The sequence below is a fragment of the Schistocerca americana genome, chromosome 3 (assembly GCF_021461395.2).
Source record: "Schistocerca americana isolate TAMUIC-IGC-003095 chromosome 3, iqSchAmer2.1, whole genome shotgun sequence".
Lineage (NCBI taxonomy): Eukaryota > Metazoa > Arthropoda > Insecta > Orthoptera > Acrididae > Schistocerca > Schistocerca americana.
The window spans coordinates 902,596,188-903,172,903 of record NC_060121.1 but is presented as its reverse complement, the minus strand read 5'-3'; the positions used below and the strand labels follow the sequence as shown (position 1 = coordinate 903,172,903).

Here is a 576,716-nt window from a genome sequence, read left to right as displayed (position 1 = left end):
CAGTTGTGCTGTGGCTTATGTATTATTAGTGTTACATTTTGTAGAGTTGTGCATCACTTTTATCACAAAAATTATTCGTTATTATCTCACTTAACACGTTAGATATCTTAATTAAAATTATTTAAAAAACAAATCTTTTGTTATATTTTAGCTGAAAAACACTGCACCTCCTTCTTCTAAAGGATCGATTCTCACTCTTGCTAAACACGTTTTAACCCCAAAATAAACATGAACAGTTGATTATCATTTACTACTTTATACAAAAATGAAATAAACCTATATGTTAACTCACTACACCTTTTTTCACATTCCACTGTTTTACAAAATCTCTATAAATACGATAACATTTTCATGTGTCTAGCATTTTTCATATTACACTTTTCCACATTTTTCTGTGAAGTGTCAATCTCAGACATTTATTAATATTTTTAACTTGAGTAACAAATCCTGTAAATGATAAATATTAGCTATCGGTATACACATTTTCTCGAACATAATAAATATTATGATAGATTAACGAAATATTAATCGTTATAACGTTTAACACTGACATGATACGCTACAAGTAAACCTTTTATAATCGTTACTGGTTGACCATGTTGTCCATTTTTTATTCAAACATGTTTAGGTCGCATGTGTTTCTAACACCTCACTTAGGAAACTCTAAAGAATATGCATTTGTATTTCATACAAGTACAGTTCTGAATCATACATTGGATGTGAAAAGTTGAATTTACTAATCTTATGGTTTATTTTACTTAGTTTTTCGCGAATTTTGATATCAACAAGACACTGTCCCTAAGTTCACTACTACTCAAATTTTTAACATGTTTTCAAATTCTCGCTTTTGTTTACTGTTTTATTATGCGTTTAAGCTTTTCTCGCTTTTCTTCTACAGAAAGTGCCTGCTGTGTTGAAAAATCTGTCTTATGTTCATCTAAACTATTAGTCTTTCTGTTAAATAAAATTTCTTCTGGAAAACAAATCTGCACTCTCACTAACCTGAGACTTCATTATTGGTTCAAGAGCAGTTAGATACTTCCCACATGACCTATGTTCATTGTGACGTATGTGTGACCCAATCTCTCTATCTCTTGCATGTAAGTTTCTCATAGCAATACCTTTTCTACTGCAATACCGCTCCAAGATATTTGACCAAAGTTTAAAACATCAATTTATCCATAGGTCTTCTCTTTTTCATACTATCTACTTCTTTTATTCCCTATTGACTGCGCTGAATTAGCACACATCCATCTACTTCTGATTCGGTAATTTGTTTGTTCTCAGTTTCTCGTCGCTTGTGAATTCTTGACTTCGATTACTCAAATTGTGAGCTTTACTGTATCATAGGAATTGGGTTTATGACCTTCACTACCCTCATGTGTTTGCATGTTGCCTAAACTTGTCATCATTTCTGACCGTGCTTACTATCTTTGAAAGTAACATTATTTCGTCGAGCTACTGTTTGTTACTGGAAAGGAAATTATTTCTTCATCAGCCTCCGCCTCTGTAACAGACTGTATTACTCTTTCACAGTGTAACTGGATTAGGTAGAAACATTATCAGTTGTCTACCTCCTTTTCACATATTTTGCCATTTCCGAACTCATCCATCTGACGCGCTTTGTTGCCACTCTTAACCACGACATAACTTTCCTTTGGCAGCATTGAGCTGCTTCTGTACATTCGTTTAACTTCTCTTCCCTCAACGACAATCAGCCTCCTGTTCCGACTGATTACCTGCATCTGCGTTGCTTTATTGTATGATGATGACATGCTTACTACTAATTTTTTCGCTTCTTTTTCAGCCTTGTATCCACTCGCTTTTAGCAATCAATACTACAAGAATTGCTACTCTCTTTTTAAACACGTTCCCCACATATTACACATACAAACTTTTTATTTCGATCAGACCATTTATTCCTTTTCGCATTCGACTGGTGCTTGACCTGTGCGGTAATTAGTTCTCTGAATCATTCCCCTCACTACAGTTACCGTAATTAGCGTGTCAGCAAGCGGAATAATTACCTCTACGAAGTCCTCTCATTCCATATACCTGTGGTCCATTTCTCTCACCTCTTCCTGGTAAATTCAATTTCAGAAAAAAATCTCTGCCCACGCCCCTCTCGCCAGTTATACTCATCCAGATTTAGTCTGAACATGGTATAATGGTCTTTAGGTTTCTGCCAACGTAGGTCTTGGAATCGTCAAGCAACGTTTTCCCTAACTCTCTCATGACTTCAGATTCTGATGTCCCCTGTAAACGTTCCAACCTACTCGACCAGTTTTTACAATAATTCATCAGGGCAGGTTTCTCTGTGACATTCTTGCGACTACAAACTTACGATGGAAACTGCCTTTGTTCTGTTCCCACCAAAGTTCTTGTAATACCTGTTCTTAAATTCGATAAACGTCAAATTCGGTGTAGCTAAATTTAATCACCGCCTTTTACATCACCAGCCAGGGCATCAATTACAGCTATGATTATCCATGGTCACTCATTTCTGCTGGAGACAAAACCTTTTTCACAATTCTTTATGACTTCCGCAGTAATACGCATCCCTGGCTTGGAGAAGATGACCCGACTGGAATCCAAATTCAGTTGCACAGAGAGTACTCTATGGCATTGGCCCCTTACTTAGTTCAGATTTATAGCTAATCTCTCGCTCATCATAATGTCCCAAGCGTCTGGAAAAAAAAGGCGCATGTGGTTTCTATTGTTGAGTGGTACTTAAGTAAATAAATTAGTGAAATCAAAGTGAACTAGAAATTAGAATATAAATGGAAAACTTGGTTTTGTTTGGAGAGTTACATACTCGCATTCAGTGCGCAGAACAGCAGAACAGAAGAGACAATGACCATGAAGTCAGCGAGTTCCACATAAGCGGGCGCTGTCGATTCAGCCGTCAGGGCATCGCCCGACCGGCTCACGTGTTTCTCAGTTGTCGCATGTGAGCAAAGGCCCTCGCCTACATTCCAAGAGCCAATGACCGACGTTAAGAAGATTCTTCGAGAAGCTTTTCAACGTGACGGAAGAGGCAATGACCGGCTCACGTGTTTCTCAGTCGTCACATGCGATCAGAGGCCCTCGCCTACATTCCAAGAGCCAATGACCGAGGTCAAGAAGATTCTTCGAGAAGCTTTTCAACGTGACAGAAGAGGCAATGGCCGTGAAGTCGTTCACCTCCAGTGAACTGAAGTGAATAAATACGCGAGACGCGGTGGGCCCGACAGAGGAAGACAGATGAAGACAGACGGAGACGAAGACGAGAGACGAAGGAAGAAAAGAAGAGTAGCAGTAGTTTTCAGTCAGTTTCGGTGCTGAAGACCGTCATGCAAGAAGAGACTGCATCATGCACAGACGCACCAAGTCCGCCGCTGTAATGGAATAGCAAGCAGCAGCCGCGGCGCCAGAAGACAGAAGTTAAAAGGTATTGGAAGTCTGGTTTTTACATACCCGGGTGACTCGTGAGGACGGGAAGGAGACGGCCTCACATCGGTAGTTACCTGTGAGCTGGGATGAAGACCTGACAGCCGAAGACTGGCAAGCGGGAGTCCGTGGTTCGAGTTCGGGACACTGGCCTTCCCCCGCCGCGCCGCTCCGCTGGTCGACGCACAACACACGCGGCCGCTTAGAGAAGAGAAACACTGGGACGTCACATTCAAGGTATCACCATCCGATGCACGACTTCGCTCGCAATAATTAAACGGGCCACCTCGCGCTGCGCGTCTCCGGTCAGCTGGGCGAGACGGCGACACGAGATACACACCGCTACGCGTAATCAGACGCCGCCGCCGCCGCCGCCGCCGCCGCTGTCGCAGCACAAGGCTACGCAAACGACACGGCTGCCGCTCTCCGAACCAGAACATCCAGTAAGATACAGTTGTACGAAACTTTCAATAAAAGTTATCTTATGTAAAAATGATGTTTCATTCGACCTCATACCCGAGCCAAGGGAGAACCCACCCTGCCCACATGCTGTAAGAGAGAAAAGTTAATTTATTTAATATTTTCACCCTGACAGAATGCTTTAGAATGCTCATCCTGACAATTGACAGCATCCAAAGAGAAAATCCAGTTACATTGAGTGACAGAAGTGTCACATTTAGTAACACAACTGTTACATTTGATGTCAGAAGCCGTCATAGTTGTTACACTATATATAAGACTGGTAGAAGAAAGGACCCGTAAAACTACAGACCAATGCCCTTAACTTCGGTTTGCTACAGGATTCTTGAGTATATGGTCAGTTCGAATGATACGAATTTCCTTTGGAAGAAACTGCTTCTGTCCGTAGATCAGCATGGATTTGAAAAACATCACTCGTGTGAAAGTCAGCGTGCCCTTTTCACGCACGATATGCTGCAAACCATTGAACGGAAACAGGCAGAATCGATTTCTAGATTTCCGGGAAGTGTTTAAAACGGTGCCCTACTGCAGACTGTTAACAAAGGTCTCACCATCTGAATTAGGTTCCTAGATATGTGGTTGTCTCTAAAACTTCTTATATGATAAAACCAAGCACGTTGTTCTTGATGGCGATTGTTCATCGGAGAGAAGGGTATTGTCAGAAGTGTGACAGGACCGCCCTTATTCTCTGTACACACTGAATTGACAAAAGTCTAGGGATACTTCCTAATATCGGGTCGGTTCTCCTTTTGACTCAACAAGACATTGCAACTCCCCTGCAGATATATTGAGCCATGCATCCTCTACACCTGTCCGTAATTGCGAAAACGTTGCCCGTGCAGGATTTTGTGAACTAGGTGGCCTGTCAATTACATCCCATAAATGTCCGATGGGAATCGTGTCGGCCAATCTGGTTGGTCAGACAATTCATGTGAACTGTCCAGAATGTGTCCAAACCAATAGGAGGGAAACTGTGGTCCGGTGACACTGTCATCCATGAAGATTCCACCTTTGTTTGGGAACATGACGTCTGTGAATGGCTGCAAATGGTCTCCAAGTAGCCCAACATCCAGAAGACCCAGTCCATTCCATGTAAAAACAGCTGACACCGTTATGGAGTCACCACCAGCTTGCACAGTACCATGTTTACAACTTCGGTTCATGGCTCCATGGGGTCTGCACCACATTCGAACCCTACCATCAGCTCTTATCAACTGAAACCGGCGTTCGTTTGACCCGGCCATCCTTTTCCTTCTTACTCTGTTCACACTGGCACACAAAGAAAATAATTGATTGTATCTAGCCGGCCGCGGTGGTCTCGCGGTTCTAGGCGCGCAGTCCGGAACCGTGCGACTGCTACGGTCGCAGGTTCGAATCCTGCCTCGGGCATGGATGTGTGTGACGTCCTTAGGTTAGTTAGGTTTAAGTAGTTCTAAGTTCTAGGGGACTGATGACCACAGCAGTTGAGTCCCATAGTGCTCAGAGCCATTTTTTTTTATTGTGTCTAGTTGTCTGAAGGCTAGGAAATCACCAAGCAACACCCATAAATGTTTTTGTCTCGTCAAACATTTTTGAATGGTGTACCAGCAAAACTGCTGCCTTACGTACATCAGGTAAAAAATACTGCTTTATCGTAAATTGTGTGAAACACATTCGGCTTTTTGAAACTACAGTTGGTTTTACAGTAAACTTTGTGGGGTCTGCGCAACACAGTGGGACCATCAGTTCTTACCAACTGAAATCTCTGCTTATCTGACTAGGCCATAGTTCTGCAGTCGTCCTGCGTCAAACCAATACGGTCACCAGCCCTTGACAGGCGCTGCAGGCGATGTCTTGCTGTTGGCAAAGGCAATCGCGTCGATCGTCTGTTGTCTCAGACCATTAACGCCGTAGTTCGCCGCATTGTCCTAGCAGATACTTTCGTCGCAGGTACCAAGTTGATTTCTGTGGTTATTTCACGCAGTGTTGCTTGTCTGTTAGCACTGACAGCTTTACGCGAATGTTGCTGCTCTCGGTCGTTAACTGAAGGCCGTCGGCAGCTGCGTTGTCCGTTTTGAGAGGTAACGCGTGCAATGTCGATTTTTAGCACTCTCTTGACATTCTGGATAGCGGAATATTGAATTCCATAACGATTTCCGAAATGAAGTGTCCTATACGTCTAGCTCCAACTACCATTCCTGTCGTGCTGCCATAATCGCTCGGAAACGTTTTCACGCGAAAAACCGGGGTACAAATGACAGCTCCACCAATGCATTGCCCTTTTATACGCGATAGTATCGCCATCTGTAATAATGTGTAAATAAATGATGTGACGTACAGGACGAACAGTAATCTGCGACTGTGTGCTGATGACGCATAGTGTCCGGCAAAGTGTCGTCGCTGAGTGACACACCATGCCTTAGAAAAATTCTGTAAGGGGTGTGTTGAATGGCAACTTGCTCTAAATGTAGAAAAATCTAAGTTAATGAAGATGGGTGGAAAAAACAATCCCATAACGTCAGAATGCAGCACTAGAAATGTGCTGGTTGACACAGTCATGTCGGGTAAGTATCTAGGCGTAACTTTGAAAAGTGGTATAAAATGGAACGAGAACGCAAGGACGGAAGTGGAGAAGATGGGCGGTCGAACTCTACGTGACAGACCCATTCTTGAGAACTGTGTTTGGGATTGCCAGCAGGTCTGATTAAAGGAAGCCAAAGAAGCAGTTCACAGGCGTGCTGCTAGCTTTCTTACCGGTAGGTTTGATCTACACTCGAGTACTACCGAGAAGTTTCAAATGGGAATCTCTGTAGGGAAGACGACGTTCTTTCCGCGAAACACTATCGATAACATTTAGAGAACCGGCGTTTGAAGTTGACTACAGGACGATTCTAGGGTCGCCAACCTACATTTCACGTAAGGACCTCGATAATAAGAGAAATTAGAGATGATACAGAGGCATATAGACAGACATTTCTCCCTCTTTCTGTTTTTATGTGGAACAGGAAGGAAACGAGTTGTTGTGGCACAACTACCCTTGAGGAGTATGTATGTATATGTAACACTTTTTAGAATTAGCTGTCAGCGTAGTAATCCAAAAGCACTTCTCATCACAGTCACCGGTAACACAAGTCTGGCATTCCTTTACAAGAATGATAAGGAAAGAATCAGTTCTAGGCACTTCAGTCCGGAACCGCGCGACTCCTACGGTCGCAGGTTCGAATACTGTCTCAGGCATGCATGTGTGTGATGTTCTTAGGTTAGTTAGGTCTAACTAGTTCTAAGTTATTGGGGACTGATGACGTCAGATGTTAAGTCTCACAGTACTCAGAGCCATTTGAACCATCTGAAACTGTCAGTTCAAATGGTTCAAATGGCTCTGAGCACTATGGGACTCAACTGCTGAGGTCATTAGTCCCCTAGAACTTAGAACTAGTTAAACCTAACTAACCTAAGGACATCACAAACATCCATGCCCGAGGCAGGATTCGAACCTGCGACCGTAGTGGTCTTGCGGTTCCCGACTGCAGCGCCTTTAACCGCACGGCCACTTCGGCCGGCGAAACTGTCAGTAGTTTTCCTTGTGAGGAGCAGTGAAGTTAAGAATATCGCGAAAACATGCTTCTGCATATTCTTCATATCTCATACTGATTATATACACCAAACATGACATAATGTCTACATTTTGGAACCATTCTTGAAGTAAGATGGTGTAATTGTTCCAATACCATAATTTAGCGTGGAAATTTCTTCAATCCACGGACACTATTGACTTTATACGACTTATTACTGCAGAAGTAATAATTATAGTCCTCCTCAGTAAGTTGCACCAGTGTTTACACAAAATATTAAAATGGGATCTCAGTGAAATTTACTAGCAGGCCATCTCTTTCCTTCAGTCTGCCTACTGTACGCCTTGCTCCATAAGAAAGCGTTCCAGAAACGAAAACGAGATGGCCGACATGCAGACCATATGTCGACACCTCCCAGCCTACTGCGCATTTTGTCTCGTAGAAAACGTTTTCTGGGAGTGGAATGTAAAGGTACGAGGATTGACAGTCCTCAAGCCTAACGGCTTCCCAGTATCATTGGCTGAATACTGCTCTTTTCATATTAATGAATTATAGCAGCCTCAGGAAAAGCCGAGACATTACACATGTGATTGATTTAAATCATTGTGCATATAACAAGTGCTAATCACAATATACTCCAACAAATATTTTATAAAATCTCTCCCCCCATATGCCTCAATAAATAATCATTAATAGTTCATATCGTAAATTAACGCCACGTTACTTAAATTTAAAATGTAACGCTGTTCCTTTAAAAAAAAGTATCTAAGAAAATGCGAAGTTGGTCTGTTTTCGCGTGCTCCCATTGTGTGAATCTATGAAAAGTTGAACGACGGCGAAATACGAGTAGACGAGAAGGTGAAGGACGTCTACGCCTCATCGCAGAGTGAGAAGGTCAGCAGATGTATGCTCTCTGCAAAGCGGAATAGGCGGCAATCAATGACTCAAGGACAGCAGAGTGCTACGCTGTCGCAGGTATCCCGTTTCGCAGCATCCTCTTCAACGCACGTTGCTGAATATGGGGCTTCGCTTCAGATGACCACCACGTGTTTCCATGGGTGAACCTTGGATTAAAAGGATCACGTTTACTACTACACAAGGTCATTGTTCCTCCAGGCTTCTCGTATATGTACCACGCTACGGAAGCAAACCGTTTGACGAAAGTATTGTGCTGTGGGGTACATTCACTACGTTTCATAACGCCAGAATCTTGCTGCAGTGGCTTGAACAGCTGTTTGATGGACTAACGTTCAAGTGTAGGCCGTCAAATTTTCTTGATCTGAACCCTTTGCAACACGCCTGGGATGCTGTCGAGCGTCATTTGTTTTATGAAATATTTTATGTACCAGATCGCACTGTTATTGTAAACTTATAGTGTTCGATAATTATGCACTTCTTTTTTCTCTGATATTAGACATGGTTACTAAGGATGATTATTAGCGCCGAATCACGCGCAATTTTCACTTCTCAACTGATTTAGTGTAAGCTTCTCGGCATGCTTTCCAACGGTCTTGCCGCGGCGGTAACACCGGTTCCCGTCAGTTCACCGAAGTTAAGTGCTGTCGGGCAGGGCTAGCACATGGATGGGTGACCGTCCGGTCTGCCGAGCGCTGTTGGCAAACGGGATGCACTCAGCCCATGTGAGGCGAACTGAGGAGCTGCTTGATTGAGGAGTAGCGACTTCGGTCTCGGAAACTGACATACGGCTGGGAGAGCGGTGTGGTGACCACATGCCACTCCAAGTCCGCATCCAGTGACGCCTATGGGTTGAGGATGACACAGCGGCCGGTCGGTACCATTGGGCCTTCACGGCCTGTTCGAGAGGAGTTTAGGTTTTAGTTTTAGTTCTCAGCATGCTTATTTGGACATTTCTTGAGTTTTGCACGTGTGGTGCCCCCTGCGGGGAAGTTACCCTAATTTAAGAGCCTAGTATGTCCTGTTGATACATTTTATCTGTGAAGTTCACAGTGATGTTATCTGATGTCTATGACTAATTTTGTTGTTTCTGATATAAATTTTTACTTCACAAGAGAGAAACGGCTTTATTATAACGTACGTTTTCAGCACAATATGTAACAAGTAAGTGTGTACTCTAGGCTTCTAGTATTTTTTCCGCATGCACTATTTACATTTTACTTTCACCTTACATTTTGTGACCAATGTGTAATTTCTCGATGGTACAATCGCATTCTGAAGAAAATAATTTTAAAATTGTCTAACAAACCTGTGTTACATAAGTGTGTGGCTGACGTCTTCACCATTTCCAAGACCAAAATATTACTGAAAAATGGTACTATAGTGCTATTTTAGTGGGTTTTTAATGTATTTTGATATTAAGGCAGCAAATACAAGGCGACGAAATTGGCGTGCTACACTGTACTTGATATCGGAAGATGGCCCATAACGGCGGAAATCGCTAACTTCCCATATTAAACCGCAACTGTGATTGAAATAAGTAATTAGCCGCTATGGTTTTTAACCACCTGCACAACAAAAAGTATGTCTTATATCTTCGGTTAAAGCCATGAATACAGAACATATAAACAAGAATAATAAGTTTTTACCACGTACTAAACAGCAGAGGCGTCCTATCCATTCGGATAAAACAGTCAAAAAAGAAGATACAAACACAATATCATTTTTCATCTTCATGACAATCTCAGTTAGCCAAGATAGACTTTCGGCCAACATTGTACTACTACTGAAAATACAGAAGTGTCTTTTAAAAATTGATATACCCATTGAAGTCACACATCTTCGCATATTACTCGTAACGTGATATATATGGTTGTGCGTGGCTATCTTGATAGCTGCCAGCCATGCTCCGAATCGAACAGCCAGCTCCCGGTGACATCTCGTGCGAGAACAGTTTTTAGTATCTTGGACACAGTGAAAAATACTGGTGTGAACATCTCTGTTGCCTTCCGCTCAACAGTCAATTTATGTGCCGTAAATCGGGCGCAGGCCTTCAACTTACCCAAATCTTTGTCATTGATGACCATAACGTTGTTGACCGTCGAACACTGTAATATCAGTTTCAGTTTCTGGTTTGATACCAACATCTGTCCCCCATACTCGGTTATGCCTGCCGTGAAGGTTTCTGATGCTTTATCTGATCATGGCGCATCTCTTTTTAAAGCATTTCAACTCGCTGTAAACATTTTTTACGCTCAACAATTCCGTATTGTACGCGTCAAAGAATATGGGCTGCGTTACCGCCGACTATTCATGCAGTAGGTAGTAAAACTGTATATGTGTGCATCAGTCCATTGCGCTGTGGTAATAATCTTTAGACGTAATCGACTACGGGTAACAGATACGACTGCTTCAGCTTGGGATTTTCGTACCCACGTCGCACTTTTCGACGTTATCGGCTCTTGTAAAAGTATGCCCACGCATTAAACATTTCGACGCACATATTTATTCACAAGTGCTCAGTAGTAGCAGCCATACTGCTGTGAGGACGTTCTTAAATGGCCGTATCGTTTTCGTTTCTGGAACGCTTTCTTATGGAGCAAGGCGTACAGCAGACAGACTGTAGGAAAGAGATAGCCTGCTAGTAAAGTTCACTGAGATCACATTTTAATATTTTGTGTTAACATTGTTGCAACTTACTGAGCAAGACTATAATTATTACTTGATGTTTACCGAGGTATTTTCGTTTCCGTAGATCCACAGATTCTCCATTTGAAATGTAAGAGTTTCTAATTGCTCCTTTACATATATTTTGATATGTAGATATTGCCATACCCGATGAAATGTCGGGTAAATTTCAGCATATTTTGGTTCCTGAGTCATTTGAGGAATGATGCACAGTGTTTTATGAGAGTCGCATAAAAATTCTTAAGTGGCAGAAGTGCACGCATCGGTGATCTAAGATCTGAAAAGACCCAGAAAGTTACTAATCAGCTTAATGAAGTAATTTTAAGTCTGCTTTTCAAATGGCTCTTAAGTAGTAACGTCTTGGGCAGTTAAGTTTATTTTACAGCCACATGTAACAGCAAAATTGCTGGATGTTTGGGATAGTTCATTAATATGTTGTCCCTTTCATTAAAAAAATGGGGCATATACTCATGGGGATTTTTGGTGGCAATCCACAGTATGAAACGTTCCTAGATTAAGTAACGGTCAGCAGTATGATGTCAGACGTTAATTAAACAACTGTCGTATGCATCTGGGAGAAAATATTTTGGGTACGTCAGTTTAAGAAATATACAGTAACTTTGAATCTGCAAGAACTCTACAGAGTGTAAATATCATTTTAAAACAGTAAGTTAATACCAAGACTAATAAATAAGGTCCTCAGAACTCCGTAAGACTACGTCAAACCCTTCGACGTCGACTATCTAATTATTAATCTGAAGTCGTAGAACAGGTTGCCGGGGTAAGGGAGAAAGGAGGTTTATGCTTCACGAAACTCGTAATGAACTAAACGCTTATTGCACCAGTGAATTATTTTACGGAGCCTTGACGTGCTTTATTAGGACAATATCCCCCGCTGGCTCTAGATGGGAATTTAACGATGTTACAAAAAGACAAATTTTGCCTACCTGCCGCTTCGCAATTAAATTCCATATTTCTTCGTAGTTCTATTTGTATTTCAATGCATTTAATTAATAATAAATGTTTTTTTTCTGGCGAAAAGATCTTTATATTTCACAAAGCGCTGAGCGATTCCAAGAATACTAACAAAGTGACATAAGCTTAGTAAAGCTTACTCACTGCAGTATTAATCGCAACACAAAAAGAACTACAGCATCCAATATAAGTTACAAAATTAGCAGGGTTCCCGAAATGAATCTTTTAAAGCTAAAATTCTCAAATTTATTGAAACAACTAACAAGTTACATATTAGGTAGTTGTCTAATTCCAGTTGAATTGGAAGAAACACATCGATGATCTGCTCAAACGGTTGGGTTCAGCTATTAGGGTTATTGCAAATTTTAGTGATAAACATATCAGTAAATTAGCCGACTATGCCTGTTTTCATTCAGTGCTTTCATATGGCATCATATTTTGAGAGTAATTCGTCATTAAGAGAGAAAGTACTCATTGCACAAAAGCGTGTAATCAGAATAACAGCTGAAGCCCACCCAAAATCACCTTGCTGACATTTATTTAAGGACATCGGGATATTTACAGTACCTTCGCAATACATATATTCATTTATGAAATTTGTCATTAATAACCCATTCCGATTCAAAAATAACAGCGAAGTGCATAGCTACAACACTAGAAGAAAGGATGATATTCACTATTCTGGATTAAATCTCACTTTGGAAAAGAAAGGGGTGAATTATGCTGCCACAAAAATCTTCGGTCATTTTCCAAACAGTATTAAAAGTCTGACAGATAGCCAACCAACATTTAAAAGCAAATGAAAAGAATTTCTGAATGGTAACTTCTTCTACTCAATAGATGAATTCTTAGATATGAAGTAATAACTAAATTGAAATTAATTAATTAATTATTTTGGGTAAACAAAACTTATGTTAAAGTGACACGTTCCACATCATTACGAAATGTCGTATTCATGATCTATGGAACAAGGATTAATGTATATATGTATGTATCTGAACTGGTTAAGTTGGTTAATGTAACGATATTCCGCATGCATTCTGTTAAATTAATGACGTGCGATTCCGATCTTTATTAACTGGTAAGTTTTCATATCACCACGGTATTCTGAAGAATGAAATCTGACACCTTCTTCATCTCAGCAACGCCAGAAACATTGTGTAAGTTGTCAACTGACTGCCTTACGGCAGGAGAACACACGTTTTGTGGCGTGGCATTTTATTGTATTCACAGTACAGAATGAGGAAATAATAGTATGCACCAGAGTACTTTCTCTATAGTTTAAATAATAAATTGCCTATTCTCATGTTTAGATGTAGTAAGATTCTGAGTGTTGTGTGAGGCATTCGGAAATTATTTATTATCTGTGAGGCTCACAACTACGTCGTTAAGGTAGCAACGTCATAGAGAAAATGCAGGGTAGCACAGAGCGACCTAGTTGAAATATGCATTTAGTGAAATGAATGGTTGATTGCCTTACATTTGGGTAAATGCTTGATAGTTTGTAGCGGTAACAACGGTCGCCTTAAACGACAGTCGATGCCCTTGTTATACCTCTGCGGGGAATTTTTGAAAGTTGAGACTGTGAGATAACCTGATGGAAACATAACAGTCAATCTGGGATTCATTTCCGAAACACTCCTGCAGAGTATAACTAACAGGATAAAAGTGGGTCCGGAACAGTCGTTCTCCCAGCACAAAAGCAAGTTGTAACATTACATATTAATATCAATCGCCATCATGATTAGGCATTCGTGTGTCACGCAATATTATAAAGCAGAAGGCTTGCCTAACCTCCCTTGACACACACACTAAACTCTTTCTTTATATCTGTAAACATTACTACACAGTAACCTAACCTTGCAGATAAATGTATTACTAACTTGAAAATCAGACAAACAAATGGCGAATGAGGTAGCAAACAGTAACATATCCGTCTCAACAACACGTACCTTAAATGAACTAAATGAAGCATTTTATGGAATCAATCACCAAAACACGTGAAACTAGTAGCTATACTCTACAGGGAAGAGCATTAAATGATTCTGATTTAAATGAGGGGGTCGGTTAATGATCATACTCTACGAGCATAATTTCATTGCTTAGTACAGGGTCTCTATGCAAGTGCATTATAACAGCTAACACAGTAAATATTTCTTTCTTAAATTCGGTTTGAAACATTTAAAACACAATGCAAATCTAACTACACTTAAGGAGACTTTGCTTCATTATTAATTATGTAAAGCAAAATAAACTCTAACTGTTTAAATAACAAATGTGGTTTGATAAGCAGTCTTATAACCTACTCAAAATGTGGGTGCCTGTGCAAATGCCAACACAACATTAAATTCAAGTTCAAAGACTTTCTCGTGAAATGAACACTGATAAAAAGTGCATAAATGCAACAATTAATAATCTTTTTCATTACAGATTACTACTTTCAGGCAGCTTCCCAAGTAAGGCAAATTATGTAAGGAAATGACTGCAGATTGACTTAAATTGCACTGGAACTGGAGTATTTCTCAAACTATATAACTGAACTTCAAACAATGTAACTCCACACGTTATAAAACAATCTACATCTACATCTGGATAACTATTTTTACAGCTGCCGAATATGTTAGTCCATAATAAATCAGGACACTCGGGATTAAATTCGCTACGATAGGATTCCTATCCAGATTTGTGATTTGGGATAATCACGGGTGTAAGATTGAGTTTATAGCAACACCACGATCATTATTACAACATCAACCAAATTTCACAAATACCTGGTCCATGTACAGAGTACCAAATGTAAACAACTTAGTGGAAGGCTGGCGGAACTGGTGGCGTCATTTGCAGGGGCTATTAATCTGTCGGCGATGCCGTCATGGCAGTACTTTTGGCCTCGCCTTGTTACTGATCTACATTGGGTCCGAATTATATTTTTATAGGATCAGAACCCATCCCATGATAATACTATCACCAAATAGACCATCGGAGGCCAAAAATATTGCTCTTAAGCTCTTCTGACCTCAAAACTTCAATCATATGAGCCACAATGATCCGCTACTGCTAACAAGATGCTAACCACAGCACTGCCCAGTCCAGACTCCTTACTCGTCGCAAAGGGCGAGTTGCCACTTGCCCGCCCACCACACCTTTTCCACTCCTCCAGGCTACTTCCGTAGCTGCGGGGCTTCCCCATATCTTTTACATTCAACCCTATGTTCCCTAACTGTGGACCAAGTCATTTACAGTGCATTATATAACAATCATACCAGTAGTTATTTAAATCTACAAGCATAATTTAAGCAATATCGTCCAAAGCTCACACATCTGAAACATGTATACATAGTCAAATAATCTCCATGACAGATACAACATTCTATATAAGGAACACTACAAAATGACGTAGAAATATCGATAAAGATACAAAATAGGTGTAAAACATGTTTTACAAGTTCACATGAGTGGAAGGAAAGATCCTGTAGCTTTTGAGTACAGTATTTTTGCCATACCACTGGAGATTGAAAGTATTAGCTTTCGCGGTGCGGCAGGGCTAGAAATGCATTTCCGTAAACCAAAATTTTCTATTTCGCAGAAGTTAACATACAAGAAGAATAATTCTTGATTTTTGGGATCCTCACTTGCTCAGATTACAGTGTGGACATCGAACGAACACAAAGGTTAGTTGCATGACGAATCAATTTAGTCACTATGCGATTCTTTAAAGAAAGATGTTAATTTTCCAATAATTTATTAGACATGGTTGAAGAAGCTACATACAGACGGCTTGTAAGAGCACAACGTCTTAAACCTGGTAACCTTAGCAAGCTCTAGGCGGTGATCCTCACTTTGCATTACTTTGTTGTTAAGCTTATTTTCTGGCTGCCGGTGCATTGTCGTGTTGTGACGACAATGCTAGCAGTAGCGCGCATGGGGTTTCAGCTGTAGAGGATGAGGTCGGCCATGTTATCACCTTGTCACAACGTCGCGAGAAATGGACATATGAAGCTTCAGGTGGGAAGTGTTTGATTATTTATATCTAGGTGTATATTATTCGATATAAAACATTTATTAGAAGACTTAATTTAGATTACCTTACTCACTACACTGAAGTAATTTCACGGAATCAAAAGTCTACATAAGCGATTCATTTGACTGCCAATTTGTAGTGTAGGTATTGTCACGCGGTATAGGTTGTAGGGAAACTGACGATACAAGTAAATTGATTCGCACTGAACCTACATGAACAACTGTGTCTTCTCTAGAATAATAGAACTATGATTTTAGATTTATACCATTGTGAATGTTCTGTCATTTGTGGATTAATCAACTAAATCATTGGACAGCGTCTTTTATTGCAGAGAATCTGCGTCATTACTAGTTATTAATGTTTCTGTGGCACATAATTAGAAGTACGTGGGGGACACTAGACACATGGTTTCATGAACCAATCGTGATCTGTTTAGAAGTTGTCTCCTTTAGAAAGATACCGCTGTCTTCAAATGAAATGTATTGTTGTGTTCGGTATAGGAGAGGTAGCTTACAGGTCCTGCAACGTTCATCGTACATCTTCATTATGGACTACACGTAAACTCTGTGGTATCACCCCGAATTTGCATCAGAGCGGCAAGATTATTCGACGTCAAACTAAGACACTATCATCGGGTAATTTGGTATACTGGCGAGTTCTTCCGCTGTCTGCTCCGTTTACACCCGACACCAGTAATTCTAGACCACGGTATACCACCCGGTGTGTCAAATTTTACGAACTGCAGCAACGGGTACAACATGAATTAGGTATTAGGCCTTGCACTGGTGTGATGTTCATTTCACGGCAGCGAACTTGTGATAACTGACATCCGTCACGTTCAAGGATTAGGCGTTGCATCGCGATCTAGTACTCGTGGTAGCAGATTTATCCGGACCGCACTGTTTCAGTACATCACACTACCTGATTGCGGTGTCAGAGTTTGCAGTAAAAATGTACTGCCATTTTTACACTCACATCCGGCTTTTGTCTGTGGAATTTTTTGTTTGGATAATCTACTGAGGAAGTCTAGAGTCTCCGAGAAAAGAGCGATTATCTCATTTTTTTCTCTTTCCACTCGGAATTGTAGCGGTATGCTGAGGTACAAGTAACAGTACCATGTATCGTATGCCATGAATTACGCAGTAATTTATCGAGTATTTGTGTACAGTGAATGTGATTAGTCTGGGGCCACCGGCGAGCCTTAACATGTCATACTACTTGGTAGGCTGCTTCGCTATGAAATGTCAAATTAGACCTAAGTGAAAAGTAGGGAGGGTGTCACTTTGAGAGACATGCAGAACTAGGGTACAAAGATTATCCAGCTACAATTCGAACCCGGTGACACGGCCGAAAACCTGCATAGATTTGCCCCATGTCTGGCAATCTGGCCTCACCACTATAATTTTACGTGGCGCAAATTAGAACCCGTGGTCGCATGTAATGCGTGTACTAGTTATTAGAGTGCATCTTATAAAGGTCTGAAATTTGACGTAAGGGGCTGTCACAGTCAGGAAAATGCAGCGCTAGTTATATGGAGAAGGGGTTAGGTCGTGAGATACGCCTTTTTCTTCTATTTCATTATTAACTTAGTCATATGTGAGATGACTGGATATTTTTGTGATCACAAACTAGTACGTAAGTAAACTGTGCCACACTGAGAGCAAATACTCGGAAGTGAGATTGGTGTGCTGAGGAAACTTATATTCAATATTTGAGCGAATTTCAAGAGAGACGTTCCAGATTTTCAGAGTTAAAATATGAATATATGTCTGGGTAGCATCAGTTACTCAGATAAAATTGCAAAAACAGTCAATTAGTATCTTCCACTTCAACTGTAGTTGAAGATTTTTGATTCTGAAAAATCATCTTAACACTTTATGAACAAATAGCTAATTGATTTGTAAACAGATCATTAATGTAATAAAATAATTGTAAGTTATTGAAACTTAATAAATTTTTCTAGACAGAACATAACTCCTTTTCATTGCGACGCATATAGATATATTTAACGCTGACAAGAGAGGAGGATGAAAATTGTATGAAATTGGGAAATTTCAGTCTCCTGAAAAGGACCCCACGTTATACAGCCGTCATAGTAATAAAAAGCGAGAAGAAAGTAGTCGTCTACCTGTGGTTATTGTATATTATCAAATATTTTGAAACCTCACGACTTTAAATCCGAGTCTTTCATGGGCATCATAAATATATTTCACTGCTATATCTAAAAGACCCTCTTCACTAGGTTTTTGTTTCAGCTTCTATTCTGAGAACGTTGAAGCTCACTCGATAACAAGTGATATTTCAAAAAAAAAAAAAAAAAAAAAAAAAAAAAAAAAAAAAAAAGGCGTCGTAAAAATGTTCGTATTGCACACTCAACAGCGTCAACTTTGACGTCATTCATGACTGCTTCTGTCAAAGGAATGCAGTTCTCTGTACTCAGTTTTCTTTTCGTTCTGTAGTACAAACATCAATCGTCCTGCTTCTGGTTTTATGTACAAATTAAATGAAAACTATTTGAAATAAATGATGCGAATTCTGTACATGACAGCATCCCTCTTCAGGTCATTTGTTTCAACTGTCTTATTTCTTGTTTCTCTAACCACATATTTATTACGTTCAGCATCACAAAATGTAAATTTGGGATACATGTGACTTAAGAAACGGTGTATATTACAATATGAAACGTCAGAAAGAAATTAGCAAATAAGAAAAATGCGCCCCAAACCAGGATCGAACCCTCGACATCCTACATGCTAACCAAAAACTCTATCTAATTTTTATCTGACTTTGTTCGTTATTATTCGTTGTGTTACTTCAGGGCGGACGTCCCATGATGCTTGTTATAGTTCATGATTGATCCATTAACTCAGTTTTTAATTTTTTAACTCTCTCACTGAACACGGTGAGCTACTGTGCCGGCCTATACAGTGCACCAACTGTACTGTAAAAATAATATATACTGATGCAGGGAGTTAACATACATGTGGTTACAGTGTTGCCGGACTGCAATTCTTTAACATCCTTTTTCTACTGGATGTCCTCCCTGGACGAAATTTTCTGAGAGATATTTTTTCATAGCTGGCATGTGAGGAGTCATGCTACGAAGCACAAGTGTGCAAATTTCGCTTCATCCTGTATATTGAGAAACAAATATTTAAACATGAACACAAAATATGCAGATATTAATAAAATTAGTTTCATCTGACAAGCTTTAAGAGTCCTCATATAAAAAATTTGGAGGAATTACTTTTTGACACGCCCTCATACATATTAGCACAAATATCATCCTCTGAGGAAATATAGGTCTCAGAATTGAGATATTTGGACCTCATGCTTTGGAAGAAACAGCTCAATAAACAGTTTCTAAAAATTAATTTTAATCAAGTGATGGAAAGCTTTCATATCCAGATCGTTTGGATATATTAGTGCAGCTGTACCCCACAAACCCTAGAAATTCACTGCCAGTTGTAGTTGTGATAATAAATATTAATAACAGTGAAGAAGGTTTATAAAAAGAAATCCTAGGCAAAAGTTCGACTTACAGAATTTTTCAAGGGACTGTCAGATGTCGAGTGATTGCGGTGTTCGAAACTTGAGAGCAGAGGTTTCGCAACCAAATGCCATACATTTTTGCTTGTGCTTCGGAAATTTCATAATAGTATACCTTAGTGTTTAAACAGGCTTGAAGACTTCAATTGTAGTGAAATGTGAAGTTTGTCACAAACGTCCTCTTTGGTTCTTTGAAGGAAACGGAATTAAAATGTTAGAATGACATTAAAAATATAATTAAATATATTCATTTTGATTCTGAAAAGAGGCGCACTATTATCATGAATCCTAATGAACAAGGATTGAGATCATAACACAAAGAATCCTAAAACACATATTGTAAATTAGGATACATAATCAGTAAGAAGTAGGATTAAATCGCTATTCATAACCAAATATTATATTATACATGCCACTGATGCGTGGGAGTAATTGAAGGTGAAGTCATCCTACTGAGGGTTGTTTATTTCAATTGATGTGAAAAATTTATTCGCTAATGTACCAGAACAAGGAACTCTTACATGAATTTTGTATTGAATAATATATTTAAAACAATAATATTAAAATTTATTGACTTTGGGAATATTATGACTATCTTACAATCCAAAAATCATCTTTTAATGGATATTATCACAAACAAGAAAACTGACAGCTATGAGTTGCTGTCTGGCTGAAAGATTTGTAAATATTTCTGTGAATTACACAGACAATAAAGTTTTGACTAAGCTACAGCAACTGTAAAAGGATGATGTATTACCAAACATATCCCACATATTGCTATGAAAACCTTAAACAATAGTTTAAGTAACTTCTTACATGAGCAATATATTATAAATTATTTTCACCAGATAGGATGCCATTCAAACAGTGATTTAAGTAGCGACACCTTAATGGCTATGAACTTTAATCAGTTGTGAGATAGTATTACTGATGTGTATGATACTCCACTGACACCACATACGTGTTTCTTTCAGTCAACACACATACACATTACAAAAATAATGTCATTAGATGTATATTTACGCTAGTTGTGCAAAATTTGGGAACTATAAGACAAAGTGATATGTTCATTATTAAATGATAGTGTTATATACAGGAAGATGTCAGTTCCATTGTCATTTTACATACCGTAAATTACCTGTTTCTCCATTTGTGATTAAAGTTTCTGTAACTAGTCTGTATACACCTTATTGTAATAAATATATTACGTCCTTTATGCCTGATCGGCTAGTGCTGAGGTAATGCAGTATTCGGTGGGCGGAGCATCGTGTATTTAAATAACTCGGTTCGCAGAGCCACAACACCTACTCCCTTTGCCAGCGCCGGCTACCAACCTAGGTGTTATTTCTTCTTCTAATTGTGTCTACATATCATGTAATTTATGTGACACTATGATTATCATACTTTCCTCAAAATCCATTCTGTATTTGCACTTCAGTATAAATGGTCTGAAGATGATCAAATTCTGACCGAAACTGGCTACCATTAAAAATAAATATTTTATAGCGGTCATGACTGTTTTGAATCCATTTTAAACTATTCCTTGTGTTGGAATAAATCGCAAACATTCGTCTTGACCTAAACTATACAGCAATTACTAGTCGTCTCTGTCAGTGTTATTGGTTACAGGAATTGGCAATGTTAGCAGACACACAGTTAGATCACAAAGAAGGCAGCTGAAGCCACATTTAGAGAAGTATAAGTCATAGAGGGTGATTAAATTTATCTTCTTCTTAAAAATAAAATCACAGTGCTTCTTAGTTGATTTTTAAGAATAGATTCGACGAATATTAAGCTAGGTAACAAGTATTTTAAAATAAATGCAGTTCTTTAGTGAATCCAATAAAATAAAAAGTAGTATATTGGTGTGTACCTCTGTGTTTCAGTATCTGAGCAATGACCCACAGTTTGGCCATTTAAGGGTAATCTCGTCCATCCTTATAAGGATACATGCTGGTAGCATGTATCCTTACTGAGACGCTGTGAAGTAAAACCTGTTTCCAACCTCACATCTTGAGGAAGAATCTTAACTTATAGCTACAGGTAAACAAGAAGGTTCGTTTCAAGCGGCGAGCTCATGAAAGGTGGGCATGGTGTTGCACACTCTTTACTACGCCAAGGAAATTTATTTGATTGTGTAGGTGATAAGAGATTATCAAAATTCCTATATATCTCTTGATGTTTACAACTATAAATATATATTTGGGGATGTAAGCAATACATGCCTCGTGAAATTTATGTACCTTTATCTGTATTTGTCTATATATGAATCGTAACTTTTATCTACTTTCTAACTCCATTTACATTTAGGGGTCATGGTGAATACATCAAGCTTGCACATGAATTTTGGAACTACCTATTTATTAAGATTAAGAGTCAGCAAAAACTTTGCGAACTTTATATCTAGTTGAGTGGTTATTTAAGTTACCACTGTTCCAAATTAAAATCTTTGAATATAGCTTTCCAAGCAGTTACTCTTTTTGTCGTATTATTTTACGTACTTTGTTCGTCATATTTAGTCTTATTAATTAACTACATTCTTCAGCTGCATGAACAGACATTTATAAATTAATGAAGTTATCAACAACACAACGGTTGGAAGTGTCACAGAGAAAATAACTTGGTCATTAGCTCTCCAAATGGATAAACAAGGGAAGATACCGGGACGCGTAGCTCAATAAAGCAGGTATGCTGTTGATCTTTGTTGTTAGCGCTGGTCTGACGTTACAGATAGCAATAATTATCACGGTAATGAATGATGCGGTAGTCTGTAATGAAGTTGTGCGGTGAGAACGTTATTCTCACATTTACTCTATTGTACACAGTTTGTGGCTTGACACAATGATTCCTAACAGCTCGTAACTGTATGAAATGCGAAATGGGGTACAATAACGAAATTAGCGAGCCGTCCATTACGACATTATCTGTCAGGAATAGAAAGCTCTGCGACGTTCATATCTGTACGAACAATAATGTGAACTGATGTCCATAGCACGCATTTTTGTCTGTCAAAGCAAACGCACTTACTATTTGATAATTGACTGGAAATGCAGAACTAATAGCATTTGGAAGACTTTGACGAGTTATGGCTTTAACCATTCGATTTTCTTTTTATATTTACTGATATGTACATAACATAATCAAATGTGTTACATCACAGCAACAATACGTTATAAGGCTAGAGACGTAACGCTATTTGTCCATGAGACTAAGGAAGCACTTTTTAGTACGAGGTTTGAAACGTCGGTGCAAAGTCCGACAGATGGCGCCACCGGCGAGTATCGAGGTCATGTTTAGTTAGTAGCCTCTTTGGAAAGAACGCACATCAGTTTTCAGCCATATTGGTCTACTTCTTGTGTTTGGCATTTGTGTGAATCAAGGAAGTCGAGTTATTGTCGAAAAATGGACGAAAACGAATTTCGTGTGGTGATTAAACATTACTTTATGAAAGGCAAAAACGCCTCAGGAGACTAAAGAGAAGCTAGATAAACACCTTCGATTACAACAGTTTTAGGTGGTTTCAAAATTTTCGGAGTGGCCATATGGGCACAACTGATGCTCCGCCACACACCGTCAGGTGGCTTGCGGAGTGTGGATGTAGATGTTGATGTAGATGCTGAACGTTCTGGTCGCCCTGTGTAGGTCACGACTCCAGAAATGATTGATAAAATCCATGATATGGTGATGGATGACAGAAGAGTTAAGGTGCGTGAGATTGCTAATGCTGTGGGCATCTCGAGTGAACGGGTACATAATATTTTGCATACACACCTGGACATGAGAAAGCTATCTGCAAGACAGGTTCTGCGATTGCTGACGCTTCACCAAAAATGGAATCGTGTGAAGTGTTGCAAGGATGGTTTGCAGCTGTTCAGGAAGAATCCGCAGGACTTTAAGCGTCGTTTCGTCACTGTGGATGAAACAATGGGTTACCAAGGGAGAATCTGCACCAGTAAAGGCGAAGACCATTCATTCGGCCGGAAAGGTTATGGCGACTGTCTTTTGGGGTTCGGAAGGGATAATCCTCATCGACTATCGGGCAAAGGGTAAAACTATTACACGTGCATATTATTCATCGTTATTGGACCGTCTGAAAAACGAGCTGCAAGAAAAACGTCGGAAATTGGGCCGCAAAACAGTCATTTTCCATCACGACAATACAACGCACACACCTCAGTAGTTGTGGTCGCAAAATTAATGGAGATAGGATTCCAACTCGTTTCACATCCACCCTATTCTCGAGCCTTGGTTCCCTCGGACTACTATTGCTTCCCAAATTTGAAGGAATGGCTGGCGGGACAAAGATTTCATGCAAACGAGGTGGTGATTGCTGCAAGTAACAGCTATTTTGCAGACTTGGACAATTCCTATTATTCGGAAGGGATCAACAAATGAGAGCAGTGTCGGACGAAGTGTATAAGTCTAAAAGGAGACTGTCGAAAAATAAAAAAGGCTTACCCCAAACACGTAAGCAGTTTTCATTTTTGCACAGACTTTTCAAACGCCCCCGTTAATTGCTATCAGGAGCTTTTTTTCTTTTCTTGCCTGCATTATACGACACTATCCTGGTACTGTGAATTTAAGAGATCGATATTATTCATACATGTATTCTTATGCAAATCATTATTCTACCTTGTCTATGACAAAGGACTCAGAAAAAGGAAACACTAATAACATTTTGTTTCTCTTAGATCGGTGCGAACATAGCATGAAGTTAAAAATGTTCTGCGGAAAAGTTTTGTCGTATAGGACGTTCATCTACTTTTGAGTGTGTTACGTTCTTGTTGGCAAACACAGAAATGTGAAAAATCTTTTACACTTCACATCTCTCTCTTTAAAACTCTACAGACCAGCCAATGATGGTGATACACAACGCACCACAACAACAATAAGACAAACCATGTTCCAGCGTGGAAAATACTGAATGAGAAATTACAATCTACAAACACATGAGGACCAAGGAGGAGTGAGGTTTGGGCAATTCCTTTGACAGATTTGTTATTTATTCTCATAGATTCCAAAGTTGAAATAAGACTCTTGATCAACTTAAAAACAGTTGGGTATGGTAATGGTATGCTTGCGGTGCGTTGTATATCAGCATCATTGGCTGATCTCGAGAGTTTTAAAGAGAGAGATGTGATAATGTACACCATATCGCCAAACTTTACAATTTTGTACCCTTTATTGACAAATTTTATCCGAAAGTGGGGAAGGCTTATAAGAAAACGGATGCTTGATTCGGAATGGCGCTACTGACGGAAATGAGAAGTGTCACACCAACCTGATACTACAGTACTGCCACGTCTGTCGGATATGTTGACTGAAATTTTATCGTTATTTGAGCTCATTTTCAGTATTTTCAATTCTGAAGTAGAACTTTACCTCTGATAAATAATGGTGCGGAGACGTGCTATATACTGGTTATGTATAACGTAACTGGAACGTCTCACGTGGAGACTCCAACACAGCGTGACGAGAGGCCGTACAAGCGCGGCTGGACGACATCTTTCGGACTCTGAGAAAGTTCGGATCCTTGAGATGAGGGAAATGGGAGGTTCACACCAGAAGATCACACTGTTTTTTTGAAGCGGAATAAAGGCTCTAATACTTGCTTGTTCTATCTGAAAATATGGAGTAATGGGGCACTTCAGTTGTAAGGTGGAAAGGAATATATTAATTGTAAGCTACAAAATAATATACACGTTGAAGTACAGTATGAAATTGCATGTTCGAAAATGCGCTGAAAGAAAATGAGAGTTAAGCCTGTCATTAAACTGCCGCGGCAGGCAGATACACGAAAGCATCACATGTTTTAATTCCCTTCATTATATAGGTATAAGGTACATACATAGGTACATAAGAGAAGGTTGTATACATAGAAGAAGCCTGGAGATACTAGAAGGTATTAGATAGGTTATATAATGGTGAGACAGAGATTTAGGAACCAGGTTTTAAATTGTAAGATATTTCCAGGGGCAGATGTGGACTCTGACCACAATCTATCAGTTATGAACTGTAGATCAGAACTGAAGAAACTGCAGAAAGGTGGAAATTTAAGGAGATGGGACCTGGATAAACTGACTATACCAGAGGTTGTACAGAGTTTCAGGGAGAGTATAATGGAACAATTGACAGGAGTGGGGAAAAGAAATACGGTAGAAGGAGAATGGGTAGCTTTGAGGGATGAAGTAGTGAAGGCAGCAGAGCATCAAGTTGGTAAAAAGACGAGGGCTAGTAGAAATCCTTGGGTAACAGGAGAAATATTGAATTTAATTGATGAAAGGAGAAAATACAAAAATGCGGTAAATGAAGCAGGCAAATAGGAATACAAACGTCTCAAAAATGAGATCGACAGGAGGTGCAAAATGGATAAACAGGGATGGCTAGAGGACAAACGAAAGGATGTAGAGGCTTATCTCAGTAGGGGTAAGATAGATACTGCGTACAGGAAAATTAAAGAAACTTTTGGAGAAAAGATAAACACTTGCATGAATATCGAGAGCTCCGATGGAAACACAGACCCAAGCAAAGAAGGGAAAGCAGAAAGGTGGAAGGAGTATGTAGAGGGTCTATACAATGGCGATATACTTGAGGACAACATTATGGAAATGGAAGAGGATGTAGATGAAGATGAAATGGGAGATATGATACTGCGTGAAGAGTTTGACAGAGCACTGAAAGACCTTAGTCGAAAAAAGGCCCCAGCAGTAGACAACATTCCATTAGAGCTGCTGACAGCCTTGGGAGAGCCAGTCCAGACAAACCTCTACCATATGGTGAGCAAGATGTATGAGACAGGCGAAATACCCTCAGACTTAAAGAAGAATATAATAATTCCAATCCCAAAGAAATCAGGTGATGAGAGATGTCAAAATTATCGAACTATCCGTTTAATAAGTCACAGCTGCAAAATACGAACACGAATTCTTTACAGACGAATGGAAATACTGGTAGAAACCGACCCCGGGGAAGATCAGTTTGAATTCCATAGAAATATTGGAACACGTGAGGCAATAATGACCCTACGACTTATCTTTGAAGAAAGATAAAGAAAAGACAAACCTACGTTTCTAGCATTTGTAGACTTAGAGAAAGCTTTTAACAATGTTGAGAATACTCTCTTTCAAATTCTGAAGGTGACTGGGGTAAAATACAGGGAGTGAAAGGGTATTTACAATTTGTACAGAAAGCAGATGGCAGTTATAAGAGTCGAGGGACATGAAAGGGAAGCAGTGGTTGGGAAGGGAGTGAGACAGGGTTGTAGCCTCTCCCCGATGTTATTCAATCTGTATATTGAGCAAGCAGTAAAGGAAACAAAAGAAAAATTCGGAGTAGGTATTAAAATCCACGTTGAAGAAATAAAAACTTTGAGGTTCGCCGGTGGCGTAATTCTGTCAGAGACAGCAGTTGAACGGAATGGACAGTATCTTGAAAGGAGGATATAAGATGAACATCAACAAAAGCAAAACGAGGATAATGGAATGTAGTCGAATTAAGTCGGGTGATGCTGAGGGAGTTAGATTAGGAAACGAGACACTTAAAGTACTAAAGGAGTTTTGCTATTTGTGGAGCAAAATAACTGATGATGGTCGAAATAGAGGTGATATAAAATGTAGACTGGCCATGGCAAGGAAAGCGTTTCTGAAGAAGAGAAATTTGTTAACATCGAATATACATTTAAGTGTCAGGAAGTCGTTTCTGAAAGTGCTTGTATGGAGTGTAGCCATGCACGGAAGTGAAACATGGACGATAAATAGTTTGGACAAGAAGAGAATAGAAGCTTTCAAAATGTGGTGCTACAGAAGAATGCTGAAGATTAGATGGGTAGATCACATAACTAATGATGAAGTATTGAATGGAATTGGCGAGAAGAGGAGTTTGTGGCACAATTTGACAAAAAGAAGGGATCGGTTGGTAGGACATGTTCTGAGACATCAAGGGATCACATATTTAGCATTGGAGGGCAGCGTGGAGGATAAAAATCGTAGAGAGAGACCAAGAGATGAGTACACTAAGCAGATTCAGAAGGATGTAGTTTGCAGCAAGTACTGGGAGATGAAGAAACTTGCACAGGATAGAGTAGTATGGAGATCTGCATCAAACCAGTCTCAGGACTGAAGACCACAACAAACAACAACACAGGTATTATTCTTCAGAAATATTTTATAGCAAATTGCTTAGGTTCGTTTCTATATGAAACCAATATATGTGAGAAGCAGATTATAATAATCGTAGTTTACTTATCGGAAGACCATAAATGTAACTCGAATGGCGTTCCAAATTTGCAAGCCAAGATGAAAATATTAAGAAATAGCACAACACAGCTTTGGGTGATAGTAGATTAATAAAGTAGTTTGAAATATCTGAGCCCATAGAATGTGAACACAATGCACACGGTACATTTCGCACGCAAAATTAGCTAAGACAGAGTTTTCTACATTACGGATACCGCTTTTGTGGAAGGATGCGAAGAAATAACTGAAATGAGGTTAAGACTGTGCTATAAAGAATACATCTGATTTGTTGCTGCCTATAAGCCGTGTGTCAAACAATTAAACAGTATCAGAGCATTGTGTCAAAATCCAGCAACCTTGCTCCATAGAATGCGAGGTCTATTTCCTGCTGAAAACGTTCTGGGCGGGGTTTTCTAGGATAGAAAAGAGATTTTTCTTACTGATTAATCTGAAAATAACAAACCAACAACCAGGAGAAACTATGTAGCTGTTCAGGACCATTTGGTATACATATGTCTTCAAACATCTGTTACACTCTCACATTCATTTCACCATCCGAAGAAATTTGTATTTGGAAAATGTGCTGTAGCAGGCGTTGATGGCTGTTTTGAACACTTCCCAAAATAACATTAGGGAAAAGGAAAAACTCTTAACAAAGTGTATTATCCTACGACTAAATTCAAATTAAAATATAACCTATCCCTCATCTATGAATTACGGTCGTTTATCAACCTTTGGACTCTTTACCATTATCTCTTTCTAAACATGGCTTCCTTTATAGCTATTCATAACCATACCACCAGTCATCAATAACATAGTTAAACAATAACGAGTATTTTCATCTGAAATTCCAAATTTTACCATTCAAAGTCGCCACTTCGCAAAGTATACGTACGAGGCATGTCTATACAAATAAAACTACTGAGCATCTAACGCTCAGCCGGCCGCGGTGGCCGTGCGGTTCTGGCGCTGCAGTCCGGAAACGCGGGACTGCTACGGTCGCAGGTTCGAATCCTGCCTCGGGCATGGGTGTGTGTGATGTCCTTAGGTTAGTTAGGTTTAAGTAGTTCTAAGTTCTAGGGGACTTATGACCTAAGATGTTGAGTCCCATAGTGCTCAGAGCCATTTGAACCATTTGAACCATCTAACGCTCAACAGGAGTGTTATCGATCAAACTGGCAGCAAGGACAAAGTGTTGGTAGTAGAACACAAGCTCGTTTGTCCCAGTTGGCTGGTAGTGCCGTACTAAAATGAATTCCTTCAGTTGCGAGGTGAGGTGAGGAGCGCAATCAGGTTTCCTCCTGCAAAGGGAAAAGCGCCGTTCCAGATTTTGAACGTAATCAGAATTGTTTATTGAAAAGGTGTGATGTGTGTAAGCGGAGTGCTGAGTTTAAGGCAGGTCGACGAATGTTGATAAAGAATAATGGACTGGGCGCCCATTAATCGTGACTGATGAGATGAACGAGATCGAACATATGGTCCGGGGGCCACTGTCGATTGGCTTCATGTGAGATAAAGGCAGCGTTTCCAGAAATCGGCAGATCTCGTCTGCATGAAATCGTTACCGGAACACTTTGTTCTCGACAATTATGTGCGAGATAGATATCAAAACATAACACCGATCAACACAAAGTCAACAGAATAGCATCTTCACAGCGTTTTCTCGATCGCCTCGAACCGGAAGGTGAGCAGTTCCTTGACTGTATTTGGGACAGGCAGGGACAAGTGGGTGGCATTGTACACCCCTGAAACGAAATGACAACCAATGCAGTGATGACATCACTTTTTATCGTAAACAAAAAAATTTAAAACCGTGGTTTCGCCCTGAAAAATCATGGCCTCTGCCTTTTGGGACGGTAAAGTAATTCTCTACAATGAAATGATACCCCAGAGGGGTAAAGTTCCGAGAAACAATAAAACAGCAGCGGAGGGCGATACAGAAGAAAATATGAGGTACAGTATGTGAACGAAGAGAGTTTGCTTGTTGCACGAAGCAACTCTTAGATTCATTCCCATGAGACATCAGCAAGTACGTGCTCACAGCCCTGATATGGCACCTTTTACACTACTGGCCATTAAAATTGCTACACCATGAAGATGACGTGCTACAGACGCGAAATTTAACCGACAGGAAGAAGATGCTGTGATATGCAAATGAATAGCTTTTCAGAGTATTAACACAAGGTTGGCGCCGGTAGCGACACCTACAACGAGCTGACATGAGGAAAGTTTCCAACCGATTTCTCATACACAAACAGCAGTTGACCGGCCTTTGCTTGGTGAAACGTTGTTGTGATGCCTCGTGTAAGGAGGAGAAATGCGTACCATCACGTTTCCGACATTGATAAAGGTCGGATTGTAGCCTATCGCGATTCCGGTTTATCGTACGCGACATTGCTGCTCGCGTTGGTCGAGATCCAATGACTGTTAGCAGAATATGGAATCGGTGGGTTCAGGAGGGTAATACGGAACGCCGTGCTGGATCCCAACGGCCTCGTATCACCAACTGTCGAGATGACAGGCATCTTATCCGCATGGCTGTAACGGATCGTGCAGCCACGTCTTGATCCTTGAGTCAACAGATGGGGACGTTTGCAACACAACAACCATCTGCACGAACAGTTCGACGACGTTTGCAGCAGCATGGACTATCAGCTCGGAGACCGTGGCTGCGGTTATCCTTAACGCTGCATCACAGACAGGAGCGCCTGCGATGGTGTACTCAACGACGAACCTGGGTGCACGAATAGCAAAACGTCTTTTTTCGGATGAATGTAGGTTCTGTTTACAGCATCATGATGGTCGCATCCGTGTTTGGTGACATCGCGGTGAACGCACCTTGGAAGCTTGTATTCGTCATCGCCATAATGGCGTATCACTCGGGGTGAGGGTATGGTGTGCCATTGGTTACACGTCTCGGTCACCTCTTGTTCGCATTGACGGCATTTGAACAGTGGACGTTACATTTCAGATGTGTTTCGACCCGTGGCTCTACCCTTCATTCGATCTCTACGAAATCCTACATTTCAGCAGGATAATGCACGACCGCATGTTGCAGATCCTGTACGGGCCTTTCTGGATACAGAAAATGTTTGACTGCTGGCTTGGCCAGCATATTCTCCAGATCTCTCACCAATTGAAAACGTCTGGTGAATGGTGGCCGAGCAACTGGCTCGTTACAATACGCCAGTCACTACTCTTGACGAACTGTGGTATCGTGTTGAAGCTGCATGGGCAGCTGTACCTGTACACGGCATCCGAGCTCTGTTTGACTCAATGCCCAGGCGTATCAAGGCCGTTATTACGGCCAGAGGTGGTTGTTCTGGATACTGATTTCTCAGGATCTATGCACCCAAATTGCGTGAAAATGTAATCACATGTCAGTTCTAGTAGAATATATTTGTCCAATGAATACCCGTCTATCATCTGCATTTATTCTTGGTGTAGCAATTTTAATGGCCAGTAGTGTAATATTCACGTTTCCAGTCTCTGAAAATTTTAAGTGCCAGCAATGGTGGGGCAAAGAAGTAACTGAAAACTCTTTGACGAAGGTATGAGGAAGTTTATTCCTCAGCTCCTTAAGTGCATAGAAAACGAAGGTGACTACGTTGAAAAATGATGTTTGATGCTCATGCATAAATTTGTAAATTTTCGTAAATATATTGCCTTTACGATTTGCAAACAACTGCGTACCTACTCTTAGTTTTTGGAAATTTTTTCCTACTTGAGACAGCGACCTTTTTCATTGTCTGTAATGGCGTCTGACATATTTGATACTGTATTGGCGGATTGGTATGGTTTTCCTTTGGTGATGACTACGAAGAGCAATCACAATGTATTTCTACTATACATTGTTCATCTTACTAGCAATTTAATCCTTCTGAATTTTATGCGAACCCTCCTTCGCCTTTATAAATACATTCACTCCTTCCAGGTAACTACCAAAGTAACAAAGTGTTTTACTCATCATAATCTTCACTGCAAGTCTTCCCTCAAGCCAGCAAGCATTGTACCCTAATCGCAGCGTTCTCTGTGTGAAATGTTCTGTTGTGTCACCCACTCAAATGAATTACCGTTCGTTATCAGCTCAATAAGCTCCCCACAAACTATAATTTCATATTATGAAAAGTGATAACCGAGTGCGGTTATTATGCAGTAGATGAAAGGTTAGCAATTCTTCAGCTGTAATTCAGTTAGTACCATATTTTGAATATGCCAGACGTATGTTACAAACAGTGACAGCAGTAATACACAAAAAAGGGTGACCAAAAGTTCAAAAAAGTAATAAATCGTATGCAACCGGTTAATAAGAGTAAATTCTCAATAAATTCAATAACACAATGCTCTTATCACCTTATCTTCCTGCATAGTACTGAGAACAGAATATAAAAAGCTAGGAAGAAATGTAGATTACTCAAATGCACTCTAGCTAGAGATAAATGCGTGTGACAGGATAGCCTGCATAAGGAATGACTGAGAAGAGATGCGAGTCACAGATTGCTGTTCTGCTGTTGTTCCTATTTTGAAAGTCTCTGATCGAAACGCATTAGAAAACTCCTTCGAATGAATTAATGTTATATAAAACTTAGCTACGAACAACGTACTAGACGAACGCCAATCAGGTTTCTGTAAACATCGAAACACAAAATCTGCTGCCGTGGGCAGCCATGGGGCGACTGCCATACGCTTTTCACACTGTCGACTGCGTCATTTTAGTTGCCAAACGCAGCAGCCTAAATTTCTCTTTCAGTACAGCACAATGGTCCCTGCACGTAACCGATATCTCGCTAACAACGCATTATCTCCAGCACCATGAATCACAATTGTAGAGGTATATCGGATGAGGATGGAAACTGTCACGATGAGCCTTATTAAAATTCGTCTGAGTTTCCCAAGTGATTTATTATTTCCAACTACAGTGCCCCCATTCCTCTCGGTCTGCATTACCGTGCGCTGCAATGCTGAGGACACCACTTTGCTGTCTGCAAAACGGCTTGGCGCGGAATGGCTGCCTCAGTGAACCATGCAGCACACAGCTGTGTGTCGGCCTTGTATGGCTGCAGAGTTGTAATGACATGAGGATGCACCAGCAATCGACTCAGTAGTCTCCATCCCTGCCACCTCAGCGCCGCCCATTGGGAGCTGCAGGGTAGCCCGTGGCGTGCTTCATCGCCAGCATGGCTAAGATCGCAGCGACAACAAGTGCCTGTGATCCGGTGTCCGAATCTGCGGCCCTCGCCTTGGGATGCCTCCGGCATGTGTTGGGAGCCAACTAGACTGTCCGCAGTAGCGAGCCTGTGTTGGCTGGCTGCAGACCCCGTGTGGGCCTAAGAGGGTCGAACCAGCGACCTGCCATCGACTGGAACGCTGCACCCCATCTGCTGCTGCGTGTAGCCGGTGGTTGACACACCTTGCCGTCCAGGAGAGCTGTCACAGTTGAATGCGTTGTTACTGAACCGCCACCTATTTATACATTTTGTGCGCCTCTGATTTGCTAACGGGACGCTCCGATGTACTACTTCGCAACCGCTGGTAGCGTAACTTACTGTCAACAGGTCCGCACCTGGCTTTAACTTGTGTGCTCAAAAAAATGGTTCAAATGGCTCTGAGCACTATGGGACTTAACTTCTAAGGTCATCAGTCACCTAGAACTTAGAACTACTTAAACCTAACCAACCTAAGGACATCACACACACCGATGCCCGAGGCAGGATTCGAACCTGCGACCGTAGCGGTCGCGCGGTTCCAGAGCGTAGCGCCTAGAACCGCTCGGCCACTCCGACCGGCCTTGTGTGCTCAGAAATATTCCACCAAAGCTAACCTTTTCCCATATTAAGAGGTGGTGCCGCTACACAGTGGCGTCCGGTAAGATGAGGTGACCCCCTTGGTTGATTACTAGATTCTATGGTCCTTTTGCTGAACGTCAGTGGTGTGTCATCAGTTCCATTCTTCTGTAAATATCAGACATATGCTAGTGGCTCAGTGTTGTGACTAAGTGCGAAACCAATAAATTTGGTTACAGCTATCGAGAATTTCAATGCTGATCTGTGTGCAATTAAACGTGCACAGAATATTGGGTTAAATCTCAATCCATCTAAAATATAAGCTTTCCTGGTTGGTCACTCTACGGACATTAATCCAGAATTAGCCCCACTAGTCCTAGTATTTATCAAGTCCCGCCTGACTTCGGAAGATGCAGCGCATCCACTCCAAAAGTAGCTAGTGCTGCTCTCAGCATGTATCTATACACTTACCTGGCGAGTCTGCTTAAGCTTCTTCTCTTCAGAAGTTGCTAAATCAGATAAATAACTATTGTACACCTATCAAAAGATCTCGCATCTCCTACTGTCGATATTATTGTAACTATAATTATAATTGTTGCTTTTGTTATCACCGTTAGTGTCAGCAGTAGCACTGGCAGTAATACCAGTAACAGTAGTAGTAATACAGCTTTCCAGAATGAGATTTTCACTCTGCAGCGGAGTGTGCGCTGATATGAAACTTCCTGGCAGATTAAAACTGTGTATCCGACCGAGACTCGAACTCGGGACCTTTGCCTTTCGCGGTCAAGTGCTCTACCATCTGAGCTACCGAAGCACGACTCACGCCCGGTACTCACAGCTTTACTTCTGCCAGTATCTCGTCTCCTACCTTCCAAACTTTACAGAAGCTCTCCTGCGAATCTTGCAGAACTAGCACTCCTGAAAGAAAGGATACCGCGGAGACATGGCTTAGCCACAGCCTGGGGGAGGTTTCCAGAATGAGATTATCACTCTGCAGCGGAGTGTGCGCTGATATGAAACTTTCTGGCACATTAAAACTGTGTGCCCGACCGAGACTCGAACTCGGGACCTTTGCCTTTCGCGGGCAAATGCTCTACCATCTGAGCTACCGAAGCACGACTCACGCCCGGTACTCACAGCTTTACTTCTGTCAGTATCTCGTCTCCTACCTCCTTTCTTTCAGGAGTGTTAGTCCTGCAAGGTTCGCAGGAGAGCTTCTGTAAAGTTTGGAATGTAGGAGACGAGATACTGCCAGAAGTAAAGCTGTGAGGCCCGGGCGTGAGTCGTGCTTCAGTAGCTCAGATGGTAGAGCACTTGTCCGCGAAAGGCAAAGGTCCCAAGTTCGAGTCTCGGTCGGGCACACAGATTTTTTATCTGCCAGGAAGTTTCAGTAATACAGCTGGTAAAAACGTCATTAGTTCTGTGCCATTACTACTTACTCGCATTGTCCTTAACACATTCACATCATTTTTGTTTCTGTTAATACTATTATTAGCATTCGCCACATTAAAATTATAAAGTAACTAAAGTCTCTATGAAGTAAGAAAATTCTGCTTGTTAGAAAGTCTGTTCCACTGTAAGACCGGACCTGAAGGACATAGCCCTATTAGACTCAATAAGTAAACAAACAAATAAATAAAACGCTGTGGATCAGTAGAATCGCACAATATGTATGTGAATAAAACTAAGACTACCTAGTGTGAAACACAACAATCTTCTATCTAATCTCTATAGCAAAATCAAACTGGCTGACACTTGTGTTCATTTAAATTCATAGTAGTTACTTCTATTAGAATTGCCAAACTAAAAGCAAAAAAGAATACACTGTAAGCTGATTTCCCGGAAACTCAGAAGTCCACAGGAAACGAATTTGCATCCCATTAGTACATCAAAATTAGCCCATGGTTCAAGATTTCTGTACTGTAGAACTTCAGAAAGCGAAATTTCCGTTCTAATATTCCAAGAAAATAGCAAATAAAAAGAAATAAGTTCTTCAGGAACCTTTTTGTTACCCAGCTACGTGCATAACCCGTGAATTAATTTGCAACGTATGTAATTAATTACAAGAATAATTTAAGTAATGTTGACTTCTAGGATAAAATGCAACAATGCTGTGCACAGCTCGTGGTTTGCGTTTGTGTGTATGAGGTCCGTTAAAAAAATTTCCGAACTTTGTTCACAATATTTTTCTACGCTTACGTTTTACTTATTTCGCATGGTCTGCTTCGAAATACTCTCTTCCGTAGTTGATACACCTCTACCAACGCCTTATCGACATTGGTAAGCAGTCCTGTTACGTCTCTTGCTGGATCGCGCGGAACACCGTCTGCAAATTTTCTTTTATCTCTTCTATTGTTGCAAGTCTTCGTCCTTCCAACAGAGTCTCAACTTTGGAAATAAAAATAAATTGCGCAGGGGCCAGGTGTAGAGAGTACGGTGATGAGGCACTCGCCTCATTTCAGGCCGTTTCCTTCCCACGTTTTCTCGCAGGAGTCACAACGCTTCCCGATACTACCATCAATTAACACTTTGTCCCTGTGGCACGAATTCATGACGAACCAATCTTTCAAAGTCAAAGAATACCGTCAGTATGGCTTTGATATCGAATCCGAAGAGCTTTTTTTGGTTCTGGAGAACCTCCCTCGACCCATTTTGAAGATAAAAACTTAGTCTCAACATCATAACATTAGACTGACACGTTATCATCAGTAAAGTCTCTAAAGAAACATCTCGTTCTCATTTGCGCGATCCAAAAACTCTTCGCACGTTGCGAAGCGAAGGTCTTTCTGGCCTTGACTCATGAGCTGCGGCACGAACTTGGCGACAACACGATGCATTCCAAGATGCTGTGTGATGATTTCATGGCATGACCCAGCTGAAATGTTAAGTTCTTCTGCAATCTCTCGGACTGTCAGTCTTCGATTGTCACGCACGATGTCATAGACGTTATTGACATGTGCGTCGTCGGTAGACGTTGATGGGCGTCCTGAACGAAGGTCATCCATAACTTCCGTCCGGCCATTTTTAAACCGTGTGACCCATTCGTAACATCGCGTACGGCTTAAGCACTCGTCACCGTAGGCTTTCTGCATTATTTGATGTGTCTCTGGACAGGTTTTCTTGAATTTCACGCAAAATGTAACGTACACGCCTTTGCTCCTCTAACTCTGGCTTTTCGATATTCGCAAACTATGCAACACAACGTTCTACTCAGTACAACGCTAAAAAATAACTAACAAACATACAACAATGAAACTTTCGGCAGTTACACAAGAAACACGGACATGTGCAGAGGTGCCAACCGCTTTTCGCGGCAGCAACCATTTGCGCCAAATTACGAATGTTCCTGAATACTTTCAACAGACCTCGTGTGTGTGTGTGTGTGTGTGTGTGAGAGAGAGAGAGAGAGAGAGAGAGAGAGAGAGAGAGAGAGAGAGAGTGAGTATGTGTGTGTACGTGTACGTGCACTGGTGTGTATACGCCTTCATTGACTCATTTAACCATACACTGGAGGTATGAATTAAAACCCGCCTTCAGTCACACCTTTTTGTGTTTTATTAAGTACACGATGCGTTTCGGACCCTGTGGGTCCATCATCAGGTGTAGTTTGTATTAATACATACTTTATTTCTTCTCTTGAAGACGTGAAATGCATATTCCTGTCACGAAAAGGTTATGAATTTCGGTAGTCGAACGCGGAAAATATATGCGAAATAGTGGAAAAGATGAACTGCGTAAACTTACCACATAATGCAAGAAAAGTGTTTTTAACGTTTTAGCACCAACATACATTCCTTTCTCCATCGTTTGTGCACATGTCACTTCATTAAAGAGACACATTTGCATACACATGACTGTAAACACTTCAAAATAGTTTTTGTACTTGGTATGGTCGAAGATGAATTTCTTCGTAGTGCTAAAGATACAATTATTAACCAATTGACGTATGTAGAAAATAATTTTAGAATAGGTCTTTAAAATTACCGAAATAACTGTGGTTTGCGAAATCTGTTTGTTCCTTTAACATAGATTATGGTTTTTTGATATTGTGGGTGTATATAACCAGCTGTTGTAACAGATTTAGATTCTTACCATTGGCTTCAATATGTAGTACTACCAAATTTTTTTCAAGGCTGTTGATGACACGTTTCGTTTCCAACATATGTCGCGCAATTACTGATTTTTCGAAGTGGTTGAGTCTGACAGCATTTAAGTGTGCCTGAAAACGGGCTTTGATACTTCGGCCTGTTTTCCCTACATAGTAGGCAGAGCAATTTGGGCATGATACTTTTTACATTCCGCTGTTGTTGTATGTTTGCGTATTTGATTTTATGCTATGGACGAATAATTCTAACTTATAATTAGTTGAGAACGCCACTGTTACATTTTTTTCAAGAGGTTGGCGATTTTTTGTGATTTGGGGTATGGGATACTGGCGAATATTTTCTCTTATTTCACCGTGTGGCCATTCGTTGTCTTACTTTTGTGTATTTGTCTGCTAAATTGTGAAATTGTTTTGGCTGTTTAGCCATTAAATAGTCTTTTTTTTGGCTGTTTAGCCATTGCTTATGGCAATGTTCTTTATTGTATCTATCTCATTTTTGAGGGTGTCTTCTTCTAAATCAAGAGAGTGTACTCTGTGTAGCATGGACATACACGCAGCATGTTTCTGTGTGGTGGAATGGCATGATGAATTGTCCAGTGTTATGTCACTGTAGGTGCGTTTTTGTGTATGCTGAAATTATGTTTTCATACTTCCAGTGTATTGAGTACAATTACGTTTGAAGCTGCGAAATATGGATAAAATTAAATTCTTTGCCCACATTTTATGCACACCCAACACCTATACAATCTCCACATCTTGACACACACACACACACACACACACACACACTGCCTACTTCGCTCACTCATTTTTCCTCTGCACCCACGCCGTCTGTTATCTCCATTCCGTGGCGTTACTGCACCTTAGACCATTCTGCCTCGTACGGTAGTGGAAAGGCAATAAAACCACGGTAATGTGCACTTAGTAGAACTTAAGGCTGCAGCTTCTCTCGTAGAAACCGAAAGGAAAGGTATATGCTAGAATTACCCTTGTTCTGAAAACCTGATCAGTTTCATACTATGCACGTACCGGACTTCAGATGACCTATTGTGCGAAACAGAAAATAACCAGTCAGCTGTTGTGATAAGATGCCTGAGATGTTACACAGGGAAACAGAAGTTCTTGATCATTTGAACTTTGGAGATGAGACATGGCTTTCCTACAAACATACAGAATCTTGACATAGAATTACTAATTGCTTCTAAGTTCTTTTTTAACAAGAGGCTTTTCTGTAAACAATCACGAAAACTGGACTGCGATTATAACGAATGATAAAAGGGAAGGGGATTTAATGCTGAAAGGAACAAATATAAAATTAAATGAAAAAAATTCTTAGTATTAGAATTTTTAGTGCTAAATGGATGGGACTTTTAGTATACGCTGTACTGGTGATTGTAATTTTAGAGTTGTAAAACTATTATAGGCTTCTGCAGACTACTGTAAGAAAGCTCAGGCTATGCTAGTTTTCCTCTTAGCTTTGGTCAGTTAAGTTCATACCCTTGTTACCTATACGTTAGGTGTATTGCTTACCTATCAGATGTTACCTCATGACGATCGCTTTCTTTACGTATGCTATTAGTGTATTGTTAGTGTCCCCTAAAAACCGGAAGTGGTGAACCATCTAAAACTGAGGGAGGGTATATAAAGGGCCGGGTAGTCTGCAGAATATTTTTGCTCTACGTAGTTATCCTCCTGCCTGTTACTTAAGAATACACTATATTTACAGCAAAACTAAAATTTTCAATGTTTAATTCAGGTCTGTTTCAAAAATTATTGATTTGTACCGTGAAACAGACGGATGCTGTAGTAAAAATAAAGGAAGTAATACAGATTCACCATGCAGAGCTATAAAACGCAAGTTCATCAGCTAAAAGGTAAAATAAAAGTATACCACAAAACGGGAATACATCAAACATCGCTTCAACACTTCGTCGAAACTATATAAAACATGTTTCTGTAATTCATAAAGAGCTTTCACAGTTGTCGATGATAAGATCTCTTGGCTTGGATATTGATGAAAGCGCTCTGTTGAGAACAAAATGACAACTATACATAGCGTTTGTGCATGAAAACTGTACTTGCATCAAAAGTAATGAATTTGGTCACGTGAAAGCGCAAAAGTGCAAAAGCCACATGATCAACTAATTTTCACTGCTTATTAATTTCAGCCGGCCGCTGTGGCCTATCGGTTATAGGCACTTCAGTCTGGAAGCGCGCTACTACTACGATCGCAGGTTCGAATCCTACCTCGGGCATGGATATGTTTTCCTCGGTCCTTAGGTTACTTAGGTTTAAGTAGTTCTAAGCTCTAGGGAAGTGATGACCTCAGATGTTAAGTCACATAGTGCTCAGAGCCATTTGAACCATATTCAATTCAATTTATACTCTGTAAGGAATAACACAGAATTATTTATAATTATTAATTATGTGCAAATCAAACAAACCAAAAATGTATGGAAAGTCCTGGGCTCCCATTTTCTCTTTCTTACACATTCATTTATGCTTCTTTCCCCTACCAGGTCTGTCAGTACTACGGGTAATCCTAACGTTTACTACATAATTTATGTAATGTACCAAAACTACCGAACCATAGTTTTAATCGAGCGCCTCTCTAGTGATTTTAAAATACCACCAGCTTAACGGCTTTCAAAATGTTACACGGCTGCATGTTTCCTATTATCATACACAGTGTCCCACTACAAGGTGGGTCTTTGATAACGCGAATACGAATATGAAATGAGTGAGATGTTTTGGTAATGAGAGCGGAGAGCAAGACGTGCGGCAGAGCTGGTGGAATGACACGGCTGTCGACCCCCGCAGGCGGCCCAGGTCTGCGGATACAGAAAGCAGCGGACCGACTTGGAACAAAGGGCTGCACCACCAAGGAAAGTAATTACGCCGAGAATAGGATTAGTTGCCTGGCCTGAGTACGTAACGCAAATAAAAAGTTTGTTGGCGCTGGCAGATTTAAATTAAGTGCTTGTAAATGAGGTTCGCTCAGAGCGCCAGGGGCGGCCTCTCAACTTTACGGCGAAATCTCCTACACACTTTTGATGAAGAAAATAAGATGTATGCTGATTTATTTTCACGACAGGCGTCTATGCTCTCATTTTCAGATTACTTAACACGCTAATTATTTTGGTGTACGTATGTCAGTTTCTGGTTTTACTTGCTATTGTAAGACGTGTATATTTCTATTGTTTATTGTCAAATCACAGTTTATGAAGGATGTTTATATTTTATTGATAGGATTAAGTAGGAATAATTAATATTTGTTATGTTGGAAATAATTGTGGTAGCAGGGAATGTCTGCACCAAAGTATTGTTGACAAGAGAGACCACAAATTGATATAATTTTAAAAAGGGCGGGAGAGACCGCTTATGGATACATTTTAAGAAAAGAGCGGGAAAGACCGCGCATTGATACATTTTGTAATGGTGGCACGGATTGTCTGCACCAGCAAGCATTGTTGGCAGGAGAGACCGCACTTTAGCGTTCGTAGGAAGTCAGTAGTAAGCGAGATGTGAAGCGACTCGGTAGCAGGTCTGAAGCGAGATGCTGAGAGGAGCCGTGTGCCTGCCAGCCACTAGCTATGATTTACGAGAGACTATAAACGGATGTACAGAGACTTTAGCTAACCATTATGATAAGAGGAACTAATGTTATTGAATTAAATTTTTGAGAAACTCAAGACTACTGAAGGTATGTTGGCGCATTGCTAGTTGTAAGATTATTGCAAAAAGTAAGTCCCATTTGAACGTTTGAAAAATCATTTCATTCAGATTATAATTAATTTTTCCGAGCAATATTGCATTTCCAATTATAATCCATCCCAAAAACCATCAACGTAAAACTTTGCAAAATTTTATTGTTGTCAAGAAAAAGTTTAACCTTGAATTGCGTAATTTCAGTCAAATTAATTATAGAATAACGTCAGCTTTGCTATTGAAGAATAACGTCAGCTTTGGTAATAAATACAGCCACTTATTATGAAAGCCCACTAGCAGCTGATAGAGTATAGTAAAACAGAGTAAGTACACTCCTGGAAATTGAAATAAGAACACCGTGAATTCATTGTCCCAGGAAGGGGAAACTTTATTGACACATTCCTGGGGTCAGATACATCACATGATCACACTGACAGAACCACAGGCACATAGACACAGGCAACAGAGCATGCACAATGTCGGCACTAGTACAGTGTATATCCACCTTTCGCAGCAATGCAGGCTGCTATTCTCCCATGGAGACGATCGTAGAGATGCTGGATGTAGTCCTGTGGAACGGCTTGCCATGCCATTTCCACCTGGCGCCTCAGTTGGACCAGCGTTCGTGCTGGACGTGCAGACCGCGTGAGACGACGGTTCATCCAGTCCCAAACATGCTCAATGGGGGACAGATCCGGAGATCTTGCTGGCCAGGGTAGTTGACTTACACCTTCTAGAGCACGTTGGGTGGCACGGGATACATGCGGACGTGCATTGTCCTGTTGGAACAGCAAGTTCCCTTGCCGGTCTAGGAATGGTAGAACGATGGGTTCGATGACGGTTGGATGTACCGTGCACTATTCAGTGTCCCCTCGACGATCACCAGTGGTGTACGGCCAGTGTAGGAGATCGCTCCCCACAACATGATGCCGGGTGTTGGCCCTGTGTGCCTCGGTCGTATGCAGTCCTGATTGTGGCGCTCACCTGCACGGCGCCAAACACGCATACGACCATCATTGGCACCAAGGCAGAAGCGACTCTCATCGCTGAAGACGACACGTCTCCATTCGTCCCTCCATTCACGCCTGTCGCGACACCACTGGAGGCGGGCTGCACGATGTTGGGGCGTGAGCGGAAGACGGCCTAACGGTGTGCGGGACCGTAGCCCAGCTTCATGGAGACGGTTGCGAATGGTCCTCGCCGATACCCCAGGAGCAACAGTGTCCCAAATTTGCTGGGAAGTGGCGGTGCGGTCCCCTACGGCACTGTGTAGGATCCTACGGTCTTGGCGTGCATTCGTACGTCGCTGCGGTCCGGTCCCAGGTCGACGGGCACGTGCACCTTCCGCCGACCACTGGCGACAACATCGATGTACTGTGGAGACCTCACGCCCCACGTGTTGAGCAATTCGGCGGTACGTCCACCCGGCCTCCCGCATGCCCACTATACGCCCTCGCTCAAATTCCGTCAACTGCACATACGGTTCACGTCCACGCTGTCGCGGCATGCTACCAGTGTTAAAGACTGCGATGGAGCTCCGTATGCCACGGCAAACTGGCGGACACTGACGGCGGCGGTGCACAAATACTGCGCAGCTAGCGCCATTCGACGGCCAACACCGCGGTTCCTGGTGTGTCCGCTGTGCCGTGCGTGTGATCATTGCTTGTACAGCCCTCTCGCAGTGTCCGGAGCAAGTATGGTGGGTCTGACACACCGGTGTCAATGTGTTCTTTTTTCCATTTCCAGGAGTGTATATTCATGTCGCAGTTCGATGTAGCATTCAGATGACTATCCAGTAACAGTAAAAAAAGGTAAGGAACAGTTTTGGATTATTGCAGATAGCGACTGAGGGCTACGACGACGACACATTCTATGTTTCGTCGAAATAATCAGAAAATCACTTTTAATAAGCAGCAATTAAATTTGTATGCGAAGATAGAGAAAGAGAATGAATTTCAGAGGGATGATTTCATTTGTTATTATTAAGCAAGAGATAGAAATCCTAAGAAAAGGTTACATAGTTTGTTGTAAAAGGGAAGATTATCAATGACAAAAGAGGTATAGAGGAGACGGGAAGGTTTCACTATAGTATGATCGTGAAAACACTTTGAGCCGTGCGTGGCTCGTGTTCGTGCCATTTCTTATTTTACATCTTTTTTTTTTTTACCGTACTCCTACCTCGTTAGCTTAATTTTCAATTACTGGTGTCACTGAGATGCTACCTTGCCCGCCAGTGAGCGGCAGCAGCAGCGCTTACCGATATCGGCCCTGCTTTATTATCTTTGCTGGACTGCCATTACTTCCCAGTCGTCGTGTTTTGTGAGGTGGTTCGAGGCCTGGCAGTGTTTGAGTTGGCACGAGGCACAAGTTCAGTCGGAGCGCGGCAGCAGTGAGTTCCGGACCGCCATGACTCGCCCGACGGTTGCCGACACACATGACTGGAGTGGGCAGGACTTTGGTTGGTCGCCGGTCTGTCGTCTTGCCAGACGACGTGTATTTGGCCGGCGATCGCTTATGGGGCGGCTGTGTGTGCCGACGCGTGATTCGTCCCTGTTATTGTACAGCCACTGCCATTAGCATTGTCGGGTTCTTCGGACTAATGTTCGTGAAACTGTGTGTAGTTTGCCTGATTTTGACTGACAAGTTATTTTAAATGTTGTCGGCGTACTGGCTCTGAAGAGTCTGTCGGTTGGAGTGGAGCAGTGAGGAATTCTCGGCGGGGCGTAGTTTGGCCGGGGCCCGCTGGCGGTCTCTACGTGGTTTCAGAGAGTGTGGCGCTGTTCCCATTGCTACGAGGTCCGTGGCTCACCGACCCTGGACACGAAAGTATTGGTTTAAACTACTCTAAACATTCTGCGTGGTGTCTGTTTGTTCTATATCGTGTCTCCCTACCACTTTCGCGCAACGAAGCTCTGAGCGTGTTTTTTAAGGAATTGACTAATTTGAACCTGGGACCTGTTGCTGGTAAGGAGACGCCAGACCACACATGACATGTAGAATTCAGAAGAGGTCAGTGAGACTAGCGATGACATAACCAAATACTTAATGATTTCAACGCCAGCTCCACTGCACTCCCTGTAAAAGAATCTTAATACTAACTATATTCAGTGGAAGGGGTTCAAGACTTTCCGATTTTTAGTTAGCTGGTAAAATAACGTCGAAAAAGCAGTTAAGTTTACCATTGGAAATTTTATTCTACTCACAAAACATTATTTATAAATTGCACTATTGGTAAAAGGAAATGTTTTAATACAGGATGGTAAAAACCGACTGCGTTCAACAAAAATGTGAACGAATATTCACTGAATGGGTTTCCAAGTTCTACAATGGATCGAAGGATGACCTATGCCATATCACATCTATAATCTAGGTTTAAATTAAGTTTCACAAAAGAGAAAACTATCAAAATGGTCTACAGTGACCCTCAATTATCTTTAATTACTTATCTAACTTGTCGTAAATTACAGTGGCTGATGTGGCTTCTCAATAACTATATAACAGAAAAATCATCTCGTTTCAGATTTTTACTTCAAGTGGCAAATGTGAACACCATGAGCTTTAATTGACGATCAACACTAGTATTACGCAAAACGGGGATGTAACAGATGAGACTTCTGCAGTTCTGAGAGAAGCTTTATACGCTGTTATGCAGCATCGTGTGCATCCATTACCTTAACGGTTTTCGTCAGGGGGCGGCGGACAGTACAGCTCCGCTCACCTCGCCGTCTCGGAAGTAACTCTGTCCTAACTTCTCCTTACTACAAATTACCGAAGTTGGTTTAAAAAAAACTATCTGGCTGTGTTTTCATCTGACCAATCTCAATGTTAACCTTAAGCTCCGCCTACAAAAATTCTGTCTATCCAATGAGAAACGTTATACTTTTCATGGTGGAGCAATGTTTTTAAAGTTTGCAACGTAACAGAGAAGCGAAAAAGTCTCACGCTAAAACTTGCAGCTGGTGTGGTCCTTTTAGCGCTATCGTAAGATCTATACTGTTCTTCTGGAGGTCTCTATCTTTAAACATTGGCTGGGGGGTGGTCCTAACGTAACAGATACGCGAAAAAGTCTCACGCTAAAACTTGCGGGTGGTGTAGCCCTTTTTGTGTTATCGTAAGATCTATACTGTTCTTCTGGATGGCTCTAGCTTTTAACATGGGCTGGGGGGTGGTCCTAGCGGTTAGCTGGCGACGTGGGTGTCCGTCCGTCCCTAATCGTAGGGCCTTCCAGCTTAACACGGTTCTGCTCTCGGCTTCCGTTCTCGTTTCTCCCCTCGGAACTGCGTCTGTCTCGCGGTGGGAAGGTATGATATCCATTTAGGCATTCTTGTGTTAGTCTGTGGTATTCCATTTGCTCACTCGTTACCCATATTACTTTGGTTAATTTAATGTCACGATCTATTCGGAGCTATGTGACATGGTACTGGATTTGCTTATCATGTCAGGGTTTTCATGGAAGGTGTTGGATTTGCCTGACACCTTACACTACCAGCAAGTCAAGACTGTTCGCATTGTGTCGTTTGAAGTTCGTTGTCGGCTGTTGGGATATTCCCGCGAGCAACAACGTGGATTTCGAGTTGGACAACTCTAGGCACCCTCCGGTGGAGTTTCATTGTATTTGGTTATTTGAATTGACGTGCCCCACCGGAATATTCTGCCTTGTGGCCGTTAACGTTCCGGTTACCTGCCCTGGGCGGTGACGTAAATTTCCGGCAGTGTAGTTTCCTCATTGTGTTGTTGCTGTCCAGCACGGTGTGTAGTTTGACAGCTCCATGTATGATTGGTTGTGGGCGCCAATATCTTCTACGTTGTTCCGTTGAACTCCCTGCAGTGCCCTGGTCGGGTGAAGCGGAAGCTATCTTGTCGGTGAGTCCGCTGACTGTCGGTCAGTTGGGTTGTCGTCGGATCGTGAATGGTTGGGCCGACTGCCTGTCTCACCTAAGCGAGCATTAGTGTTTGAATTACAGGCCTACCCTCGAATATCTGGGCGCCCTTGTGTGTACTGCCTTATTTTTTAAAAAATTGTTCTTGTTGTTGGTACCTGTACGACTTCTAGCCGGCTTTGTGTTTTAAATTAGAGTTGTTTTACTGTTAAGGCCTTCAGCCTAGTTTAAAGGACTCTTTCACGTAATCCCTTCGGCATTTAAAAAAAATTTTTATACTTGTAATGCTTCGGCCTTCAGCTGGTTTGAGTTTCAGTTGTTTGTTCTTGAGGCCTTCAACCTAAATTAAAGAACTGTTTCACGTAAGGACTGTGGTATTTAAAAAAAAAGAATATATGTTTTATGTGTTCAGCGTTCAGCCGGTTTTAATTTAACTTGTTCGCCTTAGCCTAACTAAAGAAATGTTTTAAGATAAGGCTTGTCTTTTAAATTTCTTATTATGCTTGTGTTTTAAGTTATTGGGCTTCAGCTGTTTTTAAATTAAAGTGGCTTTCAGCCAGTAATGAAGTCCCGAATATCAATGCAGTGTGTTTAAAAAAAATTTTTTTGGCTCTTGTAATGTTTGATCAAATAATAAAGTTGTATTTTCGAGAGTAACTGACAGCCCCTTAATTTGGCCCCTTTCCACAATTTATTCCATCTGTCCTGTCCAGCGGGCTTAGCAGGGAGTTTCACACTTATGGGAGGAGAGATTAAATCACGATGTACATGGCAAAAACTGCACTACACCGACGGAACAAAAATCGCAACTCCAAAGAAGTAATTAATGTAGACCGATGAAACATTTAAGTGTTTAAGACTGCAAGGTCACAGATTGTTGTAAGTGTGAGATACGCCATTCTAAATGTGAAATTCTGCTACGTTAACAACCGGTGTATACCGCAAGGGTGTGGAATGCAGGCCCGTGAACATGCATGCATTGTGTTGTACAGGTTGTAAGAGGTCCACGACTGAGGAATTGATTGCTCGCGCCGCACTCGACAAGATGTAACTTCGATGAATTCCTCAAACGCTGCCTGCGATATGTAAGCTACAATAGAATCGCAGACCAGAGAGCAGTGCCGGCAGCAATAGTAGTAGCAGTAGCTCGCAATAGGGCGGTTGGGAGAGGTCGCTCGTAGAGCGCAGTTGTCGAGTTGTATGCACTTGTGTCCTGGGGTTCAGACAATGCAGTCCAGCAGTGGTGTTTTGTAGCTCGTGTAGAGCAGTAGAGTTATGGAATTACCAAGGCCGGTCTTGGAGAACGATGGCCGTGGCTGAGCGATCTAGTATAAGGTAAAAGCAAAATATTATTGTTCTTTATGACTGTGTGGACGAAGTGGCCTATTCTACACCTTATTTTAGATGCATGTGACGATGCTGTGCTGAGTTTATCTATATGTTTTGACGATGCCATTACGGCCTTATCACTTTAGAACATGGTGTAGAAAAGTTACGTTTTACCGTATTTTACCTGTACATTTCCATTATTGTATAATAGTACACTACTGGCCATTAAAATTGCTACACCACGAAGCTGACGTGCTACAGACGCGAAATTTAACCGACGGGAATAAGATGCTGTGATATGCAAATGATCAGCTTTTCAGAGCATTCACACAATGTTGGCGCCGGTGGCGACACCTACAACGAGCTGACACGAGGAAAGTTTCCAACCGATTTCTCATACACAAACAGTAGTTGACCGGCGTTGCCTGGTGAAACGTTGTGATGCCTCGTGTAAGGAGGAGAAATGCGTACCATCACGTTTCCGACTTTGATAAAGGTCGGATTGTAGCCTATCGCGATTGCGGTTTATGGTATCGCGACATTGCAGCTCGCGTTGGTCGAGATCCAATGACTGTTAGCAGAATATGGAATCGGTGGGTTCAGGAGGGTAATACGGAACACCGTGCTGTATCCCAACGGCCTCGTATCACTAGCAGTCGAGATGACAGGCATCTTACCCGCATAGCTGTAACGGATCGTGCAGCCACGTCTCGATCCCCGAGTCAACAGATAGGGACGTTTGCAAGACAACGACCATCTGCACGAACAGTTCGACGACGTTCGCAGCAGCATGGACTATCAGCTCGGAGACCATGGCTGCGGGTACACTTGACGCTGCATCACAAACAGGAGCGCCTGCGATGGTGTACTCAACGACGAACCTGGGTGCACGAATGGCAAAACATCACTTTTTCGGATGAATCCAGGTTCTGTTTACAGTATCATGATGGTCGCATCCGAGTTTAGCGACATCGCCGTGAACGCACATTGGAAGTGTGTATTCGTCATCGCTATACTGGGGTATCACCAGGCGTGATGGTATGGGGTGCCATTGGTTACACGTTTCGGTCACCTCTTGTTCGCATTGACGGCACTTTGAACAGTGGACGTTGTATTTCAGATGTGTTAAGACCCGTGGCTCTACCCTTCATTCTATCCCTGCGGAACCCTGCATTTCTGCAGGATAATGCACAACCGCATGTTGCAGGTCCTGAACGGGCCATTCTGGATACAGAAAATGTTCGACTGCTGCCCTGGCCAGCACATTCTCCAGATCTCTTACCATTTGAAAACATCTGGTCAATGGTGGGCGAGCAACTGGCTCGTCACAATACGCCAGTCACTACTCTTGAGAACTGTGGTATCGTGTTGAAGCTGCATGGCAGCTGTACCTGTACACGCCATCCAAGCTCTGTTTGACTTAATTCCCAGGCGTATCAAGGCCGTAATTGCGGCCAGAGGTGCTTGTTCTGGGTACTGATTTCTCAGGATCTATGCACCCAAATTGCGTGAAAAAATAATCATATGTCAGTTCTAGTATAATATATTTGTCCAATGAATACCAGTTTATCATCTGCATTTCTTCTTGGTGTAGCAGATTTAGCTAATGGCTAGTAGTGTATATTGTGATACGTAATGCTGTATTGTGTTGAAGGACACACAGCTCACTAGGTGTATATATTTTTGTGTTGTAGATCTGAGGATGGTCATTACCGACTGAAACCGGTCATCGTCAAAAGAATTAATATTGTGATCATGGACTGGAATAAAAAACCTTTGACTATACCCATCTCACTGACGCAAAAGCAGCGAGACGGGTCGGGTTAAATTCACATCACTAGACACTCAATTCAATGGATTCATTGCGACACTGGCTGAAAACACGGGAACAAAAATGAACTATCGAAATCAGCTATATTGGAGATACTTAGACATAGCATACCCCTATCAACTAAGTGACAGATACCACTTGCGCCAGATATACGTAATAGAAATCACAAGAACCATAACGTCACTTCTCCGATGGTATTTCAGATTAAGTACTAAAATTTTGTGCTAGCTTCGTAGCTCCACTTCCCATTTAGTTACCTCTGTAACCAGCCGTTGAGAACGTATATGAAAACAGAGATAGGTAAGTGGCCTCTAATCGTAAACCCATCTCCCACTTAGTCGAGTTCTCAAAATTTTTTGAGAAGGTAGCTTACAACAGAAAATTGAGCCAACTGTCAGAGAATCACCTTTTATCAACGGCGTATATTGTCTACGGATGGTGTCCTTACAGCGTGTATTTGAACAAAAGGTAATGTCTCAGAACTATCAAGAGTTGTTGATAAAGAAATACTATTTATTACTGATTCATATCTTCGGATCATCTTCAGCTATTACAAAATTATTTATAGCAATGTCACTGCCGATTTTCTGGCTGTGGTGACAAATAAAATTCTTCGTCACTATTTTCAACATTGACTGTCGTAATCAGGCGGCATCTTTCTGATATGGTGAACTTCGCACTCTGATCCAGTTAACACCTACATTTTCCCGTACGTAGCTCGAGGAAAACAACATATACTAGGTGTTCGTTTAGCGGAGAAGATTTGGAGCTTGTACTCGTGTGGGAGTGCAAGGGTAAAGCAGAAAATACGAAAAATAAAGTAGTTTCAAGTACTATGACTTATTTTCTGAAGTTTTACGACGTGGAAGTAACTGTCACATGCTACAGTGTTATTGAAAAGAAGTAGTGATCAGATTAAATCAGATTATCTGACTCTTCCAGAAAACTAACGACAAAAGTGTGTAACTGCTTTGTCGTCGACTGGGGGTCAATGAGCCCATTTAGATGTATTGTATATAGATCAATACGCTTTCTGACGTCTACTATTCAATATTTCCCTCCATAACATTGAAATAGCTGTAGCGAGTGATACATCGGGCATTTGCATGCTCCAGTGCTGTTTATCGCTGTTACACAAACCTAAAACTTAACCACCGATTGCGCAGCCGTTAAGAAATTCTGACTATTCGTTATCTGAAATAACGGTATCGGTGCCGAACACGATTTTCCTCTTTATCGCAAAATTGCTTTTCTGCAAAGATAGACAGCGATACTGTTAACTCCCGAATGACATTCTGTAAAATTACATGCCATATACAGCTCCAATTCTACTAGATAATCTGAAACTGGGGAACTGGGCAATGGGGTCGGCAGTAATAACGCATCACTGTGGGGATTTATAATGTGACGTGCTTGCCGAGAATTAGGTTGCCATCGTATTCCGCTGTTCTCTCGAAAATACGATAGCTTGTAATGCAGACTGATGACCGTCCTACATGTTACTAATATCTGAACAGTTTCGTATTTAACACTAACACTAACAATCTCTGTTCCTTATTTCTTCAAGTGTCGCATGATTACATGGAAAGTCATTTGTTTGTCAGGAAATTAATTAAGAGACAAAAAATTGAAGTATTATTACCTAATAATTCAGAGAGTCAGCAGTTCAGCTATTATGCTGGGCTTTTCCTCTCTTTAATGTGCTACAACCTATTAGCACAGAGAACATTTCTTTCTATTTTCTTCTTCTTCTTGTATTATTGATCTTCTTTTCATCTTAGGGGGGGAACGTCAAATTTTCGGTCTATCCGTTTTAGTCGACCTGCTCGTATACCTTAACGTGACAAATTTCTGAGATGTTTTTTCGGACTCTTTCTACTTCTAAATCCACAACCAGATAAATAAATAAATATAGATAAAACAAATATGACATCTGATAACAATCCTTATTCCATTATACAACAATTTTGTAGACGTGGTACTAGCTAGATAACAGTTTAATTTATTTTTTATTAATGTGCTTGAATAAAAAAAGTAAAATCTGTTTTTGGCTGATGAAGAGTGTCGCTGTTTAAACGAGCAGCTAATGTTTTAACGCGCACTTTGTTTTGTTACGTAAAGACAGTGAATATCAGTCACGCCAGTCGAGACTCAAATGCGGTACGCGCACAGATGACGTATTCAGCTCTCTGTCGATGTTATGCGTCGTTATCTCGACACTGTAAAGGATGCAAATGGCAAAGCTTCATCAATCGCATGGCATAATTGCAGACTCGTTATTGAATGAAAAGTAATTACTGATGCATTAAAGTGACACTGCTGTGTTTACAGCCATTGTAAAGTTATTATTATGCAATGTGGGTTAATCATTTATTTAAGTAATCAGGTTCGATACCCCCAGCTGACGTACGTATTGTAACGCATGGTGCCGAGCAGCTGCAGCGAATCGTGTTGGTGCAGAACACTTTCGTCGGCAGTTTTAGCAGGTTACGAGCAAAGGGGTGTTTCATTCACTGCATTATATTTGTTTATTTAGTGTGATAATGTTATGTCTTTCAGGCCCTCTCTTACATCGGCCAAAGGTTTTTCAAGTACAATTCTTTATTTACATCATAGGGACATAAGAAGTAACGACTGTTTTGATTTGATAATTGCAATAAAATAACATCAGTAGAATTAAAAATGATTTGTATGTGTTTAGAGCGAATGTCAATAAATAGGGCTCATTAATAAATAATGAAATAATAATAATAATAATAATAATTATATGATCGGCGTTTGAAAAGTCCGTGCAAAAATAGAAACTACGTACGCGTTTGGGATAAACCTTTTTTATTTTTTGACATAGTCTCCTTTTAGACTTATACACTTCGTCCGGCGCTGTTCTCATTTGTTGATCCCTTCCGAATAAAAGGAATTGTCTAAGTCTGCAAAATAGCTATTAGTTGTTGCAATCACCTCCTCGTTTGAATAAAATCTTTGTGCCGCCAGCCATTTCTTCAAATAGGGGAACAAATACTAGTCCGAGGGAGCCATGTCTGGAGAAGAGGTGGGGGGGGGGGGGGATGTGAAAAGAGTTGGAATCCTATTTCCATTAATTTTGTGACAAAAACTGCTGAAGTGTGTGCTGGTGGATTGTCGTGATGGAAAGGGACTTTTTTGCGGCCCTATCGCCGGCGTTTTTCTTGCAGCTCGGTTTTCAAACGGCCCAATAACGATGAATAACATACGCGTGTAATAGTTTTACCCTTTTCCAGATAGTCGATGAGGGTTATCCCTTGCGAATCCCAAGAGACAGTCGCCATAACCTTTCCGGCCAGAGGAATGGTTCAAAAATAGTTCAAATGGCTCTGAGCACTATGGGACTCAACATCTGAGGTCATAAGTCCCCTATAACTTAGAACTACTTAAACCTAACTAGCCTAAGGACATCACACACATACATTCCCGAGGCAGGATTCGAACCTGCGACCGTAGCAGTCACGCGGTTCCGGACTGAAGCGCCTAGAACCGCACGGCTACTGCGGCCGGCCCCAAATGAATGGTCTTCGCCTTTTTTGGTGCAGATTCTCCCTTGGTAACCCATTGTTTAGATTGTTCTTTTATCTCAGGACTACAGTAATGCACCCATCTTTCATCCACAGTGACGAAACAACGCTTAAAGTCCTGCAGATTCTTCGTGAACAGCTGCTAACCATCCTTGCAACACTTCAAACGATTCCGTTTTTGGTCAAGCGTGAGCAATCGCGGAACCCATCTCGCGGATAGCTTTCTCATGTCCCAATTTTTATGCAAAATATTACGTATGCGTTCATTCGAGATGCCCACAAAAATCGTTCAAATGGCTCTGAGCACTATAGGATTTAACATCGGAAATCATCAGTCCCCTAGACTTAGAACTACTTAAACCTAACTAACATCACACACATCGATGCCCGAGGTAGTATTCGAACCTGCGACCGTAGCAACAGCGCAGTTCCGGACTGAAGTGCCTAGAACCGCTCGGCCACAACCGTCAACGAGATGCCCACAGCACTAGCTATCTCACGCTACTTAACTCTTCTGTCATCCATCACCATACCATGAATTTTATCAATGATTTCTGCACTCGTAACCTCCACAGGGCGTCCAGAACGTTCACCATCACTTGTGCTCATGTGGCCACTCCGGAAATTTTGAAATCACTTCTAAACTGTTCAATCGAAGGTGCAAAGTCACCGTAATGTTCATCAAGATTCTCTTTAGTCTCCTGATGCATTTTTCCTTTCATAAAGTAATGTTTAATCAGCACACGATCTTCTTTTTCGTCCATTTTTTGACAATCACTCGACTTCCTTGATTCACACGAATTCCAAACAGAAAGAAATAGACAAATATGGCTGAAACTTGGTGTGCGTTCTTTACAAAGATGCCACTACGTAAACATGACATCGATACACGCCGGTGGTGCCATCTCTTGGACTTTGCGCGGACTTTTCAAACGCCCCTCGTAATAATGATGTGACGGAAACAGATACAAAATGTATTTATAGGTATGTGAAACTAATGTCTCTGACATTCAAATAGACTGCACTAGCTAAGTGTATTAGAATTCTTTATTACGACTTTATTACGACTTGAACAAGACCAAATACTTAACTTTGTAACAAGTCCTGTCCACAAGATTGTCATGTGTACTCTTGTTATGTTGTTAATTGTTATTGTCGTTGATCACTAACTTATCACTTGATAGAGTACAAGGTAATAATCTCTTCTCTCAGAGTATGAGTGACTATAAACTTTTCTATATATTTCTGTCTAATGCAGCTCTCGCGTTTCTGTTTCTGTAGTAGGACGATGCTGTTGTCTTGGGTGATTATTGCAGAGGGTACTGAGGGGCATTCCGCTCCGTCGTAAGCCAGTCTTCAACAGGGGCGGTGTATGGTACCTCCTGAGGATGGGTCTACGCCGGCATCTCTCATTCGTCACTGCCCTTTCGTCTGCCTTACTTGTGTTTTTGTCGTGACGTACCAACGTCCTCATGGTAACTTGTTCTTCGGTTGACGCCACATTCCTCTCCCCCCCCCCTTCCGCCCCCCCCCCCCCACTCACAAAGCCACCGCACCGGCGTCATGTGTATCACGCAACGACGGCAGGAGGAAGATCTGAGTGCGGACGTCATGAGAAGAGAGGTATCCATCTTGCGAGTGACCGGGAACACCGGCAGAAAGACCGACCGCAGGGTGCACACCCACATCCAGTGACGCACACACTGTGGTAGAGTGGACAGCAAGTGGGACGCACGGGACGGCGTTATGACTGTCTGGGAAGTGGCACCTCCACGGACGTTGCCTCCGGCGGCGTCAATGACGCCAGCGGCAGCGGTGGTGGCTACGGCGGCGCAACATCGATCTCCATTGGCACTACGATGGATGGTGCCGGCTGCGATAGGCGGTGAGACGACTGCTTTTATGGCGTATGGGGTCTATGGGCAAAAATCCTGCTGCACAATCAATGACATAAATAAATGTCGTGTGACTAGGCCCTCCCGTCGGGTAGACCGTTCGCCAGGTGCAAGTCTTTCGATTTGACGCCACTTCGGCGACTTGCGAGTCGTTGGGGATGAAATTATGATGATTAGGACACTACAACGCCCAGTATCTGACCGGACAAAATCTCCGACCCAGCCGTAAATCGAACCCGGACCCTTAGGACATACATTCTGTCGCGCTGACCACTCAACTACCGGGGGCGGAAATCAATTACATAAGAACGCCGCAGCTCGTCTGGCGACGTCGCTGCAGCCCAGTGCAACCACGAAGGATATAAAATGAACGTCCGAATACGTCTCTGACGACACCATACTCCCAACGCAGTTTGTTACCAGAAACTTTGACGAAGGCTTCATCCTGCAGCTCAAACTATGTCTGACCCGGTGGAATGAACTGTTCCCCCAGTGGCCGCAAAAGATAAAACAGGATGTGCTGGGGAAGACTGTGTAACAATTCTGTTGGCGACTTCCCGTCACGGTAGGAGGTAAGGACCTCAGGAAGACCTTCAAAACAAAAAAGAAGACAAAGCCAATGCCGTACTAGCAATAGCGGTGAATGTCGTGGTAACAACAGAAAAATATTTTACTGCAAGCATCTACCACTAGCAACCGTCGCGTGTTCAAGAACGGATCCGCGAAATCAATATGGATGCGTTGCCACCGGCCGGAGAGACGTGGGCACTCACAAACGCATTGCGACGAAGGTGACAGATGCCCCGGACAAACATTACAACGAGAGGTCATTTACTCAGTCTGGGCGCCCATGCCCTGCGAAGTACGATGACATTGCGCGAATTACTTTCTGCAAACTATGCCCCAGTGACATTGGTGCAGCAAAGACGAAACTTTCCGCTGGAGGGACTGAGGAATCACAATCTGAGCATCATCATTCTCTGATTGCACCAGCAGAATCGCTGAGTGCGTAGGCAGCACATGAGTCTGCGAAAAACAGCGACGTGCCACTCGGTGGTAAATTCCTTTCAAACTATATGGATATCCATGGCGCACGTATTGTAAAACTACCAGAGCAACTGGGTCAGAAGCAGTTGCTGCAGCACTACGCCGAAAATCGAGAGGAAAGTACTAAAGAATTTCAAAACCTTGAGTATCGATTTAATAACACATTCCTCGGACAAATCAATCTCTGTGTCGGTACAGACCAGTAAAGGGGATAAAACAAGCTCGCTTTAATTTTTGTGTATTGGGTCTCAACAATATTAATAATTGAACAACGCAAGAGCCCAAAACTGCAATTTTTGTGCTGTCAGTGGTAGAACAGGCTTGGAAGAAGTCGTTAAAGGCTGATGATCTGTAACCAAATAGAACTTCTTAGCCACCCGCTGTGACAGAGCGGTTCTAGGCGCTTCAGTCCGGCACCGCGTTGCTGCTACGGTCGCAGTTTCGAATCCTGCCTCGGGCATGGATGTGTGTGATGTCCTTAGGTTAGTTAGGTTTAAGTAGTTGTAAGTTCAGGGGACTGATGATCTCAGATGTTAAGTTCCATAGTGGTTAGAGCCATTTTTGAACTTCATACCTTACAAGTATTGGTGTAACTTGATGACACTGTACGTAATGGCGAGCGCCTCTTCTTTCAAGTTGACTGTAATTACACTGCACCTTGTAGACAGTTCTCGAAGCAAAAGCGATGGGCTTCTCAGATGAACCAGTCCTATGGGAGAACACACCTCCTATCTCTTAACAAGATATAACCGCAGCTAGCACAAAAGGCCTGGTTAGGTCAAAATCAATCAGAAAACGACAACTTCATAATGCATCATTTAATTACTAGAATGTGTCCTGACTTTCGTGGGATCTCACAGAGAGTAGATCTTGGACGGAGAAAACGAGGTTGTGCATTGCCTTTAACATCAGCTGTTGAATGAAGAAGCAATTTGGACAGTGTTGGCAATGCACTTAAAGTACAGTGAGGTGACAAAAGTCATGGGACTCCTCCTAACAGCGTGTCGCCCGGCGTAGAACAGTAAATCGACGTGGCAAGCAGCCATCAATTCGTTGGAAGTCCTGTGCAGAAATGTTGAGCCACCTTGCCTCTATAGCCGCCCATAATAGCGTAAGTGTTGCCGTTGCAGGATTTTGTACGTGAACTGACCACCACCAGTTTGCACAGAACCTTGTCAACAACGTGGGCCCCTGGCTTCTTGGGGTCCGCGCCACACTCTAACCCTACCATTAGCTCTTACAAACTGAAATCGGGAATCATCTGACCAGGTTATGGTTTTCTGGTGTCCAGGGTCCAGAGATATGATCACGACCCCAGGAGAGGCTCTGCATGTCAGTCCAGCTGTTGGCAAAGGCGCTCACGTCGGTCGTCTGCTGCCATAACGCAAAATTTCGCCAGCTCAGACCTAACGAGTATATTCATCGTACGTCCCACGTTGATTTCAGCGGTTATTTAATGAAGTGTTTCTTATCTGTTAGCAGTGACAACTCTAAGCAAATGCTGCTGCTTTTGGTTAATAAGTGAGGCAGTCGTCCAGTGCGCTGTTCGTGGTGATAGGTAAAGCTTGAAAGTTGGTATTTTCACACTGTGGATCTCAGAATATTGAATTCCCCAACGATTTTTAAATTGGAATGACCCATGCGTCTAGCCCCAACTGCTATTCCGTGTTTCAAAGACTGTTGCTTTGTAATGCTACTTGCATTCCCTTCACGTGTTTAAGCCAAGTTTTACGCCCATTTATGTGATCTGGAATACTCAGTAGCAGCAAGGCTACATGTACATTTGACTATTAAGCGTCAGCTAGGAGCATTAGTGATGAAATCATAGGAGGCAATATTGCGCAACCTTAGTTGGGACAAGATTCGCTTATTCGCGATTAGGATTTTACAATCTGAGACAGTGATTCGAGACAAACTTAAGTCACAATGTCCGCAAACATTACGTTAGATCTGCCTAGCAACAGCGATCTCAACGCCCATTCGCTGAAAATTTGGATATATACACCACTGATCTTTGAAATTGCTACACCAAGATCAAATGCATATGATAAACGGGTATATTATACTAGAACTGACATGTGATTACATTTTCACACAATTTGGGTGCATAGACCTTGAGAAACCAGTACCCAGAACAACTACCTCTAGCCGGAATAACGGCCTTGATACGCCTAGGCATTGAGTCAAACAAAGCTTGGATGGCGTGTACAGGTTGTAATGGTCACCTAGTCGTAGATATTGCCAATTGCTGTAATCGCACTATTTCACTCCCATTTACGGAGCTTGTTAACACTTGATGTTAGGTTGTCACCATTAAAATGCATTGTGCCCTGTGGTAATCGATGCTGCTTGCTGGATCGCTGCTGTGTCTCGATGCTGATGCTGGTTCTAAATCTGGTTGTCTAGGGTTAAAAAGATGAGGTCCTGTGTTTTTTATGTGCTTTTGATGATAAAGAACGAGCGAAACCAACAAATATGTAAACTTCAAATATTTATTACTCTGGTGGCCATCTTAATTCCACTGTCCACCAAAGACCATGACACAACACAAAGTAGTACTTCTTTTACATGTTCTTTGCATTGTTTATCCACCTCAAACAATAACATACAAACACACTTTACCAAAGTGACATTCCGACTGTGCTCCTGACCCTTCTTGCTGCTTGTATTTATAACCTTGTCAAAGAACTACTAAAACGAGGTATAGTTTATAAGTCACATGTACATCTGTTATCGTAATTTGTGCAGAAAAGTGATTAATTTATATCGAGTGACATAATTTAACATGTTATTAAAATGTCAGACAGATTTGTTGACTTGACAGATTAATTATTTGGTACAAAATGGCCGTTTTTTAGAAGTTTGTTAATTGACTTCTCTAATTTGCATAAGTAAGTAAATAACATGAATTATTAAGAATTACATTGGTTTTCGTCTAAAATAGGAGTGATTACGTGAATACTGAGTGAAAAAAGTCCTAGTGAACAAATAGGTTTCACTGGGTGATTTTTATTTAAGGAATCTCAAATACCTAAGTTGGCCATTATTTTTCGTACTTCATATTAATTATTTATGATGAACTTAGTGTTTTTACATGATGACATTTGCTGTATCAGTGATCAAGTGATATTAACTTTTGTGTGGGTCAGTTATTCAGTATAATTTAATGGGTTGACTGTTTATGGAGAAATGTTATGCAATCATTGTTAACATAAACAATAACTTTTCTATAATCATAAATACTGTTTAAACTGGTTGAATTTGGAGGGTATCACATACTTCGGTAAAGTAAAGCCTTTAATAGGTTCCATTACAATACCCCCCTTGGGTAATATTATTTACAGAATGTTAATGATATTAGCCGACTAGGACAAATGTGTCAAATGGCTAAAATTTGGAAAAGTCCTACTTTACTAAATTTTTAGTTTTACTAGGCATAATGTGTATGTGTACAATAACCGTTACACCATTTCAAAATGACTTCTTCCTGCCAATGTTTTAGTTGTGTTGTTTCAATTGTACTTTGTGTTATGACTCTCAGTATGACAGCATAATAAAAATATTTAGTAAAATATGAAAGTAAAAAAAATTGTATTATCTTTGCTCCCAGTGAGCCACATGGGAAATGATCAAACACAGACACAAATATATCACATGCAATGTTAAGATATATAAAAAAATAGTAAATTATTTCAAAGTCGCAAAATAATCAAGATAATAGAAGGAACATAAATATATTACATATATGGACAGGTCATATGTCCGTAAGAAAGTATTGGAACTGTCTGCTCTTTTTGAGCCACATAATGGAAATGAAAACAAAGTACATAATTATAAGCATGGACATGACATATAAACACAAACACTAGAGAAGTCATATGTATGAATATAATATGCATTTGAAAATAAGAAAAGTTTTTTGAAATATTGTCTCCCATTGAGACACATAGTCAAGATAGTACAAGAACATATTAATACCAAAATTGCACACTTAAATTGGTTACAACATAACACAAACATCAAACTTGGTGAACATCTGATTAGCTGTAGAAAATTGTACACAAATCTTATGCCTAAGAAAAGAATAGTAACAAAATGATGGGTCTTGCACAACAATTTTTACATTGTCTTTTGTATTTAGTGCGAGTATGTCCCATATTCAGCAATACAAAAAGAAAGTAATAAATGTTTGTCACCTTCTTGGGTGCATGGTTAAACTTGCCCATTGCAAGTAAAGAAGATATCTCAAAATTTAATATTCAATAGTAACAATAAAAATATGAAAACATTCTCTCAGAGATCTGGAACTTTTCCAGGGTCTATAGGATGAGTGATAGTTGCTATTTGACACACGCAGTAAAAATCTTTGCTGGTAAAATGCTTTATGGAAAACGGGTAAGTAACTGTATTCAAAAAGGGAAATGTGCTTAATCATGTTTATATGGTTTCAATTCAGTGATGTTTCTTAATCCAAATAACCTTCTTGATCTGGGAAAGATAAGTCTATACGCATTAGGACGTGGGCTTTCTTTTATTTCAAAGGGACCAATGTAAACATCAAAAAACTTCTGAAGTTCAGCTGCCAATAATTTTGATTTCTCTTGTGTCTTTACGAGTACAAGGTCCCCTGGTTTGAACTGTGTAGCTTTTGCTTTAAATTTTAATCCAACAACTGGCATCTCAGGAAAATGTTGAGAATTTCTGAGCTTATCTCTAAGTCTAGAAGTCATGGCAGAAACAGGACTTCCTGTGTCTACTAACACTCTTCCTTCCCACTTGTCAATGATTACTTTAACATATGGACAACCTAGCTCAACATCTTTGTCTATTTCAGTATTTTCAAACGATAGATCATTTTCAATTTCTTTAGTTCCTAAGTCTAATGTCTCTTTCCTACACTTAAACACATCCCTCTCTGTTTGCAAAGCATTAACATTTAAACATAAACCTTTGTTTTCATCTGTTCCTCTCAACACTGTGATGCCACTTAACGAACTACTGTTGTCACCCCATTTTTTTATAAAGTCCACTACGGATTCTTATCCACCATGTAGGATACAAGGTTGCACGTACCTTTGCTAATTCTTTCCAAAAGGCATCTTTGTTTATACAGTGCCCATAGTTGTTCCACAAAACTTCTAAAAACTTTTCCCCTTTTTCTTGAAAACACACATTTACATTCCATCCCTTTATATTTTCTTTAATATTATTATTATTACCATTCTCATAGATTAGTGTTTCATAGTTCCCAATAGGCAATAGCTTGTCATCAGATACACATTCCCTAACGTGCATTTCACTTAAATTAACCCCATTATTACCCATATTTGTCACATCACATACCTTTACCTCATCATCACTCTTCAATTCTACAAATACTTTTATTTCTTCCTCCAAACTCTCATCAATAACATCGCTTAACTTAGGATCATTATTTAAATGTCCCTCTATTACTTCTTCCTCCTTCTCCACAACAACCCCATCTTCAGTTTCCCCCCTATGTATCTGAATCTCAGCAATTGAGTCTTTGGCTCCATTAAACACTTCATCATCCCCCTTCTTATGAAATAAACCCCCCAAAATAGATTCTATTTGTGGTGTGTCTGATTTGTTATTAACACCAGTATTTTATTCAGCCCAACTATGGAACTCTGCAATACCTGCAACTTCTGCACTTTCACTAACTACCTGTGGTTGAACACTGTTTTTATTAACTGTATCACTTTTACTCATAGTATCCCAAAACCTTTTATTAAATTCTAATTTATTCATTCTAACAAGATCAGTATTTTCATGGTAAATACTCTTTACATTGTATCCTCCCCTTTTCCAGTTTCGGTTATGTGCTGTCCTGTCATAATATTGTCTAGCCCCCAAACTACGGACATCTAGTAGGGCTGTCCACCGTTTCCCGGCTGGTTCCCCCGGTCTGTCTGTTTGTAGTTGTCGTTTTGTTCACTACTTTCAACAAACCCCCTTCTATCATGTTCTCTTCCCCAATACCTATTTCTATCATTCCTGTTATATCTCCTCCATCCACCCTCATGTGAATAATTTCTGAAATCATTTTCATATCTCCTATCTCCCCTATTTGGAGCATTATTTCCAGAATTTTCAAAGTCTGTCCTCCCATAATAATGTCTATTTACATTCCTGTTCCACCCCCCATACTGGTTGTTGCCAGAACCAAAACTTTGGTTATTTTCTCTTTCCAAGGCCCTATCTAATCTATCTACAAATTTCAGGAACTCTTCCATTGAATCATCTGGTCAACGGACCAATTCCCACTGCAGTCTCTCTGGCAACCTTCTTTTTAAAACATCAATTTGTGTCATAATATCAAAGGAGTTATTCAAGTGAGCAAATTTTTTCAATTGATCTCTGCAAAATTTTTGCATTCCCCCTACTTTCCCTCTATACACTGGTCCATTTAGAAATTCTGACTTTAATCTGGCTTGTATGGATTGTGACCAAAATTTACAAATAAATTTAGTTTCAAACTGTTCAAAAGTATTCCAAGAATCATTATTCTCGTTTGCCCAGGATAGGGCTTCCCCTTCTAGAAACCTTTTTACTAACTTAATTTTATGTTATCTGACATTCCTACTACAAACATATCCTTACATTGGTGAATAAAGTCAGTAGGGTGCAGATTTTCACCAGGAAAGCATTTCACTTGGATGTGCCCACACATTGTATTTTGATTGTAAAATATTTGTTTTGACATCAATGTGTCTTCCAATTGTGTATATTTAGTGTGTGTATTTTCTACTTTTGTATCTACACTAGTGGTATACAGGTTGTATTCTTGTTTAAGGTTTTCTGATGTTTTGTCTATTGTCTGATCTAATCTTTCTACTTCAGTATCTACTCTGTTGTAGATGACAGCAATGCTGTCTGTGTTAGCTTGTATGTTTTCATTTAAACTTTCAACTTTAACTTGAAATTATTTTCTGAAGTGTATCAACTGTTCTCTAGTTTCCTTACTGAGGGAAGTTTTAATTTCCTCACACTTCTCATTGAGATGAGTACTTAATAGATCAAAATTCAAACTTAACTTATCCAGTCTATCTGTGTTTTCTTTAAGTTTCAAATTTACTTGTTCACTAGATTGTTTAAGTTGTGAGCTTATTTGACTTGCAAACTCTGCTAACCACTCTGTTAAGTTTAATTGTTCACCATCCTCTGGTTCAATTTTTACATTTCCTACGATCTCATCACTCTCAGGTAGAGACATGTTAACTATTAATTTTTTTAAGTGACAACAATAACAAAATACCTTGGGATTTTTTCTATAGCTATGCTATGATGTCATGGGCGGTGTTCTTGTTGGCTTTCTTAACTTTTTTTCGGTTTTATCGAAGCTGAAGTCTTGATTGATGAATTCCATTGGCATAATCCAGATGTTAATCTTCTAAGTCGTGTGATGATAGTTTTCGTAGTCGCACATACATACGTTTTTCCGTTTTGACATATTTTCACTGCTGCCACACTGCACAAATAAACTTTTTGTAGTGCTAAGCACTTACGAAATTTATCGCTGCACTATTATCATCGATGCACTTAAAGATCCCCGACGAGCCCCCACTTTTCTAATGGTCGCCTAGCCATAGATATTGCCAATTGCTGTAATCGCACTATTTCACTCCCATTTAAGGAGCTTGTTAGCACTTGATGTTAGGTTGGCGCCATTAAAATGCATTGTGGTAATCACTGCTGCTTGCTGGATCGCTGCTGTGTCTCGATGCTGATGCTGGCTCTAAATCTGGTTGTATAGGGTTAAAAAGATGAGGTCCCGTGTATTTTATGTGCTTTTGATGATGAAGAACGAGCGAAACCAACAAATATGTAAACTTCAAATATTTATTACTCTGGTGGCCATCTTAATTCCACTGTCCACCAAAGACCATGACACAACACAAAGTAGTACTACTTTTACATGTTCTTTGCATTGTTTATCCACCTCAAACAATAACACACAAACACACTTTACCAAAGTGACATTCCGACTGCGCTCCTGACCCTTCTTGCTGCTTGTATTTATAACCTTGTCAAAGAACTACTAAAAAGAGGTATAGTTTATAAGTCACATGTACATCTGTTATCGTAATTTGTGCAGAAAAGTGATTAATTTACATCGAGTGACATAATTTAACATGTTATTAAAATGACAGACAGATTTGTTGACTTGACAGAATAATTATTTGGTACAAAATGGCCGTTTTTTAGAAGTTTGTCAATTGACTTCTCTAATTTGCATAAGTAAGTAAATAACATGAATTATTAAGTATTACATTGGTTTTCGTCTAAAATAGGAGTGATTACGTGAATACTGAGTGAAAAAAGTCCTAGTGAACAAATAGGTTTCACTGGGTGATTTTTATTTAAGGAGATCCGAAATACCTAAGTTGGCCACTATTTTTCGTACTTCATATTAATTATTTAAGATGAACTTAGTGTTTATACATGATGACATTAGCTATATCAGTGATCAAGTGATATTAACTTTTGTGTGGGTCAGTTATTCAGTATAATTTAACGGGTTGACTGTTTATGGAGACATGTTATGCTATCATTGTTAACATAAACAATAACTTTTCTATAATCATAAATACTGTTTAAACTGGCTGAATTTGGAGGGTATCGCATACTTCGGTAAGGTAAAGCCTTTAATAGGTTCCATTACAAGGTACAGCTACACATGCAGCTTCAACACGATACCAAAGTTCATCAAGGGTAGTGACTGGCGTATTGTGACGAGCCAGTTGCTCGGCCACCACTGACCAGACGTTTTCAATTGGTGGGAGATATGCAGAATGTACTGGCCAGGGCAGCAGTCGAACATTTTCTGTATCCAGAAAGCCCCGTACAGGACCTGAAACATGCGGTCGTGCATTATCCTGCTGAAATGTAAGGTTTCGCATGGATCGAACGAAGGGTAGAGCCACGGGTCGTAACACATCTGAAATGTAACGTCGACTCTTCAAAGTGCCGTCAATACGAAGAGGAGGTGACCGAGACTTGTAACCAATGGCACCCCATACCATCACGCCAGGTGATACGCTAGTATGGCGATGACGTATACACGATTCCAATGTGCGTTTACCGCGACGTCGCCAAACACGGATGCGACCATCATGATGCTGTAAACAGAACCTGGATTCATCCGAAAAAATGACGTTTTGCCGTTCGTGCACCCAGGTTCGTCGTTGAGTACACTATCGCAGGCGCTCCTGTCTGTGATGCAGCGTCAAAGGTAACCGGAGCCATGGTCTCCGAGCAGATAGTCCATGCTGCTGCAAACGTCGTCGAACTGTTTGTGCAGATGGTTCTTGGCTCTGAGCACTGTGCGACTTAGCTTCTGAGGTCATCAGTCGCCTAGAACTTAGAACTAATTAAACCTAACTAACCTAATGACATCACACACATCCATGCCCGAGGCAGGATTCGAACAGATGGTTCTTGTCTTGCAGATGTTCTCATCTGTCGACTCAGGGATCGAGACGTGGCTGCACGATCCGTTACAGCCATGCGGATAAGAGGCCTGTCATCTCGACTGCTAATGACACGCGGACGTTGGGATCCAGCACAGCGTTCCGTATTACCCTCCTGAACCCACCGATTCCATATTCTGCTAACAGTCATTGGATCTCGACCAAATCGAGCAGCAACGTCGCGACACGACAAACCGCAACCGCGATAGGATGCAATCCGACCTTTATCAAAGTCGGAAACGTGATGTACGCATTTCTCCTCCTTACACGAGTCATCATAACAACGTGAACTGCTGTTTGTGTATGTGAAATCGGTTGGAAAGTTTCCCCATGTCAGCACGTTGTAGGTGCCGCCACTGGCGCCAACCTTGTGTGAATGCTCTGAAAAGCTCATCATTTGCGTATCACAGCATCTTCTTCCTGTCGGCTAAATTTCGCGTCTGTAGCACATTATCTTCGTGGTGTAGCAATTTTAATGGCCAGTAGTATATATATGAAACAAGAGAAGTGTTCTTATTGGCTGAGGGAGAAAGGAGGGCGTGTCTCTTGTCCTTTGGGAAGACAGGGCGAGTTAGTAACGAGGCGCCTATCAAAACACACGGTCGAGTAACCGGGACGGCGCTAAAAGAACGGTCGCGAATAAATAGTTCAGCCGTTAAACAAGATATAAAGTGAAGGTATTATTTATCAGTGAACGCCATGTGTCATGGGCAGTGTGTATCACGATTATGGAAATTCAGAAAGGTGTTAATGTGTTGTAAAGGGTTGAATAACGGTGTAGCCAAGAGCCGCCATATTGGAAATTCTGTGAAGTGTGTTTCAAAGTATTTATTTTATTAAAACGAGTATAGTACAAAACGGTGTTGACATTTAACAACTGGCATCCCGAAACACTCCACTTCATCAGGATCGCAACCTACATGGAACCTAGCGCCTGAGCGCTACTACTGTGCGACGAGGGACTATCGAAGCAGCAAGACACCAGGTTAGTGATACAGAAACCAGAGAAGTAAGGCAAGGTTGCTTCCTTCTCGCTTCAATGACACTGAGGGCATTGTAGATTCCTGTCGTGCGGCTACAATCATATCGGAAAACTTTTCACATGAATGGTCTGAGAGCAAATAACAGCTCCGCCAATTCACTGCCCTTTTATACCTAGTGCACGCGGCACTACGGCCATCTGTATATGTGCACATCGCTATCTCACGACTTTTGTCACCCCATGACAACTTTGGAGTCGTTAACCTTATGGGGCCCCAGCAGTTCTTTATTCACAGAAATTAGCCTTATCAATACCCTCTGCATTTATAACATGTCCTAAGCATTCAGATTCTTCGTGGAAGAAAGAGCACTTTCCTTTGTTGCGCTCTAAGGCAAACATAGAAATAACTTGAAACAAGCAGTCTAAATGTGCCATATGTTCAGCAGGTGTGCGACCTGTAAAAACGCGTCCCGTAAAAACACATGCGTGGATTTTCGCTGCTGACTTTTCCAGGAACGGTTGAAAAATAGGACGAGCTGAAGTAAATCCGAACTGTAGTCCTTGAAACTGGAACAATCCGAGGTGAGTGTTGACCACGAAATACTTGGACTGCTCGTCCAGTGATAACTGTATAGCTCACGTAAATCAGTCTTGGAACATAACCTGTGCTGTCTCAGTCTATCCATTCATTCCTCTGGTCATGAGAGAGGAAAGAAATCCACGATGGTTTGCGGGTTTACTTTAGCTTTAAAACCAGCACACAAACTTAATACTCGTGACAGCTTCTTGAGAATTACGAAGGGGATGTCAACTGAGTTGCAAAAACGGGTTGTATCGCCCCATTGCCTTTCCACCGTTGCAAATCCTGAGGTTCTTGCTCAAGTGTTGCATGGGAGCAGATCTTGGACGAAAAAAATATGATTGTGCATTGCCTTTAACAGTAATGTGCACTTCAAAATATTGAACCCGTTCTAAGATTGTTTTAAACCCTTACTGTACTTATTACATAAATCGGAAACGTTTGTATGATGCACTGAGGCACTGATTTGTATGACAATTTCTTGTAGCCACAGTTAAACAAATGAGAAAACTCTAAACAAAATTAATGTTTTGGCACTGTTCCTAGAACTGAGTACATGACATGAAACACGTTTTGTAATATCACAAAAAGTTACTGTAAAACTGCAGGCACCTAATACTGGTAGGCATCTATAGCCGTGAGCTACCGATCACTTCAAATGCATATTCAATAACAATTTTCTGGGTTTGTAACATCGTTGTTAATGTACGCAAAACGTCCGACATTTCGGTCCCTGTTGCAAGGTACCTTCTTCACATAGCTCACGTGAAGTAATACATAAAGGTGCGCGGGAGGCCGCAGCGGCCGCAAGTACATTGAGTACTGGCTCGCCTCGACCGTCTCTAGAATGTAGAGAAAACAACGCCACGTCACAGCTGCCGCCTGGTTCTCCATTCGCCGATTTCCACCAATCACAAGAAGTAATGCAAACAGCAATCAAAATGTCGGGTTCCCACAAATGAAAAGAAATAATAAAAACACCAATAAAGACTTGTAATATCCCTTCCCTTCATTCTAAACAGCCTATCAGAGTTAGAAAACAGCCGTATCTGCACTTGTATAACAAACAAAATTTTCTCATTCAGCAGTAAACAATAAACACCCTGGAGAAGGTACCTTGCAACAGGGACTGGAACATCGCTAGTTTTATATATATTGACAATGCGGTCACAAACCCAGAAAAAATTTTATTGAATGTTACAATGGCTGCGGAAGCCTACGTTTATACTTCAAATGTATCTTTACTGATAAGAAAATAGATACACTTGCGTCTAAGTGAAATTTCATTGCCCTACGAGCCGCTCTTAACTGGTGAAGAAGTTTTTTATTCTGTGTACTACATCAGAAGCTTTTCCACGAGGTGGAAAAGCGAGCCTCTACTTCAGCCGGCTCTAAGAACATTGCCGACATGACATGTGTTTCCTGAAAGCTTCGCTGAAGCCATGTGCCAGTCCTACGCTAGGCGTGGCTGCCCTGTAGGATCTGCCCTTGCCTTCCACACTATAAGCAGTTTTTATCACGACAGGGTCAAGCTTTTTTTCTCATCATTGAAAATGCACTGAGGACAAAACTTCTTCAAATGGTTCAAATGGCTCTGAGCACTATGGGACTTAACATCCGTGGCCATCAGTCCCCTAGAACTTAGAACTACTTAAACCTAACTAACCTAAGGGCATCACACACACCCATGCCCGAGGCAGGATTCGAACCTGCGACCGTAGTAGTCGCGCTGTTCCGGACTGAGCGCCTGAACCGCTAGACCACCGCGGCCGGCCAAAACTTCTTCAATCTATTCTGTTGTACACCTTATGTACCACGAGAGCGAAAGTTTTTACCTGTGCGTTTACTGTTAATCTGAGCCCTTCTTTTATTCATTTTAACTTTAGCATGAACATTAGACTGAATATCATGTGCATTATTAACAAGAGAGTAGATGGAGCCGCAAAATCTGTTCTCTCTACAGCACTTCGATACTCGACGACTGAAAATTATTGAAATGTGATCTATCTTTCCGCTGACAAACTACTACTGTTTGTAACAGCAGTAGCAGTAGCAATAGTAGTTTTATTCACGCGTATATTACTTTTAAAGGTATGTTGGACATGTGTTGATAGTGCCGGCCGCTGTGGCCGAGCGGTTATAGGCGCTTCAGTCCGGAACCGCGCTGCTGCTACGGTCGCAGGTTCGAATCCTGCATCGGGCATGGATATGTGTGATGTCCTTGGGTTAGTTAGGTTTATGTAGTTCTAATTCTAGAGGACTGATGACCCCACATGTTAAGTCCCATAGTGCTTAGAGCCATTAGAACCCATTTTTGCCTTGATAGTACTGTTTAGGAACAACAAAAATAACATAATTCATAAATACATGCATTTATATACTTACAGGTCTAGTTTGACAAGGATGGGTAAGGCAGCCGGCTGTGGCCGGTATCTGCCCGAATACAAGTCCAGTCTGTTGACAACAGTACCTATTGGATGACTTCAGAACCATAGCGACGATGTTTTGTTTCGTTTAGTATACCGTAATTTGCCATTTGATAAAGGGAGATTTGACTCACAATCCCCTGATAAACAGTGACATGTTGAGCTTACAAATAGCATAAATTGTTGGTATTACGCACTGCATAGCTTCAGAGGTAAGGTTTTCAACAGAAAAGGAAAAAGACAAAAAGAAGGAAAAAGTAGAGTTGAAAAGTGTTGTATGAAATTCGTGATTGATTTTATTATTTAAACGTGTCATATTTTAATACCAAGGCCATATTCAGTTTTACAAAGAATGTATTTCTTAATAGACATTTTGTAATGTAAGTTCATTTGAGTCATCTCTTGAGTCCCCTTGGGTGTTTATTGTACAGTTTTATTCATAGGTACCAAATACTGCTTTGAATTTAACGTTTTTTTCTTTCCTGGTAAATGTACGTTCTAGCGAGATGTTGTTCCATGGACAGAGCTGTTCTCGCGGTAATTATCAACGCCGTTTTGAAAGCGCAAACTGATATGTAAATTTACTTACATATTATGTTTATAGTGCTCCAACCCTTTGAACAGATCTCGACAACTGTTTTTAGTTATCATTGTTATGGCGCTTTTCTGTAACTTCAAAACTATGTTCATACAGGGTCTGTCTCAAATGTTCCCGGAATGATTTTTGGTAGTTGGCAATGCTGACTGGCACTGCGGAGCTTCGGGCGGAGATATTGGTGGGGGATCTAAAATTAGAAACGAGATCGGTGTCAGTCGCCTGCGGGCAGTTGTTGAGGCAGCTTCACGCTCCACTCAGCGGTACCTTCTACACCCGCATCGCACAATAAATAGACCAGTTTCTGGAGCAGCGTTATGCTATAAACTTCTGCGTGAAACTGGGGAAAAACGGCAAGGAGTTGCTCGAAATACTTCCGAAAGCATACGGCGAATGGATGACGTATCAGAGCCAACGTTCATGTGGCACAGGATGCCGGGAGTCCGTCAACGATGATGGCCACTCGTGACGCCCGTCGACATCACAAACGGACAACTCGTAACACCGAAAATGCACGATGCATGGCACCTGCTACCGATGTATAATTTTTTTTTTTTTGAATTGCCTGTGCACTACTGGTCATTAAAATTACTACACCAAGAAGGAATGCAGATGATAAACGGGTAGTCATTGGACAAATATACTAGAACTAACATGTGTTTACATTTTCACGCAGTTTGGGTGCATAGATCCTGAGAAATCAGTACCCAGAACAACCACAACACGCCTGGGCATTGAGTCAAACACAGCTTGGATGGCGTGCACAGGTACAGTTGCCCATGCAGTTTCAGCACGATACCACAGTTCATCAAGAGTAGTGACTGGCGTATTGTGACGAGCCAGTTGCTCGGCCACAGTCGAATATTTTCTGAATCCAGAAAGGCCGTACAGGACCTGTAACATGCGGTCGTGCATTATCCTACTGAAATATATGTTTTCGCAGGGATCGAATGAAGGGTAGAGCCACGAGTCGTAACACATCTGAAATGTAACGTCCACTGTTCAAAGTGCCATCAGTGCAAACAAAAGGTGATCGCGACGTGTAACCAGTGGCACTCCATACCATCACGCCGGGTGATACGCCAGTATGGCGATGACGAACAATCGCTTCCAATGTGCGTTCACCGCGATGTCGCGAAACAGGGATGCGACTATCATGATGCTGTAAACAGAACCTGGATTCATCCGAAAAAATGACGGTTTGCCATTCGCGCACCGAGGTTCGTCGTTGAGTACACCATCGCAGGCGCTCCTGTCTGTGATGCAGCGTCAAGGGTAACCACAGCCATGGTCTCCGTGCTGATAGTCAATGCTGCTGCAAACGTCGTCGAACTGTTCGTGCAGATGGTTGTTGCCTTGCAAACGTCCCCATCTGTTGACTCAGGGATCGAGACGTGGCTGCACGATCCGTTACAGCCATGCGGATAAGATGCCTTTCATCTCGACTGCTAGTGATACGAGGCCTTTGGGATCCAGCAGGGCGTTCCGTATTACCCTCCTGAACCCACCAGTTCCATATTCTGCTAACAGTCATTGGATCTCGACCAACGCGAGCAGCAATGTCGCGATACGATAAACCGCAATCGCGATAGGCTACAATCCGACCTTAATGAAAGTCTGAAACGTGATGGTACCCATTTATCCTCCTTATACGAGGCATCACAACAACGTTTCACCAGGCTACGCCGGTCAACTGCTATTTGTGTATGAGAAATCGGTTGGAAACTGTCCTCATGTCAGCACGTTGTAGGTGTCACCACCGGCGCCAACCTTGTGTGAATGCTCTGAAGAGCTAATCATTGGCATATCACAGCATATTCTTCCTGTCGGTTAAATTTTGCGTCTGTAGCACGTCATCTTCGTGGTGTAGCAATTTTAATGGCCAGTAGTGTAAATATTTGTAACTTAAATACTTTCTTTGAATAAGTAAGGACATTGCTTCACTCTATGTGTACATTTAGGTAGGAGTCTGTTGGCGTTTCATTGTATTTATCTGTGTTTTACTGTGAAACTTATAAGCTCTGGGAAAAAGCCAAAGGAACTGTTATTTGTATCGACTAGCAACGATAATAGCAGTACTTGTGCGTTGTAAAATCTTTGGGGGTAGGGAGTTGTCGCGCAGAGCGCGCGGAGAGATCGAGAGACGGGTTTCAGCGCTTGTAGTGTGCGGAAGTGTGGTGTTGACGCTCTCTCAGTAGAGAGTACCATTTTCGGCGGCATCATGTACGCGCGTCGGCCAGATCACTAGTAGCAGGAGGTAGAACAGTGGACGGGCGGAAGAGGCTGTATTAATTACGATTGGCGGTTCCTATGATTAGCCGTGGCTCCACAATGTGCTACCGTCTGCAACAACAGCAGCAGTTCCAGCAACACGGTTTCGTAGTCGGCTCCGAGTTCTTCGTATGCACAGCACCGAAGTAAGACTGTTCATTGGTAGAAAGTATTAAACACTAACCCAGCAGCACAACTCAATGTGATTTGATTGATAAGATTTATTTAAATATTACTGAGTTAATCTCAGGGCGGTTGTGTCCTCATTGCCCCCAGACATTGTTACGAAGCAGGATTCTTGATGTTTTTTTCTTCCTAATATGCTAACTGAGTGTCATAAGAAACAAATTGAATAGTTACAGCCAGTTTATTCATGAATAATAATTTTAGCCTCAGTCTACTTTCAGTTAACTGTTGTACCACAGAGGCTTCAGTATTTGACTAAAGTAAACCAATTTCATTTTTCAAATTTGAGAATCAATCACTGGAACAAAAATATCCAAATCTAAAGAAATATACATATTAGGAGTGTGGAAGTTTTATTTATTTTTACATATAGCTTGGAGCACATGGCTGTTTGGCTTGGTACGTATTGTAGTATTAATTCTGTTCAAGTCAGTAAAAAAGGCTCAGTTGTTCAGACAATAATATGAAATCCAATGTGCAAAATAAGTAACAGCAAAGTTTTAACTAAATTTCCTTGACGACGTTATGCTGAGGTCAGTGAAAGTAATTGTTCACGTAACGAAGTTCAGTACTGACATCCAGTTTAATTGTATATTTTCAGATTATTACTCGATTGCCTACTTCAAAATTTAGTGCCAAACATAACGTAAGAGTGACTTCTCAGTTTTCTTTATCATTACATACTCATTTAAAATTAGTGTAAAATATGCTAATAAAAAATTGATAAAATGATGTTTCGAGTGTTTTCTTTCCAGTTGTTACCTAATGAATGTACTGCGTCTGTCAGATTAAACTCCTCAAAGAGAAGTGGATAAGTTGAACATCTGAATTGACACTGTCGTATAACGGGAACGTTTCGTTTCCAGACGTGGGGTTCCATCCAAAATATTATGTTCTCACTAGCTTCTACAAGTACTAGAGGTTTGTAACCAGAATCGATTCCAGAAGTCGAAGTCGGTCGGGGTATGGGGAAATGGAATATGGCTTAACAAAAGGAGAGTTGGGGTCCTCTACCGATAAACTGATAAAATTTGGTGTTCTTTAAAGTTGGTTTTGGTAACTGTTTTGGAGGTCAGGATAAAAAAATGTGTATTAATAAATAAGAAGACGCCTATTTTAAGTTAAATGATATATATTGGTTCAGGTAGTAATCTATTTGCCGCTCTTATTCTTTTGTTAAAATGTGTTCTGATTCATTGCAACCTATAGTGCTACATAACTATAAAAAAATGATTGAATCTGTTGGATTAATATATTCGCTGATTTCTGAAGTTATTTTATCCAGGGTAATATGATACTCCATACTCCATTGGGGTGGGGGGTGGGGGGGTGGGGGGGTTATAGCACGTTCCCCTTGCCACTGCCCCTCTCTGTAGCAGAAATTTGCAAAAAACCTGTATATGATAAATTGCATTAACCCTTTCAGACGTGAAATTTTTTCTGGAAGAAGGAAAATTTTTCTTTATGTGATAATACTCTTATGCGATTTTTAATGATTTTAGGTACAAGATTTACATAAAAATATGTACCCATTTTCAAACCACACTTTGTACCCTTGACTTCATTTTATGGACTAAAATAACAAAGTATGAAACTTTCTCTATTGCAATAAGTAGCAAAAGGATCATTAAACTATTACTGTGCAAAATAACAATAACAATAACAAAATTAAATATACTGAATTATACAATGGTATATATCCAACCAACCATATCCAAACATTCTGGTGGTTTAGAGCTGTTGCGCAATGCTACATTTACTTGCTGATATTTTCATAGTGATTCCGAACAGTTGGTAGCAGTTGCACAAGATGGAAAGGTCGAATATTCATAAATGTGTACCTCTGGTTTCCAGTGGGAAAAATACTTTGTCTGTAGCTAATCTGCAGTAAAAGTTAATGTACAGATTTGTAGCCAGAAGGTGTGAAAGGGTTAAATTAAAACTAGAAGGGTGAAAATAGTTTTCTCTCTGTAAATGCTTATGTCAGTGTACAAAGAAGATAAAACTAATCAACTTTTCAGTACGTTAATTCGGGTGCTAATTGGTTAATGTATTTTGGGTCTTATTAGAGTTTCACTAAATGTTTGGCTTTATTTGTAACTACTGTTCGTCACAGAGTTTCTAAGTAATCTGCAGCTCTTCAGATACCAATTTTCTGAAGGCCCTTCATTCGTCAGTTTTGAAATCAGTCTGTCGATGTTGACTCTCATCCAGTGGTGCCATTCATCACGGCCGCCAAGGGCAGCGGGTCAGCCCGGCCGGAAGTGCGCTCGGCCTCCGGCTGCGACTGCAGCGCCGGCTGGCGGCGGCCCCCGCGATACACAAGTATTTATGCGCGGCGCGGCCAATGAGCAGGCGCGCTCCTCGCACAATGGCCGCATTCACGCTTCGACGTCGTTCGGATTAATGCTGCAGCGACGCACTTATTATATATTTTCATTGTGGGCAGGCGATCCGCAGCGCAGAGCCGCGCGCCGCCCCGCGCCGCGCGTTCATTACGGCGGCTGCGCGGCCCGCCTTTGCGCCGCCTACCGCCTACTTGTTATTGCCAGGGAATCCCCGAGGCGTGATTAGTGCGCATTGTCTCCTTTGTTGCGTCTCGCCCGCGGCCGCAGCCGCGCCGGTCGGCTCAATTTCTCCTCAGCGGAAATCTCTTCCGCGGCTGCTTTCCTAGCCTACCCCGTGCTCACTCGGCTCATCCTTCGGTCACACTCTCTCTTCTCTCCCTCCCCCCCCCCCCCCCCCCCGCCTCTACCACCCTCCCCCCATCACCTATTTTCTTTAACTCGTAACACCATATAGCCGGTGATTAAGCCCCTTTCGAAAGTTCTACCCGTATCGATCATCACTCGGTCTCGGTTTGGGGAGCAGGCGAAAGATAGGGGCGGGTGGGAGGATAGGCGGCGAGGGGATGTGCCAGAAAGGCGCTCGAAGAGAGGCACAGTGCCGGATGAAATCGCGGATGAATTTCTCATTAGTTCCGGATTAGAGTGCTGACGGTTCTTTCTGTCAACACCGGATATATTTTAATTAATACTTATCCACCTCCCTGCGGGACGCGCGAGTGCCCGTCTGGGTGCATAATTAAAGTCAAGTATTCCTGAATTATTCATAAAAGCTGCCGCTAAACAGTTTCCAGCCTGACGTTTCGCATGGTCATCTGCGTATTATTTAAACCCGTCTCGAAACTTGAGAGGAATTTAATAGGCTACTGCTCGTCAGTGAACTCAGCCGTCCTTTACCCACCCAGTTGATTGGTCGGCTAAAACAGAAAACAAAAATGGCAGTATCCTCTTAGATACTGGCATCTATGTTCATGATTTTTGTTTTATAGCACCTTAGCCAATTCTCTAAAGCACATTTATGCCCATAACGCTTTGTTATCTTATGGTAGAGACATCTTCAGAAGCTATAAGGACTCAAATGGCAATTACGGACGTAAACAAACTCAGAAAACCACACCATTAATAGATATCCATGCAACAGTGATGCATCGGCTGCTGTGTAAGATAGTGGCTTGGCGCCTACGTTTGTTAAAAAATGGTTCAAATGGCTCTGAGCACTATGGGACTTAACATCTATGGTCATCAGTCCCCTAGAACTTAGAACTACTTAAACCTAACTAACCTAAGGACGGCACACAACTACGTTTGTTATAGTGCTTCAAGTGGGGAGAGTAGGTACTATTGATTTCCATACAATGAAGGCTTTCAGGACCGGGTGTTTCAGCTACCTTGGAATTCTTCAATCCCTGAAGTTTCGACTAAAGCTACGTTGGACATCTTCGGAGGTGCTCCTGGTTGTACTGAGTCTTGCCGACTGACGAGTCGGAAGTCGAAGAACGGCCTAAATACCGTGGAAAGTGGGTGTGGTCTTGATTTCACGTGATAGCAGAGATAAACCTTGTCAGGGATAAAATACAGCTATCCATCATAGTACGTCAAAGATAAGAACTTCTCATCGGTTCTGCAGCGCCACTATCCATACATCGCTTCATAGCTTCTTCTTCTTTTCTGTTAAAATCATCCACATGTTTATATATTTCGAGGTGTAATTATAAGTGTAGTGGACAGAGCTGAAAGGATTTGTACGCCGGAATACCTGGACGCCGAGTTAAAACATCTAAAGCAGGCTTTTGGGAAGAATGGGTACCGTAGTAAGGAAATAAATAGAATTTTGCGACTGAATAACAGGAAGTCTAAGGACAACGATAGGACACAACGATGGAATAAGACGGTTCCTCTACCCGTCATCAAAAAAGTAACGGATCAAATCGGGAAGATTTTAAGGAAACATAACGTTCGACCGATTTTCATACCAAAATAAAATACGCCAAACACATCGTTCCGTTAAGGATAAACGTCCCCCTCTGTCTGGAAGTGGTTTATACAAGATTCCGTGTACACGTGGTAGGGTCTACATTGGAACTACAAAGAGAAGTGTGAATATACGGTTGAAAGAACAAAAAGTCTTTGCCGACTAGGGAAAACAGACAAATCAGCCGTGGCGGAGCACGCTCTTCAGTCGGGTGATCACGCAGTGAAATTTTCGGAAACTGTAGTTTTATGTACTATGACGAGCTATTATCCACAACTATGTAGTGAAGCCATCGAAATATATAAACATGGAGATAATTTTAACAGAGAAGAAGAAGGTATGAAACTCAGCGATATATGGACAGTGCCGCTACAGAATCGATGAGAAATTCTTATCTTTGACGTACTATGATCGATAGTTATATTTTATCCTTGATAAGGTTTCTCTCTGCTATCACGTGAAATTCAGGCCACTCCCACTTACCACGGTATTTAGGCCGTTCTTTGACGTCTGACTCGTCAGTTGGCAAGACTCAGCAAACCAGGAGCACCTCCGAAGATGTCCAACGTAACTTCGGACGAAACGTCAGTGTTAAAAGAGTTCCATGGACCACGGCCATAAAACCCGGAAGAAATCTCGGTAACTGTTGATTTTATTTAGCGCTAAGGCCCACAATTTGTCTAATCTCATTACATCTTCATTTTGGTAAGTGTTGTTTTGTGCATTTGAATTTCAGTGACCTCTCTGTATGTCCTAACACAGTTATTACAGGATCTCGATAAAACCTTAGTATAGGGAGAAATTAATTTGGTACTAGATTACACTGTATAAATACAACAACGAGCCACAAGTTTTTTGGTAATGATTTTATTGCACCATTACTAGTTTTAGGCCTCAGCCCATCGTCAGACGGTAACGTTGATTTTGTGGCAAGTTTTACGTTTGTGTCCTAAAATACAACAAAGCTTTTCTGACTAAATAGTTTGTAACAGTTACCACATTTGTGTCCTAAAATATAACGAAATTCTTTGAATTGAAAAGTTTTCCGAAAGTTCTACATCGTATATAATCCCTATAGACTGTACTAACTGTGTGAGAAGTTCTCCTTTACATGTTGTAAGAGAGGGATCCGACTTTCTTTTTCGATTCATGGTGATCCAAGAGCTAAACTAAATACAAGATGGCTGATACATTTGTTCACATCGGCTGCTCATTTGGTGTGCCAAAAAAACATGATACGTGTGTTGATATGACGTACTTCTGACATAACTGCTTCATAGTATAGATGATTTTATAAGGTCATACATTTAATTATTGAGGGTTGAAAGTTGGTGGTAATGGCCTATGAAGAACATTATTTCTGCTAATGAATTCTTACTTCTGTCATTTCAAATTATAGGAGTTGTGTGAAATTTAGGAGGTACGTTTCGTTTCAAAGTACTATAGTATACTATACTAGAACCTAAATATATCAACTTTCGCTTCTCACTTGGTCCAACATTGAATCACAGAGATATATAGTGGAGGAGTCTTAGATATGTTACATTTTGCTGAAAAAGCAGTACAGATGAATTTGTTAGAAAAACTAGAAATACATAACCACATTCACAGTAAACCTAACTGCAACCTGAATGATTAACTAACATTTAAAAAAACGAATGTACTCCAAAATTTCACATAACCATATCGTCAATCATACATTGCTACAGAGACTGCGGTCTAATCCGCGCTGTATCATGCAACCACAGTTACAGTATGTGTTGAAAATGGTTTCCATGCGCCTCGATGCATGTGTGTACGCGCCGTAGCATGTTCAGTCTCACAAGTTCACGTTGTCCAGGCCGCATCCGAACAGTGTCAAAGGCAGCATGATTAGGATGCTCCAGTATCTTCGTACCTGAATGGGCTCTGCATACACGATACTTTTGAGATGGCCCATAACCAGGATGTTGCGGCTTGAGGTCCGGTCAACGTTCAGGCCATGCAACTGGACCCCCTCGTCAGATCCATCGACCAGGGAGTTACGATTGAGATGCTTCCGGATGTTAACGGCGAAGTGCACAAGAACACCATCATGTAGCAGCCACATAACCCTAATAGTCATCAGGGGCCCTTCTTCCAACAGGGGACGCGAAGTCACCGGCAAGAAACGCTGATGGTTCCGGCCCGTTAGGCGATGTGGATGGAAGACTGGTCCAAAAATAGAGTCGCCAATTATCCCGGCCCACACATTGCGGCTGCACCGGTGCTGTCATGAAAGTTGAGAACACCACTCCGCGTAAGGGTGGCCGCATCTGTGAATCGGGCATAACATTAACATTACGAATTACTATGGCAGGAGATGGTGTTAGGGCATGACGTATGAGGAACAGTACCACGCTCTAGGAGGACCACCATCCATACTGTTACTGTGGCTGCATGATACAGCGTGTATTAGACAGCGGTCTTATAACAAAGTATGATTGAAGAAATGGCCTCTTACTTGGAAACCTTGCATTTTCGTATATAAGTTCATTAGGCCTTTCCTTATCCACATCTTCTCATCGATCAGTCCCTAGAGTTTTTACATGGTGAAAAAAAATCACCCCGTACACAAATCCTTTTGTAAAACTATGTAACCACAAAAACTTTGTTATATCTTAGGCCATGAATGTAAAATCTTTTTTAAATGTTTAATCCCAAAAACTACAGTTTTTATATTTCAACATAATCGTAAAACTTACCGAGAAATCCGGGCTAATGTCTTATGATGGCCTCAAGCCGAAAGATAGTGACGGCACAATAAAATCATTTCAAAGAATTGTGGCTGGTTACAGTATTTCTAACAGTGTAACTTATGAAAACAGCAGCGGTGTTCTCCAACTAAAATGGATAAAAAAATTTGGTGGCTCCCTAGTCGCAGTGCATGATCTGCTACTGCTGATTTTCCGTGTTTCCAAGACACAGTTACTGTTGTGTTCGTTAACCCTGAACGTAATGGCTCTTTTTGTAGTTTCTACGTGCACTTAACGACGTGTACACGGTATTTTACATACTTTTCCTGCGGTAATGGTTAGCATAGATCCTCTACGGTGTTCAAATATTCATTCATCTTTCTTGTTGGCTTAAACTCTGTCTTATTACCACGTGTTCTTAGCACCCCGCTGATGCGATCTGTGACTGTTTTTACGAACTGGACGACTTTTACTTCAGTTGGTGGGTTGCCACTAGAACTTCCAGATATTTTGGGATGTAGTCCGCGTGAGTCCCCGATCTTAGGTAACGATCTGATGGCGTCACGAACTAACTATTACAAACAGTTAGGCTTGTAGATCTAGTTTGCGTTTAAGACTGCTATCTGAATATTTACAGCCTTTACTGAAACACAAATACCTGCCATGAACGTCTTTCTTTAGCTAATGTATGTCTGAGACGAAGTCATCTGTAGTATTTTAAATTTACAGGGTTTCCACAACTAAAAGTAACAAGCACTCTCGCTGGAAAACTCCACAAGTCAGGAAACAGTATCCGGTTCACATAATAAAACAGTGGGAGATGGGACCGCTAATTTATGGCTGTGGCTGATTGGTTATGGCGCTTCAGTCCGGAACCGCGCTGTTGCTACGGTCGCAGGTTCGAATCCTGCCTCGTGCATGGATGTGTGTTATGTCTTTAGGTTAGTTACGTTTAAGTAATTCTAAGTCTAGGGGACTCATGACCTCAGATTTTACGTCCCATTGTGCTTGGAGCCATTTGAACCATGGGACCCCTAATTAATGGTACTTGTCTACCTCAGTATAATAACACAGTTAACGATAACTGGAACAGGATTACCTTCTTAAAATATTCTGTACCTGGTTTTCGCTGCCGATACCAAAAGATGCACTGCAAGAGTATATAGAACTCGCCTTTTATTAGGGCGGACAGTGACCTACTGGGCCATTGGGCGTTCGAGACCCTGTCTTCGGTTTCACGAAACTGAGATCCCGAAACGCGATTCAAGCCTGATCCCTTACCCAAAAAACTTGTTGTCAACACTGGAGATATCGAATTAGATAACCGAGATGAATTTAGCAGATTCTCCTTATTAAATATTGAGCTTTATGTTTGTGATACTAATATAAGTTCGCCCGCATCTCGTGGTCGTGCGGTAGCGTTCTCGCTTCCCACGCCCGGGTTCCCGGGTTCGATTCCCGGCGGGGTCAGGGATTTTCTCTGCCTCGTGATGGCTGGGTGTTGTGTGATGTCCTTAGGTTAGTTAGGTTTAAGTAGTTCTAAGTTCTAGGGGACTGATGACCATAGATGTTAAGTCCCATAGTGCTCAGAGCCATTTGAACTAATATAAGTTCAAATGGTTCAAATGGCTCTAAGCACTATGGGACTTAACATCTGCGGTCATCAGCCCCTAGGCTTAGAACTACTTAAACCTAACTAACCTAAGGACATCACACACATCCATGCCCGAGGCATGATTCTAACCTGCTACCGTAGCAGCAGCGTACTTCGGGACTGAAGCGCCTTCAACCGCTCTGCCAAAGACTGATATAAGCAAAGTGACAGCAGCGATATATAATTACATTCAAGTGGCAAAGCCGGCCGAAGTGGCCGTGCGGTTAAAGGCGCTGCAGTCTGGAACCGCAAGACCGCTCCGGTCGCAGGTTCGAATCCTGCCTCGGGCATGGATGTTTGTGATGTCCTTAGGTTAGGTTTAACTAGTTCTAATTTCTAGGGGACTAATGACCTTAGCAGTTGAGTCCCATAGTGCTCAGAGCCATTTGAACCATCAAGTGGCAAACTTCTACCCTCAGAACAGTTATAAAAACAACTTTAGAGCAGATAGTGCTTAGAAAAATTATGGCCGATCTAAATGCAGTTAACGGACATTAGTCGTCAACTAGTTCCATGAAGTGGAATACCTGCCAGCAAATACCATGAAACGCAAATCGAGCTTTTTCTTTGTTATTATTATTATTTTTATTCACGACAGTGTGGATTGTCTGGAAGCAGCGAATAGTTCCTCTTTAGAAAGTAATCTTCCAAAATTGCAGTATATAAAATGTTAACAAGGTGATTTTATAGTTGAATGTAGAGAGCGTGTTTCTGATTTAAAATAAGCCATTTGACGATTTTTATAAAACTTCAAGTGCTGTTTGTTCAACAATGAAAACTTATAAAACTAAACAATGAAACTAATTGAAGAAAGAATTAGCGTAAGGAGAGACACGTGGGAAGCGTTAAACGAATTAAAAAGTAGAATTCTTTCTACTGACTTTATAGCAAATCCTAAGAAGTTAATGGATCGAAGCCACATGTCCTGACACTCTCTGACATAATTGTGTTGAAGCGGACGGCACAGAAAAGACCGAAAAACTAAATATATTTTTCCAAAACTGTTCCACAGGTGAGCATTGCACTGTAGTACTCACTGCAAATCGTCGCACGAAAGACAAAATGCCTGACATTGAAAGAAGTGACCAAGCGGTAGAAAAACAGATAAAAGCGATAAACAGAGCGAAGTCGTGTGGACCTGACGGGATATTAATACGATTCTGGATACAGTATACAGCAGTGTACCGCGAAGTCTTTGGAGAAGCTAAGTGTTCCAGACGGTTGGGAAAAAGCGCAGGCCGTTTCTGTTTTCAAGGTTGGTCGGCGAACAGATGCATAAAAATGCAGGTCTACATCTTTGACGTCGTCAGTTGTAGAACTTTGAAATATGTTTTCTGCTCGCCTGTTATGGCGTTTCTGGAGGCCGAAAATCTCTGTAGGAACCAACATGAGTTCCGGAAACAATGATCGTGTGAAACCCAGCTAGGCCGGCCAGTGTGGCCGAGCGGTTCTAGGCGCTTCAGTCTGGAACCGCGAGACCGCTACGGTCGCAGGTTCGAATCCTGTCTCGGGCATGGATGTGTGTGACGTCCTTAGGTTAGTTAGGTTTAAGTAGTTCTAAGTTCTAGGGGACTGATGACCTCAGATGTGAAGTCCCATAGTGATGTTAGGTCCCATAGTGCTCAGAGCCATTTGAGCCAAACCCAGCTAGCGTGATAGCTGGCGTGTTCCTTGACTTCCGGAAGACATCAGATACAGTTCCGCACTGTTGCCTAGTGAACGAAATACAAGCGTACGGAATATCAGATCAACTATATGGCTGGACTGAAGAGTTCCTAGCAAACAGAACACAGTGTTTCACTTTGAACGGGGAGAAAATTTCAGACACAAAGGTAGCTTCGGATATTTTCCAGGGGAGTGTTGTAGGACCATTACTTTTCACAATATATGCACTACTGGCCATTAAATTTGCTACACCACAAAGATGACGTGCTACAGACGCGAAATTTAACCGACAGGAAGAAGATGCTGTGATATGCAAATGATTAGCTTTTCAGAGCATTCACACAAGGTTGGCGCCGGTGGCGACACCTACAACGTGCTGGCATGAGGAAAGTTTCTAAGCGATTTCTCATACACAAACACCAGTTGACCGGAGATGCCTGGTGAAACGTTGTTGTGATGCCTCGTGTAAGTAGGAAAAATGCGTACCATCACGTTTCCGACTTTGATAAAGGTCGGATTGTAGCCGACCGCGATTGTGGTTTATAGTATCGCGACATTGCTGCTCGCATTGGTCGAGATCCAATGAATATTAGCAGAATATGGAATCGGTGGGTTCGCGAGGGTAATACGGAACGCCGTGCTGGATCCCAACAGCCTCGTATCACTAGCAGTCGAAATAACAGGCACCTTATCCGCATGGCTGTAACGGATCGTGCAGCCACGTCTCTATCTCTGAGTCAACAGATGGGGACGTTTGCAAGACAACAACCATCTGCACGAACAGTTCGACGACGTTTGCAGCAGCATGGAATATCAGCTCGGACACCATGGCTGCGGTTACCCTTGACGCTGCATCACAGAGAGAAACGCCATCGGTGGTTTACTGAACGACGAAACAGGGTGCACGGATGGCAAAACGTCTTTTTTTCGGATGAATCCAGGTTCTATTTGCAGCATCATGATGATCGCATCCGTGTTTGGCGACATCGCGGTGAACGCACATTGTAAGCGTGTATTCGTCATCGCCATACTGGCGTATCACCCGGCGTGATGGTAGGGGGTGCCATTGGTTACGCATCTCGGTCACCTGTTCTTCGCATTGACGGCACTTTGAACAGTGGACGTTACATTTCAGATGTGTTACGACTAGTGGTTCTACCCTTCGTTCGATCCCTGCTAAACCCTACATTTCAGCGGGATAATGCACGGCCGCATGTTGCAGGTCCTATACGGGCCTTTCTGGATACAGAAAATGTTCGACTGCTGCCCTGGCCAGCACATTCTCCAGATATGTCACCTATTGAAAACGTCTGGTCAATGGTATCCAAGCAACTGATTCGTCACAATACGCCAGTCACTACTCTTGACGAACTGTGGTATCTTGTTGAAACTGCATGGGCAGCTGTACCTGTACGCGTCATCCAAGCTCTGTTTGACTCAATGCCCAGGCGTATCAAGGCCGTTATTACGGCCAGAGGTGATTGTTCTGGGTGCTGATTTCTCAGGATCGATGCACCCAAATTGCGTGAACATGTAATCACATGTCAGTTCTAGTATAATACATTTGTCCAGTTAATACCTTTTATCACCCGCATTTCTTCTAGGTGCAGCAATTTTAATGGCCAGTAGTGTATAAATGGCCTAGTAGACACTGTCGGAAGTTCCATCAAGCTTTACGTAGGTGATGCTGTCGTCTATCGAGAAGTCGCGGCGATAGAAAACTTTATGGAAATGCAGGAAGACTTTAATAGGATTGACGCTTGGTGCAGGGAATGGCAGCTGAGCGTCATCGTAAACAAATGTAACCTACTGCGAATATGTATACAGAAAGACCGGTTATTGTACGATTACTTCATCACAGACAAGCTCTGGAAGCGGCTACTGCCATAAAATAGCTAGGAGTACTGCCATAAAATAGCTAGGAGTACGGAGACGGAGCGATTTTAAGTGGAATGATCACATAAAATCAGAAGCGGGTAAAGCGGATGCCCGACTGAAAGTCATTGGAAGAATCCTCAGGAAACGCAGTCCATCAGTAAAGGAAGTAGCTTACAAAACACGCTTTCGAACAACACTTGAATATTGCTCTTCAGTACGGGATCCGTACCAGATAGGGCATGTAGAGCAAGCAGAGAAGCTCCAAAGAAGAGCAACTCGTCTCGTTACAGGTTCATTTAGTAAGGAAAAATGTGTCACAGAGTGAAAGACGCTACAGGAGAGGCGTTCTGCATCACGTTATGGTATACTGTTAAGGTTCCCAGAGCTTACGTCCCTAGAAGAGTCAGCAAATAACAAACTCTAATACAAAAAAAGAAAGAAAGAAGCACGCGCCACGAAGGAATTGTCCGAATGGGATGGAAATCGGTAGATGTGATGTATGTGTACAGAAAACAATTACAAATTTAGAAAAACTGGATAATTTTTTCAAGGGAAAGAACTTCACAAACTCAGCAAGTCCGCCTCTGGCACATATGTAAGCAGTTATTCGACTTGGCAATGAATGATGGAGTTATTGGATGTCCACCTGCGTGATAGAGTGCCAAATTCTGTCCAATTGTCACGCTAGATCGTCAAAATCCCTAGCTGCCTGAAAAGTTCTGCCCATAATGGCTCCAAATGTACTCAGTTGATGAGAAATCTGGCGACGTTGCTGGCCAAGATAGTTTGAAAAGCAAGAAAACAAGCAGTAGAAACTCTAGCCGTGTGCGGGAGGGCATTTCTTACTGAAATGTAAGCTCAGGATGGCTTGCCATGAAAGGCAAAGAAGCGAGGCGTAGAATATCGTCAACGTACCGCTATGCTGTAAGGATGCCACAGTTGAAAACCAAAAGGATCCTGCTATGAAATTCTACAGCACCACAGACCATCACTTTTGGCAGCATGGCGGGCGACATGTAGGTTGATATCCGGCCGCTGTCCAGGACGGCTCGAGACACGTTTTCTCTGGCCATTGGTGCACTTTCGAAGCGGGACTGATCACTGAAGATAATTCTAATCCAATTAATGAGCTTCCAGGACGATTCTGAGCCACACCACTGCAAACGGAGTTGTTGCGGTACAGATGTAAATGGTAGCCTGTGAGCCGCATATTAATGGTCTCTACGGTCACCGAAGCAGCAGTTCGACATCGGATCGATGATAATGATAATTCCGAGGCTCTGAGTGTGTCTCTGATGATTGCTTGGTCCTGACTCTTTGTCGTCTCTCTAGGTCGACCGCTTCGTTCTTGACACTGCGCCCAGATATGGTTCACACATTCCTGCCAACACCGCCAATAGTGGAACTGTCCCTGTTCAAATATCGAGCGATTCGCCGATCATCCCAACCAGCTTCTCTGAGCCCACTTATATGTCCTCCTTCGAATGCTGACACCTGCGTATATTGTTCTCTCGCCTAACCACGAGGCTTAGTTACTGTCCAATTGAATACACGAAATGAAATGATATCAGTTTATGACCAATCTGTATATCTCTTTCGTAGTGCGTCTTTCTTTCTCTTTTTTTCCCACATGTAGGGTTACCGCAATCGTTCATCCCCCGAACTATTCATGTCTGACGCAGGAATGGAGGAAAATGACGATATTACACAATGTACCATCCGTCGTATATCACAAGGTAGCTTGAGGAGTGTAGAAGCAGGTGTATATGAATTTGATGCTTTACCATTAAGATGACTGTGTGGGTGCGCGAAGCAGCGATAACAAGCATTTGATGGTAATTCGTTGGAAATAATGGCGGAGCAGGACAAGTTGAAATACAGTATATATATACTGAAGCGCCAAAGAAATAGGTACAGTCATGCGTATTCAAATACAGAGACATGTAAGCAGGCAGAATCCAGCGCTGCGGTCGTGAAAGCCTGTATAAGACAGCAAGTGCCCGGCGCAGTGGTTAGAATAGTTACTGCTTCTACAATGGCAGGTTATCAAGATTTAAGTGAGTTTGAACGTGGTGATATAGTCGGTGCACGAGCGATGGGACACAGCATCTCCGCGCGTGACGAGTTAGGAAAGAAGCCTATCTGTCTTATCAGATCGAAACATTCGTGGACGCCGGCCGGAGTGGCCGAGCGGTTCTAGGCACTAAAGTCTGGAACCGCGCGACCGCTACGGTCGCAGGTTCGAATCCTGCCTCGGGGATGGATGTGTGCGGTGTCCTTAGGTTAGTTAGGCTTAAGTAGATCTAAGTTCTAGGGGACTGATGACCTCAGAAGTTAAGTCCCATAGTACTCAGAGCCATTTGAAAGATTCCTGGACGATTTCCTTTACGCTGCTGACAAATGTCGAACATGTAGTACCACATTTGGTCGTGACCAGGTGCAGTATCAGGACAGTGCCGATTCCCGCTCCCACAAGGAGAAAGTTTCATTGTAAGACTCAGAATTGTGGGATCTCAAGTCCCACTTGCCCCTCTCCTTCTTAGTCTCACAGTAGTAGCGAAACACTGGATCCGGATCCTCGCTGGCACTGGCCATAGTTGCTGCATAATGCTCTGCCATTGTTTGAGAAATGCCCCCAGGTGTTGTTTGGAGATACCCCCGTTTCGGCATTGCTGCTATTGGTAAACGACTGTGTTTACTGGAAATCCACAGGATGCGTTCCAATACTTAAGTAGAACAAGCGGAACGGTTGACTGAGTCCAGAAACGCTTCCCAAGACATGTTCTTGCTTTCCTAAATTACGTATCACACCTCTGAAGGGCCGGCCGAAGTGGCCGTGCGGTTAAAGGCGCTGCAGTCTGGAACCACGAGACCGCCACGGTCGCAGGTTCGAATCCTGCCTCGGGGATGGATGTGTGCGGTGTCCTTAGGTTAGTTAGGCTTAAGTAGATCTAAGTTCTAGGGGACTGATGACCTCAGAAGTTAAGTCCCATAGTACTCAGAGCCATTTGAAAGATTCCTGGACGATTTCCTTTACGCTGCTGACAAATGTCGAACATGTAGTACCACATTTGGTCGTGACCAGGTGCAGTATCAGGACAGTGCCGATTCCCGCTCCCACAAGGAGAAAGTTTCATTGTAAGACTCAGAATTGTGGGATCTCAAGTCCCACTTGCCCCTCTCCTTCTTAGTCTCACAGTAGTAGCGAAACACTGGATCCGGATCCTCGCTGGCACTGGCCATAGTTGCTGCATAATGCTCTGCCATTGTTTGAGAAATGCCCCCAGGTGTTGTTTGGAGATACCCCCGTTTCGGCATTGCTGCTATTGGTAAACGACTGTGTTTACTGGAAATCCACAGGATGCGTTCCAATACTTAAGTAGAACAAGCGGAACGGTTGACTGAGTCCAGAAACGCTTCCCAAGACATGTTCTTGCTTTCCTAAATTACGTATCACACCTCTGAAGGGCCGGCCGAAGTGGCCGTGCGGTTAAAGGCGCTGCAGTCTGGAACCACGAGACCGCCACGGTCGCAGGTTCGAATCCTGCCTCGGGCATGGATGTTTCTGATGTCCTTAGGTTAGATAGGTTTAACTAGTTCTAAGTTCTAGGGGACTAATGACCTCAGCAGTTGAGTCCCATAGTGCTCAGAGCCATTTTTGAAACACCTCTGAAGGCTGTGAGGTCGTTTGCTGTTAGGAGGCATCTAAACTCTCAAAGAGCCACATGCCTATCCCGGATTGATGTATGGTACTCGTCAGTCCACCAAGGTAGAGACTGACTCCTAAGGTGACCTGAAGACTTTGGGATTGGTCAGTCAACAGGAATCACTCATGTGATGTGGTCCACCCATTTCTGGACGCTGTCGCAAACCCAGACAACTGACTGAACAGCATCCTTCTAGCCCTGATGACCATCCATTTTGATGGATTCTATTCAAACAATCTTCCATCCAGTAGGTGGGTCCGCATTAGGAAGTGCTCAGTTCATAAGTTGCTTCCCACTGTGTTCATTCTTTAAGGGTTGGGGAGCTGAAAGAGAAGTCGATGGCTTGAGGACGATGCAGTAATAGCCGAGCAATGAGTGGTGAGGATGGACGGTTCATGAGACATCCTGAGCGTCTGCAAGACGCAACCTCTGGGACAAGTAAAGTTCGAGCCCTGTAATATACTGTAGTATTTTAAATCACCTAATAGAAGGAATGGGTGTAGGAGCTGTGCAATAATCTCTGCGAGAGCCTAAGAGTCTACCACATGCTGTAGGGGTAAATACAGGAGTAGATAGTGATGTTCTTACCCATATAGATCAAGGAGAGCAGAGGAGTGCTGTGTGTTATTGACAAACACAACCACCCCTCCCTTGGATCTTTCCTTGGTCGGGTCATCCTTTCGGTGGAAGGTATGGCCCTACAGCAAAGGGGTGTCAGTGGCTTTGAAAAGTGATTTCTGTAAACATGAGCACAGAGGGTGTGCTGTGAGAGGAAATTCAGTTCCTCCAATGAATCCATTTGATTTCCACTTAGTGTGGAAGCCATTTATCATGGGATTTGCACTTTCATTCTGCCTTTCCACTAGTGTGGAAGGTCAGAACAGGTGTAGGTACTACTTTGGGGCAAGATGGTTGAGCCAGGCAGACTTTGCACTCTTTTAGCTCTGAAGCAGACGCAATAGAACCGTCAAGTGGAATGACATCGACTTGATCTGAAGGTTTGCCCGCTGTTTTTGCCTGCAATGAAAGCTCCCCATTTGCTTTTTTTTCGTCTGTGGGGCATTTTAGGAACTATCTCGGCAGTGATGGAGGCAGTGCTGGATATTTTACTAGTGTCTGCCTTCAGATTCACTAGGATCTCCGCACTGTTGGCAGTTTTAGCTTTATCAGATGTTCTCGGGAGGACTATGGGCTCTGAAACAAGTGCAGCTTGACAAGTGAACTGACAAACGTAGGTACTAATAATGACACTAGCAACCTCCGTTTGTTTAGAAATGATGGCTTTCGAAGCAGGCTTTTTAAGGGCTTAAGCGAAAGGTATAGTGAATGTGGGAGGCTACATGGCCGCACAGTTCATCTTCGCCTCACAGTAAGGGATTTATTTTGATGTTTCATTCTTCTGTATGTTCCTTTCTTCAAGGACTCCAGGCTTTGATCCCCAGAGCAATTTAGACGCTTCGGAAGAGAGGACGAGCCAACCCTGATTTGGGCAGCCACAACTAGTTTCACCCTTGCTACAGAATAATGCTGAAGATAAGATGGGTAGATCACATAACTAATGAGCAGGTATTGAATAGAATTGGGAAGAAGAGGAGTTTTTGGCACAACGTGACTAGAAGAAGGGATAGGTTGGTAGGACGTGTTCTGAGGAATCAGGGGATCACCAATTTAGTACTGGAGGGCAGCGTGGACGGTAAAAATCGTAGAGTGAGACCAAGAGATGAATACACTAAGCAGATTCAGAACGGCGTAGGCTGCAGTAGGTACTGGGAGATGAAGAAGCTTGCACAGGATAGAGTACCATGGAGAGCTGCATCAAACCAGTCTCTGGACCGAAGACCACAACAACAACAACAGTTTCACCCTTATATCCCAAGTGGCATGCTCAAGGAGTGCCTTGGGCTGGGACATAGGGCTGTACACTTAGGCGAACAGAAACTGCATTGATATGTTCTGGGAGATTAGCGCTATTGAAGGTAATGACACAGGAGTCAGATTTTGCGGGATCCCAACCACCATTTCCAATATATTTGGCACATCAAAGATCCCACTTATCTTTCAATTTCTCCTTCGGAATGTCAACCAGATCTCTACACGACACAACATCTTTGCTGTAGTTCAATAAGTTGTGGAGCTCCTTTTCCATGGCATATTCCCCAAAGCATTTAGCTTTCTATGGGTTGGTTCCTTGTTGGGACCCAGCAGTTTCGATCAACAATGTTCCATTATGCAATCGCTTGACTGATTTCAGTATGCTCTCTTTTCGCATTTAAAAAAGTGAAGTTTTCTCAGTTTACAATCACAGACACACTCTGACCAGCAGCATGTCATCTTTTATTACATGCTGAAGAAATGTGCATAGTGCCTATGTTAGCAATACTGGTTACCAAAGCCCTTTTGTGTGATGGGTGCTGGCACCAACCAGCGGTCCATCCATTCTGCTCGGCGGAAGAGAAGGAAAGTTCAAGCTTTCCATCTTGGTCCTACGAACAGCTAGGGAAATAGAAGTCCACCTAGACACAGCCCCGTGTTCCTAGGTAAGCTTTATACAAATAAGGAGTGGCAGGCTCCCCAGAGATTGCCTGTTCCACCTCACCAGCCATGCTTCTCAACAGTATGCAGCACACCTTGAGAATGTTCGCCCCCGGTAGTTGAGAGGTCAGCATGACAGAATGTCAGTCCTAAGGGCCCGGGTTCGATTCTCGGCTGGGTCGGAGATTTTCTCCGCTCAGGGACTAGGTTTTGTGTTGACCTAATCATCATCATTTCATCCGAATCGTCGCACAAGTTGCCGAAGTGGCGTCAAATCGAAAGATTTACACCTGGCGAACGGTCTACCCGACGGGAGGCCCTAGTCACACGACATTTATTACCTTGAGAATGATGGTTTTTTTTTATGAAGGTCAAGCCAAGATCCTCGTTTCTTGTAACACATAACATTCCAACGCCACGCTGCACAGTGGTCGCTGAAACTTGCCCAGAGCTTACTGTGACAGAGGACTGGCAGAACTTGCCAATCCCAAGCCAGGTATCCTGGGATCGCCAAGCCAGTACCCAGCAAATGAATGCTGAGCCCCTGGGTGCTGGATTGTTTTCTTGCCAGGGAGGATATAGAATGTTATTTTGGCTGAAGAATCGACGATAAATGTAGAAGCAACTACAAGTGTGCCATGATGATGTATGTTTGTTCATAATGGATATCAACGACCTGTCAAATAACAACTTGAAACTTATTTCACATGCTGAAGTTATTAGTAACGACGTACTATCTGGAAAAAGCTGCAGAAATATCCCGGAGTATTTTGATAAAACTACAAGGTGACACAAAGATTAGGGGCTTCTTTCAGGTGTTTGAGAGTGGAAAAATTTTACGCAATTCAGTTGAAGCTTACGTTTTTTTTAGAGATACGTCTCAATCGGTAAAAACAGAAGGCTTATAGGATCACTTTATGATGATTCTTTATGTTTTTTCTGGGCCCAAATTTTCTTCATGTGTTCTCTGTGTTGTTTCTTTCACTCTGCTGTCCATTTGCATCCTGGTCCCTTCTGTGTTGTGCTGACAAATTTATGTTTTTTGATGATGTTCCTGAATTCAGTTCTAACTTCTGCATCGTTTACTGTTACGTGTGCTTGTCTGAGGTCCTCTTCATCTTCTTTTATCCATTTTGTTTTTCCCCTGCGTGAGTTGACGACTTCAAGAATTCGCTTTGAAATTCTGTTTTCATTCATCCTGTGGATATGTCCGTAGAACTGCATTCTTCTTTTCCTTATTGTATTCGCAATCTTGTCTGTGTATTTATATAATTCTGATGTTAGTCTCTTCTTCCAGATTCCTTGCTCCTGTATCGGGCAATAAAGTTTCCTGGGAATTTTCCTTTCTTGTTTCTCTATTTCTTTGATTTTAGTTTTCCCACCTATTTGTGTTGTTTCAGATGCATACAGTGCCTCCGGAAGTACGACGGTGTTGTAGTGCCTCAATTTTGCGTTAATGGATAGGGACTTTTTGTTATAATAGTTCCACGTGAGTTTATATGCTTTCTGTAGTTTTTTTATTCTTTCCTCATTGGCCTTTAGGTTGATCCCTGATGGCTGGATGATATCTTCCAGGTACTTAAGATGTGGTACTTGTACGATTTTCCCATTGGTTGTCACAATAGGCAATTTGTCTTTTGGCACTCTTTCTATATACTGGGTTTTCCCATATGAGATTTGCAGGCCAGTTCTTTGTGCAACTTCTCTATGGCGTTAGTGGCTTCTTTTCTATTATTTGTGAGGATTGCAAGGTCATCTGCAGAAGTTAAACACTTCACATTGAATCTATTATCTTTTCGAATGCCAATTTGGATGCTTTTGACTTCTTTTTCCCATGTCCTCATAATTTTTTCAAGATTGATATTAAAGAGTAATGGTGAAAGTCCGTCACCCTGTCGCACTCTAGTTTGGATTTCAAATGGTTCAGAGATATTCTCCATAAATTTAACCTTGGAGACTGTGTCACAAAGTTATTATTATTATTATCATCTGTGGGTATAATTAATTTTCATACGAAAACTTGAGTGTGAATCCAACTTGCACTTATCTGGGTTTTCTAAACAATAACACTGATCATTTGGGTTTAACAATGTGGATGCTTACTGACTGCCTCTTTCATCACTATTTTTGAATCTTCCCCACATGTCACGTCATCAAAAAAGGGAAGTTGCTTATGATATCACGATTATGAAGTCACTGCTATATAGGCATGTTTTCTCAAGTCATATGATGGGGGTATTGCTTGTGACTACATGGGTAGGGCACTGACCTGCTTAAGTTCATAACAACCGTAAAAAAAAGTGTCTGGATGGTTAGGAGCTACACTACTTATAATAACGTTATATGTCCATTTCTATACTTCCATGGTTATTTCTGTTTTATGTGCATCACACATCATCACAGATGCAGTAACGACTCAGAGAGCACTTCAGAACTTAAAGAATCTCCATTAAGACCTATGGTTAGTGCTATGACTATCCGACCTATGGGACTGCGAAACACTTGGCCAGTCTCCTCCAGCCACTCACAGGAAAAATTGAAATAACAAAGATCCTGGCTATTTTATCGAAAAATTAAGATCGTGGATCCTAAGTGAAAGAAAGGTATATCAACAGTTCTACTTGTTAAGATTGGTTCATTGATTCGGGAGAGGGGACCAAACAGTGACGTCACCGGTCTCATCGGATTAGGAAAGGATGGGGCCTGTTTATATTTGGAACTATTATCTGATTCTTTGCAGCCTGTGAAGATATCTCCAGCTTTGTGAGGTGTGAGGTTACACAGAGAAATATGCCTTGGTTCGCTGAGTAATGCCCGTAAATCGAAAATCACTAAGGATGAAAATACCAGCCGTGAATGCCTGACTTCTTCGTATAGCGCTTCTGACACTTAAATATTTATTAATAACGACAAGTCTTTTGGAATCGGCAGAACCACTAAGCAATTGGCGTTAGCTGACTGAAATGAACTGATAATTAGAAGTGATGTGCTCACTGACGCTCTCATCTAATAATATTGAAACTGTGATGAAATTTCCATTAGATCCTACACGTAACCTTTTTGTTATCGAAGCATTTTTTTGCAAAAACCTGTCCTTAAGTTCCGAAATTAGTGCCAAATTTAACACTGTTCGGCATCTAATTCTTTGGCTTTGCAAGGCAAATAAAAGTGACTGCGCTGGTGTAATAAAACATTGGTGCGATGAATAAACCATTGGTTGAGAGCGTTACGGGAACTTCAGCACCCGTGCGGTCAGCGGCGGGCGAAATGCGCTGCGCTGGACCGCGATCGCAGCTACAGCGGCGCCCGTTTTCTAAAAGCGCTGTGGCTGAGTGCGGCGCAAGTATTTTGCGGCGTAGCGGTTGCGAGTGAGGCCACTGTGTGTGTGTGTGTGTGTGTGTGTGTGTGTGTGTGTGTGTGCGGTGGCGGCAGCAGTTGGACGTCCAGTACGTCACGCAGAATGTAATAACGGGCGCGCTGCGCGACTTCGGCCGGCCCAGCCTCGCTGCCGCTGCGGTATTAAAGGCGGCCACCCGCTACACGCCGCGCCCCAGCCACCGGCGCGGCCAAGGGCTCCTGCCCTCTCCTCACGATGGAAGTCTTCTTACCGGCGGAAACGTCGTCGACACCCTCTTTTCTTTACCGTTGCCTCCAACCGGTACAACACCTACACGTCCACACACGTATTCTCCTTCAATAGGGAGGTTTCCGGAGCCAGTCTCAGCAAGCCACTGTGTGGTAAATGGCGGAAGGCACTTTATACCATTGTTATAGCCGCTCAATCTATGACTCCATTCCCGAAAGAAACCATGAAAAACTACCGTCAGAGAACGTCTGTAGACACACCCTACTCCTTACTTTATTCTTGTGTTCACCATGTAACACATGTTGTTGTTGTTGTGGTCTTCAGTCCTGAGACTGATTTGATGCAGCTCTCCGTGCTACTCTATCCTGTGCAAGCTTCTTCATCTCCCAGTACCTACTGCAACCTACATCCTTCTGAATCTGCTTAGTGTATTCATCTCTTGGTCTCCCTCTACGATTTTTACCCCCCACGGTGCCCTCCAGTGCTAAATTTGTGATCCCTTGATGCCTCAAAACATGTCCTACCAACCGATCCCTTCTTCTAGTCAAGTTGTGCCACAAACTTCTCTTCTCCCCAATCCTATTCAATACCTCCTCATTAGTTACGTGATCTACCCACCTTATCTTCAGCATTCTTCTGTAGCACCACATTTCGAAAGCTTCTATTCTCTTCTTGTATAAACTAGTTATCGTCCATGTTTCACTTCCTTACATGGCTACACTCCATACAAATACTTTCAGAAACGACTTCCTGACACTTAAATCTATACTCGATGTTAACAAATTTCTCTTCTTCAGAAACGCTTTCCTTGCCATTGCCAGTCTACATTTTATATCCTCTCTACTTCGACCATCATCAGTTATTTTACTCCCTAAATAGCAAAACTCCTTTACTACTTTAAGTGTCTCATTTCCTAATCTAATTCCCTCAGCATCACCCGACTTAATTTGACTGCATTCCATTATCCTCGTTTTTCTTTTGTTGATGTTCATCTTATATCCTCCTTTCAAGGAACTGTCCATTCCGTTCAACTGCTCTTCCAAGTCCTTTAATGTATCTGACAGAATTACAATGCCATCGGCGAACCTCAAAGTTTTTACTTCTTCACCATGAATTTTAATACCTACTCCGAATTTTTCTTTTGTTTCCTTTACTGCTTGCTCAATATACAGATTTAATAACATCGGGGAGAGGCTACAACCCTGTCTCACTCCTTTCCCAACCACTACTTCCCTTTCACGCCCCTCGACTCTTATACCTTCCATCTGGATTCTTTACAAATTGTAAATAGCCTTTCGCTCCCTGTATTTTACCCCTGCCACCTTCAGAATTTGAAAGAGAGTATTCCAGTTAACATTGTCGAAAGCTTTCTCTAAGTCTACAAATGCTAGAAACGTAGGTATGCCTTTTCTTAATCTTTCTTCTAAGATAAGTCGTAAGGTTAGTATTGCCTCACGTGTTCCAACATTTCTACGGAATCCAAACTGACCTTCCCCGAGGTCCTCTTCTACCAGTTTTTCCATTCGTCTGTAAAGAATTCGCGTTAGTATTTTGCAGCTGTGACTTATTAAACTGATAGTTCGGTAATTTTTACATCTGTCAACACCTGCTTTCTTTGGGATTGGAATTATTATATTCTTCTTGAAGTCTGTGGGTATTTCGCCTGTCTCATACATCTTGCTCACCAGATGGTAGAGTTTTGTCGTGACTGGCTCTCCCGAGGCCATCAGTAGTTCTAATGGAATGTTGTCTACTCCCGGGGCCTTGTTTCGACTCAGGTCTTTCAGTGCTCTGTCAAACTCTTCACGCAGTATCTTATCTCCCATTTCGTCTTCATCTACATCCTCTTCCATTTCCATAATATTGTCCTCAAGTACATCGCCCTTGTATAAACCCTCTATATACTCCTTCCACCTTTCTGCCTTCCCTTCTTTGCTTAGAACTGGGTTGCCATCTGAACTCTTGACATTCATAAAAGTGGTTATCTTCTCACCAAAGGTCTCTTTAATTTTCCTGTAGGCAGTATCTATCTTACCCCTAGTGAGACAAGCCTCTATATCCTTACATTTGTCCTCTAGCCATCCATGCTTAGCCATTATGCACTTCCTGTCGATATCATTTTTGAGACGTTTGTATTCCTTTTTGCCTGCTTCATTTACTGCATTTTTATATTTTCTCCTTTCATCAATTAAATTCAATATTTCTTCTGTTACCCAAGATTTTCTATTAGCCCTTGTCTTTTTACCTACTTGATCGTCTGCTGCCTTCACTACTTCATCCCTCAGTGCTACCCATTCTTCTTCTACTGTATTTCTTTCCCCCATTCCTGTCAATTGTTCCCTTATGCTCTCCCTGAAACTCTCTACAACCTCTGGTTTTTTCAGTTTAACCAGGTCCCATCTCCTTAAATTCCCACTTTTTTGCAGTTTCTTCAGTTTCAATCTACAGTTCATAACCAATAGAAATTGGTCAGAATCCACATTTGCCCCAGGAAATGTCTTACAATTTAAAACCTGGTTCCTAAATCTCTGTCTTACCATTATATAATCTATGTGATACCTTTTAGTATCGCCAGGTATACAACCTTCTTTTATGATTCTTGAACCAAGTGTTAGCTATGATTAAGTTATGCTCTGTGCAAAATTCTACAAGGCGGCTTCCTCTTTCATTCCTTCCCCCCAATCCATATTCACCTACTATGTTTCCTTCTCTCCCTTTCCCTACTGACGAATTCCAGTCAGCCATGACTATTAAATTTTCGTCTCCCTTCACTACCTGAATAATTTCTTTTATCTCGTCATACATTTCATCAATTTCTTCATCATCTGCAGAGCTAGTTGGCATATAAACTTGTACTACTGTAGTAGGCGTGGGCTTTGTGTCTATCTTGGCCACAATAATGAGTTCACTATGCTGTTTGTAGTAGTTTACCCGCACTCCTATTTTTTTATTCATTATTAAAATTCCTCCTGTATTACCCTTATTTGGTTTTGTATTTATGACCCTGTAATCACCTGACCAAAAGTCTTGTTCCTCCTGCCACCGAACTTCACTAATTCCGACTATATCTAAATTTAATCTATCCATTTCCCTTTTTAAATTTTCTAACCTACCTGCCCGATTAAGGGATCTGACATTCCACGCTCCAATCCGTAGAACACCAGTTTTCTTTCTCCTGATAACGACGTCCTCCTGAGTAGTCCCCGCCCGGAGATCCGAATGGGGGACTATTTGTATATGTAACACATATGGTAGTCATAAGTATTAAGTATCACCTCTAAAAAATAAAGACAAACAACTATACTTTCAGGCTTTCTCGGCGTATTTCAGCTATGTAATCTTCACGGGTTATCAGCCGAGTGGCGTCGTCGTCTAGTCACAACGGTTCAATGGATTGCGTATCCATCATCTTCAGGCGAAGATGATGGATCCTTCGCCTGAAGATGATGGATACGCAATGCATTGAAACGTTGCGACCAGAAGACGACGCCACTCGGCTGATAACCCGTGAAGATTTCATAGCTATACTTTTGTATACTATCGGAGAAAAAGTCAGATGTCAAAGTAAGTTCGTAGACGTACACACCGTCTGTAAGTAGAACGGCCTCCAGACTGCATTACTGTTGTTCTGTTTTGGTGTTGTTAGCGACTCTGGAAGGTTATATAAGGAGCGAGAAGAATTGAGGCGTAGCGCCGTATAGCGATCCTGTCTTGGAGGCGGTTAAGTAGGAGATGTGTTTCAGAGCTGGATAGTGACAGATGGTGACGCGAGACTGGACGCGCACGTAGTTTATGTATCAGTATTGGATAGGGGTCTGTGATTTAATTTCGATTGTGTCCACTAGAGTGCACTGAAGTAATAGAATGTTTTTTATAAACTGTTCTAGTATTTCCATAAAGTGTTGTTGTGTCTTTTTACTTAGGTAGAATGTTATAAATGTGTTTTAGCAGTATAAATGATACGTGAGTGTGGTTTAAGGTTAATATGAAGATAATTGTTTAACGAGTTATGTAGTGGTATTTAGTGTGGGAACATTTCGAAGAAGTATGGATGTGGACAAAGGGGATTTTTGTAGAATAGATTTGTAAAGTAAGTTTATGGTAAAGGTAAAGTTAATTCGGGTATAAATAACAATAGCAAATAACTTTATGCATGAACAAAACTTCAGCATATTAGATAATTACGTCGGTAAAATGTGCAGTCGTTAGGGTTACTATTTATTGATGAAAAGCGCGGACTGACGCGGGAGAATGTTGTTTTGCTATTGGCTGTTGAGTAAACTGACCAATGGTAAAGCAATATTCTTCGCGCGCCTTTCTCTGCTGGTAAAGAAGACTTAGAGTATTCTAGAGAGGAGTCGGAGCCTAGCCATGAAACAGTTCGGACGTGTGTAGTAGTAGTTCCGATGGAACTGAAAAGTTGCCGGATGTAGTAGTGTTTCATACATCAAAAGTGTTGTAAAGTGACGGCATAATTATTTCGATGGGTTTGTAGAAATTACGGAATTTTTAAGTGAATTTTGGGACGAGAAAAGACATAAATTCCGCGTGGCGTGGCTAGAAACTGTGACTGCTTTAGGTACCGACAGACTTAATATTTGGCGAGCATTCTCAATCAAAAGCAACCCGTATTTTTTGTAGCTATTACGTTTTTAGGAAATGCAACACCTTAAACTTGCTAACGTGAGTGAAAGGGATTGTGAGTGACTGTGTTAAGACTAGCACTGGCTTGGCAGTGATACTTGTTCATCTAAGTTTCAGAATATATTAATTAAGGAAAAAATTTCCAACCTTTCATTTCGTGTGAAAACTTTCTCCCGAAACGTAGATTTAGTGACTTTAATTGCAGCCTGGTTCACGTCGAAGTACAGTAGGTTTCGCTCTGCTTCCCTACTGATGATCTGCAGAGACAATGTTCACAGGTAGGTGCTGGTTCGTCGTAAAGGGACGGAAGGAACCGCGCCGCCGCAGAATATCAGATGAAGAGTGATAAATGTGAAGCACACGCAGATTGCGGACACCCCTGTGAGACAGCGTTATCACCGCCTGACATATATGGAAAGCGGCTTCATTCTAGATCTCCATTTAACCAGATGGTCTAATCATGCAGTATTGTGAGGTATTCGGGTATGACAGTAGCCCATTGTTTGACTCCATGGAAACTTGAAGGCAGGATAGTCGTCGTCAAGTTTCAGGATAAGGACCACTAGATTGGGAGTCTCGTCGACATCGAAGTCATTAGGGACGGATCAAAAATGCTTCAAATGGCTATGAGCACTGTGTGACTTAACTTCTGAGTTCATCATTCCCCTAGAACTTAGAACTACTTAAACCTAACTAACCTAAGGACATCACACACATCCATGCCCGAGGCAGGATTCGAACCTGCGACCATAGCGGTCGCGCGGTTCCAGACTGTAGCGCCTAGAACCGCTCGGCCACTCTGGCCGGCGGACGGATGGTAAGCGGGGACGGTGTCAAGGATGAGAAAGGTAATCGGATATGCCCATTCAAAGGGATCATCGCGGCATTTTTCTAGGGCGATTTAGGAAAATTACGGGAGACCTAACACTGGACGGCCGGACTCGGGCCTGAACCGTTGTCTTCCTGAATGCGAGTCCCGTGTGCTAACCAGTGCGCCACCTCACTCGGTTCAGGGTCCGTGTCGACCACTTCTGACCATCAAAAGAAGATATCGCCATATTGTGCACCACGAACTGAGTAACCCCCTCGTATCTGGGCCTGCCATCCGAGAATAATCAATGGACGGCGTCCAATACTCCGTAGCACTACTAGCCATTGCTCGGAGACTAGCAGCAGCAGAAATCACCCTCTCGCGCGTACGCAGCTGTTGATACCACAACCCAAACAGCTGCTTTTGGAATGGTGGCGTCACTGGGAGGTGTAGATTGCTGATGAGTGGCATCACATTATGTTCGGTGACGGAACGCAGTTCTGCACTACCCTAGTAACCACCATCAGTGAGTATAGAGGCGACTTACGTAGAGGTGCTATACTTCCAATTATTTGTAGAAGCACTGCGGTGTTACTCCTGGCGTTATAGTTTGGGACAGGACTGCTGATATTTTTAAACATACATCAACATTTAAAAAATATCTCTATCGCCCTCGATACATAGAGAAATTGTATCGATATATCGACGGAAAGTAAGATCGACGTACTGGCCTTTAAAAATATCTGCTGCACATTGTATATATAGTGTCGTTTTTAGAGCCGTATTTTTAAATATTGACATATTATTAGATATTCAGTACATCAACGAGCTAGCGGCCTGCCTAACCCCGTTAGAGGAAGAATTGAAAGGAAAACGATGCACGTTCACGCTTGGTGATAACCACTTTGCTAACAATAGCAACTGCATGTAATTCGCACAATAAACGGTTGTTACGCGTCCTCTTATATTATTATGTTTTGCTATTGTTATTGTTAGAAAAATCTTTATTCAGTTGGTCGTCGAAATTTTGAAATAAAAGTTACTCTGGATGTCGAATAATAAATATTATTTCGCGTCAAGCGTTGTTGTGACACAGGCAAAGAACAATTGTGGAAACTAATCCACTGAATATTATAAATAATGTTATTAAAGAATACGACGGACTGACTACATCAAATAAGAGGGCACGTGCATTCGCGAATGAGTGGTAAAAAAAAAAAAAAAACAAAAAAAAAAAAAACGCGTTAATACTGTGTAGGGTAGGAAATGAGTCTTAAATATAGTTACGCTTGTACACACTCAAATGTATGCGAACATACGAATGGAATAGTGGCACGTACATTTTGAGTGGAGTGCAATCATCCCCCGTGGCCTGGCTAAAAAGAATTACAGTTAAATGCATTTATTCATCTTAGAACGTAAATGTGTGGACTTCGAAATTAAATGAAAAGAAAGAGTGCAGGTTCTGAATGTCGCTTCAAATATATTGAAATCGACGGTAGCGGCCACGAAAGGAAAAAGAGGAACACATTCACGTACCTCTATTGTTGAGCAGAGTCGCCGCGAAGATCGTCGCCTCCATCTAAATTTTCTGCATAAAATTAAAATAATAGTAATAATTTTCCAGAATGTCAGGATCTGGGACCAATGGTATCACAAATGACGAATTCGCTCTGATTCAAAATCACTTTCATTATTTAACCCAATTTCATCAGTAAGAAGTGGTACAAGAAGTCTTAACACTAGTAGAGGATAACAGCGAAAGGTAACTTATTCGAAAACTAATAAACGAAGAGCGTAAAGCTTCTTTTGTTCAGCAAATGCTTTCCGCATTAATCTCTGGTAGTTGAACTAGTGTCTATATAATAAAATTATAAACAGCCAACCAGTTGCAATGGATAAAGAAATTCTTTACCTAGGTTTCGACAAATATAAATATGTCTTCTTCAGAAGGTAACAATTTTACGTTAGTAAGGACTAATGTACCACACTGTTTTTACAATTGTCGGCATAGATCCATGTGTCAAAAATAAAATATATCCATAGACTTAGGGTTCGTCACGTTAATGTAAAATAGCTCATGGATCTTGCAGGTACATTACTCCTTACTAATGTAAAATTGTTACCTTCTGAAGAAGAGAAATTTATATTTGTCGAAACCTAGGTAAAGAATTAATTTATCTATTGCAACTGGTCGGCTGTTTATAATTTTATTACGTGAAACCGTTGCTGTTGTGCAGCTATGTTTAAAATCTTAGTGTCTATATGTTCATAAAAAAAAATTCCATGTAATTTCTTTACACGGTGTACGATGGGTACGTCGTTCGGTTTCGTCACATATCTGATTTGTACAGAACACTTCATATCGACTCCACTGTTATCTCATTATTGCCTACGCCAGCGACCTAGCTGTTTTAGAGTCAAAATTGTGTGGTGAAGTTAAACGTTTATAGTTTCTGTTGGTACCACCGAGCGCTGATTAAGTCAATATTTCACCTCACACGTCTCCGCCCAACACAAGTCTTGTCATTTCGATTTTTGTTCGTCATTTTCAGCAAATGGTTTTTTGACACAACGGTTGTGCTATTTCTTCGCAGCGGAAATGGAAATCTTATGGAAATCTTATTCCACCCCCCCCCCCCCCCCTTGAAATGAGATTTCTTCTTTGTGCCACCTATACTTGCTTCATAATATAGTCAAAGAGAAAGACTGGACTTGATAAAACGAAGTAGCTCCTTCACACAGTGAATGTAAAATTATGTTCTACTACAATTTCAAGTATTTACCGAAAATTGAGAAAAAATATAAATACTACATAAAATATCGCCACTCGATACAACCACTTCGATATCGATATACCGATTTATATGGAGACTGCTATCAGCGATATAGAGGGTGTAAATATTAAGTTGACAAACTAGAATAACTCTAAAAATAAGCTTCACACGGAAGAAATGTGTAGAATCCATTGTTGATTATTTTCGAGGGGGACATCTGTTGGTGCTAAAATTAGCCTGCCACCCAAGCCCCTTGGGTGTGGGGTGCGAGGCAACTTTAAAATTTCAAATGAAAACACCCATTTTTTACTGCGGAATCAGATCCTACATAAAACACTACGTACATTTTGTCTTAAACATTTGTTTTGTTTCTTGGTAGTTGGCGTTGTAATTCAAGAAAATCCATGTTATCATTTTTGCTCGGAAAATGGTTAAGGATAAATAAAAAGTACTTACTTACTTCGTAAATTTTGATTAGCTAAAATTAAAATTCTCCCTCTCTCCCCACAGGGTGGGGTTTGCGAGAGAGGACCATGAAACAAACAAAACTTCTCCGAATCTGCGGAAAACATTAATGTGTGGGTCAACATTTGTGAAACTAATTCATCTCTCTCAAATCCCACCCTGTATAATGATAAGTTTGAAAAAATAGGTATATCAATGTTTCAAAAGGTATGACTTCATGTCAGTGTTGGTAGTGATTGAGGGTTCTCTGATAGCACAAGTATTAGCCTGGTACGTTCTACGTCATCATATGTTATTTGTTACGCGACATTAATTTGGTGCCATATTTCAACAGGATAATGCTCGCCACGCATGAAAAATGCCTCTACAACTGTATTCGGTGGTGCTGAGGTACTCTCGTGGCTAGCAAGATCACCAGATTTGTCTCTGACAGAATATGTGTGGGACCGCTCGAATGTCAACTCTGCCCATTGCCACTATTCAGGATATCAAGAATAAGTTACAAATTTGTGGCCAGCATGCCTCTCGAAAGGATAAAAAGGCCTTATCACACCTTCTCAACGCAATTAGCAGCTACATCCAGGCCACAAGAGGTGCAGCGTCTTACTGGTAAGTGGGCTCATACGACTACGTTATCCTTAATTTGACTCAGCTTTTTATCACAGAAGTAACATTACATACCCTCTCAATCCGATAAGTCGTGTTCTAAATTTGAAGCGGAATAATGTTATAACAAATATTTCTCATGGGACAAACGTCCATCGTTATTTTACACAGTTGCTGCATGGTGTAAAAGCTTCCAGTGTGGACACGTAAGTCTCAAATGGAGAACAAAGAGGCAAACCATCTCTGTGAAGGATCAGGAATCGCTGGTAGTTTGGTTGGTTGATTTGGGGGAGGGACTGAACAACGAGATCATCGGTCCCATCGGATTAGGGAAGGAAATCGGCCGTGCTCATTCAAAGGGCCTGAAGTTATTTGGAGAAATCACGGAAAATCTAAATCAGGAAGGCCAGACGCAGGTTTGAACCGTTGAACGGTCGTCCTCCCGAATGCGACTCCAGTGTGCTAACCACTGTGCCACCTGACTTAGGAATCGCAAGAGAAATGAAGGCTCTGCTGCCCGTAAACTGGACTATCGATTTTAAGGCGATAGTGCAAAAAGTGGAAATCACTCGTAGCTGGTTTTCAACATCTTATACGACATTTTTAACATAGCACAGGACGCTGAACGCCAAGATTCTCGACTGTTCACACTGATTCATTTTTACCTGTGGAATCGAGCCAGTAAAGGATAGCATCAGGCGAATCCAGACCACTTCCTTAGCCACCTAATCACCGCGGCCAAGTGCTGGATGTATCATTATGACGCGAGCAGCACGTCATCGATTCCGCTTTGATTGTGAATTTATCTTTGGCAGAACCGCGCTGCCTGCTGAGGACGGGAGAACTGCTGGGAAAGTGCATTTAAGACTTGGTTAGAGGAGTTGACTGTTGTTGTTTCCATGTGAGCGAAGTGTTAACGGCACGAGGACACGTGTACCCTCCCAGTATCGATGGCCAAGGTGCCACTTTGCTGCTGAAGTTTGAATATTGCCGTTGGAAGCAGGAGCTATGTCGTGTGGCTACCTGTACGGGAGTTAGCAGGGAGTATTGGGTTTATAATTTTAGTTACAGACTAACACTTCAGTTTTGGTAATAACTTTTTTTTTGGCCTGTAATTAGTAAATGCTAAGTCTTGGTCATTTCTTAAATTTGCTATCTGTACGCGCTGCAACTGTTCGTTTAAAATTTTTGATATGTTTTTGCATTTTCGGAAATACCATTTTCGACTATGTTTCGATGATCTGAAAATGGATCCCGGCCTGAAACTACATCTACGTCTACATTTATACTCCGTAAGCCACCCAACGGTGTGTGGCGGAGGGCACATTACGTGCCACTGTCATTACCTCTCTTTTCTGTTCCAGCCGCGTATGGTTCGCGGGAAGAACGACTGTCTGAAAGCCTCCGTGCGCGCTCGAATCTCTCTAATTTTACATTCGTGATCTCCTCGGGAGGTATAGGTAGGGGGAAGCAATATATTCTATACTTCATCCAGAAAGGCACCCTCTCGAAACCTGGACAGCAAGCTACACCGCGATGCAGAGCGACTCTCTTGCAGAGTCTGCCACTGGAGTTTGCTAAACATCTCCGTAACGCTGTCACGCTTACCAAACAATCCTGTGACGAAACGCGCTGCTCTTCTTTGGATCTTCTCTATCTTCTCCGTCAACCCGATTTGGTACGGATCCCACACTGATGAGCAATACTCAAGTATAGGTAGAACGAGTGTTTTGTAAGCCACCTCCTTTGTTGATGGACTACATTTCCTAAGGACTCTCCCAATGAATCTCAACCTGGTACCAGCCTTACCAACAATTAATTTTATATTATCATTCCACTTCAAATCGTTCCCCACGCATACTCCCAGATATTTTACAGAAGTAACTGCTACCAGTGTTTGTTCCGCTATCGTATAACCATACAATAAAGGATCCTCCTTCTATGTATTCGCAATACATTACATTTGTCTATGTTAAGGGTCAGTTGTCACTCCCTGCACCAAGTGCCTATCCGCTGCAGATCTTCCTGCATTTCGCTCAACTTCTCTGTATACTACAGCATCATCCGCGAAAAGCCGCATGGAACTTTCGACACTATCTACTAGGTCATTTATATAATTGTGAAAAGCAATGGTCCCATAACACTCCCCTGTGGCACGCCAGAGGTTATTTTAACATCTTTAGACGTCTCTCCATTGAGAACAACACGCTGTCTTCTGTTTGCTAAAAACTCTTCAATCCAGCCACCAGCTGGGCTGATATTCCGTAGGCTCTTACTTTGTATATGAGGCGACAGTGTGGAACTGAATCGAACGCCTTCCGGAAGTCAAGGAAAATAGCAGCTACCTGGGAGCCTGTATCTAATATTTTCTGGGTCTCATGAACAAATAAAGCGAGTTGGGTCTCACACGATCGCTGTTTCCGGAATCCGTGTTGATTCCTACAGAGTAGATTCTAGGTTTCCAGAAACTAGTTATTGAGTGAATAAAGAAAAGTGAAATTTGCAACTTTGGATTGGTTTTTCGTTGTACTGACATACTTATAGGTCTACGGGAAGTACCACACAGGTTTTGATGAGTGAGTTTTGCAAGTACCAAAATATGAGCCATAAATGGCCGTACACTCGATTTAATTGACTTACAACCTTAAACTACATCGCCAAGAGTCTATTAACTTTAGTACTGGCCATAAATGTCAACATCATAAGTCGATCCGTTCCTGAGGAAAAGAGAGCTTAACGGACGGACAGAAAGACAGTCGGATAACAAATGACAGAATATTTTTCTTGTGATATAATTACAGATCAACATTTATTTCCTTTGCTTTTCCTGATTAAACTTACTTCCTGCCAAATTTCATGACTCAAGGTCAACGGGAAGTACTCTAAGTTTTGATGAGTGAGTTCGCGAGTGTCGAAATATGTGACTTAAATGGCTATATTTCTTTAATGCGTTGACGTAGAAGCTTAAATTTTTCACACTGCCAAGCGACCATAGATCGTAGTATGTGACACAAATTTCAACTTTACACCTGTATCCGTTTGTGACATAAAGGGTTGACTGCTGAAGTCGGACGGACGGACGAACAGACAGACAGACGGATAAGAAAGTGAGCCGATAAGGGTTCCGTTTTTACCAACTGAGGTACGGAACTCTAAAATGAGTTCTGTTCTCTTTATTCTTTCAGCACAGTTTCTTCTGTCGGAAATGTGTCGCATACAGGATGTTTCAAATTCCGGCGGCGCATGGCGTCCTTCAGTATCTGCCTGCCTTGAGACGAAGAGATTACCTATTACCTGAACCAGCAGGGTGTATTAACCTGAAGTTCCGCATACTACCTAGCCCGGTATATTGGGGAGGGAATTTCGACAAGAAAACCTTAAGAAAGAGTGTCTTTAAGCGAAGGCAGATTTTTTGGCGAGAACATAAAAGAAGAGCATATTTGCCATTTCCCATGAGAGATGATAGATTCCCATTATGCTAGTAAGTGCATAGATAAAACTACAATGTAAAAGCATTTCACACACTTGTAACAACACAACCTGGTTCCATTTATTACAATACGACATACATTGTGAATATGATGTACAGTAAACACACTAAAGATGTTTACTGCATGTTGTATTCATGGGCAATAACAGAGGAATGCGTTCCCATTTGCTTTCTGTATTCTGCAGGTCGTTAATAATAACAAAGAGATTGCAGTAGCAGTACTGTGCTGCATATGTTAGCCCTGTATTTAGGCATATTTGTAATTTTTCGTTTAGGAATGGTCAGTTTCCTGAGCGATTAAAGTACTCAGTAGTAAAGCCACTTTATAGAAAGGGAGAAAGGAATAATGCAGATAATTTTAGACCTATTTCTATGCTATCAGTGTTTGCAAAAGTTATTGAAAAGGCTGTTTATGCAAGGATAATTGATCATTTTATATCATACGATTTGCTATCAAATGTAGAGCTTGGCTTTAGAAGTCGTTTAACAACTGAAAATGCTATATTCTGTTTTCTCTGTGAGGTACTGGATGGGCTAAACAAAACGTTTCGAACACTTGGCGTATTTTTTGATTTAACTAAGACATTTGATTGTGTTGATCACAAAATATTGCTCCAAAAGTTGGGCCATTACGGAATACGGGCAGTAGCTCACAATTGGTTCACCTCTTACTTTAGCAACAGGCAGCAAAAGGTCATTATTCACAATGTTGATAACGGCTGTGGTGTGGGACCTGAGTGGGGGACTGTCAAGTGGGGGGTGCCCCACGGATCAGTGTTGGGGCCACTCCTGTTCCTTATTTATATAAATGATATGCCCTCTAGTATTACGAGTAACTCTAAAATATTTCTGTTTGCTGATGACACTAGTGTGGTAGTAAAGGATGTTGTGTGCAACATTGGCTCGGTTTCAAATAGTGCAGTGCATGACCTCAGTTCATGGCTTGTGGAAAATAAACTAACGATAAATCGCAATATGACTCAGTTTTTACAGTTTCTAACACACAATTCAACAAAACCTGACGTTTTAATTTCGCAGAACGGGCATATGATTATTGAAACTGAGCAGTTCAAAATTCTAGGCGTTCAGATACATAGTAAGCTGTCGTGGAAAGCCCACGTTCAGGATCTTGTTGAAATAGATCTTGTTCAAAGACTTCATACTGCCATTTTTACGATTCGAACGGTGTCAGAACTGAGTGATACTTCCACACGAAAATTTGTCTACTTTGCTTATTTTCATTCGCTTATGTCGTATGGTATTATATTTTGGGGTAACTCTTCCCATTCTACAAGGATATTTTTGGCTCAGAAACGGGCGGTTCGGGCAATAAGTAGTCTGAGTTCACGAGCCTCTTGTCGACGTCTGTTCACGAGTCTGGATATTTTGACACTGGCCTCTCAATATGTATATTCCTTATTGTGGTTTCTTGTTTATTCCCAAGAATAAGCAACTTTCACTCGGTTAATATTCGGCAGAAATCAAACCTGCATTTGGATCTAATTTCCTTAACTCCACTGGAAAAATGTGTCCAGTATACTGCTGCATCCATTTTCAATAAGCTGCCACCCGAATTAAAAATCTTAGCAATAATCCACGCGCTTTGTAATCGAAACGGAAGAGTTTCCTCATGGGTCACTCCTTCAATTATGGCGAGGAGTTTCTTGAAAAAATTAAGCTAATTATTATTGTATTGCTGATAGCGTTTACTTAAACTTATGGACTGACTTTTTTCTGGTTCATAAACATTTATTTTTATCTGTAATTAATCGGGCAGGTAGGTTAGAAATTTTAAAAAGGGAAATGGATAGGTTAAAGTTAGATATAGTGGGAGTTAGTGAAGTTCGATGGCAGGAGGAACAAGACTCTTGGTCAGGTGAATACAGGGTTATAAATACAGGGTTATAAATACAAAAGCAAATAGGGGGAATGCAGGTGTAGGTTTAATAATGAATAAAAAAAAAGGAGTGCGGGTAAGCTAGTACAAACAGCATAGTGAACGCATTATTGTGGCCAAGATGGACACAAAGCCCACGCCTACTACAGTAGCACAAGTTTATATGCCAACTAGCTCTGCAGATGACGAAGAAATTGATGAAATATATGATGAGATAAAAAAAATTATTCAGGTAGTGAAGGGAGACCAAAATTTAATAGTCATGGGTGACTGGAATTCGTCACTAGGAAAAGGGAGAGAAGGAAACATAGTAGGTGAATATGGATTGGGGGTAAGAAATGAAAGAGGAAGCCGTCTGGCAGAATTTCGCGCAGAGCATAACTTAATCACAGCTAACACTTGGTTCAAGAGTCATGAAAGAAGGTTGTATACATGGAAGAACCCTGGAGATACTAAATGGTATCAGATAGATTATATAATGGTAAGACAGAGATTTAGGAACCAGGTTTTAAATTGTAAGACATTTCTAAGGACAGATGTGGACTCTGACCACAATCTATTGGTTGTGGACTGTAGATTAAAACTGAAGAAACTGCAAAAAGGTGGGAATTTAAGGAGATGGGACCTGGATAAACTAAAAGAACCAGAGGTTGTACAGAGTTTCAGGGAGAGCATAAGGGAACAATTGACAGGAATGGGGGAAAGAAATACAGTAGAAGAAATATGGGTAGCTTTGAGGGATGAAATAGTGAAGGCAGCAGAGGATCAAATAGATAAAAAGACGAGGACTAGTAGAAACCCTTGGGTAACAGAAGAAATATTGAGTTTGACTGATGAAAGGAGAAAATATAAAAATGCAGTAAATGAAGCAGGCAAAAAGGAATACAAACGTCTCAAAAATGAGATCGACAGGAAGTGCAAAATGGCTAAGCAGGGATGACTAGAGGACAAATGTAAGGATGTAGAGGCTTATCTCACTAGGGGTAAAATAGATACTGCTTACAGGAAAATTAAAGAGACCTTTGGAGAAAAGATAACCACTTGCATGAATATCAAGAGCTCATATGGAAACCCAGTTCTAAGCAAAGAAGGGAAAGCAGAAAGGTGGAAGGAGTATATAGAGGGTCTATACAAGGGCGACGTACATGAGGACGATATTATGGAAATGGAAGAGGATGTAGATGAAGATGAAATGGGAGATAAGATACTGCGTAAAGAGTTTGACGGAGCACTGAAAGACCTGAGTCGAAACAATGCCCTTGGCGTAGACAACATTCCATTAGAACTACTGACAGCCTTGGAAGAGCCAGTCCTGACAAAACTCTACCATCTGGTGAGCAAAATGTAGGAGACAGGCGAAAAGAAAGCAGGCGTTGACAGATGTGAAAATTACTGAACTATCAGTTTAATAAGCCACAGCTGCAAAATACTAACGCGAATTCTTTACTGATGAATGGAAAAACTGATAGAAGCGACCGCGGGGAAGATCAGTTTGGATTCCGTAGAAATGTTGGAACACGTGAGGCAATACTGACGCTACGACTTCTCTTAGAAGAAAGATTAAGGAAAGGCAAACCTACGTTTCTAGCTTTTGTAAACTTAGAGAAAGCTTTTGACAATGTTGATTGGAATACTCTCTTTCAAATTCTGAAGGTGGCAGGGGTAAAATACAGGGAGCGAAAGGCTATTTACAATTTGTACAGAAGGCAGATGGCGGTTATAAGAATCGAGGGATATGAAAGGGAAGCAGTGGTTGGGAAGGGAGTGAGACAGGGTTGTAGCCTATCCCCGATGGTATTCAATCTATGTTTTGAGCAAGCAATAAAGGAAACAAAAGAAAAGTTCGGAGTAGGTATTAAAATCCATGGAGAAGAAATAAAAACTTTGAGGTTCGCCGATGACTTTGTAATTCTGTCAGTGACAGCAAAGGACTTGGAAGAGCAGTTGAACGGAATGGACAGTGTCTTGACGGGAGGGTATAAGATGAACATCAACGAAAGCAAAACGAGGATAATGGAATGTAGTCGAATTAAGTCGGGTGATGCTGAGGGAATTAGATTGGGAAATGAGACACTTAAAGTAGTAAAGGAGTTTTGCTATTTGGGGAGCAAAATAACTGATGATGGTCGAAGTAGAGAGGATATAAAATGTAGACTGGCAATGGGAAGGAAAGCGTTTCTGAAGAAGAAAAATTTGTTAACATCGAGTATTGATTTAAGTGTCAGGAAGTCATTTCTGAAGGTATTTGTATGGAGTGTAGCCATGTATGGAAGTGAAACGTGGACGATAAATAGTTTGCACAAGAAGAGAATAGAAGCTTTCGAAATGTGGTGCTACAGAAGAATGCTGAAGATTAGATGGGTAGATCACATAACTAATGAGGAGGTATTGAACAGAATTGGGGAGAAGAGGAACTTGTGGCACAACTTGACTAGAGGAAGGGATCGGTTGGTAGGACATGTTCTGAGACATCGAGGGATCACCAATTTAGTATTGGAGGGCAGCGTGGAGGGTAAAAATCGTAGAGGGAGACCAAGAGATGAATACACTAAGCAGATTCAGAAGGATGTAGGCTGCAGTATGTACTGGGAGATGAAGAAGCTTGCACAGGATAGAGTAGCATGGAGAACTGCATCAAACCAGTCTCAGGACTGAAGACCACAACAACAACATATTATTACTTTTGTGTTGTAATTTCATGTACTGACACGTGCCATGACTTTGTAGATTTGCTCCTCAATTTGGTCGAACAGAACTTGACGTGTAAATAAATAAATAAATAAATAAAAGTGATATGTTTCAGAGCAGTGAAGATGAACAGTTGCTCATAGTTATTAAAGCATGCGTTTTAGAGACCATGTTTCCGAGATATTTTTTGCTTGTCTTGGTCCACACTGACAGCTCTCAAAATATGAAATACTCTTTTGTAGCACCGTGCATGAACTATAAGCAATCACATGCGTACTTAACTGAGAAATGCAATTTGACATCATAGCAACGTTTCCAAATGACGTGAGAATGATAATGCAAGTAAAGCGCCATATTCTCAGCTGCGTTTTTGCGTATGCCATTGGTCATCTTCCTGCAGGATGGCTATGTGCTGTTTCCACTGTGTGGAAAGGATAACGAAAGAATCAGTATCTGTTAATCTGCGCTGGCATTGTTAAAGTAGCCTGAGATTTGCTTTGACGGTAGCTTCTGCTGCAATTACCGTACCAGACTCATAACGGTGACTGCACGCGACCCCCTTGCGTAATGGTGCATATTATTCCCTTTTATACCGCAGTTCCGTTTCACGCCTGGCTTTAGTCAACTGTAGACTCTGCTATGAAAGATTGATGAAAATGGGAAAGCGAAAATTCGGGTAGACGCCTTGATGTTCAAAGTTACTCTGCCGTACGAAACTGAATAGCTTGAGCCCTACAAAGGGACGTCAAACCAGTTTTAGCTAGCCTTGTCTGCAGGATTAAATGTCACATGAGAAGCTCTTGTCAATCGCAGTATCAACGCAAGAGAGAATATCAAAGAGCAAATGTACGCGTGACGGCACATTGACAGACTAGCACAAAATTTAAATTTTCATATAGAATCAATAAATGAAGAAAACATTGGTGGTCACGGAAGTCAGCTTTACCTTCATAAATGATTTAACTGAAATTAAACGTTATTTCTTGAAAACATGCCGTTATTACCAATCGCTACCCACCGATTAAATAATCCACCGACGTTACCCCCAAAACAAATATCGTCTATTATGCAAAGTATTCACCGTACAATTGTTTCATGCGAGGGTCTAACTTGAAATTAAATTTTCTTGAATTTTTTTTAAAGATTGTACATAAAATTTTTAGAATATTTTAACTTTTCCTCGCATTCACTGTTTCATGCTTAACATCTAAATACTTAAAAATAGGTCAAATAATTGTCTGATTTTATACAATGACTATGTTTTAGCAAAATTATTCATAGGGCACCGCGTATGATAAAGAATTGTAAGACACGTGACACAAGGGGTAAGTTAAATGAGAATATTCTGACAGCGGAGGAAAGGGGAACGTGCTATTTCCTCAGTAAGGTTGATTTGTCGATAATTTAGTCCGTCAGGGGTTTCGATCCATTACTTCAGTCACCATGGTCCCTAAATAACTTACTTGCATAAACTCGAATGTAGGAGACAGATTATTGGCGTGTATGATAGTGTTTACATTCCGGAACACACCTCGGTAACGACACATTGTAACACATTGTACGAAGGCAATACCCACAGTCGAGGAAACAAGAGAAGGCTGGATTCCTCCTCTCGGTAACATGACAGGATATGATGTAGACATCTATCAACGTACTCTACAGATGGAGAAAAAGCGGCTAAGTAATTACTCTACAATACTCTCTGTCGAGTTAGTGCGAATTCTATCCATAAATACACTTTTTTGGTCGTCCAGTAATTTGTCACACCTTTTCCGACTATCAAACCGCTACTGACACGCTTCCCCACTGTCGTGGAAGCCAGCAGACATTTACTGTTGAACGGATAATTTAATACAGATCGAACAACGAAAAGCAAACATGGACGAACTTCAATAAGTTTAAAACTATTATTTCTGTGGGAACACGCTGGCCAGTAACGTCTGAATTAAATGCGTTGGTGGGAGGAGTGGTAGGGTAGAGTAAGGATGATAGTAACAGTAGTAGTATTACTATTGATAATACTAACAGCCGTTGTAATGGTGGTAATGGTGCTATTCCGTACTTATTCTAACACTACTAAGCCCTACTACTAAAATTGCTAAGGTACACTGTTTGATAAAAAGTAAGCGGACAGCCCGAACCACATATATTTTTCATATTAGTGGCATTTTGCTGCCATCTACTGCCAGGAACTCCATATCAGCGACCTCAGTAGTCATTAGACATCGTGAAAGAGCAGAATGGGGCCCTCCGCGGAACTCACGAACTTCGAACGTGTTCAGGTGATTGGTTGTCACTTGTGTCATACGTCTGTAGGCGAGATTTCCACACTCCTAAACATCCCTAGGTCCATTGTTTCCAATGTGATAGTGAACTGGAAACGTGAAGGGCAATGTACAGCACAAAAGCGTACTGGCCGACCTCGTCTGTTGACTGACAGACACCACCGACAGTTGAAGAGGGTCGTCATGTGTAATAGGCAGACATTCATCCAGACCGTAGCACAGGAATTCCAAACTGCGTCAGGATCCACTGCAAGTACTATCGCAGTTAGGCGGAAGGTGAGAAAACTTGGATTTCATGGTCGAGTGGCTGCTGATAAGCCACATTTATGCCGGTAAACACCAAACGACGTCTCACTTGGTATACGGAGCGTAAACATTGGACGATTGAACAGTGGAAAAACGTAGTGTGGTGTGACGAATCACGGCACACAGTGTGATGATCCGATGCCAGGTTCTGGATAAGGCGCATGCCCGGTAAACATCATCTGCCAGCGTGTGTAGTGCCAAAAGTAAAATTCGGAGGCGGTGGTATTATGGTGCGGTCGTGTTTTTGACGCATGGGGCTTGCACCCCTTGATATTTTGCGTGGAACTATCACAGCACAGGCCTACATTGATGTTTAAATCGCCTACTAGATTCCCACTGTTGAAGAGCACTTCGGGAATGGCGATTGCATCTTTCAACGCGATCGAGCACCTGTTCATAATTCATGACCTGTGCCGGAGTGGTTAGACGACAATAACATCCCTGTAATGCACTGACCTGCACAGAGTCCTGACCTGAATCCTATAGAACACTTTTGGGATGTTATGGAACGCCGTCTTCGTGCCAGGCCTCACCGACCGATATCGATACTTGTCTACAGTGTAGCACTCCTTGAAGAATGGGCTGCCATTCCCCATTCTGTGAGAGTGGAAGCAATGATCAAGGCTAAGTGTGGGCCAACACCATACTGTATTCAAGCATTACCAATGGAGGGCGCCACTAACGTCTAAGTCATTTTCAGTTAGGTGTTCGCATACTTTTCATCACATGGTATATGACGTGCTCCGGTTTCCTTTTTCAGCTTAAAGTTCTATATGTTTAGCTAGAAACATAACAAATTTGGCTATTACAATCACGGTCATAAATTAAGGATAATTGCAGAATCTGGTGCCACACAACGTAGCACTACACAAAACTGGCGCTAATAGCATAGGCACATAGGGATCACACACGACACACATCTGTAAGTCCGCGATATTGGTGACAAGTTGAGAAAACTGTCCTGAAACACATGTGCTAAAAAAGGTCACTGTTTCCTGCGCATGTAACCCGACATCAGTATGGGGTATGATCACCATGCAAACGTACACAGGTCGCACAACGGGTCGGAATACTCTGGATGAGGTGGTCAAGCAGCTGCTGGGATATAGCCTCCCATTCTTGCATCAGTGCCTGTCGAAGCTCCTGAAATGTCGTAGGGGTTTGAAGACGTGCAGCCATACGTCGACCGAGAGCATCCCAGACGTGCTCGATGGGGTTTAGGTATGGAGAACAGGCAGGCCACTCTATTCGCCTGATATCTTATGTTTCAAGGTACTCCTCCACGATGGCAGCTCGGTGGGGCCGTGCGTTATCATCCATCAGGAGGAAGGTGAGACCCACTGCAATCCTGAAAATGTGGACATACTGGTGCAAAATGACGTCCCGATACACCTGACCTGTTAGTGTTCCTCTGTCAAAGACATGCAGGGGTGTAAGTGCACCAATCATAACCCCACCCCACACCATCAAACCACGACCTCCATACAGGCCCCTTTAAACGACATTAATGGATCGTACCTGGTTCCTGGCTCACGTCAGATGAAAACCCGGCGAGAATCACTGTTCAGACTATACCTGGACTCGAGCATGAAGATAACCTGGAACCACTGTTCCAGTGACCATGTACTGTGTTCTTGACACCAGGCTTTATGGGCTCTCCTGTGACCAGGGGTCAGTGGAATGCACCTTGCTCGTCTCCGGGCGAATAAACCACGTATCTTCAGTTTTTATTTATTTTATTTATTTATTTAATGTTCTGTGGGACCAAATTAAGGAGAAGTCTCCATGGTAATGGAACGAGTCAATACATGAAATTATAACACGATATTAGAAACAGATAAAATGAAATATAAAAAAACATTCCTGTTACAAGTCGTAAGTTTAAATAAAGAAAATCAACAATGTAACACTGGAATTTGCTTAATTTTTTAGCTCTTCCAGGAGCTCCTCGACAGAATAGAAGGAGTGAGACAAGAGGAAACTGTTCAGTTTGGACTTATAAGAGTTTGGGCTACTGCTAAGATTTTTGAGTTCTTGTAGTAGCTTATTGAAAAGGGATGCATCAGAATACTGCACTCCTTTCTGCACAAGAGCCAAGGAAGTGCATTCCACATGCGGATTGGATTCCTGCCTAGTACTAACTGAGTGAAAGCTGCTAACTCTTGGGAATAGGCTAATATTGCTAACAACAAACGACATTAAAGAAAATATATACCGTGAGGGCAATGTCAGAATTCTCAGACTATTTAACAGGGGTCGACAAAGAGGTTCTCGAACTTACACCACATATAGCTCGAACACCCCGTTTTTGAGCCAAAAATACCCTTTTTGAATCAGAAGAATTACCCCTAAAAAATACCATACGACATAAGCGTATGAAAATATGCGAAGTAGACTACTTTTCGTGTTGAAGTGTCACTTATTTCAGATACTGTTCTAATGGTAAATAGAGCAGCATTTAGTTTCTGAACAAGATCCTGGACATGGGCTTTCCACAACAGCTTACTATCTATCCGAACGCCTAGAAACTTGAACTGTTCCGTCTCGCTTAAAATATGCCCATTCTGTCTGATCAAAATATTGGTTCTTGTTGAATTGTGAGTTAGAAACTCTAAAAAGTGAGTCTTACTGTGATTTAGCATCAAATTATTTTCCACAAGCCACGAACTTATTTCAAGAACTTTATTTTTTGATGCTGTTTCAATATTACACACAAGATCCTTCACTACCAAGCTGCTGTCATCGGCAAACAGAAATATTTTTGAATCACTTGTAATACTAGAAGGCAAAAAATGGAAAAAATTCAGAAACATCGTCCAGTACGCCTTAGATAAGTTCGTACCGACTAAGGTCCAAAGCGAGGGGAAAGATCCACTGTGGTATAACAATCATGTACGAAAGGTACTACGGAAACAAAGAAAGCTTCATCATAGGTTTAAGAGTAGTCGAATCATAGCTGATAAGGAAAAGCTGAACGAAGCGAAAAAGAGCGTAAAGAGAGCAATGAGAGAAGCATTCAACGAATTCGAACATAAAACATTGGCAAACAATCTAAACAAGAACCCTAAAAAGTTTTGGTCATATGTAAAATCGGTAAGCGGATCTAAATCCCCTATTCAGTCACTCGTTGACCACGATGGAACCGAAACAGAGGACGACCGAAGAAAGGCAGAAATACTGAATTCAGTTTTCCGAAACTGTTTCACTGCGGAAAATCGTAACACGGTCCCTGACTTCAGCCGTCGCACGGACGCCAAAATGGAAAATATTGAAATAAACGATATCGGAATTGAAAAACAACTGCTATCACTTAGTAGCGGAAAAGCATCCGGACCAGACGAGATACCCTTAAGATTCTACAGTGATTATGCTAAAGAACTTGCCCCCTTTCTATCAGCAATTTATCGTAGATCGCTGGAAGAACGTAAAGTACCTAGCGACTGGAAGAAAGCGCAGGTCGTTCCCATTTTCAAGAAGGGTCATAAATCAGATGCGAATAATTATAGGCCTATTTCGCTTACGTCAATCTGTTGTAGAATAATGGAACATGTTTTGTGTTCTCGTATTATGACGTTCTTAGATAATACAAATCTCCTTCATCATAACCAACATGGATTCCGCAAACAGAGATCATGTGAAACTGAGCTCGCCCTATTTGCCCAAGAAATTCACAGTGCCGTAGACACTGGCGAGCAGATTGATGCCGGATACGGTTCCGCACTTACGTTTAGTGAAAAAAATACGAGCTTACGGAATATCGGACCAGGTTTGTGATTGGATTCAGGATTTCCTAGAAGAAAGAAGACAACATGTCATTCTTAACGGTTCAAAATCTGCAGATGTAGAGGTAATTTCGGGAGTACCGCAGGGAAGCGTGATAGGACCTTTATTGTTTACAATATACATAAATGACTTAGTTGACAACATCGGTAGCTCCGTGAGGCTATTTGCAGATGACACGGTTGTCTACAAGAAAGTAGCAACATCAGAAGACTCGTACGTACTCCAGGAGCACCTGCAGAGGATTAATGCATGGTGCGACAGCTGGCAGCTTTCCCTAAACGTAGATAAATGTAATATAATGCGCATACATAGGGGCAGAAATCCATTCCAGTACGATTATGCCATAGGTGGTAAATCATTGGAAGCGGTAACGACCGTAAAATACTTAGGAGTTACTATCCGGAGCGATCTGAAGTGGAATGATCACATAAAACAAATAGTGGGAAAAGCAGGCGCCAGGTTGAGATTCGACATGTTCCACATCCTGGAGGACCTCCTCACTACGGATCAATTGGAATGAAAGTAAATCTAATCTAATCTAATCATAGGAAGAATTCTAAGAAAATGTGACTCATCGACGAAAGAAGTAGCTTACAAAACGCTTGTTCGTCCGATTCTTGAGTATTGCTCATCAGTATGGGACCCTTACCAGGTTGGATTAATAGAAGAGATAGACATGATCCAGCGAAAAGCAGCGCGATTCGTCATGGGGACATTTAGTCAGCGCGAGAGCGTTACGGAGATGCTGAACAAGCTCCAGTGGCGGACACTTCAAGAAAGGCGTTACGCAATACGGAGAGGTTTATTATCGAAATTACGAGAGAGCACATTCCGGGAAGAGATGGGCAACATATTACTACCGCCCACATATATCTCGCGTAATGATCACAACGAAAAGATCCGAGAAATTAGAGCAAATACGGAGACTTACAAGCAGTCGTTCTTTCCACGCACAATTCGCGAATGGAACAGGGAAGGGGGGATCAGATAGTGGTACAATAAGTACCCTCCGCCACACACCGTAAGGTGGCTCGCGGAGTATAGATGTAGTAGATCACTTATATAAATAAGAATTAGGAGTGGCCCCAGCACCGACACTTGGGGAACACCCCACTTAACAGTGCCCCATTGAGACTGAACATCACTACCACTCTCAATATTGCGGAGAATTACCTTCTGCTTTCTGTTCTTAAAGTAAGAGGCAAACCAATTGTAAGCTACTCCCCTTACTCCATAATGGTCCAACTTCTGCAGTAATATTTTGTGGTCAACACAGTCAAAAGCCTTCGTTAAATCAAAGAAAACACCTAGCGTTCGCAACCTGTTATTTAATCCGTCCAAAACCTCACAGAGAAAAGAGAATATAGCATTTTCAGTTGTTAAACCATTTCTAAAATCAAACTGGACATTTGACAGCAAATTATGTGAATTTAAATGCTCCAGTAACCTTGTATATACAACCTTCTCGTCCGTAGTCTGTGTGTCTGGAGACAACAGTTCCAGTGGCTGCGGTAAGATCCTGAGCCAGGCTACCTGCAGTGCTCCTAGGCCGTCTGCCGGCACTGATGGTGAGATATCGGTCTTCTTGTGGTGTTGTACACTGTAGACATCCAGTACTGTAGCGCGTGGACACGTTTCCTGTCTACTGGAATCGTTGCCATAATCTTGAGATCACGCTTTGTGGCACACGGAGGGCCCGTGGTACGACCTGCTGTGTTAGACCAGCCTCCAGTCGGCCTAGTATTCTACCCCTCATAACGTCATCATTACTCGCTGCACCGTACTTGACATGCACCAACACAGCTCTGCGTATGTGGGCTGCTGCCAGCGCCACCGTGCAGGTTACATGCACTGCATGGTCATACCCCGAGGTGATTTAAACCCGCAAACCGCCCACCAGAGCGTTGTTTCACCATGTATCAGCATTATCTTTAATTTATGAGCATGAGTGTAGTTGTAGTGCCATCTCGAAATTTCCGCAGTGTTTTGACATAAACATACATACAGCTTTGAACCCTGAACGTTACGCTCTGTGTGGAATAGTTCTTGACACAGAAACAACTCATTTCTACACGTCCCTCCAATATTTTTACTCTGTCTCAGGCCGAGATGTTTACTTCTTATCTATTCTGCCCGTGATTTGTCGTCTAGATTTTAAAGTTAACACATATCACTGAATTTTCATGTGCAGTTCATCGGGACTGACCGATTTTCCAGTCATCAAATCTTTCACCAGGTTTTACAACCTGTGATGTTACATTAAACAATAAACATGGGACACAAAATTGACAGTTAACCGATTTTCCATTCATTCATTAAATCCCACCTCAATTTTTGCAAACTGCGATTTTCCATTAAACAATAAACAAATGGACTAACTTTACTTTGAGAGTACGGTATACTAAAAATAGTGTTTGTTGTCTCTCGTTATCCCTCATGGTTCTCAAAAACGAATCTTTACTTAGGTGCCTCAGAAAGTCAGTATATTTCCTACCGGATTTACTGAAATCACAATCCATATTCTATGCCACATGACCTTATTTAGCGAAGTGATTGAAAGTAATGCATTGATTGTCCAGTTCGCAGGACCGTTATAAACAGAATAATTATCATTATTCCCTTTATACGCGTCATTTAGGTTAAAGGAAATAATGCTTCCCGCGTCGTTAATATTGTTTGTAATATCGAGAACGCCTGATTCAGAAAACCACAAGCTAAACTGTTTGCAGTACTGTTCAGCGCATTATTTCTCTTCACGTTATTACATTCTGGTGTTTCTAGGTGGAACTAGCTGGCTATGTTTGATTTGGAAGTGATACAGCAGTTTATACACTCTTTATCGCTATTTCCTCTTTCTTTTTCGCCTTCACTTTTCCGAGCTTCCGGTACCGAGAACCAATTACTTTTTTCCATATGTCACTCATCTTAATTAATACTAAATTTTAAATCGCAAACCAAACACAAAACAATAGCATACTTCACATTTTCAAATTTAGCTGAACTGCCTGTCAAGGTGCCTGCAATTCGAATGAGTGGTGGTATTTTCACTGAATTTGAAATCTAATGAGCACTGTTGAGTTTTGACATCTTTTATTCCTATGACAGTGTTAACAGCGTCTGCCATCGCAAGGCTTAGCATACTTTTCAGACTGTAAAACGCACTTTTTCCTTCGAAAAAGTGTCTCCAAAATTCATGTGCATGTTATACTCAAAATTAATATAAAAACACCTAGTGTTTGCTTTAAAATCCCAGCCAGTCTTAAAAATGGCCCTATATTCGATGCCGTGAAAAACCTATCTCTATCTGGGAACATTGGATTCAATTGACAATAACAGTTCACCGATGCGACGAACGTGAGTTGCAGGGATTCACAAGCTTGCTAACGCTGTCTTCCTTCCGCCCCGCCATCAAAACCCAGTAAACTGTCTACTCTATCATGCATAACTGCAGTCTACAGTGAGAGTAAACTTAAAATTAATGTGATCTGTGCTATCGGTAACAATACAATATTTTTGTTAATAGTTTCGTAATGGAAAAACAAATTATAGGTCTTCGTATGAGCCGGCCGAGGTGCCCAAGCGGTTCTAGGCGCTACAGTCTGGAACCGCGCGACCGCTTCGGTCGCAGGTTCGAATCCTGCCTCGGGCATGGATGTGTGTGATGTCTTAGGTTAATTAGGTGTAATTAGTTCTAAGTTCTAGGCGTCTGATGACCTCAGAAGTTGAGTCGCATAGTGCTCAGAGCCATGTGAACCAGCCATATTCATATGATGAGGGCTATAAATTGAAAGTAATAGCATATGCAGAAGAACATGAAAACAGGGCAATTAAGCGGTACTTCAACCCTCCAAAAGTAGAAGAAACCACTCATGATTGGCGGGCTAGTGAAGAATAACTGAAAAAAATGAGGAAGACTAAATGTGAAGTGTTGGCAGAAGAGCCAACACCGTGTTGCTAGAGGAGGCCGAAATGCACGCTTTTAAGCTCACGTAGATTGGCGTGAGGTCTGGAACAAGGTAAAGTAATTATCCTATAAATAAAAGAACGTAGTTCTTGGAATACTTAACTTTAATCCACAATTGGAGAACATCGCTCTTGTTTAGACATTATTACAATATAAACTGGTAATGGCGCCTTGCTAGGTCGTAGCAAATGAGGTAGCTGAAGGCTATGCTAACTATCGTGTCGGCAAATGAGAGCGTATTTATCAGTGAACCATTCCTAGCAATGTCGGCTGTACAACTGGGGCGAGTGCCAGGAAGTCTCTCTAGACCTGCCGTGTGGTGGCGCTCGGTCTGCAATCACTGACAGTGGCGACACGAGGGTCCTACGTATACTAATGGACCGCGGCCGATTTAAAGGCTACCACCTAGCAAGTGTGGTGTCTGGCGGTGACACCACAAAATGTGCAGAGGACTGAATGCAAAATGGCTAAAACTAGAAGATGACGTATTGAAATGGATTCAAGAGACCGCCAAAGTGACACTGGGATTAATACGAAAATGATTCAAACACACGCTAGTAAGGTAATGCTATAGAGGGACTTAACAGACGTTGAGGGTGGAGTTGGTTGGTGGTGCAGGTTTATGTAGCGTCATGGGCTGAGCAAGAGAACCGAAATCAAAATATCTCTGAGAATGCCACAAGCGTCATAACAGATAATATCGTCTTCTCATCGCTTTATTATTTAACATCGAAAGAAAACCAAAGTGGAACTAAGCCAAATAATGAATATGGACAAAACTCCGGTGACATTTGGTTAGCCGAATAACAGAAATGTTGCCAAGAAAGGTGCTAAAACTGTGACTATAAAAACAAGTGAACATGAAAACTGTGAACTACACTGTTGTCCTTTCATATTGTGCTGAGTGTGGTAAACTTAATCCAGTGATCATTTCTAAGGCAAAACTATGCTAAAACTTTGTGAAATATGCCAGGTGTTGTTCACGTGCATGACAAGGGCTGGATGGTCGAGACTGTATGAAATTATGGATTAACAGAGTATGGGAGCGAAGGAAAGGTACTTCATTGAAGACGAATTCTCTTCTTGTAATAGATTATTTTAGTAGTTATTTGAAGAACTCTGTGAAAGAGAAACTGAGACAGGGAACTACAGAGGTTGCACTCATTCCGTGAGGACTTTCTGCACAGTTGCGAACTCTTGGTGTCTCGGTATATAAACCGTTTAAAGTGTATATGACAGAGAAATGGAACACCTGGTTGATGCATAAACCCAATATAAATTCACCCTGAAGGGAAGTTTGAATTGACCTACCGTCAAACAAGAGTGTCTGTGGATAAAAGCCGGCCGAAGTGGCCGCGCGGTTCTGGCGCTGCAGTCTGGAACCGCGAGACCGCTACGGTCGCAGGTTCGAATCCTGCCTCGGGCATGGATGTGTGTGATGTCCTTAGGTTAGTTAGGTTTAACTAGTTCTAAGTTCTAGGGGATTAATGACCTCAGCAGTTGAGTCCCTTAGTGCTCAGAGCCATTTTTTTTGTGGATAAAACAGTCTTGGTGCGTCTTATAGTCCGTAGCGTCTCGTAGTCCGTATAATACGGTAGTTGCGAGGAACAAACCTTGCCTTCCTAACGTATATCACAAGAGGAGGCATAACACTGAATAAAGTGAGTAAGACGTATTGTGTTGACGTAAATTCATTACTAGAACAAAACTTGTCTTTTTTCCGTTGCCTGGCTACACAGCTACGAAATTTAAGTTATCAGTATTATTCATGAATGAAATTTTCACTCTACAGCGGCGTGTGCACTGATATGAAACTTCCTGGCAGATTAAAACAGTGTGCCGGACCGGGACTCGAACTCGGGACCTTTGCCTTTCTCGGGCAAGTGCTCTACCGACTTTTTTTTAGTTTTGTGTTTTTTTTGTTTTCTTTTTCGTTTTTATTTTTTATTTTTTCCTACTTTTTTCAACTTTTTTGTCTTTTTTTTAAGTTGCAGGTAAGGAGAAAACAAATAGAAACCTCTTGTGTATGTAAATAAAAGACGACATTCTTCATAAAAATAACAATATCCTTTGAAAACGTAAATCATAAAAGGTAGCTATATTTCCACAACGGCCTTCTTTTTATTTATTTATTTATTTAATTATGTGTTTGTTACATGTGTAAGGAAAAAAAAACTTAGAAGAGGAGGAGAAAAGAGAAGTGAAATAAAATAGGAATACTTTCCGCGCCATGTTCCACTTTGGCGCGCCATCAGAACAAAACGCATTCTATCACTGACCATTAAAGGGGGACTTGGGATCGTCCAGTCTTGGCTGGCTCAGTTCGTTGAGATTCCAGCTTTGACGCGGGTTGGTGAAAATACTCTGTAAATAGTTAGCGAAAGTGGCCCGATAGTGTCGATGTCGGCGAAGGGTGTGGTGATGTACTTGGAGGCGTGTCGAAAAGTCCGCCGGATCAACGATGTCGTCCTGGAAGAGGTAGTTGACAGCCATGCCACTGGTCCATATGATGGCGTGCCACTTAGCCGATGGAAAGTAGGTCTAGTCGGGATATATGATCATGGTAGGAGAAACGTGATGTGGTGGTACTCGGAGGTAGAAAGCCACAATCTTCAGTGCGAGGGTCCAGACAGCTGCTGCTGGCACACACTCAAAACGATGTAAATCTGTATCTTCGACATTGCACTTGAGGCACAGGGGTGAGTCCACCAGTGCGATGCGATGCAGTTTCTGTCTCGCAGTATACTTGCCGTTGACGAGAAGGTACCACATAGAGGTGGTGTCAGTGGTGTGATGTGGTTGGTGGATCACTTTCCAAACTGTAGGCCATGAAACCTGGGGCTGGAGACTTTCAGAGAAGGCAATAGATGTCGCGGGTGGTCGTCTTCCTGGTCCTGGGGAGCTCGGTGCATATGTAGCTATACTCCAAAAAGAAACGGCCGATATGTGACATCGGAGGTGGGATGTGTGCCAGAGAGGTCGGTGGGCGTCTCGAAACACGTGCGAGCTCAGTGGTCAACATTCCAGTAAAACTAGCATTTTGGTTTTTTCATAACCGGAGCATAGTATTGGTGTAAAGTGCCGTAGTCATGGCTCTCACATTAACCAGATCGAGGCCACCGTCCCGCTTCGGTAAGGTGAGAGCTTCATAATGGACTTTGAAGATGCGTCCAGAACAAATAAAATAGCCGAAAGCCGCCTGTAATCTGGCCGCCATTCTCGCAGTGATGGGCAGAATTTGTGCTATATGGGGTATCCGGGCTGCCAGATGGGTATTGACGAAGGTGACTCTCTGGCACATATTCAGCGGGCGTAGTATGTGATTTTGTATGTTGGCCCGGTTGCGTTGCAGTAGTGCCCGAAAATTGATCGCCGAGATGCGGCGAATGTCTCGCGTGTACACCAATCCGAGACAACGAAGGGTGTCCACCAGTTGAAATGGGACTACGCTGTCTGTGAGAAGGCCGCGGACGATCTTCATGGCGCATGATTTTGCCACGTTCATAGCGCTCCCTGCCCCTGCACTGTAACGGGTAATCCACTACATCGTAGCTTGTACGTCGGCCGCTGAACGTACGACGAGGGCCAAGTCGTCCACGTAAGCTCGGCAGCGGAACATATGATCCCGGAGTGGAATACCTGTCAAACGTCGCCGTAATCCGCAAATGAGTGGTTCCATCGCAATGGCATAAAGCACCGTCGACAAAGGGCAACCCTGCCGTACTGAGCGTTCAATCCTTATAGGTTCTGTAAGTCTGCCGTTGACGAGAAGTCTGGACGTTGCTCCAAGAAGGAGCCGCATAAACACTTGCGTGAACGTCGGGGGAAGTGCCATTCGGTCCATCACTGCGTTGAGGAATGCATGATTGACGCGGTCAAACGCTTGTTTGAAGTCGATGGAGATTAAAGCGCCTGGCAGTCGCGAGTGTGTTGCCACAGCGATCACATCTCGTTATTCACTGAGGGCTGTCTGTATATTACGATCGCCGCCTAAGGATGTTTGTTCGTGGGAATCAATGTCTCGTAAGACATGTTTGAGTCGCACTGCTGGAAGGTGTGAAAATCTTGAAGTCGGAATTGAGTAACGTGATCGGCCGATAACTGTCGAGTCGTGTTCCTCCTGCGGGTTTCGTGATTGGTATAAGTAAGCCTTCCATGAACATTGGTGGCGGGTTCGCCGCGCCGGACAAAAGTTCCCGGTACATGTCCCTCCATCGTGGCATCATCAAATCTTAGAAGGTTCTGTAAAATTCGAGAGGCAAACCATCCGGGCCGGGAGATCGATTCAGAGACCCTTTGGCCACAGCGCCTTGGACGTCGTCGGTGGTCACTTCAGAAGTCAGGAAGGTTGCAGCTGCTGCGTTGAGACTACCAAGTGTCTCCTGGGCAACCTCAGCAATGGCCTCTGCACCGGCGGGTACTTCTCGATAGAGAAGTCTATAGTACGTTGTGAATGCGTCCGCAATGGTAGCTTGCGAAGTCAACCGTCGTCCATCAGGTAAGTCTAAAGTTGTCATTAAAGCCTGTCGGCTTCGACGAACATTTTGAACAATATGATGCGTAGAAGGTTCTTCACCGTTAATCCTATCTTGGCTGCGTTCTCGTACAATGGCTCCCCATAGACGGCATCTGGTAAAGGTTAAAATCTTTGCCTTGATGCGTTGAGCTTCTTTTAGACGATCCGCGGATGAAGGATGATCCATGAGTTCACGTAGAGCTCTATAGTAGAAATCAGTTGTATGGTGATTCCACCTGGCTTTGGCTCTGCCATAGTGTGTCAATGTGCGTCGGATGGCCGGTTTGGCGCACAGCAACCACCACTGCAGTGTGGTCTCGTAACGCATAATGCGTTGAACACAGGTGTGCCACGTGTCGGTGACCTGTTGTCGACATTCAGGGTCCTGCGTAGCGCGACATTGAGTTTCCAAGGTCCTGCACTGCGCCATATTGTCGACGTAGGTTCATGGTACAGATGTAGATGTCATGATCCGAAAAGGCAGACGGCCAACGTTCCGCATCGAGGAGAACTGATTTCAGAGCGTCAGAGATGTATATTCTATCAAGTTGGCTGGCGGAGTGGCTCGTGATGTGTGTATACCCCGGGCGGTCGCCGTGTACCACTCGCCAAGTATCGAGGAGACGAAGGCGGCGGACGAGGAAGCGAAGTTCCGGACATGTGGTGAAATGGGGGTATTGGTCTCTGCGCTCGAGAACACAGTTGAAATCTCCACCTAAGATGAGGTGCTCGTATCGGCCGAGGAATAAAGGCGTGATATCTTCTGCGTAGAACTGGGAGCGATCCCTCCGTTTATCAGTGCCCGATTGGGCGTAGAGATTTATGATTTTGAGTCCTTCAACTGTTATGGTGGGAGGTATGAGACATCGGAAACTGCGATCCCTTCTCGTAGGAAGATGGCTGCGCCTGTGTGTTCCATAGCTGCAGGGGCGGCGTACGTCTCATATCCATAACACCCAGTCCAAGTTGCTGTCCTCAGTTCTTGTAACCGGGCGATGTCGATGTCCGCTGCTCTTATTGTGTCACGGAGCAGTTGAAGCTTAACTTGGGAGCCGATATTATTAGTATTGATAGTATCTATTCGGTACGCCCGATGGGAGATCCGTGCTTCCGATAGGTTCGTAGCTGGTGAAGATTGTCGTGGTGGATGCGTGAAGTCCATAGAAGTCGCAAGAGTCGCCGTAGAAACTTCCCCCATTTTAGTGTTGGTCTAATGGAGGAACAGATCTCATTTCCGCATCGGATGGAGGTGGGAAATCCGTGTCATCCGACTATGAAAAATGTCCGACAGGTTTGACATCGGCGAGAGGTGGCAGCACTAACCGAGTCGGCTCAATTGCGTCGGTGACAACAGGCGTGCTATGTTCCATGGCTTCTGGGGGCGGGACTTGCGCACGATCTCTGTTGGACGGTTTACCGTCTTGCGGATGACGCGTCTCCGTGGCAGAGGAGAAAGTGTTATCGTGTTCTCCGTCGGACTGATGTGGCATCTCTTCGTCCTGCGGAGGGGGCTCAATGGTCGATTCTGATGTCTTGCGACGTTTTTTTCGTCGTTTGGGCTACTTCTGCTTTCGGCAATGAGTTTCGGTGTCTGAGGAAGGAAGAGATTCACGTCGTTCCGGTACAAAAGCCGCGGGTGTTCTGATGCGGTCGTCATTCTCCAGAACAGTCTCGTTGGTATCCTTGTGATCTTCTAGCGTGGGCGTGTCCGGCTGTTGGACATGTTCACGGGCGGCGTCGCCGGTGTCAAGGTTACTGGGACGCCTCCGGGTGTATCGGACCAGAGAGACGCTCATGAATGGCGTCTTGTGAGGGCTGGACGTGCAGTGTCGCCGCATAGGTGACTGGAAGGGTGGTTGTGGTTCTGTCGGTGTTCGTGTCGTCGTGTCTTAGTTGTGCGATGCGGCGCTGCAGGCATTCATTACGGACGTGGCCTTCTTTGCTACAACCGGAACATGTTCGAGGTTGTCCGTCGTAAATGACCACCGCACGGCAGCCGCCGATAGAAATGTACGATGGAACGTGGCGTTTGAGATCGATTCGGACTTGTCTCACACCATTAAGCACTGGATACGTCGTAAACTGTGCCCATGTCTCGGCTACGTGGCTCTGGACTTTTCCGAACGGGCTTAGCGCCGCGATGACTTCATCTTCATTCACCTCGAAAGGCAGTTCGAATACACGGATCGTCCGAAGGCCAAATCCTGCATGGTCGACATCCACAGGCCCGACGTTTCCGTCGGAGTGCCGAAATTTTAGTCCATGTCGTGTCCTTTGAATAATCTCATTGCAGGCAGCGTCGGAAGTCATCTTAACATAAACGACGCTGCTAATGATCGATAGGTGTATGCCGATGAGTTCGTCACGGGGGATCTTCACGTCTTCGCGTAGGAAGCGTTCGACGGCCAGTGCTTTGGGTCGTGCGTATTCATTTGAGAAGGTGAACTTAAGAGTGTTCTTCCTGTAAGAGTTGGCCATTAGAGCTTTTTCGACTGAGAAGCGCGGTGACGACGAAGTAAACAAAACACTCCGCGCGCGCAGCGGCGTGGACGGCCGAGCGCGGTGCGCACTGCTGCCCTGCCGAACGCAGACTGACCAACTGAGTCACCCAAGCACGACTCATGCCACGTCTTCACAGCTTTACTTCTGCCAGTACCTCGTCTCGTACCTTCCAGACTTTACAGAAGCTCTCCTGCGAACCATGCAGAACTAGCACTCCTGAAAGAAAGGATATTGCGGAGACATGGCTTAGCCACAGCCTAGGGGGATGTTTCTAGAATGAAATTTTCACTCTACAGCGGAGTGTGCGCTGATATGAAACTTCCTGGCAGATTAAAACTGTGTGCCGGACCGAGACTCGAACTCGGGACCTTTGCCTTTCGTGAAGTTTCAGTATTATTCATATCCATGTCATTGTGGCTTAAGTTCGCATTCCTTTGCAAAATGGTAAATAAAACGTTTAATGTAACAGCTAATATGCCACCCGTTAAAAGCTTCTGCCTTTCAAAATCCGCCGCCTTCGGCAGCTGCCTAGTCTACATAGACCTAAATACGCCTCTTGTTTGCCTCACAGAATGCTGCCAGGTAGTCGATGTTGACTGCAACCAAAAACAAATCACCTTCCGACTTCTGCCAAATTTTACCGATTCATGAAAAAGAAGCTGATTGGCCGACTTGAAGTTAACATATTGTAGTTTTTGAGCTGCCTTACGCCTAGCATGAGTTTGAACCTTGCTGATGCGGAATGGCAAGCTGGTGAGGAATTCCAGACTCGTAGTTACGGTGGAGTAGAGAGTTAATCCAGTGATTTCATGGAATATAGTCTATATGAACGACAGTCGTGAAATCGGTCGAGAATATTTCCGTAACGAATAAATCTTTGATGCTGTCATCAGATAAAGAATAGGCGAAGTTACTGGACGCAGAACTGAAATTTACTATCGACGACTCCATGCTTACACTGGCTGCAAGTGATAGCTAAACATACCTAAAACAGTAACCATGCCTTTATAAGGCCATCAGTAACAGCAATAGCAAAAGTAAATCATCTGACGTTAACTATTAGTGGCCTAATGAACTTGAAGCTAAATTAATGGACTACTGGTATCACACAAGCGGCTCGAAGTGAAACTGCGTGCTTATGGAATATCGTCTCAGTTATGTGACTGGATTTGTGATTTCCTGTCAGAGAGGTCACAGCTTGTAGTAACTGACGGAAAGTCATCGCGTAAAACAGAAGTGATTTATGGCGTTCCCCAAGGTAGTGTTGTATGCTCTTTGCTGTTCCTTATTTATATTAATGACTTTGGAGAAAATCTTAGCAGCCGTCTTCGATTGTTTGCCGATGACGCTGTCGTTTATCGACTAATAGAGTCATCAGATGATCAAAACAAACTACAAAACGATTTAGAAGAAATATCGGAATGGTGCGAAAAGTGGCAGTTGACCCTAAATAACGAAAAGTGTGAGGTCATCAACATGAGTGCTAAAAGAAACTTGTTAAAGTTCGGTTTCACGATAGATCAGTCTAATCTAAAAGCCGTAAATTCAACTAAATACCTAGGTATTACAATTACGGACAACTGAAATTGGAAGGAACACGTAGAAAATGTTGTGGGGAAGGCTAACCAAAGACTGAATTTTATTGGCAGGACACTTAGAAAATGTAACAGACCTACTAAGGAGACTACCTACGCTACCCCTGTCCGTCCTCTTTTAGAATACTGCTGCGCGGTGTGGGATCCTTGCCAGATAGGACTGACGGAGTACATCGAAAAAGTTCAAAGAAAGGCAGCACGTTTTGTATTATCGCGAAATATTGGAGAGAGTGTCACAGAAATGATACAGGATTAGGGCTCGATATTATTAAAAAAGGCGTTTTTCGTTGCGACAGAATCTTCGCACGAAATTCCAATCACCAACTTTCTCCTTCGAATGCGAAAATATTTTGTTGACACCGACCTACATAGGGAGGAACGATCACCAAGATAATGTAAGAGAAATCAGGGCTCGTACGGAAAGATATAGGTGTTCGTTCTTTCCGCGCGCTATACGGGATTGGAATAATAGAGAATTGTGAAGGTGGTTCGATGAACCCTCTGGCAAGCCCTCAAATGTGATTTGCAGAATATCCATGTAGATGTAGATGAAGGTACAGTGGTGTAGACTGAATATGTCTTACACTGAACGAACAGGCATGAAGTTTCTATGTGGAAATAAACGATAGTAAAAATCAATTTTTAGCTGTTCTCATATCAAGGTTTCCTTTCATTAATAATAATAATTTAAAACAAGAAATCTGTGATTGTTTTTGTAAAGGCGTCGAATTTATTAGTAACAAATGCGATGTAAAGAAGTAAGTTCACTACCTGTCAATCAATTCGGTAGCTAAGTACTAACAAACTACAATTTGAAATTGAAAATAAAATAAAGAGCTTTAAGCTGACATGCTCTACAGCATGTGCGCAGAACCTTCACGATTGTCATCTACCCAGTGGTACACCTTGTGAGATATCTCAGGATAAAATGAATGTGCAAATGAAAGTAAATACCGGGTGATCAAAAAATCAGTATAAATTTGAAAACTTAATAAGTCACGGAATAATGTAGATAGAGAGATATAAATTGACACGCATGCTTGGAATGACATGGGGTTTTATTAGAACAAAAAAAAAAAGATACGAAAATTCAAAAAATGTCCGACAGATGGCGCTTCATCTGATCAGAATAGCAATAATTAGCACAACAAAGTAAGACAAAGCAAAGATGATGTTCTTTACAGGAAATGCTCAATATGTCCACCATCATTCCTCAACGATAGCTGTAGTCGAGGAATAATGTTGTGAACAGCACTGTAAAGAATGTCCGGAGTTATGGTGAGGCATTGGCGTCGGGTGTTGTCTTTCAGCATCCCTAGAGATGTCGGTCGATCACGATACAGTTGCGACTTCAGGTAACCCCAAAGCCAATAATCGCACAGAATGAGGTCTGGGGACCTGGGAGGCCAAGCATGACGAAAGTGGCGGCTGAGCACACGATCATCACCAAACGACGTGCGCCAGAGATCTTTCACGCGTCTAGCAATATGGGGTAGAGCGCCATCTTGCATAAATATCGTATCTTTCCAGCAGGTGTTTATCAGCCAGGCTGGGGATGATGCGATTCTGTAACATTACTGCTCCTTTTATACACGATTATCATGTGCAGTCACTGACGTTTTGCTGTCCAGCGGCATCTGTCGGACGTTTTGTGAACTTTGTTGTTTTTTTTTTTTGTTCTAATAAAACCCCATGTCATTCTAAGGATGTGTGTCAGTTTTTACCTCTCTACCTATATTATTCCGTGGTTTATTAAGTTTTCAAATTTATACTGACTTTTTGATCACCCGGTATATGTGTAGCATACGAAGAGTATTGTTGACAGAAAAGTGAAATCGAAGCAGCAGCTACCTTGTAGCGACAGCCAGAGGCCGCACAGTGATTTGCAGACTACACATGCAGATGTATGCGGACAACGCCCCACAGGGAGCGCTAGCGGTTGGCATGAATTGAACCCTCCCCCCCCCCTTCCCCCCCCCCCCCAACTCACTGCTTTCCATCCCCCACCACTAACCCTTCTACGATTCCGCAGAGGCTGCGGCGATGGCAGCACCTGTCATTAAACGTTTTTCTTCTCTGAATACGAAATTTAATGCTCAGATCGCGGAATCGATGCCGTTAAAAATCGCTCGTTCCGGTGAGTAATGCCCCTCGGGAGTGCTGCAGCAGGTCGTCGCGACACAATAAATTCGAGCGTTATTTGTGTAGCGCGCGTTGCCGCCGACACAGATAACACCTTCATGAGCCAGCGGGACATTAGCAACATAGCTCTCACAATAACATTCACCGCTTCAGCGAAACTCGAGAGTATTTTCTCAACCTACAAAATACGTGGTTGATAAATACACTACTGGCCATTGAAATTGCTACACCACGAAGATGACGTGCTACAGACGCGACATTTAACCAACGGGAAGAAGACGCTATGATATGCAAATGATTAGCTTTTCAGAGCATTTACACAAGGTTGGCGCCGGTAGCAACACCTACAACGTGCTGACATGAGGAAAGTTTCCAACCGATTTCTCATACACAAACAGCAGTTGACCGGCGTTGACTGGTGAAACGTTGTTGTGATGCCTCCTGTAAGGAGGAGGAATGCGTACCATCACGTTTTCGACTTTGATAAAGGTCGGATTGTAGCCTATCGCGATTGTGGTTTATCGTATCGCGACACTGCTGCTCGCGTTGGTCGAGATCCAATGACTGTTACCAGAATATGGAATTGGTGGGTTCAGGAGGGTAATACGGAACGCCGTGCTGGATCCCAACGGCCTCGTATCACTAGCAGCCGAGATGACAGGCATCTTATTCGCATGGCTATAACGGATCGTGCAGCCACGTTTCGATCCCTGAGCCAACAGATGGGGACGTTTGCAAGACAACAACCATCTGCACGAATAGTTCGACGACGGTTGCAGCAGCATGGACTGTCAGCTCGGAGACCATGGCTACGGTTACCCTTGACGCTGCATCACAGACAGGAGCGCCTGCGATGGTGTATTCAACGACGAACCTGGGTGCACGATTGGCAAAATGTCATTTTTTCGGATGAATCCAGGTTCTGTGTAGAGCATCATGACGTCGCAACCGTATTTGGGGAAATCGCGGTGAACGCACATTGGAAGCGTGTATTCGTCGTCGCCATACTGGCGTATCAGCTGGCGTGATGGTATGGGGCCCATTGGTTACACGTCTCGGTCACCTCTTGTTCGCATTGACGGCACTTTGAACAGTGGACGTTGTTTTTCAGATGTGTTACGACCCGTGGCTCTACCCTTCATTCGATCCCTGCGAAACCCATCATTTCAGCAGGATAATGCACGAACGCTTGTTGCAGGTCCTGTACGGGCCTTTGTGGATACAGAAAATGTTCGGCAGCTGCCCTGGCCAGCACATTCTCCATATCTCTCAACAATTGAAAACGTCTGTCAATGGTGTCCGAGCAATTGGCTCGTCAGAATACGCCATTCAGTACTCTTGATGAACTGTGGTATCGTGTGGAAGCTGCATGGGCAGCTGTACCTGTAAACGACATCCAAGCTCTGATTGACTCAATGCCCAGGCGTATTAAGGCCGTTATTACGGTCAGAGGTGGTTCTTCTGGGTACTGATTTCTCAGGATCTATGCACCCAAATTGCGTGAAAATGTAATCACTTGTCAGTTTTAGTATAATGTATTTGTCCAATGAATACCCGTTTATAATCTGCATTTCTTCTTGGTATAGCAATTTTAATGGCCAGTAGTCTATTATACAAAGATCATCCCAACTGCCCCATGGGTGTATGATTTGATATCATCTATCAGGAAACTAAGTTTCAAACTGCCCTAAGGAGCTTGGAAAGGGTCTGACTGTTGACAACATATATGACATATTTCAACATACATGACGTATTTGTGTTTATTTTCTAAGCATCCGTTTACTTATTTCATCACGTCATTAGTAGTCAATATCGACTTCCAATACAGTAGTAGAAGATGTGTAAACTTCTCTGGCACATTTCAGTAGATTTGTAGCAGCGTTTAATCTGTGAGCAATTGTTGGCAGTACGTAGACAGGAGTGAATACAATATTCGTGGATAACAACGATAAACATTTTTCTGAGGATCATTTTGCTTAAAGACTGGAAGGGTAAGCATTTGGTTTTGTAGTTATATATAGGGTTCTGATGTGAAAGTATGGAGAATAATCGTTGCACGTTACGTGTGATGAGGTTGGTGTAATCTATCTTGGAATGATAAACAACCTTTCTTTTTTCGTTAATTGCGTTTCAACATTATTAGATATTACTTTTTAGGCGTACTGACGAAAAGAAAGCTGTCTGAGTCATGAAAAGTCAACCGTCTCTGATAACTATAAATAACAACCAGCAATACAGAGTCGAGGCACTATTGAAGTAAATTAAACTTCAACACCAGTGAAAGAATATCTCATCTAGCAAGGCGACGAGTGACGAGGGAATATCATTAGACGGATAGTAGCACAGCGTACGGGAGAGGAGCTGCACTTTAAAACCTTACATACACTTTGTATGGAAATGGCTTCTCTTGGTGTTGAACAAAGGCGTCGCTTACTTTTGCATCTAAACTCAATGTATAACCCTTGGAACTGAATAGGAAGTCTGATATTTAGCTGTAATTCCATGCTTTAGAGATGACGAACCCTATAATATCTTACGTTGTTAGTGGAATCTTCTTCCGAGTCTTGGTACGGGTATATCTAGATGAAAAGTACATCCACAGTGTTCGTGTTTATCATTTCTTAATTTCTTTTTACGCGTTACAGAGCGATCTCTGCAAGGTCGACTGGGCAAATTTTAACAACTGTGACGCAATAACCCAGTAGTTACTGCCATTTAACTTATACTTCTCCACTGTATCGTACCATGGAAATTTCGCCTCACTACTGACATACCTTCATTCGCTATGTCTGAGTTCAGATCTCGTACAGTGTGTAGATCGGAGATTTTTGTAATATAGCGCCAGCCGATTACTATGGAACCATAAGATTTTCACGCTGCAGTTACCTGATATTTCATGTATGATGCCACTGCTTGAGGACATAGACCGTATACCCCTCGTACCTACACTCACATATAGTGTTTTCTCTTTGTCAATTATTTCAACAGTCAGATCGCGTCAGTAAAGCAGTGCGACCTTGCTACAACTTGGTTTGTCTTACACAGCCTTTAAAGGCATAGTCACGAACCCAATTAACAACATAATTTGCGCTTTGAACACTATACTCAACAACAATGCACTCTGTAACTAATCTTAACCGCATGTTTATTTAACTGAAAGGCGGTCTGGATATCGAACTTCTTCTTAAGTATTTATTGGACAAACCCCTGGGTCGTTCTAATTGCCAATTAAGTATTCGTCACACTACACTGCTTTGCTCGATTTCGATTCTCTATTAAACATAGTGACTCCATCCACCACTCGAACAGGAACTGCGACTAAACTTGCCCGTGGATATTCCTATTGAAATTTAATACTCCTATCTGCTATATGCGGTCACCACATTCTGAAGGAAAGAATTTTGACTTTTATATCTGTTCATTCAGTTTGGAACAGTAGTTCAAGGTTTCTTTAATATAAAAATGAAACTTGCTTTTGAGAATTAGACTGACATGATATTATTGACCTCCTTTCATTAATTTCGTACTTCATTTCAATAAAGAATACGTAGTCTTCCAACTTTAAGAAAATGACTTTATACAAATTAATTTTACTTGGGTGATGCGACAAAGCAATCCATCTAAACTGCCTGGTATTACGGCCTCTTTAAATCTAGGAAAACACTGGACTTACTGCTGCTGCTGTTACATTCGTCATCATTACATCCGAACATAATATTTACGAAACTCGAGCAGGTGCGCCGTTTTCCATAACACGAGCCGGCCCGTGACTCACTATGTAGACAAGTAATGAATAGTTGTCTCTATGTCACCACGGTAAATATATGGGAGCAAAATCACAGGTTACTCTTTGTTAAAATAAACTTACATTACATGAGCTAAATCACTTTTTAATTGAACAATGATAAAGTAAACTTTTCACTATATCATTCTGTTGCCGCATTCAAGTTTTACCCCACAGTAATGACATATTCGAAGTATTAAATAGCGGAGTTGCGTCAGATCTCTGACAACCGTTTATTTGATTATTAAGCATCCGTAGATAACTGCCTGATTGTGGGATCATGCAGTTAGCTCGGAATCTGGGTCATTTCCATAATCGGATCGTAATTTTTTTCTCACCTAGTTCACTGTTTTATATTGCGGTTGCTCATTTGGACATATGGCAACACAATTTACTACTGTGCTAGCGAAGCAATAATGAAGAAATAGGTGTGGGCTCGCAATTGTAATACGACACTGGTATGGTACAACAAAATTTTATTTATGATTGTAGCACTTTGTACGTACTCGCGCCCACTCGAGGTTAAGGAAAACTGATACGGATTTTGAAATTAAATAGTGACACTCTGTACATTTAATGACAATGTAGTGAACGAGACACACTTGATCACAGAACGAGTCGAATTAAGCCTTACCCTACTTTATATTAATGACAATGAAAACGTTGATAGCTTGCCGCATTAACGGCAGTGCAGTTGATGATATGATGTGAAGAGAGACTTCTCAACTTTTCACGTCTCCATTTAAAACGATACGACAGTAGTGTCGCCACTGCTTCACATGTTCGGCACACTTGAAGTAAAGTTGCGCAACCGCCGTGCAAACCCATAACTCAGCCTGGAAATTCTAGCAACCACGGCTGATAATTACCATAGACGACTTTTTAGTACAGCAGTATTAATAAACGTCTTCCTCCACTATTTTGTGCAGATGTTAGCACAAACAGTAAAAACTTCTGGAGCACATCACTAAACACGCCCCTTCACAGTCACTGCTATGCAGCTACTTCTGTGCTGCTCAGTCTGCTGCAGTAAAGAATTTTCCATTTCAAAGGTGTTCCCAAAATAGAACGTGGCCAGGCCATCTTTTACCCCTACCTCCACACTGTCCGTTTCGCTTACCTACATCGCATTTTCTCTTGTAGAAAAGTCGGTTCCCAAACAGAAACGACAGAGGCAAAATGTAGGACTCCTACACGCCTAGTGGCTTCTTCCTTTCTTATGCTTGTTTTGCTACAGTCTGTAATAATAAATACTATTCAGTTCAACATGAGCTCAGACCATCCATAAATGAATTATTTTATATTCTTACCTATACAACAATAATTTAATTCTGTTTGTATCTTTCTAACTGAAACTTTACAAAATTTATTTAGTAAGCATGTCAGCTCACAACATCACGCTACTTGGACAATAGTGCTGTTCTATTATGAGTGGAACACAGTGCCACAAGATTCGCAGCTCTGATAGAGCTCACTATTAAGGGAACATTTGCAGAAGATATTCCTTGAGGCTCCATCCTAGGCTACTTGCAGGGAAAAAATAACAATGCGTTATTTCTATGTACAGTGAAAAATCCTTTAGGAGGGCTATTACAATTCGTTTTCAGAATAAATAACATATTAGACAATGTGAACTATCTCCACTGTAGGTCATATAAGTGCCCCATCGCTTCACTCATAGGCTTTATTGACGTCACCGTGGAAGTTCAGTGGCGTGCGAGTCTCGCAGGTAGCTGCTGTTTAGATGTAGTACTTACGCGCACCAGACCAAAAACTAGTGCCGGAAAGGTTTCTGCGACATACTTAGCACTCAGTTGTTACTCCTTCTCCCTCGCTGATGTACAACGTATTGTCTAAAATTCGTTTTCACGTAGTCGATATTACTTATTGAAACAAATAAATGTGAACGGTTACGTCGATATCTCGACAGAAAAACTAAGACAATGGCTTTTGTGAGGAAAGAACACATCGGAACTGAAAGAGTGGTCGATCAGAAATTTTAGAGCAAATTACCTAGGATGTGACGTGACATATGGCTACTGCAACGATATGGAAATCAAGCTTAGTAACTTTGGCCGGGTGTGGAACAATTAACAGAAACCTTAAAAGTAATACTAGGAATCGATGGAAGCGAGACTGGGTGATCAAAAAACGCAAGAACGCCGTATTCCCGTACAAGAAGCGAAATTCCTGGGACGAGTCAAACGTTGCACAACAGAAGACTGACTAAGAAATTAAGATATTTGAGAAGAAAAAAAATTTCGAGATTAGAGGAGAAAACGGAACCAACGAACACAAAGAATGGAGTGACAAACTCGTCTTAAAGGTTGGAAAGTATAACTGCTGTGGAAGAAGACATAGCGGAAGACCTCGGCAACGATAAGTACCATGACAGTTAATTTCGCCTAACACCTGAAGAGAAGAAGAAGAAGGTATGAATAGTGCTTTGTGTAATACTGAATGGTACGAAGGGATGTCGTAAACAGTGAAATGTACCGTACTGTACTCCTCAAATAAACAACTCGTACAAAACTATCATGATATCGCCTACACCTATCATTATTCATTATAGCAAAACCGAGCAACTCAGAGGCACACATACAAACAGACAAAGAAACCAACGAATATTGCAGTCTCAAGGCTATTGTAAGCAACAAGCAATGTGTTCCAGACCAAACCCGAGCCGAGACTGATTACCTACCTGATATTATTCAAAGATGTATTAATAAAAGTTAACTATACTTCGACAGCGACTATGGGTGTAGTTATTTAGGGATAATACCCAGAGTTACTGATTTGTTCAAATGGTTCAAATGGCTCTGAGCACTATGGGACTTAACATCCGAGGTCATCAGTCCCCTAGAACTTAGAACTACTTAAACCTAACTAACCTAAGGACATCACACACATCCATGCCCGAGGCAGGATTCGAACCTGCGACCGTAGCGGTCGCGCGGTTCCAGACTGTAGCGCCTAGAACCTCTCGGCCACCCAGGCCGGCACCTGCTTGTTTGAATAGTGCACCTGTGATGGAGATCAATGTACACCTCAACGAACCTCTTCGCCAGCGCTGACAAATACAACTATAAATACGCGCTAGCTTCCAAACTAGGATGCATAATTCGTTCGTCTCAGGCACTTACAAACGCTAAGAAGAATAGGGCAAACCATTCATATCAATCATGAGTTACGAACCCACCAGCATCTGCAGCAAAGTAGGTTGCTTTTCAAAGATCTATAACGTATTAAGTGCAGCTCCCGGAAGAAAGAATGACAGACGAAGAAATTTCATAAATAATTGTTAATCGAGTATGTAGCTAGACAAGTACTGGTCCTGACTTACCCCCAAAACTGTGGCCCACGTGAAGCAAAATTTGAGTTGACTTAGGAGGATTTATTTACCATAGGTGTCTGCGTGGAGACGCAAACGACTGACCATATTTAGAGAAGCGCGGGAAGTGGTTTTAAAAAGCTAACGTAGCAGGCTTGCACAAATTAGCCGACAACACAAGAAAGAGGCTAAATAACGTGAAAGTTCTCAATTCATACAAATCTTCAGTTTTTACTCTTCTTTTTAACTGCGATGCACGTGTTACAAATACTTCTTATATAAATGTACTGTCGGTTTATATCACTGCCGAAAGAAAGATAACCTAAATAGCCAATCCAATGTCGACACAAGGTATGGCGCACCATTCACTTTTATTGCAATGTTTATGAACTTTCTCATGCTGCGTTTCATTGATATAGATTATACATCCAACATACGTGCCAATTTGAGAATACTAACATCAGATGCATCTGGGAAACCAATCACCACTGTACCCGTTCAATAAAATACGTCCATGCATGGATGATTATCAGCATCTTGCTATACCGTATTACTATGTACGCAAAATCACGATATATTATGCTCAAACTTCTCTTTACAACGGATAAGAAATCGTAACTGATCGTATATGGAAGTTGCTAAACCGCTCTTCATCTGGCTACGATCATCAGGTAACGCAATGGAAAGGAATTGTTTGCGTCATCTGACTGACTTACGTAAGCCACGTTCTGCGTTTATCGCATTTTAAATGTCTGTGTGTAGTATTCTGTGAGAAGGTGACTGGGAATCAGCCCAACATTTAAAGAAACTACCAAGGAGCCACACTTGGGCTGGCAGGTGTACCACAGCATCGGCGACTAATTCGTCGCGTGGATTCGTCATGCGGTCCGGATCTCACTCACCTCATTTTATTTTTTAAAGCCCTCCTTCCTCCCTTCACAGCCCCACATTACGCTTACCAGCGCTAGCACACTGATTTCATCTATATTATCATTGTTGCCTGTCAGTAATTCAAACTAATAATGATTCATGTTTCGTAATTATAACGAATAAATGAAAAAATGATTCGAGACACTTCCCGTTATTTGTATACATTAGAGCTTAAGAGAGTATGGAGAAAACTGACACACCTACTCGAAGTAATAATCTAAGCTACAGTGAATAAGTGATTTCACTTCCAATTACAAGTTTTCTCTCTTTTGTTATAGCTCTAAAAGGCTATGAATTAAATTTTTATAATTTTTCCACTAATTAGAATGTTTCTATTTTATGAGTCACGTTTCCTGTAAGGTGGCCGTTTTTTGCACCACAGTAAAGGAAATCTGCATCTTGCGTAATTTATTTTTCTGCTAAAATACACTCCAAGACAAAAAAAAAAAAAAGAGGGACCCACCACGAAGGAATTATCGGAATGGGACGTAGTGTGTACAGGCAAACAAATGATTACAATTTCAGAAAAATTGTTTGATTTATTCAAGACAAAAGGGTTCACGGGTGGAGCAGGTCAATATCGCTTTGGTGCACTTCTGATCCCTATGTAAGCAGTTATTCGGCTTGCCATTGATAGAATTGTTGCATGTCCTCCTGAGTGATATCGTGGCAAATTCTGTACAACTGGCGCGTTACATCGTCAAAATACCGAGCTGGTTGTAGGACGCTGCCCATAAAGCTCCATTTGGAGAGAGAGATCAGCAACCTTGCTGGCCACGGTACGGTTTGACAAGTAAGGAGACAAGCAGTACAAACTCTCACCCGGCGCGACGAGCATTGTCTCGCTTAAATGGAAGATCAGGATGGTTTGCCGTGAAGGGCAGCAAAACGGAGCATACAATATCGTCAACGTACCGCTGTGCTGTAAGACCTCCGCCGATGACAACCAAAGGGCAGGTCGTGGTGGCCGAGCGGTTCTAGGGGCTTCAGACCGGAACCGCGGTCGCAGGTTCGAATCCTGCCTCGGGCATGGATGTGTGTGATGTCCTTAGGTTAGTAACGTTTAAGTAGTTCTACGTTCTAGGGGACTAATGACCTCAGATGTTAAGTCCCATAGTGCCCAGAGCCATTTTTGAACAACCAAAGGGGTCCTGCTATGAAACGAAATAGCGCCGCAGAGCATCGCTCCAGATTGTCGGGCCGTAAGGCGTGTGACAGTCAGGATGTTAATCCAACACTGTCTGGAGCAGTCTCCCGACCAGTGTTCGCTGCTCATCGGGGCGCAGATAGAAGCGGACTCATCACTGACGACAGTTCTCCTCCAACGAATGATTTTCAACCCCGATGACTGTCAAAAATGTGTCTTAACACGCCACAGACAGTGGTGCGACAACAATCTGAGAGTCACACGCCATACGACAGGACAACCTGGAATGATGGTTAGGGGTGCCATTACATTTTGCAGCAAGACAACTCTGGTTGTCATCCAGAGCATCTTCTTAGCAGAGCGGTTTGTCGACGATATTCTACAACTCGTTTTGATGCCCTTGAATGGAAGCCATCCTGGGCTTTCATTTCTGGAAAGGTAATGCCCTTCCACAGTCGCCATGAGTTCTTCCTGTTAGTCTTTGTGCTTACCAAACCATGCTTTGACCAGAAAGGTCGCCAGATATTTTCAAACTTGAGAACGTTTGAAGCATTATGGGCATACGCCTGAAGCCAGCTCGAGCTATTGATGGTCTACCACGTCAATTAGACGTAATTCGGCGCGATATCCTTCAGGAGCGTATCCAAAAAATTGGTCAGCTAATGTCAAGCCGAATAACTGCTTGCATAGGGGCGGAGATGGACCAAAGAGTTACTGATCTGCTCGATTTCTGAAGCTCTCTCTGTTGAATAAATTACCCAGCTTTTTTTTTTAAATAAATTTTTTGTCTTTACAGCTACGTCACTTGTATCGATTTCCGTTCCATTGGGATACTTCTTTCATGGTGCTTCTTTTATCAACTTAGAATGTATTTTGTTATCCTAACAACTTAACAGAATATCTTGAAAACTAATTTAAAGTAAAATGTTAATGATGTCACTTCCAAATGGCAAGGGTACTACAGTTCATGATAATTCACAAAGGGCAGTGGTTAGAAACATTTGGAACCAGCTAGCATAATTAAAGTGATTCTGTAATTCAAACTGTTTTTTTTGCAATGTGCGACATGTACTCTTGTAAGTTCCCTGCTTTGTTTTCTGTCACATGAAACACGAGAAGTCCCATCATCCACGAATAGTGGAGAGTGCCCAAAACCAGAACCTTGTTTCTTTTATTATAAAAATAGAAAATATTAAAAAATTATGTTTTCATACGTGTAGCAATTACGATATAATGTTAGATACCATTTACATTTTACTATCAGATAATACGATCAAAAGGTAATTTAAAAATTATTTTCAAAAGCCTCATACTAGAGGTGTATGTTGCCAAAGCTGGTCTCTTGTAAAAGTAGTCACACTAACATCAGACAACTTCAGAAAAAGTTATTAAATCAGAGAAAATATAGTCTAGTTTCAGAATAGGTGTAGTATAAAATTTTCCTGAAGGTTACTGAATTTCTATGTGTCTTCTTTTCTCAGCACAAGAGTTCACCCATAGGATCCTTCTATAGCCTTCATTTATGACATTTTGATTTTGTTTCATGTCAGAAGTAGACTAATTTACTTTTCGTCAGCAGTTTCGTCTCTTGTGCCCAATGTGGCGATTCTTCAAAAATCACTACGAGTACGTTCAAAGAAAGATGCTTCCTTAACAAGACAACACTAAACCGTATCTTCAAAATCTTTATCCAGAAGTGTACGTCTGGGACTTTTTGTTTTTGCTACTTCCTCAGGTGTACTGTACTTCATGCTGGACAACCTCGTAAGTGTTGTTTTTCGAATATTAAACTGTTTACTCGGCTTCTTCCAATCACTCTTCTTTTTCAGAACTGCATCAATAGCTTCGGTCATTTTAGACGGACACCACTTCCTCTAATCAACGTTCACCATTATCCTCTTGCAGTTTGCAGGAACGATAATTGCAAGAGGATAAGAGTGTATACTAGTACAGGCAAACTTTAAACTAGAAACAGTGAGGGGTCTGCCGGCCGGGGTGGCCAAGCGGTTCTAGGCGCTACAGTCTGGAGCCGCGCGACCACTACGGTCGCAGGTTCGAATCCTGCCCTGGGCATGGATGTGTGTGACGTCCTTAGGTTAGTTAGGTTTAAGTAGTTCTAAGTTCTACGGGACTGATGACCTTAGAACTTAAGTCCCATAGTGCTCAGAGCCATTTGAACCAAGTAAGGGCACTAACTTAACGAACTGACGGCGGTCCAGTTTACGCGGATAGAGCATACGTCTGGTAAACAGAATAAATTTTTACTCAAACTTCTAAATGAAACGCTTTAATCGTAAACATTAACTTTAATCCTTCTTTTTCAAAGGCACATGTCGGTTGACAGTTTTACCTGATAATATTTAGAAGAAATTGCGAAAAATCTAATACAACGTAAAAACGTTTACCACTGTCAAAACATGTAAAGGCGAAATGATAAGTAACAAGTGGAGCAGCCGACCTGCGCACTTAGCTACAGAGTGACAGAAGCCTCAACTACTATTTACACTTGGCCTCACTATGGCTCTTCCCAAACCTCCCCTCCCTGCCCCCTCCCCCCTCCCCCCCCTGCCACAGGGCTAGGTTGAGCCAAGTGACCAAGGTAAGTCCAGACTATATCAGTTGTCCTTGGTACAAGGGCACGTGTCCCAACCTCGTTTAATGCTTCATTTATTAGTACAGTATTTTCTTTTCTGTGGGTCTGTTTATGAGCACTAATTTCTTCTTAGTCCACTTCCAAATTCTGATTTTATTTCCATATACGGGGTGTTAGGTGTGTAAGTGGAGATATGATGGGCTTGGTACCTAAATAAGTACCCGCTTTAGTGAGCTAGATGTTTTGCCTTTGAGCCTAACAGTCTTTCCTCAATCACGTCTCTTAATTTACTGCTTGATTTTTCCTGCACCACAAAGTGGACTACGCCTGGCAGTAAAGACTAACCGTTTTGCGTCCACGCCTCCAAACTTCGGTATTTGACTGCTGCCCAGGGAAAAATTAGCGTTAACAGCCTGTACGTGCTACATGTACTTGGAAGTACTATCCGACCTAAGAAGATACTGCTCCTAATAGCTATAATTAGAAGTCTACAGACGAAGTATATACTGAGGTACTGTTGTTCAGTCCACTGTCCTCTGTCACCAATACAAATAGCTGCACTTACACCCCTAACACCCTATATAATCATGTGCTGAACGGTTTCTACATGTTATCATGGTCTAAAATTAAAGGTGCATATCTTTTCTGATGTGAGTGTAGTTTCGTTAACTGCATCATGCCATATGAAACTGATTCTACTTGACAGAATGTTATTCTCCTTGGTTTTCTCAATATTCGTCCAGTTCTTCACCGTATATTTTATCCCTGTGGAATTTTGCGAATGTTCTTAGCTAAAGTACCCTACATAACTTAATTTTAGAAAGTGTCAAATTGTATAATTTTTTTTCTCAGTAGTCTACACGGAAAGTATAGCGCTGCCAGTCTTGCCGTCCAGAGAGCTACGCAGAAAACGTGGAGACGTTGTTGCTGCTGGATATTTCTTGCGCGTCAGAGCCGGCATGTCGGTGAGAGTTCTCTCGCGGGTGTGAGAGCACTTCTCATAGGACCGCGGCGGCTGTGCATCTCAGCAACAGCGGGCCGGCCGGTGGAGTGCGTAATCAGAGCCACCGAGGGCCAGAACAAAAGACCGCCGGCGCTGGCGGCGGGCTCTAAATCCTCGCTAGACCCACGTCAAAGAATAATTCCACAAATAAAAGAAGAAAAGCTGCCCTTTGTCAGACACACCGCACTGAGCAAATAGCAGATTTCTCCAGCAACAAGAAAAAGACAACACAGTCACGACTCTGTAAGGGAAAGTGTTTAAACGCGATCTGCCAGTCGTGGTGTTGCAAGCGGAATACGTGCGTCGATACATAGGACATCAAGCTGGCATCTCAAATGCTTGAATGCAACTACACCATGTGGTCACAAGTATCTGGACACCTGGCTGAAAATTGCTTACTAGTTCGTGGCGCCCCCCATCCGTAATGCTGGAATCCAGTATGGTGTTGGCCCACTTTTAGCCTTGGTGACAGTTTCCACTTTCTTGGGGCATGGCAGCCCATTCTTCACGGAGTGCTGCACTGAGGAGAGGTATCGATAAAGATCGGTTAGGCCTGGCACGAAGTCGGTATTCCAAAACATCCCAAAGGTGTTCTACAGGTTTCATGTGAGGCCTCTGTGCAGGCCAGTCCAATACAGGGATTTACTGTCGTGTAACAACTCCGCCACAAGCCGAGCACCACGAACGGGTGCTCGATCGTGTTGAAAAATGCAATCGTCATCCTCGAATTGCTCTTCAACAGTGGGAAGCAAGAAAGAGCATAGAACATCAATGTAGTTCTGTGCTGTGACAGTGCCACGAAAAACAACAAGGGCTGCAAGCCCCTCCATGAAGAACATGACAGCACCATAATAGCAACGCCTCCGAATTTTACTGTTTTCGCTGCATACGCTGGCAGATGACGTTCACTGGGTATTCGCCATTCCCTCACCCTGCCACTGGATTGCCACACTGTGTACTGTGATTCTACACAACGTTTCCCTACTGTTCAGTCGTCCAGTGTTTACGCTTCTTACACCGAGCGAGTCGTCGTTTGGCATTTACCGGCGTGATATGTAGCTTTTGAGCAGCAGCTTGACCAAGAAATCCAAGTTTGCTCACCTTCCTCCTAACTGTCATAGTAGTTTCAGAGGATCCTGATGCGGTTTGGAATTCCTGTGTGATGGTCTGGATAGATATCTGCCTATTACACATTACGAGCCTCTTCGACTGTCGGCGGTCTCTGTCAGTTAACAGATGAGATCGGACTGAACGTTTTTGTGCGGTACCCCTTCCTTCACGTTTACACTTCACTATCACATCGGAAAGAGTGGACCTAGGGATGTTTAGGAGTGTGTAAATCTCGCGTATTGACGTATGACACAAGTGACACCCAGTCACCTGACCACGTTCAAAGTCCTTGACTCCGCGGAGCTCGCCATTCTGCTCTCTCACAATGTCTAATGACTACTGAGATCGCTGATATGGAGTACCTAGCAAAAGGTTGCAGCACAACGCACCTAATATGAAAAACGTATGTGTTTGGAGATGTCCGGATACTTTTGATCACATTGTGTATGACCTGTGTATGAGTAAATTGCTATACCCCCCTTTGCAACCACTCGAGGCCCTACCCCTCTCGTCTGTGACCCCCATAAAATAAACTAGCAAATTTGTACACTACGACGGGAGACATAAATGTAATCAATATTGAAACACTGCTCATCGACCACTCGTAATACCAGGCTGTGCTGCAAGGGAGCTGCTGTAGGTCTCCTCCAGAGTTTTTCAAGCGGCGTCACGAGACAACGACGAGTGTGGTTTCTCTGGTAGTTCTTTGTGTGTGTCTGTAGCGCACTTGCGACACGAAGGAACGGCTGACCGCCACGAAAAAAATATGTCTGTGAACTTTTGTTTTCACTCAGAACAATGTGGGAACTTACGTGCTGATACACTAACGAGACAGAAGTCATGAGATACCTCCCAATATCGTGTCGGACATCGTTTACTCCGGCGTAGCGTAGTAACTCGACGTGGCATGGACTGAACAAGTTGTTGGGCGTCCCTTGCAGGAATATTGAGCCATGCTGCCTCTCTAGCCGTCTACAATTGCGGAAGTGTTGGTGGTACAAGATTTTGTGAACGGAGTGACCCCTCGCTTATTTGCCATTTCAGACGATCTGTGTGGCCAAATCATCCGCTCGAATTGTCCAGATGTCGGACATCGTTTTCTCCGGCGTAGCGTAGTAACTCGACGTGGCATGGACTGAACAAGTTGTTGGAAATCTCTTGCAGGAATATTGAGCTGTGATGCCTCTCTAGCCGTCTACAATTGTGAAAGTGTTGCCGGTACAGCGTTTTGTGAACGAAAAGACCTCTCGCTTATTTGCCATGTCAGACGATCTGAGTGGCCAAATCATCAGCTCGAATTGTCCAGAACGTTCTTCAAACCGACCGCCCGATGACATAACATCGTTGCTTGGGAACATGATATCCATGAATGGCTGAAAATGGTGTCCAAGTAGCTGAACATAAACATTTCTGAAACTTCCTGGCAGATTAAAACTGTGTGCCGGACCGAGACTCGAACTCGGGACCTTTGCCTTTCGCGGGCAAGTGCTCTACCAATAGAGCTACCCAAGCACGACTCACGCCTCGTCCTCACAGCTTTACTTCTGCCAGCACCTCGTCTCCTACCTTCCGAATTTTACAGAAGCTCTCCTGCGAAGAGCACTTGCCCGCGAAAGGCAAAGGTCCCGAATTCGAGTCTCGGTCCGGCACACGGTTTTAATCTGCCTCGAAGTTTCATATCAGCGCACACTCCGCTGCAGAGCGGAAATCTCATTCTATAAACATTTCTAGTCAATGATAGGTTCAGTTTGGCCAGAAGAGCCTTTCTCTTCTATGTAAACATAGCCAACAGCATCATGGAGCCACCAATAGCTCGCACATTGCCTTGTTAACAGCTAAGGTCCATGGTTTCGTTGGGTCTGCACTACATCCGAACCCTAGCATCAACTGAGAAAGGGACTCATCTGACCAGGTGTCAGTTTTCCAGTCGTCTATTGTCACGAGTCCAGGAGAGGCGCTGCAGGCGATGAGCTGTTAGCAAAGGCACTTGTGTCGGTCTCCTACTGCCATGGCCCATCAGCGCTACATTTCGTAGCACTGACCTAACGGATACGATCGTCGTACTTTGCATATTGATTTCTGTGGCTATTTCACACAGTGTTGATTGTCTGTTAGCACGGAGAACTTGTAACCTCCCGCTCACTTATCGACCTTAATGACAGTGAAAAATTAAACCGCGGGAACCTGATGGAAATTTGGGAAAAGCAGTCGTCACCGAAGTTAATCTGTCGGTAAAGAGGGAGGAAAGGGCTACATCTAAATGAAAGGAACAATGCAAATGAAATTGGTGGAAATTAATTTCGAAAAAGGGTAAAGTTAATAAATAAAGTAAATGTGCGGCCGTTACGTTAACAATTAACTGGCGTTAATTAGATATTTGAGATTTGGGGAAAATTACGGTCGCCAGTCCTATGGACAACTACTATAATAACTGAAAAAGATAGGTTAAAGCACATATAATTAGTACTGAAAACGTGGCAACTGAAGGTTGACACGTGTTGTGTGAAAACTGAATGTTTGTCAGAAGTAATAAATTGCGCTACACTCTGACTTAATTTAGCAAAAGAATTAATAAAACCGGAAAATTGAAAGTTAATTTAGTGACTGAAATTAACAGTGAACTTTGTTTCTGAAGCACTACGAAATTAAATAAAATAAGGTAAAGGCAAAGGTCCCGAGTTCAAGTCTCGGTCGGGCACACAGTTTTGGTCTGCCAGGAAGTTTTAAATAAAATAAGGTTAGTCTTGGGCTACCTCAACAATCATCTCAAAAGCAACTTGAACCTACGCAATTTAGAAATAAGAGATTTAACTTTGAACTTGAATTAAATGATTCTGAACAATTAACAATAGTAAAATTTAGTACGTACCAAGCTGAGCTGCAGTCACAGGTAAGCTAAAATATGGCAACAAAAATCGCTCTCTCAATTTGTGCTTGTGTAATCTAAATATAGTTCTGTATGGTTATTGTAGCCAGCTACGAATACTTTAACTGAACTTTGAAATTAAAGCATTGAAATGGAATGATATTACTTTAATTCTGGCGTTTGAATCTCAACAACACTCGGGTTCATTTCGGAAAAAGAAGGGTCCCTGCTTGGTAATGCAGTTGTGACAATGAGCAACAAAGGTTCATGCTAAGTTGCTGTATTTTAGTGATGTAAATGGAACAGTTTGAAAAGCTGAGGTCTGCCATGCAGTTCTAAAACTTTACGTGCTTTCAGTCTTCCTTGTTGGTTGATTGAAGGTCTGAAGCTGTCGATCGAGGAGGTGGCGACAATCACTTATTGTCGGCCGTAGCTGTTGCAGAAGCTGGATGAATGGCGCGCCTTCTTCTCGACACGGTCACCACGCAAAACGGGCTCTTGATGTGTGCCAGCTAATGTTTCCAGTCCGCGACATCGTGCTAGGAAGTATCATAGAAAGTCGAGCGCAATTACATGCTGCCAAACACCGAAATCGCAACAACTCGCGGAAACGTCACTCAACACACCTGCTCCATCGTCCTACTCCAGCCAGAGTCCGCTCTGCCTGCGCTCCACGTCGGCAGATTTAACACTACCAAAGATCCTAAACACTTTGGTTCTATACACGACCTATCGATGTAATCGTTCGATAGCATAGTTTTCTCTAGGCAAGTCCCAGCGTAAAAATAAGATAATGTTTACAAAACAAACCAAATATACATCGAAATAAATATATAAACACTAATTGTAAAACAATTACAATATATAAAGACACAGAAATGTCGTATCTTCAGGCAACGGGATGAAAATAGGAGTATGTGCACTTCCGGCGTTGCAAACCCTACGCAAACGCCTCTGCTCTCGGCGTCAAGTGAAGGCCATCGGCCACTGCGTTGTCTGTGGTAAGGGGCAATGCCTGAAATTTGGTGCTCTGCACACCCTTGACACGGTGGATCTCGGAATATTGAATTCTCTAAGATTTCCGAAATCGAATGTCCCATGCATGTAACTCTAACTATCGTTCCGTGTTCAAATGCTGTTAATACCCTTCATACGGCAGTAATCACGTCGGAGACTTTTCACATGAATCACCAGAGAACATTTGACAGCCCCACCAATGCACTGCCATAATAAGACTTATTTACGCGATACTTCCGACATATTTTTTTTCGTCATCAGTCTATTGACTGGTTTGATGCGGCCCGCCACGAATTCCTTTCCTGTGCTAACCTCTTCATCTCGGAGTAGCACTTGCAACCTACGTCCTCAATTATTTGCTTGACGTATTCCAATCTCTGTCTTCCTCTACAGTTTTTGCCCTCTACAGCTCCCTCTAGTACCATGGAAGTCATTCCCTCATGTCTTAGCAGATGTCCTATCATCCTGTCCCTTCTCCTTAGCAGTGTTTTCCACATATTCCTTTCCTCTCCGATTCTGCGTAGAACCTCCTCATTCCTTAGCTTATCAGTCCACCTAATTTTCAACATTCGTCTATAGCACCACATCTCAAATGCTTCGATTCTCTTCTGTTCCGGTTTTTCCACAGTCCATACAATGCTGTACTCCAGACGTACATCCTCAGAAATTTCTTCCTCAAATTAAGGCCGGTATTTGATATTAGTAGACTTCTCTTGGCCAGAAATGCCTTTTTTGCCATAGCGAGTCTGCTTTTGATGTCCTCCTTGCTCTGTCCGTCATTGGTTATTTTACTGCCTAGGTAGCAGAATTCCTTAACTTCATTGACTTCGTGACCATCAATCCTGATGTTAAGTTTCTCGCTGTTCTCATATCTACTACTTCTCATTACCTTCGTCTTTCTCCGATTTATTCTCAAACCATACTGTGTACTCATTAGACTGTTCATTCCGTTCAGCAGATCATTTAATTCTTCTTCACTTTCACTCAGGATAGCAATGTCATCAGCGAATCGTATCATTGAAATCCTTTCACCTTGTATTTTAATTCCACTCCTGAACATTTCTTTTATTTCCATCATTGCTTCCTCGATGTACAGGTTGAAGAGTAGGGGCGAAAGGCTACAGCCGTGTCTTACACCCTTCGTAATACGAGCACTTCGATCTTGATCGTCCACTCTTATTATTCCCTTTTGGTTGTTGTACATATTGTATATGTCCCGTCTCTCCCTATAGCTTACCCCTACTTTTTTCAGAATCTCGAACAGCTTGCACCATTTCATATTGTCGAACGCTTTTTCCAGGTCGACAAATCCTATGAAAGTGTCCTGATTTTTCTTTAGTCTTGCTTCCATTATTAGCCGTAACGTCAGAATTGCCTCTCTCGTCCCTTTACTTTTCCTAAAGCCAAACTGATCGCCACCTAGCGCATTCTCAATTTTCTTTTCCATTCCTCTGTATATTATCCTTGTAAGCAGCTTCGATGCATGTGCTGTTAAGCTGATTGTGCGATAATACTCGCACTTGTCAGCTCATGCCGTCTTGGGAATTGCGTGGACGATGCTTTTCCGAAAGTCAGATGGTATGTCACCAGACTCATATATTCTACACACCAACGTGAATAGTCGTTTTGTTGCCACTTCCCCCAATGATTTTAGAAATTCTGATGGAATGTTATTTATCCCTTCTGCCTTACTTGACCGTAAGTCCTCCAAAGCTCTTTTAAATTCCGATTCTAATACTGGATCCCCTATCTCTTCTAAGTCGACTCCTGTTTCTTCTTCTATCACATCAGACAAATCTTCACCCTCATAGAGGCTTTCAATGTATTCTTTCCACCTATCTGCTCTCTCATCTGCATTTAACAGTGGAATTCCCGTTGCACTCTTAATGTTACCACCGTTGCTTTTAATGCCACCAAAGGTTGTTTTGACTTTCCTGTATGCTGAGCCTGTCTTTCCGACAGTCAAATCTCTTTCTATGTCTTCACATTTTTCCTGCAGCCATTTCGTCTTAGTTTCCCTGCACTTCCTATTTATTTCATTCCTCTGCGACTTGTATTTCTGTATTCCTGATTTTCCCGGAACACGTTTGTACTTCCTCCTTTCTTCAATCAACTGAAGTATTTCTTCTGTTACCCATGGTTTCTTCGCAGCTACCTTCTTTGTACCTATGTTTTCCTTCCCAGCTTCGGTGATGGCACTTTTTAGAGATGTCCATTCCTCTTCAACTGTACTGCCTACTGCGCCCTATATGGATGTGTATATCGTTGTCCCATGACTATAGACACGTTGGCGTACAAACGGCGTACAAAGGGCGTGCCCATGCTAACACTCAAGTATGCAAACGGTTTTCTCTACAAAGGGAAAAGATAGCCATTGAACATCAGCCAGCCACATTCCGATCGTCTTTCACCCGCTCGTACCGAGAAACACATCGGCAAAATCAGTAAAATCATGAAGGAACATCAACCCAGGAAAATTGATCGACCGGAAGTGGGCCTTGGGCACAATTCAGCACATTTTGAACGTCTATTTGGTAATGCGAACAGTGGCAGCAAAGTTTGTTCCCAGACTTCTCACAGCGAATCAAAGTGATCAAGCGCGTTGATATCTTCCGTGAAATGAAGGACGATGGCAATATCATCAACAAAATCATCACAGGCAATGAGTCATGGGTAGAATCCAGACAGTAAATATCAGTCACATCACTGGATGTCACCTCTCTCACCTCGTCTAAGAAAAGTTGGCCAGACAAAATCGAATGTGAAGAAGACGCTGATCCGATTTTTTGACAGCAGTGGGATCATGCTTTCAAAATTCGTCCTCCTAAAGCTAATAGTTAACAAAGAATTCTGTTTGAGGGTTACGAGCAGGCTATGCAGAAGATTCGCATGTAGCGTCCGGCTTTATAGAATTCCGTCGAGTGGTTCGTGCATCTTCATAACGCTCCCACGCACACGATTCGCAGTTTTCGCCAACGAAAACCACTATATACATAAATGCTACCTGTTCACCAGATTTAGCTCCCTCAGCGTTTTTTCTCTTCCCTAGAATGAGAAGAGATAGGAAGGAAAGCTGTTTGCCAACGCCGACGACCTGTAACGCAATGTCATGATGGCTTTAGCAAGTATCAAAGAGGACGAATTTAAGAAATACTTAAAATGCTGGAATGAACGTTTGGGCAAGTGCCTAGCGCTAACGAAGAATACTTTGGAAGAGATTAAAGTTGTGTTTTCTTTTAACGAAAAAGGAATTTACAGAGAAATTACGGTAATTTTTGGTTCATTCTCGTAGAAAGTTATCATACCTAACACACCTAACGTTCATAAGTTCAAGAATCATGATTTTTAGTTACAATTTAGACAATTCGTCTCAGAGCTATTTAACTACGATGGTTTTAAAATTTCTGTTTCATCTGTATTCGCAAATGAACGTGTTGATGCTACCATGAACGATCCTCCACAGTCTACGTCACCAATTTAAGCGAAAAGTTGCTACATAAAGGTATGAAAAATGGATAAAGACACTAAACTAAAGTTACTTGTAACTTCCCCAGATTGATTCACTGTTGTGTACACCATATTTGAATACAACACTTATTGGCTTTCCAGTCAGCTTTTGCCGGCCGCAGTGGCCGTGCGGTTCTAGGCGTTACAGTCTGGAACCGAGCGACCGCTACGGTCGCAGGTTCGAATTCTGCCTCTGGCATGGATGTGTGTGACGTCATTAGGTTAGTTAGGTTTAATTAGTTCTAAGTTCTAGGTGACTGATGACAGCAGAATGTAAGTCACATAGTGCTCAGAGCCATTTGAACCACTCAGCTTTTACGGCACTTCCAGTGTCACGCGGTGACGATGAAGCAACGGTTGGGTGGGCTATAACATATGTCTCGAACATTCGTCGTACGGTTCATATTAAATGTCCGCCTACCTCAGTACAGCTTCCTCTCGACGTCCCTTCACTCTGCAGTCGTAGGTACTTACTTGATTGAGAAAAAACAGCCTTGAAGAAAGCGTCGCCTAATACCTACCCAGCAGAGTCTGCATAACTCTTGTGGGGCGACGGGTGGAAAATTTTTGTATTATATATATTGTTTGCCGTTCTCAACACAGGTTTTCTATCTACAATGTTGGCAACCCGAAAGTGATTAGCAAAAACGTGATGCCCACTCTGATGGAGAAATAAATTATTGATTATTGAAGTTCATTACTCTGAGGATTTAGGATGGTATCTGGGATTCATAGAAAATGCAGTTCACTATTAAGCCATTTTCACTATATTCTGAAAATGATAAAGCGTAAAATTCCAGACAAATGATGGCCCATATCAGCTATTGTACTATTAGAGCTGTTCAGAGTCTATTTTGTGGATCCTATTATGCCTAGATAACAAAACAGTCCTATAATCGTTATCGATGTAAATGCTCAAAGTGAATGCTCGCCAAAATTTGATGTTAATACTCATCAAATGTAGTAATGATAGAAAGTCTGTCCTGCGGTGACACGTGAAAATACGACATACGCAAACTGAGAGTAAATCACTAAAGTCGTTCCACAATTAACACTTTACCCCAAAGCGAACTCATTGTTACGTGCGTACCGAGTTACATAATACGGCATCCAAGGCTGTTCCTTGCAACTGCACAAACGCGACGCGGCTTCCGACACCGAGTGCGTGCTGATACGAATCTAGAAGAGAACTGGGGCCTACTTTAGCTCGCACGCTCTTATTTATATAGCTGCGATGCGGACCGCCGACGGCGCAGCCAACAACATTTGCCTTACTGACCAGCCACATGGACTAGAAAACACCGCTTCAAGATAGTAAATAATTAATTGCTTCATTCACTGAAGGCCAATGAAGTTCTCGATTTAATTATCCAGTCAGCACACAACTATCTATAGTAAAATTCTAATGTTTCTAGGTTAAATACTTTTGGCGAGAGAATTATTTTAGTTGTACTGACTGCACGCAATAGATGTGCACTGAACTTGCCCTTTGGAGAGTCGCTACAGCTATAGCTTTATAGCAACCTTTTGGAAACTTCTCACATATTTGTTATTATAGCGTATCTCCATTACACCTAAATCTGAACATGCTAGCTTTATCTAATCGCTTACCTAATCTACCTTGGTTCCGTACTTTTAGGACACAAAAACAGAAATTTATGAATTTCTATCAAAATATTACCTTGTGAGATCCAGCATGCTGTTTCCATTAAATTACAATGAAAAATGAATCCGAATATAAATTTTGAGGTTTCTAGCTCCTTCCTGTTGTGCCGATGGTTTTTACGTAAAATGTCCAAATTTAGAAAACTGTTAAGGTTACTGAACTGAAACATAATACATTGTTACTTAAGCATCACTCTTGACATGCTATTGTCTTTTCAGATTATTTACTATACTTTTAAGGTATTTCGCAACATTCGTGATGTCATAGCTAGTTACAGCGGACTAGGCTGGCGCACAATGGAAAGCATATGAATTCTATATGGCGTGGGTAGGCTGCTTCCCAGCACTCTGGTGGTGGAAACAGTCCCTGAGAGTTCCTATTTATAAAGATTTCGGGTGGTTATATCGAGTATTTTTGACTGAAATAAGCGCCCTTAAATTTCAAGACCAGTAATGTTTATTGCTTAATAACACACGTTTATGGCTATCAAGTCCACATTTAGTGCGGTACTATCTATCATTCTCAGTTGCCAGTCAAACAACAAATTTCACACGCAAAGTAGCCAGAAATCTACCCAAGTCCGACCAGTTAATGTTTGCGATCTCACAGTCTCTGATTCCCCACTATTTGCGAGTTCTACATTCAGTCTAATTCAGTGGTCTTACATAAAGATGTCCTCGCCAAATACTCCATAAATGAATACAGAATATGCCACACGGAATTTTCACTAAAGCCGAAAGTTCACACGCTAGTAACTTTCCAACAAAAGAATCTAGAAATTTCAAACTTACATCAAAATATTCCTAACTGAGGCAGTTTTAGTCACGATCCTTACTAAACGCCAGAATATTTCTTCATTTTATTCATAATGAGCACCATGACATTACCATGACCTTTTGCGTCCGATAGCTGGCGATCCACTATCTCGATGCTACCCCACTCTCTTCCTATCTACTTTCAGTACACAGGAACCTCTTACTTCTGCCTTTCTGATCAGTCTGATTGACCGGTCAGAATGATCCTTCTAGATCATTCTCAAGGCAAAACTTGCCTAAGCCAGTCACTCGTCAGAAAGTTATTTATGTCATTCCAAAATGCAAATGTTAATACAGTATAATGTTTAACAAAAAAGATCGAAATGAAAAATAATCTTGAAATTAATTTAGAAACCGATAACACTTCCAACTGATATTCTGGCTGCTCTTTTACAAAAGCACGCAAACCTCGACATACGTCATCAGCAAGGTGGATGCAATACATCTTTCCCACAGTCCAATGTCGACAAGTTTTACAGAAAATAATATTGAATTTTAACACATGTCCCACAAAGACACTCTCATTCATTCCCATTTATTCACATAACAACATAAAAATCAAATACAAATTTTTCATGAATATTGTGCTACAATAAGCAAAGTAATTAAATTTTTCAAATGAAAAAAATCCCATTAAATTATTTTATATCGTGAAAATTTTAGTAATGATTTCAAATGATAACAAAAGACCAACTGTTACTATTACTAACTAAATTTTGTAAACTGAGTGTCAGTTTTATGACTTATAAGTAATTTTTTCCATCTCCGAAACTATAACAGATAATAACCCAAAATTTTGGTGAGATCTTTTACTGAATAACAAAATGTAGTATACCAAGTTTGAAACCAACTGGATAATATTTACTATAGTTTATTTAGATTCGTTGGTGGTTGGTTCATACTACATGACATGGTGGCCCGTTCTCACGCTGTCTCGTGGTGACAGCTGTGCTATGAGTCATCGCTAAGACACAATTCCGCAGCCTCCTTTCAGCCACAGGCCCTACGTCTGCTTATCTTACTGCAAGAAATGTTATCCCGTAATAATGTGCTGTGTTACAGAGTCGGTAGAAGAACCTTGAATCTGTCAAACTTTAAGTCCCTCAGCAGAGAATATAAGCTGTATTATTATGATTTAAATGATGCAGGCAGCTGCAGTACGACTGAAATATATGGTAAAATCTCAGCCACCTCAGTTAGCCTAATAGACAGAAATGAGATCATACGCTCCAAATTCCTTTTCCAAACTGTGAGTAGGCGATAAGGAGTGATTCTTCATGCTCTACATTAGTTTCGTTTATAGCTACACGATGTGTTCTTTTGAGTTGTTGTGAACAGATGTTGACTGCATTAATCTGATACAAATCGTACGCACTGTTTGGTATCTTGACGAAAGCCATATCGAAAACGATCAAGGAAAAGATAATGGTATATAACATATCTTCCTCAGATAGAAGTAAAATTACTACCATTTCAGTTTCATTGCATTTAAATATATATTACCACAAAAGAGCCCAGTCACGTTGCAAGGTTTAGCTCATCATTTTAGATTAAAAAAGGAAGTGACAAAAACTCCACTTATTGTGGGCGATATTCTGCTATGTATAACTTTTTCCTGTCCCTTCCAGGTTCAGTACAGGAAGCAGTAAGTTTGATATGAAGATACAAGCAGTCTCAGTTGCAGAGTTTAATTTTCTTTTACTATTTCCCAATGACTGTTTTGAAGTTTATTTAGGAATTCTCGGATTGACTGATACTTGGCAGCAATGGTTACATGCGATACTGCGCATAAAATGTCCCAGAAGGTAAATGCCCTGGTCAGACTTCAGGAATTGCACTACACCTCCACCATGTTCAATGTGTAAAGATTTTTTGTTGGCCTGATCCCAGTTCCTTTGCATTGCACTGCACCATATGCCATAATAAGGAAATTTATATATTTTCATTTGTGAAGGTTTTCTTTTATTTCAGATAAATCTCTGAGAGTACGGTTGACAAAAAAATCTAAATACTTCTTTAAGTTTGTAAAAAAAAAATTCATGTTTCATCATTGGCTTGGTCATACTTGACACTCTTCTCTGTCATTATCATTAACTTTGATGATAAGTGATGAGCTGTTGATTGTAAGACTTGTCAAATTGTTGATGTCCTTAATGATGGGAGAAATGTGGTGGTGGTTAAATATCGTTTTCATGGAAATATTAATGAAAGACTAGAATGAACCTGGTGCAAATGACAGAAATGTAATATAAAATATGGAAAAATGCATACCAGATTATTGCTTAGTTACTTTTCTCGAATGAGGAGGCATAGTCCTTATGATAATGGGTTCACATCTGGAAAGTGTGAAAACCAACTTTACGCCTGAGTGTAATTTTTAAAGACTTTCTGCAGTTTCTCTAAATTGCAGCGTGTGAAAATCTGGATTGCTCCTCTGAAACAGCTCAGGGTTGATTTTTTGCTGCATAATTGTCTAATCTGTAACTGTCATCTGCCTTTAAATAGTTTTATGATCTGGGGCGTGTTCATAAGCCAACAACAAGATAAAATACAAAATGTCGATAAATCATGATTATATAATCTTTATTAATCACTTTATCACACAACCAGTTTCAGACATAATTAGACCACCTTCAGTTCAGCAATATCATATTACAACGTATTACCAATACCAACCATCATATCGAAAAACCAAGTATGAATCAGGATTGTATCAGCACCCACTAATTCTGTGTTGAAGTACATGGTTTGTTTTTCACACACCTGATTATGTTATTGCAGTACATGCAAAGATGGTCTGTTAGTGATGAAACTTGTTTCATAATAATGTGAGTAATGCAGCTGTATGCAAATAGGATTTTACAAAATTTCTTGGATGCTGTAACTCACTGCTTTCTCAAAATAACAGAAGTTGAAGACTGGGACAGCACGATGTTACCATTATCATAAACTGAAGTATATATGAGCATGAGTGATACCTTTTACTGAGGGGAGACACTGAGTAGCTTAGTCTACACAAAGATGAGCAACTAGTACAACATCTGATCAACCAGTGACTTTCCTCAGTCTAACACCATGAACACCATGAATTTAGCTGCAGGAGCTGGTGAAGCAAAATCAATAATAGAGAGAAATAAAAAAGATAATGATTACGAAAACAGATTATTCAGCAATCGAGAAGAAGGAAATGCAGTAAAAGAAATTCAAAAAATAATAAAAAATGAATCTTTAACAAACTTTTATTTAGAAAATGTTGCTAAAGTTTAGAAATTAAATATTCTAGAGGCCTTATTATAATTGATAAAACAACTAAGAAATCAAAAAACTTTGAATCTGGAATAGTTAATTTAGATACTGCATTTATTATTATAAAATAAATAATACTGTAATTGTTTTTGAGTCATTTGGCAGAAATACTCCAAGAGTATAAAGTAATTATTTGGTAAAAACATTTATGTTATAATGCTGAAAGAATACGGAATTTTGATGAATTTATTTTTAGTCATGTATGTCTAGCTGTTTTAAGTTATTATCAGATAGTTATAATTTTCAAGATATTTTAAATTTAATATATGTACATGTTTGGAGACAAAATAAAAGTAATATATGTGAAAATTAAAAAAAATGTTAGTCAAAAGTTAACACAAAGTAAATTGGGACAGTTAGAATCAAAAATTAATACAACAATTAATGAACACAAATTAGAAATAACGAAAAGTGGACTATATCTAAAAATTAATATAAAAGTTAATAAAGATTATTAGGAGCAAAAAAGGTCAAAAATTAATAAAGATGAACTAGAAAAAATAAAAAATTATGTTTTTGAAACATAAGTATCATACAGCCAACCAGCTGAAAATAACTGTTTGGTACATTGACTTAGGTTTCAACATCTCTAAGCATATTTACATCAGAATGAAGGATCGAGAAACCATAGAAATAAATTGTGAGAAGGCAATTGCCAGAGTTTGCAGTAGATATGCTCAAGTCAAAAATAATAAAATAAACCACATTCAACCTTTGGCACATATGGCTACCTATGAACAACATCAGTCTCACAGTTGAATTTCGCTCCCAGCTAAGCATATGTGCCAATACCTCCAAAATCTGACCATTGCCTTCTCGCAATATCATTTTATGAGTTCTCAAGATTTCAGTCACATTTAAAACCGAAAAATTAAATATATCTGTAATACAATATTTAATTAAACAGTTTTGAAGTGAATTAAGAAACATTTTAGATTATACTAAGATTTATGTTACTTAAAAAAAGAATATTAGTAAAAGTGGGTAATAGTACTAGTGGTTATGATACTGTTACCAAACAATATTTTGAAAAAGAATTAAAATACCTCTAAAATATTTAATGAAACAAGTCAGTTTATAATCAGGTTATAGAAGATTATTACCAAACGATAATTACATGAATTCGACACTAGACAACTTTAATCGATTGGAAAATTAAGTATGTGCCCAAGAAATAGTTGAATTTACTTATACAACATGAATCAAATAAAAAATTGAAACATTTGATGTGTAATATTTTATTCTTAAAACAGTTGTTATAGTAGGTAAAAATTTAAATGTACAATTTTCCTTCAATAATTTGACTTTAAAGCAATTTAATGGTTTTGCTAATTGTTTTTGATAATTTATACCAAGTAACTACAGCTAACCAAATCAATTAAATGATGCATAAATAGTAAAAATCTATAGGACTAAAATATAAATCTGTTCCAGAAGATTCAAAAATAATTTTAACTGGCGAAATTTACAAAAATTCATTCATTCCTTAAGAAACTCAGCAATGCTATCAATTTTAATTTGCTAAAAGTAGTGAAGTCCAATAAATATTTTTAATAATATTACCAGCTGTGAATGTTTAACATTTGGTGTGGCAAAAAACTATTTTGGAAATCAATAATGAATTTCAAATTATTTTGCCAAACAGATTAAATAACTCAACAAATACGTATGCTTTTACTTATTTTCAAAACAAAAATTCCTAACTGAAATTTATAGGAATGAAAAACCTAAAATGTAAAAGTAATGGATTAGACGATATTGAAATCATAAAATAAAATTTTTCAATCATTCAGTATTCTCTCTTCTTTTATTTTTCATTTCTTTAATAAATTTCTATTTTTCTGGATTTCAGAAATTTTTATTTTTAAAGACATTTGTTTTCAATATACTTTCATGTCATTTAGTTAGAATTAAATCCTTTATGTAATATTACTAAGTGCAAAAGTAAAAAACTGAATAAGGTAAATGAATTTGTTTGAAGCCAAACAATTTAAAATTATTTTCCTCAGCAGTTATAGTAAAATAATTGATGAATAGGTTTTTCATTTTACAAATACTCAAATACTAAATTAAAATAAAAACGAGTAAGGATAGTATGTTTTACACTGTAGAAATCACTGTCATGTTTGATGTAGTCTCAGGTTATGATTTTCTCAAAAGAAATTTCATTGTGAATGAACTTATTGATTATTGTAAATTAGAAATATTAAAAGGAATAGTAAATTAAATGTACACTATTTAATTATATTTATATTTAAACTGATGTGATTGAAAATAAACAAAAGAAATACCTTAAAACAGCTGCCTTATTCTAAAACTGAAAAATATGATAAAGATTTTAATAGCGAAATAATCTCATAACAAATGAGGCAACTGAATAGGATTTTTTTCTTTTTGTACAATGTTGTTTAGAAACAAATACACAGAAAAACAGTTAGACATTATTTAGTTGAAAAAACATTTCAATAACACTCTAAACCATACGTGTAAGTAGAATAGAAAACTGATATTTAAAATTTTGGATTATTAGAGGAAACATGTCTCTAAAACATTTAAAAAATGGAGAACAGAATTTTGATAAAAAAGCTGATTTTCAAGCCCATTGTTCTCATTGGACATCAAATAAAATAATTGGGATACAGTTAGCAATCAACAGGTATGTTCCTTTATAAAGTTCATATTATATAGAATCCCTGAGAAAATGAGGATCAAAACAAATTCACATCAATGAAAAAAAGTATGATCGAAATATTAAGTGCAGTCTATAACTTACATGTTAGACATAGTAAATATACAGATACAAAAAATTCCTGATATAACAAGTAATCATAAAGGATCTGTGAACAGGCTTGGAGAAAAAGTACTTAATATTTCGTTCCCCCTTGAAATTGATGACATTCGAAGATTTAGGATTAAAATTAATGTGACGATTAATGTTCGCACTTTCGATGAAAGGTATCAGATACATGCACTAAAAATAGCAAATTATAAGAAATTAAAACTTGATTATATTTAAAGAAATGAAATAATACACAACACTGTTGTCTAAAAGAGTTATCTGACCTGGTTTCAAGTCAAATGGAAAAAATTAGAACTGTAATTTTATTTGTGATTTATGTTTACTACATATTAACAATAAAGTATCATTTGTTGACCACCAAAATAATTGTTTAATTAATAATCTAGTGAAAGTATAATTGAAAGAAATCCTTACATACAATTTAAAACCTATTATTTTATCCAAAATGTTTCTTTTATTATTCACACACATTTTGATAATCTATTTTGGCAATTTACAAAGTGTTAAACCAGTCCACAACTTTCTTTCAGTGTTAAACATCTACAGCATGAACCAAGTAGTTTTTGTTATTATATTAAATATGTAAATGAACATTATGAAAGTCCAGTTGTTTGCAGATGTCCAAACGATATAACAACTTATAGAATGTATTGAAAAAAAAGTTGAAGAAATTAGGATAATTTATTTTGAAATAGAAAAAGTGAAACAGTAAGTTTAGGAGAACAGTCAACTAAATGTAAATGTTCAATTTGTTCATTGTGTAGAGTTTAAACAAATATAATATTGAAGTTAAACACCAAAATCGTTTGAAATGAAAAAAACATATTTTATATCTGTTTACATTAATAATTATCGGTGATAACCCAGTAAAATCTAGTAATAAATAATTTTTTTTAAATAACCAAAATGACTGTGACATAAGTGATAAGGATAGAATAGATTCACAATGAATTTGGCAATTATTTAATATAAAATATTTTGGTGAATATCATGATTTATATCTTAAAACTGAAATTTTATTATTAGCTGATGTTTTTGAAAAACTTACAGAAAATCGTATGATTTAGATCCATCTTGGTACTTTACAGTGCCTAGTTTATCTTTTGATGTGATGTTAATAATGACTAATAAATGAATTGAATTATTACACAATTATCATACGATCTTAAAGGTTGAAAAAAGAATAAGAGGAGAGTAGCCAAAAGTTTTAAAATATATGGTAAAGCAAAAATAAATGTATGAAATAAATCAGATAAAAAAATTATGTCAAAGTTTTTATACATGTAGATGCAGGTAATTTATATGAATATGTTATGCACAAGAGTTTATGGTGGACTGAGTGGTATGTATTGAACGATACTGACTCTCAAAAAAGCAGTGGAATTTCAGATTCTTCTTGAATTATATATGTTTTTAAGTAGATTTAGAATAACAAAAGAGTTGCATGATTTACATAAATATTTATTACCTACTGTAAATAATAAATGTGAATACATTCTTCATTATATTAATCTTAAATAGTATTTATTCTTCCAAATAAAAAAAACAATAATACATCAAGTTTTAAAATTTAAATGATCTGAATAATTAAAAATTTTATATAGATTTAAATACAGAAAAAGGGCTGAAGCCAGAACTTATAAGAGATTTCTAGAAACTGATGAATAATTCAGTATTTGGAAAAGCAATGGAAAATATAAGTAACACATAAATGGGAAACATCAATACCTAATCCAGATTTTAAAAATAGAATAATACTTAATGAAAATTTAGCCGCTGTACATTTATATAAAACTAAAACTTTCTTTAACAAATCTGTGTACACTGGATGATTATAGTCGGTTAAAGAGTCAATTTATGATGTTCACTATAATGTTATGAAATCAAAATAAGACGAAAATATCGAATTCAATTATCAAGTTCTGATAGTTATATCTATGATATAGAAACTAGAAAATTGTATGAAGATATGAAGAAAATTATAATTAAACATGGCACTAGTGATTATCCAGTAAATAATGTTTATAATATATCTAAAGTAAATAAAAATATATGACGAAAAAAGGAATTCGAATGTAATCATGAAATAATGGAAGAAATTTGTTGCTTAAGAACTAAAATGTATGCTTACAAAATTATTGATTACTCAGTGGGTAAAATCAAAATCACTTAAGATATGTGTTACTAAAAATAAAATAAGTTTACAAGATTACAAAAATTGTTTACTGAAAATTAAACAAAAACATGAAAGTAAAAATTAATATCAAGTTAGAAACATTAAGTTTATTCACTTGAACTCAATTAAAAGATATTTGTTCATAAGATAATAAGATATATGTTTTATAAAATAAAATATATACATTGTTGTGTGGCAATATTTCGTATTTAGTGTCTAGAATATATAAAAAAAATACTGGCACATGTCATCCAAATACAATAACAACAAAGAATTACAAATGAAAACTTTGAGGTATTTGGTCTATGAATAATACTAAAAATGCCAATCTGGTAACAATATTCGAGAGGATATAATAAATTAAGTATATAAAGCAATTAGAAGAAATTTAAAAGAGTAAATGTTATTTCTGTGGGTACAGATGATTTATGGCAATCGATTTATTAGAGATAGATTCCTGTGTCTTAAAAGGAATGCAAAAAAATAAATAAAGCATTTATTTACTTATTAACTGCTATAGATGTTTCTTCAAGCTGGCTTGGGCTATTCCAGTCAAGGAAAACACTTGTCAAAATATTTAAGAAGCTTTTGAAACATTTTGAAATTAATTTATTCAAGCAATTTACATACATAGAAAACAATTTTGTTATAAAGGTTTTAAAGAACAAGTGAAAAAGTTCAAATTTAATTACTGTTCAACTTATACAGAAATACAAACATCTGTTAGTGAACGATTCAGTAGAACATTAAAAGAAACAAAATGTGGAAACAGTGCCATATACAAGGTAATTATAAATATAAATATATAATGTATAGTTATAAATATGTAGATTTTGCTTCAAAATTATTAGATAAATATAATTATACAATCCATTCAATAATAAAACTGAAACCATGGGAAAGAAATATTTGCAGACTGTTTATGCAAAAACTTTTGAAGATCCTAAACTCAGTTATAAAATAGATGACACAGTTGGAATAATTAAATTGAAAGGAATTTCAGGAAAATGATACACAGGTAACAGACCAACAGAAATTTCGAAAATTGAAAAATTTACTTATTCTAATCGAGAGACATATTAACTAAAGTATTTTAATGGAGACAAAGAATTTTTCACAAGCAAGTAATAATAAAATTCTTATTATCCATATGTACACCTTGTTGAAATTGCTATAAGTAGGAAAACTGGTATATTTTTTTTATTTAATGGCAAAGTTTTGACAATTCTCATAATACTTTGGTACCAAGAATGAATGCTATACTACAAAACAAAAGGATTATCTTATGTAAATAATTACTAGGAATTTTTATTTTTATTTTTTCTATCCAAATTGAAAGGTGTCAATGAGCCATTAAGGCAGCTTCTTGAGTGTGTCCAATCTAAGTTTTGTACAAAAAGTGAGTTTCAAAAAACCAATCAGTGGTTTTATTTCACAAAATACACAAAAGGCTGATGTAGAACAACATGCAGACTATATTTAAGTAAATAACTTAAAAATATATAATAAAAATGTAATTCTTTGTTTATGTGGGAAAATGTTTCTAAATATTTTTATCAAGAACATGTGAAACGAATTCTTAGAGATTAGCATTAAAATATATTATTGTCATTTAAAAATGATGAAATCATATAAAAAGATGATGAAAATGGAAATTCAAAGATATAAATTGTTTTGACAAAAATCCAACAACTATTCAAATAAATGCAAAAAATTTATTCTAGAATATATGTGAAAAATAAGAAATTTAATTCTGTGTAAATGGGTTTTTCTCGAGTATTAGAGGAGTTAGAAAGTTATAACATAAAATTTGTTCCGAAAGAAACTTCACAAGTGTTATTTGATAAATCTACAAAATTGTTAGTTAATACTTGGACATTTAACATTGGGGATTAGGATAAAAAGAATTCCAAAATTTTATTGAAGTTATGAACTTAAATGATTATGATGATCAGAAATATAGGTTTGGACTCAAAGAACATGTTGTTTTTGTGGTCTTCAGTCCTGAGACTGGTTTGATGCAGCTCTCTATGCTACTCAATCCTACGCAAGCTTCTTCATCTCCCAGTACCTACTGCAACCTACATCCTTCTGAATCTGATTAGTGTATTCATCTTTTGGTCTCCCTCTACGATTTTTACCCTCCACACTGCCCTCTAATCCTAAATTTTTGATCCCTTGATGCCTCAGAACATGTCCTACCAACCAGTCCCTTCATCTTGTCAAGTTGTGCCACAAACTCCTCTTCTACAAAATTCTATTCAATACCTCCTCATTAGTTATGTGGTCTCCCAGTCTAATCTTCAGTATTCTTCTGTAGTACCATAGTTCGAAAGCTTCTATTCTCTTCTTGTCTAAATTAATTATCATCCAAGTTTCACTTCCATACATGGCTACATTCCATAAAAATACTTTCAGAAGTGACTTCCTGATACTTTAATCTATACTTGATGTTAACAGATTTCTCTTCTTCAGAAATGCTTTCCTCGAAATTGGCAGTCTACATTTTATAGCCTCTCTACTTCGACCATCATCAGTTATTTTGCTCCTCAAATAGCAAAACTCCTTCACTACTTTAAGTGTCTCATTTCCTAATCTAATTCCCTCAGCATCACCGTACTTAATTCGACTACTTTCCATTATCCTCGGTTTGCTTTTGTTGATGTTCATCTTATATCCTCCTTTCAAGACACTCCATTCCATTCAACCATTCTTCGAAGTCCTTTGCTGTCTCTGACAGAATTACAATGTCATCGGCGAACCTTAAAGTTTTTATTTCTTCTCCATGGTTTTTAATACCTACTCCGAACTTTTCTTTCGTTTCCTGTACTTCTTGCTCAATATACCCTGTCTCACTCGCTTCCCAACCACTGCTCCCCTTTCATGCCCCTCGACTCTTATAACTGCCATCTGGTTTCTGTACAAATTGTAAATAGCCTTTTGCTCCCTGTATTTTAGCCTGCCACCTTCAGAATTTGAAAGAGAGTGTTCCAGTCAACATGGTCACAAGCTTTCTCTAAGTCTACAAATGCTAGAAATGTAGGTTTGCCTTTCCTTAAACTTTCTTCTAAGATAAGTTGTAAGGCCAATATTGCCTCGCGTGTTTCAACATTTCTACGGAATCCAAGCTGGTCTTCCCTGAGGTCGGCTTCTACCAGTTATTCCATTCGCCTGTAAAGAATTCACGTTAGTATTTTGCAGCTGTAACTGATAGTTTGGTAATTTTCAGACCTGTCATAACCTGCTTTCTTTGGGATTGGAATTATTATATTATTCTTGAAGTCTGAGAGTATTTCACCTGTCTCATACTTCTTGCCCAGCAGATGGTAGAGTTTTGTCAGGACTGGCACTCTCAAGGCTGTTAGTAGTTCTAATGGAATGTTGTCTACTCCCGGGGCCTTTTTTCGACTCAGTTCTTTCAGTGCTCTGTCAGACTCTTCCCACAGTATCATATCTCCCATTTCATCTTCACCTACATCCTCTTCCATTTCCATAATATTGTCCTCAAGTACATCACCCTTGTATAGACGCTCTATACACTCCTTCCACCTTTCTGCTTTCCCTTATTTGTTTAGAACTGGGTTTGCATCTGAGCTCTTGATATTCATACAAGTAGCTCTCTTTTCTCCAATGGTCTCTTTGATTTTCCTGTAGGCAGTATCTATCTTACCTCTACTGAGGTAAGCCTCTACATCCTCACATTTGTCCTCTAGCCATCCCTACTGAGCCATTTTACATTTCCTGTCGATCTCATTTTTGAGACATTTGTATTCATTTACTGCATTTTTATATTTTCTCCTTTCATCAATTAAATTCAATATTTCTTATGTTACTCAAGGATTTCTACTAGCCTTTGTCTTTTAACCTACTTGATCCTCTGCGGTCTTTACTACTTCATCCTTTAGAGTTACCCATTCTTCTTCTACTGTGTAAAGAACATACAACTGGTATATTTTTAATGGAAAATTTAAATCGATTACAAGTGAATTTTTTAAAGTAAAAAAATTGTTAAATGAAAAGTAAAATTATTATTAAATATTAAAAATTTGTGATGTTTAAAAATGAAAACTAAAAGAAAGTAATATTTTACATGTGCGAACTTCAAATTTTTCAATCTTTTCATGTCTAGTTAAAACTCCAAAGTCTTATGTTTTTTTGTTTGACGATATTAGGTTACATTGTAATTAACAAATTTAACTGAATGTCCCCATTTGTACCAATAATGTATTGAGCAATAGTAGATGAAAATTGACGTGTTGTTTTGAATCTCAATAACTGAAAAAAGTTTCTGAATTGAGTTGACTGCGGTAATGGCAAAATGTTGGCCTTCTACATCCACCCATGAACCTAGTTTTATCAAAAATCAACAATTGCTGTGTGTATGAACACTCAAAATCACAAGGTTTCAGCAAAAAATGATATATGCATTCTTACAGTTACAGCAAAAGTCGACAAATTGAATGTGATTAGTCTCTGATATCTCAGCTCTGATTCTGCAGCAAGCAGTTAATGGAGTATAGTGGTTGCTTTAAGTGATATTATTCATTGCTGTAACAACATTTACTGTCATGTGAGACTTTATTGTTATTGGAATACCTGCAGCTTACTTTGGACAAGTATTTAGGTGACGCTCAAGGCTACGTCTACAAAGAAGTATTGCAAGTAGAAGCAGCATGGATGATTATTCTTGTGATTCTAAAAAGTTAAAGAATGTTCTAATGAATAAAATCCCGATTGAAGAAGGGCATATGTCGACCTGCAATGCAACTCAAATAGTGTAAAAAGGAACCTATCTTTAAATACAACCATGGACTTTGAGTTTTATCTTCAAAAGCTAAAGGAATGGAAGAATGTAAAGCTGCTGAAGTCTGCTATCAAGATATGTGGCACTTTAATCATCACATGACATCATTAAATAAAATGGGTCACAGTGAGTTTGTGTTAAAATTTCTTAATACTTCTTCATCTCAGGACAGAGTAGTGGTCACTCAAAATGCGAAAAAAAGAAGACTGTGACAGTGAATTATACTATTAGAAAAGGAATGGTGACATAGTGCCGGTTTGTGCTGCCACTTTCCAAGGAGGATCCGGCATGTCAAACAACAGGTTCGGCAAGCACGTTTGACTAAGTTGGAAGGTTATCAAACAAAGGAGACCAGTCAACAAGAAGGGAAAGGATTATAAGGAGGCAACTATTGAATGTGGTAAAAATTCTCTAACTGCAGAGAGAGACACCATGGAAGGGAGAGGTCTATGAGAGCTGATTGGCCTTCAGATCTCACACTCAATAAACTATCCAAGAGATTCTGTGCAGAAAGAAAAAAATCTAGAGCGGAAACTACGCTCTTCCTCAAAATACAGGCGTATATTTTACAAACATCTCAATCCAAGATTCAGGACACCTCATACCGATACATGTTCTACTTTTAAGGTTGTTTTAATGGAAGTAAAGGCAGAAATATTACTGTGGAAGAAGAATGAACTCAAACTACACTGCTGTCCAAAATAAAAGCAACAATCGATAATTTTGCAAGGTTGCGTTTATTTTGCAATAAATCAATATAAACATCTGATGGTACAGTAGAAACAATTTGAAGAATTTAGAATGGTAACTACCACAAATGCATAATGGCAGTCAAAAATATTCTTCCTTTTTTGCAACTTAATGGGTTTGCACACATGTTGGGAAAACTGGTTAACGTGCTCAGTAAGGGGTGTGACCACTTCTGGCAGCAATGTAGCGATGACAACTATGGGGCATGCTGTGAATAATGTCATTAATCTCATGCTGACGTAATAACGCCCATTCTTCCTGCAGAATTGCTCACAATCTGGGAGAGTGTTTGAGGAATGTTGATGTGATGCAAGCCATCTTCCTAGTGCTTCCCAGACAAGCTCTATAGGATTCAAATCGGAAGAGGGAGCAGACCACACCATGTATGCAATGTGATTCACTTCAAGAAAACATCAACCACCTGTGCTTTATGAGGTCGAGCATTATCTACCATCAATACGAAGTCTGGGCCCAAAGCACCACACAACAATCGCAAATGAGGTCCCGAGATCTCGTTATGATACCTGACAGCAATTAAACTTCGCCGATTCAACCCTTACTATATCATGAAGTGGGATTCGAGTGGTAAACATAATCTCCACTCACACCATTAGGGAGTCCCTTTCCACAATGTTAGGGTCCCGAAATCGTGTTCCATGCTCCCACCTGATGCGAACCTATCGAGAATCACACTCCAGACTTAATCCGAACACATCTGTGAAAACAACATAGAGCCACTGTTCGACCATCCCAGTGGCATGTTGGTGACTCCACTCTAGACATTCCCTTCTGTGAAGATGTGTCAGAGGTAGGCATAAAGCAGGTCCCAACAATAAAGGTCACTCTGCCAAAACTTTCATCACAACGTTTGCCTCGATACAACACGTCCTGCGGAAGCTGCGAGCTCACATGATCCAGTCGCCATACAGTACCAAGACGGTACTACTGTGCTCTGACAGCCAAATAATGGTCCTCTCTTCTGAGCTCACATGTAGTCGACCCTGCCTTCGTGTTCGGTATACAGTTTCGGTCTCTATAAACTGTCACACCACATCCGAGAATGAACAGAAATATACACATTAAGGTGTTGGGCCACATCAGTTTTCCACGGCCGTGCTTCCTTCCTTTCCGTGTCCCTCCACTGCTGAGAGTGTGGTAGGCATCTTTTCTGTGTACCATAGCGAGTGTGGATGTGGAGCTATCCAGCAAACACTACCTCGTTTCATAGGTGCCCCGATGTCATCGTTGGCAATGGTTTCCTATGGACTGGAGTGCCATATTCCGTACAGTGCATGATAGCATGGACGTCTACCTGACAGTTTGTATGATTATATCGTGCATTAGACACAAGACGGGAAAATAGCGTTGTGTCGTTTTAATTATGGACGCCAGTGTAGACACAGCTTACGTAAGATTCATGTAAAGCGATTCTATGATATAATAAAGAAAGATAATCCTACAGTCATTGCCGACCGCGATGGCCGAGCGGTTCTAGGCCCTTCAGTCCGGAGCCGCGAGACTGCTACGGTCGCAGGTTTGAATCCTGCCTCGGGCATGGATGTGTATGATGTCCTTAGGTTAGTTAGGTTTAAGTAGTTCTAAGTTCTAGGGGACTGATGACCTCAGATGTTAAGTTCCATAGTGCTCAGAGCCATTTGAACCTACAGTCATTAAGATTTGTTTAGCCGTGCAAGAAATCCAGCCTGTTCCAAAACTGTCAATGAGACTTTTTACGTTAGATAAGTATGGTTATACAATCTGTGCATCATGATCCATAATAAGGAGCTAAAACGGGAAGGCATCGTTCCTACACCTTGTTGGAAACAGAATCTACAGGAGGATGAAATCAAGTTGCTTCAGCTTTGCAATAAATTCTTTTTGACTTAGATAAAAGCAGCCAAATGATGGCCCCAAGAAGCAACCAAATGATGGCCCCAAGAAACAACCAAATGATGGCCCCAAGACTATACATATATTCTCCGATTCCTGCATCAGCCAAAATAAAAACATTTATATAATGGCGATGTTTACAGAATTCTTCGAGAAGAGCACACAATTCCATAGCAATCGTCATTTCTTCCCTGATTGTGGCCATAGCTATATGCCTGCAGACTGTTTGGCAGAATTGAGAAGACTTACAGACAATGAAACAAAGCATCTTATTTCCTAAAGAATATTACGATAATTTAGAAGAGCATGGTACTCTCAAAGTTCTAAGTATAGCGTGGACTGTCAACAATTTGAAAGATAATGGACAGAAAGTGCTAAAATCCAAGCTACCATTGAAAATGAACAGCCATGTCATCTCATACAAGAAACCAAAAAGTTTCTTAACGTGCCAGTAAAGAATATTGTGGAGATCCAGTTCAAGTTGACATCCTGAGACGAAGGAAATCATGCCATCCAACAGTACTAACGTCCACCCATTTACCAATACAGAATGTGGTAAGCAAAGTAAGAAGATAGATGTGTCTGCCTTGCTAAAGTTTTTTCAAATTCCAAATGACGCAAAGGAGTTTTATACATATGTCCTAGACGAATAATGTATGTATGTAAGAGAGAATCCTTGACAATAACAATGTGATTGTAACATGCAATAGTTTTTGTATTATTTATTTTGTACTTCATGCAGTGCTAAACAATTATGTTAAAATAGTTATGACTGCCATTATTATTATGCCAGTGTATTTGTTTTATTATTGTATGTATTCTCAATAAAGTCAGCAACTGCAAATTAAAAAAATGCTATATATATAATATATGCCAAATACGCGCTCCACAAAAATGCAGGCGTATAGTAACACTACAGAACATTAAAAATTAGATGTGTAAAAAAATACATGGAATGAAAGAACGTAATGTCACTAACATTAGCAATAATTGTAAGCACTTATTGACTTTTGAAAAAAACTGGAAAAATCACACCTTAATGTATTGTTACAAAATTAAATTTTAATATATTTCATTATTATTCTTAACCATGAGATATAATAGTTGTGTAAAAATGAAAATTCTCAAAGGTATCCATGTAGGTGAAACCCAGAAAACTTATTTTATGAAAAACTGTATTTGTTGAATTTACCAAGTTTTGAAAAAACGCTCCTCAGTTGCCGACTACCTCAAAATTTGAGGCTGTGGCGGGAATTTCCATCTTCTATCATGGAAAAACACCAAGTGCGCATCTTGTGAGGCTACCACTCATATCACGACACCTCCCAATCAAGGCTAGTCTGGTGTCATGGAGGGGTCGACTGGAGAGTAGAAAGGTGCTCTGTCACCAGTGAGGAGAGTAGGTTGTGTCTGTTTTACGTGAGTGAGGAATGTATACATGTATGGCGTAGACCTGGTGTGCTGCCTGTTCTAGAGTGTATTCGCCACGAAGCACAGGTCCCTTCTCAGGCGAGTGGCGGACCATCAGCTGCAACACGCAGTCAGATCTATCTGTTGTTGCAGCAGGATAAAATAAACAGTGCCTGCTATACTGCACTGGTTATAATCTTCGTGCTGGTGCCATTTCTTCAACAGGAAGGTGATGTGTTTTTTCAACAGAATAATGCACGTCCACCTACGGCTGCTGCAACTCGAGGCGCTCCTCGTGGCGTAAAAAACTGCTACAATCACCAGATTTCTAACCAACTGGACAAGTATTAGACATGTTGGAGTGGGAACCAACCCGCTATCCAGAGCAACAAAAGTTGCAAGATGTTTGCGACAGTCTATCGCATAATGTCGCTAAGCCCATTTATGACTATCTGCACTTGAGAATAAATGCCTGCATTGCTGCCAGAGGGAGGTACACTGTGTATTGATGAGGTTACTTGTACACTTTACTGTGACATTTGTAATTCATTTATTATGAATGTTATCTTACACTCATACAAACTACCTGTCACATCTCTTCTCAGTAAGTTGATCTTGTACTTGAGAGTTTAGCATTTTCTCCCGTCACTATACCTGTATTAAAGATGATATTAACACCAATGTGCTAGATAACGCAACTATGTAAATCACAAAGAGTGTAGGAAACATTTTTCGCTGAGGTGACAAATCTCATGCTGTACCTCCTAATTGTCGGTCCTCCTTTTTCTCGAAATAGAGCAGCAACTCGACAGACATCGCCTCAACAAGTTGTTTGAAGTCCCTTGCAGCAATATCTGAGCCATCCTGCGTCTATAGTAATACATAATTGCGAAAGTGTTGACACTGTAGGATTTTGTGCACCAACTGACCTCTCGATTATGTCCCATAAGCGTTCGATGGGATTTGTGTGGGGCGATGTGGGTTGCCAAATCACTCGCTCGAATTGTTCAGAAAGTTGTTCGAACCAATTACGAACAATTGTGGCCTGGTGACGTGTTTGGGAACATGAAGTAGACGAATGGCTGCAAATGGTCTGCAAGTAACCGATGATATCGATTCTCAGCCAATGATCGGTTCAGTTGGACCAGAGAATCCAGTCCATTCCATGTGAACAAAGACCACACCATTATGGAGCCACTACCAGCTTGCGCAGTGTCTTATTGACACCTGGGTCCATGACTTCGTGGGGCCTGTGCCACACTCGAACCCTGCCATCAACTCTTATCAGCGGAAATTGGGAGTCATCTGACCAGGCCACGGTTTGCCAGTCATCTAGGGTTTACATGAAATAATCACAACCCCAGAAGAGGCGCTGTGGACAATGTCATGCTGTTAGCAAAACCACAAAGGTCGGTCGTCTTCTGCCACAGCTCTTTATCGTCAAATTTCGCTGCGTTGTCCTATCGGATACATTCATTTACGTCACAAATTGAATTCTGCGGTTATTTCACACAGTGTTGCTTGTCTGTTACCACTTACCTCTCCACGCAAACGCCGCTGTTCTCAGCTGTTAAGGAAGGCTGTGGCGGGGCGTTTTTCTTTTTTTTGTGTGTGTGTGCAGGCTGCAAATCAGAATTCACCTACCTCAGAACATCAGAACAGCGTCTGCTCGATGTCCCTCCGCTCGGCACTGTAGGTACTCAGAATAGGATGTAAAAGTACCATCTAATATCTAAAATTACTGAGGTCGTGCAATTCTAGTAATGAAATAAAAATCTGTAGAAAAACTGTCATTAAGAAATTTATCGGGCGCTAAGAAAATGGATTGGCTTCTGGAAAATGTTGTCTGAAATTTCCATACAAAAAGATTTATTTTGTCCATCTAGCCAACGAAACGATACTATTCAGTCCACATTTATACTATTATCTATTTTCTTCATGTTCACAATACGTACACTCATTTCATAAGCACAGCAGCCAGAAATCTGTCCAAACCTGACCCGAATTAAACAACGTTCTCATAGTCATTAATTTCACTACTAACATGAGTTATTACATCCAGTCCTTCTTGTGGATTTCTCAAAAAAGGAACTGCTCGCAAAAAAATGCTCAGTGGTTGAATACTGAAACATTGCCAAGTAGCTCCTATGAAGGCCAATTTTCACGCTCAAATATCTGTCCAACTAAACAGTTCTAGAACTTTCAAACTGTACAAAACTGTCCGTAACTACATCAGCGTTAGTCACGACACGTATCAAACGCGAGGAACTCAATATTACTTCATTTTACACATAATGAGAAACATCACATTTAACATGTCCTTCCACGACCGAAGCTGGCGAGCGACTCCTTTCTTGGAGCCTCCATCCCAGTATAGCTATCAGGTAAGTAGTGGGGACCTTCTCAATTCTGATTGGCTAACCATACGTGCTGACAGTCAGAATTCTCTCTCATGATCATACTCGCGCCAAAACTGGCCTGCACCAATCCTTACATACAGACGCATCTACATCATTCTGATGTACAAATACTAAAGTAATGCTTCATAAACGAAAACGAAAAGGCAGTAAATCTGGAAATATCGTTTAGATACAGATAATACTCCAGCTGACTTTCTGGCTGCTCTGTTACAATAGCAATCACACCTAGGCATACATCATCAGCAAAGTGGATAAATTCCCTATGAACATTTTCCCACAACAGGCTTGCGTAACTCTTGATGGTTACCTAAGACGGTATATAATGCAACATTATAATCCGACGAATGTCCCCACGTACACACTCTCATTCATTCACATATACTCCCTCAACAATCTTAAACACCAATAATAATTTTGTCTCATTTTCATATTACGAAAACGAAAAGCAATTAAAGTTTTAGTATGAAAATCTCAATTACCGAATTATGCACCCTGCGAGTTCTGTTTATGTTTCTAGAAAATACCAAAGGATAAACTATTATATTTCCTAACTGAGTTTAGTTTCCTAAGTGTCTGTTTTTTACTTTTTTAGCAAATTTTTTTCCATCTCTGAAACTATAATAGTTATAAAGCTGTAATTTGGATATGATCTTCTCCTGAAAGTCCAAAGGTAGTGTACCAATTTTGAAAATTATTGAATAATATTTAATATAATTTATTTAGGTTCTTACAGGTGGTGAATGTACGCTAGCTACGAAGTGACACAGAAGCGTTTTTCACGCTGCCGTAGTAGCAGGTGTACATACATGACTCATTGGTTAAGACACAAGTGGCGCTTTCTTTCACAGCCTCCGGCTCCAATACTGCGGGCTGTATAGCAACGAATGTTATCGCGCATTAACTCGCGACGTTAAAAGGCCATCGGTCACTGCGTTGTCCATGGTGAGAGGTACTGCTTAAAATTTCGTATTTGTGCCACACTCTTGACACTGTGGACCTCAGAATATATAATTCCCTAACCAAAACCGAAGTTAAATCTCTCATGTATCTAGCTCAAACTATCATTCCGCTTTCACGGTCTGTTAATTTCCGTCGTGCCTCCATAAACAAGTCCAAAACCTTTGAACATGGATACAAATGACAGCTCCGCCAATGCACTGTCCTTTTATACCTTGTGTACGCGATACTACAGCCATCTGTATTTGTGCATATCGCTTTCTCGTGAGCCTCGGTGTGCTCTTTGAAAATTGACAACACGATCGTACTGTGTAAAGTGAGCTCTCATTCAGTTTTTATTGCACATAAATGTCAGAATCAGGTTGTGTACATTACTTTTTATCAAAATACAGGTTATACACGGAATGTGCCATAGTGGCAGCTTCGACTGCTCCGGTCCGCACGTGATAGCACAGAAGCCAGTCACAGTGCTGGTACGGGCCGCAGTGATGCAGCTGGTGCCGGTGGTTGTCAGGTTTCTGTCGTCTCTCAGCTGCAGCCGCGCTTCGCCCTCAGCGTCAGGATGAGCACTGCCAACAGCCTGAAGCTGACCAACAGGCACACCAGGCCGATCATGTCGCACATGAAGTCGCCCTGCAAACATACCCAAGTAGCATGCTGTGAAGTCTTGCAGTGAGCATAAGGCTGAAACAAGTCTATCAACATACACTCCTGGAAATGGAAAAAAGAACACATTGGCACCGGTGTGTCAGACCCACCATACTTGCTCCGGACACAGCGAGAGGGCTGTACAAGCAATGATCACACGCACGGCACAGCGGACACACCAGGAACCGCGGTGTTGGCCGTCGAATGGCGCTAGCTGCGCAGCATTTGTGCACCGCCGCCGTCAGTGTCAGCCAGTTTGCCGTGGAATACGGAGCTCCATCGCAGTCTTTAACACCGGTAGCATGCCGCGACAGCGTGGACGTGAACCGTATGTGCAGTTGACGGACTTTGAGCGAGGGCGTATAGTGGGCATGCGGGAGGCCGGGTGGACGTACCGCCGAATTGCTCAACACGTGGGGCGTGAGGTCTCCACAGTACATCGATGTTGTCGCCAGTGGTCGGCGGAAGGTGCACGTGCCCGTCGACCTGGGACCGGACCGCAGCGACGCACGGATGCATGCCAAGACCGTAGGATCCTACGCAGTGCCGTAGGGGACCGCACCGCCACTTCCCAGCAAATTAGGGACACTGTTGCTCCTGGGGTATCGGCGAGGACCATTCGCAACCGTCTCCATGAAGCTGGGCTACGGTCCCGCACACCGTTAGGCCGTCTTCCGCTCACGCCCCAACATCGTGCAGCCCGCCTCCAGTGGTGTCGCGACAGGCGTGAATGGAGGGACGAATGGAGACGTGTCGTCTTCAGCGATGAGAGTCGCTTCTGCCTTGGTGCCAATGATGGTCGTATGCGTGTTTGGCGCCGTGCAGGTGAGCGCCACAATCAGGACTGCATACGACCGAGGCACACAGGGCCAACACCCGGCATCATGGTGTGGGGAGCGATCTCCTACACTGGCCGTACACCACTGGTGATCGTCGAGGGGACACTGAATAGTGCACGGTACATCCAAACCGTCATCGAACCCATCGTTCTACCATTCCTAGACCGGCAAGGGAACTTGCTGTTCCAACAGGACAATGCACGTCCGCATGTATCCCGTGCCACCCAACGTGCTCTAGAAGGTGTAAGTCAACTACCCTGGCCAGCAAGATCTCCGGATCTGTCCCCCATTGAGCATGTTTGGGACTGGATGAAGCGTCGTCTCACGCGGTCTGCACGTCCAGCACGAACGCTGGTCCAACTGAGGCGCCAGGTGGAAATGGCATGGCAAGCCGTTCCACGGGACTACATCCAGCATCTCTACCATCGTCTCCATGGGAGAATAGCAGCCTGCATTGCTGCGAAAGGTGGATATACACTGTACTAGTGCCGACATTGTGCATGCTCTGTTGCCTGTGTCTATGTGCCTGTGGTTCTGTCAGTGTGATCATGTGATGTATCTAACCCCAGGAATGTGTCAATAAAGTTTCCCCTTCCTGGGACAATGAATTCACGGTGTTCTTATTTCAATTTCCATTAGTGTAGTTTCGCATTGTAATGTTCTCTCAGCACTGGAGACCCCAGGTATGTGGTAGTAACAGACCTCTGGAAGGCTGAGGAGCTCTTATACACAAATATTGTGCCTTGCACTTGTGATTTAGGTTTGCATTAGCTGATCAGTGTTCGCTGGACTGCCTTGCTTATGTATGTGGAAGACATCTGAGGAGGAAAGTTGTTTATCTGTGGAGAGGGTGAGCTTTGAAAGAAGGAGGATCGTTGGTTGAGAGGGGAGGGGGCTGACGCACGGAGACGGATGGACACTGGACTTATGAGGAAAGAGCTGTGCCTAGAGAGTGAGGCGGTGTGTACTCGATGGAAGCTACGCTGGCAAGAGCTGTTAACTTCGTGCGCAGAGAAAGTAAGAAGTACGATGACTAAAGGCAGAAAGCAGCGCATGTAACGTCTCACAGGTGGCCATATAGATGAAGTGTTAATGCAGTCACTGGGTTACTGGAAAACTTGCATTTCTAACCACTGAATTTGCATGCACGCAAAGTAATGTCATTTCGCTACTGTGTTACACCGTGATGCAAAGTTGATAATCGGATGCTATGTACCGGCATGTAAATGATCGGCAGCGGGATGCAGGCATATTGTAATTCTGTTCATTTCATGTTGGAGACAAGTGAGAACTTTTGGGATATGAGGAGGCCAATAACAACAGCAGTGAACGGTCAGAAGTTGAGAGGAATATCCGGTCACTGGGAATCGCAGACAGAGCCTTGACCCGTAGCTGGCGGCTTTTTCTTTTGATGAAGGGTGTTAGGGCCAGACAGACCGACACTCGCTATTTTTACTACGGCTGGGGGCCGTTTTCTTCCAAAAACCTCAAGTTTTCGGCAGGAACGCGCCATCTTGGTGCCACATCTGTTCTATGGTTTCGGACGTCTAGGAGAAATGATCGTCGAGCTCCACAGAACAGCCGGCGGAACGGCGCCATACGTAGCACCGTATTAATTAAATAATCTGATTCCGTTGGCACCCGCCGCTAGAAAGGTTCCCACGCAAAGTTGTGGCGGAAGCTGTGATGGGCTGCTCGACTGTTATGGATGAACACATTTACAAACACCGTCGGGCATTGGCGGGAAGGAACGGTGTTGTCGCCAACCTGTTGACAGAGTACGGTTGTGGGAGTCTATACTATTTTGTTCTAAGGCCGCAGTGCTCGAAAGCTTTGTTTATCTGCGGCGATTAGTCTAGTTCTTTACAGGCAGAGCTGTCGCTCTCTGGGCGCGGGGTGGAAGAGAGAGTTTGTTTCTGACCGCCACAGGAGTCGGTCGCGTACTTTGCCGCCCTTGCTGCAGAGTAATTTCATCCGTCGTTTCACTTGTCCGGCCAACCGGACAGACACCTAGATGTTTTCGTGCACGTGCTTCGATCGACCTCCAAGGCGGAACTCATCTCTATGCATCCCAACGACCACGAGTAGCAGCCGTCATCAGCTAGCCGCCTTGTGCCGAACTGTCGGTAATACATCTGCACCCTCGTGGCTACTAGGCGAATCACTCTTATGTGCCTGGCAAAGAAGACATCGAACCACATTCACAATAATTCTCTGTTACTCCACTGTCGAACAGTGCCCGGAAAATACGCACACGTATAACTTTCCGAGTGAATCTGATTACCCTTATTATATTCCAATGGTAGTTTTTCCGTTCGTAGGTCACCGCCAACAAAATATTTTCGCTTTCGGAGGAGAAAGTTGGTGACTGAAATTTCCTGAGAAGATCCCGCCGCAAAGAGAAATGCCTTTAATAGTGCCCTTCCCAAACCCTGTATCATATCCGTGGCTCTCTCTCCCCTATTTCTCGATAACACAAAACGTGCTGCTCGTCACTGAATTTTCGCGATGTACTCTGTTAATCTTATCTGCTAAGGATCCCGCACCCGCAGCAGCACTCCTAAAGAGGACGGACAAGAGTAGTTTAGGAAGCCTCTTTAACAGTTATGTTGCATCTTCTAACTGTCCTGCCAATAAAACGCAGTCTTTGGTTCGCCATCCCCACAACATTTTTGTTGTTGTTGTGATCTTTCCAATTTAACTTGTTCGTAACTGCAATTGCTAGGCCGGCCGGTGTGGCCGAGCGGTTCTAGGCGCTTCAGTCTGTAACCGCGTAACCACTACGGTCACTGGCTCGAATCCTGCCTCGGGCATGGATGTGTGTGATGTCCTTAGGTTAGTTAGGTATAAGTAGTTCTAAGTTCTAGGGGACTGATGACCTCAGATGTTAAGTTCCATAGTACTCAGAGCATTTTTTGCAATTGATAGGTATTTTGTTGAATTTACGGCATTTAGATATAACTGATTTACCGTTCAACCGAAGTTTAACGAATTCCTTTTAGCACTGATATAGAGGAATTTTCATTATTTAGGGTCAATTCCCACTTTTCGCACCATACAGATACCTTATCTAAATAGTTTTGTACTTATTTTCTGACGAATTTGCTAGACAATACACGACAGCATCATCTGCAGACAACGTAAGGCAGCTGTTCAGATTGTCTCCTAAATCGTTTCTATAGATAAGGAGCAGCCAGATGTCTATAAGACCACTTTTCGGATCACCAGAAATTACTTCTGTTTCAATAGATGACTTTCCGCCAATTACTACGAACTATGAACTCTCTGACAGGAAATCACGAATCCTGTCGCACTGGTGAGATTGGACTGGGACTTTAAAGTAGGATGTGAGCTGAATTTCAAGAAAAGCAACAAAAGAGTAATGGAATGTGGTCAAATTAAATCAGACGATGCTGAAGGAATTACATTAGGAAACGAGACACTTAAACTAGTAGATAAGTTTTGGTATTTGGCAGAAAAATAACTGATGATGGCCGGGATAGAGAGGATATAAAATGTAGACTGGCAATGGCAAGAAAATCGTTTCTAATGAAGAAGAACTTGTTAACATCAAGTATAGATTTAAGTGTCACGAAGCCTTTTCTGGAAGTTTCTTTATGAACTGTAGCCATATATGAAAGTGAAACATGGACGCGAAAAGGTTCAGACAAGAAGACAATAGAAGCTTTTGAAAAGTAGAGCTGCACAGTAATGCTGAAGATAAGATGGGTAGATCATGTAACTGGTGAGGAAGTACTGAACTTAACTGGGGAACAAACAAATTTATGCTACAACATGGCTAAAAGAAGGGATCGGGTGGGTAGGACCTACTCTGAGATATCAATGGGTCACCAGTTTAGTACTAGAGTGAACTGTGGGGAGTAAAAATCATAGCGAAAGATCAAGGGATGAATACAGTAAGCAGATTCAGAAGTAAGTAGGTTGCAGTAATTACTTGGAGATGAAGAGGCTTGCACAGGATAGGGTAACATGGAGAGCTGCATCAAATCAGTCTTCGGACTATAAACCACAACCTCAATAACTGAGACGATATTCCATAAGCACGCAATCTTATTACAAGCCAGCTGTGAGGTATCATGCAAAAAGCCTGGAAATCATTTGTCGATAGCACTGAACACATAGTGTGAGTAAAGGGCTAGTGGTGTTTCACAAGAATGATGTTTTCTAAATCCGTTTTGACGTTGTGGCAATAGACCGTTCTTTTCGAAATACTTCATACTGTTCGAACACAATATGTGTTCCAGAACCGTTCTGCATAACGCTCATCATCATATGAGCTGTAATATAGTGGATACCACTATTGACTTTCTTTAATATCGGTGTGACTTGTGCAAGTTTCCAGTCTTTGGGTTCGGATATTTCGTCGAGCGATCGGTTGTATATGATTGTTAAGTATGGAGTTATTGCATCAGTATACTCTGAAAGGAACCTAACTGATAAATGATTATTAAGTATAGAGCTATTGCATCAGCATACTCTGAAACGAACATAACACAGTCTGGACCGGAAGACTTGCATCTATTAAGTGATTAAAGTTGCTTCGCTACTCCGAGGATATCTACATCCAAATTACTCATGTTGGCAGCTGTTCTTGATTATGATTCTGAAGTATTCACTTCGTTTTCTTTGGCGAAGGACTTTCTGAAGGCGTGTTTAGTAACCTTGCTTTAGGAGCACTGTTATGAACAGTATTTCCATTACTATCGCGCAGAGAAGGCATTGACTTTGTCTTACCGCTAGCACACTTTTCATACGACAAGAATCTCTTTGGCCATTCTGACAGGTTTCGAGGCAAACTTCGATGCAGAAACTATTAGAAGCATCTCACATTGCAGTCCGCACTGAATTTCGAGCTTCTGTAAAGAATCGCCAATCTTGGGGGTTTTGCGTTCCTTTAAGTTGGTCATGCTTTTTCGTTGTTTCTACAACAGTGTTCTGACATGTTTTATGTTGTTGTTGTGGTCTTCAGTCCTGAGACTGGTTTGATGCAGCTCTCCATGCTACTCTATCCTGTGCAAGCTTCTTCATCTCCCAGTACCTACTGCAACCTACATCCTTCTGAATCTGCTTAGTGTACTCATCTCTTGGTCTCCCTCTACGATTTTTACCCTCCACTCTGCCCTCCAATGCTAAATTTGTGATCCCTTGATGCCTCAAAACATGTCCTACCAACCGGTCCCTTCTTCTAGTCAAGTTGTGCCACAAACTTCTCTTCTCCCCAATCCTATTCAATACCTCCTCATTAGTTATGTGATCTACCCACCTTATCTTCAGCATTCCTCTGTAGCACCACATTTCGAGAGCTTCTATTCTCTTCTTGTCCAAACTAGTTACCGTCCATGTTTCACTTCCATACATGGCTACACTCCATACAAATACTTTCAGAAACGACTTCCTGACACTTAAATCTATACTCGATGTTAACAAATGTCTCTTCTTCAGAAACGATTTCCTTGCCATTGCCAGTCTACATTTTATATCCTCTCTACTTCGACCATCATCAGTTATTTTACTCCCTAAATAGCAAAACTCCTTTACTACTTTAAGTGTCTCATTTCCTAATCTAATTCCCTCAGCATCACCCGATTTAATTTGACTACATTCTATTATCCTCGTTTTGCTTTTGTTGATGTTCATCTTATATCCTCCTTTCAAGGAACTGTCCATTCCGTTCAACTGCTCTTCCAAGTCCTTTGCTGTATCTGACAGAATTACAATGTCATCGGCGAACCTCAAAGTTTTTACTTCTTCTCCATGAATTTTAATACCTACTCCGAATTTTTCATTTGTTTCCTTTACTGCTTGCTCAATATACAGATTGAATAACATCGGGGAGAGGCTACAACCCTGTCTTACTCCTTTCCCAACCACTACTTCCCTTTCATGCCCCTCGACTCTTATACCTGCCATCTGGTTTCTTTACAAATTGTAAATAGCCTTTCGCTCCCTGTATTTTACCCCTGCCACCTTCAGAATTTGAAAGAGAGTATTCCAGTTAACATTGTCAAAAGCTTTCTCTAAGTCTACAAATGCTAGAAACGTAGGTTTGCCTTTTCTTAATCTCTCTTCTAAGATAAGTCGTAAGGTTAGTATTGCCTCACGTGTTCCAACATTTCTACGGAATCCAAACTGATCTTCCCCGAGGTCCGCTTCTACCAGTTTTCCCATTCGTCTGTAAAGAATTCGCGTTAGTATTTTGCAGGTGTGACTTATTAAACTGATAGTTCGGTAATTTTCACATCTGTCAACACCTGCTTTCTTTGGGATTGGAATTATTATATTCTTCTTGATGTCTGAGGTTATTTCGCCTGTCTCATACGTCGTGCTCACCAGATGGTAGAGTTTTGTTATGACTGGCTCTCCCAAGGCCATCAGTAGTTCTAATGGAATGTTGTCTACTCCCGGGGCCTTGTTTTGACTCAGGTCTTTCAGTGCTCTGTCAAACTCTTCACGCAGTATCTTATCTCCCATGTCGTCTTCATCTACATCCTCTTCCATTTCCATAATATTGTCCTCAAGTACATCGCCCTTGTATAAACCCTCTATATACTCCTTCCACCTTTCTGCCTTCCCTTCTTTGCTTAGAACTGGGTTGCCATCTGAGCTCTTGATATTCATACAAGTGGTTCTCTTCTCTCCAAAGACCTCTTTAATTTTCCTGTAGGCAGTATCTATCTGACCCCTAGAGAGACAAGCCTCTACATCCTTACATTTGTCCTCTATCCATCCCTGCTTAGCCATTTTGCACTTCCTGTCGATCTCATTTTTGAGACGTTTGTATTCCTTTTTACCTGCTTCATTTACTGCATTTTTATATTTTCTCCTTTCATCAATTAAATTAAATATTTCTTCTGTTATCCAAGGATTTCTGTTAGCCCTCGTCTTTTTACCTACTTGATCCTCTGCTACCTTCACTACTTCATCCCTCAGAGCTACCCATTCTTCTTCTACTGTATTTCTTTCCCCCATTCCTGTCAATTGTTCCCTTGTGCTCTCCCTGAAACTCTCTACAACCTCTGGTTCTCTCAGTTTATCCAGGTCCCATCTCCTTAAATTCCCATCTTTTTGCAGTTTCTTCAGTTTCAATTTGCAGTTCCCTGGAAATGTCTTACAATTTAAAACCTGGTTCCTAAATCTTTGTCTTACCATTATATAATCTATCAGATACGTTTTAGTATCTCCAGGATTCTTCCGGGTATACAACCTTCTTTTATGATTCTTGAACCAAGTGTTAGCTATGATTAAGTTATGCTCTGTGCAAAATTCTGCAAGGCGGCTTCCTCTTTCATTTCTTTCCCCCAATCCATATTCACCTAATATGTTTCCTTCTCTCCCTTTTCCAATTGACGAATTCCAGTCACCCATGACGATTAGATTTTCGTCTCCATTCACTACCTGAATAATTTCTTTTATCTCTTCATACATTTCATCAATTTCTTCATCATCTGCAGAGCTAGTTGGCATATAAACTTGTACTACTGTAGTAGGCATGGGCTTCGTGTCTATCTTGGCCACAATAATGCTTTCACTATGCTGTTGGTAGTAGCTTACGCGCACTTCTATTTTTTTATTCATTATTAAACCTACTCCTGCATTACCCCTATTTGATTTTGTATTTATAACCCTGTATTCACCTGACCAAAAGTCTTGTTCCTCCTGCCACCGAACTTCACTAATTGCCACTATATCTAACTTTAACCTATCCATTTCCCTTTTTAAATTTTCTAACCTACCTGCCCGATTAAGGGATCTGACATTCCACGCTCCGATCCGTAGAACGTCAGTTTTCTTTCTCCTGATAACGACGTCCTCTTGAGTAGTCCCCGCCCGGAGATCCGAATGGGGGACTATTTTACCTCCGGAATATATTACCCAAGAGGACGCCATCATCATTTAATCATACAGTAATGCCGTGGGGAATCAGTTCCGTCATTTGTTAAATCATTTGGTATAAAGCTCTCAATTTCTGTCGATACAAGTTCTTTGAATTCAAGCCACATCTGGTCTACATTCACATTGTTATTTTGGAAGGAGTGGAAACTGTCTATTAAGAAGGCTTTAAGCGAATTGTTATCTGCTTCTTTAAACAGATATATTTTTCGTTTGTATGTGGGGGTTTTGGAAATAACAGTTGTCGTTATCGCTACGACAAATCTTTGTTCACTAATCCCTGCATCCGTTTTGATGCTTGTTGTCAGTTCGGATTATTTGTTGCTAAGAGGTCAAGTGTGTTTTCACAACCGTTCAGCATGCAGTTCAGCTTATGAACTAATAGCTCAATGTAATTTTCACGGAATGCGATTAGCACAATTTCGGATGATGTATCATGCATGCCTCCGGATTTAAATATGTATTTCTGCCACCATATTGAGGGTAAGTTGAAGTCACTATCAACTATAATTGTATGAGTCGGGTACGTGTTTGAAATTACCTCATGTTTTCTTTGAACCTTTGAGCAATAGTATTACCTAACGTGGGTCGTCGGTAAAGGAATCCAATTATTTTATTGCGGTTCTAAGAATGACCTCTACCCGCACTAGCTCACAGGAACTATCTACATAAACTACTTCTAACAGCAACAAAACACGCCACCACCAGCTGTATGCAGCTTATCCTTTCTAATCACTGTTTGGTCCTTAGCGAAAATTTTGGCAGGACGTATCTGCGGAGTTAGCCAGCTATCAGTGCCTATAACGAATTGATATTCATTGCTTTCTATTAGCACTTGCAGCACTGCTACTTTCCCAGTTGCGACATGTAGAGTTTCAGTTAACTTTTTAACCACCCAGGTTTCCCAGCTGTTGCAGCTGTAGAACGACTTTGCCTGCTTAGGTGATAACGTGGAACTGTAATTGATTACCCATTTGTCGATCGATATTATGCATTTCATCTGTTGTCTTTGCTTTCTTAGTCTCATAGTAGACAAGCACACTAGATTATGCAGTGCCGTTTATACTAGGTTCTTGCGAATACGTCTGTCACATGAGGACTGCTTACATGTTTGGCTTGCGTTCATATACATGATGGTTCCTTGTACGAATTCATGATACATTTTGTGGCCATATAAAGAAAATAAATGTAATTGTGATTTTTGGGATGGTATTTATCTTCTAATCAGTCACACTCACCAGAATCCTTTCCCATCATCATTTCTGGAGGGAAACTTGGATCAATTTAGTTAATGAATGAAATGTATGGGACACTAGTCACCCCATAAGGGATTTAGACCAGGGCCGTTAGAAGACTACGGTACATACCCCGTACAGATTAAATATGAAGCCCTTGGGTGTGATTTGCATAAAGTAGTGATTTAGTCCTGTAACTTATACATTAGTCCTGTAACTTATACATCAGTTAAGGGTCCCATGACAGCTAACATGCGGCTAGTTTCCAGTGTGTTTGGTAACTATGTAGTTTGTTAACCATGAACAACAAATCCTTTCATATAAGTAAATGGGTTTGGTAAATGTTGCATTTTTGTGCCACAAACAATAAATCCTTTCGAACATCTCTAACGAAGGATTTTTGGATCCATGCCCATATGAACTTTTTCTAATGATAACATGACAGTAATATATCCTTAAAGTTTGTGACATATTTTTGTACACCATGAATAACGGTCACCGTGAATGTGGAGGATACAGCTCGGTATCTGGGGTTAATATTATATTCCTGCAAGATATAGTGTCAACAGCAAACACATAAGATGGAGACTGGGTCTGAATGCCTGTGCAGACATTTTTTCAGAAATACATAAGCATATGCTTTGATCTTTTTTTTGTATCATACGTAGCCCAACGATAACCATTTCACTGATTTTCACTCTCTGTATACCTGATTGCCATAGGAGAGGTAACAATATATTTCAAAGTATGAAGGCTTTCACGACCGGATGACATATCTTCTGGTAAACCTTCCCGGATGTAAGGTCATGGTCCATGAAACTCTTCAGCTCCTAACGTTTCGTCCAGAGCTGCGCTGGACATCTTCAGAGGATTGTTTCTCCTCCGGTGAGTCTTGCCGACTGACTCACCGGAGGAGAAACAACCCTCTGAAGATGTCCAGCGCAGCTCTGGACGAAACGTTAGGAGCTGAAGAGTTTCATGGACCACGACCTTACATCCCGGAAGGTTTACCAGAAAATATATTTCAACTTTCGTGGTCAGACGGATGTTGTTGGCTGTTCTTGGACCCTCCACGGACTCGAGACTGTCGCTGATCGAACAGTATGTAGAACAAAACCAATAACAGCCTTAGGTCAATCAGTTACTGCTTATTTTTCTTTATGCTACCCGTTTACGCACTTCACTGGTGCCGTCCTCAGGTCCCTTAAATTAGAACATCAACAAGTATACAGTGTGTGTCTGGTGTAAAACAGAAGATACTAATACAGGTACGACGCAGGACCAGCAAAGGAGATAAACAACGCAAAATGTGCAACAAAGAGCTTTACTGGTATTGTTTTGAATCTGTATAATTATCTTGTGTTATGTATCAGACACACACTACATTACGCTGAGGTGACAAAAGTCACGGGCTAGCGATAGGCACGGATACAAATGATGGTAATATCGTGAAAACAAGAAACAAAAGAGCAGTACATTGGCGGATCTGTCATTTGTACTCACGTATTTCATGTAAAAAGGTTTGTGACATGATTGTAGCCACACGACGAGAATTAACAGACTTTGGACACGGAATAGTAAGTGGAGCTAGACGCTTGGGACATCCCATTTCGGAAATCATTAGGGAATTCAATATTCAGGGATACACAGTGTCACGAATCTGCCAGTAATATCAAATTTCAAGCATTAGCTCTCACCACGGGCAACGCAGTGGCCGGGGCCTTCACATAACGACAGAGAGCAGCGGCGTTTGCCTGGAGTTGTCAAGATTAACAGACAAGTAAGACAGCGAGAAATAGGAGCAGCAATCAATGTGGCACGTATGACGGAGAATTTTGGGCATTAATGTGCTATGGCAGCGCACGACCGACGCGAATGCCATTGTTAACAGAACGACATCGACTGCGTCACCTCTCCTGATTTCGTAACCATATCGATTGGACCCTAGGTTACTGGTGAACCGCGGCCAGCTCACGTGTATCCCACCTTCACCTGCTAAGAGCTGATGGTAGGTTTCGATTGTGACGCAGACCACACGAATCCACGGACGAAAATTGTCAACAAGGCATCGTGCAAGCTGTGGTGGTTCCATAATGGTGTGGGCTGCGTTTAAATGGAGCTGAATCGATCAATGTCTGAAAATATCATGTTCGGCCACTTGGAGACCTTTTCAGTCATTCGTGGACTTCACGTCCCCAAGCAACGATGGAATTTTTGTGGGTGACAATGCGCCATGTCACCGGGCCACAATTGTTCGCGATTGGCTGGAAGAACGATCTGAACAATTCGAGTGAATGATTTGACCATATGGATATCTTGCCATGAAACCCATCGAGTATTTATGGGACGTAACCGAGAGGTCAGCTGGTGCAGAAAATCCAGCATGACACTTGTGCAATTTTTGGCGGCTTTAGACGGAGCATGGTTCAGTATTTCTGCAGGGTACTTACTTGTTGAGCTCATGCCATAGCAATTTGCTACACTGTGCCGGACAAAATGAGGCCCGACATGGTATTAGGAGGTATTCCACTACTTTTGTAACCTTAGTGTATATTCTTTTTGATGTTCTAAAATACAGGGGCATGAGGGTGGCACCAGTGAAGTGCCGAAACTGGTAGCTGAAAGAAAAATAAATAATAAATGGTTGAAATACAGCTGTTGTTTGTTTTTTGTTCTACATAATGTTGTTGTTGCGGGTATTTTAAAATTATTTACGCAAGCAACACATTAATTTTACTCCAGATGTTTCCATGCACTCACAGCGTTCTTGCAGCACTTCTTACTCGCCAATTACAGTGGACAAGAGCCTGTAGGAACGTGCAGATCTCCAGTGGTGCAAACGCAGAATGCACTGACCTCGTTGAAGTCGAACATTTCGAGCACGATGTGGCCGCTGGAGGGGCAGGTGTCGTTGACGGCGCCGGAGCAGTCGATGTGCTGCACTCCCGCCCACTGGTTGATGAACATCGCCTCGTTGCCGAACCGGAACCACGACAGCCACGTGAACCAGTCCAGCGCCCGCGGGACGGACCTGCGGCGCCAATACAACTCCTGCACTAGCATTCATCTACGAGAAATTTCGCTAACCAGATTTCCATGATATTATTGTTCTAGAAATCTCAATCCATTGAAACAATTTTAAAAATTAAAAAGATACTTCTAAATATGACTTATCCGTATTACTACTACTAGTATCTAAAGACATGATACTGTTTAACGTTGATACGAATATATATATATATATATATATATATATATATATATATATATATTTTGTGAGTCCGAAAATTAGCAGTAAATCGGTCAGGAACTTTTCTACAATTTCGTAATAACGTTAAGACAGTGAATGAACTTGAAAATTACCTGATTATTCAATTTATGATGTCTTCTTCTTTTTTTCTTCCCAAAACCTCTTTATTCTTTTACTCTGTTCGTGTTCTCTTTGTTCTGTCCATATTTTCCCCGGTCTCTCCCTTTCTTTAACTTAACGACAGCAGAGAACAATACATCTTATTCCCAACCCTTTTCAGTCGAAGAGTTAAATATGGCCCTGAACGATATAAAACCAGGAAAGGCCCCAGGGTTTGATGGGATTCACCCAGAATTTCTGCTCCACTGTGGTAAATTTGCAAGATTATGGCTTGCGCGATTCTTCTCTAACGTGTTGCAAACTGGAAAAATTCCGCACACTGTCAAAAAGGCTAAAATTGTTGCCATATTAAAACCGGGCAAACTGAGTGACCAACCTCAAAGCTACCGCCCAATCGCCTTACTCACCATGATCTATAAATTACCGGAGAGACTTATGTACAACAGAATGAGCGAATTCATCCTGGAGGCTGTACCGGTAGAACAGGCGGGCTTCCGGCCGAAAAGAAGCTGCACGGATCAGGTCCTCGCTCTAACAACCTACATCGAGGCGGGCTTCCAAAGACAGCAAAAAACATCAGTGGTATTTGTTGACCTGACGGCGGCGTTCGACACTGTCTGGAGACAGGGCCTGATTTATAAGCTCCTCTGCATCGTGCCATGTCTAAAAACGGCTAACCTTATCAACGAAATGCTCTGCAACAGACCATTCCAGGTTGTCATCGGTAACAACAGAAGTAAATTCATGAAACTTAATAATGACCTGCCCCAAGGTTCAGTACTGGCTCCACTGCTTTTCAGCATGTATATAGCCGATATGCCTAGGACGAGATCCAAAATGTTCGGATATGCGGACGACTGGACCTTGGCCACACAACACCGAGTGATGGAGGAAACTGAGATCACACTATCCAGCGATTTGACCACTCTAGGAAAATACTTCCGTGACTGGAGGCTCCAACCCAGCCCATCCAAAACAGAGGCCACTTGTTTCCACCTGAATAACAAATTAGCAATCAAAGAGCTCAAGATCCGCTTTGATGGCGGCATTCTTCCATATAATAGAACACCAAAGTATCTGGGCGTGACACTCGATAGAACATTGAGCTATAAACAACACCTTGTAAACACTGCTGAAAAAGTCAGAACTAGAAACAACATTGTCCAAAAGTTTTGTGGCACTACTTAGGGGTCCACTGCCTCCGTTCTGCGTAGCTCTGCACTAGGACTTGTCTATTCTGCAGCAGAGTACTGTTCCCCAATATGGTTAAATAGTGCTCACATCAAGAAGGTGGATGCAGTCTTGAACCAAACGATGAGGATTATCTCTGGAACGATCAGGTCAACTCCTGTCCAATGGCTGCCTGTATTGAGCCATATCCCGCCGCCACATTTGCGCAGAGAACACGCACTTGTCAGGGAGTGTCGAAAAATCCAAAATAGCCCAGATCTTCCTATCCACACCCTGAGTAATGGAATTGAGCAAAATAGATTGAAATCCAGACACCCCCCTCTCGCAAGTGCCAAAGATCTGGTAAAGAAGGCTTTTATTCTTGAGGACCGCTGGAGAGAAGAATGGGAGGAAAAGACACTGCCTCAGGTTAACACCTTATTGGGAACATCTAACAGACCTCGGGGCTTTGATTTGTCCCGCTAAATCTGGTCTACCCTTAACAGGATCAGGACGAGCCACGGCCGTTGTGCGGACTCCTTGTACAAATGGAGCATAGTGCCATCACCACAGTGCGACTGCGGCGCTGACAGGCAGACAATTCACCATATCGTGGTAGAATGCCCTCTGAGGGCCTACCCTGGGCCAACAAGGGACTTCATGGATGCGACTAACAGTGCAATCGATTATATTTCTAACCTAGATGTTTGTTTGTGATATTTAACTGTTTTGTGTGTTATGTACTTTTAGATTTTTCATACGTGATTTGTACTTGCCATACGCTAAATAAATTTAACTTCAAATTACGTGTTCATAATTTTGTTTCTGAATTGGTCTCTTTCGTCTATCATTTCTTTATTCACTCCTGCTTGTTTTAGGCCTTCTTCTATTGCATGAAACCAGTTTTTTTTTATTGAGGTGTTGACTACATCAAAAATCCTCTTAGTGAGTCTGGTGTTGTTCAGTCTGTGTATGTGCCCAAAGAATGTTAACTGACGTTATCTGATTATGTGTGTGAGTCTGTCTCTATCTTTGTACAGTTCTTTGGTTGGCATCTTCATCCACACACCATCTCTATGTATTGCTCCAATAATTTTTCGAAGGATTTTACGTTCTATCTTTTGTGTCTCTGTGATGCCTCATGTCCCGATTGTGGTCGTTTCTGATGCATAGAGGGCTTGTGGTAGTACAACTGTATTGTAGTGCGTGAGTTTCACCTGTTTTCAGATGTTTCCTTTATTGCAGTACGTCCATGTAAGTTTGTACGCTTTCTGAAGTTTTTCTGCTCGTTCTGCATTGGATGACTTGTTTGTAGTCCTATTTCTATGTATTCTTCAAGATACTTGAATTTTTCCACTCCGTTAACTCATCCGTATTTTGTGTGCATGAGTTGTGTATTGTTGTTCTTTCTTTCCATGTACTGTGTTTTCTCGTATGGTATCTGTAACCCTGTTTCTGGAGATACTTCATATAAATATTGTAGGGCTTCTCCTTGCGCTTTTTCTCTATTGTTACTGAGTATTGCCAAGTCATCTGCTAATGCTAGGCATTTATGATTGTGTTGTTTGCACGTGTTCTTCCTAACTGAATTCCTTTTATTTTTAGTTCCTACTGCTTATTAATTTTTTCCAGGACTATGTTGAATAGAAGTCGTGAGAGGCAATCTCCTTGTCTGGCCCCTGTATGTATCTCAAAAGACTCTGAGATTTCTCCCAAAATTTTATTTTGGATGTGGTGCCTGTCAGCGTCTGTTCTATCACTGCACTAGTTTTTCCGTCTATTCCATGTTCTTCTAGTGAGTCAAAGAGAGTCTGCCTGTCAATGGAGTTATATGCCTTAAGGTCCACTAAATGTAACTACAGTGTTGTTTTCCTGTCTGAGATTCAAGAGTGTTCGCAAGCTCCAAATTTGTTCAATTCTGGATCTTCCCATTCTGAACCCTGCCTGGCATTCACATAACTTTGTATCCACTTGTGGTTCAAGCCTGTTCAGTAACATCTTGGACAGAATTTTGTAAGTGACCGTTAATAATGAGATCCCTCTGTAATTATTAGGGACTGTCCTGCCTCCCTTTTTGTGGAATGGGTGAATCAGTGAGCATTTACATTTCAGTGGAATTTTCTCTGTACTTCATATTTCCAAGAGAATTTTATGAATTTTCTTTGTAATATTTTGGTCTGCGAGTTTCCAGATCTCAGCGATAATGCTATTTTCCCCTGGGGCTCTGTTGTTCTTTAGTTGCTTCAGAACCTCCTCTGCCTCTGTGATTGTAGGCGGCTTCGAGTCTGGGTTTGGTAGTGTTTTCGTGAAGTGCAGCTTGTCTTTGGGTTTCTCACAGTTGAGGAGTGTGTCAAAGTAACCTATAAGAATATTGAAATTTTCTTTAATGTTTGTTCCTAGAGATCCATTTGTCCTTCCTAAGCAGATATCTGGATGCTGTTAACCCATTATATTTTCCCTGAATATTCTGTAGAAATGACTCGTATTATTTTTCTTGAAGTCTTCCTCGATTTCATTTAGCTTATTTTTGTCGTAAGCCCTTTTCAAAGCTCTAATATCTTTCGAGGATTGCTTTTGGACATTGTGGAAATCCTGCCATGTTTCTGTTCTTCTGTTGCCACTAAACTTCTTCCATGTCTTAACTCTTCGTTCAACTTCCTGGTCACAAGTCGCATTCCACCATTTATGTTTGAGTTTCCTGGGAGGCTGACCCCAACGCATTGCTTTCTGAATTGTGTTCGCCAGGTGTGTCCAATTCTCTGTTGTTTTCTGATTAATTCCTTCATTAATTTTGTCTTTATATTTATATATATTTGCAAATATATAAAGACAAAATTAATGAAGCAATTAATCAGAATACTTCAGAGAATGTGCCCATATATATATATATATATATATATATATATATATATATATATATGGGCAAAATTTTTAGCAAAAGTCTCTAGGAGTCCTTCGCCGATTTATTTCAAAGGCTTTAAAACTTTACTCGATGCTGTAACATATATTACATAGATGTTAAACGTTGTTAGGAAAAAACGTGAAAACTTATTGAGTTATTTAATTCAAAATCTTACGCTATACTCTGATAAACAATTGGGCAAATATGGGATATATATCCATATATGTTTTTAACACGTGTGGTATACAAACATATAAGTGTAATGTATAAAGGGAAAACGTTGTTGGAAAAAATGTTGATCACTTGAGGCCAACTGTCTTCGAATATTTACACGATACTCAGCAAAATATTTAGACGGACATAAGTTTTATATTGCATAATACGGAGAGGTATCAGAAATCTCGAAACGTTATTGCCCAACTAGACATTTTTACATAGTACTCTAACAAATATTCAGATGGGCTTAGGCTGTATATTTTCTTAAACAAAAATTTACAGGTTTTCTGTTAAAACGAACAACACATAATCTTTCTGTGTCATGGCGGCTGCAGTGTAACACGTGTTAAGTTCGGCTCGCGAAATTTAGTTGAATTCGAAGGTGTTCTCGCAGGTGGTGTTGTCTAGTACAAGTGGAAATCGTGAAAACAACAGTGTTCTGTGCAGTAGTGCTATTTTTTTTTCTGTGCTCCGCCAATATCTTCGAGAAAATGGTAAACAGAAGAGTGAACAGCAGCGCGTCCAGCAGCGGGGAAGCAGCAGGTGCGGCGGGCCCGCTCTTGGCGGAAGGTGCGGCCGCGGCTCCCGGTATAGCGGAGCTGGTCCGCTCTGAGGTAAACGCTGCGCTCCGCGATAAAAACAATCTCGATCTGATAGCAGGCACTATATCAGATACTGTAACGGCAGCAGTATTGGCCAAAATGCGTGAAACTGTTGAGGCCAATACTGCCGAAATTACAGCACTAAAAAAGTCTGTGTCTGAATACGAGAAAAAGGCACGAGAGTTGGAAGTCAAACTATCTGCCGCAACTGACGAACTAGAACAGTACCAAAGGCGAAATAGTCTACGACTGTTTGGAGTAGTAGAAAATAAGGAAGAAGACACGGACAACCTGCTTATACAGGTTGCGCGTGAAAAATTAGGCGTTGAAGTGACCAAGGCAGACATTGACAGGAGCCATCGGATGGGACGAAAATTACCAGGTGCCACCAAACCTCGTCCAATAATAATTAAATTTGTCTCGTACCGAAAAAGGGCAGAGATCTTTACCCAGAAGAAGAAGTTAGCAAGGACAGGGCTTACAATAAGGGAAGATCTGACACACGAACGGCTAAAGATTTTAAACGGTGCCATATCCCATTTCGGTCTTCAGAATGTGTGGACTCAGGATGGCAGAGTAATCATTAAGACAGCAGCTGGAAAGAAGACAGTCACAAACATGACAGAACTGAATAGTATTAAGTGAAGTTACTCGAGCCAAAAGTGCAAACTTAACACCATTTGCAATTGTAACAGCCCCAATACTCAGATATAGTCTTGTAATTTTATTAATTTTTTAATTATACCCATATTTGTACCTTCAACTAATTGTTTTTGTAACTGTATTAACTTTTCACTATTTTTTTGTGTCTGTAGCTCTAACCATTACTTAATTTTAGTTACTGCTAATTCTTTTTTTCGTTTTCTCAGTTTATTCTCTTCCGTTCTGAAATAGTTCTATTGCAATTATTAGTCTCTCCTTTAGTTCATTAATCACCCATCTCTTCGGTTTAAATTGTTCATAACAAAAATCACTATCAGTATCACTTTAGCAAATTTCAATCAAATTGTAGCTTCCTACGATAATCACTACCAGTATCACTTCAGTAAATTTCAATTTAATTCTAGCTTCCTACGATAATCTATTAATTACTAAGCTTACTTCTCTCTGCTGGCAGCATCGGCCTCTTAAATCACTCCCTTCTCCCTTATTTCCACTCTAAGCTGTTTCAAATACGCTAATTACATTTCTCCTCTTACGACAGAGGATACACAGTGACACACAGCCGTCACTATTTTGGTCATATTCTCCTTGCACAGAATACCACTAATTCATTTTCTATACTCCCGCAACCTCAGAAAATCTTTAGCAGGCGCCTTTCTTTCGGCACTCGCGGTGTCACAAACAGGGCGTGCAAAATCTCGGACACCCCTGTGTTATGTCACTTGGCGGAAGCAGCGGCCAGTGCCCCTTGCGGCAGGTAGTGCCTAACAAAGGGACAAACCAGTCTGCCACCCTACTCCAGGTTGCTCGGCGGAACGCGTCAGAGCTTTTAACAGCTCACTGTAACATCCAGTCTTTACCTGCGCATTACGAAGAACTTAGCCTCCTCTTCAACCAACTAAACTACCACGTAATCCTCTTATCCGAAACGTGGTTGAAACCACACATATCCTCTGCATCTTTTCATCTCCCAGGGTACACATTTCTTAGGGCAGACAGATCAAAAAAGCGAGGTGGCGGGGTCGGCGCGTATATACGAACAGATCTCAAAGCGAAAGTCTTATGTACGTCAAATCCTGCTGAAGAAAAAGAGGCTGAATTCATGTTCATTGAAATACATATACAAAGTCGGAAATTCTTGACTGGCGTCGTTTACAAGCCGCCAAAAATAAGCTCAATGAGTTCCTTCCAGTCGGAATTACATTCACTTCAGTGTCAATACGAACATGTCATCGTAATGGGTGACTTGAACATAGACCTGCTAAGAGACACTCCCTCCGCAATAAACCTAAGAAGACTGTTTAGTTGCAATAGCATGAACATTCTTCCATTACAACCTACACACCATAAGGCGCACAGTCATACTCTTATAGACGTAATCGCAACGAAACAGACTGACAAAGTAAGAGATGTTGGTCAAACATCGGCCTCTGGCCTCTCAGCACATGATGTAATATTCCTGGCCTACTCTGTGCAGCCCCCAAGGATCAAATCGCGTTACATAACTTGTAGGAACATGAAACGTATTGACCTTGACGCTCTAACAGCCGATTGCTCAGAAATCTCATGGCATCAAATAATCAGAAAACCCACAATCGACGGCCAAATTAATGAACTTGGTGATAAACTCACTGCCCTCTATGACAAACATGCACCTGTGCGCACAATCCGTGTAAGAAAATCTCCTGCTCCCTGGCTGACAGCTGAATTACGTCAAATGATGACTAATAGGGATGCTGCCCACAGGCGTTTCAAGGCAGATCCGAAACCCGAGCGTTTCGAAGAATATAGAAAGCTACGGAACAGAGTGAAACAATGCATTCGCAATGCTAAAATCAGGCACGCTCGCTCCCTTGTATGCAGCGATCTGACGCCCACGACTCTATGGAAGAATCTCCGTAGCTTGGGGGTCGGAAAGGCAAAATCGGAAACTACTTTTCATGTGTCAGCTAACGAATTAAATGAATTTTTCTCTGCACCTCTGAATACCAGCACAGCTGATAATTACCGTCCACAAGAATCCCCAAACAGGATAACTAACAACAATACCTTCCATCTAAAACATGTAACAACAAATACGGCAAGAAAAGCAATAATGAGAATCTCTTCTGATGCAATAGGCAACGACAGTATCGGTATAACCATGATTAAGAATGTTGCCGATATCTTAGTACCTGTCTTAACTGACATATTTAATTTTTCCCTCGTGAACGGAATATATCCCACTGCATGGAAAAGAAGCCTAATTCGACCCATCCCTAAGATCGAAAACCCGCAACTGCATAGTGATTACCGACCAATTAGCATACTGCCTGCTGTTTCCAAAGCACTTGAATATATTGTTCATGATCAAATCACTGAACACTTGCATGAATTCAGCCTATATGACAAATTTCAATCCGGTTTCCGTAAACATCACAGCACAAACACTGCTCTAATTAAAGTAACTGATGACCTGAAATATGCCACCGACAATCGAAAGGCAACAATATTGACGCTACTGGACTTCAGCAAAGCTTTTGACACTGTTAACTTTGACATATTGCTCAGAAAAATGCAACAGCTTAATTTCTCTGACAGTGCAATGAGATGGTTTGAAAGCTACTTAAAAGACAGACAGCAATGTGTTGTCTGCGTAAATGAAAAATCTTCCTGGAAACATGTTTCGTCGGGAGTGCCACAAGGATCAGTCTTAGGACCACTTTTGTTTTCTTTATATGTCAACGATATTTCGTCGGTTCTGTCCTCCTGTAAATATCATTTCTATGCCGACGACCTCCAGCTCTACCTAAGCGTCAGACCTGAAGATGTAAACACTGCAATCGCTCAGATGAATGATGATCTGTCTTCAGTAGTGAGATGGGCGAAAAACCTGGGGCTTAAACTAAATGAAAAAAAGACGCAAGTAATCTTAATAGCCCATCAGAAATTAATAAGTTCAGATTTTCGCGAACGGCTACCTCCTATTCTGCTCGACGGTACTCCAATACCATATCAGAAAACAGTGAAGAACTTGGGTGTAACTTTGGATGAGCATCTCAACTGGGCGGAGAATACAGTCGCAGTGTGCCGAAAGACGTCTGCTTGTCTCTATGCTCTCAAAAAGTTTCGGAACATATTTCCACAGGACTTGAAACGCCAGCTCGTGCAAGCACTCGTTCTACCGAACTTCCACTATTGTGATGTGATTCAACAAGGCAAGAGTAGTGAAAACAAAAGACGGCTAGAGCTAACCATGAATGCCTGTGTGCGTTACACCTGCAACATTCGCCGATATGATCATGTTAGTGCTTCATACTCCGAGCTAGGGTGGCTGCGGCCGGACAAATTGCGTGACTACCACACTCTATGTCTACTCCACCGACTCCTCATCGCGCAAGCACCCCAGTACCTTGCTTCAGAGATTAAAAACCTGTCATGTCATCATAATCGAAACACGAGGTCACTCTTATTTGGTATCCTAACTGTGCCCACTCACAAAACAAAAACTTTTGCAAACTCCTTCTCAGTTGCCGCTGTCCGCCTCTGGAACAAACTGCCCCTTACCTTGCGCAAAATTCGATCTCCTGCTGCTTTTAAGAAGAAGTTGAAGTATTTCCTACTATCATCCTCAAAACGTTCTCCACAAAATTAATGTACAAGGACAATCCCCTCATCTGTCAAATAGCAAAGCTAGCGTCTCCTATCTTACTCCTGAGATGCCTTCCTCTTCATCTTTCTCTATTAGCCACGCAATCTTCTTTTCCTTTATATTTCCGTAATTATGTTTCATCATGTCTCTATTCTTCTCCTCCCTTCACCATGAGTCTCCCTCATACTCCCTGCTGCCGGCACTCCTATCTAAAATCTGTCTCTTCAATAATGTCTAATTATAACAGTACTTGTGACCTAAGAATATAAACTCTATATGTATGTATTTTTCCAGGTGTACCTTTCAAATTGTTTATTTCACTTTTTGTACTAGATGTAGTTTAACATGCCTACTAAAACATATGAATGTAAAATAAGTAGAATGCCTGGTTAGATGTAAGAGAGGGCCTGATGGCCCTAATCTTGCCAGGTTAAATAAATCAATAAATAAATAAAATAAATAAATAAAATAAGAACTAGTGGTTCCCTCCGCTCAAGGAGAACTCAGTGCGTCAGTGAGCAGTGCTCTATCCCAAGGCGCGTTAAGAATACTTCCTTCCTCTACAGCGCTGAGAAGGAGGAACACCACGGCAGTGTCGGATTCACCATACGAAGCTTGTTGTTCCTCAGCCCCAACCACACCTTTTTCCTTGACAGCGAAACTGAATGTACAGGAGCAGCACGTTCGGAAATTCTATTTCCCAAGCAGGCATTTTCCGCTCTTTCATCTGCTGCTTCATTACTCTGAACTACCATTTGCCCAGAGACTCAGTACAATGACACCACCCTCCCCTACCACTATAAGTGGACTATTATTTCCTCGATCAATTTAATATACTTTTCTGTTGGATACATGTGAGAGATGGCATCAAGGGTATTTACAGAGTCCATACAGCAGGACACAGTATTTGCCGTCCTCAAGAACGGCAAACGTTGTGAATTTATTAGGTAATCGAGTATTGAGAATACATTCAGGAAATAACACAATGCAGCCAATGGAACTCCCCTGCTTAGGACTTCAATGTAAACAACAAGACAATCGCCGTGCTTGGATAACATTCTGTAAAACAGATTTAAAAACATAGCCTACTGTATAAATCGTTTCGTGCACTGACAAACCTAAAATCAGTTTTACACTCCTTATTAACCATGTTGGTGAAAGACCCCAACCTCGATGAAGCACTGAAATTCGGTCCGCATTATGTGCCACTAAGTCCTTCCGAACGCGAATCCCGAATGGCATCGAGGCTCGTGGTCTATTTCTCAGCAGTCTCTCTATTGGAGGGCGAACAACGGTATGGAATGTCGGAAAGTAGATCGGATGGAGGGAGGAGGCTGACCAGCTTAAATACAGAGGCTGATTAATCTTCAGAACTTTGCTTTCTATATTCTTCAAATGCGGTAGCCATGTCAGCTGTTCATCAAACATGAGTGCAATAGATCTCAATTAACTTTTAAAATTGAGAACGATGTCGTTCATTTCAAGAACGAGCAGATTGAAATGGCGAAAAGATTGATTAAAATTAACACAAATGTACAGGCTGTATCAAAAATAATCATCCGATTTAAAAAAAAATCATAACTGTTATGTTATTTGAGATATGTTCGTGAACAACGTACTGTTGGAAAGAGCTAACTCTCCAGTTTTACATCGTTCCCGTTACGTGCGTCCATTTCAGTTCTAGTAAAAATTGTGTCGGCACAACAGAAAGCGTTTTGTGTTCTACGAGAAAACTGTTAAAGAAAGGACATACCTCGATATGCTTGACAACTATCTTTTCTCACAGTTAGGCTGATTAGAGCGACTTCATTTACCAACAGGATGGTACTCGTAAATGAAGGCGGGGGCACAGCCACACTGGCATCAGGAAGTGCGGGGTTTTTAAATCAAAGAATTACTGAAAGATGGACCGGACACACTGGACCAAATGATTCAGCCTTACATTATTGGCCTCCAAAGTCGCCAGCCCTAACTGTTTGTGATTATTGCTTGTGGGGTATTATAAAAGACTATGTTTATGTGCCTCCGTTACCAACAACAATGAATGAAGTGAGACATCGCATAACAGCAACTGTGGACGACTGTAACTGAAGACATGCTCTTTGCAGTGTGGGAACAATTTGAATACCGCAATGACATATGCTGTGCGTCTCAAGGGGGCATACTGAACATGTATGGAAAGCACTCCGTCTTCAGGCCACAAGTGGCCCATCGGGACCATCCAACCGCCGTATCATCCTTAGCGAGGATGCGGATAGGAGGGGCGTGTGGTCAGCTCACCGCTCTCCCAGTCGTTATGATGGTGTTCTTTGACCGAGCCGCTACTATTCGGTCGAGTAGCTCCTCAATTGGCATCACGAGGCTGAGTGCACTCCGAAAAATGGCAACAGCGCATGGTGGCTGGATGGTCACCCATCCAAGTGCCAGCCACGCCCGACAGTGCTTAACTTCGGTGATCTCATGGGAACCGGTGTATCCGCTGTGGCAAGGCCGTTGCCTTTAACATGTATGGAAAGGTATGAGATAAAAACTTTCTCTCACGTTCATCAAAATACAAAAATTCATTGCGTATGTTTATTAGTTTCAGAAGTATAGACGTGCTAAATCGGACGATTTCTTTTGATACACCCCGTATTTCTCTGCAGAAAAGTTCAAAACTGTGTTATCGTCCTCTCCTCGTAACAGTCATATCGTTAATTACTGCTGACCACTGGTCGTTGCAAGGTTAGAGGAGGAGTGGAATATAGAAAAGTCATCCAATAATAATAAACATCAAACGAGAAACGTAAATGAGGGCGGAAAGCCATTGATGGCTATGCTATCAGACTCAAGCTCAAAATAGTTCCCTGAGGGACAGCATTCTCTTGTTCCCATCGCTCGGAAAGAGCATTATCGACACGATAACTACAAAATCGTCAGGAGAGGTAGGACAGTATGAGTATTGGTAATCGCTATCGGAAGCCAAATTTGTGGAGCCGACCCAGGACGTGATGCTGTCAAAAAGAGTATTAGGCCACCACAAGATCGAAGATGATACCAATGATGTGTTTTCTGCGTAGGAAAGATAATTGTAGACCCTAATACAAATAAAAAACTACGCACCGTAAAAGAATTATCTGAATGGGTCGGAAACCGGTAGAAGTGATGAGCATTTACAGACATGTAAATGTATGTCCCTACAGCCAGAAGTGATGGTCTGCGCTGAAATTTCTTTTAATAGCTTGTACAGACATGTGATGGTTCAAACGGCTCTAAGCACTGAGGTCATCAGCCATATAGACTTAGAACTACTTAAACGTAACTAACCTAAGGACAGCACACATATCCATGCCCGAGGCAGGATTCGAACCTGCGACCGTAGCAGCAGCGCTGTTCCGGACTGAAGGGCCTAGAACCACTCGGGCAACAGACATGTACATGTACGGCCCGACAAAAAGGAGTAACGGTCTGGGATGCAATTCTTTTTAATAACAAGCCCCTTTGGTGGTCATCTGCGGCAACCTTACAGCACAGAGGCACGTCGATGATAGACTGCACTCCGTTTCGTTATCTCCTCGCAGATAATTTCAGAAAAAATGCAAACTTTGTTCAGGAGAAACAGCTTCCGAACTGAGCAAGTGAGTAACGCGTTGGTCCACCTCTAGCCCTTTTGCAAACAATCATTCGGTTTGGTACTGATTGAGATAATTGTTGGATGTTCTCCTGCGGGATATCGTGCCACATTCTGACCAATTGGCGGGTTAGATCGTCAAAATTCCGAGATTACTGGAGGGCTCTGCCCATAGTTCTCCAAACGTTCTCGATTGGAACGAGATCCGCCGACCTTGAAGATCAAGGTAGGGTTTGGCAAGCATAAACAATACAAACTCTCGCCGTGTGCAGGCGGGCGTTATCTTGCTGACATGTAGCATTCCTTGCCATGAAGCCCAAAGAAACTAGGAGTAGAATATCGTTGACGCATCGGTCTGCTGTAAGGGTGCAGCGGGTGACAAAGGGGTTCTCTTACGTAAACAAATGGCAAGGCAGACCACCAATCGTAGTTGTCGGGCCGCATGATGTGCGTGCGATAATCAGCCTAGTATCCCAATACTATCTGCGGCGTCTTCAGACGGGTCTTCGTTGGTCATCGCGGATCTGTTCCAAGCGGGTCAGCTCGCTGAACATAATATTTTTGTTTTAGTCAATGGGATCACAAGTCGAAGTCGTGTCTACAGAAGAGCTAGACAGCGGTGGGGTACCAAACTGACTTTATCCCGCTATATGCCCCGACAAGCAGGAATGATGATATGGAATGAAATAATAATTTTTTTTTTTTTTTTTTTGGTAGCAGAACTCGTTTGCACTTCATCCGGGGCATCCTTGTAGCAGAGCGGTACATCGATGACTGATGACTGTGTACGTCAAGTTTTGTTGCCCTTCACGGTAACCGATCCTGGGCTCACATTTCAACACAATAACACCCTCCTACACACGGCGAAATTTTCTACTTCTTATCTTCGTGTTTGCTAAATCGTACCTTACCCTGAAAGGTCACCGGATCTCTGCGCAGTTGATCATTGTTGGTAGGAACCTTCAGTCATGTCGGAATTTTGTCGATCCAACGCGCCGGTAGGACAAAATTTGGCACGATGTACCTAGAAGGACATCCGGCAACTCTATGAATAGAACAACTTTATATGTAGAACATCCGCATATACTGCAGTACACGGTGAATGATAGCTGGTAAAACTTGGTTTTAACTGAGCAAACTATCGTTTTTACAGATTTTTTAAATATTGACAATATTCTCTGAGTGGCAATACCTTGACTAAGAAAATTCGGTTCATCTATGGTGACTTAATGCAATTATTTTTTTTGCACCTGAAAATGCCGTGAAACCAGTAGCGTGGTCAATTAATACCAAGTTTTACCAACTATTATAAGTGCTATCATTATGATGTCTATCAATCAAACTCAAGCCGAATAATTGCTTGCACAAGGACCAGACGTGGAACAACGTGTTATTGACTTACTCAATTTCAGAAGCTCTTTCTCTTCAATGTATCAACCAATTTTCCTTACATTGCAATAATTTCTTTGTATGTACATGTATTTAACATCTACCGACTTCGTATTCGTATAAAGCTATCGTAATGCAACTTCATTTTCGACTGGGACATTATTTCCGCCTCCAACAAAATGACTGTGTCGAGAGTAGAACGATGTCTCCGAAAGCCACACATACTGATCCAAATGAAGTGCTATAGTTGTGGAAGAACTGGACCAGAGCGTTCTATGACCCTCTGCAGTTGACGAAGTGATGGCAGTAAAGTGGTGAGTATACGCCAATCGCCTGTATGGATTCAGGGCACTGTTGGGCGGACTCGGAGACGTGACACAAAGGCAGAAAGGAGCTATCGTATTTGGAGGTACGTATGATCAGGAAGTTGTCAGATTTTTTGGTGTATCAACGCGGAGTAGCCAACTTGAAAGTATCTAACCAAAATTGTATCCTTTTATTCAGTGAAAGTATCATTGATAAGATTGTTCTAAATTAATTATTCAGCAAACCTGCATCTGACTGCGTCTGTGAAATTGTTTCTTGCACTCCTCCATTTTGCCAGAAATGCAACATTTATTGACTCAGCAATAAAATTTAAGACATTAATGCCGTTTGTGCAATGGCATTTAGATGGTACTGGAAAATTAATTTTTTGCCCTGATGTTTACTTGGTTCTTTCATTGGTGGGTAACTTTACTCTACTACTCATTTTCATATTCAATTTAAGCAAAGGATTTGCATTATGATTCAGGCTGTTAGAAACACAATGTTGATCTAAATATATATATTGTTAAAACTTTAAAACCCACCGTAGCACGTAACATTCTCACAAAAATTTTACCAAACGCTTACTGTGTCACACCTTGGGCATACAAATCCTAACTCTGAATATTATCTAACAAAACCAATTTCAAATCATTATATATCTTCTCTCATCTACGTGCTAAGGTTTGGTCTGGGGCAGCGAGCGCGACCTACCTTAAAGCTGTCACCACACGTCTGCTTCCTCCGGGCACCTAGCGGCGACTCCTGCCTTAAAGCTGTCTCCACACGTGTGCTTCGTCTGGGCACCTACCTCCGATCCCTCGGTTTTTTGCTGCGCGTGCCCAGCTCTCTTAACCATCAAGGAACCTCCTACTCAATGATATTATATTCGTTCCACCCTGCGGTTGGCAACTACCGACTATTTTCTGGAGCTACCCTGATCAGACCTTAGTACATATCTTTGAAACTAATCTACAAGGAATTGTGTCCACTAGCAGCCGTGTTAAGAGGCATAATATCATTGGTCCTAAAAAGTTAGTAACCGACAGGAAAAGGAGACTTGTGGCACGTCTTGTCAATGAGAAGACAATAAGTCTCAACTCGACAGAATTAGCTACCATCAGTGAATGGAGGCCCACCTCAACCTGTTTCAGATTAAACTTAGGATGGGGAACTGCATGTATCCCGTTCTCGTCTCCAAGTCTTTCCTGACTTACCGAAGCTGTTATTCCGTTTCTACTAAATCTGAACAAATTCTCGGTTTCTTTTTATTTGAGACATGGTTTTTGCCAGCCGCTATGGCCTAGCGGTTCTAGGCACTGGGGAACCGTGCTGCTGCTACGGCCGCAGGTTCGAATCGTGCCTCGGGCACGGATGTGTGTGATGTCCTTACGTTAGTTAGGTTTAAGTAGTTCTATGTCTAGGGGACTGATGACCTCAGATGTTATGTCCCATACTGCTTAGAGCCATTTGAACCATTTTAGAAATGGTTTGGGGTAGAAGGTCAAAAAATTAGCAGTTGTCTCAACTCTAATTGTACCCGTAGATAGTTTTATCTCTTAGTCTCTTTTTAGTCATCTGTCTTCTGACTGGTTTGATGCGACCCGACACGATATCCTCTCCTGTGGCAACCTCTTCATCTCAGAGCAGCACTTGCAACCTACGTACTCAGTTATTTGCTGGATGTATTCTGATCTCTGTCTTCCTCTACAGTTTTTACCCTCTCTAACTCCCTGTAATACATCTTAACAGATGTCCTGTCATCCTGTCCCTTCTTCTTGTCGCTGTTTCCAATATATTCCTCTCCTTGCCGATTCTCTGGAGAGCCACGTCAGTCGTTACTTTATTAGTAAACCTAACATTTAAAATTATCTTGTAGCACCACAACTCAAGCTCTTCGATTCTCTTTTTTTGCGGCTTTCCCACAATCCATGTTTCACTATCATACAACGCTATGCTCCCAATTTACATTCTAAGAAATTTCTTTCGCGAATTGATGCCTATGTTTGATACTACTTGGACAAAAATTCCCTTTTTGTCAGTGCCAATCTGTTTTTTGTGACCTCCTTGCTCCGTCCGTCCTGGATTATTATGCTGGCTATGAAGCAAAATACCTTAACTTCACTACTCCGTGATCACCAATCCTGACGTTACATTTCTCACTCTTCTCTCTTGCTGCTTATCATTACTAGCGATTTCCTTCGATTTACTCTCAATCCATATTCTGTACTCATTAGACTGTGTTTTCCATTCAGCAACTCCTGTAATTTATCTTCACATTCACTGACGATAGCAATGTCATCAGCGAATCTTATCATTTATATTCTTTCATCTTCAATTGTAATTCCACTCTTGAAACTTTCTTTTGTTTCCGTTTGCTTTTTCGATTAGAGCTTGAAAGACAGGGGCGGAATATTACACCCCTGTCTTACATCCTTTTAATCTAAGCACTTTTCTCTATGTCTTTCACCCTTATTGTCCCCTCTTGGCTCTAGAACATAACGTATATTACCCGTCTTGCCGTGTAGCTAACCCCTATTGCTCAGAAAATTTCGAGCCTATTACACCATTTGACATAATCAAACTGTTTTTCCTCGTCGACTGAGCTATGAAAGGGTCATGATTTTTCTTTGGTCTTGCTTCCATTATGAACTGCAACGAGAGAAATGCCTCTCTGGCCCATTTAACCTTTCGGAAAACTCAAATTAAGCTCATGTTACACATCGTCAATTTTCTCTTTTATTCTTCTGTGTACTGTTCTTCACACCAACTTGGATGAATAAGTTCTTTAACTCATTGTGTGATAATTCTCGCACTTGTCGGCTTTTGCTATCTTCGAAATTGTGTGGAAGATGTGTTTCCGAAAGGCAGATGGTATATCGTCAGACTGAACGCTTTTTACGCACCAGAGTGTACAGCCGTTTTATTGCCACTTCCCCTAATGATTTTAGAAATTCTGATGGAATGTTATCATTCCCTTCTGTGTTATTCGATCTTAGGTTTCCCAGAGCCCTTTTAAAATCTGATTCTATTACTGGATCATCTCTTCTACAGCGACTCTTTTCTCCTCTTCTACCACGTCATGAGAAAAGTCTTCCCCCTTACAGATGCCTTCAATGTACCCTTCCCACCTCTCCACTCTCTCCTCTGTGTACATCGGAATTCCCTTTCCATTCTTAATATTACCACCTTTGATTTTAATTTCACCGAAGGTTATTCTGAATTATTACGTGGTGAGTCTGTCCTTCCAACAATCACTTCTCTTTCATTTTGTTCATATTTTTCGATCAACCATTTTCCCTTAGCTTCCATGCGCTAACTGTTTTTTTTTCTTTTTTTTTCATTCCTAAGTGACTTGCATTTCGGTATTCCTGAATGATCCTGAGTATTTTTGTACTTCTTTCTTTCATCGATCAACTGAAATATTTGTTCCATTACCTTTTGTTTCTTCTTAGTTTATTTTCTTGTTCATACGCTTTTCTTTCTAACTTCCATGATTGTCCTTTTTAGAGATGTCTATTCCTCTTCAACTGAACTGCGTACTGAGCTATTCCTTATCACAGTAGCTATTACTTCAGAAAACTTCAGGAGTATGCCTTCATTCATCAATACTTTTCTATACCACTTGTTTGTGCGTTGATTCTTCCTGACTAGTCTCTTAAATGTCAACCTGCTGTTCATCACTACTAAGTTGTAATCTGACTCCATATCTGCTTCTGGGTACACCTTACAATCTAGTATCCGGTTTAGGTAGCTCTGCTAGACCATGATGTAATCTAACTGAATTCTTCAATATCTTCCGATCCGTTCCATCTTTAACTCCTCGTCTTGTGATTCTTGAACAGTTCATCCAGTGTTACAGCTGAAATTTGTTGCATTTTAGTCTTTCTCCCCTTTCATTCCTAGTACCAAGCTCATATTCTCGCGTAACCCTTTCATCTATTCCTTCTCCTACAACTGCGTTTCTGCGTTTCAACCCCTCATGACTATTGCATTTTCATCTGCTTTATGTACTGAACTGCCTTTTCAGTGTCTTCATATATTTTCTCTACCTCTTCATCTTCTGCTTGCGACGTCGGCATGTATATCTGAACCATCGTGTTTCTGTGCTGTCGAGACGGATGAGAACAACCCTATCACTGAACTATCTGAACTATTCTCAGTAACTCACTCTCTGCCCTACCTTCTTATTCATAACGAATCGTACTCCTGTTACAAAATTTGATGCTGCTATTGGTATTACCCTATATTCATCTGACCAGAAAACCTTTTCTTTCCATTTCACTCCACTAACCCCCATATACCTAGACAGAGCCTCACCATTCCCTTTTCGGATTTTCTACCTTCAACACTACTTTAGACTTCTGACATTAGACGCCCGACTCGTAGATTGTTACCCTTTGATCTTTGACAGCCCCTCTCGGAAATCGGAATGAGGACTGATCTGGAATCTTTGGCCAATGGAGAGGTGACCATGAGACTTCTTCATTTACAGGCCACATGTTCTTTGGATTAATGCCGTTGTTCCTGTTGCGTTCTGCATCCCACGCCGTCGATCATTGCTAACTCTTCCGCCCTTAGTGGCGCCCAAGGACAAGACTGACCCTGAACCCCTGGCCGCCCCTCCACCCTCTTTCACAAGGCTGAGGGTGCCTTCTTATGCCGAAAGTCTTCGACCACCATTGCTAATGATTTTTTTTCGAAATTTAAGCGGTGGCTTGCTTCGAACACGGGAAATGGTACGTTTTGATTATTGGACAAATACACATAATTATAGGCCTATGACGTTGACGTCAATCTGTTGTAAAATGATGGAACATATTTTATGCTAAGGAATTGTGAAGGTTTTGGGAGGTCCTGCAAACAGAAGTCTTGCGAAACTCAGCTCGCTCTGATCCACCGTGAAATCTATAGCGTTCTGGACAACAGCAATCAAGTTGATGCCCTGTTCCTTGACTTTAGGAAGGCATTTGACACAATCCCGCACTGCAGCTCAACGAAAAAAATACGACCTTACTGAGAATCGGACGAGTTTTGAGACTGGATACAAGACTTCCCTGCAAATAGTACTCAATACGCCTCTCTTAACGATAAATGTGAAGGTTACTGTGTCAGTGTATGTGAATTATGTAGTCTAATGCGTAAGAAGCTCTCTAAGACTATTCGCAGATGACGCGTTTGTCTTCAAGAAAGTGGAAAGATTTGCAGAGTGACCTGTAGCGGATTGATGAATGATGCAAGATCTGGCTGTTGACCCTGAATGTAAATAAAAGTAACATGTTGCGCACCCATAGGGAAATAAATCCACTGGTGTACTACTACACTATTGATGACAATCTGCTGGAAACAGTACCAACATAAAATATCTAGGAGTAACGGTCCAGAGCAACCTTAAGTAGAATGATCACATAAAACAAATACTAAGAAAAACAACTTCCAGACTGAGATTCAGAGGAAGAATCTTAAGTAAATGTAACTCATCCACGAAAGAATTGGCTTACAAGTCGCTTGTTCGATCGATTCTTGACTTTCGTTCATCAGTATCGAGTCCTTACCAAGTATAACTGACAGAAGAGAGAGAGAGAGAGAGAGAGAGAGAGAGAGAGAGAGAGAGAGAGAGTGATGGGGGGGGGGGGGGGGCTGGAGGTCCGACGAAGAGCGGCGCTGTTCGTGGAGGGTTCGTTTAGTCAGCACGAGAGCGCTACAAAGATGCTTAACAAAGTCCAATAGCAGACGTTACAATTTAGGCGTTGCGCTTCACGAAGAGGTTTGCTACTGAAATTTAGAGTGAAAACTTTCCGGGAAAAGCCACGAAAACACATTACTTCCTTCCACATTCATCTAACGAAATGACCACGACGAGAAAATTCGAGAAATTAGACCTAATACAGAGGCTTACCGACAATCTATTGTCCTACGAGCCATCCAGTAGTGGAACGGGGAAGGAGGGATCGGTTAGTGGTATGAGAAGTAGTTTCCACTCACACAGTTAGATGAGGTTTTTGGAGTGTCATGTTGCTGTAGATGACGGACCATTTAAGTTATTAAGACTCCATCGTGGAATGTAATTTCAATTAGGGGAGTCCCAATCTCGTATATAAAAGTTTTGTTGATAGCACAACTAGCTGTAAATTATTAGCTTGGTGCATAAGTTCGTAGCGTTTTTCCATAAGTTTAATAAACAGATACACATGACACAGATTTTAGTCATGAATTCTCCTTCACTATTTGCGAAGTTCCGTGAACGTTCCAGTAAATTTTTGATTCAGCGGCTATACGAATCACGAGGTTTTGATACCAAGAACTCGCTTAACCATGCTCGGAGCACATTTTCATTCGGAAATTAAGTTCCTTGAACATTTTTCGATACAGATTGGAAAAGGTGAAATTATGAAGGTGCAAGATCAGGTGAATAAAGTCGGTGTGTAATGTCTTCCCAACCCAACACCTGTGTCTGTTAAGTTCATACAGAATGGTTGCGGGTCCTCAGCTGTTGAATAAAAAATGTCAGATCCAAAACACCGTCAGACATCTATATTTCGAGTTTTATTTTATTTTTTAACTAGATTAGACGCTACCATCTTCAGGCCACCTGATCTACGTGTACAACGAATCCCTCCTCTTGTACAATCGAAATAGTGACCAGCATACATTCACTGGTATCTGTAAACTTCTTTCTAATAATTCGATCATTTCTATCATCAGTTGCAGCCTACGGATACCAGCGACTGTATGCGGCCAGTTTCTATTGTACAAGAAGTGGAATTCTCTACGTTGATCAAGGGGCCTGAATATGGAGTGTTGTAAAGCCAAAACAGGTAGTAAAATAAAATGAAACTGGGAATATAGGCTGAAGGTGCTTTTCATTTTACATCAAACTCCTGTATAACTTTTTTTTTCCAGTCTAGCAGAATGATGACGAGAGTTTGTAATGCCGGAAATGCATATCCTCCTATTTCCATCTATTGTACTATAAACCTTTTCCTTATTTTCTTACCTGAATATATGACATTTCTGTGTCTTTATATATTGTAAATGTTCTACTATTTGTATACATATATATATATATATATATTATGTACTTATGTCGATGTATAATTGGTTTCTTTTGTAAATATTTGTATTTTTACGCTGGGTCTGGCCTAGGGAAAACTACGCTACCTGACGATTACATCGATAGGTCGTGTGGAGAACCAAAGTGTTTAGGATCTTGGGTAGTGTTAACATACCGCGTGGTGCGCGGGCAGAGCGGAGTCTGGTTGGAGTAGGGCGGTGGAGCAGGTGTGTTGTGTAACGCTCCCGCGTGTTGCCGCGCTTTCGGTGTTTGGCAGCATGTAATTGCGCTCGACTTGCTATGACAGTTTCTGGCACAGTGTCGCGGACGGGAAACAATAGCTGGCACACATCAAGAGCCCGTTTTGCCTGGTAACCGTGTCGAGAAGAAGGCGCGCCAACATCCAGCGACGGCCGACATAAGTGATTGTCGCCACCTCCTCTATCGACGACTTAAAAATCAACCAACAAGGGAGACTGAAAGCACGTGAAGTTTTAGAACTGCATGGCAGACTTCAGCTTTTCAAACTGTTCCATTTGCCTCACAAAATTACAGCAAATTAGCATGAACCTTTATTGCTCATTGTCCCAATTGCATTACCAAGCACGGTCCCTTCCTTTCCGGAATGAACCCTAGTGTCATTGAGATTCAAACGACAGCATTAAAGTAATATCGTTCCATTTCACTGCTTTAATTTCAAAGTTCAGTTAAGGTATTCATAGCTGGCTACAATATTTAGATTACACAAGCACAAATTAAGAGTGCGAGTTTTGTTACCATATTTTAACTTACCTGTGCCTGCAGCTCAGCTTGGTTCGTACTAAATTTTACTATTGTTAATTGTTCAGAATCATTTAATTCAAGTTCAAAGTTAAATCTCTTATTTCTAAATTGCGTAGATTCAAATAGCTTTTGAAATGGTTGTTGAGGTAGCCCAAGACTAATCTTATTTTACTGAATTTCGTAGTGCTTCAGAAACGAAGGTCACTATTAAGTTCAGTCACTAAAGTAACTTTCCATTTTCCAGTTTCATTAATTCTTTTGCTAAATTAAGTCAGAGTGTAGCGAAATTTATTACTTCTCACAAACATTTCAGTTTTCACACAACACGTGTCAACCTTCAGTTGCCACGCCTTTAGTGCTAATTATATGTGCAATAACCTTTCTTTTTCAGTTATTATAGTAGTTGTCCATAGAACTGGCGACTGTAATTTTCTCCAAAACTCAAATATCTTATTAACGCCAGTTAATCGTTAACGTAACGACCGCACATTTACTTTCTTTATTAAATTTACCCCATTTCAAAATTAATTTCCACCAGTTTCATTTAGATTTTTCCTTTCATTTAGATTTAACCCTTTCCTCCCTCTTTACCGACAGATTAACTTCGGTGGCTATTGATTTTCCCAAATTTCCATTAGGTACACGCGGTTTATTTTTTCACTGTCATTAAGGTCGATAAGTGAGGGGGGAGGTTACAAGTTGTCGTTTAGTAGCAACACTTCACGCAGTCTTCCTGGTGGTTGTTTTTGTATTGTGTCTGCAAGACGATTCAGTTGCTGAGCATAAATGTCGGCACTAATATTTACACCTGGAGAAACAATTCGTGGAATACCATACCGTCGCTGCTCCACCAGAGGCATAACACTATATTTTGTGGATGGTCACAGGTCTTTGTACGGGGACTTGCTGCTTTTATTGGACGGAAGCACTCCTTTCTTTTCCTTATGTTAGCACAAAGATACCATTCTTCGTCCCCAGTAATAATACAGGATAGGAATGGTCGGTATTGTTCTCCAGCCAATTGATGATGAACTAGCAGAGATGCACAAATGGCCACCGACTGATGTTTGTAATTTTGGCTAGTGCCTGTTGTTCCATACACCCGATTTTTGAACCTTCCCCATTGCATTCAAATGTCACCCCATGATGGAATGGTCACATATCATCACATTTGCTGTTTCTCGGATACAATGATGTGGGTCATTTTGGATTAATGCGTTTCAAAGATCTTCAGCAACTAATGACAAAACTATCCTACTTATAAAAGAGAAAACTATTTTCTTGCCTTGCTCTGTCCCGTCCACAGCTGTGCTCACTATCTCCGAATGACAATATGTGAACTCAGTTAGCAACAATGACCAACAAATAAAAATTAACAATCCATTAATAACCCCATAGCAAACGAAAACGCAAAGCAATAACGCTCCGTCATATGCATGAAAGAAATACAAAGACCTGTGAGCTAGTGGCTGCGCTGAGAAGTTTAACAGTACAAAACTAGAGGTACGGAAGTAAATCAGTGGTTACTCCCAGAACTTGGCGCCAAGAGTTTCTTCACGTTCATCTATGGCAATAATTAGATAATTAACCCTGCATTTAGATCATTTACCTATTGTGCATGAGATTTTCGTCTCCGTCTTTTTTACTCTAGGAAACCAGTAAAGAAATTCGTTGGTGCATCTAACGCCAATTTTCTCGTATCATGTTCGCACCCTAGTCCCACTCCTGTCCGTTTGATTTACTTATTACAGGTTCCCCAACATGAATCTCTCCAAACCAAGCAGGATAGACACTTTTTTTTATTGATTTTCTCATTAACGTTCCCACTGATAGATGTTAAGACCGATAATATACAGTGATTCCATTAGGATAATCTTTCTGAAAACTCTGATTTGTTTACTACTACTAGCACAATGCCATTTTTAGACTGCTAGTCTGTTTTCAGTCGATACCGTTTACTGTTCTTACAAATCTTACGCTTTCAATTCTGAATTTCCTATTTTCATAATGACATATATTGCAACCTGTGATTTCAGAATAATCATACCGACTGAATCAATGCCTTCTTTCTCAGCTGTTGTTTCTCAGCTGATTTGGCTGCAACCAAGCTCAAAAATCTTCTGAAAGTCCATCCTCAACAACTACTTCACAAGCATCTCGCATAACTTCATTTGCTTTCATTACTGTGAATTTCTGATTGATTTCGTGAATTCCTCTCTCATGTACAGAAATCTTGTAATGCTCATAGTATTCACTCTTTTGTTAGGCACTGTTTCATGTGCTGCCATAACTGATCAGATGTGATATCAGTTCGTCGGGAGTTTAGTTTTGGTTTCCGCACACTACCACTGTATTTTCATTACTTTCGCTCCTAGTCTGTCAAAAATTCATCCGAATAATTTTGTGTAATGTCGAATATTCTATCGTCGTTCTGCCATCATTTGCTTGAAACGATCGCCCCTAAAAACCAAATTTATGGTTTAGCCCCTTCTACTCCATTGATGAATTTGTTAATAGAACCATCTGATTTGCATACGTTATGAACAGTATCAAATAACGAAAGCAGTAGTAAAACCTGACTTGTGTACAAATTCAGTACAGCAATGCGATCATTGTAAACAAGTGTTGTAAAACTACTTTTTCTGTCTGATGTTGCAATAGCCTAAAAATTGTCATATGCTCCTCAGTGTATTGAACATAAACATGTTTTGTAATAAGTTACTTCATCACTTTTAAAGCGAGAATATTTTTAAGATTTGTTGACATATTCCACATCTACGAGGCACAGTCCACTTGCGAATTATGGAAGATACATTAGCATATTTGTTTTTTGTTGTTGTAAAAATTAAGTGTGCATTCATGTTTTCCTGACATGTTCTACATACTGGAGGATCTTATCACTATGGATCTACTGGAACGTATAGTACATGTAATCTAATCTAGTCTTAACGTCCTGTCGATAAAAAGGTTTTTAGTGTGAGGAGAAGCTCGGATTTGGGAAGGTTGAGGAAGAAATTCGACTGTGTCGATTTCAAAATCATCATCAAAGTGATCACCTACAGTTATTTAGAGAAGAAAAACATCGCCTCCATTTTAATTGTTGTCTTAGTGCATTATATATTTTCCTTCATACTTTTCTCTACACCCCTAAATAATAATTTATATAAGTAGCTCTGACTGCCGGTTTCGTGCCAGTGTGTATAACTCTCATTTTGTAAGACGATAAGCTTGTTACATATTTTATTTTGTACTGATTGCGGCCGGCCAGAGTGGCCGAGCGGTTCTAGGCGCTTCAGTTTGGAACCGCGAGACCGCTATGGTCGCCGGTTCGAATCCTGCCTTGGGCATGGATGTGTGTGATGTCCTTAGGTTAGTTAGGTTTAAGTAGTTCTAAGTTCTAGGGGACTGATGACCTCAGAAGTTAAGTCCCATATTGCTCAGAGCCATTGTACTGATTGCTAGTGTGCAAGTGTGTATAACTCTCATTTTGTAAGACGATAAGCTTGTCACTTATTTTATTTTTGTACTGATTGCTAGTTCGATAAATCCTCCCAATAGTATAATGCCCTGCCACATCACTAGTTCATTTCCATGTAATATTGAATTACACTGACGGAAAAAAATCAGACGCCAAGAAAGAGTTGCGCGACATGAGCGAAAACTGGTACGCGCGTTTCTACATCTGAAAGATCACGTTTAATCAAATTTCGCGGTATTCGCATAAGAGTGGCGCCAGTACCACCGTTGTGAGGATGTAAATCAGGTTTGCTTTAAATACATGATGTCACCCAATCGTGAGCGTTAGTTACCTTTGAAGTCGGACGTGCTGAGTTGATATTAGTCAGGAATACCTTTAAGGTGACAAAGACGCTATTATTGACACCTCACTGAATTTTAAAGAGGTCGTGTAACAGGGCTGCGGGAAGTTGGATGTTCCTTCAGAGATACTGCAGAAAGGCTTATCAGGAAGGTAACCACTGTACGTGATTGCTGGCAGCGGTGCTCACAAGAATCTACGGTCACAAGAAGATTGAACTCGAGACGGCTACGTGGCGCTACCGAGAGGGACGACCATCGTGTTCGGTGTATGGATGTGTTTCGCATAACCGCATCTGCAGCAGCTGTTTCAGCAGCAGTTGGCACCACCGTCACAGAACTAATGGTTTAAAGTCGATTACTTCAAGCACAGCTCCGATCCAGACGCCGTGTAGCCTGCATTCCACTGGCCCAAAACCACCACCATTTGAGACTCCAGTGGTATCAAGCGAGAGCTCGTTGGAGGGCAGGGTAGAGGTCTGTTGTGTAATGATGAGGTGGTTCAACCTCGGTGCAAGAGATGGACGTGTGTTGGCTAGGAGGAGGCCAGGTGAACGTCTGCAACCAACTTGTCTGCCTGCGAGACACACTGGACCTACACCTAGAGCTATCGCCTAGGGTGCTATATCATATGACGGCAGCTTCAGTATCATATTTACCCCACGGACCCTGACTGCAAACTCGGATATCAGTCTGGTGATTCGTCCTGTGGTGCTGCCATTCTTGAGTAGTATTACAGGGGGCTTTCTCGAACGGCGTAACGCTCGCCCGTATACCGCTGATGTGTCCCAACATGCTATACAGAGGTTCAAGATTCCGTCCTAGCCTGCTCGAGCAGAGCGCTTCGTTACAGGATCATTTAGTAATCGCGAAAGCGTAACGAAGATGGTAGATAAACTACAGTGGAAGACTCTGCAGGAGAGACGCTCAGTAGCTCGGTACGGGCTTTTGTTGAAGTTTGGAGAACATACCTTCACCGAGGAGTCAAACAGTGTATCGTTCCCTCCTACGTATATCTTGCGAAGAGACCATGAGGATAAAATTAGAGAGATTAGAGCCCACACAGAGGCATACCAACAATCTTTATTTCCACGAATAATACGAGACTGGAATAGAAGGGAGAACCGATAGAGGTACTCAAGGTACCCTCCGCCACACACCGTCAGGTGGCTTGCGGAGTATGGTTGTACATATAGATGTAGATGTAGATCACCAGATTAACCGTCCTTGTATTGACCGACCAAATGCAACGTCACGGAACTCCATTTCACATAGTAACATCCGGTATCTGTACAACATGATGCATGCACGTATGCATTGTTGCATTCAACATTCTGGCGGTTACACCGGATACTAATGTACCATCATTTTACTTTTTCAAAGACCTATCTCGCGCTTACATTAAAATGTGAACTTACAACGTTAATCACTTAAATATGTTACCTAGACAAACAGATCACCGAAATTTTATTACTCTATATTAAGTTTTTTCTTGTTAGTGTACATTTTTTCTCTACACTCCTCAATAACATTTTATGTAATTATCTTTTCTAAAAAATTGCCACTTTTGTGCATGTAAGGTCCCGAGTTCAAGTTGGAAAGTTGCACAGGTCACACCAATATTCAAGAAAGTTAGTAGGAGTAATCCACTATATTACAGGTCCATATCGTTAACGTCGATATGCAGCAGGATTTTGGAACATATATTGTGTTCGAACATCATGAATTACCTCGAAGAAAACGGTCTATTGACACACGGTCAACATGGGTTTAGAAAACATCGTTCTTGTGAAACACAATTAGCTCTTTCTTTATTCACATGAAGTGTTGAGTGCTATTGACAAGGGATTTCGGATCGATTCCGCATTTATGGATTTCCGGTAGGCTTCTGACACTGTACCACACAACCGGCTCGTAGTGAAATTGCGTGCTTATGGAATATCGTCTCAGTTATGTGACTGGATATGTGATTTCCTTTCAGAGAGGTTACAGTTCATAGTAACTGACGGAAAGTCATCGAGTAAAACAGAAGTGATTTCTGGCGTTTCCCAAGGTAGTGTTATAGGCCCTTTGCTGTTCCTTATCTATATAAACGATTTGAGAGACCATCTGAGCAGCCGTCTTCGGTTGTTTGCAGATGACGCTGTCGTTTATCGACAAATAAAGTGATCAGAAGATCGAAACAAATTGCAAAACGATTTAGAAAAGATATCTGAATGGTGCTAAAACTGTCCGTCCTCTTTTAGAATACTGCTGCGCGGTGTGGGATCCTTACCTGGTAGGGTTGACGGAGTACATCGAAAGAGTTCAAAGACGGGTAACACGTTTTCTGTTATCACGAAATAGGGGAGAGAGTGTCACAGGATTTGTGTCACAGGATTTGATCTGGACATCATTAAAAGATAGGCGTTTTTCGTTGCGACGGAATCTTCTCACGAAATTCCGATCACCAACTTTCTCCTCCGAATGCGAAAATATTTTGTTGCCACCGACCTACATAGGGAGAAACGATCACCACGATAAAATAAGGTAAATCAGAGCTCGTACAGAAAGATATATGTGTTAATCTGCCAGGAAGTTTCATATCAGCGCACACTCCGCTGCAGAGTGAAAATCTCATTCTGGATATGTCAACATTATTTAATAAAGGTTAACATTATGCAACTGACATCAACTAAGTGTTTTTTTTTTTTTTTTTTTAAGGACTTGTAGTCCGGGGTGATATGTTACAATACAGCATCACCGGTCTATTGCGGTCTAACTGTGTTGGTGAGGCAGTAAATTTCCACAGGGCAGTGACTGCGTCACTGCAATTCACTTTGGAGGTGTGGCGGTGGAACTTGTAGTCCCGTACCACCCTCTCACGGTGATAGTACTACATGAGTCAGGCAGAAAAATTTTGCCCAACATGGGCTGGTGAAGGTGTGGCGGTGGGACTTGTAGACCCGTACCGGCGGTGATATGTCTGATCAACTAAGTAATCAAGTTTATTATATGAACTATGACTCACTATACCCAACTGCGAGTTTAACCCCTTTATAATCTGTTACTTATTTTATACCTTGTTTAATAAATTCTCACAATGTGAACTACTGACCGACTGTGTCACTAGTTTTTTTCTTTGTAATACTGAATATATTTCGTTTCAGCGTCGGTCTTGGACAACTTGTAATTTTAAAGTAGTGCAGTACTTGTTACCTTAATGTATATGGTCCAGGTTGTAGTTTACTGTCAACTTCCCTACTGTTAGTCGTCTAAACCTTCTTCAAATAACAGACGGGCCACTGAATTTCGTTTTTACTGAGCAATTTAAGAAAATACTTTCTAGTCTGATGCTAATTCGACGTTTGCATAGCGATCGTAACCGTTATCTTCCGCATCACCAGAACATGACATGCAAGAAACTTACCAAATTGTCGCAGTATTTCTGTGAAGCCATTAATACAAAGTAATTATCAGGGGTAGACAAGAGAAGTTTAACCAAAAACCGACATCGCCGGAAACCACTCGCAGACGCCTCGATCGTAAACACTGTCTCGCAGCCGCTGTACTTCGCCATTTGGCCTGAATCCAACAGCAGGCAACGACCGGACGCGGCTGGCGGAGATTGTTATGGGCAGCCTGTGGGAGTGCGACAACTTACCCGACGTTTATGAAGAAGCCGCCGTACAGCAGGAACGGAAAGATGGCCGGCGCGCCCATGGACATCGCGACTGCCGTGCTGGGGCTCAGGCAGGACAGCAGGTAGCCTGTGGAACAATGTAGATGCACTCTGTAGAACGGCACAGTGTAGGCAACGTCTCACAGCACGCTCGCACTGTTCGCTGGCGGTAGCTCTTCCTCACGGTATTTTTGCCAATTGGGCTCCCACACCCCCATTCTCTCTCCTGAATAGGCGCAAAATCATGTCGAATGCAAAATGTTGTACTGAATAATTAAAAATAATGTTAGCAGGAGAAGAAAACTTAGTGGGTGAGGGGGGAAAAAAGAAAAAATCACAAACCGTGTTCCAATAGGTTCAATTTTGGTTCCACTACTGTTCCTTATAACAAATGTTCAAATGTGTGTGAAATCCTAAGGGGCCAAACTGCTGAGGTCATCAGTCCCTAGTCTTACACACTACTTAAACGAACTTAACGCTAAGGACAACACTCACACCCATGCCTGAGGGAGGACTGTAACTTCCGTCTGGAAGGGCTGTTCCTTATACACAGTGTTTCAAAACTCAATGACAAAACTTCAGGAATGGATTCCCCATACAACGAGAAGAAAAAATGCTGTGTCAGCATGGGTCTGGGAATGCATAGCTACCGAGCTTTTCGAGTACGTCACTATTACACAACCTACGCTGACGACTATTGTTTGCCAGAGACAAGTCTACAAGTTACAAGCGTTGTACATGCAAACAAACTGGAAACAAATGTGATATGGCTCTGAATATCCTTCAGCATGCGCAGATGAGGTACAGTGATCCCCAGTTAAATACGCAGATGTCGGTGTATCTGTGTTTAGTGACTGTGGTCTGCAGTCTGCTCTGAGTCACACGTAAGTATTGGAAACGTTAAATGTACCGTAGCCATTAACAAAGGTCTGTAAAGGGTGATTTGTTATTGCCTATGGTCCTGGTTTTCAGACTAGAAATATGCACGAACCAAGAGCTCCCGAACGTATTTTTCATGTACGGTTTGGCGGATGGCAGTGCATTGGAAGTACATCGCGTGTGCCAGAAACGCTACATATTCCGCAGATTACCATACTAAAAGACATTTGTAGAAATTTTTATGTGAACATACGTGCTTCACATGTCCATCAGGTAGTGGCGGTCGGACAAAACGCACAATACCAGATAATTGCGAAACGTCTACTCAAAGCTGTGGACGAAAATCCTGGAATGAGCACAAGTTGGTTACACTTGAAGAGCACTGTGCCGCTCGTGACGATCTGGAGACGTTTTCACGAAAACATGCTGTATCCATACCATCTGCTGCGTGTACATGTCGTGTGTCATGCCGATTAATCTCCACGAGTAACGTTCTGCCAGTGGTTTCTGCAACAGTGTGTTAGAATGCCCTTCTTGGCAGCTGTTGTTTTATTCACAGAAGATACGACAGTCACGAGGGACGGAATGCAGAATTTACTTAACTAGCACTTGTGAGCGGACTCGATGCGCCATTCAACCGTCCAACTGTCCAGAGGTTCTCCATTGACAACTGTGCAGCAGTTGTTGTCGACTCTTCATTCTAACCCTACGTCCTTCCATGGAGACGTAGTGGGCAGAACTACATACACTTCTTTGCTTACTGCATTGCCTGAGTGCTTAGAAGAATGTTATTTGCGTTCCGACGACAACTGTAATTCAAGCACGATGAAGCTCCCGCACATTTCAGTCTGTCTGACCAGTGGCACACCAACGCACATTTTCCCAAGTGGTAGGATGGTTTTGATGGACTGATTACTTGACCACCCCGTTCGCCTCTCTTAAATCTCCCGGACTTTCACTTGTTGGGACACGTAAAGACTCGTGTAGTCGATTGCTGTTGTGGACGGATCTACTCTACACGTAGGCGTTGTGACAACCTTTCAGGCAGTACCACTGCACGAGACGTTCTGATCATGTGTGGAATTCAGTGAGGCGATGGATGGAGGCCTCTCTTCAGGCAGGAGGAGGACACTTTGAACATTTCCTCTGGCACATACCGGTATGCAGGTCGTAAAAGCTGGCGCTACAGACGTACAATGAAGTTAGTAGGAACAAAAGGTCGAATAACACTATAATGATACAATTCGGGACCCATGTTGGCGTAGCCTATTTTTTCTTCTTGTTATATGGGGAATTCATTCCTGAAGTTTTGCTGTCGAGTACAGAAACAGTCTGTATATATGAATGAGCTTCCACGTACCACTCACCAAAAAAGATTTGGTACTTTTTGCAGTCGACACTAGTGTTATAATAAATCCCATTAGAGCGAATGTAGCAAAAATACATGTTAATGATAATTTTCAAAGATTTATTAGAGGATGTTCTAAAAGTAGATTTCCTATTTCTTTTGAGAAAACAGACTTCACTCCGTTCTGTACAACAAATATAGTTATACCTCTAACTGATGTAGCACATGAAAAGGAGACAATAAAAATTTTAGGACGTACATATTGATGAAAACCTGAAAACGGAAGGAAAATATTACTGACCTTCTCTAACAGTTATGTTCAACTAATTTTGCTTTTAATAAGATTGTTAGTTCTGGAAACAAACGAGTCAGTCTCCTTATATATTTTGAATATTTCTACTCAAAAACATATTACGGAATAATTTCCTGGGATAATTCATCAATTAGACAGGGGAAACAGATTTGCAAAAAAGCGAACAACAAGAATGATTTATGATGTTCACCCATGATAATGTTGATAATCAGTACGTTAGAAGAAAGAAATGACCTTTATTATCCAATATTAAAGCTGTCAGTAGCTCAGAAATGAGCTGAATATGATTGAACAAAAATTTTGATGATTTGCCCAATAAGACAAAAGATCTAACAGGTAGCAAAGCAGGTACAAAATCTAACCTAAAAAGTATCTACAGGATACCTCATATTCCACAGAAGAATTTTTATTTAGAAACTCGTAGCCCAAAACGCTCAGTTTTAAATGCAGATACATACTGTAAGAAGGACTGAACAATAATGTGTTAATTAATGTAATAACTAATCACTTAAACAGATTCTGTGAATTGAATCGTTCTACACCATTTCAGTAATAATACAGATCAAATGATGAATCAACACACAAAAAATTAACTATCTAACTAACTGCCGACAATGTATGACTTTATTCTGTTAACATACACTCAATATTTTTCTTAAAAAAAAAAAAAGGAAAACGTCACACCACTAAGGAACTATGCGATTGGGATGTAAATTCGAGGAGGAGATGTACATTTACAGACAAAGAATGACTACAGTTTCAGAACAATTGGATGATTTATCCAAGAGAAAGATCTTCAGTAACGCGTTGGTCCACTTCTGACCCTTATGCTAGCTATTATTCGGCTTTGCATTGAGTAACAGAGTTGTTGAGGGATATCGTGAGAAATTCTGTCCAGTTACAACGTTAGATCTTCAAAATCCCGACCTCGTGGGTGGGCTCTGTCCATAATGCTCCAAAATTTCTAAATTGGTAAAAGTATACATTGAAGAAGCTATAACTGAAATAAAAGAAAGGATAAGGAGTGGAATTAAAATTCACGGTGAAGGGATATCGATAGTAAGATACATTGGTGACATTGCTATACCTACTTAAAGTGAAGAAGAATTACAGGATGTGTTGAATGGAATGAGCACTATATGAGTACAGAATATGAACTAAGTGCAAACTGAAGAAAGACAAAAGTAATACTAAGTAGCAGAAATGAGAACAGTGAGGAACTTAACATCAGGATTAGTGATCACGATGTATATGAAGTTAAGGAATTCTACTACCTAGGCAGCAAAATAACACATGACGGGCAGAGAAAAGAGGACCTAAAAAGCTGGCTAGCACTTGGCCAAGAGAAGTCTACTAGTATGAAACATAGGCCTTAATTTGAGGAAGAGATTTCTGAAAATGTAAGTCGTGAGCACAGTGTTGTATGGTAGTAAAACATCAACTGTGGGTAAACCGGAACAACAGAGAATCGAAGCATTTGAGATGTGGTGCTACAGAAGAATGTTGAAAATTAGGTGGACTGATAAAGTTTCGGAGGTTCTCTGGAGCGGCGAGGAAAGGAAAGAACGGAAAAGTCTGACGACGAGAAGAAAAAGATGGCTCTGAGCACCTGCTGTGGTCATCAGTCCCCTAGAACTTATAACTACTTAAACCTAACTAACCTAAAGACATCACACACATCCATGCCCGGGTCAAGATTCGAGCCTGCGACCGTAGCGGCAGCTCTGTTCCAGACTGTAGCCCCTAGAACCGCTCGGCCACTCCGGCCGGCGACAACAAGAAGAGATAAAATGGAATGACATCTACGAGTATTAAGACACCATGGAATAATGTCCACGGTACTAGAGGAAGCTTTAGAGGGTAAAAACTTAAGAGGAAGACAGAGATTGGAATACATCCAACAATAGCTGAATATTTCTGAAAATGAGTTCCAAAGTCCTGTTGAGTCCAAACCACTTCTAGCTGCTCCACTATGCCCAACACAATGTTGGGAGGTATCCCATGACTTGTGTCACCTCAGTGTAACGTCATAACGTGGAAGGAAGTTAATGAGAACAACATAACTCCGCAAAGCACTGTCTCGACGTCAGCGGAGAACCCAGAAACGTCTACCCTTCTATACGAAATGTAAGCAAACACATAGCTTGGATCCGCTATTGTGCCACGTTTCCACCGTATAGGCCCGAAGACATCCAATGCTGTATTAAACGGGCCGGTTCCGCGATAGATACAGTTTGCATTCAACGCGCAGTATGTAAGTATTGTGTCGCTTTATAGCTTGAATCAGTTCAAATGGTTCAAATGGCTCTGAGTACTATGGGACTCAACTGCTGAGGTCATTAGTCCCCTAGAACTTAGAACCACTTAAACCTAACTAACCTAAGGACATCACAAACATCCATGCCCGAGGCAGGATTCGAACCTGCGACCGTAGCGGTCGCTTGAATCAGTTATCAGCGTAAATATTTTAAACACTTGATATGACAGCCATAATAGTGAGCGAGGGAACCCTACGTGAGTTACGTGGTATCTTGCATTTGGTACAGTGATGACAGATTTTCGCAGGGTTCTTTTCCTGAGCCTAAGGCAGCGTTTTCCGGTGGTCTTATCTTGCTGCTATTTCATCTGGTTACACACTCGTTTTATCACGGAAGTCCTCTTGAAAAGCTAATTTCCGTGCCAAAAGAAAACCGCATATTTCGCTTAAAGAACTTCGCTGTCGTAATGTGTCAGGATATTCTAAGTGAAAATTGCATGATTATCTGCAAATACGTCATCTTTGATGTTTTGGGTGACCTGACTTAACTGACTCACTCTATATAATTATAATAAACGTGAACTTTTTTCGAGTAAATATGCACTGCTCTTAGTTCCTGTTTCCGGCAGCTGGTTGTTAAAAACATATTCGTGTGCAAAGAAATTACAGACCACTTGGTTTGTGGTGAATTATGCATTCTATAAAAAAAAAAAAAAAAAAAAGGAAGTGGCAGAAGCGAGAAAGTTACACTCCATTGCCAAGGAATAGATGGCAAATGTCATAAATTTGGTAAAACATTTTCAGTATAATTACTTAAGTGAGTAGACCTGTGTTAGAGGTAAACTGGTAACGTAAACATGTTCCACAATTTCGTTATTCCCTCCAATACTAACGCAAATATTTTCCTAGCCTTCTTGCTTTTACTGAATGTAGAAATGAGTCTAAGGATTCTGCCTAGTATAACAGGCTCGCTGATTTTCCCACTCCTAAATTTCACAGAATATAAACAATGTTTTTCACATTAAAGCTACAGGAGTGTGTGGAACCTAGCATTAGGTGACCTGTAGCAGCTCCGTGAACCGACTCTTCACCTCATCTGGTGCCTACGGTTTAGTGATGACAGTATAGTCCGATCACTGGAATTAAATGATTTATTGCAGTCTTGGCGGCTCTTTACTGTTAAAAAAGCTAGAAACTTTCATATGAGTATCTCGGTTGGCTGTTTAGTGTTACTGAAGGCTACCAAACCGGACGAATGAGTTGCGAGTGCGCCGTGGTTCATAAGCGGAATATACAGTACAATGTCGGTTGGAATTTACTGTGTTAACCGTATACGTATCTGAAAATTGAGGAACATAATCCTAGAGATTCAATCGATGGAACTAAACGCTACTGATAAGCTTTATCACGGGTATAAATGCAGATATATCTATTGGAGACTGTGTACGGTGTACGAGGTGACAACATTACGTCAGTATACAAAGTGGTTCATTGATAGTAACTGGGCCAAATATCTCACGAAATATGCATCAAACGAAAAAACTACAAAGAACGAAACTCGTCTAGGTTGATGGGGGAAACCAGATGGCGCTATGGTTGGCCCGCTAGATGGCACTGCCATAGGTCAAACGGATATCAACTGTTTTTTTTTTAAATATGAACCCCCATTTTTTGTTACATATTCGTGTAGTACATAAAGAAATATGAATGTTTTAGTTGGATTAGTTTTTTTGCTTTGAGACAGATGGCGCTGTGATAGTCACAAACGTATAAGTACGTGGTACCCACGTAATATTCCGCCAGTGCGGACGGTATTTGCTTCGTGATACATTACCCGTGTTCAAATGGACCGTTTAGCAATTGCGGAAAAGGTCGATATCGTGTTGATGTATGGCTATTGTGATCAAAATGCCGAACGGGCATGTGCTATGTATGCTGCTCGGTAACCTGGACGACATCGTCCAAGTGTCCGGATCGTTCGCCGGATAGTTACGTTATTTAAGGAAACAGGAAGTGTTCAGCCACATGTGAAACGTCAACCACGACCTGCAACAAATGATGAAACCCAAGTAGGTGTCTTAGCTGCTGTACCGGCTAATCCGCACATCAGTAGCAGACAAATTGCGCGAGAATCGTGAAGGTGTTGAGAATGCTACATCAACATCGATTGAACCCGTATCATATTTCTATGCACCAAGAATTGCATGGCGATGAGCATGGCGACGTCTTTGAACGTCGTGTACAGTTCTGCCACTGGGCACAAGAGAAATTACGGGACGATGACAGATTTTTGCACGCGTTCTAATTAGCGAAGAAGCGTCATTCACCAATAGCGTAACGTAAACCTACATAATATGCACTACTGGGCAACGGAAAATCCACGATGGCTGCGACAAGTTAAACATCAGCGACCTTGGCGGGTTAACGTGTGGTGCGGCATTATGGGAGGAAGGATAATTGGCCTCCATCTTATCCACGGCAGTGTAAAAGGTACAATGTATGCTGATTTCCTACGTAATGCAAACGGTGAAAAACTAGAAGAGTTTATTATGGCATCGCAACTTGTGGTTGCCAACAGGCCTGGCAATCCTCCTACCTACGCTGCAGGAGGAGGACGAGGAACAAATATAGACGTTACTCTGGTAACACCAAACACAGCACATATCATTCAGCACTAGAGGGTTATAGGAAACGTCACCACAAGCGACCACAATTTAATAACTTTCACTTTAGGCGAAAGAGAGTGCCGCTGGGCCGTAGGGTGGGAGGTACAAATAAATTACAAAAGAACTGACTGGGAACGCCTAGCAAGGGAGTGCAACATTCCTCCATTACCGGAAGGTGACATGCATCAGGACATAGACGTGGACGAGAGAACGGAGGAACTGGTGAGTGCAGTGACCAGAGCGGTGAGGGCTGCTGTACCAACTAGGAGGAAGGCCATGGCGGTCTCTCCGTCACCATGGTCTGCCGAACTAGGAGAACTGCGTCAATCTGTCAGAAGGCTGAGAAGGCTCTACCAGCGCAGTGTCGTCTGGCAGGAACGACAAAGGTGGTAGTTGCAATATAGAGAGGCAAAGCAGAGGTTCCAAAAAAGAACTGCGAGAGGTGAGGACGCGACGTTGGGTAAACTACGTGCTAAACCAGCTAGTCATGGACCCATGGGAGCTTCCCTATAAGCTGGTAAGAGAGAAAATTCGCTCTCCTATGGAGTTATCGACAGTTGGGCACGGGGACAGGATGACGGAGTCTTGGCAGGAGACGGCGGAGGTCCTCCTCCGGTCCCTGCTGCCTGACGGCAATGTGGATGGGGAGACTGAAGGGCAACAGCAACTGCGAAATGAAGATCAAGAAATATGCAACAATGAGACGGCTGTCTACCCCTTCTCTGAGGAGGAGGTGGCAGCCCATATAAGATCGTTACAAAGAGGGAAAACACCTGGGCCAGACGGCATTGTGGCGAAGGTGGTGCAGTTCCTGGCCCCCCAGCTGACTGCGCCACTTACTCATCTTTACAATGAATTCCTCAGGCAAAGGAAGTTTCCGAGGAAATGGAAAACAGCAAATGTAGTCATAATAAAGAAAGGACCTGCAGAAGTAATGTCATACAGCCGAATTGCTTCTTAGATCTGTTCGGAAAGATACTGGAGAAATTGCTAGCTGACAGATTGGCGGCACACCGAGTGTTGTACGGGATGAGCAGCAGACAGTTCGGCTTCAGGCCAGGGCGATCGGCATCTGATGCAATCGCCCTGGCGGCCGAGGTCTGTGGCTCGACCCTGCGTAAGTACGTGGTTGGCATCATGGTGGATATCAGTGGCGCCTTCGACAACCTGTGGTCGCCTTCGCTCTTCTCCTGCTTGCGGGAAAAAGAGTGTCGAGGGCCGCTATTCGGTTGTCTGAGGAGCTATTGTAAGGATCGGGAGGTCTGGCTATCATCCCCTATCGAGAGACTTGGGAAAGCAATCACTAAAGGATTCTCCCAAGGATCCGTTTCAGGACCCCTCTTCTGGGACATCCACATGGAGCCATTTACTAGACAGCTTACAAAAAAGCGAAGAAGTGCTAGAGGTGATAGCCTGTTGGTCTGCGGCAGTAGCCGGGAAGACATAGGACCGAAAATTGAGAGAGCCGTAGAGAAACTCCAACAATGGTGTCACATGACCAAGATGACAATCTCACCCAGCAAATCCACATACCTGCTGTTAATAGGACATCTAATCAGAAATCCTACTGTCAGAATTAATGGCTGACCAGTTCTCCGGTGACGTGAGACATTCTACCTAGGAGTCATCACCACACCTTATTAAACTTTACCATAATAGCATCCTAACCTCAACAGTGGGTTACAGCTCGGGAGTCTGGGCGCACTGGCTCACGAGGATTGTGCCCGCCATGACAGTGAGAAAGGTCCAGAGAAGTATGATATTGAGATCTGTGGGGACCTACAGAACATCTCCAGGGAGGGGGGGCTATTAGTCATAATGGGGCTCTGCCCTCTGGACATCAAAATAAGGGAACAAGCGGCTTCGTGCTGGGCAAAAAAGTGAAATTAAGAGATTGTAGACATCATGGGTGTTAGGGTGGAGGACAAAAGGTAAATAAGGACAAGAGGGGAGGAACTTTGGCAGGAGACTTGGGAGGTAGAAGAAACTGGACGTAGAACTTTCCAGTTCATACCAGATGTGAGAGAGCGCTTGGACATGAAATATTTTGAGCCTACACGAGGACTGATCCATTTTCCCACTGTCCATGGACCATACCCGACATACTTATGTCGATTTTGGAAGAGGGCTACACCAGCGTGTGACTGTGGCGTGTCGGAGGGTACTCCCGACCATGTAGTTTACGAGTGCCCCCCTCTTCAATGATGTTGCGACTACATTTCGACACAGACTTCCAAACCACGACACATATCAACTGCTTGGACGTGAGCACACTTTCCAAATGCTAAACAGATTGGCCAACGAGGTATCACGGAAAGTTTTAACAGAATAGTTGAGGGACATAAACTAAATAACTTAGACAACCAACACTGATTGCGTCCTATTCCCATACCGCCTGTGCGTGGACTGACCGACTTTCCATCATAGTTGGAATCCGCCAAGTGCAGGATTAAGGGAAGTGAGGTCAATGCTACAGATAAGGACATGCACCGGAAATGACGTAGGATAAGTTAGTTTGTAGGACTTAGTTTAGGAAAATTATGCTAGGGAACTGTAGCGAATCAACATCGTGGCCTGCCCTGTGCCAGGGGCACGCTCTTCGGGTTTAGCTCGATGAGCAGGGCTATCAAAAGTATGTTTATATCTCTCACTGGCACACATGTGACGCTGCAGGCGATAGTAACTAGTTACAAGAAATAGATATAAGCCGTAGATATTAGAAATTAAATGCACATTGTATGTAACACTAACTGTAGCTCACCTGAAAATTGTAACTAGCTGCAATGTAAGTACCATTTGTATAATTATTATGACCCACTAATGAGATAAGGAAGTGGGTTAAGTTTGTATAATTAATATGGTTTTGTAATAAAGATTTTTCTTTTAAAAAAGTAGCTGTTTTAGCTGCTGTCGCGGCTGATTCGCACATCAGTAGCAGACGAGTTGCGCGAGAATCGGGAAGGTGTTGAGAATGCTACTTCAACATCCATTGCACCCGTACCACATTTCTATGCACCAGGAATTGCATGGCGACGACTTTGAACGTCGTGTACAGTTCTTCCAAGGGCACAAGAGAAATTACGGGACTATGATAGATTTTTTGCAAGCGTTCTATTTAGCGACGAAGCGTCATTCAGCAACAGCGGTAACGTAAACAGGCGTAATATACACTATTGGGCAACGGAAAATCCACGATGGCTGCGAAAGTGGACCATCAGCAACTTTGGTGGGTTAATTTATGGTGCGGCATTATGGGAGGAAGGATGACAATCTAAATGGTGCAATGTATGCTGATTTCCTACGTAATGTTCTACCTATGTTACCACAAGATGTTTCAGTGCATGACAGAATGGCGACGTACTTCCAACATGATAGATGTCCGGCACATAGCTCGCGTGCGATTGAAGCGGCATTGAATAGCATATTTCATGACAGGTGGATTGGTCGTCGAAGCACCATACCATGGCCCGCAAGTTTACCGGACCTGACGTCCCCGGATTTCTTTCTGTGGGGCAAGTTGAAGGATATTTGCTATCGTGATCCACCGGAAGTGCCTGACAACATGTGTCAGTGCATTGTCAATGCATGTGTGAACATTACGGAAGGCAAACTACTCGCTGTTACAGGTATTGCCAAATGCATTGAGGTCGACGGACATCATTTTGAGCATTTATCGCATTAATGTGGTATTTACAGGTAATCACGCTATAACAGCGTGCATTCTCAGAAATGATAAGTTCACAAAGGTACATGTATCACATTGGAGCAACCGAAATAAAATGTTCAAACGTACCTATGTTCTTTATTTTAATTTAAAAAACCTACCTGTTACCAACTGTTCGTCTAAAATTGTGAGCCATATGTTTGTGACTATTACAGAGCCATCAATGATCACAAAGCGAAGAAGGTGGTCCAACTAAAACATTCATATTTCTTTACGTACTACATGAATATGTAATAAAAATTGGGGTTCCTATTTAAAAAAACGCAGCTGATATCCGTTTGACCTATGGCAGCGCCATCTAGTGGGCCAACCATAGCGCCATCTGGTTTCCTCCTTCAAGCTAGATAAGTTTCGTTCTTCGTAGTTTTTTCGTTTGACGCTTATTTCGTGAGATATTTGGACTGGTCACGATCAATGGACTGCCCTGTATATGTGATCTGCAGATTGACAGTGACAGCCATTACAAATCCTATATTTTTGGGTTATGTAGTACCTCCAAGTACATGTGGCAAGAGCCAGCCAGCTATTAAAGCTTATTTTCCCCTGCGTAGCAAGTCATGGTTAGAAGTGTGGATGCGGGGGCGCAAAACGGATAGTGTACACTGGCAGGCGAGGTCCTCTTAGTGTTGCAACTACGACTGGGCAGAAAACATTAGGTCGTAAACTTTGTTAAATCTTAATGGAAAGACTGTTCGACTCAGAGAAACAAGGATCAACACACTGTTGCGTGCGCATATAAAAATAACATAGGATTCTGCGACCTGGACAAAGTGTTCGACAGTGTAAAATGGTGCGAGATGTTCGAAATTCTGAGGAAAATAGGAGTAAGCTATAGGGAGAGAGGGGTAATACATGTACAAGAGCCAAAAGGGAATAATAAGGGTAGAAAACCAGGAAAGGGGAGCTCAGATTGGAAGGGCGTAAAACAGGGATGTACTCTTTCTCCCCTGTCGTTCAATCTGTACATTGAAGAAGTAATGGCGGAAATAAAAGAAAAAATCAGGAAAGAAATTAAAATACATTGTGAACGGAAATCAATGATACTATTCGTTGTTAACATTACTTTGGTCAGCAAAACTGAAGGAGAATTACATAATCTGCTGAATGAAATGAACAGTCTAATGAGTACAGAATATGGACTGGAACTAAATTCGAAGAAAGACGACATTAATGACAAGTAGCAGAAATGAGAACAGCCAGAAACTTAACGTCCGAACTAACAGTAACGCAATAGATGAAGTTAATGAATTCTACTACAGCAGAATAACTAATAACGGACGGAGCATGGAGGATATGAAAATCAGATTTGCATTGGCAAAATGGGCATTTCTAGCTAAAAGAAGTCTACTAGTATCAAATATAGGCCTTAATTTGTGGAAGAAATTTCTGAGAATGTACGTTTGTAGCACACCATTGAATAGTAGTGAAACATGGACTATGGGAAAACCTGAATCTAAGCATTTCAGATATAATGCTACAGATGAATGTTGAAAAAGGAAAGAATTTTGTCGAAAACACAGAGAAGAAGAAGGAACAGGATAGGAGGACATTAGTGAATAACTTTCATAGTGCTAGAGGGAGCTGTAGAGAGTAAAACTCCAGAAAATAATTGAGGACGTAAGTTGTTGAAATGCTACACAATTTGTGTCTGGCCGCATCAAACCAGTCAGAAGAGTGACGAGTCGAAAAAATAAATAAAAATATCTGCAATAAAACCAGTAATTACCTGTCAAGTTCAGATATTTTATTTCGATAGGCTGATAGAATTGTCACGGTCTCTAGTTGTTCTCCATGCAAAAAATTGAAGCTGTGTTGGACTAACGTGGCACAATATTTCTAAAAGATGGCGTATGCTATTAAAAGTAAATTAATTAAGAACATAACATAACATATTGGTACTTGCAGTATTAAGTGTGTAGAAGAAGTTAACTAAAACTCAGAAACACTGACTCAGGAAAGCATCGCCTCAGGCAAAAGATCTACACTTCGTTCACCGTAATTCCAATATCTGTTCTAGTAATGTCCACAGCCGTTTCTTCAAAACAACCATACCAAATGAAATCATAATGATTTGTCAAACACGCCTCTGATGTCTCGACCCATGCTATGGAGGCCAAAATTTGATGAAAAATGTACATCGAGAATAAAAGTTTTAGAATTGTTCATTTGTATGAGAGTAGTTGATATTGGTGCTCTAGTTGAGTCGCCATTGCACCAATTATATAACAATAATTGAAAACCTCAGCTGCCGACAGGTTTTGTTGATATACCTCGATGGGGACAATGTGTGCCCCGACTGGGACTCGAACCCGGAATATTCTGCTTACATGGCAGACGCTCTATCGCCCTATCCAACTTTAAAAAAAATCTCGTATTGTTCGCTTTCGTTCGATGCGTCTGCTCGGGGCGGACGTCCTAAGACACCTGTGTAAGTTCGTCGTTGATGGTTAATTGAGATTTTTTTTATATTTTTATTACAGAGGGCAGCTAACTCTCTGACCGAAAACGCTGAGCTACCGTGCCTGCAAGTCCATCTGAGCCACAGAGGGCACAGATGAATAGCGCGACTGCAGGGACTTATCCCTTGCGCGCTTCCCGTGAGACCCACATTCCCAACTGTCCATAATCTACATACATAAAGTACGTAATATATATTTGCCCATCCACTCATAACTCGCGCCCACTAAGGTGACGATTCCCGTAAGAGTTCGGGCAACCTGTGCGCATTCGCACAGACGAAGGTCAATGGCCGCGTAGCCTTTAACTCTCCTGCTTACATGGTACATATCAGTTAGGCACATTACGTATGTAGATTGTGGTCAGTTTGGAATGTGGCTCTCACGGGAGGTGTGCAAGGGATAACTCCTTGCAGTCGCGCTATTCATCTGTGTCCTCGGTAGCTCCGATGGATAGAGCGTCTGCCATGTAAGCAGAAGATCCCGGTTTCGAGTCCCTGTCGAAGCACACATTTTCAACTGTCCCCATCGAGGTATACCAACAACACCTGTCGGTAGCTGAGGGTTTAAATTAATTATCATTTATTCTACAGAAGCTGCACGGTCATCAATGGTATCTGTTCTTTCGAGAACAGTTACCATCTTCATATATAACAATAAATGTTGTTACGCAATCAGTCAATGACCTTAATAAGGAATCGATTATGGACTACATGTTGCCTCTACGCCGCTAGAGGAAAATATCACCTTTATTACCCATTACAGAAGCTGTCAGCACCAACAAATATTGTTCATAAATTACCCAACAACATTAACAGGTGGCAACGCAAATTTTAAGTCCACCCTAAGATGAATCTTTCTGGACGACTCCTTCAGTTTCATGTTGGATTTTTTATTTAAAAACTGGTGGTCGGCAAAAAACAAACCAAAGGAAAAAAAAGCAACGGGTCGTTCCACACAATTTCCATAACATAGTTGTTGAAAAGGTATATGGAATTCTTAAATAATTAACTGGTACATTCTGGACTCACCAAATGACGTGGTGACTCCGGTGACGAGGGCGGCGATGACCATGGCGATGACAAAGCGGCTGGGTTCCGGGTTGAGGCCGACCATGTAGTAGAAGACGGTCGTGAAGAGGCACGGGATGGCGGCGAAGACTGGCAGCTCGGCCAGCGTCTTGCTGAGGAAGTACACGTCCACGCGGTACATGCCGTTCAGGTGCTCTCGCAGGAACACCGCCAGCTCGTCGGAGAACACCTGCAGCAGGCGTTCAGCGTTGTTGGCCACTTCTTATGGGCTAAATGAAGCAATTGTTACCGTTCTTCTCCAGTCTCAGTATGAAGACTGGTCGACAGCAGTGCTATTTCTTCCCTCCTAGTCCCTTCACTTCCACATACGAGACTGCTCCAACATCGTATCTGATCTGCGTGGAGTGGTCCATTCTAGGTCTTTCCGAATCATTCCTCCGATTACATTATCTACGGAAGTACTGCGTCGGTAGTGGTGGGCATTTACTTGCTCTATCATTTTGCGTACTGTTAGTATTTTTCTAAGAATTTCTTTATTTGTGAGTTTTTGTGCCCAAAAGGCCTTTTCCACACTGAGGTAGCAACACATATCAAGTGGTTCTAAACGTCAGTTGTCAAATGCACTAACAGTCCACGTTTCCGAGAAACACAAGGACAAGCTTCAGACATATCTGTTAATAAAATTCTTTCTCATCCCCAAATTTAACTTGGGTGATGTAACCAAAATTTTTCTTGTAATACTTTGCCTTTGCTTATGCAGTTATGCTTACTATACTTCAGATTTGCGGCAACAACTCACATTCTTTTGACCTATAGCAAGTTTTGGGGACCATCTATTCTCGTCACTGGGCACAACTGAGTTCCTTTCTTCCTAACCAGGGAACAAGTTATTTCTTGTGGTTATTTATTAGTTTTGTATATAAAAGATATTCTTCTGATTCGTTCGAAATCAAATGCTTTAATCTTGATTCCCTGATGCCATTTTACTAGTTGTTGGGAAACTCAACAACAAAATGCTTAGTCGTCCCTGGCATTTATTGGAGTGAGGGAGCGAGATACTTGCAGCAGTTACTGACCGGAGTCCATCTGTAATATATTCTGACACGGCTAATGAATCCCTTTCTCCCACACAACTGGAAGAAAGGAATCTGAAAAGAAAGGGGAACAAATTTTTTTCTTCACGTAAACATTTAGTATGAAGACATTACCTATATTTTCGTAGCCCCTCAACCTCCCTATCTTTTTGTTGTAATGTGTGTGGTGTATTGGTATCGATGGTGGTACAAAGTAATCAGTCGTTTCTACAATTGTACTCTACCAAAACTATTTTTCGGTCGAGCTGGTGCAATAAATAACTTCATAGTAAGTGACAGGATTACCGGTAATATTGGTAGTACTAGTAACCAAAGAAATACAACTGAATGTGTGAGAGAGAAACTAAGAGACGACCACTTCTCCTTTTTAGTTTTGCATATATTTAGGAATAGAGATCGTTCAGTGTTAGTCTATTGTGTATCCCAATTCTTTACATTATAGCGTTTAATATATTATCCATCTTCAGCAACTGTAGTTTTATTGTCGAAATAATCAGCAACTAGTTGTATCAGCAATCATCTCTATGATAAATCTGTACTGCTTTTGTAGTTTTACGGCAACATCCCTCTGTTTCTTGTTAGAAAGCTTTCAACTGAAACAAGAACTAATTAGCGACAACTTCAATTTTGCTGTAAATATTACTTACTTGTAAGTACCAGACAAGACGATAATATTATAGAACAAAAATTTCTGTTGGTTACACGACCCTTTATATATCCTCACTCATTTTTCTAAACTTTCAGCACTTCCTGGTTCTAGGGAATCTAGTGAGACACTGATGACATACACAAACAAATCGATCGAAATGTGGTTACACCCGATAGGCAAGCAACACCACCTAATGTACATGTATGGGGTTGCTACCTTACTAACCAAAACAATAGGGAAAGCACCATAGCGTACGGGTACACGCGATAGTCTCCGGTAACCCACCATAATTTTACAACTCTGTTTGTACCCTTTCTTATCGCTGTTTCACTCCGACATTCTGAGCTGTCTGCATAGGAGACACTGTCTTAATTTTTCGTTCAACATCGTCCAGGCACTACCGATAGAGTCGCAAAAAAAGTGTATGAAGAGTTTGAACAAATGGACAATATATGTCCCATAAAATTTCGGGCGTGCAGACGCATCAATTTTACTTTCAATTTTTCGGCCGTATACTGTCCAGCCATCTTCAGAGTGAGCCGAGGCGACTGACGTTCCAGCAATTGTTCTATACTAACCCGCGGATCGCACCACTGCGCATGCGGTCATACATTACTGGCCATTAAAATTGCTACACCACAAAGATGACGTGCTACAGACACGAAATTTAACCGACAGGAAGAAGATGCTGTGATATGCAAATGATTAGGTTTTCAGAGCATTCACACAAGGTTGGCGCCGGTGGCGACACCTACAACGTGCTAACATGAGGAAAGTTTCCAACCAATCTCTCATACACAAACAGCAGTTGACCAGCGTTGCCTGGAGAAACGTTGTTGTCATGCCTCGTGTAAGTAGGAGAAATGCGTACCACCACGTTTCCGACTTTGATAAAGGTTGGATTGTAGCCTATCGCGATTGCGGTTTATCGTATCGCGACATTGCCGCTCGCGTTGATCGAGATCCAATGACTGTTAGCAGAATATGGAATCGATGGGTTCAGGAGGGTAATACGGAACTCCACGCTGGATCAAAACTGCCTCGTATCAGTAGCAGTTGAGATGACAGGCATCTTATCCGCATGGCTGTAACGGATCGTGCAGCCACGTCTCGATCTATGAGTCAACAGATGGGGACGTTTGCAAGACACAACAACCATCTGTACGAACAGCTCGACGACGTTTGTAGCAGCATGGACTATGAGTTCGGAGACCATGACTGCGGTTACCCTTGACGCTGCATCACAGACAGGAGCGCCTGCGATGGTGTACTCAACGACGAACCTGGGTGCACGAATGGCAAAACGTCATTTTTTCGAATGAATCCAGGTTCTGTTTACAGCATCATGATGGTCGCATCCGTGTTTGGCGACATCGCGGTGAACACTGGCGTATCACCCGGCGTGTTCGTATGGGGTGCCATTGGTTACAAGTCTCGGTCACCTCTTGTTCGCACTGACGGTACTTTGAACAGTGGACGTTACATTTCAGATGTGTTACGACCCGTGGCTCTACCCTTAAATCGATCCCTGCGAAACCCTACATTTCAGCAGGATAATGCACGGGCCTTTGTGGATACAGAAATTGTTCGACTGCTGCCCTGGCCAGCACATTCTCCAGATGTCTCACCAATTGAAAACGTCTGTTCAATTGTGGCCGAGGAAGTGGCTCGTCACAATACGCCAGTCACTACTCTTGATGAACTGTGGTATCGTGTTGAAGCTGCATGGACAGCTGTACCTGTTTGACTCAATGCCCAGGCGTATCAAGGCCGTTACTACGGCCAGAGATGGTTGTTCTGGGTACTGATTTCTCAGGATCTATGCACCCAAATTGCTGGAAAATGTAATCACATGTCAGTTATAGTGTAATATATTCGTCCAATAATACCCGTTTATCATCTGCATTTCTTCTTGGTGTAGCAATTTTAATGGCCAGTAGTGTACATACACAAGGCAAAGAGATGCAGCAATGATTAAAATTAGCTCTATGGCTGCATGGTCGAACCACACGGCGCTATCGATATATTACTAAGAGCTGCACCGTTGCGACGTCTATGCGAGTTTATTATAGAAAGTACCGGATTCCATGATTTGTCCAAGCTGAAGCCGCTATCTATATTAATAAAATTTGTCGCCAACCGAATTTCAGCGCCTTCTTTCACTCCCGAGTTTCATAAAACTGAAGTCGAGGCTAAAATTTCGAACGTTTCGTAGAGTGCCCAGTGCCAATACAATGTCCTGCCCACGCCGATTTATGAGGTTGTAAGAGCCAGGTGTACCTGCGGTGCTCTGTGCATCTCTCATGGACTGTACGTATCGTCTGTCCGATGTATGAACGGCCCACTCACAGGGAATCTTATAAACCCCAGCCTTCCGAAGCACCAAATCATCTTCAACGGTTTGAGTCTTTGGTGGAGGACGAAAAATCACTTTCAATTTGTGTTTTCTGAGAATTCGCCCTGTTCTTGACCTTCCCACGTGTGGCAACGTATGGCACATAATACACGAATATTTCTTCTGCATTCCTTGCACCCAATGTTGGTTTCATTTTTAGTGCCTTACGTATCTGCGGTGGAGAGTACCCGTTGGCTTCAAAACTTCTTCTGAACTGTAGAAGCTCGTCCTGCTGACTCCTCTCGTCAGCAATGACGTGTGCACTGTGTACCATAGTTCTGAGAACACTCATCGTCTGCGAAGGATAGTGACAGCTATTTGTGCGTAAATATAAATCCGTAAGGGTCGGTTTCCGTTATACTGCATGCCCCAAAGTGCCATCATCTTTGTGTCGTATCAAAACATCCGAAACTGGCAAGCACCATCTTTTTCGATTTCCATCGTGAATTGAATTTGTCTATGGATGGAATACACATGATTTAAAAATTCTTTTAATTTATCTTCTCCATGGGTCTACACTACAAACGTGTTATCAGCATACCTCCAAAATACTGTAGGCTTCAATCTAACAGATTCCAGAGCCGATTTATGAGGTTGTAAGAGCCAGGTGTACCTGCGGTGCTCTGTGCATCTCTCATGGACTGTACGTATCGTCTGTCCGATGTATGAACGGCCCACTCACAGGGAATCTTATAAACCCCAGCCTTCCGAAGCACCAAATCATCTTCAACGGTTTGAGTCTTTGGTGGAGGACGAAAAATCACTTTCAATTTGTGTTTTCTGAGAATTCGCCCTGTTCTTGACCTTCCCACGTGTGGCAACGTATGGCACATAATACACGAATATTTCTTCTGCATTCCTTGCACCCAATGTTGGTTTCATTTTTAGTGCCTTACGTATCTGCGGTGGAGAGTACCCGTTGGCTTCAAAACTTCTTCTGAACTGTAGAAGCTCGTCCTGCTGACTCCTCTCGTCAGCAATGACGTGTGCACTGTGTACCATAGTTCTGAGAACACTCATCGTCTGCGAAGGATAGTGACAGCTATTTGTGCGTAAATATAAATCCGTAAGGGTCGGTTTCCGTTATACTGCATGCCCCAAAGTGCCATCATCTTTGTGTCGTATCAAAACATCCGAAACTGGCAAGCACCATCTTTTTCGATTTCCATCGTGAACTGAATTTGTCTATGGATGGAATACACATGATTTAAAAATTCTTTTAATTTATCTTCTCCATGGGTCTACACTACAAACGTGTTATCAGCATACCTCCAAAATACTGTAGGCTTCAATCTAACAGATTCCAGAGCCTATTCCTCGAAGTCCTCCATAAAAAATGAGTGTTGAAGTCTGGCATTGACTGGTAGCGCAACAGTGAGTGAATAATCAGTTTATTTGCGGAAGGTGTTACACTCGAAATCAGGGAAAAATCAGAATCGTCATCAGCCAGTACTATCTACTGGTGGGCTTTTTTATTACCTAATCAGTAATTAATAATATAGCGAATTTTTATAGACTGAAGTTCATTTTGAAAAAGTAATACAGCAATGACAAACTTCAGTGTCAAAGTACAACTGAAGTTAACTACTACTATGAGCATGGTTGGAACTGACTATTCTTATGAAGTATAATTTTTCTTACAAAGTCAATAAACGAAGTAAATGGAGTGAGCTGTTACCCTTTCAAAGCAACCTTTCCACTTAAACTGAAGCAAAGACACGTTTCCGTTTTTGGCAACATAATAGGATTCGTGTGAAGCGTGTTCGCTTTGTTAAGCATCCCACATCCAAGTCCGATCACCGCAAATAAAACTGTGTAAGTAGGCTGTTTATGTTTTCTCTATGTAAGTAGGCTGTTTATGTTTTCTCTATGTAAGTAGGCTGTTTAGGTTTTTTATTGGTAACGCCACCTCTGTATGACAATCACTGGCTGTGCTGTGGGCAGTCTGTGTCTGCTTTGCATTGTTGTAATACTCGCCATTGTAGTGTTAGGCAGCTGGCTGTGAACAGCGCGTAGCGTTGCGCAGTTGGAGGTGAGCCGCCAGCAGTGGTGGATGTGGGGAGAGAGATGGCGGAGATTTGTAATTTGTCATGAACTGCTATATTTATATATGATGACATCAAGGTAAATATATTGTTTGTTCTCTATTAATATCTTTCATTTGCTAACTATCCCTATCAGTAGTTAGTGCCTTCAGTAGTTTGAATCTTTTATTTAGCTGGCAGTAGTGGCGCTCGCTGTATTGCAGTAGCTTGAGCAGCGAAGATTTTTGTGAGGTAAGTGATTTGTGAAAGGTATAGTTTAATGTTAGTCAGGGCCATTCTTTTGTAGGGAATTTTGAAAGTCAGATTGCGTTGCGCTAACAAAATATTGTGTGTCAGGTTAAGTACAGTCGTGCATAATTGTTATAAGGGGACGTTTCATATGGCGACCCTGCCAGGATACCTCACTGGAATCTTCTGATTTTTTCTTGTAGTTTGTGTATTTAGTGTAGCTTTTGTTTATTGCTAGCGCGTAATTGTAGAGAGAATCTCCTTTGTAGTTGCAGTCTTTCATTGTTGTACTGTAAAACAGTTGTGGCATGCATGTAGATTTGCACCAAGTATTTCGCAGCTGCGCTGGTAATTAACTAGATATTATTTTCAGTGCTATGTTAATGTATTCCCCTATCTTTGCTCTTCAAATTGTGCTTTTCTGTGTTATCGTGTGAAATATTGTGACAATAATGGCGTGTGAAAAACGTAACACTCGGCTCCAAAGTAAACTGAGAAATGACAGTGAAGACGAAAGCAGTGTGTTGGCCCCACCATGTAATGAATTAACTAATATTCAAAGTAGTAATTTGGTAACTGTGCATAGGGAAATGGAGCGGGCGTCAAACAATGGCATAGGTAGTGAAACAGGTAGTGAACACGGAAGCATTATCGATCGATCGGTCGGCAACAGCTCGCCTCAGGAATCCGAAATGATAGGACACAATTTTGCAAACACTGTAGATTCAGGTTTTGCGTCCTCACCGTTTTCTCAAATGAGTCAAGACACGTTTTCCGCTTGTCAAAATGTGAATGTTGCCGGTGCAAATTCACTGCCGAAAAGCACTGAGGAACATGTTTCAGACACCAGTGCATTGTTATTACAGTTAATGCAACAAATGGGACAAAAGCTACAAAAGTTAGACACAATGCTTGAACAAAATCAGAAACAAATGGGACAAAATCTTCTAAAGTTAGACACAATGGAACAACACCAGAGACAAACACAGCAACAGTTAGACACAGTGGAACAAAATCTCAAAAAGTTAGACACAATGGAACAAAATCAGAGACAAACACAGCAACAGCTTCAAAAGTTAGACTCATTGGAACAAACTCTTGAACAAACGCGTGAAGATTTAACTACTGAGTTACATCACATTGAATCGAAATGTCAAAAAGTCTGTAATGACGTAAAAACACAAATTTGTGAGCATTTCCAACCTATTTTTTCGCGTCATGAAAATGTATTACAGAAGCACGAAGCAGCCATAAAAGAACTGCAAACTATTGTTCATGAAAATCATGAGACCTTGCAAGCTAAAATTGACTCAGTTGCATCTACCGATTCGGTTACGCAACTTGCAAGAACTCAGGAAAACTTAAAGAACACAGTAGATACCCTGAAAATTGGTTCAGAAAGACACATGGAGGAAATAAGTACACTATCGGAGAAAGTAGCCGAACTTTCGGATCAGGTCACTAACTTATCTACAAAGGTAGATGATGATCTGAATGACACAAGACCCGTAGCCTTCACTGACACAGAAGAGTATGAACAAATAAGAAAATACAAACAGAATCAAAATCAAATCAATACACAGTACAAAAGAGAAATCCGGGAAGTACAAGATCAGCTGACACAGGTAATACAAGAATTACGTATTTCAGAGGACACTCGCGCTCCAATACGGGAAGAGGGACATAGAAATACGGAACAACCACAAAATAATAACACAGGACACTTCGGAAATTATGAAAGAAATTGGCAAGGCGCATTGGATTTTGAGATGGAACCGCCGAAACGAAGTAACAATGACCGACATGCGACTCGCCGACATGACGATTTTGACTATAAGCTGTTCATTACTACACGTAAATTCAAAACATTTAAGAATTCTGGCAACGACATTCATCCACAAGCATGGCTCCATCAATTCTCTCATTGTTTTCCTCCCAACTGGTCGTTAGAACACAGATTAGAATTTATGTGTGGCTACTTGGAGAATGAACCAGCTGTAAGAATGCGATCGGTAATTCACGATTGCCACAGTGAAGGAGAGTTTTACCATGCCTTCCTCTCAGCATATTGGTCTCAAGCCACACAAGACCGTGTAAAACATAGCATCATAATGATGAAACGTTTCGAACAATCTGAATTTTCCTGTCTTACGAAATATTTTGAAGACATGTTGCATAAGAATCAGTATCTTTCAAACCCATACAGCCCCTCAGAACTCATCCGCATTTGCTTCATCAAACTGCCTGAACATTTACGACATATTATTTTGGCAGGACGTTGCAAAGACGACATTGAAGCATTTCAGGGTCTGTTACAAGAATTGGAAATTGACACTGACAATCGGGGAACGCGGAAACAGGAGCACAACAATTACAGGTCACATCTGTCACAATTCCACGATGAAAGAAGTAATAACTGGACACGACAAGGCTATTCTTACAACGCAAATCGTGACCAAAACAGACACCACTCATATGACGACCACTGGCAGAGTAATAATAGTTACAGAGAAAGATCGCATTTCCGTAGTAATGAATATGACAGAGATAACCATAGAAACAGACAATATGGTAATCAGAACTATTATTATCAAGGGAGACAGAATAATTTCAGACGCAACAGTTCAGCGCGCAGTTACGATTCAGGAAGAAATTCTCCACCACGTGACCGACACGAAAGAAACTGTGTAAACTACCGACAAAACGACAGACCTGAATTCTATCAGAACTGGCGAGCTTTAAACAGAGCTGGGCCCTCTCGGCAAGGCGAATTTGTGGAAGTTAGGCCTCCTAATCCCAGTAACGACGCGCGGCAACAAAGAGACAGACAATGACTCGCACCACAGGCATACACGTGCGCCGGCTGGCTCCGAGAAAAATAACATTATATCTGGTACTGCTAATGAGATTTTAATGCAACATTTTGGTTTATTTGAAAATACATTCTGAATTTAAAGTGCTTTCTGAGAGATACCAGATGACACAGAGGTTAGTTTATGTGACAGCTACACGATTTTTATCACGACGCTACTAATGAGTGACAATTTACAATGTTGCTTTTGCGGTGTATCTGTTTTATATCTGCACAGTTTTTCTGAATTCTTCTGGAAAGAAAAACATGTTTTAGTAGTAACTTTTGTGGTATAGCAACAATGAGACAGCTTTTTCGTGGCACAACAATACGTTACTGTACAGTACTTTCTTCATCACGCCAATAAGCATAATAACTACGACATCTATACGCAAAGCATTTCACTTTTGTTTATCATGAGGTAAGTACATTGACTTCTGCAGAACTTAGCTTTCGGAGGACGATAATTACGACACTTCCACAGAATTATCTTACAGCAAGACGCACATTTAGCGCTACAGGACACGCATTTGAGTGATTAATTTTGTACTTAAAACATTTATTTTTAAAGATATTTGAAGTACAATGATACAAAGGTTTTCAGTGATACATTTCATTTCATTGCTGTAATCTGTAACACCTGAGGGTATAATTACATTAATCCTCAGGGGGGTACACGCTTACTTTGTGTACCATGTGTGTGGCAACCACAAGGAACCCTAGCTAATATGGTATTTGCTTATACAACTTTACACATCGGTACCATATTTCTCTAACACACAAATTACACAGGTATCTGGTCATTTAACTGAGAGAGACAAACATTTATTTTACTATATCAGTGACAGATGTTTACGCAATTACACAGTTGGATAACTTCACACTTATGAAACTGTATTTTGTCTGTACTTTGTAAACTGTTCATATTTTTTCGGAATCATTGTGATACTATGAGAGCTTTTAATGATATATTTGGTAAGGGAGCATGATTTTAAAGTACGTTTGACGTAGATGACACTATTGAAATGAGCAGAGAATTTTTTTTAGGCTTAGAAATTATTGGAGGAAGTTACGACGATTTTGAGATTTGACTGAAGTGTTATGATGTTATTATTACGACGACGATGTGTATTATGTTGTTGAGGAATGTTTATTATGCTACCTATTTCTCACAATGAAATATTGAAGAAGTGTCGACGAATATGTATATGTATAATGAGGTAAGGAATAATGAGTAGTGTTTAGGGACTCTGATTTATGAAAAGGATGTTGGAAACCAAGAAACGTACTTTAAGAGTTATGAAATGTGTGACTGTATCACAATGCTGACCAATATTTTTTTTGGACACTTATATTTATAGGATTTTGTTTCTACAGATTTGCAACGCTAATTCTTGACCTGTGAAATATTTTTATATGAGACTGCCACGGTAGCAGAAACTGCTGTCGTAAATATTTCCGTACCAAAGTTAAGTGACCACCTGCACGTAATGCATCGCGGGCACCCAGCTGTGACAGACGCCTGGAGAAAACGCCATTATTGCGAGCCCTTTTCAGCGGCACAGGTAGAACAAAAAAAAAGGGGAGGCCATTATCCTTGGAAATATTCTTACATTCGAAAGACCTGCACCAGGCGAACGGTCTACCCGACGGGAGGCCCTAGCCACACGACATTTCCATTTATCTGCAAACCTGATAATGACAAGTGTCTTTCTACGAGAATTGAGAGCTACTGACTTACGAAATGCCACATAGCTATTGAATGATGTTTTTATGCTTTGGTTTGCGTAATTGCTTATTTCATTTGACATCTGTTTTCCAGCTGTGTTGCAGCATTGCTTTTATAAAATGAAATGCCTTTGCTAATGTGAACACTTTCTGTCAACAGATCTATTAAATAATTATTTTATGATCCACATTCTTTAAAAAAAGGAGCACTTGGAAAGGAAAGAACAATAAGAAGGAACTAATAACAGTAACACATAATTTTCTTTTCAAGTACTTGGTAATTTCTTTTGTAGAATAAATTGTGATGCATCACTCTAATGTTAAGATGTGACATAGGTATTAGACATGGCCATTTTAGTGTAATATTTTTTCTGCTTGCGCTATGTCATGTTTAGGTATAAGTTGCTGCTGTTTGCCAGGCATAGTGTTATTGAATTTGACTTTTGCTCATTTATGCTGCTAGCTTTGCCAATTTGCATTTTTTGTATTGCTGTTTGTGTTGATTTGTTATGTGATGCTGCATTGCCTCGTCCCTTAGTTTAGCATCTGAGCTCAGTAGATTTAAGTTAGCTTAAGAGGGGGTAGCCTCTAAGAGAATGAGTTGCGATGAATTGGAAGAAATGCATTGAGAAGTTATACGAAAAAAAAGTACAGAAAACAGGTTTAGGTAGGATTTTCTTGGAAATAAATGTTGAGGTAAGAAATGAGTGAACATATAAATACAGAAAGCATGCTTAGATAGAATTTTTTTGGTGGAAACAAAGGATGAAATAAGAGGAAAGATATATGAAGTTTTGGGTTGGACTGCAGTACCAAATGTTACACTGAAAACGAACCCTGTCCTTTCCTATTGGTGTTATCCCACTATGTGTTTGTGTACCCTTGTGTATTTGTTTTCTTCCTGTCTCTGTGTAGTTTCATAGAATTTTTTCTTCTTTTAATATTAAGCTACATTCACTATGATGAGGAATACTGTTATCCTCGAATATAATTGGCATTAATAATATGTTATTTACTTTGTAAAGATGTTAGACATTATTAATTCCGTTCTGTTTAATGCTCATGTGTGAAGTTGATGTTTCGAAAGTTATTGTGATCTTTTATGTATGTACTCATGTCATAATTCCTGTAACACTGATGTACATGTTATTTCGATTCTTTTGTAAAGCCTGTACTACAGATGTTATCTGTATTATTATGTTTTTAATGATGTATTTTGTACCTTTGTTATTGTATTTTTATGTTACCAAATTGTAATTGTTACCAGTTCTTCAAATTAAGTTACATTTCACTGCACACGTTTCTGTTGGTCATAGTATATGGACAATATGTGAGAAGTAGGGACTGTTCGTGTTTGCACGTGTGTTAATAATTCTGCAAGGGACTGGATAACAGCATTGCTGGTTCTAAGGACAATTCCAAAAACGTTGTGAGTGTACAAGTGGTGTTTTATGGACTTGCTATATTCTCTGCAAGACTCTTTGATGGTGAATGTGCACCTGCACAATCGCAACAGATGGCTGCTGGCCATCTCTACAAGGACTACAGTGGGTCTGCATCTTTGATGGCCCACCATTACCATTATCTCTACAAGGACTACAGTGGGTCTGCTCTGTGATGACCTACCTACCAATATTCTTCCAAACTTCGAATGACTCTGCTGTGGGTTTGCTCTGTTGTGGCCCATTACCTGTCTGCATGTCAAGAGTCAGCACTGTCTTTCCGTTGGAAGGACAACACTACTTCTTCAAGACTGCATGGAAATCCACTACTTCCGTGTGCATTGTCTTTTACTGCTCAGACTTTGAGAAAAGAAACGGCAGTTTCACTGTGATGAACAATGTGGACTGTCTTTATGGACTGTGAGAAATTTTTAGCTTTTGACCAACATTGTATCAATAAGTGTGTGCATTTGATATCTTTGTTACTGTAATTGTGAAAAATTTTTGTCAAATCTGTATTGGCCAGTGCCCAACACCATTTGTAAAAATTTTTGTGGGGAGCATGGGGGCTATGTAAGTAGGCTGTTTATGTTTTCTCTATGTAAGTACTCTGTTTATGTTTTCTCTATGTAAGTAGGCTGTTTAGGTTTTTTATTGGTAACGCCACCTCTGTATGACAATCACTGGCTGTGCTGTGGGCAGTCTGTGTCTGCTTTGCATTGTTGTAATACTCGCCATTGTAGTGTTAGGCAGCTGGCTGTGAACAGCGCGTAGCGTTGCGCAGATGGAGGTGAGCCGCCAGCAGTGGTGGATGTGGGGAGAGAGATGGCGGAGATTTGTAATTTGTCATGAACTGCTATATTTATATATGATGATATCAAGGTAAATATATTGTTTGTTCTCTATTAATATCTTTCATTTGCTAACTATCCCTATCAGTAGTTAGTGCCTTCAGTAGTTTGAATCTTTTATTTAGCTGGCAGTAGTGGCGCTCGCTGTATTGCAGTAGCTTGAGCAGCGAAGATTTTTGTGAGGTAAGTGATTTGTGAAAGGTATAGTTTAATGTTAGTCAGGGCCATTCTTTTGTAGGGAATTTTGAAAGTCAGATTGCGTTGCGCTAACAAAATATTGTGTGTCAGGTTAAGTACAGTCGTGCATAATTGTTATAAGGGGACGTTTCAACTGTTACAGTTAAGAATCAGCAAAACGTAGCGGTAAGTAGATTACAAGCAGTACAGACGCATTAATTTTATTTTCGTTTATTAACATTATTTTATAACAAATTGTGTGAACGTGACCACAAGAAATCCAACCATGTTCCACTAGTTCGACCCTCAGTTAAATTGTCATTACTGGCATGCCACCATTCTTATCTATACCCTTTCAGATATTTGAAAAGGAAACAACCTTTTTGACACAAGTTGCGAAAATTGTCTTATTATGCTTACCGTTATTACAGCGAAGACATTCTGGAACGTCATGTTTGTCATAAATAAGATGATAGCGCCATTCATGTTCATTACTCCCGCCTGATCCGTCTTCTGTCCAAAAAATACTGTTCCAATCATAAGAGACAGCATCTGAAAAAAAAGTATACATTTCTTACATTGCCTAATTAAGAGTAAAGATGCAGATGAGAAAATCATACTGAAACTCAAGTATTATGTCTAACACTTTGTCAGTTAGATCTCCTGCTTATCGTCAGAGGAAGATGATTTCTTTAAGAGTGCATATTTCCTGTAATCAATGCAGGTACTTAGGCTGCAATTTTGTCATTGCTGGTTTACTGGGAGAAGATTGCTATCTGGATGTTTCTGAGTATACAGGAAATACATAAATTAAGTACTGTTCAGAAACATAACAGTAATCTGGAATAAAGGAAGAATACTCCAATGAGTCATGTAGTATTAGAAGCAGTAGTAACTGGGACCTGTAATCAGCAAATAATAGCTTGTCTTGAATGAAAGTGGTACAAGTTCCATAACCCAAAAGTACTGTTCAGAAACATAACAGTAATCTGGAATAAAGGAAGAATACTCCAATGAGTCATGTAGTATTAGAAGCAGTAGTAACTGGGACCTGTAATCAGCAAATAATAGCTTGTCTTGAATCAAAGTGGTACAAGTTCCATAACCCAAAAGTGTATATTAAAATATCATTCTACATCCGAAAGACGATGTGTATTAAAATTCCGCTCCAGTCGCTTTATAACGGCTCTAGTAGCGCCACTATGAGGATGCAGACCAGCTTTGCTTCAAATACACGCTGTAACGGTCGTTACCTTCGAGACTGGATGTGGGAGTTGATGTTAGCCAAGTATGCCTTTAAGACAGCCCGCCCGGTTGGCCGTGCGGTGTAATGAACAGTCGTTTAATGAACGAAGTAAGAGCATATGGACCATCAGACCAATTGTGTGATTGGATTGAAGAGTTCCTAGATAACAGAACGCAGCATGTCATTCTCAATGGAGAGAAGTCTTCCAAAGTAAGAGTGATTTCAGGTGTGCCGCAAGGGAGTGTCGTAGGACCGTTGCTATACACAATATACATAAATGATCTTGTGGATGACATCGGAAGTTCACTGAGGCTTTTTGCGGATAATACTGTGGTACATCGAGAGATTGTAACAATGGAAAATAGTACTGAAATGCAGGAGGATCCGCAGCGAATTGACGCATGGTGCAGGGAATGGCAATTGAATCTCAATGTAGACAAGTGTAATGTGCTGCGAATACGTTGAAAGAAAGATCCCATATCATTTAGCTACAATATAGCAGGTCAGCAACTGGAAGCAGTTAATTCCATAAATTATCAGGGAGTACGCAGTAGGAGTGATTTAAAATGGAATGATCATATAAAGTTGTTCGTCGATAAAACAGGTGCCAGGCTGAGATTCATCGGAAGTATCCTAAGGAAATGCAATCCGAAAGCAAAGGAAGTAGGTTACAGTATGCTTGTTCACCCACTGCTTGAATACTGCTCCGCACTGATCCGCACCAGATAGGGTTGATAGAAGAGATAGAGAAGATCCAACGGAGAGCAGCGCGCTTCGTTACAGGATCATTTAGTAATCGCGAAAGCGTTACGGAGATGACAGATAAACTCCAGTGGAAGACTCTGCAGGAGAGACGCTCAGTAGCTGGTACGGGCTTTTGTTGAAGTTTCGAGGACATACTTTCACCGAAGAGTCAAGCAGTATATTGCTCCCTCCTACGTATATCTCGCGAAGAGACCATGAGGATAAATTCAGAGAGATTAGAGCCCACACAGAGGCATACCGACAATCCTTCTTTCCACGAACAATACGAGACTGGAATAGAAGGGAGAACCGATAGAGGTGCTCAAGGTTCCCTCCACCACACACCGTCAGGTAGCTTGCGGAGTATGGATGTAGATGTAGATGTAGATGTAACGCACGGCTTTCCGGGCGGGAAGGAGTGCCTGGTCCCCGGCACGAATCCGCCCGGCGGATTCGTGTCGAGGTCCGGTGAACCGACCAGTCTGTGGATGGTTTTTCGGCGGTTATCCATCTGCAAAAAGGAATACAAATGTCTCAAAAATGAGATCGACAGGAAGTGCAAAATGGCTAAGCAGGGATGGCTAGAGGACAAATGTAAGGATGTAGAGGCCTATCTCACTAGGGGTAAGATAGATACCGCCTACAGGAAAATTAAAGAGATCTTTGGAGATAAGAGAACGACTTGTATGAATATCAAGAGCTCAGATGGAAATCCAGTTCTAAGCAAAGAAGGGAAAGCAGAAAGGTGGAAGGAGTATATAGAGGGTCTATACAAGGGCGATGTACTTGAGGACAATATTATGGAAATGGAAGAGGATGTAGATGAAGATGGAATGGGAGATATGATACTGCGTGAAGAGTTTGACAGAGCACTGAAAGACCTGAGTCGAAACAAGGCCCCCGGAGTAGACAATATTCCATTGGAACTACTGACGGCCGTGGGAGAGCCAGTCCTGACAAAACTCTACCATCTGGTGAGCAAGATGTATGAAACAGGCGAAATACCCACAGACTTCAAGAAGAATATAATAAATCCAATCCCAAAGAAAGCAGGTGTTGACAGATGTGAAAATTACCGAACTATCAGCTTAATAAGTCACAGCTGCAAAATACTAACACGAATTCTTTACAGACGAATGGAAAAACTAGTAGAAGCCAACCTCGGGGAAGATCAGTTTGGATTCCGTAGAAACACGGGAACACGTGAGGCAATACTGACCTTACGACTTATCTTAGAAGAAAGATTAAGGAAAGGCAAACCTACGTTTCTAGCATTTGTAGACTTAGAGAAAGCTTTTGACAATGTTGAATGGAATACTCTCTTTCAAATTCTAAAGGTGGCAGGGGTAAAATACAGGGAGTGAAAGGCTATTTACAATTTGTACAGAAACCAGATGGCAGTTATAAGAGTCGAGGGACATGAAAGGGAAGCAGTGGTTGGGAAGGGAGTAAGACAGGGTTGTAGCCTCTCCCCGATGTTGTTCAATCTGTATATTGAACAAGCAGTAAAGGAAACAAAAGAAAAATTCGGAGTAGGTATTAAAATTCATGGAGTAGAAATAAAACCTTTGAGGTTCGCCGATGACATTGTAATTCTGTCAGAGACAGCAAAGGACTTGGAAGAGCAGTTGAATGGAATGGACAGTGTCTTGAAAGGAGGATATAAGATGAATATCAACAAAAGCAAAACAAGGATAATGGAATGTAGTCTAATTAAGTCAGGTGATGTTGAGGGAATTAGATTAGGAAATGAGGCACTTAAAGTAGTAAAGGAGTTTTGCTATTTGGGGAGCAAAATAACTGATGATGGTCGAAGTAGAGAGGATATAAAATGTAGGCTGGCAATGGCAAGGAAAGCGTTTCTGAATAAGAGAAATTTGTTAACATCCAGTATTGATTTAAGTGTCAGGAAGTCATTTCTGAAAGTATTCGTATGGAGTGTAGCCATGTATGGAAGTGAAACATGGACGATAAATAGTTTGGACAAGAAGAGAATAGAAGCTTTCGAAATGTGGTGCTACAGAAGAATGCTGAAGCCTAGATGGGTAGATCACATAACTAGTGAGGAAGTATTGAATAGGATTGGGGAGAAGAGAAGTTTGTGGCACAACTTGACCAGAAGAAGGGATCGGTTGGTAGGACATGTTCTGAGGCATCAAGGGATCACCAATTTAGTATTGGAGGGCAGCGTGGAGGGTAAAAATCGTAGAGGGAGACCAAGAGATGAATACACTAAGCAGACTCAGAAGGATGTAGGTTGCAGTAGGTACTGGGAGATGAAAAAGCTTGCACAAGATAGATTAGCATGGAGAGCTGCATCAAACCAGTCTCAGGACTGAAGACCACAACAACATCCATCTGCCTCGGCGAATGCGGCCTGGTACCCCTTATTCCGCCTCAGTTACACTATATCGACGATTGCTACGCAAACAAGTTCTTCACGTACGCGTCACCACCATTACTCCACACTGGTCTGGTGTGAGACGTTCCCTGGGGGGGGGGGGGTGTCCACCGGGGGCCGAAACGCACAATAACCCTGTGTTCGGTGTGGGGCGGTGGAGGGGTGAAGTGGGCTGCGCGGTAGTCGTCGTAGGGTTGTGGACCACTGCGGCTGCGGCGGGGACGGAGCCTCTCCGTCGTTTTTAGGTGCAATACAATGCCTTTAAGACGACAAAGACACCATTATCAATACCTTACTAAGTTTTAACGACGTCGTGTAATACGGCTACGACAAGCTGGATACTCCTTCTGCGCTACTGCAGAAAGGCTTGGCAGGAATGTGGCCACTGTACATGGCTGCTGGCAGTGATGGTCACAGGAACGTGTGGTTGCCAAAGGGCAGGGCCCGAGAAGATCACGACACACTAGCGAGAGGGAAGACCATTGTGTTCGGCGTATGGCTCTGACTCATCATACTGGACATATAACAACAATGTGAGAGACAGTTGGCACCAGAATTACACAATGAATAGGTATAAATTGGATTTTCAAAGGCAGCTCCGAGCCAGACGCCGTGTATCGTGCGTTCCACTAACCCCAAACGCCCTGCATTTTCGACTGTCTACGTGCTAGACACACTCAACTTATACCTGGAATTTTGTCAGGGGCTCGATGTCGTATGACAGAAGGGTCCCTCTTGTGGTTATACCACGCTCCCTGACTGCAAAATTGTACGTCTATCTGGTGATTCAGCCTGTTGTATTGCCATTTCGTATTTGGGGTGGGGTGGAGGGTTCCAACAGAACAACGCTCGACCACATATCGCTTACCGCTGTTGTAGCCCAACATGCTCCATGTTCTACACAGTATCAACATGTGATCTTGGCCTGTTCGATAACCAGATCTGTCTCCAGCTGAGCATGTATGGGACATCATCGGACAACTCCAGCATCATCCACAACCAGCATTAACTGTCCCTGTATTGGCCGACGAACTGCTACAGGCATGTAACTTCTTCCCAAAAACTGTCATCCGGCAAGAGTACAATATAATGCACTCCCGTTTGATGCTTACTATTGCCGGCCGGTGTGGCCGTGCGGTTCTAAGCACTTCAGTTTGGAACCGCATGACCGCTACGATCGCAGGTTCGAATCCTGCCTCGGGCATGGATGTGTGTGATGTCCGTAGGTTAGTTAGGTTTAAGTAGTTCTAAGTTCTAGGGGACTGATGACCTCAGAAGGTAAGTCCCATAATGCTCAGAGCCATTTGAACCATTTTTGATGCTTACATTCAAAACTGTAGCGATTACATCTGTTATTAATGTACCAGCATATCACATTGTGTTCGGCGTACGGCTCTGACTCATCATACTGCATGTACGACAATAATGTGAGCAACAGTTGGCACCAGAATGACACAATGAATTGGTTCAACTTGGTTTTTCAAAGGCTACTCCGAGCACGACGCCATGTAGCCTGCATTGCTTGTCTCGTTGTTACATTAACCGGCGTTGTTGCAGTATTAATCACATATGTTACCTACACAAATGTGTTCCCGAAATTTTGTTACTCTGCACTATTGTTCGGTGTTACAGTTTTTTCTATCAGTGTATATATGCCTGCAACTATCTTTTTCCTGAATAATGTAGTGAAACTGAAGCAATCTAACACAGTACTGATGACATTCACCTCGTTCACAACCGTATATATATAAATTCTAACAGTTTCAAAAAGCGTCGGCAGTACACACGTCTGACGTCATATCTAAAGTTCAATTTTTTGCCTGATATACAGTGTGATTCAAGAGTATATGAAAAATATTTTAATATTTTATTCTACAAGTAAAACTAAAGAAAAAAGTCCGTATAAACATAGGTCCGCAAATGTTGAGTTACGGAGTAACGGCTAATAAAAGATTTTGCCTGAAAACAAATGGTTCAAATGGCTCTAAGCACTGTGGGACTTAACATCTGAGTTCATCAGTCCCCTGGACTTAGAAACTACTTAGACCTAACTAACCTAAAGACATCACACACATTCAAGCCCGATGTAGGATTCGAACCTGCGACCGCAGCAGCAGCGCGGTTCCGGACTGAAGCTTTTGCCTGAAATTCAGCAACTTCGCTAATATGAAGCCATCACAAAACTATACGAGGTTAAAGTAAAGCACGATTTGCATTTATTTTCTTGTTATTGGTCTGGTGAATCTAATAAAACATGTGCCGGACGTGTATCCGTCGTAGTTTTCCAGAACATCCAGAGGAGCAAAGATTATTATAGACGTAAGTTTATTTACTTTCCATTAAGAATGTAGAAACGTTTTATGGCGTTGTTGGCAATCGATAGTGAGTTGTTTCAGTCGTTTCCTAACCTTAAAACGAGTTAGTTTCTTGTATTCTTCAGTGTATTTAAGTGAAAACACATAGTAAATGTTGTAGCTTGTAGATTATTTATGGAATAGCGATATCTTTCAAATTTACGACAGGTAAATACGCCGGTATGGTGTTTATTTATGGCAAATGTGATGGTAATACTACGGCAGCAGTTAAAGAATACCGCGCACGTTATCCAACTCCGAGGATTCCGAATGCGCGAACCATTAGAGGAGTATTTCGAATATTACGGGAGACAGGTTCTCTACCTAGCGTTCGTAATCAGGAAATAATCTGGAAAATTACTGCAGATACACGCCTGGGACATATTTTATTACATTCCCCAGACCAATAACGACAAAATGAAAGGAAATCGTGCTTTATTTTAACCTCGTGTAGTTTTGCGATGGCTTTATATTAGCGAAGTTGCTGAATTTCAGGCAAAATCTTTCATTAGCCGTAACTCCGTAACTAAACATTTGCGGACCTATGTTTATACGCACTTTTTCTTTAGTTTTACTTGTAGAATAACATATTATAATATTTTCATATCTTCGTGAATCACCCTGTATAGTGGTTATCGCTAACGGTTGACATCTTTGTCAGTAGTGCGTGTACCGTGGAAGAGCGGCAATAGTAAAATGACTTACACAGTCACTGTCTTATTGACTCCGACTGGCTAGATGTCACCTCCGTCGCCTCTATTCGCGCACCCCCTGCCTCTTACCCACTAGAATAAACATAAGATCTTTGGAAAACGTGCTGATATCCTGCATCGCCACACAGTTCAATAAAGAAAGCAGAAACATCCAATATACAGTATATTGACTGGTAGCAAGCCAGTTGTCATGAAACCTCAGAACTGTTTCACCGATCGCTGCTATTCTCCTTGCAACTGAAAATTCCAGATAGATATGAGTTTCAAAAGACTTCGCAATTCGCAATTTGTTTTCTTTTCTACTGTTACCAACCAATCTCTAAAGCCACTACAAATGTTAATATCAAAATCATTCGAAATAAATCCTAACACTACATGCCTGACAGCAAAGCTCTCTCAATTAAGTACGTTGCAGGTAGTAGGTAGTTACTATAAAATGGCCCAATTAGCATGAATCACAATCAATAAATACAGTTCTTAATGCGTCCCTTAAACTTTTCAGAAGTTGTACTTCGTTTCCTATACTCCTTCCCTTCTACGAGATTAATAGGAGTTGAAACCCACTCCCACTGCTGTTTTGCTCTGATCTGACTTACGCACTTGTCGGACGACGTCATTTAGCGTTCTGCACAATCGGGTTCAAATTTCAGTTACATACATGTCTAGCGTTTCCACAAAATCACTTCAGGTCAATTTCAGTTTGCGTACTTTTAATAGACAGTTGCCCATAGTGTTCCCTACCACTGTCAAATCTGAACTTCTATTTCCCTAATGATCTCGTCGTAGATGCAGACTGACACCAATGTCGTCTTTCATGTAATGTGTCCATTTTACTCGCTGTTCGTGGTTGTGGATTACGTTTCGTGTTGTTTACAAACAGCAGGAACAGAAGAATACCGATCGTTGCATTTCAAGGATAGTCAACACACTCGGGAGTAAAAAAAAAATCCCTCACGTGCAATGTAGGGGATATAAGGATCTAAAATATATGCAGAAAAGTGAGTGACAGAAAAGTGGGCGTGGCACATAAACACACATGGTAGGAAAATGCTCTTTAAATGCTCGAAAAAACTTTTTGTCAGAAAAATCGTTTTCAGAACACTTAAATAAAACCTTAATCTATCGAAATATGATGAAAACCGAAAATCGATTTTTTTCGACCGGAACCACGGTGTGGTCCCCTTAAGAAATGCAGCAATACTCCAGATGCGGAGGTACAAACTTAGTGTAGGAAGTCTGTTTGGATTTGTTCCACCTTCTGAGAGTTCTGCTATACAGTAGAGTCTTGCATTCACCTTCGACAACGTTATCTCCGTGATGGTCCCAATTTAAGTTGTTCATAATTGTAATCCCTATATATTTTGTTGAATGCAGGATTTTTAAATTTATGTGATTAATCGTGCAACCGAAATGTAACGTATATTTCAATACTCTAGTGGAATACGTCAAACTTTTTAATGTTCACGCTGAATTACTTACACATACATTGTGTACATCCTTTTGCCATTGACCTAGACGGTAAACAACAGTATCATCTGCAATCAATCTAAAAAGGTTGCTCCAATTGTCTGCTAAATATGTGCTACTTAAATGATTATCAAGACTTGGTAGGACACATACGTCTTGGTGCACAGATTATGAGTTTTCTAGTAGAATGAATAATTATATTACGAAGGTAAGTCCATATAATCTGAAAGTGGGTTTCTAAATATGTGTATAAAAGTAATATGTTTTAATTAAAATTACAGCAGAGTAAATTGGATTCTTTGCGAGATAGGGACAGCAGTGGAGGTTTTTAGCATATCCCACAGTTTCTCCGCAACACACTAGTAGTGGAGTGTGGGCAGACCAAGGCACGAGTCACCCAGTTCAGTGGCCGCCCTCCCTCCCCTCCTCCACCCTCCCCCCCCCCCCCCCCCCGCCACCCGATCGTGTACTAAAACACGGGCCAATCCCGCGATAACTCATTAACGCTGTTTACAAAATCCGGCGCGCTGTTGCCGTTTGCTGTCAGGCGGCGGGCCCCTGCGCAACCCCCGCGATAGAGTTAGCTGTGTGTGTGTGTGTGTGTGTGTGTGTGTGCCGGGGTGACCGCGGACAGCTAACTGCATTGCCGCCCTGTGACGGGTTTTGTTTGCGCCGCATAAAACGTACAAACGAATTCGCACGTCACGTAGTCACAACCACTGGCGCCCGGCAGTCAGCAAACTCTGTGACTTATGCAGTCCGCAAGAGAGAGAGAGGGAAAAAGAGAGAGAGGGAGAGGCAGAGAAAGAGAGAGAGAGATAGAGAGAGAGAAGGCGCGCGCGCGCATTTGTGTGTGTGTGTGTGTGTGTGTGTGTGTGTGTGTGTGAGAGAGAGAGAGAGAGAGAGAGAGAGAGAGAAAGAGAGAGAGAGAGAGAGAGAATGAGAGAGAAGGAAAGCACGAAGAGGAGCTTCTAATGCTGAAAATGAAACTGTATTCAACACTGAAGACAGATCCGATTTAGAGAGGTGAAAAGTCGCAGTATTTCATTACCGAATGTTAAAAACACATATTTTTCCCACGGCTTGTCTCTGTAATCTGATCTACCGTGGAACCCCGCAGTAAAAATACCTTCTGGGGAGACTGAAAGGTGCACCAGGTGTGCGAGTAAAAATAATGTGACTGGTAACACTGCGAGCGATCTGGCAACGTCACATTGTTCTACTTGTACACATCTGTATGTTCATTCCTTCCAGATGCTCATTTAGAGTTTCAGCTCCATACAGGGATCACGTGATTTTCGTGAACGCCATCAGTGAAGTTTTCTTTTTGTTGTGTTTTGCGGAAATGGAACAGTGGACTTTATACCAGCATTGTGCAGTCATATTTTGTGTTTAATTTGGGGAATCCGCGTGGGTGACAGTGTAAAAGTTGAAGCAGGCCTGTGGAGAACAGTCGTTATCAAGAGCACAAGGTTTTCGCTGGCAGAAATTATTTCTGGGGAGCGAAGAACACGTTGAAGGCGAACTTCGTTCAGGGAGATACTCAGTTTGAAAAACCGATGAAACGCCGAACGTTTGTGTATTCATGTAAGATCACACCTATGTTTAACAATAATGACAATGGGTGAGCTGTGAAACTTAATCCCTTTCACTGTACATCAAATTTTGACAGAAGGTTTGCACATGCAAAATGTTTGTTCCAAAATGATGCTTAATAACGTCACAACTGAGCTGAAGGACAATCGAAGAAATATGTACTTGAGTTTTCTTGAGACAATTGGCAATGACCACAGATGATGAATCCTGGATTTTTTAGTACCATCCTCAGACAAAGAGGAAAAGTGATACGTGGCACACTTAGACATCCCCTCCATTGATAAAAGCTCGAATAAGAAAATCAAACATCTAAACAATGTTGATTTGCTCTTTTGGCAGTAGGAGAATCATGCATAAAGAATTTGTTCCTCTAGGACAAACCGCCAAGCACGTTTTTAGCAAATATGTCCTTGAAAGGCACAGGAAAATGTTGAACTGAGTCAGACAGGCATCGCAGACAAGTGGATGCTGCATCTTGGCAATGCCCCATCTCACTCAGTCACTTCCATCATGGACTTTTCGACCTCTAAGGGAATTCCTGTTGCTTCACAACCCCCTATTCAGGTGATCTGAGTCCAAAATTGCAAACTGACTTAAAAAGAATTCATTTTGTGACTTTGGAGAACATCCATAAGAACGTGATCGTCCTGTTAAATACCTTACCAGTTTAGACCTTTCACACCTGCTACCAAGACTGAGAACGACTACGACAGTGTATATCTGCTGAAGAGAACTACTTTCAATGAGACAGTATTGTTACTTGAAATAAAGAAGAAGTACTTTTGTGGCAAAAAGCAGTAAGAAATTCGAAAAACTGAGAAAAATACGTGTAAGCTGTAGGGAAAGACGGGTAGTATACGGGATGTACAAGGACTAAGAGGGAAAAATAAGGATAGAAGACCAAGAACGAAGTTCACTGATCAATATGACTGTAAGGCAGGGATGTAGTCTTTCGCCCGTATTGTTGAATCCATACACCAAAGAGCAATGGCAGACATAAAACTGAAGTTCAAGACTGGGATTAAAATTCAAGGAGAAAAGATATCAGTATTAAGATTCGTTGATGAGATTGCTATACTCAGTGAAAGCTAAAAAGAATTACATGAACTGTTGAATGGAATAAAAATTCTAATGAGTAGAGTATACGGAATAAGAGTAAAACGAAGAAGGGCGAAAGTAATGAGAAGTATCAGAAATCACAACAGCCAGAGACGTGACATCATAACTGGTGATCAAAAATTTGATGCAATTAAGGAAAATGCAAAATTACGCGTCACTGACGGAGCAAGGAGGACATAGAAAGCAAACTAGCCCTTGTGGTAAATTGGAAATTTGTTGTAAGTACTATGGGACTAAAGAGATGAGGTCATCGGTTCCTAAGCTTTGACACTACTTAAACTAACTTAAACGAACTTACGCTAAGGACGACACACACACACACACACACACCCACGCTCGAGGGAGGACTCTAACCTCCGAAGGGGGCAGCCGTGCGAACATTGCACGCCACCCAAGACCGTGCGGCTACATCGCGCTGCTATCCCTTGTGAGAATGGCATCCCTGACTAAGAGAAGTTTCCTAATATCAAGCATAGGTCTTAATTTGTGGAAGAAATTTCTAAGAATGTACATTTGGAGCACAGCATTGTATGGCTGTGGGTTTTGTAAACCCTCGTCGCCAGTTTTGCAAAGACCTCGTGAGTAGTGCTGTGGAAACCGAGCTGCCATTCCTTTTACGATAGGCCGAGGTATTGAGTTCGTGAAACAGCTTCTGGCGCAGTACATCGCTAAGACAATCTCTCGCCGCCAGTGTTACATGGCTACGTCCCAGGGTGAGGTAACAGGATAGGAGAACTGGGGTTCTACAGCAGTCCTGCAAATTAGTAACGAAGTCACACACATGAGGTAAAAAGGTTTAATTATCTCTGTGACTTGTAGAATAATGAAGTCTGCAACACTGCGTCTAATGTAACATAAAAAAGGTTTACAGTGGCTAAGTGCAAATAATCGTAGGTAAACTTCACAGTACAGCAAATGAAATTTACAAAAACTGTCTATTCACTTCTAAGAGATCACTAAACGGCGTTCCCTATGTTAGTTAGCCCTGGAGGATGATCTATAGCCAAGTGCAAGAGCTGCTCTTCTATCTTTGGACTGTGACCGAGCAGTTGAGCGCCCCACAAACCAAACATCATCATTATCATTTTCTATCTTCCACATAGGCTTCTCTCCGTTGTCGTCCGGTCATTGGCGGATTTTACTTGACCGGCAGTTGGCCGAGGCGTAGTCGATGTGTTTATCCTCTGCGCCGACCGTGGCGCTGGTGGAACTCGCGCAAGTAGCGAGTCTCTACGGCGTATGTAAGAAAATATATGTAAGTATGTAAGAAATATATGGAAAATACTGATAAGAAGAAGGGGCAGAGTGATAGGACATGTGTTAACACAACAGAGAGGAACGTAGAGGGCGCTAGAGATTAAAAGCTGTAGAGGAAGATACAGACTGGGGTACATCCAGCTGCAAGTGCTCTTTTGAGATGAAGAAGTTGGCACAGCAGAGGAATTAGTAGTGGGCGCATTAAACTAGTCAGAACATTGATGACTGAACAATATCGTCCTTATGGTGAACGATGTTCTTATATAAAAAATTGTAAAAACTCATTTGGACGTATGTGATCTTCAGGCAGTCCATCGAGTCATGACTGGTAAACGACGCAATTGTAGTAGTAAAGCAACAAAGCAAAGATCGAAACTGAGGGATATGTCCTGTCGGTAGCGCTCTTTAGGCCTGCTGAGCTGCTGAAAAGCTTTGGTTACCATTTCAGCTGGTTGAATGCTCCAGTGATACTGATAACATTTAGCAATGTGTAAGATATCAAAGGAAGTACAAATGATAAATCTGCGTCCATGGAAAACTGTGTCACACACAGCTACACATATACTCACTTAGATCACAATATTTAACGACCGAGGAACTAGGACACACATACACTACTGGCCATTAAAATTGCTACACCAAGAAGAAATGCAGATGAAAAACGGGTATTCATTGGACAAATATATTATACTTGAACTGACATGTGATTACATTTTCACGCAATTTGAGTGCATAGATCCTGAGAAATCAGTACCCAGAGCAACCACCTCTGGCCGTAATAACAGCCTTGATACCCCTGGGCATTGAATCAAACAGAGCTTGAATGTCGTGTACAGGTACAGCTGCCATGCAGCTTCAACACGATACCACAGTTCATCAAGAGCAGTGACTGACATATTGTGACGAGCCAGTTGCTCGGCCAACATTGACCAGGCGTTTTCAATTGGCGAGAGACCTGGATAATTTGCTGGCCAGCGCAGCACTCGAACATTTTCTGTATCCAGAAAGGCCTGTAAAGGACCTGCAACATGCGGTCGTGCATTATCCTGCTAAATTGTAGGCTTTCGCTGGGATCGAAAGAAGGGTAGAGCCAAGGGTCGTAACACATCTGAAATGTAACGTCCACTGTTCAAAGTGCCGTCAATGCGAACAAGAGGTGACCGAGACGTGTAACCAATGGCACCTCACAGCATCACGCCTGGTGATACGCCAGTATAGCGATGACTAATACACGCTTCCAATGTGTGTTCACCGCGATGTCGCCAAACACAGATGCGACCATCATAATGCGACCATCATAATGCTGTAAACAGAATATGGATTCATCCGAAAAAATGACTTTCGTCATTCGTGCACCCAGGTTCGTCGTTGAGTACACCATCGCTGGCGCTCCTGTCTGTGATGCAGCGTCAAGGGTAACCGCCGCCACGGTCTCGACCTGATAGTCCATGCTGCTGCAAACGTCGTCGAACTGTTGGTGCAGATGATTGTTGTCTAGCAAACGTCCCCATCTGTTGACTCAGGGATCGAGACGTGGCTACACTAGCTGTTACAGCCATGCGGATAAAATGCCTGTCATCTAGACTGCTAGTGAAACGAGGCCGTTGGGATCCAGCACGGCATTCCGTATTACCCTCCTGAGCCCACCGATTCCATATTCTGCTAACAGTCATTGCATCCCGACCAACGCGAGCAGCAATGTCGCGATACGATAAACCGCAATCGCGATAGGCTACAATCCGACCTTTATCACAGTCGGGAACGAGATGGTACGCATTTCTCCTCCTTACACATCACAACAATGTTTCACCAGGCAAAGCCGGTCAACTACAGTTTGTGTATGGGAAATCGGTTTGAAACTTCCCTCATGTCAACACGTTGTAAGCGTCGCCACCGGCGTCAACCTTGTGTGCATGCTCTGAAAAGCTAATCATTTGCATACCACAGGATCTTCTTCCTGTCGGTTAAACTTCGCGTCTGTAGCACTTCATCTTCGTGGTGTCGCGGTTTTAATGGCCAGTTGTGTATGTGGTGTAGATCATGGGCTTTTTTTTGCCTTTGCTGTAACCGCCAACTACAGACCAGGTGATATAATCGTTGCACCTGAAAGTCGGGGAAGCATACAGATGATGAGGACATAAAGCATCTGGTAAAGACACACGCATATTCTACTAGGAAACACACAAATCTGGGCTGTACTAGTCACGGTTTGAATAATATAATCGGCCCTAACTGCTATTAACAATTAGCCACAGTGGTCTGTCAGCAATACCTAGTGTCCTACTGCTGTGCTGTTCAGTCACACTGTTCATTCACTTGCATTTCCATCATTTGAGAGTCACTGTCCAGAGATTCCGGTCTGATTTTAGTAACTGACATAGTTCCTTATAATTAACACTCTTTCTCAGAACTGACGCTGGCGACCTCTTTCACGATTGTACTCATAACAGTGTTTTGTAACGCAATAGGCTGCTGATGTCGAGACACGATACAGATACATCAACAAACATAGCATCAGTCGGGGTCTCAAACTACAAATAGTTTACAGGTCTCTCTCGAAAGTAATGTTCACCGAATTATTTTCAATTTCACGTTTCTTGATTTCGTAATCACCATGACACGGCTGGGTTGCTACCTCGACGACCGGCGCGCGAAAACGGAAAGTACATTTTATCATAATAATTTACACTTTTACCAATGAAATACTGATGCGAAAACATGCATAAAGTAAAGCAATGGTTGGCGTTCTAGAAAACAGGTGTTGGTCTATACTCGTGTCGCACACAATCAAGTTGACGCGCAGATTTAACAATCACTCTCCGTGCTCTATTAAGAGGCTACTATCGATTCTGCGGCAGATGGCGATACTGCCAGTAGGCTTACAAAAGTGTGCGCTGCAATGTGTATTTGTAACAAATTTGTGTATCCGATGGGAACTCGGCTAATATAATTGTCTTTCGTGAAAACGGACGATTACCCAGGGCAAGCTTACAGGTCCGCCTTGAAGTTTCAGCTTATTACTGATTCCTGCCCATAACTTCGCATCGCGGAGTACACTCCTGGGAAGTGTATACGAATAGCTTAACAGTGACACAAGACGATGGTTATACCTAACTCCCTATTATAGCGTTCCGACCTGACAGGGGCGCCCATACGACAGATTGTGAGGCCTACGGAGTATTTTTAATATTTTGGAAGATGTAATAAAAAAGTTTCAGTTTTTACCTTGTTAACAACCTGCATCCTACCGACTAGTAAATCAATGTCTTGAAAGAGAAACAGGTTACACTACACTCTTTAATTTCCTGTGAGCTACAAAAAATGATTCAAATGGCTCTAACATATATGGGACTTTACATCTGAGGTCATCAGTCCCCTAGACTTAGAACTACTTAAACCTAACTAACCTAAGGACATCACATACATCCATGCCTGAGGCAGGATTCGAACCTGCGATCTTAGCAGCAGCGCGGTTCCGGACTGAAGCGCCTACAATTGCTCGGCCACAGCGGCCGGCCCTGTGAGCTACGGAGGAGGGGTGGAAGACGGGGGTGGGGGTGGGTGACTTCCCCTTTACCCTGGGTATTGGCGCGCTTGCACTCTGAACCGCTGGTGTGGGACATTGCTGGTGAGTCTCTGCCGAACTGGGAAGACACTGAGAGGAGATATTGGAGACCTGACGGTTTACTTAGTACCAAAGGCGTTCTCAGATAGTGCAATCGGCATCACGCTGCTCGTGGAAGGCAGGATCATGGGCCCGATTCCCAGCAGAGTTCTGCAAACATGGCGCTTTGTTGGCTCATACTAGCTCGAGCGCTCTTCGTCTGAGCATGGCTTGCCCGATTGCGAACGCTCGAAGCGGTCGGGTTGCGTTCGAACAAGGAGCCGTGGGGAGGGCAGTGTCGTTACCTTAGCAGCTCTGTGTGCCTGCAGGTAGTTATCGTTCCTGACACACCCCACCAGCTGTTGGAAATACACTCAGATCTATTTGGTTACGCTATAGGCGTATATTCATGGGTGATAGTGTCTAATCGCGACGTCATTATGACCGATAAGAGAAAATAGCTTACTTTATACAATAACGAAAATTTGAAAACAGTTTCGCGTTTCACAGGGACTCTATGTAACTACTAAATTTTTTAATGATGGTAAAATCACATTGCTGTTTTTATAACAGTCATTCAAATGTACGTATGAGAACTTGACTGTCTAAGAACTTATACACCGATGAGCCAAAACATTGTGACTACCTGTTTAATAGGATGTTGGTCCATTGTTCGAACACAGTACAGCAGCGATTCTGCTTGGGGTGGCATGGATTCTACAAGTCCTTGGCAGGTTTCCAGAAGTATGTAGCACCAAATGTCTACTCACAGGACCGGCCGACGCGGCCGAGCGATTCTAGGCACTTCAGTCCGAAGCCGCGCTGCTGCTAAGGTTGCAGGATCGAATCCTGCCTCTGGCATGGATGTGTGCAATGTCCTTAGGATAGTTAGGTTTAATTATTTCTAAGTCCAGGCGACTGATGACCTCAGATGTTAAGTCGCATAGTGCTTAGAGCCATTTGAACCGCCTACTCACAGGTCACTAAATTCACGCAGATTACGGGACGGTGGTTTGTGGGCACGCAGCTGGTGCCCGATATATGTTCCAATGGCAACAGATCGGGGGTATTTGCTGGCTATGATATCAATGTGATTTCACCCAAACCACTGCAGCACTATTCTAGCCTTATTCCACGGAGAGTTGTCCTGCTGGAAGAAGTCATCGGAATCAGAGAAGACTTCAGCCATGAAGGGAAGCAGGTGGTCCGCAATAATGTTCACCTAATTCACGGCTGTCATGATGCGTTCGTTTATCACCACAGATACCATGGAGGGCCAGCTCAATGTACCCCGTGGCACAGTGCTGCCTTCAAATGTCTGCATGTGTGGAGCGGTGCATGTTTCATTGAGCCAATCGCCTGGATCACCACGTATAGGGACCCAACAACCAAGAACCTGCTGTAACAAGTAACATGACTCATTCGACAGGTGATATGTTTCTACTAATACACGGTGAAAACTGAGTGATGCTGTGCCCATTGTGGTCATAACTGACGATATCGTAGGGTCAACATATGAAGACGTAACGGTCACTTGACGTAGAGCTCCAAGTTCAATAATGGCTTCTGAACGGTGTGGTCGGAAACACTTGCGCTTGCACCAGCATTGTACTCTGCCGTCAGACGTGCCACAGATCGCTGCTTGTCCTGGATCATACACTGGGGGATCCTCAGTCCTCTACTTTTTATGATTGGACGTGGACGTCCAGTACCAAACGGCCTGTGCGTTATTACACCATCCTTAAACCACATTCCAGGTGCTCACGACAGTAGTACGTCACTAGGTGACCGGCTTCGCCGCTTCAGAGATTTTCGTTTCCAGCCACAGTGCCAAAACAGTGTGCCCTTTGCAGAACCGCTTATATCAGCGGATTTCCGCATTTGCGACCAATATTTTCGCTACAAGGAGTGCCCATTCGTCTCTCTTCCGCTTACATTATTTCTTTACTGTGGCACGTGCCCACAAAACCAGCAGTAGGTATTGAACCTTCCGGTGGGCAGTGGTCATAATGTACATCTAACAGTCTAACAGGAAAAACTATTATCTCCGAATTATTATCCATTACTTTAATTGCAATGGATTGACTGGTTTAGGATGAAGTCTGCTTCGTGCATCTGAGATAAGCTTTCATGCAGCACTGAAATTTCTTTCGTTCTCCACGTTCGACGCTGGAACACAAAAGACTTTTCCCGCTAAATTAGATAGCGTGGAAAAGAAGGTATGGTTACATTATCACCTCTCAAGCCTGTCACCGTCATCGCTACTATTCATCTGGGTTAAGTAAGAGTCAGCATCATCCGTAGATGGATTATGACATCTCCCACAGTCTAATCATTCCGGTTTAGGCTGTTGAGTGAGGCTGTCATTCGCTCAAGGCCCTAAATAAATATTTACAGGTATCACAAAAAAGAGCAGGACATTACAGCCACGTTATAATGTTTTTCTAGCTCGTCAGAAACTGAAATTTCATCATATATGTGACCGACAGTATGTAACGTCTCATTCCTATAAGACACTAAATTTTCAGTAATCGAAAGGGCGACTGCAGAAATATTACTGTTCTGTGGAAGGTCCGAACTTCGACTTTCTCCTCTATGGGACAGGCACAGTGCTCTTTCAGCGCTCATAGTATCTACAGTTAATAGACGATAATACGACAGCTACACTGTACCATAAAAATACCGATGACACTGAAACTATAGCTTTGCAATCGACTGCAGTTTTCATCTGAGGGACACGCAGCGTGCATCAAAAATGGTTCAAATGGCTCAGAGCACTATGGGACTTAACATCTTAGGTCATCAGTCACCTAGAACTTAGAACTACTTAAACCTAACTAACCTAAGGACATCACACACATCCATGCCCGAGGTAGGATTCGAACCTGCGACCGTAGCAGTCCCGCGGTTCCGGACTAAAGCGCCTAGAACCGCTCGGCCACCGCGGCCGGCCAGCGTGCAGCCATTAAGAAAACTGGGTCTACAGTGGTCTAAACGTACGTCTGTATCTTCGGGCCCTGTATTAAAAATGACGTTTCACTTTGTGCACACATAACAAACCAAATTGAATTGTTGGCTACTTCTCGGTTTCCAGCACTCCTATTGCATCTTTGAACAGCTCTAGAAATATCACGAGTTCTTTTGAATTATTTTTGTCGTATCCAGTAAGTCTTTCAAATACGTCTCACATCAGAAGCATTTCTACGATTTTGTCGCACTGCCTACCTATACACTTTAGCACCTCCCTCTGGGAGCATATGTCGTGGAATAAACCATTGCAGTCTCATTTATCAAATAATCGTCATCGAAAATGTGGTTCAGGACTATGTTCAGAAGACGTGAGTGCATGCATAGTGCCGAAAGGCTGCAATGCCTTGCATATAACACTGCCTCGGACAGTTAGAAATGATATCTTATTAAAATGCTGGGGTTTACTCCTAACAATTTCATAACTTTTCCTCAACGTAGTTTCAATTAATTCACCAGGTCATTTCTTCTCGGAAAAGCGAGGTCACCTATAGCATATTTCGCATTATCTCATTTACATGAACAAATTGGGCTGTATTAGATACATTACACATTTTCCTATGTGTATCCGTCATATATCCGCGGTACATCCAATATGCACTAACGCGTGTGACGTGGATAATGCTGGCCACCATACTCTCCCATATATCATCGGTTAGTCTTCTACTGCCTCGTGATACTGTCGTAAAATGAGGCAAAATGTTGGAGACGTCTACATGTACCAATTACGAACCGACGTTTACAAGCTCCTGCCAAATGTGCTAAATCCTACACTTAATGTAAATGGACAAAGATCTCTGGTACACATTTCTACGCACCTTAGAAAGCCGTAACACTGAATCAAACTGGCAAGGCTTTGGTGTTTTATGCAGACATGTGCCTTTAGATGTGTGATGGTGGATCCGTAAGACGAACAGAGCACTTGCCACAGTACATGTAGCGGACATCCTTATCAGTTATTAGTGAAAATCTCTGTTACAATTATAAGGAGCATCGTTTTTCGCACTCAGGATATATTCTTTGGAATGAAATAGCGTGTTGTGCTGTCCTTCATCTCAGGTTCACGCGTCATGATCTTCGAGCTGATGACATAGCGGCGCTCGTGTAACTGTAGTAGACGCCGGGCAGTTCGAGTGTGAGACGCTCGGACGAGCTTCAATCAAGTAAAGTGCATCATCAGTACAAGGCGGCTGTATCGGTATCTGCCGGACTTACGCGGAACTACTTACACCGAGTAATTCTAACGAGCATAAACTTCTGATGCAGATTGTTGTGGTTTATGCCCATGAATAATATCTGTTTCTTTCGTCAAGGACACTCTTCTTTCTCAGTTGCAAGTGCCAAAGAGGACACAGGGTGACACTGTCTAACGGAAACCCGTAAAATTGAGCTACTTTATCCTAGACACCCAGTATCATCCAAAAGCACCGACAAGAGAGGGGGCACTTGCCAGCTCCTGAAACCTTTGCGCAGAATGTTTCTCCATTACAGATTTCACGATAATGTCTAGCAATGACTGTCGGAAACACTGCTAAACAGTATATTGAACTCTGCCGAGTGCAATGTAAAATTCGTAGGCGTTATCAGTCACCATACGAGGTGCATTCAAGTTCTCAGGCCTCCGATTATTTTTCTCCGGACTGGAAAGAGATAGAAACATGCGCATTGTTTTAAAATGAGGCCGCGTTCATTGTCAATACGTCCCAGAGATGGCAGCACCGTACGGCAGATGGAATTTTACCACCAGCGGCGAGAATGAGAACTGTTTTAAATACTTAAAATGGCGACGTTTTCCTTACTTGAACAGCGAGCAATCATTCGTTTTCTGAAATTGCGTGGTGTGAAACCAATTGAAATTCATCGACAGTTGAAGGAGACGTGTGGTGATGGAGTTATGGATGTGTCGAAAGTTCGTTCGTCGGTGCGATAGTTTAATGAAGGCAGAACATAGTGTGACAACAAACCGAAACAACCTCGGGCTCGCACAAGCCGGTCTGACGACATGATAGAGAAAGTGGAGAGAATGGTTTTGGGGGATCGCCGAATGACTGTTGAACAGATCGCCTCCAGAGTTGGCATTTCTGTGGGTTCTGTGCACACGATCCTGCATGACGACCTGAAAATGCGAAAAGTGTCATCCAGGTGGGTGCCACGAATGCTGACGGACGACCACATGGTTGCCCACGTGGCATGTTGCCAAGCAATGTTGACGCGCAACGACAGCATGAATGGGACTTTCTTTTCGTCGGTTATGACAATGGATGAGACGTGGATGCCATTTTTCAATCCAGAAACAAAGCGCCAGTCAGCTCAATGGAAGCACACAGATTCACCGCCACCAAAAAAATTTCGGGTAACCGCCAGTGCTGAAAAAATGATGGTGTCCATGTTCTGGGACAGCGAGGGCGTAATCGTTACCCATTGCGTTCCAAAGGGCACTACGGTAACAGGTGCATCCTACGAAAATGTTTTGAAGAACAAATTCCTTCCTGCACTGCAACAAAAACGTCCGGAGAGGGCTGCGCGTGTGATGTTTCACCAAGACAACGCACCCGCACATCGAGCTAACGTTACGCAACAGTTTCTTCGTGATAACAACTTTGAAGTGATTTCTCATGCTCCCTACTCACCTGACCTGGCTCCTAGTGACTTTTGGCTTTTTCCAACAATGAAAGACACTCTCCATGGCCGCACTTTCACCAACCATGCTGCTATTGCCTCAGCGATTTTCCAGTGGTCAAGACAGACTCCTAAGGAAGCCTTCGCCGCTGCCATGAAATCATGGCGTCAGCGTTGTGAAAAATGTGTACATCTGCAGGGCGATTACGTCGAGAAGTAACGCCAGTTTCATCGATTTCGGGTGAGTAGTTAATTAGAAAAAAAATCGAAGGCCTTAGAATTTGAATGCACCTCCTATACCTTTTATTATTTTGGTTTTGAAGCTGTTCACGACAGAATTATACCGATTACTTTACTTGCTTTCGAGGTGATTTTGGCTGTGTCCTACGTTCTAGGTGAATATTAATCTTTAAAGAACAGTGTCCGAAAATCGCCATCAGTATCTTCTATGGCATTTCCTTTAACGGCATTATCTAGCTGAAAAATGGGAGGCATTGTGCAACCTGATTTGCGGGGGACCCAGATTACCGCCGCGACTTAAACATTGCAACCGTATTCATGCCCCTAATCCGTCCGAAATATTCTTACTGGGAAAAAATAGATGCCACGAACACAATGAAATAAATCCTGTAACGTGGTCCAGTGTGAAGTTTTGCAAGCGACCAAAGTGTTGTAGATGGTATTAAAGCTGAACAAATCTTTTTTGAAATTTATTCTTTTTTCACCTCGAGAGATGTCTTCTGTTGGTTATTTTTGTAGATATTTCCTCCTCGTGCTGCCCTGTTTTTTCTATCTAATATTTTTTATGTACAGTTTCAACCTAACGTTATAAGAATATGAAAAGATAATTTTTGTAATTATTCTCCAGCTTTATTTCTTGACTGGTTGCATACCGTGGCTTCAGTCACATGAAGATGTAATTTCAAATTATTGAATCAAAACAGGTTCCATATTCATACTGATAATATGAAAAGAGATGCTTTCTAAATACTGTTTAAATACGATTATTGTTTACGTATTAAAGTAACTTCCTCTTGGGATGTGCACTTCTTTTAAGATTTTAATTCCTGGGACACCACACGTCTGCCAAGTTACCGAATGAGTTATGTCAAAAAGCTGTAAATCTTAGAATCTTGGCTCCTGTTGGCAACATTTATATGGGCGATTGTGATTTCGTCTACAAATACTACGCTTGATGCTTGAAGCACTAACTGACAAAATCTAGTAATGCGAAAAGTTTATTATTTTAAATACTTAGCTTACAGCATCGCAACTTGGTAAGAAAAAGAGAGTATGAACTGAGTGATTATTAGCATATCTGGCGAACCTTCGACCAACATTGAGAAATCAAATTGAGAGAGAAACCCTTTTGAAATTTTGTGAAATAATAACAATACCATCTTTCTTATCTGCGTGTGAGAATTGACGACAGAATATGAAGAAAACATTTCTATCCAGGGAAATAAGATGTTTGTGACATATAGCTAGAAGGAGTTTAACAGCTGGAAAAAAAAATTCTGAATATTTTCGAAACCATAAACGATATCAGAGACGAAATACTGTAAATCAATAAATACTTCACTGGGAAGATGTAACAAGTTGCGAGACGAACTTTGAAGACACATAATGGGCCAAAACGCCTGACGTAGACTACGGTGACTCACTAAAAGAATATGTGGCACCAATATGTGTCGACGCTACACGAAAGTGGTAAATATAATAAAAAAATTAAAAAGGAAGTGTGGTTGTGTCTACGCTTTCCTCAGTAGCGACATTTGGCCAGGGAATGCAAAGGGAAAATCTATAACTCAACTGATTTGTATGAAATGTTTCACGTCTATTCACATATTTACTAAGTCAAATTACAACAGAACTGAAACAGTTTTAGAAAAACCACATGCCTTGGCGTTTTGCCTTGGGTGATAAATTTAACGATGGCCTCAACAAAATTAACGAATGCATGTGAAAGTGATATTTTGGCGCTGGGGATGTCAGTTATCATGTTTTATTATTCAATGAACAAAATAATCGAGGTCACGCTTAAGCAACTGCTATGACCCTTTTGGGCCAAATTGAGCCATCTTCGGATTTAACCGTAAAAACAGGACTGTTGATACCGCAGTGTCTGTCGTTAGTTAGTTTGTTGGTTGCGTGTTCCATTGATCAGTGACACGGTACGATATCCGTTATGATGTGGAACATGTCAAGTGCACTAGCAATGCACATATGAAACGAGATTTTTTAATACAGTACAGATTTAAAGATTAATATTTCTATTATTTACCCCATTCCCTTAAATGGTACAAATGTATATACTATATTTCATTCATTCATTCATTTCATTGTTGCCCTTATGGACAGTGTTTGAACTCGAAAATCACATGATGACACAATTTTCACTTCTTTCCTTTCTTCCTCTTCTCTTCCCAAAATCTCTTCATCCTTTGGCTGTGCTCCTGTTTCCTTTGCTCTGTCCATAATGTTCCTTTCTTCTTTCTCTCCTTTACAATAAATTTTTCACTCCTAACTTTGTTTCTGAAGTATTTCCTGTCTCCTATCATTTGCCTGTTGATCCCTATCTGCCTTAAGTCTTCGTCTATTTCATGATACCAATTTGTTTTCTTGCGTGAGCTGTTTTTACTACATCAAAAATTTTCTTTGTAAGTCGGTTGTTGTCCATTCTCTGTATGTGCCCATAGAAAGTTAATCTGCGTTTTCTGATCGCGTCTGTTAGTCTGTCAGTGTGCTGGTACAGCTCTTTGGTAGGTCGCTTCATCCATATGCCATCTCTGTGAATTGGTCCAAATATTTTTCTGAGAATTTTGCGTTCTATTTTTTCTGTGTCTATGATGCCTGATGCTCCAATTGTGGTTGTTTCTGACGCGTACAATGCTTCTGGTAATACAACTGTTTTGTAGTGCCTAAGTTTGGCCTGCCTCGATATGCTTTCCTTATTATAATGTGACCATGTGAGTTTGTATGCCTTCTGGAGTTTCTTCGTTCGTTCCATGTTAGCCGCCTTGTTTGACCTCCCATTTGTATGTACTCCCCTAAATACTTAAATTTTTCGACTCTTTCTACGGATCCATATACCGTATGCATGGTGTGTACATTGTTGGTCTGTCGTTCCATATATTATGTCTTCTCGTAAGATACCTGCAGACCTGTTTTGGCAGCTATTTCATGCAAGCATTCCAGTGCTTCCTTTGCCTCCTGTGTATTATTGCTGAGTATGGCTATATCATCTGCAAATTCCAGACATTTTATGATTGTTTTGGTTTCACGTGTTCTTCCCAGCTGTATTCCTTTAACTTGTTCCTCCCACTGCTTGATAATTTTGTCTAACACCATGTTGAACAGGATTGGTGAGAGCCCGTCTCCTTGTCGGACACCTGTGTGTATGTGGAAGGGTTCCGAAATTTCTCCCATGAACTTAATCTTGGAGGTAGTGTCTGTAAGCGTCTGTTGTATAAGTGCCCTGGTTTTTCTGTCGATACCATATTCTTCCAGTACGTCAAAGAGTGTCTGTCTGTCTATGGAATCATATGCTTTTTTAAAGTCCACAAAGGTAACTACAGTGTTTCTTGCCTGTCTGACTTTCAAAAGTGTTCTCAAGTTCCAGATCTGTTCGATGCATGATCTCCCTTTTCTGAAGCCTGCCTGGTATTCCCCAATTTGCAGATCTGCTTGTGGTTCTAGTCTGTTTAATAGCACCTTAGAGAAAATTTTGTATGTAACTGGTACTAGCGAAATGCCTCTGTAATTGTTTGGATCTGACTTATCACCCTTTTTATGTAACGGATGGATCAATGCACATTTCCATTCCTCTGGCACTTTCTCTGTGATCCAAATTTCGGAGATAATCTTATGGATTTTTTTGGTGATGTTTTCAGCTTGGAGTTTCCAGATCTCGGCGATAATACCATCTTCTCCGGCAGCTCTGTTATTTTTCATTTGTTTTATGATTTCCTCTATCTCTTCTATTGTGGGTGGATCAGAATCGGCATTAGATGTGGTCTTTTGGAATGTTAATTTTCCTGTAGGTTTTTTTGCTATTAAGAAGTTTATCAAAGTAATGTTTGAGAATTTTACAGTTTTCTTTTGTGTTTGTTTCCAGGGATCCATCTGTTCTTCGGAAGCAGAGGCTAGGGGGTTGATAGCCCTTAATACTTTCTTTGAAAGTTCTGTAAAAATTTCTTGTGTTATTTCTTTTGAAATCTTCCTCAATTTCTTTTAGTCTGTTATTGTCATATGCTCGTTTTTCCCTTCTGATTTCCTTCGATGCTAGTTTCTGAACTTCGTGAAATTCTTTCCATGTTTCTGAATTTCTGTAGCTACTGAACTTGTCCCATGCTTGCTTTCTTCTCTCAATGGCTTCATCACACTTTGCGTTCCACCACCTATGTTTGCGTTTTCTAGGTGGTTGTCCCCAGCACATAGTCTTCTGAACTGCCTTCGCCAGATCTGTCCATGTGTCTATTGAGTGCCTATTAATTTCTTCAACGATTTTATCCCTGTTTATCTTCAAGTATTCCGGATCAGGTTTGACTATTTTGTTTTGCGCTGTCTGTTTCCGTCTTGGGATTGGCCTAATCTTAACTTGTAGCAAATAATGATCAGACTCGAAGACTCCTTTACGTGTTCTGACATTTAGAATTTCCCACGAATTTTTCTTGGATATGGCCACATGATCAATCTGAAATTCTCCCCACACTGTGTTGGGTGCTTTCCATGCTGTAAGTTTTCGTCTTGGTTTTTGAAATTGTGTTGACATGATTTTGAGGTTAAAGTTTTGACAATAGTTTATGAGGTGTTCCCCATTTCTGTTCGTGCGAATATGTGCTGAGTATGGGCCTGTTATTTCTCTGAATTTTCTCTCCTTACCAAGCTGCGCATTGAAATCACCCATTACAATTTTCACATGTCCTTCTGGTACGTTGTTAGTTACTTCCTCCATGTCTTCCCAGAAGTCTTCAATTTCTTGTGGCTTCTTTCTGTTATGGTCATTTGTAGGTGCATGTGCGTTGATAATTGTGTATGCTTTATTACCTGATTTGAAGGACAGTGTCGAGATACGTTCTGATATTGAATTGAAGTCTATGATGTTATCCATGACTGATTTGTGTACTGCAAACCCTGTACCAAACAATAATGGTGTTCCTCTTCTGACAGCAGGTTTACCTTTGTAAATCCTGTAATGTTCTGTGTCGAAATGGTTTTCATCTACGAAGCGCGTCTGTTGGATGGCAAGAATTTTGATGTGAAATTTATCTAGCATGTCTGTCAGTTGTTTTAGTTTTCCAAGTTTGAACAGAGTGTTTGCATTGAGAGTGCCAAGGTAGTGCTTGCGAAGAGGTTTTGAGAAGCTCCGACTCTTCTCCTCATGATGTTCCTGGTCCCCCAGAATCCGATGACCAGGAAAGTCCAGTCCGTTGACTGGGGCCTGGGGTAGCGGATTTCTTTCCATTTGTTCCATCATGATTACTTCAAGTTGAAGTTGGTTGTGGTGACCTTCAACAAGATCACGGTAATTGCAGACTTGATTGTTGATATCAAGCCATATTTTACTGCTGCACCAACTAGGTAAACAGACGCAGACCACTAGTCGCTGGATACCAGAACAGACACTAATGGATTTCTTGATGTTGTGTGTTTGGTCCGCGAGAGCTATTTTATTTCGCTCAAGTCCGCCGGCAAGCCGGTGAGGACCCCCCTATCCGCCACCTGGGACGCGCCACGTCGGAGTATCACCTCTCTATATTTATTTATTCCTATTCAAGAATTCATCTATGGTACAGAAGGAGTTGTCAAGGAATTTATTTTTGAAGCTACTACTGCTGTCTGTCAGACATTTTATTTTATCTGGTAATTTGTCGAAAAATTTTATAGCAGCATTTTTTACTCCTTTCTGTGCCAAAGATGGGTTGAGCAAAGGATAGTGTAAGTCTTTCATTTTTCTGGTATTATAATCATGAATGTCACTTTTGTTTTTAAACTGGTCCATGTTGTTGAGAACAAATTTCATTAGTGAGTAAATGCACTGTGAGGCTGTTGTAAAAATTCTCAGTCTTTTAAAAAGATGCCTACGAGATGTGCGACTATGAACCCCACACATTATTCTAACCACTTTCTTTTGAGCAGTGAATGCTTTTTATCTAAATGTTGAGTTACCCCAAAATATTATTCTGTCTGACATCAGAGAGTGAAAGTATGCAATGTATGTCAGCTTACTAATTTCTATATCCTCAAAATTGGCAATTATTGTGACTGCAAAATTTGCTGAACCAAGTCACTTTAGAAGATCCAGAATATGAATTTTCGAAATAAGATTTTCATTTATATGTACACCCAAGAACTTAGTAAGCTCTACCCTGTCTACTGAATTCTGTTGATGTGTTATATTTATTGAAGGAACTGTACTTTTTGCAGCGGAAAATTGGATCTACTGTGTTTTTTCAAAGTTTAGAACAAGCCCATTTGCAGAAAACCAATTAATGACTTTCCCAAAGATCTTATTTGTATCATTTTCAATTGGAGTTTATTTTACTAGATTACTAATGATGCTTCTATCATCAGCAAACAGTGTCAATTCAGCTTCCTGTTTCATATAGGAAGGGAGGTCGTTCACATATATCAAGAAGAGATGGGGGCCCATGATTGAACCCTGTGGAACACCTAATGTAATTTCACCTCAGTTAGATGATGTGGCAAACTTATTTAAAACACTTGACCCATATAAAGGAACTTTTTGCTTCCTGTTCTTTAGGGATGATTTAAACCACTCAAATCCTATTCCATTTATAGCATAGAATTGTAATTGATGTAACTTAATGTCGGGGTTCACACAATCAAATGCTTTTGACAAGTCACAGAAAATTCCTATTTGTGACATTTTACTGTTTAAAGACTATTATGTGCACAGCGAAAAAAGACCATCTTGTAGCAAGAAATCCGGAAACAGTTATATTTAAACATATTCTGTTGAGGCATTACCAGTTTCTTGGCTTGTAGCCACATCATCAATTGCGTGTAAACATTATTGTGATCGTATCATAGCTTCTGTTACTGCTAATAACTAGACGCCAGTGCCTACGAGCTTTAATTTGTACGCTAAAACACTGAAGATGATCCTTATGTGATCGAAAATCGATTTTGCTGTTAATAAAACATCAAAATTACGGCCAAGGCTGACCTTCCTTCTTACTAAAACATGGTACACAACATGACGATATTCCGTATGTCGAATGGTTTTAACTAAGAAGGGTTGCCTTCAACTTCCTCTGCCATGTTGAGTACCATGTTTCACCGTTATATCTATCTGATAATGTGGCTATAATGTAAAACCGGTAGTGCCTTAATAAAATTGAATAAATACAGGTGTTTGCGGAGGTCCCGCTACAAAATATAGTACCACAGCTGCGGAAGCACAGAACACGCACTCTTTTGTACGAAAAGACAATATATTTAAGCAGTAGGCCGCCACACAACGTAACTAAAAGCGCTTCATCAACTGATAATCATGTCGCCCCTCAAAGAACCGTACACGCTCTGGTGCGTCAGATCAACACCAATTTGAGCATGTTGCTTTAGGAAGCCAATTCTATGGAAACCTGGTAATCATGGAAGACAGGATTCGGTCACGGGGCCGTAATCAGTAACTGTTGGTTCCCTTTTTTTATTTTCCTTTATTTATTTTAAAACGGTAATTCCAGATTCAGCAATAAATAAAGACGTCTCACGTTATTAATGAAGGAATTAAGAACTGTGTAATTAATAGTACTTTCAGTGATTTCAATTTACCAAATGAGCATAAAATACAAACACAGCAAATAATGTTTAAAAACAAGCCAATGTGATCCCAATTAGAATTTTAAGGCAAGTAACCACAGTCACGGCTGAAGGCCTTCAATGCCAAGAACGGAAATTATAAAAAAAATTAACAAACGTACTGTAAAGCAGCAAATACAATAATAAAACATAAGGGCCAGTCACAGACTGTGCGCCAGGAATCGACCTCTGAGTAGCAATAGCAAGGTTAATTTAAAAAGACAGGCAACTGTTTACCAAACGGGTGAGACAAAATGATGGTAAACTTGGTAGTACAAGCATTTGAACCTGCTGTGACGCCAAGAATGGCAATTATACATAGAATTAAAAAAAAACATACAGTAAAACAGCAAATACGACTGCAAAGGTTAGTTTGAAAGGACAAGTAACTGATCACCAAACAGTTGAGATAAAATGATGGTAAACTTGGTAGCACAATCACTTAAACTTGCTGTAACGCCAAGACTGGCAATTATATAAAAAAATAGAAATATACAACTAAACAGCCAATACAACATCAAAAAATAAGGGCCAGTCACAGACTGTGCACCAGGAATCGACCTCTGAGTAGCAATAGCAAGGTTAATTTAAAAAGACAGGCAACTGTTTACCAAACCGGTGAGAGAAAATGATGGTAAACTTGGTAGCAAAATCACTTAAACTTGGTGTAACGCCAAGACTGCCGATTATATAAAAAATAGAAATATACAACTAAACAGCCAATACAATAACAAAACATAAGGGCCAGTCACTGACTGTGTACCAGGAATCGACCTCTGAGTAGCAATAGCAAGGTTAATTTAAAAAGACAGGCAACTGTTTACCAAACAGGTGAGACAAAATGATGGTAAACTTGGTAGTACAAGCATTTAAACCTGCTGTGACGCCAAGAATGGCAATTATACTTAGAACTAAAAGAACATACAGTAAAACAGCAAATACGACAGCAAAGGTTAGTTTAAAAGGACAAGTAACTGATCACCAAACAGTTGAGACAAAATGATGGTAAACTTGGGTAGCACAATCACTTTACCTTGCTGTAACGCCAAGAATTGCAATTATATAAAAAAATAGAAATATACAACTAAACAGCCAATACAATAACAAAACATATGGGCCAGTCACAGACTGTGCACCAGGAATCGATCTTTGAGTAGCAATAGCAAGGTTAATTTAAAAAGACAGGCAACTGTTTACCAAACGGGTGAGACAAAATGATGGTAAACTTGGTGGTACAAGCATTTGAACCTGCTGTGACGCCAAGAATGGCAATTATACATAGAATTAAAAAAACATACAGTAAAACAGCAAATACGACAGCAAAGGTTAGTTTGAAAGGACAAGTAACTGACCACCAAACCGTTGAGACAAAATGATGGTAAACTTGGTAGCACAATCACTTAAACTTGCTGTAACGCCAAGAATGGCAATTATATAAAAAAATAGAAATATACAACTAAACAGCCAATACAATATCAAAAAATAAGGGCCAGTCACAGACTGTGCATGAGGAGTCGACCTCTGAGTAGCAATAGCAAGGTTAATTTAAAAAGACAGGCAACTGTTTACCAAACGGGTGAGACAAAATGATGGTAAATTTGGTATCACAATCACTTAAACTTGCTGTAACGCCAAGACTGGCAATTATATAAAAAGTAGAATAATACAACTAAACAGCCAATACAATAACAAAGCATAAGGGCCAGTCACAGACTGTGCACCAAGAATCGACCTCTGAGTAGCAATAGCAAGGTTAATTTAAAAAGACAGACAACTGTTTACCAAACGGGTGAGACAAAATGAGGGTAAACTTGGTAGTACAAGCATTTGAACCTGCTGTGACGCCAAGAATGGCAATTATACATAGAATTAAAAAAACATACAGTAAAACAGCAAATACGACAGCAAAGGTTAGTTTAAAAGGACAAGTAACTGATCACCAAACAGTTGAGACAAAATGATGGTAAACTTGGGTAGCACAATCACTTAAACTTGCTGTAACGCCAAGAATTGCAATTATATAAAAAAATAGAAATATACAACTAAACAGCCAAAACAATAACAAAACATATGGGCCAGTCACAGACTGTGCACCAGGAATCGATCTTTGAGTAACAATAGCAAGGTTAATTTAAAAAGACAGGCAACTGTTTACCAAACGGGTGAGACAAAATGATGGTAAACTTGGTGGTACAAGCATTTGAACCTGCTGTGACGCCAAGAATGGCAATTATACATAGAATTAAAAAAACATACAGTAAAACAGCAAATACGACAGCAAAGGTTAGTTTGAAAGGACAAGTAACTGACCACCAAACAGTTGAGACAAAATGATGGTAAACTTGGTAGCACAATCACTTAAACTTGCTGTAACGCCAAGAATGGCAATTATATAAAAAAATAGAAATATACAACTAAACAGCCAATACAATATCAAAAAATAAGGGCCAGTCACAGACTGTGCATGAGGAGTCGACCTCTGAGTAGCAATAGCAAGGTTAATTTAAAAAGACAGGCAACTGTTTACCAAACGGGTGAGACAAAATGATGGTAAATTTGGTATCACAATCACTTAAACTTGCTGTAACGCCAAGACTGGCAATTATATAAAAAGTAGAATAATACAACTAAACAGCCAATACAATAACAAAGCATAAGGGCCAGTCACAGACTGTGCACCATGAATCGACCTCTGAGTAGCAATAGCAAGGTTAATTTAAAAAGACAGACAACTGTTTACCAAACGGGTGAGACAAAATGAGGGTAAACTTGGTAGTACAAGCATTTGAACCTGCTGTGACGCCAAGAATGGCAATTATACATAGAATTAAAAAAACATACAGTAAAACAGCAAATACGACAGCAAAGGTTAGTTTGAAAGGACAAGTAACTGATCACCAAACAGTTGAGACAAAATGATGGTAAACTTGGTAGCACAATCACTTAAACTTGCTGTAACGCCAAGAATGGCAATTATGTAAAAAAATAGAAATATACAACTAAACAGCCAATACAATAATAAAACATAAGGGCCAGTCACAGACGGTGCACCAGGAATCGTCCGCGGAGTAGGTCCGGCAGAAAAATAACACTTTCACGAGTGATGAGATAGGCATCCAAGAGTTGCATTCACTTCTCGAGATGGTAACTCAGACTAGTGGCAGTCCAGCGTATTACTAATGATAATCTCGCTGAGGCTACCTGACGTCCAATAAACCAAATGCAAAGATGTAAAAAATACGCCAAAGCCGGAACCAGCGGTCTGGACTCCGCCGTCAGAATACTACGCTTACAGCGCCCAGAACGAGAAAGGTGTCACTACCACCAGAGTTGAAGAATCGCCAACCAACCTACAATCAATAAAGCTGTCAAAACTACACGCTTCACAGGACAACAGCGGCAAGGCGAGGAAATGTACACTGCCGTTACATACACTAACCCTCAGGGCAGGTAACCGGGGCGTTATCAGCCACGGAGGCAGCAAAAATAAAGCAGGTGGGACTTAAAAAATAGTAACAAACCAATGAATGGTAATTAGAAGTCTAGGAAAGCTAACGAGATCCGCTTTCCATAAGCATTCCACTCGCTGCTCTTCACCTCGGCAACACTACAAGCAGCAACAGGAACCAAAGTCACTGGAGAATCGCAAGATCTCACAATAGTGGACGTTTCTACACTACTGGAAATGGAAAAAAGAACACCGTGAATTCATTGTCCCAGGAAGGGGAAACATTCCTGGGGTCAGATACATCACATGATCACACTGACAGAACCACAGGCACATAGACACAGGCAACAGAGCATGCACAATGTCGGCACTAGTACAGTGTATATCCACCTTTCGCAGCAATGCAGGCTGCTATTCTCCCATGAAGACGATCGTAGAGATGCTGGATGTAGTCCTGTGGAACGGCTTGCCATGCCATTTCCACCTGGCGCCTCAGTTGGACCAGCGTTCGTGCTGGGCGTGCAGACCGCGTGAGATGACGCTTCATCCAGTCCCAAACATGCTCAATGGGGGACAGATCCGGAGATCTTGCTGGCCAGGGTAGTTGACTTACACCTTCTAGAGCACGTTGGGTGGCACGGGATACATGCGGACGTGCATTGTCCTGTTGGAACAGCAAGTTCCCTTGCCGGTCTAGGAATGGTAGAACGATGGGTTCGATGACGGTTTGGATGTACCGTGCACTATTCAGTGTCCCCTCGACGATCACCAGTGGTGTACGGCCAGTGTAGGAGATCGCTCCCCACACCATGATGCCGGATGTTGGCCCTGTGTGCCTCGGTCGTATGCAGTCCTGATTGTGGCGCTCACCTGCACGGCACCAAACACGCATACGACCATCATTGGCACCAAGGCAGAAGCGACTCTCATCGCTGAAGACGACACGTCTCCATTCGTCCCTCCATTCACGCCTGTCGCGACACCACTGGAGGCGGGCTGCACGATGTTGGGGCGCGAGCGGAAAACGGCCTAACGGTGTGCGGGACCGTAGCCCAGCTTCATGGAGACGGTTGCGAATGGTCCTCGCCGATACCCCAGGAGCAACAGTGTCCCTAATTTGCTGGGAAGTGGCGGTGCGGTCCCCTACGGCACTGCGTAGGATCCTACGGTCTTGTCGTGCATCCGTGCGTCGCTGCGGTCCGGTCCCAGGTCGACAGGCACGTGCACCTTCCGCCGACCACTGGCGACAACATCGATGTACTGTGGAGACCTCACGCCCCACGTGTTGAGCAATTCGGCGGTACGTCCACCCGGCCTCCCGCATGCCCACTATACGCCCTCGCTCAAAGTCCGTCAGCTGCGCATACGGTTCACGTCCACGCTGTCGCGGCATGCTACCAGTGTTAAAGACTGCGATGGAGCTCCGTATGCCACGGCAAACTGGTTGACACTGACGGCGGCGGTGCACAAATGCTGCGCAGCTAGCGCCATTCGACGGCCAACACCGCGGTTCCTGGTGTGTCCGCTGTGCCGTGCGTGTGATCATTGCTTGTACAGCCCTCTCGCAGTGTCCGGAGCAAGTATGGTGGGTCTGTCACACCGGTGTCAATGTGTTCTGTTTTCCATTTCCAGGAGTGTAGTAGAGTGCTGCAACGCTCAATGTTCGACCGGTCACAGCTCGTCTGTTGACGGGGGGACCGAGTCGCTAGTGTCCGACCCCACACGACTCGGCTCGGTCACGTACTCGCCCCAAGTCTGATGTCCGGATTCCGGACACGCGGATAACCGAGCATGACCGGTCACCGCCAACGTCTCACCTCGCCTCGCCCCGGCTCGCTGCACTGTACTGTACAAATCCAAAGCATCTCTCTCTCTCTCTCTCTCTCTCTATCTCTCTGTCTCACACACACACAGACACACACACACACACAATGTATTTATCTCTGTCTCCCTCTCTCTCTCTTTTAATACAAAAGTAACGTTTCCAAGAGCGGGTGCGTAACACAGCTAAATTCATAGAGCACTTTCTTTTACAATATTCACCCCCGTCTTCCTAACGTCCGGGAATTTTGTTGTAAATAAAACATTGATCACAAGAGACCAATCTGTGTTAATGTAATGTGTTGTAAGCGTCAAATAGTGCACTTGATTATGCGAATCAGTCCACATATCAACTGTCGCAGCACATGTTTTATTAATAACTTCTGCAATAACAGAAGGCATTATGCTGTTTCGTATAACATCAGCTTGTTCTTTGACATGTCTGCTTATAGTAGTTGGATGTGGCATGACATCTGCCACGTTAACTTCTCCATAATGCGCACCTAGATGTATTAATGCTTGGCCAAGTTCTCTGAAACCTTCACCGCAAACAGCATTAAAAGGTCTCATATCTTTCGCAGACACTGCAACACGCTTTGCTGTAATACTGTTTTTTATTACTGCCTGTATCCATGAAAGAGCTGTATCTTTGTGAGGTTTTTTGCAACTGTGTTTCTTTAAATGAGTGGTTCCCGATTGGAAACACAATAATGTGGAGCAGTTTATGCACAATACGTACCCAGTAGACGCACTGTTTTCATCTACGACCAACAAAAATATGGTCTATACTTGGCTTTATAGACCTTCCCGTCTCTTCAATGTATAAACATTGGTTTCAATCTTACGTTTTACTGCACTGGCTTCCTCGCACTGCATGATTACAGAGAGAGAGAGACACACCACAAATGAGAAGCCCGTACTGGCTGCAGTCTCACACGGATAATGACACGTGTAATGTGTTTGAAGTTACGTGCTACGTATGCGGTCACGGCTTCTATGCTCGGTCACTAGAACTAGTGCGGGCAGCCTATCCAGTTAGGGTGTGCTCGCCCCATCCCGTATTTTGTGCTCGCTTAGTCGGTCATGCAGGACTCTAGTTTCTATACTTGAATCAAAATGCACTCGACTTAAGGCTCGCAGGATCCGGTTCACGACGAGGTCCTGCACCCTCGTGACCACAGCCCTTCTGTCCGGCAGTCCATGCGCGCAGCCAGCGGTCCCAGCGTGTTCTTGCACTGCGCGGACTTCGCTCCTCCTGAGTCCCCAACCGAACCCCACACTGACACCGCTCTGGAAGAACAATAACGTCGCCCCAAAGATAGGGCAACAGTTACTACATGTCGATAACCGCTTCTGCTGCCACTAGCAGACAGGCAATGCTTGCAAAACCAAGCGGCACCAGTCATCAAGAGAAGAAGTCAAACAACCGCTACCATGTCAACTAAACGATACGGTCTGGCCTCCAACAGAGGACGGAAACCTACAAACGGCACCGACGCAAGCTGCAGCACGGCTCATGTATTAGGTCTGTATGGAGGCAAATCAATGACATAGGTTTCAGAAGCCCCCAACTGACGTCACATCTTAGTAGCACCCGCTTGGGGAGCTCATTTCTATGCAGTGTGTATCATACTTAATAGCGAACACTGACGCGGGTGAATGAGTACGATAGAAAAGGGGCGAGTGGGTGTGGGAGTGAGGATGGTGTCAAATGATAAGTAACTTGTGTAGAAAAGACTTTTGACCATTCATACACTGACGGGAAAAAGCGCCAAAAAGTAATTTATGAAGAGCAATGAGATTTTGTGAATACATTTGCCCAGTTAACATATTTAAAAGTGATTAACATTGCAAGATCACAGGTTAATGTGGCTGGAGAAAACTCTTTGCAAAAGTGAAACGCTGGTATACTAATAATAGATGTAACCACCGAATGTTGAATGCAAGCATGCAAATGTGCACGAATTATTTTGTACAGGTGCGGGAAGTCAGTTTATGAGATGGAGCTCAATGCTTGTTGCACTTGGTCGGTCAGTACAGGGGTGGTTAATGATGATTGCGGCTGATGCTGGGTTTGTCATCGGATGATGTCCCATGTGTGCTCGACTGGAGACAGACCTGGCGATAGAGAAAGTCAAGGCAACATGTAGAGCATATTGACCTACAACGCGGAATATGGGCGAACGTTATTCAGTTGGAAAATACACCCTGAAATGCTGTTCATGAATGGCAGTTCAACAGGTCGAATATCCATATTAACGTACAAATTTACAGTCCTGCTGTGTAGGATAACCACGAGACTGCTCCTTCTGCCATACGAAATCGCACCTCAGACCATGAATCCAGGTATAGGTCCGCTGTTTCAAACAAGAAGACAGAAGGGTTACAGGCCCTCAGGTGGCCTCCTTGTTACCAGCACATGGCCATCACTAACACCGAGGCAGAACCAGCTTTCATCGGAAAACACAACAGATCTCCACCCTGCCTTCCAATCCCTTCTCACTTGACACCGGTGAAGTGGCAAGCGACGGTGGTTTGGCCTGAGTGAAACGCAGGCTACATGGAGTGTGGCTCGGAACTGTTCTTGAAGTAACCATTCCGTCACAGTTCATTGCGCCATTGTGATGCCAACTGCTGCTCAAAATGCTGCTGCAGATGCAGTACGGTGCGCCGGAGCCAACGTCTAACACGATTGTCTTCCGTCTCCGTAGTGTCATGTGATCGTCCCGGTCCTCTTGCAATCACACGGTGTCGTGGCCACTGCTGCCAGCAGGCGTTTACAGTGGCTACAATCCATCGCAGAAGGGACATACATCTCCTACTACACGACCTTGTTCAAACCCAGTGAGCTCTTAAGATTGGCGTTTCTGTCGCCTTAAAGACATACTTGACGAAAATCAGTTCAGCATATCCACCCTCAAAGGCAACTAGCGCTCAAGACTGTACAGCGTGTATTTCAAGCAAACCTGATTTACATCCTCATAGTGGCACTACTGGCCTACTATTATTCGAATAGCGCGAAATTTTATTAAACTTCATCTTTCATACGTAGGAACACGCCTACCAACTTTCGTTTATGTCGCACGGCTCCTTCTTGGTGTTGTAATCGTTTCACTGTGTATTTGTTGCAATATTTGTAGATATTTAAACACAATAGTTTTAGCACATAAAGTATAGTTTTGGGAAGTTCGTGTAAGAATGAGTGACAGGAGCGCGCCACCAAAATAATTCCTCGCTCAGAGCGCCATATCACCCTCATCAGGCAATAAATCTTTTCAGTTCTATTCTCAGCGATTTCGTGATCATTAGTGAGTTATTTTATAGAGCTGTTCTCAAGGAGGCACCGGGGACTGTGTTCCTGGTTTTCGAAAAGGCCTTCGACCAGCGATTGATCAATGGTCTCATCCGAAAACTCAATAACGACCGTTTACCCGACGGACTCGTGTATCTTATGGACTCATATCTCAGAAACGAAACTTTCAACACTGATGTGCAGGGGTAACAATCGGCACAACGTGGTATACATTGCTGAGCCAAAACATTATGACCACATGCTAACTAGCTTGCTTGTCCGTCTTTGGAACGAGATACTTCACTGATTCTGTGTACCTGGGATCCGACATTTTGTTGGTAGGGTTTTGGAGGCATGTGGTATTTGATGTCTACGCACAGGTCGTGTGATTTGCGTAAATAAAGGGCAGTTGATTTGTATGCAGAGAGACGGCATCCGATAGCGACCCAGACGGGTTGCACAGAATTTACATTCAGCGAATTTGGTGGTGAACGTGACTTTACTATAATGCTCCTCAAGCCACTGTAGCACGATTCTGGCTCCGAGACAAGGGCAGTTCTACCTGCTACCACAGGTCCCATGGAAGCGCAGGAGAACGGTTTCTATACTGCTCCCACCAACCTACGTTCGTGGGTCGCTACACGTTCCGAGCGACCGTTTATCACGCAGACGGGGATTGTGGAGACGATCATCGACCTAGTGTAGCGAAAACTTGATTCACGCGAAGAGCCGACACTTTTCCATTCATCGACGATAGAATCCCGATGGTCCCGTGCCCACTGCAATCTAAACTGACGATGTCGTTGGGTCAGCATGTGAACACGTAGGAGTGGTCTGCTGCCGAGCCCGATGTTCAACAACGTGCGATAAGCGGTGTGCTCCAAAACACTTGCTCGTGCACCAGCATTGTGTTCTTTCGGCAGAGATGCCTCAGATCACCATCTATCCTACTTTAGAGAGCCGACAAGCCTCTAAACCCCACGTTCTGTGGGGAGTCGTTGACGTCTAACCATTCAGCGCCTAAAAGTAGTCACAACTGTCCTTTTATCTCTTTCCGAAGATTCTCAAGGCAGTAGCACGTGAACATTCGACCACCTTCACCGTTTTCGAGGTACTCGTTCACAGAGCGTGATAATATCTTCCTTAGAGTGATACCTCGTCCGTGTCTGCTCCGTTTACATACTTTTGTTACCGCGTCACGCCAGCCGCTGTGGTCGAGCGGTTCTAGGCGCCTTAGTCCGGAACCGCGCTGCTGCTGCGGTCGCAGGTTCGACTCCTGCCTCGGGCGTGGATGTGTTTGATGTCCTTAGGTTAGTTGGGTTTAAACACTTCTAAGTCTATGGGACTGATGACCTCAGTTGTTAAGTCTCATAGTGCTTGGAGCCATTTGAACCGCGTCACGTGTCCACAACGTCACCAGGCGGCTTTCTATTTAGCCGTTGGCAATGGTCATAATGTTTAATCTTATCAATGTATATTGTGTCATTGTAGCATCTCGGGGCCACTATTATCTGACCTCTACGTTAACTACATCCCACTGACACATAACGCGATACAGCCATCTACGCGGATGATACTGCCAACATAATGGAAGTTTGGAAAGCACCAAACATCAACTCACAATTAGAGACAGCGTACAAAACTATCGACCGTTTGCTGAAGAAATGACTGTTAGGCACTTCTATTGCCACGTAAACAGAAACAACCGCAGATGTACAAACACTTCAAACAAATTACACTACACGCACGCCCAATACAATTCCGTGAGAAAGTTATGTACCTCGGAGTCTGGAGAGGAAACCAAAAAGCGTGTGTTAGGCTCTCATAACTGTATCCAATCACTAACAGGCAAAGTACACTAAGTAGCCGGCCGTGGTGGCAGAGCGGTTCTAGGCGCTGCAGTCTGGAACCGCGCGACCGCTACGGTCGCAGGTTCGAATCCCGCCTCGGGCATGGATGTTTGTGATGTCCTTAGGTTAGTTAGGTTTAAATAGTTCTAAGTTCTAGGGGACTGATGACCTTAGAGGTTAAGTCCGATAGTGCTCAGAGCCATTTGAACCATTTGCACACTAAATAGGAGGGTGTTGATTGCTGCATGTATAACACGTATTAGACTAATGATGATGACTTATGTGGCACCTATTTGGGGATATACAGCTCCAACACGTCTCCGCCGTCTGCACGTCATACAAAACAAAGATGTAGGAATCATAAGCGAGGCTCCACGATGCACACGCACTGAGGAGATACACAATGAATTCCACCTCGAGCCGAGCCGAACACACGAAAACGCAAATGAAATCCCCATGCATTCGTAGATTTTCAATAACATTGGCCGCATTTGGGAACTGAAATGAATCAGTCGCAAGAGATGGAAATTTGTGCAGCGGTGTGACTGGAACGCGGATCTCCAGATTTACTCGAGCGGTCGCCTTAATTACCTCGGCCATCCGAGGTCGTTTCGCATCCCATCCAAATTTCCAGCCTGTTCCGCACTATGAGTGTATGATTACGCACCTGTTAACCTCCCGCTCGCAGTTTGGGATTCCCGCAAGAGATGGGACTTGGCGTGCATCCGCACTGAAGGAAAATTTATTTAGTCGTCGACCCTTACTATATATCTATGCGGTCTTTGTTCATTCGGATATGTCCGGAGCATACAGGATGATAATCATTTGAACCGACAAATTCTGGGACGTTGCACTGGACAACGAACAAATGTTTCTCACTAATGCCGTATTTTTCTGTGCGGACTTTTTAACTCAGTAAAGAAAGTTATCTCTGGATGAAAATTAAGCTAATAACCTCTGGTGGTTGAACGGGATAATGAGAATACTTTTCCTAGTGTGTTTTTCGGTGATGACAGATGCTAACACAAAGAAGTCTTACGAAGACACAACAGCGTTAACACAACATACACTCCTGGAAATGGAAAAAAGAACACATCGACACCGGTGTGTCAGACCCACCATACTTGCTCCGGACACTGCGAGAGGGCTGTACAAGCAATGATCACACGCACGGCACAGCGGACACACCAGGAACCACGGTGTTGGCCGTCGAATGGCGCTAGCTGCGCAGCATTTATGCACCGCCGCCGTCAGTGTCAGCCAGTTTGCCGTGGCATACGGAGCTCCATCGCAGTCTTTAACACTGGTAGCATGCCGCGACAGCGTGGACGTGAACCGTATGTGCAATTGACGGACTTTGAGCGAGGGCGTATAGTGGGCATGCGGGAGGCCGGGTGGACGTACCGCCGAATTTCTCAACACGTGGGGCGTGAGGTCTCCACAGTACATCGATGTTGTCGCCAGTGGTCGGCGGAAGGTGCACGTGCCCGTCGACCTGGGACCGGACCGCAGCGACGCACGGATGCACGACAAGACCGTAGGATCCTACACAGTGCCGTAGGGGACCGCACCGCCACTTCCCAGCAAATTAGGGACACTGTTGCTCCTGGGGTATCGGCGAGGACCATTCGCAACCGTCTCCATGAAGCTGGGCTACGGTCCCGCACACCGTTAGGCCGTCTTCCGCTCACGCCCCAACATCGTGCAGCCCGCCTCCAGTGGTGTCGCGACAGGCGTGAATGGAGGGACGAATGGAGACGAGTCGTCTTCAGCGATGAGAGTCGCTTCTGCCTTGGTGCCAATGATGGTCATATGCGTGTTTGGCGCCGTGCAGGTGAGCGCCACAATCAGGACTGCATACGACGGAGGCACACAGGGCCAACACCTGGCATCATGGTGTTGGGAGCGATCTCCTACACTGGCCGTACACCACTGGTGATCGTCGACGGGACGCTGAATAGTGCACGGTACATCCAAACCGTCATCGAACCCATCGTTCTACCATTCCTAGACCGGCAAGGGAACTTGCTGTTCCAACAGGACAATGCACGTCCGCATGTATCCCGTGCCACCCAACGTGCTCTAGAAGGTGTAAGCCAACTACCCTGGCCAGCAAGATCTCCGGATCTGTCCCCCATTGAGCATGTTTGGGACTGGATGAAGCGTCGTCTCACGCGGTCTGCACGTCCAGCACGAACGCTGGTCCAACTGAGGCGCCAGGTGGAAATGGCATGGCAAGCCGTTCCACAGGACTACATCCAGCATCTGTACGATCGTCTTCATGGGAGAATAGCAGCCTGCATTGCTGCGAAAGGTGGATATACACTGTACTAGTGCCGACATTGTGCATGCTCTGTTGCCTGTGTCTATGTGCCTGTGGTTCTGTCAGTGTGATCATGTGATGTATCTGACCCCAGGAATGTGTCAATAAAGTTTCCCCTTCCTGGGACAATGAATTCACGGTGTTCTTATTTCAAATTCCAGGAGTGTATATACTGACGCTGCAGGTGGTGAAGAACGCAGCGCCGGTGCTACGCAACAACGGTAATTTACCCTCTACAAAAATTTCCTTACACACATAGGCATGTATGTAAGGAAATTTTTGTGGCAGCATAAATCAGCAGGTAGTCGTACTACCGTTGAAGTCTGTCGCAACGGTGTTTTTCCAAGGCGCTTGCCGCGACACTTTCTTGCCTCTGCTCTAAAACCACTACCGCTCAAATTTTTTTTTTCTTTTCTGCTGTCGTATAAATGGAACGGTAGTAATGTGTGATCGCTGTCAGACGCACAGACAGCATCACAGTCCTGTACCCTGAAACTCCATAGTAAAAATCTACATCTACATACATACTCCGCAATCCACCATACGGTGCGTGGCGGAGGGTACCTCGTACCACAATTAGCATCTTCTCTCCCTGTTCCTGTCCCAAACAGAACGATGGAAAAATGACTGCCTATATGCCTCTGTACGAGCCCTAATCTCTCTTATCTTATCTTTGTGGTCTTTCCGCGAAATATAAGTTAGCGGCAGTAAAATTGTACTGTAGTGTGCCTGAAATGCTGTTAGCTTATTAGAGGTGACAGTAGAACTTTTTGTGTTGGTCACCATGCAAGTACTGGAGTGGAAAGGCTCTACTTCTTTTTCTTCATAAAGAAAATGTTAGTCTGAAACTGATACTAATAATGCTTATTTCGTAAGGTGCTAGGAACATGTGGCGTCATTTTCATATTTCCGAGATGTTGCAACGTCTTAGCAGCAATGGAAAATGAATTTTGAGAATGAAAGCAGGTATGAAAGACGGCGTCGCACTACGTATAATCTCTGCGTGGGAGTGGGAAACTCACGACGGTCTGCAGCATGCGCATCTTGATGAGGACGGGCTCCTTGATGACGCTGAGCCACGACCGCCACAGGACGACCCGCAGCTGCGTGCACCACGAGGCCTTGTACGGAGACGGCGCCTGCGACGGCTGCACGACGAACGGCTCGCACTGGTCCCCCGCAGCTGGCGTCGACTCCTGAGGACAACGCAGATCGTCTGCTTAAGAACTCCGCAACGCAAAGGGTAACAGCTTTCCACTGTGCATATTCGTTTTCTATGTAAAGGACTTTATTTGGTATACAGGGTAACCATTATACCAATCATTATTTAAACAGCAAGAGTCGTTGGGGGCGAGAAACTGTATCTCGTGTACAAACAATAAAACTGTATGTATCGCCCGTGTCATGCCAACATCTTCGTTATTGCCTGATTACTGCTTGAAACACCTTTCAGTCGTCTAAAACTTTTTTTTTTCTTTTAGCAACAAGTTTCGGCGCTGAATTAGGCCATCTTCAGGTCCCCTGACCGGCTTATAGGATTCCCGCCTGTGGTCCAGTCCCTTGTCAAAAATTTACGGATACCAGTCGCTGGCTCCTATTTTGACTGGACCAGAGGTGGGAATCTTCCTACACGCCGGTCAGACGGCCCGAAGATGGCGTAATGTAACTCGGAAATTGGTTGTTCGAAAAAAAAAAAAGTGTAGAAGTGTAAATTTTAGATGGCTGAAAGGTGTTTCATTCGACATTTCATACTGGACAGCCGAGATGCCGCAAACATCTGTATCAAGATGGACTTACAGAGAAGTGATTATTGTTTATTTTCCACTATAGGCCAATTCCAGCTATGATATCAGTGTCCAGTGATATACTAGGAACTGGCCATAGTTACGAGAGGTTACGCTTTATCTGTATAAGACATTTATAAGGACAGGCTACCGTGTTGTACAGTCACTACCACATTGCGGAGAAAGCTAAGACTTGCGATAGTTAATCATGTTTCTGTTTGTTTGTTATCATATGGAAGGGGGGAGGGCTGACAGCGTCACAATATCCTGTTCTTCAGCCAAAAATTTTAAAAATGTAATGTAGTAATATACTATATATAGTAGTATGCTATAATATATAAAAACTACAGTAATGTACTAAATACAGCATACCATACAGATGACCGCTTCCAGTGTATTACCCCCGTGGCAACCGTCTACAGGTTGCTTATCCTCAGCACTATTCGTCCCAGTGCTCTGCCAGTTATTATTTCTTGACGTGTTCCCCTCTTCATGGGGCTGGACTCGGTGTCTAAGAACGCTCGGGGCGTCTCTGTGTGCTAATCCAAGTGAAATAACGCAGCAAAACCGGTTGTGGATAAATCATCACTTAACAGCTGCTTGCGGTTTTATTCCAGTTCAGTTTATAGTATATAAAGACATTACAAACGAGGTAAGAGAATGCAAATTTAAAAATAGTTTAAAATCTGAGAGGAGATGAATGTTTGGTGCTACTTACATAAATTTACAGTATTGTTTTTCTTATTTTTTCATAAATAAAAATAAAAATTCGAAAGGTAGGCATAAGAAGAAAAAAAAACAGACATTTACAGCAAGTGGAAAAGGCTCTCAACAGTTAGTAAAAAGGAGCACGGCAATTTCACCAAAACTTGAATAACCTGCGCTGAGGAAAAAACGTTTTGGGTAGGAAAATTGTATTCTGTAAGGTGCAGGGATGTGGGTGAAAATATAGTGTTGCATGGGTAGCAACTATGAAGATGAAGATTGGTGTTGGGTTGAAAGTGGGAAGACAGAAGGGGAGCAGGAGTCTGGTGCACGGGCAGGGCTGCGTTGTTCATGTCCTTGTCAGTAGTAGCCAGTAGTCGATGGTGGAAGTGACGTTTCAGAGATTTTATACGACTGTGTTTAAAGCCCGAAGCAAACCCATTACTGAACAAATCTGATTAATTTTAATTTAGTCCGACTCAGTTCTATGAATATGCAAGGGCTGGAACTTAAATAGTGGCAACTATTTATTCACAACTGACACAAAAGAGTTACAAGTTTGTACTTGTTACTGTCCTTCAAAGTCGTCACCAGCGTTGCGTAGAACCCGTTGCCAGCGATGTGGGAGGCGTAGTATACTGTTAGCAGAACCTGTTCTGTTGATGGTGCGAATGGAGCGGTCTACTGCCTGTCGAATCTCTGGAACAGTTCTGAAGCGAATACCACGAAGTGCTTCATTCATCTTCGGAATCAAATCAAGCATGACGATGGGTTCCGCATGACTTGACGGAAATGCAGAAATGGATGCGTTACGACGTTGCTCAGACGCGCTTGGAGCGCTATGAGCGCGAAGGAGAGGCTTTCTCACCACGTATTGTGACACTGGATAAGACATGGGCCATATCGCACAAGCCATAACTGAAACGCCAATCCAACGAATGATGTCACCATGGGTCGCCGCGAAAGTCGAAAGTGCGTCAGATCCCAGTGTGGTGAAAGTTATGGTGATTCCCGTGTACGACGGTGATGGTCTTACCCTAGCGCATTATGTTCCTCCACGGCAGACCGTTAATGCACACTATTATTGTTCGTTTTTGGAGCATCACCTGCGACCAACCTTGCGAAAGAAGCGGCGACACTTTCTGCGCAACCAACCCATCATTTTGCACGACAATGCGAGGGCGCATACAGCGCAAGCTATGGCTGCTCTATTCGGTCGATGGGACTGGAAAGTACTGTACCGTCCACCATACTCTCCGGACTTACGCCCTTGTGATTTTGATTTGATTCCGAAGATGAAGGAACCACTTTGTGGCATTCGTTTCAGAACTGTTCCAGAGATACGACAATATGTAGACAGCTCCATTCGCACCATCAACAGAACAGGCTCTGCTAACGGTATACTACGAGTTCCACATCGCTGGCAACGGGTTCTACACAACGCTGGTGACTACTTTGAAGGACAGTAACAGGTGCAAACATGTAACACTTTTGTATCGGTTGTGAATACATAGTTGCCACTATTTAAGTTCCAACCCTGGTATAATTTGTAGGTGCAGTGGTTACCGGTTTCAGGTTGACCCGCCCGTTCTCAAACCACATAAGGTGGTGCCGAAAGGCGCCAGTTTCCTCATACAAGAAAGTGAGGCTGTGAGCAATAAATATGCTTATATTCCTACTGTTTCATCTGAACGAAACATTCAAAACAGTTTTCGGGCTGGATATTTCCCATGAATAGCGATTGGTATCCTTGTATTTACTACTATACAGTATAAGAATTATATCTTTTACGATTACGTTTAAAAGCTGGAGGATTTTGGTAGTAGGTATTCAGAGTTTCAAATTCGTGTAATGTCGTCAGAATATACTAGTTCGTTAATAAAATCCTCATTTATAAGGATTCTGCTGGCACTCATTCCTTCCACTTTCGGATGGCTTCATCTATGCAAATATTAGAAAGAGTAGCTGATAAATTTGGGAAATCAAGTATAGTAGTTCCGTTATCCAGACTCTTGAAGCAATTTGCCAAGGCTGGTCCGGCGGAGGTTCGAGTCCTCCCTCGGGCGTGGGTGTGTGTGTTTGTCCTTCTAATAATTTAGGTTAAGTAGTGTGTAAGCTTAGGGACTGATGACCATAAGATTTCACAAACACACACACACAGTTGGCCAAGTGGTTTGGGCATCCATTTTTTTCCCCAGATCTATGAAAACAAGTATGTTGGCAATTCTCTTCTTTCCTGTATTATTTGTCGCATAGTAAAAAGTATATTATCGCTGCATTACTTTCCTCTTATAAAGTCGCTTCTGTTCTTCGCTTCCGTAATGATCTTGACTCTCTTATTTGATTCATGTGAATATATTTTGTGGGCTGTGTTTATCATATTGATGGCCTGATACCCACATAAATATAAGCTTTGCTGCAAATTGTTTTACTAGGCGATGACAAAGCTTTTTGCTGTAAGCCTGTCTTGTGGAGTTTTAGTGTTTACCTAAGAGATATTGATCAGATGTAAGATTCTGAACATAAGCAATCATGCACCATATATTAATGGCACAAATACTGGCGTTTGTGTGTTTTCTTTTTAATTAATTACATCTCGAACATGGTGGGGTAATGAGATCTGTGTTAACATGATCTTCACGAAGGAATTATCCGAATGGGACGGAAATCGGTGCGTGTGATGCACATGTGCAGACAAACGAATGATTACAATTTCATAAAAATTTGATGATTCATTCGATAGGAAGAGCTCCACAAATTGGAGAACTCTTACGTCTGACTCGATCCGTAAGCGCCATCTGATGGATATCATGCCAAATTCTATCCAGAAATCATCAAAATCCCGAGATGATGGGAGGGCCCTGCCCACAATGCCCCAAACGTTCTCAAATAGGGAGAGATCAAGCGACCTTGCTAGCCAAAGAAAGGATTTTCAAGCTCGAAGGCAAGCAGTAGAAACTCTCGCCGTGTGCGGGCGGGCATTATCTTGCTGAAATGTAAGCCCAAGACGGCTTCCCATGAAGAGCAACAAAATGCAACAAACTAGGGTGTACAGTATCGTCGACGAATCTCTTTGTTGTAAGTGTGCCCAGGATGACAACGAAATAGATCCTGCTATGAAAATAAATTGCAACCCAAACAGTAACACCTGGTTGTCGGGCCTTAGGGCGAGCGATAGTCATTTTTGGTCTCCGATTGCTGCCCGTTAGGGGGCGGGGGGGGGGCGGGTAGGGGGGAGGAGGGAGGAGAGGGGCCGAGGGAGCAGGGGGAGGAGGTGGGAGAGGGGCAGGGGTAGCGTCTCCAGACGTGTTTTCTCCTATCATCGGGGCTCACAACCCGATGATTCTTACCCAAGAGAAGATATCTAAATTTGGTCTGCAGGTCATATTGTGATGATCAGCAACACCGCAGCGCTCCTAACCGGTCGTTAATTGACACGTCTTGTCTTTTCCCTTTCCTTCACTGCGGGTTGGAGCTACACTCGTGCTTGCCTCACGCCATTTAACGTCTTGCTTCTCTACACGACAGGCAGTTCTCTTTGTACATCCTGTCACACTTTCATTTACTTTCACTGACTAGTTAATACGTTATGTTCAGTTATCTATACCGTCCAGAAGATTTGCAAGGCAAGGTACGTCATGAGCTATCTACTAGAATGTATTTTTATCCTGTTGCTGACTGTGCGCTCATAGGAAACTTCCTGGCAGATTAAAACTGTGTGCCTGACCGAGACTCGAACTCGGGCCCTTTGCCTTTCGCTGGCAAATGCTCTAGCCAATGAGGTAGTCAAGCACGACTCACTACCCATCCTCACACCTTTACTTCCGACGCGGAGTGAAAATTCATTCTGGAAACACCCCCGCAGCGTGTGGCTAAGCCATGCTTCTGCAATATCCTTTCTTTCAGGACCACCAGTACTGCAATTTTCGCAGGACAGCTTCTCGTAAATTTGGAAGGTAGGAGGCGAGGTACTGGGGGAAGTAAAGCTGCCAGGAAAGGTCGCGAGTCGTATTTGATTACTTCAGTCAGTGGAGCATTTGCATGCGAAAAGCAAAGATCCCAAGTTCGAGTCTCGGTCCGACACACAGTTTTAATGTGACAGGAAGCTTCACGTTCCATCTTGTTCTTTAGATTAGATTAGATTTGATTAATACTTGTTCCATAGATAATGAATACGACACTTCGTAATGATGTGAAACGTGTCAGGTTAATAAAAGATGTCTGTACAAGATATTACATTACACAAAATATTGCATGACACTAATGTTTAATTTTTTTTCTCCCCCTTAATTTATATCTAAAAGTTCAGCCAATGAGTAGAAGGAGTTGTCATCTAGAAATTCTTTTAATTTATTTTCAAATGTTAGTTGGCTATCTGTCAGGCTTCTGATGCTGTTTGGTAGGTGACCAAAGACTTTTGTGGCAGCATAATTTACCCCTTTCTGTGCCAAAGTCAGATTTAACCCTGCATAGTGAAGATCATCCTTTCTCCTGGTGTTATAGCTGCGCACACTGCTATTACTTTTGAACTGGGTTGGATTATTAACAACAAATTTTATAAGTGACTATATATACTGTGAGGTTACTGTGAGGATCCCTAGATCCTTAAATTGATGTCTGCAGGATGACCGTGGGTGAGCTCCAGCAATTATTCTGATTATACGTTTTTGAGCAATGAATACTTTTCTACTCAACTATGAATTACCCCAGAATATGATGCCATACGAAAGCAGTGAAAGAAAGGAGGCATAGTAAGCTAATTTACTGAGATTCTTATCACCAAAATTTTTAATAACCCTAATAGCATACGTAGCTGAACTCAGACGTTTCAGCAGACCATCCTGTCCAGTTTAACCTCTCATCAATGGACACACCTAACAATTTTGAAAATTCTACCTTAGCTATAGACTTCTGTTCAAAATCTATATTTATTACTGGAGTTGTGCCATTTACTGTACGGAACTGTATATACTGTGTTTTATCAAAATTTAAAGAGAGTCTGTTTGCTGAGAACCACTTAATAATTTTGTGAAAAACATCATTTAAACTTACATCACTTAGTTCTTGGTTTTTGGATGTTATTACTATACTTGTATCATCAGCAAAAAGAACTAACTTTGCATCTTCATCAATGTGGAGTGGTTCCTAATGGGAACAGTCTTTTGCTCAAGGGGCATACGGTATGTTACGGTTAAATTCTGTATGGAGCATTACAAGGACGTCACCTGGCTCTAAAGCTTTGATTGCAGAGATTTAAACTGTTTCTCAACCCCGCTGACACTACTATCTTCGTCAGTGATCCTTGCCGTTGATGCGGAAATTGAAATGGGATAGAACTCAGGGGTTTTCTGTACAATATGTAAGATGGTTCTCGAATGAAATTTGCGATCCAGGTTGTAGGAGACTGACCTCAGCGCAGGCGACCATGCCGCTGACGTCACCGGTAGCGGTTGCTCCTTCCCCGGCGAGCGCTCTGCCGGCCGGTGAGTTGTGGAAGGCGTCGCACAGCATCTCCACCTGCTGGCGGCTCTGCTCCTCCTCCTCGGGCACCACGGCCACCAGCTGCATGAAGAAGTCCGCCGGGTTGAAGCCGTCCGGGCACGGCGCTCCCAAGCTGCACCGCCACCACACACCTCACTGTATCTTCACTCACAAAAGACTTATTACAGGTGTGTAAGCTCCCTCTACGAATGGTCAGGGAATTATTGTATACTTGCATCTCAGTACATACACTCCCTGGTAAGTCTTAAGATTTACAAGTTTACCAACAGTAACAACGATACGCAGCAAAATTTCTTACGATTTGACATCCTTAATGGCAACTTATTGGTAGATTAAAACTGTGTTCCGGACCGGGACTCTAACTCAGATTCATCCCCTTCGCGAACAATGCTCTCATAGACTCTGTTTTTTTTAGTATGACTTTTTATCGCCTCTCCTCTCTTCCAGTAACACACCCTGTGGTATCGTCCAAAGATCTCCGCGCCACACCAAAGTCGCCAGCGCACATCGATTCTATCGACATCAAGAACATTTCATTAAAGTCAGCAACAGAGAATGTGAGAGGCTGAAGACGACATGCCTTCTCTCTCAGCACAGCAGCACTCTCGCACATATGTCAATACCGATCCGGATATGGAAGCGCTGTGTACAGTTTATAACCTCAGCTGAAGCTCTCAACATCACCGAGTAGACCTGGACAGTTATTCAAGTCTCAGATGGAAAGGTACTTTGATAAATGTTAAAAATTGTACTTCAAGAGAGCAGTCTATTAATTAGGGTCTCAAAAGATACTGTAATAGTCAGTGACGGTTGTAAGTTATCAAGAACTTACGTAGCTAATAATTGCATCAAGTTAAATAAATCTCTTTATGATTCGTGTAATACAGTGAACTAATATTTCATGTGATGTAGTTACACTGAGCCACCTATCAAAGAATCCACAGTTTCGGGCGGACGATGGAGGTTTCATCTGGACTTAAACCAACCTGTCCCTCTTCACAAATGCTTTCTACAGATAAATTCTCACGCTATGTTCCTCACAGTTTTGTTAGAGATTAAAACGTAAACTCCTCCTCAATGGACCATAACAACCACGATCCCTCGAAGAGGAAAAAAAAAACGGTTTTATAAACACGAACAGGATACCACTTCCAAAAAAGGACAGAACTCCTTTTGAAAAACGAAAAAACTCATCTTCTAAAGTAAGAACGACTTCTCATTTATAGTAAACAAATCTCCTCTTTTGAAACAAACAAAACCGCTTTCCTACAAACAAACAGGACTCCCACTTCTGGAATGAACATTTCTACGCTTCTGACACCAACAAAGCTACTCTTCTACAGCAAACTGTGCTTCTCTTCTTCGTCTAAAGCAGGGCGTCACAACATACGTGCTCGCGGAGCAAGCTGTGAGCAGCAAGGCGCGAGCACGGAGCAGCGCGAGCACGCTACCCCCACTACCGGACCAGAGCGGAGAGTGGGGAAAGTCATGTGGGGCACACAACAGCTGCTGCCAGTCAATGTAAATCCGCGGCCATCTGCAGGTATATCACTCACGAATTATTACTGCGACAAATGAAACAAATCAAGGAGAATGTACACATGCCACATAATTTTATTAGTTTAGTGTATGCCTCTACATTCGCATTAATTTGTGAACTGTTACATAATAAAAGGCGTCACTGAAGTGTGGGATTCTCGGTTATCTTGTACTTTTTGCCTTTTACAATTGCGTCTGTGTTCGGAGTAATTGTTCTTGTGTATTTTAGGCGCAGCGTGCAGTTTAAATTTCGATCAGACAATGCGTTTCTCAGGCGCGTCTTGTTACATTTCATTGCAGAGAACTGTTGTTCACAAACATACGTGGAACCGAACATTGATATTATTGTAGCCGCCAGTTTGTGCAAACGAGGAAATCTATCCTGAGGGAAGTGTCTGTAGAATTCCAAAATGTTTTTCTTGTTCTGAAATTTGACTCTGTATTCTCCGTCACACTGCAGGTCAATAATTTCTTGCTGCAGCTCAGGACGAATCTCTTAAATATTCGCTGAATATGGAGAGAACAGATCAAAATCACTGTCTAGTGCTGTCATATCTTGAAAGCGCTGATCAACTAAACTATGTGAATAACGTTCACAGTCTTTGTGAACATCTTGCATGGATCATAATTTAGGAAAATGAGCTAGGTTTCCTGTTTCCAGCTGACTCACCCAAAGTGTCAATTTCATTTTAAAAGCTCGTATTCGATCTATGAAATGAGTAATTAGCAGATCTTTACCTTGTAGTAAAATATTCAAAGCATTCAGATGGCTAGTTAAATCTGCTAAGAACGCGAGATCACATTCAAATGTGCGCGCGCATTTCCCCTCCCTCCCCTCCCTCTCCACTCAGCGACCTTGCACCTGCTCGCGAGCACGTGCCTGAGCAGACGCAAGTACTCGCGCTCAAAACCGGCCAGTTGTTAAGCCCTGGTCTAAAGCAAACGACTCTCCCTTTAAGATCAGAGCTTCTTTACTCAGACAATCAAGACTCCTCTTCTAGCCCAAATAAATCCTCGCTTAATGAAGAACCAAGACTTATCAGTTAAAAGCATTAGGATCCTCTTTTAAAACAAACAATTCTCCTCTTCAAGAACAACAAATTAACAAACTCCTCTTTGCAAGTGAGCCTTTGTGAATCATGTTATGTTGTCGATTATTTTTTGATCATATGTCGGGTGGTTCCAAAGACATTCACTGTGATGTACAGAATACAGTCGGTGTATTAAGCCTCGAATGGTGGAAGAGATTCGTCAGTATTGGTTGGAAGTGGCCTCTGGTCAGCGACGGCGAGTCCTACTGTGCACTGAACGAGAAAACTTTCGAGGCACTGTAACCCTCCGAAAAGAAAGTTCCGGATTTAAGTCTTGCCAAAGGACGTGGTCATGTTGAAACGTGCTGTAAATTTGAGTTACGAACGTGTTTCTGTTAGAAGAGCTACGGGACATTGAGAAAGCCATCGACAAAAAGACTCTTTAAAAAAGGTGTTTCAGGGAACTAGTGAGACCTTTTGCACAACTTTTAATCTGCTGACAATCTGAGGTACATCGATGTGATTGTAACTTGTAGTGTATTAATAGATGTAGAATACAATGAACGTTGTTGGACATGTAAATAGCAGAATGTAAAAAGCTGTGTAAGTTCGCATAAATTTTATCACAGTGTAACAAATGTCAAAGAGGAGCAACTGAGTGACTTTAATGAATGCTATTTTATTTAACTAATTTTCCTCAAATTATCATTTGTAAGTTTACAAATTTTGTTTTACAATAAAAAATTTTTGGAATTTCTGAAGGTTGAACAGTTTGAGTACTTAGGATGGTAACGGACATTAAGAGTATATATTACTGCCTTTAATTAATAGTGGAAGGTTTCACATTTGTTTATACAGAAAATTTTGAAGGTTTTGAGCCTAATTTACATTTTGGTGGTCAAAGAAGGCAAATATTACACATAAAGAATTTGACAGTGTACGTGTTATTGACATAACAAGTAAAATTGGTTCCATGTTTGTGGCAAGTTACTGCCTGTCTGTCCTATGTAAAATCTTAAAGCAGAAAACATAGGAGCTATGTTCCAAATATTACACAAAGTTCCGAAGGGAAACACCATACGAAATATTATTTTAAATGATCATTATCAATTACCGTGGTAGGGCTCGGTGTGGCTGTTCATATGATTTTGTGTGTGTGTGTGTGTGTGTGTGTGTGTGTGTGTGTGTGTGTGTATGTGTGTGTGTGTGTGTGTGTGTGTGTGTGTTGTGTATGTGTGTGTGTGTTTGTGTATTGGGCTATTGAGCGTCAGCGAAATGTGGAAATTTCTTTTGACTTTCAGTATACGACTAGTTCACTCCACTCCCCGACAAATCTGTGTCACAACGCCTTCAAGTTGTTCTAGAACAACCAATATCATCTCTTCTAAAGCACACCTGGCTATCCTTACAACACCAATGATACAACTGTTCTAAATCCGACAGGGAATTTGTTCTAAACCACACAAGGCTTCCCTTCTAAAACACAGTACAGTTCTATTGAATACAGCGAGGTTCCTCTTTTAAAAGAAACAGGGGCCATCTTATAAAGTTTAGCTACGAAGCAGTATTGGAAATAAACGATATGTTCCGGAATGGGATTATAATTTAAGGTCAGATGCTATCAGTGATTAGATTCACTGACGACACTGCTATCGTCAGTGAAAGTGAGAAAGACTTACAGTGCTTGTTGAATGAAATGAACAGCAGTCTAATAAAAGCAAAGTCTACTGAAAGGTTTATTAAATCTATGCTGTACTCCCATATTGGCCTTAGCGCCATTTTACAGTACAACCTGCAGTTAATACCAACAGTATAGATATCATGTACTTGGTGGTATTATAGCTTATGAGTTCCGTCTTTTTGCAAACACACTACTGAAACATGTTTGGATACATAGAAAAACAGTGGATTAGCAAAAAGGTGGAACCCATAACCTATAATATAACTGCAAACGCGAAAAGAAAGAACAAGGGATGCAGATCCAAAAAATGAATACTTGTTGGTAGTTTGAATAAAAGATGTATGGCAGTTACGCTTACGTCTAGGTTTTCTTGCCGTACTTACATCTGCACTTTTGTGTGGTCGTTGTGTGCTGTCTTTATCCATTGTGAACTGTTGTTTATTTAAGATAGTTTTGACAGTAGCATTGAAGTGTGATAGCTGTTTGACGTACTACGAGGACACTGTGTGCTCACATTTGTTTACATTTATCATAGATGATGTTTAGGTTGTCGTCTATAGACGTTATGTGTATAATCGTTGAGGTTTGACTTTGTATGGTTTATCGTTGTGGAAGATCAATAAAATTTTATAGGTGGTGTTTGTGTCATAGGTCTATTTGTTCGTATAAAATACTTTCCGGCTGATTTTCCTCGTCATGTGACTTTCAGTTTCATATAAAACATTGACGGTGTTTCCTTTCGGCATTTTGTGTAATATTTGGAATGTAGCTCCTATATTTTCTGCCTTATGATTTTACAAGGGAAAAATAGTAATTTCATCTTAGCTATAGAGAACACATAAGAAATTCATATAGCAACCACTCTCACTTCTTACTATATTTAAAAACGCAAAATATAAAGCAAAAAACATAGACGCTACGTTCTAAATATTACACAAAATTTCGAAAGGGATCATCGTTAATTTTTTAGATGAAATTGAAATTTACGTACATATGGAAAATCAACTAGAACGAGTTTTAAGCGAACAAACATATACAAACAGAAACTTTGCCTAGAACAATTTATTGTCTTTAAAGCAATACGCCATATAACATCAACATCCAAAGATTACACACATAAAGACTATACATGACAGCCTAAACATAATCTATGACAAATATAGATAAATAAAACCTTACAGTATTTTTGGAGTACGTCAAATAGCTATCAAATTTCAAACCAACTGTCAAAGTTACGTTAAATGGAACACAACGAACCACGATCACACGAAGTAGCATTATGTACATACGTCAAGAAAATATAGAGGTAAGTAAAACTGTCAAACATCTTTTACGTAAACTATCATTAGGTAGATGATACCTACACCATTGGTATTACTTCCAAGCTGTACTAGACAATTGCATCAACACGGAAATAGGCCAATAGTACACAATTAATAAATCTTTCAGCAGTAGATATCCTCGGTATAACAAAGCAGCTTAAATTACTTAATAAAGCCAAGACCTGCGGTCCAGATTGTGTACCAGTCAGGTTCCTCTCAGAGTATGCGGATACAATAGCTCCCGAGGAATCTGCTGAGTAACAGGCCCATATCACTAACGTCGATTTGCAAATAAGATTTTGGAAAATATAATGAATTCGAACATTATGAAGTATGTCGAAGAAAACGTTTTTTTTGACTCATACTCATCACGGATTCAGAAAACATCTTTATTGCGAAACACAACTAGCTCTCATGAAGTAATGAGTGCTATCGAGAGGGGATGTCAAATTGATTCCATATTTTTAGATTTCAAGAAGGCTTTCGACACCATTCCTTAAAAGCGTCTTCTAAGCAAACTGCGTGCCTATGGAATATCGCCTCAGTTGTGCGACGGGATTCGTGATTTCCGTTCAGAAAGGTCATAGTTCGTAATAATAGATGGAAAGTCATCGAGTGAAACAGAAGTAATATCCGGCGTTCTCCAGCGAAGATTAATAGGCCATCTATTGTTCGAGATCTATATTAACGACATAGCAAACAATCTGAGTAGCCGTCTTAGATTGTTTGCTGTCATTTATCGTCTTGTAAAGTCATCAGATGACCAAAACGAATTGCAAAATGATTTACATAAAATATCTGTATGGTCCGAAAAGTGGCAATTGACCTTGAATAGAGAAAAGTGTTAAGTTATTCACATGAGTACTAAAAGAAATCAGCTAAATTTCGATTACGTGATAAGTCACACAAATCTGAAGGCTGTAAATTCAACTAAATGCTTAGGGATTACAACTACAAATAACCTAAGTTGGAAATATCACATAGACAATATTGCGGGTAGAGCAGACCAAAGACTGCGATTCATTGGCAAAACACTTAGAAAGTGCAACAGGTCTACTAAAGAGACTGGTTACACCAAGTTTGTCCGCCCTATTCTGGAGTACTGCTGTGCGGTGTGGGATCCGCATCAGGTGGTACTGACGTATGACATCAAAGTGATACAAAGAAGGGCAGCTCTTTTTGTACTATCGTGAAATAGGGAATAATGATCATCATAATGATCATCACGATAAAATAAGAGAAATCAAGGCTCGCACAAAAAAATTTAAGTGCTCGTTTTTCCCGCGCGCCGTCAGAGAGTGGAACAGTAGAGAGACAGCTTGAAGATGGTTCATTGAACCCTCTGCCAGGTACTTTATTATGAATACCACAGTAATCAAGTAGATGCAGATTTAACTGTAATTATTTTTATACGAAAAGTTTTACTGTGACATATTGTGTTTCTGGCCTTATAATGCATAAATTGCTTAAGAAGTAAAGTCGTATGGCATTGTAGGTAGGGTGATCCCATTGGGGTTTCCTTCCCCTCTCTTGGAGGATATGGGAGAGTTGTGTCTTATCTGTATTTCTGAAGTGAAGGTTAGTGTGATGGATGCGTGTACCGAGAGGTGTTATGTTCGTTTTGTATCATGATGGGAGAAAGGCGAAACCCGGTGCTGGACGATAGCCTACACCTCTCGAATAGCACCAAAAGAGTCATTGAGCTTAATCCGCCGAACGGATCACCATCAAAAGTGTCACATGCCCTCACTGCCCGAGACACTTTTGAAATTTAATTCGGGACATCGACGCATAGACTGGCGATCAGGAACTTTACGCCTGCTAAATAATGGAAACGAAAATTTCATCCACCACTAAGGTTCGAATCAGATTATCTCTGAGTCGAGCGCCATCGTAGAGGCGTGCGTGAGTGACCTTTTTATCTTTATTTATTTATTTTTGTAGGAATGGACCCCAGGGGCCCGAGGTGGTCGGGATGGAGGGAGGGGGGGGGGGGGGGAGGGCGGTTGGTCAGGTGGGAAAGGTCGAAACCCGAGGCCTGGCCATACTTTCACCGTCACCGCTGCCGCCATTGATCCTATGCGGCATAGGTGCAGGAAAGTGGGAGGCATGGGAATCTACGGTAGTCAAACGCTTTTTTTATTTATTTTTAATTATCTTACAAAAATTTAGTATTCAATTATGTGGAATAGATATCACCTACAAAGAAAAAATGAAAAATGAACAGGAGACTGGATAAAAAGATCGGTGCATTTATGGTGCGATCACCCATTTGCGGAGGTCGAGAGTGAGATCTCTCATAGTCGACTGAAACTCAGATATCACCGAGTAGGTACCGTTAGCTACGGGCACTCCACATCTAAGTGGAGGTTTAACAAAGAACCCTCGAAAATGGTTAGCAAATAAAAGTCGTCCATGTCGAGTGTGTTCGAGCGTTGCGTGGCCAGTTTGTAAATACAAACATAGGCTTCCGCGGCCATGGTCACGTTAAATAAAACAAAAACATCCTGAAGAAGGTCACTTGCCACAGGGACCGAAACGTCGGTAGTCTTATTATTGACAGTGCGGTCAGAAACACAGAAAAAATTTTTTCGAATGTTTGTAAGAACGTCCAGAAATCGCGGCGAGACTTCGCTCCCTCACGGAGTAGGTCACTGACCACCCAGCGCTTGACCCACGATATGTCATGATATTTGACGGCAGGAAAATATGGATCTTCAGAGTATGAAAACATTCGCCGTTCGATCTCATGCCGGCAGCTGTGGCCGAGCGGTTCTAGGCGCTCAGTCCGGAAACGCGCTGCTGCTACAGTAGCAGGTTCGAATCCTGCCTCGGGCATGGATGTGTGTGATGTCGTTAGTTAGGTTTGAGTAGTTGTAAGTTGTAGGGGTCTGATGATCTCAGATGTTAAGTTCCATAGCGCTCAGAGCCATTTGAGCCATTTTTTTCCGATCGCATCCGGTGGCACCTGGTTATAGCAGGCAGTCGTTTGCGGAACGAGTCGCGAGACGTCGTGCGAAGAGGCGCAGGCCAGACGGTGGTCATCAGTGTTGACTTGCCGGCAAACGATACATAGAGAGCAATCGAATGGAGTCTTACAGGGTGACCCAATGAGCTCTTTGCTGTACATTCTTGCCACTGAAGAAGTACTCCGAATTGGAGAAAATGAAGAAGATGTGTATGTATATGCATACGCTGACGACATAGCCGTAGGTTCAACAGATATACAGAAGTTGCAGAGAATCATTGAGAAAATAGACAGATGGTGCAGTGAACACAAACTACACATAAACATAACAAATACAGAAATGGTAATTTTCAGAAAAGGAGGCAAAACACTCAAGAATGCGTAAATCAGTATCAGAGGACAAAAAATAAAAAACTCATCAGACTTTAAATACCTAGGAGTGACATTGCAACCAACAGCCAAATGCTTCACAAAACATACAACAGAACACGCAGCCCAAGCAATAATAGCAATACAGGACATCAAAAACATCCGCCTACTCAGTCTAAAAACAGCCATGAAATTATTCAACACAAAAATCTTGCCAATCCTGGCCTATGGGATGGAGATTATATGGGACCACCTGGCAGAAAGAAATCTAGAAACACTAGAAAAGGTAAAATCGACCTATCTAAAAAGAGCACTAGGTCTCTCAAAGACAACAAGATCTAGACTAGTGTACCTGCTAGCGAGAGAGACATTCCTAATTGAAGACATCAGACTTCGATATATGATGCCACACACCAGGGCATCCAGAAAGCAACTGAAGATCATGGAGGACAAACGAGAAAAAATATGGCCTGAGTTTTATGGCACCGAAGCAATGACGAACCGCTCATGGACAGCACCAAACTTCGAACAGCGACATGTCGTAACTAGACTTTCTATTCACGGCTTTCATCATCTAATCTGCAAAAACAAAACTTATCACGACCCAACCGCAACATGTGTATGTGTAACGAAGCCTGTGAACGATATCACATAGAACTGTGCAGTAAAAGAGTGAAATCGATAAATGAATATGCAAAAATGTAAAATGTAAATGTAAAATGTTAAGCAAAGTAACTGTATATGGCTATTTGGCTACAATTTTATTAAATAAAATAGAGAGCAATCTGACAGATCGAATGCAACCCATGGTCTAGGGGTTAGCGTCTTTGATTAGTAATCAAAACGTCCTCCGTTCAGGGTTTGAGCCCAGTCATGGCTTAAAATTTGGATAAAAATCATCATCAATAGTGGCCGAAGACTTCCGGAATAAGTATTCGCCCTCATTAAGCCAACGCCCTTGTCAAATAGAGCGGATGATGATGTTCGGTTTGTGGGGCGCTCAACTGCTCGGTCATCAGCGTCCGTACCAAGTCCCAATTTTTACGCAGCCCAATTTTTCACTCAATCCAATCGAGCCACTGTCACGAATGATGATGATGATGAAATGATGAAGACAACACAAACACCCAGTTCCCGGGAAGAGAAAATCCCCAAAGAGGGCAGAGATACGCGCAGAGCTTCAGGGCACACTCTTACTCGCAAGGGAAAAAGAATCAGCAATGCCCAATGCCATGAGAATGCAGAAGGCAATGGAAATCACTGCATTAACGTCTATCCACAGGACATATGGCCTTTAATTGAAATGTCAAGACCATCTCTCCGTTCGCAAAACATTCCAGAGTAGTCCGTCATCTGGATCTCCGGGAAGGACCGCCCATGGGGAGTAGACCACTAGAAAAAGACTGAATAACCCACGAAAAGACAACGTTCTAAAGGTCGGGGCGTGGAATGTCGCAAGTGAAAGTTGTAGGAAACCTACAAACAAAAAATGGTTCAAATGGATCTGATCACTATGGGACTTAACGTCTGAGGTCATCAGTCCCCTAGAACTAACCTAAGGACATCACACACTTCCATGCCCGTAGCAGGATTAGAATCTGCGACCGTAGCAGTCGCGCGGTTCCGGACTGAAGTGCCTAGAACCACTCGGTCACCGCGGCCGGCGGAACCTAGAAACTCTGAAAGGGCAAATGCATAATCTCGATCTACATATAGGGGTGTCAGTGAAGTGAAATGGGAAGGAGACAACGATTTCTGGTCTTATGAGTGTAGGGTAATATCAACAGCAGCAGAAAATGGTATAAGAGTATTTGTTATGAGTAAGATGGTGGAGTGGGGGAGGGTGGGGGGAGGAGAGTGAGTTACTGCGAAAAAATCAGTCGAAGTTTTCATCAGAATCGACAGCATACCAACACCGACAACGATAGTTCGGGTATACATGCCGACGTCACAAGCCGAAGATGTACAGGTAGAGAAAGTATATGAGGATACTGAACCAAACGGCAGATGTTAATCCAACTGTCATGATTGAATGCATTGCTGTTGCTGGGGAGAAATAGAAGAAAGGATTACAGGAGAATATGGGCTCGGTGCTAGCAGTATGAGAGAAGAAAGACTGAGTTCTGAAATAAATATCTGCTAGTAACAGCGAATATTCTGTTCGAGATTCACAAGAGGAGGAGGTATACTTGGGAAAGGTCGGGAGATACGGGAAGATTATGGTTATATTACATCATGGTCAGGCAGGGACTCCGAAACCAGATACTGGATTGTAAGGCGTACCTAGGAACATATATAGACTCAGATCAGAATTTAATATTGTTGAAGAGTAAGATGAAGTTTAACAGGCTAATCAGGAACAATCATAGCGCAAACAAGTTGTATTCGGAAGTACTAATGAATCAAGAAGTACGTTTGACGTTGTCTAAGGCTATAAATACTGCGATGAGGAATAGCTTAGTACGGAGTTAAGTTGAAGGGGAATGGAAATGTCTAAAAAAGGCAATCACAGAGGTCGGAAAGAAGATCATAGATACAAGGAAGGTAATTGCGAAGAAACTGTGGGTAGCAGAAGAAATAATTCAGTTGAACGATGAAAAAAAGAAGTACAAAAATGTCCAGGGAATTCAAAAATAAAAAATACAGGTGACTCAGAAATGAAATAAATAGAAAAAGCAGGGAAGCTAAGTCTAAATAGCTTCGTAAAAATGTGAGGAAATCGGAAAATACACTCCTGGAAATTGAAATAAGAACACCGTGAATTCATTGTCCCAGGAAGGGGAAACTTTATTGACACATTCCTGGGGTCAGATACATCACATGATCACACTGACAGAACCACAGGCACATAGACACAGGCAACAGAGCATGCACAATGTCGGCACTAGTACAGTGTATATCCACCTTTCGCAGCAATGCAGGCTGCTATTCTCCCATGGAGACGATCGTAGAGATGCTGGATGTAGTCCTGTGGAACGGCTTGCCATGCCATTTCCACCTGGCGCCTCAGTTGGACCAGCGTTCGTGCTGGACGTGCAGACCGCGTGAGACGACGCTTCATCCAGTCCCAAACATGCTCAATGGGGGACAGATCCGGAGATCTTGCTGGCCAGGGTAGTTGACTTACACCTTCTAGAGCACGTTGGGTGGCATGGGATACATGCGGACGTGCATTGTCCTGTTGGGACAGCAAGTTCCCTTGCCGGTCTAGGAATGGTAGAACGATGGGTTCGATGACGGTTTGGATGTACCGTGCACTATTCAGTGTCCCCTCGACGATCACCAGTGGTGTACGGCCAGTGTAGGAGATCGCTCCCCACACCATGATGCCGGGTGTTGGCCCTGTGTGCCTCGGTCGTATGCAGTCCTGATTGTGGCGCTAACCTGCACGGCGCCAAACACGCATACGACCATCATTGGCACCAAGGCAGAAGCGACTCTCATCGCTGAAGACGAAACGTCTCCATTCGTCCCTCCATTCACGCCTGTCGCGACACCACTGGAGGCGGGCTGCACGATGTTGGGGCGTGAGCGGAAGACGGCCTAACGGTGTGCGGGACCGTAGCCCAGCTTCATGGAGACGGTTGCGAATGGTGCTCGCCGATACCCCAGGAGCAACAGTGTCCCTAATTTGCTGGGAAGTGGCAGTGCGGTCCCCTATGGCACTGCGTAGGATCCTACGGTCTTGGCGTGCATCCGTGTGTCGCTGCGGTCCGGTCCCAGGTCGACGGGCACGTGCACCTTCCACCGACCACTGGCGACAACATCGATGTACTGTGGAGACCTCACGCCCCACGTGTTGAGCAATTCGGCGGTACGTCCACCCGGCCTCCTGCATGCCCACTATACGCCCTCGCTCAAAGTCCGTCATCTGCACATACGGTTCACGTCCACGCTGTCGCGGCATGCTACCAGTGTTAAAGACTGCGATGGAGCTCTGTATGCTACGGCAAACTGGCTGACACTGACGGCGGCGGTGCAGAAATGCTGCGCAGCTAGCGCCATTCGACGGCCAACACCGCGGTTCCTGGTGTGTCCGCTGTGCCGTGCGTGTGATCATTGCTTGTACAGCCCTCTCGCAGTGTCCGGAGCAAGTATGGTGGGTCTGACACACCGGTGTCAATGTGTTCTTTTTTCCATTTCCAGGAGTGTAAATATTGTCGGAAGGACTGACTCAGCATACAGGAAAGTCAAAACAAACTTCGTCGAAGTTAAAAGCACAGGTGTTAACATTAAGAGTGCAACGAGTATTCCACTGCTAAATGTAGAGGAGAGAGCAGATAGTGTTCATTGAAGGCCTCTACGAGAGGAAAGTCTGAAGACGTGATGGAAGAAAAAGCAGGAGTAGATAAGGAAGAGATGGGGGATCCAGTATTAGAATCAGAATTTAATAGAGCTTTAGAAGATTTCACATCTAATATGCAGAAGGAGCCGTTGCAGTTTGATGCACCTTGCCACGGTTCGCGCCGCACCGCCTGTCGGAGGTTCAAGAACCCATCGGTCATGGGTGCGTGTGTTGTCCTTAGCGTAAGTTAGTTCAAATTAGATTGAGTAGTGTGTAAGTCTAGAGATCGGTGACCTAAGCAGTTTGGTCCCATAGGAACTCACCTCAAATTCTTTCTAAGACAGAAGGTAGAGATAACACTCCATCAGAATTTCTAAAATCGTTGGAGAAGTACAACAAAACGACTATTCACGTTGGTGTTTAAAATGCACCACATATCTGAAATTCTGGAAAACATCATCCACACAATTCTGAAGAGTGTGAAAATTATCGCACAATCAGCTTAACAGCTCGTCTATCCAAGTCGATGACAAGGATAATATGAAGAAGAATGGACAGGAGATTGAGGTTGTGTTAGATGACAATAATTTTAGCTTTAGGGAATTTAAAAGCACCAGAGAGGCAGTTATGACTTTGAGGTTGACGATGGAAGCAATATTAAAGAAAAATCAAGACACGTTCATAGGATTTGTTGATATGGAAAACGCATTTGATAATATCTAATTGTGCAGGATTTTTGAAATACAGAGGAAAACAGGGGTAAGCTAAATGGAAAGACGGGTAATCTTATAACAAGAGTGGAATACCAAGAACGAAGTGCTCGGTCAAGAGAGGGAAGTAGTTCAATCCATACATCGAAGAAACATTAGTGATCAGATTCGCTTATGACATTGGCATCTTGAGCGACATTGGAAAAGAATTACTGGATTGGCTGATGGAATGCGCAGTCTATTAAGAACAGAATAGAGATTGAGCGTAAATGGAAGAAAGAGGAAAGTAAAGAAAAGAGGACAGTGAGAAACGTTACATCAAGATTGGTGATCACAAACTAGATGAAGGTAAGGAATTCTGCTACCTAGGCATCAAAATAACCAATGACGGATGGAGCAAGGAGGACATAAAAATCAGAGTAGCACTGGCAAAAAGGGCATTCCTCGCAGTCCACTAGTACGAAACTCAAGCATTAAATGGAGGGAGAAGCTTATGAGAATGTGCGTTTGGAGTACAGCATTGTATGGTAGTGAAACATGGGCTGCAGGAAAGCGGGAACAGAAGAGAATCGAGGCATTTCAGATGTGGTGCTACAGAAGAATATTGAAAATTAAGTGGACTGATAAGGTAAGGAATGAGAAGGTCCTGTAGAGAATCGGTGGATGATGGAATACATGGAAGAAACTGACGAGAAGAGGCGACAGGATGGTAGGATCTCGGTCAAGATGTCATGGAATAACTTACATGTTACTAGATCGGGCAGTAGAGGGTAATTGACGATACCAGATAAACGGGAGATAACACATTTTCCTAAGGTCTGTGGAGAGAAACGACTGGAGGATGGTACTCCACACTACAGGCTACCAAATGGAGGGATATTTGATCTACAGCATATTATGAGGATCACGGCACAACAGTAAGCTGTAAAAAAGTTTGGTCCGACTTGTGTCTGGGAGCCTGGTATCTGTGTAACTGTAGTCGATGAGGAAGGCCATAAATTGAGATAGGTCAAGCCTATAGGCGCTGGTGGTGAGGTAGACACAAGCAGGGCGACATCAAGCAAACTGCATGTCAAGGATGTGCCTCATCCAGTCAATTATTTCCTCATAGTACTCATATGCACGGCTACAGCTTCCAGCCCGATGTTGGAGAGTCTGAAGCCACCATCCCGTGGAAGCAAGGTAAGAGTCTCACAACGGATTTTAAAGCTGAAACCAGCCAAAAGCCGCCTGAATGTTCCATCCAGTCTCCTTCAGTATAGGTATCGCGTGCGCCACGTGGACCAATTTTGATGCCGTATAACGATGAAGTGTCTCACAGCGTTAAAGTGTGTCCTGGTGGCGCAGAAGGTTCTGACGGATGTCGTTGCGAATGACGTGTAACAGGCAGTGCGTGTGACGTTGGGGTAAAACTAATCCCCAGGTACCGGAGTGTTCACACTGTTCTGCTCGAATTTCGGAGCCGGATCGGACGAGTTGGGGGATGTCGTCAATACATGCCCAGCAGCGAAAGGTGAGATGGCGAAACGTGAGTCTGGGGATAAGAGTCAACAGGCCTCCAAGGAGAGGCTATAGGGAAACAGCATATAGGAGGGTAGAAAGGGGGGCATCTTTGACGAATGAAGTGGCGGGTGGATAAGGCCCTGCTGAACGTCAGTTGACTTGGACACGTGCACTGGTACCGCTGTAAAGGCGCCAGAGGAGTCGTGAAGGGATGTGGGATGCGCAAGTGGGCAGCCACCGACAACAGGAAACGATGTCGCACTTCATCGAAAGAGCTATCGAAATCTTAAGCGACGACCACTTCATGGAGTCTAGAAGTCGCCACTATCGGTATTAAGTTGCAGGATTCGCCTATTGCAGTCTGTATATTAACCTTTACCCTGGCGTCGTTTGCGCTGAGCAGAGAATGAAACGGCGTATCGGCCAGAGACGTATTGCCAGACCTTGTATTGCCAGATGTTGTAGTATGTGTTGAGTAGGGTGATCTGTCTAATCTTTGTGACCATTGAACCAAAGGCTGGTTTGTGGACCGGCATACACTATGTGATCGAAAGTATCCAGAAACCTCCAAAAACATAGTTTCTCATATTAGATGTATTGTGCTGCCACTTACTGCCAGCTACTCCATATCAGCGACCTCTGTAGTCAATAGACTTCGTGAGAGACCAGAATGGGGCGCTCCACCGAATTCACGGACTACGAGCGTGGTCAGGTGATTAGGTGTCACTAGTGTCATACGTCTGTACGCGAGATTTCCACACTCCTAAACATCCCTAGGTCCACTGTTTCCGATGTGATAGTGAAGTGGAAACGTGAAGGGGCAGGTACAGCACAAAAGCGTACAGGCCGACCTCGTCTGTTGACTGACGGAGACCGCCGACAGTCGAAGAGGGTCGTAATGTGTAACAGGCACATATATATCCAGACCGTCACACAGAAATTCCATACTACATCCACTGCAAGTACTATGACAGTCAGACGGGACGTGAGAAAACTGGTATTATAGTCGAGCGGCTCCTCATAAGCCGGTAAAGGCCAAACGAAGGCTCGCTTCGTGTAAGGAGCGCAAACATTGAACAGTGGAAAAACGTTGTGTGGAGTGCCGAATCACGGTACACAATGTGGCGATCCGACAGCAGGGTGTAGGTATGGAAAATGCCCGGTGAACGTCATCTGCCAGTGTGCGTAGTGCCAAAAGAAGAACTCGGAGGCGGTGATCTTGTGGTGTGGTCGTGTTTTTCATGGATGGGGTTGCACCTCTTCTTGTTTTGCGTGGCACATACCTACATTAATGTTTTAAGCACCTTCTTGTTTCCCACTGTTCAAGAGTAATTCGTGGTTGACGATTGCCTCTTTCAACACGATCGGGCAGCTATTCACAATGCACGGCCTGTGGCGGAGTTGTTACACGACAATAACATCCTGTTAGGGACTGACCTGCACAGAGTCCTGATCTGAATCCTACAGGAGGTCCTACCCCACTACATATAGTTCCTGGCACATCCTGCTATAGGAGGCATGATTTTTCGGTGGTAAATCGCAGTTACAGCCACCTAATAGGCAGTGTTCGTATCGACCAAAAACCAATGTTGTTGTTGTTGTGGTCTTCAGTCCTGAGACTGGTTTGATGCAGCTCTCCATGCTACTCTATCCTGTGCAAGCTGCTTCATCTCCCAGTACCTACTGCAACCTACATCCTTCTGAATCTGCTTAGTGTATTCATCTCTTGGTCTCCCTCTACGATTTTTACCATCCGCGCTGCCCTCCAATGCTAAATTTGTGATCCCTTGATGCCTCAAAACTTGTCCTACCAACCGATCCCTTCTTCTAGTCAAGATGTGCCACAAACTTCTCTTCTCCCCAATCCTATTCAACACCTCCTCATTAGTTATGTGATCTACCCACCTTGTCTTTAGCATTCTTCTGTAGCACCACATTTCGAAATCTTCTATTCTCTTCTTGTCCAAACTAGTTATCGTCCATGTTTCACTTCCCAAAAACCAATGAGGGGGGGGGGGATATGTTTTGATTTCTTTCATGTCGTTGGTATACACTAACGAAGCGTATCACCATTGCATTGAGTTCTATGGCCGAGATGATGGAAGGAAGGTGACATTGTTGAGAGAAATCCCTTCAGGGACCTATATGGCCACTCCATGGCCGATTAGATCTCCTGCGGAGACAAGGGAGGTATAGCTATCGATATTTGGGAGACTGGCCATATGAACTTCCAGCAGGAGGGCAAAATCAGTATCAGGAGCCCAGAAAATCACCCTCTTGAGGATGTTATTGGTGTTGATTGTTGCAATCGTATCACCGTGGTGGCGGACCGCTGGAGGCTGATCCACCGTGGCGTCAGCGGAAGCACGTGGGCGTCACGGTGGAATGTCATTTCGCTCTGACCCAGGGGTTTCAGGGGTGAGTATGGTTACTGGGGCAGTGCCGGCGACGCTGGCTGGCCCCGTAACGGGTCCTGGTCTTCGACCTGCTCTTCTTGCCATTCCGTGGAGGCAGCGACCTCGCCTACGAAGGCGGGTTATCGGTCTAATGACCACACACTGTGGACCGAAAGTAAACCTTAGAAGCAAACTAAAGCATTACGAAGCAAGGATAATCTATAAAGCAGACTAGAACGAGCAAAGAGATAATTCTTCGATGAAGAAAATATTTCTGAGAGCGATTTGTGGGACTCAGCACTTCATGAAACTGATACATGGATTGTTGGAAAACCGGGAAAGATGGGAATCGTATCGTTTGAGATGTGATGCTGTACATGAATGCTGATAATTAGGTGGACCTAGATGATGAGGTTTCTAGAGGATCGGTGAAGTAATGAATATGTGGAGCATTCAGTCCAAAAGAACGGACAGCACGTGGGAGATATGTTACGACATCAAAGAATACTTTTCATCATACATGAGGGAGCCGTAGAGGGCAAAAAATGAACGGAAAGGGAGGGATTGGAAAATATGCAACTCATAATCCAATATGTGGGGTGTGACTGCTACTCTGAGATGAAGATGAAACAACTATAGGGGATTCGTAAAAAAAGTCAAAAGATTGATGACACAAACAAAAAACAAACTTTGCATTAAATAATAAGAGGAAGTTTATACTGATATGACAGTACACCGACTTTCCTATGAGCTTTGTGACTGACAACGTGAACTGCTTACAACTAATAGTAACTTCAACAATGATTCGAACACATTCTTAAATATTGTAAAAGAAATAGTATGCAGCATGCTGAGACGCATATTTTCTATAACTGTTCACAAGAGATGCACTGCCGGGCTTTCACAAGACATACACTGCACTTTTGTCGGTAAGCGTCGTCCAGTCCGTGCGGGAACATTTCAGGGTTAGTGAATTCTATATGGCGATTGTAACTGCTTTGAATAAGAGATAATAAATTACTGATTACGCATAAATACAACAGCTGCTTTAAGTGTCTATCATAGTTGTAGCTCACTTAAATGTAATGCAAATTTGGAATATCTGTATGTTGTTGTTGATGATGTTGTTGTGGTCTTCAGTCTAGACACTGGTTTGATGCAGCTCTCCATGCTACTCTATCCTGCGCAAGCTTCTTCATCTGCGAGCAACTACTGCAACCTACATCCTTCTGAAACTGCTTAGTGTATTCATCTCTTGGTCTCCCTCTACGATTTTTACCATCCGCGCTGCCCTCCAATGCTAAATTTGTGATCCCTTGATGCCTCAAAACATGTCCTACCAACCGATCCCTTCTTCTAGTCAAGATGTGCCACAAACTTCTCTTCTCCCCAATCCTATTCAACACCTCCTCATTAGTTATGTGATCTACCCACCTTATCTTTAGCATTCTTCTGTAGCACCACATTTCGAAATCTTCTATTCTCTTCTTGTCCAAACTAGTTATCGTCCATGTTTCACTTCCCAAAAACCAATGAGGGGGGGGATATGTTTTGATTTCTTTCATGTCGTTGGTATACACTACCGAAGCGTATCACCATTGCATTGAGTTCTATGGCCGAGATGATGGAAGGAAGGTGACATTGTTGAGAGAAATCCCTTCAGTGACCTATATGGCCACTCCATGGCCGATTAGATCTCCTGCGGAGACAAGGGAGGTATAGCTATCGATATTTGGGAGACTGGCCATATGAACTTCCAGCAGGAGGGCAAAATCAGTATCAGGAGCCCAGAAAATCACCCTCTTGAGGATGTTATTGGTGTTGATTGTTGCAATCGTATCACCGTGGTGGCGGACCGCTGGAGGCTGATCCACCGTGGCGTCAGCGGAAGCACGTGGGCGTCACGGTGGAATGTCATTTCGCTCTGACCCAGGGGTTTCAGGGGTGAGTATGGTTACTGGGGCAGTGCCGGCGACGCTGGCTGGCCCCGTAACGGGTCCTGGTCTTCGACCTGCTCTTCTTGCCATTCCGTGGAGGCAGCGACCTCGCCTACGAAGGCGGGTTATCGGTCTAATGACCACACACTGTGGACCGAAAGTAAACCTTAGAAGCAAACTAAAGCATTACGAAGCAAGGATAATCTATAAAGCAGACTAGAACGAGCAAAGAGATAATTCTTCGATGAAGAAAATATTTCTGAGAGCGATTTGTGGGACTCAGCACTTCATGAAACTGATACATGGATTGTTGGAAAACCGGGAAAGATGGGAATCGTATCGTTTGAGATGTGATGCTGTACATGAATGCTGATAATTAGGTGGACCTAGATGATGAGGTTTCTAGAGGATCGGTGAAGTAATGAATATGTGGAGCATTTAGTCCAAAAGAACGGACAGCACGTGGGAGATATGTTACGACATCAAAGAATACTTTTCATCATACATGAGGGAGCCGTAGAGGGCAAAAAATGAACGGAAAGGGAGGGATTGGAAAATATGCAACTCATAATCCAATATGTGGGGTGTGACTGCTACTCTGAGATGAAGATGAAACAACTATAGGGGATTCGTAAAAAAAGTCAAAAGATTGATGACACAAACAAAAAACAAACTTTGCATTAAATAATAAGAGGAAGTTTATACTGATATGACAGTACACCGACTTTCCTATGAGCTTTGTGACTGACAACGTGAACTGCTTACAACTAATAGTAACTTCAACAATGATTCGAACACATTCTTAAATATTGTAAAAGAAATAGTATGCAGCATGCTGAGACGCATATTTTCTATAACTGTTCACAAGAGATGCACTGCCGGGCTTTCACAAGACATACACTGCACTTTTGTCGGTAAGCGTCGTCCAGTCCGTGCGGGAACATTTCAGGGTTAGTGAATTCTATATGGCGATTGTAACTGCTTTGAATAAGAGATAATAAATTACTGATTACGCATAAATACAACAGCTGCTTTAAGTGTCTATCATAGTTGTAGCTCACTTAAATGTAATGCAAATTTGGAATATCTGTATGTTGTTGTTGATGATGTTGTTGTGGTCTTCAGTCTAGACACTGGTTTGATGCAGCTCTCCATGCTACTCTATCCTGCGCAAGCTTCTTCATCTGCGAGCAACTACTGCAACCTACATCCTTCTGAAACTGCTTAGTGTATTCATCTCTCGGTCTCCTCTACGATTTTTACCCTCCACGTTTCCCTCCATCACTAATTAGTGATCCCTTCATGACGTAGAACGAGTCCTACTAACAGATCCCTTCTTCTAGTCAAGTTGTGCAACCAATTCCTCTTCTCCCCGATTCTGTTCAGCACCTTATCATTAGTTACGTGACCTACCCATCTAATCTTCAGCAACCTTCTGTAGCACCACATTTCAAAAGCTTCTATTTTCTTCTTGTCCAAGCTATTTACCGTGCATGTTTCACATCCATACATTGTTACACTCTATACACATGCTCTTAGAAAAGACTTCCTGATACTTAAATCTACACTCGATTTTAACAAACTTCTCTTCTGCAGAAACGCTTTTCTTGGCATTGCCCGTCTGCATTTTATATCCTCTCTACTTCGACAATAGTTTTTCTCCCCAAATAGGAGAACTCATCTCCTAGTTTAAGTATTTCATTTCCTGAAATAATTCCCTTAAGCATCACCTGACCTAATTAGACTATATTCCATTATCCTCGTTTTGTTTTTGTTGATGTTCATCTTATATCCGCCTTTCAAGACACTGTCCATTCCGTTCAACTGCTCTTCCAAGTCCTTTGCTGTCTCTGACAGAATTACAATGTCATCGGCAAACCTCGAAGTTTTTATTTCTTCTCCATTGATTTTAATTCCTACTCCGAATTTTTCTTTTGTTTCCTTTACTGCTTGCGCAATATACACATTGAATAACATCGGGGATAGGCTACAACCCTGTCTCACTATCTACCCAACGGCTGCCTCCCTTTCATGCCCCTCGATTCTTATAACTGCCATCTTGTTCTTGTACAAATTGTAAATACCCTTTCGCTCCCTGTATTTGACGACTGCCACCTTCAGAATTTGAGAGAGGGAATTCCAGTCAGCAAAAGTCGTAGGGTCAGCACTGTCTCAAACATTTCTATGGAATCCGAATTGATCTTCCACAAGGCCGGCTTTTACCAGTTTTTCCATTCGTCTGTGAAGAATTCGTGTAGGTATTTTGCAGACGTGACTTATTAAACTGATTGTTCGGTGATTTTCACACCTGTCGACACCTGCTGTCCTTGGGATTGGAATTATTAAATTCTTCTTGAAGTCTGAGGGTATTTCGTCTGTCGGATACATCTTGCTCGCCAGACGGTAGAGTTTTGTCAGGGCTGGCTCTCCCAAGGCTATTAGTAGTTCTAATGGAATGTTGTCTACTCCCGGGGCCTTGTCTCGACTTAGGTCTGTCAGTGCTCTGTCAAATTCTTCACGCAGTATCACATCTCTCATTTCATCTTCACTTACGTCCTCTTCCATTTCCATAACATTGCCCTCAAGTACATCGCCCTTGTGTAGTCCCTCGATATACTCCTTCCACCATTCTGCTTTCCCTTCTTTGCTTAGAACTGGTTTTATATCTGAGCTCTTGATATTCATACAAGTGGTTCTCTTTTCTCCAAAGGTCCCTTTAATTTTCCTGTAGGCAGCATCTATCTCACCCCTAGTGGTGTATTGCCTCTACATCCTTTCATTTGTCCTCTAGCCATCCCTGCTTGTCTATTTTCCACTTCTTGTCGATCTTATTTTGAATTCCTTCTTGCCTGCTTCATGTACTGCATTTTCATATTTTCTCCTTTCATCAATTAAATTCAATATCTTTTCCGTTACCCAAGGATTTCTACTAGCCCTAGTCTTTTCACCTACTTGATCCTCTGCTACTTGCACTATTTCATCTCTCAAAGCTACCCATTCTTCTTGTACGGCATTGCTTTCGCCTGTTCCTGCCAATCGTTCCCTGATGCTCTCTCTGAAACTCTCTACAACATCTGAGTCTTTCAGTTTATACAGACCCCATCTTCTTAAATTCCCAACTCTTTGCAGCTTCTTCAGTTTTACTCTACAGTTCATAACCAACAGATTGTGGTCAGAGTCCACACCGGCCCCTTGAAATGTCTTACAATTTAAAACTTGTTTACTAAATCTCTGTCTTATCATTATATGATGTATCTGAAATATTCCAGTGTTTCCAGGCCTCTTCCATGTATACAACCTTGTTTCATGATTCTTAAACCAAGCGTTAGTTATGATCAAGTTATGCTCTGAGAAAATGCTACCAGGGGGCTTCTTCTTTCATTCCTTATCCCCATTTTATATTCACCTACTACTTTTTCTTCTCTTCCTTTTCGTACTACCGAGTTCCAGTCCCCCATAACTATCTGTGTATAGAAACCATAATATTGTATTACACGCCTAGACAGGCAGCGACGGTAGAAATAAGTTCTCTCCCAGTGTCGGAATAGCAGAAAGTGTGGCAGTACGTGACGCAGGTCACATGCAGAGATTTAGGTGCGTGCGGGAGGCGTGTACGCATAGCCTAAGTGGTTGAGGCGACTGGTCGCATTAAGCACGATATCAGGGTCGGAGTTCCGATCCGGAACAAATTTTCATGTGTCACTAATAACCCGTACAGCTGATGTCTAAACATATTTTTAATTTGCGAATACATCTCTTCCTCTAAATGTGTCGAAAGAAAAACGGAAAGAAAAATACGCAGTCTGAATGGTAGTTGATCAGATCTGATAATACATGGCACTCGACAAATATTTGTCAATAAATCCTCATACCTATCGATATTTACGCAAAGTAATAGGATTGTCTCGCTGTTTTGCATGTGACAGAGTGCTTGGTAAAAGTACTACCCAACAACGGCTGGCGAAGACTTCATACAGATGTCGTTGCGAAATGAAGTTCTCGTTCTTCTTCCACGTGGGGACCGCAGTGCATTCGAATTTTTGTAATGTTTACGTAACGTGAATTTCAGAACTCAAATATCAGTCACCCAAAGCAACTCTTAAAAATTACCGATAAAATAGGCATTCAAGTACTCCGAGCACCTTTAATTCTGTACAGATAGGACGATTTTTAACTGACCATGTGGGTCTATCAGTTGCGGTTGTGAGTGGTAATCGCAGGATTGTTGATTCGTCTCTGTTTGGTCATTACCTTAGGTTTTGCATACAAATCATAGAAATGGATGTACGTATGTGTATATATATATGTTACCCATTTCCTCCTAAACCACTGAATCGATTTCAACCAAACATGGTACACGTATCATTTACTGTATGGTTAGAATCCGTGTGGGGATAACAATTACCCACCTATCAAAGTGGTGGGCACGTGAATGGAAAAGCAATGCAACCTACGACTCGAGTATACTCACGGTTCAATTGACCAACGTTTGGGAACGAGAGCACGTAGATATTAACAACAAAATTTACACATAATATCAAACCTTTACGAAAATTTTTCTTGCCGTCGACCTCCACAACATGATGAAAGAAAATCAGTTTGTTGCTTACTACTTTTTCGTTGTTGATGCAGTAATACTGTCGCGCGATGCATGACTTTTTAAATTATTAGTTCTTTTCTACTAAATGCTTTCGTGACATATTTAGCAGACCGTATTTTCATATACCACTGAATGTGCCAGAAAAATTACGTCGTCGTAAGACACTTAATTCAGGAGGCACATCATAAACACTGAATGCGCGTAAAATTACCGTATCATGCAAGATGTTTAAATTTATTATTTCTTTGCTAGTAACTTTATTCGCAATACATTCCTCAGCCAGTATACACATATGCCGCTGAATGCACCACAAATATATATGATTTACGACACATGGTTCAGGAGATGTGACATTAAATACTGAGATGCGCGAAAAATTGCCACGTCATGCATGCGTTTTAATTTATTACTTTTTCGTACTAACTCTATGCAAAACACATTTCGGGGACAGGAGGCACATATACCACTGGATGTACCTGCAAAGATCAAACATTTAACGTCTTGTAGTTCAGGAAATACGACGTCATAAATATTAAGCTGCACGAAAATGAAGATGTAGGGCGAAATTCGCTATGTGTACGAATAGGTGTCAGTATATTAAATATGTGTGAAATATACTTGAAGCAGGTATGAAAGCTCATCCTAAACCGCTGGAATGGTTTCAGTCAGAGGGACAGGAGGAGGTGGATAGAGAGAGGGAGAGGAGACAATGGACGTAGTAGGGAGGGGTGGAAGTGATGTACAGGAGTAGGGGAAATGGATAGAGAGAGGAGGGAGGAGAGGTGGATAGAGTGAGGAGGGATGGGTAGAGAGACGGGGTGAGGATAAGGTGGATACAGATGCGGAAGGAGAAGATGGACGGAGAGAGGATGGAGGAGATGGATTGGAATAAATAAACACCCGGGCAAAGCAGCGTTACGTAGCTAGTTTAAATGTAAGATTCATAAAATATACGATACTCAACAGGTCGTATAATTATTTTTTACAAAAATCACAAGGGCGGTCAGGGGAAGTTTCAAGCTAGAGAGCGCCTCTATACGGAGAGAGATAACGGTACTTGTTACCTGCATGTGTTTACAAACTTCGCTGCATGTGCATTAACGTTAATTGACACCGTTGACGACAGTTGTCGAAATAGATATCCTATGCTGCTGGCCCGGCGATAACACAGCAGAATTGCTCAAGGAGAGGGCCACAGCTTCTTAGGCTCGAAAGATTACTGCAAATTTCGTAACTGTTGGGAAAGATACGATGTCTTTTATTGAGGCTGCAGTGTCATCTGAGCTACCGTTGCCGAAGCAGTGGACAGAGTTTCGGGGCGTTGGTGCGCTGTGAGTTAAAATCTATTGTGATGAGAGAAAAGAAGACTGTGATGTTCGACTAGAGCAATGGCAATTCGCCTGGTGCTTCAACGGCAGAAAAAGATGTTATTAATGACTCCTCACGCAGAGACGTATCAAGGGTAAGCATGAGAAACGTCTTTCATATTACGAGTAAATCCTTACTGTAAAAATATCGTCGAAACAACACCATCGACGGTAAATGCTGAAAAAGTAGTGTTACTAGCAAATACTTGTTCCATTTTTTAAAAATCGTCAGTCGTCTGACTGGTTTGATGCTGTCAGCCACGAATTCCTGTGTGCTAACCTCTTTATCTTAGAGTAGCACATGCAACCTACGTACTGGATGCATTCCAATCTCTGTCTTCCTCTACAGTTTATGCCCTCTGCAGCTCCCTCTAGAACTATGGAAGTCATTCCCTCATGTCTCAACAGATGTCCAGTCATCCTCTCCCTTCTCCTGATCAGTGTTTTCCACATATTCCTGTCCTCTCCGATCCTGGGCAGAACTTCCTCGTTCCTTACCTTGTCAGTGCACCCAATTTTCAACGTAAGTCTGTAGCGCGACATCTCAAATGCTTCGATTCTCTTCTGTTCCAGTTTTCCCACAGTCCATGTTTCACTTCCATACAATTTTGTACTCCAGACGTACATTCTCAGAAATTTCTTCCTCAAATTAAGGCCGATATTTGATGTTAGTAGACATCTCTTGGCCTGGAATGCCCTTTTTGCCATTGCTAGTCTGATTTTGATATCCTCCTTCCTCCGTCGGTCATTCGTTATGTTACTCCCTAGGTAGCAGAATTCCTTAACGTCATCTACTTCGTGACCATCAATCCTGATGTTATGTTTCTCGCTGTCCTCATTTCTACTACATCTCATTACCTTCGTTTTTCTTCCATTCTCAATCCATACGCTGTACTCATTAGATTGTTCATTCCGTTCAGCAGATCATGTAATTCTTCTTTACTTTCACTCAGGATGGCAATGTCATCAGCGGATCGTATAATTGATATCCTTTCACCTTGAATTTTAATTCGATTCCTGAACCTATCTTTTATTTCCATCATTGCTTTCTCGATGCACAGATGGAACAGTAGGGGGCAATGACTACATCCTTGTCTTTCACCCATTTTAATACGAGCACTTCCTTCTTGGTCGTCCACTCTTATTATTCCGTCTTGGCTATTGTACATATTGTAAATAGCCCGTCTCTCCCTATAGCTTATACTTTCTTCAGATATTTCGAACATCTTGCACCATTTTACATTGTCGAACGCTTTTTCCAGATCAACAAATCCTATAAACGTGCCTTGATTTTTCTTTAGTCTTGCTTCCATTATTAACCGCAACGTCAGAACTGCATCTCTCGAGTCTTTACTTATCCACCTATGCACTCTATCGTCTACATTTAACAGTAGAATTCTCGTAGCACTCTTAATGTTATCATCCTTGCTTTCAATGTCACCGAAGGTTGCTTTGACTTTCCTGTAACCTGAATCTGTCCTTACGTCAATCATTCCTTTTTCGACGTCTTCACATTTTTCCTGCAGCCATTTCATCTTAGCTTCGCTGCACTTCATATTTATTTTCATCCTTCCATCGATCAATTGTAGTATTTCTTCTGTTACCCATGGTTTCTTCGCAGTTACCTTCTTTGTACCTATTTTTTCCTTCCCAACTTCTGTGATGGCCCTTTTTGGAGATTTCCATTCCTTTTCAACTGTACTGCCTACTGAGATATTCCTTACTGCGTTACCTAAAGCCTTAGAGAACTTCAACCGTATCTTGTCATTTATTAGTACTTCCATATCTAACTTCTTTGCATATTGATTCTTCCTGACTAATGTCTTGAACTTCAGTCTGCTCTTCATCACTACTATATTGTGATCTGAGTCTATATTTGCTCCTGTGTATGTCTTACAATCCGATATCTGATTTCTGAATCTCTGTCTGACCATGACGTAATCTCACTGAAATCTTACCGTATCACCCGGCCTTTTCCAAGTATACCTACTCCTCTTGGCTGTGGCAGAGCGGTTCTAGGCGCTTCAGTCCGGAACCACGCGGCTGCTACTGTCGCAGGTTCGAATCCTGCCTCGGGCATGGATGTGCGTGATGTCCTTAGGTTAGTTAGGTTTACGTAGTTCTAAGTCTATGGGACTGATGACCTCAGATGTTAAGTCCCACAGAGCTTAGAGCCATTAGAAACAATCCTCCTCTTGTGATTCTTGAACAGAATGTTCGCTGTTACTAGTTGAAACTTGTTACAGATCTCAATTAATCTTTCTCATCTATCATTCCCTGTCCCAAGTCTATATTCTCCTGTAACCTTTTCTTTTAATCCTTCCTCCTACAACTTCATTCCAGTCTCCCATGACTACTAGATTTTCATATCCCGTTCCTTACTGCATTACCCTTTCAATATTCTTATACACTTTCTCTATCTCTTCATCTTCTGCTTCCGACGTCGTTGTCGGTGTTGGTTTTCTCGGCAGAAAAACAACCCTGTCACTGAACTTTTCACAGTAACACACTCTCTGCCCTTCCTTCCTAATCATAACGAATCCACTCCCGTTATACCATTTTCTGCTGCTGTTTATATTACCCTATACTCATCCGACCAGAAATCCTTGTTTTCTTTCCATTCCACTTCACTGACCCATACTCGATCTAGATTGAGCCTTAGCGTTTCCCTTTTCTGATTTTCTAGTTCCCCTATGACGTTCAAGCTTCTGACATTCCACTCCCAGACTCATGGAACGTTATCCTTTCGTTGATGAGTCAACCTCCCCCTTGGCATTACCCTCCCAGAGATTCGAATGGGGGACTATTCCAGAATCTTTTGCAAATGGAGAGATCATCATGACAGTTCTTCAGTTAACGGACACATGTCCTGTGCATACATGTTACGTGCCTTTAATGCTGATTCTACCGCCTTTAGGGGCAGTTTCCCACCCCTAGGCCAAGAGAGTTCTCTAAACGTCTATCCGATCCTCCGCCCTCTTTGATACAGCCGTTGGCAGAATGAGGGTGACTTCTTATGCTGTAAGCTTTCGGCCGCCAATGCTGATTATCAAAATTTAAGCAGCGGTGGGATTCAAACCGGGGACCGAAGACGTTTCGATTATGAATCAAAGACGCTACCGCTAGACCACTTGTTCCATTACACACTGCAGCTTCAGTACTAAAAAAATTTGCAACAAATGGAGAGTTAGATTGGTTTTCATAAAAATGATAGATATTTGTTGAATATCACATACTGGATGAATTATATATATATATATATATATATATATATATATATATATATATATATATATATATATATATAACTGATGTAAGTTTTCCAAATGAACGAAGAACAAATTTTAAAAAAATATCAGAAGTGATTCAGCGGTTACTACTCTCGAGCGCTACCGACGGAACTACGCAGCCAATCGGAAATTTTTTACGTGTAGTGAATTAAAGTCGCGCGGAGAACTGCGAAGTTGATTTCCTTGAGAATTTTTGAGAGCTGTATCAATGTGATATCGGCGATTGATATTCTACTTCTGAACTTCAAGTGCCACAGTTATAAATAATTAGAAATATCCGGCAGTCCTTCACTGTTCATACTCATTCTGTAAAATTCTCTGGTAGCATGGTAGCGTGTCTGAACGTAGTGCGTTGAACACTTAACAAATCTCGAATAAACATACAACGTCGTGGAAATACCATGAACGTGATTAGAGAATTGACTAACTCATTACTTCAATCTAATTATCAACAAAAAATATGGTACAAAGTAAAGTTAAAAACATACATGTAACTTGTTTACAGCAACGACAACATTCACACATCTAATACGAATCCTTAATAAAAAAATGGCTCTGAGCACTGTGGGACTCAACTGCTGAGGTCATTAGTCCCCTAGAACTCAGAACTAGTTAAACCTAACTAACCTAAGGACATCACAAACATCCATGCCCGAGGCAGGATTCGAACCTGCGACCGTAGCGGTCTTGCGGCTCCAGACTGCAGCGCCTTTAACCGCACGGCCACTTCGGCCGGCGAATCCTTAATAACTGGGACTATCCGGGATCCCTCAAAATCAAGTGTTAGCGGTTACAAGACCATCATGTGGAGTACAAACGGAACATTATGAGAGCAAGCCAAGAGTTGTTTCTCAAAAAATGCAGCATATCGTGTTATCTCTTAATGACTACATCTGTTACCATTATTTAGTCCGGTTATTTACGTAGATTGAGTGATAATTATGGTAAATTTCCTAAGGATGACAACGAAATTCACTCTACGATAAGTGGCGTGGATGTATCATTCTTCCAACACAAAAAGAGTGCAATTATCTTCAAGTGAGCAGCACTCAACCCGGAGGAACCTTGTTCGAATCGTGGTTGTGCAACTATTTGTCGCCAGACCTTCATGGAAAGAGATGGACCAGAAGGAATCGTCCGCGTTGAACAGACCCGACGTTCATGTCTTGCATTTGTATATTGTTTATGATCATCATAGGGAAGCAGGGCCCCCTCGCTTATCGTGCTGCTTCTCAGGATAGTAAGATATCTGCCAGCGAAAACAGATGGACGTCATAATCAGCCACAATAACGATACACTGCTGAAACCGTGTAAGTCACATCAACAAGTAGCAAATAGCGGCTGCAAACGCACTTAGAACGGATCTACATGTTACTGCTTTTTAGATGATTTTACATGTTTCGTTTCCCAATATGATAAAGGACATCGAAAACGTCACCACCAAAACTATTTTCTACGTGACCAAAACAGTTGTAATATGTTTGGCAAGCGAATTCGATAGCTAAAAATGAATAAGGTACGAGCTGAAGTTAAAAGCTGACTTTCTAGGCACGTATACGTTTCGCCCAGAGCACGTCACGCGATTACAATAATTCAAAAAAGCGGTCGGAGCAACGTTGGCGTCGGTTCGTTATGTCGGTCACAGGAGAGTGCCGTAATGACAGCTCCCATAAATCTTTGCGGCCAGCGAGTGTTAGTAACAGGCTGACCGACCGCGTCACATCCCGTCACCCCCACGCCAGTACATTTGATTGGCTGATGGGAGGGGTGGGATGGAGTAATGGGGGGGGGGGGGGGTGAGAGGAAGGCGATGCCACGTTTAAAATAACACGCGCATCTCCCTAAACAAAACCTCTTGCTACCACGCGAACGTTCTGAACGTACATCAGATGCACTAACGTACACAGTAACCGAGATTCGTCGTTGGCAATAACAGAGCTTGCGTTATTACATCACATTTTCTACACTAGTTCGTTTCCATTTACCCTTTAGTATTAGTTTGCCTTGATAGATGTATGTCGTCCCTTTATACAATGAATGAGCCACTGACTGCGTATTTGTTACTTTACGATACATCAATTGGCTGTCGAGTCGTGGTATAAATTCTCGCAGCGTTACTACCACTAAAGGTCTATGACATTTGAAATTATACATTGGGATGTTAGTAGAATGCTGATCTTCAATGCATTCTTACGTCATTACTCAAATATTTATCAATAACATTTGCAGCTAACAAAACCTTTGATTCCCTTTATCATCTTTCAAAGTATGTTGTCTTTGGTTTACTATATAATACCAAACAACCCTAAAATATATGACCACGCACGTCATTAAGTTAATGCTTGTTTATGGTTACATTCACGTGCTGAACGTTAGTTGTTCTTTAAAGTGTCAAAGTCTCTAACGTAGATCACTTTCTCCGCCGAGCCCACTTATCAATGTGACTCTGCACCACCTCTGGCCTACATGAGTCCACTTGGTTGGTTGGGGAGGGCCTCATACAGCCGTTGTATCAAGTCGAGATAGCACACAACTCTTGTAACTGGTTTTTGATATCCTAGATAGTGACTTTATGATGGAGTTGACGTCTGAGCTGGACCCAAATATTTTCTATCTGGGTGAAATACGGAGACTCTGACGACTACGGGAATACCTCATCATCAAGCAGAAAGGTCATAGGTACATGTTCCACTTGTGGACAAGCATTGTCATGTTGAAAAATGGCATCATATTACTGTCCCAAGGTTGAGAACATCTACACCTACATTTATACTCCGCAAGCCACCCAACGGTCTGTGGCGGAGGGCACTTTACGTGCCACTGTCATTACCTCCCTTTTCTGTTCCAGTCGTGTATGGTTCGCGGGATGAACGACTGCCGGAAAGCCTTCGTGCGCTCTCGAATCTCTCTAATTTTACATTCGTGATCTCCTCGGGAGGTATACGTAGGAGGAAGCAATATATTCCATACCTCATCAGAAACGCACCAACAATTAATTTTATATGATCACTCCACTTCAAATCGTTCCGCACGCATCGTTCCGCCGACATGTGAGGGCACAACATGTCCGTGCCGTCAGAGCTCCCTCAATCACTAACAGCTGTAATTTTTTTGTGGGACATCCACAAGTGTACTGCAAAAGGTTCATGGCAATCAAACCCAGCACAGTTGTACGACGCTTTTATTGAGCGTCGTCTTACACGATCGAAACTGTGGTAGTGCATAGCGACTTCTGTCGTGGAACACTTTGGTCAATAAAAGCATTTCACAACAGTGGCGGATTTCTTTACCATGATGTATCAGCTGTGTCCTGAAGCTATACTCCCGATGTTTCCCCACACAATGACGCCTAGAGTAGTACCAGGGTGCCTATCTAGCACACTGGAAGAATGGTGCTCCCTCCGTTGCTTCCCTCCAGGTGGCCCCCGATGTTGGTCATCTGGGATAACGCAGAACCACGATTTAGTGTTGAACACAACGTATCGCCATTTATCAGCAATATGAGCTTACCGCTGACGGCATCACTCCAAACCCAAATCTGTGATGTTAACACCAGCCTCTGCACGGAAAGCTAATTCCCTTCTCCAGCTGCTGGTATTATTCGACAAACGGTATAGCATGTCACAAAAAAATGGTTCAAATGGCTCTGAGCACCATGGAACTTAACTGCTGAGGTCATCAGTCCCCTAGAACTTGGAACTACTTAAACCTAAATAACCTAAGGACATCACAAATATCCATGCCCGAGGCAGGATTCGAACCTCGGACCGTAGTGGTCGTGCGGTTCCAGACTGTAGCGCCAAGAACCGCTCGGCCACCGCGGCCGGCAGCATGACACAAAATGTGGCAGGGAGTTCAGTACTTATTCTGAGATGTGAAGAGATGACAATGTTCTTCATGCACGAAGTGGCGATTCAACCTTGTGGTGGTCGTATTTGGTAGACTGGATTCTCAGTGATTTGTATGCCTGTCCTCAGTTTCCCATGCAGCCCAACAAGAGGCCATTTCACATACCAATGCACAAGAAGTATGTATACTGTCTGATTCGACGAACTGACGAAATGGAGACCCACAGAAATTCCAGTTTTGAAACTTTGTCACGTTTTGATAAAAAATTCTCATCCTAGTGTGTGGCATCTAGCGTATTTCCGGGATCTCCTGCAAGTTCGCCAACCCCCAACGTAGCACCGCTATGCGGGTCATCGTTCCAGCTCTGCAGGCGCACCGGTCAAGGTCAGCTGGACTTAGCGTGACCTGCAGGAAGCAGGCTTGTTCATAGGGCGCGCTCAGGAGCGTAGAGACCGCCTCATCAACGGACCTTTTTCTGCATCTGCCACGTCATTTTCCTCAACCAATCCAATCCTCAGAAGACATTACACAAACATGGTTCAAGCGACTCTAAGCTTTATGGGACTTAACATCTGAGGTCAACAGTCCCCTAGACTTAGAACTACAACCTAACTAACCTAAGGACATCACACACATCCATGCCCGAGGCAGGATTCGAACCTGCGACCGTAGCAGCTGCGCGGTTCTGAACTGTAGTACCTAGAACCATTCGGCCACAGCGGCTGGCAGACTTCAAACAATACATATGTAACGTCTCGCATTCGTAGCCTTATTTTTGGCTGAGCGAAAAAAAAAATACTGTGCATTGCTTTTTGGTCAACCCTCGTATAGTAGGGCTATTCGGAAAGTAAATTCCGATCAGTTGTGAAATGGAAACCAGTGTGAAAACCAGAATAGTTTAATTTGCAATATTAAGCTACACGTATCATCTACTTGTCTACGTAGTGGCAGCTGCGACTTAGACATTTGTCGTAGCGTTGTACCAACTTCCCTCCTTTTTCCGGCAGTTCTGTACGCTCGTCTATAACTCGTTAAGTGTGCGAAAATGTCTTCATATCCAGAGGTTCTTGTGAGCGGATATAAAACTCAGGACGAGCCAATTACGGGCTGTGTTGCTGGTGATCAAACACTTGCTATCGAAAACGATGCAGGAGCTTCTTCATTGCCCCTGCAGAGTGCGTCTGCGAACTGTCATAAAGAATTAAATGCAGGACAGTTATGTTATGTCGGTTGTACGACACCAGGCTAAATCTGTCACGAGGCCAGGTCCTCATACTTGGCGGAAGATACTATAATTTTCCTTGCATTTTTGTGTGTTTACTGTTCGATGAGAATTGAAAAGAGCGACGTGCCGCAATCGATGTGCGTACTAGAGACACTGTCCAATATATCTGTGCAAAACTTCATCGGATCTTTAACGTGGTTTCCATTTCGCGAGCAAACGAAGCTTACTTTCCGAGTAAGCCTCGTATATCTGATTCACAAAAGTACACTACTGGCCATTAAAATTGCTACACCACGAAGATGACGTGCTACAAACGCGAAATTTAACCGACAGGTAGACGGTGCTGTGATATGCAAATGATTAGCTTTTCAAAGCATTCACACAAGGTTGGCGCCGGTGGCGACACGTACAACGTGCTGACATGAGGAACGTTTCCAACCGATTTCTCATACACAAACAGCAGTTGACCGGTGTTGCCTGGTGAAACGTTGTTGTGATGCCTCGTTTAAGGAGGAGAAATGCGTACCATCACGTTTCCGACTTTGATAAAGGTTAGATTGTAGCCTACCGCGATTGCGGTTTATCGTATCGCGACATTGCTGATCGCGTTGGTCGAGATCCAATGACTGTTAGCAAAATATGGAATCGGTGGGTTCAGGAGGGTAATACGGAATGCCGTGCTGGATCCCAAGAGCCTAGCAGTCGAGATGACAGGTATCTTATCCGCATGGCTGTAACGGATCATACAGCCACGTTTCGATCCCTGAGTCAACAGATGGGGACATTTGCAAGACAACAACCGTCTGCACGAACAGTTCGACGACGTTTGCAGCAGCATGGACTATCAGCTCGGAGGCCATGGCTGCTGTTACCCTTGACGCTGCGTCACAGACAGGAGCACCTGCGACGGTGTACTCAACGACGAACTTGGGTGCACGAATGGCAAAACGTCATTTTTTCGGATGAATCCAGGTTCTGTTTACAGCATCATGATGGCCGCATCCGTGTTTGGCGACATCGCAGTGAACGCACATTGGAAGAGTGTATTCGTCATCGCCATACTGGCGTATCACCTGTGGCTCTACCCTTCATTCGATCCCCGCCAAATCATACATTTCAGCAGGATAATGCACGACCGCATGTTGCAGGCCCTGTACAGCCCTTTCTGGATACAGATAATTTTCGACTGCTGCCCTGGACAGCACGCTTTCCAGATCTCTCACCAACTGAAAACGCCTGGTCAATGGTGGCCGAACAATTGGCTCGTCACAATTTACCAGTCATTACTCTTGATGAACTGTGGTATCGTGTTGAAGCTGCATGGGCAGCTGTACCTGTACACGCCATCCAAGCTCTGAGTCAATGCCCAGGCGTATCAAGGCCGTTTTACGGCCAGAGGCGGTTGTTCTGGGTACTGATTTGTCAGGATATATGCACCCAAATTGCGTGAAAATGTAATCACGTGTCAGTTCTAGTGTAATATATTTGTCCAATGAATACCCGTTTATCGTCTGCATTTCTTCTTGGTGTAGCGATTTTCATGGCCAGCAGTGTATTTTTGTAGACGACAAGCATTGGCTGTAGCCAATCAAGGCATGAGAACAATATTCATCTAAGTAAATGATAGAGGCAGGCTGTTTATATGAAAAGAAAACATATATCTTTCATGGTTACCTGGCGAAGAAAGCGAGTGCCTCGGCAGGAGTGCCCTGGAAAGCGACGCGGCCCTCGGCGAGCAGCAGCAGCCGGTCAAAGAGGGCGTACATCTCGGAGGAGGGCTGGTGCACCGTGGCCACCACGGTCTTGCCTTTGGCCGCCATCTGTTTCAGCGTCGACAGCACCGTCAGCGCCATGAACGAGTCCAGCCCGGACGTCGGCTCGTCGCAGAACATCAGTGGTGGGTCGGTCAGCACCTGTGACAATCGTCAGTACCTGTGGTGATTTGTCTGTACTAGTAGCCTTCTGTATCACGCTCCAGTCTTGCCGCATATTAATGAGCTGTAGCTGGTAAAGCGTCGCTAACAAAAGTGTGGCCAAAAACATCGGGAAAGACAGGCTGTTATACCGGGTGATCAAAAAGTCAGTATAAATTTGAAAACTGAATAAATCACGGAATAATGCAGATAGAGAGGTACAAATTGCCACCCACGCTTGGAATGACATGGGGTTTTATTAGATCAGAAAAAAATACAAAAGTTCAAAAAATATCCGACAGATGGTACTTCATCTGATCAGAATAGCAATAATTAGCATAACAAAGTAAGACAAAGCACAGATGATGTTCTTTACAGGAAATGCTCAATATGTCCACCATCATTCCTCAACAATGTCTTTAGTCGAGGAATAATGTTGTGAACAGCACTGTAAAGCGTGTTCGGAGTTATGATGAGGCATTGGCGTCGGATGTTGTCTTTTAGCATACCTAGAGATGTCGGTCGATCACGATACACTTGCGACTTCAGGTAGCCCCAAAGCCAATAATCGCACGGACTGAGGTCTGGGGACCTGGGAGGCCAAGCATGACGAAAGTGGCGACTGAGCACACGATCACCACCAAACGACGCGCGCAAGAGGTCTTTCACGCGCCTAGCAATACTTTTTTTTTGGTTCTAATGAGACTTCATGTCATTCAAAGCATGTGTGTCAATTTTTACCTCTCTGCCTACATTATTCAGTGGTTTATAAAGTTTTCAAATTTATACTGATTTTTTGATCAGCCGGTATTTCAAAATTTGTCGTCTATGGCTCCCGAATGATGCGGCTTATTGCGGCGTGTGCCGCCAGTGTAGACTTGATACTTGAGCAGTCTGATACAGACAGGTGTTTGTAGTGAATATGACAGCACGTCACAAGTTAACCGACTTCGAACATGTCATAATACTCGATGCAAAACTGACGAGTCGTAGCATGTCGGAAGTAACATAAGAATTCGGGTTTGTGAGGATAACACTGTCTAAGATGGATCGGTCTGGGAGAGAATATGTTTGAACACGCGATAGTCGCCATCTAGAATGAGCCAACGGTGTTCAAATGGCTCTAAGCACTGTGGGACTTAAGATCTGCAGTCATCAGTCCCCTAGAGTTAGAACTACCTAAACCTAACTAAGCTAACGACATCACACTCATCCATGCCGGAGGCAGGATTCGAACCTGCGACCGTAGCAGCAGCGCGGGTCCGGACTGAAGCGCGTAGAACCGCTCGGCCACAGCGGCCGGCCCAACGAGGTGATCAGTCGTCTTTGTAAATCAGAGTTCCACCGATCTGAATGAGGCACCTCAGGCACCCATTCCTACGAAAACTGGGCGATAAAATATACGTGCAGAGCAGCCTACACCGTATACCACATCCAGTGCCTTCTCATGACTTTTGGCCCCCCATTGCATTATCTGTGGAGAAAAGAAACACTGGAAATGACGAATAAACACAGAGTAACATGCTGACAATATAATGTGTCTGTATGAAACGGGAGATTACTATATATTCTATGGAGATATACTGCTATACGTGTTACAAAATTTTTTCCGCTACGTGGACTGTCAAATACTTTGGGACTTCATACTTTTGTCTGTGACATACTGCCTCAGAAAAAATTTGAAAGTATCTACAATCCCCCAGTTCAGATCATGGCTTTTTGGAGGCTAGGCTTTGTTTAAAGTTTTTATTCTGGGACCGGAAATCATTTTCGGATACTGACATTTGATAACCCCCCAGATTCACTCGCAGTTAGATGCCATCTACCTCAGACAACCTACCTCGTCCATTAGGGCGTGGCCGGCCGCGGTGGCCGAGCGGTTCTAGGTGCTCAGTCTGGAACCGCGCGACTGCTACGGTCGCAGGTTCGAATCCTGCCTCGGGCATGGGTGTGTGTGATGTCCTTAGGGTCGTTAGGTTTAAGTAGTTCTAAGTTCTAGGGGACTGATTACCACAGATGTTAAGTCCCATATTGCTCAGAGCCATTTGGAAATAAATTTTCAAAAACCGATGGACTCCAGTTAGCTATTTAACACTGCTCCCTTAACCGCGGAGTTTGATTTATCATGCTTTCTGACTCACAGATATTTAACCATGTAATAGGTTGACTTGATAGGCAGCTTGAAATGTGTGATGTAAAACAGTGATGCGCAAAAAAACCAAGAAGAATAATTCGCTGTAACACGGTAGTTGCCTGTGATATGTCGATCCTGCATGCTCTACATTGAAATTATCGAGACGAATGACAAATATGGAGAGACGAGAGTGTAGAGAATGTTTTGATTGGATGTAAACGACCAATGGACTCTGGCAGCAATATGTGATAAATAGATCTGTATGTAGAACTTCAGCAAACATTGCATTGATTTCAAGCTACATGAAACACTCACAAAAAAATAACTCTTATGTGGTCGTTTCTGCCGGACAGTAATGAGTTTCCTATGTTGCGCACCTTGAATGGAGCAGCTGACAGAAACTGGACTGGAGTGGAACAGTTTCGGAGGAATGTAGGAACACGCGAACTTCTGGAGTAACGTAAGGTCACGCGAGGGAATGTCACGCGAAAGAATATTGATATTACGACGTATACTGATAGATTGCAGCCGAGCGTTTGGAGAACGCTTTTAACAAGGTTAAAACGAACTCAGGCTTTGGAATTCGGAACTTATCTGGAATAAAACACTGAGAGCGGAACGTTATTTTCAGCTTGTACAGAAACCACACTGCAGTTATGAGAGTGGAAGGACGTGAAATGGGGACAGCAAATGAGAAGGGAATGAGGCAGAGTTATAGTCTATACGCGATGTTACTCAATCTGCATACTGATCGAGCAGTGCAGGAAGCCGATGAGAAACCTGGAAGAGGAATTTGAGTTCAGGTGTTATTAAAAGTCTGGCAGAGACGCCAAAGGACCTAGAAGACCAGTTGAACTAGCGAGACACTGCCTTGAAAAGAGATTTTGAGATGAACATGAACAACAGTGAAACAACAGCGATCGAGTGTAGTTGAATTAAATCAGGTGATTCTAAAGGGATTAGATTGTGAAATAAGAAAATAAAATTCGTCGATAAGTTTTGCCATTTGGCCAGCAAAACGACTTATGATGGACGAAGTGTGATTGGTTGGTTGGTTGTTTCTGGGAAGGAGACGAGACAGCTAGGTCATCGGTCTCATCGGATTAGGGAAGGACGGGGATGGAAGTCGGCCGTGCCCTTTGAAAGGAACCAACCCGGCATTTGCCTGGAGCGATTTAGGGAAATCACGGAAAACCTAAATCAGGATGGCCGGACGCGGGATTGAACCGTCGTCCTCCCGAATGCGAGTCCAGTGTCTAACCACTGCGCCACCTCGCTCGGTCGACGAAGTGTGGAGGATGTAAAATACAATTAGGCAATACCAAGAAATGCATTAATGAAAAAGAGATATTTCAAAACGGGATATAAAATTAAGTGTTAGGAGGTATTTTCGGTAGGTTTTTGCCTGGAATGTGGGTTGGTACAACCAGATCAGTCAAGAAGAGAACAGAAAATTTTGAAATGTGATGCTACAGAAGAAATGTTGATATTTAAAAGACGAGATCTAATGAGGAATTGCTAGATCGCACTGGGAAAAACGAAATTAGTGCTACAACTTGACTAAATGAAGTGATCCATTGACAGCATATATCCTGAACATCATTCAGTGGCCACTTTGGTAAAAGAATGAAGTTTGAGGGGAAGGTAAAAAGTCCAGAAGCAGATCATGGCTTGTATATATTAAGCAGAGTCAAATGGGTGTAGGTTTCAGTTGTTATGCAGGAACGAAGAGCCATAATAAGTACAGACTATCATCTGAAGAGCTGTATCAAACCAGTCTTCGGACTACAGAAACAACATAGCCTCACACGGAAGTAGACAGAGAGCCCCCTGTGGTAAGTCTGAATCGTCCTCCGCGCATGAATACACCAGTTAGGTGTCAGAGAACGGTTCTGGCCGTTAGAAGAAGTCGGTGTGGGGCAACATAACACAACTAAGGAACCTCTCCTAAGCAGTGCGTAGGAGCACAGTCAGGTGTACAACGTAAAGCATTGTCCTCTGTGCAGTCGGCCGTTTTCTTTGAAACCTGAAGTTTTAAATAACCTCCACAGCAAGAGCCCTACGTCACAGGAACACCAGTTCAGCTGCTGTGAAGACGCATTGTAAGCGTATTGTCATATCGCTGGCTTAGTTGTGGAGTATGTTTGCGGGCAGCCGCGTGCAGAGAGTCGAGCGCGGGACACGGAACTGTTGTGTTTTGTGTAGCTCTGCATGTGGGAGGCATTGTTAGCATTGAAGTTGAAGTGTCGCTGCAAGTGTTATTACATTAAAGTGATAAAATATGTAAAATATGCAAATGATTCAGAGGAAAGTGAGTCAAGAAGTAATTTTAAAAATGAGCAGTGCTGCTGATAACGTATTCGTGTGTCTTCTCGTTGCGTGTCGTACCGTACTGTATCAATCATCCGCGCTGTGTTCGGTCTCTCAGAATGAACTAATGTGAATCAGCAAACATTATTTACCGCAAAAGAGTACAAAAAAGTGCCAGTGTCTTATAGCGAGCGTGAGAACGTGCGTTCGATCGTCGCGTTTCCGCATTATCAACATTCAGCCGCGCCGCAACGGTTACGCGCACGCTCGTACAACTGAGAACTGTGAACTGTAAATTTAACTTGTGAACAGTGTTAAAGTATCATTACTAGTGTCAAGGAAGACTGGCACCAAATATCTGTGTATGCATGATGAGCGTAAGAACTTTCGTGCGATCATTCGGCTTCCGCATCATCAACAATCACCCGCGTCGTGTCGGTTATGCGTACGCTCGTCCGAATCATATTTAGGACTGTCAATCATCAAGATTGTTAATTGGGATAAACATTTACGATTTAGAGTGTAAACAGTGCAACCTGTGGATTCCTTATCGTCTCAGAATACAGATGTTGAAACCAGTCGTAGGACAGTGTTGTGCTTGACATTGAGTGGCTCCTCTAAACCCGCTTGCATATTTTAGTAGATAATTTCAGTCAAGCCAGCAGCAGTCTGTAGCAGAACAGTACGACCGTCGCGGGATATCAGGTATGTGGTCAGTTTAAAGCATCCCACCCTTTCGTACTGCCGGGAGTCTTACAGCATTTTCGCGGCTGCTACACTCTCCAGATCACGTGGTCCTACCGATCAAGCGCCATCTTGAGATACTTTAACTCATTGCAATAGGCACCAGAAAGAGCAATATGATATTGCAGATTGGTCAGAGAACCTGTTGTGGCGTAACAAGACAGCTACGCCACACTGAAGTAAGCCGAAAGGCACGCGTAATCTCACGTAGGCTAGATAGAGGTCTGAAACAGGATACGTAATGAATGGTAGCAAGAAAAGTACGTAGCTGCTATAATACTTAACTTTTAATCCATTATTTGTGTACAGCATTCCTTGATGATACAAGTGAGACTCTATCTTAAAACGGTTAATGGCGCCTTGCTAGGTCGTAGCCATTGACTTAGCTGAAGACTATTCTAACTCTCTCTCGGCAAATGAGAGAAAGGCTTCTTCAGTGTAGTCGCTAGCAAAGTAGTCGTACAACTGGGGCGAGTGCTAGTCCGTATCTCGAGACCTGCCTTGTGGTGGCGCTCGGTCTGCGATCACACAGTGGCGACACGCGGGTCCGACATGTACTAAATGGACCGCGGCCGACTTAAAGTTACCACCTAGCAAGTGTGGTGTCTGGCGGTGACACCACAGAACCAACTACTAGTTGCTTGCAAATTGCGATAGTCAAATCTTCCGGTATTACGATGGCGAATAGTAGTTACGATTGCGTCTCGTCCACCAACGCCTCCATGCTGCCGCCGAGGTAATCTGCCACATTCTACTGCCGTATGTCATCACTGATACCGCTCTTGCTTATCCTCAATTGTTTGTTTTTTCGCTCTTTTGTGTCCTGTAATTACTGATGTGTGTGGATTACTTGATTGATCAAGACTGCCTACTGGTTCTGTAATAGAGTTCTGATACCAAGGCGCTGCTCCCATAAATGTCAGTGTCTTTTTTAGCCTCTTCCATATGTTAATACACCCCAAGAGAGAAACGAAGCATCACGCAAGAGTTATACAAATCGGATACAAACTGATATTCATACGGGTGTCGACGGAAAACGCAAAACTCTAAACTTTGGCGGCCAATGGATGAATGTGTGACGATGTAGTGCGATTTCACGGCGCAACGGGCGAGGACAGTTAACATGGAACATGTCGATGCGAGAGCATAAATTCTTTACTAATTTCATTTCATATGTAAGGAGATCAACGGTACCTGTGCCTCACAGACAGGCGCATGAACAATATACGCAGATATCAGCGTTTGAGAGAGGACGTGTAGTTGGGCTCAAAGAAACTGGATGAATCAATGGCGAATCGCTCGACATTTGAATCAGAGCGATACCGCTATTCGACGATGTTGGCATGAACGGTTGTACCATACCCGAACACAGGGTCAAGAAGAGACGACAACACGTGAGGGTAGAGCTAATAGAGGCACTCAGAGTACAAGATTAATTTTCATCGATAGGACGTGCAACTGTTACTTCGGTGACTACAAGGATCATTAATAGGCGGCTTATACGAAAGAGGCTTGGCTCACGGTGTTCTTCCGCCGGCTAACATTGACTTCTGTACACGTGCAAGGGCGTCTGACGTAGTGTCGGGCACATTAGGCCTGGAATCTCATTGACTGTAGTAGAATTGTGTTCAGTGATGAGTTCCACTTCTGAGCACAGAGGACGTATCAGCAGACGCTCTAGATAGAAATGTCTACTAACGTGACTGTCACCTACCATACGGCCCGACGGTACCCTTTACTCTCATAGCGGGTCCCCCTTGGTTGTCATCAACCTTTACGGCACAGCTGTACGTCGAAGTTATCTATGCGCCCATTTGTTACCCTCCATGCCAAACGATCCTGTGCTTACATTTGAGCAAGATAATAGCCACTTGTAAACAGCAAGAATTTCTACTGCTCGTCCGCGTGCTTGGCAAACCCTACCCTGGCTAGCATGGTCACCTGATCTCACCCCAAACTGAGAACGTTCGGGGCGTTATGGGTGGGGCCGTCCAAACATATCGGGATTTTGAAAATACTACGCTTCAATTGACAGAAATTATCACGATATCCCCTAGGAAGACGTCCAGAAAATATGTCAATCAGTGCCAAGCCGAATAACAGCTTGCATAAGGGCCAGTGTTGGACAACACATTATTGTCTCACTCGATTTGTGAAGATCGTTCTCTTGCATAAATCATCCAGTTTTACTGAAATAATAATAATTTATTTGTTTGTACTAGAGCATCACATCTACTGTTTCCCGTTCCAATCGGATAATTTCTTCGTGGTTCGTCGCCTTTTGTTCTTTTCTTTTCTCTCTGAGTACGTGTTCGTGGGTCTTACGGAAATATACATATTTAATTCAGTCTGCGGCCGAAATTTTTTTGAATAGAGTTATGTTATTCCCTTCCGACCTTAATATATCCATTGTCACAGTTAAAACAAGGTCAACTGAGCCCTGTAGTAGGAAATGTATTTGATGTTTTAGGAACGGTGACGGCTGGAAATAGGGTAATGGGTGCTCGTTTTCAAGCCACTGAGCTGGAAACGCGTTTTCACGTTTTTCGCAACTGTTTCTCAGATAACAGAGAGACCATTCCTCAAGACTGTATGTCTCCCGATTCAGTTCGGATCTGTTGTATAATGAACAAAGAACGGGAGTACGATCAGGTCAGTGACTGGATTGAAGAATTTCTAGCAAAATGTCGTTTCTTACAAAAGCAGAACACAGCACGCCGTACCTAATGGGGCGTCAGACGTAAAAGTATCCTCGGATGTACCCCAAGGGAGTGTAACACGACTATCACTGTTATAAATACACAGAAATGAAAGGAAATCGTCGGAAACTGCACGCAAGTGCTGTTGCACATATTGATGTCGCAGCTCTAGAAAATTTTAGCAAATTAGAGGAAGACCAGCAGAGGGTAAGGCTTGCTTCTGGAATCGTTAGCTGACCATCAGGAGAAACATATCTAACATATCACACATAAATGTGCAGAAAGACACGTCACTATATGATTTGTTTGATCACTCGATGGAAAAACAATCACGGGAAGCAGTTACATCCATTAAAAATTTGAGAATATGGGTACGGATCTATTTAAAGTGGAACGACCTCATTGAACTAATCGTAGCAAATGCAGATACCGTTGGAAGAACCATCAGGAAGTATACTCCACTCACGAAGGAGATAGTTTACAAAGCTATCGGTCTAGCACCCTTACAAGAGACGATTGGTAGAGAATATCACAGTAATAGTAGTTTCGTACACTCCTGGAAATTGAAATAAGAACACCGTGAATTCATTGTCCCAGGAAGGGGAAACTTTATTTACACATTCCTGGGGTCAGACACATCACATGATCACACTGACAGAACCACAGGCACATAGACACAGGCAACAGAGCACGCACAATGTCGGCACTAGCACAGTGTATATCCACCTTTCGCAGCAATGCAGGCTGCTATTCTCCCATGGAGACGATCGTAGAGATGCTGGATGTAGTCCTGTGGAACGGCTTGCCATGCCATTTCCACCTGGCGCCTCAGTTGGACCAGCGTTCGTGCTGGACGTGCAGACCGCGTGAGACGACGCTTCATCCAGTCCCAAACATGCTCAATGGGGGACAGATCCGGAGATCTTGCTGGCCAGGGTAGTTGACTTACACCTTCTAGAGCACGTTGGGTGGCACGGGATACATGCGGACGTGCATTGTCCTGTTGGAACAGCAAGTTCCCTTGCCGGTCTAGGAATGGTAGAAGGATGGGTTCGATGACGGTTTGGATGTACCGTGCACTATTCAGTGTCCCCTCGACGATCACCAGTGGTGTACGGCCAGTGTAGGAGATCGCTCCCCACACCATGATGCCGGGTGTTGGCCCTGTGTGCCTCGGTCGTATGCAGTCCTGATTGTGGCGCTCACCTGCACGGCGCCAAACACGCATACGACCATCATTGGCACCAAGGCAGAAGCGACTCTCATCGCTGAAGACGACACGTCTCCATTCGTCCCTCCATTCACGCCTGTCGCGACACCACTGGAGGCGGGCTGCACGATGTTGGGGCGTGAGCGGAAGACGGCCTAACGGTGTGCGGGACCGTAGCCCAGCTTCATGGAGACGGTTGCGAATGGTCCTCGCCGATACCCCAGGAGCAACAGTGTCCCTAATTTGCTGGGAAGTGGCGGTGCGGTCCCCTACGGCACTGCGTAGGATCCTACGGTCTTGGCGTGCATCCGTGCGTCGCTGCGGTCCGGTCCCAGGTCGACGGGCACGTGCACCTTCCGCCGACCACTGGCGGCAACATCGATGTACTGTGGAGACCTCACGCCCCACGTGTTGAGCAATTCGGCGGTACGTCCACCCGACCTCCCGCATGCCCACTATACGCCCTCGCTCAAAGTCCGTCAACTGCACATACGGTTCACGTCCACGCTGTCGCGGCATGCTACCAGTGTTAAAGACTGCGATGGAGCTCCGTATGCCACGGCAAACTGGCTGACACTGACGGCGGCGGTGCACAAATGCTGCGCAGCTAGCGCCATTCGACGGCCAACACCGCGGTTCCTGGTGTGTCCGCTGTGCTGTGCGTGTGATCATTGCTTGTACAGTCCTCTCTCAGTGTCCGGAGCAAGTATGGTGGGTCTGACACACCGGTGTCAATGTGTTCTTTTTTCCATTTCCAGGAGTGTATATTAAGCTAGGATATGCTCATCCGACTCTAGTGGCATATACACTCCTGGAAATTGAAATAAGAACACCGTGAATTCATTGTCCCAGGAAGGGGAAACTTTATTGACACATTCCTGGGGTCAGATACATCACATGATCACACTGACAGAACCACAGGCAAATAGACACAGGCAACAGAGCATGCACAATGTCGGCTCTAGTACAGTGTATATCCACCTTTCGCAGCAATGCAGGCTGCTATTCTCCCATGGAGACGATCGTAGAGATGCTGGATGTAGTCCTCTGGAACGGCTTGCCATGTCATTTCCACCTGGCGCCTCAGTTGGACCAGCGTTCGTGCTGGACGTGCAGACCGCGTGAGACGACGCTTCATCCAGTCCCAAACATGCTCAATGGGGGACAGATCCGGAGATCTTGCTGGCCAGGGTAGTTGACTTACACCTTCTAGAGCACGTTGGGTGGCACGGGATACATGCGGACGTGCATTGTCCTGTTGGAACAGCAAGTTCCCTTGCCGGTCTAGGAATGGTAGAACGATGGGTTCGATGACGGTTTGGATGTACCGTGCACTATTCAGTGTCCCCTCGACGATCACCAGTGGTGTACGGCCAGTGTAGGAGATCGCTCCCCACACCATGATGCCGGGTGTTGGCCCTGTGTGCCTCGGTCGTATGCAGTCCTGATTGTGGCGCTCACCTGCCAAAAACGCATACGACCATCATTGGCACCAAGGCAGAAGCGACTCTCATCGCTGAAGACGACACGTCTCCATTCGTCCCTCCATTCACGCCTGTCGTGACACCACTGGAGGCGGGCTGCACGATGTTGGGGCGTGAGCGGAAGACGGCCTAACGGTGTGCGGGACCGTAGCCCAGCTTCATGGAGACGGTTGCGAATGGTCCTCGCCGATACCCCAGGAGAAACAGTGTCCCTAATTTGCTGGGAAGTGGCGGTGCGGTCCCCTACGGCACTGCGTACGATCCTACGGTCTTGGCGTGCATCCGTGCGTCGCTGCGGTCCGGTCCCAGGTCGACGGGCACGTGCACCTTCCGCCGACCACTGGCGACAACATCGATGTACTGTGGAGACCTCACGCCCCACGTGTTGAGCAATTCGGCGGTCCGTCCACCCGGCCTCCCGCATGCCCACTATACGCCCTCGCTCAAAGTCCGTCAACTGCACATACGGTTCACGTCCACGCTGTCGTGGCATGCTACCGGTGTTAAAGACTGCGATGGAGCTCCGTATGCCACGGCAAACTGGCTGACACTGACGGCGGCGGTGCACAAATGCTGCGCAGCTAGCACCATTCGACGGCCAACACCGCGGTTCCTGGTGTGTCCGCTGTGCCGTGCGTGTGATCATTGCTTGTACAGCCCTCTCGCAGTGTCCGGAACAAGTGTGGTGGGTCTGACACACCGGTGTCAACGTGTTCTTTTTTCCATTTCCAGGAGTGTATTACAGGAGAGGTGTTGTGTGTCACGGTGTGGTTTACTGTTAAAATTTACGAGAGAGTAGTTTCACAATATATTGCTCCCTCCTAAGTATAATTCGCGAAAACATCAAGAAGGTGAAGTTAGGGAGATTAAATGCCTTGTGGAGGTTTACCAACGATCGTTCCCGCGCACAGTTCTCAGATGGAAGACGGAAAGGGGGCTATTAACACTCGCCCACATATACCCCACAGTGCTTACTGCGTAATGTGTGCGGGTCGGATCGCAGCCAGGAAGAGGATGACAACTCCTTTGCTTTAATCTCATTAGTAATTACACATTCACGACATTATCAGTATGGGGACGATCGGCACTGTTTGGTAACTCAAGAAAAGTTCAAATGCCAAGATCGGTAAAAAAAAAGCATTTTAATGGATGACCAGTTTCGACAGAGCTATGCTGTCGTCAGTAATTATTTTGAAGCATAACATCGGATGACGACAGCATAGCTCTGTCCGAATCGGTCAGCCGGCCGAAGTGGCCGTGCGGTTAAAGGCGCTGCAGTCTGGAACCGCAAGACCGCTACGTTCGCAGGTTCGAATCCTGCCTCGGGCATGGATGTTTGTGATGTCCTTAGGTTAGTTAGGTTTAACTAGTTCTAAGTTCTAGGGGACTAATGACCTCAGCAGTTGAGTCCCATAGTGCTCAGAGCCATTTTGAACCGAACCGGTCACTCAATAAAATGGTTTTTAGCGATCTTGGCATTTGAAGTTTTCTTCAATGACCATCATTGATAATTGCTGGATGCCATTAATTTGGGTACACTGCCGGCCAAGAACCTAATACAATCACAACAGACAACATAGAAGAAATTACAGGCAAGAGCACCAGACTAACAGGGAGCAATAATGAAGAAATCATAGTAGGAACATTGAACGTACAAAGGTTGAGAACTGGAGAGAGAGAAGAAGAGATCGAAAATACACTAAAAGATTTAAAATTCGATGTACTCGGACTGTGCGAAGTGAGGAAAACAGGTGAAGCCACCATAGAGAAATCAATCGGCGATCTACTGCATTACAAGGAATCAATCCCAGGACAAAAAAGGATAGGTTTCAACATCATAAACTACTTAAAATCGTTCACACAAGAAATAGTGAGAGTGTCGGAAAGAATAGCAGCTTAGAAACTTACCACACAAAGTCATCAAATAACAATCACACAAATATACGCCCCAACAGAAACGAGTACCGACGAAGAATTAGAAGATTTCTATAAGAAACTAGATGACCACCTTAGCGAGATATCAATCACCAATAAACCTAATAATTGGAGATTTCAACAGTAAAGTTGGCGCCCAAAGTAACGATGACGAAGACCCAGTCTGACACACGGCTTTGGAACAAGGAACAGGAAATAGTGGTACAATTTGCTTAAGAACACAAACTGAAAATAACCAACATCTTCAGGAAAAATCAAAACCTAAGATGGACTTGGCGCTCACCAAATGGCAAGACGGAAAACGAAATAGAATACATTCTAAAGGACAAACAAAACATAATAAAGAACATCCTAGTAATCTCACAGTTAAAGTTTAGCACACACCATAGAATGGTGAGGGCAAAACTAAAAATTCCAAAGAAACGAAGTAAAGTAGGAAAAGAAACCAAACCAGAAACAGAAAAACTGAACAGAGATAAATTTAATCAATAACTACAAAAGCAACTACAACAAGCAAATATCAATTCAAAGCAAAGCACTCAAGAAGCGTACTACGCACTAGAAAAATGCGTATACCAAGCTCACAAAGACACAAGCAAAGACGAGCAAATAAAGAAAAGTCGAAGGAAATTAAGTCAGAGTACCATACAGCTAATCGACCACAGATCGATAACGTTAAAAACTAGAGATATTTCAGACAGGAATAAAGGACAATACACAAAACTAGACAAAATAACGTAAATGGAAATACGGAAAGATATCCGCGAGCACTGAACAGCAACAACGATACAGATGCTAGGAACAAATAAATCAATTAGAAAAGAGAGGATAAGTGCCTTGGGCGGGAAACAATGGATACTAGGAACGAAGAATCAGTCGGGAGAACGTCTAAACACAAGAGAGGATATAATCAAATCAGCAACGGAATTCCACAAAGCGATATACACAAGTTCTCTACCAAACAAAGCCACAGATGTCAACCCTGTCGATCCAGACCCAAACACCACTGCAACCATACCCCCAATAATACACAGGGGAGTTAGAACAGCCATCATGGAACTGAGAAAAGGAAAGTCACCTGGGGAAGGCAACATACACAGTGAGTCCAAGGTCTTCTATCACCAGTCATTACAGAAGTGTTCAACAAAATCATGCAAACCGAAAACAAAAGAAGAACGATTGTTCTTTTGAACAAAAAAAGGTACGAAAGATGACATGAATATTTATAGACCCATAAGTCTGATGTCTAACCTATATAAACTGTCCACGAAAATACTATCAAGGCGATTAACGAAAACACTAGACAAGAACCAACCTTCAGAACATGCAGGATTCCGCGAAGGATTTCGCACAGTGGACCAAATTCAAATATTAATCAGATAATAAAATCGAAAGATGGCCACCTCAAAATACACCTTGCTTTTGTTGATTGCAGCAAAACATTCGATACCATAAAACACCCAAACGTACGTCAAGCACTAAGAAACCAAGGGGTAGTAGCACAATACATCCAGTTGCTAAGAAACATTCAAAATCACAGCTTTGCTAGAGTTAAAACTGGAAAGACAGGTCAACCTTTCCGCGTGGAAAGAAGAGATAGACAAAGGTATTCCATCTCCCGAAAACGATTTACCTGCATAATGGAGAACATATTCAGTAACCTAAAATTGAATAAGAAGGACGGAATATGCCTCATCGGCAAGAGACTAACAAATTTGAGGGTCCCTGACGACATAGTTCTCTTCGCGAAAACTGCATGAGAACTGCAATCAATGCTCCAGTTGCTCTAGACACAAAACAAGATGGCAGGACTCACAATGAACAAATCTGAAACGCAAGTAATGACAAATGGATTTGAAACCCCAATATATCTTGAAGGAACGGAACTATTGTATGCATCACAATACACATACCTAAGCCAAATAATTTTAACAACTAATTGGAAACAGAAATAAAAGGAAGAGTTTCATTGGGTTGGAAATCTTTCTGGGCCAGAACCCTGAATAGGAGGGTAAAAATGGAGGCACTCGAATGCTGCGTTTTTCCATAGTTATTATTTGGATATCAGGCATTGGCTCTCAAAGCCAAAGAGAAGAACACTCTACAGGTATGCCAAGGAAAATGCAGAGGAAGATCCTTGGCATCTCTCTGAAAGACAAAACATCGAGCACCTCGACACAAAAGGTCAGCAACCATAGCCATAGCACAACAGGCTACGACGGCCAAATGGAGAGGCTGCAAGACGACGGATGGACGGCACGAGCTACCACATGGGACCCCTACATCGGCGAGAGACTCCCAGAAAGTCCAAGACGCAAATGGTCGGATTTATTCAGAAAACAAGCATGAAGACAGTGGACCAGCACAGCCAGAAACGGAAAGGAGTGGAAAGAAGTAGAACTACAATTAAGTGATCAAGTGTAATTCAGTGTGTAGTGTGCGGTACCCTCTTACGCGGACTAGATCACCGCAGGAGTGTTTAAAAGCAGCTGCCCCTACTTGTAGGTGGCCTTTGCCCTCAGTGGGACAACACAGGCTATTTTCATTCAGGTTTCATTCATTCATTCACGCTAGATTGCAAGGAGTGTATTTACGCTCTGTGTTATGATCCACTGCACTACAGTTATCTTACGAATGCTGAAGAACCCTTTATCTTTATTGCATCAGTGACAATGTATCCGGAACGTCTATCTTTTCCACGTATCTGCTAGCAGACAACTAACAGAGGTTATGAACTGGGCTTCAACCACAGGAACAAAAGAGATTTGGGAGTAGCTCTGGTCGCTACCATGGGCGAATGACATGCTGCACGTTTGACGACGGCGCTTGACGTTCAGTGGAACAAGTGATGTAAAGGGGGATTAGGAGCTGATATTTTTGTTACATTCATCTTGTGTAGCATTACAAGAAAAAGTAAACTCCTTGTGATAAAAGGAATCTATACTTTATAGCTGTATGGTGAAGTTTAAATGATAGCTGCCCAATTCCTTTGAACTTAATCGCTATGAAGGCTGTTGTATCGCCGTTATCAGCCAAGCTGATATCCATATGGCACACACAAGGTGCCACTATTGTATAATATGAGTTACTGAAGCATGCCAAAATACCGATTGCAAACTTCAAACGTGCACACATCGCACCCGCTACAATAATATTTCCAGAGTCGGTAATAAAAGAGATTCGTGGATGGGCGTTGAAGCTTTCTTGAAAAGACTCACTCTTACTGCAGTAACAGTATAAACGAAGCATTTGTTTTGCATATTCTTTTCATTAAGAGCCACACTTCTGTTCAGTCAGTTATCAAAAACACTTATAGTGTGGCATAGGGGGGGGGGGGGGGGGGGGTTGCGGAGGATCACAATTGAGAATTAATGGAAGTGGCTTACAAGTTCCGACATACGCCTTACAACCAAGAGAAACACCCCAAATCTTCGTCGTCGGAACCAGCGGATTGGAATCATGTTAATTTATTTCTGGGGCATCATCCTTCATTGACAATATTGTCTCAATCAAAAATTAAAATGTTGTGCGTAAGTGAGGAACTAAAAACTTAGATGCGTGCATGGGGGTCCTGAAAGACGGTTTTACAATCATTTTCTAGGCTGTCCGATGGAGAGCGGAAAAGGTGGAAATCTAAGGGCGCAAGATCACTTGAATAAAGTGAATGCTGAATGGCTTCCCAAAGCAACTCCCATGTAGTATTTTGTGTCAGTCTAGCAAAATGCGGGCGGGCGTAATCGTAGAGTTGCAGCACATTACGCAGACCTGCACATCGATGTTTCTGGATTACGTCTGCACGATGTCTGAATTGTTGACAATAAAAGTCAGCAGTGATAGTTACACATGAGAGAAGACTGAGCGAGGTGGCGCAGTGGTTAGCACTGCGGGCTTTCTTATAAAATGAAATGATGTGGTGGTGGCCCTCAACTACGCACTCACAGACTCTGAGTTGAAATATTAAACGTTTTGGCTGGTTTCGTTGTCTAGGGGTTGGGATACGTAGTTGCAGCATTATATGCCAAATACTGCTGAGTCTACAGTATACAATATTAATATACACATGGATCGAATGGTCAAAGGTTCCTATCACTCGGCAATTGCGAATGTAAGGTACAAATTTATAAATGAAAGATGGCAATTAAATAAAATCTACAGGTACTATCTTAACGACTTTAAATGATGAGTACGATAGTAGAGGTAGCTTTGACATTGCGGTATATTTCTGCAAAACACTTATTGGTGTCGATGGACCTGCAATTAAATAAAATATAAGTTGAATAACACGGAAACAATAGATTCCTGCTTCATGCAATCGCCGGCCGGAGTGGCCGAGCGGTTCTAGGCGCTACAGTCTGGAACCTCGAGACCGCTACGGTCGCAGGTTCGAATCCTGCCTCGGGCATGGATGTGTGTGATGTCCTTAGGTTAGTTAGGTTTAAGTAGTTCTAAGTTCTAGGGGACTGATGACCTCATGAGTTAAGTCACATAGTGCTCAGAGGCATTTGAACCATTTTTTCTTCATGCAATTAGTTATGAACAACAACATAGCTCTCGATATATGCACTTCTAAACTCGTACTTCGTTTTCACTGCAGAAGCCACGGAAATCTCACAAGTTCACAAGTCGGCACTCCGAAGTATTTCTATCTCCCGTGATCGCGCGCAAACTGCTCCACACTCTCCAAGACTTTCCTGCGACCGTACGTCGCTCCTTCACGTCCAGCACTTTCCATGTAACTCCACACATCTCTCTTAGTAACGAGCATTGTGATTGGTTAGAGCGCTCCCTCCATGTCTCCACCATATTGAAACATGCATGAAATACTGGATTTACATTTAAATAACTTGAAATTAAATAGTTATTCTTATGGCTGGACCATAAACACGTTATAACACGTTATTAAATACATAGACAAATTAAATAGACATATATCACAGGAATAGCAAGCAAAAGTAGGCCAGTAGCCTAACGCAACTGTGCTTTCTAAAACACAATAACTAAATGACCAATTTCTTTATGAATACCATATATCGGATATAAATAAAGACATAGATGAATAAATATATTGATAAGGACGCTGCTACCGTTTTTTCGTGTAACTTTGGAGTACGTATGGCCTGACGCGATCGACAGTAACTGGCCAATTTGACGTCCAATGACTCATGTACTATTCAAGTTACATGCCTGTAATTCATACCAATTTCAGTTTACACTAATAGCTTCCCAAAACACGTCGATCGACGAAATCGGATGAAGCGTATACATTTTGGAAATTCGTTGCTGGGTATCACTTGTATGATTTCCTGTCAGATACTGAACTTTAATGTCATAAAGATATTGAAAATTTGATTACACCATCAGAATCGTGCAGATAATCTTAATGTACGAGGGCAGTTCAATAAGTAATGCAACACATATTTTTTCTCGGCCAATTTTGGTTGAAAAAACCAGAAATTTCTTGTGGAATATTTTCAAACATTCCCGCTTCGTCTCGTATAGTTTCATTGACTTCCGACAGGTGGCAGCGCTTTACGGAGCTGTTAAAATGGCGTCTACAACGGATGTGCGTTGCAAACAACGGGCAGTGATCGAGTTTCTTTTGGCGGAAAACCAGGGCATCTCAGATATTCATAGGCGCTTGCAGAATGTCTACGGTGATCTGGCAGTGGACAAAAGCACGGTGAGTCGTTGGGCAAAGCGTGTGTCATCATCGCCGCAAGGTCAAGCAAGACTGTCTGATCTCCCGCGTGCGGGCCGGCCATGGAGAGCTGTGACTCCTGCAATGGCGGAGCGTGCGAACACACTCGTTCGAGATGATCGACGGATCACCATCAAACAACTTAGTGCTCAACTTGACATCTCTGTTGGTAGTGCTGTCACAATTGTTCACGAGTTGGGATATTCAAAGGTTTTTTCCCGCTGGGTCCCTCGTTGTCTAACCGAACACCATAAAGAGCAAAGGAGAACCATCTGTGCGGAATTGCTTGCTCGTCATGTGGCTGAGGGTGACAATTTCTTGTCAAAGATTGTTACAGGCGATGAAACATGGGTTCATCACTTCGAACCTGAAACAAAACGGCAATCAATGGAGTGGCGCCACACCCACTCCCCTACCCTCAGCCGGTAAAGTCATGGTTACAGTCTTCTGGGACGCTGAAGGGGTTATTCTGTTCGATGTCCTTCCCCATGGTCAAACGATCAACTCTGAAGTGTATTGTGCTACTCTTCAGAAATTGAAGAAACGACTTCAGCGTGTTCGTAGGCACAAAAATCTGAACGAACTTCTCCTTCTTCATGACAACTCAAGACCTCACACAAGTCTTCGCACCCGAGAGGAGCTCACAAAACTTCAGTGGACTATTCTTCCTCATGCACCCTACAGCCCCGATCTCGCACCGTCGGATTTCCATATGTTTGACCCAATGAAGGACGCAATCCGTGGGAGGCACTACGCGGATGATGAAGAAGTTATTGATGCAGTACGACGTTGGCTCCGCCATCGACCAGTAGAATGGTACCGTGCAGGCATACAGGCCCTCATTTCAAGGTGGCGTAAGGCCGTAGCATTGAATGGAGATTACGCTGAAAAATAGTGTTGTGTAGCTAAAAGATTGGGGAATAACCTGGTGTATTTCAATGCTGAATAAAACAACCCCTGTTTCAGAAAAAAATGTGTTGCATTACTTATTGAACTGCCCTCGTGTATGTTTCTTTTTGAGGTATCGTGATTCATCTGGCTACTATTAATTTCTATATGAACAATGAAATGTCTGCCATGATGGTTTCACAAAGTCCGCCATCTTTGGCTCTCTCGGCATAGGCATCTCCTTCATCGATACAAAGCACCGTCGTCGTCACAGCGTCAACATGGAATTCCCAGCCACGCGATCGGGCTGGACCCCTCTTGCTTCGGGCAACGTCTGGCACCACGTTGTCGGCTTGCCGAGCTGCCCGCGGCCGCCGAGCGATCCGTGCGGCCACACAAACTCCGAACTTAGAATATTTTCAGGGCACCACAATTCGCTTGTCACCTCACAGCACACTGGACTCGCATTCGGGAGGGCAACGGAAATCCTGATTTAGGTTTTTCGTGATTTCCCTAAATCGATTCAGGCAAATGCCAGGAAGGTACCTTTGAAAGGGCATGGTCGACGTCCCTCCCCATCCTTCCCAAATCCGATGGGACCGAAGACCTCGCTGTTTGGTACTCTCCCTCAAATCAACCAACCAGCCAACCTCAGGGAAGCAATTCGTAGTCCTCGACGGCGAGAGTTCATTAGACACAGGGGTATCGTTAGGGAAGTGTGGTAGGTCCACTATTATTCTCAATACACATAAATGATTTGGGTGGCAGCGTGGGCACATATCTGCAGTTGTTTGCTGATGATACTGGGGTTCAAGATGGTTCAAATGGCTCTGACCGCTATGTGACTTAACTCCTGAGGTCATCAGTCCCCTAGAACTTAGAACTACTTAAACCTAACTAACCTAAGGACATCACACACATCCATGCCCGACGCAGGATTCGAACCTGCAACCGTAGCGGTCGCACGGTTCCCGACTGTAGCGCCTAGAACAGCTCGGCCACCCCGGCCGGCCGATATTGTTGTGTCGAAGTTGAGTGACTGTAGGAGGATACAAGATGACTTGAACAAAATTTCTAGTTGGCGTGATGAATAGCAGCTAGCTCTAAATGTAGAAAGATGTAGGGTAATGCGGATGAGAAACTAAAGGCGTAATTTTTCCCGAGGGCATGCAGCTTTACTGGAGAGCTGCATCAAACCAGTCTCAGGACTGAAGACCAAAACAACAACAACGCGGATGAGAGGAAAAACAAAATCTTCATGTTCGGATACAGCATTAGTAATGTCCTGCTTGACACAGTCACACCGTTTGAATATCCGGGCGTAACTTTTCAGAACGATGTGAAACAGAACGAGCATATGAGGATTGTGCTGGAGAAGGCTAATAGTTAACTTCGGTTTATTGGGAGAAGTCTAGAAAAGTGTGGTTCATCTATAACGCAGACCCGAAGTGGCCGTTCGGTTCTAGGCGCTGCAGTCTGGAACCGCGCGACCGCTACGGTCGCAGGTTCGAATCCTGCCTCGGGCATGGATGTGTGTGATGTCCTTAGGTTAGATAGGTTTAAGTAGTTCTAAGTTCTAGGGGACTGATGACCTCAGATGTTAAGTCCCATAGTGCTCAGAGCCATTTGAACCATTTTGTAACACAGACAGTATACAGGGTGTTACAAAAAGGTACGGTCAAACTTTCAGGAAACATTCCTCACGCGCTAATAAAGAAAAGATGTTATGTCGACTTGTGTCCGGAAACGTTTAATTTCCATGTTAGAGCTCATTTTAGTTTCGTCAGTGTGTACTGTACTTCCTCGATTCACCGCCAGTTGGCCCAATTGAAGGAAGTTAATGTTGACTTCGGTGCTTGTGTTGACATGCGACATTGCTCTACAGTACTAGCATCAAGCACATCAGTACGTAGCATCAACAGGTTAGTGTTTATCATGAACGTGGTTTTGCAGTAAGTGCAATGTTTACAAATGCGGAGTTGGCAGATGCCAATTTGATGTATCGATTAGCACGGGGCAATACCCGTGGCGTGGTACGTTTGTATCGAGACAGATTTCAAGAACGGAGGTGTCACGACAGGAAGACGTTCGAAGCAATTGATCGGCATCTTAGGGAGCACGTAACATTCCAGCCTATGACTCGCGACTGCGGAAGACCTAGAACGCCGAAGACACCTGCAACGGACGAGGCAATTCTTCGTGCAGTTGCCGATAACCCTAATGTCAGCGTCAGAGAAGTTGCTGCTGTACAAGGTAACGTTGATCACGTAACTGTATGGAGAGTGCTACGGGAGAACCAATTGTTTCCGTACCATGTACATCGTGTGCAGGCACTATCAGCAGCTGATTGGCCCCCAGGGGTACACTTCTGCGAATGGTTCATCCAACAATGTGTCAATTCTCATTTCAGTGCAAATGTTCTCTTTACGGATGAGGCTTCAATCCAACGTGATCAAATTCTAAATTTTGACAATGTGTGGGCTGACGAGAATCCGCACGCAACTGTGCAATCACGTCATCAACACAGATTTTCTGTGAACGTTTGGGAAGGCATTGTTGGTGATGTCTTGATTGGGCCCCATGTTCTTCCACCTACGCCCAATGGACCACGTTATCATGATTTCATACGGGATACTCTACCTGTGCTGCTAGAATATGTGCCTTTGCAAGTACGACACAACATGTGGTTCATGCACGATGGAGCTCCTGCACATTTCAGTCGAAGTGTTCGTACGCTTCTCAACAACAGATTCGGTGACCGATGGATTGGTAGAGGCGGACTAATTCCTTGGCCTCCACGCTCTCCTGACCTCAACCCTCTTGACTTTCATTTATGGGTGCATTTGAAAGCTCTTGTCTACGCAACTCCGGTACCAACTGTAGAGACTCTTAGTGCTCGTATTGTGGACGGCTGTGATACAATACGTCATTCTCCAGGGCTGCATCAGCGCATCAGGGATTCCATGCGACGGAGGGTGGATGCATGTATCCTCGCTAAGTGAGGACATTTTGAATATTTCCTGTAACAAAGTGTTTGAAGTCACGCTGGTACGTTCTGTTGCTGTGTGTTTCCATTCTATGAGTATGATTTGAAGAGAAGTAATAAAATGAGCTCTAACATGGAAAGTAAGCGTTTCCGGACACATGTCCACATAACATGTTTTCTTTCTTTGTGTGCGAGGAACGTTTCCTGAAAGTTTGGCCGTACCTTTTTGTAACACCCTGTATAGGACGCTAATGCCACCTGTTCTTGAATCTTCTTCTTCTCAAGTTGCCAATCCTAAGATTGATTTGCAGCAGCTCTCCATTCAGTGCGATTGTCGGCCAGCCTCTTCAATTCCGTGAAACTTCCGCATCCTAGGTCCTGCATTATCTGGCTTATGTACTTTCTTCTAGGTCTGCCTCTTGCCCTTTTGCCCTCCACAAGGCCTTCCGTTATAGTGTGGAGAAGACTTTCATGTCTCAGAATGTGTCCCATCCATATGTCTCTCCTCTTCTTGACCGTCTTCCAAAGAACTGGAACTTCCTCCGCTCTCTGCAGGACTTCTTCATTTGTCATCCTGGCCGTCCATGGAATTTTTAACATCCTTCGCAGACACCACATTTCGAAACCTTCAATCCTTCTTCTTTCGTCCTCTCCAAGTGTCCAGGTTTCGCTGCCGTAGAGAAGCACACTCCCAACAAAGGTCTTTATTAACCGCTTCCTTAACGACAGACTTATCATATTTGATGTGAGGAGTCCTTTCCTTTTATAGAATGCAATCTTTGCCTGATTTATTCTACTTATTACATCTTTCCTACTACGACCATCTGATGTTATTCTGCTTCCCAAGTAGACAAAGTCTTGTATTTCTTTCAGCTTCTCTCCATTCAGCCTTATATTCGTAATTGCTTGATTATTTTGTTTGCTTGCAATTAAGATTTTTGTTTTTGACTTATTAATTTTCATGTTGTACCGTGTAGGAAGAGTGTTTTCCATTTCCTCCAGCACTACTTGTAATTCTTCCTCATTTTCCGCTAGGACAGCAATGTCATCCGCAAAACGCAGCATATCAACTATTTTTCCCTGGATCCTGATTCCATTAGCTTGTCCTAACTTTTCTCTGACCTCGTCCATTGCTTTCTGCATGTACATATTAAAGAGGACAGGGGAGAGTGCACATCCCTGTCTCACACCCTGTTTAATTTTTGCTTGTTGTTGATGTTCCCCACATCTCACTATTGCCACCTCTTCTTTGTATATGTTCCATATCGTTCGCCTGTCCTTGTACTTAGCTCCAGTTTCCCTCAATATCTGGAATAGTTTTTTCCATTCAACCTTAACAAAGGCTTTATCGAGGTCAATAAATGCTATGTAGGTGTCCTTTCCTTTTTCCATTCTTTTTTCTATTATGAGCCTTAGGGCCATAATGGCTTCTCGCGTACCTCTCCCTCTTCTAAAGCCAAACTGGTCTTCTGTGAGCATGCATTCCACGTTCCCTTCAATTCTTCTTAGGAGGATGGTCGTCAAAATTTTTGACGCATGTGATGTTAGGCTGAGGGTTCTGTATTGTGCACACGATTTTGCTGGCATTTTCTTTGGTAATGGAACAATAATACACTTTTTGAAGTCCTCTGGCAGCTCTCCAGTATCATGTATTTGGCAGATTAATTTATACAATTTATCTTTTATTTCTGTTCCAGCTGCTTTGATGATTTCTGCAGGCAATGAGTCAATTCCTGGTGCTTTTCCGTGCTTAAGTGCCTGTAGTGCCTGATCAAATTCAGACCTTAGTATGCTGTCTCCTAGTTCATCTTTATCTACTTCGTCCTCACTTTCAATCATGTCATCTTGTACGTCGCCTCCATATAATTTCTCTAGGTATTCCTTCCACGTAAGTGCTATATCTTCATGATTATACACCATCTTATTATCCTCTCTTATTAGGGAATTACATCTAATCCTTTGTCCTCCTGAGAAGAAGCGTTTCACTGTTTTGTATGCTAATTCAAGGTTCCCTTTCTTCAGAAGGTCTTCAACTTCTTTGCATCTGTCTTCAAGGAATCTTTCTTTTACTTGCTTCAACTTCCTGTTGATTTTGTTCCTAAGTACTCGGTATGCCGTTTTCCCTTCTTCCGTTTCATTATTTTTGAGCTTCCTTCTTTCCTCAAACATAAGTACTATTTCATCAGTTATGCACTCCTTCCACTTTTCAGGTTTTTGTTTTCCAATTATCTCTTCAACTGCTTTTATTGGGCCATCTCTCATATTTTCCCAATGTTGTTCTACATTCTCTATAGGATGCTGTTGAATTAGATCCTTAGCCCTTTCTTGGAACTCCTTCTGCGTCTCACGGTTTCCAAGCTTCCCTATATCCAGTTTTCCATTTCCTATTTTCTTCCTTATGCATTTGAACTTAAGTCGGCATTCCGCAACAACCATGTTGTGATCACTCACAATATCTGGGCTTGCGTATGCTCTAGAGTCTTTTAGTTGATTTCTAAATCTATTTTTGATTAGAATGTAATCAATTTGGTATCGTTCTCTATCCCCTGGTGACTTCCAGGTGTATCTTCTACGGGGGTGATGTTGAAACCACGTGTCCGATATTACCAGTTGATTCCTGTTACAAAATTCTATAAGTCGATCTCCTCTATCATTCCTTTTACCAAGGCCGTAGCGTCCAACAGTGGCTGTACCTCTTTATCTCCTACTATTGCGTTCCAGTCTCCCATGATTATTAAATTTGTTTCTCCTTTGAGTCCTCTCAAGGCTCCGTTTAACTCTTCATATACAGCTTCAACTTCCTCATCCTCCTGGTTTGTGGTAGGCATATAGACCTGTATCACAACCGTCTCTGTAGGTTTGGTATCCAGACTGACAAGTATTATCCTTCCTCCATATTGTATATATCCCTTCACTCTCTGCCCCAATTTTCGACTCATAACTACTCCAACCCCACCTGCTACAGGTCTATCTTCTATCGTTCCTGTGTGAATTATCCTGTACTCATCACTCCAGAAATCTCCGCAGTTAGGCCATCTCATTTCAGACACTCCTAGTATATCCAACTTCATTTTCTTCATTTCTTGCTTAAGGTTTTCGAGCTTCCCCATCTGCAGTAAGGTGCGGACGTTCCACGTTCCTATTCTACTATAGCTCTTTTTATTTCCTTTCTTCCTATGAACTGTTGAAACGAGATCTCTGGTAGCCCCCTCCCGGAGAACCGAATGAGGGGCTATTACTCCGGATTGCATTTTTACTAGAGCTTGTTTCATATTCATATTATACTGATCGAGTATTTGGGATCCGTACCACGTCGAGGTAAAGGTAGACATCGAAGCATTTCGGATTTGGTACTGGTAGGTTCGGACAACAAGCAAATGTTACGGCCATGTTTTGGGGCCTAAAATGGGAATGTCTGGAGGGTACGCGACCATCTTTTCGAGGGATACTATCGACAAAATTTAGGGAAATGGCATTTGAAGCTGAGTGCAAAACGCTTCCACAGCCTCCAACATACATTACGCGTAAGGACCACGAAGATAAGGTAAGACAAATTAGGTCTCCCATTCTTTGAGTTGTAAGTCTTCTGACCTGTTTGATGCTGCACGCCACGAATTCCTCTCTTGTGCCATCCTCTTCTTCTGAAAGTAACACTTGCAACCTACATCGTCAACTATTTGCTGGATGTATTCCATTATTTTTCTTCCTCTACAGTACTTACTCTCTACAGCTTCCTCTAGTACCATTAAGTTATTCCCTGATATCTTAACAGATGTACTATCATCCTGTGCCTTCTTCTTGTCAGTGTTTTCGATGTATTCCTTTCCTCTCCAGCGCTGAGCAGGACTTTCTCATTCCTTACCTTATCAGTCTACACGACTGTCAACTTTCGTCTGTAACACCATATCTCAGATGCTTCGATTCACTTCCGTTCCGGTTTTCCACAGTCCATGATTCACTACTATAGAATGTGGTGCTCCAAACGTACATTCTCATAAATTTCATCCTCAGTTTAAGACTTATGTTTCATACTAGTAAACTTCTCTTGGCCAGGAATTCCGTCTCTGGCAGGGCTAGTCTACTTTTGATGTCTTTGCTCCGTCCGTCATGAGTTATTTTGCTGCCTAGGTAGGACAATTCCTTAATTTCATCTACTTCCTGATCAACAATCTTGATGCTAAGTTTCTCGATGTTCTCTTTTCCGCTACCTCCCATTACCTTCTTCTTCCCTCGATTTGCTCTCAATCCATATTCTGTACTCAGTAGACTGTTCATTCGGTTCAGCAGATCCTGTAATGCTTCTTCACTTTCACTCAGTATGGCATTGTCACCAGCGTATCTTAACATTGATAGCCTTCCACTTTGAATTTCAGTTCCACTATTAAACCTCTGTTTTGTTTCCATCATTGCTTCTTCGATTTACACATTGAACAGTAGGAGTGAAAGACTACATTCCTGTCTTATACTCTTTTTAAACCAAGCACTTGTTACTTGGTCTTCCACTCTTGTTATTCCCTCTTGTCTCTTGTACGTGTTGTATATTACCTGTCTTTCCATGTAGCTAACCACCGTTTACTGCCACATTTAGAATATCTTACACTTTTGCTAATAAAGTGCTCGCCTTATTCGAACACTGTTTTCCCCCAAAACTTACCAAGGTTAGAGCAAAGTCTACAAAGAAGCCATACGCGAGGAATAGGGGTATCTTGTAAAACCAAAAGAAAACTGTATCTGTCAATCCGAAACAGTTCCAATGTTAATGCTATAGCACATTACAAGAAATACTGCAAAATATTAAAGACTGTAATACTCATGTCAAAGCAAATATATTACAAGGAAAAGATAGTCATATCAGGTAACAAAATAAAGACAATATGGGATACAGTGAAGGAGGAGACCGGTAGAACCAGACATGAAGAGGAACAAATAGCATTAAGAGTAAATGATACATTGGTGACAGATGTGTATAGTGTTGCAGAACTTTTTAACAGGCATTTTATAACTGTTACTGAAAAGATGGGGTTGTCAGGTTCGGTAGATGCTGCTATAGAATACCTCAGACCAGACATTTCAAATAACTTCCATAATATGAATTTGACCCTCTCTACCCCAACAGAAATGATGTCCATCAAAAAATCTTTAACGTCAAAAACATCTAGTGGGTAAGATGAAATATCAACAAAGTTAATTAAAGAATGTGATTCTGAGCTAAGTAACATATTAAGCTATCTGTGTAACCAGCCGTTTATCAGTGGAATATTTCCTGAATGGCTGAAATATGCTGAAGTTAAGCCACTGTTTAAGAAGGGGGATAAAGAAATAGCATCAAATTTCCGTCCAATTTCACTGTTGCCAGCATTCTCAAAAATTTTCGAAAAAGTAATGTACAGTCGGCTTTATAACCATCTTATCTCAAATAACATACTGTCAAAGTCACAGTTTGGATTTCTAAAAGGTCTGATATTGACAAGGCTATCTACACTGACAGTGAAAATGTGCTTAATTCATTAGACAAAAAAAATGCAGGCTACTGGTATATTTTGTGATCTGTCAAAGGCATTTGACTGTGTAAATCATAATATCCTTTTAAGTAAACTAGAATATTATAGTGTGACAGGAAATGCTGCAAAATGGTTCAAATCTTATATCTATGACAGGAAACAAAGGGTGTTATTAGGGATGAGACATGTATCAAGCTATCAGACATCATCCAACTGGGATCTAATTACATGTGGGGTCCCACAAGGTTCTATTTTGGGGCCCTTACTTTTTCTTGTGTATATCAATGACCTTTCATCAGTAACATTACCAGATGCCAAGTTCGTTTTGTTTGCCGATGATACAAACATTGCAATAAATAGCAAATCAAGTGTAGTCTTAGAAAGAACAGCTAATAAAATATTTGTGGACATTAATCACTGGTTCATAGCCAATTCTTTGTCACTAAACTTTGAAAAAACACACTACATGCAGTTCAGAACTTGTAAGGGGCGTCCCACAATTATATGTCTAACATACAATGACAAGAAGATAGACGAAGTGGACAGTGTTGAATTCTTGGGATTACAGCTTGATAATAAATTCAACTGGGAGGAGCACACCACAGAACTGCTGAAGCGTCTTAACAAATCTGTGTTTTCAATGCGAATTTTGTCAGACATAAGTGGCTGGAGTGGCCGTGCGGTTCTGGGCGCTACAGTCTGGAGCCAGGCGACCGCTACGGTCGCAGGTTCGAATCCTGCCTCGGGCATGGATGTGTGTGATGTCCTTAGGTTAGTTAGGTTTAATTAGTTCTAAGTTCTAGGCGACCGATGACCTCAGAAGTTAAGTCGCATAGTGCTCAGAGCCATTTGAACCATTTTTGTCAGACATAGGGGATATAAAAATGAAAAAGCTGGCATACTATGCTTTTCATTCCATAATGTCATATGGGATTATTTTTGGGGGAATTCATCAAGCCAAGCTAAAGTTTTCTGGGCACAAAAACGTGCAGCAGGAATTATATGTGGTGTGAACTCAAGCACATCCTGCAGAAGCCTGTTTAGGGAACTAGGTATACTAACAACTGCTTCCCAATATATTTATTCCTTAATGAAATTTGTCATTAAAATATATCACTTTTTCAAACCAACAGCTCAATTCATGGAATCAATACTAGAAATAAGAATAATCTTCACAAGGATGTAAAGTTACTTAGTCTTGTACAAAAAGGTGTGCATTATTCAGTAACACACATTTTCAATAACTTGTCAGCAGCCATAAAAAGCTTAACAACCAATGAAGTTCAGTTTAAGAGAAGCCTAAAGGATTTATTGGTGGCCAACTCCTTCTACTCCATTGATGAATTTCTCAGTAAAACCAACTGATATATATATATATATATATATATATATATATATATATATATATATATATATATATATATATAACTTCTGTACAATTTCAATGCAGTAATGTGTTCATTGTAAATAAGTATAATAGTAGTTGTATTACATGTTGATTACCTTATAAATAAGTAAGAAACTTTTTTATTTTAAATTAAGTGCATTAGCATATGTAAAATGACTCTTTCATATAGTGTTCATTAAAAAATGACAAATATTCCATTTGGGACCCGTGGAATGGTACATTAGCTTATTTGTTTTAATTGTAAATATTTGTTATGTATTGTTGTTTTTCTGACATGTTCCACATCCTGGAGGACCACCTCACTACGGATCAATTGGAATGAAGTAAATCTAATCTAATCCAATCTAAACACCATCGGACGTTGTTGAACGGTTTTTCCTGCTAGACACACTCTATGAACGCGTCATGATCGTCATGTAACACATCCTCAACTTTCTTTTCCACTTTTCTGCAAATTAGTCTTGTCAGCAACGTCGATGCATGAGCTGTTAAGCTGATTGTGGGCTAATTGTTTTACTTGTCAGCTCTCGCAGTCTTCGGAATTGTGTGGACGATATTTTTCCGGAAGTCAGGTAACATGCCACCAGCTTTATACATTCTACATACCAACGTGAATAGTCGTTTTTTCGCCGCTTCCTCCAATGATTTTAGATATCCTAATTGAGTGTTATCTATCCCTTCCGACTTCAAACTTACGATGATCTTTTCATTTCTGATTCTAATGCTGTACCCCCATCAACTCCAGTTTCCTCTCCTATCACATCAGACAAGCCTTTCTCCTCATAGAGCCCTTCAGTGTAGTATCCGCTCTCTCCTCAGCATTTAACAGTCGAATTCCCGCTGCACTCTTAATGTTACCACCCTTGCTTTTAATTTTATTGAAGGTTGTTTTGGCTTTTCTATATGCTGAGCCAATCATTCCGGTGTATGTTTCGGTTATTGCGTATTACAACCTTCCTCACAGTTGTGAAGGTATTTTCACAGAAACAAAGCTGATAGTGGTAACAAACCGAATTAATCGGTATTACATTATTATCCTGTAACGAGCCAAAGAAGACCATGGGTTATACCAAAATACTTAGAAGATCCCTAAACAGTCTCTGAAAGTTTGTCAGTAGAATTATGGGTAACCTTTTATAAGATTCTGCTACGATCCAAACAGTACTTAAACAGTTGCCATGAGATGTTTAGAGACTTAAATTTTCAATGCGTCTGTGTGTTACCGTACATCAGCCGTGGTAGCTCGATTACCGCTCACTTTATCAACTGAGCGTATTCTTACAGTGAGATTATTTGTTTGCACTGTCTCCTTATTCACTGAAACCGAAGGTAACACATAGCGGGACAAAATCTGTTTATTGTGGGTCATAGCATTTACTTCAGTACTTGTTGCACTCGTATCGATATATTGTTGAATGTCAGAATCAGACGAGGTAAAAATTAGTAATATTATTACAAATCAGGGTTAGTGCCTAATTATTAACAACAGTAAATAATAATTTCATACCTTGAGTAACAATAATAGTAAATGCATACGCTTCTCAGACTTTGATTTGAACTTAGGTATGTTGGGCATAGAATTTTGTAGGTGGTAATCGTCGTCTATTTTTAGGAAACACATTCTGCACAACTATAAAGCGCCTCACTAGGATGGCTGACCTAATAAAAATCGCCAGTCACCATTACAAGATCTATATTTCTTAAATTCCATCCGTTACGGTAAGTTACGATAACAACTGTCTCAGTTAAATATTACTCAGCTACAGTAGTGTGCAAATTAGTTCGGACAAGACAACTGAACTTTAACTGTGCGCATCTATTACAAGATCTGTGGTGCGAAGTTAAATTTTTCTTTAATGAAAGTTTCTTCTTCTTCCAGTTTGGGTAACGGATGGATAACAGTTGCTTTCGTTGCTTGTAACAATGCAGGGAGAGCCGGTTTGGAATCCTATGAAACTCGTGAAATCTTGGCTTACCGTACTACACCTGTTTCTGAGATTATTACATCTACATCTACATCTATACTCCGCGAGCCACCGTACGGTGTGTGGCGGAGGGTACTTATTGTACCACTATCTGATCCCCCCTTCCCTGTTCCATTCACGAATTGTGCGTGGAAAGAACGACTGCTTGTAAGTCTCCGTATTTGCTCTAATTTCTCGGATCTTTTCGTTGTGATCATTACGCGAGATATATGTGGGCGGTAGTAATATGTTGCCCATCTCTTCCCGGAATGTGCTCTCTCGTAATTTCGATAATAAACCTCTCCGTATTGCGTAACGCCTTTCTTGAAGTGTCCGCCACTGGAGCTTGTTCAGCATCTCCGTAACGCTCTCGCGCTGACTAAATGTCCCCATGACGAATCGCGCTGCTTTTCGCTGGATCATGTCTATCTCTTCTATTAATCCAACCTGGTAAGGGTCCCATACTGATGAGCAATACTCAAGAATCGGACGAACAAGCGTTTTGTAAGCTACTTCTTTCGTCGATGAGTCACATTTTCTTAGAATTCTTCCTATGAATCTCAACCTGGCGCCTGCTTTTCCCACTATTTGTTTTATGTGATCATTCCACTTCAGATCGCTCCGGATAGTAACTCCTAAGTATTTTACGGTCGTTACCGCTTCCAATGATTTACCACCTATGGCATAATCGTACTGGAATGGATTTCTGCCCCTATGTATGCGCATTATATTACATTTATCTACGTTTAGGGAAAGCTGCCAGCTGTCGCACCATGCATTAATCCTCTGCAGGTCCTCCTGGAGTACGTACGAGTCTTCTGATGTTGCTACTTTCTTGTAGACAACCGTGTCATCTGCAAATAGCCTCACGGAGCTACCGATGTTGTCAACTAAGTCATTTATGTATATTGTAAACAATAAAGGTCCTATCACGCTTCCCTGCGGTACTCCCGAAATTACCTCTACATCTGCAGATTTTGAACCGTTAAGAATGACATGTTGTGTTCTTTCTTCTAGGAAATCCTGAATCCAATCACAAACCTGGTCCGATATTCCGTAAGCTCGTATTTTTTTCACTAAACGTAAGTGCGGAACCGTATCAAATGCCTTCCTGAAGTCCAGGAATACGGCATCAATCTGCTCGCCAGTGTCTACGGCACTGTGAATTTCTTGGGCAAATAGGGCGAGCTGAGTTTCACATGATCTCTGTTTGCGGAATCCATGTTGGTTATGATGAAGGAGATTTGTATTATCTAAGAACGTCATAATACGAGAACACAAAACATGTTCCATTATTCTACAACAGATTGACGTAAGCGAAATAGGCCTATAATTATTCGCATCTGATTTATGACCCTTCTTGAAAATGGGAACGACCTGCGCTTTCTTCCAGTCGCTCGGTACTTTACGTTCTTCCAGCGATCTACGATAAATTGCTGATAGAAAGGGGGCAAGTTCTTTAGCATAATCACTGTAGAATCTTAAGGGTATCTCGTCTGGTCCGGATGCTTTTCCGCTACTAAGTGGTAGCAGTTGTTTTTCAATTCCGATATCGTTTATTTCAATATTTTCCATTTTGGCGTCCGTGCGACGGCTGAAGTCAGGGACCGTGTTACGATTTTCCGCAGTGAAACAGTTTCGGAACACTGAATTCAGTATTTCTGCCTTTCTTCGGTCGTCCTCTGTTTCGGTTCCATCGTGGTCAACGAGTGACTGAATAGGGGATTTAGATCCGCTTACCGATTTTACATATGACCAAAACTTTTTAGGGTTCTTGTTTAGATCGTTTGCCAATGTTTTATGTGCGAATTCGTTGAATGCTTCTCTCATTGCTCTCTTTACGCTCTTTTTCGCTTCGTTCAGCTTTTCCTTATCAGCTATGATTCGACTACTCTTAAACCTATGATGAAGCTTTCTTTGTTTCCGTAGTACCTTTCGTACATGATTGTTATACCACGGTGGATCTTTCCCCTCGCTTTGGACCTTAGTCGGTACGAACTTATCTAAGGCGTACTGGACGATGTTTCTGAATTTTTTCCATTTGTGTTCCACATCCTCTTCCTCAGAAATGAACGTTTGATGGTGGTCACTCAGATATTCTGCGATTTGTGCCCTATCACTCTTGTTAAGCAAATATATTTTCCTTCCTTTCTTGGCATTTCTTATTACACTTGTAGTCATTGATGCAACGACTTATGATGCATTGATGCAATGACTTATGATCACTGATACCCTCTTCTACATTCACGGAGTCGAAAAGTTCCGGTCTATTTGTTGCTATGAGGTCTAAAACGTTAGCTTCACGAGTTGGTTCTCTAACTATCTGCTCGAAGTAATTCTCGGACAAGGCAGTCAGGATAATGTCACAAGAGTCTCTGTCCCTGGCTCCAGTTCTGATTGTGTGACTATCCCATTCTATACCTGGTAGATTGAAGTCTCCCCCTATTACAATAGTATGATCACGAAACTTCTTCACGACGTTCTGCAGGTTCTCTCTGAGGCGCTCAACTACTACGGTTGCTGATGCAGGTGGTCTATAGAAGCATCCGACTATCATATCTGACCCACCTTTGATACTTAACTTAACCCAGATTATTTCACATTCGCATTCGCTAATAACTTCACTGGATATTATTGAATTCTTTACTGCTATAAATACTCCTCCACCATTGGCGTTTATCCTATCCTTGCGGTATATATTCCATTCTGTGTCTAGGATTTCGTTACTGTTCACTTCCGGTTTTAACCAACTTTCCGTTCCTAATACTATATGCGCACTATTTCCTTCAATAAGAGATACTAATTCAGGAACCTTGCCCTGGATACTCCTGCAGTTTACCAATATTACGTTAACTTTTCCTGTTTTTGGTCTCTGAGGACGGACATTCTTTATCAACGATGATAATGTCCTCTCTGGTAAGCCGTCAGGTATTTTATCGTTTCGGCCAAGGGGGGGTCCCTCTAACCTAAAAAACCCCCGTGTGCACGCCACACGTACTCTGCTACCCTAGTAGCTGCTTCCGGTGTGAAGTGCACGCCTGACCTGTCTAGGGGGGCCCTACAGTTCTCCACCCAATAACGGAGGTCGATGAATTTGCAACCATTATAGTCGCAGAGTCGTCTGAGCCTCTGGTTTAGACCCTCCACACGGCTCCAAACCAGAGGACCGCGATCGACTCTGGGCACTATGCTGCAGATATTAAGCTCAGCTTGCACTCCGCGTGCGATGCTGGTTGTCTTCACCAAATCAGCCAGCCGCCGGAAGGAACCAAGGATGGCCTCAGAACCCAAGCGGCAGGCGTCATTCATTCCGACATGTGCTACTATCTGCAGCCGGTCACACCCAGTGCGTTCAATAGCTGCCGGAAGGGCCTCCTCCACATTACGGACGAGACCCCCCGGCAAGCACACCGAGTGCACACTGGCATTCTTCCCCGACCTACCCGCTATTTTCCTGAGGGGCTCCATAACCCGCCTAACGTTGGAGCTCCCTATAACTAATAGGCCCGCCCTCTGTGACTGTCGGGACCTTGCCGGAGAATCGGCCACTGGCCCAACAGGCGAGGCACCCTGTGGTGGCTCGGAAACGATGTCATCACCACTAGGAAGCACCCCGTACCTGTTGGAAAGGGGTAAGGCAGCTGCCACGCGGCCAGATCCCACCTTCGCCTTTCGGCCAGGCACGCGCGAGCCCACCACTGTCCGCCATTCACCCTGGAGTGATGGCTGACCGGTAAGATGCTCACTGCCGGAAGACGCAGCGACATCAGGGGTTCCATGTGATTCCAAGGCCACCGAAGTAGGCATAGGTCTCACCACAGTTGCCCCAACGCCACTACGAGCCGACGCCTGCGCCTCGAGCTCGATGAGCCTAACAGACAAAGCCTCCACCTGCCCCCGAAGAGTGGCCAATTCTCCTTGCGTCCGCTCACAACAACCACAGCCCCTACACATGACTATGCTAGTGAGGGTTCCTACCTTTTACCGCACGGGAGTTTGTCTTTGTCTTGTCGTAGACGTTTTAAGATAAATTCCGATTGTAGTATTCACTTATGGGTGAAGGCTAGTGGTCCTTCTTCTTTGGAAGATTGTCGCATTGTCGGTGATTGTACTTTATATAATCATTGAAAGCAGTTCTCAAAGTGTATAATACGGCTAGTAATTTACTGAAAATTAATAAACAAAGTTCGCTTATGCTCTAATGTGCTTCTGAACACGTGGCATACATTCTAACAGGTTGGAGCAAATGTTCCGTAGTCATCATGACACCACACTTTTACCACATTTCCTAACATACATTCTTTTATTGACACTCCATTTTACTAGACACCTTTTCACAGTATTCCAGAAATTCAAGTTGGGTGTTGAGTCAGATTAATTACCAGACAACTGAGTACATTAAAGTTGTTTTCTTTCAAGAACATCTTCACTGTTTTAGAATTGTGACACAGGAGCCGATCGTTGAAAAATGAGTCTCCATCATCTACAAAAGCTTTTAGTAATGGCGTAACATTGCGCCTTAGGATTTCCATCTATTTGGTTGAATGCATCACGCTATCAACTGGAACCAGTGTACCAGGACAGTGTAGAAACCGCAAAGTACTTTTTAGGGAGGTTATTTCACAGTCCATTCAAGAAGTTCACCTCTCTCTGCCTTGCGGGTGCTTCGTCTGTCACCCCTTTCTCTGTATCCTTGAAAAATAAAATGCGACGTAACACTGAAAATTACACGTTTCCAGTCATTAGAGGTCGAAGATTTATTTTATATGTTTACCCATGCCTACTGTTTTTTCTTCATGGCAGGTATTAATAATTGCTGCTTCAATGCCTTCAGCTCACATTCAAGAAGTTACGCTGTAACGTTGAAGAGTCAACTTTAACACAAGTAGACAATGAGGCCATATCAGTTTATGACCTAATAAGTGTTGAAACACTAGATTTTCCCACACTAAAAACAGGGGCAGTGTATGATAGTGAGAGATCTGTGTTCCTGAAGAAAAACTGTTTTTGATCGCTTCTTAGGTGAAATGTTCATTTTAACACTAAGGTTTCGTGCAGAGAACATAGACATAACACACGCTCTAGCTATACAAACAAGTACTCAGTTGAACTGGAGAGGACTTAAGCATTATTGTTCATAGTCAAGGCAACAATATTTCTCCAAGAGACCAACAACTGTGGGGATAACATTGGTTACAACTAACCAAGTTCAATCCATTGTAAAATATGTGCTTGTTCCAGTTAAATTGCACACTACTGTACTACATCGAACAACGGAAAAGCCTGAGTCTTGACGTACGTCACTTATTATCGATTCGAAGTAGAGTGAAAGCAGTGTAGTATTGCGTAGTATCCAGTACAGCAAAGAAAAATTTGCTTCTCGGATGCACATAGCTCCTCTGTGTACTGTGCCCTTAGAATGTGTCAGCTATTCCTTTCATGCAAGTACAAGTTGTCAAGAACAAATGGCAGTAGAGATTCGAAATGCTGTGATGACTATGTAAATTATACACATATATGTGGTTTGCGAATCAGTACAAACAAAATTTTTATACGAAACCGGTCCTCTCGCATAAAAACTGTTTTTCCAAAGCATTACAGCGTTTACCTTGAAATATTCAAGATATGACAATCGAAAGATCTTATGTCGATGACAGATGTGGACGGTGGGCGCTGTTTTGATGGTAAAGGTGACATTCAGCTTCTTTAGCTGTTCATTAAACTGTGCCATTTGAACTACAAGTCGAATGATACTGTCGAGTTCCCTTTACGTGTGACCATTATATGGGGCTCTTACACATAATTTACAACCTAACAGTTTATTAATTCCTTTTTTTCTGTTAAACTAACATATTAACCGCTTTATCATTGTTCAATCTGCAATTTATGAAAGCAAATAAGTAAACAAACGTATGTTGTGAATTGTAATATTCTATTTTGTCTTTATTCCTCCAGTATCTTAATAATCTATGCTTTGGAATTACAATAGCCAGCTATTTGCATTGTTGATAGTACGAAAAACAAAGTAAATCTAATATGAGAACGTGTGCAAATGAATAAATTCTCTTACAGTTACTAAATGAAAATAAACGTTCAGGTAGAAATATGTAAATAGATTGTAAATGATGATGTAGCTGCACAAAAAGAGAACCGAATGTGCTATAGTTACCTTATACTTAATTAGTTACCTCCTACCTTATGAAATAAATTACAATCTAACATTTCTGAAACGGTTCTCTAGTCCTTGGTTGTAACAACTTGCTAATTGTTCCGCACTAATTTAATCGTGGCTCACAAGGAATCCAGTCAGGACTTATGTGTGAAGAGCGAAAGATCGAAGTGAGAGCGTGCTAGCTAGCAGAGTGTCCCGATTTTAAGACTCTGAACTCATGTGCAGATCTTGCCATCGTGGTTTTTCTCATTTACCCTAAGCCACCTTTAGTAAATACTGAGATCGGTCCCTAGAAAAGCCCATTTTCACGTCTACTTCTTCAGTTGTTGCCCAATCCGTGTTACTGCTAGCTTTATATCCTGATGTCCACCAGCCATTAAACTCTATTCTTTCTCTCTTTTATCTACCCACTTATTTACTTTTTTGCTCTGAAGGTGTTACTTTTAACATCTACATATATAAAGTAACGTATTTCCAAACCGTGTGTAACAGGGTAGTTCACATTAATCGAAATACGTTACGTTAACCTGCTAGACTAGGTACAAATGGAAGGCTCCAACAAACCTCAGAGGCGAAAGCGAGTCTCTTTCTCTCTCCGCCGCTGATTCCTTTGATTCGACCTGGGATTCCAATAATCACGTCCTGGCAGGCGCTCAGTGAAAACTGTGAACAGAAATTAGACGTACTGAACAAATTTCTAATGAGAAGTGGACTGTGATAATGGCATAACACACACACACACACATACATACACACACACACACACACACACACACACACGCGCGCGCGCGCGCGCGCGCGCGCGTACTCATTTACACACTTACCACTCTGCCTTTATAAATCTCTCAATTTCCATTGATCCTTTAAAACACGTACTGGAGATCTACAATGCCACCTGTCTTATTTCTTACTTAATGAACAGATATAATGTAATTACGGTTCCAAAAACGCTGCTGAGTCAGACTGTTTTCTACTGCATATGACTTGTTGTCTGACGAAATTTTCAGATTATCTTTCTTTACTGTAGAGCAATAATTATGTTACAGCTTATTTTACAGATTTACCAGTGATAGTGTATGGTTATTTCATTTGATTTAATTGGCTTATAGCATACCAACATTTTAGCAATCACAATTTAAAGGTATTGATACATATAGACATAGCAAGGTAACATTTGTTCTTTTCATTCATAACGACACAATTGACAATTAACCATTCAGTTGTTAATTAATTTCTTTAGTTATGTTTAATGGTCATAATTCCGTTTAAATTTTTAAGTCTTCTTCAGCTATAAATCTGGATATGGCGTCGTAGATCCTCCTGGTTATGTCTATGGGATCGTGCAAAGCGGCTAGTAGTGACCAACTCTTAAGAGAACCTATAGAAAGTTGACTCTGCCTTTCTCATAGCGTCTACATTGATATAAGATGTGATTTATATCACAAATTTTTCTTCTTCACATTGACAGTAGGATGTCTCCATTCACTGATTCTATGTAAATCGGCAGGGAAGGATCCATGACTGAGATGCATTCTCACAATGACTGTTACAATTTTCGTTGAATGTTTCGACTTCGTAAATCATGGCTGTCTTGGTATGAATGACTGTATACGTGCAAAGATTTTACCTCTTGTATGTTGACATTCATTGTATTCTTTCTACCACGAGAGAAGTGCTTGTTCTTTTAATGTTAAGAGTCATTCTGTGTATAGGAGTTTAATGTCCATAGGTCTTCCCGTGTTAATCACATCTCTAGCTAGTTGATCGACTTTATCATTGTATAGAATACCAGAATGTGATTTAACCCACACAGGTTCTACAGTTTGACCACTCTTCTTAGCTTGATGATAATGATCCACAATGTCGAAAGTGTATTTATTATTTCTTCTGTCCCAGTTCCTGTAACTCATTGCATCCAGAACGCTTTGACAGGCGATGATTATTACTGTATAAGGCATTTTGAGAGATCTTGCGAATTTGATTGCCTCTGTAATAGCGAAAGTTTCAGCTAGAAACATTAAAGCGTCACCTCGTAGTAGAAACTTTCTTTCTTCTCAGATTCTGGACAGAAGAAAGCGCATGGGATATCATTTTATGTCGCCATTCTTGAGTCATCTGTATAGAGTTGAAAATATCCTGGCCTTTTTTCAGCGAAATATGATGTAGGTGAAAGTTGCCCATACCCTTTCTCTTTGCTGGAACAGTCGACCTCTATTGGAGAGATATTGTGACAAGAGCTGTTTTACTCATTTAGAAACCTTGGGAAAACTTCACTTCGGTGTGTCTGCCATTCGCTGTAAGGTATAACGATCACACAGCAATGTTCTGCGAATATTTAACGGCGTCCCTGACGATCCCCAGTGATATGGATTAGTGGGACAAGAATGCATAGCTACGAAACAGATGCGTAAGCTTCTGTACTGCAGTTTATCCAGCAACACTGGATACTTCTAGCAGCATTGTTGCATCCCTTATACGGGAACGTATCAACGTGCGGTATAGTTTGAGCAGAGTGCTGGAGTGAGCCCCCACCATACTCTTGTCACCGATCCTATAACGTTCAACGCTTAGTGACGACAGTTTCAATATGGGGAATCCAACTTATTCTGGAATCGAAGAGAATACCAAGAAACCTAGGTTGAGATTTTGGTGGTATTTTAAGACCTGAGACTATTACACTGTTCAAGTATCTTGGTCTAGTTTGGTTTTTGAAAGTGACAAGTACCGATTTTTCTGGCGAAATCGGTAACCCATAGTTATGCAAAGATTCATCCATTACACCCATCGCCTTGGATAGATCACACACAGCCTGAACTATCTAATTGGTAGATACATACAAATATCATCTGCATACTGGAGGATTTTAACTGGAGAAGGGATAATTCTCTTCAGCTTGTTAGTATGTAGTGCAAGTAGTATGGAACTGAGTCTAGCTTCACGTCGAAGGCCTGTTGTAAGATGACTTGGTCCGGTTAATTTATTTCGGAGTCGAACCAATATGTGTCTGTCGGCGATGGTGTTGATCCGACATATCATTTGTGGCGTAATTCAGTTGGTTTCCGACTTCTGTAGCAACACAGTTATATGAACGTTATCATACGCTCCAGCTATATCCAGGAAGATAGCTGTCACGTTCTCTTTTCTTGTTGTTGCGTCATAAATATCTGAGGTTCAGATATTTACATTGTCTGTTGTTGTCTTGCCTTTTATAAACCAATACTGATTCGATGACAGTATCTGATATGGTCCCAACTACCATTCCAAACGATTTTTCACCAGGCGCTCTAAGGTTTTGCCGATACAGGAAGATAGAGCAGTGTGTCTATGTTACTTGGCCTGCTCTTCATCTTAAAGTGGCTTCAGTATAGATATCACTATTTGTGTTGTCCTGTTTTTTATTACTGTGTCCTTCATCCACGATTGGATAAATATCTGTAACAGTTTTCTGAGTGCTACCTCTGGGAGATGTCTTATCATCTGCTAGTTTATACTGTCCTTACCAGGTGTGGATGTCAACCTATTTTTTAATGGCCTTCATCAGTTCTTAGTAAGAAATTGGAACCACGAGCAGGTGACTGTGATTCCATTGCTCGGGGGAGTGGGGGGCGGGGGGGGGGGGGGGGCAAAAGGTGAAAAGGTGTCCCTGGCTACGGAAGCTGGTGAGAGCGAATTTCAAAGTTTCCAAGCCATGCGTCATTTAATAGCTGACGCGTATTGGAGTTCTAGTTTTTGAAAAAAATCTTAATTTCCTACAAATGTCAATGGCATTAACATTGTTATTTACAGTTGCACATAAATTTTGCCAGCTACTCTTTTTACAGTCTTTTAAACGCCTTTTATCTTACGCTGCTATTTTCCGATATTCAATGAAGCTTACTACATTTTGTTGCTTACAGAATTTACTGTACGCAAATTTGCACTGTGCTACGGCTCTAGAGCACGCTGGTGTCCAACAAACTGATGGACGTTGCTTGACAACGATTACTTCCCTTGGCTTCGAATGGAAGTTGTTGTAGCGTCTTCAGTACTTGAAACTAACTGTTGTTAGGCGTCTTTTGGAGCTAAGAAGTTAGAGAAAGATTGAAACTTCGCCTGGATGTAGCAGTGTACTTCGGTCAGTCAGCTTACATGATTTTCCACCTACTGTTTGCATAGGTACCCTTCTACTGGACTTATAGGTGGATCTATTGTGATTTCTAGAGGGAAATGAGCCTAGTGAAGAGGGTCTCGCTCGACTGTGCACTCCGTTACACGGTTGAAGTCAGCAGAGCTCAATGTCAAAAAAATGGTTCAAATGGCTCTGAGCACTATGGGACTCAACTGCTGTGGTCATTAGTCCCCTAGAACTTAGAACTAGTTAAACCTAACTAACCTAAGGACATGACACACATCCATGCGCGAGGCAGGATTCGAACCTGCGACCGTAGCAGCAGCGCGGCTCCAGACTGGAGCGTCTAGAAGAGCACGCCCACCGCGGCCGGCGCTCAATGTCAAATAGACGGCCTACGGTCATCTGTTTAGGTTATGTAACATAGTAGGAGAGCCAACGCTTAGAAGAACTAAGTTGAGACTCTCGAAGAGTGTGACCAATTGTGTGGCACTGGTGTCGTCTACTTCGTAACCCAATAGCGAGTGATGGGCGTTGAAGCCTGCATACAAATGAAATAGCGTTTGAAGCTGGGCAATAATCTGATCCAATAAAAGATTTCGTACTTTAAGCGAGGGTGGTTTGTAAATGGTGACAATGGTTAATGCGCCCTTAAGAGAATAAATTACAGCAGCCACTGCCTGACAGTCTATTGTTCTAATGTTAATGTCCATTTTTTAAAAAAATTTAATCGTCCCTGTAATTAAAATATCTACTCCTTCTCGTTTTCCACATCCATCTCTTTTATAAACACTGTATATCTTTGAATTGTATCCGCTGTGTTTGTTGAAACCAATTTCCGCAAATATAAGCTACCGATATGTGGTTGCTGCTAAGCTCCAGATAAAGACTTCCTCTGTTCAACATTAGTGACCGTGTATTCTACTGGAGTACTTTAAAAGCCATTGTCAGATTTGGAGAAGCGTTCAACGCATTACGTATACAACTTGTGTCGTTACCATGCTTGTTTCGTTTTTAAGAGACAGAAAGATCTGCATAATTAAAGCAGAAAGGCTGTTAATGGCAGTTTATCGTTCTGTATTAAATGTTGCCAGAGGAGGAGGAGTATACAGATTGTTTCATACTGAAATCTATGGACCCTAAAATTCATGCAACATATCAGAATAAACTAACTTATATGCTGACGGTAAATGGTTTACTATTTCAAGTCCTGGAAGCTGGAACCGACTTAACTATATGTTTAGTTCCCGGCTGTAACCTTGAAACGTCCCCTGCCATTTGCCTAGTGAATGCCGTTTCACACATTGCTTTGTATATATTTGCTCATTTCGTTTAATATCCAGCTTCTAGCTGCACTGCAGCATTGGTTAAAATAAAATTTAATAGATGTACTAACGTAAATATTTTCTGTCTACAGATCCATTAAACAACAATTTTGTGACCCACTTCCAAGAAAACGAGAGAACATAAATAGACATTTCCCTTCACAGGAATTGCATAAATAATTTTTTTACGATTTGGTAACTTTTCTGCTAGAGTAAGTTATTGTGATGCATCACTCTAGTTTAAGATGTGACATGGGTATTAAACAAGGCCATTTTTACTGTAATATTTTTTCTGCTTGAGCTATGTCATGTTTAAAAATAAGTTATTGCATTTGCTGCTACTGTTTGCCAGGCATAGTGCTACTAAATTTCACTTTACATTGCTCTGTTAAGCCGGTTTTACTACTGATTTATTTTTATTGTTTGCTGCTCATTGCCTTATATTAGTTGTAATATTGCTGCTTGCTTTGCCAATTTGAATTTTTTTGTCATTGCTGTTTGTGTTAACTGTTTTCTGCTGCTGCATTGCCTCGTCCCTTAGTTTAGCATCTGAGCTCAGTAGATTTAAGTTAGCTTAAGAGGGGTTAGACTATATAAGAGAATGAGTTGCGATGAATTGGAAGAAATGCATTGAGAAGTCATACGAAAAAAGTACAGAAAGCAGGTATAGATAGGACTTTTTGGAAATAATGATGAACGAAGGGAGATCTCCGAGAAGTAAAGAAAGTTTTGTTTGCAAAATACTGCAGTAAAAGAAACCCTGTCCTTTCCTTGTATTATCCCACAATGTGTTTGTGTTCCCTTGTGTATTTGTGTTTTTCCTGTCTTTATGTGTTTAGCTGATGTTGTTATGTTGTAGAATTTTTCTAATACTATGTTATTTACTTTGTAAAGATGTTTAAACATTATTTGTTCTGTTTTGTTTTAATGCTCATGTGTGAAGCTGATGTTTCAAAAGTTATTCTGATCTTTTATTTATTTACTTATGTCATAATTCCGGTAACACTGATGTATATGTCTATTTCTATTCTTTTGTAAAGCCTGTGCTACAAGTGTTATCTGTATTGTTATGTTCTTTAATGATGTATTTTGTACCTTTGTAATTGTATTCTTATGTTATAAAATTGTAATTGACACCAGTTCATCATATTATTAACTTGTGAGTTCCATTTCACTGCATACGTTTCTGTTGGTCATAGTATATGGACAATATGTGAGAAGTAGGGACTGTTAGTGTATGCACGTGTGTTAATAATTCAGCAAGGGACTGGATAACAGCATTGCTGGTTCTAAGGACAATTCCAAAAACCTTGTGAGTGCACAAGTGGTGGTTATGGACTTGCTATATTGTCCGCAAGACTCTTCGATGGTGATTGTGCACCTGCACAATCGCAACAGATGGCTGCTGGCCATCTCTACAAGGAGTACAGTGGGTCTGCATCTTTGATGACCCACCAATACCATTATTTCTACAAGGACTGCAGTGGGTCTGCACCTCTGGTGGCCCAACAATACCGTAACTTCTACCAGGGCTACAGTGGGTCTGCTCTGTGATGACCTACCTACCAATATTCTTCAAAACGTCGAATTACTCTGCTGTGGGTTTGCTCTGTTGTGGCCCATTACCAGTCAGCATGTCAAGAGTCAGCACTGTCTTTCCGTTGGAAGGACAACACTACTTCTTCAAGACTGCATGGAAATCCACTACTTCGTGTGCATTGTCTTTTACTGCTCAGACTTTGAGAAAAGAAACGGCAGTTTTACTGTGATGAATGATCAGGACTCTCTGTATGGACTGTGAGAAAACCTTAGCTTTTGACCAACATTGTATTAATAAGTGTGTGCATTTGATATCTTTCTTACTGTAATTATGAAAAAATTTTTCAAATCTGTATTGGCCAGTGCCCAAAACAATTTGTAAAATTTTTTGGTGGGGAGCATGGGGGCTATGTAAGTAGGCTGTTTAGGTTTTTATATTGGTAACGCCACGTAGCGCTCTGTATGAAAATCACTGGCTGTGCTGTGTGCAGTCTGTGGCTAGTTTGCATTGTTGTCTACCATTGTAGTGTTGGGCAGCTGGATGCTAACAGCACATAGCATGGCAGTTGGAGGTGAGCCGCCAGCAGTGGTTGATGCGAGGAGAGAAATGGCGGAGTTTTGAAATTTGTAAGACTGAATGTTTTTATATGTCCCCCCCCCCCCCCCATGAACCATGGACCTTGCCGTTGGTGGGGAGGCTTGCGTGCCTCAGCGATACAGATGACCGTACCGTAGGTGCAACCACAACGGAGGGGTATCTGTTGAGAGGCCAGACAAACGTGTGGTTCCTGAAGAGGGGCAGCAGCCTTTTCAGTAGTTGCAGGGGCAACAGTCTGGATGATTGACTGATCTGGCCTTGTAACATTAACCAAAACGGCTTTGCTGTGCTGGTACTGCGAACAGCTGAAAGCAAGGGGAAACTACAGCCGTAATTTTTCCCGAGGACATGCAGCTTTACTGTATGATTAAATGAGGATGGCGTCCTCTTGGGTAAAATATTCCGGAGGTAAAATAGTCCCCCATTCGGATCTCCGGGCGGGGACTACTCAAGAGGACGTCGTTATCAGGAGAAAGAAAACTGGCGTTCTACGGATCGGAGCGTGGAATGTCAGATCCCTTAATCGGGCAGGTAGATTAGAAAATTTAGAAAGGGAAATGGATAGGTTAAAGTTAGATATAGTGGGAATTAGTGAAGTTCGGTGGCAGGAGGAACAAGACTTTTGGTCAGGTGATTACAGGGTTATAAATACAAAATCAAATAGGGGTAATGCAGGAGTAGGTTTAATAATGAATAAAAAAATAGGAGTGCGGGTAAGCTACTACAAACAGCATAGTGAACGCATTATTGTGGCCAAGATAGACACAAAGCCCATGCCTACTACAGTAGTACAAGTTTATATGCCATCTAGCTCTGCAGATGATGAAGAAATTGATGAAATGTATGACGAGATAAAAGAAATTATTCAGGTAATGAAGGGAGACGAAAATTTAATAGTCATGGGTGACTGGAATTCGTCAGTAGGAAAAGGGAGAGAAGGAAACATAGTAGGTGAATATTGATTTGGGGGGGAAGAAATGAAAGAGGAAGCCGCCTTGTAGAATTTTGCACAGAGCATAACTTAATCATAGCTAACACTTGGTTCAAGAATCATAAAAGAAGGTTGTATACCTGGAAGAATCCTGGAGATACTAAAAGGTATCAGATAGATTATATAATGGTAAGACAGAGATTTAGGAACCAGGTTTTAAATTGTAAGACATTTCCAGGGGCAGATGTCGATTCTGACCACAATATATTGGTTATGAACTGCAGATTGAAACTGAAGAAACTGCAAAAAGGCGGGAATTTAAGGAGATGGGACCTGGATAAACTGAAAGAACGAGAGGTTGTAGAGAGTTTGAGGGAGAGCATAAGGGAACAATTGACAGGAATGGGGGAAAGAAATACAGTAGAATAAGAATGGGTAGCTCTGAGGGATGAAGTAGTGAAGGCAGCAGACGATCAAGTATGTAAAAAGACGAGGGCTAATAGAAATCCTTGAGTAACAGAAGAAATATTGAATTTAATTGATGAAAGGAGAAAATATAATAATGCAGTAAATGAAGCAGGCAAAAAGGAATACAAACGTCTCAAAAATGAGATCGACAGGAAGTGCAAAATGGCTAAGCAGGGATGGCTAGAGGACAAACGAAAGGATGTAGAGGCTTGTCTCATTAGGGGTGAGATAGATACTGCCTACAGGAAAATTAAAGAGACCTTTGGAGAGAAGAGAACCACTTGTATGAATATCAAGAGCTCAGATGGAAACCCAGTTCTAAGCAAAGAAGGGAAGGCAGAAAGGTGGAAGGAGTATATAGAGGGTTTATACAAGGGCGATGTACTTGAGGACAATATTATGGAAATGGAAGAGCATGTAGATGAAGACGAAATGGGAGATAAGATACTGCGTGAAGAGTTTGACAGAGCACTGAAAGACCTGAGTCGAAACAAGGCCCCGGGAATAGACAACGTTCCATTAGAGCTACTGATGGCCTTGGGAGAGCCAGTCATGACAAAACTCTACCATCTGGTGAGCAAGATGTATGAGACAGGCGAAATACCCTCAAGAAGAATATAATAATTCCAATCCCAAAGAAAGCAGGTGTTGACAGATGTGAAAATTACCGAACTATCAGTTTAACAAGTCACAGCTGCAAAATACTAACGCGAATTCTTTACAGACGAATGGAAAAACTGGTAGAAGCGGACCTCGGGGAAGATCAGTTTGGATTCCGTAGAAATGTTGGAACACGTGAGGCAATACTAACCTTACGACTTATCTTAGAAGAAAGATTAAGAAAAGGCAAACCTACGTTTCTAGCATTTGTAGACTTAGAGAAAGCTTTTGACAATGTTAACTGGAATACTCTCTTTCAAATACTGAAGGGGGCAGGGGTAAAATACAGGGAGCGAAAGGCTATTTACAATTTATACAGAAACCAGATGGCAGTTATAAGGGTCGAGGGGCTTGAAAGGGAAGCAGGGGTTGGGAAAGGAGTGAGACAGGGTTGTAGCCTGTCCCCGATGTTATTCAATCTGTATATTGAGCAAGCAGTATAGGAAACAAAAGAAAAATTCGGAGTAGGTATTAAAATTCATGGAGAAGAAGTAAAAACTTTGAGGTTTGCCGATGACATTGTAATTCTGACAGAGACAGCAAAGGACTTGGAAGAGCAGTTGAATGGAATGGACAATGTCTTGAAAGGAGGATATAAGATGAACATCAACAAAAGCAAAACAAGGGTAATGGAATGTAGTCAAATCAAATCGGGTGAAGCTGAGGGAATTAGATTAGGAAATGAGACACTTAAAGTAGTAAAGGAATTTTGCTATTTAGGGAGTAAAATAACTGATGATGGTCGAAGTAGAGAGGATATAAAATGTAGACTGGCAATGGCAAGGAAATCGTTTCTGAAGAAGAGAAATTTGTTAACATCGAGGATAGATTTAAGTGTCAGGAAGTCGTTTCTGAAATTATTTGTATGGAGTGTAGCCATGTATGGAAGTGAAACATGGACGATAACTAGTTTGGACAAGAAGAGAATAGAAGCTTTCGAAATGTGGTGCTACTGAAGAACGCTGAAGATAAGGTGGGTAGATCACGTAACTAATGAGGAGGTATTGAATAGGATTGGGGAGAAGAGAAGTTTGTGGCACAACTTGACTAGAAGAAGGGATCGGTTGGTAGGACATGTTTTGAGGCATCAAGGGATCACAAATTTAGCATTGGAGGGCAGCGTGGAGGGTTAAAATCGTAGAGGGAGACCAAGAGATGAATACACTAAGCAGATTCAGAAGGATGTAGGTTGCAGTAGGTACTGGGAGATGAAGAACCTTGCGCAGGATAGAGTAGCATGGAGAGCTGCATCAAACCAGTCTGAGGACTGAAGACCACAACAACAACAACAAGACTGAATGTCATGAACTGCTATGTATATTATGATTTTTCAACACTATTAAGGTAAATACATTTTTTGTTCTCTATTAAAATCTTTCATATGCTAACTATGCCTATTAGTAGTTAGTGCCTTCAGTAGTTTGAATCTTTTATTTAGCTGGCAGTAGTGGTGCTCGCTGTATCGCAGTAGTTCGAGTAACGAAGATTTTTGGTGAGGTAAGTGATTTGTGAAAGGTATAGGTTAATGTTAGTCAGGGCCATTCTTTTGTAGGGATTTTTGAAAGTCAGATTGCGTTGCACTAAAAATATTGTGTGTCAGTTTAAGCACAGTCTTGTATAATATTTCAAAGGGGACGTTTCAACCTTTTGTCCGTCATGTTTAGACCTGCTAGTTTCTCATATACTTTAGGAGAGTCGCTAGAAGAGAGCTCACCGGAGAAACGTCACCAGTAAACTACGCTAATGATGGTCACCGTGAAGAGACGACGTTTGCGTAACAAGCGCTGTAGGATCCGTTGCGCATTGCTTCCATGTGTTGCTCGTAGAGTGAGCAACAGCGATCAGTGGCGACGTGGCTTCCGTTGCAATGAAATCACTTGCGATCTCCGGGACGTGAGCGCTGCGAGGTTTCATCAGCTCCCGCCCATTTGGCGCAGAGAGCGGTACTTCGACACTGCGAACTTAAATAAGAATAACTGAGGCAATTGCGACATTGCAAAACAGACGACTTACGGTTCAACAGGGCATCGCATACCTTACAAATATACATACTGAGGAAGTTGCTCAGTATTAAATGTTACAACACACATCGGTGTGGGAGTACTTTCACTCTCAATTTTTCATTACTTTTTTCGTGAACATTCATACGTCATATACTAAAAATTCCCACCTTATTTCTGCAAAGATATACTCGTGGAATAACTCAATAACAACATCACGGCTAGCTCTCCACCTCTTTGTTAGGAAATTATGGACACAAGCCTCCACATTTTTCTCTCAAAAAGCAACAATAAAACGTATATGTTTTGCGAACTGCCCAGCTTTGGTTGCAAAAAAAATATGTGTGAAATCTTGTGGGACTTAACTGCTAAGGTCATCAGTCCCTAAGCTTACACACTACTTAACCTAAATCATCCTAAGGACAAACACACACACCCATGCCCGAGGGAGGACTCGAACCTCCGCCGGGACCAGCCGCACAGTCCATGACTGCAGCGGCTTAAACCGCTCGGCTAATAACGCGCGGCTTTTTGGTTGCAATTTTATATCTGTTTCTCCCAATAACTAAGGTACGAACAATTTAATGACTTAAGTTATTTTCTGTAAACAACTTTCTACAGAGGACCTCGGATGTCATTTTCCTACATCACCATCTCCTCCCTCTACAAAGACACCATAAGGACCCATGTCTGTTGGTTTATATCTATTATCTTTACTAGCGTATTTTTCTGTTGCTAATAAACGTGTTATGTCCTCTGCGAGGAACTAATGTGGGCACTGGATTGCTCACGTCTTTACGACTAACAGACATTTGTGAAGTAGGATACACATTACCATTCCCAACTCCTGTATTTAACTTCATGTTATTCTCCACGTTTACAGCTCCCACAGTTTATGCGACATTATCAATATCCACCGTACCTACATCCCCTTCAACATTCCTACTGCGCTTTTTACTTGCCTTTGCCTTCTTCGATGCAGTTGCTTTCGGAGCTCTTAGCTGTTGGCCTGACGGTGATCGATGCCTTGCCCTTTATCTCTGGACATTGTTTCTCAGACACTGAGGCGACACATTCGAAAATGATTAATGCTGGTCCATCTCCATTTGATCGTTCTGGGACAGTGATCTTCAGAGCACATTTAGATTGTACCCGATTGATGATATTCTGTAATTACCACTGTTGAAGGATGGTGCATCAAAACTGTTTCGATATCTGGACACGTATGCAAAGCTATAGCCGACCTTTGGCCTGTGTCGACTAGGATCTCATTTTTATTCGTCTTTATTTTCCATTTTAAAAGATATCTGATGAGAGAAATCTCCCAGCGACGATAGTTTAACAGTTATTGCTTACGATTTATCAGTAAGACATACCGAAGTTTCACTAAGAACGCTTGGTAACAGTTCCACGAAACATTTGTTGGAAACGGTGCCAGCCACCTCGCCGAGCACAAGCCTCAACTGCAAGCAACTAATCTTTCGATATGTGTCGTTACCTGCTTTGTCGAGAAGATTTTTTTTTTTACTGCAGGCACACTGTCTAAGGTCTAAATGTTAGTAATGAATCAATCTGTCTCAATATTGTTGAGAGCGAGAGGAAAACATCGTTATTTCGTTGTTAACCGAAGATTTAAAATTAGTTTTGTTTATCACGCTTTAATTTCGGTAATTTTTGTTAGTGTTATCGTTGGCGGTCCTGTGTAATCTCTGGCTGTTTCGCAATATTTTGTGCTCCTTTTTCCTTGATTGATAATTCCAATTCAGTTTTTTATGTACTTTATTTTTGTATTTTAGGTCGATTTGTCCTTTCAGTATTTTTATGGATAGTTTTGTATACGTAAACAGATTTAATGAGCCATTTGGTCTCGAACACAAAAAATACATCAAAACCTATATTGAATTTATCAGTGAAGAAAGAGGATAGAGACACAAAATATTACGAAGCATCCAGAGGTTACACAGGACTACCAATGATACCACTAACAAAAATCACCGAAACGACAGCATTATAAACAAAACTAACTGTATCTACACAATATCGCTGGTACATCAATCAAATAAGATGTCACATAATTATAGCTCTATAGAAAAGGAAGAAAATCTGAAAAACATATCAGGTAAAAAGTCATATCTAGTATAAGTAATCGTTGTTACTCCAAGAACCACGGTAACCTGTGGATGTCAAACCCATCTGACGTTATTACATACTAATGTTTTCTGTTTGACAGTAACGCATAATTTAGAGATATGCACTATTTTCTTATAGGTAACTGACGCTATCTATTTGCCGTAATAGGCCTATAAAGAATAAAACGATCAGACTTAGCAGGGGTTTTGGAATCGTAATTATATTACAGCATGAAAATAGATAAACAATGTAGTGGGCCTAAAAGACTATAGATTAAGGAATATAATTGCATACAGTATGAATTATGTAATCAACTTGAAATTAACAGGAAATTTTCACAGAAATTTACAAGAAGCATGGGCCCGTTTCAAGGCTACCGTGTAAATAACGTTTTGTGCAGTAAATGTGCCATGTGCGTGCCGTGATGTAATTAAACGTCACTGAACTACGTTGTACTCGACGCACTGTCTCGCCCACATTCACGCAAAGTACCAAGTATACTTGATAAATGCATAGATAAGTATTTGTAATAAAAACTTAATAACGGTCCGTAAAGTAAATGATTTTGGTCTCCTTCAGTAGAATATACGAGATACTTACATTATCTTGTTAACGGAAAGTAAGTAATTGGTTAAAAAACACAGGTTTCTATGGCATGTAATATTTCTACTATATATTGAAAGGATGATGTGTGATTCCCTTATTATGATTACTCTTCCGAGAGCGTACTCAATCCCCGTTGCTAACGGAGTTGCTGGCTGCGTTGTCTTGTTCCATTTCTAACCATTGGTTTGTGCATAACTGTAAGGCGCGGCACTGAAACAGCAGGAAACCAGAGAGTACATTTTAACATGCAGAACTGAAATTCGGTTGAAGCCTGGTAGTGTTACTAAACTGTGAAATAGTGATTTTTTGTGGAAAGTGCATGTAAATTTCCTGAAAGAACTGAAGTACTGGCGACTGTTTCTCAGAGTGCCACAAATTAAGTAGTGTGTTTCTCGTGAGTAAACTCATAATGATCTCCCAATCTCCTGTAGTTTTGTAATATTATACCTATGGAATTACCGTTCAAAGACGGTGAATTTATGATGGTATTTTTACCTGTTTCCTTCATCAATATAAATGAAGTCCTGTTTTTCTAATCCTAAAAACAGTGCAATAGCATATGGTCCGAAACTTATTTAAAACTCGTAGAAGCGATATATGCTGCCATAAAATAATGCAATTCGATTAGTTACTATCTCATTTTCCAACAACAGTATTAATGAAAACAGTAGTCCACACTGCCACGGAACTTTTTTTAAAAAGAATCGCGTTTGATATAAATGTGAATTACACTCGAAAGCTTCTCGAATATGCATTGTTATCTTTGACGTCAATTATTTAGAGAATCGATCTCCCACATATAAAACCTCGTGTTCCATGCAATGATATAACTTTGAAGGTACATTCACTGGTATACACCGAGCAGACAAAAGTCATGGGAAACCACCTAGTATCGTGTAGGACCTCCTTTTGCCAGCATAGTGTAGCAACTCGACGTGGCGAGTCGTTGAAAGATCCCTGCTGAAATATCGAGCAATATTGCCTCTATAGCAGTCTGTAATTGCTAAAGTGTTGCCGGTGGAAGATTTTGTACACGAACTGGCCTCCGATAGATGTTCGGTGGGATTACTGTCGGGCGATCTGGGTGGTCAAATCATTCGCTCGAATTATCTGGAATGTTCTTCAAGCTAACGCGAACTATTATGGCCCGTATTATGGTGCATCGCGTTTTGGGAACATGCAGTACACGAATGGTTGCAAGTGGTTGCCATGTAGCCGAATATCACCATTTCGGGTCAATGATCGGTTCATTTGGGGCAGAGGATCCAGTCTGTTTCATACACACAGTCAACACCATTATGGAGCCACCACCAGCTTGCACAGTGCCATGTTGACAACTTGGGTCCATGACCTTATCGGGTCTGTGCCCTACCATCAGCTTTTACCACCGGAAATCGGAACTCATGTGAGAAGGCCACAATTTTCCAGTAGTCATGGATTCAACCGATAGGTCAAGAGCCCAGAAAAGGCGCTGCAGGCGATACCACGCTGTTATCAAAGGCACTGACGGGGTCGTCTGCTGCTGTAACCTATAAACGCCAATTTTCGCCGAACTGTCCTAACGGATGCGATCTTAGTACGTCCCGCATTGATTTCTGAGATTATTTCACGCATTGTTGCTTGTCCGTTAGCACTGACAAACTCTACGCAAACGCCGCTACTCTCGGGCGTTAAGTGAAGGACGCCGGCCACTGCGTTGTCCGTGGTGAGAGGTAATGCCTCAAATTTGATATTCTCGGCACGCTCTTGACATGTGCACCTCGGAATTTTGAATTTACTAACGATTTCCGAAATGGAATGTCCCAACCACCTAACTCCAACTACCATTCCGCGTTCAGAGTTAACTGGGTACAAATGACAGCTTCGCTAGTGCACTGCCCCTTTATACACTGAGTACGCGGTAGTACCGCTATCTGAACAAGTGCACATCGCTGTTCCGTGACTTTTGTCTCTTCAGTGAATGTGCATACCGTCTGCAAAATGTGTTGCGAATACAGTTGTTAGTAAAGAAGTAATTAATTAAAACATAATACCTGATACTGCGGTTTTGCTGCATAATTAGGTAAAATGTAGTAAATGACAAACTTATTTTCTTTCATAATTTTTTGGGGTATATCACAGAGAAAAAGATTAATCAAGGTTTGAAATTATGTGTAAATTTTGTTGTAAGTCGCTAAGTTCTCTATTTCTCGAATATTGGATGAGTACAGGCGGCAAAATTTGTGAAACTTTAGTACTTCTCTTGTTTGGTAATGAACAATATGTTACTGCTCTTTATGCTGATTATGAGTTCAGTTTTTAAATTCGATCAATAACTGTATGAAATACAGAAACCCAAATTTTTTTTGCCTTTGGAAGTCTTTCGATACAAAACCTGCAACTGAGGCTGTGCCGCGGGTTAGCCATTTAGTAATATGGTTCACTGAAGTCATGTCGATGGTGGTCCCACTACCGATGAATTCAATGGATCAAGGTTGTAGTAATACACCATTGCTCCAGTAAATGGTTCCTATTCTCATGTACAGCTTCAGCAATCTGGATATCCTGCAAATATAGGAATATGACTGCTGTCGTCGATGCATACATAGCCCGAAAGGTCGTCCATGTATTTTATATCACTCTTACGCTTTAAACTTCATTTCCTTGAGGAATACTATTATATAACTTAACAATATTTACTAATATTGAAATCGGGTGATTTCGGAGGCCAGAGAGGACGTGTGACTACATCTTCATGCTATCATAAAAATTAGAGCCATTTTACTTACGATATTTACATTATTTAAAACACCGTCTCCTATTATGAAACTTGCCTACTGTACTCAGCATTGATATGTAAAATGATTTTACACGCATTTCATAACTCCTGTTATACGTATGTAGGGGTTACAGAGGAGTCTTAGTAGATAAGGTTTTGATAAGAAAGCAATGTCCGAAAATGTATCTTTTGGATGTTAAATAAACACATCAAAAAACGTTTTGCATCACCTTGGTTATTACAGCTCCGGAACCTGTACAGAAAATTGAAATAGAGAACAAGATAAACAACATTTCTGCCCTTTTTATTGCTCATGAAAACCACACATTGTATGTTGTACAACCATACAGCGAGACCTTCAGAGGTGGTGGTCCAAATTGCTGTACACAAAAATACCCCTAATACCCAGCAGCACGTCCTCTTGCATTGACGCATGCCTGTATACGTCGTGGCATACTATACACAAGTTCGTCAAAGCACTGTTGGTTCAGGTTGTCCCACTCCTCAGCGGCAATTCGGCGTAGGTCCTTCAGAGTCCATAAACAGCCCTTTTCAATCTATCCCAGGCATATCCGATAGAGTTCACGTCTGGAGAACATCCTGGCCACTCTAGTCGAGCGATGTCGTTATCCTGAAGGAAGTCATTCACAAGATGTGCACAATAGGGGCGCGAATTGTCGTCCTTGAAAACGAATGCCTCGGCTATATGCTACCCATATGGTTTCACTATCGGTCGGAAGATGGCATTCACGTATCGTACAGCCGTCACGGAGCCTTCCATGACCACCATCGGCGTATGTTATCACTGAGTATACCATCTTGACTGAATGAATAAAACAAAGCACTAGGCTTTTACCAGAAATATTGACCCTTGGACAATGTGTCTAATAGCATATTTTAAACACGACAGTATGCCAACTTAGGCACTGTATAACATTAAAATACATGGTAATGGCAACTTGAAGCCGAAATCATGATCGTGTAAATGTAACACTCCAAAAAAAAAAAAAAAAAAAAAAAAAACCGACTTATGGCTGTACTTACTGAAAAGAAATATGTTATGACTGTGGCCCTACATTATGAAAAAATTACACATGACACATTATAGGATGCCCACCAATAGATGGTGCACCCCCCCACCAGCATCAACATAGGTACGTATTCCCGCATGCCAACGATCGTAAAGGTGCCGAATGGTATCATGCGATAGATTATTCCTAGCATCTTGTACGTATCGTTGCATTTTTTCCGGCAGTGTATAATATTTGGAAGAAGACTGGTTGGTATTTACAAGAAGTCAACAAACCTTAGCATAAGTAACAGTGTAAATGCAGTCACCTGACGAAATATCAGCAGCTTTAGAAGAATTTTCGCGGCCGCATTCTCTCGAGATTTCTGAACATTTTATACTCCGTCAATAGACACTACACAGACTGCATTAAAGATGAGAAAGTTACCTCCATAAACGTGTTACTTTTACCAACGCCTTCATGTTACTGGGTATTAATTGTCGATGTTTGTTTTTATTAGATCTAGCTCTTCGACATGGAACGCACAATTACACCAACAAATAGAGCATCGTCTTTTATCAATCCGTTTAGTGTACATACATACCTCTGATATTACTTCGGTTACTCTGCGCATGCGTTGCTCATACGGTATTTCTTCATCCATTCGCAGCATGGCCTGAAACACAAGAGACGGGAAGCTATTGAAGTAAAAATTCAAATATGTGGAAACACATGTCAATTGAGAAAACACGCTACAAATAGGTTTTCCTTATCGGAAGCCGATTTTGTGACAAAATGAATACGATTTCCCGTAATTCACATGCTACGAAGAAGAATTCATTTTAACTTTTTTTCTGTTGGTTACTGTGTGGTTTTGTCCTCAGACTTTATAAGAATCTCAGGTAAATTTCGAACAGTAGGATTTAACTTGCAGAGAAATTAGCGTAACGTAGAAACTTTTTTGGGTTTAGTGAACCACACATGAACACGCTATTCGAGATGAAGTACCTGCTCCGATACGACAATGATAGGAAGGAAATTTGCATATCCAGGAGGTCCATCCCGCCATTCACATTAAGACTAAGATGGCCCAGTGTTCCCGAATGAGATTCTAGTATCTTAACTAATGGTAGCAAACGGTATAGAAAAAATAAGGCAAACGAAGCCAACAAAGATTCTTGATAGATTTCATTAGGCTTGAAAGCACGTTTAGCAGCGCAAGAGCTTACACACATCTTTCATTAAAAAGAGCCTACGTCTCAAATACAATGAACATTAACACAAGTAATCCCGAAAGGAGGTCTTACGAATAGGTAACTATTCCCCAGTAACTAGAAACCGCATCACAGGCATTAGCATGAAGAGTCATCAAACACAAAAAAATTAATTACAACTATAAGTGTAAAAACATATAATCCTTCTTGCAAACGGCAACACCGTTTCTTTTTCCATATAGGGTACTTTACTATCGGGAGGGATAGTGTATTATTGCGCTACAATTTCCGGTGCAGACTAGCTGTAACCCCCTATTGCCCTCAATCGTTTGTTACATGTATACTGACAGAAAAAAATCGCAAGACCAACGAGTTGTGCAACATTAACGAAAGTCGGCAGGCGAGTTTCTACATCGCGAGGATGATGTCTATCCATATTTTGCGCCTGTTGCTCTGTAAGATACAAACCAGCTTTGCTTTAAAAAGACGCTGTAACGGTGGTGAGCATAAGACACCTTTGAGAATGGATTTGGTGAACTGATTTGAATAAAGAAAACCTTTAAGGGGCTCCGGAACGCCCTATACTTGCAATGTTAAAATAACGCTTATAAATTACATCTTTCCTCACAAAGTATTTGAGGTAGGAAGTTGAACTTTTTACAGATTATTTATTGGTATATGGGCTACAACTTAACACAGGGATTTTACAAAATTTTAGTTCAGTTATTAAAGATGATTTTTTCAATTGTAATGAAAATTCACAACATTTTTTTGCAATTTTTTATTTATATATTCAAAAATATGCAGTTTTTTTGGAAAAAGGCTGTGTTAAATTATGCAGAAGGTACTGTGTAACATTTACTGAAAGTTTGAAACAAATATGTTTGGAAGATTCTTAGAAAACATGTAATTAGTATGAGAAAATAAAAGTTTTGGGAATCGAGCGAAAAAGATTGGATTAACTTTTTAGTGCAGTCCAGGTCCATAGGATGGATTATCTTCATCCTCTGCAGACTCCTCCTCCAGCTTCCTCTTGTTCCTCCTCCTGTTTACTCTTGCTTGTATTTCTAGACTCTTTACAGCCCTGTCTGCAGCCCGAAGGCGTTCCTTGTCTAAAGTAAACATCGCTCGTTGTTGTGTTCGTAGATTTTGCTACCATTTTCTTCAGTTGCAGTTACTGCAACACTGTTCCAAAAGGTGGTCATGTATGAACACTTATCAAATTTCAGTTGTATTTCACTAGCAAGTCCTACGTGCTTTATTATGGAGAGTTCCAGACCAACTTCACTACAATGAATACATCTTACACAGTTTGAAAAAATTCCTTTGAGAACCGACATATCAAATATTTCATTCACATCCGATTCCCCCATAAAACATTCATAGTTTTCACTCATTGAACCAAGCTTCTTCTGTGAAGTATTTTCTTTCCGACTTTGACTGCTATGGGCAGGTGTACTTGAGAGGTTAAGTTCACTCACTTGGTTATCGTCTTTATTGTTTACAGTAATAACACATACCTTTGGCTTTCCAACATTTCTCCTTTTCTTAAAAGCCTTCAGAGGATTTCTAATAACTTTACTTTTACTCATTATTATACTTCAACAAAACAGAGACTCAAGAAACAGAATTAATTACGAATATTTTCGAGATAACGACAGAGTAAATAAACATGAAACAATCGACAATCACACGAGCGATATATATTGAACCATCACAGGTTAGCCACAACACATACTTTATCTCACATCACTAAAATGTACCTGATGAACACGGACGTTAATAATAACACCATTTGACAGCAGTTTAACAGCGCTACAGTGGGCCACGCCCATGTAGAACACATTTCAAAAAAAAATTAAAAATAGTTGTAGTCTTCGGAACTGAATAAATTATATATCTATTAAAAGGTAATAGTCTGCAGATTCAGAAAACGCAAAAGAGTAAAAATTGAACTTTTCATGATTTTGAGCCTTTCCGGGGCCCCTTAAGGCGACAAAGAAGCCACTATCAACAACACAGTAAGTTTGAATGTGGTATTGTTATAGGGTTACGAGCAGCTGGACGTTTCTTCTGTGATACTGCAGAAAGACTTGGCAGGAATGTGGTCACTATAAATGATTGCTGACAACTGTGGTCACGACAATGTAGAGTCGCAATAAGACTGGGCCGTGGACGGCCCGTGGCTCTACCGAGAAAGAAGACGTCGTGTTCGGCGCATGGCCCTGGCGCATTCTACTGCATCTACAGCAGCAATTTGAGCAGCAATCAATACCACACTGACACAATGAACTGTCACAAATCGGTTACTTCAAGGATAGTTCGAAGCCAGATGCCTTGTAGCGTGCTTTCCACTGACCCCAAACCACCGCCTCTTGCGGTTACAGTGGTGTGAAGCGAGACCTTACTGGAGCTCAGGGTGGAGGTCATTTGTGTCTTCTGATGAAAGCTAGCTCTGGTCGGTGCCAGTGATGGCTGTGTGTTGCTTAGAAGGAGGCCAGTTGAATGCCTCCAACTAACCTGTCTGCGTGTTAGAAACACTGGACCTAGACGTATGGTCCGAGGTGCGATTTCACATGACAGCAGAAGTACCCTAGTGGTAACCCCACGCACGCTGACTGAAAATTTGCACGTCGATCGGGTGATTCGAGCTGTTTTCTATCGTACAGAACAGTATTCCGTCTGGTGTATACCAAGAGGATAACGGTCACCCACATACCGCTGTTGTAACCCCACATGCTGTACAGTTCCACACAGTGTTGACATGTTGCCTTCACCTGCTCGATCACCAGATCTGTTTCCATTAGAGCACATACGGGACATCATCAGACTACAACTCCAGCGTCATCCACGACCAGCATTAACCGTCCGTGTATTGACCAACCAAGTGCGATAGGCATGGAACTCCATCCCGCAAACTGACATGGAGCGCCTGTACAGTGCAATGCATTCACGTTTGCAAGCTTGCGTACAATATTCTGATTCGTACACTTGTTATTAATGTACCAGCATTTCGCATTTGCGCCGGCTTTTCATGAGTTTACATTAACCTGTCATATTACAAGGTTAATCACTTAAAGATGTTGTCTAGACAAATCCATTCAGGAATTTTCATTACCCTACCTTAATTATTCTTCTGTCTTGCAATTTTTTCCTTCAGTGGGTTCTGGTTGTTATCTCCCTATAACTTGTGCCGTTTACTCCTCACTCAAGTCCCTTTGATGTTCCTACATACGTCCAGTCAGTCCAACACCTCCTAGTTAATTTTTTCTATGTATTATTTTCCTCGCTGAACCTGCAGAGATTCTTATTTGTTATATCAGCACTACAATTAATTTTCTTAGTACTCCAGCAAAACACCTCTGTCGCTTCGATTCCTTCACTGTTCATGAACCGCATCCATATAATACTGTAATGCAGTTGTGTATTCTGAGAACGTTAAGTCCTGTATCGCATACTAGCTGTCGTCTTTTGGTGAGCAACGTATTTTCTTCGTGTGTTAGTCTGCTTCTTCTATCCTCCTAGCTTTGTCATACGTCATTTTGTTTCCGATGTAACGGAATTCCTCAGCTTTGTCTATTTTGTGGATCCCAGTTTTGATGCTACGCGTGTCACTTACATAATTTTTGCAGACCGTTACTACTTCGCTCTTCTTTGATTTCATCTCAGTCCATTACTCTGTGCTCAATATACTATCCCATCCACCACATGTTGCACTGTTATTTCACAGACAGCCGTGTCAACACCGAATCACATAACTGATGTCCTTCCCCCCCTGAGCATTGTTTTTAATTCTTTCATTGCTTCTTAGACTAGTTAGCTATAAATTTGTTTTCATTTTCAGGAGATACCTAGCAGTCATCGAAAGAATACATGGTATAAAGTACAAGTCTGTGGAAGGGCGGAAAAATAAATCGATAAGACAGATTTCTACATTCTGTTGTAATCCCTAGTGATTCCTCACATAAACCAACGGTTGACGTTACAGGATTCTGTACCACAGTTTGGACTGCTGGCACTTGAAGTTTCTTGTCGTGGACCTACAGTTTTTTTCTTTTTTTGAAACATGAATTCCTTGCAAAAACGTTATATTGCCAACACTATACCCATCAAAAAAGATAAGAATTAATAATTGGCTCTCGTACTTTGAAATGAGATAGATATCTTATACTGTATTTTGTGGTAATACAGAATAATACGCAAAGGGTATCTACACTATATTTATATGAGAAAAAGTACAATCATATCTTGCGAATGTCTTTATTCTGTCACACGACTAGTTTCGACAGCACATTGCCGCTATCCTCAGGCCTCACCACTTCCGAAACACTATTTGACTTGCTTGGCGCATCTAATGTGGGCTAGTAAGAAGGCTGAGGCAACGGCCTTGCCGCATTGGATACACCGGTTCCCGTGAGATCACTAAAGTTAGGCGCTGTCGGGCACTTGGATGGGTGACCATCCACGCCGCCACGCGCTATTACCATTTTTCGGGGCGCACTCAGCCTCGTGATGCCAATTGAGGAGCTACTCGACCGAATAGTAGCGGCTTCGGTCAAGAATACCATCATAACGACCGGGAGAGCGGTGTGCTAACCCCACGCGCCTCCTATCCGCATCTTCCTTTGAAGATGACACGGCAGTCGGATGGTCCCGGTGGGCCACTCGTGGCCTGAAGACGGAGTGTTAATTATGAGAATATGTTAAATACATAGTAACAAAGATGAGGTAGAGTGTCAATGACGAACGAGTTCGCATTATGCATACAGCCACATTCCTACATAAACACAAAAGGATCGTCCATAGTTAATATTGCTGGGTAATTTGGAAATATGCTTAACTCTTTTAATGAGAGTAGACGGCTGGAAATACTCGTATTTATCGTAAAATAGGTATGGATTGTTGATGAGTAATTTCGTGAATAATTTAGCAGAGACGACTATTTTTAAGTGCACATTTTTATTGTTTTTAATAATATTTTTTTAAAATATTCTACGTAAGTACACCGTAATATGTCTGTTTCGCTTAGAGGCAGAGAAAGATGTGTCACATTTTTTAACCATCTCTTTAACCAGAGCAAGCCAGTGACAATAATTCCTCTGGATTAAATTTAACCAGATGACGAATAAATATATCTACGATAACTAAATAAATTGTACCGAAATGAAAATAATAATAATAATGATAATAATAAAATCATAACCAATAGATTTCTGCCGCGGAGGGGGAGGGGTATGAGATATTAAAGACTGTAGAATTCCAGCAGTAATCTGCTGATGGAGTAACACAGCACTATATTTTCGCCGACCTGTGGTGTCCAGAGCGAAGCTGCTGCCAGCTTTTACGAGAGCGCTGCGGAGAGCGACCCAACGCTATCGCATCAACGATTCATGGCAAGCAGGCCTCCGAAGAGCTGTTAACATTTGAAATACCGCAGGTCCTCGCCTGCGGGATTTCCAAAAGGGAACGCTGCTTTCCAAACAACATTATCGCGACATACTATGTGACGTACCCTTTTGGCCATTAAAACTACAACGTTACGAAGGAGGCATGCAACAAACGGCGAACTGGTGTGAAGTGTACTACGTGTTAGGGTATGCAAAGTAGGTAGTAACATTTCAGTGCCACGGCACAAAGTAGATAGGAGATATAGTTTCTATGTAAGAAAAATCCACGCTGGGTGATTCTCATTCAGAAATCGATTGTGAATGTTGTAATTTTTTGTGAAGAGATTTTTGTATACTTCGTATAATAAGGAAAAATTTCTGGCAGAACTTGTGGGAATTCGACAGGAGCCTGTGCCACGTCGAGACTGCGACTTAGCGTTCCATGTTACTCGAGATCCTATGACTGTCATGCGAACACAAATCGTTGGGTTCAGAAGAGCCACACTTAACGTCATGTAGGATCTCAAAGGCCCGACGGGACTAGCTCCAGTGAGGACCGACGTACTTAAAGCTTATTTTTGAAGATAACCAATGATACACTCATGGGTATAAAAATCCCATCACCCAGAATGATCTGTGTGAAATAAACAAAAATTGGTAGCGCCACTACGAGGATGCAAATAAGGTTTGCTTCACATGCGTTCTGTAATAGTCGTGAACGACGGTTACATTTGGCAACGGCCTTGCTGCAGTGGATACACCGGTTCCCGTCAGATCACCAAAGTTAAGCGCTGTCGGGCGTGGCCAGACCTTGGATGGGTAACCATCCGCAACACCATGAGCTGTTGCCATTTTTCGGGGCGCACTCAGCCTCATGATGCCAATTGAGGAGCTACTCGACCGATTAGTAGCGGCTCCGGTCATAGAAAACCATCATCACGACCGGGAGAGCGGTGTGCTGACTACACGACCCTCCTATCTGCATTCTCAGCTGAGGATGACACGGCGGTCGAATGGTCCCGTTGGGCCACTTGTGGCCTGAAGACCGAGCGTTGGCTACCTTTGGGATTGGACGTGGTGAGTTGATGTTAGGCAAGAATGCCTTTAAGGCGACAAAGACGCAATATCAGCGCCCCACTGAGTTTGAACGAGTTCGCGTAATAAGGCTACGAGAAGTTGCATGTTCCTTCTGCGATGTTGCAGAAAGACTTGGCAACAATGTAGCCACAACACATGTTATCTGAGAACGAGAATGAACGGTCGCAAGAAGACCGGACACCGGACACCCACGTGACACGAGAGGAAAGACAATCGTGTTTGACATATGGTTCTTACGCTTCTTACTATACCCACAGCAGCAATTTGAGCATCAGCTGGAACTATAGTGACATAACGAAATGTTGCAAACCGGTTACTTCAAGGACAGCTCCGAGCCAGTTGAGCTGTAGTTTTCATTCCACTGACCCCAAACCACGGCCATTTGCATCTATAGCAATGTCAAGAGAGAGCTCATTCGAAGGCAGGGTGGATGTCTGTTGTGTATTCAGATGACAGCTGCTTCTGCTTGCGTGCCAGTGATGACCGTTAGTTAGTTAGAAGGAGGCTAGTTCAAATGGTTCAAATGGGTCTGAGCACTATGGGACTTAACTTCTGAGGTCATCAGTCCCCTAGAACTTAGAACTACTTAAACCTAACTAACCTAAGGACATCAAACACATCCATGCCCGAGGCATGCGACCGTAGCGGTCGCGCGGCTCCAGACTGTAGGGCCTAGAACCGCTCGGCCACCCCGGCCGGCAGAATGACGCTAGTTGAGGGCCTTGAGGGCCTGCAACCATCCTGTCTGTATGCTAGACACACTGAACCTACACCTGAAATTATGATTTCGTGTGAAAGCAGGAGCACCCTCACTACAAATTTGTACGTGAATCTGGTGATTCGAACTGTTGTGCTGACGTTCATGAAGAACATTCAAAACTGGTTCAAATGGCTCTGAGCACTATGGGACTTAACATCTGAGGTCATCAGTCCCCTAGAACTTAGAACTACTTAAACCTAACTAACCTAAGGACATTACACACATCCATGCCCGAAGCAGGATTCGAACCTGCGACCGTAGCAGTCGCGCGGTTCCGGACTGAAGCGCGTAGAACCGCTCGGCCACCGTGGCCAGCAGAAGAACATTCCACGGGGTGTTTTCCACAACGCTCACCCACATACCTCTGTTGTAACCGATCATGCTGTACAGAGTGCTGACACGTTGCCTTAACGTCCTCGATAGCCAGATCTACCTCCATTCGAGTACTTATGAGGCATCATTGGACGACAACTCCAGCGTCATTCACCACAAACGTTAACCGTACATGTATTGACCTACGAAGTGCAACAGACATGGTACTCCATCCCAAAAACTGGCGTCCGGCACCTTTACAACACCAAGCATGCATGTTTGCATACGCGCATTCAACATTCTGGCCGTTAATTAATGTACCAGCAATTCACATTTACACAGGTTTTTCTCGGGATTAGAGTAACCTTTGAATTTTCAACTTAATTGCTTAAATACGTCACGTGGATAAATTTATTCCCGAAATTACAGTTATTCTACATTAATTATTTCTTGTGTTGGTAATTTATTTTCTGTCAGTGTACAATTTTATTTCTCTAAATTAGGCACTAGCAGATCCTTTGCATTTCGATTTTTTCAGCCACTATGTGACCACACTAAAACTCTAACCGCCACAGTTGACTTTATTATTCCGATTCGCATTTACCGACCACCGTGGTTACACACTAGGCCCGCATGCTTAAAAACGGTGCTTCCAGTCTCCGCATGGTTATCCAAATTCAGGTTTCCGCGATTTACCGAAAAGCGCTTTTGGAAAATGCTGCGAGGTTTCCTTTGAAAAATACACTGACGACCTCTTTTCCCACACTTCCCTACCCCGAGCTTGTGTCCCTTCATTGTCTCTCATGCATTAAACCCTTGTCTTCAATCCATTTACAGAGCGATGAGAAATCACAGTTTAGACACCTGAATAATTAAATGTTACGCTGTCTCTTTTTACCTTATAGACTGGCTACGTTGCAATGTATCAAGAATGTCATATCGTGGAGGCAAGTGCTGCTTCAACTCAACACCAAGTCGTTCTTATTTGTTTATGCTAGTTACCTTCATGGTGCTTTTCAGGCAGTTATCCCAAATCTTCCACGTACTGACACGTCAGGTATACACTTCAGCCACAGTTACAAATCCTTCTTTAGGAAAGAAAGTCGTTAATGCTCAAAAACTCGTTGTAGGATAATGTTTGGTGTTCATACACGATAAAGTTTTAGGCATCTGTTTAAGGAGTTAAGCATTTTGATTACTGATTCACAGCATATTTATTTTCACGAGAAGTTTGTTGTATATAATATAGTGCAATTTAAAAGTAACAATGGCGTACATAACTAAAATACCAGAAGGAAAAATGAAATTAATTACATCACGTTAAGGGTGTCTTTAGCAAAAAAAAGTAGTGCATAGTGCTGCAACCAAAATTGATGATCATTTGCCCAGTAACATTAAATATCTGAAAGAGAGCTACGAAATTTGAAAACGAGCTCAAAAGTTTCTCCTTGGCAACTCTTATTCCTTAGAAGAATTTCTGTTATTGTAATGTGAAAAGGACATAGGTAGGAATTAATGGCTCATATCTGTTAGTTAAAAAAAAATAATCAAGTAGGTGATTGGCATGTAGCTATTTTACAAACTAGTTTATGATCTCAACAAAAAATGACTCATTTCACATCATTATGATTTATCAAGCAAAAGAAACTAACTACGTAAACTCACCCAAAGTGGATCTAGTGTAGTATGTTCCCCGAATATGTAATTTGGTAATTAACTATGGAAACAAAACGATTAGTATTAAGTAGGAAGTCTGAAGCAAATTACTAAACGATATTAGGAATGCTGAATTCCTTATGTTTGAAATATTATGTACCAATATTTGTCATATGGACCACTGTTAATATTTATTTTCGGTCTTACAGTATGATAACACAAAAAATATGAAAGTAAAGGTGCTAAAGGTACATTTGCTCTTAATCTGTAGACAACCTCCATTCTTCACCCGCAAACATATAAACAGATTTTTGGTCCTATCTATATTTTTCGAAGAGACAAGTAGCGGTTCTAAAATGTCACGTATTGCAATTCTTTTATCATATCGCCATTGGATCCGAGTTTGTATATTTTCTTTATTACAAAAATTATAATTGAAAATAGTTTTAATTTTCCACGTTGTAACACCAGAACTAGGCCCAGATTCTCCGTATCTATTGAACGTTTGTCAATTTCGTATTCAGATTTATTGTGCTAAAATTCATAAATAATGGCACTCAAATGCCGCCCATAGAGTATTAATGCAGGTGCAGGTGGAGATACCAGTGTAGGAAAGATAGATGACTTTTACTTTGTAGCTGCACAAGGTGTTAGGAAGTTGGACGTAAGTGTAAATGGATAAAAGGGCACGGCATAAAAAATTAAGGTGTTTCACCGTTCAGTTTCGCACCCTGTTCGATGTCCTCTGCCCGTTGGAACTTCCGCTGGCTACTTGTTAATATTTTACTCTCGTTCCAAGAGTATTTCGATACTGGCTGTTTCATTCATCTGGCCGTTTCTCGCCGGCCATTGTCACAGTTTAGCTGGACGCCAATCTGCGTAGAACTAAGATAAATGGAGGTACCACAGTTTTACTTTAGCGGGCTGCCCACGGATAACTCATTAGTTGCAGAAACCGCAGAACACCAGTGGTACGGAGGTTCGATGGAAAATTTATGTCATCGGGATGAGCCGAAAAACATTCGAGAGCCTTTTTATTCGCGTGTCGGGGATTTATAGCAGTCGGTACATCTGGAGTATTGCCAGCGCTTTGTCATTCTCTTCACCCACGCGCGTACATCAGAATCCGAGCAGAGGCGAGAAATGCGAATTTATACCACCCGGTTTCCAACATAAAAGAAGAAAACACAGAAAAACGCTAAGGACAATGTGAGCAAAAACGTCCAAATTTATAATAACAGAAGATTTTTCTTTGACAAGGCTTTCCCGGAAAGGAATGTGAAGTCATTGAGTGTGTATAACTAGAATTTAAAACGGAAAGATTTATTGTTTCAGGAGAAAATCAGCTAGTCAAGTATGTCAGTAAAATAGTATAACGTAGAGACAAGCAATGGATACTGTACCGACATTTTAATTCTCGTTGGGCATACTTCGTTTGACATAGAACTTGCTGCAGTTAAGAATGTCAGATAACTTGGTACACTGTACATGAAATCTTACAAATGACCTCGATAATATACCTCGCAATAGTACTATCATGAGCTGTCAAATAAAAACCGAAGGTCATCATGCTTGGAAGATGTGGCTTCCGAATGCTGTCATCTTTTCCTCAAACATACAAATAATAAAATGAATAATGAGCGTATGGAATTGGTGGCCGGGAGACCCCTCTCGGGGCGGTTCGGCCGCCGCTCCAAAAATTCTTTAACGCCACTATGGTGACTTGCGAGTGAATGAGGATGAAATGACGATGAAAGACACACAACACCCAGTCATCTCGAGGCAGAGAAAATCCCTGACCCCGCCGGGAATTAAACCCGCGAACCCGTGCACGGGTAGCGAGAACGCTACCGCAAGACCACGAGCCGCGGACAAACATATAAATGATTGACATGTAAGGAATACAGATTTGAATTTACGTTTTCTCTGATGGTCTTGGTAACAGGATTGCAGTACGAATCTCTTCTTTAAATGTATGGTGCAAGGATATGTTTGACGGTGTACTGATGATGAGACGATGACTCTAATAGAATTTTACGCACAAAAAAGACATTTGTTTTACATCTTTGAACGCTACGCATAAACTGGGTGGTCTGTTGTAGAACTTTGTTCTATTCAGCTAAATATTGTAGTCGTCTTGGTGTGGGGCAGCGGGTTGAGGTTTGTCAATCTGGAATATTTGGGAGCGGATATCGGTGAAATTACCCTACACTCAGGTAGGTCCAGATAGCACCTGATGAAGGTAACGAGTCACGTTGTCGAGATATTGTACAAGAACGATGGTGCTGTCCGGCTGTCAACGCCATCGATTATTGCTCTTTAACGTGTACAGACCAGAAGTAATTTGATGGGTTTGGGAAACCTCACAAAACCACCATCAAACTGATCGACATAACTGATTTAACAGCCTACGATTGAAACAACCCAATAATCTTTTCCTCAGTGTGGGGCAGCCATGTCCGATGGGCGGTTAAATCCGTAACTGTAGGACCGAATCTTTCGCTATGATAGTCTCCACATACACTATGTGATCAAAGGTATCCGGACACCTGGCTGAAAATGACTTACAATATAGTGGCGCCCTCCATCGATAATGCTGGAGTTCAGTATGATGTTAGCCCACCCTTAGCCTTGATAACAGCTTCCATTCTCGCAAGCATACGTTCAATCAGGTGCTACAAGGTTTCTTGGGGAATGATAGCCCATTCTTCACGGAATGCTGCACTGAGGAGAGGTATCGAAGTCGGTCGTTGAGGCTTGGTGTTCTAAAGGATTTATACCAGGACTATGAGCAGACCAGTCCTTTGCAGGGTTGTTATTGCCGTGTAACCACTCCGTCACAGGCCGCGTATTATGAACAGGTGCTCGATCGTGTTGAAAGATGCAATCGCCATCCCCGAATTGCTCTTCAACAGTGGGGAGCAATAAGATGCTTCAAATATCACTATAGGCCTGTCCTGTGATAATGCCACGAAAAGCAACAAGGGATGCAAGCCCCCTCCATGAAAAACAAGATTACACCATAATACCACGCTGGCAGATGACGTAGGCCGGGCATTCGCTATACCCACACCCTGCCATTGGACTTCCACTTTGTGTACCGTGATCCGTCACTCCACAAAGCGTTTTTGCACTGATCAAAAGTCCAATGTTTACGCTCCTTACACCAAGTGAGGCGTCGTTTAGCATTCACAGGAGTGATGTGTGGTTTATAAGCAGCCGCTCGACTATGAAATCCAAGTTTTCTCACCTCCTGTCTGACTGTCATAGTACTCTTGGATCCTGAGACAGTTTGGAATTCATGTGTGATGTACTGAATAGATGTCTGCCTACTACACATTACGACCGTCTTCAACTGCTGGCGATCTCTGTCACTCAACAGACGAGGTCAGCCGGTACATTTTTATGCTGTAAGTGTCTCTTCACGTTTCCACTCATTATCACATCGGAAAAAGTGGACCTAGTGATGTTTAGGAGTGTGGAAATCTCGCGTACAAACTTATGAGACAAGTGACACCCAATCACCTGACCACGTTCGAAGTCCGTGAGTTCTGCGGAACGCCCCATTAAAGTCTCTCACGACGTCTAATGACTACTGAGGTCCCTGATATGTAGTACCTGGCAGTAGGTGGAAGCACTATGCGCCTAATACGAAAAACGTATGGTTTTGGGGGTGTACGGATATTTTTGATCACATAGTGTAATTCGAAAAGATGTCAACTGCTGAGGACAACTTTTTCGACTCCCTAATTTTATACTTTTCCTCTCTTTCCTATCGCATACAACTGTTTGTTCCCTGTACGTCTGTTGCATTAGCGTCCGTACATGAAAACCTTATGAGAGTACCCAGTCTATAAAATGACGGGTCTAATATAACACTCTGCCTTTTAAAACCGAATGTAGTCTCACCATATGATCGTACGTCTTCTTTGAGCGCGCCAGTAAGTTAGACAGCAGGGAGTGGGGTACGGCGATTTCAGAAGCGAGGACAGATACACTCCTTGAAATTGAAATAAGAACACCGTGAATTCATTGTCCCAGGAAGGGGAAACTTTATTGACACATTCCTGGGGTCAGATACATCACATGATCACACTGACAGAACCACAGGCACATAGACACAGGCAACAGAGCATGCACAATGTCGGCACTAGTACAGTGTATATCCACCTTTCGCAGCAATGCAGGCTGCTGTTCTCCCATGGAGACGATCGTAGAGATACTGGATGTAGTCCTGTGGAACGGCTTGCCATGCCATTTCCACCTGGCGCCTCAGCTGGACCAGCGTTCGTGCTGGACGTGCAGACCGCGTGAGACGACGCATCATCCAGTCCCAAACATGCTCAATGGGGGACCGATCCGGAGATCTTGCTGGCCAGGGTAGTTGACTTACACCTTCTAGAGCACGTTGGGTGGCACGGGATACATGCGGACGTGCATTGTCCTGTTGGAACAGCAAGTTCCCTTGCCGGTCTAGGAATGGTAGAACGATGGGTTCGATGACGGTTTGGATGTACCGTGCACTATTCAGTGTCCCCTCGACGATCACCAGTGGTGTACGGCCAGTGTAGGAGATCGCTCCCCACACCATGATGCCGGGTGTTGGCCCTGTGTGCCTCGGTCGTATGCAGTCCTGATTGTGGCGCTCACCTGCACGGCGCCAAACACGGATACGACCATCATTGGCACCAAGGCAGAAGCGACTCTCATCGCTGAAGACGACACGTCTCCATTCGTCCCTCCATTCACGCCTGTCGCGACACCACTGGAGGCGGGCTGAACGATGTTGGGGCGTGAGCGGAAGACGGCCTAACGGTGTGCGGAACCGTAGCCCAGCTTCATGGAGACGGTTGCGAATAGTTCTCGCCGATACCCCAGGAGCAACAGTGTCCCTAATTTGCTGGGAAGTGGCGGTGCGGTCCCCTACGGCACTGCGTAGGATCCTACGGTCTTGGCGTGCATCCGTGCGTCGCTGCGGTCCGGTCCCAGGTCGACGGGCACGTGCACCTTCCGCCGACCACTGACGACAACATCGATGTACTGTGGAGACCTCACGCCCCACGTGTTGAGCAATTCGGCGGTACGTCCACCCGGCCTCCCGCATGCCCATTATACGCCCTCGCTCAAAGTCCGTCAAATGCACATACGGTTCACGTCCACGCTGTCGCGGCATGCTACCAGTGTTAAAGACTGCGATGGAGCTCCGTATGCCACGGCAAACTGGCTGACACTGACGGCGGCGGTGCACAAATGCTGCGCAGCTAGCGCCATTCGACGGCCAACACCGCGGTTCCTGGTGTGCCCGCTGTGCCGTGCGTGTGATCATTGCTTGTACAGCCCTCTCGCAGTGTCCGGAGCAAGTATGGTGGGTCTGACACACCGGTGTCAATGTGTTCTTTTTTACATTTCCGGGAGTGTATCTTGCGGGTATACTACACTCTTGTTTAAGTGGCGCTTGTGAGACATCAGAGGAGTGTCCTGAGAATTTGCAAAGGAATTCACGTGCTGGTGTTGGACTGGTTCTTTCCTGCAACTAGAAACGCGTGAGAAACGACGGACGTGAGATCGGAGGCTGTGAGGTTTTGAAGGTAAGAGATGAGGTACTGGCGGAAGTTAAACTGTGAGGATGGGTCATGAGCCATGTTGCGATAGCTCAGCTGGTAGAGCACGTGTCTCCGAAAGGCATAGGTCCCGAGTATGAGTCTCCGTATTATGTTGTTGAACCCTAACGAACATTCCTAGTATAGATTGAAAGGGCTGTTTATGGACGACTTGGCCCACCAACCACTCAGAAGGATCTACGCCGAATCGCCGTTGAGGAGTGGGATAATCTGGACCAACAGTGCTTTGATGAACCTGTGGAAATATGCCACGACGAATACAGGCATGCATCAACGCAAGAGGACGCGCTTCTGGATATTAGAGGTACGTGTGCAGCAGTCTGGACCACCACCTCTGAAGGTCTCTCTGTATGGAGGTACACCATGCAATGTGTGGTTTTCATGAGCAATAAAAAGGGCGGAAATGAAGTTTATGTTGATCTCTATTCCAATTTTCTGTACAGGTTCCGGAACTCTCGAAACCGAGGTGATACAAACCTTTTTTGATGTATGTATTAACCTGCTATTTGTTTACAGGATTCAAAGGTTTTGTTATATCCCTGTTGCCTATGAGTGCCTGTGAGAATATTATGCCACAGGCAGTTTTTAAGATTGGTTAATGGGAAAACCTGTATCGTAAAAGGTATAGTCAGCAGTGATAGATCAACTGTTACGGTCGTGCGAGAGAAATCTGCGTTGTCTGCATTTCTTAACTTACCGCTGACACCAGTGACCAGACTTGTCATATAGTTGATAGCATCCGTAGCTGTTACAGATTCTCAGTGGTTTTTAATCCTCAGTAATTTGCAAGCCTGCATGTTGCTTTTACGGAAATCTGTTCGGCACTCTGCTATAAATGCATCTCCACTAATAGCACGAAACAGTCTACTACTTATGCAGTTAATGCGAGTCGAGCTGGATTATTGCTTAACAACCGGTGGAGTGAAAATCATCCCGAGTCACGAAATCAACGAAGTTCACTGTTCATATACTAGGTTGAAACTCATACGTTTTCAAATACTTTCACAGTTATTGTATGAAGGGGTAACTAGATGAACGAATATAATTATTTACGTCTTCATATTTTCCCGCTGCAAACACTCTTCCATAAAATTTCGGTCGTGCAGCCGCATAAATTTGACTTCTTCTTCTAATATTTCAGCTAAATATCGTCCAGCCATCTTCAGAATGAGCCGGGAAATATAATTATATTTGTGTCATTGATCCTTAAAATGCTGCAAGGGCTCTTTTTTTATCAGGAACAATATATTACTCGACCACCGAAATTATCTAACGATGTTCCACTTAAATGAACTAATTAACACGTTCCCTAAGACCTCTATATTCTTGAGGTCACGGTCGCAGCTGTTTATGTATATTTTCCTGAAAAGTATGGCCTTTGCTTCTCAGCGCCCGATAAAAGCTCGGAGTAAGATTGATGCATCCTTAATGATGCAGTCGTCTACGGGAGCCTCAGGAAGGACTCAAGGGAGGGAAAAAGCAACACAGTTGGCTGGCTGACGGAGCCGCGGCCTGGGGGACTGCTTTCTTGGCGCTGACGGACGAGCTCAGTAATCAGTAACGGGACTTGGAATGCTGTACACACTAGTACAGATGTGCGCGGTTTCCGGAGTAGATATTTGCACTAGTTTTGACACTTAATTCCTAAATGATTTGAGGCACTGCAACGGCAATCCGATGATATTGTAACTGAGTTAAAATTATATTTATTCTCAAAGCAATATGAGATACAGTGTAAATTGTATTCTTCATTGTAATCTCTATATTCATGAAACTTGATGTAAAGTCTTTGGCAAAATGCATTCTAAAATAAATATATGAAAAAATATATTACATACTAAACAAAACCTTTACAAATGTGAGACTGCTTATGTAAATGAATAATGCGTTTGCCTCAAAAAAGTTTATTGGAAACTACGGGTTCTGCGCTAGAAGAGAGGTTCCTAACCTGGAGTGATTACCCCTAAGGGTAAAATGTAACTCACTGAGGGTTAACGACAAAAGGGTTCATTTTTGTTTCGGTCAAGAACTAAATTACTTTCAAAAGATAATTACTATCATCACTACTTCGTAAGACCGTGAAACAATATTAGGGTCTCAATAAATATTTTTTTTCAAGAACTAGAATTAACGAATGACATAAAGTGGTGGAATTCGTAGCTTGTGACATGAATGTATGAAAAACATTTTCCTCACATTGTCCTCACACTACAAACATACTTCGTACTTTGTACCATACATTTATGGCAGTACAATTGCGACGTATACATCAAGTACACCTAAATCTCTCATGAAAATAGCTTCCGTCTCCAATTTGTAGGTATTTCCCGCAATAGACAAGAAATTGCTTCATTATTCTCTTTGTAATTATTACTACGCTTCTGCGGGTCCTATACTGTATTATTATTATTATTATTGTTATTATTATGGTACACAAAACTGGTCAAAACATTGTGCGGAAACACTAAAAAAGCTTTTCTTATTTAAAAGAAGACAAAATTCCCAAGATTGGCAATCTCTTACAGAAGTTCGAAAATTAGCGTGAATGTCAGTTCGGGATTCTTATATTAGTTTCCACAACGAAACGTCGTCTCAAAACCTAATAGCAAATTCAAAGATATTCTGGTCGCATGTAAAGTATGCTGGCGGAAAGACGCAATCAATGCCTTCTCTGCGCGATAGCAATGAAAACTCTATTAACGACAGTGCTGCTGAAGCAGACTTACTAAACACAACCTTCCGAAATTCCTTCACCAAAGCAGACAAGGTAAATATTGCAGAATCCGATTCACAAACAGCTGCCATCGTAAGTGATTTAGAAATAGATGTCCTCGGAGAAGTGAAGCAATTTAAGTTACTTAATAAAAGCAAGTCTTACGGTCCAGATTGTATACCAATTATGTTTCTTTCAGAGTATGTTGATGCAACAGCTGCATAGTTAACAATCGTGTACAACGGCTGGTTCGACGAAAGATACGTACCCAAAGACTGGAAAGCTGTATAGATCGCACCACTACTCAAGAGACGCAATATGAGGAATCCTTTACCTTACAAGTCCTTATCATTATCGTCGATATTTGCACAGGATATTGAAAAACATATAGTGTTCGGACATACTGAATTACACTGTAGAGAACTGCCTATTGACAAACAATCAACACGGAATTAGAAAACGTTATTGGGAAACACAAATAGCTTTCTACTCACACGAAGTGTTGATTACTCTCGACAAAGGATTTTCAGAAGGCTTTTGACACTGTGCCTCACAAGCGGCTTGTAATCATATTGCGTGCTTATGGAAGATCGTCTCAGTTGTACCGCTGGTTTCGTGATTTAATTTCAGAGACACCACAGTTCGTAACAACTGTCGGAGAATCACCGAGTAAAACAGAAGTGAATTCTAGCACTTCCCTAGGTAGCGCTATAGGCCCTCTGTTGTGCCTCACTCATATAAAAGATTTAAGAGACCACGTGAGCAGCCGTCTTAGGTTGTCTGCAGATGATGTCGTTTATCATATAATAAAGGCATCAGAAGTTCAAAACAAATTGTAAAACGATTTAGAAAAGATACATGTATGGTCCGAAAATTGGCGATTCATCCTAAATAATGAAAAGTGTGAGGTCATCCAAATGGCTGCTAACAGGAATCCATTAAACTTCGGTTGTACGAAACATCAATCAAATGTAAAGGCTGTAAATTCAACTAAATACCTAGGAATTACAATTAAGGATAACTTAAATTGAAAAGAAAACGTAGAAAATGGTGTGGGAAATGCGAAACAAAGACTGCGTTTGACTGGCAGTACACCTACAAGATGCATTAGATCTACTAAAGAGACTGCCTACACTACGTTTATCCGTCCTCTTTTGGAGTACTGCTGCACAGTGTGGGATGCTTACCAGATATGATTACCGGTGTACATCGAGGAAGGTCGAAAAAGGACAGCACATTTTATGTTACCGAAGAACAGAGGAGGGAGTGTGATGGACGTGATACAGGATTTGGGGTGGAAATCCTTAAGACAGACTTTTTCGATGCGGCAGGATATGCTCACGGAATTTCAATCACCAGATTTCTCAGTGGAATGCGCAAATATTTTTTTGATGCCAACCTACGTATGGAAAAACGATCATTATAACAAAATAAGGGAAATTAGAGTTCGCACGCAAAGTATGTGTGTTCCTTCTTTCGTGCGCTATTCTAGAGTGAAATAACAGAGGTTAGATGAAACCTCTGCCAGGAATTTAAGTGTGATATTCAGTGCAACCATGTAAAATAAGATTTAGCTATTGTTAAAGTCAATGGTCAGATACAATGCATTGGCAGTCTGAAGGCTTCCACTTTCTGCAGATCGGAAGTAAGGAGCCACACAATCAATTGTTTTGCACACATTAGGCCTTATGGTAGTGCATAAAACTTAATTTGGTTGATTTTCATTGGAGTGAAGGGGTGGGTAAGGTAAGCGTTGATAGGCAGAGGAGTGATGCAGAGGACACATGTTTGTAACAATTGTCGGTTCTCAGTGTGGTTAGTAAGGTTACAACTCTGATTGAGAGAAGAAGTTGTAGGCAGCATTCAGATACAATGAGGATTGTTTCATTTTCTGTTGAAGAAGGTTGTTAGAAATACTTTGTACCAATTGTCGCATTGACTCCAGTTTGTGATTCAATAAAACACATACAAAAACTAATAACACTACTAGCCATTAAAATTGCTACACCAAGAAGAAATGCAGATGATAAACGGGTATTAATTGGGCAATTACATTATACTAGAACTGGCATGTGATTACATTTTCACGAAATTTGGGTGCATAGATCCTGAGAAATCAGTACCCCTTGATACGCCTGGGCATTGAGTCAAACAGAGCTTGGATGGTGTATACAGGTACAGCCGCCCATGCAGCTTCAACACGATACCACGGTTCATCAAGACTAGTGACTGGCGTATTGTGACGAGCCAGTTCCTCGGCCACCATTGACCAGACGTTTTCTATTGGTGAGAGATCGGGAGAATGTACTGGCCAGGGCAGCAGTCGAACATTTTCTGTACACAGAAAGGCCCGTACAGGACCTGAAACATGCGGTCGTGAATTATCCTGCTGAAATGTAGGGTTTCGCGGAGATCAAATGAATGGTAGAGCCAAAGGGCCTTAACACATCTGAAAAGTAACGTCCACTGTTCAAAGTGCCGTCAATGCGAACAAGAGGTGACCGAGACGTGTAACCAATGGCACCCCATACCATCACGCCAGGTGATACGCCAGTATGGCGATGACGAATACACGCTTCCAATGTGCGTTCACCGCGATGTCGCCAAACACGGATGCGACCATCATAATGCTGTAAACAGAACCTGGATTCATCCGAAAAAGTGACGTTTTGCCATTCGTGCACCCAGGTTCGTCCTTGAGTACACCATCGCAGGCGCTCCAGTCCGTGATGCAGCGTCTAGGGTAACCGCAGCCATGGTCTCCGAGCTGATAGCTCATGTTGCTGCAAATGTCGTCAAACTGTTCGTGCAGATGGTTATTGTCTTGCAAACGTCCCCATCTGTTAACTCAGGGATCGAGACGTGGCTGCACGATCCGTTACAGCCATGCGGATAAGATGCCTGTCATCTCGAATGCTAGTGATACGAGGCCGTTGGGATCCAGCACGGCGTTCCGTATTACCCGCCTGAACCCACGTATTCCATATTCTGCTAACAGTCATTGGATCTCGACCAACGCGAGCAGCAATGTCGCGATGCGATAAACCGCAATCGCGATGGGCTACAACCCGACCTTTATCAATGTCGGAAACGTGATGGTACGCATTTCTCCTCCTTACACGAGGCATCACAACAACGTTTCACGAGGCAACGCCGGTCAACTGCTGTTTGTGTATGAGAAATCGGATGGATACTTTCCGCATGTCAGCCCGTTGTAGGTGTCGCCACCGACGCCAACCTAGTGTTAATGCTCTGAAAAGATAATCATTTGCATATCACAGCATCTTCCTGTCGGTTAAATTTCGTGTCTCTAGCACATCATCTTTGTGGTGTAGCAATTTTAATGGTCAGTAATGTACCTTTTATTTTTCATCACTTTAAAAAAAACCAGTGTCCAAAGAAAATTCTTTTCCATTCTAAAGTTCAGCTTGGTGCTGATGTTGATGATGTGTGTGTGTGTGACTGTGTGTGTGTGTGTGTGTGTGTGTGTGTGTGTGTGTGTGTGTCGTGTGGAGTGGCAAGGGTTGGGGAACGAAGGGGCATATGGGACTACCTGGCTAAAATCTGAATGCATTCGAGAATAATGATCTCAGAAATCTTGGGAACCATTGTGCTAGCCGAATGTGCTTCTGATTTTTAACATTAGGTAGAATAAATCAAGGTTTGATTGCGAACATCGTCCTTTGCTCCATACAGTAGGAATATGTGTGGTGTGAACAGAGCGTAGCCCTACTGCGCATGTGGTCCACACAAAGCCGAAACAGGCTCGTGAGTTGCATGGTTTTAATGTAACAACTGACAGTTTAATACTGCAGTTCTTTCACTCTTTCTACTCACTTATTTATTAGCGAGAGCAATGATGAGCACATCTGCTGAATATGCAAATCGAAACTCCTCAAAGATGGATGTGTTACTTTTAATAGGTAAGTACCGCTGAATTCTACAATATATAAATAACATAAATATCTCTCACAAAACATTAATAGGCGCCTCAAGTATCGTGTCACTGTAACAAAGAAATATTACCATAGGGATAATTATTACGACTGGACGGCCACATATTTACGAGAAAAGCGCTAGATGTAATCGGCGCTACGGGAATGGTTTGTCACAAAAGCCGTTTACCTTTAGATAAAATTTTTATAAGACAATCTGTGCCATTACATTCGGATTACCAATTAGCTTATTTTAAAACAGTCAGTATTGATGTTTGAATTATACGATTAACAACTTAGTCCAAAAAAAAATTACGAAGTGCCAACGTACTGCAAAAGATAGGATAAAGGGCAAAGATTCATTCGTAAAAATATTTCGCTGTGTAATAAACCACTGATTTGTGGCATGTCCCTGTTCTAAATTCGATGTTTATCAGAAACACCATTACTTTGGTATCCTAGGAAGGTACACTTCAGGGAAAAATGTAGCATCCTGAAGGACAAGGTCATTCTATTGACAAATGAGGTGACAGGAAGTTCATCATCGTAGGAATACACGATAACAAATTCAGACCAAATAGAACAATCATGTCACAGTAAAGGAGGCTCAAACAGTAGCATCGCTACACGCAGGCGTGTATTGTCTCATGCAAAGTATCATAAAGTTGCCGAATTGCATCCTGTGATAGACTGTCTCTAGCATCTAGCGCATTTTTTCCGATTTGGCAATGGTTCTTGCAGTCAGTGTAGAGAACAAATAACTTCCTGCTTCATCATGTCCGAACCGTGTTCATTTGGGGAGAAATCTGGTGATATTGCTGGCCAGGACAGATGTACACTACGAAGAGCATACTGAGTGGCAGCAGTCGTTTGTGGACTTGCTTTATCCTGCTGAAAAGCACATCATCTTTCTGTCTAAGAAATGGCAAAGGAAATGTAGCGGGTACTGGTTACTTTATCCCGCAGGAACGCCAAATGTGACAGCAAGTTCTGACTGATGGGCCTTCACACCATGAAACCTGCGATGGGTCTTGTGTCTCGTGAGTGAATAGGCAGCTCACGAGGTCTGTGGCACTCACACATACGTCCATCACTTACAAAGAGAACGTTATTCTCTGAAGACTATACAGCCCCATTCCACTCTGCAGTCAACTATTTCGAGACACTACAGTACCCAAATTTGGCGATATCGTGGTTGGTACCTTGCCCAGACGCACGCTTTGGATACGGCAGCTGCAACATATATCTATATTTCGTCCCTAGATGATACTCCGTCAGCCACCGCTGCTCGTACAATGAGCGATCTTGACATGCTTCTGTACTACACGGACTACCAGAAACTGGTCTACAGGTGTACAATGTTCCACAGGCCACTGCGGAAAGCAGCAACACACTAAACACACTACCGATACATTGAGCCCAACGTGTGCAGCAGTCTGTCGATACATCAATCCAGCACCTGCTATGCCCACATTACGCCCCTGTTCAAATGGTTGGATCTGTTCAAAGAGAACGTACTTTGGTGGGGGCGGGGGGAGGGGTACATGTTTATACTCTATAATGTATGTTGCTAACGCTCTTCACCTCTGAGCTCAGCACAATTACTGGCAGCAGTGTCAAAACAGGATGTTCACATACAGGATTCTTGAGCACTATCTGACAGCCAATGACTTTGGCAAATGAACCAGTAAGATTACAACCCTCATCTATGTACAGGTGCTATTGAACACAGTTCTCGAAGGTGTTGCATTTCTTCCGTAGTGTGTTTCGCAACGCCACCGTAAAAAGTGTATTAAAACAGACACGATAACATGATCGACTAAATTACTAAACGTCAAAAATACTTTCTTTTCCGAAAGCAAAATACTGTGATGTCTGAGTTGTGAACACTGTCAAGTGACATACTCTGGCATTTATCTTTTAATAGGTTTAAGGCAAGTTAATAGCAACTCTTGCATGCCTGTTGTTAAGTTCCTGGAATGGTTCAGTAAGCTCGTCTAGATTGATCACAAGTGTCAAAGAGACGTGTGAGATAGAATTGCTTTTAGAAGGAACATGTGTGGGGTGATGCTCACGGGACATTGTTGCTACAATTTATTTTCAAGTGGCAGGACTTTACTGAATTCACTCTGTATATAATACAGTCAAAATTATCGCAAATTGCTACGAACTAGAGCTATCTAAGGGCAGAAAAAAGTGAGAGCTGTGGGGCAGCGGACTGCCATTGAATGGTATGGAAAGTGAGATCTTGGGATCAATATTTTGGCTTCAGGAAACAATAACATATCTGGAACGCAACATTCCCTGTAGTGTAACTCCCCGACAAACATTTCAAAGTACTAACCACTGGGAACTTCACGTGCGTGAACAATACCTTGGATCTCACATTACTCATCTCCGTGGACGAGCTTATAGCTGCATAGAAGAGGTGCATTAGTACAGAATAAAGCGTTCAACATAATCAGCTGTTTCGCAGTAGAGTCATGGTGGTGGGAATCTCGTTTCCGGGTATCATCAGAATCGTGATTCTAGGACTTGCAGCCTTTGTCTATGGCGGAGAATTGTCCATCTTCCCGAACTACTAGTTCACTTCATATAGACAGTGTGGGACACCCGTAGGACTTAAACAGACGTGAGTGCACCCATCTCCATGCGACGTCAGGTGATCTGCATTAAGAGGGAAGTGTGAAAAGAATAAATCTGAAAAAACATATAGTATGTAATGTTTAAGTAAGTAACAGAATGGGCAGCAGCCTGAGATGCATTGGAAGTGTATTGCGGGGTAGATGTGGCTGGCTCTGAGCACTATGGGACTCAACATCTTATGTCATATGTCCCTTACAACTTAGAACTACTTAAACCTAACTAACCTAAGGACATCACACACACCCATGCCCGAGGCAGGATTCGAACCTGCGACCGTAGCAGTCCCGCGGTTCCGGACTGCAGCACCAGAACCGCTAGACCACCGCGGGGTAGATGTGTTGCACCTCAACTTCTCCGAGGAGATTTCACAACTTGTCGCCAGGTGGGCCAGATGGCCGCCTGTGAAGTTCCGACACCAGGGCCAGAATAATGCTGAACTGGCATGGTGCAAGAAGTCAGTCCACCACAATAGGTAGCTGAAGAAACCTCATGTCTTAGCCTCACCCTGCACTAATGAGGTCCTTGTTTAACCAGAGGAGCTGGCCAGTCATAAGAAAGCTGGGAATATTTACCATAAATACTCGAAACCCAGACGCAGCTGTATTTTGTGTTCTATTGGTACCAACGCCGACGTGTTCTTCACACCAGCAGATGGCCCAACATGGGTCACCCAACTTCGACTACATCCAGCCGCCACTTCCGCTAGCTGATGGTCTGTCGGCCGCTCATACACCTGACGCTGCTGGTACTTGAAATACCACCATCCATCTCGGGCCACCAAACAGCTCACCACTGTCTGGCGTGAGGTCAGTCGTTTGACAGTGCGTTTCGGGGCGGGCCCGCCCGCTGCCGGCGCGCCGTAGGGCACGGAAGCTCGCACTGGGGCGTATCGCTTTCCAGTCGGGTGTGCCGCGGCCGTCCTCACAGGGGAAGTGAAGCGTCTCTCATAGCCTCTCCTTCCCAAGTGGCTCTTTCCGCCTTCCCGTGGTGCCAGATGTTAAGCTTGGCGTTCTGCCTTGCGACAAAAGGGAGAGCTGCGACCCAACCCGATGCGAAAGCGAAGGGTGCGTGGCACAGGGGGAGCTGTGTCAAGGGACCGAACATCAGTCCCTTTCTGTTCCCAGGGCACAGACCAGCAGGTGCTCTGCATGCCGGCGACCTCGTTTGTCGGCGTGGGATCGCGGCGCGAGTCGGCAAGGGTGCTTCGCCGCGCCCCTGGGTAACCGGGGCGTGTTCTGCCAAACCCAGGAGGTGGTGACATCGCCTGGGCTAGGTTAGATGGGCCCAGACCGCCGAACGACTGGGGGACCGACCCACCACCTGAGTAGGAGTGGGTCCCTGGCCTTCAGGTGGAAACTCGGGCTAGTAGGCGGCGAAGGGCGAGGGGTGCATCCGCCTCTCCGGAGTGCGGGGTGCACTTGCCGAGGAGCGTCGAGTGAAATCGTCGACGACGAGGCCTTCGACGGGGACCAGTGCGCTGGCAACGGCGCGCTGAAACCTGCAGCTCAGGAGTGCCCTTGACCTAGGGGCGAGGTCGGTGGGCGAGCTGCAACAGTCCCCCCCCATCTCAGAGGAGCCGGTCCGGGGCAAGAGACGGGCTCCCAACCTTTTTTCACTCGTTATCATCATGGCTGAACAGGAAACGAGTGATTCGAGTGCTATTTCGAGGGCAAGTATGTCTACTGTCCCTACCTCGCAGGAGGAAGTGGGACAAGATGATGAAAATGTTTATGACAGACATTGTCGTATAAGTCAAATTTTGGACTCTAGTATCAAGAATGGAAAAATAAGCCAGGCTGCAGTCACAGCAATTAAGAACGAGCTCGCTGCCTGGGCTATCGCAAACGCTAAGCTTGAGGGACGTCTTGAAGAGCTCGAAAAGGAGAATGCCAGACTAAGACAACAGCCAGTCAAGACATGGGCCGGAGTGGTGGCGCAACCTGCCACAAAAGCCCAAACAACTAAAGAAACTATTGCAAAGATCTCAAAAAAGCCAGACACGGCAGTCTTTTTAAGACCCCTGCCTGGCCAGACTATTAAAAAGGTACAGGAGATCTTCACAACAACAATTGACCCAGCAAGGGATAAAATAAAAATAAACAAAGTCAAGGCCACAAAAAATGTAGTTGTTGTAGATCTCGCAACAGAGGAAGACAGGGACAAAATACTAAATAACACCAAACTCAATAAGGCCATTAAATGTGAACCTCCCAAGAAAAGAAATCCTCTGGTAATATTGTATGACGTACCTGTGGCATTAACTGAAACTGATATCTATGAAACGATGTACAATCAAAATTTTGAAGATATAGAATATGAAACATTCAGAAATGAATTCAAGTTGCGTTTTAAAACGGGACCTCGGGAACGCGATGTTGTCCATCATGTGGCCGAGGTCTCCGGCAAGATGTGGAGAAAGCTTACCGCTATGGGGAGAATCTACATTGGTTTTCATGCAATAAATGTTAGGGACTATCTAGTAGTCCCCCAATGCCACAATTGTGGTGATTTAGACCACGTTCATAAGCATTGTGAAAGGAAGCCGGCCTGCTCCAGGTGTGGGGCTGAGGACCACACAAGGAAAAATTGCAATAAGAACGCAACCTGCATTCCTTGTACCAAAAGGGGAAGGAAACCATGCAATACCACTGGGAGGAACTGCCCGATGTACAGGATGCTAGAGCAGAGATTAATCTCTCGAATTGATTATGGCTGAGGCTACACCTGAACTCAGGAAGCCTAAAAGGAAATCCCCAAGCAAGAGGCTGAGGGACGCTCTGAGGGCAAACAAATTCAAAGAATTCTTACAGAAAATCACGCAACCACGATCCTTGGTGATAATAATGAAAGATGTTTGCGTACAGACAGACCCATGTGCAGAAGACGTTCCCTCTCCTCCTTGCTGGGGACCTGGGTCGAAACAAGAGCATTCTGGACCACACAGGCATCCTGTACTTGGGAGTTCACAATTACACAGTAAAGATGTAGTAACCACCAAAAATGTCCAGTATAATGAAGTGAGTAGCTCAAACTCATCCTCTGACTTACCATCCCGGGGTCTACTGGGAATTGATCCCCAACGAATATACCCCAACCTGGAGCATGCTCTGCAGCTATCAAGACTTGAGGAGCCGGCAATCCTCACAACTGCACTGAGACACGTGGTACGTGTTGGCCACGAGTATGGTAGAGATGTCACCTTTCCAGTAATGGAGGCGGTAGACAGAATCCACCTCAAGACAATGAATCTCCCCACCGACTTCGGAGCCCTGCGAGAACTGGTTAAAAAGGTCTTCGAAAGAAGAAATGAGAAGTTTGACTTGGATGAACTATATTGTCAATCAGTGATAACAAATGGCAGAGTAGCCCACGACTGGTCAAAAAACTGGCCAGAATCACACGTTCATACCTACTACCCACGTGAGCCAACTAAACGTGGGTCAAATAAACACACACAATAGTAAACTAGTCTTGCAGGAACTGCGAAGGGTCGTGGAGGAGAAGAGTCTGGATGTACTCTGTTTACAGGAACCGTACTCCCATGCAGGACGGATCCCATTCATGGCTGCAAATTGGCAAATTATACATTCTAATATAGAGCCTAAAGCTGCAGTTATAATCATTAATAGATCAATCAGAGCCACAGTCCTTGCGCAATTCTCAGGCGAACACTGCAATGTCGTGGAACTTCAAACACCCACAGGAGTGATTTACATTTGCAACATATACTTTCAATATGGTAGAGGAATAGAGGAGTTTTTGGAGTTACTTACACAAGTTGCCACGGCATTGCGGGGACGCAGAATACTCGTAACGGCAGACATAAACGCAAAGTCCCCCCTGTGGTTCAGTGGCACGCACGACGATCGGGGGTTAAAAGCTGAGGAGACTATCATGGCACTGCAACTGGTGGTTGCCAACCAACAAGGGAACCCCCCCACCTATACTGGTGGAGGGGGAGAAGGCACAAATATTGACGTCACTTTAGTGACACCAAACCTGGCTACAAAGGTTGACAACTGGAGAGTATGGGACAAAGCAACCACCAGTGATCACAACTTAATCACATTCATCATTGGGGAAAGGGAGTGCCGCTGGGACATGGGGTGGGAGCTGCAGCTCAACTATAACAAGACCAACTGGGACCGTCTCGCGAGGGAGTGCAACATTCCGACATTGCTGGAGGGTGACGAAAACGTGGAAGAATGCGCCAAAGGACTGGTACAGGCGATCACCAGGGCGGTGCGAGCTGCTGTACCAACCAGGAGGAGAGCCGTAGCGTCCACCCCCACACCATGGTCGAACGAATTGGGACAGATGCGACAGGCTGTAAGGAGGGCAAGGAGGTACTACCAGCGGAGTGTCGTCTGGAGAGAAAAACAAAGATGGTTGCAGATCTATCGAGAGAGCAAGGAACAATTCCAACAGGAGTTAAGGGCAGTAAGGCTCAGAAGTTGGGAGAATTACGTAAAAAGCCAACTGGTTACAGACCCATGGGGAGTCCCGTACAAACTTGTTCGAGAGAAATTAAGATCATCTATGGTGTTATCCACCGTCAGGGACGGCGACCGAATGACGGGCACGTGGCAGGAAACTGCTGAGGCCCTACTTCGGGTCCTGTTGCCTGACGATGTGGAGGAAAATGAAACAGAAGAACAAAAAAGAACTAGGACAGAAGATCAAAGGGACTACAACAACAACATCAGAATCTACCCCTTCTCTGAGGAGGAGGTTGCTGCCCAGATCAAGGCCCTCAAAAGGGGAAAAGCTCCTGGTCCAGACGGCATCACTGCGGAAGTGGTGCAATTCCTTGCCCCCCAGCTCGTAGCTCCTCTCACTAAGTTATACAACGAGTGTCTGAAACTCGGGAAATTCCCAGAAATATGGAAAAAAGCTAACATAATTATCATTAAAAAGAGTCCAGACAAAGATCCCACAGAAATTAAATCGTATAGACCTATCTGCTTGTTAGATGTACTGGGCAAACTTTTTGAGAGGCTACTGGCAGACAGACTGACAGCACACCGCATGCTGTGCGGGATGAGTGACGGGCAATTCGGCTTTCGGTCTGGGCGTTCTGCGTCTGACGCAATCGCCCTGGCCGCCGAGGTCTGTGGCTCCACCCCGCACAAGTATGTCGTCGGCATCATGGTAGACATCAGTGGCGCCTTCGACAACCTGTGGTGGCCCTCACTCTTTTCCTGCTTGCGGGAGAAGAACTGCCCAGGGCCGCTATATGGCTGTCTGAGGAGCTATTGTGCAGACAGGGAGGTCTGGCTATCGGCCCCTAGCGGCACAGTCAGAAAGACTGTTACCAAAGGATGACCTCAAGGCTCTGTCCTAGGACCTCTCTTTTGGGACATTAATATGGAGCCATTACTTGAAGATCTAAAGAACTGTGACGATGTGCTAGAGGTCATAGCATACGCGGACGACCTCCTCCTGCCGGTCGGCGGCAGAAGCCGCGAGGATTTAGAGCCGAAAGTGGATAGAGCCATAACTATTCTCACATCGTGGTGCCATAGAAGCAAGATGACGATTGCACCCAACAAATCCACATACCTACTCCTCAAAGGCCAATTGGCCAGAAACCCCACAGTAAGAATAAACGGCATACCAGTCCTTCGGCGCCACGAGGCCCGATACCTGGGTGTAATCATCGACGAGAGGTGGAACTTTGCAGCACATATAGACACCGTATCTCAGAAATCCCTGGTTTTATTAAACAATCTTATCGGAATTGGACACAAGCGGTTTCACCTTCCACCTGATCTAATAAAGTTATATCACAATAGCATATTAACCTCAATAGTAGGATATGGATCAGGAGTCTGGGCACACAGACTCACGAGGGTCATGCCTGCCATGGCCGTAAGAAGAGTGCAGCGAAACATGCTTTTACGTTCAGCAGGAGCCTATAGGAAAACACCTGGGGGAGCGCTGTTAGTGCTAATGGGAATCTGTCCATTGGACATAAAAATGCGTGAACAGGCTGCCTGGTACTGGGTAAAGAAGGACAACAGAGACAAAATTAGGGAGATACTTGGGGTGTACGCAGGGGACAAATATACGATCAAAAAGAGAGGGGTAGAACTGTGGCAAGAACAATGGAACAACGAGGATACAGGTCGCAGAACATACGAGTTGCTACTGGATATAGAAGAAAGATTAAAACTGACGTTTTTCACGCCTACGAGAGGAATGCTGCACTTTCTTACTGGACATGGACCATACCCAACATACCTATGTAGGTTTGGGAAGCAGGCTACACCAGCGTGTGACTGTGGTGCAGTGCAAGGCACCCCAGAGCATGTGGTGTATGAGTGCCACCTCTTCGATGATGTAGCCCAAGAGCTAAGACATCAACTACCAAACAACAACACGTACCACTTACTAAGACACGACAACACCTTTGACACCTTAAACAAACTTACAAATGAGATCTCAAAAAAGATAATTAAGAACTTTTTAAGGGACAATAGCCACTAGAAACCAACACTTCCACCGACTTTGACTAGTGTACCCTTCCTGTACCGCCGGGTAGGGACTGGCCAGCCGCTTGACGGCTGGAATCCGCCTTGTCCTGGACTAGGAGGGAGGGGGGCACAAAAATACCGGACTAAACGCACACCGATAATGACTAATATAATTAGAGTAGATCTAGAAGACAGGATAATATTGTAGAATAGACTGCAGCGACACCAAGTTAAGGGCCAGCCCAGTGCCAGGGACATCCCACTGGGATTAGCTCAGTGGGCCAGGCCGACAACAGTAGGTTTATAGTAGCACTGGCACACTTGTAATCGCTGCAGGTAGTACGTAGTTTCCTCGTAGATTAAGTAGTTAGAGCCTCATAGCGGTAGGATTAGAGTAAATAATAATAACAATAATACAAATACCTGTAGTGTATAACTAATAGCTGCATTTTCCATGTATAATATTAGGACCCACTAATGTAGTCAGGTAGTGGGTTATCATGTATCATGTAATGGATTTAATAAAGAAGTTTTTTTTTTAAAAAAAAAAAAAAAACAGCTCACCACCTGGCCTCTCATTGTTTCCATGGAGTCTCTGGTTCAGATGCTGTGCAACAGCAAACTTTTTTCTGACTCAGTGTCCAGTGTACACAATCCCTGGCACCGCAGACTTGTGAGGCTGCATTCTTCTCCGAGCCGCAACTTCTGGTACGCCGTTCCACCTCGCCTCTAAACTGCTGCCCAGTGCTGCCACCTCACTCGCTAATGCCTGTGCCTGCAAGTCTGCATGTCCAGCACTTGGCCAGCCGTGCTCTGTCAGCAACCGACGCATCGTCGCACGGAATGGTTACCAACCACAGAAGACTACTGCACTACTATGCTTTGCTGAGTGTGGCAGGTACTGCTATCGTCACAACAACGTTCCCCAGCGCCAAGAGTCACTGGATCGATCCCTAACAACACCTTCGAATCACCGCTAGCAGGCATTGTGCTAATCAATAAATAAAAACTGCTGAGAGAGCATTTCTGATTTCACTATAGCAGAGGTACATAGTACTATGCACCATAATTCCTGCACCTCATACTGAATGGACCATCTTGACTTGAGTAGTGTAAGTACCTGTAACGTTATTACAGTCCCTAGTGTTCCGTCTATGCAAAGTAGAAATGATCAGGGATATAAATGATAGGTTTAGGAGCAGATTTAAAATTCAGGATGAAAGGATTTTAAAGATAATATTCCCCAATGACACAGTTAACCTTCGTGAAAATCAGGAAGAACACTGGAGCTCGGGCACACAGTTTTAATCTGCCAGGAAGTTTCATATCAGTGCACACTCCGCTGCAGAGTGAAAATCTCATTCTGGAAATATACCCCAGGCTGTGGCTAAGCCATGTCTCCGCAATATCCTTCCTTCAGGAGTGCTAGTTCTGCAAGGTTCGCAGGAGAGCTTCTGTAAAGTTTGGAAGGTAGGAGACGAGGTACTGGCAGAAGTAAAGTTGTGAGTACCGGGCGTGAGTCGTGCTTCGGTAGCTCAGATGGTAGAGCACTTACACGCGAAAGGCAAAAGTCTCGGGTTCGAGTCTCGGTCGGGCACACAGTTTTAATCTGCCAGGAAGTTTCATATCAGCGCACACTCCGCTGCAGAGTGATAATCTCATTCTGGAAACATCCCCCAGGCTGTGGCTAAGCCATGTCTCCGCAATATCCTTTCTTTCAGGAGTACTAGTTCTGCAAGGTTCGCAGGAGAGCTTCTGTAAAGTTTGGAAGGTAGGAGACGAGGTACTGGCAGAAGGAAAGCTGTGAGTACCGGGCGTGAGTCGTGCTTCGGTAGCTCAGATGGTAGAGCACTTGCCCGCGAAAGGCAAAGGTCCCGAGTTCGAGTCTCGGTCGGGCACACAGTTCTAATCTGCCAGGAAGTTTCAACACTGGAGCTGTTGAATAAACAGTCTAATGCGCCAAGTTTTGAGAGCAAAACGAAGAAAGGCAAAACTAATGATGAGCAGCATAAATGAGAGTAGTGGAAACTCTAGCCTTAAAACTGAAAACTACGACATAGGAAAGTGACAGGATGTGCTACACTGAAAGCGTAATTATTCATGTCGGACAAAGCAAGGTGGACATGAAAAGCAGACTGGCATAGTGAAAAGAAGTTTACTAGTATCAAAGACTAGCCTTCATTTTAGGAAGAGATTTCTGCAACTGTACGTTGGAAGGCAACGTTGTATCGCAATGAATCTGGGACTACGGAATAATCGAAAGCTAGAAAATCGAAGTGTTTGAGGTAAGGGGCTACAGAACATTGTTTAAGTTGGTTGGAATGATAAGAAATAAGTTTCTCCGCAGAATCTGCGAGCAAAACAACGTATGTGTACCACTGAGAAGAAGAAGGTACAGCTTGATAGAACATATGTATCGACGTAAGGCAATAACTTCGACGATGCTACTAGGCGAGGTTAAAAACTATTGGAAAGACAGATACTGAAACACATCGAACAAATAATGAAGCGTACTGTGTGCAAGTACTACTCTGAGAAGAGGAGGTTGGCACAGGGGAGGAAGTTGTGGCGGTCGCAAAAACCAGTAAGGAAACTAATGATGATGTACTGAACTTGGTACTATAAGTAGCAGAAAAAACCTTTTTCAAGCAGTTAAGTGGTAGAAACTATTGAATAATTAATAGTTTACCGGAACCTGTCACCTGCATGTAACTGGATTGTTCTAACCTTGAGAGTTGCTTTCAATAACTCGCGAAATGGACTTTGCTTACATTTGGAAGTCATAGTCTTGTGTTTAGCCATAATTTTGCAATTAAACGTTTCCATATCTAAGTAGAGTAACTGCAGAGAGAGGCCAAGATCGTCGTTGCACAGTGATCAGCTATAAGTTACACTCTTGCAATTTTTATACGATCTTGAGAGTGATTTTTATCAGTGATTGATGATCCAGCATCGTAATACGTGCTGCCCGCGTCGTAATGCGTGAGCGAGGTTTGTAACTGTGAAATGTTGTGTTAATATCTTATTTGTTTCAGATTTAGACTGCGCTACTAAAACTGTTTATTGGATAATGAACTTCTTTATAACGAAGCATGGTTCTACTAATTCAGAGATTAGAAATAGTACGTGCATTGGCAGTTCAATCTCCCAAAACAGCAGCCCGTTTGCAAGCTATTGGTCGAATTGGTACGCAGGCGACATCATGTGCTACGAATATGTTACAAAACGCCGCACATACAAATGGAATTGTTCCAGACCCCATATCGCGGGTTACGTTGGTTATAGAAGGGTAGGGTCAAGTGTTTTGGATAGCTCTTAGGCTAGGAGTGATTATTATACCCAAATGAAGGATCGTCTTAGTAATTTTTGAGAACTTTTCTCGTGGAGAACAGTTGTCTGGCAAAACATACTAAAAATAAACACAAACAATGTCGACGGCAAAAAGTTTATTTTGTGGTAACCGGTTTCGATCAGTTTTCGACCATCTTCAGGCCTCATACCTTGATGGTACACAGTGGTGACGAATGAAAAGTGTGCTATAACTCCAAGAACGTCAACTGCTCAGTCACCACAAAATACAAGTTTTTGCGATTGAGACTATTTGCGTTCATGTTTAAAAATCGTCTTCGTGTCGACGTAAGAGGAGACAGTGGTAGCAGGACAGAACGAAGGAGATTATAGCTGTGAGACAGTGACAGAGAGACAGTCAGAGATAATGACAATAAGTTAGGTCGAATGAGTGAGTGAGAAGACCAAGTGGGAGAGGAGGCTATACGCGACTTAACAGCGGTGGACTAGTGTGTGTGAGTGAGTTGTAATAGGGTGTTAAGAGTGAGTTGAATGTTAAAAGAACCGTGAGTATGTTTGCTTGCGAAAATTAGTAGATAAATTTTTATAGGTGCTGGAGGAAGAAGGAACGACGAAGCTAGTACTCCACTTTTCAGTCAGATTCTTTTAAACAGGAGAATATCCGCACTTTTCGTGCTCCGATAGAAACATTTTTCCGTTCAACCCCTGCGTTGTGATGTGATGGAAGATGATTATTCGTCTACATCTACATCTACATTTATACTCCTCAAGCCACCCAACGGTGTGTGGCGGAGGGCACTTTACGTGCCACTGTCGTTATCGCCCTATCCTGTTCCAGTCACGTATGGTTAGCGGGAAGAACGACTGCCAGAAAGTCTCCGTGCGCCCTCGAATATCTCTAATTTTACATTCGTGATCTCCTCGGGAGGTATAAGTAGGGGGAAGCAATATATTCGATACCTCATCCAGAAACGCACCCTCTCGAAACCTGGACGTAAGCTACACCGCGATGCAGAGCTCCTCTCTTGCAGAGTCTGCCACTTGAGTTTGCTAAACATCTCCGTAACGCTATAACGCTTACCAAATAAATCTGTGACGAAACGCGCCCCTCTTCTTCGGATCTTCTCTGTCTCCTCCGTCAACCCGATCTGGTACGGATCCCACACTGATGAGCAATACTCAAGTATAGGTCGAACGAGTGTTTTGTAAGCCCTCTCCTTTGTTGATGGACTACATTTTCTAAGGACTTTTCCAATGAATCTGAACCTGGTACCCGCCTTACCGACTATTAATTTTATACGATCATTCCACTTCAGATCGTTCCGTACGCATACTGCCATATATTTTACAGAAGTAACTGCTACCAGTTTTTGTTTTGCTATCATATAATCCTACAATAAAGGATCCTTCTTTATATGTATTTGCAACACACTACATTTGTCTATGTTAAGGGTCAGTTGTCACTCCATGCACCAAGTGCCTATCCGCTGCAGATCTTCCTGCATTTCGCTGCAATTTTCTAATGCTACAACTTCTCTGTATAATACAGCATCATCCGCGAAAAGCCGCATGGAACTTCCGACACTGTCTACTGGGCCATTTATATATACACTCCTGGAAATTGAAATAAGAACACCGTGAATTCATTGTCCCAGGAAGGGGAAACTTTATTGACACATTCCTGGGGTCAGATACATCACATGATCACACTGACAGAACCACAGGCACATAGACACAGGCAACAGAGCATGCACAATGTCGGCACTAGTACAGTGTATATCCACCTTTCGCAGCAATGCAGGCTGCTATTCTCCCATGGAGACGATCGTAGAGATGCTGGATGTAGTCCTGTGGAACGGCTTGCCATGCCATTTCCACCTGGCGCCTCAGTTGGACCAGCGTTCGTGCTGGACGTGCAGACCGCGTGAGACGACACTTCATCCAGTCCCAAACATGCTCAATGGGGGACAGATCTGGAGATCTTGCTGACCAGGGTAGTTGACTTACACCTTCTAGAGCACGTTGGGTGGCACGGGATACATGTGGACGTGCATTGTCCTGTTGGAACAGCAAGTTCCCTTGCCGGTCTAGGAATGGTAGAACGATGGGTTCGATGACGGTTTGGATGTACCGTGCACTATTCAGTGTCCCCTCGACGATCACCAGTGGTGTACGGCCAGTATAGGACATCGCTCCCCACACCATGATGCCGGGTGTTGGCCCTGTGTGCCTCGGTCGTATGCAGTCCTGATTGTGGCGCTCACCTGCACGGCGCCAAACACGCATACGACCATCATTGGCACCAAGGCAGAAGCGACTCTCATCGCTGAAGACGACACGTCTCCATTCGTCCCTCCATTCACGCCTGTCGCGACACCACTGGAGGCGGGCTGCACGATGTTGGGGCGTGAGCGGAAGACGGCCTAACGGTGTGCGGGACCGTAGCCCAGCTCCATGGAGACGGTTGCGAATGGTCCTCGCCGATACCCCAGGAGCAACAGTGTCCCTAATTTGCTGGGAAGTGGCGGTGCGGTCCCCTACGGCACTGCGTAGGATCCTACGGTCTTGGCGTGCATCCGTGCGTCGCTGCGGTCCGGTCCCAGGTCGACGGGCACGTGCACCTTCCGCCGACCACTGGCGACAACATAGATGTACTGTGGAGACCTCACGCCCCACGTGTTGAGCAATTCGGCGGTACGTCCACCCGGCCTCCCGCATGCCCACTATACGCCCTCGCTCAAAGTCCGTCAACTGCACATACGGTTCACGTCCACGCTGTCGCGGCATGCTACCAGTGTTAAAGACAGCGATGGAGCTCCGTATGCCACGGCAAACTGGCTGACACTGACGGCGGCGGTGCACAAATGCTGCGCAGCTAGCGCCATTCGACGGCCAACACCGCGGTTCCTGGTGTGTCCGCTGTGCCGTGCGTGTGATCATTGCTTGTACAGCCCTCTCGCAGTGTCCGGAGCAAGTATGGTGGGTCTGACACACCGGTGTCAATGTGTTCTTTTTTCCATTTCCAGGAGTGTATATTGTGAAAAGCAATGGCCCCATAACACTCCCCTGTGGCACGCCAGAGGTTACTTTAACGTCTGTAGACGTCTCTCCATTGATAACACCATGCTGTGTTCTGTTTGCTAAAGACTCTTCAATCCAGCCACACAGCTGGTCTGATATTATGTAGGGTCTTACTTTGTTTATCAGGCGACAATGTGGAACTGTATCGAACGCCTTCCGGAAGTCAAGGAAAATGGCATCTACCTTGGGAGCCCGTATCTAATATTTTCTGGGTCTCATGAACAAATAAAGCGAGTTGGGTTTCCACATGATCGCTGCTTCCGGAATCCATGTTTGATTCCTACAGAGTAGATTCTGAGTTTCCAGAAACAACATGATATGCAAGCAAGAAACATGTTCTAAAATTCTACAATAGATCGACGTCAGAGATATAGGTCTATAGTTTTGCGCATCTGCTCGACGACCCTTCTTGAAGGCTGGAACTACCTGTGCTCATTTCAAATCCGTTCCTCTAGAGGCTTGCAGTACACGGCTGTTAGCAGGGGGGCAAGTTCTTTCGCGTACGTTTCGTTTAAACCTAGAGGAATAAAATAAACGCTGCAGACTGGGCAGAAGCGACTCACGTGGAAGACGAGGTGCTCCCGCACGGTGAGCGCGCCCACGAACAGGTCCCGCTGTCGCACGTAGGCGGAGAGCGCGCGCACCGCCAGCGGTGTGGCGGGGCTGCCTGCCAGCAGGCGCTCGCCCTCAACGACGCGCGCCCCGGCACCCCGCAGCGCCAGCGCGTCCAGCAGCGTCGTCTTGCCGGCGCCGCTCGCGCCCAGCACACCCAGAAGCTCGCCCGGCCGCGCCTCGCCGCTCACTGTCACACCAAGCGAGGATACGTGACACAGAGCTAATGGTACACATCCACATCTACATACATACTCCGCAATCCACCATACGGTGCGTGGCGGGGGGTACCTCATACCGCAACTAGCATCTTCTCTCCCTGTTACACTCCCAAACAGAACGAGGGAAAAATGACTGCCTGTATGCCTCTGTACGAGCCCTAATCTCTCTTATCTTTTCTTTGTGGTCTTTCCGCGAAATGTAAGTTGGCGGCAGTAAAATTGTACTGCAGTCAGCATCAAATGCTGGTTCCCTAAATATCCTCAGTACCGATTTACGAAAAGAACGCCTCCTTTCCTCCAGAGACTCCCACCCGAGTTCCTGAAGCATTTCCGTAACACTCGCGTGATGATCAAACCAACCAGTAACAAATCTAGCAGCCCGCCTCTGAATTGCTTCTATGTCCTCCCTCAATCCGACCTGATAGGGATCCCAAACGCTCGAGCAGTACTCAAGAATAGGTCGTATTAGTGTTTTATAAGCGGGCTCCTTTACAGATGAACCACATCTTCCCAAAATTCTACCAATGAACCGAAGACGACTCTCCACCTTCCCCACAACTGCCATTACACGCTTGTCCCACTTCCTATCGCTCTGCAATGCTACGCCCAAATATTTAATCGACGTGACTGTGCCAAGCGCTACACTAATAATGGAGTATTCAAACATTACAGGATTCTTTTTCCTATTCATCTGCATTAATTTACATTTATCTATATTTACAGTTAGCTGCCATTCTTTACACCAATCACAAATCCTGTCCAAGTCATCTTGTATCCTCCCACAGTCACTCAACAACGACACCGTCCCGTACACCACAGCACATTGCTATCCACGCTATCCAAAAGATCATTTATGTAGATAGAAAACAACAGAGGACCTACCACACTTGCTTAACAGGACGGAAACTGTGCGAGTTTATGTAGAACAGCCAAAAAAACATATTACTGTTCTACACTGTCCAGGTACATTAACGTGACCACCTGTCAGAAGCCCCTACTACCACATTTTTCCTTACGGACTGCGGCGAGAAGTGCAGGAAGAGAGCCAGTGAGGTTCTGGGAGGCACTTCAAGGGATATGGAGCCATGCTGACTCCAGCACCATGAGCACCTGCCCTAGGTTTCTCGATTGCGGATCCATGATGTGAACTGGGAAGGCGAGGTGCTACCACTGAATCTCGATGAAGTTCAAGTCCGAGGAGTTTGGTAAGCAGTGGAGTACGATAGACTCACGCTGGAGATTTTTGAGCCACACATGTATACTGTGAACTGTGTGGCACACTGCTTTGTCTTGCTGGTAGGTGCCATCGTGCCAAAGAAAAACAAACTGCATATAGGGGTGGGCGTGGACCCCACGTGGAGACACATACTTTAAGTACTTTTTTTGACCCATTCTGCCTTCCAGAATGACGAGGTTGTGTGTGAATTCCTAATGGACCAAACTATATAGGTCAAGATCCCTAGACTTACACACTACTTAAACTAAGTTTAACTAACTTATACTAAGAACAACACACACACCCATGCCTGAGGGAGGCCTCGAACCTCCGGCGGGAGTGGCTTCGCAGGAAAGGCGAGGTCGCCCAGGGAATGACCCAGAAATATGCTCGACACCACAACGCTCCTTCCTCCGGATTGGACCCTTCTGACGATTTGCTGTCAGACGCTTCACTTCTTACACGCAAAAGGTTATATGTCATCTGGAGAGGCTACCTGTCCCGACTCATTGGATGTCCAGTTGCGGTAACGCCGTGCAAATTCCAGCCTTCGTCACCGCTGAACAGCAGTGAGCGTGGGTCCATGAACTAATAGCCTGATGCAGAAGCCCCTATGCAGCAACAGTTGCTGAACAGTCATTGATGGGACACTGTTAGTAGCCCACTGGTTCATCTTGGCAGCCAAGTGCCCTACAGTTGCACGGATATTCGCTCGTTACACCTCTGCGTGGTCGCGGCGCACTCTTGTCATCTATGGCCCATGGTATACCACATTTGCCTTGGGTGGAGAGCCCCATTTTGCCATGCGTGATTTACTTTAACCACGGAGACACACGAACAGTTTACAAACTTAGCTGTTTGGGAATTACGTCCATTATTGGGCTGAAAGCCATTTCGGGTGTCCAGCAAACTTCTCCGTTTTAGCATTGCGAGAACGAGTGCGGTTTTCAAGAGTATGCCCCCCCACAGTCCACTCCTTCCATCTCTCATCCCTCCCACATCCACTCCCTTCCCCCCACCTCCTCCCACCCCCCGGACATGCTTTATACACTCTCCACTGCTAGTGCTGCCACATGTTGTCTGTGAGTAGATATTGCAAAATAGGCGGTGCTTGCATTGATATAACACACAGGGCTATTACAAACGATTGAAGCGATTTCATAAATTCACTGTAGCTCCATTAATTGACATATGGTCACGACACACTACAGATACGTAGAAAAACTCATAAAGTTTTGTTCGGCTGAAGCCGCACTTCAGGTTTCTGCCGCCAGAGCGCTCGAGAGCGCAGTGAGACAAAATGGCGACAGGAGCCGAGAAAGCGTATGTCGTGCTTGAAATGCACTCACATCAGTCAGTCATAACAGTGCAACGACACTTCAGGACGAAGTTGAACAAAGATCCACCAACTGCTAACTCCATTCGGCGATGGTATGCGCAGTTCAAAGCTTCTGGATGCCTCTGTAAGGGGAAATCAATGGGTCGACCTGCAGTGAGCGAAGAAACGGTTGAACGCGTGCGGGCAAGTTTCACGCGTAGTCGCGGAAGTCGACGAATAAAGCAAGCAGGGAGCTAAACGTACCACAGCCGACTGTTTGGAAAATCTTACGGAAAAGGCTAAAGCAGAAGCATTTCTTAAACAGGAGATTGGAAAACCGATGGATCGGTCGTGGTGGAGATCATGATCAACAATTCATGTCATGGCCTCCACGCCCTCCCGACAACCCCATGCGATTTCTTTCTGTGGGATTATGTGAAAGATTCAGTGTTTAAACCTCCTCTACCAAGGAACGTGCCAGAACTGCGAGCTCGCATCAACGATGCTTTCGAACTCATTGATGGGAACATGCTGCGCCGAGTGTGGGAGGAACTTGATTATCGGCTTGATGTCTGCTGAATCACTAAAGCGGCACATATCGAACATTTGTGAATGCCTAAAAAAACTTTTTGAGTTTTTGTATGTGTGTGCAAAGCATTGTGAAAATATCTCAAATAATAAAGTTATTGTAGAGCTGTGAAATCGCTTCAATCAATTGTAATAACCCTGTATATGATGTATATAACATATATTTAAGGAGCACACCAAAGGTAGTGGTGAAACAAAGTGTTCCTAGTGATCGGAAGAAAGTACATTCCATTCCCAATTCTAACAGGGAACATCTAAAAGATACACAGAATTGTAGATTTGTACTGCTGCACTGAGTATATTGCAGAATTTCGAAATATGTTTTATGTTTGGACACTATTACTTTCCTGGAAACGAAAATCTCCATTGTTGGAATCGGCATGGATTCCGCAAACAATGCTCATGTGAAACGCTCGACGCCGAGAGCCAGAAGTCAGTAGTTACCGGCGCCCAGATTTACGATGTATTCCTGACTTCAGAAAGGCGTTCGATATATTTTTGCACTATCGCCTAATATATAAGTACGAGCGTACAGAATATTAGCCCAACTTTGTGACTGGGCTTAAGAGTTCCTAATAAACAAAACACAGCATGTAATTCTTAAAGGTGACAAATCTTTATCGTAAATTTACCTCGGGTGTACGTCCAGGGAGTGTTATAGGACCATTACTTGTCAACATTATTATCAATGACCTTCGGTATAACTTTGAAAATTCCATGAGACTTTCCTCATATGATAATTTTGTACACAGGTAAATCACAAATCTAGAAAATTTTAGCGAAATTAAGAACTGCACAGAATCAGCCCACAGTTCAAGGAGTGGAAATTGACGCACCACATAAACAAATATAAAGTATTGCGCACAAATAGGCAAAAAGAACTGTTATTGTATGGTTAGACGATTGCAGAACGACCACTGGAAACAGTCGCATCCGCTAAATCTCGAGGAGAATGCATACGGAGCGATGTAAAGTGGAATGACCACATAAGACTAATCATACAGGGTGACAATTATTGAACTATATGTAAAAACTACAAACTACACATACTATATTCAACATGTAAACGTCACTACAAATACTTGGATTTAAGTTATGACATGTTCGAGATGCTTGCCATCATTGCCGATAATGAAACGTAGACGAATAGCGAAATTCTGCGTAACTCGCTGATGTGTCGAACCATCGATGCTGTCGATGACCTAAATGGCTGTTTTCAGCTTAGCTCAGCAATGATTCTGATGTTATTTCTGTACACCTTGTGAGTCATGGCGGCATTTTGTTAGAAGACTGTTCTGTCTGTCACCAGTGGTTCAGATGTACACTCCTGGAAATGGAAAAAAGAACACATTGACACCGGTGTGTCAGACCCACCATACTTGCTCCGGACACTGCGAGAGGGCTGTACAAGCAATGATCACACGCACGGCACAGCGGGCACACCAGGAACCGCGGTGTTGGCCGTCGAATGGCTCTAGCTGCGCAGCATTTGTGCACCGCCGCCGTCAGTGTCAGCCAGTTTGCCGTGGCATACGGAGCTCCATCGCAGTCTTTAACACTGGTAGCATGCCGCGACAGCGTGGACGTGAACCGTATGTGCAGTTGACGGACTTTGAGCGAGGGCGTATAGTGGGCATGCGGGAGGCCGGGTGGACGTACCGCCGAATTGCTCAACACGTGGGGCGTGAGGTCTCCACAGTACATCTATGTTGTCGCCAGTGGTCGGCGGAAGGTGCACGTGCCCGTCGACCTGGGACCGGACCGCAGCGACGCACGGATGCACGCCAAGACCGTAGGATCCTACGCAGTGCCGTAGGGGACCGCACCGCCACTTCCCAGCAAATTAGGGACACTGTTTCTCCTGGGGTATCGGCGAGGACCATTCGCAACCGTCTCCATGAAGCTGAGCTACGGTCCCGCACACCGTTAGGCCGTCTTCCGCTCACGCCCCAACATCGTGCAGCCCGCCTCCAGTGGTGTCGCGACAGGCGTGAATGGAGGGACGAATGGAGACGTGTCGTCTTCAGCGATGAGAGTCGCTTCTGCCTTGGTGCCAATGATGGTCGTATGCGTGTTTGGCACCGTGCAGGTGAGCGCCACAATCAGGACTGCATACGACCGAGGCACACAGGGCCAACACCCGGCATCATGGTGTGGGGAGCGATCTCCTACACTGGCCGTACACCACTAGTGATCGTCGAGGGGACACTGAATAGTGCACGGTACATCCAAACCGTCATCGAACCCATCGTTCTACCATTCCTAGACCGGCAAGGGAACTTGCTGTTCCAACAGGACAATGCACGTCCGCATGTATCCCGTGCCACCCAACGTGCTCTAGAAGGTGTAAGTCAACTACCCTGGCCAGCAAGATCTCCGGATCTGTCCCCCATTGAGCATGTTTGGGACTGGATGAAGCGTCGTCCCACGCGGTCTGCACGTCCAGCACGAACGCTGGTCCAACTGAGGCGCCAGGTGGAAATGGCATGGCAAGCCGTTCCACAGGACTACATCCAGCATCTCTACGATCGTCTCCATGGGAGAATAGCAGCCTGCATTGCTGCGAAAGGTGGATATACACTGTACTAGTGCCGACATTGTGCATGCACTGTTGCCTGTGTCTATGTGCCTGTGGTTCTGTCAGTGTGATCATGTGATGTATCTGACCCCAGGAATGTGTCAATAAAGTTTCCCCTTCCTGCGACAATGAATTCACGGTGTTCTTATTTCAATTTCCAGGAGTGTAGTATCGACTATCCCTCTTGCTGCCCCATTGCCAGTATATATGAGGAAGAGTTGGTTTCTGTGGGTTGTGTCCTCAGAAAGTCCTTGCTGACCGATATATGTACGGGGTTCGCTGGCCTGTGGAAGAGGCACGAAGTTTGGGGATTGGCGGTAGCGTCGCGACAAGAGGTGGTTACGAGGTCCGAGCGGCCGAAGCCACTAGCTGCCTAAGTGTTGTGTCGGTATCTGGGCCGACACCGTGAAGTTGAGATGGCTGAAAAGGCAAGCTAGACTAACGCAGACGGGCGTGAAGTACTGGAACAGGATACGTAATTAATGTTAGGAAGAAAAGTACGGAGCAGGTTTAATACTTAACTTTACTCAATTATTGAGGTACATCGATCATGACGATACACAGGAGACTTTAAGTACAATCACTGTATGGCTAATGGCGCCTTGCTAGTTCGTAGCCATTAACTTAGCTGATGGCTATTCTGTCTCTCGGCTAATGAGAGAGAAAGGCTTCGTACATCTGGTCGGTAGCTAGGTTCTCGTACAACTGGGACGAGTGCTTTCTCGTATCACGAGACCTGCCTTGGTGGTGGCGCTAGGTCTGCGATCACAGTGGCGACACGCGGGTCCGACATGTACTAAATGGACCGCGGCCGATTTAAGCTACCACCTAGCAAGTGTGGTGTCTGGCGGTGACACCACACTAAGGAGGCCCTGCGCAGAGCGAAGGTACCAGAGTACTTCACCGGGATCAGCGTTGACTAAAAGCAGCAGGCCGACATCCTGTCGGTTGGTTGGCAACAATCGTGTCGGATGACCCCTCGTGGCCTGGCTGCCCTTTTCTACCTGGATTTCATCGCCACTACTCAGTATCCGCTGCGATGCACCGTGGAGCCATGGAACTGTCTCCGCAATATCCTTTCTTTCAGGTGTGATAGTTCTGCAAGTTTCGCAGGAGAGCTTCTGTAAAGTTTGGAAGGTAGGAGACGAGGTACTGGCAGAATTAAGGATGTGAGAACGGGTCGTGAGTCTTGCTTGGATAGCTCAGTTAGTAGAGCACTTGCCCGCGAAAGGCAAAGGTCCAGAGTTCAAAGTCTCGGTCCGGCACACAGTTTTAATCTGCCAGGAAGTTTCAGTTTATATACTGTTAAATAAACATGTTGTGTGAAAAGAAAGTTAAATTGGAGGGTCCTCTCTTCCACGTTTTCCTTAATTCCAGTAAGTACCACGTGTCACCTTGACTTTAATATAGCCCTACAAAAAGGAACCGCATGTGTTCAAAGCCGGAGAATATGACGGCTAATCGAGGCTCATGCCAGTGGCATCTGGGTTGCCCAAAGCCACAATGTGGTCCCCAAAGTGTTCCTCCGGGACATCAAACTCTCTTCTGCTTCGATGGGGTCGAGCACTGTTTTGTGTGAACCTCATCTTGTCGATATCAGGCTCACTTTGGATAATGGGGATGAAATCGTCTTCCAAAACCTTCGGTAGTCACCATGCTATCAAGGAATATCGCACCGATTACTGCGTGACTGGACACTGCAGACCTCACAGTCAAAATGGCGCTAAGCACTATGGGACTTAACATCTGAGGTCGTCAGTCCCCGAGACTTAGAACTACTTAAACCGAACTAAGGACATCACACGCATCCGTGCCCGAGGCAGGATTCGAACCTGCGACCGTAGCAGCCGCGTGGTTCCGGACTGAAGCACCTAGAACCGCTCGGCCACAGCGGCCGGTGACCACACAGTCACCTGTTTTTGATGCAGAAATTCGGATTCTCTGTCCCCTAAGAGCGGCAATTTTGCTTAATGACGAACCCATCGAAATGAAACTCGGCTTCGCGAGGATATGTGTATACTACACTAAAGCGCCAGGGAAACTGATATATGCATGCGTATTCAAAAGTATGAAACGTAAACAGGCACAATACGGCGCTGTGTTCGTCAAGGTCTATGAAAGACGACTAGCGTCTGGCACGGTTGTTAGATCGGTTACTCCTGCTACAATGGCAGGTTATCAATTTTTAAGTGAGTTTGAACGTGGTGTTATAGTCGGTGCACGAGCGATGGGACACAGCATCTCTGAGACAGCCATGAAATGGGGATTTGCCCTTACGACTATTTCACGATTCTACTGTGAATATCACGAACCCGGGAAACATCACATCTCCGACATATCTGCGACCGGGAATCGATCCTGCAAGAAAGGGACCAACAACGACTGAAGAGAATCGTTCAACGTGACAGAAGTGCAAGACTTCCGCAGATGGCTGTAGATGTCAGTGCTGGGCTATCGACAAGTGTCAGCGTGCGACCATTATGCAAGACAACGTCGATATGTGCTTTCGGAGCCGTACCACTCGTGTACCCTTGATGACTGCACCACACAAAGCCTTACGCCTCTCCTGGGCCCGCCAACACTGACATTGGACTATTGATGACTGGAAACATGTTGCCTGGTCGGACGAGTCTCGTTTCAAATTGTATCGTGCGGGTGGACATGTACAGATATGGAGACAATGTCATGAATCCATTGACCCTTCATGTCAGCAGGGGAGTGTTCAAGCTCGTGGAGACTCTGCAATGGTGTGGGGTGGTGTGCAGTTGGAGCGATATGGGACACCTGACATGTCTACATACTACTCTGACAGATGGCACATACGTAAACAACAGCTCTTTTCACCTGCATCCGTTCATGTTCACTGTCCATTCCGACGGACTTGGGTAATTCCAGGAGGACAATACGACACCCCACACGTCCATAACTGCTACAGAGTGGCTCCAGGAACACTCTTCTGAGTTCATACTCTTCCGCTGACCACCAAACACCGCAGACATGAACATTATTGAGCATAAATGGGATGCCTTGAACGTGCTGTTCAGAAGAGATCTCCACCCCCTCGTGCTCTTACGGATTTATGGATAGCCTTGCAGGGTTCTGGTGTCAATTCCCACCAGACATTAGTTCAGACATTAGTCGAATCCATGCCACGACGCGTTGCTACATTTCTGTGCGCTCGCGGGGACCCTACACGGTGTTAGGCAGTTTCTTTGGCTCTTGAGTGTAATTCCCATCATTCCCCGCTGCCAGCGGTGCAGCCTGACCGTCCCAACGCAAACCGTTCAGAAGGTATGACGATTTTATTTCATATGGTTCAATAATTGGTACCTTGCATGTGAGACAGACGAAAGATTCAGAGGAAAAATCTTCAAGAACTGTCGTTCTCCCACGAAGGAGGTAGGTTACCCTAATGCCAGTTCGATTAATGCTTGACTATTGCCTGTCAGGTTCCCACTCGTACCAGCTAGGACTCATAGAAGAAATAGGGAAGCACATGAGAAGAACAGCGCATTTAGTTACAGGTTAAGTTAGTGGAGCCAGAAAGTGTCACACGCTGGCTCAGCAGGTTCCGGTAGCAGACGCTACTAGAGAGGCGTAATGCATCACTTTGTGCTTTGATATTAAACTTCTGAGGGCGTACGCTGCTTCTTCCTACATACAACTCGCGAGAAGGCACTGGATGTATAATCAGAGAGATTCGACCATTCGCGCCACTTAAGCAAGAATAGGGGAACTGACAATGGCAACCGAAGTACCCTAAGCCACAAAGATGAAGTGGCTTTCGGTGCATAGATGGAGTGGCAAGATCTTAAGAAGAATCTCGCCTTATTAGCCATGGTCGCTAAAGGCGGTGTTACATGACACGCCTGACGTGAAGAAGTCAGGGCAGGCGGCTTGCCGCCTACCGGCAGAGCGGGTAAAGCTGCGGTTTCAGCATAAGATTTATCCACCGGGGACAAATTGGCACCCTACTAACGTACCGTAGATAGGCGCATGGGCAACAAAGAGATGTACACGCGCATGTGCATAACGCAGCATTTCGACTGTCTTTCTGCTTGTTGTTGTTTTTACGTGTAGTCAGCAGATGTAAAATAAGTGAGCCGTTGAGGACTTTTTTGGCTGTTGTGCGATTTATCGTACACATATTTTGGAGAGTAATGTTTTAAAAATACAGTAATAAAACTAATGAGAATATTCTTTTTTGTATCGCCATTTAGAAAAGCTGTACCCTGCATGTAATGGTAGCCTATTATGGTTAGAATGAAATGAAACAAAGGATGTATTAGCGTACTTACTGTGGCATACAGCGGAGGAACATGAGTGTCTATATGATCGTCTACATAAGCTGTCCCACAGTAAGATACTTCTACAAATAATTATTTTGAGTTTATATGTTGTTGTTGTGGTCTTCAGTCCTGAGACTGGTTTGATGCAGCTCTCCATGCCACTCTATAATGTGCAAGAATCTTCATCTCCCAGTACCTACTGCAGCCTACATCCTTCTGAATCTGCTTAGTGTATTCATCTCTTGGTCTCCCTCTACGACTTTTTATCCTCTACACTGCCCTTCAGTACTAAGTTGGTGATCCCTTGATGCCTCAGAACATGTCCTACCAACCGATCACTTCTTCTAGTCAAGTAGTGCCACAAACTCCTCGTCTCCCAAATTCTATTCTATACCTCTTCATTAGTTATGTGATCTAGCCATTTAATCTTCAGCATTCCTCGGTAGCACCACATTTCGAAAGCTTCTATTCTCTTCTTGTTTAAACTATCCATCGTCCACGTTTCACTTCCATACATGGCTATACTCCATACTAATAGTTTCAGAAACGACTTCCTGACAGTTAAATCTATACTCGATGTTAACAAATTTCTCTTCTTCAGAAACGCTTTCCTTGCCATTGCCAGTCTACATTTTATATCCTATCTACTTCGACCATCATCACTTGTTTTGCTCCCGAAATAGCAAAACTCCTTTACTACCTTAAGTGTCTCATTTCCTAACCTCATTCTTTCAGCATCACCCGACTTAATTCGACTACATTCCAATATCCCCGTTTTGCTTTTGTTGATGTTCATCTTATACCCTCCTTTCAAGACACTGTCCACTCCGTTCAACTGCTCTTCCAAGTCCCTTACTGTCTCTGACAGAATTACAATGTCATCGGCGAACCTCAACGTTTTTATTTCTTCTCCATACATTTTAATATCTACTCCGAACTTTTCTTTTGTTTCCTTTACTGCTTCCTCAATATACATATTGAATAGCATCGGGAAGAGGCTACAACCCTGTCTCACTCCCTTCCAAACCACTGCTTTCCTTTCATGTCCCTCGACTCTAATAACTGCCATCTGCTTTCTGTACAAATTGTAAATAACCTTTCTCTCCCCGTATTTTACCCATGCCACCTTCAGAATTTGAAAGAGAGTATTCCAGTCAACATTGTCAAAAGCTTTCTCTAAGTCTACAAATGCTAGAAACGTAGGTTTGACTTTCCTTAATCATTCTTCTAAGGTAAGTCGTAGGGTCAGTATTGCCTCACGTGTCCCAACATTTCTACGGAATCCAAACTGATCTTCCCCGAGGTCGGCTTCTACCAGTTTTTCCATTCGTCTGTAAAGAATTCGCGTTAGTATTTTGCAGCTGTGACTTATTAAACTGATAGTTCGAGAATTTTCAGATCTGGCAACACCAGGTTTCTTTGGGATTGGAATTATTATATTCTTCTTGAAGTTTGAGGGAATTTCGCCTGTCTCATATATCTTGCTCACCAGATGGTAGAGTTTTGTTAGGACTGGCTCTCCAAAGGCCTTCAGTAGTTCTAATGGAATGTTGTCTACTCCCGGGGCCTTGTTTCGACTTAGGTCTTTCAGTGCTCTGTCAAACTCTTCACGCAGTATCATATCTCCCATTTCATCTTCATCTACCTCCTCTTCCATTTCCATAATATTGTCCTCAAGAACATCGCCCCTGTATAGATCCTCTATATACTCCTTCCACCTTTCTGGTTTCTCTTCTTTGCTTAGAACTGGGTTTCCATCTGAGCTCTTGATATTTATCCAAGTGGTTCTCTTTTTCTACAGGTCTCTTCAATTTTGAGTTTATATGTTTTACGTAAATATACACAAAATTTTACCTTACCTAGTGGAACTACCGTATGCGTCAGATTGCGTCTTCTGCATTATTCCACTGTGCAAGGAAGGATAGTGTTGATACAGTAGCCAAAGGAGGCAGAGCAGTTGTGCCGGCGCAGTGAGGACTGTAAAATCCGTTTTGTACCTTAGTTGTCGCACTATTGTGAAATAGCTCCCCCAGCAGCGTTTCACTTGCACGAATTCCGTCATTTACATCGACAAGATGTTCCTATTCTGAAATCTTGAATTCCTGTGGATCATCCGATCACACCTCCTTCACTAACACGGAGTACACTAATGTGACAAAAGTCATGCGATGTACTTATACAGATGCGGCAGTGCGGCAGTGCGGCAGTGCATCGCCAGAACTGTCACTTTGTACTCGGTGATCCATGTCAAGAGGTTTACGGTATAAATATGGCCGCACGACGGGAAATAGCAGACTGTGAATGCGGAAGGGTGGTAGAAGCTAGACGCATGGATGAGTCAAGCCCGGAAATCGTTAGGAAATTCAATATTCTAAGATCTGCAGTGTCCAGAGTGTGCCAAGAATACCAAATCGCAGGTATTGCCTCTCACTACGGGCAACGCAGTGGCCGATGGCCTTCACTTAACGACTGAGAGCAGCGGCGTTTCCGTAGAGTGGTAAGAGACAAGCAACACTGCGTTAAATAACCGCAGAAATCAACGTGATACATACGAAGAATGTATCCGTTAGGACAGTGCGGCGAAATTTCGTGTTTTTTTATGGCAACAGACGACCGATGCGAGTGCCATTGCTAACAACTCTACATCGCCAGCAGCGCCTCTCCTGTGCTCGCGACCATTTCGATTGGATCCTACACTACTGGAAAACCGTGGCCTGGTCAGACGAGTCCCGATTTCAGTTGTTAAGTGCTGATGGTAGAGTGTGGCGCTGACCCCACGGAGCCTTGGAACCAAATTGTCAACAATTCACTGTGCACGCCAGTGATGGCTCCGTAATGGCATGAACTGTGATTACATGGACTGGACTGGATCCTTTGGACCTAGTGAACCGGGACTGCAAATGATTATGTTCGGCTACTTGGAAACCACCTACAATAATTTATGAACATCATGTTCCCAAACAACGATCGAATTTTTATGGATGACAGTGCGCAATGGCATCCGGCCACAACTGCTCTCAACTGGTTTTAAGAAAATTCTGGGCAGCTCGAGCCAATGACTTGGCCACCCGAATTGCCCCACATTAGTTCCGTCTAATATTTATAGGACATAATCTGGAAGTCAGTTCGTGCACAATATCCCTGTGAGTTAACGAGAATTTCGCTCTCATTTAAGTACATGGCCTAAAGAGTCAGCCTTCAGGATTTGTGAAACGAACCCTGTCGTCGAGGACCGTGTGCCACAAAGGGCGCAGATTCGCCACTAGATGGGTAAATTCACAGGCGGCTGTTGTCTAGTGAGGCCTAAGCTCTGTAGTGTGCGAGTGAGACAGTCGAGAACCTACGTCATAGGGAAACCCAGGGAAGCAAAGCGTTGTAAAATATGGCAGACAAAAGATCGGCCATAGAGGAAAACATTTATGAAAACTACTTATTTCTGTAGTAATTCAGGGAACTAAGCCACAGTTATTTTAATCTACCGTCCTTCTTAAATTTTCATGGTAATCCCAATAAAACTTGAATATTGATCATATCTATAATAGTTTCAGGTTTACTGTTAAAGGGAAATTAACAAGTTTTGTAACAAAGACCAGACTGTTAAAATATGAACGGTTTGGTCGATTTTAACGATCGACATTTCATATAAAGGCCCATCATTCAAATGAGATATGTTGTAAATACCAACTGCGTAACTTCGTTCGTTTAAAAGATATAGTAAATTTAAATTATCTGTACTTTTGAGTTAAGCATCAGATCCACACGAAACACTTTGAGCGATGACAGCATGACACATTATTGAATCATTAGGTAATAGAATATTTGTTCTAAATTTTAGTGCATAATAGTTACTATTATTGTGTACATATTTATCAGTGTTCTATTCCTGGTAGCTTGCAGTGTGCAGCTTGCAGTCTTGTGTGTCTTGACAAACGTACACAATTAATCAACAGGTATCGGAGGGTATAATGCTTACTGTTCTATATCTGGTTACTAAGGTTCGGGTGTTTATGTGGGTTCCCTCGGCGAGATGTGTTTCCTGTAGGCAGATGATATCAACTTCGTTTTCTATCGCTATTTTGCTCAAATGGTCGCATTTATGTCTTGATATTTCTTGTATATTTAGCTGTCAAACTCGTACACACGGTTCTACAGCTTTTTGTGATGTTTGGCTCTTAAAAGCGCCGTTGTGGGGTCACTGCATGTCATTTTGACCGCGAAAGAGATGAGGTCAAGTTGGACCTCCATTTGTGTAGACCTTTAGCCGTCCTGCTCTGTAATAATCACCGAGTACTCTATGGTCTTGTGTGAGCACATTTTCTCCCTCCTGTAGGTGCTTGCTTTGATACGCAATGGTGGTATCGTCAGCGTAGCAGAACTTCATAGATATAGTTTTTGGGATGTCACTTGGGTACAGGTTGAACAATAGTGGGGCCAGGACAGATCCTTGTGGTAGGCCATTCTTAAGGTTATATGCCTTGCTCGTTTTGTCACGAAGACAGACTCGAAAATATCGGTTTTCAGCATGTTGGACAGCAGTGTTGTTAGCCTCCCTAACAGTACTGGGTTGGGTAGACTCCCAGGATATCAGTTTGTGATATAATTAGTGTCCATAACTCTTGTACATTCCTTTTGTTATGTATAAATATTTCTTTAGTGTTTTGTAAATATAGCTGTAAATTGCATGTGTATTTCCATACGATAAATAATAGTAATTTATTTACCAGGAAGCACATTGGTGCTAGGCTCCAAGACGTGACCTTCAAAGTTGAGAAGGAAACTTTATTGGTTTTACATGGAAGAATTTAAGGTTTATTATGTAATGAATATTATTGTCACTTTATTTAGAATGTGAAAGTGGTGAAGCTTTGATTATTTAAATATGTTAAAATGTAAAATAATGTAGAATAAGCTGTATCCAGTCAGATGGACGGCTTCAGGAAAGGGAACTGTCCTAGTCAGTTGAGCGAAGATGTTCGGCGCATGGGAAACGCGGCCAGGGACGGCCAGAAGGACAGTTCGGATTGAGACGCGAAAGTGTACAGCCGGTCTTTAGGCAGCTAGGAAGTGAAACGACTTGGAAGATTTTCGCGTTGTGTGGTATAGCGGGACTTAGTCTCTGAGCGGTGAGCAGCAGCGCGTCTAGTGTGAACTCTAACTTTTCGCGTAGTTAGCAAGGTGGAGTATTGAACTTGTAATTAGCGATGAGATTGTGAATGATCGAACTGTGGCAATTGGATATACACTCGAGTGAACCAGTAACTCTAAACACGACCACTTTCACTGTTAGTTTGCTTTTCGAACAAACATTATTCTAAGCAAATAGCAACAGTATAGCCTACATCATTTATGGGTCGTTAATTTAGTTCCAGACATTATTATATGTTATGTTAACTTTGTATTTCGCAAACTTGCCATCAGCCAGACACTTTAAACAAAGGGTCACAAGTGTCTAATTTAGGGCGTGTAATGCGACACTTGCGGTTCAACCGCTAGACGAGTTGGAGCCAGGACATTTGGACGAAGAGGAACCGCATGTGAACCCGAACATCTTTGGGATAATTGCCCGCATCCCGCATCGGCAACATTTTCGTAATTATGGACGGCTATAGAGGCGGCGTGGTTCATTATTTCTGCAGGGAACTTTTCGCGACTTGTTGAGCCGTGCGATATCCAGTTGCTGCACTGCGCTGAATAACAGGAGGTTCGACACAACTTTAGGAGGCATCCCATGACTTTCGTCACCCCAGTGTGGAGCAGTGCACAGTTGCGGTTGAACTCATGTACTCTTCACATCTGAAGTTCCCGCGCAGAGTCTTTCGTGAAGACTAGGATGTGTCTTACTTTCTTTAACATTTTAGTAGAAGGGTTTCATTTCTAAAGGCGTTTCAACTGAAAGTCTTACGCAGCTTCCAGATTTTCGCATCCCTTTCTGGCGATATCGCCGACTTGTTGTTCTCCACAAATATTGCATAACCAGTGCAACAGATTCATGAAGGCATAGACGCGAAAAGTGTTTTTTTTTCTGGCATTCTAGTAACGTTTCGTTGCTTGCCTAACTGAAACATGGCAGAAAGAAAATTCGAGAAACTTATCCTCACACACTTAGATTTCATTATCCAGTTAAGGCAGAGAATCAGTCCACCATTTCAGTATAAAGTCTTGTCGGTCGTTAACCTGCGTACTGTTTGTTCTTCACTACTGCATGAATAGCTGGAACAATTACACCTTACCAAATCCTGTTACTTCTGACTTCCGTTTCCGTAATTTTCTTTGTTATCTCAACACTTGTTTTTAGTTTCAGCTGTAATGTATTGGCGATAGAACGTATTATGACGAGACTGTTAGCAGCGAATCCACACTGCGTAATCAAGATAACCATGTTGGCAAACACAAACATAAGTCGTACCTTCATGTCTTATAAGTTTAGAATGTTTCTTATGAATTTAAAATGTGCATCATAAATTATAATCTTAAACTCCTAGCGTATAAAAGGACGCGATACGACGAAATGATCCTAATGGGCAGGAAATTGGTAGGTGTGATGTACATGTGCAAAAAAATTAGTACAATATTACAAAATTTTCGTGCCTTCTTCAAGAGAAAGATGTTCACAAATTGACTGGCCATTATGAAATCATTTATTTGACTTGGAATTAATTGGTAGGTTTGTTGGCAGTCCTTCTGAGGGATTCTGTGTATATTCTCTCCAGTAGGTGCGTTAGATCGTCAAAATCCCGCGCTTGTCGAAACACATTGCCCATAACGCTCCGAAACTTCTCAATAGGAGAGAGATCCGACGGAGCATAGAATATCATCGGCGAGCTGTAACGGTACCGCGAGCGTCAACAAAAGGGCTTCTGCTACGAAACGAAATAGTGTCTGTATCATTACTTCTACGAAACGAAATAGTGTCTGTATCATTACTTTTGGTTGTAGCGTCGCATGTTGGGAGACCTACAGGTTAGTATCCCACCATTATCCAGGATGTCTCCAGACACATCTTCGGCTTGGAATCTCAGTGGCTGGAGTAGAATTGTTTGCATTTATAGATCCCGCTTCGAAAAGAGCCCCGATGACCGGCGGAAACGTATTTGGACAAGCCCCGAAAAACGTGGGATACCAACCTGGCTGTCGCTTGCCATACAGTCCAACAACCGTGGTTGATGATCTGGGCTGTCATTTACCTTCATCGTTGGATCGCTATGACATACGAATGCCATCCACGTCACCCCTACACCACAGCGGCTTTTTCCTCCAGTGCCAGCGTCTTCAGTTCAAAGTACCACTTTCCACATATTCCTTTCCTCTCCGATTCTGCGCAGAAACTTCTCATTGCTTAACTTACAGTCCACCTAATTCTCAACATTCGTCTCTAGCACCGCTCTCAAATGCTTCGATTCTCTTCTGTTCCGATTTTCCCACAGTCCATGTTTCACTACCACACCATTCTGTGCTCCAAACGTATATTAACAGAAATTTCTTCCTCAAATTAAGGCCTATGGTTGATACTAGTAAACTTCTCTTGCCAGGAATACCCTTTTTGTCAGTGCTAGCCTGTTTTTGATGTTCTCCTTGTTCCGTCCGACATTGTTTATTTTGCTGCCTAGGAAGTGGAATTCCTTAACTCCATCTGCATCGTGACCATCAATCTTGATGATAAGTTTCTCGCTATTCTCGTTTCTGCTATTTCTCACCAATTTCTTCTTTCTTCCATTTACTGTCAATCCTTATTCTGTACTCATTAGACTGTTTATTCCATTCAACACATCCTGTAATTCTTCTTCAGTGCAATGTCATCGGCGAATCGTAGCATCGACATCCTTTCACCTTGAATTTCAATTCCACACCTGAAACTTCCTTTTATTTCCATAACTGTTTCTTCGATGTACAGATTGAACAGTATGGGCGAAAGACTACATCCCTCTCTTACGCCCATTTTAATCCAAGCACATTGTTCTTGGTCATCCAATCATATTATTTCGTCTCGGCTCTTGTAAATATTATAATTACCCTTCTGTCCCTATAGCTTACTCCCATTTTCCTCGGAATTGCTAACATCTTGCACCATTTTACATTGTCTAACTCTTTTTACAGGTCGACAAATCCCATGATAAGTTTCTCGCTTTTCTCATTTGTGCTATTTCTCATTAATTTCTTCTTTCTTCCATTTACTCTCAATCCATATTCTGTACTCATTAGACCATTTATTCCATTCAACTCATCCTGTAATTCTTCTTGAGTGCAATTTGATCGATGAATCGTAGCATCGACATCCTTTCACCTTGAATTTTAATTCTACAGCTGAAACTTTCTTTTATTTCCATAACTTGATTTTTCTTTAGTCTTGCTTCCATTATCGACTGCAATGTCAGAATTGCCTCTCTGGTGTTATCTTTCCTAAAGCCAAACTGATCGTCACCTAATACATCCGCAATTTTCTCTTCCATTACTCTGAATATTATTATTTTCAGGAACTTGTATGCATGTGCAGTTATGCTGATTATGCGATAATCAGTCGATGATATTCTATTACTTGCCTCCACATGTGCATCACACCAACCGATTTCCGTTCCATTCGGATAATATACTTCTCTAGCTTATCTGTGACTCTAATCCCCATGCATGAAATTTCCTTTTTCCCTCATGTTTGTCAATATTCGAATTATTTAATAACTCTGGATCAACGGATGTTAAGCTCAAATGGTTCAAATGGCTCTGAGCACTATGGCACTTAACTGCTGAGGTCATCAGTTCCCTAGAACTTAGAACTACTTAAACCTAACTAACCTAAGGACATCACACACATCCATGCCCGAGGCTGGATTCGAACCTGCGACCGTAACTGTCGCGCGGTTCCAGACTGTAGCGCCTAGAACCGCTCGGCCACTTCGGCAGGCTGTGAAGCTCATCACAACAGTTCGTTTGCCACAATATTAATTTCGGGCTGCTGCAAATCACTGAAAATTAGTCACACTGTGATACACATTGTCACACAGAGGAATCTACACAATTTCGTCCTAATTATAGGTGAATTGCCCTTCGCTTACAAAATAGCTCGGCTATAAGATTATTACTCTTAGTGGTCTCAGCGCCAACTAAATGTAAACTGCGGCGGCATATCCATTGCTGACAACAGCAAAACAATGTTGTCATGCACTGAAGGAACGAAAAGCACAGGTACAGTTGGAAAACAATCGCTATATGTAATGATGCAGTTCGAATACACTGACTCAATGCATCCGAACATTCCTAGGGCTTAAGAAATTTATGGATAAACTATTTTTTGAGTCCTGTGAAAGTAGCAGCTTTGGAAGGATATTTTACAGGCCTTGAAGGATTACTCTTGTGAGGACACACCATTACGAGGCTGACTGAGAACTTTAAACAACAAACCCGACTTTGACAGCGCGTCTTTGGACGGAGAAATGGGCACAACGACTCCGGCACGCGTTGAGTTGACAGCTAAGGAGGTAGAGCAGCCACACTGAGGCCGACCTTAGTGAGTCCAGCGAGTCTCGCGGTGTCATCAGTAGATGGCGTCAACTTTGAGTAGCAGCGATTGGCGTACTCATTTGGTACCACAAATACCGTCTCTGCTGAACATAGAGCATATTCAAGCAGGCTCTGGACCCGTGATGGGAAACACCCACGTGGTCCACCGTCGACGGAAGCATAGTTGTGCTAAGTAACCAGAATAAATAATAAGACTAAAGCCAATAAATATTGGAACCTTGTAGTTACTGAAAAGCCAGCGGCATGAAGACAAAAATAAGGCGTGTGTGTGGGTAAAAACGCGGCGTTGATAGGAAAGGTAGTTTCTTACTTATTTCATGCCAAAAATTTTACGTCGAAAATAAGCTACAAAAATTAATACTTCTGCAACGCCTTAAGCCATTTACTCAGACTAAGTTTCAACTGATAGAACCCCGAAAGCACTATGAGAATATTATATCAGGTGTCTTATAAACAATACCTGTAGTAAACTACAGGAATGTGGGTTCCACTCATAAAAAAACGTGAATATTTACCTAAACAATAAATAAAAAACTTTAAGTAACGGTAACATTTTTAAGTAAACTGTTACACCAAGTTCATTTAAGGTACATGTTGTTGAGAAGCATATGTTACTGTTTACTATATCAGTGGACATTTGTTTGATAGTAGCAGATTTATATGCAGGGTTAGGTTAATGTGTTGTAGTATGAACAGTCATAAAGAAAGAGTTTAGAGTGTGTGCGTCAAGGAAAGTCATGTTAGCCCTAGCACTGCATTCTGCTTTATCATTTTGCTTGATGCAAGAATGCCTAATTACGCTGGTGACCGGTTTTAATATGTAATGATACAACTTGCTTTTGTGCTGGGAGAACGTCTGTTCCTGATCCACCTGTTTACTGTTGTCTGTACTCTGCTGGAGTGTTTCGCAAACGAATTTCAGTTTAATTTTTCCGTTTCCATTAGGTTATATCACGGTCACAGCATTCAAAATTCCTCGCATAGGTATAACGTAAGCATCGATTGCTCTTTTAAGGTTCATCCGTACACGGTATTCTTACCAAAATCTAGAGTTTTGGGGACTACGTCAATCATTTGGAGTAGCCCAGATTTTATTACTTATCACATTCATATGCAGTCTTACGTGGTATAAAATATTATAACTACTGTTCATTCGACAATGAACTTCTGACATGGTATTTTCACGTAAGTCTTCAAACAAGAATTGAAGTATTTAGTGGATTCCATTGTCAATTTCTTTTTTTTTTTTTTTTGGTAGGCACACTGTTTAATGTATTCCAGTGGGTATCAAAAAAGAGAATTGCCACTTGCTGACATTATAACTTTGCTGATCGATAAAGTTAAACCACATCAAACTGATCATGTCATCTCAGCAGAAATATCTGACGTCGACAGTGACCCAGACACACGTGTCTCATGTTCCATGTGGCACACCCAACATCAGTTTACCATGCATGTCTAATGAGAATCATACAAAACGGTACCCCAAGAGATTTCCCGAGATTATCACTGGCAATGACGGTTATATACTCCAAATTGGATTCAAAATCCACTAAAGTTGACGATTAACTGAATTTCGTGGCCAATCCATCGCTTTAAAAGTACGCAACAGTGATACCGAAGTTGATAATCGTTGTCTTTTACGATATTCACCATTTCTCTCGAAAAGTAAAAAACACTCATCAGTGTCGCGTACTGGTATTCGGTGAAATCAGTCAAGCACATTTGCAAATATGTCAACAAACTACATAATATCTCAGTTTTTTTGCAGTGACAAACGCGACAGCGTCTATCAAATAAATCAGTCATGATCAACTGGGACTGTACATTAGTAGCAATGAAGCAGTGCGATGCTTTGTGTCTATTTCCAGTCTACGAACCATATCCAGCAGACGTTCATTTGGTAGTGCATCTAGGAAATCGACTGCGCGTTTACTTCATAAACGGAAAATGTACGTGAAAGAGGTAAGAGCATTGTTAACAACGCCAATAACGTTTACTGCAGTTTATTCATTTTCTGCAGGCACAATATATTTGCTAAGACGCTACATTAATTTGAAGTGCCAACATACTATATCCATAATGCAACAGCGATCATGTTTCAACATCGCTGACTAGTCAAATCAGCTGCAGGATATCCCAATTCATATGCTACCTACGTATTATGTGATTTGTACTTATTCACCTAAGGAATACAGTACGTTTTCACTTGCATTTACTGTTAATCTACGCACGTGGATCATCCTCCTAAGAATTTAGAACAGTAAATTATGATAATGAAGCTTGCCAAGTAATAACTCTTCATGAAAATGATGCAGATTGTGACTCTTCAGTTGCTGATACATCAAATACTGCTCAACCGTAGCAGATACACACATTACTTACTATCATACTGACAAAGTTCATCCCACCCAAACCAAATAATCTTTGGGAAAAATACAAAGACTACGAGACTGATGACATCCCACACCATCTGCGTACTATGAATCGCAAACGGACACTCAATTCGCACCAAACGTATAAAATGAGGCATTGGTTTCGACTGAGGATACACCTCTGGCAATCGCTAACAAAGTAGTGGTAGAATTTGGTATTGTTCCGCCGAACCGACCTGCAGTCGAATTTTCGATCGTGAACCTCAGCGAGAAACACACCTTAACGCCCTCAGATTGGGCATATTAATTTAAACGAAGCTTCTTTTAAATAGGCTCCACAACAACGGATGGTGTGTGACAGAAGTATGTATGTAATTACCATCCAAAGCTACAGAGTCCTCTTCCTAGTTGAGCAAGGTGACATAGTCCAATCTTTCCTCATTTGACTTACTTTCTCAACCACTCCATCACGAAAAATTAAGGCACTGGCATTCGCATCATTTGTAACTGCGAGAAAAATCTTTTGGATAATGGGCTAACACCGCACTCAGCACTGACATTGTCATTAAATATGCAAATTAGTTAGATACCAACATGGGTAAAGTACTGAAATGAAAACAACTCATTATATGGAATGAATGTGCTATGGTTCACAAGAAAGTCATTGGAAACACTGCATCGTATGCTCAGAGTTATTAGAGGGATTGAACAGCTATTTGATGGCACACTGATATTACTGTCAAGCGATTTTCAACGAAGTCACCATTTATACAGCGTTCAGCAGTCATTGAGGAATTTAATGCTTGTCTCAAATCAGCACATTTACGGCGATACGTACACAAAGTGGCCTTTACTACCAATACCGTTGCACAAATACAGCATGATGCAGCCGCTGAAAGTTTCGCTTAACAGTTGTTCGACACTGGGAATAGAAAAACGGCAATCGATTAATCCACACAATGGTTCACGTCAGCAATAAACATACGTAAAAGACAGCAAACACTGACAATTTGATTCCCAAATACCGCAAGGAATTACAAAAACCATCGGTGGCCCAGTGCACATGCTATTTTAGCAGCCAAAAGCAATGTCAGTGCCATCAATTACAGCATTCAAAATGAAATACCAGGTAATGCGACAACGCATCAGTCCATGAATGAATCAAGAGGTGTTTGTTAACTGTCCAACTGAACTCTTGAAAGCACTTGGTTTACCAGGAAAGCCATCACAAGTTTCGAACCTGAAGATTGTGTTGCCCGTCAGACTTCCCCGAAACTCGAATCCGCCACGACTTTTAACGGAACTGGCATTCAGCGAAAAAGAAGAAGTAACTTTTTTAACTGGAAAATTTACAGCAGAAGATGTACTGTTGCTTTGCATCCCAATGATTCTGACAGGTATGTCATTCGCATATTTGGGAATCAATTTGTCAGTGGTCTGTGTAATTTTGCAGAAGTTTGTTTCAATGTGGTGCTTTATGTGGATTCATCGACTGCCATTTTGCCATTCCCCCATTCCTTACGTCCAACAAATATTTTGGGAAACGTTCAGCAGATGCATCATGTGGTGAAACTTCCTGGCAAATTAAAACTGTGTGCTGGACCGAGGACCCGAGTTCGAGTCTCGGTCCCGCACACAGTTTTAATCTGCCAGGAAGTTTCATATCAGCGCACACTCCGCTGCAGAGTGAAAATCTCATTCTAGAAGCATCATGTGGTAACTGTATATGCGTATTGGTTTTCAAGCTCAGTTTGTCTACGAGTCACCTAGAAACCAATGATCTGAGATATGTATTAAGTTCTTCAGTGACTGCTGAAACCTGTGTAGGTGGTAGAGGTTGGTGAAAGTCATCAGTCAATAAAATGAGTGTGTCACGGAAGAGCCATTATTTCCCCTCAAATCATTGAGTATACGACGCAGTTCTTCACACGCTTTTTTTTTGCGCTGTAGTGAGTTGATGTCAGTACTTTGCTCATTCCAGAATTTCTGTTGATGTTGCATGTTGGTGCCTGACTGATCTCTATATTCAACGGCAATTTCAGTGCTGACAATGCGCTATTTGGCCACCACCAAAAATTCCAGATAATGCGTTTGCCATTGTCACATTTTTTCGTGGTGGTATGGTTGAGAGAATAGGCGAAGAGGGAAAAGTTTTGGCTCTGCCTCCAGGTGCGTCTAGAATGCAGAATTCGGAGCTTGGCTTATAATAGCAGGCATAATTTTGTGACAGGTTGTGCGTTGTTCTGCATTCAATTTCTGAAGACTCATTTGAGTAAATACAACCAATGTCCACAGATATATATTAATATAAGAGACTGTTTCTCGTTGCAAATAAAGATCGAAATTGTTGTTTGCAGCCGTCCGGATGCAATACATGGTTATCAGTACAAAATCTCTTATGCAGGGTACTCGGCTGCTAGTATTAAGTGACATCTTGTTGTACCTCATGTACTGCAGGTCAGGAGTATTTATTTGGCAGACCGATATTCGAGCACAGAACTCATTATCTGTGACATCTGACACAGATGATAAATAAACAACTGTATGTTTTATCTATCTCGATATCACAACAATATTTTAATAAGGTGGAGCAGAAATACAAGCCTACTATGCAAACGACGTGTCTGTCAAGAGTGAAATATTTGCGATTGTTACAAATGAATTCCTTCTAGAAAACACAGAAACCCGTAAATATTTAAAAACTAGTCACAACACTGTACATAAACATGTCAACGTGCCCACGATGGGGGCGATATCTCTTAGTAAAAATAGAGGATCTTACCTCTGCGATGCACAGATCGTCGCGTGTACACTTTAAAAACTGTGAAACGCTAAACGGAATGAGAATGCTCGTCTCTTTAAATACAAGCAAAATGTATCGTCAGACAACTTATATCAATTTGGGCGAAGTCCAGTGACACTTGTCTAAGTCATGTTTTTCGCCGTATCGGACGCGACTGTCACAGTAAGAAAACACGAAACTAGTGGTCAGTGCAAAGGTTCGCTTAGTATTGGTGCCTTGTTACGGCTGAGACCATACATAAGTAGATAATTAGATCTGTGCCGTACACTTACTGTGTATACCCGGCACCACGACTGGAGAAATAGTATATAGCGTTACAGTATATAAAAAGATAGAAAATTGAAATCACCTGCCTCGAATAGCACACGGAGCGAGATGCACGTAAGCGTAAAATAATCAATGTGTACTACATAACGAGGTTAGAAACCTGCACCTAGATGTAAGGACGTACTCATATCATAATTTTTCTCATTTTCCGTCGTTCCTTAGTTGCTTGAAAATCTACTGACGTATGTTCCGACTTTGCAACTAAATGAAAGGCTGTTGGTTTTTCGCCATACGTGTTTCGCCTGTTTTACTTATGAAGCATCTCGGGTGCCCTGTAATGTATATAAAAGAAATGCATTATGGAGTAGTTAAAGTACGTTGTGTTTTCTCGTGTTTTTCTGTAGTTTTGGAGGTTAGACGCAAGATTAACATAATACTTTGAACATAGCTGCTAAGGTTCAGTGACCGCGTCGGAATTATATTAGAACAAATAAGCCCTCGGTCACAAATATTATGTCAAAATTGACGGGGTTTCGACGCTACTTCGTCTTCAGAATTAAACTAACTGTTCTAAAACAAAATAGGTATATAAGACATTAATAAACTAAAGAGAGTACTGACTGGAAAGAGATGCAGTACTTACAAGTCACATTCTAAAAACATCTAAGCTGGAAAGGCGACGTCATGAAAAGTTGTAAATAAGATAAGATGGCGAGCCGCTAAGGGCTGCTCGTACCTGAGTGAACACGGGTTGCAACAAAACTTGCTAAGAGCGCTTGTTCATCTTCGCTATTTTGAAATACAACTCTTCTAATGAACAGGTGCTCATAACTTTTAAGGTATGCATCTTCGAGCACATGTATACTGGACATATTTTTCTTGTTTTGGTCCATACTACCACTTCGCAAAATATGGAAAGCAAAGAGGTTGCCGTAGAAGAGATTTGTTTCACAGTATCTAAGATCAAGAATTGGTGATAGCTCTTAAGGTATGCGTTTTATACCTCATGTTTACTTGACATTTTTGTTTCGAATGATCATTCCTGTTATATTCCTGAATGTTGGCCACCACTTCTGAAGCACCCTGTATGTTTGATGTCTTTCAGGTTGCTGTTTATGTGTGTATGAAAACGTGCTGCTGGATGAAATTCAAGCTCAGTGATATTCTTAGAGGAGATGACATCCTTGTTTTTTTTCTATATATTGCTCTGTATTGGTGTAACCTAATGTTCCCTTTGTCAACTCTTGTGGCTGTGGTATTGTTAGAGTGTAGCTTTTTTTTCAATTTCTTAGTGGTGCAGTTTTCTAGGGTGTAGAAAAATATCCGCTACTAGTCACAATAAAAGGTTATTTATTTGTCACACGACTGGTTTCGGGCTTGCGCCCTTCCTCAGGTGTTTATACATTCATGTACATGTTTATACAGTTGGAGATCATGGTATAAATACAAAAAAAAAAAAATATTTACTGGTGACTACACAGATACAAGTGGGACAATTTTAAGTGGTGATGCAGAATTTTATATATCTGCACTTACACAAACCTGAAGCACCAGGAACAGTCACGGAGTTCGACAGCATCCACTATGGATAAAATTCATTTTGTGCAGTTTTCTGTTTGAAGTTTCCAATTTTGCTCATTCTTCCACACGTGATTATGTTGCCCACATCTTTCTTCGCTAGTTCTAGTATTAGCCCAATATTTACAGTGTTGTTGTCTTCTTTCTCTTCGTCAGTCACGATGCCTTACGTTTTTACAATCAGACCTTTTATGTAGTTGTTGTCTATGTTTGTAATGATGATATGTTTCATCCCTATCCCTTATACATCCGTTCCTTTTTTTGTTAGTTCTGTACCTTTGAGGTTTATTCGTTTTGGGTGGTATGTTCTATTTTGTTGTGTTTTCTTTCTTGTTATTTTCGTCAGTGAGGGTCTTGATTTTTTATTTGTGTGTGTTCTGCCTATATTACGATGTACTTGCTACGATGTGTTCAGTTTCCTGTATAATGTTAACCATCACCGTTGGGTTGTTAATAAATGCGGAGGAATCGAAATGTATTCGATTAAGCATGAATTTCTTGGTATAAATCGATTTGATTTCGTTTTTTAACCAAGTATTTTGTGAAACTTCCTCGCAGATTAAAACTGAGTGCCGGACCGAGATTCAAACTTGGGACCTTTGCCTTTCGCGGCCAAGTGCTCTACCAACTGAGCTACCCAAGCACGACTCACACCCCGTCCTCACAGCTTTAGTTCCGCCAGTACCTCGTCTCCTACCTTCCAAACTTCACAGAAGCTCTCCTGCGAACCTTGCAGAACTAGCGTTCCTGGAAGAAAGGATATTGCGGATACATGGCTTAGCCAGAGCCAGGGGGTTGTTTCTAGGATGAAATTTTCACTGTACAACGGATTGTGTGCTGATATGAAACTTACTTGCAGATTAAAACTGTGTGCGGGACCGAGACTCGAACTCGGGACCTTTGCCTTTCGCGGGCAAGTGCTCTACCAACTGAGCTTCCAAAGCACGACTGACGCCTCGTCCTCACAGCTTTATTTCCGCCAGTACCTCGTCTCCTACCTTCCAAACTACACAGAAGCTCTTCTGCGAACCTTGCAGAACTAGCACTCTTGGAAGAATGGATATTACGGAGACATGGGTTAGCCACAGCCTGGGGGTTGTTTCTAGAATGAAATTTTCACTCTACAGCGGAGTGTGCACTGATATGAAATTTCCTGGCAGATTAAAACTGTGTTTCATATCAGCACACACTCCACTGTAGAGTGAAGATTCCATTCAAGTATTTTGTGTTAATGATTACGTTCTTTGCGGTACCAAAGTGTTGTTGCTGACCTTTACGTTAATGTACTGTGGAATTAGATTATTTATACCCAAGTCTGACTGAATCTATTGCTTTGGATGGCCTTGTGGAGTCTAACATGGATGTTTTTGTAACTGTAGTGTAATTTGACGCGAAATGCCTGACATCCTGTATTATCATCACTTTTTCCGTTTTTCGTCGTTTCTTAGTTTCTTCGAAATTCATACTGGTATACATTGTCATAGTTATCAATTTACATACAACACAACGGAGAAAACTCCAACCTCAACGTATCTGTTTAAAATGTTGTTAAATTTCTATATGCACATGTTAATACGTAAATCTGTCTCCTTTAAGGACATTGTCCAGATATTTTGTCGTGTAAGTGTAAATCTCTGCTTCTGGCAGACTAGTGAGTAATATAATGTTTCTTGCCCTGTGATAAATTCAGATGATCTTGGCGATGTGGTCAGTGGAATACTCTTACTCACTAAAATAACCAGTAAATGCTGTAAATTGTTGTGGTATTGGACTCGCTGACATTAACATCAGCTCTAAACCTCATTTTAAAATATCTCCCTGTTTGCCCAACTTATACTTTATTATAGTCACTACGTATTATTTTATATACTCTTGAACTGTTATATGCCTTACTGTTATCCATGCTGGGTGTTATGCGTGATCCTACAGCGTTCTCTGCCCCAAAGCTATTTCACAACCTAGTTTTCCGAAACAAACGATTTATCGGTGTAGGTACCAGCGATGAAACAGGTAAAGAATTGCAGTCTCTCGTCTAAACATAAATATGTACATCACCTTTAATTGCATGCGTTTGTTGACTTTCAAGGACTACTCCAAAAGACAATGGTTTCTCCCGGGTTATTTTATCGGAGCTCTTGTTGTGAATTCGGGCGGAGAAAGGAAAGAGAGCGCATAATAGGGGTTTCAAGACGAGAGCTCAGCCGCAGGTCCAGAATACCTCCCCGTGAATTTACTCAAGCATTTTGAAGAGCGCGCGCTCATTGTTTCTGCTGCATGAAAGGGCCGCGTTTGACAATTAACTCCGTGAGGATAGCAGCCACTGCTGTTGACACAAAGAGCGTACAGCAGAAAGGCTTTAATCTCAGCTGACATAATGGCTGGCTTAAACAAATTGATTGCGTTAGACAGGTGCCCTTGATATTGCCACGAAATCAGTCACTTCATATTAATACAAATACCATAAGCATTTCTTTTGCATCACTTAGTTGTGATATACATTTGCCCCACCTATGTTAACTATTTGTCAAATTACTAGAAAATGTTTAACATTGTCGTTGTAAAAGGGCAAGAAAGAAAAATAATAATAAGGAAAAGGTGGTTACTAATCCAGACAATCGGTGCACATATTATAATAGTCATTATTGTACATATTCGGTAAGGAACTTGAAGTTAATACCAAATACCACAAAATCAAGTATGGATATAAAAGTTCGTATTATTTTTAATAAATAATATAAAGCGCACCACTAAATTCTTCTTTCACAAGTGTTTCACGTGATTTTGAAAACAGCAATGCATAAGATAGAAATAGCAGGACATAGCGAGGGAGCAGGACGGTCTTCTGATCAGGTGAGTACAAAATCAAATAGAGATAACGCAGTAATAGGACGAATAATAAACAACCAAACAGGAACGCGGGTGAACTACTATGAACAGCATAATGTACACATTATCGTAACCACGATAGACACAAATCCAAAAAAAAAAAAAAACACTATAGTAGAAACTTATAACCTCCGCAGATGCAGAGGCAGAAAGAATATAGGATGAGATAAAGGAGATTGTTCATTCCTATCAGGGAGACGAAAAGTCAATTGTTGTGCGAGACTGGAATTCAGTAGTAGGGAAAGCAAGAGGAGGACAAATAGCATAACATGGACAGGAGAAAAATGAAAGGGAAGTCGGCTGGTTGAGTTTTGCACAGATCACAATTGTTGCAAACACTTGGTTTAAGAATCGTATTTAGAAACCAGACTTTAAACTGCAGAATTTCGAGTAGACCTGGTATCCGACCATAACTGATAAGTTAAGAACTGTAGATTAAAACTGAAGGAATTACAAAGGTAGAAAAATTAAGAGATGGATCTTCACTAAATTGAAGGATTGACTGTTCAGAGATTCATTGCCATAATTAGGCTACGACTGATTGAAACATGAGACAGGAATACAATAGAAGATGAATCCGTAGCTTCGACTGATGAAATACTTGAGGCAGCAGATTAATTAAATGTCGAAAAAGACAAATATGGATAGTAATCCCTGGATAACGGACGAAATACTGAAGGTAATAGATGAAAGAAGAAAATTTAAAAATATTTAGAATTTTATCCTTCTTCAGCAACCGTAGTCTATATAATGAAATAAGAAGCAGTCAGTTGCAGTGAAGAAATTTAATTTCTTTACTGGTTTCGGGCACTTAGTGCCCTTCTTCAGAACGCTGTACCATACACGCAAGTAAGTAGAAGTGAGATAAGAATATTAAAGTTAGGGACGAAAAGTTTTAAAAATGTTGTAAAAATTAAAATTTAAAAATGGCACATACTGATGCCTATCGCATTATTTGGGAGTGTCAGTAGTAAAGTGCATACAGAAAAATACCATGGTCGTTATTTGTGGTGTATTTTCCCGTACAGCCTTCGGAAAAAGGGCAATAAGTGCCCGAATCCGGTAAAGAAATTAAATTTCTTTTATGAAAGTGGTTGCTTATGATTTCATTAAATATAAAAATAATAAAAGTGCAAAAAGTGAATTAGGAAAGTAGGATTCCATCTTTCTTTTGGGGCGCGGCAACTTCCTCTTCAGCTGAGTGTAGCTCTTGCAACCTACGTCCTAATTACTTCCTGAAAATAGCCAATGTTCGCCTACGGTTTTTACCTTCTAGAGCTCGCTCAACTACCATGGAAGTTATTTCTTGACGTCTCAACACATATCCTGTCATTCAGTCAATTCTTCTTGTCAGTGTCTACTCATGTTCCTATTCTTAACGGTTATGTGGAGAAACTCTCCACTTTTTATGAATCCACATTGTTTTGATCTTCCTTCCATAGTATGTCATCTTGAAAGCTTCGCATTTCTGCTTCTTCGGTTTTCCCAAAGTTCATGACTTATTTTCATACACAGCTGTGCTCCAAAAGTAGTTTCTCAAAATTGTTTCTTCAAATTGAATCTGATGTTTGTTACTATTAGACGATTTTTGGCCATAAATTTCGTCATTCTCAACGGTAGTCCGATTTTTACGTCCTCCTTCCTTCATCCGACATGCGTTATTTTCCTTCCAAGATGGCAGATATGTTTGACTTCATCTTCCTCGTAGTCCTCAATTTTATCTTATGCCTATAGCGGACCTCCTTTTTCCCACTGCTCATTATTCTTTCCTCGGTTCGCTCCCAATGCGCATTCTGTACTAATTAGTCTGTTCATTACACTCAACATGCCTAGCCAGTCTTCCTCACTTTCACTGATGTCAAGAAGTCTTATCGCTGGTATCATTTCAACATGAATTTTAATTTCGTTCCTTCATTTCCGTCGTTGTTCCTTTGATGTAGGGACTAAACAGAAGTAAGGAGGAGGGGGAAAGGGACTGCACCATTTACAATTCGAATATTTCGTTTTGAACGTTCCTATGTAATTTTTACAAATGAAATGACATGATTTCAGAGGCTTTGCTGGTCTCATACAGACATTATTTAATGTATATACATTAAATTTTATTTTTTCCTCTTGCTTCTTGCACCTTCTTTCCTTATAGCTTACTTTATTTTTCTCAGAATTTCGAATACCCTTCACTGTTTTACATTGGAGAACATTTTTTCAACGCACTCCAATCCTATGAAGGTGTCTTGGTTTTTCTTAACTCTTGCTTACATTATCAAGTGCAACATCAACACTGCCTGCTTGGTGCAGTCATCTTTCCTGAAGCCAGGATGATCATCATATAACAGATTCTCAATTTTCTTAGCACCCTGGCACCGAAACGGAAGATGACAGAAAGAAAGCGTAAATACTAAATTCGGTCGTCAGACACTTTCGGAGAGGAAGATCGTAATACACGTAATACAGCCATACAGCCATTCCCCATCCACCTCCCTCCCCCCTCCCTCGTTTTCAGTCATCTCACGCCGACATGACAGACTTTGAGATACGTGATCACGGAATATAAAAGGAATTACAATCACTTAATAGTGGAAAGATATCAGGACCAGATGACATGCTTTAAGGATTCTACGGAGAATATACGAATGAACTTGCGGCCCTAACATCAATAGTTGATCATAGGCCCCTGGAACAGCGGATAAAAAGTAGCGACTAGAAAAAAAGCAATGATCTTTGCCATTTAAAGAAGGATCGTAGGACAGATGCATGTAATTACAGATCTATATCGCTGACGTCAACCTTTTGTAGAATTATAGAACATACTTTATGCTCACATACTATAACATTTTTACAGGAAAAAAATCTCCCCTGTAAAAAACCAACATGGATTCCACAAACAGAGTTCTTGCGAAACAGAGCTGTCTCCATTCCTCTATCACATTCAGAGTGCGTAGACGTCGACACCTGAGTTATGCCATGTTCCTTGACTTTATTTTATACACTTCGGTTATGTCTTTCACTGACCAAAATACCAGCTTATCGAGTATCAGACAAGCTCCTGAGTGGATACTAGAATTCCTTGCAGATATGACTCAAATCGCCGTTGTCAGCGAACAAAATGGACAAATGTAAAGGTAGTTTCGAGAATACCCCAAAGAGTCCGATAAGGCAATTACTGCATATAATCAACTGGATAATGTCGGAAGTTCCATGAGGCATTCGTGGATGATGCGCTCTCTATAAAAAGGTAACAACGCCGGAAGACTGTAGCGATGTATAGGAAAACTTTAGGATTGGCAGTTGACCCTGAACATAAATAAATAACATATTGCGCACAAACAGAGAAGAAACGCACTAATGTACGGTTACACTACAGATGAAAAATCACTTGGACAAGTAACTGCCCAAAATTGCCTATAAATAAACATCCGTCGTGACCTAATGTTTAGTGACCATCAAAGCGAATACTAGGAAAGCAGATGTCAGACTGAGATTCCTAGGAAGACTTAAGAAAATGTAATTCATGTACGACACAAGTGGCATAGGAACAAGAAGGATTAACGGTTGAGATAGACAACAGCGGCGCGTTCGCATTACGGAGATGTTCATTAAACTCGATTGGCAGACGAAACAATAGAGGCGTTGTGCATTATGGAGAGGTTTACTACTGAAATTCCAAAAGAGGAATTACCAGGAAGAGTCGGGTGTTGTTTGTATCTTTCCATATGCATCTCGCGAAACGGACAGAACGAGAAAATCGGAACATTAGACCTAATACCATGGTTAACCGACAATCATTCATCCAACGCACCATTCGGGAATGCAACAGGGAAGGGCGGAAGAGATAATGGTGCCAGAAGTACCCTCCACCACAGCGCGTAGGTGGTTTATGGAGTATAGACATGCGAGACTTACACAGATCAACAAAAATTTGTATGACCCCAATACATCCTATCTTGTCATTGTGCCTGTTCCTGTACAGATCAGGAGGTGAGCCCTGACGTTTGTAAACATATACACTATTACCTTTAGAGCTACTAACAGGTAGAATGCTGCACTAGGTTTGCAGAATCGCTAGTAGGGACACTTTAGAGACGTACAACACTAGAGTTAACATCCATCGTGACGTGAAGGACAATCACGAACAGTTATCGGGTCCACATCATCACGTTACGCACAAAAGACTTATCAACCAGGGAGTTTCACGTCTTGCGCATCTGAGTTGAACTGATAGATGCTGGCATGGTATCGGTTCGAGTTGACAGGTAGTATTGAGGATTTTCACCGCCCAGGCTCTCATATTCGACAGGTGCCTAGAACGATATGTACTACCTCTTTTGTGTCAAATGAAGTGTGGAATGAGTCCTCCGGAACTGAATTTGTTTTCAAAGACGATACACGACGTGATGTATCGCATCAAAGTTTTAGGAGACTGTCGTATGACGAGAATCTCCATATCCAATGGTCATGGTGACCACCACGCCCTAAATCACAGCACCAAGGTGACCTTCACGGTTGGGCAAGAAATCATACAGAATGAACGCCACTCGGCTCGGTTTGTACCCTACTAATAGCAGACCAAGTGTTTGGAGACAACCAGTAATATCGAACGCTTCCAACACTGTGCCCCACGTGTGCAACATGGTCTTGATGGAATTGAGTTCTCGGGTGGCGTTATCTGGCGCCAGCCATACACCTCTCGTCATTTTTGCGTGCAATCTAACTGCTATACGGAACAGGGACGAGATGCTACAAGCAATAGTAGGACCATATCGTCAACATTTTGGAGACGATTCCACGTTGATGGATGACAAGTCACGTGTCCACGGTGCTGTTCCCGTGAACACGTTCGTTCAGCATCCTAGGACCACCAGAATGGAGTGGCGTGTCTGCTACCCAGTAATGAAAGCAATCGAACATGTGTGCGATCTTTCACGAACCGTTTATTAAAGGACCTGTCAACAGTTGCAGTACATATGTTTGGCGACTAATTTCGAATCAACTGGTTCATTTCCCAGCCTGGCCTACTGAGGCTGCACTGAAAGTGCCTGATCATAATAACAAACATCAAAATGGTAATACATACCTTATAAAATGTACGCAGAATGACTGTCACAATGCACATCTACCTTTTAACAAGTCAAAATCTTTGCAAAATCAGACATAATGTCTTATGGGACAACCGCAATCAGTGATTTTATAATGTTACTTAAAATCCGTCTTGATTGCAAATTTTTTTCTTTTTTTATTATTCATATGACCGGTTTCGGTTCATTCTGAACCATCTTCAGATCTGTAAAAATAATTATACTAATTTACTATTTCACGAAAGCAAATCTTTTTCATCCTATCTTATCAACATCAAATGTACCAGAACGTACCTGATATTTAAGTTACAGGAGTAACCCGTCCAATTCAGCAACTTTCACATGCTACGTCACATAAAACTGGTTGGCAGAGTGCACGTCATTTATATTAATTATAACACTATTACCGACAGGTGGCGTCTGGTACATTTGTTACATTCCATTTGCACATACTGTATTCAGTAGATCTTTTTTATATTAAAAATATTTAATTAAAATATGTAGATGTCAAAGCTAAAATCTGTACTTGTCAGGATTAAAAAACATTAAAATTATCATTTTGATACGATCTAACAGGCATAGGGCGATTTATATATCTATGGTGCTGGTGTGAACTTGTTTTCTTCTACGGTCTGCTTCCGTGGTTCCCGCCACTTTGGTGTTGTGCCGCGGTCCGCTCAGTCGTCTGCTGTCCATCGCCGCGGGCAAGAGGGCCGCACAGGAGGGCCCCGTTAACGACGCCAGGCGTTGCACGCGTCTTCCGGCTTCTCCACCGCGCACCATCTCTCATCCCTCGGCCTGGATCTCCATACGCAACAGTTGTCATCTTAGTAGGTCGTCATAAATGCTAAAATAGGCGTTATGATTGAATTCGCTTTGATCGTTGAGGATTAAATCCGGATCTTTATTTTTGTGGGTGTATATTTCGATCTCTTCTAAAATGTTAAGGAACCGTCCCTTGTGAGCTCTATGCAGGATGTCTAAGTTGTTTTCAATATTCGTGACTGAGTGCTTTGTCGCAGCCATATGCGCCCCAAAAGCTGTTTTGTTTTGAGAGTAGGTGTGCTCCCTGAATCTGGTTTCAAAGTTCCTACCAGTCTGCCCTATATATTGCTTACAGCAGTCATTACATTTGATTTTATATACACGTGAATCCTGAAATTTATTCCTACTATTACACATTCTATGCCGGAGCTTCAATTTTAACGTGTTATTTGTTCGGAACCCTATTTTAACGTCGGATTTACGAAAGCATCTTTCAATTTTGTCTGCAATTCTTCCATTGTAAGTGAGAGCTACATATTTTTTCTTGTTGTTCCTCTTAACTGCTACTTGCCTTCCTTCTGTTTGTTCCATTTGCCTCTTCTTTATCTTCCTATAAATATTCATCACCTGCTTACGCGTATATCCGTTCGCTACGGCCACTTGTTTTCAAATACTTAACTCCTTTTCTACTTCGTGTTGGCTTAGTGGCAATCTTAGTAGCCTGTATACCATCGAAGTAAAATATGCCCATTTGTATCGCGGTGGGTGACAAGAGCGCTCGTTGATAACTACATCTGTACACGTAGGTTTTCTGAATATGCTAAATTCATGCTTCCCATTTTTCTTTATTAGTGTTAAATCTAAGTAATCTATACGGTTGTTTTCTTCAAATTCCATGGTGAATCTAATTTTCGGGTGTTGAGAGCTCATTTTTTGTGCTAAGTTTTCGATATCATTTTTATCTCCTTTGTATAATAAAATGGAGTCGTCCACATATCTCCTGTAATATACAATTTTCTCAGCGATATTAGGATTTTCATCAAAGAATTTGTTTTCTAAGTGATTTACAAAAATGTCAGCCAGCGTCCCAGCTAAACTGTTCCCCATTGCCAGTCCGTCTTTCTGTTGATAAATTTTACCATTGAAAGTAAAGTAATTGAACGACAAGACATGTTCCAACATTTCCACTAGTTCAATCACTTCCCCCAGTGCCAATTTACCATGAGTGGGGAGATTGTTCTTAATGATCTCAATCGTTTCTTTTACGGGAATGTTTGTGTACAGATTGGTGACATCCAATGAAGCTAGTGACGCGTTCTGAGGTATAAGTACGTCTTTAATTTGCTCGGTATATTCGTAGCTGTTGCTAATGTTGAAAGTCCGACGATATGTATATGCCGCCTTCAATCTGTTATTTAGCTCTTTATTTAATTTATAACTTGGGCTGCTGGTGTTATTAACGATTGGGCGAATCGATTTTTCAACTTTATGGAGCTTTATTTGTGATCGTAATTCGGGGATTCGCGGATTCATTACTTTCAGTTTAAACTTTTCCTCCTCTGTGAATAGAAACACACTGTTATCTATTTGTTTCCTTATTTCTGTTTGAAATTTCTTGGTTGGATCTTTCTTGACTTCTACTATTCCGTTTTCCATAAAGAACTTTTCAGTTTTCTCTATATAGTCTGTATCGTGTATTATAACCATAGTGCCGCCCTTATCTGCCTTTGTGACGATAGCCTTACGTGATTCTAACTTCTTATTCAAGCCCTTAAGAGTTAGTAGTTCGTTTCTGTTCTTGTGAGCAGAGTGCATTTCATCTATAATCGACTTCTTTACTTTAATTGCCGTGTTTGTCTGTTCGTATCTATTCATATTTGCGATATCACATGCAATTTTCACTTCTGCGACAGTCTTTTTTATTGTATTTGAGTTAATTGCGGGATTTAGGTTATATTGCAGGCCTTTATTTAAAAGATTCTGCTCATCTTTTGTTAATTCTATCTCAGTTAAGTTCACGACCCTCTCACAAAAAGTATGCAACTTTTTATACGCCGTTTCGTTATCAGTATTAAAATCTACACCTAGGTTAAAAAGCTTCTTCTGATGTCTGTTAAGAGTTAATTCTCACTCCCTGCCAATTCTATTTTCAATCTCTCTGCTTACGTATGTGAACTGTAATGGAGATAAAATGTCACCTAAAATCAAGTGAAGATTAAAAGCTTCTCTATTTAACTTGTCTTTCATTTTATATGCTTCTCGAATTTGAGTTTCAATCCATAATACTTAACTTTTACGTTTTACTATTTGTGCTATGTTTGACATATTCCTGATTTTTACTTTTGCGTAGTTAGGAGTAATCCCTGCGTCTAAGCATGTTTTGTTAAATTTTATTTTCAAATATGAATAGATGCGAACAGACAAACACGGCCATTAAAGTAAAGAAGTCGATTATAGATGAAATGGACTCTGCTCACAAGAACAGAAACGAACTACTAACTCTTAAGGGCTTGAATAAGAAGTTAGAATCACGTAAGGCTATCGTCACAAAGGCAGATAAGGGCGGCACTATGGTTATAATACACGATACAGACTATATAGAGAAAACTGAAAAGTTCTTTATGGAAAACGGAATAGTAGAAGTCAAGAAAGATCCAACCAAGAAATTTCAAACAGAAATAAGGAAACAAATAGATAACAGTGTGTTTCTATTCACAGAGGAGGAAAAGTTTAAACTGAAAGTAATGAATCCGCGAATCCCCGAATTACGATCACAAATAAAGCTCCATAAAGTTGAAAAATCGATTCGCCCAATCGTTAATAACACCAGCAGCCCAAGTTATAAATTAAATAAAGAGCTAAATAACAGATTGAAGGCGGCATATACATATCGTCGGACTTTCAACATTAGCAACAGCTACGAATTTGCCGAGCAAATTAAAGACGTACTTATACCTCAGAATGCGTCACTAGCTTCATTGGATGTCACCAATCTGTACACAAACATTCCCGTAAAAGAAACGATTGAGATCATTAAGAACAATCTCCTCACTCTTGGTAAATTGACACTGGGGGAAGTGATTGAAATAGTGGAAATGTTGGAACATGTCTTGTCGTTCAATTACTTTACTTTCAATGGTAAAATTTATCAACAGAAAGACGGACTGGCAATGGGGAACAGTTTAGCTGGGACGCTGGCTGACATTTTTGTAAATCACTTAGAAAACAAATTCTTTGATGAAAATCCTAATATCGCTGAGAAAATTGTATATTACAGGAGATATGTGGACGACTCCATTTTATTATACAAAGGAGATAAAAATGATATCGAAAACTTAGCACAAAAAATGAGCTCTCAACACCCGAAAATTAGATTCACCATGGAATTTGAAGAAAACAACCGTATAGATTACTTAGATTTATCACTAATAAAGAAAAATGGGAAGCATGAATTTAGCATATTCAGAAAACCTACGTGTACAGATGTAGTTATCAACGAGCGCTCTTGTCACCCACCGCGATACAAATGGGCATATTTTACTTCGATGGTATACAGGCTACTAAGATTGCCACTAAGCCAACACGAAGTAGAAAAGGAGTTAAGTATTTGAAAACAAGTGGCCGTAGCGAACGGATATACGTGTAAGCAGGTGATGAATATTTATAGGAAGATAAAGAAGAGGCAAATGGAACAAACAGAAGGAAGGCAAGTAGCAGTTAAGAGGAACAACAAGAAAAAATATGTAGCTCTCACTTACAATGGAAGAATTGCAGACAAAATTGAAAGATGCTTTCGTAAATCCGACGTTAAAATAGGGTTCCGAACAATTAACACGTTAAAATTGAAGCTCCGGCATAGAATGTGTAATAGTAGGAATAAATTTCAGGATTCAGGTGTATATAAAATCAAATGTAATGACTGCTGTAAGCAATATATAGGGCAGACTGGTAGGAACTTTGAAACCAGATTCAGGGAGCACACCTACTCTCAAAACAAAACAGCTTTTGGGGCGCATATGGCTGCGACAAAGCACTCAGTCACGAATATTGAAAACAACTTAGACATCCTGCATAGAGCTCACAAGGGACGGTTCCTTAACATTTTAGAAGAGATCGAAATATACACCCACAAAAATAAAGATCCGGATTTAATCCTCAACGAACAAAGCGAATTCAATCATAACGCCTATTTTAGCATTTATGACGACCTACTAAGATGACAACTGTTGCGTATGGAGATCCAGGCCGAGGGATGAGAGATGGTGCGCGGTGGAGAAGCCGTAAGACGCGTGCAACGCCTGGCGTCGTTAACGGGGCCCTCCTGTGCGGCCCTCTTGCCCGCGGCGATGGACAGCAGACGACTGAGCGGACCGCGGCACAACACCAAAGTGGCGGGAACCACGGAAGCAGACCGTAGAAGAAAACAAGTCCACACCAGCACCATAGATATATAAATCGCCCTATGCCTGTTAGATCGTATCAAAATGATAATTTTAATGTTTTTTAATCCTGACAAGTACAGATTTTAGCTTTGACATCTACATATTTTAATTAAATATTTTTAATATAAAAAAGATCTACTGAATACAGTATGTGCAAATGGAATGTAACAAATGTACCAGACGCCACCTGTCGGTAATAGTGTTATAATTAATATAAATGACGTGCACTCTGCCAACCAGTTTTATGTGACGTAGCATGTGAAAGTTGCTGAATTGGACGGGTTACTCCTGTAACTTAAATATCAGGTACGTTCTGGTACATTTGATGTTGATAAGATAGGATGAAAAAGATTTGCTTTCGTGAAATAGTAAATTAGTATAATTATTTTTACAGATCTGAAGATGGTTCAGAATGAACCGAAACCGGTCATATGAATAATAAAAAAAGAAAAAAATTGAAATCAAGACGGATTTTAAGTAACATTATAAGTCAAAATCTGATTGTGGCTTGATGAATGCATGTGTGGTTTGTGACAATTATTCCCTTTAGACACTTCCATCCTCTCATTTAAAACGCCGACGCACTCCGCTTTCATGTCACGCTAAATCTCTAGCTCCTCTGCATTTGATAGCAACCACCCTCTTTCTTCAACCAGCAATATCCTCATGCTTTCCGTTATGTCCCCCAACGAAAGCTGCTGATTCTTGAGATGCTTTACTACAGATGACAAGCCGTTCTCTCTATTATTATGCTCTCTAAATCTAACTTTAAAATTCCATCCCGTCTGTATTATCACTGATCGGTTGGGTGTTGGAGAGAAGCATGGTAACCAGCAAAATGATAAAAATTAGGACCAACATAAAGTCATGCAGTATTGGTGGACTATCTCACATAAAACTTCCTGGCAGATTAAAACTGTGTGCCCGACCGAGACTCGAACTTTCTTTCAGGAGTGCTAGTTCTGCAAGGTTCGCAGGAGAGCTTCTGTAAAGTTTGGAAGGTGGGAGACGAGATACTGGCAGAAGTAAAGCTGTGAGTACTAGGCGTGAGTCGTGCTTCGGGAGCTCAGTTGGTAGAGCACTTGCCCGCGAAAGGCAAAGGTCCCGAGTTCGAGTCTCGGTCGGGCACACAGTTTTAATCTGCCAGGAAGTTTCATATCAGCGCACACTCCGCTGCAGAGTGAAAATCTCATTCTGGAAATATCTCACATAAATTAGCACGGTTGTTTAACATGGAAGAATTGGTTTCACAACGGACAACGAACTAGGACAGAGGCTGAGGCATAAGATCGACAAAGATGACAACTGGATGAGGACGTCAGGGGTATATGAAGTAAAATGTCAGAATTCTGGAGCGAGATTTGTGGAGCAGAAGGGACTGAATTTTAAAGTGAGATTTAAAGAACATAATAATAGAGAGAACCGCTTATCAGCTGTATAAAGTATCTCAAGAATGAGCAGCTTTCATTGGGGATAAACGGAAGGCATGGGGGTGTAACATGTTGAAGAAAAACGATAGTTGCTATCAAATTTAGAGGAGGCTAAAGATTTATTTTGCCTTGAAAGAGGAGTGCGTCTGAGTTTTAAATGAGAGGAAAGAATTGTTTAAACGAAATTTCTGGGCACACTTTAGCGATATCCTCCTTAAAAAGCAGTCACGTACATATTTTATCTAGTGAGGTAGGATTTACGCATGCTATTCCTTTCAGTTTGCAGCATAGAGAGACCTTTAAGTTAGAATGGGCTAGGACCATACAGGCCTTTCTCAAAGATGACAAGCAGTGATATCGTTGGTACTGAGCATGAGCATTAGTCTTTCAGTACAGATCCTCGTTGGTAGGCGACGGCAGCTGCTTTCAGATCCCAACTGTACCTCGGGAACGGTGAATGCACCTGTAATTTCTTAAGTTTTATCGTTTAAGTTTACAATGCACGTGTCCAACTTGTTTTTGAGTTGTGACAAGGCCTAGTTGCATAAAAATTACTTAAAGTTGTTTATAACTCAGGACGTCTGTAGTTCTTATATGTAAGTCGGTATAAAAAGGGTTGCTTTATCTGGTTTCCTTGTTTTCAGCACTTGAAAAAAGGAATAATGTTATTGCGAAACATGTTGTGGCAACAATCTCATGATTGGAAACTGAGCTGAATATCCTCGATTGACGGTTTTGTGGTTTTGCAGTTGTATTTTTTTTTTTTTTTACTTTTATTTTTCTTGATTTGGCGATATGGAGACATTGCAAGTGAATATCTACAATTGACTCAAATATAGGTTTTGTTTTCGGAGCCATGAATTTTGAAATAAAGGATGACGCAAAACTTTTGTTGATATGTGTAGATGCAAAGACTATCTTTTATTTATCTTCCCTCTCGCCAAAACTTACATTTGCGCCTACGACATTACTCTAAAATTTACAATTAAGTTCCTAAGCAGAGGGTTCATCGTACCAACTTTAAGCTACCACTCTACCGTTCCACTCTCGGGAGAAACGCCGGCCTCTGTGACCGAGCGGTTCTAGGCGTTTCAGTCCGGAACCACGCAGCTGCTGCGGTCGCAGGTTCGAATCCTACATGGTTATGTGTGATGTCCTTAGGTTAGTTAGGTTTACGTAGTTCTAAGTCGAGGACACTGATGGCCTCAGACGTTAAGTACCATAGTGCTTAGAGTCATTTGAACCAATTTTTTTTTATTTATTTTTATTGGGAAAACGAACACTTAAATCTTTCCGTGTGAGTTGTGATTCCTGTTATTTTTCTATTGTTGTTGTTATTGTTGTTGTTCTTGATGTGGTCTTCAGTCCATAGACTGGTTTGATGCAGCTCTCCATGTTTATCCTGTGCAAGCTTCTTCATCTCCAAGTATCTACTGCAACCTACATCCATCTGAATTCGCTTAGTGTATTCATCTCTTGGTCTTCCTCTACGATTTTTACCCTCCACGCTGACGATCCCTCGATGCCTCAGAACATTTCCTACCAACCGGACCCTTCTTCTAGTCAAGTTGAGTCACAAATTCCTATTCTTCCCAGTTCTGTTCAGTACCTCCTCAATAGTTACGTGATCTGCTCATCTAATCTTGAGTTTTGAGAGCTTCTGCTCTCCTCTTGTCTAGACTGTATATCGTCCATGTTTCATACATGGCTACACTCCAGGCAAATACTTTCAGAAAAGACTTCTAACACTTAAATACATACTCGATGTTAATAAATTTCTCTTCTTCAGAAACGCTTTTCTTCCCGTTGCCAGTCTTCATTGTATAACCTCTCTACTTCGATCATCATCAGTTATTTTGCTCCCCAAATAACAAAACTCACTAGTTTGAGTGTCTCATTTCCTAATCTTATTCCCTCAGCATCACCTGATTTAATTCGACAACATCCCATTATCGTCGTTTTGCTTTTTTGGCTGTTAATCATGTATCCTCCTTTCAAGACAATGTCCACTCCGTTCAAATGCTCTTCCAGGTCCTTTGCTGACTCCCCAGAATTACAATATCATCAGCGAACCTGAAAGTTTTCATATCTTCTCCATGGATTTTAATCCCTACACCCAATTTTTCTTTTGTTTCCTTCATTGCTTGCTCAATATACAGATTGAATAACATCGGGGATAGGCTACAACCCTGGCTCACTCCCTTCTCAACCACTGCTTCCCTTTCATGCCCCTCGACTCGTAGACAAAGTAATTGCCATCTGCTTTCTGTACAAATTGTAAATAGCCTTTCGGTTCCTATATTTGACCCCTGCCACCTTCAGAATATGAAAGAGTATTCCAGACAACATTGTCAAAAGCTTTTTCTATGTCTACAAGTGCTAGAAATGTAAGTATGCCTTTCCTCAATTTATCTTCTACGGTGAGTCGTGTTCCATCATTTCTGGGGAATCAAGACTGATCGTCCCCAAGGTCAGCTTTTACCAGTTTTTCCATTAGTCTGTAAGGAATTCATGTTAATATTTTGCAGCCATGACTTATTAAACCGATAGTTCGGTAATTTTCACACCTGTTAATACCTGCTTTCTTTGGCACTGGAATTATTATATTCTTCTTGAAGTATGAAGATGTTTCGCCTGTCTCGTACATCTTGCTCTCCAGATGGAAGAGTTTTGTTAGGGCTGGCTCTCCCAAGGCTATCAGTAGTTCTAATGGAATGTTGTCTACTCCCGGGGCCTTGTTTCGAATTAGGTCTTTCAGTGCTCTGTCACACTCTTCACACAGTACCATATCTCCCATTTAATCTTCATCTACGTCCTCTTCCATTTCCATAATACACTCCTCAAGTATATCGTCCGATATATACTCCTTCCACCTTTCTCCTTCCCCTCTTTGCTTATTTTATTATGATGATCATTTCTCCTTAAGGAGGTGGAGGTCAGAAAATTATTTTCACTCTCTGAGGAGAAAGTTGATGATTGAAATTTCATGAGGGCCTGCAGCAGTGGAAAACGCATTTGTTTTATGACTGCCACCCCAATTCATGTATCACATCCGTGGCAGTATCTCCTATAGTTCACGATAATACAAAACGAACAACCCTTCTTCGAACTTTTTCGATGTTCTCCATCAGTCCTATCTGATTCGGATCTCACTCCGCACAGCAGTACTCCGGAAGACGACGGACAAGCGTGGTGTAAGCTGTCTCTTTGGTAGATCTATTACATTTCCTATGTTTTCTATCAATAGGTAGCTGTCTTTGATTTGCTTTCCCATAACATTACCTACATATTATAATTGAAGTTATTCGTAATTGTGGTTCCTAAGTATTAATTGAGTTCACAGCCGTTAGATTTGTGTGATTTATCCAGTAACTGAAATAATTTAGCGAATTCTTTTTAGTGCTCATGTTGATGACTTCACATTTTTCATGATATAGTGTCATCAGACGGATATCTTGTCTAAATCAATGCGTTAAGTCGTTTTCATCATCTGAAGACATTAAGTGATGGTAAATGATAGAATCGTCTGCAACAGTATAAGAGAACTGCTCGGATTGCCTCCTAAATTGTTTATGTAGCCGGCCGATGTGTCCGAGCGGTTCTAGGCGCTTCAGTCCGGAACCACGCTGCTGCTGCGGTCGCAGGTTCGAATCCTGCGTCGGGCATGGATGTGTTTGATGTCCTTAAGTTAGTTAGGTTTAAGTGGTTCTAAGACTAGGGGACTGATGACCCCCTATGTTAAGTTCCATAGTGCTTGGAGCCATTTGAATTTGTTTATGTAGATCAGGAATAACAGTGAGCCTATAACATTACCAGATATTATTTCTGTTTTACTAGATGTTTTTCCGTCAGTTACTAGGGACTGTGTTCTTTCCGATAGGATATCACGAAAACAGTCGCACAACTGGGACGATAGTTCACAGGCACGCAACCTGATTAAAAGTCTCATCCGAGGAATGGTATCGAAAGCCTTCTGGAAATCTAAAAATATGGAATCTATTAGAGATCCATGACATTGGCACTCAGTACTTCATGAGAATAAAGAGCTAGATGTGTTTCACTAGAAAGGTATTTGCTGAATCCGTGTTGGCTATTGGTCAGTAAATCGTTTTCTTCGAGGTGATTCATAATGTTCGAGCACAGTACAGATTCTAAGACCTTCTGCAGATCGACGTTAATGATACCGCTCTGTAATTCAGCGGTTTCCTCCAGTTATCTTTGTTGGATATTTGTGTGGTTTGCGCAACTTTCTAGTCTCTGGTACGGATCCTTCTACGAGCGAGCGGTTGTACGTGAATGCTAAATATGGAGCTACTTGTCAGCATACTTCGACAGGAACCTGACGGGTGTACAGTCTAGACCGGAAGCCTTTCCTTTCTTAAGTGTTTTAAGCTCCTTCCCTTCACCGAGGGTATCTACTTCTAACTTATCCATGTTGACAGTTGTTCTTGGTTCGAATTCTGCAATATTTTCTTCGTTTACTTTTCTGAAGAAATTTCGGAAAATCGTGTTTAGTAGCTCTGTTTTAGTGGAGTTGTCATTAATAACATCACCATTTTTATCGCTCAGTGAGGGTATTGATTGCGTCTTGCAACGGGTGTTCTTTACGTACAACCAGAATCTCTTTGGGTTTTCTACCAAACTTCGAGACAGCGTTTCGTTGTGGAAACTATTAAAAGCATCTCGAATTAAATTTCGCGCTAAATTTCGAGCTTTTATAAATCTTCGTCCATATTGGGTATTTTGCATTCTTTTAAATATGGCATGCTTTTTTCGCCGATTCTCCAATAGTGTTCTGACCTGTTTTGCTTACCACGGGGGATCAGTAGAGTCTCTTATAAATTTATTGGGTGTACATCTCTCAACTGTCATCGATGCTATTTCTCTGAATTCAAACCATATCTGGTTTTACTTACACAGTCAGATTCAAAGGAGTGGACCCTGTCTCTTACGAAGGCTGTGAAGCGAATTTTTATCTGCTTTCTAAATAGATTTAATTTTTGGTGGGTTTGGACGTACCGGAGTTAACTCTAGCTACAAAAACCTTGTGGGCACTAATTCTCGTATCTGTCAAGTGGCTACTTATTTGGGCAGGATTATTTGTTGCTGAGATGGCTCAAATGGCTCTGGGCACTATGGGACTTAACATCTGAGGTCATCAGTCCCCTAGAACTTAGAACTACTTAAACTTAACTAACCTAAGGACATCACACACATCCAAGCCCGAGGCAGGATTCGAACCTGCAACCGTAGCGTCTGATATAACAAAATCAGAATGAAATCGATCTTGTACGCAGCTAATTAACTGTGAAATAATCTCAGCCACAACAACCACATGCCTGTAGAAACAATAAGGGTCGAGGTATTTTCTTTTTCATTCGTATGTATACGTCCTGTGTCTTTATTTCCGTTTTTTCGCCCTTCCTTAAAGTGTGTGGTCATGTGTGAGTGATTTGAATGTAGTAGCAGACGAACCAGAGAAGTGGTGGGTTTCTTAATCTTCTACCAACCTAAACTGTGTCAGTAGAAGGCAGAGAGCAGGAACAGGAGGATTTGGCCAAAGACGCGTAAGGCTAAACGTCTTCCTAGCAAAGGATGGTCATGGGCCTCCCCCACCACCTCGCACTGCTCGGGGAGAGCTCCGAGCGACGGTTAGTCGGGGGAGGGTGAAAACAGCTAAGCGACCAGACGTTCCCTCAGAAGGGTTGCGTCGGACAAGGTATAAAAGGTATTTGAATATGTTACGTATTTGTTAAACTGTACAATTTTTTCGAAGCTATTTTTGCAATGATCATTTAGGTACCGGTTATAATTTTTAGTTCAATTAAGCGGGTGCAGAACAATGAGATTTCCGTTAGGCGCGACCACGCGGTCTATAAATTCAAATCTCAACCCAAACCTTAAACGTTACAGCTTGTCTTCTTGTTTTTATTCGTGGTAAACATTTTTAAATTATAAAAAAAACTGTATCGAGTGTGCGTGTTGCAAGATGAGTGCTAAAAATATGCCGCCACAAAACCCTACTCGTTGTCAGCCACGAGGTGTATACAATTCTTTTGACTAAAAATGCTGTGGACATTCGCTTGCCTGTGTGGTGGATTTAGCGCATGTGAATGTCTGTGTTTTAAAATAGAGCAGTGACCACGTGCTCCCCAGACCGAAACCACATAGGATCTCTTCCGGTCGAAAGTGACACACAGCATCTTTTCCAACATGAGACACAACCTGCAGCTGGCTGCTCCCTGTACTCTTCATGGCATTTGGAAGCACCTGTTCCACATCTGGAATGACTCCTCCCGGTACGCATACAGAATGCACGCTGGAATCCTTCCCCTCCTTCGCAGCGATATCCCTAATGGACCCCATTACGCGCCTAACGTTAGAACTCCCATCTACCAGTAATCCCATGTCCTGTTAACGCCAGACCTTGCAGGCCGAGAAAATGGTTCAAATGGCTCTGAGCACTATGGGACTCAACTTCTGAGGTCATTAGTCCCCTAGAACTTAGAACTAGTTAAACCTAACTAAGGACATCACACACATCCATGCCCGAGGCAGGATTCGAACCTGCTACCGTAGCGGTCCCGCGGTTCCAGACTGCAGCGCCTAGAACCGCACGGCCACTTCGGCCGGCGCAGGCCGAGAAGATTCCTCTGGAATAGAGCGGGTGACTTCGTCAACCACAGACAGTGCCCGAAATCTGTGCTTCAGTCGAGCCCGGCTGGCCCTGCCATCGGCTCCTCGGAAAGTCTTTTGCACTTCCACACCTTGGAGCGACCTCCCACTCCACAAAAGGTGAGGGATCAAACCAAGTGATTGCAGCACCCACAGCGGCCACAGTAGTAGACCGATCGGGAGACACAGGCTGGACATCTCTTGGATCGCCCTGTTCGACCCCCCCAAAGTGGTGCTTCTTGGAGCTGTGAGCGAATGGTCACCATCTCGGTTCGCATCTGAACACAGTAATCACAGTTTCTATCCGTACTAACTACGCCCAAATAAATAAGCATAAACGCACAAAATTTAGGAGTTGGAGCTAAAGAACACTGGCAAAACCTAAAGCAAGTCGCTTCTTACGAGAAAATCACAGTACTTGTAAATATAATCCACAAGCGAATGGTGTGCTCGCCTTTATCTCTCACCTGATAGAGCTGTGCGCGGCTCGTGTTCATTCCGTTTATTGTTTGTCATCTTCTCTTACCTTACTGCCACATTGTTTTCTTGTTCCATTTACTGGCGTCACTAACTTATTGCCTTACCTGCCCGTGAGTGGCAGCACCTGCGCTTATCGATAAGTGCTCTGCCGTACTATCTCTGGAGCGACCGATAGTATTCCCGGGTCGAGGTGTGTCTGGAGTTCGGTATGGAGCTCGGCCGGGATGCAACAACAGTGAGTCGGGGACGGTGTGGACAGCCAGTGCTCGCTGACCGCTGGCGACAAACATGAACTGTCCGACGGGAGGAGATTGGAGCGGGACGATCGATGGTTGGTCTTTCGGTTGGTTGTCTCATCGAGCGACGTGTATTTGGTCTTTTGACCATTGCTGGGCCTCGTCACTTGGTCATTTTGTCGGATGTGGGTCGGTTGCTTCCTTGTGCAGAGATGTCGTAGCCAATGGGTAAGAGTTACCTCTGCATGATTGGGTCCGAGCCAGTGTACCAGGGTCGCCATGTCTCCGAATTCCGAACGGATATCGAATTGAGTCGGGTTGGAGCTGCAGTCAGCTTCAGACAGCCAAGACTCGCCCGAACGCCGCCGACACACGTAACTTCAGTGGCAACCATCTGGGTTGGTCGTCCAGTCGGTCATCTCATCGGACGACGTGTATTTGGTCGCCGACTGCTTGTGGAAACTCTCTGTGTCAAATTGATTCGTCCTTGTAGCTTCAAATGGTTCAAATGGTTCTGAGCATTATGGAGCTTAACATCTGAGGTCATCAGTCCCCTATAACTTAGAACTACTTAAACCTAACTAACCTAAGGACATCCCACACATCCATGTCCGAGGCAGGATTCGAACCTGAGACCGTAGCGGTCGCGCAGTTCCAGACTGAAGCGTCTAGAACCGCCCAGCCACACCGGCCGGCGATTCGTCCTTGTAGTTCCACATTGATTGCTTTTACGATTGTTAGAGTTCTTGTGCAAGTGTGTTTACGTGGAACCGTGTGTAGCTTCTGTGATTTCCACTGAGCAGATAAATGCTGTCTGCGTACTGGAGTAGGCAGTTGGTCGGTTGCGACAGAGGTAATTGTTTAATTTTGTTGGTTGGTTCTTGAGCCGCCCCTAGGTCATGTTGCCACCCGATTGTTTAGTGTTACGCAGGGGTGCCTGTCTCACCTAAACTGTTGTTATGGTTTCCTCCCCAGGTCGAGCCTTGGAAAACTTCTGAGCACCACTGTTTGTTGTTTATGAATGTCATTTTATTTGGTCTCTGCCAGGCCTTCAGTGGTGGATTAATATCGTCTGTTTTATGTTGAGTATACGGCCTTCAGCAGAACTTCATAACAACTGTAAGATTAGGCCTTCAGCTGTGTTCCTTTTAAAATTCTTGTTGCTCTGTATTTATGCCTTCAGCCGCGTTTCTTTCAGAATCTGTGGATTTAATATGTAAATCCTTGTCTGTAAAGTTTCTCTTTAATTATCTTGAATTCTTGAAACTGCCTTCAGCCGTGTTCTGTAAATGTTTATCCTAAGGTTGTCTTTAATTATTTTTGAGTAATTGTTTGGGCCATCAGCCGACAAGATACTTCAAGTTTTCTTAAGATTTTTTCTGTTGTACTGTAAAGGCTTATCTTTAAAGTCTTTTTATTATGTAAAGAAAATTTTTTTTAACTATGCTTTCAGCCGAAGGATTAACTTGAATTTTCCTTAATATGGCCTGTAGCCGGACTTTGTAAATGCTTGGCTTTAAAGAATTTCGTTAGCTGATCTGAAATATTATTTCGGCTTTCAGCCGAGAAGATATTGTAATTTTACTTAAGTAAGGCCTTCAGCCGTTACTCTGAATCCTGGTGTTATAAAAGCAATCATTTAAACTTATTCTGGAGAAGGTACTTGGGCTCTCATCCGTGAATTGATCTTCGTTGTTTTAAAGGGAAAACTGTGCACTGGTTTGAGGACTAAAGTTATGTGTGTTGTTGTGTAAGTAGCAGTAATTGACCTTGACCTCTTTCCACAACCGGATCCGCTCATTACTGGGAAACCAGATTCCACTGATATAATCGAAACAAATAACCAAAAACCGGTACTATATCAGCGTCCATAGATGCGTCGATCCAAGCGGGAGTACTTTACTCTACACTGCTATTAAAACGCAAGACTGTGTCTAGTAAGTTCACAAACATGCAAGAATTTAAAATAAAACTAAACTAGTATCCACACAGATTACTAAAAATAGGTTGCTCCCGTCTGACGTTCGTAAATATAATTCGCAAACGAACGGTGTACTCGTCTCTATCTGCAGCAGGAACGCAGGTCCCCTCTAACTGACAAGGAGACGGCACAACCGTGGAGTCGGGGATTTGTCCGAAATTTTGTGTGGTGAAAGAAGACCCCCAACACCTCACGTGGTTAAAATATTAGGACGGACTAATCGGAAAATCACGAGACATATCGATCCAAAGTTTCGTAGGTGCCTTATACGTATAAATGTTAGTCCATTGCCGAGCCGCCGTCTGGCCTACATGGTTCGCCGGCACGGTAGCTCAGCGTGTTCGGTCAGAGAGCCGGTTGGCCTCTGTAATATAAAAAACTGAGTGGAACGATCAACCCCCGAACTTAACAGGGTGTCTTGCGACGTCCGCAACGACCAAACACAACGATCAACAACGAGCAAAAAAAAATAATAAAAAATAAAAAGTAGGTTAGGGCTCGGGCTCGGACTCTTACGCCAGAGGTTTCGGGTTCGATTCGTCCTGTGGTACTTTTTCTTCTTCTGTTTAATTTTCTTTTGTTATTCCACCAATTGTTCAAAAAGTTTCCCAAACTTACATTATTTTAGCTCAAGAACGTAAAGTTTTTCATTGAATGAAAAATATTCTTGCTCGTTGTTCTATTTCGTTTTATGGGGTTTCAAGGTTTAAAGGGGCTTTGTAGGGGTCCCCTTGGGATTATAACGGACATCTGCACATAGCACCGTGCGCGAGCCGTGAGAAGGAAATGGCACTTTGTTTTTTGATTTCGTCGTGAACAGACGTGCCTGTTTCAAATTTCAACGTGTTATTCCGATCCAGTTGCTGGCTCATCTGGAAGAGGAGAAGAAATTCCTGAAGAATCCATTCGTAGTGATCTATCAAAATTACGACTGAAAGACGCAGTGGGGTATTATGAAAATCCTTGACGGAAAATAATTTAATTGCAAAAAAAGGATGTCGCCAGATGAAGAGAAAAGAGTATCTTTCACAATGGGAGAAAGATATTAAAAGTGGTGGTACGCGAATGGATAAATTTGAGGAGATAGATTCGTGGACCTACGACCGTTTCGTGGAAGCAAGACAGCAATATTAACAAGTCACGACAAGAAATTTACAGCTATGGCCATTGGCTGCCGCTGCACAGTTCGTCGATTTCAAATTCAAGGCGTCTGATCGATGGGTCGCGGCATTTAAACAGAAGCACAGAATTTCAGAACGCGAGATCACGAAACCGGTTTCGAAAAAAGAAGCGGCGTCAATAGAGGACATCCAGGCGTCTGCGGAGAACTTTCGTCGGCAGCCGTGCCGTTTAATCAAATGGTAAAAATGGCTCTGAGCACTATGGGACTTAACATCTGAGGTCATCAGTCCCCTAGAACTTAGAACTAATTAAACCTAACTAACCCAAGGACATCACACACTTCCTTGCCCGAGGCAGGATTCGAACCTGCGACCGTAGCGGTCGTACGGTTCCATACTGTAGCGCCTAGAACCGCTCGGCCACCCCGGCCGGCGCCGTTTAATCCCTCAATACCATGAGGATTATGTGATAATCACTGACCAAACAGGTAAATACATGTTTTCTGCGTACAAAATGTTTGTACCGATGTAAAATATCAACGAGCATGAGGGCGAATATTTTTCAGTGAAGGAAAAACTTTCCATTCTTCAGCAAAAATAATATTTTAAAAATAATGTAGGTTTGGGAAACTTTTCGAATAATTGGTGGAATAACAAAAGAAAATGAAACAGAAGAAAAAAAAGTGCCAGAGGAGGAATCTAACTCGAGACTTCTGGCGTAAATGTCCGAGTCTAAGCCCTAACCTTTTTTTTCCCAACTGAGCAAATTTTTTTTCTTTTTTTTCGAATACCACTCTTTTTGGGCAAGTGCTCTACCAACTTTTTTAATTTTTTATTTTCTTTTTCGTTAATTTTTAGAAAGCCCCTAAATAAAATGGTACTAAAAAAACCTTAAGTGCCACCGCCACTTTTCATCCTATAAAAAAAAAATCTGGTCCACTTCAGGCGTTGGCTCCTGACTAAAACTACTCCAGAGAGCTGCCTATATACCAGGGGAAATCAAGGTTAGGGCTATCCTTACAAACAAAACAAAATCTTCCTTTTTCTGAATTTTATTTTTATTTGTATTGTTTTTATTTTTTTATTTATTTATTTATTTTTTTTTAGTTTTGTTGTGTAAGTGAGCAGAGGCCTGCGCCCCGCTGGTAATATGTTGACTCACGTCTTCTCGAAATTGATGTGTCCGTTCAGTTGTTCAGATATGTTCATTAACCTTCTAGGCCAGACGGCGGCTCGGCAATGGACTCATAAATCACCTAAGAAATGGCGGATCGATTTTTCTCGGGATTTTCCGAGTAGTGCGCCCTAATATTTTAACCACGTGAGATGTCAGGGGTCTTCTTTCACCACCCAAAATTTCGGACAAATTCCCGGCCCCACCGTCGCGCCGTCTTCTTGTGAGTCTGACACTGTCGCCATCTGTGGTATTTTTTACAATAAAATGCTCCGTCTGCAAGCACTTCACAGAGAGATATGCAGAGTACAGATTTGGGAAAAATTAATGTTTCGGAGTAGACAGCCGAGTTGATGCCCGGTAAGCGGGGAGGCGGCCGTCGCGCTGGTAGTAGCGGTAGCGGGAGGAAGAGGGCGAGGTGTTTGCCGGTGATGCAGTGCCGGCGCCGCCGCTATGATGGAGTGCGGTGGCCGCGCCGTCCGGGATGCGTCCGCGGCCTACTCTCATATTTCAAGGGGAAGCTGCACGGCAGCTCCGCGACTCCCGGCTACCGGTGGAAAAGGCCATCCCCCGCGGGCCACCGCGTCCTCCGATGAGAGCGAATTTCAAAGCCCTGCCCGCCGAGTTTCGCAGTAAATCTGCAGCCCCGCGGCGACTTATTTATGAGGGCGGGGACCGCACGAGGCGGCGCAGGCGCGCGCTGCAAACAATTTGCTGCCTGCAGATCCCATCTCCGAGCGCAGCCACTGTGCGTCGCCATCGTGTTGCTGAGTTCTTCCGGACTGCCTACAGTGACATCTCGACGAAATGCTGAGGACGCGGTTTGCTAGATGGGAAGCGGTCCACTATCTTATCTTTTCAGCACTGCTGCAGGATGGACCCGGCACTTTGACGAGTACATTGTCCTGGACGGAGAGTTTTCGTCGGAGACGGCAGGAGTGCTCCAGAGAAGTGTAATAGGATCGCTCTTGTTGGCCATAAACGCTATAAGTAAAAAAAAAAAACGACCCACCATGGAGGAATTATCCGAATAGGACGGAAATCTGCGGATGTGATTTAGTGCATAAACAGACGAACTGGTTACAATTTCAGAAGAATTGGATGATTTATCCTAGAGGAACATGAGAAGAAAAAGCAAGCCAAGAAGTGTAGTGATTATAGAACAATTAGTCTGATATCACTGGTGGCAAAGATCATTGCAAGAATACTAAATAGACGGTTGGAAAAAAAATTGAAGAAGTGATGGGAGAAAATCAGTTTGGCTTCAGAAAAGGAAAAGGCACCAGAGACGCCATGGCACAATGAGGATATGGTCAGAGAGAGTTTTGGCCGTTAAACGAAGAAGTTTGCGCTTGTTTTATAGACTGGCAGAAGGCCTTCGACAGAGTCAATTGGAATATATTGATGAACATCCTTAAGGAGATAGTAATCAACTGGAGAGATCGGAGACTTACAAGGAACTTGTACCTGGGACAAAAGGTAAAGGTACGATTGTACTATGGAGAAATGAACAGTGTGGACATAGGAAGGGGAGTGAGACAAGGATGTTATCTGTCGCCAAGTCTCTTCAAACTGTGTGGAGAAATGCTGGAGAGAGAAGCGCTGACAGGATGCGGAAACGTCAAAGTAGGAGGGCGTCTCACCAACACCATCAAGTATGCAGACGACCTGGTAGTGTTCGCCAAAAATCAGAGAGACCTGCAACACATGATGAACAATTTGGTGGAAACGGGAAGAAAATACGGCATGGAAATCAACATCGAAAAATCAAAAGTGACACGCATATCAAAACGTGAGAAACACTTGATGATAACTGTTGACAATCGGGAACTGGAAAATGTGAATCAGTTCAAGTACCTGGGAAATTGTATCACAAAGGATGCCCCCTGCACCAACGAAATCCGAGTAACAATAGCCATGGCCAAAGCTGCTTTCAACAAGAACTGCTGACCAGCAAGTTGAACTTGGCATTGAGGAAAAAACTGATAAAGTGCTACATTTGGAGCATTGCACTGTATGGACCAGAGACATGGACTATGAGAAAGAAGGAGAAAAAAATAATTAGAGAGCTTTGAATGTGGTGCTGGAGGAGAATGTGAGAGATCCAGTGGACAGATCGCATAAAAAATAACGATGTACTGCAAAGAGTAGGACAGAAGTATTCTGCGTACAATTCTTCAGAGTAAGGCCAACTGGATTGGACATGTACTTAGACACGAGGGACTCATACACGATCTTATCGAAGAGAAACTCAGAGGAAACGTAGGACGAGGAAGAAGAAGAATTCAACATCTGGACGAAATGAAAGATGGAAGGAGATACAACAGACTGAAGGAAGAAGCTGAAGACAGGGAACAGTGGAATCAGAAGAAATTCTCTGTACGAATACATGGACCTGCCACTAGGCAGAATACTACATAATAATAAAGAATTCAGCATTGACAGAAAGACAAGAGCAATCATTCGGGAAACATTAACTGACACAGTCTCCAAGGTTAAATTTATGGGGGATATCTCGGAACCATTTGAAATCCAAACTGGAGTACGACAGGGTGACGGACTTTCAACATTACTCTTTAATATCATTCTTGAAAAAATTATCAGGACATGGGAAAAAGAAGTCAAAGGAATCCAAATTGGCATTAGAAAAGATAATAGATTCAATTTGATGTGTTTAGCTTTTGCGGATGACCTTGCAATCCTCACAAATAATAGAAAAGAAGCCACTAACGCCATAGAGAAGTTACACGAAATTGCACAAAGAACTGGGCTGCAAATCTCATATGAGAAAACCCAGTACATAGAAAGAGTGCCACAAGACAAATTGCCTATTGTGACAACCCATGGGAAAATCGTACAAGTACCACATTTTAAGTACCTGGGAGAAATCATCCAGCCATCAGGGATCAACCTAAAGGCCAATGAGGAAAGAATAAAAAAACTACAGAAAGCGTATAAACTCACGTGGAACTATTATAACAAAAAGTCCATATCCATTAACGCAAAATTGAGGCACTACAACACTGTCGTACTTCCGGAGGCACTGTATGCATCAGAAACAACACAAATAGGTGGGCAAACTAAAATCAAAGAAATAGAGAAACAGGAAAATTCTCAGGAAAATTTTTGGCCCGATACAAGAGCAAGGACTCTGGATGAAGAGACCAACATCAGAATTATACAAATACACAGACAAGATTACGGATACAATAAGGAAAAGAAGAATGCAGATCTACGGACATATCCACAGGATGAATGAAAACAGAATTTCAAAGCGAATTCTTAAAGTCATCAATTTAGGCAGAGGAAAAACAAAATGGATAAAAGAAGTTGAAGACGACCTCAGACAAGCACACATAACAGTAAACGATGCAGAAAATAGAACTGAATTCAGGAACATCATCAAAAAACATAAATTTGACACCACAACACAGAGGAGACCAGGATGCAAATGGACAGCGGAGGAAAAGAAACAACACAGTGAACACTTGAAGAAAATTTGGGCTCAGAAAAAACATAAACAATCATGATAAAGGAATTCAAGTTCAAACGCTATCTTAAATGGGAATAATCGAAAATAATAATAATAATCAGATGAACATCCCCACAAACTGAGCAATTCAATACTGAATTGGTCCACTTCTAGCCCTTACGCAAGTAGCATTCGGCTTTGCATTGATTGACAGAGTTCTTGGACATCCTCCTGAGGATTATAGTGCCTAATTATTTCCAAGTCGCTCTTTAGATGATGTAAGCTCGGAATGGCTTGCCACGAAGGGCAACAAAACGGCGCGTAGAATATCGTCGACGTATCATTGTGCTGCAAGGGTGCAGTGAACGATATAATGACAGAGGACAGCAGACAATTACTCCTGGTTTCGAGCCATATGGCAGGCGATAGTCAGGTTGGTATCCCTGAGCTCGCGGGGGTACCTCCAGCGTCGTCGTAGGGCTAGAATCTTTTGGTCTGGTGTAGGTCTTCAGTGATGAGTACCGCTTCTAAACGAGCCCCAGTGACCAGAAGGTCCTTGGGGCTGAGTTTAAGGTGGGGCTCATCACTGAAGACAATTATATTCTGATGATAAAATCTTCTCGGGTTGACAGCCGAGTCAATGTGTTGTTTTCCAGCAACGTTTCAGCAATTTTCTTACTTGCCATCTTCAGGTGCCTAAAGATGGCAAGTAAGAAACTTGCTGAAACGTTGCTGAACGTAACACATTGACTCGGCTGCCAACCCGAGAAGATTTTATCATCGAGATTCGCCGAGAAAGCCGGCATTCTCATATAATTATATTCTGATGAGATGCCACATCCAAACCGTATCTGGAGACGCACCAAAGTGTTTTGGGTTACCAACCTGACTGTCACACGTCCTACAGCCCGACAACCATGAGTGATGGTCCGGTATGACATTTCATTTCATAGCAGGACCCCTTCGGTTGTCACGTGCGGCACCCTTACCGCACAGCGGTACGTAGACGATATTCTACACCCCATTTTATTGTCCTTCATGGCAAGGCATTACGGGTTTACATTTCAAGAAGATAATGCCACTCTGCACGTGGTAAGAGTTTCTGCTGCTTGTCTTCCTAGTGTCCAAACCCTAACTCGGTGAGCAAGGTCACCGGATCTTTCCCCAGCTGAGAGCGTTTGGAGCATTATGGACTGGGCTGTCCATCTAGCTCTAACTCCAGTTGAACAGAATTTGTCACGATATCCCTTAGGAGGACATCCAACAAATCAGTCAATGCCAAGCCGAATAACTGGCCGTTTAATAGTTAGAGGTGGACCAACGTGTTATTGAGTTGCTTAATTTGTGAAGGTCCTTCTCTTAAATATATCGTCCAGTTTTTCTGAATTTTGATCATTTGTGTGTAGATGTATATAACACCTATCGACATATGTCCCATTCGGATAATTCTTTCGAGATGCGTCCCTTTATCGTGTCCTAGAGTACCGGGTGATCAAAAAGTCAGTATAAATTTGAAAACTGAATAAATCACGGAATAATGTAGATAGAGAGGTACAAATTGACACACATGCTTAGAATGAAATTGGGTTTTATTAGAACCAAAGAAATTCAAAAGTTCAAAAAATGTCCGGCAGATGACGCTTCATCTGATCAGAATAGCGATAATTAGCATAACAAAGTAAGAAAAAGCAAAGATGATGTTCTTTACAGGAAATGCTCAATATGTCCACCATCATTCCTCAACAATAGCTGTAGTCGAGGAACAATGTTGTGAGCAGCACTGTAAAGCATGTCCGGAGATGTGGCAAGGCATTGGCGTCGGATGTTGTCTTTCAGCATCCCTAGAGATGTCGGTCGATCACGATACACTTGCGACTTCAGGTAACCCCAAAGCCAATAATCGCACGGACTGAGGTCTGGAGACCTGGGAGGCCAAGCATGACGAAAGTGGCAGCTGAGCACACAATCATCACCAAAAGACGCGTGCAAGAGATGTTTCACGCCTTCTAGCAATATGGGGTGGAGCGCCATCCTGCATAAACATCGTACGTTCCAGCAGGTGTTTATCAGCCTGTCTGGGGATAATGCGATTCTGTAACATATTGGCGTACCTCTCACCCTTCACGGTAGAAGTTACAAAATCAGAATCACGCATTTCCTCGAAGAAAAAAGCCCGATAACAGTTAATGAGGTAAATCCAACCCATACCGTGACTTTCTCGTCGTGCAATGGAGCTTCCACGACAGTTCTAGGATTTTCGGGAGTCCAAATTCTGCAGTTGTGGGCGTTTTGCTGTCCAGCGCCAACTGTCGGACATTTTGTGAACTTTGTTTTTTTTTTGTTCTAATAAAACCCCATGTCATTCCAAGCATGTGTGTCAATTTTTACCTCTCTATCTACATTATTCCGTAGTTTACTAAGTTTTCAAATTTATACTGACTTTTTGATCACCCAGTATATGTAAAGATAGATACTGACAAGAAAGATGACTTGGAAGATACTGAGATGATTACTATTATCAACAACCTAATGTTGAGTTGTTTACACAACAGACTGGTCCATGCAGTGAGTTATTACTTCATCAATGATGGGACATCTATACAACGCCTAGAACTATTCGTTATCAGTTAGTTTCTTTAATTCAGCTGATTCCCAGAACTGTTCCTTGAATAACAGCTTTCATCCCATCCTAACAATAACTAGATGTTATGCAGATCACTTCCTCAGATAGTGCTTCTGTTACAATTGTTGAGTTTTAGGGTTTCTTCTACACTTGTGAATGAGCTCCAAATTACGACACATCAGATAAAATTCATCTTTAATAACCTCTTAATAAGACTGATGCAAACATCTACGGTAGTTAATCTATGTTCTTGACTTTTTAATGTCGAGTTACAGTTCCGCAGTTTGAAGGAATTGAGGCTTCCACATACTTTATTACAGTTTAATTAATATAGGAAACCTCTCCATCTAAAAGTTAGCACTCCGTTCGTGGTCTTACCTCATTTGTACTGAGGCTGCATGCTGTGTCAGCGCCTCAGTTCAACCTTAACACATCAGAAAAGATAGCAGATTCCATAAGTTGTACCCAGTTGCCACTAAATATAGCCTGTCTCCGTGGCATGATATGAAAGAGCTTAATTTGTCTGAAATGGATTGCTACCACACACGATTCAGATATTGAGACTTCAGCAGAGTAATAAGTAACATAGTCGAAATTTGACATGGGTGTCAGTTATTTTATTCATTTATCAACTACAACGGCAATAGTTAAACTAACATAACCACAATCACCAAGCGAGTGTGCAAGATGATCAATGATTTACAATCCGCTTGAAAAGTAATCTTTATCTATTACACGAATACTTTACACCCACAGGGACATTGAAAAACTTTCTTCAGCAGTAATTGGTATGCACTGCTTGCGCACTACTGCCTACATGCAACCGCACTGCTGCCGGTAAGGTGAGCACCCCACAGCTGTCTGTCAGCTCTTATTACTCCTTGTGGCACTCTTCCTGACAATTCGAAAATGCATAAAGTGATACGGGCCGTTCACGTCTTTCCTTCTTTCACAGTCGTTATAATGAAAGTAATTCAATAACTATGTCCTGCCGACCGATGTGGCCGTGCGGTTTCTAGGCGCTTCAGTCTCGAACCGCGTAACCGCTACGGTCGCAGGTTCGAATCCTGCCTCGGGCATGGATGTGTGTGATGTCCTTAGGTTACTTAGGTTTAAGTAGTTCTAAGTTCTAGGGGACTGATGATCACAGATCTTAAGTCCCATAGTGCTCAGAGCCAGCCAACTATGTCCTACTTGGGTCATTACAGAGAGTATTTTTGTCATTTTGCAAAATCTTAATTAACATTTCGTTTAATTAATAAAAAATATTGGTTGTAGATTCTGGAACGCAAGCTAGCCAGTCGCTCTACTGGTTGCACATCAGCTTACCGAACTGTTATGCTGTATGTTAAACAGTACAGTCCAGGTTCTCTTGGTCGTAAATACAGATCAGCACTATTTTGTGATTTTAGCGGTTTGCTATAATACATAAGATTCTTTGGATGATGGTAAAGTAATCATGGTAGCAAAGCCAGAAAAGTAACAAACTGAAATATGACTATGTGGCTGACTTTACTGCAGTGTGCTGGTAACGACACTTTCGTATTCTTCTAACTGTAATTTGTAGTTTTAATACGATGATATTAATTTCCTCGGTCGTCTTCTCGTTACTGTTGGGTATGTTATCGTAATTGTGACTCGCTGCGAATGAAATACGGCAGCGCCTAACTCGTGGAGACAACAAGGCTATAACGATTTCTTCCTTCGTCTTCCTTCAAGTGACGTAGTACCATTGCAGGAGTATGAATGTCAAATGGTTCAACTGGCTCTGAGCACGATGGGACTTAACATCTGAGGTCATCAGTCCCCTAGAACTTAGAAATACTGAAACCTAACTAACCTAAGGACATCACACACATCCATGACCGAGGCAGGATTCGAACCTGCGACCGTAGCAGCAGCGCGGTTCCGGACTAAAGCGCCTAGAACCGCTCGGCAACAGTGGCCGGCAGTACGAATGCCGACAGACTGTTGAACCTGAACGTTTCAGAACTGCTTCGGTATCTTAATCAAGATAGTGCAGTTTTATCCATACATCGGAGATTATTACTTGATCAATTTGCGCTTCAGTTTTCCCGGTGAACGATTACGAAAGCTGGAGTGTACCCTCAGAGAGCTAGTCATCTCACCGAGGCCCATCTGGTCGAAAACAGCCACAAGCAAACGTCAGAAGAGTGTGGCTCAAATTCCGCTCTGTCACCACTGAGCTGGCACGCAGTGCAGCGGTGAAAGGGGAGAGGAGGGGAGGAGAGTGTGTGTGGTGCAGTGAAATACAGAGCGGCCGCGGTAATAACGCTGCGATGTCACCAGCTGTGGACGCGCGGTGGCCGAGCGAGGTGTTTATGTAAACAGCAGATTTAATAACGCCCGCTGTGCGTAGCGGCACTTAATGGCGACCACAGAGCTCGCCTCGCAGTTCTGCCGACGACATTCCCCCTCCCCCCTCCCCTCCCTCACCCCACACTGGGAAGCCCCTAATGGGGCGGACACACCGACGCTTAAGCCCGCTTAATTTTTTACTCGTCGCGCTTTGCCACAAAGTAGGAAAATACTGGCGTTGTGGTCCAGAGCGTTCCAAATGGCCCTTCCTCGCGGATCAACAACACGACCGCTAGAACCAAAATTGGAATTAAAAATGAATTTAATCTAAGGCTATACAGTCTCGTAAACGTCGAAATGATTTGGTATAAGCATAGATACATTTTGCAGAAAATCGGGACTTGGGCACTGTTGGTTTAAGAAATTGGAGCGACATGTACTTAAAAGTAGCGATACAAAAAAGGAGGTAAGGTTTCGATCATTAGACAAGTAAAATGTAAATGTCGTGTGACTGGGGCCTCCCATCGAGTAGGCCGTTCGCCGGGTGCAAGTCTTTCGATTTGACGCCACTTCGACGACTTGAGCGTCGATGGGGTGAAATAATGATGATGAGGACAACACAACACCCAGTCCCTAACTGGAGAAAAATCTCCGACCCAGGCGAGAATCGAACCCGGGCCCTTAGAATTGACATTCTGTCACGCTGACCGCTTTTTCTTTTCATTTTGTTGCCGGCCGCGGTGGTCTCGCGGTTAAGGCGCTCAGTCCGGAACCGCGCGACTGCTACGGTCGCAGGTTCGAATCCTACCTCGGGTATGGATGTGTGTGATGTCCTTAGGTTAGTTAGGTTTAAGTAGTTCAAAGTTGTAGGGGACTGATGACCACAAAAGTTAAGTCCCATAGTGCTCAGAGCCATTTGAACCATTTTTTTTTTTTTTTCATTTTGTTCGTTGTTAATCCTTGTGTTTGGTCATTGCGGACGTCACATGACATCCGTTCAAGTTCGTTTGTTGATCCTTCCACTCAGCTTTTTCTTTTTAATCACAGAGGCCAACCAGCTCTCTGACCGAACACGCTGAGCTACCGAGCCGGCATCCACTGAGCTACCGGGGGCGGACATTAGACAAGTAATGTCTTGTAACAGCCATATTGTTAAAGAGTGTTACAACACGAAAGTGCTGATCCGTTCATCAAAAGTACGAACTTTAGGCTGGCAATGAAAACAGTTAAAAAAACTGCTTTTACTTTAGTGTTACTGACCACTCTGGCTCATAAGCTCGTCTACAAAACGTCTTTAACACAAATATTTCGCGCATTACAGAGTTTAATAGGAAGAAACACACGCGCAATAAGGAATTGTGTTCGTTGGGTATCTTAATAATACGCGCGTCAGCGTAGTCAGTACGACACCGACAACTGCAAATAACGGGTATGTATTCGGTCGGTCAGCTGTGAGTAGAGAATAGTCAGTAGTGGAAGTGGGGCCATAGCGTGCCATCGTTGTTGCGCCACAAATCGCTCTGGAGTAACATCTCTAAAACAAGTGTCCAACAGATTCTCCAGAATGTTTGGAAGAACTTGATAGAAGTGCAGAACGCGGACAATTCTTTTCTGGAAAAAAAATCATCACCGGTGACGAGGCATGGTGTTATCAAGAAGAAACAACCACAAAACGCAAAGTGTAGAAATTAGCATGAAAATCAAGCCTTTAACTGTGGACAGGCGTTGATATACATCAACGGGGACAGTTGAAAATGTGTTCCCCGACTAGGACTCGAACCCGGGATCTCCTGCTTACATGGCAGACGCTCTATCCATCTTTTTTCTTTTTTTTTTTTGTCGATGGGGATGAAATGATGACGATAAGGACAACACAACACCCAGTCCCTGAGTGGAGAAAATTTCCGACCCAGCCGGGAATCGAACCCGGGCCCTTAGGATTGACTATCCGTCGCGCTGACCGTTTTTTTTTTTTGCAGACGCTCTAATCTATCTTTTTTAAATTTTTTCAATTTTTTGGAATTATATTTCTTTTTTGCGAGGGAACCACTTTATTTTGCCAGGAATGAGGTTTTTTTTAATGAAGGTAGGAGAAACAGAAACCTTTATTATTCACAAAATAAACATAGTACGTCCTAACACATGATAACTGTCCTGGAAGGAACCTCGCTGCCGCCCTACCATGCAGCATGAAATACCAACAAAATTAAAGTGGGGCCATCTCCGGCGCCCTAAAGAAAAGTATTTATAGCTATGAAAACAAAATATGAAGAACATCCATTTGCTAACTGTGCAAGCGTTAGATTTTCCTAGGTTGCATACTCGCATAGTTGTCCTCAGCTGATCACTTTACCGGGTCGGTTTCACAACGACTGCACCACTGCTCCTCTTTGCGCGCCCGGCACACCCCAAGTATATGGCCGTCCGCAAAAACCGTTACTAGAAAATTGGCATACCAATCCTTGTACTTGTGTAGCCGTAATAGTTTTGTGTGTCCATCTTGCAAGTATTGCCAGTAATCCAGGACGTTCAGTACGTTCTGAGGTGTGTCTCTATACATGTAATGGACCGTCATACCTGTGATCCACGCCACTGCGTTCGTCTTATGACGCGGAAAATACGTTTCTCTGGAAAAAATACTATGTCAGGAGAGACTGTTGTATGGATGGTGCGCCGCATGAGCGCTATTATCTTTCTTGCGAGAGTCCAGACAGCCAATGCCTCGCCGCAGACCAGCCGATGGTCGTCCGTATCCAGCACGCCGCATTGCTGACACAAGGGCGAATCCGCCAAATGCATTGCGTACTTTTTATCATTCGTAGGGTATTTTCGGTTCACGACAATGTACCATGTTGATCTGACTGTTGTAGGTAGGTGGGGGTGGTGGACCGTGCGCCACACTACGTACCAATTAAGAGCTGGATGTTTCCGTTCCACCCTATTCCGGGCGATCTGTCGAAAAAGCAGATGGTACACGTCCTTCGATGTCGACTGCCGGGTCGTCGGTAAACGCTCTCGAACGTAACTGTGTTCCACGATGAACGTGCGCACATACGTTAACGGGGGCGATATATGGCCGACACTGACTGGAGGAAGATGCGATGTCGGTACGAGTTCTTCGATGATCGTCCCCGTAAGCGAGTGATTCCTTTTGCGCCACCGTTTGAGCATAGTATTAATATGGCACGCGCCTTCTCGTGCACGTTCACTAAACCAACGCCCCCCTCTCGCGCTGGTAGGGTACTGTACCTTAAAGAGCAGTCCCAGGCATAAGTAGTACCCAAAAGCCGCCTGAATCCTCATAGCCATCGCGCGCGTCCAGGGGAGAAGGTGTGTCAGGTGGCACATCATGGGCGCGAGATAAAGGTTGACGAGTAACACTCGCTGCAGCATATCCATTGACCGTAGGGCGTTTAGTCGTGCTGCGTGCGGACTCTGAGTAAAAGCCTTCGGTAGTTGTCCGCAGCCTTTCCCGCTGTCTCCTTATGAAAGGTGATACCCAAACAGCGGAGGGTTTCCACCGCAGGTAAGGGCCCTTCCGTTCCTGGTTGTAGTCCACGCCCCACATGCATGAATTGTGATTTTCGGTGGTTGACCACACTTCCAGCTGCCATCCCATACGTCTGTAGCCAATCCAGTGCTGGTTGAGTCTCCCCCTCATTCCGTACGAGGAACACAATGTCATCCGCATTTGAATGGAAAATGCCGTAGGGAGATCCCGGTAAGACGGAGGCGAAGGCCTGCGAGGCACGGTTCTAAGGCGATCGCATAAAGGAGGATCGACAAGGGGCAACCCTGTCTCACTGATCTTAAGATCTTAAAATACTCAGTTCTCCCTCCGTTGACCACCATCGCTGATCTAGCGCCATGCAACAGCCGCATCACAGCAGTGGTCAATAATGGCGAGACACCCATCCTGTTCATCACCGCCGCGAGGTATACATGATCCATGTGATCAAACGCATGATCGAAATCTACAGCAACCATCGCCCTCCGGAGGCGGCAGGCAGCCGCGAGGGCAACGAGATCACTATAGTCTCCCAAGGCTGTGTGGATATTACTGATGCCGCCAAGACAAGTCTGATCGGCATGTATTCGATTATCCAGCGACTTTTTGATACGACTGCCCAGGATGCGCATGAAGATCTTGTAGTCACTATTAAGGATGGTGAAGGGGCGATAATCACAAGGCCATTTACCACCACGGGGCTTTGGTATCGGTATCATGGGCCCTTCCGTGAATTGAATGTGAACCGGTACTTCTTGCCGCAGAAGCTCATTAAACATGCATACCCACATCGGTGTCACAATGGTCACAAAGGCACGGTAAAATTCCAACGGGAATCCGTCTGGACCTGGGGACTTGTTGCAAGCACCTCGTGTAATCGCTTCCTCCAGCTCTTCACACGTTATTTCAGATAACCCGTCCGCTTCCCCGTTCACACTCGCCGCGTCTGGGATCTCTTCCAGGACGTTCCCCTGCTCCCTCTGACCCTCCCCGTTGATCGCATAGAATCTGCTAAAATGACCCGTGAAAGCCTGTGCTATGTCCCTTTGTGCTGTAAAACGACGGCCATCGCCAAGATCGATCTCATGTATTAAATTCCTTCGTCATCTTCGTCTTTCCTTTATCACAGAATGCACTAAGGGAACCCCGTTGGGCAGGAAATCCTGCGACCTCTCGCGTATCATCGTACCTGCCATCCTCTGCGTCGCAAGTTGTACCAGCTTCGCCTAAACTCGGTGGACGGCCGTCTGGCGTTCTGGTGTAGGTGGTTGAGCTAACAGTACCCATAGAGCCGTAAAGAAAAAAATTCAGTGGTCGTGCGCTGCCATTGAGAAACCTCCTTCCCGTAACCTACTAACGTCCTCCGTAAAGCTGGCTTCGCGCACTCGATCCACCACTGCGGAACAGAACCGAAAGGATTTCGTCGACGGAGGCAGCCATGCCACGCGTGGGAGACGTTCATCTTTCAATAACCCCACCGTCTCCATACCTGCTGTCTATCAAGGTTAACCGTACAAATATATGACTCGTGGTCTGTAAACGCTGTCGGCCATATTTCTGCGTCCACCGTCGACATTGCTAACGCCCTTGAAACGTAGATCCGATCCAAACGGCTCGCGGAGTGGCTAGTAAAAAATGTATATCCTGGTTGGTTGCGATACTGCAGGTCCCATGTATCAACTACTTCCATCCCGGTGACCAGCTACCTAAGTTCTTGGCTAGTAGTATAGTCAGGTTGTTGGTCCTTTCTGTCGAGCACACAATTAAAATCTCCGCCGAGTATGCAACCATCGTATCGTCCCTGGAACAACGGTGTAACCCCATGGGCGTAAAAATCTGCTCTGTCCCTCCTCTTATCCGAGCCTGACGGTGCGTATATGTTGATCACCTATGGTCACGGCCGTACCACGGGCAGAAGACAAATGCTCTACTTGTCTGCACGTATCCCTTCCTTTAATAGTATAGCTGTGCCAACGCCTCTCGCGTCACACGGGGAACAGTAAATGTCGTACCCGAATTTCCTGTAATAGTACTATGTCTAAATCCGCAGCCTTTATCATGTCACTGAGCATCTTGATTTTCACCGGCGTCCCAATGCTATTGATGTTAACAGACCCTATCCGATAAGCTTGTTGCATGGCTGTCAACGTAGATAAGGTACCGTACGGTCGCTAATTTTTCCATACACAGGCTGCTGTCGTACTAACGTCCCCCGCCATCCCCTCAAATGGTCTGCCGTTATTCCGTGCACTCTTCTGGTCTTACACCGGGAGAGTGCGTGGGAGCAGTTCCTCCGGCATCATCTGTTCCCCACGGGGGTGGGTCTTCAGACCAGTCCCCTAGTGCCCCATCGTAGTCGTGCGGTGTAGGCGCCGTAGCCTCCTCAGTAGCCTGTTGCCGTCTATCGAGCTCCTTCGCTGTGTCTGGAGCATCGTCAGCGGTAGGTCGTGTCGCCGTCCCGCTGGCCACCGTTGCATCCACGCTAGGCAGTTCTTCTGTATCCATGGTCGTCTGCTCTGTATTCGTAAACGTCTCAGAATTGTCTGCTAGATCAGAGTGGTCGTTCTCCAACGTGAGGCGGCGCTTCTTCCGGCGTTTTGGTGATCGCTGTTTACGTTGCCGGGCCTCGGAAACAGAGGTCAGCATGGTCTCCAGAAGTTCGTGGGGGACGTCGGGATCGTGCGCCGTCGTATTATCGACGTCTCCAAGTGCCTTATCTGAAGGGGCCGCAAGCGGCACCGAAGAGAGGGCGTCCTGTGACTGCTGCAGGCGATCCAGCGCAACGTTGTCCTTCCGTGGCTCGCCACGATCTGCCGCTGTCTGTGTGTTCTGGTACGCGTCTGTCTCGCGGCCGACTTCATCGCGTAATGCGGCGACATAAGTCATGTGGAGCACAGTCGGATGCGGCGTGAGGGGTGGATCATCCCGTGGCAGCTGTAATAACCTTCGCTGAGCACACTCAGTACGTACGTGTCCCTCCTTCCCACACCCAGAGCACGTCCTTGGTTGTCCGTCGTAGAAGACAATCGCCCTACAACCAGCGATGTACAAGTATGACGGAACGTGTTCTCGGAGTTCGATCCGTATTTGTCTGACTCCATTGAGGACAGGATACGTCTTGAAACTAGCCCACTTTTCAGCCACGTGGGGTAGGACCGTTCCGTAAGGACGTAGGGCGTCTGTTTAAGAAGGGTAGTAGGAGTAATCCATCTAACTACAGACCTATATCATTGACGTCGGATTGCAGTAGGGTTTTGGAGCATATACTGTATTCAAACATTATGAATCACCTCGAAGGGAACGATCTATTGATACGTAATCAGCATGGTTTCAGAAAACATCGTTCTTGTGCAACGCAGCTAGCTCTTTATTCGCACGAAGTAATGGCCGCTATCGACAGGGGGTCTCAAGTTGATTCCGTATTTCTAGATTTCCGGAAAGCTTTTGACACCGTTCCTCACAAGCGACTTCTAATCAAGCTGCGGGCCTATGGGGTATCGTCTCAGTTGTGCGACTGGATTCGTGATTTCCTGTCAGGAAGGTCGCAGTTCTTAGTAATAGACGGCAAATCATCGAGTAAAACTGAAGTGATATCAGGTGTTCCCCAGGGAAGCGTCCTGAGACCTCTGCTGTTCCTGATCTATATGACCTGGGTGACCATCTGAGCAGTTCTCTTAGGTTGTTCGCCGATGATGCTGTAATTTACCGTCTAGTAAGGTCATCTGAAGACCAGTATCAGTTGCAAAGCGATTTAGAAAAGATTGCTGTATGGTGTGGCAGGTGGCAGTTGACGCTAAATAACGAAAAGTGTGAGGTGATCCACATGAGTTCCAAAAGAAATCCGTTGGAATTCGATTACTCGATAAATAGTACAATTCTCGAGGCTGTCAATTCAACTAAGTACCTGGGTGTTAAAATTACGAACAACTTCAGTTGGAAAGACCACATAGATAATATTGTGGGGAAGGCGAGCCAAAGGTTGCGTTTCATTGGCAGGACACTTAGAAGATGCAACAAGTCCACTAAAGAGACAGCTTACACTACACTCGTTCGTCCTCTGTTAGAATATTGCCCACCTTACGTGGCCGGCCAAAGTGGCCGTGCGGTTAAAGGCGCTGCAGCCTGGAACCGCAACACCGCTACGGTCGCAGGTTCGAATCCTGCCTCGGGCATGGATGTTTGTGATGTCCTTAGGTTAGTTAGGTTTAACTAGTTCTAAGTTCTAGGGGACTAATGACCTCAGCAGTTGAGTCCCATAGTGCTCAGAGCCATTTTTGAACCACCTTACCTGGTGGGATTGACGGAGGACATCGAAAGGGTGCACGAAAAGGGCAGCTCGTTTTGTATTATCACGTAGTAAGGGAGAGAGTGTGGCAGATATGATACGCGAAATGGGATGGAAGTCATTACAGCAAAGAGGTTTTTCGTCGCGGCGAGATCTATTTACGAAATTTCAGTCACCAACTTTCTCTTCCGAATGCGAAAATATTTTGTTGAGCCCAACCTACATAGGTAGGAATGATCATCAAAATAAAATAAGAGAAATCAGAGCTCGAACAGAAAGATTTAGGTGTTCGTTTTTCCCGCGGGCTGTTTGGGAGTGGAATGGTAGAGAGATAGTATGATTGTGGTTCGACGAACCCTCTGCCAAGCCCTTAAATGTGAATTGCAGAGTAGTAATGTAGATGTAGATGTCACCAATTCTTCTGGCACTTCGAATGGAAGCTCAAAGACGCGGATCGTTCGGAGTCCCATACCGGCGTGTTCAACTGTTACCGCTCCAACATTCCCGTCCGAATGACAGAAACGAAGTCCTTGTCGGTGTCGGAGTAGTAGTTCGTCACATGCCGCTTCATTTATGAGCTTGACACAGACCACGCTGCTGACTATAGATAAGTGTATTCCAACTAGAACGTCAGGTTCGATTTTCACCTAGTCCCGTAAATAACGTTCGATCTCGTAAGCTTTCGGTCGAGCATATTTGTTAATAAAACTAAATTTCAGTGTCGATTTGCGGAATGACAAGGCCATGATTCGTTCTTTGTAAACCGCGGCACACCGCTACACACTTAACGTAAACATCTCTCGCGCAGACGTGCGGCAGGGACGTAAACACCGTCCGAACCTCTGCGCCGCTGAAGGCTGACTGTCTGAGCCACCGAGGACACAGAGGATAGTGCGACTGCAGGGATTTATCCCTTGCACGTTCCCCGTGAGACCCACATTGCCAACTTAATGTCCCCACATTACATTCGTAGTGCCCCTGCCTATTACACTCATTACTCGCGGCAGACAATCTTACCGAGTCCCGTAACAGTTCGGGGAACGCTTGTGCGTTTTCATATACTCCGCACATGGTTGTCTGAACGTACTTGGCGATGTATCCAGACAGAGAGGCAGTGTAGAAAACCTGCAACAGTATAACCACCATCTTAACGCTTCTTTATTTTTTATTAGTACAGTCTCGAGTCTTTTTTGCACTAAAGGAATAATAATGAAACCTCAAAACGTGAGGCCGGCTGTGATCTAAGATTATTAGTAAAGTTAGGTAATATACCTAACCAACCTCCAGTGTGATTCAGATTGTTCCTGCCGGCCGGGGTGGCCGAGCGGTTCTAAGCGCTACAGTCTGGAACCGCGCGACCCCTACGGTCGCAGGTTCGAATCCGGCCACGGGCATGGATGTGTGTAATGTCCTTAGGTTAGTTAGGTTTAAGTAGTTCTAAGTTCTAGGGGACTGATGACCTCAGAAGTCAAGTCCCATAGTGCTCAGAGCCATTTGAACCATTTGAACCAGGCGCTACAGGATACGAATTATATATATATATTTTTTCGAATTATATATATATATTTCGAATTATATATATTTCGAATTATATATATATATTGAAGTGTTGGCAGAAGAGCCAAAACCGTGTTGCTAGAGGAGGCCGAAATGCACGCTTTAAAGCTCACGCAGGCTGGCGCGAGGTCTGGAACAGTTAAGGTAATTAATAGTAGCAAATAAAGTACGTAGTTGATGTAATAGTTAACTTTAATCCATAATTGGAGAACATCGCTCTTGTTGATACATCAATAATAATCTCAATATAAACTGGTAATGGCGCCTTGCTAGGTCGTAGCAAATGCCGTAGCTGAAGGCTATGCTAACTATCGTCTCGGCAAATGAGAGCGTATTTGTCAGTGTAGCATCGCTAGCAAAGTCGGCTGTACAACTGGGGCGAGTGCTAGGAAGTCTCTTTAGACCTGCCGTGTGGCGGCGCTCGGTCTGCAATCACTGACAGTGGCGACACGCGGGTCCGACGTATACTAATGGACCGCGGCCGATTTAAAGGCTACCACCTAGCAAGTGTGGTGTCTGGCGGTGACACCACAAACAGCCTTGCAGCAGCCGTGACACCGGTTCCCGTCAGATCGCCGAAGTTTATGAAGCGCGGTCAGGCTGGGTTAGCACTTGGATGGGTGACCTTCCGTTCTGCCGAGCGCTGTTGGCAAGCCGGGTGCACTCAGCCATTGTGAGACGAACTGAAGAGCTCCTTGATTGAGAAGTAGCGGCTCCGGTCTCGTAAACTTATATACGGCCGGGTGAGCACTGTGCTGATCATATGCCCCTCCATATCAGCATCCAGTCATGCCTGTGAGTTGAGGATGAGACGGTGGCCGTCGGTACTGCTGGGCCTCCATCGCCTGTTCGGGCGGAGTTTAGTTCAGTTTATTTTATAAATTACTTGTCCTTCGCTTTTCCACTGACGACTGTGTTCACAGCGTCAAAAGGTGCTGTGCACACAGGTGAAAGTCATCCGTCTTCCACATTTTGCTTTTAACTACAAACGAAAGTCCGAAACAAACAAGTAGATGAGCGCGAGGGTTGGTCACCGCCGTGGAATGGAAGTACACGCCGCGCGGGATTAGCCGCGCGCTCTAAGGCGTTGCAGTCCTGGACTGTGCGGCTTATCCCGGCGGAGGTTCGAGTCCTCCCTCGGGCATGGGTGTGTGTGTTTGTCCTTAGGATAATTTGGATTAAGTAGTGTGTAAGCTTAGGGACTGATGACCTTAGCAGTTAAGTCCCATAAGATTTCACACACACATTTTGAATGGAAGTACAGACTGTCGACCCAAGAGAAGCCGCAGTCAGTGAGTGGGTTAGATGGGGCCTAGGTTCAAACATTGCTCACAAAACAGCGGCTTGGCGGTAATAATATGACGATTGGAGCAATGCGGCTGAGTGTTTTCGCAAATATCAGTTCTGGAATTAGCTGAGACGTCCTTTTAATTCCCAGGATGAACACTGGCATAATGGCTTCAGTTGCCAGAGACTGCAGTCTTGTGAATGTGAGTTGCGTTTGCTTGAATGTGTGTGTGTGTGTGTGTGTGTGTGTGTGTGTGTGTGTGTGTGTGTGTGTGTGTGTATGTGTCTGTCGTCTATTTATGACGAAGGACGACATACTGGCCGAAAGCTAATTTGTAAGTCTTTTTTTTTTGTGCCTATCTGCGACTCAGCATCTCAGTTATTTGTAATTTAGATTGTACTTCGTATTTGTCCCCGTAAGCATCTAATCCAATGTACTTTGCCTACATTTTGTGCTCCCAAATTTCCTTTCTGCCTTTATCATCTGTATGAATGAATGAGTGTGTGTGTGTGTGTGTGTGTGTGTGTGTGTGTGTGTGTGTGTGTGTGTGCGTGTGTGTGAGAGTTTAATTTGCCTTCCATATGGTAGCAGTACAGCATCTGACTGTCTGCTGTGGTAGCAACAGCGTAATCAACGTAGCTTTCTCAGTCAAAATGGTTCCAATGGCTCTGAGCACTGTCCGACTTAACTTCTGAGGTCTTCAGTCGCCTAGAACTTAGAACTAATTAAACCTAACTAACCTAAGGACATCACACGCATCCATGCCCGAGGCAGGATTCGAACCTGCGACCGTAGCGGTCGCTCGGTTCCAGACTGTAGCGCCTAGAACCGTACGGCCACTCGGGCGGGACTTCTCAGTCAAGACAAAGTGATCTGTACCCTTCCGGTAGTCAATCGACAGTAGTTAAGTTGGTGGCGGAAAGGATTCCTCCGGTCTCTTCCGGCTACCTTGGAGAGGTTCGCTCTCTCGTCACCTGGGACTGGACCTTTGGTCAGTGAAGATGGTACTGTTAAGAGCGACTGTGCGCTGGTGAGTGTATTAATGTGTGACGGTGTGTTGCTATTCCAACTGATGCACACGTTTGTTCTGCTAGTTCATTTTTAAGTGCGGTAGTTAAATTGTTACATTTTTCAGAGTACATTTTTCGGTATGTAGTAAGTTTCTCGAATCCTTGCTTTGTGTAACCAGAACACATGGTGTAGGAAGTTCGTTACCCCACAGATTTAAAATTCAGTTGACCGACTTTTTTTTTTTTTTTTTTTTTTTTACAATTGGGATGCGTGAACGTTTCTCGTGTGTATGTGTTTTATTTACTCTACTTTTCATTTCGTTTCAATTTTAATATTGTGCAACATTTTTCACACCACTCTATGGTAATTTCATTATATTCTTATTCCGCGTGATATTTTATTTCTATTTGTCTATACTATCTACAGTTGCGTTCTTGAAATTTTCACGCGTCTTAATAATTTTACTTTGTACGTGAATATTGACGGCATTTGTGGATGTCTTACGCCAAAGTACCTTAGTCTGATGTGCAAAGTGATGCAGACAAATTTTTTTGTCGCAAAGTCTTCCATTGTATGGTCCGCCTGCTTAGCTGGGTGGCAACGTGCTCGCCTCCTATGCAAGCGGACCCGGGTTCGATTCCTGGTCAGGTTGGAGATTTTCTCCGTTAGGAGAATGGGTGTTGTGTTGTTCGCATCATCATTTCATGCTCATCACTGGGGCGCAAGTCGTCGAATGTGGCGTCGAATGAAATAAGAATTGCACTTGGTGACCGAACTTCCCCGAATAGAGGCCTCCCGGCCAACGATGCCATACGCTCATTTCCATTTTTTTTCCAATAGTATTCTTACTCGCACTAATTCGGTCACAGCGATGGGGATTAACCTCCGAACCTCTGATTTAGCGATGGGTAAAATTCATTTTATCTCTATTCTTTCGTGTTGTTGTTGTTGTTGTGGTCTTCAGTCCTGAGACTGGTTTGATGCAGCTCTCCATGCTACTCTATCCTGTGCAAGCTTTTTCATCTCCCAGTACCTACTGCAACCTACATCCTTCTGAATCTGCTTAGTGTATTCATCCCTTGGTCTGCCCCTACGATTTTTACCCTCCACGCTGCCCTCCAATACTAAATTGGTGATCCCTTGATGCCTCAGAACATGTCCTACCAGCCGATCCCTTCTTCTGGTCAAGTTGTGCCACAAACTTCTCTTCTCCCCAATCCTATTCAATACTTCCTCATTAGTTATGTGATCTACCCATCTAATCTTCAGCATTCTTCTGTAGCACCACATTTCAAAAGCTTCTATTCTCTTCTTGTCCAAACTATTTATCGTCCATGTTTCACTTCCATACATGGCTACACTCCATACGAATACTTTCAGAAATGACTTCCTGACACTTAAATCAATACTGGATGTTAACAAATTTCTCTTCTTCAGAAACGCTTTCCTCGCCGTTGCCAGCCTACATTTTATATCCTCTCTACTTCGACCATCATCAGTTATTTTGCTCCCCAAATAGCAAAACTCCTTTACTACTCTAAGTGCCTCATTTCCTAATCTAATTCCCTCAGCATCACCCGACTTAATTAGACTACATTCCATTATCCTTGTTTTGCTTTTGTTGATGTTCATCTTATATCCTCCTTTCAAGACACTGTCCATTCCATTCAACTGCTCTTCCAAGTCCTTTGCTGTCTCTGACAGAATTACAATGTCATCGGCGAACCTCAAAGTTTTTATTTCTTCTCCATGGATTTTAATACCTACTCCGAATTTTTCTTTTGTTTCCTTTACTGCTTGCTCAATATACAGATTGAACAACATCGGGGACAGGCTACAACCCTGTCTTACTCCCTTCCCAACCACTGCTTCCCTTTCATGTCCCTCGACTCTTATAACTGCCATCTGGTTTCTGTACAAATTGTAAATAGCCTTTCGCTCCCTGTATTTTACCCCTGCCACCTTCAGAATTTGAAAGAGAGTATTCCAGTCAACATTGTCAAAAGCTTTCTCTAAGTCTACAAATGCTAGAAACGTAGGTTTGCCTTTCCTGAATCTTTCTTCTAAGATAAGTCGTAAGGTCAGTATTGCCTCACGTGTTCCAGTGTTTCTACGGAATCCAAACTGATCTTCCCCGAGGTTGGCTTCTACTAGTTTTTCCATTCGTCTGTAAAGAATTCGTGTTAGTATTTTGCAGCTGTGACTTATTAAGCTGATAGTTCGGTAATTTTCACATCTGTCAACACCTGCTTTCTTTGGGATTGGAATTATTATATTCTTCTTGAAGTCTGAGGGTATTTCGCCTGTTTCATACATCTTGCTCACCAGATGGTAGAGTTTTGTCAGGACTGGCTCTCCCACGGCCGTCAGTAGTTCCAATGGAATATTGTCTACTCCGGGGGCCTTGTTTCGACTCAGGTCTTTCAGTGCTCTGTCAAACTCTTCACGCAGTATCGTATCTCCCATTTCATCTTCATCTACATCCTCTTCCATTTCCATAACATTGTCCTCAAGTACATCGCCCTTGTATAGACCCTCAATATACTCCTTCCACCTTTCTGCTTTCCCTTCTTTGCTTAGAACTGGGTTTCCATCTGAGCTCTTGATATTCATACAAGTGGTTCTCTTTTCTCCAAAGGTTTCTTTAATTTTCCTGTAGGCTCTATCTATCTTACCCCTAGTGAGATAAGCCTCTACATCCTTACATTTGTCCTCTAGCCATCCCTGCTTAGCCATTTTGCACTTCCTGTCGATATCATTTTTGAGACGTTTGTATTCCTTTTTGCCTGTTTCACTTACTGCATTTTTATATTTTCTCCTTTCATCAAGTAAATTCAATATTTCTTCTGTTACCCAAGGATTTCTACTAGCCCTCGTCTTTTTACCTACTTGATCCTCTGCTGCCTTCACTACTTCATCCCTCAAAGCTACCCATTCTTCTTCTACTGTATTTATTTCCCCCATTCCTGTCAATTGCTCCCTTATGCTCTCCCTGAATCTCTGTACAACCTCTGGTTCTTTTAGTTTATCCAGGTCCCATCTCCTTAAACTCCCACCTTTTTGCAGTTTCTTCAGTTTTAATCTACAGGTCATAACCAATAGATTGTGGTCAGAGTCCACATCTGCCCCTGGAAATGTCTTACAATTTAAAACCTGGTTCCTAAATCTCTGTCTTACCATTATATAATCTATCTGATACCTTTTAGTATCTCCAGGGTTCTTCCATGTATACAACCTTCTTTCATGATTCTTAAACCAAGTGTTAGTTATGATTATGTTGTGCTCTGTGCAAAATTCTACCAGGCGGCTTCCTCTTTCATTTCTGTCCCCCAATCCATATTCACCTACTATGTTTCCTTCTCTCCCTTTTCCTACACTCGAATTCCAGTCACCCATGACTATTAAATTTTCGTCTCCCTTCACAATCTGAATAATTTCTTTTATTTCATCATACATTTCTTCAATTTCTTCGTCATCTGCAGAGCTAGTTGGCATATAAACTTGTACTACTGTAGTAGGTGTGGGCTTCGTATCTATCTTGGCCACAATAATGCGTTCACTATGCTGTTTGTAGTAGCTTACCCGCATTCCTATTTTCCTATTCATTATTAAACCTACTCCTGCATTACCCCTATTTGATTTTGTGTTTATAACCCTGTAGTCACCTGACCAGAAGTCTTGTTCCTCCTGCCACCGAACTTCACTAATTCCCACTATATCTAACTTCAACCTATCCATTTCCCTTTTTAAATTTTATAACCTACCTGCCCGATTAAGGGATCTGACATTCCACGCTCCGATCCGTAGAACGCCAGTTTTCTTTCTCCTGATAACGACATCCTCTTGAGTAGTCCCCGCCCGGAGATCCGAATGGGGGACTATTTTACCTCAGGAATATTTTACCCAAGAGGACGCCATCATCATGTAATCATACAGTAAAGCTGCATGCCCTCGGGAAAAATTACGGCTGTAGTTTCCCCTTGCTTTCAGCCGTTCGCAGTACCAGCACAGCAAGGCCGTTTTGGTTATTGTTACAAGGCCAGATCAGTCAATCATCCAGACTGTTGCCCTTGCAACTACTGAAAAGGCTGCTGCCCCTCTTCAGGAACCACACGTTTGTCTGGCCTCTCAACAGATACCCCTCCGTTGAGGTTGCACCTACGGTACGGCTATCTGTATCGCTGAGGCACGCAAGCCTCCCCACCAACGGCAAGGTCCATGGTTCATGGGGGGAGGTATTCTTTCGTAAGAATCGCTTATGTTTGTGTGAATTATTTCCATGCACGCTTAAGATTTCCTTTTCATTTATCACTGAAATGTACCACAGTACTTAATATAATAATAATAATGATATAAGTAATGTAACTAATTACCTAACAGGCAGCGGCAAATCATCAATTAGAATTATTTTGTGAATTTTTAATATGATGTTTTATTGTAATGGTTCAAATGGCTCTGAGCACTATGGGACTTAACATCTGTGGTCATCAGTCCCCTAGAACTTAGAACTACTTAACCCTAACTAACCTAAGGACACCACACAACACCGAGTCATCACGAGGCAGAGAAAATCCCTGACCCCGCCGGGAATCGAACCCGGGAACCCGGGCGCGGGAAGCGAGAACGCTACCGCACGACCACGAGCTGCGGACTTTTATTGTAATAATCTATGTTTAAGTGTGATGACTGTTTCCCAGACAAACCGGTCCTCTTTTGTAAGATTATTTCTAATACATTCCATCTGGCATTTCTGAATCGCAAAAGGAGGGGGGGGGGGGGGGGGGGGCTTATATTTGTATACTTTGTCTGATTATCCTATTCTTTTGTTGAGGCTTAAGCTACTGCTTGCTCTGAATTATTTGATTTAACGGTTGTACTTAAATTGTTCCCGTATGCACCTTCCATATATTCACTTTGATCTTTTTATTAATATGAACGCGTTAGTTATGCTTGCCAATTCAGTGATTAATTCAGTTCTTACCTCTAATTAAATTGGGTGGCGACCGAGAAAAATATTGTGACATACGAAATTTGCGGTAGACTTCAGAGTTCCGGGCAACGGCCTTGCCGCAGTGGATACCCCGGTTCCCGTGAGATCACCGAAGTTAAGCGCTGTCGGGCGTGGCCGGCACTTGGATGGGTGACCATCCAGCCGCCATGCGCTGTTGCCATTTTTCGGGGTGCACTCAGCCTCGTGATGCCAAGTGAGGAGCTACTCGACCGAATAGTAGCTGCTCCAGTCAAAGAAAACCATCATAACGACCGGGAGAGCGGTGTGCTGACCACACACCCCTCCTATCCGCATCCTTAACTGAGGATGACACGGCGGTCGGCCTGAAGACGGATTACTTCAGAGTTCCGCATTGGCTAACTTCCACCAGTTTCTGTTTGCAAATCACTCTCCAGATAACCATTGACCCTTTAAAGTCATTACCGCCATAAGACTGTTGTTTATTTACAGTGTTACATTTACACTTACACAATCATGATTTCGGCTTCAAAGTGCCATTATCAAGTGTGTTAAGTGTTATAAATTGCTTCGGATGGCATGGCACTGTTAATAAACGGTCTAATGGCGGTACTGACTTTAAAGAAATATATTATGACTGTGGCCCCATTTCATGATAAAAATTATTAAACCATTGACCAATTAATAACCATTTAAACAGCTAACATCAAATCCGTCGCTGGCGTCATGGACAAAGAAACTAATAATACCCTACATGCATTGTTTTTTTTCTACGATTAAATAAGTAATCTGACTGTCTGTTACATTTCCTGTTCTTGTGGGTGATTCCGATACTATCTCGTGTAGGATACTTTATGCGCTACATTTAACTCCTGTTTCTGACACTGACGCAAGAGTAGTATAGCCTTCCCACTTACAGTGTGGTACAATCCAGTGTGCTTCTACATCTTAACAACTGATCTCTTAGTACGAGTAAAATCACCTTTGAGTTTTCTTTGGTGCCCTCAAGTTCGTAAGACCGATAGATTTTAGTGCAGAGTCTGTAAATACACACAAATCCATGACTTCTGCGTATTGTTAAGTTTTTACCACTTTGCTCGTCATATGATATAGAAACTAGAACTGTTTTAGGTTCATGGTATTAATTAATGACCAATTTAAGTGTAATTATAGTCTGATTTACAGCACTTACGTAAAGGGATGCAAAATTGTGTTTACTGTATTCACGGGCCTGAAAATGGTACACTGTAGAGCTGAAATCGATATCAAATAAAACATTGCGTTAAACAGAGCTGAAAGATTCTTTAACAAAGCAAAAGGAAAGAAAAATTGATCAGTAATCGCAGAAATGTTGAAAGTTTGTGTTAAGTTCCTATGGGTCCAAACTGCTGAGGTCATCGGTCCCTAGGCTTACACACTATTTAATCTAACTTAAACTAACTTACGCAAAGGACAACACACACACTCATACCCGAGGGAGGACTCGAACCTCCAACGGGCGGAGCTGCGCGAACCGTGACAAGGCGCCTGAGACTTCACAGCTACACCGCACGTCTAGCTATCGCTAAAAATAACCTTTTTGTTGGGCATTCACTGAAAATAAAAATGACCAGTGATTCGGAGAATTCTCTGGAGTCCATAGAAATCAGAACTGATGGCAGTCTCGATAGCTGATCTGGGGAGTTACGCCAAGACACACCCGTACGCGGTTTTTCCCCCAGGCATGCAATGGGATGTCTGGTGCCACTTAAGACTCAGTGAACATCAGCTAGTACATAGTCGTCCGAGTTCCCAGACTCAGCCATCGTTTCAGTCCAGACACAGCGACATCGCAGCGACAGATCCGCAGCAGTGTTAAATAAGTAGATGACCAGTAGGGACGTAGCCATCAGAACCCAAGCAGTACGGCTGCTGTACAATGAAGTTATGGATAGGACTGTTGCGATGTTTAAGAACAATGCGTGTGAAGTATGTTTAAAAATATTGAATAAGGCCAAACAGACCAGACTGAAAGTCAATTGTGAAAAAAATATCGTCAAAAGAATTGATATTGTGATCAAAGACTGGAATAATAAACATTTAAAAAATATAAAATTATTTACAAAAATATAACGTAGATACTACGCTAGAGAAAGACAGCAACGATGAAAAATAATATCGCAGAAAAGAACAGTGTGAAATAAAACATTTATATCTTTGTATGACTATAGAAGATGGAAAAGATAAGTTAATACTCGCTCTTCTAATTCTCATGTTACTATTGTTAGATAGAGATTGTGTGTAGCGTGATCGCTAGCAGATGTTCTTTTTGTTCTTTCGACTGGACGATAAAAAAGGTGTGTATCAGGTTATTGATGGAAATATATGTGTAAAAGTGAGTTCATTGTGTTAGAACTTAAAACTAATTAAACCTAACTAACCTAAGGACATCACACACAGCCATGCCCAAGGCAGGATTCGAACCTGCGACCGTAGCGGTCGCTCGGCTCCAGACTGTAGCGCCTAGAACCGCACGGCCACTCCGGCCGGATTACGTAGTATCAAAAAGCATAAAACCAATATAGAATATTAAAAGAGAACCGTTAGAACTGTTGATATTTCTAAAAATATTGGGAATCCGATATATCGATATTTAAAAAAAGAAGAAGCCTTCGTCTCTCAGTACATCAAAAAAAGTATCATCGATACGTCGACGGAAAAAGTGTCGTCGTACACACAAACGAAAATATTGGCTGCACGTTGTAAATACACTGCCGTTTGTAGATCTGTACATTTGAGTATTCATTTATTATTAGATATTCTGTTCACCAACAAACTAGCAGTCTGCCTATCCTCCCCTACAGCAAGAATTGAAAGGAAAACGATGCTCGTTCACGCTCGGCAATAACCGCTTCGGCAATAACCGCTTTGCTAACAATTGTAACTGCATGTAATTGGCACAACAAAAGGTGTCCGATGGGACCGTTATTTGGTTTCGGCACATATCGAATTTTTTTTGGAGCAGTTCATGTCGACTTCCCTGTTTTTTCGTTTCTGCCAACGCCAGTGACCTAGCAGTTGTGTGATCAAAATTTCATGGCGAAGCTAAACGTTGCCGTTTCTGTTGGAAGCGCCGATCGCCGACTACGTCAGCATTTCCTCTCACACGTCTCAGTCCACTCCAGTGTTTTTGTCATTTAATTTTTCTTTCTCATTTACAGCAACTGTTTCTTCACATCGGAAACCTTGTTATTCTATTCACACCACCACCCCTCCCCCCCCCCCCCTCCCCCGTTCAATCGGACTTCTTCTTTCTTGCCACCTATGCTCGCTTCACGCAGCCAAAGAGAAAGACTGGACGTGATGAAAGCTCAAAAAGTAGTAAGACTTCTTCACACAGTGAAAGTAAAATTATATTCTATAACAATTTCAAAATAACAGCGTCAAATAGTTACCGAAAATTGTGAAAAAAATATAAAATACTAATATCGAAATTCGATATTATCATTTTGATACCGATATATCGTCGGAGAAAATATCGCCGCTATGTATCGGCGTTTTCTGAAGAAGATATCGACGTATCGATACATCGTTATTGTATTAACTGCCCGCTACCCGTACTAAACCGTCTGAAATAGCTGAATATGTTTTAAACTGTTACTGCTGACCGAAGGTTTGTAATTCAGAAGAGAGGGCTCTCGTCAGGGATCAAAGCGTTTTTGCTTAGGGTTATTTCGAGTTTTGAATGACTACGTTCGAGAAAAAAGGTCACCGCTGGACCACAAACATAAATAGTTTAAAAGATTCTCTCTATTGTTCTCTTTAGCACCTCCGGCCGCTATGCGAAGAACCAGGGAACCGGGGTTCGATTCCCGGGCATGACAAGAATTTTTCCTTGGTGTGAGGTGATGGAATGAACTCAGCCTCGTGATGCCAGCTGAAGAGCTGCTTAAGTTAGAAGTGGCGGCTCCTAGTTCAAGACAGCGGTGTACTGACCCCACGCCCCTCTATGTCACAGTCACTGGCGCCATTGGCATAGGCTGACAAGGCGATTCGTCTGTCCCCCATGATGACCAGAACACGTAGTTTGCTAGCGCGTATAAGTTCCCTCTTTATGCTGTTTTGCAACAAAACCATAATAAAAGTTTTGATGCGGTTCTCTATGTTATCATGGTGTGAGGTATTGGTTGTGGTCGGAGCATACCCCTGAACGCACAACGCCAAATTATGGTGCCCAACAGAATGAGGAAGTGCGCCAAAATATCATACAAGTTAAGTAAAAAAAGGGACACTGTTACGCAACGGAAAAGGGATGAGTACTTTACAAAAGCCTAAAACAAAGCGTTCATCACCACGCGAACATGTAAAACAGAGTGATTACTCTACAATAGAATGAGAAGAAGTGTTTTTTCCAAAAGCCGTCTGAAACTCTGCTGTCCTGTTGTCAGAACCGGAAATCGCCGCCAATGAGGGCAGACATTCCGTGTTCCGACGAATGAAAAATATGGAACGGAGTTAAACAATCTCTCTCTCTTTTCTGTCCCATTGTCTTTCAGCCAATCGCTTAGGGACGGGAGCTAGAGCCAGGAGACTAATCCCACTCCATGACATGGCAATTGACCACTGAAAGCGCTGCACTCAGGCACAGTTCAAAAGCGCGGGCTCTGACAAAAAATACGAAATGATCCAGTGACAGGCCAGTATTCAGAAAGTTTAAAGTGTATGTTACAGCGAGGCATTCTATCGAAAATTCACATGTCTAGAATGAAGCCACGCCTGCCTAGAGAACGTTTATTTGATGAACAGTGCTTCTGCGAGGAATTTCATGTTCTCTTCGGTGAGGGAATGCATGTCCCGCAACCCTCCTGCAGTGCGTGCTAGGGGAAAGACAAAGCCAGCCTCGCTACCTGCGGACAAGAGCTTGCACAGAGTACAACAGTTTTATGGCGTCAAATTCCTTTCGCCCCTCCAACTTGTGAGCCTTCAAGCCAACGAAGCGTCCACCAAAACAGAAATACAAACAGGGAAGCGAAAATAGCCACATGATCAATGCAGTATGCTGCATGCATACTATTGTTGAGACTCGGAAATGATGCGCTATTTATAAGCTTCTGAAGAAGGGCAGTAAGTGCCGGCTAAGGAAATAAAATTTCTTTTATGCAACTGGTTGCTGGCTATTTCGATGTATACAACTACAGTTGCTGAAGGTGGATAAAACACTAAATTAATCCAGATCTGCAACTACAGAGAGGTGCAATGAGCGACTAGTTGACCAAGGAAATTAGCGTATAATCCTTTGAAATATGCTAGTGGACATTCTGGAGGAAAATGACCACTTTACAGTGCTGCTCTTTGCAAGATGTGTCCCCCATTTCAGAATATTCCTTCACGTTTACAATAACCTATTTGAAACCGGCTTCACCTATGGCGATCTTGTGAGATATGAAGAGATGAAATGTGTTGACAATTCTGCAGAATAGTAGACACTGCAGGACGATTTTCGATTTCACATTCGGTGGCTTCGCCAACTGGCAACCAAAGTGATATTCATGCATAAGCTAGACTTCGTCTGGTTGGTAAATTAGCCATAAACTGATAATGACATTAAAAATGAATCCTGTCATAAGATAGTGCTCGCAGTAACATGTGTCGTGCTACGCTGCTGTACAGGAAACAAATTCTTAGCGTGCCTGTATGCTACCTAGAAAATCATACAATGAAGGCTTTCACGACCGGATGTTACAGCTGCCGAGAATTCTTCCGGATTGTATGGCCATGGTCCATGGAAGTCTTCTGTCCCTGAATTTTCGCCCAAAGCTACGTTAGACATCTTCGGAGGTGCTCCTAGTTGTGCAGAGTCTTGCCGACTGACGAGTCGGACGTCGAAGAACGGCCTAAATTCCGTGGAAAGTTGGCGTGGTCTGTATTTCACGTGATAACAAAGATGAACCTTGTCAAGGATAAAATATAACTATCGATCATAGTACGTCAAGATAAAAACTTCTCATCGATTCTGTAGCGCCACTGTCCATATGTCGCTGAGTTCCAAAGTTTCTTCTTTTCTGTTAAAATTATCGCCTTGTTTATATATTTCGGTGGCTTCTCTATATAGCCGTGGATAATAGTTCGTCATAGTACACAAAACTTCAGATTCAGAAAATTTCACTACGTGATCACCAGACTGAAGAGCAAGTTTCGCCAGGGCTGACTTGTCTGTTTTCCCTAGTCGGCAAAGACTTTTATGTTCCTTCAACCGTGTATTCACACTTCTCTCTGTAATTCCAATGTAGACCCTAGGACACGTACACGGAATCTTGTATACACCACTTGCAGGCAGATGTGGACGTTTATCCTTAACGGAACGAAGTACTTGGCCTATTTTCTTTGTAAGTCTGAAAATCGGTCGAACTTTATATTTCCTTAAAATCTTGCCGATCTGATAAAGTCTGGCCTGCCTAAAGTTCATAAGACTAACCTTCCTCTGAGACTCATTGTCAGTGCTATTAATTCCATAACGTACCAAATAGCAAGATATCTGGCATCTTGTTTACAACCACATATTGGTCGAACTGACTCTTATGTTAAAGACTCATGTCATTTCACTGAGAAAGTGAAGGGACTAACTTTGGCTCCTGGGGACATTCTTGTCACTTTTGACATTATTTACGATGATTCCGCTTAACGAAGTTATGGTTTACATAGCGGATGGTTCCCTATCAGATTTGGCTGCTCTTTTCAGACACTGTCTCACCTCTAGTCAGTTCCTGTGGGAGGATGAGTTTTATGAGTAGGTGGCCATGAGTAACCCAATGAGTCCTACGATCGACAAGTTTTACATGGAAAAATGCGAACAATTATCTCTGTAAAAAACGAATAAGAAACCATGTCGATGGTTTTCATACTTGTATGATACATTTGTGGTTTGGTCACATGGCAAAAAAGCTTTGGAGGAATTCTTTTGTTATTTAAATAGTATAAATCCTAAAATCCAGTTTACCATGGAAATGGAGAAAGACAATGCAATATCCTTCTTGGATGTCTTCGTTATTAGGCAGACAGATGGCAGCTTGAAACATGAAGTCTTTCGGAAGGTTGTACATACTGACAGATACTTGCATAAGGATTCCAACCATCATCGACAACAGAAAAGGGGTGTAATTAAAAGTGTAGTGGACAGAGCTAAATAGATTAGTGCGCCGGAATATCTGGACACCGAGTTAAAACATCTAAATCAGGCTTTTGAGAAGAATGGGTACTCTAGTAGGAAATACAAAGAGTTTTGCGACCGAATAACAGGAAGCCTACGAACAATGATAGGACACAGCGATGGAAGAACAGGGTTTCTCTACCTTTCACTAAAAAGTAACGGATCAGATCGGCAAGATTTTAAGGAAACATAACGTTCGACCGATTTTCAGACCAACTAATAAAATAGGCCAAGCACTTCGTTCCGTTAAGGATAAACGTCCCCCTCTGTCTGCAAGTGGTGTGTACAAGATTCCGTGTACGTGTGATAGGGTTGGTTCAAATGGCTCTGAACACTATGAGACTTAACTTCTGAGGTCATCATTCCCCTAGAACTTAGAACTACTTAAACCTAACTAACCTAAGGACATCACACACATCCATTCCCGAGGCAGGATTTGAACGTGCGACCGTAGCGGTCGCTCGGTTCCAGACACATGTGGTAGGGTCTACATTGGAACTATAAAGAGAAGTGTGAGTACACGGTTGAAGGAACATAAAAGTCTTTGCCGACTAGAGGAAACAGACAAGTGAGCCGTGACCGAACATGCTCTTCAGTCTGGTGATCACGTAGTGAAATTTTCGGAAACTGAAGTTTTTTGTACTATGACGAACTATTATCCACGGCGATATAGAGAAACCATCGAGATATATAAACATGATGATAATTTAACAGTAGAGAAGAAGTTATGAAACTCTGCGATATATGGACAGTGGCGCTACAGAATCAATGAGAAGTTTTTATCTTTGACGTACTATGGTTGATAGTTATATTTTATCCCTGACAAGGTTCATCTCTGCTATCACGTTGTAATGGTTCTTTATTTACGCGACGATTACGGCACTCCAACCCCAGTTCTCGATACCAGTAACATCGACTTTTCTGCGAAGTAACAGACATATTTTTGTGACAATATTCACATTTGGTTTTATTAATGTATCGATATATTTCAGTGATATGGTTCTTGTGTGTATTTATTTCTGTGAGACTGTCATAATCTTTGACTTACTTGTAACCGTTTTGGCGCGAATGCCCACAGAGCAGTCTTTGCTTCACTTTGCAGAAGTTAAGTTATTATTTCGCTTTGCAAAAGAACAGTCAAGTCTTGTGTTTGGTTAGTGGAAATTAAATATATGAAGATTGATAAAAAACTGTTTTCTTGATGATGTGACAATCAAGAAGAAGTATATGTGTATTTATAAGAAGTTTATTAAAAATGTGGATAGTGATCACCAAATCAAAAATTATTTCTACCATACCATTGTTCTGAGCTGGGATTGTTTGATCATTAACAACTTCCTGAAAAACGCATTTGTTAGATTTTCAAATATTGCTAAAATACAGATCTGGTCCTTCTAGCAGTAAAAGTGGAATCATTCTAGAATCAACAAGATGAACCATAACAACTTCGACGAAATCTACATGGGAATACATTCAAGATAAGTGTCAAAATTAATGACTTTTTTACAGTGAGTTCATTATTTCCATTCTGACGATACCATCCACAGTCAATAACTTTGTTGTTGCCCGATAAAGTGAACATATGCTGCGTGAGCAACATTATTAATTTGATTTCTAACCTACTTTGCAAGTGGTGGTATTGTTACAACGTGAAATCCAGACCACGCCCACTTTCCACGGTATTTAGGCCGTTCGTCGAAGTCCGACTCGTCAGTCGGCAACACTCAACACAACCAGGAGCACCTCCGGAGATGTCCAACGTAGCTTTGGACGAAACGTCAGGAATAGAAGAGTTCCACGGTCCACGGCCATACAACCCGGAAGAATTCTCGGCAGCTACCTAGAAAAGTCGCTTACCCCAACTGCAACCCCTCAATGGTAGGCTCCTACAAGGATTAAGTTGCTCAATACTAGTGGCTGCTGCTTCGCGGCGAACGGCAGCGTCCTCGCGATTGAGTTCACACCTCCATGTCGTAGTGTGCTCGGCTCCATCGTTTCACGTGTTCCGCTAGCGAGAGGAACTGACGCTGCGAAGGCACGATAGCAGATAGCTTGCATGCGTCGACGCTGAGAGCGTGAACCGCTCCACGGTGACTGCTGCATACCTAGGAAACACAGGCGATTTCGACATTTGGCAGTAGATGCTGGGAGAAGGCATCACCAAACGTCACACTAATTATGACCTAGCTAGGCTAAAAGGTGGGGGAACAGGAAGTGCGAGAGTGATTACAACGGCCGGAGAGCCAGCGGGAAGCGGTGGTGCTGGTGCGGCCACTCACCGCCGCGCAGCAAGTGCCTGCCGCAGCCTTGGCGGCGCCCGCTGCCGAGACGTGGCCAGAGGCGCGCCCGCCACGTGGACGCCGCCTCGTCGCCGACCACGTGCAGCCGCCGCCACGAGTAGCCGAGTCCCGGCGCCGCGGGCTGCAGCTGCAGCGGCCGGCCTTCCGCCGGCGGGCGCTCCGGCACCTGCTGTCCGCCGTCCGATGTCGTCACCGTGGACGACGAGGAGGAGTAACCCTGCACCAGCATGGACAACAGCCACAGCGTTAATACATTGCCGGAGGAAAATGCTGCAAACTCGAGGTCAACGCCATTTGGTTGGTTGACTGGTTTGGGTTGAGGGGGCGAAACAGCGAGGTCACCGGTCCCATCGGATGAGGGAAGGATGGGGAAGGAAATGGGCGGTGTTATTTAAATCCCGGCATTTGCCTGAAGTGATTTAGGGAAATCACGGGAAACCTAAATCAGGGTGGCCAGAAGCGTGTTTGAACCTCCGTCTTCCCGAATGCGAGTCCAGTGTGTGAACTACTGCCTCACCTCGCTGCCCCTCACAGGTAGTTCACGATTGTAGCAGTACACAAGGAATGTTCAGAAAATAAGTGTGCTAGATTCTTATATATTTTAGAAAAATGTTTATTTTAAAAACAGGATAGTGTTGACACGCTTGTTGTCTATTTTTCGACATAATCGTCATCCCGTTCAGTGCTTGTGGTGAACCGTGGCATAAGCTTCTTTATGTCCTCCTGGAAGTACATCAACATCTACATGGTTACTCTGAAATTCACACTTATGTGCCTGGCAGAGAGTTAATCGTACCATTTTCATACCACTTGCCTACCCGAATGAGATTTTCACTCTGCAGCGGAGTGTGCGCTGATATGAAAATTCCTGGCAGATCAAAACTGTGTGCCGGACCCAGACTCGAACTTGACACCTTTGCCTTTTGCGGCCAAGTGCTCTACCAACTGAGCTACCCAAGCACGACTCACGCCCCGTCCTCACAGCCTAACTTCCGCCAGTACTACTGTCGTAGGCGTGGGCTTCGTGTCTATCTTGGCTGCAATAAGGCGTTCGCTGTGCTGTTTGTAGTTGCTTACCCGCACTTCTATTTTTTTATTCATTATTAAACCTACTCCTGCATTATCCCTATTTGATTTTGTATTCACCTGACCGGAAATCTTGTTCCTCCTGCCACCAAACTTCACTAATTGCCACTATATCTAATTTTAACCTATCCATTTCCCTTTTTGAATTTTCTAACCTACCTGTCCTGTTAAGGGATTTGACATTCCACGCTCCGATCCATAGAACGCCAGTTTTCTTTCTCCTGATAACGACGTCCTCTTGAGTAGTCCCCGCCCGGAGATCCGAATGGGGGATATTTTACCTCCGGAATACTTTAGCCAAGAGGACGTCATCATCATTTAACCCTACAGTAAAGCTGCATGCCCTCGGGAAAAATTACGGCGTGAGAGGTAGGAACAACTAAATCTTTCTGTTCGAGCTCTGATTTTTCTTATTTTATTATGATGATTCACTTCACCCTACGTAGGGGGGTGTCAACAAAATTTTCGCATTCGGAAGAGAAAGTTGGTGGTTGAAATTTCGTAAATAAATTTCGCCGCGAAGAAAACCGCCTTTATTTCACTGACTGCCACCCTAAATCACGTATCAATGCGCAGCCTACGTTTCATATCCAGTCACAAGAGAGCTCAGAAAATCCTGGCCTTTCAATTTATATCACTCAAGAGACCCGCAGGTGGTACTGACTTTATTTAAATTGTGCTACTCTGTCAGCTGCTTTGGACACTTGTCGCGCACATTTCCTGGTGTTCCATCATTTCTGTAAGTGTCTGGCATTAGAAAGTTCTGGAGAGTTGTGGAAAAATCGCAACAATTGCATCCACAATCAATCAGCAGTCTTCATGCTCAGTTTCCTCGATTTTTTTTAACTTACTCATCAGTCTAAATGGAAGGCATTTCACTGCTTGTAATGCAGCAAGTTATTACGAGGTGACATTCGTTCCAGTAAGGCACGCAGCCGTCTAGTACGGAGGCTGCAGGATGGTTATGTTTCTTTTTCTTTTTTCGATTTGCTCACAGCACAGCTGACGCTGCCTCCCGTGAGAACTGCATAGCGCAACATTCAGTCTTATATGAAGAATCATAACCTCTACGAATTTAAATAATCCATATTAGTTATTATTCCATTTTGTTCAAATTTTGTACACCGCCTTTTGTTATTAATCGAACGATGCTGTCAAAATTTCAGATTTTTATTTATTATAGTTTTGGAGATAAAGAGAATTACCTAAAACTCCTGAAACCAAGTTAGGAACAATAACAGATTGACCTGAGTTTCATTATCATTTGAAGCCATTTTAGAGTAATCAGTGCATAAAAATCATTTAATTAGACTTTTCTTTTTAAAACTTTAGTAACTGTGCATTACGTAACACAAAAATCGGTCAAAATTATTATATGATTATATTTTGCCGTGTGAGTGGACGAGAATGATTTAGAGACTGTCTGTGGGACATATGTTAAAGTTTAATGTTTCATTTTTAGGTACAACCTTGTACAACGGAACTGTGGGAAAGTTATGTTACAACCACGATTCAGGTGACGCATATTGGTGTTTGCTTGCTTTTGTATAAAAGTAGCCAAAATGAAGCTAGAGGCGGAATAAGTTTATTTATCAATTTGAAGAATATTTCGCACTTGGTTTATTTTGATTAAACAAAATACAAGATTTTAGCTACTATCAAGTTAGTGATTGGATACGGCAAGATTTGCAACGAGAATGATCTGGAAGGAACGTTCTGATTGGTGGTTTAAATCAACAAGCAATCAGAATTAAGCTGTTCCGCGCGAAAAGAGGAGTAGGCATATAGGAGAGTAGCTCGAGAATAGTCGCTTGCTAGCCGGTCTACGGATAACACGATGTCAGATAGCTCCTTAAAAATACTCTGTAAGATGAGGAAATAGTGAGCTAATTTCGGTTCGAACATATCGTGACTGAAGCGACTGGAATTACGAACATTTTAATGAAAGTTTGGTGTTCCTAAATTAAATACACTCCTGGAAATTGAAATAAGAACACCGTGAATTCATTGTCCCAGGAAGGGGAAACTTTATTGACATATTCCTGGGGTCAGATACATCACATGATCACACTGACAGAACCACAGGCACATAGACACAGGCAACAGAGCATGCACAATGTCGGCACTAGTACAGTGTATATCCACCTTTCGCAGCAATGCAGGCTGCTATTCTCCCATGGAGACGATCGTAGAGATGCTGGATGTAGTCCTGTGGAACGGCTTGCCATGCCATTTCCACCTGGCGCCTCAGTTGGACCAGCGTTCGTGCTGGACGTGTAGACCGCGTGAGACGACGCTTCATCCAGTCCCAAACATGCTCAATGGGGGACAGATCCGGAGATCTTGCTGGCCAGGGTAGTTGACTTACACCTTCTAGAGCACGTTGGGTGGCACGGGATACATGCGGACGTGCATTGTCCTGTTGGAACAGCAAGTTCCCTTGCCGGTCTAGGAATGGTAGAACGATGGGTTCGATGACGGTTTGGATGTACCGTGAACTATTCAGTGTCCCCTCGACGATCACCAGTGGTGTACGGCCAGTGTAGGAGATCGCTCCCCACACCATGATGCCGGGTGTTGGCCCTGTGTGCCTCGGTCGTATGCAGTCCTGATTGTGGCGCTCACCTGCACGGCGCCAAACACGCATACGACCATCATTGGCACCAAGGCAGAAGCGACTCTCATCGCTGAAGACGACACGTCTCCATTCGTCCCTCCATTCACGCCTGTCGCGACACCACTGGAGGCGGGCTGCACGATGTTGGGGCGTGAGCGGAAGACGGCCTAACGGTGTGCGGGACCGTAGCCCAGCTTCATGGAGACGGTTGCGAATGGTCCTCGCCGATACCCCAGGAGCAACAGTGTCCCTAATTTGCTGGGAAGTGGCGGTGCGGTCCCCTACGGCACTGCGTAGGTTCCTACGGTCTTGGCGTGCATCCGTGCGTCGCTGCGGTCCGGTCCCAGGTCGACGGGCACGTGCACCTTCCGCCGACCACTGGCGACAACATCGATGTACTGTGGAGACCTCACGCCCCACGCGTTGAGCAATTCGGCGGTACGTCCACCCGGCCTCCCGCATGCCCACTATACGCCCTCGCTCAAAGTCCGTCAACTGCACATACGGTTCACGTCCACGCTGTCGCGGCATGCTACAAGTGTTAAAGACTGCGATGGAGCTCCGTATGCCACGGCAAACTGGCTGACACTGACGGCAGCGGTGCACAAATGCTGCGCAGCTAGCGCCATTCGACGGCCAACACCGCGGTTCCTGGTGTGTCCGCTGTGCCTGCGTGTGATCATTGCTTGTACAGCCCTCTCGCAGTGTCCGGAGCAAGTATGGTGGGTCTGACACACCGGTGTCAATGTGTTCTTTTTTCCATTTCCAGGAGTGTATATATGGACTTGATAGCCATTTCATGTGTCTCAATATGAATAAAAAGCAAAGTTAATCTAATTTTAAACCATTTTTTGCAAGTAGATTGAAGATCCCGAACGCCCGATTTTTTAATTATGAACTTCCAACTAGAGTTACGCAGTCTCTGTGGGGTAGGTATTAGCTGGTGGTTTCATCAACGCTTTTTTACACTGAATAGCCCGTATCTGCTAACACAGATTGATGGGAGCCCGGCAAGAATCCTATCGACGTACGTCGACTGAACGATAGCGTTGACAGAAACGCAGACGACCGAGCACGCCCAGTAACATCCTCTCTTCGTCATGAACATTTTTTCTGCCTCCAGTAAACTCCCTGAACCGCTTAAAACACACTCGTTCTGTTCAAAACACCTTCGCCACAAACCGTTCTGCTTTATGAAAAAATCTCGGTAGGTGTTATTCCATCCGCTGGTAGGAGGCAGATCACACCTAGTGGCGCGCACTTGACGGGACTGGTTACCAACAACATCTTTCACGCAATCGGACTCTACAATGAGTGTATACGTACAGCCGTGTTTCTGTGACGCATGCTCTGGTCAGGAGATCCCCTTCTACCACTCAGTGTTGCCAAACATTAAAAAGAAAAGTAACCACAGCCCGTTAAGATTTCAGAACATGCCTCGTGTCATAACAAATTCAGACCAAATGAAACAAACATGTCATAGTAAAGGTTGTCCAAACATCGCATCAACAGACAGTGTATCCACCTCTTCCGGCAAATCAAGTGGGTATTCTCGGATGCTAATATTCATGAATTTGACAAGTTTCATCCTGCCATAAACTGTCCCAAGCATCTTGCACATATTGTTGAAGTTCGACAATGGTTCTCGCTTCATCGTGTGAAATGCGTGTCCAGTTGGCGAGAGATTTGGTCATCTTCCTGGCCAAGCCAGTTGCACAAGACGAAGATCACGTTGCGTAGGAGCGGTCAAATGTGGTGGTGCACTGTGCTTCTGAAAAAGCACGCCACCTACCCTCGAAGAAATGGAAGTAGCAGGGGCAACTGATGTGCAATGTAGCGGGCACTGATTACTTTGCCCTACAGAAAAGTCAAATGTTACCGTGAGCAATAACTGATGACATTCCGCACCTTGAAGGCTGTGATGGGACCTGTGTGTTGTGGGTGAATGCACTCTGGACTAGGCAGCTCAACAGGTTTACGCCATACACGTCGTCCAAATCCTGGAATATATACTCAGTTTGAATACAAGCAATTTCCCTGAAGTGGAAAGCTTCAGTCCACAAATCAACACGGCTTTAGATAACATCGCTCGTGCCAATCTCAGCTTGCCCTTTTCTCACAAGACATACTGTGAATTCCATATTCGTGGATTTCCGTGAAGCATCTAACACCGTGCCACGCTGCCGACTGCTAACTAAGGTACAAGCAGATATGCGGATGGCTCGAAGACCTTTTGAGTAACAGAAACCAGTATGTTGTCCTCGAGTGCGGGTCTCCATCAGAGACAACGGTATTGTCAGGAATGCCACAGCCAAGTGTAATAAGACCGCTTTTATTCTCTACATACATAAGTGATCTGACGGACAGGGTAAGCACTAGTCTGCAGCTGTTTGCTGATGACGCTGTGGTGTACTGATCAGTGTCAGTGCCGGCCTTGTGTGACTGTAGCGGATACAAGATGAATTAGACAAAACGTTTAGCTGGTTTGATGAATGGAGGCTAGCTCTAAATGTAGAAAAATGTAAGTTAATGCAGAAGGGTAGAAGAAACAAACATATACATCTCCATCTACGTGATTACTCTGCTATTCACAACAAAGTTCCTGGCAGAGGGTTCAATGAACCACCTTCAAGCTGTCTCTCTACCGTTCCTCTCTCCAACGGCACGCGAGAAAAACGAGCACTTAAATTTTTCTGTGCCAACACTGATTTCTCTTATTTTATCGTGATGATCATTACTCCCTATGTGCCGGCCGAAGTGGCCGTGAGGTTAAAGGCGCTGCAGTCTGGAACCGCAAGACCGCTACGGTCGCAGGTTCGAATCCTGCCTCGGGCATGGATGTTTGTGATGTCCTTAGGTTAGTTAGGTTTAACTAGTTCTAAGTTCTAGGGGACTAATGACCTCAGCAGTTGAGTCCCATAGTGCTCAGAGCCATAGCCAACTCCCTATGTAGGTGGGTACCAACAGAATGTTTTTGCAGTCGCAGGTGAAAACTGAAATTTCATGAGAAGATCCCGTCGCAACAAAAACGCCTTTTTTTAATGATTGCCACTCCAATTCTGTCTGTGACACTATCTCACCTATTTCGCGATAATACAAAACGAGCGGCCCTTCTTTGTACTTTTTTGATGTCATCCATCAGTCCCACCTCATACGGATCCCACACCGCACAGCAGTACTCTAGAATAGGGCGGACAAGCGTGGTGTAAGCAGTCTCTTTAGTAGACCTGTTCCAGCTTCTAATTGTTCTGCCAATGAATCGCAGTGTTTGGTTTGCTCTACCCATAATATTATCTATGTGATCGTTCCAATTTAGGTTATCTTTAATTGTAATCCCTAAGTATTTATCGGAATTTACAGCCTTCAGATTTGTGTGACTTATCGCGTAATCGAAATTTAGCTGATTTCTTTTAGTACTCATCTGAATAGCTGCACACTTTCCCTTATTCAGGGTCAATTGCCACTTTTCGCACCATACAAACATCTTATCTACATCATTTTTCAAGTCGTTTTGATCATCTGATGACTTTACAAGACGGCAAATGACAGCATCATCTGCTAACAAGATTAGGCGGCTACTCAGATTGTCTCCAATGTCGTTAATATAGATCAGGAACAAAAGAGGGCATATAACACTTCCTTGGGGAACGCTGGATATTACTTCTGTTTTACTCGATGTCTTTCCGTCTATTACTACGAACTGTGACCTTTCTGACAGGAAATCACGAATCCAGTCACGCAACTGAGGCGATACTCCGTAGGCACGCAGTTTGGTTATAAGACGCTTGTGAGAATCGCTGTCGAAAGCCTTCTGGAAATCTAAAAATATGGAATCAATTTGACATCCCCTGTCGATAGCACTTATTACTTCATGGGACTAAAGAGCTAGTTCTGTTTCACAAGACCGATCCCCGATGACCGTGATATATGATTCACTAACACTACAACCCCTAAACCGCTCTGACTATGTGTCAATAAATCGTTTTCTTCGAGGTACTTCATAGTGTTCGAATACAGTAAATGTTCCAAAACCCTACTGAAAATCGACGTTAGTGACATAGGCCTGTAATTCAACGGATTACTCCGACTTCCCTTTTTGGGTATTGGTGTGACTTGAGCAATTTTCCAGTCTTTAGGTACGGATCTTTTGTGAGCGAGTGGTTGTATACAATTGCTAAATATTGAGCTAAATTGCTAAATATGCAGCTACATAATTCTGGATGATATTTGGTTGGCCACCATTGTTCGCACAATGGGCGATCTAGACATGCATCTGTACTACTCGTACGTCCAGAACACGGTGTACACGTCTAGCAATGTTCCACTCACCACTGTTGAAACCAGTGACATACAAGCGATACAATGTGTTCAGCATGTACAGCAATCCGTCGATGCATACAAAGGGTTCCCCCACAGGCCTCTAAAGCACACCGTTCAAATGTCTGAAGCTTTTCGATAAGAATATACTCATCAATGGGAAAGGGCTATATCCTAGAGTGAATGTTGCAAACACAAACTCAGCACAATTATTGCTTGCAGAATCAAAAAAGAGGGCACGCAGACAGGCTTCCTCAGCTCCATCTGATCCCCGATGACCGTGATAAATGAACCACTAATACTACAACCCCTCAACATGCACATATTGTACCCTAATGACATTGAACACAGTCCTTGAGGGCTTTGCATCTGTTTCCGGCAGTGTATGCTCCATAGACAGAGCACCCTAAACACCTAAATTTACTGTTTTCTTTCCTTCCTGAGTTATTAATACAAAATAACGCAACAGCCCATTACATTTTGTGGGCATCTTTACTGGTAAGTCCATTCAATGAAATATTATTTATACCACTTTAAGAAACATAGTTGTCGCTTTAGTGCACTGTAGATGGTCTACTGTGAACAAAATGTTTCCAAGGCCAAGAGCGAAGTGATCGGAATATATAGGGTATAAGACAGGGATGGCTTCTTTCTCCCCTACTTCTCAGTCTACAGATCGAAGAAGAAATGCAGAAAAGAAAAGAAACATTCAAGCCCGCCACTAAAATCTAGGGTGAAAGGATATCAGTGATAAGTTCCGTTTGATGGCACTGCTGCCTCAGTAAATGTGAGTTAGAGTGCAGTATATGTTGCGTGGAGTGAAGAATCTAATGAGTTCACAATGTGGATTGGTACTAAATTGAAAGACGTAAGTAATGGGTAGTAGCAGAAATGGGATTAGCGACCAAATTGAGGACTACGAAGTACATGAAGCGAAGCTTATCGACAAGAATTCACTCTTTCCTTCTGCTAGGGTGCTTTTTATGTCCCTCTTGCTTCGCCAGTCTCATTCATGCTACTCCTCATTACTTTCATCTCTCTATGGTCTATTCTCAATTCACATTTTGTATTCATTAGTCTGCTCATTCGATTCAACACGTACTGCAGTTCTGTTCCATTTTTGCTTGGATAGCAATGTCGTCAGCGAGTCTTACCGCTGATATAATTTTACCAGAATTTCTATCTCACCACACCCTGAACACGTTGAATCTCTGCTTTTCGGTTTTCCCATGGTCCATGATTAACTTACATACGCTGCTGTGGTCCAATAGCAGTTTCTAAGGGTTTCTTATTCAAATTAAAACCAATGTTTTATACAAGAAGAGGTCCTTTTTTGCAAAAATTCCGTATTTGTCTATGATATTATGCTAAGGTCATCAGTCCCTAAGCTTACACACTACTTAACCTAAATTATCCTAAGGACAAACACACACAGCCATGTCCGAGGGAGGACTCGAAACTCCGCCGGGAAATTCTGCTTTTCGTGTCCTCCTTTATACGTGCGATTCGTCTCGTTTTGCTTGTGAGGTAGGAGCATAGGCTCTCGGAATTTTGGCAGTTTATCACAGGGTGATGCGCGACACCTTTGTTGTAGCGTCTGCCATTGTAGTTGGATGTACAACGCCGTCACGCTTTTGCGCTTATTAAACGAACCTGTCGCGAAACGAGCGGCTGTTCTTTGGATCGTCTGTATTTCCTCCAGCAGTGCCATCTAATTAGGTACTAGGATGATGAGCAATGCCCATGTACCGCCCAAATGACTGTTTTGTAAGCTACCTCTTTCGTGGGTGGGCTAAACTCGGTGAGAACTCATCAAATGAATCTCAGTCTGGCGTCCGCCTTTCCTACCTTTAGCTTCAATGGTCGTACCACTTTGATCCGCTTTGCACGCACTCTCCTAAGACATGTACTGGATGTGACTGGTTCCAGTGACGCTGTCAGGAAAACTTCTTACACCCAAAGACATAATGAAAGAATAATACAGATACACATAAATTACACGTCAGACCACCATACAAGTAATCTATCGTCAAACAGAAAGTGGTTTTGAGAGGTGCAGTGTATTAACAGGCGTGGTCTTGTTGGAGGGTGTAAATTAGCAACCAACATTCCAGCAATGTGGTAGCGATAAGGAGTCTACCGATCAATGCATGGGTTCATCCAGATATGGAATAATTCAAACAAAACTGGGGAACACCTTTCTAAACCGAACTAAGGCCACTATCCTTTTCTCCTGCCCCTGAACTGATCTACCAAGTCAGTTACAAAGGAACCCCTACAGTCTGAAGTGGATTCAGCAACGTCGATGTTAAAGCAGGCCACGAGAGAAAATAAGTCTTAAGCTTACACGTAAAGTGCGCCCTTGCCAGTGATCGGGTATGCATCGCAGTTTAGGAATCTAATTAATCTTCCACAGCGACCGCAGTGTCAGCGACCTAGCGGAGTCCTTCACAGATGCCCAAAATTCTTCGTATACGCCAGGCGTGTATGAAGTCGATCCAGAGTGCGGAATCAATTGTGATGACCCATTGCGCCCGTGCTCAAAATGTACGATGAACAAGGAGAATTAAAAATACCCTGTAAATGTAAGACACTATAAAATGTTGTGCTGTCAGTTTATTAGTAGATATCTAAAACCTCGAACATGTCGTTCGACTCAGTAGCATTGTTTAAGTTATTTAAATAAGTGATGCAAATGTTCATGGAGTCTGAGTTCAGAGCCCACGTTGTGAAGATTATAATTCTACGGGAGTTCAGAGCCCATGTTGTGAAGATTATAATTCTACAGAAGCATGAACACGCTCTGTAATCCTAAACAACGACAGTTTAATGCCAATCCGCTGTAAATTCTGTTTCTTTAATACCCTGGGTGAAGCAGAACTCCACCAACAAACTTTCAGAGAGAGGAAGATCAAGTAAACATGGCTGTAAAATGCGTACCTCGGTATGAGCACCTCTTTATCTTCATTATTGTAAGACACATCTCTTCCACTCAAAGCTCTTCGCTTGCCGTGTTTCGAGAGGTGAAGTCGGGACCAAAACAAGAAAGAAATGTCTTGTTAACGTACACCCTAAAGAGCATGTCAAGTGCTAAGACCACTTGTTCATCTTCGCTTCTGTGAAACACATCTCTTCTGCTGTGCAAGTGCCCATAGCTCTTAAGGTATGCATTTCAGAGCCAACGAGTAGTAGGCTTTTTTTTCTTTTTTTTCGGTTAGTAGTACCACGCCTGAAAACTACTCGGTGGGTATCTCGTTCACTCTGTTCATGAGCACAATCTGCTTTGTACAAAGTACTTGAAATGACACCTGAGACTGTTGATTTGGAACGGAGTTGAAGAAAAAAAGTACAACTCTTAGAACATTTTTAGCTTGTGGCCCACAGATTCGAAGCTTCGTATTACTCACATGCGAGAGTACGTCAAAAAGCATCTATATAAAATTTTTCTACTTTATTACAACAATAAAAATTTACGATATTGTTTTAAGGGTTCCGTAGCTCATCGGGGAAAAACAGATCACTGGTCCTCATTGTTGTCCATCTGTCTGTCCGTCTGCTGTGGCCACATCTGCTCAGGGACCAGGTAGAGGTATCGATCTGAAATTTGCGTTAAAAACTATTGTTTGCGGTCCCTTTGCGTGCAAGAATTGCAACTAAAATATACGGCCATTTATGTCACATATTTTGATAGTTGCAAACTCACCCACACATCAAAATCTGTAAATGAACTTCCTACACACAATTAAGGTTATACGGAACTCTCACAGTCACACTCGCACTCGCCCGTTTTTTTAATGCGTCTCCACATGTGACAACATAAATCTAAAGTAGAAAATCCAGATAGCAGGTAGTGATTCTTAGGATGAATGCTCAGGGAGCACAGTCCATCAACAGAAGGGCACTTACAAACCCTCGCTCGACCTTGCAGTAAATGTGGATACAGTCCCCACTTCGTTTATTATCGCTTGCTTACGGACTACGAGAAAACAGAAACGAAAAGTACGAGAATTCACTGTTCCTCAAAATGCAGAATCATAGGTGAAGTTAATTTCGTATTCGGGTCACGTCATAGGAGGTTGTGGAAACATTATTTTTTCTCCTTTCCTCGACGCAAACGAATGCTAAAGGCTGCAGCCCGGGACGTAAAACCACGGTAACCAAGCCGCAGCACTCAGCGATGTGGTAGCACGCACGGACAGCTCGCTCCCGTGAGAGCCGCTTCTGCTCTGAGCTCTCACTCGGGCACGCAGACCAGAAACCCGAGAGCTCCCCCAGGATTCCATCACCTTCCGAGCCCTCCCAGAGCACAATCCACAAGGAGAAACGAGAGCACAAGGTTCTGTAACCTTCGCGTCCATCGCAGTCGCCATATTCGCTTATACAGTGAGGTGCCAAAGTCGTGGGATAGTGACAAGCACATATACAGAGAGCGGTAGTATCACGTACACAAGGTACAAAAGGGTAGCTGTCGCTTGTATTCAGTCGCGTCATGTGAAAAGGTTTCCGGTGTGATTATCGCCACACTATGGAAAGTTCATTACATTACATTTATCGTTTTCCATGGATCCCTTGGAGAGGAGTCTCTGGGATGTGGAAAGAGTTGATGGTGCTTTTGTTCTCTTTTTTACCGAGATACATGGACATTGTACAATTTTAATGCAGACGTAGTTATGAGCCATAATAATTGCGAAGATATTCATCGATGGAGTACAAGGAGTTGGTCAACCGGAAGTTCTTTAATTCACTCTGAAACCGATCTTTATCACTTACAAGAAATTTGATATGCTCTGGTAAGTTATTGAATATATGAGTACCCATGTATTTGACTCCTTTTTGTTCTAATATGAAGCTTTTATACTCCTTATAGAATTGTTTTTGGTTCTGCTATTATAATCATGTTTTGCACTATTTTGTGTAAAATGCTGAAAATGACAAAGAACATCAGTGAGTATATGTATTGAGAAGTAGTAGTTAGAATACCAAGTTTTTTAAAGAGGTGTCTGAATGATGACTAGGACTGACACGACTTGTTTCTGAATTTTGAAAATGTTCTCTTTGTGAGAGGCGTTTCCCCAAAAGATCATTCCATAACTCATTAGTGAATGGAAGTAGGCCGAATAAAGTAACTTCTTCATTTTTAAATCATCTCTTTCTGCTATCATGCATACTGCAAATGTAGCTGAACTAAGGCGTTTCATTAAGTCTAGAGTGCGAGTTTTACAATTTAGGTTGTGGTCAATTTGTAGCCCTAAAAGTTCGACACTGTCTATAGCTTTAATTTCATTGTTTGAATAAATTATACTTATAGAGTCAGGTATTCTTTGTGAGATTCTAAACAGTATGTACTGGGTCTCGTCAAAATTCAGTTACAATCCATTTGCTTTGAACCTCCCATTGATACTTCCAAATATTTCATTAGCTGATTGCTCAGTGAGAATGCGGAGTGGTAGTTGGAACAAGACGCATTCCTTTCGGAAATAGTTAAGGAATTCAATATTCCGATATTCACCGTGTCAAGATTGCACGAGAACACCAAATTTCAGGCATTAGCTCTCGCCATGGACAACGCAATGGCCCACGTCCTTAACGAACATAACCAGCCGAGTTTGTGTAGAGTGTCAGTGCTTTCAGACAAGCAACACTTCGTGAAATAACCGCCGAAATCAACGCGGGGAGTACGAAGAATGCACCGGTTAGGACAGTGCAGTAACACGACAAATCCTCTAGGCCTATCTCGGGATCGGGACCATATGAGTTCGACCCTAGACAACCGAAAATCCGTGGTATAGTCAGATGAGCCTCGATTTCAGTTGGCTTACCAACGGTATCGAGTGTGGCACAAGCCCCACAAAGCCACTGACCCAAGTTGCCATCTAGGCACTGTGCAAGCTGCTGGTGGCTCCTTAATGTACGCTGTGTTTACACGGAGTGGACTGACTCCTATAATGTTCGGCTACTTTGCGGCCATTTTCATGGAAGTCGTGTTCCCAAACAACGACGGCATTTTTATTTATACCAATGCACCACGTGACTAGGCCACAATTGTTCGCAGCTGGTTAGAAGAACATTCTGAATAGTTTGAGCGAATGGTTTTGCTACGCAGATCGCCCAACATGAATCCTATCGAACATTTATGGCACATAATAGAGAGATCAGTTCGTGCACAAAATCCTGCACCGGCAACACTTCAGATTTGTGGACGGCTATAGAGGCAGTATGGCTCATTATCTCTGCAAACTGCTTCCATTGACTTGTTGAGTCATGTCACGTTGAGATGCTGCACTAAGCCGGGAAAAAGGAGAACTGACACAATCTTAGGAGATATGACTTTTGTGACCTCAGTGTAATTGTAGAACGTCATCGTACATGACCATCAGCTGTTTAGTTTCATCCTTAATTCTAACGGTTTCTATCATTAGGCCAGTATCAAGTCGCAGCAAAGCGTAACCAGTTTGTCATTACAAAATTTGAACTGAACAACTTCGATGTAGAATGATATTTTCACTCTGCAGCGGAGTGTGCGCTGATATGAAACTTCTTGGCAGATTAAAACTGTGTGCCCGACCGAGACTCGAACTCGGGACCTTTGCCTTTCACGGGCAAGTGCCCTACCATCTGAGCTACCGAAGCACGACTCACACCCGGTACTCACAGCTTTACTTCTGCCAGTATCTCGTCTCCTACCTTCCAAACTTTACAGAAGCTCTCCTGCGAGCCTTGCAGGACTAGCACTCCTGAAAGAAAGGATATTGCAGAGACATGGCTTAGCCACAGCCTGGGGGAGGTTTCCAGAATGATATTTTCACCCTGCAGCGGAGTGTGCGCTGCAGATGCGAGGGCTATCCACAAAGTACATTACATTTCGGAATTAAAAATAAATAAAGTATTGGAAATTTTTTTATTATATACAGATGAAAGCCACTACTTTTCTACATATTTGCCATTTAAATTAAGGTACTTATCGTAGCGATGGACGAGCTTGGAAATTCCTTCGTCGTAAAATTCGGCCGCCTGCGCCTTCAACCACGTGGTTACCTCTTCTTTTGGGACAGAAAAGGTGTGATTTTTGTGGATTTCCTGGAAAGAGGCACTGCAATAAACTCTCAAAGGTATTGCCAAACTCTGAACAACCTCAGAAGAGCAATACAAAACAAGCGCAGGGGAACGTTGGGCTCAAAGATCTTGCTGATTCACGACAACGCCCGGGCCCACACGGCAAATGCCACTCGTGAAGTTCTCGAATCTTTTATGTGGGAGTTGTTTCCTCATCCGCCGTGCAGTCCCGACCTGACACCGAGCGACTTCCACTTATTCCCAGCAATGAAGAAGAGGTTGGCTATGCAGCGTTTTGATGACGACGCACAGCTAGAAGAAGAGGTGACCACGTGGTTGAAGGTGCAGGCGGCCGAATTTTACGACGAAGGAATTTCCAAGCTCGTCCATCGCTACGATAAGTGCCTTCGTTTAAATGGAAACTATGTAAAAAAGTAGTATTTAAGTGTGGCTTTCATCTGTATATAATAAAAAAAATTCCAATAATTTATTTATTTTTAATTCCAAAACGTAATGCACTTTGGGGATAGCCCTCTTAGAAAAGCATAGTTCCTGTTACAGTAAATAATCTCCAGTGTACGTTGATGTTCGTTCTACGACAGCAAAGTATTTATGGCATCAGGCACTACACATACTCAGCTTAAGAGTTGGCATATGTCCTGAATCGCGCAGGATGTACCTATTTTTATACGGGTCATAACGCGTGTCGTATAAGCCTCACGCAGGACTTCAAATACCTCGATTTCTTGACACTCCCAAAAATTCGAAATACAGTGCGTATTCTCTTCAGAAATGGTGGAGTGTATTAAAGTTCCGAAATGAGTTTCTGAATGCGTGGATGGCAGTAACCAAGATACGAGAGCTATTCAGGAAGTAACATCCGATCGGTCGTGGAGTGGATATCATAGTGTGAATCGAAACGGCTTTACGAAACAGTTTGCTACAACTTCCAACAACATTTCTACATAGTCGCCACTGCCATTTGCGCATTTGCCGGAGCTTTGTACCAACTTTCCAATACCCTAGTCATAAAAGGCAGACGCCTTTGCTTTAGGCCACTTCTCTGCATTGGTGCCAAAATGTTGTCTTCAAGGCCGGAGGGTCATGTGAGCAGAGATGAATCCAGAGCGAGGCAAGTCCAGGCTGGATGGTTGGTGTTCAAACACTTCCCACTGAAACCGCTGCAAGGTTGTCGTCCTTGCTATTGCAGTGTGCAGCCGAGAACCGTCATGAAGAAGGGTAGGAAATGCACGACAGGTTCGTTGTGTGGGGTTGCATGAAATCAGGCGAAACCTCGTAGCGGGCACCCATACTTGGAGAAAATCACTATTGTTCTAGGCATCTGCACGCGCTCACTGTGTTCTCTGAAATGAGAAGAGCGACATAACGCGATCGCCAAGACAGAGGCACTGTCCAACAAATCTGCGCAAAACTTCGTCAGATTTTCACTGTCGTTCCCATTTCGCCACCTATAGGACCTTACTTTCTGAGTAGCCCTTATGTTTAGAATGTGAGCTGGCGGAGCACTATCAGTCGATTTACTAAAGTGATGCTCAGTGCTTGCAATAACACTCTGCTGCATTGCTTCCATTGTTTTCTCTTACCACCATGCCGCTTTTTTTCTGGGATGTCTCTGCTCCGCCACACCCACCACCCCTTCTTTTCCCTCCTTTGTCGCTACTGTATCGCCTACTGACCTGGAGCGATTTGTCGGTACTTCTATTCCACGGCAGTGATCACCCATCTTGCCCGCTCTCTTGTTCGCTGTTTTCGTTTGCGGTGGGAAACAAAACGGTGGACGTAGACGACTTTTAGGTATCGTCTTACTCTGTAAAATATCCTTAAGAAACGCAAGGAATGCTATTCCTCGATGTGTGTTGCTGTGATCATATTTAACACTACGATGTGCGATATTCTTGACTTCCGGATTTTTTTTTTTTTTTTTTTTTTTTTTTTTTTTTTTTTTTAAACAAGCTTACGGGTCGCGTCATACATGTTAGAGGAGTATAAAAAATTCTGTTTTATTTCTCGCAAAATTTTGTAATATTTGTTTACACTGTGAACTACAATGAATTTCCTTGCTGTGTTACAAATGAGAATGGTAAATGGCATGGAAATACAACTCTTATCGTTCCTCCAATCTATTAACAGTTTAGTGTTTTTCAGTACATCTGTAACTCTGTAGCCGGCCGGAGTGGCCAAGCGGTTCTAGGTGCTTCAATCTGGAACTGCGCGACCGCTACGGTCGCAGGTTCGAATCCTAGTTCTAAGTTCTATGGGGCTGATGACCTCTGACGTTAAGTCCCATAGTGCTCAGAGCCATTTCATTTTTGTAACACTGTACAAACTTTCTTCATAATACATTTAAAGAAGTACTTATCAAATCATTCAGATTAATTTTTCTTTTAAAGTCGCTGCAGATTTTTCAAATGACCAGTGTCTAACTACCAATTTTGTGCAAATTGGATCTGGCAACACTGGCTGTAAGGGCACAGTAGATAAGTTTCTGAACCTTTGTTAGTGAAGACATAGAGAAACATAGCCTCTCATTTATATACACACAGAACAGGCACTGTAATTAATATGAGCAGATATAACAGTAATACTTCCAGTGTGATAAAGTATCGTAGACTTAATTTCTGAACCGAATCGTTTAGGAAGGGGGGAGTAGGGAGGGAAGGGGAGCGAAGTGCTGTACTGAACTGGAGAAAAGCCAAAGAGTCCAGAAAAATTTGGGATGACTCGAGGAAATTGTGAATCTGTGACGTATCTTAGACGATAATATGACACAGCAAGAGTGGTCGACCTACATTTAAACTGTGTAAGTGACCGTGTAGTCAAGTAGTGATCTAAAATCGTCGCTGACTGGATTTAATCGCTTTAGTTAACAGTGACTAATTCCACTTGTGCATTCTGAACGAAAATAATCGCCCTGCAACTTTACTGAAACGTACAAACCAAGCATCAAGCAAAATAAACATCAATTTTTTACCAGTAAGTAAAGTTGCCAAAAGCACCCTATATCGGGTTGTTGTATAACAAGTACGCATGCACCCAGGAATGGTCTCAGTTATTCGAAAAACACCGATGCATCTAGTCCATGCAAATCTGGTAATATTTTAAACAAACCAGCTCGAAACACTTAACCAGCTGCCAACTGCGAATACTACACGGGCTGCCATTCTCAGCCGAGCACAACGGAGCACACTTACTATAGCATCGCGTGCACGAAGTATAATAGCGGGCTACAAATATGTTCATTGAATTTCTTTTTTGAGTGATAAACCGTAATCTGTAAACTTGGCATCCACACTGAATGGGGGGCAACAGAGGTGACTATTATTTCACTAAATTGTGCAAAAATCGTAGCGAAGGAGATGGAGCAAACATTACATTTATGCAACGGGAAGAGTGAATGCCGCACTTCGAGTTCAGCATGCGGTTCTTTGTCCCAATCCAAGACAAAACTGTATTGCATAACCTAGTCTCACCAATCGGTTTAATAGAAATGCGATTCCAAAAACGAAGCTCTGGCAACGCTGTAACACCAGCCAAGAACAGGTAGCATGAACTTTACGCGGTCCTAATCGAGGCAGTGAGGTGGGAAATGAATACGAAGACTCGTCGATGTTCGAGTCGCGCTTAAGACAAACATCCTTTTTTTTTTCAGTTAAAGCATCAAATTTTGTATGCCATTTACACCTCCACCATGCGGTATCTTGCGTATTTACTTCTGTTACTGTTACCTTTCTTTAAACATAACTTGAACTTCTTACACACGTAAACGACCATTTTGTTTCGTCCAAGACACAAATAAAGCCAATAGAAAGTAATAGTGGATTCAGTAATATCGTCGGTATCCAATGAGTACAAAACACCACAGATAGGCTGCACTGGAATGCACGTTATGCTGAGCACAGTAATTCCATTCTGTACGTCTGACGTCCAGGCTTATCTACACATAGCCAAGGGTGACATGTGGTTTGTGTTCAGACCAATTATGGATGTTATGGAGGTCGAAAATACCTTCAAGAGCGAAGTTAGATCCGTCAGTCCACATCTCCTTATTTATAAAATGTTCTTTATCTTCCACTTGGTGCGCAAGCCATTCACGAAACTGTACTCGACGAGTGCGGCCTACTGGTCGCTGGTGTTGAGTTAACTTGTAATGATATGGATGCAGTTCTTCATCGTGCAACAGTTAAACAATCAGTCCTTGAGATATCTGGAACTGCCTTTCAATATCACGGGTACTTCGACAAGGTTTAGAGAGACTCGCACACTGTCTGTCCAATACGTCTAGCCCTTGGACGAGCCTTGAACGACCTCTGTCCATTACTTGTGGACGAAGATTACTAGTTTCCCGAAGGTGTTGCTCCAGGCGGAATGGCGTCTTTCAAGGTGCTCAAAAAATGATTCAAAAAGCTCTAAGCACCTTGAGACTTAAAATCTGAGGTCATCAGTCCCCTAGACGTAGAACTACTTAAACCTAACTAGCCTAAGGACAACACACACATCCATGCCCCATGCAGGATTCGAACCTGCGACCGTAGCAGCAGCGCGGTTCCGGATTAAAGCGCCTAGAACCGCTCGGCCACAGTGGCCGGCTTTTGAGGGTGCCATTCAGGTTACGCACGAGCAGCAACAGCAACACCAAAAGCATATCGACGTGTTCATAGTTTTTATACTTCGTAGGGAAGGCGCCCTACACGAACTTGAGCAATTACGGTTGTGGACTACACGGTTAGTAGACACAAGCACGGGCTTCAATGGACCCCACTGTCACGTGATAGGCTATTGCCATGTATCAAGAGGATGTCCTGTTTACAAACGAGAAGCACCAGGGAACGGACGTCTAAAACATCAAAAGTAAGCTGGCGATGATTCGAAATAGCACCGTGGTGGATGTGGGTTTGATGTCCCACTAGCCTACTCAGTGGGCTACGATGGCTAATAGGGTAATGCAGTGTGGTACACGTTCCTCTATACATTCCCATGCGCTGCACGATGTGATAGTTGGCCAGCTCTTCGTTTTCATACATTTTTCAAAATTTATTCTATCTCATTTGGTTAGATAACTTTTGTCTTGAACCTGGAAGAGGAATCACATAACGATTTCCAAGTGCAGCATTTTTTCTTCACTTAGGTGCCAATGTAACACTGTACAGCATCTCTTCGACATCTCCTGTGCCAACACTGAATAAACCTGTGCAAGCAGCGGTTAATAATAAAATCAGCACCATGCGTTTCTCACGTGTTTGATCATTTCCACCAACGTCCCTTTCGTAATCAGATATTGAATCATTTCTATACGTCTTTTCCGCATTCACAGCGCCACATTTCCACCTGGTGGACAAAACTGGAACTAACTTTTTCCCGGTGTGAATCGGTTCCGCATTAACCCATCAGAATATCCAACAACCTCCGCCGCCGTACAATAAGTACAGCTCATGCTGGACCTCTGTGAGTAGCTGTACTTCAATCATAGCCGCCCAGTATTTGTATACACACTCAGATATTTGTGTTCTACTAATATCAAAATGCATCGGCATTTATTACTAAGAGTAGTGAATAAAAAATAACAAAAGGAAAAAGAACGTCTTTATATAAGTTCCATAGATCTGCATCTTTACAATAAGTTAAGCGAAAAAACAACCTACTTTTAGAGAATTTGTAGATTTAGAGGATTGACAATAATGACGTGAATACGCCATTTTAAGGTTGTAGGAATAAACTACAGGACTCGAAAATGTGTCAAAACTTTTGGCAGATACCATAGTTGTAAGATTCTAAGGATGTGAAGGGGAAGCTGTAGTTGATAACAATAAAACAAGCATTGTGGAATGTTGATAAAGTGAATAAGGTGATGCTGAGGGAAATGAAACTATAAAATTGATACAAATGTGTTGCTATTCGGCAGAAAAATAGCTGATGATGGCAGAAGAAGAGAAGGCATGGAATGTGGACTGCCAAAAACACGAAAAGATATTATGACATAGAAAAATTTGTCATCTCCGTATAATGTTCTGGAAGATATTTGTCTGGAGTTTAGCATTGTACAGAAGTGAAACGTTGACGATGAGCAGCTCATACAAGAAAAAAATAGAAGTTCTAGAAATGTGATGCTACATAAAATTGCCGAACACTAGATGCATAGATCGGATAATTAATGAGGGCGTGCTGAATCGAAATGGTGTAGGGAGAGGGGGGAGGGGTGGCAGGGAAGAATAGAGGGTGTTTGACTGTCACAGGTACAAATGAAAAGAACAGGTAGCGGGCAATGACGTAAACAAATAATCCTAATGACCTTAAGTCCATAAACCAGTGCTTTCGCTGATACGACTTATTACGACTGAGCATGTGAACACCTTACAACACAGTCTCCGAGGATCCAGTCAACAGATACGCACTTGACGACAAACGCATAACAAGAGGCGTTCCATATGACCATAGTTCATGTGGAGGTAGGCAGCAGCAACCCTCCTAGTCGATGCCTGTACGTTTTCTAATATCCCAGGCGTGTTCCAGATGTATTAACAACTATTCACAATGCGCTCCCGTAGTTTATCGAAACCATCAACAGGGCTGAATACACGAAAGCTCTTAAATACTATCCCCACCTAAAAAAAATCCTACGGTTTCAAACTGGGGGACCTGAGAGGCCACGATACTAGCGAGCCACGACAGATATACTAAAAAGCTTCAATCTGAACCAAACAGAGAGCTGTTAATGGGAAGCAAGTGGCAATAGCCGTTTTATTTTTTCCTCAAGAATATTATTTTCAGACAGTACTACTCCTCTCTGATACCGATGACTTACAACCAAAAATGTTACTCATGAAAAAATTGTCGTTGGCTTCTTCTGGAAATACCGTTCCATGCAATAAAGAATGTTTATCTACACTTTTATACTACCTTCAATATTATAAAACTGTAATGAAAGTAAGGACGAGTGGAGAGAGAAATAGCTAATTCAAGTTCTTACGATAGTGTAATATCATTTATGGCAAAATCCCATATACTGACTTCGAGTTTAGGAAAGTTTAACAGTCTTGACGTAACCAACGTGAATTCGAAATCCGCACTGCAACGGTAGCTGCTAAAGTTGACATGCCGCCATTGCTCCTCATTACTGTTGTAACTGTTAGGAGAGCTGTTAATGACGCATTTCCGGTGGCGTTCATTGATACTCAGAGGCACGCCGCCGACACGGTGGACGGCCGTAGTGGAGGAGGAACCGGTCGCACTGCACAGCACTCGGCGGAAAGCTCACCGTTGATGCTTACGATAAAAACACGAGCCCAGAAACTAGTTCTTCAAGTAAAACTACAAGTCAGCTTCAGAACTTATGACCTTTATCCTTTAAATTTGAAGTAATTTCTAATTCCATCTCTGTAACTACAAGAAAATGATTGTTTTCTCAACAGACCCTGTTCTTTATTGAAATAATGCATCATCAGTGGCCTGTAATGAAATATGTTTGCAGATTGATTACCTTACTACTTCGAAAAACAGTTCGTTAAGACAGATGTTGGTTTAATTTGCGGTATTTTATGCCTGTTTGTCTCTCACATCACGAAACGGCACCTTCTAGCGTTTTTTTGAGTTATTCTTTAGTTTGCTAATTCTGGCCTAATCCCATACTGCTTTCCAGAACTATGCCTTTCTTGATTCGCTACACAACATAGTATAGCACCGTTACTGGTTTTATGTTTCGTGTGGTGTTACCAACTTAACCGATAGTTTTTTCGTTGATTTAAGAATGATCTCTTTCGCATGTTCGTCATATGACTGTTACGTCGTTCAATTATGATTTATTTCATGCCTAACAGAAATGAAAGTGTAATGACTGAGTTCAAAATTTAGATGGTGAGTAGGTGTCGGTAGTGGAAGGGGGTCGGTTGGTGGAGGAGACAGGAGGGAGGAGAATCTGATTCAAAGGTGAGTGAAAAATTGTGGAATGAAGAGTGTGTTGGAAAAAAAGGGGTAAGGAGCTATAGTTAAACATGAAAGAGAGGAGAGGTGAAGGATGAGAGAATGAGAGATGGGAAAGGACAGGATTCTTTTCCTCACAAGGTGACTTTTTTGTGTTATCTTATATAGCGTTTAATTTCCAGAGTTTATGTGGTCATGGTTGTTGAATAACTTTTGATTTTGTATTATTGCTTTGGCTATATGGAAGTTTTCTCCAACACATTCTCCATTCCACCGCTTTTGCATTCACTGTTCAGTCATGTCTTCTTCCCCCCCCCCCCCCCCCCCCCACCCCCCCACCTTAATCTCCTACACCTTCATTTCTCTGACACATTAAATAAATAAATTAATTGAACTACATGACACAAATATGAGAAATCATTAGAAAAGAGGACTTTGTAGACCAAATAAAAAACTAGTGGTATAACTGGTAATCCTACACAAAATAGAAATATACCAACAAATATTATTATTGATATTATACTGTGGTTTGTTTCACATTAAGAAATATATAGTTCTGCAAAGCAATCAACAATGCCAGACTAAAGAATAGCTCGAAATGTGCAGCAGACGCCGTTCCCTGAACGAAAACAAGACATAGAATACTAAAAGTAAAATCAACATCGGTCTTAACGAACTGTTTTTCGAGCTATAAAGAAAGCCAATTTGTATATGTCTTTCCTTACAGCCCACTGATAATTTATTATTTCAATAAAACGAAACGAGTTCAGTGACAAAACACACATTTTCCTGTATTGCAAAGATGAAACTAAAATACTTTCAATGATCGTAAAGCAGATGCGCACAAAATGGCCACACAAATGGAGAATATATAGCCTTTAAACCCAGTGGATTATACGAGGATTTGAACTTTAACAGTGGCAACTATTTCTTTACAGCTCGTACAAAACAGATACGTGTTTCGAAGTTTTACTGACGTTCAAAGTAGTCACCAGCATTGTGTATAACCCGTTTCCAGCGATGTGGAAGTCGCAGGATACTTTTAGCAGTGCCAGTTGTGTTGACAGTTCGAGCGGCGCTGTCTATTGCCCGACGAATTTGTAGCAGTTCTGAAGCGAATGCCATGAAGTGTTTCCTTCAGTTTAGAAATCGAGTTGAACCCACGATGGTTTAAGTCGGGGGAGTGCTGTAGTTGGTATAGCACCTAGCAGCCCCATCAGTCAAACAAATCAGTAACAGCTTGCACTGTACGTGCTTGAGCATTGCCCTGCAAAATGATGTTTAAGTCCTTCGGAAAGTGTCGTCACTTCTGTATCTAAGCTGGTCATAGGTTCTCTTCCAAAAATGAACAGCATAGAGACAGATGTGATGACTCTTTCTGCAGGAGCTGACCATCAATTTGCAGGAAAATGTTTAAGCAATAAATGTACCAGAACCACTGTTATCATGTGATCTTTCCCCCCCTTTCACGCACCCATACCACATTCTGACTGCTTACAGCGCCATATTTTCACGTAGTGCCACGAAGTGGAACCGTTCTTTTTTTTTTTTTTTTTTTTTTTTTTCCTAGCATACTCCACGAGCGCATGGATTAATGAATATATCTACCCTACGATGTTTCAGCGTCCTGCAATGTATACAGCCCGCAGTGCAGCACTCGGAACACCGTCAGTTTAATTATAACCATCCGCTCGTTGTTCAGATCGCAGGGCACACGGCTTCTGCTGTACAGAAACAGGTAGGGTGCAAGGGCGGGATGAAGCCCTACCGGACAACTAAGCTGCGACGCCCACAGCTCAGCTTTCCATGCCGGGCGCAGGCAGCGGAGGTAATTTGAGGCATTGCTGGGGCAACGTCCTTGAAGACGGGAAGGTCCTGCCATCCGTTAGCGCGAACGGGTGGAGAGTACGGGGGTGTCTCAGACGAATAAGGCGGCCTCACTCGCTGATGGACGCGCTGACGAGAACGGAGAAATTAAGAGGGAAAGCTCCCGCATTAGACTACTATTCAGGTTCGGACGATCTGCGAGATCCATTATTCTTGAGGAGTGTACAACAGATTGTTCTTTTCATCAACATTTCTTCTGTTGACGTATCATTTTTTATCACGACCGCAATCGACGACAAAGTACCTTGATTACTCGGTTCCCTTATGAGAAAAGTGATAACTAGCCAGATGTGTTCTTTCGCATAATACTGATAGTTATTAAAATTCGCATCATATTGTTGTCGCCATTTCTCTGTAAACTGCAACCTTTGTCGCAATTAAACTCAAGGAATGGGCAGGTGTAGTGGTTTCTCTAGAAGAAAATATGCAGAAAGAATTTATGACTCCTACAACTTCTCAAAGGTTTTCCCTTTCGTGTCCTGTCACATACTTTCAGGGACCACATCTGTAAAAGCGAAGCATACGCAGATGAATATTCACGGATCGTCGTTAACAAGCAAGGACAAAACTTTAAATATATATATTGGTAGATGAAAATCGTATCTACACATTAAGAACCAACAATGAACTCTACTTCCAAACTTTCTGCTACAAGGCGGATCAGTTTCCTTGAACATCTGAAAATAATGGTGAACAACAGATTAATCAACAAATTCCTTGAACAGTTCAGTAACAAAAGGGATAAAAGTCAGTGGGTCAAAGTATACCGAAAAATATTTAGGAGAGATGAACCTAACTGAAGAAGATATTCAAAACGGAGGAAACTTCAGAAGCAAAATAAAAAACATCAGGGTTCTCAAGAGAAAAGAAAGAAACGGGAAGAGTCTTCACCAAAAAACAAAAACGACAGCAGAACAAAAGAATGAAAAAGTGTTGGGATGATAGGAAGAAGAACATTAATCGAAACAACAGTTCCTCTGAGTAACTGTTTTGCCTGGTCCACAGCTGACTGGAGTCGACACAAGATGTAGAGGATAGAGAAACTTATTGCTCCATCATCTTCTCTATCTCTTGCTCTCTATCTCTTTCTCTATCATCTTACGCTCTCATGCGTAGATAACTGATGGAATGAATTAAAATTACTTTAATTGTTAACTATGATAACGTTTAGAGCGGTTGGAACAGAAATATTAAATTATGATCGACGGTAAATTAATACAGACAAAAAGTAGAGACTAAAAAAATTTTAATTATCAGACATTCTTTTCAGATTGAAGTCCATTGACTCTCCTAATTGCTAAAAAAAAAGTGTAGGAATGGGGACATCTGTTTACTAGCAGGATGTGTAGCCTATACTACCGAAATGAGAAGAAGGTAAAAGACCAACTATTATCCTGCAAAAATGGTAATGTTTAAGAGTAATGGTCTAGAAGCTGTAAATCTACAGTATGAGGAAACGAGGCAAATTTAACTAGTGAGGCACATGTTAAACAGCGTTTCTCGTAAGTGGGAGAGGAAAACTAGCAAGTAAAATCATACTATTTAAAAATACAACGAGGTCCTGAGTATTTATCGAGTTTTTAAATCAGAACACGGCATTTTGGTCCTGTTTGCAGACTAGATAAAACATTTAGGCAATTGTAAAGTAGTCTCTCTCACGCATGGATGTTACAGGAAGGTAATTCAAGCATTGCATGAACCGAAGCAGAAGACCGACGAGGAATCATCCTTAAGATCAATATTACGTAATATCAAACATCAAGGAACTCTTTAAGTGACTCCCAGGCAAATGTCTTAATCCAATCATCTTAACTTAATATTTTTAGGTAGTTAGATGTTTCATAGGTCATTTGAACGATTCGTTTATCGAATAGAAGTGGAACTAGTCATTTTAGAGGATGTGTGCACAGTTACTGTTAACTTTAATGAACACATTATCATTTAATTTCTACTCATACACCTCCACTTAAAAACAAGTTTTTTACTGGCTAGCAGTTTTTAAGCAGAATATCTTTAGTGGAATAGAAGGAGCTGTTCAGGAGAAATTAATTTGAATTAGATTCAAACCTTCCTTAGCCACCTGCCAGACATGTTACGTTATTAGGGAAAAGATAAAAAATTTTTGTTGCTGTGTAATGAACTCATTTCCCAGCCACTGACAGCTTTAACAATGGTAAATGAAGGTCATTTTCTCTCTAGTGTTGTAGGTATGGATATTACAGTTGTTCTTAAATTCTGGTGAATTACTCGTATTATTTCGTCTGTATTCTGAATATTCTTTACATTCTTGATACTTGACCTCCTGTTTCTTCCCACTCTTTATCACATACTCACCGTATGCTGTGGTATTCTGTCCAGCAGTGATCGAAGAAATTTCGTCTCTATGTTTCTTACTATTCTAGCCAGTTGATTTTGTTTTTAGTCCAACACTAACATAAAAAATGAAGCATAGGCTAAAACTTTATATACTACAAGTATTGTTTTCTGTGTGCTGTTTCAAAAGCTACAAATAATACTGCGACACGTGCAGTGTGTCAGTGGTATAGGTGTAGATATTTTTATTGTTGGGGGGGGGGGGGGGGTACTGAACAACAGTAAATTTATTCATTTGCAGACTAATAGTTATAGCTATTTGGAGCTGTGTGTTTTTAGGTTGGTTAGTACCTCCAAAACATGTGGCAAGAGAAAGCCAGTAATGCTCATTTTCCTCTGGGCAGGAGGTCAGGTGCTGAAGTTTGGATGCATTGATGCAAAATAGTTAGCCCATACTCGCAGACATGATCCACTTAGTGGTGCAGCCACGACCATACAGAAAACATCAGGCTGCAAATTATGTGACATGTTAATGTGAAGACTGTTGGACGCAGAGAAAAAACAGCTAACACATTACAGTTGGGTCATATTAAGGTACCAATGATCAAAATATCTGCACTTATACTGCCTGTAAACTGGTATTTTTAAGTTTTTTACTAATCTGTTATTGAACGAGTACGTGTTGTTGCTTCCTAGATAAAGTTATGTATGAACTATTTCTATTTTCGGTATTTAATAACTATGAGCCAATATATTCACTCACTTCCTCTAAATGCCACAGTGTTAGTATGTGCATTATGGAGATTCTAACCGTAAACCTGTGCTACTTTTATCAGAATTTATTTCTAAATCATTCTGCAGTTCGGCTAGAACTAAGTAAACGTATGAAAAAACTGAAAAGGAACGAACCACCTAAATTATCCTCATTAATTTTTAACACTGCTGGGAAATCCCTCTGCCATTGTGCAACGACGTCATCAAACCACCAAAATAAGAAGTACCAGAAAAGCACTAGCAGATGCACTTGTGTAAGAACATGTGTTATCCCTGCTTGTGTACTGTCATGTTTCCGATAAATCCTCTGTCATATATATTTTGTGAATCTCTGGTTAAATTTATAAAGAACTCTGGAAAACAACTTTACACTTTTGAATCGTCGATAAGCAATAGTGAAATAAATAATATAATGAATATTTTTTCTCTTTATAATAATCGTAAGTAACCAAATATTTGGAAGGCATTCTTTTCAGGTGAATAAATATTGCTTCCAGCTAGAGTTGAAAAATGAATTTCAGAGGTTGAAATTGTGAGAGAAGATAGAATTTTGTGAAATTTAGGTGGACATTACCAAAATGAAAACTGGAAAATTTAAGATATGATACTACAGACGGACATTTAGCAGTATTAAAATAGACAGAAGTAGAAAGGAACTTTTACTCGGCTATAATTGTAGAAAATACGTCAAAGACTCTGTACAGATCTAAGATAAATGCACAAATATAGGATATAGCCATTGACTTCAGATGTTCAGCTGTACAAGGGGAATGAACTTGAATGCAATGTTATAGCAGTAAAGGAGGAAGTAGATGAAGATACTGCGAGAAGGATTTGAGACAGCTATGAAACAAGTTATTAGAAAGAGCGTCCCTGGAATAGGCGACATTTCATCAAAATTGTTGAGGGTCTTTGGAGAGCCATCCATGACAAAACTATTTACCTGGTGTGCAAGATATATTAGACGAATTACCCTCAGATTTCAAGAACAATACAATGATTCCAATTCCACAGAACGCAGGTGATGACAGGTATTAATATTACCAATTCATCACTATAATAAGTCATGACTGCAAAATACTGACACGGATTACTTAAAGGAGAATGGAGGAAGATAGAAGCCTACATAGGGGAAGTCAGTTTGGGTTCCAAAGGAATGTGGGAGCACGCGATGTACTACTGACCATAATTCTTATCCTAGAACACAAAGAAAGCCAAATCTACGTTTTCAGCATTTGTAGATTTAGAAAGAATTTTTAACAACGTTGACGCAAATACACATTTTAAAATCCTGAAGGCAGCCGGAATTAAATAGATTGAGATGGTAAGTTCCTATGGGACCAAACTACTGAGGTCATCGATACCTAGGCTTACACACTACTTAATCTAACTGTAACTAAATTAAGGTAAGATCAACACACACACCCATGTCCGAGGGAGAACTCGAAAATCCGACGGGGAAAACCGCGCGAACCGTGACAAGGTGCCTAAGGTGGCTACCCCGCGCGGCAAAATAGAGGGAGTGAAAGACTATTTACGAACTGTAAAGAAACCACTGGAGTTGTATGAATCAAAGGACATGAAAACAGATACAGTAATTGGATAAGATAAAATTTTAGTCTGTCCCCAATGGTTTATTTAATCCGCACATTGAGGGAGTTGTGAAGAAAACGAAGGAGCAAGTCCAAGGAGTAAAAAAAAAAAAAAAAAAAAAAAAAAAAAAAAAGAAAAAAAAACGTGTTTTAAGGTGACGTAATTTTGATACACACGACTAAGGATGTGGAAGAGCAATTGAACGATATGGATAGTATCTTACACGAAGGATATAATATGAACATCAACAAAATGTAATACAACGGTAACGGAATGTAGTCGAATTGAATCAGTCGATGGTAGGGGAATATAATTTGGAATGAGACAGCAAATGTAATATAGTTGATGAGTTTTACTACTTTTGCAGTAAACTGATGACGGCCGGAGCAGAGAGCATATGAAATGGAAACTGGCTATTTGCGTAAAAGTATTTATAAAATGAAAGCGGCTATTTCAAGAAACATGTTTCTAAAAGAAAGGTAGCTTTCACGTTTAATACAAATTTAGGCGTTAGAAAGAAATTTTGAAGCTATCGGTCGGGCACTGAAAAATATACGATAATCAGTCCGTACAAGAAGAGAATGGAAGCTTTTGAAACGTGGTGCTATAATCGTAGAAGTATGCTGACGTTTAGATCGGTAGATCGATTAGCTAATGAGGAAGTACTGAACCGAATTTCGGAAAAGTAAATTAAGTGACAAGTGGACTAACGGAAGGGATCGATTGATGGGATGTATCCTGATCAACGAATCGTCCGCTGGATAATGGGGTGGGGACAAAGAGATGGATATTAACGGATGGATATTAACGGATGTGGAATGTAGTAGTTGTTCAAAAGCGAAAAACTTGCACAGGATAGATTAGCGTGGCTAGTTGCAAACCAGTCGTCGAACTGGAGACCACAATAACAACAACAATACGGATTATAGAGTATGAACTCCTGTTTTTCAGTGACCAATGCATTCTACGCATTTCTCTCTCTCTCTCTCTCTCTCTCTCTCTCTCTCTCTCTCTCTCTCTCCCCTCTCCCTATCTCGCTTTCCGATTGCGGGATTGTGGTCGCCGGTTGGAGACCACATGCTTGAGAAGCAAGTTTTCTGTAACACAGCTAAGGCGACCTTGCGGCGGGCATCAAGTTGCTGCCGTTAGGACACCAGGGGAGGGATCGTGTGGCATTTGCCGTTGGTGAACCAGGTGCTGGCTATAAGTCAACATTAATTTGTGAAGACGCATAGGGATCAGTCATTCCTCCCTGTCGCCGTTGGATAAGCAGCTGCAGCAGCAAGTCGTATACTCTTAGCTCACTTATTTGTTACATAGTTTAATTCTTAATTTCTTTGCGTGTTTTTGGTACTTGCATTGTTTAATTCATAAATTTCGGGCGTATTATAGTATTTGAGAGTGTAGCATCGCGTTTTAGTACCTGAATAGTGTAAAATCGCGTAGTCTCCTTCCGCCGCCGAGCAGTGTGTCAGCAGTGCGCAAGTAGCAGCATTACTGCATCTATTAGGCAATCTTGTATTTTAATAACCGTTTAAATTTTGTGTCGAATTGTTTGTGCTCTCTGTAGATTAGTTCAGACGTTCTTTGCACAACAGTTTTTAGCATGGATAGGGACTGCAACTGCTGTGTTCGGATGCAGGCTGAGTTGGCATCCCTTCGCTCCCAGCTTCAGGCAGTGTTGGCTTCGGTCACACAGCTTCAGGCTGTTGCCAATGGGCATCACTGTGGGGGTCCGTATAGGGGTTTGACGGGGACGGCCAGCTCGTCCCAAGCATTCCTCGATCGGACTACGACTGTGGCTGCTCGGGATACTGCCCACATTGAGGCTGGTAGAGTGGGAGGTCGTCTCGAGGTGTGGCAGGGGGCGAAAGACATTCCGGAGGGCTGAACGGAAGGCCTTTCCAATTTTTCTGACGAACCGGTTTCAGGCTCTGTCTCAGGTTGATACTGATCTTCGGCCAGACATGGCTGCTTTGTCCTGTTCCAGAGGTTGCCCCTCAGTCTGCAAGATCCGGGCGGTCGTAGAAGTAGAAGTGGGTAGTTCCTGTGAATTATTACGGGTGGAGGTTACACTCAACAACCGAGATAGGTTAATAGTTGGCTCCTTTTACCGACCTCCCCACTCAGCAGCATTAGTGGCAGAACAACTGAGAGAAAACTTGGAATACATTTCACATAAATTTTCTCAGCATGTTATAGTCTTAGGTGGAGATTTCAATTTACCAGATATAGACAGGGACACTCAGATGTTTAGGACGGGTGGTAGGGACAGAGCATCGAGTGACGTTATACTGAGTGCACTATCCGAAAATTACCTCCAGCAATTAAACAGAAAACCGACTCGTGGAGATAACATCTTGGACCTACTGATAACAAACAGAACAGAACTTTTCGACTCTGTAAGTGCAGAACAGGGAATCAGTGATCATAAGGCCGTTGCAGCATCCCTGAATATGGACGTTAATAGGAATATAAAAAAAGGGAGGAAGGTTTATCTGTTTAGCAAGAGCAATAAATGGCAGATTTCAGACTACCTAACAGATCAAAACGAAAATTTCTGTTCCCACACTGACAATGTTGAGTGTCTATGGAAAAAGTTCAAGGCAATCGTAAAATGCGTTTTAGACAGGTAAGTGCCGAGTAAAACTGTGAGGGACGGGAAAAACCCACCGTAGTTCAACAACAAAGTTAGGAAACTACTGCGAAAGCAAAGAGAGCTTCACTCCTAGTTTAAACGCAGCCACAACCTCTGAGACAAACAGAAGGTAAACGATGTCAAAGTTAGCGGAAGGAGAGCTATGCGTGAAGCGTTCAGTGAATTCGAAAGTAAAATTCTATGTACCGACTTGACAGAAAATCCTAGGAAGTTCTGGTCCTACGTTAAATCAGTAAGTAGCTCGAAACAGCATATCCAGACACTCCGGGATGATGATGGCATTGAAACAGAGGATGACACGCGTAAAGCTGAAATACTAAACACCTTTCTCCAAAGCTGCTTCACAGAGGAAGACAGCACTGCAGTTCCTTCTCTCAATCCACACACAAACGAGAAAATGGCTGACATCGAAATAAGTGTCCAAGGAATAGAAAAGCAACTGGAATCACTCAACAGAGGAAAGTCTACTGGACCTGACGGGATACCAATTCGATTCTACACAGAGTACGAGAAAGAACTTGCCCCCCTTCCTAACAGCCGTGTACCGCAAGTCTCTAGAGGAACGGAAGGTTCCAAATGATTGGAAAAGAGCACAGGTAGTCCCAGTCTTCAAGAAGGTCGTCGAGCTTATGCGCAAGACTATAGACCTATATCTCTGGCGTCGATCTGTTGTAGAATTTTAGAACATGTTTTTTTCTCGCGTATCATGTTGTTTCTGGATACCCGGAACCTACTCTGTAGGAATCGACATGGATTCCGGTAACAGCAATCGTGAGAGACCCAACTCGCTTTATTTGTTCATGAGACCCAGAAAATATTAGATACAGTCTGCCAGGTAGATGCTATTTTCCTTGACTTCCGGAAGGCGTTCGATACAGTTCCGCACTGTAGCCTGATAAACAAAGTAAGAGCCTACGGAATATCAGACCAGCTGTGTGGCTGGATTGAAGAGTTTTTAGCAAACAGAACACAGTATGTTGTTATCAATAGAGAGACGTCTACAGACGTTAAAGTAACCTCTGGCGTGCCACAGGGGAGTGTTATGGGACCATTGCTTTTCACAATATATATAAATGACCTAGTAGATAGTGTCGGAAGTTCCATGCGGCTTTTCGCGGATGATACTATAGTATACAGAGAAGTTGCAGCATTAGAAAATTGTAGCGAAATGCAGGAAGATCTGCAGCGGATAGGCATTTGTAGCAGGGAGTGGCAACTGACCCTTAACATAGATAAATGTAATGTATTGCGAATACATAGATAGAAGGATCCTTTATTGTATGATTATATGATAGCGGAACAAACACTGGTAGCAGTTACTTGTGTAAAATATGTGTGAGTATGCGTGTGGAACGATTTGAAGTGGAATGATCACATAAAATTAGTTGTTGGTAAGGCGGGTACCAGGTTGAGATTCATTGGGAGAGTCCTTAGAAAATGTAGTCCATCAACAAAGGAGGTGGCTTACAAAATACTCGTTCGACCTATACTTGAGTATTGCTCATCAGTGTGGGATCCGTACCAGATCGGGTTGGCGGAGGAGATAGAGAAGATCCAAAGAAGAGCGGCACGTTTCGTCACAGGGTTATTTGGTAACCGTGATAGCGTTACGGAGATGTTTAACAAACTCAAGTGGCAGACTCTGCAAGAGAGGCGCTCTGCATAGCGGTGTAGCTTGCTCGCCAGGTTCCGAGAGGGTGCGTTTCTGGATGAGGTATCGAATATATTGTTTCCCCCTACTTATACCTCCCGAGGAGATCACGAATGCAAAATTAGAGAGATTCGAGCGCGCACGGAGGCTTTCAGACAGTCGTTCTTCCCGCGAACCATACGCGACTGGAACAGAAAAGGGAGGTAAAGACAGTGGCGCGTTAAGTGCCCTCCGTCACACACCGTTGGGTGGCTTGCGGAGTATAAATGTAGATGTAGATGTAGATTTACGATTCAAAAGTAACGCTGTACAATAACAAGGATAAAAGACAGACGTGCAGAAAAATGTTACTTCTTGTCGTCATGTCACAGAAATTCGTACAAAATCGGCGACCTGTAAACTTGTCTAAAGTCACGTTCACAGTGGCGTGCATGCGGCCTTAGTGTCTCGTGCACTGCTTTGGGGCGTATATCTGTTAGGCGACTTGTACGCATCTTCATTATTTCTTCATTGATCAAGATAAAGTCGTTGCCTTCCTTCAGGTGAAACGAATTTTTCAGGTGATACTGAGTGCAGTCTACAACCTGGAGAACTAATTCTCGTGCTATCAAATAGCGTAAGTTTCCGTGCCTCTGTGTCCGGTAATTGAACCTCGTTAAAGCTGCGTGACCATCGAGGTAATCAGAGACTGCGCACTAACTGGAATTATGTAACGACGGGGACACGTTTGTGAAGGAATCACCTGGGATTTACCAGATCAAATCTCAAACTTTGCGTCATCATGTTCGGTCTGACTGTTTACATTAGCAGTAATCACTAATGTTTAACGAGTGCCATCCCAATCCCTTCCCGTTTCCCTCATTATACAAGTAAGAGAATGTTCCTGTGATAAACAAACATACCGAACTATTATGAGTACTATACATTTATCACGGCGATAAGATATTTTAAATCTCCGTGTCTTTATTGTAGTTTGTACATTGACTAACTAAATTTGTCGTTCGATCTTGGAATTTTTTAATCATTTCATTTTCAGCGAGCAAACGTCTTCCAAGATTCCAACTACCTTGCACTACCTTCCAACAACTCAAATGCTGCCGGCCGGTGTGGCCGTGCGGTTCTAGGCTCTTTAGTCTGGAACCGCGTGACCGCTACGGTCGCAGGTTTGAATCCTGTCTCGGGCATGGACGTGTGTGATGTCCTTAGGTTAGCTTGGTTTAAGTATTTCTAAGTTCTATGTGACTGATGACCACAGAAGTTGAGTCCCATAGTGCTCAGAGCCATTTGAACCATTTGACTCATATGCGTCAGGAATATACAGGGAATGGTTACATTGTTTACACTTCAGATACGCTTGAAGTACAACTAATACGGTGAAATGAATAATGTGGCTCTTATAATATAATAAAATAATGGAATAGATGATAATAAAATGTTGAAATGCGTGGCTTTTTAAAAATGTATTGAATTAATGAGATTAATTTTTCGGCATGAATGACAAGCTCAATAAGCTGAGCTATGCCTGGAAATAAGTTCGTATTAATTCATATTATTTTGCAGGGCGAAGTAGTTTCTTTCTCCGCTGTAGATTTGTGCTTACTATTCTTTATAATGCTACGTTTGGTCGCCGTGTTCACCTTTGAAGGTTTGACCGTGTTCCCATTAAGCTTATCGGATCTTCGTAATTTTCCAAAGTACACAGGTGGGCTTCAGTTCCTTTAATTATTGTACTATTTGAAATAACAACTTACACGATCTTTCTGTTAATAAAACACTACTGTATTTTTCTAAACGGTGCACATATGAAATACATACTCCTCACTTATTCATAGCGACCGCAAAATGGCGGTCTACAATTACTCGTTAAAAATGGCGTGCTTCTTACTCGTTCACTAGCTGAGCGCGAATCCTTCCTTCCTCCTACTGGTACCAGAAAAAAAATCCTCTGTTTTTTAAGAACTGAAAGTCCAAAAATACATGACGGTAGGCATAGGCTCTATGATGGGCTACCGCTTCATCTTCTCTCTTTGCCTTTAAAGAAGAAAACATAAAGGAAATGCAAAAGGTTTATCACACTCTTCAGAAATGCAGATGTGTTCTAACCTTTTAACACATTCGATTTATTTACTCCCCAGCAACGTTTCCGTTACTTAATTTATTTATTTAGTTACCTATACAAATATGTATTACAAGCACGAAAACAGAGTGCAGCCATGAGCAAAAAAAATTTTTCTTTGAATTTCATACATGCTGCGCTTCTCTATCCTTTCATTTCTTAATCAGTTAGGTCACTTTCTTTTTCCCTAATTTTATTAACTGTATTTTATCACGTTCGTCTCTCTGTCCCTCTTCTATCCTTTGTCTCATGCCCATTGCAGCTAGCGCACATAGATACAAACCTACTTTCCTGTAATTTGTATTTCTTATTATACTTCTCATGACTGAAGGTAAACGTTCTGTTTCCTCTTTCACTACATCATTCAATAAAAATGGTTTTCTGTGTTGGCTGTAGCTTATAACTTGCTTATATGCAAGGTGGTTGGAAACAATCTGAAAAGAGTGTAAGAGTGTTGCAGAGTACGTTGTGCTTAGACATGATTGTTAATCAAATACTCATACGTTACACAGTTTTGGAGTTAATCAGCACTGAAGTCAGGTCGTTGTGCTCGCTTATTGAAGCATCCCGACAGTGTGTGTCGTCAAGAGGGTCCTTCTTTCAGTTTCCCAAAACCGAGAAGGAGAGTTATACAAAATTTCGAAGTGGGAGAGTAGCAAGGGTCCAAAGGCTGAGAATCCGTGTGCTACCATCTACACTATGAGAACATTTGACACTAATTGTATCTGGCGAGCAGCTAGAATTTACGGGCACAACGTGCTGATTGACAGACTTAAATGTTAATTAACTCGCGAATGGCGAAAGGTACAGAATTTTTTCCTCTTGAAATTTTTTCTCATCACAGTCCACCCGGAAACACTTTTACATGCTTTGCAGTCTTTTCCTGACCTCCCTATACAATGTAAACTATGCAGAACGCCTCACTGGATGTAAGATAGGACATGATGTCTCTAACAGTGCCAGGTTGAATAAATCAATCGGTGAATAAATAAATATTTTCCGTTGATGTTTCATTTTGTGGCTGAAACTGCACGGAAACATGTATCATTGTTAAAGAAGAATATTGTGATTTTAGGAAGCAGACCCTATTTTCGTAATTATAATATCTGAAAGCAAACATTAAGCATTTTACGTAAGATGAATAAGGATTATATTTTTTCCCTAAACGAATATATTGCAAGAGTTTTATCCTTATATACTTTGTACTTTTAAATGTACATGTTATAGACATACAAAACGTCAGGTAACGTTTTATACACTCTCACATCATTCACGGACGGCATGTGGCAGCTTCTCAGTTCGTGTGGGTTACTATCGTATTGGTACCTTTACGTCCATGCAGGAAAGGAGATCTAACATGATTTTCTTAATAAAATTTAAGCATTTGCGTTCACTACACTGCTTTGCTTGAGCCGTGCGTGGCTTGTATTCGTGGCATCTCTTATTTAACATCCTGTTTTTGCCGTCCTGCCACCCCGTTATGTCAGTTTCAATTACTTGTGTCACTGAGTTGCTGCTTTGCCTGTCCGTGAGCGGCAGGAGCAGCGCTTATGGATATAAGCCCTGCCGTATTAGCTGGACTGGTGTTACTTCCCGGTCGTCATGTGTCGGCCAGTGAGTTGAAACGTGCCAGCAGTTAGTTCGGACCCGGCAGTGTTCGAGTTGGCACGCGGCACAAGTTCAGTCGGGGCGCGGCAGCAGTGAGGTCCGGACCGCCATGACTCGCCCGACGGTTGCCGACACACATGACTGGAGTGGGGACGACTTTGGTTGATCGTCGGCCGGTCTTCTTGCCGGACGACGTGTATTTGGCCGGCGATCGCTTATGGGTTGGCTGTGTGTGCCGACTCGTGATTCGTCCCTGTTATTGTACAGCCACTGCCGTTAGCATTGTATAGTTCTTCGTGCAAGTGTTCGTGAAACTGTGTGTAGTTTGTGTGATATTGACTGACAAGTTATTTTAAATGTTGGCGGCGTCCTGGCTCTGAGGAGTCGGCCAGGAAATCTCCGCGCGGCACAGTAGGCAGAGCAAGCTGGCGGTCTTTACGCAGTGTCGGAGTGTGTGGGAGCTGTTCCGATTGCTACGAGGTTCGTGGCTCACCGATCCAGGACATCAAAGTCGAGTGGTGATTTAATTACCCGAGCCAGTCCGTTCACATTGTGCCTTTGGTTTCCATGGTTGGCTGTTGGGGGTATTCCCCTGAGCAACAGCGAGTGTTCGAGTGGGTGAAAGCTTGGCCACCATCCGTTGGAGAATAACTGCATTTTGGTTATTTGAAGTCCAAGTGCACCAGCGGAATTTTCTGCCTTGTGGCCGTTAGCATTCGGGTTACCTGCCCTGGCCGCTGACGTAAAATTCAGGCAGTGTCCTTTCATCACCGTGTTGTCGCTGTCCAACACGTGTGTGTCGTTTTGACATTTTATGCATACTTGGTTGTGGGTGGCTATGCCTTTTACGTTTTGACTTTGGTGTCCCTTGGGCCGACTACTTGTCTCCCCTAAGCGAACGTTAAAATTTGAAGTGCACACCTACCTCCGGAAACTTCTGAGCGCCCTGTCTGTACTGCCTTTTCTTATTGGTGTTTGATTGTGTATTTTAATGGTTCATAGCCGATGGTTTGAATTTGTATGCTTGTAGTTGGATTTTAAATAATGGGCCTTCAGCCGTTTTAAAATTAAAATTCCTTATTTATCAAGCCTTAGAGTGTTTGGGCCTTCAGCCTCATTTGAAATATTATTTGCGGATAAGACCTTGCGCTTTCTGCCTTTTGAAAATTTATTGTAGTTGTGTTTTAAATCATGGGCCTTTAGCCGTTTTAAAAATTAAAGAGGTTGTGCCCTTAAGCCATAAGGTTGAGCGACGTATTCTGTCGATAGTTAAGCTCGGAAATTTGCGCTGTAATGTTTGGGCAACTAAATAAAGTTATAAGTGTTCGAGTGTAATTGACAGCCGCTCATTTTTGGCCCCAAAATCCAACTAACTGTTCTGTCCTGCGGATTTAACCAGGCGTTTCATTACTATTGTTGCCAACTGCGACAAATTATACGCACAGAGTATGACGGACATTTTCGAGGCTGTGCTGAAAAGTAACATCTCAGATTTTTTAATGTCAAAGCTATTAAGGACTTTCAATAAAATCAACTTTATTAACTCTCTAAATCTGTATTCGTCATGTCTGTCGACGAATACTTTTCTCTCAGCTGGAGACCAGTTTGTTGATACCGTCACTAAAGAATGTTTGACTTTGATGACGGGAGCCACAACCTCACTTCTGCTTCTACCCCTTCATCAATATCGAAGTTAAATCTCCGGTGGTGTCCGTTAAGTTTTGGAAACAGTTGAAAATCGTGTAGAGCTAAATCGGGACTGTGTGGAGGGTGATCGATGACGGTGAACCCAAAGCAAAGGATTGCTGCAGGAGTCGCAGCGCTCGTGTGTGGTCTGGCTTTGTCACGCTGAAGGAGAGGGTGCTCCATGTGTGGACGAAGTCATAGAATCGAAAATTCTTCACGGTACGAGGTTTCTCACACCACCAACGCAGCTACGTTACGCACCCGTATGTTACACGCTGCAATTCGGAGCCCTCTAGCGGCAGACTGCTACAAATATGTAGACGCGAAGAATAAAGACGTGGCATGCTAATAATGTTTAGTTTATATAAAAAAACTGTAACACATTTTCACATAAATATTCCGAGATCTTAGTTTTTAACATCCTATTGTATTTGATGTCGTACAACCAACACGCGAAGTGATTGGCTACTGAAACAACGGGAAATATAGATTTTGATTATGTTCAACATTGAACAAACTGAGGCGTAGCGCCGTATACCGATACTGCCTTGGAGGCGGTTAAGTGGGAGATGTGCCTCAGAGCCGGCCAGAGTGGCCGAGCGGTTGTGGCGCTACAGTCTGGAACCGCGCGACCGATACGGTCGCAGGTTCGAATCCTGCCTCGGGCATGGACGTGTGTGATGTCCTTAGGTTAGTTAGGTTTAAGTAGTTCTAAGTTCTAGGGGCCTGATGACCTCGGAAGTTAAGTCCCATAGTGCTCAGAGCCATTTGAACCATTTTTTTTTTTTTTTTTTTTTTTTGTCTCAGAGCTGGATAGTGACAGATTGTGATGCGAGACTGGACGCGCACGTAGTTTATGTATCAGCCAATAGAGGACAGTATTGGATAGGGGACTGTGGTTTAGTTTCTATTATGCCCAATAGAGTGCACTAAAGTAATAGAATGTTTTTCATAAACTGTTCTAGTATTTTCATAAAGTATTATTATGTCTTTTTGTGTATGTAAAATGTTATAAATGTGTTTTAGCAGAGTGAATGATGCGTGAGTGTGGTTTAAGGTTAATATGAAGATAATTGTTTAACGAGTTATGTAGTGGGATTTTGTGTGGGAACATTTCGAAGATGTATGGATGTGGACAAAGGGGATTTTTGTAGAATAGATTTGTAAAGTAAGTTTATGGTAAAGGGAAAGTTAATTCAGGTATAAATAACAATAGTAAATAACTTTATCCATAAGCAAAACTTCAGCATATTAGATAATTACGCCGGTAAAAAGTGCAGTCGTTAGGTTTACTATTTTGCGATTGGTTATTGATGAAAAGCGCGGACTGACGCGGGAGAGTGTTGGTTTGCTATTGGCTCTTGAGTAAACTGACCAGTGGTAAAGCAATATTCTTCGCGCGCCTTTCTCTGCTGGGAGAGAAGACTTAGTGTATTCTAGGGATAAGTGGGAGCCTAGCAGTGAAACAGTTCGGACGTGTGTAGTAGTAATAGTAGTAGTAGTAGTAGTAGTAGTAGTAGTTCCGATGGAAAGGATAAGTTGCCCGATCTAGCAGTGTTTCATACAGCAAAAGTGTTTTCAAGTGACGGCACAATTATTCTGATGGGTGTGTAGAAATTTAGGAATTTTTAAGGGAATTTTGTGACGAGAAGAGACATAAATTCCGCGTGGCGTATTGAGCAGGTCGGTGGCTAAAAACTGTGTCTGCATTAGGTACCGACAAACTTAATATTTGTCGAGCATTCTCAATAAAAAACAATCAGTATTTTTGTAGCTATTACGTTTTAAGGAAATCCAACACCATAAACTTGCTAACGTGAGTGAAAGGGATTGTGAGTGATTGTGTTAAGACTAGCACTGGCTTGGCAGTGATACTTGTTCACCTAAGTTTCAGAATAAATTAATTAACGACAAAACTTCCAACCTTTCATTTCGTGTGAAAACTTTCTCACGAAACGTAGATTAGTGACTTTAATTGCAGCCTGGTTCACGTCGAAGTACAGTAGGTTTCGCTGGGCTTCCCTACTCATGATATGCTGAGACAATGGTCACAGGTAGGTGCAGGTTCGTCGTAAAGGGACCGAAGGAACTGCGCCGCCGCTAAATAATAATAGGCCTTTGGTACATTGCAGCTCACTAACGATTAATGTCACTCAAACTGTCTGAATACTAGGTAATCTCCCTACATTTCCTTAACGCTTTTCTAAAGAACACTAATGGTGTCACGATTTTAGTACTGCAAAGCGTTCTTTTTATTCCTTGTGAATAGATATTCTACCAAAGTTCAGAATTCGTCTTACCAGTAACATGATTTGCGACATATGAGAGGTGTTACTGAACGTTCATGCACAGGAAGTAAGGCATCGTCTCAAGTACGTGAAAGAAAAGTCAGACTTTGGTAAATAGATCACAGATGCAGAGAGACACTCTGTAAATAGGACAGGAAAGATCGTCGCTGGAAGACTCTCTTTCCGCACTTTATAGTTTAGGTTATAGAGGTAATTTTTTTTTACGAGTGTGAATCAAATGAAAACCTTAAATTTGTAATAACAAATCGAAATTTCGCGCCGTTATCCTGTAAGTTGGTTAGCGTGCTACAAACAGCGTGCAGAATGGCCTGTAGGTAGCGGCATAGTGCAGATGCACCGTCGCAGTATCAGTATAAAGATGGCCGCCCCACTTGCGACTTGCACCAGGGAAGAACAGCGTTCTGTTATTCGGTTTTTGCGTAGTGAAGGTGTGAAATCTATTGAAATTCATCGACGAATGAATGTTCAGTACGGCGATGCATGTTTGTCACAGCAGCAAGTCTACGAATGGAGTAGGAAGTTCGCAAATGGTGTGACTTCAGTGGAAGATGCTCCTCGTCCAGGTCAGGCACTACGAGATGTGCCTCCACAGAACATTGCAGCAGTTGAAACCATAGTGAAGGAAAACCACCGAGTTACACTGAATGACACTGCAATATGTTTACAGATTAGTCATGCGTCAGCACACCACACTGTGCATGATGTGCTCCAGTCAGAAAGATAGGTGTCACGGCAGCTGACTCCGGAAATGAGAGAACGACGTGTTGATGCTTTTGAAGAACTTCTTCGGCGCTTTGAACGAGAAGGTGATGGCTTCCCTGCAAGAATCGTTACTGGGGACGAAACCTGGGTTAACTTCCAAAAATCAGAAACGAAGAGAGCGAGCAAGGAATGGTGCTACTTCTCATCACCAAAACCAAAGAAGTTTCGAACAGAACCATCAGCAGGGAAGGTTATGCTGATTCCCTTTTGGGACGAAAAAGGCGTCATTTTGGAGGGATCACTGTCACCAGTGCATCATACACAGATCTCGTAAAACATCATCTGCGGCCTGCAGTCAAATCAAAGCGACGTGGATTGTTGTCAGTAGGTGTCCTTTGGCAACATGACAATGTAAGGCTCCACACTGCCCGTACAACAGTTGCAACAATCACAGACCTGCATTTTGAGTGTCTTCCTCATCCACCATACTCACCAGACCTTGCCCCAAGTGATTTTCATACGTTTGGACCACTTAAAGACGCAGTGTGAGGAAAGAAGTTCCGTTCTGATGAAGAGGTACGCCACGTGGTGCATGAGTGGTAGCGCAGACTACCAAAAGAATTTTTTTCTAAAGGAATTTATGCAGTTTGTAAGCGCTGGAGGACTTGCATTGAGCGTGGGGGAGATTGTGTTGAAAAGTGATATAGCTTTGTACCACTTCTGCACAATAAATAATATTTATTACAAATATTTATGGTTTTCATTTGACTCACCCTCGGACTTTGCATTTGAACCGGAACAGAAGTTTCACCTGTGTATCCTTCGAGATGTTCTTTTGAACCGCAGGGATGTAATGAGATGTGGAAAGTAACAGAACATAGGAGACTACATACAGCAAGCACTTCAGTTTCGACCGTGACGCTACAAGTAGGTACAAACAGTCCACCTGTAAATTACAGACGACGTACTAAGAAAGGGTGCGACAATGACTTATCTTCATCTCACCATAAAAGAACCTGGAGGCCTGAAAATGGTAATGTGGGACGCAGGACGAGAAAATTATCAAACAGAGTGCGCATGTCGATCTTTTCCGTGTTGTGGACAAAGGCAAAGTACAGCAATGGTGAGAATTAGACGTGTGCGTGGAAGCTGCGAGAAAGCAGTAGTGCAAGAACGGCCGTCGCATTAGTTCCTGTTCAACCTCTGCCTGTCTAGATTATAGGTTTCAATGGTAGTGTCATTAATGATATTATCAAAACTAGAATAGCAGTAAATTTTGTAAACTGAACCGGCAGTCTCAAGTTGACCGATGTGTGGGACTCAGTATTCGCTGGTTGAAGACGGTACGGTGAACCCCATATGTAAACGTAACATTGTAAGGCGATGCGTTGTACACAGTGATATCACGAAGGGATACTGCTGTAGAGAGTACTTCATGACAAATCATAGATCTTTCTAGAATTGGTGCAAGCCACTATTTTTAATTACAAGTTCACGTAAATATTTGTCCTTTCTCTACTGCAGAGATAAAATGTTTTGAAGTTGATACGTATAGTATCGATGAGTCCACTACGTTGGAATCACATGAATTTAGCATTAGCGCCTCTAATGAATTGACTCTGTCTGCAGTTGCACAATGAGTTTGCTGTGATTGTAGAAGCATTTAAAATATCTTTGCAGACCTCTAAATGGACGCTCATGGTATATTTTTGTTGCTAAGAAACTGCACAGTGGGTTTTCTTACAAAAGTAAAACTCTTGTTGTTGCCTAACAGCATCGATTAATTACAGTAGTAGTCACTCCATATAAACAAACAGCCGAGTGGCTATAATCGGATCGAACAACGAACGTCCATATGAAGTATCTGCCCTCACGATTGCCGATTCACTGATTTACCCCACCACACGAACATGTGAATTACTACCGCTCTATGCGTCGATCGCGAAACTCAAAGGACACGCTACAGCACACACATATTCAGTTTTGAACACTGTGTTTCGGTTTCAACACATTTCGTCTGGATGTGAGATCACATCACGATGTAATAACACCGCTGACATTTCTGCTGTTATTACAGGCAGCCTACATAGGGCATCCTGACGAAAGTCTACCTAGAATATTAGACGAGATGTTAGTAGTGTTACCACATCATAACGTGGTCTCACACCCAGAACTGTTTTTAATTTCCTTGGACGACCTTTGGGGTTTTGGATTTCAGCAGTCAGCTCCCAGTAAAACTTTCGGTAGTGTGAAGTCATAATTATTCTTCCGAAATATCCTGAACTATTAAACTCGATTTAAACATGCCACCAGAGAACGGAAGACGACGTCACTGTCAGATTGTGGCGGCTTCACACTAGGCAGGGCATCAACACAACATCGCTTTCAGCAGTTCAGTACTGAAGGGTGAAAGTGAAAAGTTATGACTTACCATTGCCGGCCGGAGTGGCCGAGCGGTTGTAGGCGCTACAGTCTGGAACCGCGCGACCGCTACGGTCGCAGGTTCGAATCCTGCCTCGGGCATGGATGTGTGTGATGTCCTAAGGTTAGTTAGGTTTAAGTAGTTCTAAGTTCTAGCAGACTGATGACCTCAGAAGTTAAGTCCCATAGTGCTGAGAGCGATTTGAACCATTTTTGACTTACCATTCGTGATGTAGGAAATAGGTTTGTATAGTATCACGTTTACCGAACTAGTAATGGGATAATTTGTTAATGGTCAAACTGAAGTTCATAACGGATGTTCCTGACATAATTTGTGCGGTAAACTACTGAGAAGCGAAACGACTGGAAAAATATCGTCCAGACGTTTCAAAACATTTGCTAAAGAACATATAGGGTATAGCTATATTCAACATATAGGGTGTAGCTATATTCAGATCACAGACTCCGAGGATTTTTAGCGACCAGGACGGTTAAGTTTAACACAGGAACGTTCCGTTTTCCTGCTACACGTGAAGTACCACAGCATGCGTTCCTCTCTGACTACTGCTGCTTGTCGTCTGGATCCACTTACAAACAGGCCTCCATGTGATGACCACCGGAGTCAGCACAGATACGGTTTCCCCATATTGCCTTCCGGCCCATACGGTCATCCATCCCTGGTCTTCCAGCATCCACCGCAGCCATAAACCGCGCCAGTAGGTCTTCCTCGGAGCCACAGGGAACGCATAAATCAGCGCATGTAAACAAACTTGTAGTGGGCATGGGACATCAGGTGATCGGGGAATGACGTACTTTATATTGTATTCAGTGGCGCCAAAAATGCAGGAGATTTAAACGTGTGTTGTGGTATTTTGCGTGTAGCGGGAAAGCGGTACGTTTCCTGACATGAGCTCCGACCCTAGACTTAACCATTTTTGTCCTCATCACAAGTCGCCAAAATCTGTAAAGAGAACTGCGTTACTCCCTGCATACAGGGTGGTCCATTGATCGTGACCTGGCCAAATATCTCGCGAAATAAGCGTCAAACGAAAAAACTACGAAGTACGAAACTTGTCTAGCTTGAAGGGGGAAACCAGATAGCGCTATGGTTGGCCTGCTAGGTGCCGCTGCCATAGGTCAAACGGATATCAACCGCGTTTTCTTTAAGTAGGAACCCCCATTTTTTATTACATATTCGTGTAGTACGTAAAGAAATATGAATGTTTTAATTGAACCACTTTGTGATAGATGGCGCTGTAATAGTCACAAACATATGGCGCACCATTTTAGACGAACAGTTGGTAACAGGCAGGTATTTTAAATTAAAATACAGAACGTAGGTACGTTTAAACATTTTGTTGCGGTTGTTCCAATGTGATACATGTACCTTTGTAATCTTATCATTTCTGAGAACGCATGCTGCTACAGCGTGATTACCGGTAAATACCACATTAATGCAATAAATGCTCAAAATCATGTCCATCAACCTCAATGCATTTGGCAATACGTGTAACGACATTTCTGTCAACAGCGAGTAGTTCGCCTTCCGTAATGTTTGCACATGCATTGACAATGCGCTGACGCGTGTTGTCAGGCGTTGTCGGTGGATCACGATAGCAAATATCCTTCAGCTTTCCCCACAGAAAGAAATCCGGGGGCGTTAGATCAAGTGAACGTGCGGGCCATGGAATGGTGCTTCGACGACCAATCCACCTGTCATGAAATATGCTATTCAATACCGCTTCAACCGCACGCGAGCTATGTACCGGACATTCATCATGTTGGAAGTACATCGCCATTCTGTCGTGCAGTGAAACATCTTGTAGTAACATCGGTAGAACATTACGTAGGATATCAGCATACATTGCACCATTTAGATTGCTATCGATAAAATGGGACCCAATTACTTTTCCTCCCATAATGCCGCAAAGGGCGCCGATGTTCCACTTGTCGCAGCCATCGTGGATTTTTCGTTGCCCAATAGTGCATGTTATGTCGGTTTACGTTACCGCTGTTGGTGAATGACGCTTCGTCGCTAAATAGAACGCGAGCAAAGAAACTCTCATCGTCCCGTAATTTCTCTTGTGCCCAGTGGCAGAACTGTACAGGACGTTCAAAGCCGTCGCCATGCTATTCCTGGTGCACAGAAATATGGTACGGATGCAATCGATGTTGATGTAGCATTCTCGACACCGACGTTCTTGAGTTGCCGATTCTCGTGAAATTTGTGTGCTCCTGGTGTGTGGATTAGCCGCACCAGCAGCTAATACACCTACTTGGGCATCAGCATTTGGTGCAGGTCGTGGTTGACGTTTCACATGTGGCTGAACACTTCCTTTTTCCTTAAATAACGTAACAATCAGGCGAAACGTCCGGACACTTGGATGATGTTTTCCAGTATACCGAGCAGCATACATAGCACACGCCCGTTGGGCATTTTGATAATCGTGTTTTTGATCATCAACACGATATCGACCTTTTCCGCAATTGGTAAACGGTCCATTTTAACACGGGTAAGGGAAAAGGAAGCGAGGAAGGAAGAGATTCCAGATAATGTGTGAAATGATGGACAGTACAACATACAGCAGCCTTAAGAAGGAAGCAATGGATCGCAGAAAATGGAGAGGCAAAGGACCTGCTAATATAGCAGATAACTAATGATGATGATGATGAATGTATCACGAAGCAAATACCGTCCGCACTGGCGGAATGTTACGTGATACCACCTACTTATACGTTTGTGACTATTACAGCGCCATATATCACAAAGCGAAACAAGTGGTCCAACTAAAACGTTCATATTTCTCTACGTACGCCACGAATATGTAATAAAAAAATTGGGGTTTCTGTTTAAAAAGACGCAGTTGATATCCGTTTGACCTATGGCAGCGTCATCTAGCGAGCCAACTATAGCGCCATCTGGTTTCCCCCTTCAAGCTAGGCGAGTTTCGTTCTTTGTAGTTTTTTCGTTTGATGCTTATTTCGTGAGATATTTGACCCGGCCGCTATCAATGTACCACCGTATAAGGCGAGTCATAGGGACGGTAAAAGCTGTGAGGGATGACAGTGTTAGTGATTCTGAAGAAAAAGCGTCAGATGAACACATGTCCTGTTTTTAACGTTTCCCAGGAATCTAATGGAAACAGTGGGGAACAGCACAAATGCAGGTGATAGTAAATGAAACACTGCGATCTAATGTATTGTTTATTTGTAGAAATTTCCCCTCAAAAGATGTTCAAAAGTCCACCTCCAACGTCAATGCATTTTGTAGTTCTTATAGACAGCTACTATGTTGCTGATCTGAGCAACCACTGAAGGACTGAGACGTGAAGTCAACGACGTGTGCACTTGGAGGATTCGTCGCACCACCATGCACAAGTGAAGTGTGCAGTTAAATGGTTAGTAAAGACCGAAGACGTAGACTAATGTCACACTGGTGCATTCGCGTGTGAGTGCTGGTGACAAACGACTTGCCACTGACGAACGTGATTTTCAAGCAGCCGTATGTAAGATAAGACCCTCAAAGACTGTACCTTTCCTCCCTACTCACATTGTATATATACAGAAACAAGAAACAGTTTTAAAAAGCAAAACACAAAAGCTTTTCACATAATCCATTGGTTTTCTTTTTCGAGCAGCAAATAACCTGAAAACAACCATATTTATTGCCGAATGGAGATGACTTTTTATTGTTAAAGAAATGTTATTGAATGTAAAATCTTTCATCGATTTACTTACTTGTGAAAAGTGTAGGTTTTTCTTTTCTCTATATATTGCAAAACGTGAATAATTTTTCGCTTTCGGATATCTGGCATCTTTTGTTGGAGAATTCTCGCAGGAAAACTGTCCAAGACTCAATGGAAACATCACAAAAGCGACCGGAGTAGCGCAGTGGCTAGCGCATTGGACTCGCATTCTAGACAAGGACGGTTCAAATCCGTGTCCGGCCACCCTGTTTCAGGTATTCCGTCATTTCCTTAAATCACTTCGGGTAAACGTCGGGTAGGTCCCTTTTAAAGGGCATGATCGACTTCCGTCCCCACCCTTCCCTAATCACATGGGACCGACGATCCCGCTGTTTGATCCCCTCTCCCCAAATCAAATAAGTACCTTAACCTCACAAAGTTCCATGAAAGAAAAAAAGACATAGAAGCAGAAATTACATGACTATAGCGTGAGCAAGGACGTCGAGAATCGGTGAACCTGCAATGTGAGCAGACGATGCGCCGTCTCCTCTCCAAATTCGACGTCAAACCTTTCCCGAGAAACGTTGACGTTAACGAACCGTCAAGTGTAAATCATTCTTTAACCACTTGACATCGCCGGATTAAGTGAAACTGGTATCACAGCAATCCTGCATGGCCGTAAGGAAACCTCTGAAGAATTCCGGCTGGTGGATTACTATGCTAGTGCCATCACTCGATTCCCCAGAAACTTTAGTCAGTGAGAGAGGGTTCAAAACTAGCGCACACGTGTCTCGCCTTATCCATAGATGCTCGACAGTTTCTGAGAAAACGACGGTCAAAGTTTACAAGTACGCGATGTAAATTTTAGCGCACGGTTCATTGGAACGAAGCAATGGCACAGCGGCTAGCGTCGTGGCTTCACAAATATAGACACCACGTTCGAGATCCGGTGCTTGTTTTTGTTTTTCATGTATCTACCCATGTCCGTAGAAGATAGCTACACGAATGTTTTCCAGTGTATACTGAAATAGCATTATCTTTATAAGTCTACCAACTGTCTTATGAATGAATTAAGAAAACGATAAGAGGACGAGAAAATCAGTTGAAACTGTTTTCTGTGAAATTCCTGTAGTGTATCTTGATTCATAATCAATTTAAAGCCCCAGTTTTCGAGAAAAGCATCTGTTATTTGTGGTTTGCGCGAAATTAATGAAAATGCCCCGTCTCCAGCAATGTCAACGGATTTTCCATTCCAAATGACGTTCGTACAAAGAAATGAACGACACTATGGTAAATCTACTTTCGCGCAGAACTCATGGTGTTCCCAATCACTACGTTTCAAATGTTTCTACCATAGGTATAATCCAAGGGAATGCACCAAATCTTTCTGAAAAATAAACCTAAGAATGAAATGTTAGAACTAACGTAAGAATTGTAAGAATGAAACATAAATGTATGAGAATTTAAAAAGACTGTGTTGTTGTTGTTGTTGTGGTCTACAATCCTGAGACTGGTTTGATGCAGATCTCCATGCTACTCTATCCTGTGCAAGCTGTTTCATCTCCCAGTACCTACTGCAGCGTACATCCTTCTGAATATGCTTAGTGTATTCATGTCTTGGTCTCCCTCTACGATTTTTACGCTCCACGCTGTCCCCCAATACCAAATTGGTGATCCCTCGATGCCTCAGAACATGTCCTATCAACCGATCCCTTCTTCTAGTCAAGTTGTGCCACAAACTCCTCTTCTCCCCAGTCCTATTCAATACTTCCTAATTAGTTACATGATTTACTCGTCTAATTTTCAGCATTCTTCTGTAGCACCACATTTCGAAAGCTTCTATTCCCTTCTTGTCCAAACTATTTATCGTCCACGTTTGACTTCCATACATGGCCACACTCCATACAAATACTTTCAGAAACGACTTCCTGACATCTAAATCTATACTCGATGTTAACAAACTCCTCTTCTTCAGAAACGCTTTCCTTGCCATTGCCAGTCAACATTTTATATCCTCTCTACTTCGACCATCATCACTGGAAGTAGTTTTGCAGATATAATGGGCCATACTGCCTCTATAGCCCTCGACAACTCCGAAGTTTTGGCGGTGCAGGATTTTGTGCACGAACTGACCTCTATGTTACGTCCCATAAATGTTCGATGGGATTCATGTAAGGTGATCTGGGTGGCAAAACCATTCGCCCGAACTCTTCAGAATGTTCTTCTAACCAGCTCCGAACAATTGCGGCCTAGTGACATGGCGCATTGTCATGCTTAAAAATTCCATCGTTGTTTGGGAACATGACTTCAATGAAAATGGCCTCCAAGTAGGCGAGCATTCCGTGTAAACACAGCCCACATTATGGAGCCACCACCATCTTGCACAGTGGCTCGTTGACAACTTGGGTCCACGGCTTTGAGGGGCTTGTGCCACACTCGATACCGATCATCAACTCTTGCCAACTGAAATCGAGACTCAGTATACCACGGATTTTCAGTTGTCTAGGCTAAAACTGACATGATCCCGATCCCTAGAGAGGCCCTACAGGCCATTGCCAGTCTACATTTTATATCTTCTCTTCTTCGACCATCATGTGGTTCATACTCCGAGCTAGGGTGGCTGCGGCCGGACAGATTGCGTGACTACCACAATCTATGTCTACTTCACCGACTCCTTGTCGCGCAAGCACCCCAGTACCTTGCTTCAGAGATTAAACACCTGTCATGCCATCGTAATCGAAACACGAGGTCACTCTTATTTGGTATCCTAACTGTGCCCACTCACAAAACAAAAACTTTTGCATTGCCGCTGTCCGCCTCTGGAACAAACTGCCCCTTACCTTGCGCAAAATTCAGTCTCCTGCCGCTTTTAAGAAGAAGTTGAAGCATTTCCTACTATCATCCTCATAACGTTCTCCACAAAATTAATGTACAAGGCCAATCCTCTCATCTGTCAAATAGCAAAGCTAGCGAATCCCATCTTGCTCCTGAGATGCCTTCTTCTTCATCTATCTCTATTAGCCACGCAATCTTCTTTTCCTTTATATTTCCTTAATTATGTTTCATCATGTCTCTCTGTTCTTCTCCTCCCTTCACCACGAGTCTCCCTCATACTCCCTGCTGCTAGCACTCCTATCTGAAATCTGTCTCTTCAATAATGTCTAATTATAACAGTACTTACGATCTACGAATATAAACTCTATATGTACGTATTTTTCCAGGTGTACCTTCTTAATTGTTTATTTGACTTTTTGTACTAGATGTAGTTTAACATGTCTACTAAAACATATGAATGTAAAATAAGTAGAATGCCTGGTTAGATGTAAGAGAGGGCCTGATGGCCCTAATCTCGCCAGGTTAAATAAATCAATAAAAAATAAATAAATCATCAGTTATTTTGCTGCCCAAATAGCAAAACTCCTTTACTACTTTAAGTATCTCATTTCCTAATCTAAAGACCGTAACTATTGAAAATGCCGTGCACACAGATGCTATATAATAAAAATATGACATTTATGGTGAAAGTCACTTGCAGTTTCGTGTAGTAACCTTCTACGAACGTGGGTAGATAAGTGCAATGAGATAAAATAAAACTGAAAAAAAAACAAAAACTGGTTTCGAACAACAGGCGCAAAAGCGCGACGCCACGACTCTAATCACTGTGCCTCCGCTTTTTTGACCCCTCTTCCACTGATGGTATTACTGGGAAATAGGACTGATGCCACTCGCGCTCTCCCCGTGAGTGTTGATCGGGACGTGTCGCTACCGTTGCGCTCACCTGTACGCGAGCGTCGTCCCCGCCGGACAGCAGTGGCTGCGTCTCCTCAGCTGTGGGCATGCTGGCGCCAGTTGGCTGGTGTATGGTCTCCGGTGTGCGGTGCACTGTGCACTGGCGGGCTTCCGCTCTCCACTGCTCCCCGACCTCCCCCTCCTACAATGTAGCGAGCTTCCCTGGGGGGGGGGGGGGGGGGGGGCGCCGCTCAGCCCGTTACGTAACAGCTCCCAGCCCACCGTAACGCACGCCCGAGTCGTCAGCCGGAGGTCCTTGACCGTTGAAAATAAATAAATCGCCAGGTCCTGATGGGATTCCAATTCGGTTTTACAGACAGTACTCTACTGCATTGGCTCCTTACTTAGCTTGCATTTATCGCGAATCTCTTGCCCAACGTAAAGTCCCGAGTGACTGGAAAAAATCGCAGGTGACGCCTGTATATAAGAAGGGTACAAGGACAGATCCTCAGAATTACAGACCAATATACTTAACATCGTGTGCTGGACCGAGGCTGGAACTCAGGACCTTTGCCTTTCGCGGGCAAGTGCTCTACCAACTGAGCTACCCAAGCTCGACTCACGACCCGTCCTCGCAGCTTTACTTCTGCCAGTACCTCGTCTCCTACCTTCCGAAGTTTACAGAAGCTCTCCTGCGAACGTTGCAGAACTAGCACTCCTGAAAGAAAGGATATTGCGGAGACATGGCTTAGCCACAGCCTATGGGATGTTTCTAGAATGAGATTTTCACTCTGCAGCGGAGTGTGCGCTGATATGAAACGTCCTGGCAGATAAAAACTTGCCCGCGGAAGGCAAAGGTCCCGAGTTCGAGTCTCGGTCCGGCACAGAGTTTTAATCTGCCAGGAAGTTTCATATCAGCGCACACTCCGCTGCAGAGTGAAAATCTCGTTCTGACAACATCCCCTAGGCTGTGGCTAAGCCATGTCTCCGCAATATCCTTTCTTTCAGGAGTTCTAGTTCTGCAAGGTTCGCCGGAGAGCTTCTGTAAAGTTTTGAAGGTAGGAGACGAGGTACTGGCAGAAGTAAAGCTTCGAGGACGGGTCGTCAGTCGTGCTTGGGTAGCTCAGTTGGTAGAGTACTTGTCCGTGAAAGGCAAAGTTCCCGAGTTCAAGTCTCGGTCCGGCACACAGTTTGAATCTGTCAGGAAGTTTCATATCAGCGCACACTCCGCTGCAGATTGAAAATCTCGTTCTGGATCCTTAACACCGGTTTGTTGCAGGATTCTCCAACATAGTCTCAGTTCCAATATGAAAAATATCTTTGAGACGGAAAAATTGCTGTGCATGCATCAGCACGACTTTAGAAAGCATCACTCCTGCGAATCGCAACTCGCCCTATTTTCACATGATATCTTGCGAACCGTGGATGAAGGGTATCAGGCGGATGCCATATTCCTTGACTTCCGGAAAGCGTTTGACTCGGTGCCCCACTGCAGACTCCTAACTCAGGAACGAGCATACGGGATTGGTTCCCAAATATGCGAGTGGCTCGAAGACTTCTTAAGTAATAGAAACCAGTACGTTGTCCTCCTTGGTGGGTGTTCATCGGAGGTGAGGGTGTCATCTGGAGTGCCCCAGGGATGTGTGATAGGTCCGCTGTTGTTTTCTATCTACATAAATGATCTTTTGGATAGGGTGGATAGCAATGTACGGCTGTTTGTTGATGATACTGTGGTGTACGGGAAGGTGTCGTCGTTGAATGACTGTAGGAGGATACAAGATGACTTGGACAGGATTTGTGATTGGTGTAAAGAATGGCAGCTGACTCCAAATATAGATAAATGTAAATTAATGCAAATGAATAGGAAAAAGAATTCTGTAATGTTTGAATACCCCATTAGTAGTGTAGCGCTTGACGGAGTCACCTCGATTAAATATTTGGGCGTAACATGCAGAGCGATATGAAGCGGGACAAGCATGTAATGGCAGTTGTGGGGAAGGCGGATGGTCGTCTTCGATTCATTGGTAGAATTTTGGGAAGATGTGGTTCATCTGTAAAGGTGACCGCTTATAAAAAACTAATACGACCTATTCTTGAGTACTGCTCGAGCGTTTGGGATCCCTATCAGGTCGGATTGAGGGAGGACACAGAAGCAATTCAGAGTCGGGCTGCTAGAGTTGCTACTGGTAGGTTTGATCATCACGCAAGTGTTGCGGAAATGCTTCAGGAAATCGCTTCAGGAAGCGTTATTTTCGTGAATCGCTACCGAGGAAATTTAGAGAACCAGCATTTGAGCCTAACTGCAGTATAATTTTACTGCCGCCAACTTGTAATTCGCGGAAAGACCACAAAGATAAGATAAGAGAGATTAGGGCACTTACAGAGGCATATAGGCAGTCATTTTTTCCTCTTTCTGTTTGGGAGTGGAACAGGGAGAGATGATGTTAGTTGTGGTACGAGGTACCCTCCGCCACGTACCGTATAGTGGATTGCGGCGTATGTATGTAGATGTAGATGTACACAGAGGGGATCGAATGTGATACTGGAGTAATGAAACCTCCATTCGATGCCAAGATATTTAGTCATCTGGGCCATTCACTTCAATTACACCCTTCTCCTTACTCTAGTTTCAGCAAAAGGAATGTTTTTATCAACTTAAAAGAGGAGCCTTCGTTTGCAGTCAGCCAATAGGGCTTCAGATAATTGAAACATGTCCTTGCTACAACTGAAATTGCGTGTTTATTTTACCTTCCGCGTTTCATGCTATACGCTATTAAACCGCTACGGTCGCAGGTTCGAATCCTGCCTCGGGCATGGATGTGTGTGATGTCGTTAGGTTAGGTTTAAGTAGTTCTAAGTTCTAGGTGAATGATGGAATGATGACCTCAGAAGTTAAGTCCCATAGTGCTCAGAGCCATTTGAACCTTTTTTTTTTTTTTTTCCCTGGCAGAAGGTTCAGCGAACAACTCTCACAATAATTTTCTATTATTCCAATCTCGTACAGCGCGCATAAAAAACGAACACCTATGTCTTTCCGTGCGAGCTCTGATTTCCCTTATTTTATTATGAAGATATTTTCTCCCAATGCAAACTGAGTCAGCTAAATATTTTCGCATATGGAGGAGAAAATTGGTGATTTTAATTTCGTGAGAAGATTCTGCCTCAACGAAAAACGCCTGTGTTTTAATGAAGGCCACCCCAAGTATGGCATCATTTCTATGATACTCTCTCCCCTATTTCGCAATAATACTTTTTTTGAACTTTCTCGATGTATTCCGTCAATCCTATCTGGTACGAATCACACACCACGCAGCAGTATTCTAAAGGAGGACGAGAAGCGTAGTGTAGGCAGTCTCTTTAGTAGATCTGTTACATTTTCTAAGTGTCATGGCAACAAAACGCAGTCTTTGGTTAGCCCTCCCCACAACATTTTCTATATGTTCCTTCCAATTTAAGTTGTTCGTGATTGTAATTTCTGGGTATTTAGTTGAATTTACAGCCTTTAGATTTGACTGATTTATCGTATAACCGAAGTTAGATTCCTTTTAGCACTCATGTGGATCCCCTAACACTTTTCATTATTTAGGATCAATTATCAATTTTTGCACTATACTTTTATCTTTTCTAAATAGGTCATGGACTGTGCGGCTGCCCCTGCAGAGGTTCGAGTTCTCCCTTGGGCATGGGTGTGTGTGTTTGTCGTTAGGATAATTTGGGTTAAGTAATGCGTAAGCTTGGGGACTGATGACCTTAGCAGTTAAGTCCCATAAGATTTCACACACATTTGAACATTTTTTTTTCTAAATAGTTTTGCAGTTTGTTTTGATTTTCTGACGACTTCACTAGTTGATAAACGAAACCATCATGTGCAAACAACCTAAGACGGATGCTCACATTACCTCCTAAATTGTTTATAAAGATAAGGAACAGAAAATGGCCGATAACACCACCTTGGGGGACGCCAGAAATCAAATCTGTTTTACCCAATGTCTTTCCTTCAATTACTACGAACTGTGGCCTCTCTGACAAGAAATCACGAATCCAGTCACATAACTGAGACGGTATTCCATAAGCACACAGTTTTAATACAAGCCGCTTGTCTGGTACATTGTCAAAAGCCTTCTGGAGATCTAGAAATACGGAAATAATTTGAAATCCCTTGTCTATAGCAGTTAACGCTTCAAGTGAGTAAAGAGCTGGTTGTGGTTCACAAGAACGATGTTTTCAAACTCCGTGTTGACTGTGTGTCAATAAAACGTCCAGTAGACCGCTGCTTTCTAATTTCGATATTCCGTTTCCCAACACCCGTCTTAACCCCTATTATCCTTGCAATGACGTAGTTTTAGTAGACAGTTTTTGACGTCATTTTCTACGTATTTTCTATTGTGACTGTTTTCTCGAGATAGTTTCAGAGCGATCATTTATCGTGGTTCCCCACATTCCCCATTCCCATTCATTTTGAATACCGTTCAGTCATTGCAGTACGTGCACTCTCACATTTTCTTTTATACGAGCACATGCTGCTGCTCCACGTCCCTCTCTGCCTTTCACTTAAAACAGTCATTCAATTTTCATTTGATTTTACTAACATCTCTAATGTCGTTGACTAGATATTTCATCAATAGCTGTTTTACTACATTTCTTCTACTAACCACATGTGAAATGAGCTAAATGCAGTCATAAGAACGGAAATACATTTCAGTAGTGCAATGCTTAGTCGCAATTTTGTATCAGGAAATGTTTATTTCTACTGGTCACCGTGATATTAGGCCAAAAACACTATCTTAAAACGTAAGAATACCTGGAATATTAGCACGCAGGCGATACTGCTGGATCCAAGCAAGATATGACAAAAATGCAGTCGCTGATAATATTGTACACGAATAAAAGACATCGATGATAAAATAAACATGTATTTTACGAGTAAGTACAGTAGCTGCAAATACCTTAAGTAATCGTACAGTGAATACGCACGCCATGGGCTCACAGATTAAGAATCAAACAAGAATATTTATTTCCATGTACGTGCTACAGCAGTTAGAAAGGCGAGCTGCGGAGGAGAAAATCAAGAACAACGTTCTCTGTAAACCTATGAGCAAATGCTGAGGAAGAAAAAAAATATCGAGTGTAAGGGTGAACTTTGCCTGTTAAATCGCTACTTTCAGTGCTCAGTTTTACGTTTTCTGTGTCTTCATTATTTCCCAAGATACTTATCGGAGCATTACTGAAAATATAACTCTGTACCCTGATTCGACTACAAACAGATGCTATCTTCAAATTTTCTCTTCGAGCTTATGGAAAGTCATATGTTTGGTTTCCAGTTCAGTGAGCCAGTCACGTCGTGCCTCGGTGTCGACAGCACGTTAGTGTGGTTTGGTTTCAAACGAATTACTCTAGTGCTTTCCGTAGGGAAGACGACGTGTTTTGTATTACATGTGGCTGCAAGCTGAATATGGTGGCTTTGAATCCCTCCAAACATGACAGTAAGTTCGCTTTTCGTGATCCGCGACACGGCAGCACGGACAAGAAGACAACAACGACTCACTCCGTTGCCTCTTTCCCGAATATGTCTAATTAGCGTGCCCTTATATGCGTGAGACTGTGTAAATTAAAAAATTTCACCTTAGTGTCAAGCAACATTATCACTCTGTTCCCAGAAAAAAGTAATCCATTTTCTTCATTTTCATGTTATTGTTGTAGGAAACTTATGCAGTATACGTAAGATACAACAATATTACAACAGTATAAAAATGTATCAAGACTTCCATTTGCAGACTGATCCATTGTTGTTGTTGTTATGGTCTTCAGTCCTGAGACTGGTTTGATGCAGCTCTCCATGCTAATCTATCCTGTGCAAGCTCCTTCATCTCCCAGTACCTACTGCAACCTACTTCCTTCTGAATCTGCTTAGTGTATTCATCTCTTGGTCTCCCTCTACGATTTTTACCCTCCATGCTGCCCTCCAGTCCTAAATTGGTGATCCCTTGATGCCTCAGAACATGTCCTACCAACCGATCCCTTCTTCTAGTCAAGTTGTGCCACAAACTCCTCTTCTCCCCAATTCTATTCAATACCTCCTCATTAGTTATATGATCTACCCATCTAATTCTCAGCATTCTTCTGTAGAACCACATTTGAAAAGCTTCTATTCTCTTCATGTCCAAAATATTTATCGTCCATGTTCCACTTCCATATACGGCTACACTCCACACAAATACTTTTAGAAACGACTTCCTGACATTTAAATCTATACTCCATGTTAAGAAATTTTTCTTCTTCAGAAACGCTTTCCTTGCCATTGCCAGTCCACATTTGATATCCTCTCTACTTCGACCATTGTCAGTTATTTTGCTCCCTAAATAGCAAAACTCCTTAACTACTTTAAGTGTCTCATTTCCTAATCTAATTACCACAGCATCACCCGATTTAATTTGACTAAATTCCATTATCCTCGTTTTGCTTTTGTTGATGTTCATCTTATATCCTCCTTTCAAGACACTGTCCATTCCGTTCAGCTGCTCTTCCAGGTCTTTTGCTGTTGTTGTTGTTGTGGTCTTCAGTCCTGAGACTGGTTTGATGCAACTCTCCATGCTACTCTATCCTGTGCAAGCTTTTTCATCTCCCAGTACCTACTGCAACCTACATCCTTCTGAATCTACTTAGTGTATTCATCTCTTGGTCTCCCTCTACGATTTTTACCCTCCACGGTGCCCTCCAATACTAAATTGGTGATCCCTTGATGCCTCAGAACATATCCTACCAACCGATCCCTTCTTCTGGTCAAGTTGTGCCACAAACTTCTCTTCTCCCCAATCCTATTCAATACTTCCTCATTAGTTATGTGATCTACCCATCTAATCTTCAGCATTCTTCTGTAGCACCACATTTCGAAAGCTTCTATTCTCTTCTTGTCCAAACTATTTATCGTCCATGTTTCACTTCCATACATGGCTACACTCCATACGAATACTTTCAGAAACGACTTCCTGACACTTAAATCAATACTGGATGTTAACAAATTTTTCT

General features: G+C 42.4%; 1 protein-coding gene and 2 pseudogenes across 1 annotated transcript; 1 reads left to right on the top strand and 2 right to left on the bottom strand.

The window, feature by feature from the left end:
* Positions 1 to 177,613: 177,613 nt before the first annotated feature.
* LOC124606489 (protein white-like) lies at positions 177,614 to 483,537 on the bottom strand. Its single transcript, XM_047138470.1, has 12 exons — positions 483,408 to 483,537; positions 429,971 to 430,209; positions 391,804 to 391,875; positions 373,631 to 373,729; positions 335,695 to 335,933; positions 299,855 to 300,059; positions 292,979 to 293,152; positions 249,669 to 249,800; positions 235,789 to 236,017; positions 221,097 to 221,202; positions 190,798 to 190,972; positions 177,614 to 177,941 (listed from the first exon to the last, which is right to left on the bottom strand). The coding sequence occupies exons 1-12, from the start codon at positions 483,535 to 483,537 to the stop codon at positions 177,837 to 177,839; spliced, it is 1,905 nt and encodes a 634-aa protein (XP_046994426.1). The 3' UTR covers positions 177,614 to 177,836.
* Positions 202,877 to 202,993, bottom strand: LOC124608094 (annotated as a pseudogene).
* On the top strand, positions 398,534 to 398,651 carry LOC124608847 (annotated as a pseudogene).
* Positions 483,538 to 576,716: the final 93,179 nt, after the last annotated feature.

Bases quoted from the DNA above. Each gene is read 5' to 3' on its own strand.
- LOC124606489 (XM_047138470.1), bottom strand. From the start codon at position 483,537: ATGAGAGTAGGCCGCGGACGCATCCCGGACGGCGCGGCCACCGCACTC. The intron at 300,060-335,694 runs GTAACCATGAAA...GTGGCGGTGCAG, and splicing joins GCACTCGCTTTCTTCGCCAG to CTTGGGAGCGCCGTGCCCGG. The intron at 249,801-292,978 runs GTGAGTTTCCCA...CTTTTTTTTCAG, and splicing joins TGCGCATGCTGCAGACCGTC to ATGCTGTCTCTTATGATTGG.